This window comes from Biomphalaria glabrata, chromosome 5 (assembly GCF_947242115.1).
Source record: "Biomphalaria glabrata chromosome 5, xgBioGlab47.1, whole genome shotgun sequence".
NCBI classification, from domain to species: Eukaryota; Metazoa; Mollusca; class Gastropoda; family Planorbidae; genus Biomphalaria; species Biomphalaria glabrata.
Genome location: NC_074715.1, coordinates 46227724 through 46804439, shown reverse-complemented (window position 1 = coordinate 46804439; position 576716 = coordinate 46227724). Strand labels below are relative to the sequence as shown.

General features: G+C 36.7%; 15 protein-coding genes and 2 long non-coding RNA genes across 52 annotated transcripts; 8 read left to right on the top strand and 9 right to left on the bottom strand.

The window, feature by feature from the left end:
* Positions 1 to 7362: 7362 nt before the first annotated feature.
* Positions 7363 to 16970, top strand: LOC106080151 (uncharacterized). Its single transcript, XM_013241478.2, has 6 exons — positions 7363 to 7401; positions 10806 to 10864; positions 12334 to 12470; positions 15102 to 15329; positions 16096 to 16191; positions 16812 to 16970. Exons 1-6 carry the CDS (start codon positions 7381 to 7383, stop codon positions 16823 to 16825), a joined length of 555 nt encoding a protein of 184 aa, XP_013096932.2. The 5' UTR covers positions 7363 to 7380; the 3' UTR covers positions 16826 to 16970.
* An 11536-nt stretch (positions 16971 to 28506) lies between these two features.
* Positions 28507 to 40681, bottom strand: LOC106080155 (forkhead box protein D1-like). Its single transcript, XM_013241482.2, has 2 exons — positions 40301 to 40681; positions 28507 to 33624 (listed from the first exon to the last, which is right to left on the bottom strand). Exon 2 carries the CDS (start codon positions 33598 to 33600, stop codon positions 31378 to 31380), a length of 2223 nt encoding a protein of 740 aa, XP_013096936.2. The 5' UTR covers positions 33601 to 33624; positions 40301 to 40681; the 3' UTR covers positions 28507 to 31377.
* A 34573-nt stretch (positions 40682 to 75254) lies between these two features.
* LOC106075001 (uncharacterized) lies at positions 75255 to 80794 on the bottom strand. Of its 2 annotated transcripts, XM_056030238.1 has the most exons (3): positions 80662 to 80794; positions 78698 to 78794; positions 75255 to 75524 (listed from the first exon to the last, which is right to left on the bottom strand). In XM_056030238.1, exons 1-3 carry the CDS (start codon positions 80741 to 80743, stop codon positions 75392 to 75394), a joined length of 312 nt encoding a protein of 103 aa, XP_055886213.1. In that variant the 5' UTR covers positions 80744 to 80794; the 3' UTR covers positions 75255 to 75391. The 2 variants fall into 2 exon arrangements, with proteins under 2 accessions (XP_055886213.1, XP_055886214.1); XM_056030239.1 differs by lacking the exon at positions 78698 to 78794 and having other exon boundaries at positions 80662 to 80788.
* A 13030-nt stretch (positions 80795 to 93824) lies between these two features.
* On the top strand, positions 93825 to 99959 carry LOC129926271 (uncharacterized). 3 transcript variants are annotated; one of them, XM_056029235.1, is made up of 4 exons: positions 93825 to 93973; positions 96753 to 96891; positions 97476 to 97542; positions 98443 to 99959. In XM_056029235.1, exons 1-4 carry the CDS (start codon positions 93946 to 93948, stop codon positions 98539 to 98541), a joined length of 333 nt encoding a protein of 110 aa, XP_055885210.1. In that variant the 5' UTR covers positions 93825 to 93945; the 3' UTR covers positions 98542 to 99959. The 3 variants fall into 3 exon arrangements, 2 of the variants coding, with proteins under 2 accessions (XP_055885210.1, XP_055885209.1); XM_056029234.1 differs by having other exon boundaries at positions 97476 to 97593; XR_008777915.1 differs by lacking the exon at positions 93825 to 93973 and adding an exon at positions 95358 to 95484 and having other exon boundaries at positions 97476 to 97593.
* On the bottom strand, positions 98585 to 112607 carry LOC106068103 (uncharacterized). 2 transcript variants are annotated; one of them, XM_056029232.1, is made up of 5 exons: positions 110873 to 112607; positions 105256 to 105473; positions 104107 to 104361; positions 102245 to 102393; positions 98585 to 101874 (listed from the first exon to the last, which is right to left on the bottom strand). In XM_056029232.1, exons 2-5 carry the CDS (start codon positions 105386 to 105388, stop codon positions 101656 to 101658), a joined length of 756 nt encoding a protein of 251 aa, XP_055885207.1. In that variant the 5' UTR covers positions 105389 to 105473; positions 110873 to 112607; the 3' UTR covers positions 98585 to 101655. The 2 variants fall into 2 exon arrangements, with proteins under 2 accessions (XP_055885207.1, XP_055885208.1); XM_056029233.1 differs by having other exon boundaries at positions 111156 to 112607.
* Positions 112608 to 113238: 631 nt separating this feature from the next.
* Positions 113239 to 152174, bottom strand: LOC106068101 (uncharacterized). 3 transcript variants are annotated; one of them, XM_013227401.2, is made up of 15 exons: positions 151942 to 152174; positions 139028 to 139315; positions 138095 to 138239; positions 136455 to 136696; positions 135630 to 135793; positions 133491 to 133647; positions 132221 to 132324; positions 127766 to 127982; positions 126727 to 126875; positions 125679 to 125835; positions 124538 to 124705; positions 121408 to 121560; positions 119370 to 119445; positions 118607 to 118697; positions 113239 to 117337 (listed from the first exon to the last, which is right to left on the bottom strand). In XM_013227401.2, exons 1-15 carry the CDS (start codon positions 152006 to 152008, stop codon positions 115916 to 115918), a joined length of 3600 nt encoding a protein of 1199 aa, XP_013082855.2. In that variant the 5' UTR covers positions 152009 to 152174; the 3' UTR covers positions 113239 to 115915. The 3 variants fall into 3 exon arrangements, with proteins under 3 accessions (XP_013082855.2, XP_013082854.2, XP_055885205.1); XM_013227400.2 differs by having other exon boundaries at positions 138089 to 138239; positions 151942 to 152173; XM_056029230.1 differs by lacking the exon at positions 151942 to 152174 and adding an exon at positions 139460 to 139573 and having other exon boundaries at positions 138089 to 138239.
* A 12513-nt stretch (positions 152175 to 164687) lies between these two features.
* LOC106068317 (uncharacterized) lies at positions 164688 to 192502 on the bottom strand. Of its 2 annotated transcripts, XM_056030299.1 has the most exons (15): positions 192252 to 192502; positions 189989 to 190285; positions 189145 to 189295; positions 185156 to 185349; positions 183175 to 183350; positions 180872 to 181034; positions 179874 to 179962; positions 178028 to 178244; positions 176277 to 176443; positions 173892 to 174048; positions 172313 to 172474; positions 171353 to 171502; positions 168864 to 168951; positions 166940 to 167015; positions 164688 to 166763 (listed from the first exon to the last, which is right to left on the bottom strand). In XM_056030299.1, exons 1-15 carry the CDS (start codon positions 192337 to 192339, stop codon positions 165813 to 165815), a joined length of 3126 nt encoding a protein of 1041 aa, XP_055886274.1. In that variant the 5' UTR covers positions 192340 to 192502; the 3' UTR covers positions 164688 to 165812. The 2 variants fall into 2 exon arrangements, with proteins under 2 accessions (XP_055886274.1, XP_055886275.1); XM_056030300.1 differs by lacking the exon at positions 166940 to 167015 and having other exon boundaries at positions 166622 to 166763; positions 192252 to 192501.
* A 3275-nt stretch (positions 192503 to 195777) lies between these two features.
* On the top strand, positions 195778 to 204977 carry LOC129926264 (uncharacterized). Of its 4 annotated transcripts, none has more exons than XM_056029111.1 (5): positions 195778 to 196028; positions 196884 to 196975; positions 197973 to 198084; positions 202404 to 202515; positions 203102 to 204977. In XM_056029111.1, exons 2-5 carry the CDS (start codon positions 196930 to 196932, stop codon positions 203222 to 203224), a joined length of 393 nt encoding a protein of 130 aa, XP_055885086.1. In that variant the 5' UTR covers positions 195778 to 196028; positions 196884 to 196929; the 3' UTR covers positions 203225 to 204977. The 4 variants fall into 4 exon arrangements, with proteins under 4 accessions (XP_055885086.1, XP_055885085.1, XP_055885087.1 ...); XM_056029110.1 differs by having other exon boundaries at positions 195779 to 196028; positions 196759 to 196975; XM_056029112.1 differs by having other exon boundaries at positions 195866 to 195884.
* On the bottom strand, positions 204719 to 215694 carry LOC106068316 (uncharacterized). 6 transcript variants are annotated; one of them, XM_056029104.1, is made up of 6 exons: positions 215573 to 215694; positions 214462 to 214708; positions 212685 to 212880; positions 210190 to 210444; positions 207111 to 207259; positions 204719 to 206062 (listed from the first exon to the last, which is right to left on the bottom strand). In XM_056029104.1, the coding sequence occupies exons 3-6, from the start codon at positions 212878 to 212880 to the stop codon at positions 205868 to 205870; spliced, it is 795 nt and encodes a 264-aa protein (XP_055885079.1). In that variant the 5' UTR covers positions 214462 to 214708; positions 215573 to 215694; the 3' UTR covers positions 204719 to 205867. The 6 variants fall into 6 exon arrangements, with proteins under 6 accessions (XP_055885079.1, XP_055885078.1, XP_055885081.1 ...); XM_056029103.1 differs by lacking the exon at positions 215573 to 215694 and adding an exon at positions 214959 to 215200; XM_056029106.1 differs by lacking the exon at positions 214462 to 214708 and having other exon boundaries at positions 215633 to 215689.
* A 5346-nt stretch (positions 215695 to 221040) lies between these two features.
* Positions 221041 to 227947, top strand: LOC106068318 (uncharacterized). Of its 3 annotated transcripts, none has more exons than XM_056029115.1 (5): positions 221041 to 221272; positions 221555 to 221765; positions 222961 to 223123; positions 223293 to 223407; positions 224753 to 227947. In XM_056029115.1, exons 2-5 carry the CDS (start codon positions 221735 to 221737, stop codon positions 224852 to 224854), a joined length of 411 nt encoding a protein of 136 aa, XP_055885090.1. In that variant the 5' UTR covers positions 221041 to 221272; positions 221555 to 221734; the 3' UTR covers positions 224855 to 227947. The 3 variants fall into 3 exon arrangements, with proteins under 3 accessions (XP_055885090.1, XP_055885089.1, XP_055885091.1); XM_056029114.1 differs by having other exon boundaries at positions 221447 to 221765; XM_056029116.1 differs by having other exon boundaries at positions 221054 to 221168.
* On the bottom strand, positions 226668 to 240029 carry LOC106071988 (uncharacterized). 2 transcript variants are annotated; one of them, XM_056029107.1, is made up of 5 exons: positions 239876 to 240029; positions 232591 to 232773; positions 230972 to 231226; positions 230068 to 230216; positions 226668 to 229341 (listed from the first exon to the last, which is right to left on the bottom strand). In XM_056029107.1, the coding sequence occupies exons 2-5, from the start codon at positions 232721 to 232723 to the stop codon at positions 229141 to 229143; spliced, it is 738 nt and encodes a 245-aa protein (XP_055885082.1). In that variant the 5' UTR covers positions 232724 to 232773; positions 239876 to 240029; the 3' UTR covers positions 226668 to 229140. The 2 variants fall into 2 exon arrangements, with proteins under 2 accessions (XP_055885082.1, XP_055885083.1); XM_056029108.1 differs by lacking the exon at positions 239876 to 240029 and having other exon boundaries at positions 230972 to 231245; positions 232591 to 232729.
* Positions 240030 to 241244: 1215 nt separating this feature from the next.
* LOC129926524 (uncharacterized) lies at positions 241245 to 244941 on the top strand. The gene is made up of 3 exons (XR_008778227.1): positions 241245 to 241298; positions 242900 to 243056; positions 243859 to 244941. It is a non-coding gene; the product is annotated as an uncharacterized LOC129926524 (long non-coding RNA).
* Positions 244942 to 246069: 1128 nt separating this feature from the next.
* Positions 246070 to 253463, bottom strand: LOC106077513 (phosphotriesterase-related protein-like). The gene is made up of 8 exons (XM_013238248.2): positions 253106 to 253463; positions 251919 to 252081; positions 251503 to 251575; positions 251163 to 251274; positions 250355 to 250504; positions 250090 to 250254; positions 249392 to 249609; positions 246070 to 248887 (listed from the first exon to the last, which is right to left on the bottom strand). The coding sequence occupies exons 1-8, from the start codon at positions 253134 to 253136 to the stop codon at positions 248750 to 248752; spliced, it is 1050 nt and encodes a 349-aa protein (XP_013093702.2). The 5' UTR covers positions 253137 to 253463; the 3' UTR covers positions 246070 to 248749.
* Positions 253464 to 253797: 334 nt separating this feature from the next.
* Positions 253798 to 271074, top strand: LOC106066633 (PCNA-interacting partner-like). 2 transcript variants are annotated; one of them, XM_056031024.1, is made up of 11 exons: positions 253798 to 253857; positions 255711 to 255889; positions 256253 to 256684; positions 257084 to 257560; positions 257846 to 258010; positions 258330 to 258484; positions 259749 to 259914; positions 260111 to 260280; positions 260761 to 260851; positions 261372 to 261463; positions 261777 to 271074. In XM_056031024.1, the coding sequence occupies exons 2-11, from the start codon at positions 255731 to 255733 to the stop codon at positions 262111 to 262113; spliced, it is 2244 nt and encodes a 747-aa protein (XP_055886999.1). In that variant the 5' UTR covers positions 253798 to 253857; positions 255711 to 255730; the 3' UTR covers positions 262114 to 271074. The 2 variants fall into 2 exon arrangements, with proteins under 2 accessions (XP_055886999.1, XP_055886998.1); XM_056031023.1 differs by lacking the exon at positions 253798 to 253857 and adding an exon at positions 254659 to 254746.
* Positions 271075 to 276040: 4966 nt separating this feature from the next.
* LOC129926407 (GLIPR1-like protein 1) lies at positions 276041 to 290406 on the top strand. Its single transcript, XM_056030104.1, has 6 exons — positions 276041 to 276159; positions 277460 to 277680; positions 279072 to 279314; positions 280577 to 280698; positions 284213 to 284316; positions 290118 to 290406. The coding sequence occupies exons 2-6, from the start codon at positions 277462 to 277464 to the stop codon at positions 290132 to 290134; spliced, it is 705 nt and encodes a 234-aa protein (XP_055886079.1). The 5' UTR covers positions 276041 to 276159; positions 277460 to 277461; the 3' UTR covers positions 290135 to 290406.
* A 1836-nt stretch (positions 290407 to 292242) lies between these two features.
* Positions 292243 to 559802, bottom strand: LOC106068869 (tyrosine-protein phosphatase Lar-like). Of its 17 annotated transcripts, XM_056030085.1 has the most exons (43): positions 559729 to 559802; positions 559369 to 559459; positions 521900 to 522508; positions 493638 to 493690; positions 450792 to 451111; positions 426568 to 426707; positions 411424 to 411492; positions 410581 to 410886; positions 404951 to 404977; positions 399802 to 399978; positions 397309 to 397419; positions 387174 to 387446; positions 368349 to 368663; positions 331550 to 331650; positions 330404 to 330599; positions 328124 to 328183; positions 321641 to 321855; positions 321444 to 321513; positions 319046 to 319351; positions 316340 to 316452; positions 315640 to 315844; positions 314455 to 314649; positions 312621 to 312713; positions 310396 to 310692; positions 308858 to 309145; positions 307129 to 307232; positions 306794 to 307010; positions 306282 to 306454; positions 305926 to 306114; positions 303848 to 304074; positions 302870 to 303021; positions 302036 to 302334; positions 301784 to 301882; positions 301217 to 301336; positions 300752 to 300906; positions 299777 to 300062; positions 299588 to 299681; positions 299130 to 299206; positions 298866 to 299000; positions 298548 to 298673; positions 298224 to 298378; positions 297738 to 297873; positions 292243 to 297622 (listed from the first exon to the last, which is right to left on the bottom strand). In XM_056030085.1, the coding sequence occupies exons 6-43, from the start codon at positions 426647 to 426649 to the stop codon at positions 297554 to 297556; spliced, it is 6312 nt and encodes a 2103-aa protein (XP_055886060.1). In that variant the 5' UTR covers positions 426650 to 426707; positions 450792 to 451111; positions 493638 to 493690; positions 521900 to 522508; positions 559369 to 559459; positions 559729 to 559802; the 3' UTR covers positions 292243 to 297553. The 17 variants fall into 17 exon arrangements, with proteins under 17 accessions (XP_055886060.1, XP_055886069.1, XP_055886066.1 ...); XM_056030094.1 differs by lacking the exon at positions 319046 to 319351 and adding an exon at positions 320227 to 320259 and having other exon boundaries at positions 559369 to 559766; XM_056030091.1 differs by having other exon boundaries at positions 302870 to 302988; positions 559369 to 559766.
* Positions 372573 to 375833, top strand: LOC129926408 (uncharacterized). The gene is made up of 3 exons (XR_008778066.1): positions 372573 to 372680; positions 374861 to 374970; positions 375626 to 375833. It is a non-coding gene; the product is annotated as an uncharacterized LOC129926408 (long non-coding RNA).
* Positions 559803 to 576716: the final 16914 nt, after the last annotated feature.

Sequence of the window (576716 nt, the reverse complement as noted above, 5' to 3'; positions counted from 1 at the left end):
AGTGAGCATCATCATCAAACTCCATTTCAGTGAGGGCTTGAGAGGCTCAAATCCTCTCTTGCAAAAGCCTTGGACAGAAAACCCTGCTGTCTTGCGTAGTGCATAAACGTCGCCATACAGGTCGAGAATTTTTGGTTTCCCAGACCTGTCTAGGCGGAGATCAGCAAGTCTGGGGCAGTCAAACAACAAGTCTGGGGCAGTCGAACAGCAAGTCTGGGGCAGTCAAACAGCAAGTCTGGGGCAGTCAAACAGCAAGTCTGGGGCAGTCAAACAGCAAGTCTGGGGCAGTCAAACAGCAAGTCTGGGGCAGTAGAACAGCAAGTCTTTGGCAGTCAAATAGCAAGTCTGGGGCAGTCAAACAGCAAGTCTGGGGCAGGCGAACAGCAATTCTGGGGCAGTCAAACAGCAAGTCTGGGGCAGTCAAACAGCAAGTCTGGGGCAGTCGAACAGCAAGTCTGGGGCAGTCAAACAGGATATGAGGCACGGTTTCCTCTTCTTCCCCGCAGCGGGGGCGCCGTAATAATCAATCGTGCTCATGTTTTTCATTGTAAGCTAAAAACGTAAAGGACCCCGGGGGCTGAGCGGGACCCTTAGATCACAGGTTTACGTCCACCTAGAAGAAAGGTGATTTATTTTGTTTTTCATTTTAGTTATTGTAAGTATAACTCGTTAACCAACGGATGACGAAACCTCGATTGCGTAATATGTCTTGAGGACAACGTAATTGCCGCCTACTCTAAACACCAGCCCTAATGGCTTCTGTAGATTCATCACTAATAGAGTTCTGGTTCACAAGGCTATAAATGAGTACCTGGACTCGGCGATTGGTCGTCGTGTTGGCTCTTTGTCTCATTTGGCCATTGGTCACTGTGCTTGTTCCTGGTGTCTGTTGACCATTAATCATTGTGTTCGCTCCTAGTCTTGATGGGAATAAGGATAATAAGTTAAAATTAAGTAAATAAAGTATTGGAACTAAAGTGAAAATTCTCCCGATTATTACATTTTATTACATGAAAGCTGACACTGATTTTTTTCTTTTATCGCGCGTAGGATTGGCGTTTTCCGCAATGAATGACACCCACAAATGACAATTTAGTATATTTTTCAGGAGATTTTTATAAGTTTTTAAGGAGATTTTAATAAATTCATGAGATTTCCAGGAATTTTTTGTATATAATTTGCAATATAATGATTACACCTAGAGTTAGCGCGGGGCATATGAAAGCGCTGGGCCCACTGCGACCGCATAGGTTGCAGTGGCCTAAGACCGGCCCTGGGTATATGCATGTATTTGTGTAACATAGTTTATTGTCAACCGTGAGTTCATCCGACAGCGTCATCCGTGCAGCAATTCTTATCTTTGTGCAATGAGCGTCCCCCACCGAGTGACATCCCAGATACCTTTTTAGCGTACCATCTGGCTAAACACTAGCCACTGAATTGATAGGAGAAAAACAAATAGAGCAAGTCTGGGAGGTGGGAAGCTATTGGGGGAGGGGTGGAGTGCGTATTTCACACGACACATGGGAAACACAGAAATCTCACCAAATCAAATTCTGTTTGCGTTTTTCATGTAGTCATTTAGGGAATGTTGACGAACCAAATACGTTCGCGGCTTTCAAGCGATTGTCTCTTGCCGCCCTGTCTTTTAACATCGCATCCCTCCCCCAGAAAAAAATCGTCGCCCCCCCAACCGCCCCCCCCCCCATATCCTCCGTCATCACGACCTCCGCAGCTCCTGTTTGAAGATGGGAGGAGGTGGGGGGGGTAGCTGTGTATTACCAGTTGGCACCCTATTAAAATGTTTTGTTTCTTGGGCGTTGTTCACACGCCGAGAAAGAGGGAAAGGGAAGGGTGCGGATGAAAAATTGGAATGCATATATATATATCTTGTAGGATGAACTACTCATCAATGGATGAGGGAAGAGGAGGGGTGGACGAGATAGAGTCTTTGAACAGGTGTTAAACGGTGGGCTTATTTTCTAAGCTAGGGGCATCAACTCTGACATCAACCGGGTCCACTCATATGTATATGTCCCTACAAGAGGGGTGTGGCTTCGTCTTGTGTGCGTGTTTGTGATGAGTCTTTTTTTTTTTTCCGTGGGAAAAAAATGAGACTTAAATAATGAAATGTATTTACTGACAGGTGAATCTATGACGAAATTAAAATGGCTAACCCTCTTGTACAATCTCACCGGCCTATTTTGTCGAAACGAAAAAAAATCGTACTTCATGACAAACCGGCATAAATTTAAATAAACATTGTCAGGTTTTTTTCACATTTGTGGGAGTTATGAAAATTTACCGAAATTTGTAATGTAAAAAAGATCATGAATGAGGATAATAGTTTCGGATGTGCTATGCTTTTGGTAAAGGATGTTTTCAAACATAGAATTTAAACTAAGTAATTAAAGAAGTAATCTGGAAATAAACTAAAAACCTAAATGTGTTTTTATTTAATAACAAAACAATTTAAAAGTCACAAGTAACGCAACAAGCTGTGAAACAATATTCCAATATGTCTGAAAACTAACTGGAACTCTGTATAAAATTATCTGAATCTCAATCCATTGCTGAACCTTAGAAAAAAAAAGAGGAGGGGTGGGTAGGGCATCCTTTAAATTTGATAGTATTTGCAGTTTGAACTAGTGAACGGAGAGAGGGTGAGAGGTCGAGAGAGAAGCTGAGGGAGCCAGTTGTTGGGATGGGGTGGGGGGTGGGGGTAAAGACGAAAGGAGTCTCAAAACGAACATCCGACTCGACCTGTGCGCTAAGATATTTAGGGCGCAAAAGGATCCATATTCACCACCGTGTCCTGTTTGCTTGTACCCACTCACCCTGGCGGTGCTTCAATAAGAGGTGTTTTGACGGAGTTGTAGCCGTAGGGGCCAAGTGAGGTGTAGCACTGATCATTGGTAGCGACGGTAAGGGTGCGGGGGGTGGGGAGGGGGAGAGATCGGTGTGAAGGGCGGGTGAGGTTGAATGTGCGGTTGTTGTTCGAAATGAAAAGGATGCTAAATAGAAGTCGTTTGGGGGGCAGGGGGTAGGGGCAATATTTACAGTAGCCATTGCGATTGCCCCTACCCTTTCCTTCTATAGTTGAACCTCACTCCTCCAATCCCCCCCCCACCTTCCCCATTTCTCCGCCCCTTCATGTGCGGTAATGCAAATAATGGTTAAAACAATAGTTAAGAAAATATTAATCTTTCAATCGCCCGCACTTCGCCCGCGGCCACAGTTTCTGGACTGCGCGGAACCCTGGCAGTGTACTCACTCGGAAGCCAGAGCCGAGCTCTTTAACACGAGCTGGCAGCACCCACGCAGGCACAAACTTGAACACACACTCAACATTTGTTGCCACAATCAAGCTCAGTGCACGCAGATTCGTTTATTCATAAAAAAAAAACAAAAAAAAAGAAACTAGAACACACTTGCACCATAACATCAGAAACATGTGTAGTTATCGATAATATGGGAATACGTCATTAGCAGACGATTGAGTTTTCCAAACCAATTATTTAACATTCTCTCCCCTGAAAATACAAATTAAAAGGTTTGTAAAAAAAAAAATAAAAAATAAGTGGTTGTCGTCGTTTGTCGTAAACAGAATTGACCACTAGATGTCGTGAGTGTGAAAATAGAAGAACGTTATTGCTATAATAACCAGTTATCGATACATCGATACGATCTATAATAGGTTGTCTGTGTGTGCAAGATGAAAGCCAATTGAAATGTAAAAATAGGAACAAAAACAGTGTTTTAGCCGACGGCTTGGAGTCGATTGTGTATGCTCCAATGTTGGGAAACAAATGTACAAATTGAATACTCCCGATTTCTGTGTTTTGAACTGGGTAACACTGTAGTACTGACTTGACCTTAATGGCAGAGCAAAACATGGCGCCAGAAGCGGGATTTTATAAAAATAGGTTTTCTTATAGATCTTGCGATCTATGGGGCAGATGATTTAAAGCTCTACCGTTTCTTCGGCCGGCGGTTTACAAGAGTGTCATGTGGTTAGCACAACGACTATTAGTTTTTACTTCCCCAACTAATGTCAGGTGCCCATTTAAGTTCTTAAAGTACCCTAAAATCTGATGCTCGAAATACTAGTTTTCCTCTTTTATCTTATAAATTACAGACGTTACTTCAAAAAAAAAAAAAAAAAGAAGATGGTTACCTCCTGCGCGTGTCCCTAAGTCTTGTCATGCTTGTTAATCATTGCCTTAAAATCTGCTAGGTCGTTGACTTTCACTTCAACCCACACACCCACCCACACACACACACACATATATATATATATAGTTAGACACTTAGTATTTTTAGTTTATTAAAGACGCACCATAATTGACGGACTTTGAACGCGACTAGTGACGTTTGAGTTTTGGGTTAGAGGCTACTTAGAGACAGAAAATCAGTTGGTGATAGGATTTCATAAAGGTTGGAAGTAGTTACCGACAGATATGTCGACTGTGGCCTTTTGTTAGATTAAACTTAGTATAAACTGTTTAATGGTGTTTGGATTGATCTCTCCACTTGTTAAAACTAGATGTGTCTCTCTGCTTGTTGGTTAATCGCATTGAAATACACCCGCACAAGAAACCCAGACATCTGCACAGTAATCTGTCGGAATCAGACAGGCATCAATTTACTATAAGACAAATAGCCATAATCACAATATATATATATATATATATATATATATATATATATATATATATATATATATATATATATATATATATATATATATATATATATATATATATATATATATATATATATATATATATATATATATATATTATATATATATATATATTTATTTATTTATATATGTATGTATGTGTACACACTAGTCTTAATTTGCGTATCACTGTCGATATAGCAATGACAGTGTTTTGGAAACAATTAAACGAAATAATAATGCTAAAACAAAGCGAATGCGTGAATAAACATTAAAAAATTGTATGAATGGAGCTATCAAAATAGTTTATCGACCTAAATCCATTTTTTAAAATAAAAACGTAACATTTGCTTGTTGTAGGTCTACACATATTTAGATCTTGAGTCTAGATACTCTTATAAGAGATGTAGACCTACTATTATAAGAGTGAATTCAATGGCTCCAGAAGCTTATTAATTATTGTATGTTTGTATATTTAATATCCCCCATATAGAGCCTCATGTAGCCTGTCCAATAATAGTGTGTTTACATAGCGGTGTGCACGACACATGAATGAGACTATTAAAATGCATGTCAACACGGAAGCTATAGCGAACGAATGCATGAAGAATGCTTAGAAACACACAATTTGAGGGTTAATTTGATTAAAATATGAAATAAATGAACTTTATTTTGTTTGTTAATGTGTTAAAATATAAATTAGATCTTTCCTCTTTAAATTAGATCTAGAATTAGAGTTAGATCTAGACTGGCTAGAGTCTAGACTTAGATGTCGACTTCGATAGATGAATGAGATTATAAAGTACGTCAGGAATTCTAAATTCGCAGATATAAGGAACGAATTTATGTAAAAATGCTTTTAAAAGACAAATTAGAAGCTTAGTTTTATTAAGTAGTGAAATCAATAGACTATGTTTTATAATTTTCATGTGTCAAAGTAAAAAATTATCTGTGCAAAGTGTAGGTCTTAAAATTAGATCTAGATCTAGATCCTTTCCATCTTCTCTCATGTAAACATGGCCTAGATTTATAAGATACTAATACTTTCATAGAGTTGGGCAACTTTTATTTTGAAGGTCTTTAGTTTATTTTAGGGCTACTATACATAAGACACGGTTCAAGTTAGCACCCAAGGAACATTAGTGCAAAGTTTCATCAATATATATATATATATATATATATATATATATATATATATATATATATATATATATATATATATATATATATATATATATATATATATATATATATATATATATATATATATATGAATACATTTTGAAGAGATTTGTTTTAAAATTTTACATAAAAAAAGCAACAAATAAATACCTTTAAAAAGTAAGTTGTGACTATGTGTACCTTTAAAATTGTTCCGAATCTGGGGTCCGGGGTCCTGTGTTCAAATCTCGGTGAAGACTGGGATTTGGAATTTCGGGATTTTGAGGACGCCTCTAATTGCACCCAACTCTAATGTGTACCTGACTTTAGTTTGGGAAAGTAAAGGCGGTTGCCCAATGTTTAGAAAAGAAGCCAACCGTAACCACTCTTATTTTTGTTTTAATGTTTCAAGCGCTCTTCAATGTAGATAAATATAGGCCTATGTATTAATGCCTGTCATGAATAGGCAGATAATGTCTGATGTTTCAGATGATCTGATTACAACAACCTCGTCGTTTGATCTCTCAATGGGAGCATTTCAAAAACAAATGTAGATCTCAATTGTTCAAATGTAATTAAACAGATGCATCCTGGATGTGACGTGTTGTACAAGCGACTAACAACTGATTGGCTTTTTTAGAGAATTATAATAAAAATTTCAGATAATAATGATAGGAATAATAATAATAATAATAATATGGGAACCTAGGCTTGGAGATGGCGTGTTTATGTAAGTTATCTAAAATGACATTATACCCCATTGTTGTACCAACCGAGGGGATAATGACCACTAACCTTACAGAGACCTTGAAAGCCCTTGATATTCCTAGGAAGGATCTCGTTGCCTCAGTGGGCGGTACTGCTGCAGACCTGCCACATCACCAGAAAATTCCTCACTGGATGCTGATAAAGGGTCTACAATAAATTTTGTTTCTCTTTAACGAAACTCGACCCTGGCAGTGCCAGAGAAAGAACATAATAATAATAATAATAATACAGCTACTATACGAATTATATATTATAATAATATAAGACATTAAGATTTCGTCTTAAAAATAGTGATTGTGAATGCTAAAGACCGCTGTAATTATTTCAAGCAAGAAACAAGAGATGGTCAAATCGGATTTTCACCAAGTTTTCGCAATCTGAACCTTGCTGGAAGTCGAACAAACCAGACAGCACAAAATCCCCCCCCCACCCCGAAAAACAAAAGGGGGGGTAGGCCTGCAAAGAAAAGAACAACAAGGTCAACATAAAGCCCCCCCCCCAAAAAAAAAAATTCGAATCAAAAGAAAATTCACCACTCACCCCCCCCCCACACACACACACAGACACGCGCACACACACAGACAGACGGTACCCCAACTAACTTCATTCTACATTTTATGTTTTGTAATGACGTTCATAAAGCTTAGATACCGATAAAGATTATTTTACGATTACAACATTACCCTTAGGGTATCTACTACATGTTCTCTACATATATAGGGAAGTGCAATCTACAGTGGTGACATCTTCAGAGCAGGCAGGTTAGAATGATAGCCCATTTCTTGATGGTAATGTAGTGAGCGCATTAAATCCTTTCGAAGTTACTGATATAGTGTTATAACTTAAAATGTGCTTTTTAGGTAAAGTAAATTATGTAATGAACTGAACTTTAATTAGAACATAATACTTAATTCAACTAGACGCAATAATGTATTTAAATTTAAGTACTATGATGGAATTGAAAAAAAAAAAAAACATAATATAGTCTTGACAGAAATACAACTGAGTCGAACTGTGTCTAAATCTTCTACTGTCGGATAGGAGGAACTATTTAGTATAGATCTATGTCTATGTTTTTTTAAGCGTGTTTGTGTTCATATGTAAAGAACAATGCCTTCTTCTCCATCAGATTTGAGTGTTTGAGTAGAAGTTTTGCTTTGCGACGAAAACAAAGTGGAGTTTTTTTTTGGGCACACAAAAAAAAAATTGTAACTATTCAATGGTATCTCCGACCATAAACATATCCCTACTATTTTTTACGATAACGTGCAAAAGATTTCAAAAGATGTGTGGGGGCTTTTCCTATTTCTTGTCAGAAAGTCTGGCACCGAAACATATCGTTTATATTTATTTGTTTATTCATTTGCCTAATTGTTTAAATAATAATAATAATAAAAATAGTAATAATAATAATAGCTTGTCTTCGAGTTCGAAGATCAGTGAAGAATGCAGTATTTCCAGTGGCTGCGCAGCCCCAACTGTTACCTACATATTTTGCCACACCCAGGACAAGCATAACCATTGTCCGCAGGTGGTCGATTTAGATTTTCTTTTCGTCGTCTGTGTCTGTCCTCGGCAGCGGATTTTCTTTTGGTCTCAAATGTGTATCCCGCGGCCTTTGTGAGTGACCTCCAGCTGTCTCGTTCTGAGGCCGCATGCAACCAGGTGCTTTCTTCTATGTCATCTAAGGCAAGTTGGCGCCTAAGCTGGTCTTTGAAGAGTTTCCGTGGGGCACCTCTGTTACGTCGACCACCTTTAAGCTCACCAAAAAAGACTGCCTTTGGCATACGTTCGTCCCCCATACCGAATACGTGCCCTGCCCAGCGTAACTGTCGGACCATAAGAATTGTTTTAATTTTATATATATATATATATATATATTGTAACGAATCTCACTATCCAGGCTCTCTGCAAACTGTACCACACACCACCAAATTAAAGAACTTGACAACTCAGGGCTCCAAAGTAACGTAACACTTTAATAGTTGAAAAAATCTGAGCCAATACTGTACAATTGGCAGCACGTAACACAGGCAGTACAGATATTTCTCCGTTAACACCGTACCGACGTATCAACTCTTGCACTGGCCTCTCCGTCTCGATTCGGGCTTGCTCTGAGTTCAACAGTTCAGGACTGACTTCACACACTAGGCTCGTTGTGTCGGACTCGATCACTCGATCACAGACCAAGATCAAGACGCCGGTAGTCTTGACTGTACTTGACAGTACTCTCACTGAACCGTCGTAATGCTCCGTACAGAACCGCACCGCTGAACCTCACTGAACTGTAATCAACCGGACTGTATTGAACTGTGTTCTGAACCCCTTTTCTGAACCGTCTTGATTGCGACACCTCCGCTCTTTATATAGGGTCCCTAATGGCCTTCTGGAACCAAATGTGTCACCACCACGTTTATTACAATATATATAGAGAGAGTTCTTTTTTGTAATCAATAGCTTTAGTTTCGTCTTAAGACGGGTAGAATCTGGTATGGTAATCAAGCCAATTCTGGAGCGGATTTTCACCAAGTGTGCATGTATATGCATCTGACTTAGGGCTAGTTGACAGGGCAGCTTTCTTCTTTTTTTCTCTTGACTGATGCAGCTTCCTTTCTTTTGCACTCGGCAAAGTTCGTACCAGCACGTACAGTCTGTCTCCATGCTGTCCGGTCTTGGGCTATCTCCTCCCATATACTTTGGTCGATGCTTGTTGTTCTCATGTCTCACTTACAGACATCTCTGTAGGTTAGTCTTGGGCGGCCCCTAGGTCTGACTTCGTCTGCAAGCTCAGCGTATAGTATGTCTATAGGGATTCTTCCATCTGGCATGCGAGGACATGTCTGGGCCAGCGTAGTCTTCTCTGTGTAAGAAGAGCGCAGATTCTGTGCCAATTGGCCCGTTTCAAAACGTCCTGGCTGGAGACAAGATCCCTCCAGGAGATGCGCATTATGCGTCGCAGGCAGCGTAAGGGGAAACTATTTAATCTGTGTTCTTGATGTTCTTGAAGTTAGTTGCCCAGCTCTCTCTACCGTGTGCTCAGAATGGAGGCATTGTAGACTAGGATTTTGGTTGCCGTTGTCAATTTGGTATACATATATATATGAGTTGTCCTGTCTGGTCGTAAAAATCTTTGTTTAGGGTTTCATATCACAGGGGAGAAACTCCAAGCCCAAGTTCTGTTTTTTGACTTAAGGAACATTTTAACCTTTACCAGTGGAGCGTTAACATTCTCTCTAAAGAAACACCACTCGGATTTATAGGTAGCTAAATACTTTACTTAACTGTATCTACACAAAACATCACATCAACGAAAGTACCATACCGTCCAACAGACTATCTACGATTGAAAAAAACTTTCCTACTCTCTCAATTCTCTATAGACTTCGAATCTGACAATTTCCGCACTCAGTCTCTCAGAGCCCAGTCAACAACTAACATAAAGATCACACATCTCTTCCTGTAGGCCATGATAGAGTAGAGACGAATCGATATAGAAGGCCTCGTCACTGACCTGCAACGTCACAATCTGTGGGCTGTTTAGACCAATAGCTCTTCGCCAGACCTGTGACGTGGCAACGAGCATTTCGTCTAAGGTTCCCACTGGTTTTGACGTTACATGCCAGTGATGAGGTATTCTATACCGATCAGTGCGGTAGAGTGAAACTCTAAAATAAGCCCTACCTTTACAATAATAAACACAGCTTGCAACAATCGACATCAATGTCTGTATAAAAATGAGCCAATTCCTGTCACAAAGAATTAGCTAGGTCAAAATGTAGCAGAAGTATATGGCCTCCTTCAGTCGTGAAGTGACTACGTATCATCTCATGGAAATGAGACGAATGCCTGGGCATTAGCTGTGGTCGGAATGATGTCGCCCACACATCAGTTTCCCATCCAAGCATCAGAACGGCAGTGCCAATCCAGTTTGGGGTCAGCGACTTAGAAGATTCTGCCAGGGCATATAAAATATTTTAATTTTCTTTGAAAAACCACATAGATAATAGATCTTTGGGTACGATTATACAAAAAAACAGTTCGCATATTTACTATTCAAAACAAAAAGATGCAGATTCGTTATGTCAAGTTTGAACAAAACATTGTACAGTCGATGATTATAATGGATTTTCAAAAGCTAGCAAGTCTTTATCTTTAGCACGCACACAATTAAATATTCGTCTTTCTGTTGCAGTGCAGTTTGATAATTTCCATTCTTGTGTCGCTGGGCAATGGACAATACAACTTTCTCGGGTATGTTTAACCAACTAAATAACATCCGCATGTTGTTTTTTTTTTATTTTATTTCAGCCGTCTGTGGCTTTTGATAGTTTTTCTTTAAATCTTATTTGTATGATTGTGGCTTTTTAAAACGTTTACCAGCAGTCTTTCCTGGGAGTCAGCTACTGATGTCTATTCTCCTAATATACTCTCCTCTCTCCTCTCTATTCTCCTCTCCATTCGCCTCTCTATTCTCCTCTCCATTCGCCTCTATATTCTACTCTACAGTCTCCTCTCCATTCGCCTCTCCATTCTCCTCTATATTCTCCTCTCCATTCGCCTCTCTATTCTCCTCTCTATTCTCCTCTCAATTCTCCTCTCTATTCTCCTCTCCATTCGCCTCTATATTCTACTCTACAGTCTCCTCTCCATTCGCCTCTATATTCTCCTCTCTATTCTCCTCTCCATTCGCCTCTCTATTCTCCTCTCCATTCGCCTCTATATTCTACTCTACAGTCTCCTCTCCATTCGCCTCTCCATTCTCCTCTATATTCTCCTCTCCATTCGCCTCTCTATTCTCCTCTCTATTCTCCTCTCCATTCGCCTCTCTATTCTCCTCTCCATTCGCCTCTCTATTCTCCTCTCCATTCGCCTCTCTATTCTCCTCTCCATTCGCCTCTCTATTCTCCTCCCCATTCGCCTCTACATTCTACTCTACAGTCTCCTCTCCATTAGCCTCTATATTCTCCCCTCCATTCGCCTCTCTATTCTCCTCTCCATTCGCCTCTCTATTCTCCTCCCCATTCGCCTCTATATTCTACTCTACAGTCTCCTCTCCATTCGCCTCTATATTCTCCTCTATATTCTACTCTCCATTCTCCTCTCTATTCTCCTCTGTATTCTCCTCTCCATTCGTCTCTATATTCTCCTCTCCATTCGTCTCTATATTCTCCGCTACATTCTCCTCTATATTCTCCTCTATATTCTCCTCTCCATTCTCCTCTCCATTCTCCTCTATATTCTCCTCTTTGCCAGTTAGGTTACTAAAGAAAAACATTGACTTTAGATACGATCAGCCTCCATATCTAAACGGTGTGTCAAGACTTAGCTATCGAAGGATAAACAGTACCTATGTTCTGTGCGGAGGCGCTCTGGATGAGTGGTAAAGCACTTGGCTTCTGAGGGTTCCTTGGTTCGAATCCTGATGAAGACTGGGAATTCTAATTTGGGGATCTTTAGGGCGGTAGGTTGTCGTGCTGGTCACATGACATCCTTGTGTACCGTAGTCCACGGAAACATATGACTTTTACATTATCTGCCCCATATATCGCAAGGTCTGAAAGGGGGACTTTACTTGTTTTACTAAATTTTATTCTATTCTGTGCAATCTGACTTCTAAAAGAACATCAATATTGTCAGTTAAAGCTCTGATCCTTATTAGAGATTTTTTTCTGAAGATAAACTGGACTATGTCAAGGACGCTAAGTGTTGCTTATTCACAGCCAGTATCAGAACTCTCAAAGGAACTCATCTGCAATAAGTACTTGCAATGACCTGCATTGTAGTCCTAACGAGTGCTGTGTGGAGACTCACAGGGCGCCAGTCTGTGTGGCTTTGAAAATGTCTGCTTCAGGACAAGGTAATTGGTGACTAAGTAATGTTTAAATATCAGAATGCTTATTGTAATGAAAAACAAATATATTGCAGGTTAGTGTTCACATAGGATTGATTATCATTGATTATCATTGATATCGTCTTTCTTAATATATATATATTTATATTTATTAATAATATAGAAAACAACATGAGTCCATTTAATTCTAATACCATACGTTGGGTATATTGGTGGTTGTGCTGGTCACTTGACACCTTCGTTAACCGTCAGCCATATAAACATATAAGCTTTATATTATCTGCCCACATTGATACAATTGCATCAAACCTAATGAAGTATGTGTTATCATTATGTTATTAGTATTGCCGCTGTGATGTTTAAAAGATATGGATTTACTGTGAATAGTGCATGCCCTGAACAAGAGTGAAAGATCGTACCTTACAGGCCTGCTAAATGTATCTTTCAGATGATGAGAATTTATCAACTTTCAATTAACTTCTATTAGTGTGTGTGCGCAAAAAAAAAACAACAACAACAAAAAAAACAAAACAAAGCGAGTCTATCTCAAAGTGTGCTAGAGTTTTGATAGTAATAAAAGAGAATAATAATAATGATCTTCATTTTCCGTGAGAAAATAAGTTTTACCATTGTGCATTACACATAACAATACATTAGGACAGCTAACAATGTATAAGAATGCACACAATATAAACTTGTATAGCACAGTTTGTGTTTAACATTACATGTGAAATTTAAATCAGCTACTTGTATTTTATTCAATGATTTAATTGCCAAGGAAACAAAACAGTTTTTGGGACTGTTTACTTTTGTGATCAGTGTCTTGTATCTCCTTTGTGATCAGTGTCTTGTATCTCCTTTGTGATCAGTGTCTTGTATCTCCTTTGTGATCAGTGTCTTGTATCTCCTTTGTGATCAGTGTCTTGTATCTCCTTTGTGATCAGTGTCTTGTATCTCCTTTCTGATCAGTGTCTTGTATCTCCTTTGTGATCAGTGTCTTGTATCTCCTTTGTGATCAGTGTCTTGTATCTCCTTTGTGATCAGTGTCTTGTATCTCCTTTGTGATCAGTGTCTTGTATCTCCTTTGTGATCAGTGTCATGTATCTCCTTTGTGATCAGTGTCTTGTATCTCCTTTGTGATCAGTGTCTTGTATCTCCTTTGTGATCAGTGTCATGTATCTCCTTTGTGATCAGTGTCTTGTATCTCCTTTGTGATCAGTGTCTTGTATCTCCTTTGTGATCAGTGTCTTGTATCTCCTTTGTGATCAGTGTCTTGTATCTCCTTTGTGATCAGTGTCTTGTATCTCCTTTGTGATCAGTGTCTTGTATCTCCTTTGTGATCAGTGTCTTGTATCTCCTTTGTGATCAGTGTCTTGTATCTCCTTTGTGATCAGTGTCTTGTATCTCCTTTGTGATCAGTGTCTTGTATCTCCTTTGTGATCAGTGTCTTGTATCTCCTTTGTGATCAGTGTCTTGTATCTCCTTTGTGATCAGTGTCTTGTATCTCCTTTGTGATCAGTGTCTTGTATCTCCTTTGTGATCAGTGTCTTGTATCTCCTTTGTGATCAGTGTCTTGTATCTCCTTTGTGATCAGTGTCTTGTATCTCCTTTGTGATCAGTGTCTTGTATCTCCTTTGTGATCAGTGTCTTGTATCTCCTTTGTGATCAGTGTCTTGTATCTCCTTTGTGATCAGTGTCTTGTATCTCCTTTGTGATCAGTGTCTTGTATCTCCTTTGTGATCAGTGTCTTGTATCTCCTTTCTGATGCTAAAATGTTCAAATCGTGAATCAGAAGGTGATTTTGTTTTTGTTTGAAGTCGTAAAATCTGCGTGCTGTCAGAAATACTTCCAGTTCTCTATCTCTAATAGGTATGTCATGGATTACACACTACACATAAATGCGCCTACAGTTCTGCCAATCTGAATATGTAAATGAAATTTAGCATTCAGAAGGACCTCAAATTGGTCCCATATTTCTCCGCATCGATTTGTCTTTATTTTTAATGCTACTTTATGTCGCAATTGATATTGTTGATTAATACGGCTTAACATTTTCAGAATTCTATCCAGTTACCGAAATTTCTCAAACTTTGACATAATTTTGCTTCGGTAAAGATTTAACATAATCCGTCTTTACGAAATAAAACATTTTAATTTTCCAAGTTGAAATGATCAAAAGAGTAAACACACATTATTAATATACGATATAACTTAATTTCAATGATAGATTCACTAAGATAGATCTAGCATGACAAATTTGTGATTTCATTGGCAGTCCTATTTGTATCATCTAAAATTAGCTTCTTTTATAGACAAAAAAGAACCAGAACTTCATTTATAACTCCCCGGGCTATATTACTACTTTTGGTACTGTTGTTTCTCGAAATAAAAACACCTTCTGTTGGTTATTTATTAATTAAAAGAACCTTCACCTTGACATTTTTATGACGTGACTCGGTTTTTTATTACTAAAGAATGTAAACTAACAAATATAAAGGGCGATTATTTTGTGTAACTATTTTTGAAAATCTCCAACAATTGACTTTTACATGCCTTCAAAGCTAATAAAACTTTTTTACCAGACTTTTATACTTGTGAGACACTATCTGGGTGAGCAGTGACATATCTCTATTGCAGCATTATGCGCTCGCTTAAAGAAATGCTTCAACAGCGACCATTGTCCGATTTCTGCTCCTTGCTGCTCCCAGGCATTGGAACCCACATTCGCCACAACGTGTCCTGGAGGTAACACCAATGGACCAAGCTACATCTCTAGCAATGGCTACAACAACAAATTGGACAATACCATTGATTCGACACCCTTAAAAGAAGGCTACTGCCGAGCAGCAGCTGATACCAATCAATGTGAGTAAATATTTTTGCTCCTGTACGATTACATGTAAAGCGTGTTGTATATGGAAATTCCACATTGATCATCAGAAGAGAAATTTTCCTTAAAAACTGAATGCTTTCTAAAAAAAAATAAACTTTCCATTACATTTAATATTAACCATGGGCGGACTGGGTGTCCAAATCGGCCCGGACATTTGCATATAATCCAGCCCAAAATTGTATACTTGTCCTCAATATCAAGTTAAATTTTATAATGTATCTGATATTAAGTAATGTAACTGTAACATGCATGTAATGGACTCTATATCTTTAAAAGAAATACATAGTCCATATGTTGCTTTTTAATCTCTAACTTTGAATATCCTAAAAAGATGAAGCCTGCAAGTAGCAATGTCTACGGATGTAGGCTATTACATTATGCCGGATAATGTGTCAAGATTAAATTAGTAATACACTGTATAAGATTTTTTTAAAATGACTTTCAAAGGGTCACGTTTATTAGAGAATGTTATACATTTTTTGAAACAATTTCATACGTGTCACTTAGTCCCTTCCAGCACATTTGGTTACCGGCCCAAAGGACATTTGCCTGAATGCCCATATAGACTACCGCCCCTGATATTAACCTAACATGTAGTTACAAAAAAAAACTAACATCTTGTGAAAAAAAACAACCGACATCTAGTTATACATGAAACAAACATCTACTTAAAAAAATACAACCTAACATCTGGTGAAAAAGAAAGAAACATAATTAACTTTGTATTGTCTTCTCAAGTGTGCTATAGTCCAGTGCATGGGTCTGAGAAGGCAAAATGCCCATGTTCAGCTGATGGCGACTTTTGCAAAATTACTCTGGAGCCTTTTGTAACGGGTAAGTTGAATGATAATTTTAGACTTTACTAGCTAAAATACCCGTCTTGACTGGAGTCAATTCTAAATATATATATATACACATGCATTTAAGAAAATAAGAGAGTATCAAAAATGATCCGATACGTCCTTTTTTTTTCCATTAGAATTTTCTTAATTGTATAACAAACACTCACCCACACACATACACACATCTAGTCGCTATCACAAAGCACACACACTTAGTAAATATTGTAATAAATCTAAGACAAGCATTCACTGATAAGAATAAACAATTACACAAGTTTAAGTGTTAACTAAGCTAATAGTGGACACCATCACACATGACACAGACAACTATCTCTCATGTCTGCCTTCAATGTGCACCATGCATCGGATCTCAAAAGTCTCTTCCTTCTCATTAGAACTCTTTCCAGTGCTAAACAGTGCGATGGTGCGCATCATATATCTCCTCGCTATTATAATCTAATCAATAAATCAATATGGCGTGTTATTGTTGGTTTTTTTTATCAATGGCGAGTTTGTATTACATATTTGAAATATAGGTTTTTATTTTCAACATGTCTATAATAGTTTACTGAGTTGACTGAAATCCATATTGCTTCATCTTTCTGCTTTCAGGGATTTGCATATAAATTCCAGCAAAAAGTGTATCAAGTCAAAATAAAACAAACTGCAATGTGCCTATGATTGATAACGGCAGAGACAGAATTCATCATTTGTTTCAGATATTATATGAAATTTAAAAATTAGAAAAAAAAATTATTTCTTGGGTGATTATGTTTTATATATTTTAACAAGTAATGTCATCATGTCAATAGCTCATAATAACTTCATATCTATGATAATTCACTTTCAACCCCCCCCCCCCCCCCCCCAGCTTTTAAACGCTTGTAAATAAAATAATTTTGAAATAAGGAAAGCGACAACGGAATCAAAAAACAAAAGCATTAAAAGCTTTTTGTATACTTCGATGCATATAGGTCTAATGGTAAAGTTCTGTCTGTCCTGACATTGAATCTATGGGGCTACCACAACCAATCTGTAACACAAGAAACGTTATAATAAAAGAATGTAGAAGACATTCAATTTGACTGTATCCTGGAATACGGGAATACAGTTTTTTCTTTAATCAATAGAGCAAGAGCCATATCAATAGTTTCACAATTAGCATTCTAATAGAAAAATAAAAATAATAAAAAGTCAAAGTGAATAGATTTTGGCCTAAATAGTTAATGAAAAGAAAGATAGAGTTAGATAGTTCTCACCACTTTCCACAACCTCACCTCTCCCCTTGTCTGTTGGACAGTTGGGGCACCATACGTAATCTGTCTGCAGCCTTTCTCCATTCCTTTCGGTCTTTTGTTTTTGAAATAGAATCTCTTTCAATGACGGGTCTGTCCATTCTTTAATGTTGTCTCTCCATCGCTTTCTTTGCCTGCTTCTTCTTTTTACTGGTACAGTTCCCCGAAGGAAGGTCTTTGCAAACCCTGGGGACCTCAGATATGAAGTCGTTTATATTATCAGACAAAAACGTACAGTAATGATGTCGTAAAGGGACAATGTTTGAGAACCCTTGCTTTTGAAGTCATACCGTGTGCACTCTCTTGACTCTGCGCAATCGTCAACTCGGAATGAATTGCCCCTTTCTTTTGTGTGTGTGTGTTGTCTTAAATGTCAATACATTTCTAATAACAACAACAACAGAGAAACAACTTCTATCTGGAAGTGTGATAATCCTAGGATAATCTTCAGACTTCACAGAGGAGCTCCCAGCAACCGATAATCCTAGATAACTGGCTGCAATAAATGGTTCTCGAATTAAACGAATCGGGATCTTCAATGCTAGTTGCTATTGTTCAGTCTCCAGTGTCTCAGTGACCGTGATCCCAAACTTTCATCTATCGAAGTTGTGACCTTCTGTTATTAAAACATAAAACAAAAAAAAACTTTCTCAAAACTTTTCGCATCTTCAAATGAGCAGGAAAACAAGTTTTATTATTTCCTATTCATTCTTCTTTTAATGGTTGGCAACATGTTTAGCTAACAAACAAAAAGAGCGAAGTAAATGTTTCCTTCAAAGACCAAAATAAATATAGACTGGCCGATTAAAGAGTTTTATGAAACGAAAATTTGTGACTTGCAATTTTGTGTACTTTATTATACAGCATTTATGAGCAGTATAAAAGTTAAGTATTCATATCTATTTCAGCCATAACCTATATAAGTATTACATTATTTTCACTAGTGTTTTTACTTTTAAAGCTCTAAAACTGAATATCATGCAATTTTTCATAATTCGGAAATCCGAATACAATAGATATACATGTTTTCAAGTTACATGAAGTTACTTCCTTCGGCCAGTCTATATTTATTTATGTCTATGGTTTCCTTATATGGTTTGGGGAAGCAGTAAATAGCACTAGGTCCCTCCGGGGGGGGGGGGGGCTGACTGCCTAAATTGTGTCTGCTATGGGGGCGATATAAAAGCGATACCTGGATGAAGCTTTTTGATCCAGTTTTATAGCTTTCTAGATGAACTCTCGAACCAAACACTCTGTGACAATATTTCTCGTTGTAACGTTTGGCAAGTGCGGTATTAATTTAACAGAGACTCCATGTGAAGTGCTGCCAACTTAAGCAATCTTGTATTTTTCTTAGATCAAACTTGGACACAAGCGTTACATTTATTTATATGTTTTTTTGGTGTCTAAAATAGCTGTATTTGTCTATGGAATTAAGTTTATTCAAGAACTACATCATTACACAAAGCGAGCACATTGATATGTTCTAACAGGACAAGATTTAGACTTGACGTGGCCAACATAAGGCAATTTATTCCTTTGTTGTTGTTGTTGTTGTTTTTCTATTCGAATATTCGAAGGCTTCCCCCCACCCCCCCAAACAAGTGGGGGACCTAAGCTGTAGCTTATATCGCCTATAGGTAAATCCAGCACATGATGTTTAAACATACAGGGGCGTAGTTAGTCATCATTTGGGGGCCCGGGGGGGGGGCTTGTCCTCTTTAGAGGTCGCTGCATTTTGACATTCGACATTACACATGCGATAATGGCGTAATATTTAATATTTAATGTAAAAAAAGTATTTGAAAACTCATTTGGTGGCCGCCCTCAAGTGGTGGCCCGGGTGGATTTTCAAATTCCCCCCCCCCCTAGTTCAAAATTTCTTTAACCAATCAAAGCATTGTATCTGTGATAAATCAATAGACATTACACACAACAAAAAAATAACCGTAATAAAAATAAATCTTTGCTCACCACTAGATGTCGCTCCGTAGTTAAGTTTTATCCATAAATTGAATGCTTAATGATAATGTCGAATCCTATTTAGTTTTACATTACAAATCAGATTGAAAGATTACCCCTGCAACTTTTTTATTAACAAAGCTACGCCCCTGGCCTCGTGAGCTTGGTTCTTATCTCTTGTCTTGCTTTATGTATCTTTCATTAGACTAACCAGATAGCTATAGTTTTGTCGCCTTATCAATCGATGACCCACCCCGTGGGTACGCCTAAACAAAGTCCGTGATTTATGTTCTGGATTTATGCTGCAATAACAACTGTTAGTTTAGACTTGTTGTACGCTTAGATGGAGTAGAAGAGGTGAGAGAGAGACTGAAAGAAGAGGAAAGAGAGACAGAGAGAGACAGAGAGGGACAATAGACAGAGAGAGAGAGAGACAGAGAGAGACAGAGAGAGACAGAGAGGGACAATAGACAGAGAGAGACAGAGAGAAAGAGAGAGAGACAGAGAGAGAGAGAGACAGAGAGACAGAGAGAGACGAAAGAGATAAATAGAGATTGTGAAGTAGAGAGTGAAGGAGAAATGAGAGAGAAAAGAAAGAAAGGGGATGGAACTAAATGGAGAGAAGGAGAGAGAGAGAGGGAGAGACAAGGAGACATTGGTAGAAGAAGCAAAATAGAGATAGAAAGAACAATATTAAAAAAAAAAACGATTTGTAAGTAAGAGAAAAAAATGAAAAAAAAAAGATATTTATAGATAAGTTCCAAATAGAAAGAAATACACTATTTAAAAAAATAAGGTAAATAAAAAAAAAAAAAAGTTTTTGTCAAGTTCCAATCATAGAAAGAAAAGAACAAGTAAAAATAAAAACAAACAAACAAAAACATATGTAAGGGTGTGTGTGTGTGAGTAGGGGGAGGTAAGAGGGAGCAATCAGAGTAGTCCAAAGAGTTATAAAGGGGAGAGAGACCTCTCGTCATAGAAGGCTTGAATACTGACTGACCTGCAAACCTGTCGTCAGCTCGTCACCGCGTCACAAGTCTGCTCGGCGTGGCAGGTCAGTATTGAGTCTTTCTATGACGATTGGTCTCGTCGAGAGAGTGAACATTTAAGAATAATAATGTTTTTTTTTTTTTTAAATCAAACTATTTGAAAACTGCTACAGAGAAATCATACCTTCTTTAAGACGTCATCCTTGAAAATGTCAGAAATGGCTTTCCACTGTTATTTGTTCAAAACACAATCGATAAACTTCCTAGAGATCTATCTATACATTTCTTCCACAACTATTTTTTTAGATTATTACTTTACTGCTACACATAATGGCATGTCTGTTTTAAATATATTATCTACTAATCACTGGACGTCAACAGGTAGAGAGTTGGTCTGCAAAGATAAGAATAAGATTTATTTATTTTAGTTTACAGCAAATCACAATAACATTCTCGATAATTGTCTGACATTAAAAATATGGCTTTCAATTATTACTTGGTTATTAAAAAACAAAGAATAAACATCCCCCCTGGATTGAAAGTTCCGCCATATTGATCATTCTACTCTCCAAGCTTTAAAACGTTTGAATACAACTCCTCAGCTCCGTTACCTCGTTATGACAACGAGGCATGCTTGAAAGTAGGTCAACTTGCGCGGGTTCCACACCGGATTAATATCTTTGATTTTTCTACATTAGCTTAATGTAAAAAAAAAAAGGTCATTTTGTTTCGCCGATAACACTTAATCATTGAATAGACTCCCAAGCACGCAAATGCAATAAATACTCACCGATGACTATTATTCCACTGCAGTCACCTTACTAAAAGGCCGAACGCGGCAATCCCCGGTACCCACCTTATCAGCTTGAAACGGATTCGACCCTGTTCAAAAAAATACCTGACAACGGACTTAATCTCTGGCTTTTAAGTGGCTCTTCTGGACATTAAGGGTTGAAAGCTGTTACTTTCTGAGGGAGGTCTTATGGAATCAGGGTCTTTGTACTGACTCCTTTATCGGGTCTTAGGGATAAGGTAACTGTATCGAGCTTAGAGGGAGGGTGCTAGGAGGAGAGGGCTGGATTACGAGCACAGGTGGTAGATACTTCATAATTAAGTACGACATCGCTCTTGCTTTTATCTACTTTACTCTAAGCTGTATCTGGCAATATGTCTTCTTTACCCCCTCCCCTTTTCCATACTACTCCTTCTATAGATAGATAGATAGATAGATAGATAGATAGATAGATAGATAGATAGATAGATAGATAGATAGATAGATAGATAGATAGATAGATAGATAGATAGATAGATAGATAAATAGATAGATAGATAGATAGATAGATAGATAGATAGAGAGATAGATAGATAGATAGATAGATAGATAGATAGATAGATAGATAGATAGATAGATAGATAGATAGATAGAGGTGCAGGCCTTCTTTTCATTATTCTACCTTATGTTGGTGAATAATTATTTTGATTGATATAGCAGAATTGGAGATAATCAGTAAATAGTGGTTCTTTCCTATAACCAAGCTTGTTTGTTTTAAAGTATTCTTATTCTTATTGCTGGTTCCTTTTTATTTCCTTGTCGTACTTTTACTATTCTCTCACCAAACTCGCCTGCCATCCCCTTAAAAACAAACCTTCTTGGCCCAGGCACATTTCTAGCTTTGAATTCCAGGACGGCTGTCTCAAATCACGATGACCTCGAATCCGCCTGCTGTTTTCCCCTGCACCACTGCAGGGAGTTTGGGTAAGGACGAAATAATCTTCAGTTCTGAAGGAACTCTGAAACACGCACACATAAAGACGTTTCCTATTTAATATTGCCTAACTCTGCAAGTTCCACGGGTAATTAAGTTCCATTTACTTCTAATGTGAGGTATAGTGCATTCGAACCATCCTTGATTACATGTGTAGAAATTGTTGTCACGTTATTGAAGTTTTCAACAACTTCTCTATGATTGAACCATAACTTCTCTGGGAGATTAAGCCATAACTTCTCTATGATTGAACCATAACTTCTCTGGGAGATTGATCCATAACTTCTCTATGATTGAACTTTATCGTCTCTGAGATTGACTTTTTTTTTTCACAACCTTTCTGATGATTGAAGTTTTCCCTAACCTCTCACTACTCTCAGTGATTGATAAACACGGATTCGCCTATGTATCTCTTACCAGCTACTTTTCAATAACTGTTATCCAACTTCCTTGCAAACCCCCTCCCCCTTACGAGTCATCCCCAGGACGTATCGTTTAGGTTTTTTTTTTATTTACAACGCAGCGTATGAGCCAAACGCCGTGTGACTTATTGCCAAAAGTCACAAAAATGTTGTTTAGATCCCTACCGAGAAGTTGACTTAACAGCAATAACTAAAAGTGGCCTTTTCAACACTACATGGCTACGTTTCACTTTCCCTCCCCTTTCCTCCACGGTCTCCCCCCCCCCTTTAGTCATTTTGTAATAAACGCCCCCCCCCCTCGCTTCAAACCACAAACGCACCTTCATATCGCTTCCTCCACCACCCCGTCCTCACTCCATCTATTGTCTACTCCTAACCCTCAACTTTACATGCCATTTAATTTATCTTCAGAACGCGGGCTTTGAAGCTACACTTGCAGAAGATTATCAGTTCTCCCTGGCATGGGCCCCTCCGCCCCCCGATGTTTGCTTTGCGTGTCTTTGATGCTGCTCGCTGGGTGACTAAAAGGGGGACCTGGCCGCGCAATAAATAAGTCATGATCTTAAGACAAGATTGACTGTCTCCAAGCTCAAAACAATTGCAGTTCTCAAAATTTACGAGCGTACATGGCCGTACTGAGTTATGTGTACATAATCTGGGGATCTTTTTTTTTTTTTTCATATTTTACTTGCAAGACCCGATGTTGATAAACAAGAGAGGACAAAAAAATTAATCTGTTTCCAATGTTCGTAAAACATAAAATGCAATATGAAAGAAGAAAGGATAAGAGGGCGTCCCGTGCTGGTCTGGGATGGGGGGGGGGGAGGGCGTCCCGTGCTGGTCTGGGATGGGAGGGGGGAGGGCGTCTGTCGTGGTGTTAACTACTCGACAAAATTACGATCGACACGAGAGAGAAAGAGTGCAGCTGAACAGGGGTGGCCATTGAGAGGGAAGGACATGCGTTGTGGCAAGGTATATATAGCCTACACTTACGAATCCAGTATGCCCCCCCGCAGATGACACTTTCAATGTAAGGCCGCCTCTGAGAAGTAAATCTCTTCTAGTAGGTATGGACGCAAGCGTTTAAGGACTTGAGTCCTTTTATAAGGTGTAATTTAAGACATACTGTAAGTGTAAACTGATTTACACAAGTAATTTGTCCTCACAGATTTATAAAACAAAAATACAATATATACTGTGGATGACACTTATTGTAGAGTGATATTGGACTGCGAAAGCCTATTATCACTTGAAATAAATATTCAGCGCTCACTGGAGATCTTGCAATATCTATACTCACAGGGAAGCGACGCTAATCAGATTTCTAATTCATTATTCTAGGACGAACACAAGAATTTGTTTTTTTTCCAAATGCTATTGAGTACAGTAGCCAACTTTTTTTTTTAAAGGAAACCTCAGAATTTGCGCTATTCAATTTTAGCTTTATCATTATAGAAACATTCTACTTTTAATTAGGTGTTCAATTTTAGCACACATATCAAGTTGTTTATTGACTTTGATTAGGTGTAATTTAGTTTGAATAAGTACCATCGGTTCCGTGCCATATCATGACAGAACTTCCAAACTTCTTTTTCGATCACACGGGCAAATTAAACCTCTGCATTTCGCTCGTAACTTCTCCAATAGTAGTTCACAGACTCGTGAGTGGACTAGTAAATTCTAGGTCAGGATGTGACGTAACAAGTTGACCTCTGCTTATGTACTGCATTAAGCCGAGTAGTAAGTGACTGATATAGACATTTCTCTTCTCCGTTCATTTGTGTTTCATTCATTACTTATAGTAGTAGATTTAAGTGGATCATTTCCCCTTTTGCTAATGCCATGCTCGATGGCAGTAAGAATATTTTTAAGGAACCTGTATGAAATCGTCTAAGACTTAGGTTGATAGGTCATAAGGGGAAGGAGTTCCAATGTGTCTATGGTCAACTACTTAAAATGGACATGTGTAGCTTGCACAACTTTCAAACGACATTGATTTATCGTACACCTTCAGTATCCATTAAACTCCAGATCTGCACTAAGATTCAAACCTTTGTAACAATAACCATCGCTGGACCACCACGCTTCATGTAATTTAGATAATTAACAAAATTGATAATTATAATTAAATATTGTTTAAACAAAATAGTAAAATAATGTTTAAAATAATATTATTAAATAAAGCTAAAATAATAATGATAATAAATAATCAATCAACAACAGTAACACACCACCAGCACCGACAAATGAATAGTATTTATCTACTTATAGGTACCATATTCCATCTCTTATCAGTCGGCAGACGTGAGCCGATTCTAAAATCTAAACTCACATTCAAAAGAAGCGAATCAAACAACGAAGCACATTTTCTTTCTTTTTAAGTCTTTTCTTCGATACCAAGGAACCTCCCTTACTCTCAGGATGTTACCTCCCCCGAGCCTCATATTTTGTCTGACAAAGAGGACATGATTTTATTGAACAGACTAGCCTCCAACAGATGGAATAAACATCAAGATCATCTTACAATATGAGCACTGGCGAATGGTGGAAGTTGTGGGATTGTTGTTCACTGTCGTAGACTGCTGGCAGACGACCAAACCGCTCTAGGCGTATTATATTTAAACGCGTAAAACTTATACCAGCCTGAATAACTTCTTTGTAAACAAAACTAAACATTTGTTACAATATAGACAAATTTAGCTTGAGATGGAATGAAACAGGAAGGAGGTAAACAAGACACTCAGGATAGAGTGACAAAAAAAAAAGTAAAACCAAAAAATAAAAAGAGTAATAATAGAGTGATAAAAAAAATACAAATAAAAAACAAAATTTAAAGTTTAAAAATTATTTTTTTTTTAAACTTTAGACTGTTTCATAAAATTTAAAAATAACCCTTACGCATTTCGAATTTTATTTTCAGATACCGTAGTTGAGGAGCGACTGCGATTTTGAGCTCATGAATTTTAGGACGCCCTGAGTCCAGCTAACTATAATGGACGCTTGCTATACATGAGGGAAACTAAACTCAGTTGGTCTTTGTGATACATCATCTGCTTCCATCGCAAGGAACCCTTAACCATCTAACCATAAAGAAAAACCAAGATATTGTACAATTACTTTCTTTTAAACTATCTGGATATGTTTTGCGGTCAAGAAGATAATAAGATTTACTATTTCCTAGGGGAGCAGGTCCTTTTTCGATCTCTTTTATTTGAGTTATTCGTCACACTGTTTTATAATTAGGAATTTGTTTTTCGGTGTTCAGTGTTTGTGTGTGTATAAGTGTGCGCGCGTTGACAAACTGTAAATAGTAAAATGAAGCCCAACACATGGGGCCGGCCTTTACAATTCGCGGGGCCCAATTTAATGGATGCTTGCGAGGCCTCCTCTTCTGTATAACAACTATTACTATTAATCAGATCATCATACCAACATTTGTTATACAACATGCTTAGGAAGCAACTCAAACGCAATTAGCGCCAGTAGGTTAATTAAAGTTACGCCAATCGTACGATAGACCTACACTAAATATGTTAACCCTTTAAGTCCTACATCTCTCAAAGCCATTGACAAAAGCCATGAGAGATTGTGATATGGTTAAACTGAGGCCTCTGCTAGGCGCGGATCCCGATTGGAGCAATCAGTCACATCGGTCTAAGGCCGGCCCTGCCAACATTCTAAAACATGTCCATTCATAATGTAGTTCTCAGACGTTTGTGGTCAATATACTGTTTCAGTTTCTAAAAAGAAGTCTCAAGTTTATTGCTGACTTGTTACTAGAATTTAGCACGAGCTGGGACACTCTGTTTATATAGTGCACTTAGCTCAGGTAGTGCACTCAGTTCAGCTAGTGCACTTAATCTAGTTAGTACAAGCAGTTGAAAAAGTGCACTCAGTTAAGTTAGTGCACTAAGTTCAGTTAATGCACTCACTTCAGTTAGTGCACTTAATTCAGTTGGTACAAGCAGTTGAGATTGTGCACTAAGTTCAGTTAATGTACTCACTTCAGTTAATGCACTCACTTCAGTTAGTGCACTCACTTCAGTTAGTGCACTTAATTCAGTTGGTACAAGCAGTTGAGATAGTGCTCTAAGTTCAGTTAATGCACTCACTTCAGTTAATGCACTCGGTTGAGTTAATGCATTCAGATGAGTTAGTGCACTCAATTTAGTTTAGTACTAAATAGTGTACTTAATTAAAATAAGCACAAACTAGAGCACTAAGTTAAATTCAGCATACATTTGTACACCCCGATGAATTTAGCATAAATTTAGGGTTGTCAACTTTATTCATCAGAATTAGCTGAAGTTAGCACAAATTAGGGCACTAGAATGAAGTTAGCACAAATTAGGGCACTAGAATGAAGTTAGCACAAATTAGGGCACTAGAATGAAGTTAGCACAAATTAGGGCACTAGAATGAAGTTAGCACAAATTAGGGCACTAGAATGAAGTTAGCACAAATTAGGGCACTAGAATGAAGTTAGCACAAATTAGGGCACTAGAATGAAGTTAGCACAAATTAGGGCACTAGAATGAAGTTAGCACAAGTTTAGTACTTCTCCAATAAATTCAGCTTGCTAGTGTCATCACACAATTGAATTTCCATTTGAATAGTTATTTAATTTTTTTGAAAACTTGTTTGGTTAAAGCTGGGAACTTATTAGGAAATGTAATTAACACATTTTGTTCCGCCCAAGGTGACGAGAATCCATGCAACGCCTCTGCTTGACCTTAAACAACCTTAACTGTTGTTAAAGGTCATGTGTGTGTGTGGTGGCTGAGCGTAATAGGAGCGTAATGTTTTTTTTTTTTTGTTTTTTTGTTTTTTTGGAATTCGGGATTTTTAAGACATTCATGAGTCCGCATTAAGTGTAATTGTATCAATTAGTTTAGATTAGCCATGTAATTGTATGTATGATTAACCTAGATATAATAAATATGTGCCATTAGAAATATTTTAACAATTTTTATCGTTTAGCTTTCTTAATGCGCTATGATCCTATCACTTCTATGGACCAGTTGGGAAAGGGGGAGGGAAGAAGGGGGTATCTTTGTGAATGTTTACATGATCGTTTTTTCAAATGCATAAAAAATGTTCACTCAGGGCTCAAGAGTCCTCAAGAGGACTGATTCAACTTGTATCATCCATCTGTCAAGTATTATTTCTTTCCCTTGTTCAAGATACCAAATAAATGAATTAAATACCAATAATTAATTAACTATTTGGTTATTTTTTTAAACTGATTTTTGTTTGTCAGCTAAAAGAAATAATTGTACAGAATTTCATATTAATCCCAGATTGTGTGTGGGAGAAATAACGTGTACAAACTTTTGACCAGACAGACAGACAGACAGACAGAGTTGATATAATTAAAAAATAATAAAAGAATAGACGCGGGCCTTATCCAAGTCGAAAAACAGAGAGGCGTGGAAAACGGTCAACAGATCTTGTGTGGTGCCCCAAAGGTCCAATAGACTAAAGGGATAGCTGAGGGTGAAACCTTTCATATATTTGCCACATTATGTATCCATTGGGCATACTTGTAAAGTATTTGGTAAAGATGTCGTGTATTAGGCAACACTCTCATCTTCTTGATAATACTATAGCGTCCTAGGCAACATTGTCTTGCACGAATTCTTGGGATGAAACATTCACATTCAAAGACATTCACATTCAAAAACATTCACATTCAAAAACATTCACATTCAAAAACATTCACATTCAAAAACATTCACATTCAAAAACATTCACATTCAAAAACATTCACATTCAAAAACATTCACATTCAAAAACATTCACATTCACATGTTGCGCCTAATGAAGAACGCAGACATGTACTTCAACAGAAAAACATAAAAAAAAAAAAAAACTTTGATCATTATAAAATATCAATTTATTGCACAGAAAAACAAAATTTGAAGGTCAACTGTCAAACAAATTGAGAAACAAAAACTAATTGTGATAAAATGTTTGTTTTAAAAATGGACATGAATACATTTGACCAAATTTTTTTTTACCCTGTCACGCGATAACAGTGAGTACTCCACAGGTCAGTTCATTGGGGAAAAAAAAACTTCATAAATGAATAAACTAACATTTAATGTATCGTACATGAATACTCATGAACATACATTAAAATATAGGAACATACATGATTCATGAACATACATAAAAATATATGAACATATATGATTTATGAACATAGGCCTACATGAACATAGAATTGTGCAAGTGTGGGACATTTCTACACACAGTGTTTCGGATACTTGCTATGGCTAATACGTTCACTGTACATGTGTAAGACAAATTGATGAATAGAATGACTTTTTGACTAATTGTGGGACCGGTTTCAATCAATACAGCGAGTGCTATACATAAACCTACATACCATTGCAATAAATGTAATTTAAGAAATGATGGGACATGATTATTATTATAATGATTAATATTTGTATTACCTTAATTGGTAAGTATTTTTTTTATGTCTTAATTCTAAAATTATTATAAAAACAAAAAGTACATTCTGCAATGTGTGCTGTGAAGCGAGACATTTATATTTATTTCGATCAATCAAAGTGTTTTATTTTAATTTTTTTAAGAAATTGTTATTTTACTAATTTTTTTAATATTCAAAACATGAAATTTAATTCATTTTTTGTCTCCCCTCTCTCTCCCTGCCCGTCTGCTACTCTTTCTACCCTGAAAATAGAAAGTCACTTAATTATTCATTACTCCGCCACTACACTCGAGCAAGCCAGACATTGTAGCTTTGGTTTATCATGCTACACTTATTGTAGCCACTAGCACTACAACCTCCAAAGTAACGGCGAACTATAGGGATACTCATTTTATTACTAACTTTATTTATAAAAGTCTATCTCGCAATTAAAAATTGAATTGATATCCTAAACAAAGACAAGAAAATTAAAGCTTTGGTGTTTTCCAAAACAAGTTGGCGCATATCAAGTGTGATTATTTAAAGACTCGAGACTTGTCGAAACAATATCAAATACTAAGTAATTGGGTTACCGATTTCCGTAAAGAAGTAAATACTACAATTTAAATATGAAGGAATATTTCAATGTGACTATACAATTACTTCGTCCAATCACACGATAGCTCGACAGAGACAAACATTCCAATGGTTGAGTTTAAAAACTTAGATAAGAAGACACCAGGCACACTGCTTTGTGGCTATATAAACTAAATATCCGACCTTCCTGTGTGTTTTTTTTTTCCGACTTCACTTTAAATAAAGTATTGATGATATTGTAGTGTATTATAGTGAATACGAAAATTAAAAAATGTTAATATGATTAAAAAGAGTTTATTAACAGCTTTCTCTCATTTCTGGAGGTTTTCATTTTTTTTTATATAACAACATACGGCTACTGTGACACTACACTCTAACATTAACACTGGAAAACAAAAGCTTTGTGATTATATTACTGGGAAATTTTTTATAAAATATCTGGGTTTTTTGTTTTTACATATTTTTCTTTTTTTCTAGTAATTAATTTTTATTTATATAAAGACCTGATATACCAAACACATAGAAATATCATTTACAATTTCATCAAACTTTGACTAAAAGTATTCATTTTATCAGACAGTTTCGGTACTAAAAAATATTTACAAAATGGTAACAGCCAAGTTGAGTTTAAAAAAAAAAATGTTCATAGTATTTAAATGCTATTGAACAAGACAAGCATGTAAAAATAAAAAGGTTGTAAAAATCTACTCATGTTTAAATACAAACAGGCCTACTACAAGCAGCATTTCAAATGGTTTGACTATAGATATACAATTTTAAATTTTAAAAATATTTCTTTGGTATTTTAGATTTAAATCTATGCTTCTAATTACATATACATTGGATAATACATTATACACAGTTTTTTTTTTTTTAAATCATTTCATCACATGGCAACATTAGAGGGTCAATTTTAAATTACAATAAAAGCTTCTAAATCATACAAGAATTGGTGTCCTGGCACTCACATCCACACACCCACATCCACACACATCCACACATAAATATTGTTTTGAGATTTACGTTTTTAATTTGTTTTGTTTCATTATGAAGTGATTTTTTGTTTTTAATTCCAGAGATTTAAAATTTCGAAAGTAAAATAGCATTGTAGGACTTAACTAAGCATTTTTTTATATTCAGTATATAGTTCATGTTATAAAGTTATAAACCTCCCAATGTATATTTGATTCACTTGGGGTCATATCAAAATCTCTGGCTAAGAGTTGACTTTTGCCCATGTCTCTTGTAAATTCACTGAACACTAAAGCGAGTCAGAAATGAAAAAGTAATACTCTCACTCAAAGTAAGGTAACGTTTTAGGTTTAATGGGAGAATATATCAGACTCGCAGTCAAACTACGCAATGATATTCAGTATTTTGAAACCAAATATCTATGTCCAGGCAAATTGTCTTTGTATCATGACGATACCACTTCATCGCTACCAGTGTTCTCAATTTCCTTTCGCTATTCATCTTTGTACAGTTTTTGTCACTGGAACTGAGACTTCAGAAACCATTTAGGGCGGAACGTTTTCTTTGTAAGATTTATTATTTAAGTATTTGTCCACGAAAATAATGCCGTACACAGTCTTACATTGACCTTTCTTCTTGAAAAGTTCTGAACGACTGACCTTTTATGACCATTTTTGTGAAGAGTTGACAGATAATATCAGGAATGCACATGATGAAAAATAAAATATAGGAATTTCTAGCGAGGCCACCCAGAAATAGCACACGCTTGCACATATTGTCTATACTTTTCCAGGTCCATTGGGTTTAAATTTGGAAGCGCCCCTGAAAAGGGCGATGCAAAAGCACTTCCTCCTCCGGCCGCTCTGCTAGAGATGTCCCACGCCCCTGACCTCAGAGCCTGAAGAGAGGAGAAGGAGGGAAATGTTGAAGATAAGTTGAGTCCAGCAAGACTCGCCCTGTACGCGGGGAGAAGGGCGGCCGCTGCTGCCGCTGCGGCTGAGGCGGGCGTTGGGGGCATGACCGCTGATGGTGATGATGGTGACGAGGTAGAGATGGACTTAATTTCGGACTTTATGGACACTGGAGAGGAAACGGTGGGGGAAGGGGGAGTCTGGACGCTGGAGGTAGACGTCCCAATGATGTTATCAATGGTAAACCCTTTCTTAGTGGAGGTGGGAGGAGATGACAGGGGCGTCGATGGAAGTTTGGACGCCGATGATGTTGGGGGAGGAGTCGAGGATGTGGGGGATGGTGATGAACTCGGCGATGAAGATGGAATGGACGTTTTGCGGTCACTGGGTTGACCCATGGTGTCGGGAAGCTCAATTTTCTCCAATTGGCGTAATTGGCTGTTGGGATTTCTGGGTATAGAGATAGGACCAAGCGGTGGGAGACTAGGCAATCCAACTGGACCTAATGGAAGATGAAAATGTGGGGCGCCCGGGTGTGGGGAGTGGTGCCCTCTGACACCATATTCACTCTGCATCATTGAAAGCGGATGTGATAAACCTGGTGGTAGGTAAGGGTAGCCGAGGTGGCCGGGACCTCCGTGAAACGGTCCTGGGTGATGTGCATGAGGATTCAGGAACCCGTGATGATGAAAGTATGAATCAGCGGCGGACATAAACGCTGGGTTATGCCCCATCATATCCATGTGCGACGTGCGCTTATATCTTTTCCTTCGCCTCAGAAAACTTCCGTTGTCAAACATGTCCTCGCTGGCGGGGTCAAGTGTCCAGTAGTTGCCTTTTCCAGGATTTCCCGGCTCCCGTGGAATTTTCACAAAGCAGTCATTGAGCGAGAGGTTGTGTCGAATGCTGTTCTGCCAAGCGGGGAATTTTTCTCGGAAATAGGGAAATCTGTTCATAATGAACTCACATATACCGGAAAGTGTGAGTCTTTTTCTGGGAGATTGGAGAATGGACATGGTAATAAGAGCTATGTATGAGTAGGGAGGCTTGACCAGGCTTGACTTTTTCTTCATTGAAGATCCGCTGGAGTTGTCTTCGGAGTTTTTATTGTTCTCACCTTCGTCAGCGCCATAGTCTTTACACGGGGAGGTTTCGTCGTCTAGGTTATCACAAATGTCGTGGTCAATGTCCTCGCTGTTGTACCTGGACATAATATCTCTGTCGTCATCGATGTCGTCGTCGCTGCCCATAGAAGGATGGGGCGAGGAGCGGCGGTTGGAGGTGGGCAGAGGAGAGTCCACCTGAAGTAATTCATCGTCGTCGTCTGCGTGGTGATACTGCTGTTTGCCAGTGTCCTGATGATGTCCACTGGATGACCCGTTCATCTGGTGGTCATCGCGCGGTAAAAAGTGAGAGATCGAATGAGGAATCCTGTCTGACTTTTGCGAAGATGCATCTCTGGGTTGAGTGTCACTCGCGTTTCGACGCTCTTCGTACAACGAGCTTTTGTCGAGTTCATCTCCGGAATCGTTGTTGCAGCTGCTGTCTGTCTGCGACGTCTGCAACGCGTTTGTCGAATGCGGAGATTTAGGACTGCGACTCTCACGTCGTCTAGACTCGTTGAGTAAAGACACGGATTCAAACCGAGCTTGATTCGCCGTCAGCTGTCGAAAATAGTCAGCGTAGCGATCCTGGTGGTAGGTATGCAACGATTTAGCGGCACTGCTTTCATCTCCAGGGTATCTTCTAGTTGCACACGGAAAGATATTGGAGTGCAAGTTTTGAAGTGCCGCCATCTGACTGTAAGCCGCAAAGTGCGAGTCCAGGTTAGCAGTGGCAGTGGAGGATATCGGCGACAAGGAATCGTGAGCGCTGATCGAGGGCGGCCCGAGCTGAGGGTCCGATCCTCCAAGAGGAGACGTCATATGTGAAGAGCCCTTGTTCGACGCCATCATTAGAGGGTACAGGGCTTGGTGATGTAGAGACATGTGTGGTACACCGGGGGCCGAGGGATAAACAAGAGACATGTTCAAGGAGTCATAGCGCATCGCCGGAAGTGTCGTGAGGGTTGTCTGAAATCAGAAAAAAATCATAGATCCAACATTAGCATTTATTACTAGTCAAGTACCAGGAAAAAGAAGAAGAGGCAGACAGAGAAAGCGATGGGAGGACAACACCAAAGAATGGACGGGCCTGCCATCAGAAGAGGTTCTAACTAAGGCGAAAGACAGAGTGGAATGGAGAAAGACGGTCGACAAATCTTGCATGGTGCCCCAACGGTCCAACAGATTAACGGATAGGTAAAGGCAGTGATTTTTTTTTGTGTCGGTACGCACCGGTACGTCGTACCGGCACCTTTTTCAATGTGGGGAAAAAATTATTACTTTTAATGTTTGTTATTAATTTATGAGTAGATAAAAGGCAATCCATCACTGAGTACCGGCAACTAATTTTTTTTAATATACAAAAAAAGCATTGGGTAGAGGTAAAGGTAAATTAGACAAACTAATTCAAAGTAGATGTGGTACAATAGATACTAGCATATAGTTACACATACCCACTTTTGTCATCATGAAAGTTACACATGAGATCTCGAAACGTACAATTTATTTAAAAAAAAAAACATTATGCGTCAAATGCTTTTGGTAGCGTCGTGCTCCAATGAAGACTTATACATCACATGCGAGGCCGCGCAGCTGCTCAGCTTTTCAGACGCTCGTTAGGGAGATGGATAACGCTTTAACAAACCTTCGAAACTTTATTTACTGGGGGGAGTGGTCGTCGAGTCTTCTAAGCGTCTCTATTGTCTCCCTTTCGGATTGTCTGATTCTATCTACTCTTTTGGTCCCGAGATTAATACTCAAAATTCAAAATACTATAAATATATATCATAATAGTAGCAATTTTACACTGTGTTTTGTCTTACTATCGGCAACTATTTCATTTGTATGAGGCAGGGAAAAAAAAAAGTTAATTAGACATTTTCTAATGTTATCATATAGAATTGATATTTCATTATAGGCAAGTAATTTTAAAATTTTTATAAGAAATGCGTTATAAACTATTGTCTATTTTGAAATGTTTTTTTTAAAGACCTAAATTGATTCCTATAAAATGATACTCTCATGAGATGTCTTATATAAAAGTCTATCCATTCAGCGCATGTTGGTTCGACAAATATTCATATATCTGTGCTGGATAATCATCGCAATGTAGCACTAGGGACTTATGACTTCATTTGACATTTTGTTTTTTAAAAAGTTATATTTACATATTCTTTATTTTTAAACGTTACTTGACATTTAAATAAAAAAAAAAATTAAACTTAACTAGTAAAAGACAGAAGACGCAAATGCAATATGTCTTCTCAGAGTGAACAAAGTTTGTTCTAAACTACACACGCACAATTTGTTTTCCAAATTGTTAATGACCCGCCTTTATATCGGGCTATCGGCATGCACATTTTGTTAATGTAATTCTTCATCAAATAAAAATTGGATATAAAATTTTTTTTTTTTTTTGCTTAAAATCAAAACAAAAAAATGTATAAATTTAAATATTATTTTTCAGTTTAAACCCAATCATCTGTAACACGCGAGAAATAATAATAAATTTAAGTCTGTGTCTGTTTTAGTTATAGTGTTAGTTAAGGCAACGAAAGAATCCATACAGAATATAGAATACAGATTTGATAAATCTGTCATTTGAATTAATATATCCATTTTCCATAACCTTAAAAAATAAAACAATATGATCACGTCGCTCAATAAATCTAGGCAAGTTTTTATGCAATTTAAAAATGTCAAATATTTTATATTTAACTTTAAAAACAAAATAGACTTGATCTCCGAGTCCATAAGTCGGCTAACGAGAGTTGAACCCATCAACAATCAGTCCTGCGTAAAAACTAAATAAAGTCCATTGAATTTCATTAAATAAACTGTTAAATAGACTTATCAAAGAATACAGTGACACAGAACGCTCAATATGTACATAATATCTGTTTTGTATTGCTCTTGATATTTGTGAAATCTTCCTCTGTTCTATTATAAAGAAGATAAAACATCCAGTGTTAAAACGTCCAGTGTTAAAACATCCAGTGTTAAAACATCCAGTGTTAAAACGTCCAGTGTTAAAACATCCAGTGTTAAAACGTCCGGTGTTAAAACGTCCAGTGTTAAAACGTCCAGTGTTAAAACGTCCGGTGTTAAAACGTCCGATGTTAAAACGTCACACAAATGTCGATTAGAACAAGCTATTTTTTGTTTCCCTTTGTTTATTATTAAATATTGGATGGGAATACAAAATATTAAACCTCAAAATTATTTGACGACTTAACGGAGCAGTAGATAAAAAGACATTCTTTAAGGTTATCAATATCTTTTTTAGAATCAGGAGACAAGAGAAATAAGAGATAGATAGATAGATAGATAGATAGAGAGAGAGAGAGAGAAAGAAAAAAAAAGAAGGAAGGAAATAAAAAGACAAAGACTGATCTTAAATGCAAACAATTAGAAAAGAAAATCATGTATAAGTTTTTTTAAAAAAGGGTTTATCGCTCCAATGACAATGTGACATCCAAGTTTTATGAGGGGGGGGGGTGGGGGGGAGTTAGCCATTTACCAATATATAATGAGATCATAAATACTGAGAACCGATGTACGTGGGCATAGCGCGTGTTTAGTCAGACATTTATTTCAAAGTATTTACTCCTAAATCCAAAATGTAAGGGAGGGCGTAGTAGGTGAGTGGTAAGCGCTTGGACTCCGTACCGAAGGACCCTGCTCTAATGAGTACCTGACATTAGCCTAGGGGAAAGTAAGGACTTGATCGTTGTGCTGGCCTTATGACGCCCTCGTTAACCGTCGGGCATAGAAACAGATGACCTTACATCCTCTGTCCCCACGGACCGTAAGGTCCGAAAGGGAAACTTTACTTTACCTATAATATTATATCTTAATGAAGGTCCACTTTTAATATTTAATCCAGTAAATTAATGTGAAATACAAAAAGTCAAGCGTGACACTTGGTCAGGAGAAGTACGGAAATAAATTTTAAATTAATATATGTTTAAAATATTCTCATCGTAACATATCCACGTAATGCTGGACAATCATTTATTTTAATTACGAATTTTTTTTTAATACAAATACTTTGTATACTAGCCACACGTGAAATAGGTTTGGAATAAGGAACATTCAAAATATAGACGCTTAAATTTCATGGTATAAACTTAAAAGGTCACTTCCGTTCTATTTAGTAACTGACAACACTTCCAATCATGAGACTTACAATGTTAATTAATTACTAACTAGGCTTATAATCATCGAATTCACAAAAGTCGGTTGCCTTCACATTACACTATTATGATATTGGCTAAGTTTAAATTTAAAGTGAATAGGAAAAGTATTGAAATTGAATGACCCGAATTATATTTTCATTTTATTTACACGTTCATTAGTTTCTTTTGATTAACTGTATACTGGTATAGATTTTAAATCTATAAATAATTCCTGATTTATTTGTAGTTTATAAATCTACTTTTTATCCCTTCATTTTTATTCTTGATCGGGGAGGCAAATTCAAAATTAAATGGCAACTAAAATTGTTAATTGACACCTATGATAGCTGTTAATATTTTTCTATAGATTAAAATGGATCAACCACTTGCAGTCTCTGATACAAGTGTCATACACTCGATAGGTTGAGATTAAAATATACCATCATTGTACATGAAACAAAATATTGTTTTCAAAACAGTTCAATTTTATAATAATCTCAATTCGAACTTTTTTAAATAGCAAAATCTATTCTATGACAAACCATGAGACCTAGCACTGATCTACTTATATCATTTCAAAATAGACTTAATGTGGATTGGCGTGAACATACACTCAGCGTGGATAAGAGTTCTCTAAATAGATAACAAAAAATTGTCTCTACTGTTGTCTGCATAAGGGAGGGCTTTGATAGACCTCCTCCCCTCCCAGACAGACAAACATTCTACAAAGTAACGACATGGAGTCTATGTAAACAATTAGCCAGTACAAATTAGTAGCGATGAGGTAATGGACTAGCTCTTTTAATTATAATAAATGGCTCTAAATCAACACCGATAACAGTAAACTCAGGTGTACCTCAAGGTACAGTCTTGGGTCCACTACTATTTTTAATTTACATAAATGATTTACCAAATTGCATTAGTTCAGGAACAAAAGTCAGATTATTTGCAGACGATTGCATAATATATAGAACAATAAAAACAACACAAGACACAGATATTTTACAAAGAGAATTAGATGAATTACAGAAATGGGAATCAAATTGGAGCATGTCTTTCCACCCAGAAAAATGTCAGTTGTTAAGAGTAACAAAAAAACTAAAACAAATTAATTCCACTTATCTTATTCATGGCAAACCAGTATCACAGACTAAAAACGCAAAATACCTAGGTGTTATAATAAATGAAAAACTATCATGGAATCCACATATTGATGAAACTACAAAAAAATCAAACAAAGCATTAGGATTTATTAAAAGAAATTTCTATAAATCAAATAAGAACATAAAACTAAAATGTTACTTAACCTTGGTTAGGCCAATAATAGAATATGCATCTTCCGTTTGGGACCCCTCAACTCAAGAAAACATTAAGAAACTGGAACAGACACAAAATAGAGCAGTGAGATTCATAACAAACGAATATTCACATTTGACTAGAGTAACACCTTTAGTAAAATCACTAAATTTAGAAAGCCTTCAGGACAGAAGGCTCAAAAGTAAAGTAGCAATCATACATAAAACACTGAACCATAATCTTCAAATACAAAAACAAAATTTAATAAAATACTCTGAAAGACACAAAGATAAAGGCACATTCCTCGTCCCATATGCTAGGACAAATTTGTACAAATACTCCTTCTTCCCTAGTGCTATTAGAGCATGGAATGGGTTGCCTGAGCTAGCCAGGAAAACCAGTGACTTGGCAGAATTTAAGTCATTGGTTAATATGCATGACTAAATGCATGACGCGTAGGACGTAATCATCTTCTTTTTTGAAGTAACGTCTGTATTATATAAGATAAGATCAGAGAGTTTAGTTAGTTATAAGCTAGAAAAAAACTCTTTCAGCCCTACTCAAGAGGCTGGTTGTCAAGTTTGTTTTAATATTCACCTCTATTTTAAAAACTTCACATAAAACTAAGTATTATTAATGCATGTAACATCTTGTCTGTCTGCTATGTAGTTTAGTAAATAAAATAATTTAGTGACTATTATGACCAAGAGACAAGACCCTCGGACGCCGATCCTGGATATTCAATTATGATAGCAGAGTTTAAATTTACATTTAAAATATTCTTAAATATCTTCACCTCGTTAACAACCTACAACAGTCTCTGATATTTAATTCAATAGGGAATTTATTAACTCCATGCGATACTAAAGAAACAACTCATCGTAATCTCTCTTCTTCCGTTACTGAATTTGTAGGTAAAAATGTAAAACTTGTATCTTAATTTGGAATTAAATGGTTGTAAATTACTTTTAATAAATATAAAAAAGCAAATAAAAAAAAAAAAAAAAAAAAAACTAATATAAAATTAAATCGAATCTATAAATAAATAAATATATCTCTAATCAACATTGTTTTTATCAATTAGTGCGTAGTCTAATTAATACTTTAACCTTTATTATTTGTAATTTCAGATCTAGCTCTAGATAGTGGCAATGTCTTCTGAAGAAGAAGAATCATTAATGAACCCATTCTTAACGGCACCACCGATGGGGAAACCAGCGATTGCCAGAATTATGTTTTATGTTGAAAATGTGTGTTCCAAGACAAAAATCTACTCTATGGGCTACGGATGGCTGGCTGGTCGTGTCAAAATGCGCTATAGACTATTAACGATGTTTCTATGTTCGAACTCCAACTGCTGCCGTCCTCCGCCGTCCTGCGGTAAGTTTTGGCTAGAATATAATAATCTTCCGACCTGAAGAGACATTCGAAACATATAATAAAACCTTGTACCGAAATCGTGCACTGCTGTTTTTTTTTTTTTTTTTTTTTTACAAAACATTTTTCCTAAGACGTTTTAAAAGTTAATCCGGTTTATATGGTATGAGAAGTGTGCCATTATTTGTATCGACATGTGTGAGTACTGCTGACCCTCAGGGTCCACCTATGAGTTTGTAGGTAACTCCTTTTATTATTTTACGCAAACATGTTTTTCCTTTTATGATTTTTATATTAAAAAGCAAGTACACTAAATTAATACATACTAATTTGGACATAAATCCAGACCTAAAGTTATTACAATGTAATTAGGCAATCAGTATAATAGTCAAACAAAATAATTTTACCAAATATAAAATCATGATTTTTTAAATTATTTAATAATTTTTAATTTAATTTAATTCATATAATTTTTTTTTCTTTTGCAAAGCAAGACATTTATACACACATTATTCTATTTTATCTTGTAGTGCCACTAGATCAAGTAACGGGTTGCTTGAATCAGTCAGAAAAACCAACGACTTAGGCTAGCTGAGTTTTAAGATGAATTCAACTGCACGACTAGAGTAACGCATGAATACAGGTCGAGTGTAACTATCTTCTCTTTTGAAAGAACATCTGCTGCAATTTATTTTGTTTATAGATAGATACGTAAAAAAGTAATATTATTATATATATTAATAATAGACATGAATCACGTGATAGCCATATTATATACCAAGTACGTTACTTACATTCAATGCTATCTCCGATGATGTCTGGACCAAATTCTGACAGCTGATGAAGTATTCTCTATAAGTCCAAGTTCCAGATCAGTCACTTATTAAGACGAACACTCGGCACAGAATGTCTTTTAATTTCCTAATTATTGAATTCCTAGTCAAAGAAATACACAATTTCAAAATTGTTCTAACATTTAAAATGCTCAAGTCTGAAGCAGGCTTAGTCAAGGCGTACGTCAAAGAACGAGCTTGACGCCGAGAGACTCTCCAAGTCTAGCTGTACACCAGACAGTTCTGCTAAGATGTACAGATCTCAATCTTTGGTAGGTGGCCAGCGTGACCGAGTACCAGCACTGTTAAATTGTTCGTCGGGTCTTACGTATATTAGCCGACAAGTCGAGTCGTGAAAATGGCGTGGAGGGGGGGTTCCATCATTCCAAAACGAAAGGAAAAGGGGGGAACAAGAAGAAAAAAAAAAAGCCTCGCAGAAGTAGAGTTATCCTCCCTGTCAACAAACAATCAAGATTGATACCTCGCGTCTTGTACTTTCTACACGCTACGCAAGAATTTCGCGCCTTAAGCCACGCCCATTCTACCAGCAGACTATCGGCCAAGCTAAACATTGATCCTAATGTTAATTCACTTTTTTTCCCCGTCCACTTTTCGTTTTCTATTTTTCCCTCCACTCTCTCTCTCTCTCTCTCTCTTATTTTTCTTTGCCACTCTCGACTTCGCGTACGCGCTATTCTTCAGTATTGTTTTTTTTTTCCCTACGCTCCGCCCATCTTTCATACAGGTTATTGACGTGTGCCATGTGACAGCAGGCCCTGCCCCCTTTATTACAACAACGTGTTCATCACATCTTTTTGATCCCGCCCACCACGGGATCTGACGAAGAGCGCAAGCAAATCAATCGGGAGCCCGAGGCGAGACAGCTTACTGAGTGACGTTCAATTAGAACATTTTGGAAAGGTGTTGACTTCCCAAGAACATTGGCATAGCTTGAAATTTAAACGAAGTGAAAGGGAAAAAACTCATAAGAGAAAGGATTAAATAATATTTTAATTCTAAATGTTCAAAGAATTTGTCTCCCTTATATGTTACTAAATATATACGTCAACGCTTATTGTGCCATCCTAGACTAGTTCCGGTGTTAATTTATAAAACTAATTAAAAGCAAATAGTATTCATATAAAGAACTCATCAATTGCATTCCTCGTTAATCTTCGGACTCGAAGACAAGCCTTATTATTATTATTATTTGTTTGATGTTGTCAAAACTCATTAAACTAAGACAATATTTGACATCTGGACAAATGGTCTTCTATAACATAAAGTTGCAATTAAGTTGTGAGTAGTTTTAGTTGTTTTCTCCTAGTCCTCAATAGTCTGAGGTTAAAACAAAACCCCCACTAAAAATACAAATGTATATAGAAGCCCTAACGTTGAACTCACAGTGCCTTCAAAGGCGCAGGAGAACGAGGACTTTAATGGTAGAAAGACTGGAAACAAATGAACAAAGACTCTCACATGGTCTGGAACCAGGGGCGTAGCTAGGAATTTTCCATCATTTTGGGGGCTTTACCTCTTTGGGGGCCCCTGCTTTTTGCGTAATGCTTAATGTAAAAAAAAAACACTCCTCTGGGGGGCCCCTTCAAGTAGGGGGCCCGTGGGATTTTTTTATTCTCTCCCTCCTCCCCTCACCCTAGCTACGCCACTGTCTGGAACTAGCCCGCCTTCGTCCGTATGGAATCATTCAAATGAAATATTTAATCTATTTATATGTATACAATCGTACAATAGACTTCGCTTATAAGAACTCATGTAATGTGACATTGGTTTCAGTGAAGTCTTGAACCGACGTTAAAAAAAACAACAAATTCAATTGTATTGATAAGGGGACATTAAAGTCAACGTTCTCTACACCTCCCCCTCCCCCCCCCCCCCCCAAAAAAAAAAAAGCACCGATTGGTAAAACAATTTTCTTGTTTGCCTGTTTCTAGCTTAGTCTTTACCACTGCTGTAGACCAACAGACCAACCAAGCTTCTAAAAATAATCTATATGTACAATCAAAAGATGTATGAGACAAGCCATCCACTTATTACGACTGTGTGTGGCCAACAATATCAAGTTTATACTGAATTCCAGAATGTCCATTTTCACTTTCTTGCGTGTTTTTTTTTTTTAAAGTGATATTCCTTCAGAAATGAAGATTTTGACATCCTAGATCATAAGATATGAAAGGATTCGAACGTGGGACCGTCGTGACGATAGTCCAGAGCGCAAATTTTATGACCAGGCAGACTTGTTTTTTTTTTTGCTCGTGTGATAAAGTTATGTGTAAGTTCAAAGAATATTCTCAAATCCTTTGACATCGGTTAAACTCTTAAACTTAGATACAGCACAGGCCAAGTAAACTAAAAACTAAAGTATCAATAAGAGATCAAAGACTAAATGGCTAAATAACCCTAGGGCTTAATGATCTTCCTTGCTGGAGGGACGTCTGTTATTAATGAGGTAACAAAATAAGGCAATCAGCTGTTAATAATAAGATTTTTTAAAAAATAAGGTAATCAGAAATTCAAATTTAAACGAAAAAAGTTTTTTTTTTTTTTTAGGAATATATGTTAGATCATTCTTTAATATACTTTTGAGTACATTGTGGGCCCTCCATGTTGTTGACAATGACATCCCGGTCAGACTTTCTCTGTCCTCTCCTAGCGAATAACGAAAGTAGTTAAAACCGATAGCAATAAAATCATCACTTGATTGACACCGATAGCAATAAAATCATCACTTGATTGACAATGTACTTGCATACACTTGCTATACATTATTAGTAGACCAGTTTGAGATCCGAGTATCCCAATCCCCCATCTCCCCCCCCCCCCCCCCCCCCCCACTTAGGTTCTCTTGTCGATCGACATCCATCTCTGCGATCAGTGTTCTCGCCTTGATTGCTTTACCACGTGGAAACGCAAATAACGATGACGTCATTCGAGGCGCGGAAGGATCTCGCGAAGAGTGGAAGAGCCTGGCATGTTTCCCGTGCGGCAGTTTTATGACCCCGTGTGAAAAGATCATTATGGCTTGGGACGACTGCAAGGATATGAAGGGAAACAGAAAGGGCGGGGAGGGGCGGGGGAGAGGTTCACTGGCGAAGAGATAGCCTGGCGAAATGAGTCAATAATTATATGGTACATGTCCGATAACAAACTGACCGCCGTGTTTGACCGCTAGGTAACATTATGTCCACCTTACAAACCAGTATGATCGCTAAAAGGGGGGAAAAGTGCGACACTGTAGATCAACACGAACAATCTTCTGGTACTAAATGGCAACAATCACTCATTAAATATCACGACTCCTCGACAATTTAATCCAGGCCAGACATAATCTTGACCGCTGGTCATTTAATCACCCTCTTCTTCCAATATTTACACACCATACGTCGAGTGAATAACCTTGGTTAATGGAAGATCCGTCTTCAGATCAGAAAACGCGTTAGCTACCGCTTTGTTCGAAGCGAGTTCGAGCCTGTCTTGTTTCTCTTTCTGTTTTGTCCACCTCCAGACCTACATTGAAAAGATCCAGGAGAGATTGAGACATAAAATAGCCAGAGGTCAATAACATACAAAGCCGGGTCAATCTGCACGTGTGGTCAGTTCGGTTACTAACTACAACGGTGTTGCGACAAGCGGATCTGTTTTGACGCTCGGGGCGCAAAGAGTGTATTTATAATTGGTCTAGCGCTCTCTTTAAGTTCAGGTTGTCCCCCCCCCCCCTTTCAAAGACAATAACAGACACGCTCCACCGCATTCTCTTCATTTCTTTGTTTTGTTTTGTTGCGGTATGTTTATATTATAAGCATTGGCTCGGTGACACAATAGTCATGCTTGTAACTGTAACACACTATTGACTAGTTGAGTTACTAGAGGAAAGACAACTCTTGTAACATGGTATTTTTCTCTTGTTCACTTTCTTTTAATGGCCGAAAAAAGTAAAAGGGACAATGCGGAGTGTGGGCGGGTGGAACCAACAGTTAGGGAATTTATCGATTTTTTCTTTGGCATACAAAAAATTACCCCCCCCCCCTTTTTTTTTTCCTTTCTGTCTTAATTACTAAAAAATCATTTTTGATTTGGGTTGTCTTTTTTTTTTGAAGATCAGACGTCAACAAGAAAAAAAAATTAAAATACTTGAAAATAAACAAAAAAATAAAGCTTATATTAAATTTTACATGCATTTTTCATTCACACTGTAGTAACTGTTGTAACTGATTTCGGATACAAATTAAGCACGGGTCTATTGAAGTGCTTTAATAAATAGAAGGCATTACCGTTGTTTTAAGTTTTTTTTAGCGGCAACATATTTTTCCACATACTTTGGATTAATACAACTTATAGGACCACATGTGTCAAGTACGATTTCTTTCCCTTGTTCGATACCCCCCAAAAAAATAAATAATTATCATAGTTTATTGGGTTTTTTTTTAATTCTTGTTTTGTCAGGTACAAGAAATAATTGTGACAAATTTCAACTTGATCCGAAATTGCGTGTGGGAGAAATAAAAGGTACAAAAGTTTTACCAGACAGACAGACAGACAGACTGAAAATTGATGAAGCTTTGTAAAACAGAAGACGATCACGTCCGTGTGTTCATCTTGGCGTGCATGTTAATCAGAACTACAACTCTGCTAAGTTATTCATTTTTTCAGGCTGATTCAGGCAACCCGTTACTTAGTTTAATTTCCCTTGAAAAGATGGAGAACGTGTATGTATTTTTTCTAGTTTTTGTATGAACTATATCTTCATCTTTGTATTTGAGTATTTTATTAGTTTTTTTTTAAAGTGATGGTTCAATGGCTTATGTATTATTGTTACTTAGCTCTTGATGTCTCCTGTCCTGAAGAGCTTCTAAGCGTTGTGATATCACTAATAATGTTACTCTAATCAGATGTGAATAGTGATTGATTATAAATATCACGGCTCAGTTGTAAATATAGTTTTCGTAAGTAGTTATTGAAAAAAAAAGTAAAGTTCCCCGTTCAGACCTTGCGATCTATAGGGCAGATGAAGTAAAGTTCATTTGTTTCTGTGGCCCACTGTTAACGAGTGTGTCATGTGGCCAGCACAACGACCAACCACCTTTTCTTTTCCCCTAGTCTTCACCTGGTTTCGAACCCGGGACCCTCGGTCGGGAAGCCAAGCGCGTCGCTGCTCAGCCACCGCGGCTCCAGGCATTATATATATCTAGGTCGTCTGGAAGATGGTGAATGTTGTGCTTCTCGCAACAAGAACGCAAAGACAACCTGAGATCTATTGCCCGCTGCCAACCCACGGCGTCCTTTAGGGGGGGGGGGGTGGGAGTAATAAATCTTTATCTCTGATGGAACGTAAGATGCTAGTAAAACAAATAATTAGCATTTAATTAGTATTTAATTAGTATTTAAGGCCCAGGAAAGCTATTGGAATAGAGAATAATATTTACCAATTTGAAAACTATAGACAGCGTACACTTATTTAACAAATACGTGTTTAAGTTTCAAGTTTTGTTTACTTCTGATCGTCACAAATTTTATAAGAGATTAAAATTAAAATAAATAAAAGCAGGAGAAGGTAAGGCTGTGTGCAGCATTTATCTGGACCCGATACTTATAAAAATACTAATCTAGCGAGATAACTCTAAACGTAAATGGATCTTTTTTTTTTGTATTCTAGTCAATGTTGTCTTCCCTTGTCTGCGGTATAGCCCCAGACATCAAAGGGAGAGTATCGACTGTTCACTTTAAACTTAAGTGTGAAAGAAGGTGGGGCCAGAGACTCGTGTCTTGTTCTTGGAGACGCCGCGCTGTTTCTAAGTTACGTTGCTACTGTTATCCTGTCATTACGCATCATCTGGGGACAATTTCTTTACCCGCGTTTTTTTCCCCTCATCTTCCAAGAGGTTATGAAAATATCGCTGAACAAATTTGAGTCCGCGACAACGCGGACGCTTTTCCAGTCGCCCTACGAAACGCCATACGGTAAACCTTTACAGAGACAATAGCGGGTGCTTGCACACAAAACGAGCACCCTCATTACATTCACAAACATACATTTGTTGTAGAAATGTCCTCACCCTGCCCTCATTATATATGCTAATAGACATAATCGCTATTTTCCTTTTGCATTTTTTGTTCTAGTTTAATCAGATAAATAAGCATCTTACCGCCACTGCCACGTCTCCGCACCCTTTTTTTCTTCTTCTTCTGCTTCTAAACCATCTTAGGATAAATACTGTCTCGCGATTTGCGACCGACGGTTCCTTTGCTGTTTAGATTAGGCCCTGAACAATGTGAAACAAAACAAAAAGTTTCATTTATTAAATCCTGTATGTTAGCACGATTAAGAACAGAAAAGAGAAATTTTGTAAAACAAAAAAATGAAATGATTGATAAAATAAAGCGTTTTGTAAGTAGTGTGGCTAAGTGGAATAAACTGCCTTTCTCCTAACGAAAGACTAAGAATTTAACATTATTAACTCGACCTGTGTTAGCCGAACGTCTTATGACCGTTGTGTGTGTGTGTGTGCTTTATAGGCTTCGGATCCTCCTTCAGAAATGAATAATACTACGTCCTAGCTCAAAGATGACGCATGGATGGCGGCGGGTAGATTTTGAACTCGGGATCTTCGGTCACAATTCGAAGCGCATATCACTCGACCAGGTAGCCTTATCTCAGCTTGGAAACCACCTTACAACTTGCACAATTTTTTCTAACAATTCTCACCACATTTATTGGACCTGAGCACAGCAAGCAAGGTAAAGTGTCACGGAGTTATGCTTCACTATATTATAATCCCTTTAATTTATAATTGGGAGACTACGGCAATGGCAGTAAACAAAAAGCCTTTCTCATCCAGTCCATTTCCTTGTCTTCACGAGTGGCTCAGATATTGGGTCCGGAAGAACTAAATCAGTAAGCTTCGGGCAATAGGGGCTCGTTAGCCATTGCTGGCTACCCATCTAGGAGAAGGAAAACTCTGAATTCAAACTTCTGCTGCCTTGCAGCTATACCCAATCACGGGAAAGGCTTCGGGAGTAAACCCTGAGGGAAAAACAGGAGCCGGCGAGCCTTAGGTAATTTGCAGCACTCAGTGCTACACACTGACAGGGCCTATGACGCCTCTGACCCCAAACTGTATCGACAGTTGCTGTTCCTTGGGATACATCAGCAGCGTGGAGAGGTGGGAACTGATGTGTGGGCGACATCGTTCCAATCATAGTTAATGCCGAGGCATCTATTTCATCATCTATCATCATAGTCGTTTCGCGACTGAAGGAGGCCATATTATAATCTTCCCTTGCACACCGCCATTCAAGTTGGTGCAAAGGCGCTCTAACATGTGCACTGTTAGGAACTAGATTAGAGAGGACTTATGAGAAGCTATGCTAAAGGAAGACCATGTTATTATGTGTTTATGATTCCCTGTAAATAAACACCTGTCCTGTCATTCTTAGATGTATTTTACTATATGTTATTGACACTATGAATAATAATGAGTAATTGTATCAAATAGACCAAATCATGATTTTACCGCTAACGAAGTCCTTGTTGCCTCAAGTTTTGATAATATTATAACTCTGCTCCCGCACCGACACAGATGGTGCGCGCCAGAAAACCGTTCAACACCAGGAATAGACGACATAACGATTCGAGAGGAAGGATTGTTTTAGATCCGGCTGAAGTGATCTGCAGGTTATGGGAGTCGGAGCTGTCTGGGACTAAGAGCAGCCAGTCGTGCTACTGGTGAACTGTATTGATGACCTGGAGCCACACATTGAGGTGTGTCGGTCGACTGTACTAATGTTTAGGTAGAAAAGGACTTGTAGAACTTAAGACTAGATAGCTGAAGTCTATGTCTCGCTCTGTATTTTATAACTGTCAATAAATACATCGTCAATTGTTACCTCCTTTCGTGGAGTGCTTGTCTTAGATTTACTACAATAACGTAAAGCTTAAATTCTTCAGAAAACACACATCTAAATTGGTATTTCTTGAAAGAAATCACAAAACTGCAAATGGTGCAATACAGTTTGAGGACCGTCGATGTTAAGAATTTCTTCAAGGCGTTGAGGTTAAATTCGGTTATAAGTTGTCCATAAGTGTTGACATGTGTGTCAATGTTGGTCTGTGTCTGTATGTGTGTAATCTATCTGTCTCTATGTGTCTCTGTCTAGTTATGTGTGTGTGTCTGCATAATTATGAGCTAGAAAATAGATGTTTCAAAACGAAGAAATAAAATAGATGACGAACATAAAGAGACAGGGGCGTAGCTAGGAATTTTCCACCGTTTTGGGGCCCGGGGGGGGGGGCTTGACTTCTTTGGGGCCCCTGCATTTTGCGTAGTAATTAGTTTTTAATGTAAAAAACACTCATTCAGGTGACCCCATCAAGTGGGGACCCGGGGGGGGGGGGGATTTTGAAATTCTCCTTCTTCTTCCCCGCCCTAGCTACGCCAATGTAAAGAGAAAAGGAGAAAGAGAAGGAAAGGGAGAGAGTAGGAGAAAAAAGAGTGAGAGAGAATGATAGAAACGGAGTAAGAGAGATAGTGAAAAGAAGAGAGAGAGAGAAAGAGAGAGAGAGAGAGAAGTAGAGCAGGTAAAAGTTCTAGAAGACGATGAGGACGGAGGATAGGACAATATTTTTCCAGGGAGGGACCCATTCGTGGCCGTCACTGTGTATCTGGGTGATGAACGCGACAGATCGATGTCCAATGATTAGATCACACGTCCCCGCAGAACAATGGCATCACGTCTGCTTGATCACAATGAGACGCTCGGTTCGGATCTCGTTACGGGGATGAATGTTGGCGCCCACCCAAGCACGCTTACAAACACAGCCACACACACACATGCAAACACACGTACAAAAAAAAAAAAAAGCTAGGACCGCTACATCTCGCTCCAGCTGTTACGGGGACGCCCCTGGATTCATTCCCACGTTTGTCCCTAACACTTATACAAAAGAAGATTTCTATTTTAAAATCAAGGGCCCTTACTCATTCATCCTATTTACTATATTATTTGTTAGCGTTCGTTTATAATAGGAATATAAAAAAAAAGCTAGGGTTCTACCGTTGCTAAATTTTATAAACAGGGGGACAGAGTTCATAATGGGTAAGTTGTTATTTTTTTTAAAAAGCCATCATATCGTCAAAATAGATGTGCATGGATGTGTGTGTGTTTTGTTGGCCCTCCCCGGGGGTGGGGGGTGGGGGCAATGGTTTAGCTATAGCGTCCTAGCGTTTTAGTTGACACGGAAAATTGCAATAATATTTTCGCAATGGTTTGGACAAGGGAGTGCTCCATTTAAATACTCGCGTTTGTTGACACCGCACTACCCGGTGTATTAATCTGGGTGAAGAGGGAGGGGGGGGGAAGGGTCTTGAATAATTATTTGGATAAACTAAACGAAGAGAGATAAAGTGAAGCCCCCCCCCCCCACTCCTCCCCGTGTCTCTCTCTCTCTCGCGATCTCTCATCGTTCGCCCTCGCCCACCAATTCGCGCATAGAGAGGTGTAAACAAATTTTTACATCGCGGAAGAATACATCGGCCTGAAACGATTATGAGGTTCAATGAGAAACTGAAGTTCTGCGATCTTTTTATTGTCCAAACTTTTTTTTTTTTGTTGTAAAGGAAGGGGTGGGAACTCGTTTTTATTATTATTATTACTATTATTATTTGAGTAATGAAAAAGGAGAGATTCTAATTCTTGCATTATATTGCTGACAATACTTTGACAAATAGTGCCAGAGTTTTCATTGATCGTGTTTTGGCTTAGGGTAGGTCACCCTTGACTTTTTTTATTTTTTTGAAAGCCAGGGGAAGCAAGCGTGAAAACGAGTCAAGCTTCCTCTGAAACAAAATATTGTGATACAGACTGTTCAATGACTCTATTTTCCTGTCTCTTGATTCTCGCCTTTGTGCCTCGCGTCTTATATCTTAAATATTACTTTTCATATTTTATTTTGAATGGCGATGGAACATTGCTGAAAGCATATCGTGTTGGCGAAGTGATTTCAATATTTTAATTAATTTTAATATTTTTTTTTTCTGGATATGTATTTTTTTTAAAAAGCTTGTGTCATCTCGCTTTATTTGTCTGGATGAACTCACTTTCACGTTTTTTCTCCGACTTCTAGCTGTCGGATCAAGTTGACAATTATCATAATTATTCATAATTGAAGACAATACATGAAGCAATAAAAAATATTATAATTTATTTAGTTCATGGCAATTAATGTTGTTTTATACCTTAAAATGGAAGATAAACCTTGCACTATTGATAGACATGGCAGTGATTAGCAGTGCTTTTCCTTGTATATATATATATATATTAATTTTGCTTTCCTTCAGAAATGAAAAGTGTTTCATCTTTGCCCAAGACACCTGCTAGACACGTTACTATCTATCTATCTATCTATCTATCTATCTATCTATCTATCTATCTATCTATCTATCTATCTATCTATCTATCTATCTATCTATCTATCTAATCTATCTATCTATCTATCTATCTATCTATCTATCTATCTATCTATCTATCTATCTATCTATCTATCTATCTATCTATCTATCTATCTATCTATCTAATCTATCTATCTATCTATCTATCCATCTATCTATCTATCTATCTATCTATCTATCTATCTATCTATCTATCTATCTATCTATCTATCTATCTATCTATCTATCATGTATGTATGTATGTATGTATGTATGTATGTATGACCCGCACAGAAATCAAATTCGTTTCACCAATCTTGATAAAACTTGTCATAAATGTTACTAGGATCCTGCCGGAGACCGTAGTGTATGTTTAATATCCCTCCCACATCGGGAGACAACCTAAAATTAGACCAAAAAGGATCTAATTGTACTTCTAATAAAGTACTAAACCTAGACAAATCGGGTAAACCCGTTTTCACAATATTTTATATTTGATCTGAATGTGTCGTCAAAACGGGTAAACCCAATTTTGACACTCTTCTTTCATTTTCGTGGCCAAATAAAACATGTGAAGGGAACATTATCTATTTTTAACATTGACCTAAATTCAATTTAGTAGATCAGTAATACACAAACTAAGGCCCAAAGGCCGCGGGTCATATCCCACTAGTCTAAAATATATTGCGTTAGGTCCTTCGATCGTAATGTTATTTATGAGCCATGGGTCATACCTTTCATTAACACCCTTTAAACCGGCTCCGGATCTATCATCTGAGTCTGTAGGTTACATGAGTACGTCTATGGGACTGTATACTAGATCATTCCTCCACTTCAAGTTCGATTCACCATGTACACATGTTCACAAAGTTTCAATGCAAATGTAAAAATAACAAACCAGGTTAAATAAACAGAATTGATCTTCAGCCAGCCAGCTCAATAGGCTTGATCACTGCGTTCTCTCTGAATTACCCCCCCCCCACACACACACACACACTTCATTTTTTTTTTCTGTTCTATTAAAGCTCTTAGCTACCTCGATACGACTGTCTAAAGAAAGAACTAAAGGGAGGTAAAGGGATTTAGGGCAAGGTATATGGCCGGTTTTCATGTGTGTTTTCTCCCTTGAAAAATAAAAAAAAAACTCCTGCGACAAGAAAAAAAGACGAATATAGCCACAGTACTTACTCTGAGAATGGAACTGGATGGGAACGCACCGCGTGACCCCGCACTCGCCGTCGGTGTGAACTAGTGCAGCGCGACACGGGACAGCACGTGTGGTGTGTGACGTAACAGCGTTCACCGCCCCCTCGCGGGTTCTACCAGCTGGCTCAGGGGGATACAACTCTCTATTTCTTTTTTTCGGCCTCTCTCTTCACCTCAAGATGGAGAATAATAGAAGTATTGCTTATCTCAATTTTTAGACTTGTCTTGTGTTCGCTTGCAAGAAATGTTTGAGTGACGTCGTCCAAGAATTAAGAAGAGAGGAAAAAAATAACAACATCGACCAGATTTTTTGTTTGTTTGCATGTTTTTTGTTTTTTTCTTCTGTTGAATGATTTTGATGTACAATACTATAATGTTTGCAAAGAAATGAGCCCTTTTTGAATGCTTATGATCTTAGACCAAACATAACGCATTAAACAGGCAAGATATCTTTCAGTCCAATCCATTTCATTTCATCTTCAGCACACTCTAAAGTTGTGATTTATTTCTGAAGTCTTTAAGTATTTACTCAAAACCAATTTCGTATCTCATTAATTTTTACATTTATATCTGCGGTCTTCAAATTCGTTATTGTCGCTGCATTACCTTCAATTACGTTAGTAATGGTATGTGGCAGTCCGCTAGATTGCCCCTTTCCTAAAGAAAAAAAAAAGATTGTTTTCTTGGGGAGCTCTCATAATCATTACTCATTTTCCAGTCTCCATGTACCCTTGACGTCTGCCAACACAGACTTGGACAAGTCATGCTATCAACAATGTGCGCGTCTCTGCTGACACAATGTCAGGCAACGGTCAGAAAACAGCCCTACATAAGGAAAACTCTATGGAGAGCTGCCTGGTCAAAACAACAACAACAAGAAAACAAAAAATGAACAGTTCATATCATGGGCGTAGCCGGGGGGGGGGGAGGTTGGGGTTAACCCCCCCCCCCGAAATGAAATCCCCCCTCGAGGGGGGGGGGAGACGGACTTAAGTGACTGATTTTTTGCTTTGATTTTCTTTATTTTAGGTAAGTTTTAATACTAAACCATCACTTGCCCCAGCGCAGCCAAAGGGGTTTTGAGTTTAAAACCCCTACCATGGGGTTTTGAGTTTGAAACCCCCTACCACGGGGGAGGGGGGAAGACGGACTTTAGTGACATGTTTTTTTGCTTTGATTTTGTTAATTTTAGGTGAGATTTTAATACAAAACCATCACTTGCCCCAGCACAGCTAAAGGGGTTTTGAGTTTAAAACCACTACCAAGGGGTTTAGAGTTTAAAACCCCTACCAGGGGGTTTTGAGCTTAAAATCCCTACCAGGGGGTTTTGAGTTTGAAACCCCCCCTACCAGGGGTTTTTGCAGTTAAATCCCCCTCTTCTATAAAACAAAACACACAAAAAATGCAAACGATAATCCCCAAATTCCAAGTGCACAGTTAAGGAAGATTTTGATTTTAAAACCCCTCCAAAATTTACGATAGACCCCCTCTTCAATATGGAAAAAAAGCAAATTATGCACTCAAAATGTTATGAGCGTAGCTAAATGGGTTTTGACTCAGTTTTAAGTTTTAACTCCCCTCCAGTGGAGTTTGAAGCTAAAAAATACATCTTCAATAAAAAAAAAAAGCAAATTACACACTCTAAAATCTGAGAGCGTAGCCATATGGGTTTTGAGTTTAACCCCCCCCCCCCCGCCAGCGGGGTTTGAAGTTAAAAAATACATCATCAATGTAAAAAAAAAAGCAAATTAAGTACTCAAAATGCTATGAGCGTTGCCAAAAGGGGTTTTGAGTTCATATCCCCCTTCACAACGGTTTGATGCTAAAAAATACCTCTTCAATATAAAAAAAAAAGCAAATTACGCACTAAAATTATTTGAGCGTAGCCAAGCGAATTGGGGGTTTTGAGTTTAAACTCCTTTCCTCCAGATGGTTTTGAGTTTAAAATCCCCCTACAGAGCGTTTTGAGGTGGAAAACCTCTATCTTCAATATTACTCTAAAGCAAACTACAGTTACCAAATTCTATGATCGTAGCTAAATTTGGGTTTTGAATTTAAAAAACTACAACAAAGTCCTGAGATTTTTAGTTTAAAACCTCTAACAGATGAATTTGACGATAAAAGTTCCATATTCAATATAAAATCTAATGCAAACTACAGTCACCCAATTCCAAGAGCGTATCCCAGAGAGGTTACATTTCTACCAGTTGCGGGGCTCCATTAATAAAGTGCAGTGAATAGTCATCTGCCGAAATTGAAAAACACTAAATGTGGCTCAACAAAGATGGCTAAGACAGATTTTAGGAGTTAGTTATTGAGATCGGGTCTAAATCAGGGAAATCCTATGCCGAACTGAGAGTCGACCCCTTAGTAAAATTGTGACAGAGCGTCGCATGAGGTTTGCGGGACATGTTCTCCGACAAAATAAATTACGCATAATAAGAGTTGCGATGACATCCTAGTACAACTTGGCGCCACACATTCATCGAGGTCCTCGGAGCAGGTGGGAAGAGGCTTCAGAAATTACCAGTGACAGATTTTTGTGGAAACAGCTTGACGGCAAATGCGCCGAACGGCGCGGTAGGTCTTAGTCAGTAAAAATAGCACATACATTTTTGAGATAAGACTTTTTAATAGCAGGAAAATGCACTGTAGATACCTCAGAATATGCATTTTGTTGACATTCTATGCCAGAAATAGTGCTTGGCGGCGGGGCTCCGCCCCGCTCTAGGGTGAGCTCCTAGAGCTCCCCCAGAGCACCTTGCTGGCAATGGAGGGGAGTCAACAATTTTTCCACTAACTCCAGGAAGAACCTATTCTAGGGCACAATAAACGTGTTCCAAAAGAATGAAGAGTCAGAATGTAATAAAGATTATGAATACACACACACATACATATATACAAATATTTTTTTTCGCGAGGGGGGGGGGAAAGAAAAAATCCCCCCCCCCCTACCCCCCCCCCCCCGAAAAAAATCCTGGCTACGCCCATGGTTCATACACACTCATACTCTGGCACTGCCAGCCACTGCCAGGGTCGAGCTTTTCCAACTCTGTTTTTCTTAAATTATGAGATAGTGGTACGGCAATGTCAATAATGATAGCGGCTTTTTCTTTTTTATCACTGAGCAGCAGCAGCAGACTATTATTATTATTATTATATCAATCTTATCATTATTATCATTATTATCATTATCATCATTATTATCATTATCATGACCATTATAATAATTATTATTATTATTATGTTAGAAAAAAACAAGTATTCATTCTCTGGCTATGCCAGGGTCGAGTTTCGTTAAAGGGAAACAAAATTCATCGAAGTCCCTTTATCAGTTTCCACCGAAGAATTTTCTGGTGATACGGCAGGTCTGCAGCAGTACCGCTCTCTGACAGGCAACGAGAATGTTCCTAGGAATGCCAAGGGCCTTAAAGGTATCTGTGAGGTCAGTTGTTATTATTTCCTCGGTTGATATAACAATAGGGTATATTGTTGTTCTACAAAATTTCCATAAACGCTTAATCTCCAAGTCTAGGTTTCCATATTTTCGTTGTTTTTCCAGCTCAGTTTTTCTTAAATTGTGAGATAGTGGTACGGCGATATCAATAATGGTAGCGGCTTTTTCTTTTTTTTATCGATTAGCAGCAAATAATAATAATAATAATAATTATTATTATTATTATTATATCATTATTATCATTATTATATCAGTATTATATCATTATTATTATCATTATTATTATTATTATCATTATTATATCATTATTATCATTATTATATTATTATTATCATTATTATATCATTATTATCATTATTATTATTATTATTATTATAAAAGAGCGAGTATGTTCCTAGGAATGCCAAGGGCCTTGAAGGTATCTGTGAGGTCAGTTGTTATTATTCCCTCGGTTGAAATAACAATAGGGTATATTGCTATTTTGGATAATTTCCATAAACGCTTAATTAATCTCCAAGCCAAGGGCCCATATTTTCTTTGTTTTTCCAGCTCAGTTTTTTTTTAAATTATGAGATAGTGGTACGGCGATGTCAAGAATGGTATTATTATTATTATTATTATTACGAGGGTGCATGTGTTGGCAATGATCTAGAGTCCAATCTAGACGGGTCAAACGGTTTAGTCAAAAAAGTGATACAATAGAAACAGTATTTGCTTTAGTGACAATTGGTTTACAGACAACGGATTCACTGATTCACTAAAGCTTTGTTTACTAAACAATGTGTCCACGACAAATTGTTCACTGACTATCGCTTGACAGGAGGTCGTGACAAGTTGAACTCTGACCTTCTCTTACCTCGTGGGGAAACAAAGATTTAGCTTAAACACGGTACATATAGTGATCGCGTGTGAGTTTGTACGGATATATGCATATATCAACAAAAACGAAATATTCTGAAAAAAAAATTAAATTAAAAAAAAAATGGGGGGGGGGGGGGGCAAATGTCCATCTGGCGAATGGTTCCAGAAAATTATAATACAAAAACATGACTCCAACCATTTTAATGCCGGACACTCGGCTATTCTCACACACGGAGCTCATTCTCTGACATAGTCTTACAGATTCTAGATGAGTGTTTGTAAACCCATGTTCTAGATCCTGTGTGAAGAGAAATGCACTAAGACACAAGAGTCGAAATAGTGTGTGTGTGTGTTTCAAAGAAAAGTGGGAGGGGAATCTACCTAGTTGAACTACTGTATGCTTAAACACTGTGGCCGGGAATTCAAGGGAACTGTGTGCTGATAGGGAACGATCTCCAGCGGACATTTCGCCCAGGTGTGGGGGGGGGGGGGGACGGGAACGCTGTCCGAGACGCGCACATTTCAATAAAAATAACTGTCAATAGATGATGTTTTCAAATGTAAATTTGATTAGCAAGGGATTCTTGAGTGCACGCATTTTAAATTAAGATTTGGAATTAACAATTCAGGTTACAGTGAATAGAAGAAGGTCCGGATGGAGGAATCTACAACGTCTTTATACATTGAAAAGGAAGCAGCGTCATCTTTTTAAAAAAAATCTGTTTATAAAGACCACTGTTTACTTAAGGTCTTAAAAATAGATTCTTTTGAAAAGTTAGTTAAAACATTTTAAAAGTGGGTATATGTTGTCAAACATCTGGGGACGAAAATAGTCTGGGGGTTAAGTATGACGTAGTGATCTTGATGTGTAAGCACTTGGTGACGTAATATAACACGGCAGGGCCGGCCTTGGGTAATGGGAGGCCCTTGGCGAAGTGAATTTGGTGACCCCCAAATGAAATAGAAAAAATACAAAATAATGAGACTATTTAATTAAAACCAAGTGACTCTAAAACAACAACGTTGGGCACAGTTTCGCTATTTCTTGTCTGACAAAATTGCTGTTCGAGCTCCATAGCAATCGGAGGCACTAGGCGGCTGCCTAGTTTGCCTATGCCTTGGGCCGGCCCTGCACACAGCTACTTTATATGCCCTGATAACAAGCGAATATCTTCGTCTTCACCTAAAATAAACAAAATCAAAGCAAAAAATCAGTCACTAAATTCCGATCCCCCCCCCCCCCCCATTGGCTACGCCCATGCACTGTGTATACATGTTTCTCGACGGCTGCCTGGTCGTGTGGTATGCGCTTCTGATTGTTGTCGCGATGCACCCGAGTCGGGGCCCTCCTCGTTACTGCGCCCTTGCCATCCAACAGGAAGTTTGAACAAGGTTGTCATATTCTTCATTCTTAAGAGACACGGCTATGAGAGATTCTGCATATTGTGTGTATGGATGGCTTTGTTGTAAGGATAAAGATAAAACTTATATAAAGTAAATGTGAAAGTAAGAATATGGTTGATGAAATTTAAATAAAAAACTTCAAAGAAAGAATATAATTATGGACCTACCACGTATCTAAGAACTTTCCGCATCTCCTGAATTCTGCGTAGAGCTCGAATTTGTCATCTAGTGACGGGGGATTGGATCTTATATCTCACACTCCGAACTAGAATGAGGGGGAAATACGGGAGAGAGGTTAGAGGAAAGGAAAAAGTGAGTAAGATTTCTCCATCCAACTGACTGCATTTCCACTTAGCATCAACCAAATCCGGAAAACATGTGATAGGGTCACGATAAATATATAAAATCTTTTTTAGCTCCACCCCCCCCCTTTTTTTTTATTCTCTCCCTTTTATCATTCATTTTAAAAATTCATCACCTCTCGCCGTAACGGTAAGAAGGGAGAGAATGAAATAAAAGGGGGGACAATAGAAAGAACGAATAAAAAAAAAAAAAAAAAAAAAAAAAAAAGCACGCGCGGAATGTTTTGTTGGTTTAATTTCAGCAAACTACTTTCAATAATGTTACAGTCGATAGAGGCTTCTTTTTTTTTCATCCGAGTTGTATTTAATAGAGCTCACATTTTTTGTTGTGCACGGCGCGTCCTCGGTTAATCCGTTTAGAAAACAGCCGAAAACAGTTTTTCATCAAATGGTAACTTTATTGGCATTCGAAGACACGCAGCTGTTGCTAGCACCCCGACATCCTCCCACCCCAGACCATTGTCCCCTCCCCCTCAATACATACATGTACAATATGGTGACTGTGGACTGGGCGGGTTAAGAACATGACAATTTCTTTTTGATGGGGGGGGGGGGGAGAGGCAGGGGGTAGATGGAAGTTATTTTCAGCGGGCGGTCTTTAATTCCTTAGATTCAACTAATTAAAACAAATTATTTACCAATTTGACAAAATTGTGTATCCTGTCCATGTTTTTAATCTGACTACTTACGCAAAGCTTGCACTTTTAAGGTATAATTAACAAAAGAATAGAATCACTTGGTGAAGGATTAATTTTGAATCATTCAAATGTAATTAACACACAACAGGGTAATCATTTTACTTCTGTTTCGATTCATTCCACAGTAAAAAAAAAATAATCTTGCATTTAGGGCGAAATGAGGGGAAAAAAAAAGAATTTGCGGTAAATTATTTAGACAAAGGATGAAAAGGAAGCGACAACTGCAGTGCTAGGCTCAACGATCCTCAATTCACAGGATTACAGGGGCGTTCACAGATGGGGCAATGTTGTTGTCATTTATATTTTATGATTTATATATATACGTGCGTGTATTTTATGTTTGTATTTTATGCAGTACATGTTTGTACTTTCGACATTTGTTTTCACGAATAATTTACTTCATAATTTTTTGTGAATAGAGATTTCTGTCCCAGTAAATACATTTTTTTAAAAATAATAATACAAATATTTAATGATCTAGGTCAGGGTCAAAGCTAACTGAAATGTAGAAATTGAATGAATTGAATTGAATGCCAGATTTTGGAAGAGAATGAATTCATTTCTGAATTTCATAAAAGTTGTGGGTATATTGGCTCAGTATTAGAGGTAGTTCCACTGCTAAGGAGTGATTTAATAGCAGTTTATTGAGTTTGGTTCTCAGTCAGGGTGTCAGATGTCACTTGTTAGCATTTGGCAATGGCAACATGAAGGCAAATTGTTTAGAATGACCGTCATCGCCATCCTGGCAGCCATGGCATCCTGTTACAATCAATCAATCAATAATCTATGTATCTATCTGTGTATCTATCTGTGTATCTATCTATCTATCTATCTATCTATCTATCTATCTATCTATCTATCTATCTATCTATCTATCTATCTATCTAAAGGAAATTTACGGAAATGTTTTTTTTCTTGAGGATTTGAATAAGAGACTGACCCTATACAAAACAATTAGATCAATTAGATATTCATTATAAGACATCAGTTAGGCCAGGTTCATATCTAACTTCACATTCACTTTCACCTATCTTTTGGTCAGCTGGACCGCTGGGGCACCACACAAAATCTGCCAACCTTTTTTCTCCATTCTTCTCTGTCATATGTCTTTGAAAGAATTTCATTCTGATGTTTTTTTCTGAAAATATTGAAACCAGCGTTTTTACCTGCCTGGGTGGACCACTTCGGAGGCCGACTTTGAGTTTGTGTTTCCACACAAACTGTCTTTGTAACCTTGTTTTGTCTTAAAAAATCACGACAATCTGGTTGACAATATTAAAAGAAACTTTTTTATCATTCTTCCTATTTTCCTTTTTACCATTTACCTCTTTTTCTAATAATAAATGGCACACCATCTACCAGTTTCTAATTGTTTCAAGCGGCTAAGGCTACAATCAAATACGTCAAATATCTTATAACATATATAGTGCCAATGTATGTAAATCTGTGTTTTTTAAGTAGTTTTAACAAGTGATTCAACCTCTCCTCAGAGTACGCATCGGAACATTTGGTCAGGGATGCTTTAAAGATGTATATTATAATAAGAAACTTAAAAAGATAATAGTAAAATGTCTACTTTCTCAACCCGCCCCCCCCCTCCCCACTCTGATACATTTATCACAAACTCAAGGGCTGAGTTCACGCCAAAAATGGTCATTGAATCAGCCTGGTTCTTAGCAACATTACTTGCGACCTTGTTAAAATTACGGTCGTGTTAGTCACACCACCCATCAGATCAACAGACAGACCCCTACCACAGCAACAGCAGTTCAAATCTCACATATGCATCTCCAAAAAACGCTTACCATCGACTCCCACAACTGTCTCCATCGACTGACGCAGAGTTTTTCCAAACCTTGCGCTCACTGTTTTCTCCAGACCCGCCAACAAATCCCGTTACTTCTGTCCCATAAACACAGTCGTAATGTTTACTGGGGCCCCCCACTTCATCAGGAGAAAGCGAGAGTGGGGCCACTTAATCGGGGAGGACTTGGCGTTGGCCGCTACGGCAGCTGTGCAAACGGCCAAACTTCGTCAGCTCGAAACGTGTGCAAAGATCTTCCATTTAGGATTAATGCTTTAATCTGATTCAATCTTCTGGGAACGTTGTTTTCAAACATCCCAGGCCTGTACAAAACCCGGACTTTCTAATGTAAATAATTGCTAGGTAACAGAATACGTAATACATAGAACATACAGTCCGCAATAATAGCGGACAGCCGTAGGTCTTTTCTGTTCTATTCAAAGTAACCGAAGACTATTTTGAAATCTCATTTAGTGTAAACTTTTTTTCCCGACTTATTGAAAAAAATATCCAAGGCACATATGAAACTAAGTATTTCTCACTTTGTCCAGATGTATGCGGTGATTCATCGACTATCAGACTGGTAATCTTTGAGGTAGAAATTTCAAAGTTATGGCTTAGTCCTTTAGTAAGAAATGCTTAAAAATGGAATGACTGTAAGTCATTTGACTATTGACGGTGGCCAAGAACAACAAAAGATAGTGGAAGACATAAGCTACTAGGTTTTTTAGTGGCCCCCAAAGGAAAATAGCCTCTTTTAGTTTTGGGTGGTCTGTCTGTCCGTCCGTCCGTCCCGTTAAATCTCTTAAACTAGAAAAGATATTGAGAATCCGATTTCATGATATTTTAGATTTTTAGATCTTTCAAAGTTCTAACACAACGGTTAATATTTTTTTTCTGAAAGTTAAAAAAAAAACTTAATTTTTTAAATCAATTATTCAAGCGTTTTTTTTTTTATAATTTTTTTTCACAGCGTTCACTATTAATTTAAAAAAAAAAATACGGGCGATTATTTCGTAGTCGGTCTTTTATGAGAGCTCTCCAGCTGTCCAGTTCCTGGCATACGTTCTTCTCTGTCGTTGGACATATATCCCTTCCCCAAATATATGAGCACATATTTATAAAACATTATCACACAAGGAAATGTAATATGTAATATGTTGACATAGAGAAGTAAAATAGAATTGATTCCCTTTAATACATCTATAAGCACACGCACTAAAGACATACACACACAATCGTAAGCACACATTGTGTATGTGTCACACTTCAGTGGTTTCTTATGTGACGTTGCTAATGAAAACAAACCGCCAGGTACCGATGTTGACGCAAAGACTTGTAAGACTAATCCACTGCCAGGCCTCACTTTTCCGTGACACTTTGGCAGACATAAGAATTAAAAAATACAGAAGACTTTCAGGGTTGAACTTAAATCCTGGACCCACAAGAGTCCGAGAATTGCATAAGAGCAGTGGGGGAAATGGCTGACCAATAACGAAATGGATTGCTTTTTCATTGAACCATGAATTTGTCATTTGTTGGACGCCCCCGAGTCAACACAGATCTCAAGGGTACATGCCATAAGTTGGGGGGAAAGTAAAAGTGGTTGTTTGTCGTGTTGGCTTTCGCTAACGAAGGCCCCAGAAACTGAAGTTTTACAGTATTTATTTATTCAACGATGCCGAAGTGATTTGTTTGAATTCAACTGATCATAGTAAAAACCAAGGAATAAGATCTGAAATCTAAAGACACATTCCAAACCGTGTAGTTAACTATAATTACAGTGGGCTTTAGTTTCTGTAACGACACACATTTAAGACCCCAAAGAAAAGCCCTTATTAAATACAGGCGCAGAAGATAAAAAGAAAACTTAAATAGACCGCCGGCAGACAACGGTTTAGTCTGCACGAGGTGTAGAAATATATGCTGGTCGCAAGTCGCAAGACTCGCAACTGGGTTTGAGTAGTCATGTGAAACAGTTCACTCATCCTTAACCTTCGGGATCGAAGACATTGCCATTATTAATTTCTGTAACATATACAGAAGCTGTTAGCGTATAAAGCAACTGGGTATTAGGGGACACAGTCTATTTACCGATCACATACGGAGAGGCGTATAATTTAAATCAATGCACTGTGCTTATGGTCGTTGTGATGGCCCCATGACAACCTCATTAACCGTGGACCACAGAAACAGAAACCCTTTAGATTAAGTGACATGCAAAGGAAACTCTCTCTGTATATATACATATATATTGTTTAAGAACTTTCTAGGTTATGAATAATATACTGTTTTAAAATGTACATTTTACTTAGATAACAATGGAAATCTTTGCTTTATAAAATTGGACACGTTAAGGATAGAATGTCACACCAATTAATACGTAGTATTACGTAATCTGATTATATTATATAATAAAATTAAAAAGCCTAAAAAACAAAAAAGTTCAACTCTATGTGGCTACCTTATAACCTTCAGAAGCTTCTCCAGAAAAAAAAATAACCGCATCTCTTATGCATTTGTATTTTTTACATTGATTTTAATCTCTTTTAATCATTTAATTATTTAATAAAAAGGTGTTAAAGCAAAATACATAATTTCAGTTAATAGAAATCAATGAGTATGCGTTAAATAAATAGTATTTAATGAGTGTATTTTCATCATTTCATCGCCCACATTTAGGTGACAACTTCAACAAGCCTGTTCACACAAGTTTAACATATTAGATTCTGCCTGTACTATTACACAATGATGAAGGCTTCAAAACTTTTTTTTTACAAAGCTGAGATCAACTCTGTCTGTCTGGTCAAAAGTTTGTACACGTTATTTCTCCCACATCCAATCTCGGATCAATCTGAAATTTTGCACAATTATTTCTTTAGCGTGCCAACGCAAGAATCATTAAACAAAATTAACCAATAATTGTTTGCAGATCGCTTGTTTTTATTTATTTTTTGGCAGACATTTTGTTTTATTTCAAAAAAGAAAACAAAAACTTTTATATGTATGTCAGAGAAAGATGCATGATGGGAAATTAAAAGAGGATCGGCTGGAGGGAATACTTTGTAAAAAAACTAAACTAAACAAATAAGATACTCTGATTTTAATATCGGTGGCGCTACAGCGCATGAAGTGAACGGATCATCTACATTCTTCCATTCATCTCTTTTGAGCTTTTCCTGACCATTCAATGATTAAAAAGTATTTTAAATGGAACCAATGTTTTCTGATCAGAGAGGTCGAATGAATCATACAAGTTTGTAAAAAATATATATATATATATATATATATATATATATATATAAAATGTTCAAAACATTCAGACATAAAATTTGAATTTGTTTGGACTCTCTGACCTATAAAACAAAAATAGGATTTAGCTTTACTATAATTTTGTTACGGCGCTTACAAAAACAACTACAACAAAAAATATTTTTTCCTTGTTTGACTTCATCTGGATTAAATGGAAAAAAAAATCTCTGATTTTCATATTAAAAATTTTATTAGGTTTTCAACTGCGTTTGACGGGTCAAAACTAGTAGTTAAATTATTGACGAAAATCTATTGTGTGCGTACAAACGCCAGAAATCAGAATCAAGCAAAGTCACATTGATCCAGACCTGATTGAATTCAAAGAATGAAACTCTAGATAAAGGCTGTTTTCAACAGTAAGACATTGACCCATACATTGCATTCACATCCTGGTATTGCCATTAGCAAATAAATTATTCTTTCATTATAAATTGGCAAAACGCTGTGTAAAAACCTAAAGAAATATCGACAAGGATTTAACAATAATTGTATTGATTGCTTTTTAGCACGCAAGAAGCTGATCTCAATGCAAGAGCTTGCTAGCGATATATTCCCATAAGTCTTTGTATATCGGTGATCAAATAAGAGAATTCTTTTTGAACATATATAAACAGGGAGATGCTTTTCTTATCTTTCTTCTTAGTTCGCATATTTGTGGACACCTTATTTTATATCTCTTGTAGTGGAGACAAAGTCTTTATGTTGACTCGGGTAAATTTGATAATGAAGTGAAATAAATGCATTGTTTATCAATTAAATATTGAGGCTCGGTGAGCTCACATAGAATGGGTTAGCTCACTGATAATATCTGTCAATAGCAATCGTTACGTTAAATCAACACATGATCGCCCTATTGATTAGTGGCATGCCCTAAGTGCAACAGCCGCTCTGTCACGTGGTTGTAACAAGCCACTAATGTTACATAATTTTTTTCTTAGCAATGTTCTGTTCAACCATACGCAGCAGTACTGTCACGTGATTGTAACAATCCACTGATGTTACATGCTTTTTCTTACCAAAGTTTTGTTCAATCAGTCGCAGTATTATTTACCTTTTTTACCTTTACCTATCCCTTAGTCTGTTGGACCGTTGGGGTATCAAGCAAGACTCGTCGACCGTCTTTCTCCATTCCTCTCTGTCTTTTGCCATGTTTAGAGCCTCTTTCAATGGCAGGCCCGTCCATTATTTCGTGTTGTCCTCCCATCGCATTTCTATCTGCCTTTTCTTCTTTTTCCTGGTACTGCTCCCTGAAGGAAGGTCTTTGCGAGCCCCGAAGATCTTGTAATATGGCAATAGATTTTAAGGTTGTGTTTTTTTTACTATAGTTAGCAGGTCATCATGGGTTCCGATCGCTGCAGTAACCCTGTCTCTAATCTGTTGGCTTGTGTTGCTGTCTTTGAATGTGATACCTAGGATCCTTCTGTAGCATCTCAATTCCATTGCTAGGATCCTCCTCTCTAGCTCTGCAGTCAGTATCCAAGACTCACAAGCATATAACAATGTGGCCATGACCAGGGAGTGCATCAGTCAGATTTTGGTGCCGAGGGCTAAGCGTTTGTCTTTCCGTGATAGCTTTTTAAATGTATTTTATATTTTTTAAAAATTGTACGACATAAATTCGAACTCCAAGGATCAAGCCTCCTTAAGCCAATACACTAACCACTGTGCCAGGGAAGTGTTTATGAAAATAGAAGGTTTCAAAGCTATCTTTTGTTAGTTTCAATCTTGTAAGCAACAAAGTATAATGCAACGTATACGACCACATTAGTCAACTACAATTTCTTTTCCTTGTTTGATTCCAAACAAAGTGATTAATTAGCATTAATTAATTAACTAACTGGCTAATATCTTATAATTTATTCTTGTTTTGTCAGGAACAAGAAATAATTGGGCAAAGTTTGATCTTTTCATCCGAATTTGGGTGTAGGAGAAATATCGTGTTCAAACTTTTTACCCGACAAACAGACTAAGTGAGTTTGTGACCGAAACGCAAAAATTATAATGTTATATTTCTAAAAAAAATCTCGAAAAAAAATTTAGGTTGAATAATTTTACCTTGTTTGAAAGCGCCTCCTCCCCCCCTCCTCCCTCCCAACTAAGTATAAAGTAAAACGAGTCAAACTTTCTTGTCGCTGTATGACAGCATTAAGGAAATAAAAGAATCAAGAGAACATTTGGGAAAAAAAAGGAGGAGGGATAGAGGTGTGTGTGTGTGGGGGGGGTAGTAAAGGTAAGTTGGTGTCAAGCGGTAGCTGCTTCATCGGAGAGGTGCACAATAGGTGATAATAGCCTCCCTTAGAAGTCTCTTCTTCAGGAGCCGGAAAGATAAACATGTTTAAATAAACATCGGACCTCGATGGGAGATCGTCAAACAGGTGGCCCTAGAAGGACAAGTTGAATACGCACACACACATGCACATACACACATGCGCACCGAGGCAGTGATTCTCCTCTTGCTGTTGACATGGGTACATGCAATGACGGTGAAGTTGTACCGTAAGATGCGCCACAATGACGATTTTTTCTCACTGTGGAATAATAGTAGAACCATAGACTTATATATTATATCTAGACTAGAAACCGGAAATAAATTCTTATCCGCGATTGATCAATTCACAGAGCTATACATGTAGAGATTTTTATGTACGTAAACTCTTTTTTTCAGCTCTAAGGGGAGTCGCCCCAATCAATCTTTTGTGTCTTAGAAATGTAATGATCTTTAGTTTTCAAAGTTTACAAATAATGCAAAATCATTTCTCGGATATTCACGCAAATATATGAAACAAAGTCATTTCCTGTTTGTTTCCATTGAAATAATGTTTCAAAATCATACATCGAAATAATTCATGTTCATTTAAATCATCTTATGTACATTTAAATAGATTGATTACCTAGATCTTTCTAGATTATGTATCTAAAAATTGCAAAATAATAATTATGAGACGAGGGTACTTTTAATTTTGATGTTCAATTAATAGATCTAGGTGTAAAAATTAAATTATACGTTACATAGGTTAGGGTTGAAAAAAACAAACAACTTTACTTCTTTTAATTACTTTACAAAACAACGCCTTGATCCAACCTTCTAAAACATTTTCACGACATTTTTTGTAGTGCTAAAAAATCTCCATGTCCAGACTAGAGTAGTCTGTGAGTAGAACATAATACGTTATTATTGTTCTTATAACAGGTTATTGTTCTAACCCTGCTCCGAGGTAGACTCATGGTGCGTACCAGCGCGCTGTTGGACACAAGACAAGCCTAGGGCGGAATGTAGGCATCAGAGAAGAAGACAACGGAGTGCCATCAAACGTCCACATTTGATCAGAAATGGAAAAGTTAAACGGAACAAAATTGGACAGTATTAGGATAGAGCACATAACATGCGCGTTATGAGCCGGAAGCTCTATCAACTAAGCCCTTGAGTCATTCTACAATGTGCGATATTTCAGATTTAAATAAATAATTTCATCTTGTGTCTTTTAAACAACTTCCACTTTTTTTTTTAAATTTATATTCATATAAAAAGGAATTTAATAATGGGAGATGAAATAATAAATAACAATTATTTTAAAAAATCATCATCATAATAATAAAAGATAAATAAATGAGTCACACCATTTGAGCAGGGTTGGCTCGAGGAGATGGCCTGAAAAGGAGGGGGAGGGAAGTGTTCAAAGCTCTCTTCAGCTGAGCATACGTGTAGCACTATACACACAAAAGTTCCATAATCTATCTATCAGTATAGAGTTATCCATTAATGCGATAATCACATGATGTTGTTTTTGGGAATAAATAGATTGGCGTTCAACATCCGACGACATTGACACTAGTCGCAGCATGTACCCTCGTGTTCTGAACACTGCTAGACGATAAGACCTGTCATGGTTTTAATGACCTGGCGGCTACACCTATCTCTATTCAGGGTTGATTGACCTTAAGTCTCCATGGGTGGCCAAATCTGCTGTCCGCTCCAGACCAGGGCACTTATTTAAGCAGTCAAACAATGTATAACTCTCCTGTCAGTTCGACAAATATGTTAGTTATTTATTCTGTTGGCACTGTTATTTTAACAACGGCTTTCTCTATGACAGATTTGCCAAATATGTAGGTCACAGCTGGGTCTCCTTGTCTACGTGAAATACTACACTATTCATTAATCCTCTGACTCGAAGACATTCGCCTTTATTATTATTACTGTTATTTTAAACGCGAACTATTAGTTATTCTAGTGTTTAAAAAAAAGCACAGGTGTCCATTTTATTCCTCTATGCACTATTAAGAACAAAATAACTCCGCTCTCCACGCCCCTGGTTTAATAAAAAACGGCGCCCCTTTTATTTCCTTGATCCCCCAAATATGAAGTACAAACTTTAAGTGAACACAATCAATTTAAAATTGCGAAAACAATTTTTGTTTGCTCCTCACTATCAGTAAAGGTCGCCATATTGTGACCGTTTTTTTTTTTTGTGTGTGTTGCCAACTCGAAACAGTTCAAAAAGTGTTTATGAGAATATCGAAAGACGTTTCTTTCTCTCCTGGCGTGACATCGTTCAAAATGAAACGAAGCTGCATTTGTGTGCGTGTGTGTGTGCGAATGTGTGTGTGTGTGTGTGTGTGTGTGTGTGTAGGCGTAATGGAGGGTTTGTTTGCACGAAGCTATGGGCATTGATGCTGGGGAATCGGGGTGCCCAAGTACAACTCCGGCCACCCTCGTCGCTTTAAACATGTCACTGCACAGATCAAATACAAATTTATAAACAATTGGACAAGTAGGTCTATACCAACGAACATAAAATAATGTAAAAGAAAAATGGGCCGAATTATATTATTTTTTTAAACGCCAATATACATTTAATCCTAAGACAACATATTTTTTTCTTTTTTTTTTAACTGGAAGATCACCAAGGTTTATTATGGTCAAGTAAACTTTGTATAAGTGCTACTATATGTTTCGTATGGTGATCATGAGAACGGTACGTCAATGCGTGTGTGGGTAGGGGTTTACCTATCACACAATCAGTTCCAGGCCGGACAACCCTGCGTGCCTGGAGTTGTCACCCCTGCTCATTCATCTGTGTTGACACGTCACCACCTAGGTTCAATCGGTGCGGGACACGAATAATCCGTTTCTAGCCGCGGTAAGAAAATATTATCTTATGCGACTAGTCAAACAAGGGGTGGGGGGCTCTAACTACTGTTCCCTCTCCCTCTATCGCCCCTCTCTCTCTCTCTCTCGCTCTTAGACCATTCCTTCTGAATCAGCCCTCCCGTGCGATTACAATATTTATTGGCCCTGGGCCAGAGACATTGGAAGCAAGTAGGATTCTGAAATCGATTATGTTTATTACGAATCCAAAAATTTAAAGATTTTTTTCCACGATTCCAGCGTTAGTGTCTAGGGTTCAACTTCATTCTTGCAATGATCATTTTCCAGATTGCCTTTAACGATACCATGAAAACTATTGTGTACTTAATGTAAATTTATAACAACGCATTGACCATGCTGAAATGATGGACGGACACTGCCTAATTAATAAAAAGGTTATATCTCTTATTAAGGTTAATCTCTTATTTTTTTGTTTGATGGAACGTCTGTAATTTATAAGATAAGCATTCACGTATTAATAGACCTGTAATGAAATCAGTTAAAGCCGGTTAAAAAAAAAGCTATTGAGGTTTTTACTTATTATAATGGACGAAGCAAAGATATTCTGCAGCCCTTTTTTTGTTTACAATTTCTGACAGATGCCATTTTGGGGTGTGATTCACCTTTATCTAGACATACAAATTGAACACAAATGAACAGCAGGGACCGAGTTTTTAAATGAGAGAAAGTAGTAAATTTGCTCCCTGGTTCTGCTGTTCATTTCTGTTCAATATGTATGTATCATTCATTTGTTTCAGCACCTAGGTTCACACCTATATTATTCTAGCCAGCTTGTGGCTGCTGATACGTTTACTTAATCACGTAGTATTCCATCGAGATATCATCTCTGAATCGCCTTCCCTCTTGGAACTCAACATGCCAACCAAATCCCAGGGTCCCTGTAGAATCTCTTTATATCAATATTATGTAATCACCAGATCCGCTGAAGAAGGTTGTCACTCCTGCTCCCAACACACCTTTCATTTTAAGGATTTGCCAAGAAGGACTTTTCTCTGTTGAATCCCAACCCCAAAGCCTCAATAACGTAGATCTCACAGCCAGGAGGTAAGCTTCTAGGAGACAGTTTTGTTCTCTATTTTTTTTTGACGTTTTCCCCTCGCTGAGGCAGCAGGACCTGGGATACTCTGGAGCATATAGACTCAGTCCGGCTTTGATTTTATTTGGCGACATTTGCTTCTACACATGTCATCATCATAATAACAAGCAAAATAAAAAAAAAGATTACAAAGAGAGTTTGTGTTATCAAACAAACTCAGAGGCGGCCCCCTTCAAATTCCCCAAGGACGAGAAATATAATTAAGCCTTATTCTTGTTTTGATCGTTTAAAGAAATTAAAAAAAAAATTGGCGTTATTTTTCACATAAAAGCAAACAGTGCAACACGTCTTCTTTGATAAGACTCTTCTAACTCTTCTGGAATAAGTAGAGAAGCGTTAAGTGATCACCTAAGATCAGCATGGAAACCTCCAGATACAGTGTCGGTGGCACCTAGTGTGGTAGCTCAGGGTGTCACCACTCCCCATCAACTTTCTTGATACATGTTCCCATAAACACTATTCTAGTTATTTGTTGTTGCTGAACCAACACAGTGAGCTGATTACCTACTTTTATTGATTTTTACTCAAATGTAAAATCCCAATGTTTATTACATCTATTCAAATGTTAATACAAAATTTTACAATAATATTTAATTCAATATACAAACAGACTTAATATCATATGAACAGGTTTCTTTTGTTATACTTTAAGACAGAAATGATATAACGTTGTGCTGTATCATTTACACTTAAACTACCATCTAGAAGTGTCAAGGCATATTTGGTCATATATCAAGAGATTTTATTATTATCTTTTCCCATACGTCTGCATTTAACCAAGATATAATTTTTCCAACTTGGTTGTCATCCCCAAAATGGTGTTGACTGGTGCGGACCGCACCCCTCACACCTCCTCCCCCTAGTGATGCCACTGCTCCAAGATATATCTCGAGATTTTATTATTATCTTTTTCAATGCGTCTGCTTTAACCAAGATATATTTTTTTCAACTTGGTTGTCTCCATAAAATGGTGTCCACCGGTGTGGACCGCAACCATCGCAATTTTTCCATCTTTGTTGTTACCACCAAAATGGTGTCGACCGGTGCAGACCGCACCCCTCCACCCCACCCCCCAGACTTGATCTAGATAGAACTAGAACTAGAATCTAGAACTAAAATCTAGAACTAGAATTCAGACTAGAGCTAGAATTGGAATCTAGGCTAGAACTAGATTTTTAGACTAGTTCTAGATCTAGTGTAGATCTGGATCAAATCTAGAATCTAGACACATTTATAGATGTAAAGTTTTCTGCACGAAAAAAAAAAGATCCAACGCATATCTTATAATTATGAAGGTAGAGAATTCCTCCCATTATGTCTTAGTTCTGGCCACCTATGTCCTAATCTTAGTTCTGAACAAGCGAAATATAAACAAATCAATCAATTAAAAAAAAAAAAAAAAGCTTATCTAAAAGGTAAAAATTCCGTCCTTAAAACTATATCTACCAATAATGTACAAGCTATTTCCCTTATTCTATATCATATAAAATAATTAATTACCAATAATTATTTGATTAATTGAGTATTTTTGTTTATTGGTCAACCCCCCCCCCCCCCACCCGGGCCCTTAAATCCAGAACTACGGCTCAGATGGCTGCATACTTTTTAGCTCTTGATCTCTGCCATGTTCTCTCTATCTACATGATTCTCTCCCTCCATCTTTCCCTTGAGCTTTCCGTTCTTAGTTGTTTACTCCTTGAGTGAACTCCCTTCGTCACTAACCCTAACAGAAACTATGTTCTGTTACATTACAAATTTGTCCTAAAATATGCAGCAATTAATCTTATCTTATCTTATAGAATACAGACGTTACTTCAAAAATAAAGAAGATGATTACGTCCTACGCGTCATGCATTTAGTCATGCATATTAACCAATAACTTAAATTCTGCAAAGTCACTGGTTTTCCTGGCTAGCTCAGGCAATCCATTCCATACTCTAATAGCACTAGGGAAGAAGGAGTATTTGAACAAATTTGTCCTAGCATATGGGATGAGGAATGTGTTTGGATCAGTCATGCAATTACATTTTTAATAGATCTGTTGTTTTTTTTTACCTATTGTTTTTGTTAGGTGCAATTTTATGCTTTTAGCTTTCTCAATTCGCTATGGTCCTATTACCAGTTGAAAATGGAGGGGGGGATTGAAAAGAAAAAGGGGGGGGGGTATCTTTCGAATGTTACCGTGATCGCTTTTTTAGATACCTAAAAAAGCTACGACTTGAATTTGAACTCACTGCTCAAGCCTCTGCAAGGAGACTCATTTAACTAATGATCATTAAATCTGTCAAGTACAATTTCTTTCACTTGTTCGATACCAAACAAAACAATTAATTACCAAAAGTTAATTTACTAATTTTTTCTTAAATTTGATTCTTGTTTTGTGAGGTACAAGAAATAGATCTGAGGGTGTAAAATTTCAACTTGATCGGATTGGTGTGTGAGATATAGCGTGTACAGACAGACAGACAGAGTGTTATTTATTTCTGGAGAGGTCTGTTCAAAGGGACGTTATCGTTTAATTGTTTAGCGAAAATGTTCTTGTCGACATTTATCTTCCTTGAGCTGTTAGGAGTAGCCTCAGTTGAAATTCAAACAATTGAAGATAACTATTTTTCTAGAAAAAAATTTAATAAAAACCTAAAGAAAAATTAATAATGAAAACAGAAAAGTATCTACTGGATCATTCTGCTTAGAGCTATGGTTGATATAAATATACTTTATAAAATGACGTTAGAGCTTTAGAGTATTTACAAATTATTTTAGAAAAAAATAAATAAAAAGGTTTGCGAAGATTAATGAGGAATTTAGTATTTTCCGAGGATACGCAGCCCCAGCTGTGACCTACATATTCTGCCACATCCAGGTAAGCATAACCATTGTCCAACGGTGGTCGATTATTTATAAAATAACATTAGATAATAGAGTTTGGGTTATGCGAGAGACATTTTTAATTGCTCACTATGTGTAATATTAAGCTAAAATCTAAACGATTCATTTTTAATTTGTGTTAATCAGATTTGTTTTCGTTCCAATGGTTAATAGTTTTATTTCTCAAATATAATCATTTTATAATTTTTACTGCCAACTGCCTATAAGTCATGAAAATCTTGTCCGTTTAATAGATGTGAGCTTCTGTTTTAGGTTTGAATAAGAGAATGAAATTGGCATTGAAGAAACTTTTTTTTGGCCTAGATCTCTACTTCAGTTATCTACTATTTAGAATGGTTTATATCAACTCAATCTGTCTGTTTGGTAAAAGGTTGTACACCCAATCTGAAGTGAGCGAATGCTGGGATTTTGCACAATTATTTCTTTTACCGGACAAAAGAAGAATCAATTTGAAAATGAAACAATTTGTTATTTAACTATAGGTAATGAATTATTTGGTTTGGTATCGAACAAGGGACCGTGGTGGTATATAGGTTGGATGAGTCCAATCATCAACATGCATCAACAGTCTCTTGTGAACAGTGACAGTTTGAGATCCACGTTGTTGAAAGCGAAACTGTTATTTCCAAACTTCTCACGCTAACACATCGAATTTATAATTTGTCTGTTCACCGTTGATAACTCAGCGTTTCTCACATGTCAAGAGTTATGTCCCTCGACTACAATAGGTTTTATCCACTCTTAAATATAACATTACCTTTAAAATCAAAGAGTGTAGTGGTATCCATAGCAACGTGTAAAAACGTGATCAATGACAGTGACCCCCATTTCCTCCTTTCTATTTGGAACAATAAACTGTAAAAGCTAGTGTTGTTGTTTTTTCTTGTTTCACAGACTTTCTCTTGTTGAGAATTAACATTTGAAACTTCTCTTCACTTGATTATTTGTATTTTGATTTTTCTCTTTTGATTATTGTTAGTTTGATTTTTTTCTTCTCTGTTGACTTATAATTAGTTTTTAAAATCTCTTCTCTACTGATTTTCATTAATGGTATCTTCTTCAGGTCTGTGGCCTAGCTAAAAGTTGGGAGGGGGGGGGGGAGCAAGAACTGAACACTCGCAGCCTTTATCACTGGTGCTGGATGGTTCTGAATGTTGCTGGATGGTGCTCAACGGTGCTGGATGGTGCTAGATGGTGTGGGTGTCTTGTGTGAAAAGCTTTTTGCAAACGGTATGAACATATTTTTCTACATGTTAGGGCTAGGGCTACTCCCTGACAAGGCCATCCTTAGGTCATTGGAGGCCCTAGGTGAAGTAAATTTAGTGGCAACAAATGATATGGAAAAATAATAATTAGCATCGAAAGAAATAAAATTACGTAATTTATTTAAAACCTAGCGAGGCTAGTGTGCTCCATCAACAACAGTGGTTACAAGTTTCGCTATTTCCCTGCCCCTGTTAGTCGCCTCTTATTCAAGTTTATTATGAAAAAATTTGGTTCACTGTCTGTCTGTGACAGACACTTGTACACGTAATTTCTCTGACACCCAATCTCGGGTCAAGCTGAAATTTTGCACGATTGTTTTCTTTTTACCTGACAACACAAAAAAATAAAATCGATTAAAAATTTAACCTGTTAGTCAATTAAGTATTGATAATTAATTATTTTGTTTGGTATCGAGGTGGCGGTATTAATCCCTTTATAAAGGTCGCCGCTTGAAAGCAAATTTGAAACAATAAATAGACAAATTTATAATCTTCTATTTTCGTATGCACCTAATCAGCAAAATGTTTAGAATGTCGGCTTGAGACATGAGATCGAATTCAGGTCGTTCCCCCCCCCCCCACACCTTTAAAAAAATGCTATTAAAAACGATTACGGTAAAATTTACCCAGATATCTCCTTCTTCTCCCCCCCTCCCCCCCATTTTCCGAACTAAACCAGATAAGTGATAACACTTTCCACTCTGTTAAAAACATCATCTAAATCGATACTGGCTAAATTGATATGCCAAATCACCATCTACCCCTTAGTCTGTAGGACCGTTGAGGAACAGTCTTTTTCCATTCCGGTCTTTCGGATAGAATCTCTTTCAATGGTAGGACCTTCCTTCCTTTACGTTGTCTTCCCAACGCTCTCTCTCTCTCTCTGTCTACCTCTTCTTCTTTTTGCCTGGTTCTGTTCTCTGAAGGAAGATCTTTGCAAGCCAAATACTTTAGTGTAATACAAGTCTTTTATTGTTACATTTTCACATACGAGATACCATAAAAGACCTTTTTTTTTAAAATATTAAATAAACCTTGGCGATTCAACCAAGCCAATCTAAAATCTGGCCAACGTCCTCATCCATGTTAATCATCTCCATCACTTTCCTCTTCTTCTTCGCATTTGATAACAGGCGCACAACAATCTGGGTAATAGTCTTCATTGTTGTACTCCAGGTGACAATTTCTGTTGCCAATGTTAATTGAAAACAGACCGCAGCTGGGGAAAAAAAGTTGTAATTATGTGTTTGAATCCAAAAGAGAGTTCTAGGGTTTGGCCAATCACACGCATCGTTTGTTGAGAGAAACACCAAGAAAGAAGAAAGATAACTCCAATTAGCTGTCTACCTAACAGTTCTCGATCTTTAAAAAGCTTAAAAGGAAAAATTAGCTCAGATACAATAACAATATCAAAATAGAGGCGTATCTAGGGTGGAAGGGTGAAGGGTAGAAAATTTATCCCTCCCCCAGGGGGACTTCAAATTAGTGTTTTTTTAAAATTAAATATTAAATATTACATAAAATACAGGGGCCCCCAAAGAGGTCAATCCCCCCCGGGCCCCCAAATGATGGAAAATTCCTAGCTACGCCCCTGTAAATATCAGACTCTGCAGCATTGCTTAGGATAAGATGTTTTTTGATGTAGCGACGTTGAACTGTGCCCTTCTTTTGAAATAAATAGTTGTATTTTGAACGAGGCTGTTTTATATTATATTTTCTCACTATGTTCTGGTCTGTTGAATCCTTGCAAGACTATTTTGAAACACGAAAGTATTATTTTTCATTGGCTGAATATTTGCATCACAAGGTCATGGCGGCACGTTAATGACGGATGTTCCATGGCATAGAAGGAGTGGTTGGGAAATTCCAGGCGCGCCGAAAAAGAAAAAAAAATTGGAGATCGTCAAAGTTGGTTTGGGGGACTGAATCGATGGCAGTGGTACTTTACATTTGTATCTCCTGCATCACGAGTGGTAGGTAACTGTTTAAAGGGAGATAATTATACATCAGAAACGCATTTTCGATCAACTTAACCTATTTTGATTCTATAAATGTTGTTCGTATTTGCATCTATATTGTTATTTTTACAGCAGTAACACTGAGGTGGTCAATTGTAGTCAAACTGAATTTCCATTTGATTGGACCAATAAAAATGATCTTATCTTATCTTGGGTAAACACATTGTAGCATTAATCAAGACATCGTGACATTTGACACCCGAATAGAACATGTCAGTCATCATGTTACTGGTAATTGAAAATATCAAGTAGCAAGACTTAATACAACACCAAAGCCTATTTACACATTTTGTAGTTATAAATTGTTGCTTACCAAATCCTCTGATGTAAGTCAAATTCAGACTGCTAATCTTAATTTCAATTTAATACATTGATTTATCTGACAAAATTGAATACTACTTGAAACTCTTTCTTTGTTTAAACGCAATCAGTTTTACCTTACAATTCTTCTATTCAAGTCAGAAATTCATGAGAGGTGAAGGGTCGACGCTGATCTCAAAAACGGCTTTAATGATTTTTACTAGAAATTTAACAGTTGATGTATATCGATGACAAAAGAATTACTAGCTCGGTGGCCACACGGGGAAAACTCTAGTTTGACAGTGATAATTTTTTTTTAAAGTGTAAAAAAAAAAATGTACATTTTAGCTTAAGAGATAGATCCAGATGCATAAGTATCATTGGTTTGGAAAGGATTATATCCCAACATAAAGCTTTATAGGTTCAAAAGTTTAATAAATTAATTTTCAGCACAATGTTTTGCCTCTCGTCTGAAGGCCTATTATCGGAATATAATAAAGTCATTCACCTCTAGGGGGATTGGGAGGGGGGGGGGGGTAGCGGGGTAAAAATAGTTTTTTTTTTTTTTTTAAATTTAGCATACATTAGTTTTTAAGAGACAAACAATTGCTCTATAAGTTGTATATCTTATCTTCTTATCTTATATGATACAGACGTTACTTCAAAAAAGAAGACGACGTAACAGAGGATCCCCACGGAAACGCTATAAAGATCAGCTTAGGCACCAACTTGCCTTAGCTGACATAGAAGAAAGCACCTGGTAGCATACGGTTTCTGAACGAGACAGATGGAGGTCACTCCCAAAGGCCGCTGGAGACACATTTGAGACCAAAAGAAATCTTATTCGACCACCGACGGACAATGGTTATGCTTGTCATTATGTGGCAAAATATGTAGGTCACAGCTGGGGCTGCGTATCCACGGGAAATACCGCATACCTCATTAATCTTCAGACTTGAAGACGGGCCTCATTATTATTATAATATTTGCAGAAACCGTCAATCTTTCTAAAAAAATTACATCCACTTTTACACACACACACACACACAATTCATAAAAACACTTTAAGATATCTGCCTTTCAAAACATAAAACAGCAACTTAAAAAATAAAGAAGGTTAATTTTGTGCTAGTCCTTGTTTTGATAGTCAGTACCTAACAAGGTTACATGGCTGTATTTCCCTAAGAGAAACTTAACACGGTTAATGAGTTTCGTTGAGGACTAGACTAGTCTGAAATTATACGCATGTTGTAATTGTCATTGAAAGAGATTCTCATCTCATCATCATCTCTGCCTGTGGTCCCTTCTGGGGCATAGGCCACCAACCAGCTTCCTCCAGGCATCTCGGTTCTGGGCGAGTCTCTCCATCTACCTGGCAACTGGTTCCAAATCGCGGCGCCATGTGTACCTGGGCCGTCCCCTCTTCCTCTTTCCTTGGGGATTTCAGGTTAGGGCTTGCCTTGAGAGATTCTATCCAAAAAGACAAGAGAGGAATGGAAAAAGACTGTCAACAGATCTTGACTGGTGCCCCGACGGTCCAATAGACTTAGAGAATGTGAATGTACAGCATATAACATACAAGAAACATACAAGAAACATACAAGAAACATACAAGAAACATACAAGACTTGTAGGACAAATGTGAACACAAAAATATGAAGAAAATAAAAACTCGCTGTTAATGATTTTGTGGACATTGATTTTTCCATAAACCAAATTTTCCACTTTTTCAATGCTGCAGGGAAATCCTGTTTTAAAAATAATGTTTTATCTTATGTCTGGCTGAGTGGTAAAGCGCTTGGCTTCCGAACCAAGACGTCTCAGGTTCAACATTCGATAAAGACTGAGGGTTGGAATTTCGTTGACTTTTAGGGCACCCATGAGTCCAATCATGGGTCATGGGGGAAAGTAAAAGCGCTTGGTCATTGTGCTGACCACAGGACACGCTCATTAACAGTCGGTCATAAAATCAAATGACCTTTACATTATCTGCCCTACAGATCGCTAGGTTGCTAGGGCTGAAGGGGATAATGTACTTACTAAACATTATCTCTAATCTTGTCCCAGATCTTACCTAATTCCAACGACCCCTGTCTTAGTGCATCTTTCTTCAGCACATATATCGTCAAGCTGCCAAACGTCACCAACTTCTCGACCTTCCGGACATGGACCTGGTCAGATTCCAATACAAAGACAAAATAAATTTTAGGAAAGTTTAGTTTGTTACGCTGTAAGTTGAAGTCATTGCCAAGTAGAAATTTCATAATGTGAAAATCCATTTGGACCGACATTGAAAGAATATACGTTTAGCCCAAACAAAGACATCCAATGCATGTTCTAATTATAAATGTGTCAAGTACCCTTTTCAGACCTCGCGATGTACAGGGAAAATGATGTTAAAGGTCATCTATATCTATGGCCGACAGGTATTAAGGGTGTCATGTGGCCAACACAACAACCAACCGCCTTTAAATTTCCCCAACTAATGTCAGGAACCCATTAGAGTTTGGTGAACTCTCAAACTTGAAATCCAAGTCTTCACCTAGACTTCAACTCTAGGTCCTTCGGACCGGAAGCCAAGCGCTTTATCATTCAGTCACCAGAACCCATGTCTGTGTAGTGAAGCATTTCATTTTTTAAAAATTCCTCTATTCAGCTTGGCAATTTATTTTTTTTTTTGGTTCAAAAACCATGTAGGCCTTATTCATTTCAGACTTTTAGATATTAATAGACGTTCAGTCACATTTTGCTCACCATCTTCGAAGTCTAGAGCTATAGGCCTATAAGTAGAATTTTATATAATCTGACTCTGGAGTAGATTTACACGCTCGGTTAAGCAGGATTTGTTGTTTTTTTTTGGTGGGAAAGGGTATTGGGGTCGGGGGTAAAAGAACATTCCATTTTTGTTTAAATCTATGATTCATCAGTTATGAAGAGTAATCTATTCGCTATCAGTTTTATAAAGGAGAAACTGCTTGTTTTTTAAAAGTATATATTTTTTATATTTTAATTCTTTGATTCTTTTTTTTTCTGTCCACACTACATCTGTATCAGATCAGGCTTTAGAGTCGGGGAGAGATAAATCTGGGCATGGTTTCAGCGGCCCACCCCCTTCCAACAGTCTGATTGCTTATGTAGTATAAGTAAGGTAAAGTTCCCCATTCAGACCTTGCGATCTATCGGGCAGATGATGTGAAAGTCAACTGTTTCTGTGGCCAACGGCTAACGAGGGGTGTCATGTGGCCAGCACAGCGACCATACTTTTTTACTTTTCCACGACTAATGTCACGTAACCATTAGAGTTAGTTGGACTTAGTTTTCATCAGGATTCGAACCCTGGACCAACGGCTCGAAAGCCAAGCATTTTACAAGGCCGCCGCTGCGCCTCCGTTTATTTTGTACTTTGTACGAAAAAGTCCATCATATAATGATAAAGAAAGGCCTCGCAACAGGTTTTGGTTCTAATCATCAGAATACAAACATCTTTTTTTTTCGCCCAGTTGAATGCAAGAAAAAAATAACAACGTTCATATCATATTTTTTTTTAAAATCTTTTTTAACTCTTTCTCTCCTAACTGAAGATACCAGCGTTGATTCCACCATAATGTGGTAAATAATTACGGAGAGAAAGAGTTAATGCAACTGTAACGCCCAAAACAAGTAAAATACATTTAAAAAAAAAAAGGTTATAATAAGTGTATCAATTAGTTTGGGTCAGTCATGTCATTAAATTTGTAATAAGCCTCGTACGTCAATCTATAAAGGGACTAATTCAGCTTATACCACCACTTCAGTCAAGTATTATTTCTTTCCTTTGTTTGAGATACCAAACAAAGTAATTTATTACCAATAGTTAACGAACTAATTGTTTTTGTTTTTAAATTGATTCTTACATTATCAGGTAAAAGAAATAATCATGCAAAATTTCAGCCTGATCCGAGATTGGGTGTCGGAGAAATAACGTGTACAAACTTTTGACCAGACAGACAGAGTGACTTGATATAAGCTTTGTAAAGATACATCAATATTTGGACTTACCTCTACTTATCCACGTGCCAGTGTAGACAGGGGACAAGAGGCAAGTGAGCAGGAAAACAGTAATCACAGCGAGTCGAGCCATGTTGGAGCTTCAGTCTATCGATGAGCTCCTTCTTGGCGCTATCAGCTCGTGGTAATGTTAGCTTCTCTTATTTAAAGCGCATGTATCTGCCATCTGCTGCCATGGTGACTAGAACACTAAAGCTAAGCAATAAAAAATGTCATTATTGTTCTAATCTCTAGTGACATGACACCCTGCTCATTAACCGTTGGCCAAAGAAACAGATGACCTTAACATCATCTGCCCTATACATCGCAAGGTCAGATATAAAAAATAAGAGAAAAACAAAAATTGGTCTATATAACTATTAAAAATTATAAGAGCAGTGGTTCTCAACCTAAGGGAAACAACAACAACAAGAGGAAACAGTTATTTTGTTGACCCTATTGGTCTGGGGATTTATTGAATTTATACAAGAAATGAAAAAGAGCCTCGACAGCAATATTCTCTCTCTCCCCCCCCCCCCCCCAAGCGAAAAAATTACTTAACGAGGTATGAGATTTCAGGCAACGTATTATATGATCTCTTCGCTTCATAATTGATCAATAAGATTTACTACATTCCAGTATCTGTCATTATCATTGACTAATTTTTTAATAGAATTAAATTAATTATTTTTTAAAATCATCATTCACATAGTCATAGTTGATCGTAATGACAACCTAATTAAACTGCTAACTTGTCCAAAATGATTACAAAGCAAGTATACAAGAATGTCTACATCTCTTCTAGCTAGTAAATCATAATGTCTCTTCAAAATCTTTTTTAAAATTGTTTTCTTATCAGTGCACTCTGGTCGAATCTCTTTTGGGGAAATGTGATTGGTGTGTGGGAGGGAGGGCGTATCTCTGGAAAAGGTTTCTGTTCTGTCGTGTCGCAGGCGCCTCAGTAAATAGAACTCAGCTCGAACTTAAGTCCTCTTGATAGGTATCTTATGCCATTCAGCCACACATCTCAGTTTCCGAATAGTCGATTCATGGTGTTGAATGTGATTTAGGTGTTTCATTTGGATGTAGGCAATACTTAGTCATCTGTTTTCCTGTGGGTTTTTATTTCATTGTATTACCTACCCATTGTTGTGATAATCTTTATTCCCTTATGATTTTTATGCAGACGACATCAGGTGAATGTCACAGCATGTTAGTTACTTTCCCAGTTACTTTCATGCTTTCATGACTTATCGTCTCAGTTTCCTCTTTTTGGTATTTTTCATTACATCTCTGACTATGTCACTCATTCTATGGTCTCCTTCAGTCGCGAACCGACTATGGATCATCTCATGGAAATGAGATGAATGCCTGGGCATTAGCTGTGGTCAGAACGATGTCGCCCACACATCAGTTCTCCCATCTCCACGCAGCTGATGTATCCAAAGGAACGGTAGTGCCGATACAGTTTGGGGTCAGCGGCGACGCAGGTTCTGCCAGAGTGTAGCAGCTCCTGATTTTTCCTCAGGGTTGACTCCCGAAGCCTTTCCCATGATTTGGTAAAGCTGCAAGGCAGCAGAAGTTTGAATTCAGAGTTTTCCTTCTCCTAGGTGGGTAGCCAGCCATGGCTAACGAGCCCCTCCTGCCCAAAGCTTACTGGTTAAGGCGCCAGTAACTCGCCATTGCCCCTTCTCCTGTTAGTGAGAACAGTTCCGCCGAACTCAATATCAGAGCCACACGTGAATGCCAGGAGTTGGACTGGTTGTCAGAGGCTATTAGAGACGCTTGCCAATAGGAAGCATTTTATAGGTATTGGAGTGCTTACATCCATTACCACTTCCGGCAATGACAACCTTGCGGAACCAAGACTCATACATCTCTGATTATGTCACTCATACATCTCTGATTATGTGACTCATACATTTCTAACTATGTCACTCATACATCTCTGATTGTGACTCAATCATCTCTGATTATGTGACTCAAACATATCTGATTATGTCACTCATACATCTCTGACTATGCGACTCATTCATCTTTTATGTGACTCATACATCTCTAATTATGTGACTCATACATGTACTATCGTATGTGACTCCGCCTGCTGTATCTCTTATACTATCTTATGTAACTCTGTCTGCTGATTCTCACTGTATATCAATCACTGAAACATTAGCTGGACAATTCACTGAACTGTACAAAACTGATTGTATAAACTTTATTCTCCATTCAGATATGCTTTACAAAAGTTCGGCAGCTTGCATCACACAGTGTTACACCCTGACAGAGCTTCCGAAGAAGCTGATCCCAAACTGTATTAGCAGCTTGCATCACACAGTGTTACACCCTGTATTAACACTTACCATTCCATTTGAACACTTCAGCTCGATGGAGAGGGGAGAGCTAATGCCGAGGCATTAATTTAATTTCTATCAGATGATCATCTTATATCTATGAGATAATCCGTAGTTGGTTCGTGACTAAATGATACCTTAACTACCTTAACTAATAACTAACAAAAGCTTCTAGAGACCTTTAAATACATCAATAATTTCCTAATATATTCGTAACCTCGTAAGCATAAACAAATACATCAATCTTTGTGTTGATATGTAATGTAATGATGTGTGAGAGTTAATCCCTTTAGCGGATTGGGAAGTGTGTGTTGGTGTTCATTATCTAATATGATTGAATAAAGCGTGTGTGTGTTTTTTAAATCGGCCTTGTCGTATATATAATTGTATTAAAGAGTATATCAACAATTTGTTTATAAAGTGAAATAGTTTAACAAAAAACAGAATTGAAATACTCGTATTCGTAACAAAAAAAAAGTTTAATTTAAGCAATGCACAAGTGTAACTGGTCTTTTGATGTGGTATTAATAGTACACATAGGACTGGTCACCAGAATGTAAAGGATGTGTGTTATCAATGTGTGTTATGTTGAAGAATGCTGGGTTCGTGCGTCCCGGAGTCACACTGAACACGTGACAAACATAAACAGTAGAGATGGACTTGAATCCAACTTTAGCAGACAAAATATAAGGTTTATTCAATAATGCAATATACTGCACTTCTACATGAAGGTATCCAATTTGAAATATAATTACATCCAAATAACGGCAGTATCAATTATACAAGTCCTCTAGAATACTATTTCACTACTAAAATACGTCCGCATCATAGCGGGTTCCAATAAACTTCAATAATATGTTTCCAGCTCTAAGTACAGAAAACAACTACTAAAATATGTGTACTGTCTCTACTGACTTCAATTGACTACTCTCAACTGAACTAAGGTTACTACAGACTAAAAGTCCATTTAAGTCATTTTTACTTCCTCTATCTATCTCAGAGGTTTCACGTGCCTTTTCACTCTCGAGGTGAACATGAAACAGGCAATTTCAGACTGTGACAACAATGCACAATTTGCTAGACCTGTAGATAGGTCAGTTCTTTCTTCAGTTTGGATTCGTCCTATTTGACATCCCCCCTACCTGTTGCAGTGGGTTTACAGTTTACAGCTCACAGCGCTCCCCCAGACCCCCTTGCTGGCAAAGGCGGGGAGTCTACAATTTTTCCACTAACTCCAGGAAGAACCTATTCTAGGGGGCAATTAACGTCTTCCGAAAGAATGAAAGGTCAGAATGTAATAAAGATTAATTAAGTACACACACGCACACACACATATTTTTTTTTTGCTTTTGGGGGGGGGGGGAGGGTTTCTCCCCCGAAATAAATCCTGGCTACGCCCATGCTGTATATTTTATTATAGTTTTCTGCTTAAACATTTTTAAAAATAAAACAAATTAAATATGGTTCAAATATTTTTATTATTATTAAAATTCAAATAAGAAATAATCCGACCTGTTATATCTTGTGAACTTTTCAACTGTTTCTTACTCTCGCGATAAAATACGTAATTGCTCTTTCAGGGGCCATCTTCTGCCAACTACTTTCCTCTATACCAGTTGGAGAGTTCTCAAAGGCTGAAGGTGGGACTGGCCTTAGATAATTGGAGGCCCTAGGCGAACTGAATTTGGTGTCCTGTAATAAAACATTAAAAATAAATAAATAAACAGCGAAAAAATAAAATAACGCAATTTATTTAAAACCTAGTGAATCCAACAAGATCAGTAGGCACAAGATTCGCCATTCATAAAAATAAATTGTTGCAAGTTCTGTACGAGGCCTCGAACAATTTGAGGCCCTAGTCGGCTGCCTAGTTTTGCCTATTCCTAAAGCTGGCCCTGCTCATCAGATTAAGGCTATAACATTCAACGTTCAAAGCTTATAAAAAGAAACCGAAGACAAATGAATTAAATCTATTTATGAATTACAGAACTATCATTCAGATCTAGATATCTATCTAAATCTGGACAAGCTTGTCTTCGAATCCGAAGATTAATGACGAATGCAGTATTTCCCGTGGCTACGCAACCCCAGCTGTGACCCTCTAAATCAGCGGTTCTCAACTTTTTCAGTCCCGGGACCCCTTTTTGCAATAGCCCACTATGCGGCGACCCCTAACCGTAAAATCATCCGTGTTTTACAAATCTTAACAACCGTAATCATAATTTAAATGTATTTTATGAATTGCCAGAGCTGTATATTTAATTACAAAGCACTTTATATTGCTAACGAATAAATGACATTTTATACAACTAGTTTTTATTTAATTTTCAATTGCGTATTCATCATATTGATGTTTTATACTTATGACAGTGGCGTAGCATCCATGGCGCGAAGGGGTTCAATGAACCCGGGCCCACGACCCTTAGGGGCCCAAAGTCTGTGACGTACCAACCACGGCTCAAAGGGATTTATTGCGTCTGGGCCCATGACTCATGACCAGTTGGGGCTCACATAAGCCCTTGAGGATGACACCAAACTGGAATACATAATTGCACTTTCGTAAAGGTGATTAAAAAAATATTACCTTATAAGCATTCCCAAAATATCCTTATCAGGTTTAATGTAATGGGTGGCTAGCCATAATTGTGCGTTGGTGGTGTTAATTGTTGCCAGCTCGCACCATTTTGACAAAGCTTCTATCAACTTCGTCTGTCTGTCTGTCTGTCTGATAGAAAGTCTGTGCACGTTATCTCTCCATAACCCATTCTCGGATCAAGCTGAAATTTTGCAGAATTATTTCTTTTTTTCTGACCACACAAGAATTAATAATAATAATTTAAAAAAAACAACAAATAGTTACTTAACTATTGAGTTAGGTATCTCGAAGGGAAATTTGACCTGATTGACATCCATCCATCCCAGTGGCGCTACAGCCCATGGAGGGCTCTGGCCTGCTTTAGCACATCCTTCCATTCAGATCTCTCCTGGGCCTTTCGTCTCCACGCCCTAACCCCAAGCTGCTTCAGATCTGCTTCCACGTCATCTATCCATCGCATTCGGGGTCTGCCTTTGGGTCGCCTGCCTTTTGGTTTTTGCCTGTATACGATTTTCGCCCCTCTGTTGTCTGACATTCTTTCAAGGTGACCTGCCCAACGTAGTCTGTTCTTTTTTATTTCGTTCACTATTGGTGGGTCTTCATATAATTGATATAACTCATGGTTAGTGCGTGTCCTCCACCCTGTTTCATCCTGTATGGCACCATAGATTTTCCTAAGGATTTTTCTTTCCCAAGTGTTAAGCAAATATGAATACAAAATTTTGACTCAGTTGCAAATTATTCAACTTTCGCAAAGCTCAATCTGTTTCTTTTTTTTTTCTGCATTAAATTAAAAAAAAGAAGAATTTTTAATACAGACGATCTTACAAAGTTGCAATGGATCCTTAGAGATCGCCCAATGGTAATAGGTTGAAACCTGGATCATAGTTCAACATCATATTAATATAAAATTTTCATTTAAAATTGATATGAATATTGAGATATTTGACAGAAAAGCAAAGCTCCACAGATTCAAAACGATATATACCAAACTGCGAGGCCCAGGCTATGATGGTAATTTCAATATGACAGGAAAGTAAAATGGCCCTGAGGCATTGCTTCATCAAAAGCCGCCGACCGAGCACTATGTTTACAATGCTAACTACAACATATACTTGGTCTTAAATAATTCCGTCAGCTGTGTTCAAGAAGTTCCAGATTCTATGACTTTGCATAAAATGTGCATATGTTTTTACTCACAGCATATCAAGATGGGCGCTTCTTGAATCCAATAGAGAGAGCATAGTTTATAGGGCAGTTAAATAATTGTTCCCTACAAGATGGTCATCAAGGAATAATGCTCGAACTGCAATGAGATACAGATATTTTTGATGTACCAAAGTGGATTACACAAACTACTTTCTGTTCCTCAAAGAAAAAAGAAAGCCTGGAAGCTGCAGCACTTAAAGGAAAATTAGAAACTTTTGATACTCTTGTTCTGTACAAAATTTGTGAGCGCAATCATCGTTGTTTAACAAATGTTGCAACGTGAGCATCAAGATCTACGCAAAGCTGTGAATCATCTGGAGAAGATCTAGACTGAAGTAGGCTACAACATTGGAGAAGATCTAGACTGAAGTAAACTACAACATTGGAGAAGATCTAGACTGAAGTAGACTACAACATTGGAGAAGATCTATACTGAAGTAGGCTACAACATTGGAGAAGATCTAGACTGGAGTAGGCTACAACATTGGAGAAGATCTAGACTGAAGTAGGCTATAACATTGGAGAAGATCTAGACTGAAGTAGGCTACAACATTAGAGAAGATCTAGACTGAAATAGGCTACAATATTGGAGAAGATCTAGACTGAAGTAGGCTACAACATTGGAGAAGATCTAGACTGAAGTAGGCTACAACATTGGAGAAGATCTAGACTGAAGTAGGCTACAACATTGGAGAAGATCTAGACTGAAGTAGGCTACAACATTGGAGAAGATCTAGACTGAAGTAGGCTACATGATTTGAGAAGATCTAGACTGAAGTAGGCTACAACATTGGAGAAGATCTAGACTGAAGTAGGCTACAACATTGGAGAAGATCTAGACTGAAGTAGGCTACAAAATTGGAGAAGATCTAGACTGAAGTAGGCTACAACATTGGAGAAGATCTAGACTGAAGTAGGCTACAACATTGGAGAAGATCTAGACTGAAGTAGGCTACAACATTGGAGAAGATCTAGACTGAAGTAGGCTACAATATTGGAGAAGATCTAGACTGAAGTAGGCTACAACATTGGAGAAGATCTAGACTGGAGTAGGCTACAACATTGGAGAAGATCTAGACTGAAGTAGACTACAACATTGGAGAAGATCTAGACTGAAGTAGGCTACAACATTGGAGAAGATCTAGACTGAAGTAGGCTACAACATTGGAGAAGATCTAGACTGAAGTAGGCTACAACATTGGAGAAGATCTAGACTGAAGTAGGCTACAACATTGGAGAAGATCTAGACTGAAGTAGACTACAACATTGGAGAAGATCTAGACTGAAGTAGGCTACAACATTGGAGAAGATCTAGACTGAAGTAGGCTACAACATTGGAGAAGATCTAGACTGAAGTAGGCTACAAAATTGGAGAAGATCTAGACTGAAGTAGGCTACAACATTGGAGAAGATCTAGACTGAAGTAGGCTACAACATTGGAGAAGATCTAAACTGAAGTAGGCTACAACATTGGAGAAGATCTAGACTGAAGTAGGCTACAACATTGGAGAAGATCTAGACTGAAGTAGGCTACAACATTGGAGAAGATCTAAACTGAAGTAGGCTACAACATTGGAGAAGATCTAGACTGAAGTAAGCTACATGATTTGAGAAATGACTTTTGAGAGTGTGAACATGAGGCTGCTTTAGTAGATCTTGGGGTGTTGATCCAGTTTTTTGTTTTACATGAGTGAGGAAAATTAAAATCCAATTTGACTACTGTAAACTTGTGAAGAGAAAATTTAAGATCCAGAGACTACTTTCAAAATCAACGTATTTTATCTAACTATCGATGTCATTGTTTCTCAATTACTTGACAGATTTCACGGGCATATCAAATCGTTCATTAAATTCATTTCATTTTAAGTGCAAACGATGATGCACACATGCGTCTTGTCTCCACTGACACAGATGATATTGCCATAGAATATTATTCAGAGATGCAATCCTTGAAAAGTCTTCTATAAACACATATAAAGTCTCTGTTCAGTACTAGTGTGACAAGAGGGACAATTAGGGTAGGTACTTTTTTTTAAAATAAGAGTTAGTCCCCTTTAGTACTTGATTTATGTCCCTGTTAACTGTTTACAATTGCCCCTCTCTCTTGAGTCCTTGAGCTGACCAGTGTATTTTGAAGTAAGTCTCCATAATGTGTTTAACTAATACTTGTGTTGTTGTGCTCTAACTGTATTACTCAAGAGGAGTGTACCACTGTTATGGGAAGAGTGCTTCGATAATGAGCTAAGTAGACTTTATTTATTTGATATTAATAAGTTGGTTTATGTAAATAGTAAAGTCTCTTATCCTCCCCTATATATTTTTTTTGTAAAAGACATCTTTTGTTTTAATACGAGACTGTAGTCTGTCTCATGGATGACGTCATTTAATTGTCATGACATGTATTATATTATTGTAAACCATCGTTTTGGTTTTGGAGATGAGACACTATTGTGCTTCTGTGTTGCTGGTTCTTTGATTATTTTGAACTGAACCTGTCCTACTATTTTGATTTGTTTCATTATTGCATTTTCTTTTGATAGCCTTTAGTTCCGTTTTTATTTTACATGATCTATTTCTTTTGTTTCTAAATAAACTCTTTGTTGTTTTTTTTTTGTGTTTTTTGTTGCAACTGAAATCTTAGTATTATTACTTATCTGTCTCAATAATGTTGTATATCTAGAGGCTATAGTTAATAGCCTAGAATTCTAGATAATATATTTTGGGACCACAGAGTACCACTAGACTAACTTGCCAGTACAGCAGAGGTCACTGGTCTTATGACCTAATCAAAATACTAGGTCACAACTAGATTTTGTTGTTTTATTTATCATAGACAACTACATTTTATCGTCAAGCTTTCCATTGTCACAGCATGCATGTTGTTTCTGGCTTTGTCACAGATTGTTCAGCTGAGCTGTTATTCTCGAAGTTGCGACTGATCAAAATTGATTGAAGAATTTCTATGACACATAACATGTTGGCTTCACTTTGTGTGTGTGTGTGTGTGTTTGTGTGTGTTTTTTTTTCTCTGAGCAAAAAAAAAAAACAAAACAAAAAAACTGCCGGGTTTTCATTAAGTAAATGTGTATAATAGGAAAAATTGCACATTAAACATTAGTTGGTTCGTTTATAACGCTTCAAGTCGTTTCATTCTGTTCAGAAGTTGAAAAAAAAAATGCAATTTACGACACTGTTGCCCGTTGGAGTCCTAATTGAATAAACTTAATGATATTATTACTTATAAAAAGGAGCAATACTAAATTAGTCTTTTTTGAGGGGGGGGGGGCACCTAGATATTCTTGAACCCGGGCCCCCGGCTACCTTGCTACAACACTGGCCACTGAACACTAGCATCTTTTATTTTTTAAATTACTTCTTGTAATTCTTGTGAAAATTACCAATATTCGTCGATGAATCACACAGTGAGTTCGGATGTTGAAACCAAGAACAATATCCAAGCAGAATCTTTGGGGACACTACAAACATGATTCCAAGAGATGTTGTACTTTTCCACTTTTCCTTTGGCCGATTCGGTGGGGTGAGGGGGGGGGGCGATTGCATGTACTGCCCTCCCCACTCTAGCCCTCTGAGTGCTGGGGGGGGGCGGTCCTATTTTTGTGGAGATTCATAGTTTGTGAACAAAATTAGTTTAATATCTATATAATATAAACTACGTATTGATATGTGACCCATTGTAAATATGTCGTACCACACTCTAATCTCAAATTGTATCATTAGTAGCCTAAATTTAAATGAAAAAGGGTTGTACCAGGTGGGAGGGGCGATACATGCAATCGCATTTCCCCCATCGGACAACTCAATACTTTTTCTTTTTGTATTTTAGTTAAAGAAATTACAAAATTTAAAAAATCTGTCACTAATATGATTTATATATATACTATAAATTAAATTCTTATATCGAGTGGCCCCACCCCTATTCTTTAATGGTAAATGCAATCTTTAGCAGAAATTATTAAAGGAGCGAGGATTAATCATTTTCACTCTACCGCCCTTTCCAGACAAAGTTTATGTAATTTCCCATGAATTTATTTATCATAATTATTTTAAGAAAGACTTTGCATTGGAAAAGTTAGAATTCAAACAATTTTTTTTTTAGTATAAGAGTCATGATTGAGCTGAGTTCTAAACCCAGATAATCTTTTCCTAGTCGCCTTTTCCCAACCTTTTCTCAATCTATTTTTCTAGTTAAATAAATTTGGGACTATAACTCACAATTTATACTTAGGTTTTCTTGAATACTATTTATCAAATAATTTTTTTTTTTCGGCGGCGATCCTTCAAGCAAAAATCTAAATATATGGGGTATCCTATCTTTTCAAGGAACAAATCGGTTTTATTTGCAATGTATTATGGGCCTATAAATTCATATTAGAATATTTTTCAAGTACAAAATTATTCGAAAGGTCCTTTTTTAATAGTATGAATAATGAGCTTTAGGTCAGGAGAATGGGTTTCTGCAGTGAAGAATGCAAGAAAACGCGTTTGGCGTCGGGGCTTTGCCCCGAACTCCATTGATGGATAATGAGCTGTAGATGTCAGGAGAACGCGTTTCTGCAATGAAGAATGCAAGAAAACGCTTTTGGCGTCGGGACTACGCCCCGAACTCCATTGATGAATAATGAACTGTGCTTGTCAGAAGAATGCGTTTTTGCAGTGAAGAATGCAAGAAAACGCTTTTGGCGTCGGGGCTTCGCCCCGAACTCCATTGATGAATAATGAGCTGTAGATGTCAGAAGAATAGGTTTCTGCAGTGAAAAAAGCAAGAAAACGCTTTTGGCGTGGGGGCTTCGCCCCGAACTCCATTGATGAATAATGAGCTTTAGATGTCAGGAGAATACGTTTCTGCAGTGAAAAAAGCAAGAAAACGCTTTTGGCATGGGGGCTTCGCCCCGAACTCCATTGATGAATAATGAACTGTGCTTGTCAGAAGAATGCGTTTTTGCAGTGAAGAATGCAAGAAAACGCTTTTGGCGTCGGGGCTTCGCCCCGAACTCCATTGATGAATAATGAGCTGTAGATGTCAGGAGAATAGGTTTCTGCAGTGAAAAAAGCAAGAAAACGCTTTTGGCGTGGGTGCTTCGCCCCGAACTCCATTGATGAATAATGAGCTTTAGATGTCAGGAGAATACGTTTCTGCAGTGAAAAAAGCAAGAAAACGCAATTGTCGTCGGGGCTTCGCCCCGAACCCCACAAGAGAACCTTATAGCGCTGCCCCAGTTGTTTTGTTTTTCGCCGAAGGTTGAGAAATGCTATACATATATATATATATATATATATATATATATATATATATATATATATATATATATATATATATATATATATATGTGTTTGTGTGTGTGTGTGCGCGTGCGTGCGTGCTGTACGCACGTTTATGCATAGGGTTAGGGTTTACTGGGCGTTAGGGTTAGGGTTTGGAAAAAAATCGCCCCCCCCCCCACACTCCAAAGTTCTGGATCCGCTAGTGAATGGGAGTCGACCCCTTAGTAAGGTTGTGACAGAGCGTCGCATGAGGTTTGCGGGACAAGTTCTCCGACAAAATGAATCACGCATAATAAGAGTTGCGATGACATCCTAGTACAACTTGGCGTCACACTTTCAAGGAGGTCCTCAGAGAAGGTGGAAAGAGGCTTCAGACATTGCAAGATTTTTGTGGAAACAACTTGCCAGCAAATGCGCCGAACGGCGCGGGAGGGTCTAAGTCAGTAAGAATAGCACATTACGTTTTTGAAATAAAACTTTTTAATAGCAAAATAATGCACTGTAGGTACCTCAGAATATGCATTTAGTTGGCTTTAAACACCAGAAATAGTACTTGGCGGCGGGTTCCGCCCCGCGCTGGGGGAGCTCTCAGCGCTCCACCAGACCCCTTGCTGGCAAGGGCGAGGAGTCTACAATTTTTCCACTAACTCCAGGAAGAACCTATTCTAGGGCACAATAAACGTCTTCGAAAAGAATGAAGGGTCAGAATATAATAGAGATTAATTATGTACACACACATACACATATCCATCCATACAAACATATTTTTTTTTCGGGGGGGGGGGCAGAAAAAAATCCCCCCTAACAACCTCCCCTAAAAAAATCCTAGCCACGCCCATGATATATATATGTATGGAGGCGCGGTGGCTGAGCGGTAAAGCGCTTGGCTTCCGAACCGGGGTTCGAATCCTGGTGAAGACTGGTATTTTTAATTTCGGGATCTTCGGGCGCCTCTGAGTCCACCCAGCTCTAATGGGTACCTTGTTGATGTCCAAGAGCTGAGCCGAAGGCTCTTCGAGCTCTAAGTTTGAAAAAAAAAACCTGTTTGGACGCCAAACAGTAAAAAAAAAAAAAACCCTGTGAGAACACAGTTCTGTTTGAGAGAGACCCCCGAGTCAATGCCTATATAAAACATTGCTGTTTCCAATGCCTTTGGCCCCCGACACATGCTTGGCTGCACATGGCCGAAGGCCGAGGGCACCGGGAGCCTCCGCCATTTTCCTTCGTTGTACCAAGCTAACTGTGCGGGACCCGCCATTTATGTAACGGTCCCTTTGAGGAACAGCGCATGGATGTGGTACGTGTTTGTGGGGACTTTTTTACAACCCCGCCCGTACAATGGGTGGACTCTCGTCTACCCGTGGGCATCCCCACGGGAGTCTTGTTTTGCTACTCATTTAGCCTAACCACTTCCTCTATTGGTCGTTTTCACGCGGGCGCCACGATGAGGCAGAGTAGCGTGCCTGCGCTAATGGGTACCTGACATTAGTTAGGGAAAAGTAAAGTCGGTTGGTCGTTGTGCTGGCCACATGACACCCTCGTTAACCGTAGGCCACAGGAACAGATGACCTTTAAATCATCTGCCCTATAGACCACAAGATCTGAAAGGGGAACTTTACTTTACTATATATACTAGATCTACATACAGGTTTTCACGACTTCAATGATATTGATGCAAGTGCAATAAGTGAAACTCTTTCTCTTTTAAGTTTCAAAACTGCTTCTAGACTAGATCTATTGTAAACAACTAATTGACTCTACTCGACACTGTGATCCAATACGAAACAGATCCTAGATCTAGATCTACGCTGCCTAGAATCTAGATCTAGAGTCTAGAGTGTAGCTTAAATTAAAATGTCGGATACTACTGAACCTGTTTATGGTATGACGCTTGCGTACAAATGACCGAAAAAAAAAAATGAGTCCGAATGACAGTCACAGCATTGATTGTAATCTTTTATAATCATAATGTAAACACTACACTGGACTACACAGTCACGTAATTATAATAAATAATAATATATACTACCGTAGTAGGAGTACTGGAGTGGTGTAGAGTAGGTCTACTCTAGATCTAGAGTCTAGAATTGAGATCTAGACTATATCTAGATTAGATCTAAAACTTTAGTAAAACTAAACTTAGGCCTAGATTCTACTATCTGTAAACCCAAAGTATTTTTTGTTACTTTGTTTGTTTTAAAGATCTAGATTTAGAACAAATCTATAGTATAGAATAATAGATCTAGTCTATCTAGAAAATTTTATATAAATATTCACATCATCAAGAAAAAGATCAATCTAGAATAATCTAGGTCTAGATTTGCTAGCTAAACCCTGGTAATGTGGTATGCACTATGCCTTATGGACTAATTGTATGTTCCAGGGTTCAAACCCTGCAGACCATCATCACCTGCAGTCTTTCTGGAGATTTGGGCTAGGATTATATACTTTAGTTATTAATTATCTTCAAATCTAAAGGGACATACTAAACATGTAAACAAACAAATATAATGATCGTGATACTGACAGATCTAGACCACAGCTATTAAATATCTTTCTCTCTTTTTTTTTTAAGAAAGGAATAAACAGACCTTCCTACAGTTACGCTAAATGCGTATTCGTTACGCAAAATCTCCCAAAAATGACCGCCTGTACGCAAATACTAATTTAACCCGTCGCGTTACCCATTTCGTATCCTTTTTTGTTTTTCCTGTCTAGACTAGCTTACAAGCGGTCACGCTAACCCGTCCTGTGGGGGGGGAGGGGGGAAACAGAAAAGGTGGGGTGAACACATTTTGCCCAGATCTATACGTTGATTGGTTCTTAATACATGTCTAGAAATGAAGAACGCGAGAGTGAGGGAGTGGCGGGTTGGTACCGTTCGGTTAGCTGCTACACCAGTGTTTCTCAAACTGGGTGCCGCCGAAGATTTGCAGATGTGCCGCTGGAGTTTCAGAGCGCCATACGTGTAGCGTTACACAGGTCTGCCTACATTTTTATTTTACGTTGCGATGACATCCCCACTTGTAACGACCAGTAATAGTAGCCCGCACTTTCCCCTTTTCTCTGTCCTGCTAAATCGGATCGCTCCATTTTGAAGGAAAGGGGTGTTAGCTATTCAGGTTATAGAATTTCCCAATATACATAAATTACATATCTATCTATATATATTTAATTCTCTTCTTCCCTCAACAGTTTTAAACGAGAAGAAGAAGTAAAGGAAAGATCACTCTCTTATTTCTGCGGATAGTCCACGAGAAAACAAGGGGGGGGGGAGAACACGTAGTCACAAAATAGCAAAGCCGGACCGTTGTTTTAGTTTTTTTTTTTACTGTGCCTGCAGACAAAAAGGTTTGAGAAACACTGTGCTAAACTAACGTGACTTTTTGTTTTGTAAGTTCTTTAGTAGAGATTAAATATTTTGGAGCTTAAAAAAGTCCCTACAAAAAAGAATCCCCGAATACCGTATTCCTTTTGATTCTAGATCTAAATCTAGATTACTTATTATAAAGGAATAGATCTAGAGCCTAGACTACAAGTACAACCCTATACTATAGACTATATTGTAGCCTACTCAATGTACTGTATACGAATATAGATTATAGTATTTACTATATAGAATATATACTATAGATCTAGGCAGTATAGCCTACTGAGACACTGAGAGTATACTGCCTATAGCCTATACAGTAGTACTGTAACTGTATTAGTCTAGCAGCTAGCTAGACGTTACGTTACGATTTTCTACAGTGATCTAGATATTAGATCTAATCTATATAGATAATCTAGATCTAGACCTCCTCCAGTATGACATAGAATCTAGATTCTAGACTCTCGATCAATAACGTCATTAACGTCTAGCTAGATCTAGATTCTTAGAATCAAGGCAGGCCTACGAAAGTTTGGAGTAGGCCTAGATTAGATCTAGATTTAAATCTAGATTAGATCCAGTATAGAGATCTATAGATTCTAAATTTACTAGTGGCAGTTGTGCTACAGATTTGATGGTCTGTACTAATTAAAAAGGATATTGTCTTCTTTAATATATATCTAGTCTAGATCCAGATCTAAATATAAAATTATTTTGCTTTTAAATTATTATTATAAATAATAAATATATATATATATATATATGACAAAGTAGTCGATTGCGCAAGTGTTACACTTTCTGGTGCCAAAATACACATTTTGACCATCACTGTTACACATTTGGACTTTTTAGGTAGGCAGGTCTGAATAAAGATTTTTTAAAAAGTGCAAACAGTAGGCCTAAATACACCTTTATTTTATTATCAAACACAAGTTTGAGATTGGACAGGTTTTATTTTTATTTAAATAGAAAAAAGATTATGTGAGAAAACATCAGTATCCAAGTTAAATAAATTCTCTAGAAATTTCAATAAAAAAAGAATATTTAGATCTAGATCTATATATTTTCAGTATTTGTACATTAAAAAAACATGTTATAAAAATTATTTGATCTTAGTTTCCTGTTGAACAAAAAGAATGTTTCTAAATATTTGAACACAGAATGAACAACTCAGTCACATAATTTCAAGTCTTTATATATAATGATTATAACTTAGTGGTGTAAAAATTGTCTTTACATATTATCAATAACTTTGTCACAAAATGTTCAAGTCTTTTATATATTTTGTTAGCTTTAAGTGAGCCAAAGAACAAAGTGGGATATGTTAAAATCAAAGTGCATTTGAAAGGCTTGGAGGTGTCCTCTATAGAAAATGCCTTATCAAAAGCTAAAGCCAAGAATGCAGATGTAAAGATAACTTTTGGCGACAGGTTTGTTTTGCTTTTCTTTTGAGCTTGCAATGTTAAATGTAAAAAAAAAAAAAAAAAAAAAGATTAGACTTTGTTTAGAGATTTGAAAATTATTTTATTTTTTGACCAAATATCTATAATAGGCTAGTTTTTTTCATGTTTATCTTTTTATTGCTTTTTGAAAATAATTGTAAAACTTCCTGAGATATAATATTCTTAGCAGTACTGATTGTAGAGTTCCATTTAAAGATTATCTTTTTAAAAAGAAGATAAATTATTCCCTACCCCAAAGTCATAGTGTCATACCGCTGCTTAACTCTTCATAAGAAAGTGGCCTTTAAGTTTGTTGTTCTTGCACATTGTAGATGGTAACCTAAATGTTCCCTAAGCATGGGAAAAAATTTTGGATACATAGCTCATTTCGGCCTACAATTACAACTAGGTTAGATTTTTACTATGGTTATTATTATTATTTTTTTTAATTATTATTATAGCTTTTATATAGCGCTACTTTCATGCTTATAGCATGCTCAGAGCGCTTGAAATTACAATTTAAAAGCATTTGAAATACTTTAATCTAAAGTATGTTTTGATTTTTTCCCCAGTAATTTTGATCTCACAGTAAGCCCTCACTTGGAGGATAAGAAGATGAACGGTGCCCACTATTCTTTGGTAATTGAAAAACTTCCTTATGAAATAGACCCAAACAAAAGCCACTTTCAAGTAAGACATGATTAGTTGCAGTTTAACCTCAAAGAATTTTTTTTATTCATTAACGGAATAGTTAGCTAATAGATCCACAACCACTATAATCCACTTTATTTTAAGGTATGAAATACACAATGAAAAATTATATTATTAGATTATGTTTGCATACTCCACTTTATGTATCATATACAATTTTTCAGTAAAAATGAATTTAAAAAAAATGTGTTTACCTAACAATTAAAAAAAAAAGACTCTAAACTTGTAATTATAAAATTATATCATAAGACATTACTAAACAATAAGGTTACAAAGAATATAATAGTCATACATATAGTTATAAGGCAAAATAAAACATCACCTCTAATCAGTTCTATGAAATCACCCTCAGACTTAGAGGGGAGGTAAAAAGCCTTGAGGGGAGGTAAGAAGCATAGAGGATTGGTAAGAAACAGAGGGGAGGTAAGAAGCATAGAGGGTTGGTAAGAATGAGATAACCAAAAGACATTCTCCCTATATATTATGTATTACAGAATAGCCTCACAGGGCTCATATTTGAAGAGAAACTGGTTTGAATGTATATTTTGTGTGCTATCGTTTACATTCTTTGGTCTAATTATGTCATGTTATATATATAACGCACAATTGTAAAACAAATTTTCCCACAGATAATAAAAATTATATAAAGAATATATTACTAGATAGCAAGAGTGGCTGTAAGTTGTTCAAGGATATTAGAGTAATCAACAAATAAGAACAAAAGTTTAGGATGAAAGGTCTCATGGTTTGTGAGTTTGAGAATATGACTATAGAGATGAGACTTTAACAACTGAATTGTATTGAAATATTTTTATGTCTCTCTATTAGGTAAAAAATGACTGGATTCGAGTTTTTCTGAAGAAAAAAGATGTTTCTATATCATGGGAGTATGAAATCAGAACAGGTCAGATAGCCTCGACAGGCTAAAATAAAGTTTCCCTTTCAGACCTATAGAGCAGATGATGTTAAGAAACAGATGACCTCGACAGGCTAGGGGGAAACTAAATATACCAGTGAATCTTTTGATAATGAAAACCAATGTCAGACTGCTTAAATAAACACCTGATAATGGTACCATTTCCGATTTTAGAAATCACTGCACTTTTTCTGTCTATTACTGTAACATTTGAGCATTTAAATAGGCCCAATAGCTCTTTACATTAAATTGCATTGTATATAGGCTATGTGTGTTGCCAACTAAAATTTTTGAAGTTTTACCTCGTCATTTATAGGCCTACTTTAGCATTTTTTTTATATGAGCATCCACAAGTTTTTGAAATAATAAAATTGACTCAAATTTTGACATATTATGATTTTAATCATAGTATTAATACTCTTGTTTATGCCAATCTACACTTTTTAAAAATGTATTAAATTTATTTCACTTCTTGTTTTCACTCACCCATTTGTAGAATGTAATTTTTTCTTTATCCAGCAGAAAATTTATGTAATATTTTTTTTACGTCTATCTAAAATTACTACTTAAAAAAATGTGTGTATATTTTTGCTTTATAGTATAATTGTTTTAGTTTAAAAGCTTGCTTACAAATTGAAATTGTGAATAATAAATTAAAGGATGGCTGCCTGGTTGTTTGCTTAACTATTTTGTAAAATCTTCTACATATTTCAGATGTTCCTTCATAGTTTAGGATAATCTACATCCTAGACCCCACCCCCACCGCCCCTCAAAGGACTACAGGGCAGTGGGCAGGGTATAAACAGGACCATCGAGACAGGCTTGACTGTTTCTCAGTCTCGATGGTCCTGTAGTCCTTGGGGGCTGTGTGTGTTTGGCTAGGATGTAGATTATCCTCAACTATGTAGAAGATTTTACAAAATAGTAAAGCATACTATTAAACATTGTGCGATAAACTAAATGTAGCTGTTGGATATTCACTCCTAGTGCGCCCTGAAAAGTTATCTAACATGGAAGCTATTTTTAAATGAACTCTTCAATATATTTATCAATCTTCATCGTGGGTACCAGTTCAGTCACAGAATCAATTAGTATTTTTACACATATCTTTTTCAAATCTTGAGGTTTCTTTTTGTTGCCATTTCAAATTTGTTTATTTATTCAATTGATATATTTTTTTTTTTTTTTTTTTTTTACATTTGAGTCTGTTGTTCATTTTTTCTTGAAACTATTATTGTATATTTATTTTAAAATTTTATTCTGTGTTTAGTTAAAATAACTTTTTGCATACTTAGTCTAATACATTGCTAGAAAAATGTTCACTATTTTTCTTTATAGTTAGATCTTTAGACAATCGCAATATACCTTAACATTATTTGTCCGGTGGATCTAAGTTTACATAATATAATTATAATATAATTATATTTTATTTAATTTAAAAAAAATATATTTTTACTATTTTGTACTGATATATTTTTTGTACTTCTTATTTCATACAAAGTGTTCAGGCTATTCTAGTCAGCCAGATAATTTGAATTCTATATTTTAAATACATTTTTAACTCGTGTATTTTATAAAAATTAATACAAAAGTATTGATCTTGTGCAATTTATACATCTGTTTATAAATGTCTATTTAAAAATGAAATGCAGGGATATATATTACTTATGTTCAAAAATAAAATTGAATTTTTTCGTATTTAATTTTCTTATATTTAAGCAACAGTGCAAGAATATGTTTTTAATCACTTAATGAGATTGGAGTATTTTGAAACTAATATTTTTTTTTTTAAACTTGTGCTTTGTTATTAATTTTTTTTACATATCTGAAGTTTTTTATTTAAATCTTTTAAATTACATGAAGTTTATAATTTGTTTTTCAAAACAATCTCAGCTATAATTATACTTCAACAGATTTCATTTGATCTGTCACTTAACTTTAACTGTACATTATGGATGCATTTGAAATAGATGAACAACTTCAGAAGTGTTTTCATGAAAAAAATGAACTAAGGATATAACATTATGTCTCAAATTTACAAAGGAAAAACCACTGAACAGTGTTTCTCATTTCCTTTACAATCAAAATCAAATTTAAAATGAAATCAGACAGCAATTATATAAAAAAAAGTTACAATTCAGACATTTACTTATTTACCAAAGCATAGTTAGGTGTCTATGTTCTGTGTTATTAATTGTGTACCACTCAATAAAATTTTGTCTTCAACTCTTTGCTCTCAAGTGATTTTACAATTTATCAGTTTTTATTGCGTCTTGAGAGTTTCAAATAAAATCATGTAAAAAAAAATTTGCACATTGAAACACCAAGAACTTTATCAGCTTGTGAAACTGCATGATACTCATGTGACTTTATGTTGTTTAAAAAAAAAATTATAGAACAATGAAAAGTTCATTAAATATCTTTGCACACTGTTTCTCACATTACAATATTTATTTGGATTTACTCCATTCTATCTTATCTTATCTTATATAATACAGACGTTACTTCAAAAAAGAAGATGATTACGTCCTACGCATCATGCATTTAGTCATGCATATTAACCACTGACTTAAATTCTGCCAAGTCACTGGTTTTCCTGGCTAGCTCAGGCAACCCATTCCATGCTCTAATAGCGCTATTTGATTAGAACATACTGTGTGCTTTGCAGATCAATCTGATTCTATTCAACACAGAGGGCAATCTGAAGAAGGCAATTCTTTATCTGAAATATGTATATATTCAATGAATACTGAAATATCAAATGATACTCTATTTGCTTGGATGTCCTTGTGTGTATCATATGTAAACTGGCATCATGGTCTTATAATACATTTGATTCACCTTTTGCAGTTACTTCTAGTTCCTCCCTCTACACATAAATAAATCCTTCACAGTCGAAGATGAGCCCATTATTTCCAATGAAATATACGATGGCTATATAATTCCATATCACTTTGACAAGATCTGCACATACTGTTAAAGATTTTTAAATATTTCAATACAATATTTTAGATGAAAGACTGTTAGCTTTCTCTATTTATTCACAGTTTCATTTAAAGTATTTACACTTAATATGATCAGTTTCCCAAAGTAGATCAGAGAGAATAGTAGAATCATTCTGGGTTCTATTCTTGTCCACTGTCTCCAGGCTTGACCAGTGGGGTCTCGGTCACTCTAATGAACTGGTCAATGCCGAACCTACACTTGCAGTCACCTTTCACCAGGAAAGTTGGTCTCTTCAGGTCATCTGGAGTGAATCCATGATCCACGAAGATCCTGGAGACATTGCCATATATGGTGGAGATAAAGTCTTGACTCTTCTTGTGCTCATATGTCACCAGCACCTACAAAGGAAATAATCATTTCTTTCAAATCAGGAGAAGTAAAAATCAGGTTACTCTTACAGTAACTACATTTGTCTAATTATTAGAGTTACAACCCTTGACTTCGAGTTGGAAGGTAAAAGAAAATGGATTTTTTTCTGCAAAATAATAAAACAGTCAGATGTCTGCAAAATAGTAAAACAATCTTCCATCTAAAATGTTAAATACAAATATTTAAAAATTTAATTGTGAAATAATAAATACAAGTTCATTATTACCAGAGAATTTCAATAGGATGGCAAGTGAAAATAGAAAGTATAAACTGGTGTAATGACAAAATACAGAACACTACACCTGTTGATGTTGATGCAATCAAAAGATGTAGGCCTACCTTGCCATCAAACGTAGTCAGCATCTCAAACTCTCCGTTCATTTCTCCCTCCTGGATGACCAGCTCTGCTTTGGTCTGGTGACCAGGACTGACTGTGATCTCACTGTCCATTCCCCATAACAGTTCTTGTTCTATAGTTCTGTTCAGACCTGGGGGAGGGGGGGGGAGGTGTTTTTTCTTTACAATCATTGGAAATTATATCTTGTATACTACAAAAGAAGATAATTACGTCTAACGCATTACTTGTGTAAATCTAGTCATGCGTGTTAATCAGTGACTTAAACTCTGCTTTTCCTGGCTGATTCAGGCAACCCATTCCATTCTCTAATGGCATTAGGGAAGAAAGAGTTTGAATTTATTCTAGTGTATGGAATAAGAAATTTGCCCCTATCTTTGTGTCTTTCTGAGTGTTTCATTATTTGTTTTTCTATTTGTAAATTATAGCTTAATGTTTTATGTATTTTAGCTACTTTTATATTTATTCTTCTGTCCTGAAGTGTCTCTAAGTTTAGTGATTCTACTAATGGTGTTATTGTAATCAAATTGGAAGATATCTTTGTTATAAATCTCACGGCTCTATTTTGTATTTGTTCTAGTTTCTTTATGCTTTCCTTAGGCTAGATATTGAATGGAAAAAAAAGGGCGTAAGGTAAAAAAACAAAAATAAATGTTGTCTTCACTGTGTTAGGATGAGACGTCTAAATGTAGGGTTATAAGACGTCTGGCAAATCATGTTCTTTTTTTTAAATCGAACCTCCGTTCAGGACGTGTCTAATAATAAATACACATTTCCTGATTTCACTCCCAGTTATTGCAGTGACATCTTATCCAGTACATGAATGTCCCTTGTTTCTTCTGGTTCAAACAAAGGATCATTCATGAAGCTGAAAGGTGGTCGAGGGTAACAGAGGTGCCCCACGGGAGCGCTTTGGCGGCAACTTGCTTTAACTGACATAGAAGAGAGCACCTGGTTGTATGCGGCTTTAGAACAAGGCAGCTGGAGGTCACCTGCGAAGGTCGCGGGACACACATTTGAGACCAAAAGACAATCCTCTGCCGAGGACAATGGTTATGCGTGCGCTTGATGTGGCAAAATATGTAGGTCATAGCTGGGGCTGTGAGCCACATGAAATACTGCCATCCTCACTAGTCTTCGGACTATATATATATCAATTAAATTTCAATCCCCGAATTTTCCCGGGCATGCTACCCTGCCTCATAGTGGCGCCCGCGTGGAAACGATCGTAAGATGAAACGATTAGGCTAAAGGGTAGCAAAACAAGACTCTCCTAAGGGGTTGCGAGAGCATCCTCATTGCACTGTGCGGAGTTGTAAAAAAGCTCCCACAACCTTGTCACAATCCAGGCGCCGTTCCTCAAGGGGCCGTTACATAATAAATGGCGTGTCCCGCACGGTTAGCCTGGTATAGAAAAGGAAAATGGCGGGGGTCTTAGTGTATGCGGCCTCTTGCCGCAAGTCTGACTCACCCGCCAGACAAAACAGTGTACACTGTTCTCATTCAGGCCGGTGAGAGGGAGCTCTTGTTCACTTTTGCTGGCCTAGAGTTCCAAGAGCCGAAGGCTCAACTCTACCTGACAGTTTCAAGAAGAAGAAGAATCCCCTAATTTTAAAGTTTTTTTTGTTTTTTTTTTGTTTTTTGTAAGGTGTTTCCATCATTTCTGTTTTATGAGCTTGCATGTGTAGTATGAGCTTGTATGTGTAGTATGAGCTTGCATGTGTAGTATGAGCTTGTATGTGAATGGTAACACTAAATGCACTATTACTCTGTATGAACGTTGTCTTTGAATGTAAGGAATAGAATGACGAAATGAATAAAGATTTGATCTGGCATTACTACTTACTTTTTTCTTTGGTTACGTCTGCTTTGAAACCAGCGTTGATGTCGATGATTGGATTCGGTGGCAGGAGGGTCATCTTGAGTTCAGCACCGTAGGTGAAGGTCTTGTGGAAGTAGACCTCGCAGGTGGACCTGGTTCTCCTCTCTGTCTTCAAAGTGTAGGTCTGGGTTATGGGCGTGTCGTTGGAGAAGGTAGTAGAAAAGAGAACATGGGTCACTGGCTTGGAAGGCATGCCTTCGTTTGCATACTTGGTGTCACCTGAAAGAGAGAGATTTTGATTTCTGCATCACACTATCATTACTTGATACTAGGCAATTTTTTGATTTGGACACTTCTTCAGAAATTAAGATTATTATGTCTGTTATGGTGTGTGTGTGTGTGTGTGTATGTTTGTTTCTATGGTGACAGAGAGAAAAAGGTAGCGATTGGTTGATGGCTATGGAATGTGAATGTTGCAAAATAAGCGGCCCTGTCGTCAGCTGTCTTGGGTAGTCCAGACGAGTCTTGGTCTAGAATGGCACAGTGAAAAGACGTTGTTTTTTTTAGTGAGCTAGATTTTATTCCAAATACCATTTTATATTATTATTTAATTCTGCTACATATTTTTCATCTCAAGTTAAAATTGTCTATATTGTAATAAAAGTTATATTAAGTATTATTCACAAGGAAGTTATTCAGGTTATTTTAAGTTTTACAAGTTGAAATATAGGCTAATACGCCTACAACGGTTTTAATGTCTACCAGCAGTTTGGTGCTACAAGTCAACGACCCTTGACAACAATTTCCAAACTAAAAACTCCTGCAAAATCTATAAATTCAGGAAGGCAGGATTTATAGTTATCAAATTTATATTGTCTTTTGGTATTTACATCGTCTGTCGTTCTTCAATGTAGAATTGGCATACAGTCACACCACTAGCTAACAATGAGAACAAGCTGTGTAGGAGCCTTATTTGTAAATATTCATAACTAATGTAATTATACATAAAATGTGTACTGGGTAATTCTATTACTGATTTTATTTCGAACGCACGTGAAGATTTATATGCAAGTAAAAGGCTACTTTAATACCTTACTGCTGGACACTGGACACGTATTTTTCACTAACATTACAGTAAATGTGATGAGAAAATACAAAGTCTTTTGAACTGACCATAACTGATGGTCATTTTGGACCAATCTATTCGTGGGCTAATCAAATCTGCTTCTTTCTTCTGATCTTTTTCTAGAAACTTTTCAGCGTGATCCTTGACCAGCTGCTCCAGGTCGACAGCTTGAAGAGACATGTCCGACTATAGAAGTGCTTCCTTTACTTCTTCAGACCGGAACACGTGGTCGTAGTGTCTTGCCCACAACTTTAGTCTTGATTACCTGTAAGAAAAAAAAAGTGTACACCTCATGTAACTTTTTTAGTTCCACTTGTTATATCTATACACACACACACACAAAGAGTGAAATTGTATCATTTAAATAGCATTGTAGGGGGCGCGGTGGCTGAGCGGTAAAGCGCTTGGCTTCTGAACCGAGGTCCGGTGTTCGAATCCTGGTGAAGACTGGGCTCTTCGGGCGCATCTGAGTCCACCCAGCTCTAATGGGTACCTGGCATTAGCTGGGCACAGGACACCCTTGTTAGCCCTAGGCCACAGAAACAGATGACCTTTATATCATCTGCCTTATAGACCACAAGGTCTGAAAGGGGAACTTTACTTTTTTTTTTTTAAACGACATTGTGTTGTTTCTTAAAGAGAAGAGCGAACAAAGATTTTGAATATAATACGAAGTAACGTTGTGATGATAATAATTAGGTCAGACTAATATATTACGTTCTTTAAACCTTCATTGAGGGCCTCAGAGCAGTGGACATCAGGTGCTAGGTGGGAAGAGGCTTTAAGGAGACAGCTAGCCGCCCAATGCGCAGAACGGCGCGGGAGGATTTAAGTACGTAATTAAGTCTTTTAAACCTTCACTCAGTTTAGAAATGTATCGTGCTTTACATTCTTATCTTATATGATACAGACGTTACTTCAAAAAAGAATATGATTACGTCCAACGCGTCATGCATTATGTCATGCATGTTAACCAATGACTTAAATTCTGCCAAGTCACTGGTTTTCCTGGCTAGCTCAGGCAACCGATTCCATGCTCTAATAGCGCCCCCCCCACAACTTATTTAACATTAAATGATTTGCTCTACAATGTCCACAATCTATTTCTCAGACATTATAAAGAAGGAACATGCATGCGACTTTAATTGGATACTAAAATATTATGTACAGATATAGTAACAGTAGGCATTTGATTTATGGCCATAATGATCAAGTAAAAGATTTTTTTTTCTAAGTTCAAAGGGGAATAGTTGAAGCTACAACACCAGTCGAGTGTCTAAAAACTAAAATGATGCCAGTCTTCAACCAGTTATAAAGTTATTTTTAAGATAAGAACAGCTCGATATATCTCAGAATATTTGTAATAGTCATAATCCAGAGGAACATAAGTACTAGGCTACATTACTTATTGAGTAAGTAAAGTCCCCCTTTCAGACCAGACGAGTGTGTTATGTGGCAAGCACAACGACCGACCGCCTTTACTTTTCCCCAACTAATGTCAGGTGCCCATTAGAACTGGGTGGACTCAGAGGCGCCCTAAAGATCAGGGAAGTAAAAATCTTAGTCTTCACCAGGATTCGAACCCGTGACTCCGGGTTTGGAGGAAAAAGCGCTTTACCACTCAGCCAACGCGCCTACTCAATTATTGAGTACTAGATATAGCAGCAAAACTATTTCAATCGATAACGTGCTATTCGAGTATGGCATGGGTTGCATGAATCAGCCAGGCAAACCAACGACTTGGCAGATTTTAAGTCATTGACTAGATTGACACAGGGACACACGATGGACGTAATCAGATTCTGTTTTGAAGGAACGTCTGTATTTTATAAGATAAGATAATACAACTAAAACAAAGACCATCAAGACAAAGTAGTTAAACAATAGGTTCCGTTTTCACAAACACTAAACAGCAGAGATCATTCGACAGTCAGTCAGTCTGATGAAACTGTAAAACTCCTCTGTCATATTGCTTAACACTGGCACCATTAAAAGGAATATAAGGCCAGAACAATGCTAATACTCTCACACCCACAATCTGATAGGACGACACACACACACTCTATCTTCCCCTGAACACACGGTGCTAAGACAAAAAACAAAACTTTGGACAGGTACAACTCACATTAACTCTTTCTCTCCGTAATTATTTACCACATTCTGATGGAATCAACGTTGGTATCGTCGGTTAGGGGAGAAAGAGTTAAAACTAACAATTCAACACACCGGCTCCTAACAGTCTAAATATATTGCTTTTCATGATGATTGTTATAAGCGAAACTAAACAGTCAATATACTAGTCACTAGCTAGTGACTAAGTGGTAGGTTACATTTTCAAAGATGTCTACAACAAAGGAAACTTTACTGTACTCTCGTGACTGCACGAGACCACAGGTTGCGACGTCACAGGTTTAGGCATTCTGTAACGTTTGGTCTCGGCCTGAATGACAGAAAACTGATACCTGGAAAAGCGTGAACCTATTCACGAGGGATACTTGGTCCAAGGCACCAGAGGGCAACCGTTAAGATTAAGTTACAAGACACGGCTGTTTCAATGCGCCGGACGTTCCTTTTATCGCCCCTTCTCCATATAGTATATTTGTATCCAGTGGCGTAGCATGGGATTTGGGGGTCCGGGGGCTTGGCATATTTAGGGCTCCCCTGCATTTTGACATTCTACATCATGACATGAAATAATGGCGTAATATTTAATGTAAAAAAATAATTTCGAACACTCATGTGGGGGTCCCCTCAAATGGGTGACCGGGGGGGGGGTCAAATTCTCCCCCATCCCCCACCATAGCTACGCTACTGTTTATATCTACATGTAATGTGAAATCTGCCTTGCTCTTCATTTCTATTGCCATTCGGTCAAAACTGTGTATTGTGAAAACACTTAAAGAAGCCTTTTCGTACTGGGCCTGAATTAGAATCTTTCCGTCCAAACAAATTTCTCTCAAAACTTAAAGTTTTATATACATGGAATTAACGAGGGTGTCACCTGGCCAGCACAACGACCAATCGCCATGACCAAAGAACGGTAAGAAATGAGACTGTTAAACAATGTCACAGCAAGTAGACAGACATGTTTTACCGTCGATGGCCTCCCCTTTAACTTCAGTAAGAGAGTGAGCATCGAAGTATACTTAACGGGTAAAATGTGTTCGATATGTCCGTATTTCAGGAAAATCATTTCACTATAATTTTGTTAAAAACATCATAGACGAATTCATACTCACGTCTGCAAGTTACCTTACAATGCCTTTATATTGGATCAATCAGCAGACGGCTAAACATAACTTCCGCCTTCCGTAAACAAATAAGAATAAAGAATTTATTCAGGACTAAAATAGTTGTCTACTAGATCTATGATTTTGTTAAGTGATATTATTCAGTTGTGTCAGATTAGTCCTTATACCTACTTACCTAAAACTGCAGAATTTAGTCAGGTGACCTCTTACTAATGCTCGGGTCGTGGTGGTAGAGCAGCAGAGCGCTTGGCTAGCGAACAGAAGAATCTCGAGATCGAAACTCGGTGAGGTCTGGGATTTTGAATTTTGAGATTTTCAAGGTGACATTGAGTTCACTTGAGACCCATCGTCGTAGTAGACCTGAACACTGACCACAGGTGGCCACGTCACATGTTAGTGTTTAGGCCTACTATGATGATAGGGCTCGGTCCACCCAACTCTATTGGGTATCTGACATTAGTTTGGGAAAGTAAAGGCGGTTGGTCGTTGTGCTGGTCACAAGATACACTCGATAACAGTTGGCCATAAAAACATACAAGGTCTGATATGGGTACTTTACTCTTTTTTTTTATACTTATCACGAATTGGCAAATCAGTTATTAATATAAGCATTAGGATTTTGTAGTCCAAGTGAAAAAAAAAAGTATTAATGTGAAGCTTTTGTGGGTGCTGTGGGGGAGGAGATTCTACCGCATCCCAGATTTTTTAAATCGCTAGAATGCGCAGGCTAAAACTCATTACGGAGTGAATGAAAAGTGGATTTTTTTTTGCCATAAAAGCAAACAAAGGTTTTGAATCAAGTAAAAGATATTTCCTAGACAACTTTTGAACATTGAAAACTAAGAAAATCTAAAGAATTTCTATATGGTGAAATTATTGTATTAATCCACGCCTATACGGGAATACAGAGAAATAAAAAATGGTCAGCTAACTTGACCACTGGTGAGTCACAAGCTTGACTCGGTCAGCCAACTATGTTTGGATTCGGGCTGATAAGATTGAGATGTCCAGTAATCAATATTAGAAATTCAAACCAATGAACACACGATCCACTCGGCCACACAGCAGATGAACAATGCATTGATTTTCATAGCCACTGGCGGCGTTGAAAACAATGCACAATTGCACATAACCTAATTACAGTCTGGTATCCAGAATCGAGAACATTCGTTTGGGATCAGCTGAACTTAGCAGCTCATTTTCTGCATAATACACAAGTCATTTTTTTCCAAGCAGTGAATCTCAATGCATTTTACTATCTGTATTAACTAGAGATATATATTTACAATTGGAGAGATTAATGGTTTTAAGCGTCAAACTTAAAGAAACACCTAGCTGTCTGATGGTATGGTATTCCCTACGGACTGTCGTCAAACTTAAAGAAACACCTAGCTGTCTGATGGTATGGTATTCGCTACGGACTGCCGTCATGATTGTTCCGAGTTCGAATCTTTTCGCTGTCCCCTCTTTGCCATCCGGCCAGAGGTTTTGCCTTGGACGTTATCATCTTCTCTTCATTTCTGAAGTAAATTTGGCAATTTTTGAAACAAAATTCATTATTCTATTCAACACCTTACGCATTCCTTCATTAGGTATGCGCTCTTCCATCAACTGAACCAAAGTTGAATTTGTCTCTTGATATCATACAGCTGATTTTGTTACGTGAACTGTCCCAGCACCTCTAAAAATTGCCGGAAGTCAAGGGACAGATAACAATGATGATAGTAAATTTATTTTCTCCTTTAGAAAAATAGATTGGATCTTTATTTAGCTTTAACGTGATAAAGAGTTTATTAATTTTTGAAGCTGTATGCTGAAAAATATTCCAGAAATATCCAGATCTATTTTGTAATTCTCATTAGACTTTGAGTCGAAGAGATCAAAAATTATGCTAATGTTCATCACAAAATCAAAATGGCTGTCTATCCATTAGTGAGGAGAGCACATAAATGTATTAACAATTCAACAACGAGTAAAATATACCTAAAATTTATATTTTTCAAAAAAAAAAAAAAATAGAAAATATTTTCAGAGAACAAAGCTTTCACGGGCCGCAGTTGTATTTTAATACAGAACTAAGAAACGTTTAGACCACTGCTTACAGTTAAAGAGGTGACGACCGGCATGTTGCTTATCATCAAGTAGCCTCAGAGACAAGGACAACACAAATAAGCCAAGAATCAAAAAACGTAGACAAATGTGTCCAGAATACATCGTGGTATTACGTGGGATCGTCTTCATCTCGAACGGTTGTAGTCTTTAAACAAAAAAAAAGTTTTACCTGAATCACAGAAAAATGAAATAGCCAGCTTTGTTGTGAAAAAATGTTAAGAAACAAAAAATCCAGTGAAAAAAACAACAACAAAAAAACAACAACAAAAAAAACAACATGTAAATAAATGTTGTGACTTACTGATCATAGGAACAAAATCGCCCAAAGTCAAAAATATTCTTATCATATAGTATTTAATCCAGTAGGCCTACTTCTATATTGTAAAATATTACTGTGATATAATTAAGGCTAATATTTACAGCTATTCCTAGACACCATCCACTATAGCTTTGTCCACGAGTATGACTTGTTACTTATACATTGTAGGCTTCTTATTGCGAATCAATTTTTTTTAAATGTTCTTTTTTTTTTAATAAACAGAAAATTTTTGAATTTTTATTATGAACCTATGCGACGAACTGACCGCTGGTCATTTAGCACAGCCAAAAGAAATGAAAGCTCCGGGTACCGTGAACAATCATCGGCTTCGCTACGTCAGTGATGTCCGGTTAAACTTGGACTGGGCCGAGCACCTCCAGAAATCAATACAAAGCCAAACGAGGCTTTCATAACTTGATGCGGCTTTTCTATTCACGTCAATATTTACACCAATAAAGCTCAAGCCATCTTTATTTTTATTTCTCCTCTTTGTTTTTTTCCCATTAATATCTTTGTGTCCTATAGGAATCAAGTTTGTTTGCTCCAAGTCAATGCTCACCCATTGATTACAATATTCAGCAGTGGGAGTTCGATGTGATAAATATTCACATTTGATTAGAGTAAGACTTTTAGTAAAATCATTAAACTTTGAGACACTTCAGGGTAGAAGAATAAAAAATAATGTAGTAATTATAAACAAAACCTAATAGAATACTCAAAAAGACACACACACACACACAAACACAAGAAAAACGTTGAAAATACTTGTTTAAAAAAGACAATGCCTCCTTTATGCAGCTTATTAAGCGATTTTTTTCCTCTTAAAAATTAATAAATCTTAAATTTCAAAACATTTTTTTACCCCGCTCCATCCCCCCTTCCCCCCGAGAAAGAATCATGGTTCTAGGGAAATCGTTAGATCCTCTTTTATAAGCAGCGTAAATTCGACAGACAAACAGCTAAAATGAAAAAGAATCAATTTCCCAATGAAGTGGGGGCGCAACAACATTTGTAAAGCCAGATAAACTTTTATTGACAAACGATTTTAAATATTGTGTACGCCCGTCCGTCTATCTTGTTTAAATCTTTAAAAAATGGAAAAGATCTTTAAATTCCGATTTTAACTTCCGAAAACGAACAGCTTGGTAATTAAAATAAAATAGGCTAGCCGTTTTTGTTTTTTTTTCTAAATAAAAATAACGTCCTTTTAAACTATTAACTTTTAATAGTGTCTGAATTGATCGCGGGCAAAGGCCATTTTGCATATTTTGTAAAAATCCAAATTATCTTCAAACTTTATTGCTTCATGGGCAAGGCCAGACTGTCAGACTGCGAAGGAAAGCGCTCGCAAGGTGGGCAAAGAAAGCGCTTCAGGGACACCCTCAAAGCTTCTCAGAAGGCGTTCAGCATAGACCCAGGCACCTGGGAGACAGAGGCACATGACAGAGCATCATGGCGTCGCGCTGTGAAAACTGGCGCACAGGTTGCTGAGGAAAAATGAACAACGCTGGCAGAAGAAAAACGCCAGAGAAGAAAAGCAAGCTCCAGCTGGAATAACCTGCCCAGTGTGCGGCCGAACATTCCGGGCTCACATAGGTCTCACCAGCCACACGAGGAGGCATAAAACCCCAGTGCAAAGCCCTCAGCCCCCTGGATGACAAAGTGGTCATCATCGAACCACGATGGACGAACTATATATATATATATATATATAAATATATATATATATGTATATATATATATATATATATATATATATATATATACTCGTGCTAAAGTTATGTCTTACGCTAGACCTACTTATCCCTTTAGACGCGTGTGGTACTTTAGCCCTTTAACACTAGGATTGTATTACCTTTTTGTAATAAAGCTCAGCACTTTAAGGGCTAAGTTAAAGTAAGGTCTTGCCATGAGATCTCTTACTTCTGCTCGTGGGTGTTGTGGGTTAGCGGTAAAGCGCTTGGCCTCTAAACCGAGAGTCTAGAGTTCGAATGACGGAGAGGCCTCTTGGATTTTGAATTTGGAGATTTTTAGTGCGCTCTCGAGTCTCCCCAACTCTAATGGGTACCTGAAATTAGATGGGGAAAGTAAAGGCGGTTGGTCTTCGTGTTGGTCACGTGACACCCTCGTTAACCATCGGTCAAAATATTTTGTTTAGACATCACCACCTCCACAAGAATCAGTTATAACAGTTTTCAAGAAGAGCTAAGAAAAAAAAAAGCGCTTTAATGCATTAGTGATAATCAGAAGATAATGTGAAGTATTACTTTTATACATCAATTTAAGAAATATAATATTTAAAGAATACAATTTTTCAACTTTGACAAGATTTTAATAAGATAAGATAATTTTATTGGTCCAAACAGTTTTATTTTTGTACAGAATAACTTGCATGTACCTCCTTAGCTGCTTATAAAAGTGTAGGCTATAATTAATGAACGTAGATATTCTCATTTGATTTGCAAACATAGGTGGCCTGGAAATAATACAAATTTGAAAGCACTTTCTTTGGATAGGAAAAAAAAATTCGGTGCAGCCAGTTAGGACAACAGATAGCTAAACAGATAGCTAAACAATATTGTTTGGGCAACAGATAGCTAAATGAACCAATAGGCCTACTGTTTGGACATAGATAGCTAAACAAACAAATTGTGTTTGGGCAAAAGATAGCTTAAACAAACCAATACTGTTAGGGCAACAGATACCTAAACAAGCCAATAGTGTTTGGGCAACAGATAGCTAAACAAACAAATAATGTTTTGGCAACAGATAGCTGAACAAACCAATAGGCCTACTTACTGTTTTGACAACACATATCTGAGCAAATAAATGTTTGGGCCACTTATAACTCAACAAAAAAATCAACATTAACTATCATGACAGACTATTTCAATATTCATAAAAATTAAAAATATTTTTTTTTATTTCAATGAAAATAAAGATAACATGTTCCTGCACTTCCTTTCAGGTTAAATTTCTTGCACAGAATGGTTCCCTTAATACCTGTCTCTGTATGGAGACATACTACCTCCAAGCAGTTCTTCAGAAAGTTGGGAAACATACATAAATATGTTTATTCCACAAAAAAAGTTGTATTACTTGTAATATAATACTGTTATTATACATTGAGCTGCCATTTTATATTGAGTATTAACAAACAAATACTGTCAACAAAAATGTCACGTTATGTATCACAATACAATTTCTTTCACTCTCTTTGATCCATTGGTATAACATTTTTTTTTAAATCTAGCATTCTCTCCCTTGTCCTTGACACTCTCATTGATAAACTGTTATGCACATTCACATTAAATCATTTATCACTAAGTCTATATTTCATTCATTTTACTTACATGAGGTAGAGTGGCAATCACTGCTAGGCCACTTTTGGCTACCTATCAAAGAGGCTCGAGATTGAATACTTACTCAGATAGAGCTGTATATTCTGAGCCCCTAAAAGCAACATGTAAACTTTCTTCCAGTTACCCCCACCTGGTTTCCTCAACCCCTCTCCCCCCCCCCCCCCCACACACATCCACAAAAGAAAGGGGACCAGTGAGCACTAAGCATGAAAGGCACACTGAATAAAAGCATTATAAAAAGTTTTAGAATATTATTTTCATATAGCAAGAACAAAAAATAGTAGGCATGGTAAATTTGTCACTGGTTAAAGCAACTGAAACAGCAAAAAGACAATGTATAGTTTACTTACACACCATCTAGAATCAGAAATTACAGCAAGGAAAGCAATAGAAAATACATCAAGGGAAGCAACTTTAAAAACAAAAACAGCATCAAGGGAAACAACTTTAAGAAACTGCATCAAGGGAAGCAACTTTAAGACAATGCATTAAAGAGGCAATAGTCTTGTTAATAATGTAAATAAAGTTCCTCTTCAATACATTGTACCCATTTTCAGACCTGATGAACTACAGGGCAGAAAATGTCATCTGTTTCAGTGGTCAACTAGGGTGCCATTGAGCCCATCACCATGATCAACCGTCTTTACTTTTCCCCAACTAATATTAGTAACCCATTAGAGTTAGGTGGACTTAAAACCGCCTTTAAAATTTCAAAATAGAACATCCCATTATTCAATCAGATTTAAAACTGAGACCATCAGTTTCAAAGCAAACTGATTTACCACTTGGCCACCATGCCCCCCTTATTAAATACATAATACTGCTAAATAATCAAAAGCTACATTTCTGTGGCTAAAGATTGACTAGGATTTAATGTAACCAGCACATTGACAAGCAAAGCTTTTTTTTCTTGTATTAGGCTTAGTTTTTCGCTCCTTCAGTCTACATATTCCAATGAAAAAAAACAACTGTTTAGCCACTTTTGCTACCTATCAAAAGGGCTGGAGATTGAAAACTAACTTCAACTGTTATGCCTTCTAATAATAATACTCTATACAACATTTTTTATAAAAGATGAAAAGTGAAAAACTTGGTCCACATTGTCCTGAATAATGGCATACAAAAAACATTTAGATAGCACAACATCAAGCTGCATTAAAAATTGTCCTGTAAGAAATATTTTGTAGCTCTTAAAGTGGCTTGGTACTCAGCAGCTATTCCCCAGATTAAAAACATAAAGTCAGTGCTTTTGAGAATTCAAGCTATTTGAAATTAGATTTGAGTTCCTTATCTGTTGAACCAAACTTGTTAGTTATCCCCACTCTACTTGATTTAATTAAAAAACATTTTGGGACATTTTTAGACACCTTTTAAAATGGCTGCTGGCCATGTGATATGTACTTCAGACTGTCATAACAATGATCCAAGGTTTGAGCCCTGTTCGCTGCCAACCCCAGCCTTGTTGCAGTAGGTTTGGACTAAGTTGTAATAATATTCACTTGTAAAGAAATGTCAGAAACTTACAAAACCTACAAAATGTACAGCTTTTTTTTTCACTTAGTCTAAAGGGCTGTGTTAGCGTACATATAACATACATACAATGTACATATAATGTACTTATTACGTACTTATATAACAGTTGATATTGTTTCTTTGTTTCTCTCTAGACAAATGACATGTTACCATTTTTATCCCAAGTATGTTTCACATAGTTTGATACATTATTGTCTCTCTTGTAAATGTCACAATGATCATTATCTTCCAAGATTTCAGGTTTCATCTGTCTATGCTTTTTGCATTGTGTCATAGTCACAAAGGTAGACTTATTTTGGACTGCGTCAGGGCTAGTGTCACAGATTCGGGCTAGCTGATCACCCATTTGTGTTGTATAATTATTTTCATGAATATTCATTTGTGGTGTGTAATTATCTTCCTGAATATTCATTTGTGGTGTGTAATTATCTTCCTGAATATTCATTTGTGGTGTGTAATTATCTTCTTGAATATTCATTTGTGGTGTGTAATTAACTTCCTCAATATTCATTTCTGGTGTATATTTATCTTCTGGAATATTCATTTGATAATCTTCATGACTGAAGAGGTTCCTGCTACTTCCCTGTTTCTCATAATTTCTTATACAATCTGGATAATCGTTTATAGTATTTTGACTACTATTATCAGCATAATTATCAAAATTGTCATTATCATTATGAAAGCTATTATCTTCTTCATTACAACTATTATCAACATTGTGATCACTTCCTAACCCTACTACTTGGCAGACTTTAGTTCCATCCTCATATACCCTATAAGGTAATTTAGAATCATCTGAACCATTTTGATCATCAACAAGTAGATCTTTGCTGAACTCAAAATTATTTTCTTTCTGCTCATTATTCTTAACATAAACATTAGGGGAAGTAACCCCACAAAATCTTTGATAACACTCGTTATATTTATAATTATCTTGTCCTTTGTCATATTCTTTTATTTCACTGATGACACCAAGTAATTCTGTGTTTGAGTCAAACTTGTCATCCACCTGGTCTTGCTTAGGGCAGTCTGCCATTGTCACATATTCCTCTATTGGACATTTGCAGTTGCCGGTGACAGGTACAGACCTGTGTTTCTCAACATCAGTTTCTAAAAATGTTTTATCATGAGCAATGTCAGTAGATCTAGACAGGGCATTATCCTGAGCAGTGTTGTTAGTACTAGACACACTATCCCTTTTTGGTTTAGAGTCGTCAGGTTTTGGAGTTGGAAAATCAAAACAATTTGATACAATCAAGTCTGGCTTGGTTGGACTGACGGCTATAAAATGTAATTGATATTCATTATTCCAGTCAGTCACTAGTGTAAGGTTAGGATCATCAGAAGTATTAGCAGATGTTGGTTCAACATGACCCATACGTGTGTAGCCTAAAGGGGGCAGTTGGCTTATCTGGAATTCATTAAAAGAACTCTTTGTCTGCTCTGTTTCAGAAGTGATCTGTGGCTGCGATGTAGTGACTTCCTTATGCTCATTGGAAGAGCAGATTGATTCAATTCCAGACTCATCACTATGGTCTTGAGTAGAATCAATCTAAAAAGATAAAAAATAAAAAACAAAAAATAAATAAACATGAATTTTGAAGAAATTTAAAAATTTAGCTACCTCTACATTAAGAGCAAGATGTCAGATAAGATTTATAGTTCTTAAATCTAATATATACAAGTGCAAATCTTAACAAGTTCAGAATTGTGGTGGAGAAAAAAAGCCAACCAAAACTATAGAATTATTGTTTTAATTTCTTTTCCTTAGAGAATGTAATAAACTAATCATTATAGCTAGTAGGCAAATTGAAAAAACTAGACATTTTGATTGAATAATATATAACACTAATTTCATTTTCTACCTACTTTTATTATAACTATATTAAACAATTGATATTTTTTTTTAAAGTTTAAAATAAAATAAAAATGAATAAATTTATATAAAACAACAAGTTACCAAAAAAATTTTTTTTAAAAGACATTCCTCCTTTCTTAAGTTGTTGTTCATTGCATTAGAAAGATTATTTTATTACTTTATTTAATAACTAATGAATGATAGATTTAAACAAAAATGGATTAATCAACTCTGCATATATAAAATTCTAATAATAGGCCAATATAGCTAGACTTAAAAGACGGTGCAGAAAAGTTTCTGAATGTCTATTTATTAAACTATTTAATGAATAAGGCCTTCAAGGGTTAATACCCGCTAACATACATTTGTTCAAGATATATATAGCTCATCCTTAATGGTTCGGTTATAACCACTTTCATCAACTTGGGGACTGTGGAATTAGCACTGCAGTTTTGTGCCTTCTCATGTGGCTGGTGAGGCCTATGTAAGCTCGTAATATGTAGTTTAGTTAAGCTGGGGCTTGGGGCTTGTTTCAGTTGCCTTTATTTTTTTCTCTGGCACTTTTATTCTGCCAGACTGTTCTCTTGAATTCTGCAATTATTTTTTTTTCTGCCAGTTTTCACAGTGTGAAAACATGACTCTGTTCAAGATAAAAATTGTCTAGAACTCAAGCCAAATTTAACTTAATTCTTTGTATTATACTTTGAAAAATTATAACGGTCAAACTAGAGTTTTCCCAGTGTGGCCAATCAGCTTGTATTCTTTTTCCATATACTACATCATCGTTCACATTTCTAATAAAATCCTTAGAGCCACTTTTGATAACTGTGTACACCACCCTTTTATTTTTTGATCAGATGAAGAATTTGGAAGCTAAAAAGATGAATTGTAAATAAAGAAAACAAAATTACATAATATTATTGAGCTTATTTCTATTTTCAATATTTTCTGCTTTTCCCTGACCTTTGTTTGCCTGAAGGAATGACTTGATGTTTTATCTTCTTCAGGCTGTATTTTTATTTTATTAATTTGTCTTCTTGACTTTATGCATGCCCTAGAAAGAAAATTTCATCATTTTCAGCAAAGAGTTAAGATTGAACTACATGAGTGTAAAAAAAAAATAATTAAGGACAAAAATGAAAACAAAACCATAACTTAAAAATAGAAAAACAAAACCAAATAAAATACTCAGAAAGACACAAAAATAGAGGTACATTTCTTATTCCATATGCTAGAACAAACTTGTACAATCAGCCAGGAAAACAAACGACTTAGCAGAGTTTAAGTCATTGATTAATATGCATGACTAGATTGACACATGAAATGCGCAGGACATAATTATCTTCTTTTTTGAAAAAATGTCTGTAATCTATAGGATAATAAGGCTTGTCTTCGAGTCTGAAGATTAATGAGGAATGCAGTATTTCCCCTGGCTGCACAGCCCCAGCTGTGACATACATATTTGGCCACATCCAGGGCCAGCGTAACCATAAAGGATAAGAAAAGGAAAAACACTATCCATGACATTTTATAAAGTCAAATGAATATTCATACAAATTTTGACAAAAATTTTTTTTTTCCAAAATGGTGGACAAACACATATAAGGTCAGTGCTGAATAAAATACACATAAGAAGATTATCATTTATATACGTGCTGCTATTTTAGTTAAATTTAATGCACAATACAAAGTCTTGTAAATAGTCTTTTTAAACAATTTAACTTACCAGCAAAAGTAAACAAATACACCAGAGATGGCAAAGAGTATGACCAGTGGCGAGACTATAGCTGCTATTGTTGTTCCTAGAAAAAAATATTTACAATTTCAAATGCTTGAACCTTAGATATTAGTTTAAAACGTGTAATTCAGTTTTATAAACAAGCCTCTATATTTTATACAGCAAAATATATCAAATCTGTTTTTTTTAAACATGTTCAGGCTCTGTGAGTGCTATAAATTATGTTAATTAAATCTATTGTAATGACTTCCTTGTGAGTGCTATAAGTTATGTGCAGTTAATTAAATCTATTGTAATGACTTCTTGCTTTTCATCTTATCCCTTACTTTTACATTATGCTGTTTTTATACATACAGGTTTCAATATTTTCAGAAAGAATATCATAATGAAATTCTATCAAAGGTAAATGACAGAGAAGAATGGAGAAAGAAGGTTGACAGATCTTGTTTGGTGCCCCAAAGGTCCAGCAGACCAAGGGATAGGTGAAAGTGAATGTGAAGTTAGATATGAACCTGGCCTATCTGATGTCTTATAATGAGTATCTAATTGATTTAATTGTTTTGTAAAGGGTCAATCTCTTATTCAAAGCCTCAAGAAAAAAAACTTTCCATAAAAAAAAAAAATTCCTTTAGTTTTGTGTTCCATGGCATCCTGGATGCTCTGCAGTTCACATGATAATATGAAAAACTACTTATTAATTGTTGTTTTAAATTATGTCCAACTTATTTGCATAGTAAATAGATTTTTTCTCTTTAAAAAAAAGTTAACATTTTTTTTTGTAAATGTAGTATTTAGTATGACAGAACTTACATAACTTAGCAATACAATTTTATAAAAAATCTAAAACCATTTGCCTAAATGTTTTAAATATATGGTTAAATGTTATCTCCTTTAGTAAAAAGTCTCCAGTGTTTGTTACTATTAATACTGAATAGTTGTAAAACTGGTGTATTTTTATAAAAAAACTGCTTGCAAAATTGATTTTAAAAAAATTAGATTTTTCGCTTTCAGAAAAAAAAAAAGTAGCGTTTGCATCAGAACTTTGAATGATCTAAAATATAATGATGTTCGATTTTCATTTTCTCTGCTAGTTTATGAGATCTAAATTGGATGGACGGAGTGCTTTTGAGATCTGTTACCATATCCATTCTTAAAATAGGTGCAATGAATAAATTTGGTTTTATGAAATTGAAAGCTTATTAAATCTAAATATGCTTTTTTTTTTTTTTTTTTTTTTGTAAAAAAGATGACATAACTTGATATTTGAGTACAACTGCCCTAGATGGGTTACCTACAAGTTTGTGTGTTTATTATATTGTGTAAATTTTCTTTATGCAAAAATGTTTCAGATATTATGTGGCTGAATGGACTATCGCTAGGTGTCCTGATGGTCCCGGGTTCATACCCTGCCTTGCAGTCATCCCCATGTTGTCCCGATGAAGGTTCGAGCTATGATGTAGATAATCTTTAACCTCCAAAACATACATATGATAAATCATTAATAATGAAGGAAATAAAAAAAGGAAACATTGAGGTTGCTTAACAGATTTAGTCTATATCCATGAGATTACCACTTAACAGATTTAGTCTATATCCATGAGATTACCACTTAACAGATTTAGTCTATATCCATGAGATTACCACTTAACAGATTTAGTCTATATCCATGAGATTACCACTTAACAGATTTAGTCTATATCCATGAGATTACCACTTAACAGATTTAGTCTATATCCATGAGATTACCACTTAACAGATTTAGTCTATATCCATGAGATTACCACTTAACAGATTTAGTCTATATCCATGAGATTACCACTTAACAGATTTAGTCTATATCCATGAGATTACCACTTAACAGATTTAGTCTATATCCATGAGATTACCACTTAACAGATTTAGTCTATATCCATGAGATTACCACTTAACAGATTTAGTCTATATCCATGAGATTACCACTTAACAGATTTAGTCTATATCCATGAGATTACCACTTAACAGATTTAGTCTATATCCATGAGATTACCACTTAGTCTGTACTTGGTTTTCCCTACTCTAAAATCTGACAATTCTCCAGGAACTGCAAATGGTGATGTTGCCCTGATGGACACATTGTACTCCTTATCATCATCCAGAGATTGGACTGTAAGGTTGTTACTGGAACTAATGACATTATGTTCTGAAACAAAGAGAAGAATATCTAAATTCCAACTTATTAATAAAATAATAATAAAACAATAAATGAGACTTTATATAAGTACTCAGTTATTATCAAGGATTAACTCAAAAGAAGAAGTCTAAAAACAATACTGAAACAATAATTTATTTGCTACTAATTTAAGACAATGCTTAACTCTAGAAGGCCCACTTTCTTATCAATGTCATGCTATAGTAATCATCAAGCAATAGAAAAAAGAATACTTTTAAAAACAAAGGGAAAGAACTGCTATGAACTGCCATTTATCTGAAAATTATGGCGTTTGTCTCCCTTTCTGCCATATAAAACAAAAATAATTAATTAGTACTAAATTGGTTAATTTTGGATTGATTAGTGAATTGATATATATATATATATATAATAAGGCTTGTCTTCGAGTCCAAAGATTAGTGAGCAATGCAGTATTTCCTGTGGCTGTGTAGCCCTAGCTATGACCTACATATTTTGCCACATTCAGGATAAGCATAACCATTGTCCGCAGGTGGTCGATTTAGATTTTCTTTTCGCTGACTTCATTTGTCCTCGGCAGTGAATTTTCTTTTGGTCTCAAATGTGTATCCTGCAGTCTTCGTGAGTTACCTCCAGCTGTCTCGTTCTAAGGCCACATGCAATCAGGTGCTCTCTTCTATGTCAGCTAGGGAAAGTTAATGCCTAAGCTGGTCTTTGAAGCGTTTCCGTGGGGCGCCTATTTTACGTCCACCACCTTTTAGCTCACAAAAAAAAATGCCTTTGGCATACATTTGTCTTCCATACAGGATACGTACCCTGCCCAGCCTAACTGTCGGACCATAAGAAGTCCCTCTATACTGTCCATACCGGCGTTCGCAAGGACATCGCTGTTTGTAGTGCGGTCTTGCCACGGTATGTAAATGATTGGTGAAAGCGCTCAAGAAGTCTTAGTTGTTTTCTGAATAGTGTCCATGTCTCAGAGCCATATAGACATTGATTTGTGTAAGCAGGCAGAGCATTTTGTTCCGCCAGACTCTCGCCTAAAGGCATCCAAAAGCGCTACTGGCCTGGCCTGATGGTTATCAACCTCATTAGAAAGTGAGGCATCATTTGATACTAAACTACCTAGATATGTGAAGTGATCTAGATGCCTTCATGCAATCGCTGTTTCATTTGACTCAGCATTACGCCAAAGAAGATAGCGAGCAGCCCTGCTTCACGCCATTTTCTATTGAGAAGTGATCAGACAGGCCACCATATATATATACATATATGAATTTAGTCCCCTTATTATATATATATATATATTTTCACATCTCTCATTAAGTAGTATTTAATCCCCTTATTTTGAAAACAAACAAAAAAATTAATCACCAACAATTAATTAAATAATTTTCTATTGGGAAGTGATCAGACAGGCCACCATATATATATACATATATGAATTTAGTCCCCTTATTATATATATATATATATATATATTCACATCTCTCATTAAGTAGCATTTAATCCTCTTATTTTGAAAACAAACAAAAAAATTAATCACCAACAATTAATTAAATAATTTTTTAATTTTTTTTTTATTGATTAAAAGAATAACTGTCAAAGTTTTAACTTGATCCAGGAATGGGAAATGGGATAAAAAAATATGTTCAAACTTTTTACCAGACAGACAAACAGAGTGAATTGATATAAACTTTGTAAAAATGGACACTACACTAGTTGTCCGATCAATAGTAAAAAAATGTCATGCTGTGTTGATCAAAAAGATTGTCCAATAACTACAAAATGTATTGTTAAAGGTAATGTACTAAACATGCATCTAATATTATAATGATGATTTGGTTGAATTAAAGAACCTATTTTGAAATAGAGGAGTGATGAAACTTTTAGATTAAAATGGTGTAAAAATAATGTGGGCATTAAACTTTGACTAGCTAGTGATGACCAAACAACAACCCATGGGCCATATCAGGCCCACAAAGTGGTACTATTAATCCATCTATACATCTACCAACAAAAGATATGTTTAAAATTTATATGGCCTCCAGGCAAAAAAAAAGTTTAATATCACTTATCTATGATATTATTTCAGGATATCTAAATCATAACACATACAAATTTAAATTCCTTTTTGACAAACTCCTGACATTGATTTTATTTTCAAAATTAGATAAGAGTATGTATTTATAAAAAAAAAAAAACAGTACATATTGAAATATTAACATGGTAACATCTTTAACATTGGAGACAGAACAACATATCACAAACAAATTTTGATTGAAAATCTCTGTGGCTGCTTTCAAGATAAATAATTTTTTTGGGGGTTGAGATATAAAATATTTTGTTGACATCTCTCTTATTTGATGAAGGAATAAGTAAGGCAAGAAGCTGGCGCCTAAACCAGTAAGCTTCAGGCAGGAGGGGCTTGTTAGCCATGGCTGGCTATCCACTTAGGAGAAGGAACACTCTGAATTCAAACCACTGCTGACTTGCAGGTAAACCCAATCATGGGACAGGCTTCGGGAGTAAACCCTGAGGAAAAATCAGGAGCTGGTGACCCTTAAGAGTTTTCAGCATCAAGTGCTACAACCTGGCAGAGCCTGTGACGCCGCTGATGCCAAACTGTATCAGCACTTGTTGCTCCTTTAAATACATCAGCTGCGTGGAGAGGGGGAACTGATGTGTGGGTGACCTTGTTCTGACCATAGCTAATGTCCAGGCATTCATCTCATTTTCATGAGATGATCCATAATTACTTCACAAATGAAGAAGGCCATATATATTAAATGTAATACAATGACTGACAACTGAAAAAGGTCTTGAATAGTAAACAAACAATTTGATTAAAAAGAATTGTACAATGTTAGCTGAATATTCTGATACCTTTAGATTAAAAAACAAGACCTTAGAGGTATATGCTGCATTTCTTTGTGTGACTTTGCATAATATTTAAACTAAGTCAGAGTTAGGAACTGAAATTTCTTACCTTGACATTGAGTCAGTCGTGTAAAAGTCTTGTCACTACATATATAGATAGTGTAGTTTTCTATCAATGAAAATTTCTCTTTGTTGCAGGGTTCAGGCAACCAAGTAATCTTAAGTGACCCGTAGGCATCTCCTGAGAACACCATGAGACCTTCAGGCTTTCTAGGTACTGAATGATGTCAACAAAAAAATATAAATATGAGAAATGTCAAATAAAGATTTAAAAAAGAATGATGTTTAATGAACATATAAAACAAGAAGGATATCATATGAGAATATAAACATGAAGGATGTCAGATAAAAATGTAACATAAACCACATTAGTTAGTAGTTCACCTTTCAGACCATTTAATCTACAGGGTATATGATGTAAAGGTCATCTGTTTCTGTGGCCCATGGTTAACAAGGGTGTCATGTGGCCAGCACAATGACCAACCGCCTTTACTTTCCCCAACTAATGTCAGGTACCCACCAGAGTTGTGTGGACTCAATGGTGCCCAAAGACCCAGAAAGTAAAAATACCAGTCTTCACCAGGATTCGGACCCAGGACCCCCAGTTCAGAAACCAAACGCTTAACCCCTTAGCCATCGTGCCTCCATAAACCAAATTAGATGAAAATATAAACCTTGTTTTGGCATAAGTATTATCACGTCAAAGAATAGAAAGAAAATATTAGAAAGACTCAAATTGACCAGCAAAATACAGGCATTCTGTCATTTAATTCTGCTATTTACATCCTATATATAGGCCTACTTGTAGAAACTATTTACATTTTAATCATAAATAGAGCCAGTAACATAAAAGAATTTAAAATAGAACAGTTACATTAGCTTTAATAAGTTTTTAATATAGTCTCTGCATACATAACAATAGGTTATATTTCTTCACAAATAATTTTAAATTGTGAATTAATTATGTCTTAATGTAAACCTTTTAGACCTAACAATCTATGACAGAGATGGTGGTGAGTTCATCTGTTTCTATCACCAACATTTAAGTGGGTGTCATCTGCCCTGGCCAGCACAACAGCCAACTGCCTTTACTTCCCCAATGTACGTCAGATACCCATTAGAACCCAATAGTAAAACACAATGAATATTCTAATAGTGCACCAAATAAAATATGAAGAAATGTTATTTACCAGTATTTCTCCTAAATACACATTTGGTAAGACTGATACCCTGTGTTTCACCATTGCCTAGGACCAAGGCATAGCCAAATAAACTGTCATGGTTACTGACATTGTAGATGGTGTAATGTCCAGATTTAGCTTCAGTTGAAAGATTCACATAGCCATTCTGGAGAATAAAAAAAATATTAACCAACAAAGATTATAAAAAAAAAAGAAGGAGTTAACTAAAAAAAGCACATTAAAAGAGTGCCTCGAGTACACCCAGCTCTAATGGGTACCTGACATTCATTGGGGTAAAATAAAAGCAGATGGTCAATGTAATGACAACATGACACCCTCATTAACCGTGGGCCAGAGAAACAGATGACCTATAGACTGCATGGTCTCAAAGAGGAACTTTACTATTTTTTTTAGCTCATCAATATAATTAATAGAAACTGCGAGAATGAAATAATGTCTACTTGTATCCTTTTTTTTTTGAGTAAAATTTCCTCCTGTTCATGCCAGATAGATTTAATGTATTTTGTGTATTTATATATTTTATGTATTTTATATATTTATATATTGTATGTATTTTCTGTATTTATATATTGTATGTATTAATTGCAAGGGAAATACAAAATATTAATGGAGAAAACAATTGTAGGCAATAAAGACAAATTATGTGTAAACACAAATCAAAATTCTGCCAAAGTCAAAAGGCAGTTTCAATATTATCAATACAATAAACACACATTAAGGTAACGCTGCCAGACGAAGTAAAAACAAAGGACCTTTGCGCTTCAATAGAGATCAACATCAGAAAGATAAGTCACCTTTAACCTATTTTGTGTTAATTGTTCGTCTCTTTTGTTTGCTTTGTATCTGATGAAGACTTTGTGGCCCAAACATCCTTGGTCTGGCAGGGTTACCTATATGAATTGTCAGGGGCGTGTATGGAGAGATTGAATATATTGTTTATTTTTGGTAACTTTGGTATGAAAGAGTTATATCCCTTTGTTTATGTCTTCCCAGGGTAGAAATGGGACTAAAATGACAGAGCATTATGTCTACTTACTGAGCAATCAATATCTTTATTTTCTTTGCAAATATAAAAGACTAATGTTGCATTCATTTTAGTAAATGGCTTCCAGATTACATCGAAAGTCTGGAATTCATATTGAGATTGAATCTGTTCAACTTTCACATCCAGGCTATTTGTAAGACCTGGCAAAGAAAAATAAAAAGTAGTTTTAATACAATTATTAATAGACGATAACAAAGCCAAGATAATTATTGTAGCTTCATCAGCATGTGCATAACTATATAGGCCTACACAGAAAACTTAATTAACAGTTGACTATATTGTAATCAGTATGACTAACTGAATGTATGAACTAATGGCCCAAATTGCACAGTCCACAGCAGCCCTTTCAAAACCTAAAATAATATGGAAAGACAAAAGCATAGCCCTCTACACCAAAATCAGACTGATGCGCTCCCTGGTCATGGCCACATTCTTATAAGCTTGTGAGTCTTGGACTCTGATTGCAGAACCAGAGAGGAGGATCCTAGCAATGGAATTGAGATGCTAGAGAAGGATCCTAGGTATCACATTTAAAGACTGCATTACAAACCAAGAGAATAGAGACAGGATTACTGCAGCAATTTAACCCCATGATGACCTGCAAACTATCGTAAAAAAATGCAAGCTAAAAAATCTATGTCATGAAGATATTCCTTCAGGAAACAGTACCAGGAAAAGAAGAAGAGGCAGACAGAGAAAGCGATAGGAAGACAACATAAAAGATGCCATTGAAAGAGGCTCTAACTAAGGCAAAAGACAGAGAGGAATGAAGAAAGACGGTCGACAAATCTTGCATGGTGCCCCAACGGTCCAACAGACTAAGGGATAGGTATAGATAAAGGTAGGTAAAAGTAAGGGCTTTTTTTTTGTGATGGTATGTACCGGTACCTTTTTGAAAAAATTATTACTTTTCTTGTATATTAACATGTATTATTAATTTTTAGTAGTTCAAAGTTAGGCAATCACCTACTGAGTACCAGCACCTATTTTTTACAAAAAGCACTGGTAAAGGTAATGAGTAACCACTTACCATAGTCTTGAGGAGGAATAGAAATCACTGAAGGAACCTGAGCTTTGCCTGTTTTTGTTGATGTGTATATAAATACATCATACTTTTGGTCACAGTCGAGTTCCACTTTGTGAGAATTAGCTTTTTTCAATTCATGACAGGGTATAGTCTCCAGTGATGAATTCACGCAAACTTCATAATGGTCCAGCAAACCTTGCAAGGATTTGGTATCTGGATTCTTTCATGAACAAAGTAAATATAAATTGAACATATTTCATGGTTTCTCTTAAAAAGGTTAACCCAAAAGTTCTAGCCTGTGTCTGATGACTTAAGATATCTCCTTGAGGGTTGGACCTGTTTTAAGTGTACTTCTAAAGAGGTATAACTTTAACAAATGCAACATCTGTAATTATCATCATATTATTTGTACTATTTAAAAATTGTTTAACATAAAAAAACAAACCATGGCATGCACTTTGGACTGTCATCACAATGTTATCAAACTCAAAAACTACTGAATTAGAAAGTACCAATTTTTGATACTAATGTAATGTCAGAAACTTATAAACAATTACAATAAGACTGGAAATCTACAATTTGTACATTTTTAATTTTCACACAATATGTAAAGCTTATTTAATATTTGTACACATTTAACAAAAAAAAAAGAAGAGAAGGTTAGAAAGTTAAGACACAGCATTTTAGATACTTTTTAAGTCATGCAATAAATCAGGTAACAACATATCACCAAATAGGTCTGAAATTGTGTATTAAAATATATGCAGACTATATAAGTTACTGAAGTAACCTTAATTAGATGTAGAATTTTTATGTTTTAATTGAAAAGAAAAATGGAGATTGTGATATATGGTGTCTGAAAAGACTAAATGGCATTCCGAATATACATATACATGCTATATAGACAATGACTCCCTGATCATGTGATATGCGCTCTAGACTATCACCTCGATCATCCCAGATTCAAACACTGCCCCTACGTTCCTGTCTTTCTCCGTCACCCTATGGGAGTTTTGGACTAGGTTGTAATAATCTTCAAATGTACGAAATTTTAAGCAAATTCTAAGCAAGTACAACAAACAAAACAAAACGAATACATTCTATGATTAAAGTTGGCAATAGAATTAAGACTAAAAACATTTGTTTTAGATGTATAAAAGCCAGACAACTCTTTTATAAACGTTTAATGTGATATATCTCAATCTAAAATGTAAACATCTAAATACACAGAATTACATAGTTGTTTAAGATTATAATACAACAAGATTACAAAGAGAGTTTGTGTTACACAAACTCAGAGGCGGCCCCCGTCGAAGTCGGATCCCTGTCGGATCTGCATATTCGCAAATAATATTCAAGAGGTGATTTAATTTTGATGTAAAATGTTTTACACGTTTCGGATGTTAATTCAGAGTTGAAGATAATTACTTCCTAGTCCAAACCTCCCGCAGGTTGACGGGGGAAGGGAGCGGGCAGGGTTTGAACCCTGGGCCATCCATAAATCTGAACGACAGTCCAGCACGCAAACCGCACGACCAGGCAGCCATCCGATGGTCAAAAGTAATAATGTTTCAAAGATTCATTTGCCGTAAATTTAAATTTAATAATAAATAGTAGATTAGTTTTAGTATATTAAAACATTACAATATTGATCAAAACGTTTGGAAATGAAAATCTACACTTTTTTTTACACTTTAAGTTTATAAATTGAAATTCTACATCTTAATCTAGTCTATTTTAGTCTAAACTAGATCTAGAAATTCTAGATCTAGACTCTAAAATAATTTTAATTAGAATATAAATCCAGATCTAGATATACTGTAATAAAAATGTAGATCTAGTTTAAAAAATCTAGATTAGATCTAAATCAAGATATCATTCCTTTTTTAAACGCGAGTCACATAACGAGGCTTAATAAACATTACTATGCCGAGTTCTTTTTTCATTTCGTTTGAAGAATTTATTCCATATAACGTCAGAGGGAAAAAAAAACACTACGTCACACGGCCTAGCTAGACTAAAAATCGCCTTCATCTATAAGAGCCATTTATCGAGTGTTCATAGACTTTGGTGCACCGAGTGCGTTCTTTAAGCATTTCATTTAAAGAATTCATTCCATATGATGTCAAAGGAAAAAAAAAACACTACGTCACACGGCCTAGCTAGAATAAAAATCGCCTTCATCATTACGAGCCTTTTATCGAGTGTTCATAGACATTGGTGCACCGAGTGCGTTCTTTTAGCATTTCATTTAAAGAATTCATTCCATATGACGTCAAAGGAAAAAAAACACTACGTCACAAGGCCTAGCTAGACTAAAAATCACCTTTATCAACACGAGCCATTTCTTGAGTGTTCATAGACATTGGTGCACCGAGTGCGTTCTTTTAGCATTTCATTTAAAGAATTCATTCCATGTGACGTCAAAGGAAAAAAAAACACTACGTCACACGGCTTAGTTAGACTAAAATATGTTTTCATTAATACAAGCAATTTTTTCGAGGGTTAATAGACATTGGTGCACCGAGTGCGTTCTTTTAACATTACATTTAAAGAGTCCATTCATATGACGTCAAAGAAAAAAAATTCCATTACCTCACAATAGGCTAGTACGGGTACCATAAAAAAAAATGTCTTTATTTACACGAGATATTTAACGAGGGTTCATAGACATTGGTGCACTGAGTTCTAATAGATATTATTTAAAAAGGATCAAAGCCACATTGTTTTTGCGTTTTGTCTGTCAGTCGGTCTGTTAGTCATCTTGATATAAAAAAAACAACTAAAAGTTATTAAAAATTGATTAACCTTTATTTTACGTTTCAAAACATCGCAATAATTTTTAGGTATGAACACAATTGAAAAGTTTATATAATAGATTGTTCCGGATGTTTGTATAAATAGTAAAAGAAAAAGAGAATTTCAGATAAATGTAATACCGTTAATTAAATTTTTTGGATGGTCTCGTATAAAAATTAGATGTACTACAGCCACGTGGAGAGATTTTCATACCTTACTTTGGTGTTTGGATTCTGTTTTCCTTAAAAATCGGAACATAATATTAACGATAATTAGATTTTTTAATGTTTTAGGTAGAAAGTTAAATGTACTGTAAGAGAGTAGTGAGTTAAAATATTTTTCATAAAAATCCGTAAAAACATTATTTCGTAAATGAGAAGATTATTTGTTTATTAATTAGAAGAGGGAGTTCAAACAATTATTTGGCGTTAGTAGATTTTTAAATAAATTCGGAAATTTCTGGCGACGATTTGCAAGAAACAAAATCCGGAACATTCTTTATCGATTACAAAACTTCTATGTTATGTTTCAGCAAGAAAATTATATGTCTAAAAAGTAATTTTCAGTAATCAATTCTAGTAAATTACTTTTTTTTAAAAGCCTTATGCAATTTCAAACAATCATTAGGCATAATTCATGTTTTATAAAACAATATCCAGAACATTTTTACAATTAATGAAATATAAGTCAGTATAGAGATTATGATTTAGCATTAATATGCTATTTACATAAAAAACGGAACAACATATTATTGATAATGTGTTTTTGCAACGTTTAAGCATGGAAATTGAATGTAATATAAGTTAGAAGAGCAAACAAACATTTGTTGGCGTTGATTAGTTTTGCACAAAAAAATCCAGAACAATCAATTTTAGATACTTAAAACTATTGAGATGTTATGGGAGGAACATTAAAGGGTAAATCAGATTTTCAATAGCTTTTAGAGTTCTAGTTTTTTAAATCTAATCGTGACGGACAGACCGACCAACAGACAAAACTCACAAAAATAAGCTTCTTTTATTCGGATGGGGGCACTAAACAAAAAATAAATAAAATCTGATTTTTAAAAAAAGTTTAAGGAATTGGTTTAGCACCTGATCATGTTGCGACGTTACGCTACTGCACGAAAATCGCTGCATAAAAAGTCCATTTAAAAAAATGTGCGTGATATTTACATACAAAGTGCATTATTAGCCTTTATAAACAAACAGAAATGTTTTCTTTTAATTTTAGCAGCTAGTTGACCAGAAAAAAACGTCTTTAACTATTATTTGTATTTGTTGTAAACATTTCCTGTACATTTTAAAAATATATTTGACTTAGTGATACTGAAAATACACAAAAATTGTCCATCTTTGTTAGCATATTGTAACATTGCCTCCCTTACATTTACGTAATTGTTTTAGAATTGGTGTATTTTTATGAAAAAATCGCTTGCATAATTAATTTTATAAATTAAACGGTTTGCTTTTAGAAAACCAAAAGTAGCCGTTGCACCTAAACTTTTCAAGCCGGATTTAATGATGAAATAATATTTTTCATATCTCTTCTAGTTTTCGAGATCTGAGTGTGACAGACGGACAGACGGACATTTTGCACAAACCTAATAGCGGTTTTTTCCCCTTACGGGGGCCGCTAAAAATATGACACTAGACTTACCAGCCAGTACAAGGTGACAACACGTTTTCTTCTTTCAGCAGACTGAGTAGAGCATTCTGTGCTATGAAAAGATGAGCTTAGTGTTGGTGGGCCAAACAATGGAGCTAATTGTAAAAAAAAAAGTTATTTGTATAAATATAATTACACAATTATTTACCTTTTTTTGTAGTATTTATATTAATTAATTAAGACACATTTTGTAAAACATGAATTGCTAACTATATAAAGAATCAAATATAAAATTCATCAAAGCACTTTTTTGAGGGAGTTGGGAATGACAGTTTTAATATAAAACGGTAGATGTAGGCCTATACCTATATGTTTTTGCATACCTTCACTTACATCTGTGATGGGCAAACGAAGGCCTTAGCCTGCAGAAAGATTATATCCAGCCCGCCACGTTTTGTAAATAAATTTTTAAAATAATTTCTCTCACTATGTAAAAAAAAATATAAGTTTTTAAAAATCAGCGTAATAACATTTCAAATTTAAATTCGTGTATGATTTACAACCTATTATCTCAATTTGTGTGCATGTTCGTAAAACATTTTAACTCTAAAATCTGAAATGAAAAACATAGAATTACTTCAGAATACCAAGTTTTTAATGATGAGTGGACATGCAGTTTCATAAATTTTAAAGACAAATTACTAAGCCTTATTTTTGATACAATAATGGCCATTTGCATTGTTAATAATATTCCTCATCACTTTACTTCTAAACACAGTAACACTCGTTATGCCTCCACAACTGATGATGAAAGAAAAGATAAAGTAAAGTTGTAAGACAAGAGAAGACCTGCAGCTTCAACTAATTCCAATCTAAAAATCATCCCAAACAATTATTTATTAATATCTAAGATTATTAATAATTATGGGCTTGTCGAAATCTAATTTCCCAAATTTGATGCTCAAAGAATTAGTGCAATGTTTAAGTCTTCATATATTTTTAGACGCTTTTTTCAATAATAAAACTTTTAAAAAGTTGTGTCAGAAATAGATTGAAAAATGAAAATCTTAGTTAGCTCTTCAGAAAACTATGCCCCAATTTAAATTGAATTATAAGGAATAATTATCAAAACAATCACAGCATCATGCATCACATTTGTTTTCTGAAATACATTTCTGTATTATTTTTTTAATAAAAAAATATATATGGGTCACCAATTTTTGGCCCACACCTAAAAAAGTTTGCCCATCACTGACATAGTTCTATAGATAGCAGATTAAAAAAAAAAGATTCTAAGTCTAATGAAAAAAAAATTGCTTACTGTCTTCTTTAGTCTGCATGACCACTTTTGACCAATCACTCCATGGTTGTTTATCTTCTCGTCTAACTTGAACAGAAACTGAGTAATTAGTAAATGGTGAAAGCTTGCATATAAAGACAGGCAGGTTTGATGTTCTGTATTTAGCCTCCAAAGTCATCTGAAGTGAAAAAAACATGGGAGGAGGGGGAGCTATAAGAAAGTCAGAAAAAGAATAATGACATTATATTGAAAATATAATCTACTGCCGAGGACAGATGTAGATGGCAAAAGGAAAATCTAAATCCACCACCATTTGAGAATGGTTATGACTGCGCTGGATGTGGCAAAATATGTAGGTCACAACAGGGAATGCATAGCCACAGGAAATACTGCATACCACATCAGACTCAAGACAAGTCTTATTAAAAAATGCACAGCTGACCAGTTTATCATATGGTGTCATTTACAGCAACCCTAATCTTTAGATCCATATACTGTGTTGTAAGAAGGGTAATATATTATCTTCTGTCACATAAATATTGGATCCATTGTCCTTTATGTCAACAAAATATGAAAAGCCACAATCACTAGTGGGACTGTGATTGTGAATTTTAGGACTTAAAAGGTGCCACTTGAGTTCACACAACTTTAATGGATACCTGACAATAGCTGGGGAAAAGTAATGGAGGATCAGTCATTGTGCTGGCCACATGACACCCTTGTTAACCAAAAATCACAGAAACTGATAACTTTTACATCATCTGCCCTATAGATGCCAAGTTCTGAAAGGGGTACTTTACTTACTTTTACACTGATTATAGTTCAGACTCAAGGCAAAGAGAATGGCAGACACCAAAGAAAAATGACAAGCCAAAAACTCATGCAAATGCGAACAAGGAAGCAATAGGCTAAGCCTATCTGCTCAACCTACCCTCTTAATCTACCCACTAAACATGTTTGTTTGTAAAATGTTTTACATGTTTCGGATGTTCCTTCAGAGTTGAAGATAGTTTACTTCCTAGTCCAAACCTCCCGCAGGACGACGGGGGATGGGAGCGGGCAGGATTCGAACCCTCGACCATCGATAAATCCGAACGACAGTCCAGCGCGCAAACCTCACGACCAGGCAGCCATACCCATGCCCCGAATGTAATTACATTTTCATGACGAAGACTAGATTTCAGAGTCATCTAGAGAGTTCCTGGAAATTAAGATTGAACATAAATAAGAAGCTTATTGAGTTTAATATTAAATACAAGCATTTAGAATTACTTTATATGATCCACTGAAATCTAGGTTTCAATCAGAAAGAATAATAAAAATAAAAAATTAAAGATTAAAATTATGTCTGTAGAATGACATACGTTGCTTGGATGACAAATCCAAGAGAGTGGTAGAACAGTCTGATAAAGAATGAACTGTTTGTTTAGGGCCTTTTGCTTGCGAATCTTGGTTGCTAAATGGAGAACTAGAAAGGAGGATCCAAGCAACAGAAATGAGATGCTACAGAAATATCCTAAATATCATATACAAAGACCACATCACAAATGAAGAGATAACAGACAGTATTAATTCAGCACATGGACTAACTGCTAAGTACTGTCAAAAAATGCAAGCTAAAATTCAATGGCCATATCACAAAGTCATTAGGGCACGCAAAAACCTTCCTTAAGGGATCAGTACCAGCAAAAAAAAAAAGAAGAGGCAGACAGAAAAAGCGATGGAAAGATAAAAATAAAGGAATGGACAGGCCTGTCATTGAGGGTTCTATCAAAGACAGAGATGAATTGAGAAAGACAGTCAACAGATCTTGTGTGCTGCCCCAACGGTCGAACAGGTGAAGGTGAGATGAAAAGATTGTACTTCCAAGCACTCATTGTAGTATAACGACCATAGTGAATGACCATTTCAAGGTAGAATTGAGACCAGAATGCACTAAGCATGTTATAATAATTTGAAGACCAGGGTCCATTGAGAGTGTCATAACACATAGATAAACTGCGTTGAGCAAGGAGACCAGAGGATAATGAGAATCTTGTAGTATCATAAAGTCAGACTGTACAAAAATCAATTATCAATAATGACAATTAATATGTGGAAATAAAATATTTATATTTTTGAATCTCTAAAAAATATATAAAAAAACTAAAGCAAACGTACATTGTTAACACTTTGCCCAACTACTGGAACATAAGTCAACCTATACCCGAACAAAGAGTTGCTTCCCTGGCCACAATTAAGCAAGTATTCAGGATCTTTCCATGTCACACTGACACAGGTGCTGTTAGTGTCCACAAACAGATTGTCAGGAGGTCCAGATTTAGCTGAAAATAGGGCAAGCAACTGTAAGACTATTGAAACTATAAAGTTAAATGAGCTTTTAAAAAATAAGATATCTTATCTTATAAAATACAGACATTACTTCAAAAAAGAAGATGATTATGTCCAACATGTGTTCCTAGGTCAATCTAGTCATGCATGTTAACCAATGAATTAAGTTCTGCCAAGTCATTGGATTTCCTGGCAACCCATTTGATGCTCTAATAACACCAGGGAAGAGCATTTGTACAACTTTGTCCTAGTATATGGAACAAGGAATGTGCCTTTATCTTTTTGTCTATCTGAGTATTTTATTAGATTTTGTTTTCATATTTGAAGGTTTTGGTTCAGTGTTTTATGTTTAATTTCTACTTAACTTTTAAGTCTTCTATCTCTAAAGATAAAGAGTATACAATTATAGGATAAAGATTCTAAAATATAATTAGCATTCTAAAAAATAGATAATGATTATAAATTAAAATTAACATTCTAAAAAATGTAAGACTTTAATTTTCAATACGCTCTATATACACTATATATGTTTTGCTTTAGTTTCCATTTTCGATAAAAGCAATAATCACTGTTTTTCAATTAACATTTATTACTATAGAAATGATGAGAAAAGAGAGAGAGAGATGAGAGATAGAGGCGTAGGCCCAATATTACTTGCGTTGTATATGTAAACTTTAAAATCTGCTGTCGCATTTACATCCAGCCTGTTGGTAATCTCATCACTTAGATTTAGACGTTTCTCCAATTGGCGAAGGTTTGACAGCATCACTGTAATTCTGACATAGACATAGTTTATACTTGCTTCTGAAATCTCATTTCCGAGAATACATGATGCACTTGTGTTACTGCACATTATTATACAGGACTCCAAGGTGGAAGTACTGCACTTCAAATACCTATTTCAATGAAAAAAAAAGACAACATTTATCAGTGAAGTGGACAAAAACAAGCATGATTTTTACAAAGCTTATATCATCTCTTTTGGGATCTTTAGGGTGGCTTTGAGTCCACCCATCGCTAATGGGTAACTGACATTAGTTGGGGAAAAGTAAAGGCGGTTGCTCATTGTGCTGGCCACATGATACTCTTGTTAACTGTAGGACACAGAAACAGATGACCTTCATTTGCCCCATAGATCAAAAGGTCTGAAAGGGTAACTTTAAACTTGAATCAATCAAAAAATTAACCAATTATTTAATTAAATGTTGGAGATTAATTATTTTCAAAGTAAGGAGAATAAATGCTGCTTAATGTGAATGTAAAAAAGGATTTAATCCCCTTATTACATTTTGACATATTTTTTCTTCTAATTCCCATTTTTAGATAAGTTGAAATTTTAAATAATTATTATTAGTCGATGACAATACACAAATAAATCAAAAAAATTAACCAGTTAGTTAATCATTTAGTACTTAACTAATTAATTTGATTTTATACAGCAGAAAGGGAACTAAACACTGTAATTTTAATATAATTGGCAGTAATTAGTGGTTCTTTTCCTTTAAAAGGCTTTGTTTTTTTTAAGTATTCTTTTTCTATTGCTTGTTATGCACTACAAACAGAAACTCACTCTGTTGCTCGTATTTCTTTTGAAATGTACCACAGAGCCAAAAGGGCCTATTATTAAATTAAAAACCATTTTAATTCATCTAGCAAGCCAAGCCACTCAATTTTAATGTTTTCAATTCTGGAACTATATCACTAAACTAGAAGTTTCCATACTCTAGATTTGTACATGGGACTCTCATGGGAGTAGCCAGGATTTTTTTCGGGGGATTGGGGAATTGGGATGGGATTAAAAAAATTTTTTTTTTAAATCTGTAATATCACTTCTTCTTAGTTATTAAGAGACAGGGCCGGCCTTAGGCTGATTTGAACGATTGCTCCTAATTAGGCCACATGCCTGGCAGGGGCCCCACAATGTACATTTAGAAAATCACTATCAGTCATGGCTCTTGTCACAGGCTATTAAAGATGTAGGACTTAGATGGTGAACATATTTAGTGTAGTGTACGATTGTAGTAACTTTAATTAACCGACTGGCATCAATTGTATTTGAATGTTTCCTGTGCATTTTCTATAATAAATGCTGATATAATGATCTAATTAATAGTATAATAGTTGTTATAGTTAAGCTTCCATTAAATTGGGCCCTGAAATTTGTAAGGCCGGCCCCTGTTAACAGAGAAGTATAAAAAGTTATCACCTTTGCAGGACGAATTTTTTTTTTTTTAATTATGTTACATGTTTTTAATGTTTTTAGAAGAAAGTTGGTAGCGTTGACATACTTTGACCTTTTGGCTGATGGATCATAGTGCCATCCCACGTCAACAGCAATTTTAGACTGTCCCCTATAGTTTTGATCTAATGACCAGGTCATATTCACACGGTCCTTGTACAGATAGTATGCAGTAAAATTGGTGACATTTCTGATCGGATCTGTAACAAAAAATATTTGAAAAAAAAAAAGTTTATATTGTAATGTATACATACATCAGTGGCTTTAATGGTTGGCTTTAACTATTGCAGTTATAGCCATATTTTATGATGGGAGTTGATGTTTAGGCCTTTGTGAGTTATTCAATTACTTATTAAAAAAATCAAAGATTTAGTCCAAATAGCTTATAGTTGAAATTATAAGCAAATATCGAGATCAATATATTTTTTTATTGATTCTTATGATGTCAGGTAAAAGAAATAATTGTGCAGAATTTCAGCTTGGTTGTGAAGGAGTAACGTGAACAAAACTTTTTACCAGACAGACAGAGTTGGTATATGCTTTGTAAAAAAAATAAGCAATGTGTTCTGTTGAGTAATCTGAATGTGCGAAGTGTTCGCTAAATAGTACTAAATACTCAGAATGAGCGAAGTGTTCGCTAAATACTCAGAATGAGCGAAGTGTTCGCTAAAAACTCAGAATGAGCGAAGTGTTCGCTAAAAACTCAGAATGAGCGAAGTGTTCGCTAAATACTCAGAATGAGCGAAGTGTTCGCTAAATACTCAGAATGAGCAAAGTGTTCGCTAAATACTCAGAATGAGCGACGTGTTCTGTAATGGGAAAAGTTTGGGAAACACTGTCGTAAGGGATAGATTAGAAAGGACGTTTTTTTTTAAGGTGATGCGGTTCGTGGCTGATGTGTCAGAAATTTATATGGCTCACATGGCATAACTGATCTAAAAAAAAAAAAAAAAGATAAAATGAGTTTACCTCAAGCTGAATTACTTACTTTCAACATAAATCAACATACTTCTCAGCTGTTTATCAACTTTATCGTCAGTGCTTTTCAACAGGCATTCGACTGTTAGTTGTGTAATATAATCTTCTTTAATGGTGACATTCCCCGAGACTGTCATGTTGTTCTTAATATAATGATATTCTTTGGGTATTGGATCATTTTCTTTGCCAGAAACAACGTTGATATATACATCCTCAATGCTGTAGTTTTTATTCAGGACACAGGTGACAGTCAGAGTCTCGCCAACAAACACAAGCACATCTTTAGGAAATATATCAGCTAATGAGGAAGAGAAACAAATCTGGGTGTAGGTTATCATCCTAGTGGTTTTAATGTAACATTCATATTATTTCTGTATGTATTTTTTTAAATATTATTTTGGATACATATAAAAAGCTCTATTTAGAATATAACCAAAAATACTTGTAATAAGAAACGAAAAACGTGAATACAAGATCCACTCCAGAGTTGGGGTAACAATGTACTGCCTTATAGCAGGTCAATATAGAACAGACGACAGACTTGTGAACCAATCCAAGCAATGATACAAGCTTATATATATATTTACTAAGAGAGTGAGAGAGAGAAGAGAGAGATAGAGAAGAGAGAGAGCCTTAGCATATCTATTGCGCGGGGCCCTGGGCGAGCGTCATGTGCGGGCTCTTAGCCGCAAGGGTAGACTATATATACCTTACCACATCACGCTGACGGGATAATCCGTCTCAAACGCTGCAACAATAACAATACAGTATGTCCGCCTCTAAGCTGTGGGACTTTTTTTTTTTTTTTTGTTACAAAAATTAGAACACGACGTAGGTACTGTTGGCTTACTTTTGGCCGCTTAAGTAATTATATACTGTATTCAGTGTACTGTAATTGTTCTCCATCAACAGAAGCAAATACAAAAGGAAAACACTCGCGCACTACTAATGTTATGTCTCCTCTCTTACTCTGAAAATTGAAGCCAATTGGACGTTCTATAAGAAAAAAGTGTGCTATAAGAGCTATAGGCCTAGTGGTCCATACACTTTCGCTGACCCGACTTTTGCGGAAGGGCTATACCACGGGTTTTAAAAACTTAATTTAAAAAAAATACTCCCGCGTTTGTTGTTTAGGCCTAACACAATGACACTGGTTTTCTAACGGCCGCAATATGTCTATGCACAGTAGCCTATTGGGAAAAAAAATTTAATACGTCATCGTCAAACTTTCTGGAAGCTGATTGGCCGAGCTAGCTGTACAAGCACATCAACTGGTTCACTACAGGCTAGGTTACAGTACCAAAAAAGGAATCCTTCTTAAACACCCTCAACCTTTTTTTTTTTCATTGCAGACTAAATTAACAGTAGCCTATATTTAATGTATACGTATCAAGTCTTTTTAGACAATAATGCGATATAACAGTGCTGTATGACACTACGCTGTCTAAGGGGTATCCATAAGGTGCGTTGGTCCAACCACAGATGGTTGCCTGGTCGTGTGGTTCGCGCGCTGGACTGTCGTTTGGATTTATCGATGGTCTCGGGTTCAAACCCTGCCCACTCCCATCCCCCATCGTCCTGTGGGAGGTTTGGACTAGGAAATAAACTATCTTCAACTCTGAAAGAACATCCGAAACAGGTAGGCCTAAAACATTTTACAAAACCTTTTTAAACAAACAGACACAGAAATCTTAAAGCTGTCCAACATGAACAGTATCGATGCGACAGTCAAAAGGTCTCAACTTCGATGGGCGGGGCATGCCAGACAATAGCCTTCTCAAACGACTTCTGTACTGGGAGTTGTGTGCAGGAAAGCGCTTCCAGGGTGGTCAATACAAGCGCTATAAAGACACTCTCAAGAGAATTTTTCATAATGCAAAGAGTAGTTCAAACTTTATCACTACACATTTTCCTAATAAAATCCGATCGGACGTCTATGTTTAGATACGAAACAAACGATTTGGATTGGTTGCTTCCACGTGTTTTTATTGATGCCAAGGTGAACTGTTCAACGATGATAGCCTCTTGAATCGGAAGGTCTCTAGATGTCGTCTTTACCAAAACTGAACGGTATTTTGAAACCAAAAATGTATGTTAAGAACTTAAATGGTAATTGGTATCATAGAGATACTGGGAAATTTCTGAGTAGCAAGTCCTTGTTTATAAGAACTGATTTGGTATTCGAAGTTGGTGGCAATAAAATCTCCGATCGCGGGGCCCCCCACACATGCACGGGGCATGGGGCGGTAGCCCCACTTGCCACCCCCTAAGGCCGCTACAGACAGAGAGGAAAGAGAGAGAAAGAGAGAGAGATAAAGAGAGAAAGAAGAGAGAAATGAAAGCGACTCAAGCGATATAGAATTATAGAAATGTCTTAAACTCCGAATGGTAGAAGTAGAAGAATGACTATTAGTTTACCTCCTGATATTATGATAATAATAAATTATGTTTCCAATCTTAGTAAATCTATATATATATATAATTATCGTCATGGCTCAAGAGTTTGGACAAGAAGAAGGAAAGGAAAGATCACTCTTTTATTTCTGCAAGTCGGACGAACTAGAGTTACCCTACGAAAAAAAAAAAGGGGGGGGGAGGAGAACAAGTAGTAATCACCCGTCACAAAATAGCAGGGCCGGGCTTAACCGTTGTGACCAAGAAGTCATGGAAAGATCACTCTTTTTTTTCTTCTATCTATCTAACTATCTATATATATAACTCTCTACGTCGCCCAACCATGCAGGACAAGACGCACGCACGCAGACTCTCTAACCCTCGATGAAAAAGACATGGAAAGATAACTCTTTCATTTCTGCAATTCGACAGAGAGCATGGCTTGGAAAAAAAAAAGAGAGGGCGGAGAACAAGTAATCTCTGTATATATAATTTTCTACGTCGCCCAACCACCCATAGCATTTGGACAACTGTGTCTTTCAGAAAGTGTTCATCCGTCACAAAAATAGCGGCGTATGCTACGCCACGGGTTGGATCGTATGTTATAAACTAATACTACTATTATTAATAATTTATGAAATAATAATAATAAAAAAAAAAAAGCTTTTTATAAAGCGCTACTTTCATGCTTATAGCAATCTCATTTGTGGACAGTGGGGGGTGGGGGCGGAGGGGCTATGTGGATAAGGTTTATTCATGCTGCCTTCAGGCGCTCAGTAAACACAACTCTGCTTGAGTCGGGTGTCGAACCTCAAGTCCCCTTCATAGGTAGCCAAGACAAGCCAAGTTCAAGCGTATTTAGCCTCTCGACCACGCTTCCCACATAATAAGCCCCATTAGCTCTATGACGTTTCGTTATAAAATTATGTGTGTTTTACAGAACTAATACATGCATTACTTTTCTCAGGCCTACGTGTATGTCGTGCTTATAAGCTATTTAAAGCCAGACTCCTTAGTACAATAGAATGTGCAGGGGCAGCATGGTCGAGTGTCATATTAAGGCCCCTCATATTTGTGTAATGGGCTAATGGTGACCAAAACATCCCCTATCGCGCCCAGGATTCCACAAGACCCCACTGGAGCTTTTTATTTACTTTTTTTTTTGGGGGGTCACACAAAAGTTATCAACATACGATGCACAACAGTCGGGAGAATTTCGACCATGCTAACATTAGAAAGTCGAGAAGGAAACGAATCATGATAGTGAAGATCTTTTCAAAAGCTTCAAAAAGTTTGAAAGTCGATATTGTTGCAAACGCTTCTTGCAAAAACGGTAGGCCTATACGTTTTAAGGGGACCTTGCTAGAAGGGAAAATGCGTTTAAATATTTTAATCTTTCAAATATTGGTAACAACAGTGGCGTAGCTATGGTGGGGGATTGGGGGGAGGGGGAAGGAGAATTTGAAAATCTCCTCCGGCCCCAAATTGAGGAACCACCAAATGAGTGTTCGAAATGATTTATTTACATTAAATATTAAATATTACGCCATTACCTCATGCCATGATGTAGAATGTCAAAATGCAGGGGCCACTAAAGAGGCTAACCCCCCCCCCCCCCCCCGTATCCCCAAATTCCTTACTACGATAATGATAACAATGTCATTTTCACTTAATTTTTATTCTATAAGCGCCGAAATATTCTCTAAAACGGCGGCGCTACAACGAACCCGGCTTCATCTGTGTAGGATTCAAAATCCATTCTCTGCCCTCTGTACACATTAAAATGAATTCTGTGTACAGGTGTAAATTACTTCTGTGTAGACTTCTTTTTTTTTTGTTTAAACCTAAGACAGTCTCGTCTAGTTAGCTTGTGACAGACTGAACACAGAAGTGAAGAGGAGCCTTTTAATCCAAAGGTGGAGGTAATGACAATAGATTTGTTAAAAAGTACAACAGGAAGCAAGCACAAAGTATAGCGTCCCACCCTGCAAAGTCTATAAATATTTACTGCTGTAGTGTCAACAACTGTCTTTTGAAATACATTATCAGTGCTATAGTTATAGCAAACCTTGCTGAATAAGACAGAAAAAATAAAATACAATTCTTGAAGGCCACATATCCTGGTTCTTTTTTAATGCATTTCGCAACTCAAAATTTCTCTGTCGTTTTATTTGTAAATTATTTAGACATGCCATAGGATGTGTGGTGTAGACCTAGACCATCATCATCAAACTCCATTTGGGTGAGGGCTTGAGAGGCTTAAATCCTGTCTTGCAAGAGCCGTGGACAGAAACCCTGCTGTCTTGCGTAGTGCATGAATGTCATAATAGAGGTCGAAAAAAGAATGAAAAAAAAAAAAAAGCACATCCTTTATTTTGTAACCACTAAGCCTAACAAATCTTTATAATCATTTCTTTGACATAAACCAGAAATATAATTGTTTAAAGCAGAGACAAAATAATTGTTTCAATATTTTTCCTACTCTGGATTTGTTTAAAAGCAATACATAATTCTACAGTCGAATCTTGTTAATAGGAGCCACCGTTTAACCAGACCAGCTGCTTATTCGGACTGAATTTTAAAGAAAAGAAACAAATCCTTATAAAGTTAAATCGGTCAATAGGAACAGTCGTTTATTAAGATCATAACGATCGAGTCCCAATGTTATCCTATTAACCGGATCTGACTGTATTTTTGCAATGCATAGCGAAACTAATAAACATGACGTATTTCTTTCTGTTGTCTCCCCAAACGACTGCGACATAAATAAATGATGTAGTTGCCAAATTTGGATTTTAAATCATAAATTTACCTCTTTTTCAACCAATACATTTCTCTGCGCGATCGTAATTCCTTTTCGAGAACAGTCTGAAAGTCTTGAACATCGACTTCCAACAACATTATTTCTGCGATCATTTCCTTTTCGATAAATGGCAAAACGTTTCTCTTATTTTGTTCAGCCACCGCGACTACCCCTATCCTAGTAGGAATCTAAAAAAAAAAAAAAGGTTTTCACTACAATGTCTGAATACACTTTTTTTCATGAGCGTAGCCGGGGAGGGGGGGGGGCTTGGGGTTCTAACCCCCTCCCCCGAAATGAAATTCCCCTCCCCCCTCCCCATGCGGAAGGGGGATCGGAATTTAGTGACTGATTTTTTGCTTTTATTCTGTTTATTTTAGGTGAGATTTTAATACTACACCATCACTTGCCCCAGCGCAGCCAATGGAGTTTTGTGTTCTAAACCCCCCTCCAGCGGGTTTTCAAGTTAAAATGTTAAAAAAAATGCCACTTCAATATAAAAAAAGCAAATTACATACTCAAAAATCTATGAGCGCAGCTAAAGGGGTTTTGAGTTTAAACCCCCTCCCCCTCCAGCAAGGTTTGAAGCTAAACAAATAAAAAGAGCAAATTACACACTCAAAATTTTATGAGTATAGCCAAGCCAATGGGGGTTTTGAGTTTAAACCCCTCTCCTCCCGAGTTGTTTTTTTTAAAGTTTAAAACGTCTCTCGGTGGTTTTGAGTTTAAATACCCCCATACAGAGAGTTTTGAGGTTCAAAACCTCTTTTTTCAATGTTATTCTAAAGCAAACTACAGTCACCAAATTCAATGAAGTTTTGAATTTAAGAAAAAAAAAAACTCCGCAGATTTTTAAGTTTAAAACCCCCCAAAAATTATTCTGGCGATAAAACTTCCCGTTTCGATATAAAATCTAAAGTAAGCTACAGTCATCTAATTCAAAGAGAGTAACCAAGAGAGGTGTCACATTTCTACCAGTGGCAGGGCTCCATTAATAAAGTGCAGTGAATAGTCATCTGTCGAAATTGAAAAAGACTAAATGGGGCTCAACAAAGATGACTAAGACAGATTTTAGGAGTCAGTTATAGAGATCGGGTCTCAATCAAGGAAATCCTATGCCGAACTGGGGGTCGACCCCTTAGTAAGGTTGTGACAGAGCGTCGAATGAGGTTTGCGGGACATGTTCTCCGACAAAATGAATTACGCATAATAAGAGTTGTGATGACATGGAGGCCATTACGAGAAAAGCGCAAACAAGGACATTCTAGTACAACTTGGCGCAACAATTGTATGGAGGTCTTCACCGCAGATAGGAAGAGACTTCAGACATTGCCAGTGACAGATTTTTTTGGAAGCAGATTGCCGCCCAATGCGCCGAACGACGCGGGAGTATCTATAGAATAGCACATAAGGTTTTTGAAATAAAACTTTTTAATAGCAGGATATCTCAGAATGTGCATTTTGTTGGCTTTCAATACCGTAAAAAGTGCTTGGCGGCGGGTCTCCGCCCCGCGCTGGGGAAGCTCACAGCGCTCCCCCAGACCCCCTTCTGGCAATGGCGGGGAGTGTACAATTTTTCCACTAACTCTAGAAAGAACCTATTCTAGGGTAAAATTAACGTCTTCCGAAGAATGAAGGGTCAGAATGTAATAAAGATTAATTATATACATATACACGCACACACACATATTTTTTTGCGGGGGAGGGGGGGGAGAAACAAATTCCCTCCCAAATCCCTCCCCCCCACCCTGAAAAAAATACTGGCTACGCCGATGCTTTTTTTTAAAGTCTAGTTTGTATTCATGCTATATTTAGGGCTGTTCCAGCGTCAAGCTAATCAGAGTGATCAGCTCTTGTAGCACTTAGATTGGTGAGTTCCGGTGTAAAATAGAAATGCAGTTAGAGAGGAGTGACAGAATGAGATATAAACAAATGCAAGAGCAATGCGAGACCTGGTCATCAAAAACAAAAATAAACAAACACAAATACACATCCTGCACTTGGCCTTTCCATTTTTAAATAAACACAAAAAAATATCGTATGTCCCCCAATCCAAATGTTAGTTTATATACTACTGCCGAACTAGTTCTTGATTTAGCCAGCCAGATCGCGAAATGGCCAGGGACGATAGGTCAAAGTCGACAGGACATGGTCATGTGCAGATTGTGTGTGTGTTTTTAAATACCGTTACCTTAAAGATAATTACATAATTTACTAACAAAGCTGTCAACTTACGTTTAGAAATGGACCAATTTCATTTATTACTCCTTATGACATGAACATTTATGACGTGACAATATGAACTATGTATAACAACTTTAATTTTCAAATAGTACAAGTTAACATAATAATATCAGCCTTATTAAAGCATAGATCATCTGTTTATTTGGCCAACGGTTAACGAGCAGGGTGTTATGTGGCCAGCACAACGACCAGCCGCCTTTACTTTTCCCCAACTAAAATCAGGCACCCATTACAGTTGGATGGACTCATGGGCGCCCTAAAAATCCCGGAATTCAAAATCAGCCTTCACCGAGATTCGAACCCAGGACCACAGGTTCGGAAGCCAAGCGCTTAACCACTCAGCCACCGATGATCTTAACATTAAAGCCCTATAGATCTAAAGATCTGAAAGGGGTACTTTACATTTTTTAAATTATTCTTTGAATTAAAGCATGCAGATATACCTACACGAACAACAGTACCCAATAGTATTTTTTGTTTTTGCGCGGCCATTATAAACGTCTGATAACTTTCTTTTTAAAAAAAAAGAAAGATTTTTACTATATAATACATTCTCGCCCCCCCCCCCCCCAAAAAAAAAGTTATAACAAGGTTTTGACTATTACCTGAATCCATATTGCAAACTATAATACATTAGAGTCATACCGAAGACCACGATATTGACATGCCCCCCTCCCCTCTGTTTCCGCATTTTTTTGTTTGCAAGGTGTGCAAATCACACCTGACAACATCCATACGTTTTTCTTAAACTGTTGTTGTTTTTTTTTTTTATATTTAATTATTTGGAGATGTCAATAAAATCTCTCTAGCTCTGCAGGAAGATCCTAGCAATGGAATTGAGATGCTACAGAATGATCCTAGCAATGGAATTGAGATGCTACAGAAAGATCCTAGCAATGGAATTGAGATGCTACAGAAAGATCCTAGCAATGGAATTGAGATGCTACAGAAAGATCCTAGCAATAGAATTGAGATGCTACAGAAAGATCCTAGCAATGGAATTGAGATGCTACAGAAAGATCCTAGCAATGGAATTGAGATGCTACAGAAAGATCCTAGCAATGGAATTGAGATGCTACAGAAAGATCCTAGCAATGGAATTGAGATGCTACAGAAAGATCCTAGCAATGGAATTGAGATGCTACAGAAAGATCCTAGCAATGGAATTGAGATGCTACAGAAAGATCCTAGCAATGGAATTGAGATGCTACAGAAAGATCCTAGCAATGGAATTGAGATGCTACAGAAAGATCCTAGCAATGGAATTGAGATGCTACAGAAAGATCCTAGCAATGGAATTGAGATGCTACAGAAAGATCCTAGCAATGGAATTGAGATGCTACAGAAAGATCCTAGCAATGGAATTGAGCTGCTACAGAAAGATCCTAGCAATGGAATTGAGATGCTACAGAAAGATCCTAGCAATGGAATTGAGATGCTACAGAAAGATCCTAGCAATGGAATTGAGATGCTACAGAAAGATCCTAGCAATGGAATTGAGATGCTACAGAAAGATCCTAGCAATGGAATTGAGATGCTACAGAAAGATCCTAGCAATGGAATTGAGATGCTACAGAAAGATCCTAGCAATGGAATTGAGATGCTACAGAAAGATCCTAGCAATGGAATTGAGATGCTACAGAAAGATCCTAGCAATGGAATTGAGATGCTACAGAAAGATCCTAGCAATGGAATTGAGATGCTACAGAAAGATCCTAGGTTTCACATTCAGAGTCCGCATCACAAAAGAAGAGATTAAGAGACATTCGGTCCTTATATAAAAAAAAGGTTTTCCAGTCTTAAATAAAATAAAGATAAATTTCAGGTTTGACGCCACATCTCCAACGCAGCATATTGAGTAGCAGAGGGCCAAACCTTACATTCCCTTTCCATTTGAAGTCCTGCACATCAACAGAAGATAACATTTATAAATATATACTGATTTCATGTTGAAGAGTTAATGCTTGAGATAACCAAGATAAGCAATTTAAAGGCCTGACCAAGGAAACGTAACTCTGCGTGATTCTCAAGACTCTAGTAACGAGGACTGGTAGCACCAGATCACATTTAATAGCTCCTCTTTCAAAAGTTCACAGTTCATTGTTTTCTTCAGAGTTGTACTTTTTTCTACGAAATGTGGATTTTTTATGCTATTTTATTTTTAAATAAAGAATTTCCGAGTGCTATTAGAACAAGGAGAAGGTCACTTTGGACGATTATACATGTACTTCATGCAATTATTTGTATATTTTGAACTTTAAACTAGTCTACGCTTTTATCATTGTCACTTATATCTTGTAATAAGCATTCTTCTTCTTCTTCTTCTTGAAACTGTCAGGTAGAGTTGAGCCTTCGGCTCTTGGAACTCTAAGCCAGCAAAAGTGAACAAGAGCTCCCTTTCACCAGCCTGAATGAGAACAGTGTACACTGTTCTGTCTGGCGAGGTGTCAGACTCGCGGCCAGAGACCGCGTGCACAGGGACCCCTGCCATTTTCCTTTTCTATACTAGGCTAACCGTGCAGGGCACGCCATTTATGTAACGGCTTGTGACAAGGTTGTGGAAGCTTTTTTACAACTCCGCACAGTGCAATGAGGATGCTCTCGCACCCCTTTAGGCACCCCCAATGGAGTCTTGTTTTGCTACCCTTTAGCCTAATCGTTTCCTCCTACGATCGTTTCCACCCGGGCGCCACTATGAGGCATAGCATGCCCGGGATAATAAGCATGATTTTACTAGAGTGTTTGGTGAAAATTAGTCTGTTGTCTATTATTTTCATTCTCTCTTCAGGATAGAGGGGTTTTAAAATTGCTTGCTCGTTCTCTCAGATTTGGTTAGCACGAAGGCCTTTCCATTTTCTTCTATTGTGTCTTATTAAAGTATAATCTTCTTGTTATTATTGTAAAGGTTAATAAGAGCTGGCCTCAGATGTTTGATATAAGAGGCTTCCGAGTGTTTTTACAATGCATATATTAATTCCCTCGGTCTGTCTGGTAAACATTTTGTACACATTATTTTTCACACACCCATGGTCGGATCAAGTTGAAACTTTGCACAATTATTCATAGGGATAGACAAGGCATGCATTATTAAAAAAAACATTTAGTCAATTAATTACTGGAAATTAATCCTCCAGTCTTTAAAAATATGGCTAATTATGTAGCATTTTGTCCCCTTCGATAATGGAACAGGTTATTTCTCCCACATCCATTCTCGGATCAAGTTGAAACTGTAAACAATTCTTTATTAGATTACGTGGGTCATGTTAAAGTTATTTCTATTTCTGAACTAATGTCATTTATATAATATTAAGGCCTGTCTTCAAGTCCGAAGAATAATGAGCAATGCAGTATAGTCCGTGGCTACGCAGCCCCAGTTGTGACCTACATATTTTGCCACAACTAGCGCAGTCATAACCATTGTCCACGGTGGTGTAATTTATATAAACTACTTAAGAGACCTGCCAAACCAATAAACGTATCTATTCTATTCTTTAAACTTTAAAGTGTACTAAAACATTGAAACTATAAACATGATAATAACAGCAATAGCGATGTCCAGTAATGCCTGGTCTCAGCTACAGACGAACTTCATGACGAAAAGCAAATATCAATACTAATTCTTTTTTTTTTTTTTTTTTTTTTGAAGAGCTCTATCAAAATAGTTACGTTTAGTTTATGAGATGTATTGTGTGTTTATCAACAGGTCAACAAGCTGAGAGCCCTCTAACTGTCAGCACTTCAGAGACTCTTGTTACATTTAAATTAACAGATAAGACAGACATAGTCAGGTAGTCCTAGTCATAGTCGCTGAAGTCGCATGGGCATTTTCAGAAAAGTGTCATGATCAATAGAAAACAAAGTTTGAAAGAGATGTGTAAAAAAGATGAAACGTTTATACCATACAAATTAATATATATTTACAATTGAAGTGTTAACTAATATACTTTTAGAGCTTGTTTATGTTTCAAACATTCAAATAAGGTATTTAAGAACAACTTAATAATAGCGGTATTCGAATATTGCTATAAACCGATATATGTCGATATAGGGTTAGGGTTAGGCACTTAGTATAACGACGCACCATAGTTAACGGACTCTGAACACGACATCTAGTGGCGTCACGGATAGTTGAGGTTTAGCTTGTTTATGTCGGTATTCAGTTGGTGTTAGGTCTTCAAGGTGAGAACATCAAATTAGGAACAGAGGCTCGACTGTAGGTCTTTATGTATTTAACTTCATTCAAGTATCTAACGGCCTGGACTTAAGTCTTTTCAACCTGTTAATGTGTAGATTTTGTTCTGTAGTAGTTTAAACGCATCTAACAAGCCTAAGCTCATGCAAGAAACTCAAACATCTTCTGAGTAATCTGACAGCCATAATACAACTATAAGAACAAGGCCTGTCACAAAAGAGAGAGAGAGAAAGAGAGAGAGAGAAAAAAAGAAAGAGAGAAAGAGAAAGAGAGAAAGAGAGGGAGAAAGAGAGAAAGAGAAAGAAAGAGAGAGAGAAAGAGAGAGAGAAAGAGAAAGAGAGGGAGAAAGAGAAAGAAAGAGAGAGAGAAAGAGAGAAAGAGAAAGAGAGAAAGAGAAAGAGAGAGAGAAAGAGAGAAAGAGAAAGAAAAAGAGAGAAAAAGAGGGAGAGAGAGAAAGTGAGAGAAATAGAGAGAAAGAAAAAGAGGGAGAGAAAAAGAGAGACATAGAGAAATAGAGAGAAAGAGAGAGAGAAAGAGAGTTAGAGGAAGAGAGAGAGAGAAAAAAAGAGAGAGAAAGAAGTGAGAGAGAAAAATAGAGAAAAAGAGAGAGAGGGAGCAAAAGAGAGAAAGTAAGAGAGAGAGAGGAGGAGGGGAGAGTTTTTAGTTTTTTACTTTATTAAGTGCTTAGTAAAATGTACTGTTATAGAGAATAAAATATCATTATATTAAATATATTAAAAATGTTTGTTAAATGATTTAATTCGTTCGTTTCATTTGTGGACATTATGGTCTCTACTACTCTACACTATTTACGTGTATGTGAATCCACAAAGACTTTGTACTCGATGAGCCTTCAAACAAAACTTTTAAGAATTTCAACTAAGCGTGACATATGTATTGGTCACAACAGTGGCATCAGTAGGGGGGGGGTGCGGTCCTCACCGGGTGACACCCTCACTAGTGACGCCACTGACCAGTAATATTCACTTTTTCTCTTACACGTAGACTAAAGATTTGTATTTTATATTAATATGAACATAGATCTAGTTACTGCGTAAGGCCCGGTTATTGAAACTATTGGTGGATAGGATAGGCCTATATGCCCTTTTGAAAAGGGGTAGAGGGCATTATTATAAAATCTTTCGCTGTTATTTCACATTAGATCTAGGGTCTATAATGTGTTTTTTTTTAACGCAAACACAAATAGTCATGCACAAACACACTCACACACTTGAACTTACACACACATACAAACAGTGTTTTTTTTTAATTTTTTTTTTAAAAAGGCACTTACCTTCATAATTTAAGAAAAAACAATCCGCGAACATGAGGAATAAGGCGAACCAGCACAGTATCCACATTGCCCTTGAATTGTAAACATGTAGACTAGCTCATGTTGAAATCTTTGTCAAAACACACGACTCCTGGCTACACTGTGTAGTGCACACTGCAGGTCCTTGAGCGAAGCTAACAAACATTTTAGCTGTGTCTCGACGGCAGACGTAATCTTTTTTTTCCCCACGTTGTACAAGCTAGCGATGTGGACGCACAAGCAGGCGGAACCAGAAAGAAAGGGAGAGAGATAGGTGTGAGTTACCTCAAAACAAACGTCTTTACAAATGATTTTCTACTAATAGCAAAGAAAAAAACAGGCCGATATTTACATACAAGTTTATATTTACATTTAGCCCCCACATTTCCCCGAAATACATAAATAATGAGTTCAGACAAGCTCTATTTTTGTTTGACAATAAGTGTTACAATTATCTAAGGTAGGCTTTAGCTCATTGGAGGTCCTAGGAGAAGTGAATTTGGTAGCCCCAAATGAAACAGAAACATAAATAAATAGACGCCATAAAGTGAAACTAACGCAATTTATTTATAACACAACATAGGGCACAAGTCTGGCTATTTGTTTTCTATCAAAGGCTCTAACTTTAAACTAACTTTAATCCGAATTTTAAAACTTATCTGTACGAACCGAACCGAACGAATAGTCATTTATCGTAACCGAGCTGAATTTTGCAGTATTCTTGTAAAAAAAAACAAAAACAACCTAGTTTTCAGCAAGATGATTGGACGTTTTTTTTTTATTCTTGGAAAATGCTGCAGCTGTCTTGAGCCGTGTCCTGTTCATCTTGTGCGTGCATCTTTCCTGCATCATTTTGGGGTTGTCTAAATGTTTGAAATGTTTACTATTACTGCCGAAATATCTGATAAAACTCAGCTCTTGCTACTTATTCGAGGTACGAAGAGCGATTTTAAAATTACAGAAGTGAGAGCTGCTATGAGGAGCGTGCACAGCACCACTGGTAAAGACCTGTTTATAGAAGTTTCAGACATCATGGAAGATGTTTCTCTTATTTGTTAGAAATTAGTAGGAGTGACTACTGATACCAGAAGTATGGCTGGATGTCATAGCGGACTGGCAGCAAGAGTTATTAGAAAATTGTTTAAGTCAAACGGAACCTCTGCGGCAAGGGGTTGAATCAGAACTATGGGATGATTTGTTTAGCACTGTATATTTAATAGAATTTCAAGTGTTGAATCACTAAACTTCTAAGAATTTTCTGACAGAAATAGAGTCTGAAAATGAAAACGTTTTATTTGACAGTGAAGAGAGCTGGTTAAGCAGAGGAAAGGTTCTAAAACCTTTTTTTTTTTTGTAATATGAGACATGAAACTGAAATGTTATGACTGAAATGGAGCAAGTACCTCAACTACCCTCCCTCCAGGTTGTGGGATTTAACTTTTTAAGTGACATCACATCATAACTAAATAAACTCAACAAGCTTAAAAAAAAAAACAAATTGATTTCGCATGTAAAAGATGGCATAAGAGCACTATAAAAGAAATTCCATCTTGTCATTAGCAGGCGGAGAAGGGTCGAAACTAATGTGGCGTATTTTAGTGCTTCGACATGGTGTCTCATCAATGCAGTGGAATTTTCAGAAGTTGGATTCGGATAAACTTCCTACATCCCATGAATTAATGTAAGTATTATATGCAAGGGTTTCTAATAAAAGTGCTTTATTTTTTATTTAATGTTTTTAGTATTTTTTTCTTTTATTTGGCGCGACACGAGTCTCGGAATTTAAAATGGCTTGCAGGCCAAGTAAGGCTGGTCATTACTGTTTAATCTAATAAATTGAATTGAACATTATTGCACGTAGGCATACCTAGTTTTGCTATTATCTAATTTCATAACATCGAACCGAACCCAAACCCGAACTTTACATCTGACCGAACCGAACAGGACCCGAATTGTACTCGTCCTCGAACCGAACCGAACTTAAATCTAACCGAACCGAACCCGAACTTTAAAAGTTGGGTTTTAATTCCTATCTCTAGTTTGCATAAGCAAACGGCTCTGTTAAACTGTAAGTCAGCCAATAACCCAGCGGATTAAAATGTATTTTCTTGGAGAGTGAGCTGTTTCTTAGAAATGAGTTCCAACGACCGACATGAACTTCTGTGTATTTATAACTATTTGAGTTTGTTCAAAAGTAGCTTATAAATGAATTAAATTGTAGAAATATATGAGAGTGTACTTTGAGCAAATTAAAAAAAAAAACAAGTAAAAGATATTTTTGCGTTTAAATTTAAAAAAAACTTAATACTTTTATTTTCACTTATACAGTAAAGTATTAATGGAGTTATGTGTGGCCATTTTGACAACTATATAACAAAACGTTTATATATATTTTTTTGTGTAAAAAAAAAAAAGAGTCTAATCATATTAGTGTGTTATGCTGTTTTTGGGTTACAGTAAAGCAACGAATCTTAAACTGTAGGTCTAAAGTCCAGTCACAAGGGGGGGGGGGGCGGGGGTGAGCGGCAACGTATTGACAGAAAAAAAACTTCAAGAAGATTTACTTTTCAAAAGTAAAAAATATTTTTATTGTAGTTATAAATCCATAATTGTTAAAAAAAAATGATCTTAAAATAAAAACCAAGTAAAATAAAATTATTTCCAATGTTTTGAAAATTAAAATATTATAATTAAGAATAGTTATTAATCCACGTTAAATATCAACCAAGTAAAATTATTGTCATTGTTTTGAAAATTGCATTGGAATATATATGCTCTCGGCAATATGGACTCACAATTCGCTAACGAGATTCAGCTTTCTTATGTCGAATATTGGTCGAATTTCTTCCGAATGTCGCAACATGGACGACTTTTGCGAGACAAACAAATAATATATTGGCTAGTGCTGCCATCTATATTAGACTTAATTTGACAGTAGTATTGGCCCGCCCCAGCCCCTTTGGCTTACACCTTTCAGAAACGCGCTCTTCTTAATATAAGAATGAAGGCTTTCTAGCGAGACCATTTGTTATGGAAGGCCTCAACACTGATCTACAACGTCACAACCTGAGGGCTGTTTAGACCAATAGCTTGTTGCCACGTCACAGGTATTTACGACGTGGCAACGAGCTATAAGTTAATTCAATTGTTAATAAATATGACCTACATGCGGAACATGAGGGTAACTAGAAATTATTCATCGTTTGGGGGCCCTGGGGGGCTTGACCTCTTTAGGGGCCCCTGCATTTTGCGTAATACCTTATATTTAATGTAAAAAACACTCATTTTCAAATTATCCCCCCTCCTCCCCCCATCCTAGCTACGCCACTGATGCGGAAGTACCTAAAGCGTAGTGTTTTCAAGATGAAGACTGTCTAGTCCTGTAGCCAAATCGTATTAAATTTCTTTTATACTTTACAAAAAAATATAACGGTCAAATTAGAGTTGTTTTTTCAGCGTGGCCAAACAGCTAGTAATTAATTTCAGCCCAGGTTGTGCCGATGAAATTGCAAGCTGAAAAGAGGAATCGTACAAATTATATACATATATATATATATAGGCCTATATGAAACACTAGTTACGAAAACCAAAACGAAAAGTAAAGTTGAACTGACATTTAGTATGTCAATCTGAATTCCAAACATGTTGTAAATGTATTCTGTAAAGAAAGTTTTGTTGTAATTATGTCTTAAAGTTTCTTTTCTTTACAATTCAACCCCTACCTTCGAGAGGAGGGGGGGGGATGAAAATGTTCCTTTTTTTAATTAAATATAAAATTCATTACTTATTAAGAGCAAAGTAATCTCTATAAGTTGTATTATAAGAGACATTGTCTTTTTGAAAAAAAAAAGTATTTTTTCAAATATTTTTCTTGTTTTTATTACATTCTAAGAACTCTCAAGGCTAAAAAGGGAGCAGTGCGAAAGGCAATTTTGTTCGCTAAGGGGGCGGTAAGTAGCAAAAGTATGAGCCGCACTCCTGAGTAAAGAGTGTGGTTAAGTGAAAAAAACTAGAACCTCAAAATCTTCCTGGATCCTGACTAGTTCAAGGAACTGAGAGCTGAGAACAGAAAAGCTGCTATCTGCATGTTGAAAGATAAGAAATAGTACAGTGGATGTTTGGAAATTGTGTCAGAAGAACAGCAAACAGTCTGTAGTGTTTTGTTTTGTCCTGGTTTCAAACTGGTAATTCAATAGTGGAGTAACTGGCAGTACATCACCTGAAGAGAGTGAGTTTCAACAAGGGGAAAGAGAAGGAAGGGGGGACAGCAAGTGATAGAGAGGACAGGGAATAAAGAGAAAGGAGGGTAATAAAGAAAAAGAGATGAAAGGAGAGAGAAAGGAGGGTAATAAAGAGAAAGAGATGAAAGGAGAGAGAAAGGAGGGTAATAAAGAGAAAGAGATGAAAGGAGAGAGAACGGAGGGGAATATAGAGAAAGAGATGAAAGGAGAGAGAAAGGAGGGGAATAAAGAGAAAGAGATGAAAGGAGTGAGAAAGGAGGGGGATAAAGAAAAAGAGATGAAATGAGAGAGAAAGGAGGGGAATAAAGAGAAAGAGATGAAAGGAGAGAGAAAGGAGGGGAATAAAGAAAAAGAGATGAAAGGAGAGAGAACGGAGGGTAATAAAGAGAAAGAGATGAAAGGAGAGAGAAAGGAGGGGAATAAAGAGAAAGAGATGAAAGGAGAGAGAAAGGAGGGGAATAAAGAAAAAGAGATGAAAGGAGAGAGAAAGGAGGGGAATAAAGAGAAAGAGATGAAAGGAGAGAGAAAGGAGGGAATAAAGAGACAAAGTAGTGTAGAGAGAGAGAGACAAAGTAGTGTAGAGAAAGGCACAGAGGCGGTGGTTATAGAGAGATGGATTGAAGTTTAGGAGAAAAGTAATAGAGAAGTTTAGAGAGAGAGGGCGAGTGGAGGGGAAAAAGAGAGGATATGATAGAAAGGGAGGACATGAGAGAAAGAAGTGGAGATAAAGAGCGAGAAATGGAGAGAAAGAGAGAGTTGAGGAGAGAGAGAGCACATGAGAGTAAAAAAAAATGAGTCATAGTTTAACTTACTTTTGTTACGCTCGGAGATCTATACATTGACTCTTTAGTTCTTTTAATGTAACGTTTTCCTGTTTAAAAAAAAAAGAGAGAGTTTAGCTTTTATCGCGTTAAAATATAACAGAAAATAATAAATAGCTCAAAATAAAATTATTAATACGAACTAAGGAGGTAGAAAATAATTTTGGTAGTGAAAGATCAAAAAGTTGGGTGTGAAATTCACTTTAAATCAGACTAAACACGTCCAACGCTTTGATTTTTTTTATCGCCAAATTATTTTCTATCTATTATTTGTTACGTTGCATTATAAGTGCTACTTTGGGCAATGTGTTTTATTTTAATTCGCCTTTTTAGTCTTAAACTTTTACAATCAATTTGACCACTGATGTATATATGGTTAAACTATTGAATAGTATTTTTGTATAATGAAAAATCATTTGTGAAAATGTTAATTAATACTTCTGACCCAAAGATGAAACGTATGTTGTCACACTTAGATCTTACCATTCGCCCAGAATTCACACGGTGACACAGGTATGTATTGGTATTGTTTACATATCAGCCACGACTTATTGCCCCTAAGCCTAGTACATATTCTTTATAACTTCATAAATAAAGATAAAATTAATTAATTACGACTAATTGATTCATTAATCGTTTGACTTTTTTTTTGTATTGTTTCATGTGTTGTCTTTAAGCATTAGCTTGTATGCCAAATTTGATGACAAATGATGAGTAGAAGAGGTCGAGAAACCTGTTTGCAAAATCCAAACATACAAGAAATAAGAAATATCCAAAGCGAGTTAATATTAGCGTTGTGACAAGGACAGCATACACGAATATCTGGACTTACCGTCAAGAAAACAATATGAACTTGTTTTAAATTTTGAAGTAAAACTTGTGAAGATTAATAAATCTTGAATTCGATCATCCAAATATCTCCAGTTTGTAATGTTTTAAAACACTAGTTGCCATACAAGACATCGACAATGACCACAAATTTCAGAGACCAAATACGTAAAAGATTGAAGTCAAAGGAATTCAATACATCTAAATATGCCTGTGTTACTTATAGTTGTATTTAGCGTTGCTCAAAGGGGAAGGTAAGTTTGACTGTTTGTCTGTCTCTGAAAATAAATATCATGAACTAAAATATTGAAAACCTGATTTTGTCCTCGACTGCATTGTACCCAAAAAAAAGCTTAAACGACTATTCATGGTCTATTTTAAGATAAAATATGCTTTCTTTCTTACATTTCACTTATCAGCTGACAAACTCTTCATAGGTTGAACAAAATGTAAAGAATAAAAAAGAAAGAAAGGAAATGAAGTTATAAAATGTACATTTTAAATTGTTAATGTATCATTCTTATATCGAGTTGTATGTTTGTTTTAAATGTTTCCGATGTTCCTTCAGAGTTGAAGATAATCTACTTCCTAGTCCGAACCTCCCGCAGGACGACGAGGGGTGGCAGCGGGCGGGGTATGAAATTAAGAATCGAGAAGATCAAACGTCAGTCTAAGAGTTCAAAGGGTAAACTAATCTGAATAAGTTTTGAACAGGTCTGACAATGTCCTTCTTGCATGTGAGCCACGTTGTTTGTCGGACTCACGCTGACAGCGTATTCAAACAGAGTTAGAAAATGACACGGAGGTAGTAAGACAGAGATAGAGAGTCAGAGTGATAGACTGAGAAGTAGAGACAGAGATGGAAGGAAAGACAGACAAAGGCAGAGAGATAGTGAAGCAGAGAGATTAAGAAATAGAGAGACAAAAGGATATATATAGAGAGACAAAGAGATAGAGGGAAAGACAGAGGGGTAGAGGTGAATACGAAATGAAAGACAGAGAGAAAGGCAGAGAGATATGGAAATAGAGAGACAGAGAGAAACAGAGAGAGAGACGACAGAGAGAGGCAGAGAGATTGTGAGGCAGTGAGAGAGAGAGAGAGAGAGACAGACGTACAGACATAACGACAGACGGACAATTGAAAGAGATGTAAATAGTCAAGTGTAACTATTTTTAATGCAAAACATAAAAGCCAAGACTTGTGATATCGCAGATAATAAAACCGGATCTAAATTAAAGTGCGCAGTGGATTCAAGCAGAAAAACTCACTTAACCCTAGCAGCAGTAGAAGGTCACCTAGATCTAGGTCTCGATCTGTATGAAAAAATGCTTTTCATTCTCTCTCAGCAATGGAGGCAACTCGCTTATTGTTAAGCACAAATGTGTATGTGTGTATTTCTCTCTCTCTCTCTCTCTCTCTCTCTCTATCTATCTATCTATCTATCTATCTATATCATGAGTCTATTTTTACAAAGCTTATATCTACTCATTGTCGGATACAGTTATTGTACACTTTATTTCTCCCACACCGGATCAAGTTGAAATTTTTAATTTAATTAATTAAATTTTTTTTGTACCTATCAAAACATGAATCAATTAAATTATTAAGTATTTTATCGAAAAAGGGAAATCACTTCCGTACACTCGGGAGGTATAGTTTTAAGTGCGGACTTCTTTCCCTTAAATAAGATTTGTTTCAAAAAAGTTTTTTTTTTATTTTGCTTTTTTTTTTTTAACAACGTTTATATCAACTCTTTCCGTCTGTCTGTCACAAATATTATTTTGCGTTATTTGCACCCCTTCCAATCTCGGATCAAGTTAAAACATTGCACCATTATACATTGTCTCTAGTATTGCATAAATGAATTACATGATTAACCAATTAATTAGTAGTAATTAATGAATTTTGTTTGATTGAGAAACTTAAAAGGAAATAATTTTCATTCTGTTTTAGCATATGGCTGTAAATGTGCATTTTTCCCCTTTATACTAGCTTTGTTGTATACAGTCTTCTGGTGTCTGGAGCATGACACGCAGTTGTGCCTTCAGTGTGACATTAATTGTGTCTTCAGCGTGACATTAATTGTCTTTTCAGTGTGACATTAGTTATTTCTTCAGAGTGACAATGATTGTGTCTTCAGTGTGACCTTAATATTATTTTTTTTTTGCAAAACATTCCCCCCATCCCCTTTACGAATGCCACATCCAACAGATATTTTAATTATGTTTACAATTCTATTTACAGAACGCTTACCGCTTTTCTCCATTACTAGTTGATGAAGTGCTCAGGCTTATAACAGACGTTTATCTCAAATCTAGGTGGTCAAGCTGATCTTAGTTTATCGCGAAGATCTTAATAGAAACTGACCTCTTTTCACGTAGTGATAAAGTAAAAAAAATAAAAGTTTTTATATTGACAATATGTCAAGGTCAATTTGTCAAGGTCAATTTGTCCTTGTTTTTACCCCCTTCCCACTTTAAAAAAAAATGCTAAGAAAAAAAAACTTTTTAAAAACACACACACACTGATCAGTTTTACATTTCTACTGGACATTAAGCAAGAAACATACGGTCTTTGACCTTGACTTACTTAAGTATCCCACTTACAACTTCTTAATTTTTCGTTTCTTAACAAAAAAATGTCACTCCCCATTCCTTAGCTCAACCGCGGAAAGGAAAAAAAAGACTGCTGAGACTAAAATGGTGTTCATGATTATCAGATGTCCTATCAAGTCCGGTGACCAAAATGGAAGTCTACAAGGCATGCGTTATGAGTACACTGCTGTATGGCAGTGAATCATGGACCACCTACGCAAAGCAAGAGAGAAAACTGAACTCATTCCATTTGAGATGTCTCCGTAGAATCTTGAATGTCACATGGAAAGAAAAAGTGTGCAATACTGAGATCCTTGCGCGATCAGGTATTCCCAGCATCTTTACAGCCCTCAGACAACGCCGTTTGCGCTGGCTTGGTCATGTTCGCCGGATGGAGGACAAGCGCATCCCGAAAGTCATCCTCTATGGTCAACTCGCGACTGGCACAAGAAAAACTGGTCGCCCCCACCTCCGTTACACAGATGTAATAAAACGTGACCTCAAATCAGTGAACATCAATACTGATAATTGAGAAGACATAGCTCTAGACCACAACAGATGGAGATAGACAATGACCAAGACAGTGAAAGTACATGGGTCTCAGCTCAGGAAGAAAAACGCACAATCCGAAAAATGGCCAGCTCCTCTACCACCGAAGCAAAAGCCACCTTAACCTGCGCTATCTGTGGACGGGAGTGTCTCTCCAAAATAGGGCTCCACAGCCACATGAGGAAGTGTGCTCTGAGATGAACCATAGTCGTTCTACGACTGAAGGAGGCCAATGATGATCAAGTCCGACAATGCTGTTGAACAAGATTGAACTGATACTTTTCAGGCTGCATACCACATCATGAGAACCATTCAGTCCGTTTCAATCCGCAGGATAAAAGGCTTTTATTTATTTTTAACCCATCCCTTATACATTGTCCATACTAGTCGTAACTAATAGTTTTGTCATTTTTTTTTTACTTTTAAGGGAAATAGAACTTCATTTAAAGGATACAATCTTTATTTTTTCTAGTTCTAATTACGAATCATATTTTTATATTGATTTCCGCAAATTTACAAAACTTACAATTTGTTCGATATTAAAAGTATTTATTAACATCTTTTTTTTTTTTTAATATTTGCATAATTTAATTATATAGTAATCTGATCCTCTACCACAAAAGAAATCCTAAATTGTATTTCCTTTGTCAATCTCTGCTGTTAAATAAGGCTATCAAAAGCTGGAAATGTAAAAAAGAATTAAAATACACAATTTCACATCTCCAGAAATGTACATGCTTAATCGTCTACCCCCCCCCCTTTGCCCAAAAATAAAAGAGGTCAAGGCACGAGTATCTTAGATTTTAAGTTTACTGACGTCTGCGTGTTACCATCAGTCACTTTGTAAGGAAAGTAGATCACTGTCTATCAATTTTTTTTTAAATTTTTGCTTGCGTTTAGAAAGAAAAATAAACAAAAGAAAAAAAATAGTACAAAAATCATGAAAGGACAACTTGGATTATCTTTGTCTGTATCTGTATCACTATGATAAGAATACTAGTCTGTGCATTGTGCAAATAGAAATTACGTTAACCTAACATATATATATATATATATGTATACTTGTATATAACAATATATATAACTTAAAATGTGTACATCCGTTATATGGTCTCTGCATGTCGCCCTCTTCTAAAGTTACACTTATGTAGGTCATGACATTAAACTCATCAAGACTGACACAAACAGACGAGGAAAAAGAAAGCGCATAGAGTGTATGCATTAAGATGATAAACACACAAGAAATTGGATAAAGGCTTAAAAGGCTGCAGCTTCATGTGATTACAAATGACCAACCGGTTAATGCTGATTGGTCTTTTTAATCACGTGAGAAGTTGGAGAGTAGTAAAATTATCGCCAAAATAAAAAAAAAAGCTACGGATAAATTATAGGATATACAAACTAAATAGTTTCTTGCCTCTGTGATTCGCACCGACCTTTTGTTCCTCAAAATTGCTGGGAGCAGGACTGGAAAGAAATGTGGACATGAGATAATGGAGTTCTGCTCAAATCTAGAATTTATAAAGAGGCTGTGCTCAAGGCAGACATTGTTACTATGTGTTTATGGTGTCCTCCTGCTGAATAAACATCTGTATATCCTTGAGTTGTCTCCCTTAAGCTATTATAATATTTATTTTTTAAAAAATACGAATAGAATAATTACAAAATAAGAAAGCAATAGTTTTCAGTTTCTTTAATAGAGGCCACCTACGATAGTATCAGGTTCTTTGATAAATACCACTTACAATAACTCTCGAATACAGCCATTTACCATGTAGCATACGTTTTATACATTTACATAATTAATTACTGGTAATTAACTATATTGGTTAAAAGCAACAAGGGTAACTAACACTTAGTATTCAGAGATAATGCTAAATGTGTTGGGTATATTCCCTTTAAATAATTGTTAACGCTATTTCTCCCTCACGCATTCTCCGATCAAGTTTTTACTTTAAACAATTATTTATTGTACCTAACAAAACATGAATCAATAAACAAAAATACCTATTTTGTCAATTAATTATTGGTAATGAATTATTTTGTTTGATATAAGGAAAAATAGCTTGTACATTATTGGTGGATATTGTTTTAAGGGCGGAGTTCTTCCCTTTAAGGTAAGCTTTAGTTGAGGAAAGTAAAGGCGCTTGGTCGATGTGCTGGCCACATGACACCATCGTTAACGGTGGGCCCCAGAAGATGAAACTATAGGTGGCCAGGTCTGAAAATAGATATTTACTTCACTTTCAGTGTACTCTTTGGGAAAATTGAGAAACTGGAAAATAAAAGAAAATCTTTCTTCCATAAGTAAAATGAATTTGCTGAATTTTTCACAGATTCTCAATCAAATGAACAAATTAAATGTTAAGTGACTAGGGAAATACAAGGGAAAAAAATATAAATTTGCTAATGATATTATACGAAGGATTTCCAGCACCAACTTCTATTTATCAACCAGGTAGCTATGGATGACTTCTCGCATTCCTCTAGAATAAATACATTGACTGATGTAAAGGAAGGCTATTTTAGAAACTATGAAATCATTTTTTAAGCCAATTTGCTCCAGTTTTTTTAAAATTCAATTTGCCTTGCACAAAGAATTTTCACAATGTTTTGCATCTTCATACAATTGAAAGCAGGTTTGTTCAATAGTGACACTTAGAGAAAGCTGTGATAGATTAACCTGACTTCACTCTTAAGAATAATTACGTCTAATTTTGAAAACCAAATTATGACTAGCTGATACTGAAACAATTACATCTTCATGCATTAGTTTAATTTTGAATTTCTTTTCAATTAAATACTAAATATATGTATTGATTTAGCTGCAATATTCAATTTAGAAGTGAGTCCTTGTACTTAAGATGCATTTTCTCCAATGAGATTTATATCATGGAAATGGCCTCCAGTGTATGGTGAAGCTAGAAGTAAATCCTTCTAGAGTTTCTAGCATGTTATGTTTTATGAAACTATTAAAGAGGAAAGAGGGGAGAATGGATTGTTGCAGCACTCTTATGGCTATTTGTATTAGTCTATCTAACATTGGGTTAGGCTGAAATAACTCTAAATTGTTGGCTAGCCAACATGTTATAATAATTAATAGAAGGGGAAAGTGTTGTTTACGAGACAGAGTTACTAAGTAAGTGTTGAGTGAAAGGAAGAAAGTTGTGTTTTCTATACCGTTTTGACAATCTTAATTTTCAAAAATTGTTAATTAAATAAAAAACGTATTAAACAAAAAATTGGTTTTTATGACAAATGTTCTATATTGGAAAAGAGAAAATTTATTAAAATAATTACAAAACATACTTATTTTTTCCTTGTAACAATTTTATAATGATAAGTTTAAAAATTATTTTAGATATTTGATAGTATTTAGAATTTTCATTGAAAGAAACGATTTATTTTCAAATAAAATGCAAAACTTTCTTATTAAATGACCTATAGAGTTCTCTATGTCGTTGTACTACGAAAATAAAAAACCGAAAGGTCATTCATTCAAAGGTAGATTACTGTTGGAAAGGGTTTCATTTATTTTTAATTTACATAAGAAATACTAAATTTTGAATTTTAAAGGTCAAATATAGTGTCGGCAATAAAAATACTCTTTCTTTTTAGTAACGATGTATTGAAACATATAAAATGTTAAAAAGTTTATATTTTAAAGCAATATTTGCAAAGAAAAAAGTTCATAAAAAAACTGTAGATTTATTTTTTAAATGAATTTTAATTCTAAGTATGTCTAAATAACTTAAAATATCACTAAGCATGTGTGCTGTGTGGCACTTGTGTAGGGCACTGTCCTTTGAATACAAAGGAACCGAGTTCGATTCTCTGAATCAGGACATCTTTTTTTTTTTTAAACTTTTTTTTTTTACCCTTATTTATAATACATGAATTGCTGTAAACAACGAAACAAAAAAAAATGCAATTGTGACTGTAATATATATGGCATCTATTGTGGGTTCTGTTACGGTTTGAGTAACAAAGTTTCGTCCCTCTTCCCAATTAGTAGCAATCATAAGCAAAATCAAGAGAAATGTCGCTACATTGTTTGACGTCGATCATTTAGTCATTTTATTACCTTTGTACCTTTATGATTTTGACAGTGAGTCATGTGACCGATCCAGCTGAACATTACAGCACTGAGAAGTTCCATCTTGTTTGCTAGCCAGAGTGTTGACTTGTAACAGTACAAGCCTATTTGTTTTCTTTCCCTGATATCTAATAGCAGACTTAGCATTCAATCTCACAGACTTCCATTGGATCCACGGAAATGCAAGAGTCGACCACAAGGTGGACACACTTTACCATCTACATCAAAACAGTTGTTCTTGTCTCTTAGTGAATTGACCACTATATATGTCCCCCCAAGAAAACCTGCGCTCCATGAATTCAACGCCTTTAGTTGTCTATCTAACCGTCTGTCACTTTGTCTGTCTGTCTAAAAAAGTGTGTACACGTTATTTCTTCCAAACGCATTCTCGGATGTCACCTTGTGCAGTGATTCTTTTGTGCTAAGATTTTAGGGCATATTTTTTTAATATACATTTAGATCAATAAACACTTAAATAATTAGTTTACACTTTACACACACGCTGCTAGTAAAGTTCCTCTTTAATTTCAGCGAATATTTGGCAGACGATGTAAAAGTTCATCTGTCCATTCGGAGATATTTCACGAAATTCACAAGTGAAGTGCCCAGAAATAAAATCGATTTGGAGAAAAATGCCCACAGATTTTAACAGATTTGGACACCTTAAAACTTAGGTGTATGCGCATTGGTTGCTATTGTTTGACTCCTAGGTTTAGTACTTTTCTAAGTTAGATTATCGTCCTTTGGAAACAAATGTCTTAGAAGTGTATTTGTAGATTTAGGAAACATAATGAAGTAGTCATTCTTTGTGAGTATGGGAACCTCTTGGGCTGAACACTCACTCAAACTAGACTTTTTATGTTCGGGCGTAAACTGTTGAGACAGGGAGGTCTTATAATCTGGGCTCACTTGTTTATACTCAGATAGTTTCTTCGTGCAGACGTCGCGGACATATTCACTGTTAAGTAGGTCAGAGTGAGCTGCTATAATACTATGTGCATAACTGCTCACACCTCTTAAGTCAGCACGAATAGTCCCTTCAGTAACGTTACCATGGTTATCTGAGGAAGTCAATTCTGATTGGCCCATTTGAGTTACTATAACTCTTGTCTGAGCCAAATTCTCCAAACTATCCAAACGAGCAGTTGTGACGGTATTTCCGTTCACCATTTTGGGCAGATAATCCTTTTTAAAGTCCGAGTTGTGTTCTAAATTCTCATCATTTAAAGATCCGGAGCAATCTTTCTCACAGAGAATGTCAGTCAACATGAACTGAGATGGACCAGGATTATCTTCATTCTTACAGGGACGAATGCTGGCATACGGAATCGTCTCAGGAAAGGAAACCGTATCTTGTATTAAATTTTCAGTAGTTGACTCCCCGGTAATTAGCTCACTGGCGGTTCCCGAAGAAGGGTGAGTCGCTACGCGCACATAATCAAGTGGTGGCGAAAGACGCCTCTGAGAGGCATCAACACTTGATGATTGCCCATGCGCCTCTTCTTTAAGTTGTGTAACTGACAATGATACTTGTGGCCGAGAGGTTAAGGGCAATGAAGGATTACAAATAAATGTCGCCTCTGACATAGTCGGCCATTCGTTTGTATCCATAGTAGGGAAATCAGCGTCTGCGACAATGCCAGACTCATCACTAACCTGATGTGAGAAATTTACCTGCAAGAAATAAAGTATAATTAAATCGATGATACAGTGTCAACGTGTGATTTAATACTTTATTTAATGAACACTAGTTAAATGGTCATTTTCTTACTATTTACTGGTTTTACAAGACCTACGTTAATGATTATAATGTTGACCAAAAAGTTAACTGAGAAAAAAAAAGCTCATACTGTTGCTGTTACTAAGTCTTCATGCTGACGAGCTTTTGTTAATTTAGAAAACTTTCTTTTAGACTTCCGACAATGGCTGAAAGAATCAAAAGATTCTATTTAAGGTTTATTATTATGTTTCTCATACATCAGTATAACAAGTAGCGGTTATGTGGCCAACATATCACACAGAAATGAGTTCAAGGATTGATGAAGACTTTTTAAAAATACATTCTTGAGCTATTGTGCTTCTGATATCTTCTGAAGAGCATCAATGTGCTGGCCACAGAATACCCTTGTCAACCCAATAATAATTATAATTTAATTTATAAAGCGCTGTTAACAAACATAATGTAGACTCAAGGCACCATGAGAACATAATCTAAACACGAGAGTTAAAATCTAACTCTAATCAGACAAACTAATCTTATAAGTTTGCAACTGATAGGTCTTAATGTTCTTCATCAATGTTTGTCTGAACTCGATGGGGTCTATGGTCCAAACCTTTGGTCCATGCACTGAAAAAGCCCGCGAACCGTAACACTTGAGGGAGAAACGTAACATAGCTAGATGCGTTTGATGCTCTCTGAGGGACATGTGCAGTGATCAGTTCACTAACATACACTGGCATTCCTTTGTTGTTGACTGATGACAAAGTGTGGCCACTTGAAAACCTCAAGGGATGGACTAAAAGGTTGGCAAAATTACTTGTGTTATAGTCTACCCTCTGTCGTAGGCGGCACACTCAAGACATAGGTGTGCCGTTGGGAAGAGTGGGAAGCAGACGCTATGAACATCTCCGGCTTCGTTCAGCTTAATGATATGTGCAGGCGAATTCCTAGAACAACGAGTTGGGCTAGACATCAGCTAGGTAATGAAGCATCACTATTACATTTCAGTATACAAATTGTAAAATAAAAACAGATGGCAAGAAAGAACTAGATCTAGGTCTAGAGCTACGGTTTGCCGATGAAAATAACCAGAATGTGTTTAGCAAAAGTAATAAAATGTCCATCTCTTTTTGAAAATGCACGTAAGAACTTTAGAACTTCGATGTCTCAATTAACATAAAGGGACTAAACAAAGAAAGCAATTAGAAAATGTTTGATGATGTGTCTGCCTGAGAGATTGAAGAAGCAAACTTTCAAGGTCAATCCAGTCCAGGTGAAATTCTTAACTTTTACAAGGAAGATCAAAATTTATAGTGCAACAGTTCGTTAATTCCAGAAGGACGTGGACACAGATCCTGCGCTATTAATTGAAAATAAACGCTACAAGTACAATGTACCCTATGATACAAAACTTATTTGGGCTGATGGATAAGGTCAAAATATTTAATCTAAAAGAGGTGGTTGTGACAGACGTAGTTGGACACATTGAAGGCTAATAGACGACAAAATTTTAAATATATTCAGAGACGCAATAGACGTTCACAAGTCCAATAAAACAGAAATAATAGAGATACTTTCAAGTTTCCCTTCACAGAATTGAACAACTGCATCACTACCTGGGAGTTCTAGATCGATCCTTTTTTTCGTTTTTGTGTTGGGCAAAAATGAAAGGCCAAATAAACTTTACCACAAAACTATTTCAGTGCTTGTTTACTTATACCAGAGTTTATCAATCTGAGGTTCCCATACCCTCAAGAATATATCTCTGAAAAGAAATGTGGACAATGATGCACAATGCAAATAAAAAAAGAAAAATAAGCTTTGCACTTGTCTACATATTGACAAAGAAAGACGGCAAACTACGTGTTAGAAAGGAGAACGCCAAACTGGCAAAGAAAAAAAATATGAATCATTAAGACTAAGACTTCTCTTTATTGATCCTTATGAAACGTGTGTGTAATTACAAGGACTCATTTCTCAAATAAAAAACAACAACACTCACATAAATAGGTCTTTATAATTAGATCACTTGGCATTTCAAATTAATTACTTACCAAATTAAGTACAGAACCAAAGCAAGAAGGGCGACAACTAAGGTAATAATAAAACCTGTCGCCAAAACTCCACCAAGGGAAAGTAGTTCTGTAACAAAATGTAAAATACTAATGAATATAAATATATAAATACATACATGTAAAGGTAGATTTTAACTTTAGAAATATTATCCCAACATTATAACGATTTACACCACAAGTGTTTGTTTTATATTATACTAGACATATGTTACCCGCGACCCGCGGGTCTTTATTTGCGCATTACTTTCGATATAGTCACTGAGAGTGTTTTGTAAACAATTAAACGAAATAATAATGTAATAAGTAGGCTAAAGCGAATGTGTCAATGTAAAAATAGCTAATAGGCTTAAATCCATTTTTTTTTTAAATTAAAACATTTGCTTTTGAATAATCTAGTGGATTGGATTTAGATGTATGTTAAACGTAGCTAATGATCCTTTCACGTTATTTCTCTTTCGCTACGAAAATAAAATTAGTTTTGCGAAAATGGTTTACCCAAAGTCGATACATTCTTATCTATTAAAAACGAAAAGAGCGATAGCTTTGTTAAATAAATGGGATTATAAAGTGAACAATTAAACGAAATAATTTTTAGTACGCGAGTCATGAATGAATATAGATCTAGGCCTATCTCAACTCCGCTTCGCAGCTTTCGTAGATGAATGTAGCTTTAGAAAACCAAATTTGAATGTTTATTTGATCAAAATATGAAATGAATGGACTTTAATTAATATGTTTATGTGTTAAAGTATAAGACTATATGTGCGAAGAGAAGTTTTATCATCTTAGTGTTGAATTAGAGTTTTAGATCTAGGGATGGGATTATAAAGTAACAATAAAACGAAATAATTTTTAGTACGCGATTCATGAATGAATATAGATCTAGGCCTTTAACTCGGCTTCGCAGCTTTCGTAAACGAATGTAGCTTTAGAAAACCAAATTTGAATGTTTATTTGATCAAAATATGAAATGAATGGACTTTAATTAATATGTTTAAGTGTTAAAGTATAAGACTATCTGTGCGAAGAGAAGTTTTATCATCTTAGAGTTGAATTAGAGTTTTAGATCTAGGGATGGGATTATAAAGTAAACAATTAAACGAATTAATATTTAGTACGTGATTCATTACGGTAGGCTATTGTCTAATGAAAGAATGTTCGTCAGGAAATCTGTAGTCACAGATATAAGGAACTAATTTATGTAAAAAATGCTTTCGAAACACAAAATCGAAGGTTAATTTTATTATATAATGAAATCAATGAATCTTCTTTTGTCTTTTCATGTGTCAAAGTAAAAAACTATCTTCGCAAAGTGTATTTCTTAAAATTAGATCTAGGTCTAAATCCTTTCTATCTTTTCTCATGTCAACATTGTAGACATGGCCTAGATCCATAAAATACTATAGCTGTAATAGAGTCGGACAACTTTTTTTTTTTTGAGGGTCTTACATTTGTTTTAGGGCTACAATACATTCACTAAGGTCTAAGTTGGTACCCAAGGAACATTCCTGCCTAGTTTTATCAAGATTGGTCAAGCGGTTTTGATGTCTATAAGTAACATACATACATACATACCCCTCACATTCTACTTTATAATATAGAAGATTTATAACATCGAAAAAAACAACAATTGCTCAGCTGCTCATACAAGTGCTTGTTTTCACAAATTCGAATAATATAATTCATATGTTTCATACGTCCGATGAGTGGTCAGATCTGTTATATCACGAACACGGACCCCCGGCATGGCGATGGGAAGAGGGTGGTGGACGGGGTTTGAACTCAGAACCATTCCGAAGCGCATACCACACAACCCAGCAGCCATGAAATATCAAAATAAGGTATCGTGATTCTGAATAATTTATAATTTAAAAGTAAACAATGGATGAATGTCAAATTATTTGTGACTGGAAAGAAGTTATGTTTGTAAGTTTTTCTAATGGATAAAATCAAATCTTGCGGTTCTGTAGAAAACACAGAGAGAGAGAGAGAGAGAGAGTTTAATATTGAGGATATGCAAAAATATAGACCTTAGTCTTATCTTGCCACCATTATTGAAACACAGAGAGTACTTGGTACATTAGAAGTGCAGAGTACTTGGTACATTACAAGCACAGAGTACTTGGTACATTAGAAGTGCAGAGTACTTAGTACATTAGAAGTGCAGAATACTTGTTACATTAGAAGTGCAGAGTACTTGGTACATTAGAAGTGCAGAGTACTTGGTACTTTAGAAGTGCAGAATACTTGTTACATTAGAAGTGCAGAGTACTTGGTACATTAGAAGTGCAGAGTATTTGGTACATTAGAAGTGCAGAGTACTTGGTACATTGGAAGTGCAGAGTACTTGGTACATTAGAAGTGCAGAGTACTTGGTACATTAGAAGTGGAGAGTATTTGGTACATTACAAGTACAGAGAGTACTTGGTACTTTACAAGTGCAGTATTTGATCCTACAGTTATGGTACCTTCTTTTCTTGCTTTTGTTCTTCCTGTGACAAAGTCCGACAACTCTCCCAACTGATGTAATGTAGCTGCTCGTATTGAGACATCAAACTCTTGATCCATGTTCAGCTCTCTCACTGTCATCATCTGGGCAGAACTACTCACATTGTGACCTGGATAGCGGACGGAGATATAGAAAGAATCGACAGAAAAATATTAATGAAACGCTTAATTTACAAATTAGTATTAACGTTTTTATAGTGTCTACTAGAGTAGATCAAAGGGACAACCCTTCACAAACATACAAATTATTAAAATCATAAATTTAATACTAAAGCTAATGCTTACTCTAAAAATTTAAAACCAAATGAAAAACTTAATCCACGACAATAAACTTTGTTTAGCCCATATAACACGCCATGGGATGCAAGGAATGCCAAATACGAAAGTGGCCGCAGTGCCAATCAATTACCTACCATCTGAGTCTCAGAAATGATTTCTCATAGCGTCTACAAAACATTCTTCGTTAAAATAAAAATCGTTCAATGGACGATGCATTAACGTTACAACCCATGACTGATATGGAAGTGTGATTCGCATTTAACAACAATATAGTAGAACTGCATTATTGCTAATTTATAAAAGCTATATTTGAATTATGTATAGAACGTGTATGTAATATTCATGGTAAATATAAAATGTATAAGAAATTTAGATCAACGTAGATTTTATGTTTATTATATCCTATAGTATTGTGTAAGACTTGATATATTTAAAAAAATTGATATTGCTAAGCTGTGAATATTGTGTGGCAGTGAGCCTAATAAAAACAGATTGTAGCATAAGGCAAGGGAGAGAACTCTACAATACCTAAAGCAAAGACATTTTGAATTTTAATCCTATTATCTCCCATTTTATATGATTTGGCCTCATAGCCGTACGCGCAAGATAAAAGCTATTTTAAAAGAAATGTATTAACTAACTTTGACAAGCTTCAAGCTGTCTGTTTCCTGATTCACAAATATAGATAATGTAATAGTCCACAAGAGTATTTCTTGATCCACAAGCTTCACTAAACCATGCTATGTCCAGTGATCCTGCATCAGCTCCGCTGTTCACTGTAGTCTTCTTGGGTGTTCCAGGCTCTGAGATGAAACAACCCACATCAATTTAATCAATCGAAAGAGAGAATTCCATATTTTGTAGATAGATTAACAAGGACTGTATTTTTGATTATATGGACCAAATCACAAAGGAGTAAGTTGTCCAATAAAAAAATCATATGTGATTCATACAATGTGAATAACCAAATTCTTGAAACAGTTATTCTTATAAAATAAAGATACGTACATATAATGTCCATTTTAACACACGTTTATGAAATAACATTTACATTAATATTTAATTATCTCATTTTAGCTATCTTTCAATTCTTTTACCTAATACAGGGCTTATCTCTCCTTAACTTAGTAAATTTTGTTTATGAAAATAAATTAATTAATGACATAAAAGTATTTAATAATAATAATAATAATAATAATAGCTTTTATATAGTGCTACTTTCAAGCTTATAGCATGCTTAGTGCGCTATGGTCCAATCTCATTTGTGGACCAGTGAAAGGGGGATGGGTATCTGGCAGAAGTTCCAGTGTACATGGCCTCTTGACCACGCTTCTCACGCATTTATTTCATACGTGGTTGATTTTTTGTTATTGTTTAATGTGTTCTCATCCAGCATGAGATTGTACGCAAAATTTGAGAACGATTGGATTGATCGAAAAAAGCGATTACAAAAATCTTAAATACCAGAAAGATACAAACATAGAAGAAAGATACAAACATAGAAGAAAGATACAAACATAGAAGAAAGATACAAACATAGAAGAAAGATACAAACATAGAAGAAAGATACAAACATAGAAGAAAGATACAAACATAGAAGAAAGATACAAACATAGAAGAAAGTTACAAACATAGAAGAAAGTTACAAACATAGAAGAAAGATACAAACATAGAAGAAAGATACAAACATAGAAGAAAGATACAAACATACTAGAAAGATACAAACATAGAAGAAAGATACAAACATAGAAGAAAGTTACAAACATAGAAGAAAGATACAAACATAGAAGAAAGTTACAAACATAGAAGAAAGATACAAACATGTGAGAAAGATACAAACATAGAAGAAAGATACAAACTATACCGGAAAGATACAAACTATACCGGAAAGATACAAACATACCAGAATGATACAAACATAGAAGAAAGATACAAACATAGAAGAAAGATACAGAGTGAATTAATATAAACTTTGTAAACAATAATAACGTTATAGTCATAAATCAATTTTCTCAAAAGCTTTTCTCAGTGACAGGTAGGGGTGGGGGGATAATAAAATGATGTCAGGCCCACGAAAGGAATTGGTGCCCCTGTCACTAGAGGAGGTAGACATTGAGGTTGGTGGTTGACCGATCACGTGCTGAGCCCCCAGATGACCAGTAGACGTTTGCAAAGGTAAACGAAAATATTTGATTTGTTATGTACAATTTCAGTACTTACTGGCGTTACGGTTATACACGCACTTTGTCCAGGTTATGCCCTTTGTTTGGCCAGTGTCCAGTTTCACTGCATAGCCGTACAGGTCAACTTTAATATCCAAGCCTTCAAAATACAGGTTTCCCAGTCCTGCGTCAACCTCAGTAGAGCTGTAATCACTCTGGAAACATGGATAATGCACTCTTATGCACTTTTAAAATAAATAAATATTCGTTTTAGTAAAAGTACATACATTGTATTGGCAAGGGAGATTAGCCTTTCCATCTTACAATAACAATGCAAGTGTTTTATGTTTTAACCCACGAATCAAGTGTCCTCCCACTTTCCTACTGGTGCCTAAATATCCGGTTGCCTAAATTTCCGGGTGCCTAAATTTCCGGGTGCCTAAATATCCGGTGCCTAAATATCAGGTGCCTAAATATCAGGTGCCTAAATTTCCTAAATTATTTGCTACTAAGGCCCTTACAAAATACTTTTAAAAAAAAATAAATAATTATTTATTTTTCGGTGCAGATTGCTGGTAAATTGTTTTATATTATAGATAGACAGAAAGACATGCATACAGACAAACAGATACATATAGATAGATAGATAGATAGATAGATAGATAGATAGATAGATAGATAGATAGATAGATAGATAGATAGATAGATAGATAGATAGATAGATAGATAGATAGATAGATAGATAGATAGATAGATAGCAAAGACAGACCGACAAAAATAGACGAATTTCATAACTGCCTTTCAGTGTTGCTGAAATTGTTGTTGTTGTTTTTTTAGAATTAAATGAAAAGATCAAGATCATTGATAGCTTATAAAAATATTCGAATAAAAATTGTCCCTTTGTCCAGTCCCTATGTCTAAAAAAAGAAGGGGGGGGGAGGGGAATGATCACTTGTTAATATGACACGTAGAGAGCAGTCGTCGCAAACAAAAATACGATGTAGGAAGCTGTGAGTGTCTTCATACCTTTCAAGTGGAACATATTTAGTTGGAGCGTTACACTGTTGATCATGCAGGGACTTTTTTTTTTTTTTTTGTGTACTAAGAGTTAAGAGCTTGGTTAATCCACTTCAGAGTTGACATCCTGTTTTAAGTTAGAGTTAATATGTTGTGTGTATGTGTGTGTGATATATGCGTATGTGATTTTGTCTCTGTGTCACACCAAAGGGTAGGGCTCTCATGTGTTTAAAAAAATAAAAAGTAATAATTTGTTCTTACAAATGTAGACACAATATTAATCTAGGTTAAAAATGAAATCTGTAACGGAGTACTTGGGCCACTATCCCACTATGGATTTCCTTGTAAGCCTATCGTGGGGTAAACACCATTACTGCGTCCGCTATCTTTTGTTATACGAGAGAGGTGTATGACTTTATGCCAATACAGAATTAATTATTAACGAATTTCAACACAGCCTTCACCTAACCCCAAGGCTGACGGGCAGCACACAGGATTCGTCAACCGTCCTTCTCCATTACACTCTGTCCTTCGCCCTAGCCAGAACCTCCTTCAGTGGCAGGCCCGTCCATTCTTTTATGTTGTCTTCCCATCACTTTGTCTGTCTGCCTCTTCTTCTTTTCCTGGTACTGTTCCCTGAAAAAAGTTTTTTGCGAGCCCCGAAGACATTGTAATATGGCAATGGAGTTTTAGTTTGCGTGTTTTTACAATAGTTAGCAGGTCATCGCGGGGTCCAATCGCTGTAGTAACCATTGTCTCTAATCTCTTCGTCTGTGAGTGTGTGATGCGGTCTCTAGTATGACCATATTTACTACTACAATATGTACATATACTTCTAGATGTAAGAACTACGTTCTATTTCTAGCCAACCTCCAGTCGCATAAAAATTAAGTTCCCCTTTCAGATCTTGCGATCTATAGGTCAGATGATGTTAAGGTCATCTGTTGCTTTGGACAACGGTTAACGAGCAGGGTGTCATCTGGCCAGCACAACGACCAACCGCCTTTACTTTACCTAGTTAAAGTCAGGTACCCATCACGGTTGGGTGGACTAAGAAACGCCGAGATTCGAACCCAAGTCCCCAGGTTCGGAAGCCAAGCGCTTAGCCACTCAGCCACCTAGTCGTATAAAGGGGATGCATTCAATGGTCATCAATCCAAGGGCGAAGCCCTATCATTGTCTACCTCTTCAAACTACAAGTGCTGTATTTCCGTCATTGCCTCCCTTAACATATCCCCATTGTGTCAGTTTATGTCTCAACCACTTCAGAAACTATTTGAGTTTTCAGAGAGTGAACAGCTAATGGGAGTCTACGTAAACGTTTTTGATTAGCATTAGCTATAGACTTTGTAACTACTGTAAAACCAGATGTTGAATAGAAGAAAAAAAAACACCAGTAGATTATCATCTTTTAACGAATACTTACCGAGCAAGAGAACTCTTCAACACTTTCCTGGCAAATATAAAACACAAGAGTTGCATTCCCCTGGATCACCGGCTTCCATGTTATGGAAAGATTCTTATACAGAGAAGTTGTTGTTGTATCACGAAGATCTTCTATCTTGAAATTCAAGTCATTCAATAACTCCAGCTCTAGAATGTATTCACAATAAACGCTTAATCTTTACAGGTCAATACTGTAAAATGTAATTAGTAAAGTTTTGAAAGAACGATAAGTACAAATGTCACATTGAACGCACATATTCAATGGCTGTAGACTTTGTAACGTTTCAGAGATATACTACCATTTGTAAAACAATAATATTAATACTAACAACATAGTCTAATGCAGTACATACTATGGAAGCAATATTTACATGTAAACAGTTTAAATACTTTAAATTACTGTGAATGCACAAAAGCAAACCCTCCCGAGTTTTACAGCACTAAAAAAGAACTTTTATAATATGTTATTTATTAATCTCTGTTTGCCTAATCGTAACTTCAGTATCTTTATTTTGTATAAAATCTACTAATATTGATACTTTTTCCTTACATCTATTCAAATTACCGTTTCAAATATAAGTTTAATTTAGCATAGTGACTCATAGTGTTCATTTACATATAAATAGAATTTTAAAAAAAAAATATATATCAAACATAAATGCGATTAAAAAAAAAGGGGCTCGTCGAATATTGTCAAAATTTATCAACCCCGAAAATCCCATATATTTTTTTTTTTTTTACAAAATAGAAACATGGCTCTCTCATGAAAAAATCTTTAGAATTTACACCATATATAGCATTTCCAATCATAGGTTGCTACAAGAAACTAACGGATGTCCACTGTAGAAGAGTAATCTGTAAGCACGTCGAGTAAGTATAAGTTATCACGTTCTCAGCCGTTTCATTTCCATCGGACATTCTCAGCTCAAAAGGCAAGACGTTTATCAATGAATTGCGACAATCCATGTGTTATGGAGTGTGTATGTTTCCTAGGTGATGATGAAAAAAGGGAGCATTAATTGTTAGTCTTGAAGAATGATGCAAGATAAGCGGCTATGTCATAAACTATGTTGAGAACAAGAGACGACTTCGGGAGGCCAGCGTGTCAGGACGTGTTTTTGTTGTGAGGTAGATTTGTTTTAATATCAGTTTACTTCATTTTATCTCAACTTGACTTTGTTGATGTTTGTATCTTTTTGGTATGTTTGTATCTTTCTGGTATGTTTGTATTTTTCAACTGTTTGTATGTTTCTGGTAGGTTTGTATCTTTCTACTATGTTTGTATCTTTCTACTATGTTTGTATCTTTCTTCTGTTTGTATCTTTCTACTATGTTTGTATCTTTCTACTATGTTTGTATCTTTCTACTGTTTGTATCTTTCTACTATGTTTGTATCTTTCTTCTGTTTGTATCTTTCTACTATGTTTGTATCTTTCTACTGTTTGTATCTTTCTACTATGTTTGTATCTTTCTACTGTTTGTATCTTTCTACTATGTTTGTATCTTTCTTCTGTTTGTATCTTTCTACTATGTTTGTATCTTTCTACTGTTTGTATCTTTCTACTATGTTTGTATCTTTCTTCTGTTATTTCCAGTTCTATAATTTACAATACAATACGCCTACATTGGTTTACTTGTCTACTAACAGCCTGGTGCTATAAGTCAACGACCGACAACACCAATGCAGTTTAGAGTGCAGACCAAAGTAACAAGTGTACAATTTGAACTTACCACTTGATTTAGGAATGAAGACAACCGATGGCATGAAAGATCTTCCAACCTTTGTGGTTGAGTACACATTGACTTTGTAGTCCTGTTCACAGACCTGTGAGGCAATCCTGATGTAATTGGCCATCTTAGGTAAAACGTACTGGCTATCTGTTACACTTGGGCTAATGTCCACTTCAAAACCCGTTAAAACACCTTGGAGGGTGGTGCTGTGAGGCTTCTGTATTGACATAAGGAAAAATATATTTTATGTTACAAATTATAGAGGTCTCTTCAAAGAAGATAATTACGTCCTATGCAAGTCTATGTGTTAAAATTGTCGTGAATGTTGATTAGAAACTTAAACTATAATAACGTATTGCTTTTTTTTTTCTGGCTGATTCAGGCAACTCATTTTATGCTCAAATGGCACTAGAAAAGAAACAGCACTAGTACGAATGTGTCCCAGCTTATGGATAAGAAATGTGCCTTTATCTTTGTGTCTTTCTGAGTATTTTATTAGGTTGTGTTTTTGTATTTGTAAGTTACAGTTCAGTGTTGTATGTAGCATCGCTACTTTACTTTTTTTTCTGGAAATACTCTACTATTGTATATATAGTAAACAAATGAAAGTTAAGACACTATAGAGCATACTTAGCCATATTTCCACTTGCGAAAAAATATTCCTAGTTAAGTTATGACTAAAAAGTAAACAGTTTTTTATTTTTTAAATTACTATGTTCATTTCAAGGCTCAAATTTCATTCTAAAGCATTTCGGTGACATTTTTTGTTTTATAAGGTAACAATAAAGAAAAGTTTAAAGAACTCGTCTCTCTCTCTCTCCCTCTCTCTCTCTCTCAACTAATCATTTTGCAGCATTGATTGGGGTGCAAGTCTCATCCAGGGGCAGGCTGGATGTCAAAATCGGCCCAGGCATTTCTATACAGAACAGCCCTTAAATTGTATATCATATGATGGGTCTCCAATTATAGGCCTATCTGTTCTCAAAATCATTATGTTATTTTTTTATAATGTATCGATAACTGTATTCACACTCTATATCTTTATAAGAAATATAGGCCTTATGTTGCTTTTTAATCGTTATGTTTGTAGGCCCTAAAAGGATGAAGCCTACTAATAGCACTGTCTACGGATGTAGGCTATTACAGTATTTTTGAAAATGTGTTAGATTAAATTAGTATTACACTGTTGTCTGTAAAAGATGTTTTTTAGCATGACGCTCATATAGCCCCTTATATATGACAATATTATAAAACCTTTAACAATTTAACAACATGTGGCACTCATGAAGCTTTTTAGGCCCATTTGAGTACCGCCCATCGGGAAGTTGCCCAAATGCACATATAGCTACTCCGCCCCTGGTCTCATCAGATGATAAGAATGACTCAGACCGAGACCATTTCTTATAGAAAGCATAAACACTGACCTGCAACGTCACTACCTGTGGGCTTAGAACAAAAGCTCGTTGCCACGTCTCAGGTAGTGACGTTGCAGGTCAGTGTTCAGGCCTTCTATAACCATTGGTCTCGCTCTGACTCAGTGTCACCTGCAGCATTGTGTTTGTGTGTGTGTGACGATACAGCCTATAAGAAAATGGAATCGGAGAAAACCCTCTGCGTCCTCAATACATCAATGTTTCTAACCTTCGAAATTATGAGGAGAAAAAAAAAGTGAAGTGACTAGAAATTAACACAAATACAACAGAAAATAATTTAATTATTGATCTCTTTCGCCCTCCACTCATCCATTATTTTTACTTCGCTGACACGAAATTAAACATATTTCTTTTTTAACAACTTAAGAGTAAGACTAATAACAATAATGATGAACGATAAGTATGACATATACCTTCCAGTAAACATAGACATCTCTAACACCATCAGAACACTCTGTGGTAAAGAATGACGTTTCTGACACGGGAGGCCCCGTTAATGGCCCTGTTTGTAAAACAATAGAGAAAAATGAAAATGTTTTCTTGATACAGGTTTATTATGTAGTATTACGCGCCCTGAGTCCACCCAGCTCTAATGAGTACCTGACATTAGTTGGGGAAAAGTAAAGGCGGTTGGTCGTTGTGCTGGCCACATGACACCCTCGTTGACCGTAGGGGACAGAAACAGATGACCTTTACAGCAACTGCCCTGTAGACCACAAGGTCTGAAAGGGGAACTTTACTACTTTTGTTTTTACTAATACGATTAAAGTGATTCAGAAAGACAAAGCAAAACATATACATATAAGTAATGCCGATAGCGAGAATGGCTATTAAAATCAGGTCATATATAAGATCACTGGGGCTGTAAACCTAGATTGTCGGGTCACTTTTGTTGCGTTAAGTCATGCGTGATCTTAGTCCGTTTAGATACTTTCAAGAAACCGAGTGCCAGAGAATCGTCTCTAGATCTAGTGCTTGCTTGTCATAAGCTGCTAATACTAATACTATTGGATATATATGTGATCAGAGTTAGACTTGGCCGAGGTACGTTATGTCATGTCCTTACACCTGGCAACAGACCGTAGCTGAGTCGATACAGCACTGTCTGCACACTGACATTGCTCTGGTACTGTGCTGCTCAGTTCAAGATTGACCTATATGCAAACTCATCTAAAACTTAGATTGTTGTCTGTTATGGAGTATGTGTGTGTGTGTGTTTGTTTCTATGGTGACGGTGAGAAGAAGTTAACGATTGGTTGGTGGCTGTGCAGTGTGTATGATGCAAGATAAGCGGCATTGTCGTAAGCTGTCTTGGGTAGGCTAGGCAACTCCTAAATGCCAGAGTGAAAAGACGTATTTTTGTGTAGTGAGTTAGATTTTGTTTTTAACAAAAATTGAGACATGCTCTTACTGTCTTCTTCTGTCTGTATGGTCACTGTTGACCAGTCGCTCCAGGGCTGTTTGTTCAATAGTTTCACCTGGACACTGACAGTGTAGTTAGTAAATGGTCTTAAGCTGCACAAAGTGACAGGTAGAGATTTTACACTGTACAAACCACTGGTCACCTGTGATACCTTCAATAGAAAGCAGTCATTTAAATTATATATTTGTATGTATTTTAAATCTACTGTTTAGTATCTAATGTTTATAATTAAAATGAACAGCTACTTAAAATAATGTTTGATCTTCAATGTGATACTAAAAAAAAAAGACTTTTTAAAACAGTTTATATCAACTCTGTCTGTCTGGTAAAAAGTTTGTACACGTTATTTCTCCCACATCCAACTCTGTCTGTCTTGTAAAAAGTCTGTACACGTTATTTCTCCCACATCCAACTCTGTCTGTCTTGTAAAAAGTCTGTACACGTTATTTCTCCCACATCCAACTCTGTCTGTCTTGTAAAAAGTCTGTACACGTTATTTTTCCCACATCCAACTCTGTCTGTCTGGTAAAAAGTTTGTACACGTTATTTCTCCCACATCCAACTCTGTCTGTCTTGTAAAAAGTCTGTACACGTTATTTTTCCCACATCCAACTCTGTCTGTCTGGTAAAAAGTCTGTACACGTTATTTCTCCCACATCCAATTCTGTCTGTCTTGTAAAAAGTCTGTACACGTTATTTCTCCCACATCCAACTCTGTCTGTCTGGTAAAAAGTCTGTACACGTTATTTCTCCCACATCCAACTCTTTCTGTCTGGTAAAAAGTCTGTACACGTTATTTCTCCCACATCCAACTCTGTCTGTCTGGTAAACAGTCTGTACACGTTATTTCTCCCACATCCAATCTCGGACATTATTTCTCCCACATCCAATCTCGGACGTTATTTCTCCCACATCCAATCTCGGACGTTATTTCTCCCACATCCAACCTCGGATGTTATTTCTCCCACATCCAATCTCGGACGTTATTTCTCCCACATCCCACCTCGGACGTTATTTCTCCCACATCCAATCTCGGACGTTATTTCTCCCACATCCAATCTCGGATCAACCTAAACATTTTGCACTATTATTTTTTTTTTGCATGACAATACAAGAATCAATAAAAAAAATAATTAGTTAATTATCAATTTGCTAATTAATTATTTTGTTTCGAATACCGAACAAGGAAAATGATTTGTACTTTATTGAAGAGTGGTATACGTTGAATTAGCCCCCTTTATACTTTGTAGGTCGCTGCTTTAACGTTTAAAGCTAACTATAGATAACTATAAAAAAATTATATTTTCAAAAGCGATTAGCTGGCAGAGTGGTTAGTGTAACGGCTTGAGAAGAATGAGGACAACGTAGCTCTCGAATTTAAAAGGCAATAACCCGGGTATCCCCGTTCTTTCTCCCCCAACCCCTTTCAACCTGGTCTAGACAAGTGATAGCATCATGGTGCATTGAGAAAGTGATAGGATCATAGTGCATTGAGAAAGTGATAGGATCATAGTGCATTGAGAAAGTGATAGGATCATAGTGCATTGAGAAAGTGATAGGATCATAGTGCATTGAGAAAGTGATAGGATCATAGTGCATTGAGAACGTGATAGGATCATAGTGCATTGAGAAAGTGATAGGATCATAGTGCATTGAGAAAGTGATAGGATCATAGTGCATTGAGAAAGTGATAGGATCATAGTGCATTGAGAAAGTGATAGGATCATAGTGCATTGAGAACGTGATAGGATCATAGTGCATTGAGAAAGTGATAGGATCATAGTGCATTGAGAAAGCTAAAAGCATGAAATTGTGTTAAACAAACACAATAGCACAGATTTATTGTTGTTGGCCTAGATCTATTACAAATGTCATTACAAGACAGATCTGAACCATTTGAATCAATTACACTTCCAACTCTAGCCTCTTTGATAGGCAGCCAAGATGTTTTTGGCAACCAGCCACACATCCCACAATTTTTTAGATAATTAAATACTTATTTTTTTTTTAAATAACTGCCAGCTCATTTCTAAATAAATAAATCTAACATACGTCATTGGCTGTCTCGTCATTTGTTATGGGCTAAAGACTGTCGTTCGATGGTCACGCTATACCCCCGCCGCCTAGGGCTACGAGCTAATTATCTTCAAATATGAAGGGACATTCTTAAATGTGTAAACCGAAAAAAAGCAACAAAAAAAAAAAACATTAAGCGTGATATTACTGCCAGCTCTAATTGTTATCTAGCTGCAATCTCTTGCATAGATCATTGCTATCTATATGGGACTTACTGTGATTCGGCTTTCTTCAGACATTTCTGCAAACGTCAGGTTATAGTGGAATAAAGTCTCTTTTCCGTTTCTGCTGGTATCGCTGAAATTCAAATAATCAGGATTCGACCAGAGTACGTTAACACATGTGCCATTTGGACTTATACAAGACAGGTCAACTGGTGTGCTGGACTTGGCTAGGTAATAAAGCAGAAACAGGGCCATCGTTATCAAATAAACAACATTATAATTAAATCTATATATATATATAATAGAGTCCGCCATACTCTGAAGTCTTCCACTGCTTATACAGTTTATTATTGTAGAAATAAATAGGTGAATGACGTTAAGAATGACATCTCAAAACTATTCACACACTTAAGCGCCTAGGACTCTAGGCTCGTGAAAAACCTTTAAGCTATTTCATTTCAAAGAAATGGTTAGTATATAACAATCTTATGAGAAAGGAAAGGAAATTTATTGATATGAAACAGTTTAAAAAATTAATTAATAGCACTGATGAACAAGTAATTTTTGCTGAAATGCCAAATATGTGTGTAGACTAAATATGTCAGACACTTTTTAAAAGTTATAGAAAAAAGGATGTCTAAAAGCAGGCTTGGCGATGGACATCTATTGCAAAAGAGAGCCATGGTAACATATGGACAACACAATCTACTGAAGGATTGTTGTTGTGTTCTTTCATTATTACCAGTTACGGGTTTAAACATTGTTGTTTATTGTAAGTAAACACCCAGACCCAACTGATAATGTTACAAGCCAGTTGTCTATACGGCTGTGTGGCCAAATATATTTAGCACAAGTCGATACGAAAAACTATTGAAAACAGTTCTAAATTTGGTCCGCACTAATTAGAATTCGAGAATAGTACGAACGTCTAGAAAACGTTAACGCAGCAAGAGTTCAGTCTGGATCTATGACACAAAGCTACATTCCCGATAACTAAACTGGTTCTCTCTTTAAAAATAAAATAACATAACAAGCAAAAATATATTTGTACAGCCACGTAGCTCAATAATGTAAGATTTTCCATTTGCTATGTGCGTGATTGTTGACTTGTAATTTTTCTTCTATATAAAGGTCATTAAAAACTTGACCTAACTACAAGAGGCGAGAGTTTCTATGTATAAGAAAATTGACTTGTCATTTTTCTTCTATATAAAGGTCATTACAAACTTGACCTAACTACAAGAGGCCAGAGACAGCAAACAATTTTTTTTTTTTGTGTGTTAAATTTACATTTTGCAGATTTGTCTCTTGCCGTTTTAAAAGCTTTCCGATACCCCACGCTTTAGTCAGATTGTAATTGCTCTTATATGTTATATGTGGTGGGAAGCGTGGTCGAGAGGCCAAGTGCGCTTGAACTTGGCTTGGCTACCTAGAAGGAGGCACGGAAAACCAACTCCAACCAACCCCCCAATGGTCCACAAATGAGATTGGACCAAAAGCGCTCTGAGCATGCTATAAGCATGAAAGTAGCGCTATATAAAAGTTTAATAATAATATGTTTAGTAGTAAATAACACATAACATTTTTAGGATGTAGACTCTTTGGTTAATACTGTTTAGTTATACAAGCAGGGCAATCAAGGAAAACGTCACTGGAGGAGGCATGCCAATAAATTAAAAGTACAAAAAAAAAAAACATTTACTTTATTAAATATTACAGTTATCAGACAAAGCGATTTTTTTTAAATAAATTTTCATTCGGGCAAACATACTTGGAAGCAAGAATGTGATGGACTGAATTGTATTTTTAGGGAGATTCACGATTTCAGTAAAGAAAAGAGCGAAAGCCGGACATTTACCCGATCTTAGGTCTATTCCTGCCAGACGCACACCTCCTCCCCCTCCCCCCATAAAAAAATGTCACATCCTCATTTTACCAGTTGTCTGGTAACCGTAATTGCACAGATCTATTCTCTATGACTGAGTGTGAAAATATTAAGTAAAGTAACAGGCTTTAGAAAATGAAAACTTACTAGCATTGGGAATATAGATAACATGTTCAGATGTAGCGTTCGTATATTCACCCGGCTTGGGTCTCTCAGTGCTTGACTTGGAATAGACAGTGACTCTTACATAGATGAAAGAGAAGGTATACAACCATCGACCTTCACCTTCGGCGATGACGCAATATTCCAGTGAAATCGTAGAGCAATTGAAAGTCCCCTTACTGTAAAGTTTCCAAAAATAAAACATTTTACTAGTATATATGTATATGTGTATATATATATGTGTATATGTATCATGGGCGTAGCCAGGATTTTTTTTCGGGGAGGGTTTTGGGGGGGGGGGGGGAATTCCTTCCCCGACCTCCCCCCCCCCCGCGAAAAAAAATTTATATATATAAATATGTGTGTGTGTGTACATAATTAATCTTTATTACAATCTGACCCTTTCGGAAGACGTTTATTGTTTATTGTAGACTCCCCGCCCTTGCTAGCAAGGGGGTCTGGGGGAGTTTGCAGAGCTCCCCCAGCGCGGGGCGAAGCCCCGCCGCCGAGCACTATTTCTGGTATTGAAAGCCAACAAAATGCATATTCTGAGGTATCTACAGTGCATTATCTTGCTATTAAAAAGTTTTATTTCGAAAACCTAATGTGCTATTCTTACTGACTTAGACCCTCTCGCGCCGTTCGGCGCATTTTCCGGCAAGCTGTTTCCGCAACTCTTATTTTGCGAAATTCATTTTGTCGGAAAACATGTCCCGCAAAACCTCATGCGACGCTCTGTCACAACCTTACTAAGGATTCGACTCCCAGTTCAGCATATGATTTCTTTGATTTAGACCCGATCTCTATGACTGAGTCCTAAAATCTGTCTTAGCCATCTTTGTTGAGACACATTTAATGATTTTCAATTTCGGCAGAAGACTATTCACACTTAATTAATGAAGCCCAAGCCAATGGTAGAAATTTGTAACCTTTCTTGACTACGCTCTTGGAATTACATGCCTGTATTTCGCTTTAGATTTTATATCGAAAAGGAAAGTTTTTTCGTCAAATCATCTGTTGAGGGGTTTTAAACTAAAAAATCTCTGGGTTTTTTTTTTTTGTTTTGTTTTTAATTCAAAACCCCATTTAGCTACGATCATAGAATTTGGTGACTGTAGTTTGCTTTAAAATAATATTGAAGAGAGAGGTTTTCAACTCTAAACGCTCTGTAGGGGAATTTTAAACTCAAAACCATCTGGAGGGGTTTTAAACTTTAAAGAAAAGCCATCTGGAGGAGGGGGATTTAAACTCAAAACCCCTTTGGCTACGCTCATAGATTTTATAGTGTGTAATTTGCTTTTTTTTTATATTGAAGAGGTACTTTTTAGCTTCAAACCTCAACTGGAAGGGGGAGGGGGGTTAAACTCAAAACCCCTTTGGCTACGCTCATAGAATTTTGAGTGTATAATTTGATTTTTTTATATTGAAGATGGGGTTATCGTTAATTTTGGATGGGGTTTTAAAATCAAAATCTTCCTCAACTGTGCTGTTGGAATTTGGGGATTGTTGTTTGCATTTTTTTGTTTTGTTTTATAGAAGAGGGGGATTTAACTGCAAAAACCTCTGGTAGGGGGTTTAAAATTCAAAACCCCCTGTAGGGGTTTTAAACTCAAAGCCCCCTGGTAGAGGGATTTGTATCTCAAAACCCCCCTGATAGGGGGTTTTAAAATCTCAAAACCCCCTGGTAGGGGGATTTAAACTCAAAACCCCCTGGTAGAGGGTTTTTAACTCAAAACTGCCTCGGCTGTGCTGTGGTAAGTAACGATTTAGTATTAAAATCTCACCTAAAATAAACAAATGAAAGCAAAAATCAGTCACTTAATCCCTCCCCCCACCCCTGCGGGGGGGGGGGGGGGATTTCATTTCGGGGGGGGTTTGAACCCCAAGAACCCCCCCCTGGCTACGCCCATGATATGTATGTATGTGTATATATATATATGTGTGTGTGTGTGTGTGTGTGTGTGTGTATGTGTGTATGTGTGTGTGTGTGTGTGTGTGTGAGAGAGAGAGAAAAATGTTGCAGGTGTTATCAGAGTTGGCAGTAATTCAGTCTAAATGGAAGAAAAAGGTACCAGAGGCTTAGAACATTGAGATTGGTAGCCTATATACCAGTGGTCTTCAACCTTTTTTGGCCTATCGCCCCCTTTTCGAATTTTTCTTTCAAAAAATCCGCCAGCACCCCTCCCTCTAAGTAAAGCACTTATAAAGAAGCACGAGAAGGCAAATTTGAACAAAATATAATTTATTTATAAATTCTTATGATGTCAATAACACTTTCCTGCATGGGAGTCGACCGCATGCCAAAGGCGATCTTCTTTGGCGAGTTTAGAGGAGGACGAAGTGACAGAGGTGCTCCCGTAAGCGCTATAAAGATCCACCCAGCCACCATTTTGTCCTTACTGGCATAGAGGAAAGTACCTGGCAGCATTCTCTGACAGCAGATGGCCTCTGAGAGAGACAGTTAAAGAGCTCTCACAAAAGCTGCGGGACAAACATTTGAGACTCATTACTGAAGACAGTTGCAAAAGAGGAAAGAAAACTTAAATAGACCGCCAGCAGACAACGGCTTTGTCTGCACAAAATTCGGGAACATATGCAGGTCGCAACTGTTTTTGCGTAGTTAGTGAAACTATGCACTCAGAGTTAATCTACGAAATCGAAGAAATTGCCATTATTATCATTATACAAAAATTATGTCAAATAATATGCAGTGATTACACACACAAATTAATGTCACTGTCATGACTTTTTTTCAAGTCCTAAGAATAGTCCCCTTTTAAAATATTGAATATTAGAACCTACTGTTTTGAGGTTTAATTGTAAATTTAGTTTATTTTTTAATATAAACATTATAGTTGCTGAATTCACTACAAAATGAAATTAAGCTAATGGGAACCTTGTGCCTCCTGCAGTCTGACAATATTAGAAATTTCAAGCTTTAAATTAATTAAACTACACAAGGAGTAGGTCTCCTCTAGTGGCTACATCCAGTCTATTTCTTTGCTTATTCATTACGTTTGTTACCCAATAAATCTAGGGTTACCATGTATACCAACTAAAACATAATTCCATTTTCGACCACTAATTTGGAATTTTACTGAAACATTTAAATGCAGTCACATCTCTGTTGTGCTTCCAGGGGCGTAGCTAGGAATTTTCCATCATTTGGGGGCCGGGGGGCTTAACCTCTTTGTGGGCCCCTTTATTTTGCGTAATATTTAATTTAATTAATTAAAAAACAATCATTAAGGCCCCTCTCAAGTGGGGGCCCGGGGGTATTTTCAAATTTTCGCCCTTCCTCCCCCACATTAGCTTCGCCTTTTTATGCCCCCTTTATTTAGCGTAATATTTAATTTAATTAATAAAAAAAACAATCATTTAGGCCCCTCTCATGTGGGGGCCCGGGGGAATTTTCAAATTCTCCCCCTTCCTCCCCCACCTTAGCTTCGCCCTTATGTGCAATAGCGCCCCCGTTGAAGACCACTGGTATATACCGATGTGTGGTATCGGTTGGGTTTGTAGCTCCAGACAGCCAAACTATCATCCCTATGGTATCCTTAAGGCATATTGACTGATCTATATTTATATATTGTTTAACAGTAGGAATCACTTAAATCAGTCAACCCTGTGTGCCAACTCTGATGACCTGATAAACTACACTTCGTATAAGTTGTTTTTTTTTTAAAGTATCTTTGTTATGTTATGTTATTCTTGTTTTCCACATTTAATTTAAACAAATCATACAGACGTCAGAGTCACGTGAGCACATGTCCTTAACGAATCTAAAAAAACAGAACTGGCGGGAAAGCCTTTAAAAAAAATCATTGAACAACATGAAAAGTTTAACTTTTTTTTTCTTGCTATTTCATAAATGGAAAGATATTACTTTCATCTGTCCCTTGACTTTCGTCGCAGGAGTGCTGAAACTATTCGCGTAATCAATGCCCTCCCCTTTTCTCAGTCAATTAGCCTACCTGGTTTTATTTCCAAACGATTCAGTGCTCCACCGAACGTCCACTCCTATGTTGTCTAAGCTGTTGTAGACCTGACCAAGTGACCACGTTATATTGACATGACTTTTGTATAAATAGTAGGAAGCCAAATTTGTAATGTTTCGGATAGGACCTGAAAGAAATGTTTTGAATTTCAATTGCAGACTGAAAAACTTAAAGCGTTCTTACAGATCGTGGCCGAGCGATTTGACTTCGAGAAGTTGAAATATATTTAAAAAAGAATGCTATTCTGCTGATCAGTAGGCAAGAAAAGGCTTCAATAACGGACGTCTGACCCTTTTATGTTTTCTCTTTATTTGACTTGCGCTCTTCCCACCATGGGAAAAAAGTGTGTTGTAGACACCAAGATGATGAATTTCTGAGTTTCATAATAATAATAAGGAGGTGCGGTGGCTAAGTAGTAACTCTCATGGCTTTCGAACTGAGGGTTCCAGGTTCGAATCCAGGTGAAGACTGGCATTTTTTACTTCGGGACCTTAATGGCGCCCTGAATCCAACCTGGTCTAATGGGTACCTGACATGAGTTGGGGAGCGTAAACGTGGTTGGTCATAGTACTTGCCACTTGACACCCCTCTTAACCATGGACGACAGAAAAAAATGACATTCACATCATTTGCCCCATAGATCAGACGATCTGAAAGGGGAACTTTACTTTTACTTACTTTATATTATAACAATAATGATAATAATACTAATAACATTTATCTAATGCTGTTAAGGGCGCTATTAGAATGCAGGAAAACGCGTGGCGCTTATATTCAAATCAAAGAGCAATAGACATATTTTAAAAAAAAATGTACTTACGTTCAACATCTATGAAGCCGCTACGCAAAAGGTTGTTTCCTATTTTACACTCCACAGTCGTTCTCTGCTTGAACTCTTCCCTGATCGTGAGATTGATCGACACCGCAAATTGGTTTAGGACGATGTGGTCAGCTTGAGGTACCAGCCATTCAAAGTCGTTTTCGTTGGACACAATTTTGAAGTAGACTTTAGATATGTTGACACGGGAGTTGGTTTTGAGCACGCACGTTAAGGTCAATGATTCCCCAACAAAAACTAGGACATCAATGGGCTTGACTTCGGCTTTGTTATAGAAACCTAAACAATTTTAACAGATCTATAAGTGGATAGGCATACATTAGCATTTATTTAGCTTATATCTGCTCACTCCGTCAGTCTGGTACAAATTTTGTACAAAAAATGTTTGTTTTGTAAATGTTTGTAAAATGTTTTACATGTTTCGGATGTTCCTTCAGAGTTGAAGATAGTTTACTTCCTAGTCCAAACCTCCCGTAGGACGACGGAGGATAGGAGCGGGCAGGGTTTGAACCCGGGACCATCGATAAATCCAAACGACAGTCCAGCGCGCAAACCGCACGACCAGGCAGACGTTGTTTTTTCTGCTTCCCATTCTTGGATCAAGTTGAAAATTGGCATAATTATTCATTATCCCTAATAAATCATGAATCGACCAAAAAGTTAATCAAATAATACATCAATTAATTTTGCCTCATTCAAATAAAGGGAAATAGTACGGATATATACTGAAAATATGCAGCTCTTTCCCTGGCTGTTCTAGAAATAGGTTGACAGACGAACACCTCAGAGCGCTCAAAAGAATAACTTGTTCAAGAAACTTAATTGTAACTAACTATTATTAAAACTCGCAGTGCTATAGGCATACATTGCTTAAGGTCAAGTTTTGATATCACTAGATCTCATACCACTTTTCTGTTGTTGTTTTTTAATGGAAAAAAATATATGAACATTTTTCCTGAAATTTTTAGGCCGCTTCTAAAAAGTTTTTTTTTAAGTTCATGTCATCGACTATAAATAATTATACACAATGTCATTTTTATTCAAGAACGGGAAATGAGAGAAAAACAAAACATGTACAAAACTTAATAGGGGAAAGACATCCAAATATACAGCCGCGTTTCTCCAATTCTATCCCTTTATCGATACCAAACAAAATAAATCATTAACAAGTTAAGTTAAACAAAACTCTTTTTGAGTCCACTCAGCTCGAATTATCATCATCCCTCCTTTGAGTTCCTCATGGAACATAGGGCCTCGACAAAAACACGCCACTCTCCACGGTCTTTTGCTAGTTTTTTTATGGTTTCCCAGCTCTTCCCGGTTTTCTCGGCTTCTTCAAATAAACTGCGTCGCCATGTTCTTTTTGGTATTCCTCTGCGTCTTGTTCCCTGTGGGTTCCTCTCTAAGTACTGCCTAGCTCTGTTGATGGCATCTTTTCTAAGGGTGTGACCAATCCGTCTCCACTTCCTCTCTAAGATCTGCACTTCTATATTTTTCTGTCCACTCATCTCCTACAGTTTGGTGTTTTCTACTTTGTCATACCAGTGTATTTTTATGGCTACCTGAAATTCCATCCATCTATCCCAGAAGCATACAGCCTATGGAGGGCCCTGGCTTGCTTTAGAACATCTCTCCAAGCTGATCTATCCTGGGCTTTACGTCTCCATGCGCGGACTTTCATCAAGCCACCGTACTCGTGGTCTGGTTTTGGGGCACCTGCCTTTTGGTTTTTACCGGTGAACAATCTTTGCTCCTCTGTTCTCTGACATTCGTTGAGAAAAGTAAAGGCGGATGGTCGTTGTGCTGACCACATAACACCCTCGTTAACCCTAAAACAGATAACCTTTACATCATCTGCCCTATATATCGGAAGGGCTGTAAGTTGAACTTTTAAAACCTAGACTTGTAGATATTATCTTGTTCAACATTAAAATAGTTCATAGCTAAAGAACTTAAAGGCCCTTGTTTGAAACACCAAACAAATAACTTATTACCAATAATTAATTAACTAATTAGCTGGTTTTTTTTAAAATCGATTCCTGTGTTGTCAGGTAAAATAAATAAATGTGCAAAATTTCAGATTGATCCGATGTTGGGTGTGGGGGAAATCACGTGTACAAACGATTACACTCTATATAGGCTTTGTGGGTCTTTAAATTTAAAGGCCCCTATAGATCTCACTTTGATTGTTACATTTAGAAGTACATTCTTAACCTTGTTAAAATAAATACTAAAGCTAACTTACCGTTTTTCTTTAATAACGAAGTAGTGTACATTATTTGCAATGTAAAAAGGACAAAGAAAGTCTCTTTAAAAATGATACTGGGTAACATGACTTTGGTAGCCAATAACTCATCCCTTAAGAAATCCACATAATAATCCGTAAATATCGATGCTTAACATTCGGTTTGGAATCTTGATCCATTTACTCCGGTGAATTGTGCACTTACATTATTGTACGGGTGTGGATACACTGACCATTGTTTACGTGTATTGGGTCAAAGCAATGAGGAAGTGTATTATATAATGTAAGTACTATTAGAGTGGTGGGGATTTGGGTGAATCAAACCCTTCCTTTTAGGATATACCGGCCATTGACTTTTCAAGTGTATTATGATGACACACATGTTTGTGTATGTGTGTGTTTGTGTGAGTGTTTTCTTGGTACTTAGTGGTGTAATATTGTTAAAAGTTAGAACATGATAGTCTACCCTGAACAGAAATAATGTATTTCAATAGTCATTTTTATTATGTATGTTGTGTCTTTAATCAGTCAGCATTATGTTGCATTATGTAATTATAATTCCAAGACTTTGGTCCATTATCTAAAATGCCCAAAACCTTACGTTTTGAGAGGAATAAGAGGTGCAAGAGTAGTTGAGTCCGTGGAGCGCAGTGCTCTCTGTGGGACATATGGGACACATGGAGTGATTATTTCACTACGATAGGCATAGGCCTATAAAAACTTTTCATCATTACATATGCCCAGATGACAAAGTGTGGCCACCTGGCACTTATCAGTTCTTGCACTCTCAAGGAACTGAGGGAATATAAACAGTAGAGTGGTAACAGAAATCTACAGCTCTCTGTGCAGCCCTGTTTTGAATTTGCTGTATCCACGACTGCACGGCAAGAGTCTGAATGTCACGGTTTAGTTGTTGACTGTAATTACAATATGGTAGGATCTGGGCCAATCAATGCAGCTGTAAAAATATACCCTTGCAGAGCCAACGTGAGCGTCAAAAGATAGGCCTAAGAGTTGAATCCAAGAAAACTCTGGATGAGATTATGAGCGACTCTGACAGAGGAAACGTGGCAGTTCGTTATGGTGAGTGAATCTGTACGCTCCCTCCAAGTACAAAAAGTAAAGTTCCTCTTTAAGACATTGTGATCTACAGGGCAGATGATGTAATGGACATCTATTTCTGTGGCCCACAGTTAACGATGGTATCATGTGGCCAACACAACGACCAACCGCCTTTACTTTTCCCCAACTAATGTCAGGCACCCATTAGAGTTGGGTGGACTCAGAGGAGTCCAACAATCACGAAATTAAAAAAAAATTCCAGTCTTCACAGGGTCGAACCCGGAACTACCGGTTTGGAAGCCAAGCGTTTTACCACTCAGCCACGGCGACTCCACTTTCGCCATATTTTTCTGAGTGCCAAATTTAATTATTTCCTCAAACTGACTATTTAACTCCGAGTTGTTAAAGTTGTTTAGCTATGAACTATTTTTATTTGTATCAAGATATTATCTACAAGTCTGAGTTAAACAGTTGCCCTTTTCAGACCTTCCGATCTATAGGGCAGATGATCTAAAATTTATCTGTGATGTTGTTTGGTCAGCACAACAACCAACAGCCTTTAATTTTTTTCCGAACTAATGTCAGGTACCCATTAGAGCTTGGTGGACTCAGAAAAGGTTTTATTTAAATTGTCAGGGCCGGCCTTAGGTAGGCTGAAAGGTGGCCATAGGCGAAGTGAATTTGGTGATGCCCTCATTAAATATAAAACCGATGTGAACCGACAATATAAAATTAAAACTGAAAAAAAAAGAAGTACGCAATTTATTAGATTAGACATGTATGATCTAGAGCTAGACTAGTAGACTTAAATCCCAAGACCTTTTCTAGTTTGAGATTTGATCTAAATTTTTTTTCTCTAAATATATATTTTTTTTAGTCCTAGGCGAGGCCTAGTTAGCCTATGTTTTATATCAGCCCTCAACTTGAGGTTTGGATAACGTTTTACCATATTAGAGTTTAAAAAACAAAATCAAATTTTAAATAATGTATCAAGGAGTTAGGGTTATTGTGAGAACAAAAAGTGGGGGATAGAATAACAGTTATGAAAAGATACAATGACAGGATATCAGCAAAACAAAATCTTGACGCGTTTACTTATTTCTAATGTTATATTGTAATTTTCTTCCTTCAATTTTATTTTACCCATATCTTGTTATCTTCTTATCTTATCTTATAAAATAGGCCTACAGACGTTACTTCAAAAAAGAAGATGATTACGACCTACGCGTCATGCTTTTAGTCATGCATATTAACCAATGATTTCAACTCTGCCAAGTCACTGGTTTTCCTGGCTAGCTCAGGCAACCCATTCCATGCTCTAATAGCACTAGGGAAGAAGGAGCGCTTGTACAAATTTGTCCTATCATATGATAAGAGGAATGTGCGTGTAGGCCTATCTTTGTGTCTTTCTGAGTATTTTATTAAATTTTTGTTTTTGTATTTGAAGATTATGGTTCAGTGCCTTATGTCTAATTGCTACTTTACTTTTGAGTCTTCTGTCCTGAAGGCTTTCTAAATTTAGTGGTTTTACTAAAGGAGTTACTCTAGTCAAATGTGAATATTCGTTTGTTATGAATCTCACTACTCTATTTTGTGTCTGTTTCAGTTTCTTAATGTTTTCTTGAGTTGAGGGGTCACAAACAGAGGATACATATTCTATTATTGGCCTAACCAAGGTTAAATAACATTTTAGTTTTATGTTCTTATTTGATTTATAGAAATTTCTTTTAATAACCGCCTACGTCAGTGATCGTCATCATAATCATCTGTCACTTGACTTTTATCGTAGGGGCGCTGTGACACTTCGTGTAACCATAAATCGTTCCTCTTTGTCCGGTAAGCAGCTGTTCTTAGATATCAAGAGAGAGGCAGTTCCCTTCTCTTACGTTGTTCATAGAAAAGATGGCTGGACGTAAAAATAAGAGATACTCGATATCCCAAATGGGGAACACATCAGAAGCAAGGAGGGAAAGCTGAAAACGCCTTTTTGAGCCCAATATTAAAGCAGCCCTACCTCGCATTGGTTCTTGAGAGAGACATTATGTCCGCCATAAATTAGAAGTCACCTTCAAATGTCCCTTAATCTTTTTGACCATTTAGGGCACCACATATGATCCGTTGACCATCTCCCTCTATTCCTCTGTTGTTGTTTTTTCCCAATAGGACAGTCGAAACTCATCATCTATCATTAACAGGCCAGTTCATTCGTTGATGTCTTTTTATCACTTCTTTCCACGGAACTGTTTCCTGCGGGAAGGTTTTTGCGATCCCTGTGGGTCTTGTGATATGGCTGATGTAGCCTACTGTCTTGCGTCTTTTGACAATAAATGATACACATTTTATTATTATTTTTTAAACAAAAATGCGAGGCTTCTTAGAAAAAAAAAAAGAATTAGGAACTAAAATGGGAATTCATTTTTTTCCTCAGCTCTCTTATAGTCCTTAGAGGAAGTTAATTATTGCTTTCTCTCACTCTCTCTTTTTCTCTGGCATTTTTTTGTTGTTGTTGTTTCGCTTTTTTTCACTTTCTAATAATCTCTTTTATTTCCGAAGAGATAAGCTCCAATCAATGTTACATCAATCACTTTGACTTAGCCTTACTTATAATGATAGGCCTACTTACATAGATCTAGACTAGATCTCGAGAGCTGGAAGTCTAGATCTAACCAATCTAGGGCTTTCGGGCCGGCTTATTTAAAATAATAGAATTGATTTGTATGCCTTATTATATTGAAGTTATTGAACTGTTATTGTTATACTCACTGAATATAAAAAATACCAAAATAATATACACAGTATACATATCTAGTATAGATCTAGACTAGAATATAGAGTCTAGTAGCCTCATTAGATTTAGATCTAGAATCTAGATATTATAATAATTTGACTGTCACTAGATCTATATTACTAGATCTAAATTATACTTTGGATGTATACTAAGTTAACTAAGTCTATACTAGATCTAGATCTATATATATAATATTATATACTATAATAAACAGTAACTATAGTATAGTATAGATTCTAGTATGTCTACTCTATCACTCTGTGTGACTATGAGTATGACACTATGAGTATGACTATAGCCGTATGACGCTATGAATATGAACTCTATGAATATCTTATTCACAGTCATAGATGAACTAGATCTAGATCTATATTCATTTTATTCTCTATTCATATTGATTGTCAAATAGAAGTAACAGTCTAAACTAAAGTCTAATGGCGGCTAATGTCTAGATCTAGAGACTAGTAGACTCTAGTAGAGTAGATCTAGTTCTGATCTATAGGCTATAACTATAAGTCATTGGTTAATATGCATGACTAAATGCATGACGCGTAGGACGTAATCATCTTCTTTTTTGAAGTAACGTCTGTATTATATAAGAAGAAGATAAGATAAGAATTTATATGTCTAGAGTTAATCTACATTTTTTTCTATTAGACACGGTCACTTAGAGTAAACTCTTAGTCTTAAACTAAAGTTAAAAGACTAATAACTTATAGAGTCTTTATCCATAAAATATAAGATCATAGCCTTAGCCTATAGAATCTACATCCTATATCTAGATATAAGATTCTAGTCTAATTACTTGTAATAGTAATATTAAGCCTAATGGCTTGTGGCTGTGGAAATGAACCAATTCTTGTACCAATCCACGGTACGTAAGATAGCCTGAAATTGATAATGATAAAAATACAAATAATATTATTTTTTATAAATATAAACTAGATTTCTACATAGATAATAATATCCAGATTTGAGATCTAAAATTACTAAATTCTAAGTTCATAAATTATTATAATGAATATAATGTAATAAATAATTTTATATTTATGTTATATTATTTATAGTAATTTATAACAAGCCTTATTATAATGTAACTAGGGGGTGATAAGGGAAGCTGGACTAATGCCAGATATTGGCCATTCTGATGGGCCTGCCAAAATGAGCAATTTTCAATGTCAAATTAATATTAGTGAACTACTCATGTGAATCTAAAAGTAAAAATGAAACCCTGACCTTGTCAAATCACAATTATCATTTAAACAGTTAAACATGTAAGGAAAAGGTTAAGAAAAAATGAGAGAGAAAGAGTAAAAATTGCTGGAATCCTCTGCCAAAAAATAAAGTAAAATTAATGATTTTCTCACTAGTTTGGCACAAACAATTTAGGAACATTGATGATTATCTTGATAACTTTCACAAAGGAACATTCACAACTCCATTTACTCCTGGAGATCATGCCATGTGAGGCGTTTATTAATTTATTCGAACCCTGCGACCATCAAAACAACACTCGACAGCGCATAACACACGAATAGGTAGCCATCAAGTGTTATTCTTTATCTTTTGACACCCAGCCCACCCCTGTGTGTTACTATGTTTTCTATACAGAAATAATCCAGCTCTATATGAGTATATGATACTAGATTCTAATATAGATCTAGTTCAAGTTCCAGATGTCTAGATCAGAATTTGGATGTAAAAATAAGGGATGCTCTATATCGCAATGCTTTCAGCGTTAGATTGATGCAAATTTCAAAAATATTAAATATAGATAATTAGAGTAACTTTAAATCGTTATTATATTTCTATGAATTATTGATCAGCTACATTAGATAAGATGAAAATTAACTTTAAATTTTTGTTTTCAGCTTTTCATGATGAAGAAACTGATGTTCTTGTCCAAATAGTAATTGAACATTTAAAAAGGAAATCAAAACATGCTGCCAAAAATGCTGATATTAAAGTGGATTACAAGCTTCGGTTAGTTGTCTTGTATTAAAGAATTTGTTTTTTATAACGTTTTATATGTTGTAATAAATTATCATTTTAAGTTATTTCAATATAAACTAATTGTGACTTTGTTTTTATGCTATTACATTTTTACATGCTCAGTATGCAATCTATTTCTATTTTTAACAAAAAAGAATGATTTGACATGAAAGTACTAGATGAAAAGCAAGATTTTGAAATGTCTCTGGAAAGATGGTTGCCTGGTCATGTGATATGAACTTCAGATGTCTGTCCAGATGATCCCAGGTTCAGATTCTATTTGCTTCCATACCTCCTGCCAACCTGCGGGAAGTATGGATTAGGACGTATATTTTCATTTCTGGAAGAGATGTCTGAAACTTATAAAACAAAATACAAAAGCAAGATTTGAATTTTTTTAGCTTATGTAATGTAGGCATAAGATTCAAAGAAGTGTAATAATTAATTGTAGATTATAACTAAATTATAGGTTTAATAGTAAATAATATAAAATTAATAAATGGATATAACTTAACAGAAAATAACTTTTATACATCTATCTATTTAGTTTATAATACTTTTAAAAAAGTTAATTGTTCATCTCTTTCTTTTATGACATTGTATTAAGTATTAGATGCTACGTTTGAGATTGCATAATTACATTTCATTTATAACATATTTTTGTATTATTTGTAAACTTTATTTTCTGACTCTGTAGGTATTCAAAAATTACAAACAAATATACTGTTGTTCACAATAAATTGTTTCAGTGAATTATTTCATGTTATCAAATTTAATGTTTGTAAAACATCAAAGTACTCTTAAACATTTTAATTTTAAATGGTGGCTGAATGGTAAATATAAATATTACATTTGATTCAAATTCTAGTAAGACATAATTAGTATGGACTTCATCAAACTCTTTTAACACTTTGAAAAGTTGTTTTCAGACATTTCTTTAGAAGTGAAGATCCATTGGTCCTTGGCCACAGGCAGGGTTTGAACCATGGACCTTTGAGATTATGATCCTGAACACATAGAACATGACCAGCAAACATTTTAGCAAAGCTGACTATTGTTTTGGCCAAAGTCGAAATTGACACTTGAATGTATTGTTAAGTCTCATACAGAATCTTGCTTTGGTTAATGCCATAATTAAGTAAACAAATATGTTGCATTAAACAATAATTACAATAGGACATTACATATTGGTTATTTGGTTAGAAATAAAAGAAGAAAAATGGCGAGCCAAGATGGCGGATGTTCTAGTACTAGATCTATTCATTATAGCAAAGATCAACTCCTCGGACTTCGTTCAAAGAGGAAGCCTCTTCCACCGTGTTATGCACATATAAATTGTTTCTACCCTTCCTCTATTAGTACAAGGAAAAGAGGGAAAAAAGGAGGACTACGGCAAAGACTGAGAAGAAGAGGGTTTCGCCCACCACTTCCTACGATTATTCTAGCTAACGTCCGCTCAATAAGAAATAAATTGGATGAGATATGTGCCCATGTACGCTACGACCACGTTTTTAGGGAAAGTTGTCTATTGGCTTTTACTGAGACATGGTTAGAGGAGGATGACAACGACAACCTGATTGCTATTGATGGTTTCTCTTGCGTGAGATCTGACAGAACGGCTGAGTCTAAGAAGAAGAAAGGTGGAGGGCTTTGTGTGTACATCAACCTCAAATACTGTACCAACTACACGGTTAAAAAGAGAATGTGCTGTCCGGATCTAGAACTACTGGCGCTTTCATTGAGACCTTTTTATTTGCCACGAGACTTTGGGGTTATTTACATTGTCCTGGTTTATGTTCCGCCTACAGCCAAAACGGAAGTTGCAGCTGCAATAATCGCTGACGTAGTGCATGAGTTTCAGACAAGTTCACCGGACGCACCAGTAGTTATACTGGGTGATTTTAATAAATGCACCTTGAAGGTTGACCTACCCACCTTCTATCAACACATTTCATGTCCGACAAGAGAAAACAGAACTCTGGACTTATGTTATTGTAACATCAAAGGAGCATTCACATCTCGTGAAAAGCCACCACTAGGATCATCGGACCACAAAACAATACAACTGCTGCCTACTTACCGTACAAAACTTAAAGAAGGAAAAATCATTCAAAAAAACGTACAAGAATGGACACAAGACAATATTCTCAAACTACAGGGATGTCTAGACTGCACTGACTGGAATTTGTTCAAAGAGACCACTTCAAATCTGGAAGAATGGGTCGACGCAGTGACAAATTACATCAAATTCTGTGAAAACATGTGTGTCAGTACTAAGAGCATCAAGATATACCCCAACAATAAACCATGGGTCACTGCAAAAATAAAACGGGAAATAATCAAAAAGAAAAGAGCATTTATGAGTGGCGATGGACAGACAAGGAAAATTGCTCAACGAAATCTCAACGTCGTTCTTGAGGAAGGGAGGAGAAACTACCGCACCAAGCTGGAAGACTCAATTAATACAAGTGACATGAGACAGACGTGGGGCATCATGAACAAAATGGCAGGAGCACAAGTCAAATTTAAAAATAATCTTGCTACAAGAGACGAAAAAACATTGGCCAACGAGTTAAATGATTTCTATTGTCGCTTCGACACGAAAGATTTTAATTATCTAAGACTCAAAGCCCTTGAGGATGTCAATGTTAACAACTGCTTAGAATTAGCGATTACTAAAGAGCAAGTTTGTAACATTTTCAAAAACGTCAACCCAATGAAAGCTGGTGGGCCTGATGGAATAAAAGGGCGAATCTTAAAAGAATGTGCTGAACAACTAGCTGAACCTTTCCAAGATATTTTTTCTACTTCATTACTAAACCATGAGATACCACCTGTGTGGAAGTCATCTATAATTGTACCTGTGCCAAAGGTTTCCAAACCGAAGGAAATGAATGACTATAGACCTGTTTCACTTACTTCCATTGTGTCTAAATGTTTAGAAAAATTGGTTAAAATGTTTCTTCTGAATGATCTTTGTAATAAGTTAGACCCTTTACAATTTGCTTACCAAAAGGGTAAAGGTGTAGACGATGCCATCCTAAATATTTTAAACTGTGTCTACAAACATCTGGACTTACCGAACACTTATGTAAGATTGCTCTTTATGGATTTCTCATCAGCTTTTAACACTATACAACTTCATTTACTCATTGAAAAGATGAAAGCGTTGCAGATTAGTCCATACATAATACTATGGGCTAATGAATTTTTGACCCAGAGAGCTCAGAGGGTTAGGGTAAACAATGTTATATCTAATGAACGCATAGTTAACACAGGGGCGCCCCAGGGGGCTGTAACATCGCCATTGTGGTTCATTTTGTACACCAATGATTTTCAATCCGATAGTTATTGTTGCTCCTTCACAAAATTCGCTGATGATGCGGCTCTTCTTGCCCTGCTCTCAGAGAGCTCAGACGTAAATGAGTATTTCAAAGAACTAGAACACATTGAGGAATACTGTAAAGATAATTTTTTATTATTAAATGTAAAAAAAACCAAAGAAATGATAATCGATTTTCGTAGGGACAAGAAGGGAAATGATATTGTATCTGTAGCTGGAGAGACTATTGAAATTGTGCAAACCTTTAAATACCTTGGTACTATCCTAGACAATAAACTAAATTTTACTGCAAATACTGATTATATCAGCAAAAAAGGGCAGCAAAGATTACGACTACTAAGAAAACTGTCCTCGTTTAATGTTAGCGAAAAGGCCTTGGCTATGTTTTATCACGCTCACATCTGCAATATTTTAAGTTTCAATATCACTGCCTGGTATGGCAATCTGAGCATTAAAAATAAAAATAAACTTAATAGAATCCTAAATGCTGCTGGCAAAATCATTGGCAAAAAACAAACCCCATTTGGGCAGTTGTTTGAGACAAACATCTATAAAAAAGCTAACAAGATCCTCAAAATAAAGAATCACCCTTTGTGTCAGGATTTTGTGATTTTACCATCACAAAAGAGATACAAGACACCGATAGCAAAGACAAACAGACACAAACACTCTTTTGTTCCCCTGGCAATCAAATCATTAAATAAGAACAATCTGGTATAAACTTTGTCACATGTAAATTATGAGTCTGCGTCTGGTGTGAATGTACACTTTGGTTTCTTATAGTTATAATGTTTTTTGTTTGGTGTAATGCACAAATTGTAAGACAAATTTCCTTACGGATAATAAAGATTATTATTATTATTATTATTATTATTATATATTGTACAATTTTTAAAAATATCCAAATAGTGAATATTTCAACCCTTTTAAGTATACATTATTTAATATAAATGTTTTTTTTAAACAGAGGGTTCCTGTTGACTGCAGATGTTCAGCTTCCAAACAAACAGATAAAAAAATACAGATTAGCATACACAGAGAAACTACCTGAGATCGACACAGAGAAGTGTTATCATAAGGTATGTTAATGAACACATTGTCATGCAACAAAAGTTAGTGAAATGACTGTGACATAAGTAAACACACGTCATTGACAAGTTAATACTGGTTGAAATGTGGCTAAGTAATTAGAGCTATTGGCTATTAAATTGAGCATGAAATTGTAGAAACCTGAATTTTTACTACTGGTACTGCTCTTGAGACATTGCAGGGTTCGATATTTACTAAATTAATTGGACTAGTTAAGACATTTAGTCATTTTGGTGGCTACATAACACACTGGTTTACATCAGCTCTAAAAACAATTGAGCTTTAATTCCTACTGCGGTGTGGTGGCTTAGTGGTAAAGTGCTTGGCTTCCAAACCGGGGGTCCCAGGTTTGAATCCTGTGAAGACTGGGATTTTTACTTTTGGGATCTGTGGGTGCCTCTAATTCCATCCATCTCTAATAGGTACCTGACATTAGTTGGGTTAAAGGAAAGGTGGTTTGTCGTTGTACTGGCCACATGACACCCTCGTTAACCATAAGCCACAGAAACAAGTGTCCTTTTTTTTTCCTACTGTCTTCCTGCTACATTTAAGAACAATTTTTTTTTCTCTATACAGATCAAAGATGGAGCCATTAAAATGTTTATTAGGAAAAAAGGTCAAGCGGAAGATTGGGACAAATTCATACGAGAAACAAAAGTGAGAGCACTAGCTGACAGTAATGACGAAGGCTCTCATTAAATTATTCCTCGCACTTGACATTCAAGCCACACCCAAAGATAAACCAAATTTCACTAGTTAAAAATTATGATTTTTCTTAAGCATAAACTGCCTATTATGTACATTATAAAATTAAGAGTCTTAAAAATTCATAGAGATGTTATTGAAAAACATAAAAAAGCTATCCCTTTTTCTAAGTTAATTGATACATTTATTTAATTTATTTTACAGAATAATTTGCATAAAACTGAACTACTTTGGACCATGTTGTTATCCACTTTAAGTTTTATTCATACTCTTGAAGCTAGTCATAGAACCAAATATTTATTAGATTTTCATTTTTTAAGATAAATTTGACCTTTGATTTGATTATTTTGTTTTATTTTTGCATATAAATGTAAAAAAAAATACAGCAATAACTGTTCATGAAGTTTTGTCCTTATGCTGCTAAAAAATGCATTTTATAAATTATTGACTTACTACTTCATTACTTTGCTTACACATTTGGCTCTAAACTGAGAAGAAGAAGAAAGGTTCATCGGCATGTGTGTTTGATGTTGGTGTGTACTGTAGAGATTACAGGGCATAGAGTCTAGTTTTAATTTCTTCATCCAAAATGTAAAAAAAAAAATATGGGAACCCCTTTTAGACTCTGCAATCAATGGGTGCAGATAATGTATCTGTGGCCAACTATTAAGGAGGGTGCCATGTGGCCAGCACAACGACCAACCGTCATTACTTCAAGTTGGGTACTTATTATAGAAGTTTAAAATCCCAGACATAATGGAGATTTAAACTTGTACTACTCAGCCTTCACACTCGATCCTATGTGACCATGTTATTAGAATAATAAATTTGGTTTTGTAAAATTTGTTATCTTTATAAAAAATTTTGTATTCTACCATTGTAAAATATGAAAGATATAGACATTTTATAAAAAATTTGGGTTACTAAGTCAGATGAAAGAAATATTTCTTAATGTATCAAAATTTAGTCGCAAACATGAAAATGATTTTTAAATCCTGAAATTAGGTGTTTCTTATTCATAATCAACAATCTTGAAAAGAATTTTTAGAAAATGGATATTTTGATAGTTTAACAATTCTACACTATACAAATTTTTGTTTACTTTATTTTTACATCTTTTAGAATTGGTTGTCTACCTTCTCTTTCCATTCATACATTTTGTTCTATTCATTTGATGGAAAAAAAAATATTTAGAAAATAGTTAGTGTAGTATAATGATTTTCTATTGTTTAATATGATATAAACTATTTTGTTTTTGTTGTTACTAAAAATTCACATTTTTAAATATTTTTTTTTTGTTATTACCAATTCACATTTTTAAATAGTTTTTTTGTTTATAGCTTATCAATCTCAATTTTTTTTATAAATTATGTATAGTATGCCCTTTGATGTTTTCTTTTTGAAATGTGTTCTTTTTACTTTACTTTTCATGTTCACATAAAAAAGTGCTCGAGATAAACAATAGTTGTTCTACAACAAACAAAAATACACGTATTATGTTGAGTTTATTTTTTTAAATTCATAAACAAATTTATGCAATATCTTGCTGGTCATGTTTTGTCAACATGATTGTATGGCTTTGAGTCCTGCCCGACTTTTTGGTAACTTTACAAATTTACATTGTTTTATAATTTTATTTCTTGGTAATTTTATTTTTTTGCTTCACATTTTTATGAACTATTTTAAGAATTTAGTCATTATTTTGAGGCAAGCTTTATCTAATAAAAAAATCTAGAACTTCTAAAAACTTGATATTTTCATGGCTTCTTGTTGATTGCTAAATGCTAAGTAGTTATTTTATTGTATAGAAACATTGGCTATAAATGTTAGAAAAAAAAATGGTTATGTATGCATAAAATCAATCTGATATTTGTAAATATGTGACATTCAAAGGAAACTTGTAAGAACAAAGGTTTTTCCTGTAAATGCTAAGTACATTTACATTTTAGAAATATTTGAAGACATTTGTAATCTAACTCAAGAGCTAATGTTAAGCTCTCATAATGCTAGTTCTACTACTTCTTTCTTTGAAACAAAAAAGGAAGCGATTTTTTTTTTAAAGTTTCATGAAGTCTTCTAGGAGAACCGCTAGACAAATATGGCAGTATCAACAATTGATTTATATATAAATGCATTTTATCCAAAGATAAATGTCTGCTTAAGACAGTGATATGGAAAAAGAAAGATCATTGAAATCACTCTTGAAGTGGCAGACACATCTTCTACTAAACTTGTTTCATTATGCAAGAACAGAAAAAAAATCATACCTTATTACATTCTGCATTGTACTAATTTATGAAATATGATGAAATGAAATACATGTATATACATGTAAGTAAAAGCTGAAAACATCATTATTGATATAATATAATATTTACATAACAGAACTAAAACTGCACATATTTCCAATTTCTCACTTCAAATCCATTTTCTATATAACATAAAGATACAAAACTAAAAAATACACAAACTTATAAATTAACTCCCCCCCACACACATACAGTTTTTTTAATAAAGAAAGCCAATAGGCCTACTTTAGTACAAAAGTCCTGTTTGTTCTCTTTGTAACATCAAACTGCTTCGTAGATCACAGTGTATATAAATATGACCAATGAAATTGGTCAGCAGTCCACTCTTTTAGAGTTTAGTCTCTGTGATTTTGATAAATTGGTTGATACCCATCCTCGACTTGCAGATTCCCTTGACTAGAAACGTTGGCCTTCCCTTATCATCTTTTGAGAACCTTTGATCATCAATTAATAGTGTCTGTATATTCAACAAAACATTGCCAACAAATTCTTTGGTTCTCTTGTTTTTGTAAGTCACTATTACCTGGGGACACATGACAAAATTGTTGCAATGCGATTTTAAGTTTTCTTATGTAGGTGTAGAGTATACCCTTAATTTCAATAAATTTCTCTTTTAACATAAGGCTTATTTTGGTGATACAAATACTAGGTCCATAACAGCATATAAAATAGTTATCACAGTAACTTGGAGGGGGTGAAGTGGTTGACTTGTGAAGCTGGGTTCCTGGATTTGAATCTAGGGATTTTTAGGACACCACTGAGTCAACTATACTCTAAATGGTACCTGCCTTTTGTTGGGTAAAGTAAAGGCAGCATATAAAATAGTTATCACAGTAACTTGGAGGGGGTGAAGTGGTTAACTTGTGAAGCTGGGTTCCTTGATTCGAATCTCGGGATTTTTAAGGCATAGGCACCTGACTTTTGTTGGGTAAAGTAAAGGCAGTTGGTCGTTGTGCTGTCCACATGACACCCTGCTCATTAACTGTTGGCCAAAGAAACATGACCTTAACATCATCTGCCCTATAGATCTCAAGGTCTGAAAGGGGAACTTTAGTTCCGGCTGAGTAAATCCATTATTAATTAGATTTAGGCTTATTATGGTTAAAATGAGAGGTTCACGCATAGTTTCGTTTAAATGAATGCATTCTTTTTTATTTTATAAATTTAAGTCGGTTCCTTCAAAAAAAAAAAAGATAATTATGTCTATGTGTGAGACACAAATCTAAAGTCACATTTCTTATTCCATATGCTAGTACAAATTCGTACAAGTGCTCCTTCTTCCCTAGTGCTGTTATAAAGATTACCTGAATTAGCCAGAGACTTAGCAGAGATTAAGTCACTGATGAACATGCATGGCTAGCTAGACACATGAAATGCGTAGGACGTAACTATCATCTCTTTCGATGTCATGTCTGTAAATTATAAGATAACTGGTGTATGTTAATTTGAGACGTAAACTCTGCTAAGTCATTGGTTCTTCCAGGCTGCTTCAAGAAGACTACATTTCCAATGCGTACATCATACAGAAAGACTTTATCAGATATTTAGATAGCTACATGACAAGAACTTACTGTCCCTTCAAATGTTGTCAACATTTCAAATTCACCATCATAATTGTCTTCATAAATGAGAAGCTCTGCCGTGGTCTGTGTTCCGGAAGGGACAGATATCTCACTATCAACTCCCCAGGTCAATGTTTGCTCAGCCTTGCGGGAGAGACCTACATATTGAAAATAAAGTTCAATCTTCTTTTCAAACTCTAATAATTTCTTATATTTCGACTGTGTAACCAAACAAAAATATTTGCATTAAACTAGAAATAAAAATATTATTTATTCGAGTTAAAATATTACTGATTACTAATTTTCCATTCGCTTTTTAAACTTGTTTTTGAATATTGCGTGTTAATAAACGGTTAGGTCGTTTTGGTCCAATCTCTGGCAATGTGGACCTGTAGGAGGAATGGGTATCCGGGAGAAGGCTACCGTGCTGCAATTAGTCGCTCACCAAAACAGCTCTGCTCGAGGCGGGATTCAAACTCGAGCCCCCTTTAAAAGTAGTCAAGCGGTTCGGCAATCAGCCACTCATTACTTCCAAAGTAAAGAATTTCGAAGAAATACATTCAATGAGATGTTTACTTTCATATTTCTTAGAACATTAAAATCTGGATGGTTCTTTACTTGCCGATAAAACTAATTAAGTAGTAAAAGTTCAAACATGACAGAAGAAAAAATCTACTCAGTTTTAAACTCCTATGTAATAAAAAAAAACACTACCATCTAAGCTATCATCAATAATTACTCAACTAGAAATGCCTTCGTAACTTGTTTTATGTAGATATTTTTTTTACATGGTAAAGCGCTTAGCTTCCAAACCAAAGTGCCGGGCTCAAATCCAGTTGAAGATTGGGATTTTTAATTTCGAGTGCCTCTTGAGTCCACCCAGCTCTAATGGGCACCTGATCTTAGTTGATGAAAAGTAAAGGCGGATGGTCATTGTAATGGCCCCATGACACCTTCGTTAACCATGAGCCATAGAAACAGATGACGTTTACATCTATCTGCCCTATTGACCGCATAGTTTGAAAGCGAAACTAACATATTTTGGAAGTTCTTTCAGATTAAACCGTTCAGTAAACCCAGTCACCCGGGAGTTAAAAGCACACGACAGAGCATCATGGCGTCGCACTGTGAAATCTGGCGCACAAATTGCTGAGGAAAAGAGAACAACGCTGGCAGAAGAAAAGCGCCAGAGAAAAAAAAAAGCAAGGCCAATGACACTAGCTCCATCTGAAATAGCCTGCCCAGCCGAAGATTCCTGGCTCACATAGGTCTCACCAGCCACATGAGGAGGCATAAAACCCCAGTGCAAAGCCCTCAGCCCCCTGGATAACAAAAGTGGTTATCATCGAACCACGATGGACGAACTATAATAGCATCCCAGACTAAAATCTAAATTCTTATTGGTCACCTTTCAAAGTATTTCAAATTAACCAGCAGAATAGAAATTGCAGATCTCTTTGAAAATAACCCCAGCCCCACCCCTCCAAAAAAGTACAGAGAGGATTTTGTGTAAAATATAAAGACTAGATTTAGAAATCGATATTTAGTCTTGTATTTGAAATATTCAACAATGATTTTGACTTTCGACATATTTAGGAAAATATGATTCAATTAAGACAAAGTTCTAACAGTCATTAAATTAGTGGATGGTTGGAAGACTTATCCAGATGCAGTCTTTTATGCATCATGCCACTAGAATATCTGATAAAGCTGGCCTCTCCACCAACCGACAAAACTTTCAACGCTTTCATCCCCTTCCCCCTTGGTGTCGCCCAACGACCCCAGACGTACGATTTAAACTAGTAGACCCTAATGCCACTAAGCTAAGTCGTTCATCTAACGGCCTTCAAATTCTGGCACATTAATGCCTTCAAGCCCAGTACTATTTTTGCATATACTGATGGGTCGGCATTGATGGATTCTGGAAGAACAGGCTATGAAGCCTACAATCGATTTTCTTGGCTCTTACTCAGTAAAAATCTTTGGACCATGTGATAGTGTTTGCAATTTTGATGCGGAGACCATGGCAGTCTGTGAAGCCTTAAAGGTCATTGACTCTCAACTCGGCGAGGGGCATTTGAGGGCAACACAGATTGTTGTGGTCACTGACTCAAAATCTGTTTTACAGGCTTTGCCAAGCCCTGGACCATGCCCCAATATTGACACTTTCATCATGGCCTCACACAACATAAAGCAGCGCTATGGCACCAAGGGCATCAAGTCACATAGGTGTGACTGGCAACACTATTGCAGACTCCTTGGCCCACCAGGGAGGGCAAATTCCACCAACTGAACAAGTTGTAAGTTTTAATCATGCCCTGGCTATAATTAAAAAACTAGAAATGGAAAAATGGTTTGAGTATTGGGACTAGTCCCAAAAAGCCTGTGGAGTCTGGGAGCGCATGAGGCGCCCTGACCGCACTTCACCCTGGTGGAGGCTGTCCAGGCCTGAGTAAGCTATTATAGCACAGTGCAAGCCACTGTCCTGTTGGCTCATATTTCTCACGGCTATGGCCAAATTTCGATTCACGGTGCCCCGCTGCGGAAACCATGCCTCATATTCTGTTTGACTGCAACAGACTTGCTGATCTCCGCCTCGACAGGTCTGGGAAACCAAAAATTCTTGACCTGTATGGTGACGTGTACAGCAGGGTTGATGTCCAGGCCTTTTGCAAGAGAGGATTTAAGCCTCTCAAGACCTCAAATGGAGTTTGATGATGATGATGATGAACAGTCATTAAAAATCAAGGGAAAAAAATACAAACAAAATCACACAATCACTGACATATCTCTCAATTCTGCAAGTTTTATTTCTTTTTTCCTTGTAACAAAATAATTAATTACATCTAATAAATTAACTAATTGGTTATTTTTTTTTATTGATTCGTGTATAATTTTCAAAAATTAATATTTGTCCCAAGTTTCAATTTGATCTGAGAATGGGATTTGGGAGAAATATCGTGTTTAAGATTTGTACCAGACAAACAGACGTAGTGAATTCATACATGATTTGTAAAAAAAAAAACATCTCTTAAAGAAGAAGATATTACTCTTTCAGCAGTCAAGTCAATGTTTACTTATTATTTACCTGTCTGGTTGCTTAACTCAGATTTAAATCCTATGTCCAGGTCAATCGGCTTGATCACAGGTGAGAGGCCTAGCTTGACTTCAGTCCCAAACGTGTAAGTCTTGGTTAAGTTCATCTCGCAGCTGGAGGTGGTGGACCTTTCCGTCTTGAGGTCATATGTCTTCACGGTGGGCGTGTCATTCACGTAGGTCGTGGCAAACAAAAGCCTGGATGTAGGCTTGGGAGGCTCTCCTTGGTTCACATATCTGACGTCACCTGGATGGAATGTTATTATTGTGGCTGTTATATGTTATGACATGATTAGGAATTAGTTATTTGTTTCGGGAATAAGGGGAAAGTTTTACTTAGCGACGATGACGTAAGGTTGGTTAAAAAACAAGAACGCTCTAAGTGACGCTAAAAAGAAGACGCTTCGTGAGAGCAGTAGAATAGATATACGGATTTACGGACATAGCTGACATCGGACGATTCCCTTCTTGATGATTAAATATATTTGTAGAACAACATCAGCGTCGACTACATATTTTGATTGTTTCGGCCTTTCGCCGGTGTTACTGAAGTAGTTTGAGTTCAGTATTACTTCCAGTCAGACGTAGATCTACACTAGTTATATTTCATAGAATTAACACCGAGCGGAAGCCTTAACAATAATATTAAAATACAATAATATAGTCCTTGAGATCAAAGATGAACTCTTTGACTCCGTAATTATTCCTTATGATCCGACGGAGTTAGTCATTTTCTTCATTTATCGTTCTCATCCCTGTTATTATTAAACATCTACTACTTGGTCATCAGAAAATATTTTATTTTGGTATAGAACTGAATGGGAATGCATGCTCTTTTTATATAACACAAATTAATGTTTATAAAAAAAAAATAATGGGGTCAAATTAACGATAATATCGTCAAATAGGAGGGAAAGAGTTAAGGAAAAGTTTGGCAGTTCCCGAAATATAAAGCATTAGTAATTTTTGTTACACTTTTTGCTTGTTTAAGCTATGCGGTTGATGACTATTCTTTACTGTAAAGTAATATATCTGGCTGCCTGGCCGTGAGATATGAGCTCTAAACAATGGATCGGTGGTCCTGCGTTCCAACCCAGCCCGCCTTCATCGTCCGATGTCCTGCAAGAGATTTGGGCTAGGATGTAATTATCTTTAAATGTGAACGAAACAAGTGAAACATTTGACAAACATTACATTCCACATCAGAGGGTAACTGGTCAAGCGAAGACTCTTCTTTCCCGTTGAACAAAATCTTTTTTGGTAATAAAAAAAATATTACATTTAAATTCCTTAAATATTTTTTCAAGTCAAGATTACTAAGCGAGCTTTTCCCTTTGTATCAATGCACTATTTAATGGGGCATAACCCCAAATTTTAAACCAATAACACAACTGTTTCTCTTAGGATGGGGCAATAAACACTTTTGTATTGGGCATTTTCAGGTTACTCTCCAATGTCAAAGACGCTAGATTCAACAAAGACTTAGTATTATCATTAAGTTTTCACTTTTTCAGGAGGAGTAGTTTTTTTTTTCTCAATTTGACTGCTAGTCAAACACAATTTGTAAAATCGATAACATTTAGAAATTCTGGAGGATATAAGACTAAAAAGTAAAGTAGCAATAATACATAACACACTGAACCATAACTTGTAAATATAACGGTACTATGTAATTAAATACTTCGAAATACCCCCCCCCCCCCCAAAAAAAAAAAATCCACTCTCTCTATTAAAAAAAATGCAAAGAACCCTTTTTAGACCTTACGAAATAATAGCAGATGATGAAAATTTTTTCCTTATCTGTGGCCCATGGATTATGGCCAGCATAACAATCAACCACATTTATCTTATCTTATATAATACAGATGTTACTTAAAAAAAGAACATGATTACGTCCTGCGCGTCATGCATATTAACGAATGACCTAAATTCTGCCAAGTCACTGGTTTTCTTGGCTGGCTCAGGCAACCCATTCAATGCTCTAATAGCACTAGGGAAGAAGGAGCATTGGTACAAATTTACTTTTTCAACTACACTTGTAAGGTAGCCTACCCATTAAAGTTGGGTGGACTCAGGGGCGCCTTAAAAATCCCAAAGTTTAAAATACCAAATTTTTACTGGGATTTGAAGCTTGGACATCTCGGTTCGGAAGCCAAGCAACTTACTGCTCAGCATCCACGCCCACTTACCATAGGGCAGCCGGAGAGTCGAATTTTAAGTACACACATGGGCGATCATTCGGTAAGATCGTTTGATTAAAAACAAACATTCCAAAATGATGAAAGTAATTATTATAAGATTTAGATCCGATGTGAATATAAGAAACATATATTTAAGAAAAAAAAAAAACAAGTTTATGTCCTTTTTTTTTCTTTAATTTCTGACAGTCATAAAACTCTCTCAAATTGTCGTACCTTAGTCCACAGAGATCATCTGTGGCGATAGTGGCATCTACTCACAGGATATGACCTAATTTCACTTACTCACCGTAGTTAAATCTGACCTCGTGCCAATGAATAACTGGGTTTTTAAGGTCTGACACTTTCTTGCGCTTGCTGTCCAGCGCCAGGACAGCCTTTTCTTTCACGATCTTTTCCAAGTCTACAAGCTGGAGACCGAGCTTCTCATCCTCTTCCCTGGAGGTCACTGTGGTCCATCCCCGACGTGGCAGGCAGCAAAACATCTGAAAGTTTAATGACCAATCAGAGGCATAGTGAGCAAAACGTGCGCCCGGGGCAAGGTACTTTATTGGCGGCGCCCCCCCCCCCCAATTGACCATGAACATCATATAGAAATATAGGCATGTAAATAAAAAGTACTTAATAATAATATAATACATGAATACATTTTCCATGAATATCATCTAGAAATATAGGCGTGTAAATAAATGTACTTAATAATAATATGATACAAATAGCCTCAGAATTTATTACCTAACTAAAATATCTACAATAATTTTTTGGCGCCTCTCTGCGTGTGGCACCCTACTGATGGTGGCGCCCCATAGGTGCGTACTTCGCCCGATTCCGGCCAAATTTTGATGCCCGTTGCCGACACTGTGGGGAATCAGAAGAGACGGTGGCGCACGTTTTGCAAGAGTGTCCGCAGCTTCACGAGCTGCGGGAAGACGTATCATAGGTTCACTATGTTTGTACGGAAACTATGAGGCACTACGCCAAACAGCAGAGTTCCTTACCAGGGCACTACGGGAGACCTTGTCACCAATTGGAGTTCATCTCAGGTTCCATGGGTAGTTATAACAACGTCCGAAAATTTAAATAAGGGCCATGCACATATTGTATATCCAGACACTTTAAGAATACATTTTCTTCAAGACAGAATGTGTATAAAAATCTTAACATTAGAGGGAATATCTAGAGCAGCGGTTCTCAACCTTTTAAGCTCGGCGACCCCCTTTTTACAATCTCACTCTTCAGCGACCCCCATCCACAAAACAATAGAAGAATAGACAAAAACAATCCATATTTTCGATGGTCTTAGGCGACCCCTGGCAAATTGTCAATGGACCCCTAAGGGGGTCGCGATCCACAGGTTGAGAACCCCTGATCTAGAGTAAAGATTTAAGTTATTAAATAGAATGAACAGTACCAATGAGACTATGAAGGCCTAATGTTATTGTACCGTACAAGCGAAGGGTCTTTCTATGTTAGTTCAATATTTAAAAACATGTTAATACTTCAGTAATCTTTCAAACCAGTTATAGCCATTTTAATCTGTCATAACAAAATTTACATTCTAAATGAAAAGGATGGAATAGAGAATCTTTGCATTAAAACAGTATGGAGGTCCTTGTTTTCTTCAGACATAAAACAAGTTAAAAGTTATTACATAAAGATGTATTTTGCCATAACTAAAAACATATATACACACACAAATACGCATAAAGTGAGTGAGTGAATTTTTTACAGTCTTATGTAGATTTATTTGTAACAAGTTCTTAACTTCCTGAGTCTCTATAGGATCCCCTGTGTTGGTTCCTTCAAGAAAACAATCATTTAACGATGATCACTCTATAAATTACCTACCACTGAAGTTTATTACAAGGAAATTCACCAAGATTAAAACCTTTGGTAAGATTATTTAATTTCGTGTCGCGGGTTGGTCAGAATCAACTATGAAACCAACGACAAAGGAAAAGTTAAAATCCCTCCCAACCATGTATAGATTAAAATCTATATTTGCATAAACATATCTTGTATTTTCAAGTAATCTCTTAGGCTTATTATATGAACAAACAAATTACATTGCATAAACTCAGCGCTGAAAAAATAAAAGACGGTTGACTGCTGGAGTTACTTCGTAGACTGTCGTAGACTTAGGGAAATGCTAAAAGAATTTTAATTATTTTTCTGAGAAATGGTGTGTCCTTGTTATCCTAATCTCACCCTCACATTAACAGATTAGGGGTGGACTTCTTCACACAGAAGTTCAAATGTCAAGATTCATAGATCACTACACAAATTTTCTGCTTCTTTTTCCTGGAAATTTAGCTAAGAAAATATTCTAACTTTAAAATGTTGCATAGAGAACAGAAGACGGAAAAAAAAAATTGCAATATGGCGTCGGGTCGATATTTCGTCGCTTTACTATTATATGCATATTGTATTAGCTATTAGCATTAATAATATGTTATAGTCATTTATTAAATAAAATATTTGATAATTGTAGATTGATAGTTATAGCTTATTTTTTTTTTTTTTTTTTTTTTTCTTATTCTAAATTTTTAAGATTTACACTAACCTGTGAGGTAAACACCATAGATAAGAAGAAACTTTCTTAAAATAACACATTTATAACTTGCGCTATTAAATCTTATACATTTACAAAATTATTTTTTCTTCTTAAACACAATATTTTTTTTTGTATTATATTGTCCACACATTATAATGAAGTATTTCCCAGTCCTCATTTACTGCATTGATAGCTCAATGCTGGGCGCTGTGCTGTGCCACTGTGCGATTTTAGCTGCCGACTGTGTACTCACGTTCACATAATTTATGATAATGAGGTGAATACTTTTTTAAACTATTGTAAATAAAGATAAACAACTTTGACCTTTTCAATTTTAACTTTGACTATCTAGAAAGGCAAAGTTAATGTTGTTATATAAAAGTTGTGAAAGGTCTTTATTTAGTTTTACCTTTAATTCTTTCAGTCTCTGAGTCGTTCTCTTTGTTTTAACTCAGCTGATGAGCTCAGCCATCATGAAAACAAAGAAACACTATCAGAACTCAACAGGGACTGAAAATATATGGCTAGCACACGAAATCTAAATAATGAGGGGGAAATGTCAAATTGTTTCAGAAATTTTTCCGCAAAGACGCTTCACAAGAAAACAACAGTAATTTACTTACCTTGTAAAAGAAATATATTTTTTTGAAAAACAAAACTTATATTAGTGAATAAATACACACATTTTATTTAGAGATCAGCTCACTCCAGAGTGGGCAGACGTTACACGTTCGACAAGCAGGTCGGCAGACTATTGGATCAAAAATGGTGACGTCATTGTGTTATTGGAAAGCTTGTGATAAATAGTTTGAATTAAAAGAAAAACACACGTTTTATGAGCTTAATAAATAAAATAAAAATCATTCTTTAAGGGGCCTATTCAAATTTAAATAATGTAGACCTTTCGACAATTTTTTTTTCTTCTTTAATGTTATCAGATCAAACGATAATTTAATAATGTCCGGATTAAAAAAAAATATATTGACTTAATTGAAGGAAAAAAAAGGACATAAAAAAGTGTTTGAAAAATGGTTTATTCATTAAACTTATTGATATTTAGATGGCAAAAAATATATTATATTAAATAAATTCTTAACACCGATTGGTTGATAAAAAAAATGGCTAATATTTTTTTTATTGCAAAGACATAAAATAGTCTGCTCATTAGTGTTTAGTGTGTGCCAAACATTTATTTCTATTATTTTTTTTTTATTTTATTGTTTTACTTTTAATTTCATAAAAAAAAATTACTTTGCTACCATCTTTATTTATCAATATTAGTAGTATATAGGTCTGTAGTTTTAGCATCAGTGCGGAAAGTATAAAGATTTGAAGGATAGCATAAGGGCATTAGATGTAGGGCATGACATGGCTGCTTCATTCTTTATTTTGACTTTTCTTTTTGATTCAAAAATTTAAATTTGATTAAAGTCTATTTCTACGGAACAATAGTAGACCCCAACGAGATTATCACGGTAATTCCCTCTCATGGCTTTTTCTCACACATGTTGGCCCAATTGTAAATATGAAAATGTGAATACTCATTGTAGTGGAGCACACAAAAACTTAGGTTTATCTTATTGTTTATTTCCGTCATTGTCATCGGGAGGTGGGGTATTTGAGTATTTTGCTTGTTTGGTATAAAAACTAAACCTTAAACGAACTTCTCTAAAGCACAGTTGTTCACTTGAGAAGTTTGTTCAAGTTATATACTCAATATAACTCTCAATGTAACAGTTATTACAATAGTCACAGATGTAACTTGAAATGAGATCTAGATCAAATAGTAATGAAATAAACTAATAGTTAAACTAAATGTAACTCACAACAATATAAAAATATGTCTGTACTCTTTCATGTCTCTAGGTCATCTGCCATTCTTAACAACAGCATTACGACACATCATCTCATATTTCATCATTCTACAGCTCACAGCCACCAACCAATCAGCTAGCTTCTCATTATCGTCACCTAGGAAACACATACACAATTATAACAGGTACCATTTTTCAATAGTATAAAATCAGAATCTTTCCATGTCTTTATTGATTTTAAGAAAGCTTTCGATCGAGTATGGCACGGGGCACTCTGGGCGACAATGGAAAAGTACAACATAAACAAAAACATAACTAAAGTTATCCAGAACCTCTAAAGTATGCCACCAGTGCGGTGTACTTCAACAGTAATATTGGGGACTGGTTCAGAACCCCAGTTGGAGTAAGACAAGGCTGACTACTTTCATCAACTCTTTTCAATATATTCCTTGAAAGGATAATGGAAGATGCTCTCGAGGGCTATGACGGTACTGTAAGTATTGGAGGAAGAAGAATTACTAACTTGCGCTTCGCAGATGACATTGATGGCCTAGAAGAGACAGAAGAAGAAGAACTAGCTGACCTGGTGCTACGCATCGAGAAGACTTCCACAGAATATGGCATGCAAATAAATGCCGAAAGAAATCCAAATTATGACTAATAGCCAACAGGGCTTTAAAAGAGGCATCAGCATTGGAGGTTAGAAGCTGACTAGCGTTAGCAGCTTCAAATACCTCGGAGCTATTGTCTCAGATGAGGGAACGAAACCCGAACTACTGGCCCGAATCGCACAGCCCACAGGGCTTAGCTCTCGGCACCAAAATCAGACTGATGAGGCGCTCCTTGGTCATGACCATATTTTTATATGCTTGCGAGTCTTGGATGCTGACTGCAGAGCTAGAGAGGAGGATCCTAGCAATGGAATTGAGATGCTACAGAAGGATCCTAGGTGTCACATTTAAAGACCGCAACGCAAACCAAGAGGAGACAGTGACCCCATGATGACCTGCTAACTATCGTAAAAAAAACGCAAGCTAAAAATGTATGGCCATATCACATGGTCTTCGGGGCTCGCTAAGACCTTCCTGCAGGGAACAGTACCAGGAAAAAGAAAAAGAGACAGACAGAGAATGCAATGGGAGGGCAACATAAAAGAATGGCATGCCTTTGAATGAGGTTCTAACTAAGGCTAAGGACAGAGAGGAATGGAGAAGGACAGTCGAAGAATCTTGCTTGGTGCCCCAACGGTCTAACAGACTAAGGGATAGGTAAAGGTAAAGGTAAAAAATCAGTCATGTGACTGAGAAACAATGACATTGATGGTTCGATAATATAGGCTGATGTTTAAATGTGTCTGCATTTTGAGTTTTCTACTCACAGTGGTTACTTTAACTTACGTGTCCATCAAAGCGCAGTTTGGCGTTCCGGTATATCCATTACAATGTTTGCCTTAACTTATCTTATCTTATATAATATAACAAAAAATTTTAAGATAGAGCGATAATTACATTTAGCCTATCGTGGAATTACCGTTAGAATAGTGTCTTTCCCTTGAATGGCTGCTTTGTCGACTGGTTTATACCCTGACACAGCACCAATGTTGCAAGTTTTCCAACCGAATCGTAAAAAAAAAAAAAAGATAGGCCTACTAATGACTTAACTTCACCAACAAGCTTGACAAAAATACAGACAACATGAAAGTCTGAGAACAGTGGATGATGCAAACGAGGAGCACATTGAAGAAGTTGACAATTACTGACTGAAAGTAATTCATCGCATAGTGATTGTTAAGTTTTGACTAGGCCTACTTTTCATTTAGTGGTCATTGCAAAGAGTTTAGGCAACACAAGTAACAACGACAATGTCTTAGCAGTACATAAATTCTTAAGAAAACAAAAACACAAGCCCTCGACCCACAGATTCAAAACTGTTGGGCAATGCAATTTTAGTAAAACACCTAATGGAGATCCAATCTGCGCCATTTTTCCTCAGTCATGGTTTACACGTGGAACTATACTCAAAGAAAACTAAAAGTTGATAAAATTAACATTGTTTTCTGAAATTGTTTTGTGAGCTCCGATGAAGCAATACCCAAAAGAGATTGCAATCAGAGAGTAGGTTTTCATATTTGTGAGAACCAGAAGTCTGCAGGATTAGCTGAACAAATACTCTTAAGTAATAAAATATCACCATCTTTCTTAAAATTACTTACGATGCCAAGGCAATGATGGTTTTTCAATATGAGCGGACAGTACAATAGCCTTCTGGTAGTGTTCCAACAAAAGCAGCCCCTTGTGCATTATGTTCACTGTGCTAAACAGTAGGCCTACTTAAACTTGGTCTTAAATGATTCTGTAAGCTGTTCTCGTGAACTTGCATTGAAATGTTTTTAGTACATGTTACGATACACACAAACTACTGGATTTCTTTTTCACACAAAATATTAGTCAATTGGGGGGGGGGGGGGGGGGTAGGGGCCCATCAACATATTCTTGAGCCTGGGCCCACGGTACCTTGCAGCGCCACTGAGTAGGATATCTAATTAACGACATGTCCATTCATGGTTAAGTGCTAGCCTTTTCCTTTACTACTAACCGCTATTTTGCAGGGCCGGCCTTAGGCCACTGCAACCTATGCGACCGTAGTGGGCCCCGCACTTTTATAGGACCCGCTTTAATTTTAGGTGTATACATTATTAAATTAAACCATTTTATAACTTATAACAGATTTCCCGCGGCCTCCTGTTGATTTAACAGGATGTTCTGGAAATCTCCTGAAATTGCAAAATATACGTAAAGGTCCTGGAAATATCCGGAAATATTAAAATCTTTTGAAAACTCATACAAATCTCCTGAAATATATAGACGAAAATTGTCATTTATTTTCCCCTGTTAAATTACTTAAGATAACTCCCTTCGTCCGAGTTGCGAAAATAAAAGAGTGATCTTTCCATTGTGTCCAAAGTCTTGAGCGTGTTCTGTCGCCTCGATAGTTACTACAGAGTAGATTACTCCCCCCTCCCCTTTTTTAACGTAAGGTAGAAATAAAACAAAAAAAGTGATATTGCAACGGTCCTGCCCTGATATTTTGTGACACGTGTTCTCCCCCCCCCCCCCCTTGTTTTCTCGTGGACTATCCGCAGAGTGATCTTTCCTTTACTTCTTGCTACTCGACAAAACTCTTGAGGGAAGAAGAGAATTATATACATAGATATAGGCTACATGTAATTATTACGTTGCCTAGACTAACATTGGCCATTGCCTCTAGTCAAAAACTTACATATCTTGTTTAATTGTCAACTTATAAAATTAATTCATGTTTCTTAACAAGTGAACAAAAGTAATATGACTTGTTATCGAATATCTTATCTTATCTTCTTATCTTATTTAATACAGACGTTACTTCAAAAAAGAAGATGATTACGTCCTACGCGTCATGCCTTCAGTCATGCATATTAACCAATGACTTAAATTCTGCCAAGTCACTGGTTTTCCTGGCTAGCTCAGGCATGAATATGAAATTTAAAAAGTATGCAGTATTTTTCGTGGCTACGCAGCCCCAGCTCAGACCTACACATTTTGCCTCACCCAGCGCAGATACAATCAATTTCCGCTGGTAGTCGATTTAAATTTCCTTTTCGCCCTCTATGTCTATGCAAATTCTGCCATTAGCTTTCCTCTGAGCTATATGGTAGTGTCAATATAAGTTTCGCCTACTAAATTGTTTTGTTTTAGGCTGCATGTTTCGGATATTCCTTAGATTTGAAGAGTATAATTAGGCCTACATCCTAGGCCAAACATCCCACAGTGCGGTGGGGAATTGCGATTGGAGGGCTTGAACCGGGAACACAAAGACGACAGTCCAGAAAACATACCACAAGACCACAAGGAAGATCCAAAGATAGAATCTAGATCTTCTCTCCTTAGGGTCTCAGACTGAAGTCTTGTAATATTTTTCATAGCCTTTAGAAATAATTTAATTTTCCCTACCACAACTTTTTGAAGCAATGTCTGTACTATATAAGATAAGAAGATAAGGGTATCTACAACAACACCTTCAATCCAGTAAAGCCATAGATTAAGCCTATCTTCATTCTTTATATTTCGGTCTTACCGACTAAATCTAGATTTAGGGCTACTATTAGATCGAGCCGCTTGAGTATAATAGGTCTCTCAATACCTAGATTTAGAGATGTAATGATGGATTTAGTCTAGTTCATAGAATTAAAAATAAACTTTTCTCATTTTTAGTTGTATGAATGGGAGACAACTTTGTCAACACTAAGAAGATTTCCGTATTCGATGTGTTTACTTTAGTTTCCTATCGCTATTTTTTTACTCGCGTAGTGTGATGGTTTAATAATTGACATCAAAGCATGATTTATGATATAGATCTAGTTTCTAATGTAGATCTAATACATATTCAAATTGGATTTGAATTTAGACTCATAGATCTAGTTTACCTATAGACCTAGAATCTTGTAGTTACTAGTAGTAAATCATCTACTCAGTAATTAAAAAAATAATTATAATTTTGTTTGAAAATAAGTTTAGTTTAGTAATAGTTAATAATAATAATAGATCTAGTCTAATACTAATACTATAGTCATAGTAATAGTAAATAGATGATCATAATTTCGGACATAATTATCATAATATAAAATAGATTTGTCTATTGATTTAGACTGTCTAGTCAGTGACTCTCTCGAGTAGATCTATAGTCACAATTTCATTGAATTTCAAGAATTTGTGTAACTGTAAAGTCAAAAAGTGTATTGTTACTTTTTTTTAGGCTCATTACACACTGCCACATTAAAATTATAAGTTAAATAAGGTTTCATTTTAAATTAAGTTAACTTATAAAGTTAAAGCTTCTAGATGAGATCAACTACAAATTACTTTTTGAAACAAATAGATCTAGATCTAACTAAGTTAGTAACTTGTATACAATTAATTAAGTAAGGACTATTCTATGGCGGAAGCTATTGAAGAGCCAGGATATTGTAATTCATTTTCTTTTCATATATATAATATAAATTTATTATAATAAATATATATATATATAATTAAATCTAGATCTATACTTTGCATAGTCCATTAGTAATTTATATTAACAATAAACATTTTCCTCTAGAGTCTCAATTATTAAATTTTAGAATTAAAATTGACCCTTGATAAGTTGATGGTCCGACACTTTTTACATACTCATTAATATGATGCTGTGCTGACACTGTGACAATGCATGCTTCAGCTGCCAAAGCATGTTTTGAAATTCAAGTCTCTCATCTTTTTATGTGACTCTTGCTGTGTTAAATGGTGATACGTTTTTAACTCTTTCTCTCCATAATTAATTACCACATTCTGATGGAATCCACGTTTGTATCGTCAGTTAGGAGAGAAAGAGTTGTTAATTGTCTTTTCTGTGATTATTATATATGACAGTTTACCTGCCATATTTGTAGCATTGATTGTAAATTTTTTTTATGCCTTGTATGGTGGTGAGCAAAGTAGCCAAATGTAGCATAAAACATTATATCTTATCTGATCTTATAAAAAACAGACATTACTTACTTCAAAAAAGAAGATGATTATGTCCTGAGCGTGCTCCTAGGTCAATTTAGTCATGCTTGTTAACCAGTGACTTAATTCTGCCAAGTCATTGGTTTTCCTGTCTGGCTCAGGCTACCCATTCTATGCTCAAATCTGACAAAAACCCAGTTATATGACCGTTGAACACTATTGAACCTCGAGTCCCCTTCATAGGTAGCCAAGCCAAGTTCAATCATACTTATCCTCTTGACCAAACTTCCCACTACAGCCCATGGAGGGCCCTGGACTGCTTTAGCACATCTTTCCATTCTAATCTATCCTGGGCTTTAGGTCTTAGCTGTTGGATTTCGCCTAACTAAAATCATATGTTTTAATTTTTTGGATCACTAAATTTTTCATCTATTGTTTATTTTATATCCTTGAAAGTCTAAGTGAATATTTTAATACATCATAAATAAATTTGGGATTCTCTTGTCATATGTGGTTGAATTCTTTGGAAGTACATCTAAATGTTGGTAATCTGACAACCCCTGTTACCTAACCATTGGACACTATCAATAGTCAACCGCATTTCACATATATGTAATAATATTAAATTCGAAATTAATTAACTTTTTTTGCCTCTAATATCTTTTTTTTTTTTTAAAGTTGCTGATGAAACAACCAAGGAAGGATATGTTCGCTTAAAGATCAAAATTAATGGCTTGAAAGTAAAATCAGCTGGCCTCAGTATAACCAACAAGATTAGAGGTATTCACAGTCACCCTGAAGGAAAGAATGCAATTATTGAGAAACCTGAATTTAACAATAGGTATTTTAGTCACATATACATAATTACTGTAATAGTTTCTTTGTGTATTTAGAAGGCCTACCCAAGCTACAAGCGAAACGAAAGTATTCATAGTTATCCTTGTTTCATATTTTTTTAAAATATAATTTCTGCAGTAAAAATAATATATACTATTGATTCTGTTTTCTAGAGGATTTGTTCTACATGTGAAAGGAGGTATAGATACTGAAATGAAAGGAGCACATTATGGTTTGGTGATAAAGCAATTACCCTTTGACATAGAGCCTGCTGATTGTTATTTAAAGGTTGGTGTGATCACATTTACATGAGAATGTTGTACTAATTTTTGTTCTTAATTTTTTTTTATATTTTGTTTCAACAAATTAAGTTTTTGGTTTATAATAATTGTTACGGTCGTAGTGCAGCACTGTGTGAATGACAAATGGTGCGATATTGGGTATTGATTGGAAGGGATGTTAAAAAAGAGGAAGCCAGGAAATGTAGACATGAAGAGAGTTGAAAATATTATGTTTACATAATTTGTAATAATATTAAAGTATTTCTAAATTAGAACCTGAGAGTTTCTGCTTATTTTTAAAGAGTCGTGTCATAACAAGAACCAAGATTTATTAAAATATAAATAATCATGGTCACATGACATATAAAAAATTTGTACTTCATTTTCGACCATCAACTTTAAAAAAACTCAAACAGCTGCCATTAATTAACTATGCTTTATTAAAACAAAAATTATGCATAGCAACTATTCTATGGCATTCTTCAGTCACAAAATGACTATGGATCATCTCAAATAAGATGAATGCCTGGGCATTTACTATAGTTGGAATGATATTGCCCACACATCAGTTACCCACTTTTCATGCAGTTGATCTATCCAGAGGACTGGCCACTATGTATATAGTGGGATGCAGTTATCTTCTTTTTTGAAGTAACGTCTGTATTTCATAAGATACATAAGATAGTTTGGGATCAGCAGATTCTGCCAATACTAGCTAGCATTCATACTGTTTGCTTCACTCTCTTACATCAACACTGCACCATTGAATGAAGGGAACATACATCAAAGTATGTCACTAGAAGGTGAAACTCTTAATCTTACATCATATCTTAGTAATTGACAACACTGCTTGCTATCGAGTAGGGCATAAAATTAAATACAATTAGTTTCCTTGAATGGAAATTACTAAACTCTATACTATGAGTATTGTAGCTTATTAATATTAAAATTATAATATTTAAAAAAGAATAAAGGTAAAAACATCATTGTGCAATAACTATTCATTTGCTAGCTTTTTTAAGATATACTTATTTTGTAATTTAATAGAAAAGGGATTCTTCCTCTGTTAAAGTCTTGGATATTTTGTATAGTGGTCAAAAATATAATAACTTCCCCAATCTGTTAAGGTTGATCATTTTAATTTGCCTGATGATCATGACAGAATTTACAAGAAAATGCCCCCCCCACACACACACACACAAAAAAGGTGACCTCAATACTATTTTTTTTTGCTTTTCTAGGTGTAATTACATAAAAAAAAAACTGATTGGTTATTAAGTCTTACAAATGTATATTTAAATGAAATATCATTTTTAATGGGAAATAAAAGTCTCTTATTTTTCTTTTTACAGGGTGAGGATGGCTGGCTTTTTTTGTTTCTCAAGAAAAAGGAAGTCTATCAATCATGGGAAAAATATATCAGGGATGGCAACTTAGAGACTGCAGTGGATTAGCTGTATAAAAGACAAGTTAATTCACCTTTGTTATTATTTTAACACACATTTTGTCATGTCTGACTTTATTTTGTGACGACTTTGATAGATTTGAAATTGTAGATTTTTCCATTACTGAATTTTTGAATCAACTGAGAATATAATAATAAAAAATATCAGTTTAATTGAGCATTCAAACAATTTGAGGTTTTTAAGAATAGAAAATGATAGGGTTTGTTTTTTTTCATGCAGATTTTTTGTCTAAGTTTAGACCTATAGTCCATATATAAGTTGATATGTTATAATGTTCTTGTTTCTCTAAACAGGCTGTCCATATGTGGACCTATGAATTTATATTTTTAAATGAAATAATTTTTTTGATCATTAAATTGTTAATTTTATACATTTGATATATTTTACAGACAAATGAATTCAAATACACAATATTTATTATTAATATACATTTTTTTTTTATTTGTTAAGTTCTTGTAAAATATGCAGTTACATTTCTTAGTTTCTCTCCTTTTGTGCCAGTTTCATTAAATGTTACTGTAGTGTCTTCCCAGTATTTTAAAGTATTTTTTAAAGAATCAAAAGATGGCAGGTTAGCTTCAGTATTTCAGCATTATTTTGATCAATTTCTAACAGATGAATCATTGTTAAAAATACTTCAAATATTATACAGTTGTAAAGCACATGTATGACGTGATGGTTGGCAGTTTATTGAAATGTTTCAATGTCTCAAATAATCATACAGTAATGATAATTGGATGGGATTTAGGGGGGAAGCTGATGAGGTAAAGCTCATTGGTTTCTATGGTCTACTGTTAATAAGGATGTCATGTGGCCAGCACAATGATCAACTGCCTATATATATCCTCAACGTTAGTCAGGTACCCGCTAGAGTTGGGTTAACTCAGAAGCCACCTGAAAAATCCTGAATAAAATTCTAGTCTTCATTTGGATTCGAAGATAAGACCCTTTGGTTCAAAATGCAGGTGCTTTACCATTTGGCCATCATGCTTATTTTAAAATAGATGAACCTAGTATCTTTTAAAATGATTTAATATTAACCACATGTGATTGAATTTTTTATACTACCCTTTTTGGGGTAGCCCATAGTTCTGGCATGTTAAGAGCAAAAGCTGTAATTGAAATTAATCAGCAACTGCCCTGGAGGTTACAGGATTGTCTATTCTATCAAATCTGTAGGCCCTTAACTGGGGGAATCTAAGAAGGTTGGACCCATTCAACCTTTCGGATTAAACCCAATCACTTTTTAGAATGCTTATATTAACTCACTCTGTCTGGTAAAAAGTTGTTTACCTCTCTGACACCCAATCTGGAATCAAGCTGAAAATGTGCAGTTATTTCTTTTACATGACAGCACAGGAATCAATTAAAGAAATTAACCAATAAGGTAATAAGCTATTGGTAATTGATTAGTTTGGTATTTCGAACAAGGGAATGAAATTATACTTGACTGCAGCAGTGATATAAGCTGAATTGGTACACTTTATAGGTCATCGTCTGAGTCTTGATGAACTCAAACATGAAATAGGACGAGATTCTAAAAACAACAGATAACTATACAATCTTCTATGCTCATGAGAGCTTCACTAGCAGAATGGTTACAATGTCGGCTTGAGGAGGTTTGAACCATGAGTTTAATCACATGACTGATCCAAACTAATTGATAATAATAGAAAAAGAAGGCTTGTCTTCGAGTCCAAAGATTAATATGGAGTGTAGTAGTGCAGTATTTCCTGTAGTTATACAGCCGTAGAAACTAATTGATGCAACTATGCTTAATGTAAGCTTTGTATTTTATAAAAATTATTTTATTTTCTTGTCATATAGATCTAGTTGCCATTATTGTGATCTTCACTGGGTGGATGGTTTTATAGTTTTAGCTTATATATGTTGTCTACATTTATACGTTTTTTCTTTTGTTTTTAATGTTAATGAGATTTTATTGTGATCCTTATATTGGAGTTAGGGAAGTCTTTCTTTTTGTTATTCTTGTATTATCTTTAAAAAAAAATAGTGACTTAACTTTTCTAATTTACTGAGACTTTAAACAATGTGCCATATGTTTATTGAGTAAATTATGCTTTAGAAATTTTATGTTTTTTATATACCTGCGTATATCTGGATGTATTTTTATTACAAAGCTTATAAAAATTTACTCTGTCTGCCTTGTACAAACTTTGTACACATTTCTCTCATTCCCATTCTCAGATCAAGTTGAAACTTTGTACACATTTCTCTCATTCCCATTCTCAGATCAAGTTGAAACTTTGCACAATTATTCATTGTCCCTAGCAACACATCATCCAACAACAAAATGAACCAATTAATTAGTGGTAATTAATTAATTTTTTTTTTCTATAGAAAAGGTGAAATAAATCTTTCAGTATTAAGATATGTGGTTGTAAATGTGCAGTTTTTTTTCTTTTTTAAGCTTTGTTGTTTTTGTTTTTTTGGAGTACTTTTACTTGTTATAGTAATGCAGACATGAAGTTATGAAATTTTGTTTTGTAACTTCTTAACAGTTATATTTTATTTTGGAAAAAATTCCAATTTATTGAAAATATACAAATTCTTACATTCATTTTTTAAAGGGTTTTAATAACAAAAATTTCTTAAGTTTTCATCATTTGATATCTCATGCTTCAAAAAAAATATTTAATTTTGAGACAATGGAGAAGTTTAAATTCATGACTGCTTTAGTGTTGTTTTATATCCATATCATTTTTAGTTGAATGTCCTAGAAAAAAAAACTGTGCAATGTTGCTGATGATTATTAATGATGTCATTCAGATGTCAGATCAATTTCTGCTTTTAATGTTAGATGATATAACAGCAGGTCTATGCAATTGTTTTTTGTTTAGTTTTCTTACTCTCCCGGTAATTAAAAACTAAGTGGCTTTGATTATAAAATGTGATCTCAATTTTCTTGATTGGACCTAAATAATTTCAATTTTATAATTTGTTGTTGTTTTTTTGTTGTTGTTTTTTTTTGCTGATCTTGTTTGTAGACCTGTCTGATAATTTCTTAGATTTTATTTTAAAGATGGTTAAAAAATAAAGATAATTGTTTAGAGAAGTTTTGATAGTGATCTTAAATTCATTTTTTTAGACTGATTATTTCTAAACAATAAGTATATAGTTGACCAAGCCTACATTATTCTGAACCCTTCAGACTACTATTGTTTCATTAATTTATAAAAAAAAGTGGCTAAGTTGGTAAAATTTAATACAATATTTCCACATACTGTCTCTAAAACTTTTATTAAATATATATTTGTTTGTAGCAATGTTGATAGATAAGATTGTCTGACACTTTTGTCAACGATAAAAAGACATTTGAGAAAAGTGTAATTTTAAAAAAATCATCATCTAAATGGCAAGCATGGTCGAGAGGCAAGTGCGCTTGAGCTTGGCTTGTCTTGGCTACCTAGAAGGGGGCTCGAGGTTCGACACCCGAGTTGCGTTTACTGAGCGCCTAAAGCACGGAAAACCAACTCCTAGATACCCCCTCCCCCCCACTGGTCCACAAATGAAATTGGACCACCAAAGCGCTCTGAGCATGCTATAAGCATGAAAGTAGCGCTATATAAAAGCTATAATAATAATAATAATAATGGTTATAAATAATGAAATTTTATTTCTTTAATTTTGTCAAATTTTTTTTTAAAAAAAAGCAAATGCTGTACATTCTTTTACACACTAATAAAATAAAAAATAAATAAATAAATGAGTTCAAATATTTACACCACAGTACAAAATGCTACAATATAGCCTAAATGCTCAGCATTGAACATAAATAGAACAGCGACATAGCCTCAGTAGGTAATGGCTATCATAATTAAAGTTATTGCAAGTACTTATTCTGTTTCACTTGCATAAGACATGACTTAGTGAATAATGCTAATTATATTACTCTATACAGCTGCAGATAGGCAGCAGAAATCTAAAATGAAAGTATGTCTGGCTTAGCTTTCTTCAAAAAAGATTTGTATATTTTGTAGTTAAAACAAATCTCATGATTTTATATTTCTATTAACTTACAATATTAGTGAAACCTTTTTATAGGTTAATTTAAAATTCTAGAAGTTTAGTTTACTTTTCATAACCTATATGATAGCAAGGTTAATATAAATATTAATTTTTTTTTTCAAAATTAAATGCTGAACTAAAAAATAAACTGGTAAACAATTTAGCACACTGCATACATATTTTAAAGACCAGCTGGAATAATTGTATACAAATGTTAATGTCCAATTTGTTCATTCCTAGTACATTCATTGACATAATCGTGTTTCTGTCAAGTTCACGCTCTGCTCAACTCCAAACTTACACTTGCAGACACCTTTCACTAAGAATGTTGGTCTCCCTTCATTGTCCTTGGAGAATCCACTCTTAGGGTTGAAAATACGGGCCACTTTATCCACCACAGTTCCAATGAGTTCTTTGGTTTTCTTGTGTTCATAGGATACTGAAATCTAAGATGAAAAAATGGAACAGTTAAAATTGTGTACTAGTAAAGGATACTATTAAAAGTAGTATTCGTTCCTTTGAATCTAAAAGTCTAAAAAAAAAAAAAAAGTGAAACATCCACTCTTTTCATTGGCCATCATTGATGCAATTTAAGGTAATATTTAATTAATTAGTTCAAGGACACGAGTACAGTCTTACAACTCTTGTACAAAATTCCAACCAGAACTTGAACCTGAAAGCTAATTAGCTAGATTAACATTTTAACGCACATCAAGGAAAGATGTAAGTATGAACAAGGGACTCTAGATATACTCCACCAATATTATGTTTACAAATAACAATATAGGACAAATTATCATACTGCCCATCAAATGTAATATAAGGGAGGTAATCCATGATCTTTTTTTTTACCAATTAGGAGTGAGTTTCAAAATATTATTTTACTTACTCGAATATAATGTGTTGGGAGAGGGTTGAGTTAAAAAAAAATTATTGCAATTGAGAAATTCTAAAGATCACAAGTGAAGTCTGAGTTAGCAAAAAAAAATAAAAAATTAGTAGAAACACTTTTTGTATTTTTTTCCTTAATATACACAGGACTACAAAAATATGTGGAAGACATATGAAACACTCCATGCTAATTATCAATGATGACAATCAGCCTTTTTTTTTTCTCTGATAAAATTAACTAATGGTTTTATGCTTGGAATATATGTCGTTCATTTGTTTACCTTCCCCTCAAATGTCGTAAGGATCTCAAAATCTCCTCTAAAGTCATCCTCTTTAAAAACCAATTCTGCTGTGGTTTGATATCCACTTGGGACAACAATCTCACTGTCCACTCCCCAGGCTAGTTCTTGCTCAGACGTAGAACTGTAACCTGCACGATACATGTGAGAAAAAAAAATTTAGCATCTTAATCATAATTATTAAATGGCACTGTGATAAAATAAAACATACTTCCTATTAATCCAAATTGTTATAATAGGACTTCATCTCAAACTCCACATATAACTAGCTAAGATTCATGATATCATATTATATCTTAGAAAGCTCCAGTTTGTAAAAAAATACACACAAAAAAAGTTACTCTATATTATTAGCAGGGCCAGCCATAGATAATTGGAGGCCCTAGGCGAAGTGAGTTTGTTGGTCCCTAATGAAAAAAATAAAAAATAGCGAAAAACATAAAATTAGCCAACGCAATTTATTAAGAACCTAGTGTCCTCCAACAATAACTTTAGGAACAAGTTTCGCCATTTCTTCTCTTTAAAATATTGTTTAGAGTCTTGTGGAAGGCCTACACCAATCGGAGGCCCTTGGCGGCTGCCTATAGTTTGCCTATTCCTAAGGTCATGCAACCCCCCATGTAATCAGTCTGTTTAATTTACATCTCTTCATATTTCAAATGCTTTATAAACACAAGTTGCAATTTAAGGCCCACATATTTTGTAGAAGCAATAAAAAAAAAAGTGGTTAAATCCCTTCTGGAAGGTTCAAGAAGGTCTGATTCTTGAATATGTTCTTGCAAACACTTTACATTGTTACATTTTTATAAATAAATAATTGTATTTTTATTATTTCAAGCGTAAATGGAACTTATAGTGTGCATCCCAATGGGAAGACAACTCTCACCCTTTTGTTTGCTGATCTCTGACATGAAACCGGCATTTGCCTCTACGATGGGATTTGGGGGCGCCAGCTTCATCTGGATCTGGACTCCGTAGGTATACGACTTGACAAAACTAATCTCACAAGTTGACCTCGTCCTGCGCTCTGTCTTCAGAGTGTACGTCTGTTGATTGGGTGTGTTGTTGGTGAATTTGGCACAGAACAGGACATGCGCAGTAGGCTTTGGAGGAACTTCTGGCAAAGTATACTTGGTCTCACCTGGGACATGAACCAACACCTATGTAAGACATTAGTATGGCAAATAGTTGTAGATTTATTATCAGTAGCAGCGTATGTGTGTGTGTGTGTGTGTGTGTGTGTGTGTGTTTGTACTAAGGTTTTAAATTGTGGGCTACCAAATCAAAACAAAAATTATAATAAGGAAAATGAGAATAGTTCTGCACTGCACTGCCGCCACTGCCATTACTCATGAAATTAAATCATATGCTGCTTGATGCAAGAATTCACTCAGAAATATGCAAACCAGGCTGAATCATGCGTCAAATGAAATCGGTTTTTCAAGAACTCAACAACTATGTTTACTTATGAAAGAGAAGAAGCTTTCAGGACAGGATATCTTATCTCAAAACTTACATTCAGACATTTCTTCAAAAAAAGAAAATAATTACGTCGTACGCGAATCGATGTTGTATTCTAGTCGTGCATGTTAATTAGAGACATAAACTTTAAAAAGTTATTGGTTTTCCTGGCTGATACAGGCAACCCGTTCCACGCTTTAATGGAATTGAGCAAAGAGGAACACTTGTGTGTAATCGCCCTAATATATAAAATCATCTAGAAAAAGAAATTTGCTTTTATCTTTGTGCCTTTCTGAGTATTTCAATTAGTTGTGTATTTGTATCTGTAAGTTATGGTTCAGTGTTTTATGTAGGCCTATCATTGCTACTTTACTTTTTAGTCGTCTGCCTAGGGGTGTTTCTAAGTGATTTCTTTAATGGTGTTACTCTAGTCATTTGTTAAAATCTAATGGTACTATTTGGCATCTATATGTTGTCATGAGCTGAGAGGGTCCTAAACAAAGGACGACTCTTCCAAATTTGGTCTAACCCAGTGTTTCCCAAACTTTTTCCTTAACGGAACACTTTGCACATTTTAAATATTTAGCGGAACACTGATTATTTTTTTAGAGGTGTTAATTCACGTGGTGGACTTTTTTTTATTTTCCTTATGATAATTAAAACAAAAAACGCACAAAGGAACTAATAAGAAACAGTCATCTAAAAAACCCAAACAAACGAGGGAAAATAATCTATTAGTTTGATCTTTTTAAAAAAACTAATTAAAATAAACCCATTAATATGGATGCATTTTTACGATATTAAGGCTTAGATGTTTAATTTTTAAATAAAATGGTTTACTATCAGAAGACGAAAAGCAGAACTTATAATTTTGTTAAGTTCCCCGATGGTATATATACTTTAAGGAATTAAAGAAAAGTAAAGCACAATTCCAAATGCAACAGAAAATCAAATATCTAATTTCTTAATTTGATACTTGTAACAAAAAAAGCACCCCTCCCTTTTATTTTCCATTAAATCACTTCCCATCGTGCACTCAGTTACCATATATCACGTGCATCCGGTCCCAACAGATGATTGGATTGGCTAGGTCTGCATGTTTCTTTTGATCGCTATCCAGAAAGTCTTCTGCGTACTCTTTCACGATCTGCTCAAGGTCAACCAGGTCGATCGGCATTTTTTTTTGTTGGTACTTTTTGTGTGGATTTTTGTTCAAAATATCACAATCTGAAAAAAAAATATTTAAAAAATTTCTACGGAGTTTGCAAAAAAATTAACAATTTAATCAAGTAGCAACATACTCATAAAGAACATGCAGGGCTCACCTTAGGGCTATTAGACCGATTGCCCTAATTTCCTTTAATCCATGATCATATCACTATCTCAGTCATTATTCTTGTCACAGGCTTTTAAAGATGGACTTAAAGGGTTAACATATTTAGTGTATCGTATGATTTAACTTTAATTAACCCATTGACGCCTATGGGCATATTGCGTTTGAGTTGCTTCCTATGCATTGTGTATAATACATGTTGATATAATGATCTAATTAATTTTGATTACAGCAGCATTCTTCAAATTGGTCCTACAATTTGTAAAGCCGGCCCTGAGAACATGTATGAATGGTGCATTCTTATGCCTCTAAAGTTCACCTATGGGACAGATGATGTAAAGGTCATTTGTTTCTGAGGGTGTCATATGGCCAGCACAACGACCAACCGTCTTTACTTTCCCTAACTAATGTCAGGTAACCATTAGAGCTGGGTGGACTCAGAGGCTCCCAAAGATCACAAGTCTTCACCAGGATTCGACCCCGGGACCCCCATTTTGGGAAGCCAAGCCCTTAAAAAAGCTCAAGACCAAGAAACCGATACATATGTTTATTTTATTTTGCATGTTCTAGAAATCTAGATCTTTGTAGTTAATAAATGTTAGTTTATGCCATTTTGTAAACAATGTTCAGAAAATGGTATAAAAACTTTTACAAATTTTACATATTATAAATGAGAATTTAGTTTATAATTCTTAAAAAGTGTATTTTCTTAGTGTTTCACCATTCTTAGAACCAAAAAAATAAGATTTATCCCTCCGCCCCATTTTCCTCTTTTTCTCTCCCGATAGTTTTAGACACTTTATTTTTTTACTGTTCAGTTCCCCATTCAGACATTAAGATCTAGATTTGGGGTGACGATGTAAAGGTCATATATTTCTGTGGCCTACGGTTAACGAGGATGTAATGTGGCCAGCACAACGACCAACCGCCTTTACTTTTCCGTAAACTAATGTCAGGTACCTACTAAGAGCTGGATGAGCTCAGAGGCGTACCAAAGATCCCGAAATTAAAAATCTCTTCAACAGGATTCGAACCCGGTACCCCCGATTCGGAAGCCAAGCGCTTTTACCACTCAGCCACCGTGCTTTAAAAGTATTTATGTATCATCTTGTTTGTTACAAAAGGTAACACTAAGTCTGTTGAATGAAACAAATCCTTACAGATAGCCCGATATGATTTTCGCATCTTACACAAGTTCGATACGATCAGGAAGCAAGCTGACGAGTACAGATCTATCCGCTCTCACGGAATGATTAAATCTACCTGAAATGCTAACGGTTAGTAGATGCCCTTAGGCTGAGTGGCAGCATGGGTTGGAGCCTTACATTTCGTAGCAGGTAAAATAAACAAAGCCTGTGTCCGCTTCAATTTGTTGCAAGTATACGGAGAATGAAACAATGAAGGGCTAGGTGCTTCCTAATGCGTTTGTAAAAGACTAGAGTAACACCTTTAGTAAAATCACTTAATTTAGAAAGCCTTCGGAAGAGAAGACTTAAAAGTAAAGTAACAATTATACATAAAACACTGAACCATAATCTTCAAATACAAAAACAGAATCTTATAAAAATTCTCAGACAAAAAAGATAAAGGCACATTCCTCGTTCCCAAGTGCTATTAGAGCATGGAATAAGTTGCCTGAGCCAGCCAGGAAAACGATTGACTTGTCAGAATTTAAGTCATTGAATAACATGCATGACTAGATGCATGACGCTTAGGACGTAATCTTTTTTGAAGTAACGTCTCTATTTTAATAAGATAAGATCAGAGTGTGTTTTTTGTTTTTTTAATGTTTAGACCTATATGACTAGTGTTGATGGTCTATTTTGTTGATGAGTATATATATGTTAATGGTGCATGCGAGTCCATATGACACAACAACAGAATGAATCAAGAATATACTTAATAACGCAGGCTGGTAACTTCAACAATTTAATAAACAATAAAAAGGGCACAGTCCTCTGTCGTTGCTAGCCTAGCGTCGTCCTCTAAGGCGTCTTGTCCGTTATTCTTCTTGTTCATCATCCTACTCTGTTCTTACTCGTCACATTACTTAGGAAAAACCCGATTCACATCAACTTCTACGCATCTTGTGTCATTACACTAGTCACAGTTGTACACCATTCTGAACTCACTACGCTGCAATCACTATAACGGCAGTCAGTATTTCTTTCCTTTGAGATCAAGATTTCTTTGTGTTCGCCACTGGGTGACGCAGGTTTTGTACGTCATCCGGTGTGTTTTGTGTAATCCAGGAACTTTGTTAGTAAACAGTCGGAACTACTTTCACCCCTAACACATAGCTCCGATTAATAATCATTGCCCTAACGGACAACACCAGAGTTTATTTGACTTGTAGGATCCACAGATAATATGATATAATGTAAAGCCTACACCCACTTTTAATATCAAATAGAAATTACAGTATGTCCTACCTTGTACGACTAATATAAGGAATATTATAATTCAATACTAATAAATTGAAATAACGAATTGACTTCTTCGAAAATCAGTAATCCACTTAAAATATTAGTAATAAATAGACTTTCTCAAAATATAAAAATCAAGACTACCTTCTAATGTCAATATCAGCTTCATCTGAGCTCTAAACTAATGATGTCCCTTCATTTATTTCATTTGAATATAGTTCACAAATGTAAATATTAGGTCCCGAAAATGTATTTTATGATCCCAACATGTCAAGGTTAATAGACTGTAGTTGAACTACTAACTATCAAACAGAATTATATTCGTAAGCTATATCCACAATGTTACATTTAAAAAAAAATAAAAAGGAACAGAATTGTAAAAAGAGGAACAGTTTAGATCAATTTAAATGCTATTGTCCCCTTCAACCTTTCCCAACTATTTTCAAGCCATTTTTTCTTCGCTCTTATCATACAGTTTCTCTAATAAAATTTGAATGTTTACAAAACGTGTAGAGTGAACTGCTCATATCAAGGTCAAGGTTCAGATCGTGTTATTCATATTGGCTAATGTAATGGCTCAAGCTGCTTCGAGTCTGTGTGCACGGGGTGAGCAAACACATTGATGTCCGTGTAATGGTCTATCGATCTGACGAAACACACCCACATTTCACACACAATCACACACACACATACACACACGCGGTCTTGGTCTCATGCTTCAGATACCTTACGGCCACCACAGGTAATCGTCTCTCTTAATGACTGGATGTTGCCCAATGGTTCTCGTGTGTTTATAACCGACATATATATATATATATATATATATATATATATATATATATATATATAGGCCTATAACCCCTTTCAGCCTACTGTATTTATTCAATTCATTGTCACTCTACACATTAGCTTCATTTAAAAGAAGCTTAAACATAATTTGGTTTAAATTGTATTCAGAACAGTGGCGTAGTTAGGGTGGGGGGAGGAAGGTTCGAATTTGAAAATCCCCCCGGGACCCCACTTCAGATGTCCCCCAAATGAGTGTCCGAAATTAGTTTTACATTAAATATTACGCCATTATCTCTTGTCATGATACCGAATGTCGAAATGCAGGAGCCCATACAAAAAACAAGCCTACCGAGACCCCAAATCCCTACCTACGCCACTGATTCGGAATGGTTTCCATGTTACAGCAATATGGTTAACCTGAACACTGGAAGTCCAAGAATTTCAACAGAAATTTGTCACAAAGTTTGAAGGACTGTTGGCCAGCGTTGGCCAGATTTGCAAAGAGAGATTGGAAAGGAGAAAGGGGGGGGGGGCAGGACTAATGCTAAATGTTGACAAAGTAAACAATAAACAAAGACTTTTTTTTCTTTCTTTGTACATTTCTAGCTACATTCAAAAGACTAGTCATTGGCGGTACCAGGCGTTGGGCTCTAGTAAATAAGGACACGGAGCGAAGGTATCGTTTAAGAAGGGAACAAATGCATACTTTTTGTTTCAACAGGAACGAACATTTGTTATGAGAAGCTTTTTCTCTAAAGCGTGTTAAAGAAGGATGCAAGAGGCTGCAGCCCTCCCCCACCGCCCACATCTTTTTTTTTCGCGCCATCTCAAACTGAACCTAAAAACTGTGGCTATGTCAAATAATTTGTTTTTAATCTGCCCCCTCCCCCCTTTCACGAACAAACAGCACACACAAACATTTAGGGGGGTCACCAGCTTGAACCTCGCTTTGCTTTCTTTCTATCACGCAGTCGAGGTTTAGTGCTAGATAAGGGACATGACGAGAAAAAGAGGGAAAAGAGACTGATAACTCTTCTTCGCAGGAGCACAAAATATGTCTCTTTTGTCTGCATACATCATCACATTTGACTATAACGTCACTCGTAAATATTTACCATACTATTTTCTTTTCAGTCTTTCGTCTGATTTAAGCAAATAATTCTCAGATATTTCTTCACAATCTAAAACTGGGATGTTCTAAACAAATCTTAACAAAGTAAAAGTCGTCCCAAGCACCAATGGCATCAGGAAAGAAAGACTTAATAACGTTTTTCCACCTTTAAACATCCTGACTAAATTTAAGATAAACAGCGATTGCTGTGGTAGGACGCCCCTATGTAATGTAATGTTTTCCTTTCAAACCTTGCGATCTATAGGGCAGATGATGTAAAGGTCATCTGTTGCTGTGGCCAACAGTTAACAAGGGTGTCGCGTGGCCAATACAATGAGAAACCGCCTTTACTTTCCTCAGCTAATCTTATCTTATATAATACAGACGTTACTTCAAAAAAAAGAAGATGATTACGTCCTAAGCGTCATGCATTCCGTCGTGCATATTAACAAATGACTTAAACTGCCAAGTCACTGGTTTTCCTGGCTAGCTCAGGCAACCCATTCCATGCTCTAATAACACTAGGGAAGAAGGAGTATTTGTACAAATTTGTCCTAGCATATGGGACGAGGAATGTGCCTTTATCTTCGTGTCTTTCTGAGTATTTAATTAAATTTTGTTTTTGTATTTGAAGATTATGGTTCAGTGTATCATGTATAATTGCTACTTTACTTTTGAGTCTTCTGTCTTAATGTCAGATTCTTCTTCTTCTTCTAGCCAGCTTTATTGCTGCTGAGCTGTGAGCTCTTTTGCAGACTGTGCCAAGGAAAAAAAGTGTGCTGTTTTCTTCAGTTGTTCAGCACTGCCGTACAGGGTGTTGGTTATGTTGGGCTGTAGTGGAAGAAGGGTCTGCCTAAGGTGGATTAGGGAGGGGCATTCAAAGAGGATATGGTTTACGGTTTCAAAGGGGTGGGCGCAATGTCTGCAAAGGGGTAGTTGTGTGGAGTTTATTTTGTTCAGGTGGTAATTTAATAGTGGTGTGTGTCCTATTCTTAGTTGGAAGATTGTAGATTGTTCTTTGCGGGGGAGGAAGTTAATACTGTCCAGTTTGTTAGGGGTAGTCATTTCTCTGTACATGGCTCTGCCTGTGTTTCCTGATGCCCATTGGTTGAGCCACTCCTCTTTGTGATTGTTGACTAACATTGACCTTAGGGTAATGTCAGATACCCATACGAGCTGGGTGGACTCAGAGGCGACCAATGATTCTGAAATTAAAAATCTCAGTCTTCATCAGGATTCGAACACAGGACCCCGGTTCGGAAGCCAAGCGCTTAACCGCTCAGCCACCGCGCCTCTGGGACGCCACTGCTACACATTAATTTCAAGAAAGTTTATTTCTGAATTAGTAAAGAAAGCATAAGCAATCTTTTGAACATTACTTGTTGTCTCTTGAACTAATTCGAACTAACGTTGAGATATCTTAGATATATATTTATTGTAGGCCACTAGGGCCCTATTTCATTGAACTTTTATAAATAGTAGCCCTTATACGTTAACAATATTAAATACAGGGCCATAAGATATCCAAGGCTTCTTTTGAAAAATCCTACTCTAATTTTTGGCCCTATCCTACAGTGTTGACATATAGTTTTCACTTTCTTGGTAGCAATTCTCTAGATTCATTTTTTATGTATTTTTCTTGAAGCAATTGGAGAAGATCGTCTCTCGAGACAACGCCACATAGACGTAATTCTATGTACCTGTGTATATTACAGTTTCAGACCCATTTATTTGAATTACACAAGAAATGATGATGTCATTGAACAGGTGATACGTCATCTTCACTCTTTTAGACTCGTAAGCGTTTCTTGAAGCTATTGTCATCGTTTCATTCACCAGTAATTCAATCCAAACACACGGCATACTATTTTGTACCAATAGTCGTGAGTCATCTGTTGATGGGAAGTTAGGCTTAAGCCTATCGATTCCTGTTTTTTTTTCTCCTGTTAGTACAACCAACAACGCTAGCGCTCCTCTCTCCCCCTCCTCTCTATTTCAGTTTTTTTTTAATCAGTGTAGAAACACTGTTTTGTTGGGGTTTTTTTTTAGTACCAAAGCGAAATATAAAAAAAGGAAGAAAAGTGAAAACATTTTTTTACTGAAAGATACTTCTTAGAATGTATGTTTTTATTTCTCTCTTCGAGTTCTTTAATGTCTATTTCTGTATCTTTAATGAATGTTTATTGTTTTTTTTTTTATATTATTACTAAAATATTGGGGGTTTTCGTTTAGTTGAGGTAAAACAAAAAGTTATAATTAATTATTTAGAGTGCACTTAATTTTATGTCGATAACTATTCTCCCTATTAACCTTGATGCCAGACAAGTACAGACAGTTATGAAATCGCCCGAAAATTCAAAATGGTGGTGATAGATCTCAATTATAAATGCTAAAGACTCATATTAGAATTAGAGCATGTACTAATTTACCAGGAAATCTATGTACTAGTTAACACATTCATCTCTGAGGTACCTTGATTTGTTTTTAGGCGCATAGGAAAATTAAGAATTAAGTTTAGTGACTAGATATCGTAGACTAATTTGTTGTCAATGTACACCTTTGCATATCTACCGCTAACTCAATAATTTTTTTTCCAAATAACTATTTAGCTTTAAAAAAAAAAAATGCAATTTTAAGGTAAATATATTTTGAATAAAACTCTCTACTTACCAACAAAGTTTTGTTATTTTCAATAATAGCTTCCATGTAGATAGGCTCACTATTAAGAAACAAATGTTTTATCACTAGATTAAATCAAACTTGGCTCACGGGGGAAACGGTCTCTACTAGACATGAAGTGCTCCCACTATTGTGAATCCTGGACTTTCATTGGTCCGATGAAGTGACGTCACGCCCATGTTTCATTATCAGAAACGAAACTGTTTTACCGGCGCAGCTGCGACAGTCTGCCTCTCTTATTGGCAAACCGTTTATTAGAGGGCATTTACTTTTTGTATTTGCTTGGTAGAAATCGAAGCAAAAAGTAAACAAAGTCTTTCACAAAGATCAATGAATTAATTGAAGATGCTAGTTTTTAACAAAGTTCATTTAATTTCCTTAGGGTTCCATTATGCCAGCGTGCTTAACTGACGCAATAACAGGTAAAGTCACTAGGTGTATGCATATTTTAAAATAAGAAAAATATATTTTAAAAAGTCCTTTAAAAAAAAAAAACTTATCTAAAAGGAAGAACTCCGCATATACAACTAAATCACTCAAGAATGTAGAAGTTATTTCCTTTTTATATATGAAACAAAATCATTATTTGACTAATTGGTAAATTTTTCCACTTAATCCGAGAATGGGTGTGGTAGATGTAAAGTGTACAATACTTTAAGGGGACAAAACTGACATATTAATCATCCATATATGGGAATACTGAAGGATTAATTTCCCTCGTTGGTATCAAATTAATGGTTGGCCTTCTTCAGTCGTAGAGTGACTATGGTTCATCTCAAACACTTTTTCATGTGGCTGTGGAGCGCTATTTTGTAGAGACATTCCCTCCACAAATAACGCAGATTAAGGTGGCTTTCGCTTTGGAAATTTTTTTGCTTGGTACGCTTTTCTTCCAGAGCTGAGGCCCATGTTTTTTCACTGTCCATAGCTTTCTTGTTCACTGACTCTCTCCATCTAGTGCGGTCTAGGGCTATGTCTTCCCAAAAACCAATATTTAATTTACTAATTGGATCTTTTTTATATTAATTCATGTATTGTCTACGCTAATGAATAATTTAGCAAAGTTTCAACTTGATCGGAGAATGAGTGTGTGTGTGTGGGGGGGGGGGGAATAACGTGTTCAAACTTTTTACCAGACAGAGTGAACTGATATAAGTTTTGTAAAATATATATTTTGTTAAAGAAAAGAAAATCTTCTCTTTGCAAATACATATGTGTCTATTTTGAACCATATAAAGAACATATTTTTTATTAACAGAGAACGAGTGTTGTTTGTTTAATTGCGACACTTTCTACTAAACGGCAAACGTTAAAAAGGTATTTGTCATTACGCAGCTACTTCCAGAGCACCAGCTATCATATCACTTGATGCTGTATGTCAGACTGAGCGCTACTTTAAGTTTATATGGAAGTGGTGAGTGGTATTTTATATCAACAGGAAATACTAAACATTCTGTTCGCGATCAATTAATACAGTATCTGCGTGTATTTCGAATTGTGGTAACAACATGTATTGTTATAATTACTATTAAAAGTGAAATAACGTTCCTTGCGATCTATAGGGAAGATGATATAAAGGTCATCTGTTTCTGTGGCCTACGGTTAACGAGGGTGTCATGTGGCCAGCACAACGACCAACCGTCTTTACTTTTCCCCAACTAATGTTAGGTACCCATTAGAGCTGTGTGGACTATACTACTACTATTCTGACTATTCTCTATATAATAAAGGTTGTCTTCGAGTCCGAAGATTAATGAGGATTGCAGTATCTCATGCGGCTATGCAGCCCCAGCTGCGACCTATTTATTCGACACATAACAATTATCCGCCTGTAGTCGAGGCCATTTGTTATAGAAGGCCTGAACACTAGCCAGCAACGTCACAACCTGTGGTCAGTTTATACCAATAGCTCATTGCCACGTCACAGCTCTGAACAAAAAACATTTTTTATCGTCTCCAAGAGCATAACCCACAACCAGTCACAATTATGCACCTTTGACAAATTTCACTGTGCGGATAAAGTTAGGAGACTGTTTTCCTCCCCAAGCTATGTTTGGTGACCGCTCATCAATCATTATGAATTTTGGCCTCGTTTAACCGTAGGCTTGTAGAATAAACGTAAGCAAGTATTAAGCCCATAACAAAAGGCGCTGAATGGTGGTAGACAAAATATTGTCAGATCAGTTGTAGTTAGGAAGACATCGTAGGTAACTTGCAGTGGTCGCTTACCCATTGATGTAGCATCGACTTTAGAACATAGCTTAATTTCAAGGTTTGGATCGAAGCAGTGGCGGCATCGTTTAACCCCCATTCCCCCCTTTCAAATAATTAATTTTTATCAGCAATGAAAAAGCGAAATTTGTTTCGTCGCTTAAAAGACTTGGAGGTCGCGGTGGCTGAGTGGTGAAGCATTTGGCTTCCCAGGTTCGAATCCTGGTCAAGGCTGGAAATTTTAATTTCGGGATCTTTAGGGCACATATAAGTCCACCCAGTTCTAATGGGTACCTGACAAAAAGAGTTGGGGGAAAGTAAAGCGATCGTTGTGTTTAGTTTTATTACAAACAGAAAGATAAAATGGAGTTTATGTTATTCAAACTCGCAGATTGCCCATGGGGGTCAGTTATACTCACACATCTGCTACACAAAGACTCAGCGGGAATATCGGTTGTAGACACGTGATATTACTGCAGGAGAATTTGAAGTCCACCCTTGAGCAGGATTAGCGGCTAAATTAAAACAGTAGCTACATTTTTTTAAGTTTAAAAAAGAAAAAAAAAAGCTACATTGAAATAGTAGATAATTTGAAGTAGTTAAGTTGATTTGGTAGGTAATTTATTTGTAATATTTAATTAAACTAGCAGTTAAGCTCCTACTGTATTCTAGAAGTTTGTAGACTTTCTATAACACATAGACTTTGTCTCAATTGACATGTCAAATTTACAAACATTATGTAGTTATAACAGTACTTTAATTAATTCCATGTTAACTTGTTATTTCTTCCAAATTCTATCACAGAACCTTCGGAATGGAAATCTCTTTTTCACACTTTTTTTACTCGTAAATACAAATTTGTAAAAATTGACCATTCGCATTGAGCATACTGTGAGAGCAGGATGGGTGTGTTCTGTTGGTTTTTTTTTTTAGATGAGGATGGTAGCAGTCCAACCCCTAGGTAAGCACATCTAAATTGCATGCGTGTTCAAATGCCTCCGGGTAACCGGAAAAGTACTCATTCCGTTCAGACGTAGAAAAGCACATGGCTTTACCGGTGAGATTGATCACAGGCACAGGTGATGTCGTGACGTTTTAAATAGCTCAATCATTACTTGACCAGAGAGTCTCAACCCTTCCGGGAAGGTAGAAATATATATATTTTAAAGAGGGCATGAGTAATACCTGAGTAGGCTCCCTTAATGGTACTGGGACGTGCTGTGTAGGAGAGAGAAATCATAAGCGCCTGTTTCATTGGTCATGGCATAAAGGTGCGAATACAGGGTCGCTGTTACCTATTGTGCGATGTGTGCATTGCACGAAGGAGGCCAAATTTTTTTTTTGGGGGGGGGGGGGGGGGAACCAAAATGTTATCGAAACGTTTACTTTTTTAAAAAAGATTTTGATTTAAAAAATATGACCTTGGCGAATGGTCTCAGTAATAAACTAAAGAATTTTACATTTATCTTAGAATATAACGATGTTTACATTTCCACATTTTCCATTTATTCACCTTTAATCTGATACCAAACATTTAAAGTAGAATTATTGTTACTTAAATAATAAATTTTTGTTTTAGCCATGTTTGGAACTTCTTTTTTCTAAAAAGTAGTTTTTTGGTGTTTTTTTTTTTTTTAAATATACACCGCAGTCAAAGAGCTATGAGTATTAATAAACTTGTGTGTCAACTCTTGTTTTATTTTCTCTAGTTTTGAGTCGATTTACATTTTAAATACGTTTTAAGAATTATTTGTATGTTGCAGATCTGTAGCATGACGCGTGGTGGCGGAGCTAATAAACTTGAGCTCAATATCACCCAACAGAAAATATAGCCTACGTTGTGACAGCTTCATTTGTTGGCTTAAAATGTGACAAACTTTTTAGCGTGCCTTTTATCGACTCATTTTATGTTATCTTATGAAATATTTTCGTTTATGTTCCAATCACTTCAACTTGACTTAATTCAACTGACTGTCCGCAACTGACTGACTTTGACGAATTCTCTTCAACTTTCTAGCTTTCTCTCTCACTATCTCACCAACTCTCTGATCTTCAACTATCGAACAGTTCCATTTGCAAAATAGAAGAAAAAAGAAGAAAAAAAAAAACACCTAAAGATTAAAAAAAAAAAAAGCTTATCTAATGGGAAGAACCAATACATCACTGCCATATATCTCAATACTGATGGTTAAGCTCCCCTTTTCTATATGAAACAAAATTAATAAACTATCACTAATTGATTAACTATTCGTTTTTTGTTTTTTTTTAAATTGTTTCGTGATCCCGTAATGGGAAGTTAGGAAATAAAAAACATTATACAAAATGAAATAAAGAAAATAACTCCACATTTATGGCTACAGCCAAATCAGAACGGCTAAGCTATTTTAATGAAAAAGGATACTGTAGAAAGTACAATAATAAAGAATGTGTTAGAAAATACATAAATTAAATGCACGTTACTAAAAATAACTTTGATAGAAAAACCTTCCAAATAACGTCAACACCTAAATTCTAAAGCTGACACTGGAAATAGTTTAAATAAAATGTTACATAAATCGTATCTTCTGCGCCCACTCGAGTTACAATGCTTGAGTATAGCGCAACCACACATGGGGATTCTTGGGAATAAAAGAATATTTGACACGTCCGGTTTTTATATAAAAACATTGAAATACCAGCATTAGCATGGAAATATTTTTAGTATTTGTAGTGTATTGTTGTTTATTTTCTGCGTGCGTCCAGCGTGTCAGAAGGTCATGTCCAGTGTGTGTGTGATGTCCAGTGTGTGTGTTGATAGTACTTCATCAGTGTTATGCGAGATTTGCTGGTTTCATTCTCTGTTTACTGTAGTCTAATTTTGTCGAATAAAGACATGTTATTGGTATACTAGTATTTGTTGTTTCATTACAGTATTATAGTTAAGTACCTTCATCTTCACCTATCCCTTGGTTTCTTGGATGTTGGGGCACCACACACGATTTCTCGACCGTCGTTCTCAATGGCAGGCCCGTCCATTCTTTTATGTTGTCTTATCTCTTTCTCTGTCTGCCTCTTCTTCCTGGTACTGTACCCTGAAGGAAGGTCTTCCCGGGCATGCTACCCTGCCTCATAGTGGCGCCCGCGAGGAAACGATCGTAAGAGGAAACGATTAGGCTAAAGGGTAGCAAAACAAGACTCCCGTGGGGGTGCGAGAGCATCCTCATTGCACTGTGCGGAGTTGTAAAAAAGTTCCCACAACCTTGTCACAAACTAGGCGCTGTTCCTCAAGGGGCCGTTACATAAATGGCGTGTCCCGCACGGTTAGCCTGGTATAGAAAAGGAAAATGGCGGGGGTCTTAGTGTACGCGGTCTCTTGCCGCGAGTCTGACCCACCCGTCAGACAGAACAGTGTACACTGTTCTCATACAGGCCGGTGAGAGGGAGCTCTTGTTCACTTTTTTGCTGGCCTGGAGTTCCAAGAGCCGAAGGCTCAACACTACCTGACAGTTTCAAGAAGAAGATGGAAGGTCTTTGCAAGCCCTGAGGACCTGAAATAATGGATTCGCATATACCCCTGTAATGCGCTTCTGTGCTGTTTTTATAAACACTACCACAGAATATTGAAAAAACCACAACTCCTCAATTTTCATAACGACTTCATTTTAATAATTTACCGCCAATAAGCGATACTGCTGAACGTAAAAATTAATAAGTGTCAGACGCAAATTATCTGACTTATGTTCCTGAACTAATGCAATTTGGTACTTGTTACAATATGGTGGCTGCTTTGAACTATCATAATAATGGTCCCAAGTTAAGTTCGAACACTGCCTGCTTCCATCCCATGCCATCTTGGAACTTGCAGGAGGTTTAACCTTTGACTTCCTTGGTGATGCAATGTCTGAAACTCTAAAAACAATTGGCTACTAATGTTTCTATAAGTATATATATATATACAAAAAAAGAACACACTATACAAAAAATTATAAAAAAGGTTGTTGGATAATATTGTTTTTATTAACCACTACAATGCATTTCTGGATATCAACAATATTACAGACATAGAAATGTACAGACTGGCCCCCCCCCAAAAAAAAAAAAAGGAATTCACTTATTTTAATAAGCTGTCTCTGTTGAAAGACACTATGGCAGTAAAGGATTCTCTGAACTTTTTCTTCCTTCTAAACAAAACTTAAAACTTGTGGTATTCAGTTCTATGATTCTAAAAACAACACAATTCACATATAGATTTGGTATAATAACAATTTGCAAAAAAAAAAAAAAAAACAAGTGACATATATAAAAATGCTTACAATGACCTGACTATATCAAAGAACAAAGTAAAAAAAATTGCAGGATGACAAAGTATACAATCAGTCTGACTGAATGTATTAATAAAGTAATCACAACCTTTATTTTGTGTCTTCTCTTATTGATTTCTAGAATATTAACAATGAATTGGTGTATATATGCATTCTGGCATGAAAAGAAATCTAAATCAACAAGGTTACAAAGACAGTTTGTGTGGAAACCAGGCAGGTATAAAGGCAGGTTCTTAATATTTTCAGAAAGAACATCAGAATGAAATTCTATCAAAGACAAATGACAGAGAAGAATGGAGAAAGAAGGTTGACAGATCTTGTGTGGTGCCCAAGCGGTCCGGCAGACTAAAGGATAGGTGAAAGTGAATGTGAAGTTAGATGTGAACCTGTCCTAACTAATGTCTTATAATGGATAGCTGATTGATCAAATTGTTTTGTAAAGGGTCAATCTTTTATTCCTCAAGAAAAAGAATTTGGGTAATTCACGCTATAATGTGAAAAACTACTTATTAATTGTTTTAAATTATGTCCAACTTATATGCATACTAAATAGATTTTTTCTCTTTAAAAAATAAGCAAACTTGTCAATACAAATGTAAAAAAAAAAAAATTCTTGACAAAAAATCTAAAACCATTTGCATAAATGTGTTAAAAATATGGTGAATAGTTATCCCCCCTACTAAAGAGCCTCCTGTGTTTGTTACTATTAATAGTGAATAGTTGTAAGAGTGGTGAAAAAAACTGCTTGCATTCCACACAAAAGTAATAGCATCTTTTCCCCTTCAGGGCAGCTAAAAAAGAATTTATGGACATTAGCTCCACCAAACATCTCACATACAACCAGTTCTCTCCCCTGGTTTCTACAAAGTAAAAATTGAAAGAATAACATGCTGTCATAGTGTTCAGTCTAAACTTCTTAAAGCTTGTTGTTGTTTTTTTTTTGTACAGATATTAATTAGAAACATTAATTTAAATAAAAAGAGCTTTTTTAGTTTATAAAATACAAAACCAACAGCCACAGTAGAAAAGAATTATCAAATTGTAAAAGAAATATATAAATATATATATAAAAGCAGGTAATAGGAAAGAAAAAATGAATTATCATAAAATTCAATCTTTAGGAAAGTGTTTCACATTTAATTTATTTGTGATCCTTACAATAAACAAAAAATGTGGACATTAAACTTTAAAAAAAAAAATTTCAATCAGTTATTCCAAAAGTAGATTTTATATGAAGTTAAATAGATTAAAGACTATTAATTAATGAAGAAAAATTGACAATTCAAATGTTGCTTCACTTTTAGTTGCAAATCCATATGCTTAAAGTAAAGTAGCAATTATAAATAAAACACTGAACCATATATAATCTTCAAACACAAAACAAAATCTAATAAAATACTCAGAAAGACAAGATGAAGACACATTCCTCGCTCCATATGCTAGAACAAATTTGTACAAATGCTTCTTCTTTCCTAGCGCTATTAGGACATGGAAGGGATTGCCCGAGGCAGCCAGGAAAACCAATGACTTGGCTGAATTTAAGTCATTGGTTAACATGCATAACTAGATGCATGACGCATATGACGTAACCATTTCTTTTTTGAATTAACGTCTGTATAAGATAAGATAAGATTAAGAAAAGAAAAGATAATGTCACATTAAACTATTATAAACAGACTTCAAGAAATGATAACATACTATTACTGATCTGTCACACACATAAAATAACATCAACATTGGTGATTACATAGCCCTATATTAATTATGTAAAGTTGATGTCAGGGTTGTCTTTTAAGCCTTGGCTTGTTTGCACATTCCTCTGACGTTCTGTATACACATTCATGGCTAATAATGAATAACGGACAAATCATTACATAGAAAACACTGAGCAGACTTTTCACAACATCTTTCACAGGCTACTACATACAATACAGGCTCACATTCCCGTCGCTAGATAAAACAATGAGTCCAAAGACAAACTCCTTGCAACACCACTTTACGAAAACTATGGTAAGAAAACAACTGTGAGATTGTAGTAACGGTTAACGTACTCACCCTAAACAGTGGTGAACTAACAGTACCACAAGAAAGCAAATAAAACAACACATCAGTCATAGTGAGAAAGAGGCTTCTAAACAAAATGCAATAGCCATGAAGGTGTATTCTAAGATTTAGCATGCAAAAAGAATTGGTGCAACAAAATTGTAAGTATGCACCACCGCATTACTACTGCATAAAAAAAATATTTATAATGAAAATGGTAATAATATCATCACCATGAGGATGATTTGATAACATCGTATAACAACCAACAGAACTATTGTAATAACATGAAGTTTATAATGGTGCTGGTCTACTTAAAGAAAGTAAGCCACCTCTGGGGATTGCACTTGATGATTTTATCCACCTGCTGGTGAGAGATGTCTCTTGACAACATCTTTGGTACAATGTTAATAAGTGTATGAGAGAATCCATGACCTCCATATTTCATCTGGCAAAGACAAAAAGATGTTATTTTGGGGGGGACATAAAGGCAGATTTTTAAATATTTCAATTAATTTCATAAAATTTTTTTTACAAAATAAAGAAAAGTACTTCATAAGAAAAGAGCCTATAAACCATTTCAAATCATATCTTTCTTTTTTAAAGTAAACATATATACATATATATAAAAATATGGTTAGATGATTGATATCAAAGGCATCTATACAGCAACAAAAATATAATTACACTCAATCAACATCTATGATTATACAAATTTATATCTAATATTAAACACAATTTACATTTATAATAAAGCTAAATTTATAACGCAACTTGTGAATTTCTAATTTTTCTTTGTTTTAAAAACTATCCCTTAACATTGGATGTATTGCAGTTACCATAAGTTATTTCTAAATTTCTAGAATAGAAAATTGCTAAAATATATAGGTGATTTGCATTTAAGCTTGTTTAATTTAGCAATTACTTTACCTACAAAACAAGTTTCACTTACCAGTCGATGTTTAGTATGAATATCATGACTAATTAATACTTTGTCTTCATAGCCTTCCTGCAAGAGTGATTTAATGAACTGTATTCTCTGGGCATCACTTGGCATGTCAAAGGATTCAGTAAGCTGGTAATGGGAGACCTCGATACCAAACAGATCATACTCCAAATAGGTCCCAAGCTCAGCAAAATCCAAGAGCATGTTTAAATCACTGAAGGTCCCTGAGGAGAAACAAATTACTAAAAGTAAAGTCCAACTTAATTTTTAAAAAATTGCACACATTTAATTTACCTATTTAAACGATCATCGCTACTTAAATCAGTGGTTGTCTTAAAGTCTGGACAGTCTACAACATGTTACCTCATAGTTCAGGGAATATGGCGGGGGAAATCTTGCAGAAAAGTAACTCTCACCATAAGAGAGGTTGGAACAAAACATTTGTATTCAATAATGAGGTAAGAGGGTGGGTGGAATATGTTGTTTTCAAATAATACATTAAAGATGGGAATTTATTTCCCATAATAATATTCCTCCCTAATAAATTGTACATTGGGATATGTTTATAAGACCAATGTATGAAACTGATTTTTTAATAACAACCAGAAAAAAATACAAGATAATAATAAGATTATAATCAGATTACTCAAAAATAAAAATGTAATAACAATAATTTGTTAGCTGAAAATAATTTGAAATCTCACTGTCTAGATGTGACATCACAATATGATCTTTTATACCGCCTGCTTCAAGCAAAATTCTTGTGATTTCACTAGGTGCTTTAGCATTGCGACCTGGATGTATTATTACTGGGCAACCTAATTCCTCCTGAACAAGGGCACCACTCCGAAGAGATCTTTTCTCAAAATCTGAAAAATAATTTTAAAATATATTTGATCAGCGAAAATTGGCATATATTTAAAACTATACAATAAAATTAAAATAAATTATCATTCATTTTATGATCACCTGTCACAGGCCATGATGTCCCTATTTCTCCAATTATTCCTCTTCTGATTCCATCCTGACCTTCTAAAATATCTGATCTCATAATATCAGCCATTTTCTCTTCAGAATAGTTAAGTACACTTTCAGTTTGGGCTGCGTGGATGTAGAAACCTGAAAGATTTTTTGCATGGTTATTATTTTGCACAAAGTAATTGAGTAGTGAAAGAACTTCATATATTTCATCTATTAAAATCCAAATATTTATAACATACTAGCTCAATTATTTTAATTTTGAGTTAATATTTAACAAAAAACATTTTAATTAATAAGTTATAATTTTATTTTATATTTTGCTTGGGGAGTGGTGAGTAAATGGTAAGGCGCTTGGCTTCCAAACCAAGGGGCCTCGAGTTAAAATCTCAATAAAAGTCTGGGATTTTTAACTTAAGAATTTTTAAGATGCCTGTGAGTCAACCCAAATCTATTGGAGTCTTGACATACTTTGGGGAAGTTAAAGCCCATCTGTTTCTATGGCCAGTGTGATAAAAACAGATGGGTTTTACATCATCTGCCCTTTCATATCGCAAGTTATGAAAAGGGTATTAAGAGATTAAAATATTTTTCTTAAATTCTAAACCACTAGTAACTAATTTAATAAGCATTACTATTACTTATAGATAGAGTTTATGGGAGATCTACATCTAGATTCTACACAAAAATTTGAGTCATTCTTTTCAATTATTACAGCCATTTTTTTAGACATCTGTTTTGCCAACATAGTTTCCTATTACACAATGAAGCATTTACTAAATATTTATGTAACACTCGCCTGTTCCACAGATTATGTTTACACCTGTACTTTCAGAGAGGCGTTTTAGATAACCATAATCTGGAGATAATCCACAGACAGTGTTATCCACAACAGTTTGACCTCCATTTTCCTAATTTAGAGAGAAGAAATAGATTTTAAAGAGGTCATTATTAATATTTATGTTGTAGAATTCTTTAATGGTGCATTTTATTTCTAATTAACCAAGTGAATTTTTTCCCCACAAATATAATAAATAAAAAGACATTCTAAAAGTTTTGTAATAAAAGATTTTCACTATATATAAAACTGCTCAGTTAAAAAAATGGTACCAATGATCTTAACAACAAAAGCAACTTACTTTAAAAAATAAAAGCTCATTTTTAATAGCATCAAACTCTCCTTCCATAGTTAAATTAGGTTTGTGAGTGTAGCTAAAGGGAAAAAGAAAATTGACACAACATTAAACTTAAATGTACTTATACTTATAATTTTATATTCATCATTTAATTGTTTTGTGTGTGGAATAACTCATTTACAAAAAATAAAAAGACTAATAGAACCTTATCTTTGATACAGCAGTTCTAACCCTTACCAGTAAGTTTTATAAGATAAGATTATATAATAATAAGTATATTAAACCTAATATTTTATTTTGTTCACTTTATTCTCAACACTTCTTTCAAGTGTGAAAATAGTAAAAGTAAAAAAGTTTTTTGAATATTAATCAATTTAAAGTTCAAAGATCAAAGTATGCATAATAAATTTCTTAATTACGGATTTTGTCTTATCCATCCCAAGTTCTGCATTTCAAATGGAGCATTCTGCATTTGCTCTGACAACTGTCCTCTAGGTGGTGTATAAAACGATGGTATTTGTATATTGAGATGTTCATGGGGTAGCACAACTCCTAAATCCTCTGGCTTTTTTACACCCAAGACTGAAAACCATAATAGAAAACAATCATGTAGTTCAGCAACAAAAAAAATATTTTTTTTTGTAATTTAGAAAATGTATCAAGAAGTTATGTACAAATATATATGGATAAGAATTAGCTAAATTTAGTTAGTCTAAATACATTTTTTACCAGACTATTTGAATTATATGCCATGCTGAGCCAAATTCTCGTGAATGTGTATATCTGCAATGTTTACTGAGTTACAAGACCCTTATTTAAGCCCTTTCACTTTATACCCTGATATTATAATCTCTAGTAGAGATATTACAATTGTTTTCAAAAAAATAGTGTAGTGGTGTGCATTGTAGATTTGAAATTTGAAATAGATTTATATAAATTATATATGTAGGACTTAAGGTTGAAAGAATGTAAATTTTTAATGTGTGCTTGTCCTAACATAGCTAACAATGGACACGATATGTGATGAGATATGAGAATATGTCGGATACATTTAATTATATATGCATCCCATTTCTCATAAAATTATGGATTTTATATAGTGCTACTTTCATGCTTATAGCAATCTCAGTTGACCAGTGGGAGGGAGCGGGTATCTAGGAGAAGGTTTTTCCATGCTGAAGGCGCTCAGCAAACACAACTCTGCCCGGTGTCGAACCCCTTCATAAGTACCCAGCCAAGATAAATTCAAGCGCACTTAGCCTCTCGACCACGCTTCCCACTCTACATAGTATTTAGGCCTATTTAACAAAAACATGTTTCAAGAGAAAGTTTATTATTATTAAAATATGCGACCACAAAGCCGCATTTAATATTTTATTTATTTAAAATTTAAATATACTGTAAGTTGTTACACTGTAACTTAAACGTGTATTGAACTTGTAAGTCTAAAACTATTTCAAAATAGCCTAGGCTATGACTGCAGTCATTGCATAGCCTATAATAATAATTTTAAATAAATATTATAATAATAATAATTATACTACATCTAGGCTATTTTGAAATATGTTTAAAATTTAAAAAAAGAATAGATCTACTCATCTAGCACCTGTTATAACTTTTCCCATTGTTGATGTCATATTGTGATTGAAAGTTCAGCTTGAAGAACCTAGAAATGGTAAATGGATCAAAAATTTTGACTCTAGATAAAGATGCACAAGACTGGGTATACCCAAGACTGCTAGAGCAATTCAGTAACAGGCTTAGAATTAGATTGTTATTATTATTGCTTTAGTGTAGCCTTTGCCCTTTGCGTTCTTGAACTTTGAACTTTTAGACCTAATTTAGAATTAGACTAGCCTATATAGATCTATCTATCCTTTTATTTTATTCAGACTTCCAAATATAGATCTAGATTTTCATTCTAGATCTAATTTAATGTACTAAATCTAGACCTAGATCTTGCGTCTAGAATATCTGGAATATCTTGATCTAGATTTATAAATATACGGGGATGGGAAACGTAAAAATATTAAATACAAGTAGTAGATTATTTCGCATTTAAAATGCTGGACCCTTTTCGCAAAGAAATAATTAATAAGATATTGATCTATCTTGATAAAGTGCTACATCTAAGTAAAATTTACGAACTACCTTGAACAATGTAGAGTAAATATTTTATTATTTTATTTATATACTAAAGATCAAACTTAATTAATCTTTGCGTTAATAATTTTCTATACTGCAGTGTAATTAATTCAGAATTAAAATTGATTGTAATTTATGATATACTTCCGGTTTACAAGATTTAACGTATTCATTAATATCGTAATTCGTAAATCATAGAATCATAGTAAAAGCGTAATAACCTTATAAATGTCTAGGTCTAATTAAAAATTTTAGATTGAAGAAAACGGCAATTTCAAGAATTGTTCTTAACCTGTCCTGTGACGCCATTGGCGTCACTACGACACTGTGACTAGGGTTGGTGTCACCCGGTGATGTTAGCTCAGAGGGTGTCACCCCCTCCCCCCCCCCCTCCCAACAACTGATCAACTTTCTGAGACTTTCTTATCTTATCTTAAATAATACAGACGTTACTTCAAAAAAGAAGATGATTACGTCCTACGCGTCATGCATTTAGTCATGCATATTAACCAATGACTTAAATTCTGCCAAGTCACTGGTTTTCCTGGCTAGCTCAGGCAACCCATTCCATGCTCTAATAGCACTAGGGAAGAAGGAGTATTTGTACAAATTTGTCCTAGCATATGGGACGAGGAATGTGCCTTTATCTTTGTGTCTTTCAGAGTATTTTATTAAATTTTGTTTTTGTATTTGAAGATTATGGTTCAGTGTTTTATGTATGATTGCTACTTTACTTTTGAGCCTTCTGTCCTGAAGGCTTTCTAAATTTAGTGATTTTACTAAAGGTGTTACTCTAGTCAAATGTGAATATTCGTTTGTTATGAATCGCACTGCTCTATTTTGTGTCTGTTCCAGTTTCTTAATGTTTTCTTGAGTTGAGGGGTCCCAAACGGAGGATGCATATTCTATTATTGGCCTAACCAAGGTTAAGTAACATTTTAGTTTTATGTTCTTATTTGATTTATAGAAATTTCTTTTAATAAATCCTAATGCTTTGTTTGATTTTTTGTAGTTTCATCAATATGTGGATTCCAATTTGGGATATCCAAATCATTCCCAATAACTGAATAACTTGAATAAGTAACTTAACTCTATATCTGAGGTCTAGAGTTTGTTCTTTTTAATTGAACCAATACACTATGACTATACAGAGAGCTGATTATCATTATTTACCTATTTTTATTGATTGTTACAACTTACTATACCCCTACTGACCTAGATCTATAATTAATAATATAATATTAATAATCTATATTCTATAATTTATTAATTTATATATATGTGTATGTCAATGTAAAAAATGAGTGTCAATTCTATTCTAGAAGTAGATGATGACAATGATTGAATGATCTAGATGATAGATCTTCTAGTATTATAATTTTTTTTTTTTTTTAAATCACAGACCCATTTGCCATTACTTGTTTATTTAATTATTAGATTTTAGATTCATTAGTTAGTTATATAGTCTTATAGAATATTTTACTCTGCAAGTTCATTAAATTTAGAAACAGACTTAATATTAACATCATCTGAATATATATATATATAATGTTTCTTTTGATTTAGTAGTGTTGATTACTCTAACTCTAGGCTAGACTTAGATCTTATGAAGATCTTCTATTCTATTCTGACTGCTATTACTATGGCTAGAGTCTACGGACATACCTTATAATTATGGATCTATTATATATATAAATATGTTTTTATTTTTTTTACTTTAAAAACTAAATCTAGTAAATTTTTATTTAGTTAGTCTCGATATATAACTAGATGGAGATCTATAGTAATCTAGAATAATCTAGATCTATATTAATTTTTTTTTATTATGCAAGAAATTCAAATATGCTTTAGCTTAAAAAAAAACTATTGACAAATTAGCATATATGTTTCATATTTTGCACATGACTAATTTATGGTAATCCACTAAGCAAGCAATGCTTTTATGAAAAAAAAAGGACTTTTATGTTTTTTTTTTGTTTTTTTTTTCCTGCTTTGTAACTTGCCTATAATAGAATAATGGACAACAACAAATACTTCTATATTTTCTTTGATTATATCATTACTAGGCATAAAGTCTTTGTGTACAATGACCTTGACCCCAGCTGAAGGTTGCTCAACATTACCAACATTGATTGTCAAATTGTGCAGGAAATTTCATGTTTTCCCTAATGAACGAACAACTATTCTCTCACAAGCTGATGATCTCCAAGTCTTACAGTATTGTCTAGCTTTCCACAACCACAAGGTAATTACCCTCCCAGCTTTTTAAAAAAAGACTTTTTTTTTTACGAGTACGTTTATCAGCAATGCTTGAACTTTAACTATATGATGTTGTCTGTTGTTTATTAAATATATATACATACAGTTTTTTTTTTTAAAGGAATAGGTGCCGGTACTCAGTAATGGATTGCTTAACTTTTAACTACTAATAACTTAATAATAAACATTAAAATACAAGAAAAGTAATAATTTTTCCCTTCATTGAAAAAGGTGCTGGTATGCCGTTCCTGTGCGTTCTTGTCACAAAAAAAGCACTGTATATATATATTAAGGATAGACAGAGCTTATTTTTTAGAAGACTCCCCCATTATACTTTGATCTTTTTCAGGTGAGCAATGATTTTATAGCAGACCCTAAAGAGGTGTTAGAGATGTTTGAGAACCTGAGACAATTTAACATCAAGAAAATTGAGCAGGCTATTGAGAAATATAATGTCAGCGCTTTTGGGGAAAACTGTTCTGATTGCTCAGCAGGTAGCATGCTTTCTGGTGCTGATGGTGTGCCTGTCTCTTTGGAGGATTCTACAGTTGGTCCAGATGTCTCTAATGAATTGGAGATGGCTGACAAGAATAGAGAAGCCCACGTCTTTGGCATTTACCAGGAGTACAAGAAAAACAGTAATCACTGGTCAGTTCTTGATGTTTTTTTACACTTTGTTCAAGTAATTACAGACTGTCAGGCTGATCTGCGCCTGGCTTTGAAAACTAATGCAGAAATTGATGATTTAGAGCTGGATGTGACCGAATTTATTTCTGTGCAGGTAAAAATTTTCACTTTTTTTTAATGCAATTATATATCATTAATAATATGTTTTGGTTTTTGTTTAGATTTGTTACCTGTCATTAGGTTTTTGTTGGTTAATAAATGAATACTATACATTTTTTAGTTTTGAATACTGAACATTCAATCAAGTAGAAAGCTTAACATTGGATACAATTTATTTTTATATTTTTTATTCTTTTATATTTTATAAAATACCACAAGTCTGCTTTCTAACAAAACATCACTTAAACAAAAAATATCTGTATTTTTTAAATTTTTAAAATGTTATTTGATCTTAGCATTTTTGCTCTTTTGTTAACTACTTCAATTTTTAGAACATTAACTGTTTGTGGTCAGCACATGAATTCTGTAAATTATTATTTACATTTTCATGCAGGCCAAAATATTGGATGTTTTAAAATCGATGAAAGAACCTGCAAGTCAACCAATGAAAGTTGCTTCTGTTGATGATGCTCTATCCAATGTTCCAAGTACTCTGCCCATTAGTCCTTCCATAATAAAAACACCAAGCAGTCCAAGACAAAGCACATCACCTGTGCCTAATGAAGTACCCAGCACTCCAACCAACACACAAGTTTTAAGACAAAGCACATCACCTGTGCCTAATGAAGTACCCAGCACTCCAACCAACACACAAGTTTTAAGACAAAGCACATCACCTGTGCCTAATGAAGTACCCAGCACTCCAACCAACACACAAGTTTTAAGACAAAGCACATCACCTGTGCCTAATGAAGTACCCAGCACTCCAACCAACACACAAGTTCTATGCTCTCATAGTCAAAGCATTTCACCAGCTAATATACTACCTAGAACTCCATATTCACCATCACAGAGGAAAGAGTTGCAAAAGGTATGCATATTATATACCCTATTAATCATTTTTAACAGCTTCCATGGTACTAGTTAGCACAATGAGAAGTAAGTAACATTTTTCATAATAGAAAAGGATACCTTTGGTTATATTTCTGTCCTTGATATCATGCTTTGCTACAGGTCATAGATAATAGGAAGCATTTTTTAAACTTAGTCCAACCTTTAATATATCAGGCACATATATCATTTTGTCAACGTAATCTTTTAGATGTTATAGGTTTAAATGTCAGCTTCTTGAATAATAGTTTTGTTTCTTCCACAGTTGCTGGTGCAAGACATTTTCAGATCATACTTGCATCTGCTGGTGAACTCGAGAAGTCAATTAGCCTTTGCTCGTGTCTTCAATATTCCTGAGAGAGAGCTGGATCACATGGCCTTCACACATTTAAAGCATGAAGCTTCGAGGTCTGGACTTTCATTGTACCAGGTACATTTTATGGTGTCCATATTTAGGGTGTGCTGCCACACTAATTTTTAGTCATCTAGTATTGTAGTTCTTCTTGTGGAAATAACTTTTAAATAGGCATTACATTTAATTAAATTTTATGTAAAAAAAAAAATACTTTTTTTCTTATTGACATTAATATCACAAAGAAATAAAAATATTTATATTAAATATAAAAATAATTTACCATAAAAAAACTTATTCTGTTGTTTCTTCATTTTGTTGTTCAAACTTATTTTTCTTTTTGCATTGAAATTGTCAATGTCTAAACATTTTAGTATTAATTATTTGTATTGCGCAGACATTGTCTTCGTATATGAGACGTATCCATCTTGGTGGAAGCGGATATGCCCCATCACAGGATAATCCACTGATGCAGTATGTGAAAGGTCTGGGAATGTTGTTAGACTTAACACAGAAACTTCAGACAGTTGTAGAGGAAGAGTTGGACCTCCAGTAAGTAAGAAATTGGCTCAAGATTTTTCCAACCATTTTAAAAAAAAAATTTATCCATGGTTTATCTTGAGCTAAAGTAGTATTCATTGTGATTGCTTTCAAGTTTCATGAGATAGTCTTATACATTTTTCTCTGTCCTGTGTATTGCTTACCAAAAATTTTTTTTCTGAACCGGTTTTATGAAAAAACAAAATTCAATCTCAGGCTACTGTACTTTCAACTATTCAGCTTTCATATTTCTATTTTTCATGGATTTTGCTAATGAAATGTATTTCTCTTTTTTATCTACTTGGAATATAATTTTCTATTTGCCCCTTCAGGAAAAAGCTGATATTGATTTGTGCTGTCTTATCTTATCTTATCTTATATAATACAGACGTTACTTCAAAAAAGAAGATGATTACGTCCTACGTGTCATGCATTTAGTCATGCATATTAACCAATGACTTAAATTCTGCCAAGTCACTGGTTTTCCTGGCTAGCTCAGGCAACCCATTCCATGCTCTAATAGCACTAGGGAAGAAGGAGCATTTGTACAAATTCGTCCTAGCATATGGGACGAGGAATGTGCCTTTATCTTTGTGTCTTTCAGAGTATTTTATTAAATTCTGTTTTTGTATTTGAAGATTATGGTTCAGTGTTTTATGTATAATTGCTACTTTATTTTTGAGTCGTCTGTCCTGAAGGCTTTCTAAATTTAGTGATTTTACTAAAGGTGTTACTCTAGTCAAATGTGAATATTCGTTTGTTATGAATCGCACTGCTCTATTTTGTGTCTGTTCTAGTTTCTTAATGTTTTCTTGAGTTGAGGGGTCCCAAAATTGCTTTTGAAAATTCACTTTCACCATTGTCTGTATCATGCCGTGCTTAAAGGCTCAAAGTACTGGCCATTTTTTATATTCTAATAGCACATTTTTTGTTCGAAAATAATGGAAATGATTTATTTAAATCTGAAAAAGTTTTTACACACACATTAATCATTTTTTAAACAAGAATTTAAATTCTATGGTATAGCTAATTAAAGTGTTCAAAGAAATATTTACATGCTAGTACTGCTGCTTCTTTTGATTTTCTGATTTAACTGTAACTTAATACCTATTATATAGATTCAAGTTAAAACATTTTTTTAAACAGGATTTTCAAAGCCAGTTTGTTTAATTTCTATTGGTTCATTTGAATTTTGTGTGATTTTTGTAATGTAATCATCAGGATTCACCTATGACTTAAAAAACTTTCTTTATTATCCTTTTTTTTTTTCTTAAAGATCTGCTTGTCGACGTATTGTCAATATCATAAAAGTTAACCTTTCTCGCTGCAAAAGTGGAAAATTTCCAAGAACTTTGGTTGATCCAGAAGCTGACATCATCTTAAATAAATTACTAGCAGCCAAACAAGAACTTGAGAAATGTAAGGAAAGCAGTCCAGTGAGAGTATGTATACATGTATTTAACATTTTTAAAAAGTTTATGTAGATACATTTTTTTTCTAGATCTAGGTTTTGGTGTTGTATAACTTTTTTTTTTTTGTAATTTTTGTTTTTATAATTTAATTGCATATATTTTATTTTTAGGCTATTCAACAGTGATGTAATTTTTTTTTACCTTCAACAATTCACTATTAATTTAGCCTATCAATTCTGGTGGCAGTGTTCTGGGCCGGCAGTGTATGCGCGTGATTCAAGCATTTTTGGACCAGTCTGCACTGAGCATCTCTGAACTTGATCACCACTTGATGTCAGACATCCAGATTTCATCCCAGTCACCCACTCGTATTCCCTGTCTGCTTACCCAGTTTAGGTGAGGGTCAGAGAGTTCAGTTTTTGTACACTAGCTGTAATATAAGGGAAATAGTTTATATATACTTGTACTTCATCAATTGTGGTTTATAAGCAGCAATCAGATAATGAACACTATATATTAAGGTGTAGTTTTAAAATCTTGCAATTTGCCTTTGTCATAGGAAATTTGTATATCCAGAGTCTAATGAAGTTTGTGAGAGATTGTAGATCATGGAGCTGTTCATTATTCAGTCTTAATAATACACTTTTATATGATTTCTGTATGTGTTTGTCTCTCGTACAACTTTAAATTATTTATCTTGATCCTATGCTGAGGATTGACAAGTATATATGAATGCCTATTGGCTATTTTTATTCTGACTAGACATGGGCTTAAATAACTAATTCTCAATCTGAATTTTATCTAATCTTACGTTTTGCATTGTTAGTATTCTTTATAATGTTTTTTTTTTTTTTTTTTTTGTGTGTGTTTTTCCAGGTCACCTGCAATTGTTGACTTAGACAGCGACCAGCCTGAGGTTTCTACCAGTAACTTTAAGAGGACTACAAATCTGTGCAAGAAACAGTTTGTAAGTAGTATTGCATCTTTAATTTATTAGTGTTGTTTTATTTCAGGCATTTGCAATGATAGCCACTGATGTGTAGGGTCACCTACCAGTTTATGAAAGTGTTAGTTTGACAGTACAATCGCTATCTCACTTATGCTTTTTAACTTTATGCTAAAGGATCAGGATTATTTTTACTTTGTACACACAATTTAATCCTTGGCCTGTTTCATTAGATACAGAAATATTTTTTTCTACTTAAGATAGTTCTTGTCCCTTATTGGATGTCAGTGAATGGATGTCAGTGAATGACATCCGACTTGTTTCAAACCTCAGGTCATCGATTCCACAATCCAAATAGTGCACATTTTGAGCATCGTTTGTTTTTGGGAGGTTAATGATACACTATTGAAGAATACCAATCAATCTGACTGACAAACTATAATTTACAAACTCACTGAGCCCTTTTTAAAAACAAAGCCAGCTGAAACAATATATTTTTGTACTGTACTATCTAACTTTTAAAATATTTTCTTGCCAATAGGTTTCTTGTGCACTATATTTAGAAACGGATAAAATACCAGATGAGTTGATGATGTCACAGGCCACACTCAGCACCATTGATGTTATTCCGAGGTATGAATTAGAAACCTTTGTTATATCATCATGACCTTATCATATAAGATCATATAAGATTTTATATAATCATTGAAATCCATAAATTCTTAAATGTTTCAAACAAAATGAAAATATTATCTAACAGGAAATATGATTAAATGTGAAAAGTCTTAAAAATAGTTTGTGTAAAAGGTTTGAAATTAGTGTAGTCATTTTTAAATGTAGATACTCTAGACTTAATAATTTAACATTTCATATTTTATCTTTATAAGTTTAATTAAGTTTCTCTAATTTTTTTTTTGCAATTGTTTTTTGTTCTAATGTGTTCCAGTAAAACAATTGTGCAGTCTGGGGAAAAAGGGACGCTGGACAATAAGTCATCTTTCACTCACAATTCTAATTCTTTACCATTGTTGGGCAAAGTTACCAAGCTAAAAGGAAACAAAAGAAGTCACATGGCTGTTGCTGGTCAAGAAAATCTGGTCACAGTTCCTGCCCTTGCAGAGGAAGTCAAATCCAAGCAGCAGAATACAGCTCTAAGCTCACCAAAGTCTTCCAAATCAGGAGCTGCTCAGTTTAAAAAGGGGAATCCTAAAAGCTCTTGTAGGAGGCGGCTAATGCCACAGGTGAAAGGTCAGGCAAAAATTACAGGATTTTTTAGGATGTAAAATAGGGTTACATGTTTATTTTTTTATATATTTTTTTAATGATAAATAGGAAGAACTTTTTGCTTTAATTTGAGTTTGCTAATTATAGAAAGTTATATCAGGATTGTGTAAATTGTAAATGAACATTTTTTGATACGAAAGAGCTATTTTCTTCTTACTGTACCCATGAGGGTATGTGTACCACACTTTTGGAAACACTGCCGCATAAGAATATTCCAATGTTTAATCTAACTATTTATTAAACTCTGCCTTGAAATGTTTGTTTTTGAGTGCACAGAAATAAGAATTTTACTTTGAGAATATTATGTTACTCTTTCACCATGAGACCACATAGCATGGTCGTTTTTTTTTTTCTTTTAGTTTTTTTTTTATATTTACTTTTGTAGAAATTTAAAAGGTTGTGACTATTGAATTGTGTGACATGTAACATATAATAGCAGCACTAGAGTAAATTAGTCTAACTTAGTGATGCTAATATATGATATATATAATAACCAGAATATTTATTTATTTAATATTAATTAATTAATTAATCTTTCGTTGTGGCACATAAGCTTCAGCTTATTATTTAGCTATTTATTGTAAATGAAGTTTGGGTTTTATTTATTCAACTGTATGTGTTTTTTTGTTGTTTTTTTTGTAACCTACTTTTTCAGTCTTGGTAATAGCACCTATAAACTTTGTTTTGTAATATTGACAAGACCTCCAAACTCATGATTGGATACTAGTCTTGTAAATGTTTTATGTATTTTGGGATTGATTAATTTTTTTTTTATTTCATTAACACATTTTATGTAACAAACTCAAAAACAAAGACAAAAACTTAAAAGACAATGCTATGATCTACTTTTAGTCATTGTACATCAGGAAGTCAATATTTTTGTCATAATTTCAATGTATGAAGTGTTTTTTTTTCTCTCCCTTATATTTTGCTCTATTGGGACACTGGTTTGACTAGTGTTGGTCCTGCCCACAGGGCCAGCACTGCTGTCTTCTCCCAGGTATAGGATCAGGACCTTTTACATCATGTGGTCCTCGTATTTGATGTGAATGTAGTGTGGGACCTCTGTCCCTCAACTAATTTTAAGCCATGTGGTCCATTTGTCAGATTTCCTGAGTTTAATGGGAACTTCTGTCTTCCATCGTTCATCAGCGAAGGACTCAAAGATTTTATTATTTTACTTTCAAGGATAGCGGGTACTACCCAATGTAAAGTTATTTTGTTTTTTTCGTTCTCTATCGTGAAGATCTTGACTTTGAGGGTCTCTTGTCCCAAAGGACTTTCCAGTATATGTGTCTCACCCTTGCGCTGGTTGGGACTAGGAACCAAACAAGTGGGCTCTCAAACCTATAAAGAGAACCCACTTCATCCAGATTCAGGTTTAAAATGGTCTTGAGGCTTGCCATTGTGGCTTTGATGGCTCCTTAGCATGCCAATTTAAATAGCAAAGTGACCGAAGGGGGAACCAGGCTACCTTCCAGATCTTTTTCTCGACAGAGAATGTATTTATATATTTATAAAGGAATCCAATGAATTCAAATAGAAGTCAAGGAAATTAAAGAAATAATGGACATTATACTCTTTACCTCCTACACGTTTCACTAGTTAGGTTTGTAATAGACCCACTAAAGACAACTCTAATCGATATTATCACATTTCATTATTAGTTTGACATTCTTATCCTTCACTCCAGCATCCTGTTGTCTATCTGACCCATTTCCACACAGTCCTGACTACACACTTTCTTAGCTGTCCACTCATCCATGTACAATAAAGGTCAACTGGTTTTTCCATACACAGTCACTCAAAACAAGCACACTATCACAAGGTTTGGCTTAATACATTAGATGGAAGCTCTGTGACACCTGCCTGGTAGTAGACCAATTTTTATGGAATTATCTTATTATTTATCATAATAGCCGTCCTAAAAATGGTAGAGCTGTGCTTGTATATCTTAATAAAATGACTAGACTTTGCTAGCAATGGTATCCCACCAATCTTTTGAATAGTAAAGAGGATTACTATTCCAAATCCATACAATCCCTCAATTTTAATTCTGTCTACTATTTTCAGATTAAGTGAAGAATTATTTTTACTTACCCTACCTTATGATTTGCTTTTATTAATTTTAGACCCATTGGTCACAAACTGCTTCTATATTTAGGTTGCCTTGGGTTGTTGTCAAGGGGTTGAATCGCTGGCGAGCAACTCCAAGCCCCAGTTCAGTCTATTTGTGGCATGAATTTGGAACCTCCAACGTATATACATCAGAAGTGATAAAAAGGAAAACAATATTTATATACCTACAGCAATCTGAAATCAAAACACTCCAAGTACTTCACCTCGTTCAAAGTCTGCTACCCAGCTTCAACTCCAACAGCTTTTTTAAGGTTCTAGCTCTCTCTCCAAGCGGGACCATGCGGTATAGAAGACCTCAACACTGACCTGACTTTACAGGTCACAACCTGTGGGCAGTTTAGACCAATAGCTTGTTGCCACATCCACCGTTGTAAGCATTATGCATCTGTATTCGAATCATTTTGTGAGCTAGCTCAATATGGCTTGAGTCTACTTGTATTGGACATTTATTTAAACTGTGACCAACATGTAAATTAAATGTATCTTGATTTTATGCTGAATGGTATAAACCTTTTAAATGTTTCAACTTTCTTGTCTTCTTCTAAAACAAATGTCTTAGATGTTTCACAGTCAATCTATCAAATGAATTTTAAACGCTAATTAGCCATATGTAGTTTCGTTATAGTGCGGTGGTGCGCAGCCATAGACCTACTGCAAGATAGGGTTATAACATTGCTCCTTCCTATGTCTATTCGTCTCAAAATGACTCTGTCCCGCCCTCCTCTTCACAATATTGGTACAACTGATCGACATGTACCATCTTGCATTTAGTTCGAGGGCCCCTCTGGGTACGGTATACTACGTCGTTGATCCGTTTCAAAATCCGATATGGGTCATCCCAATCCTTTTGTAAATTGGCGATCTTACCTTCAATCTCTTTGTTAGTACAGCCAAACGAGATCATGTTCTACAAATCCAGTAGAATTGGCTCTTCTATCATACCTGGTTTTCATGAGGTCACTACTGTCCTTATCCCATTTCTGACACCAGTGTAATGATCAAATGTTGGCAACTCAACGAATACAGGTCTTTATTAACATGACATCACAAACACAGAGCATATAACAGAGTCTTTAGCATAGCTTCTCCATCAGCTCTAGACTTGGGCGAAACTCGTTTGCTTCTTCTCTCTAATGTCAACATAGCTCTCTAGACTGTTCATTTCTTATAAAATAAGATAAGATAACTTTTATTGCTCCAATCATATGGAAATTCGGTTTCATTACAATTGACAACCTCAGCGTAAATACTGTACAGAAACAGTATAGATGAACATACGAACGACATTCACACACGAAAAACACATACACACTCATAACCAGTGCTTTATAAATAGACTTCTATGTACTTCTCGATGACGATAGAATGTTTAATTTTTAATGTTGGTGATCCAGGGTCTATTATTACTGAATGTTATAATTTTCTTCTTTGGTACAATCATGTGTTCACAGACTCGAACTCATCCTCTACGACCTCGTTTGTTTCGCTTTGTCTGTGTGTTGATGGGCTCATGGCGGTTTGTTATGTATCGGCCATTTGTTTCCAAGATGGCGGGTGTGTACATTGATTCATTGATGATCATATTATTTATGCTATCCACCGAAACACTAGTTTTTAACATGCAACTAATAAAATAGTCCATAAAAATAGAAACACGTTTATTCCCTGAAACACAATACACAATATGAAAGGAATAATTTTAAAAAATGCTGATTATGTCGCAATGTAATCAGGTCGCCTGTCTAACAGTGCGCTGGTACGCACCGTATGAGTCCTTGTAGGAGCAGGATTATTACAATATGATAAAATACTGCACTTTTCCTTAATATTCAGATTCTAACAAATGTGGACATCCTGCCATTATGTGCACACTCGATTCTCCTTTATTTTCATAACTATCAAGTGTAAGGATCTGCCTTTCTTAAGTCCTGATAAACTCGTTTTGTATTGCGTCTTCTGTTTCTAGGAAGAGGTTTGCAACTCTTAACAACATCCCTATTAAGTATGCTGCCTCTCAGATCTTTTTCATTGTAACAAAGTTGTTAATTTTTCCTAGCCATACTTTTTTCCCTTGGTAAATGTCATGGGTCATATCATTGAAACCTGTTTAGACATTGGTCTTTTTCAGGTTTAGTAGAAATCATTTAGTATCGTAATTGCCAAGGAGACAAAATCAGTTATAAATAAGTTTCTAGTTCAACTGGAATATAACTGTTACAACACAAGACACTTGTCTCTGAATTATTTAAATTATTTTTTTTAAATTTTCATTGCATACTCTTTCTTCAGCTTTCTCCAATGTATGAATATCTCAGTTATATCAATAAATACAATGTCTTTCCATAATATTTCGACTTCCTCTCTACCATCATGCCACATTCGCACCACGCGCGCACCGACTATATAAATACCTCTATGTAGTTTATTATAATTGTCTTACCTTACGCTAGACTTATCAAGTCTGATAGTTTTAGAGGGATACTAGGGATCAAAAGTCACCTTTACCACCATCTTTACCACCACCTGTTGAAAGGCAGGTTTCGATTACGTTCTTGTGGAGGGACTAGACTTAGGTCTCGTGCTATTACTAGAGACTAGTGTTCTCAATAGGGCAATGAAACTTTCACGGTTTTGGGGGGCTTCACATTTCTTATAAGAATGATTGATGCGCCAACCCGATAGTGTTGAGGAAAGCCTTGTGACTTAGACTGTGGATAAATTCTGTGCACAGCGTCATCGATCTCCACAACTGTGTTCACAGAAATATAAGTTTTTGTTTCTGATGCAAAAACATTTAGACTTGTGTTGATCGTTTCATTATTTGGTGTCCGAATGGCTCTCCGTAAACTAGGATGCGTCCTCTACGTGAAGGTTTCCAATATCCGGGTATATATTCTTGTGCAAAGTTTGAACCAGGCGACTGTCAGATTTAAGGATCTCTGTGCTGCTCCTCTTGCCATGTGATTATTAAGATCCATCGGAGGCAGCGCAACTGGGATACATTTAGTTTTCTCTCTTTTGCTTTTCATAGGTAGTCCATTGTTACGTTCTTTTCTAAGATGAGACTCTTTGAACTAAAACAACAACGTCATCGTTTAGAACTCATTTAATTTCCATGAACACTCGAACACTATTTGGTTTCTATCTCTTCATTTTGGTTCTCCTCTCCTTTCTACAAGCATTCGCACCGTTTCACATTTACACTAACATGCGCACGTAACACCCCCCTTGTTCAACAAGTTCGATGTACATCGAACGTCCAAAATACAAATCACCAAATAAATCCTCAGACTATTCTAATTTTTAAAAGAATTATACATTCTCTCTAACATATAGCACCATAATGTAATACAACACAAAATCATACACTATGCCATGTTATTAACAATACAATTCTAACATTGGATAACATTTATATTCATCAATAGTGACAGTAACCATCACAATAATAACTATTATTATGGACAATTGAAACAACTTCTGTCAACATATATCTATATGTAAACAGTCAATACTCCAAGTCATCGAAATAATTTCACAGTTCTCCTAATCAAATGTACATACAACTAGTCACAAAAACCGATTTACGAAAAAAAAACAATCCTCCGTTGAAAAATCCGCGATCAAAACTAAAGTCTCTTAACACATTTTTCCTTAGTCAAGGTCATTTACGCCCAACAGCATAAACAACAAACACCCTACTTTGCACGTGGAAACAAAAAAAATGGTTAGTCAGGGAGGAACAGGGTTACAACAATGGTATGCCAAATAGACATGTTTCACATTTCATTAACACCATTCACCACAATCCATATCTGCTCACTTAGTATTGTTGTGCACACTTACACTTTGTCATTTCTCTATGGAATATCTATGACACTCAGTGCCAGAATTTTTCTCACAAATGTGAATCCAATAAAATAGTTTTGTTCTTAACAGAATGTAAGTAGTTATTATATACTCTACACTTTCCTATTTCTCTGCTACAACATTTTCTTTCCCTGGTATTGTCCTGACCTCAAATGTATAGTCCATCAGTTGTAATGCCCACCCAGCATTTCTATTGTTACCACATTTATTTAAATTAATGAATGCCAATGGAGCATGATCAGTCCACAATTGAAATTTAGCCCCCATCAGATAAAAACTTAGCTTTGTTATGCACCAAACAATGGCCAGTCCCTCTTTTTCAATAGTTGCATAGTGTTAAGGCCTCCGCGCGGTGTTGATTCTTGGCAATCTGTCTAGTGTAGATCTGACTGGAAGTAACGCTGAACTCAACTACTTCAGTAACACCGGCGAAAGGCCGAAACAATCAAATATGTAGTCGACGCTGATATGTTGTTCTACAAATATGTTTAATACTCAAGAAGGGAATCGTCCGATGTCAATTATGTCGTACTCAAGTCTACTACTCTACAAGAAGCGTCTTCCTTTTAGCGTCACTTAGAGCGTTCTTCTTTTTTAAAGATCTGTCACGTCACTTGTCGCTAATTAAAACTTTCCCCTTATTCCCGAAACAAATAACTAATTCCTAATCATGTCATAACAATAGTTTAACTTCGGTGGACAACCTGTAAAGTTTTAAAGAGGCCATTTCTGTTGACTGGATCGTAGACCTTAGTCCGGTCAACGAAAGCTATGTATAAAGGCATCCTTTGTTCTCTGCACTTTTACTGTAGCTGACGGATGGAGATTAGCATGTCGATTGTGGATCTCCCTGAGTAAAAGCCACACTGGGATTCTGCATTGCCTGTCTAGCCCTAGCATTCTTTTGTTTCCAATATTTAGTACCCACTGAGGGTGGGACATTGCTGTTGCTGGTTCTCGGGCAGATCACTGATTTAACTAAATTATTTTGTGATGCTGGACTTGATAACTCATTTTAGATAACTTACTGAATACAAAACCACAAAAAAATAAATTGCACCAGAGATTGCTTCGAATTAAAACTTAAAGCTAATAAAGAGGGACAGTCCAAATGTTCACATCGCTATAATATCGTAAGTCCAAAATGTTCTCTGGTACTACTCGCAAAGCATTTTGCGTTGGCCTAGCAATGGTCGGAATCGCTATACGCGTTTCCTTTCTTTAATCAAAACTAAAATGGGCTGCTTCATTGCAGGATGTCCCTTCTGCTAATGGTGTCTGGACAGAAGATGTGAAGGATTTTACAAAGCAAACAAAAATAGTGCTTTTCTGATGCATCAGGTGTTCTCAGCTATATCTCAGTTCTATATTTATCATATAGCAAATTTTGAATAAAAATGTGATTTTTTTGTTGACAAAGAAATCTCACTTGAGCTGTATGATATATGGGTCAACATTACAGTATGTCTCTTACAATATTGTATATTATTTTGCATTTTAGTGATTTGCAGAATTTCACGTTTTATCTTAACAATTATTTAGTGCAAAAGACTTAAATATTTGTAGAGTTTTAAGCAAATGTAATGCATTTTTTTAGAATATAATGTAAGATGGTTCTTTTTTTTTTATGGGACCTTCATATATAAACATTTTTTCTAACATAGTATTGTTAAGGCTTCCGCGCGGTGTTGATTCTTGGAAATATATCTAGTGTAGATCTGACTGGAAGTAACGCTGAACTACTTCAGTAACACCGGCGAAAGGCCGAAACAATCAAATATGTAGTCGACGCTGATGTTGTTTTACAAATATATTTAATAATCAAGAAGGGAATCGTCCGATGTCAGCTATGTCCGTAAATCCGTATATCTATTGTACTGCTCTACAAGAAGCGTCTTCTTTTAGCGTCATTTAGATCGTTCTTCTTTTTTATCCAACTTTACGTCATCGTCGCTAAGTAAAACTTTACCCTATTCCCGAAACAAATAACTAATTCCTAATCATGTCATAACAGTATGTAAATGCATTTTCTCCCTGACAATTAAAATTATCATTATGACTGGTATTATGAAATAAAAAGTAAAGAGTTATGTTAAAAAACAATTATTTGGAAGCTCTTAAACATCATTCAATAAATGACATAATATACTGAAGAAATGATTAAAGAGTGCAGTATATTTGACACACAGAATGACCTAAAATCATCTCTAATATTACAAAATAACTTATATTTTTTTTTAAATATAGAACAACGATTTCTAACTGCATTTTAACATTACGTAGCTTTCTTACTACTGGTATTGAAAAGTAATTTAACTATTATTTAATACAATACAACAAACTTGACCACCATTTTATTAACTCACACTCTTTCTCTGTCACTTCCATGCCTTTTGTAAGCAGACATTAACACTATCAACTATTCATAATGCTTTAGCCTCTTTATTGAAGTATTCTCCCATAATGAAGAATAGGGAATTACAAACATTATTTTCTAAGACTCACATAAAACGTCACATAAAAATAATTGTTGTTCTTTGCATCATAAATAGGAGGTGCAGTAGCTGAGTGATAAGCGCTTGGCTTTTGAATCGGGGGTTCTGGCTAGCTCAGGGAACCTATTCCATGCTCTAATAGCACTAGCACTAGGGAAGAATGATCATTTGTATAAATTTGTCCTAGCCATTGGAACGAGGAATGTTCCTTTATCTTTGTGTCTTTCTGAGTACTTTATTAAATGTATATATATGTATGTGCCAAGTACATGTCAATGATAAAGAAGCGTATTATATGTGGTGTATTTTAGGGGTGATATGCTTTAAAACATTTATCATTATTAATACATTTTTGAAATGGTGACAGTCTTAGGTTTTAATTATGTTTTTTTTTTTAAATGCAAGTACATGAACACGTGATTATGTTGTCATAAATAAACTTTGTTTTGCCACTCATTTACTTTTGTGTTATTTCATTCGTGGACATTTGATTTGGACAATTCCTGCACTACGGATCATTTTTTCATTTCTTATTCGTCAATTTTTGAAAAACTTACAAATATTTAAAACTGAGGAGGGGGTGTGGTGGCTGAGTGGTCAATCACTTAGCTTTCTTAAATGAGTGGGTTTGGGTTCGAAGAATGGGATTTTTAGCCTGTCCATCCAGCTCTAATGGATTCCTGACAGTTGGGGAAAAGTAAAGTGCTGGCCACACGACACCCTCGTTAACCTTGGGCCTCAAAAACAGATGGAATTAGATCATCTGCTCATAGCTCGAAATGTCTTAAAGGGAAACTTTACTACATTGAGGACCAATATTCTAAACCAGTGATGCCCAAAATACGGCCCGCGGGCCACACCCGGCCCGCGACGTGGTTCTATCCGGCCCGTTGAAACGTCAGAACAAAGTGTAGAAAATCCCCCCCCCCTCCACCTTTTTTTCCGTAATTAAAAAAAAAAGGTTGAAAAATGCATCTTTACCTACTTTAGGAGCCTCACTATTAACCTTTAACACTTGTGCGTTTCTGAAATGGGACTCGTGAATGTAGAATCTACCAGGAAAAGTGAATGGATCTTTACTGTATTGTGGAACAAAATAATAAGCTTACCATAAACCAACATATTTAATTTGTAAAGCATTATAAAACAAATCTGGCGTCATTCGAATAAAAAGATTGTTGAACTACGTTTAGATATTAGAAAATTAATGTGAATATTTACCAAAAAGAGTCAAGAATATGAGTCGTTGGTCAAGCTAGCTACACTGTCGCTCATGTTTTAGGAGAGAAATGAAGCCGTTTTCTGACGCATGAAAAATAAAAAAAAAGATAATAATTTCCCTTTAATAAATGTAAGGGCTAGATCCACGGGTTTCTAATCAAATAGTTTCAGGTCAATTTCATTTCGTTTTTGTACCTTTCCGTTTATGTGGCCCGCGACACCAGTGTCGGAAATTAAAATGGCCCGCAGGTCGATTTATGTTGGGCATCACTGTTCTAAACGACAGGTAATAGTTGTATTACTTAGAGGGTCAAGGTTACATTACCCACCGTTTGGACATGGACAACTATTTCATTTCGTTTGGTATACGAGAAAGCCTTACACAAATCTAGGTAAAGCTGGCGTTTCGAACATGGTTGATTTTGTGACCAGTGTGTCAGGTATCAATGATACTTTAATTAGTTGTTCACTATACATTATCGTTTCTATACAAATGTTTTAGTGGTGTGGACTGACTTCAGAAGGAGTGGGGAACGTTGGTTGGTTGTCGCAGCAAACCTGCAACGCTCCACAGGGTAACATGACTTTCAAATGTGATTCAACATTTATAGTTATTCCGATATCAGTACGAAAGACTTGTGACTCTGTCTACCACCCTGAGCACGTTCTGTTCTAGACACGTGTTAACTAAAGCCAACCTTACAGTTAACAAATTTAGTTTGAAGCAAGTCAATGGCTTAGGTCGGTGGTTCTCAAACTGTGGTCCGCGGACCTCAGTGGGATCAAAGAAAGAGGAAAATTGTATGCAATTACAATATTTTTGTTAGCTATAAGCCAGTTTATCCGATCGGATAATTTGAATAAGAACCAACTCATCCCTCACTACTGTTTAATATGTCTGTTACGTACTATTCAATGACGACCTAAAGATTTGAAAAAAATTCTTCACTTGGATATTCTTGACTGGGTATTGAACCCTTTAGCGCATAGACAAACTCAGATCCCATTCCTAGATGAATCTATTCAACTACCGGAGCAGCTTATTGAGGTCTCTACTGGTAGAACATAGATTCAGTGACGTCATGAGCCTCAACAAATACAAGAAACGGAATACAAACTTGTGCTCGTGGAGATTTGCGGTTGTTCTTTACAAACATTGAGCCTGATTTCCCAGTCATGACTTTTTAAAAGATTCCTTTTTGAACAAAAGTCATATTTTCTATAAACAATCTTTCACCATTTTTTTTATTTGTAATTTATATACTAAACATTAATGTACCTTTTTTTCACTTAGGGGTCTATTAGCAAGCTTTGACTACATACATTTAAGGGTCCGTGGGTAAAAAAAAAGTTTGAGAACCTCTGGCTTAGGTGTTCTTTCTGCTATTGAGTCACGTCGTCTTTATATTCCTTTCAGTTCAGCAAGTAGTAGAATCTCTCGTCTAGTACTGAAAGTCGACTATAAAGAAATTCGACACTCTTACAGTAGACTATGTCTTTACACATTCAGAGGTAACGAGGGCAGAGGGGGGAGGAGAGGAGGAGTTTCCAGGTGTATTGTTCCAACTTTTTTTGTTGTTTTTGATTGATGGGACACAACCCTAACGATATTGCTTGGACACCATAAACTGGCGAACTCGGTTGTCTCCCGTGGTATCGGAATCGATAAGTAGACCTACAAACTGTCGTGCATCAATTCTGATGAGTTTTTGTAATATAGGTTGTTTTTCAATCTATAGGCATGTTTACGAGCGAAGAACTCAACCTTTCCTTTCATAAACTTTATCTATCTATCTATCTATCTATCTATCTATCTATCTATCTATCTATCTATCTATCTATCTATCTGTCTGTCTGTCTCTCTCTCTCTCTCTCTCTCTTTCTATCTCAAAAGATTCAAACTAACTATATCCCAGATTTACAGTTGTCTTTAACAATGTATGAGATGAAATTGTTTTTGTTTTTTATTTGAGTATTTCCCTGTATTTGTGTTAGTACCAAGACAATTACTATTCTTAGTACCACGTCTTTCATGTATTGTTTTTAAAATGGGATCTTTGTATGAAAAGAAAAACAATAACTCGTTGCAAAATAAATTAAACAAAAAATAACGATTCGATTTCAGAAGCCCAAAGCAGCCGTTGCACTCCAAATTAGCAACCTACAAAACATGTTGAAATCCAACGTTTCAGTAGCTTACCTAAACAATTTAGAAGCAACTTTTCCCTTTTAATGGGTCGAAAAATTTTAAAAGAAAGAAAGGGACATGCTTTGCTATTGCCATTAGAGAATACTTAGTAACATTAGTTATCCAACATAACAGATGGTCAGTATCACTCTGGCTTACTAAAGAGTTAGTTCAGAATTTTATGGTCGTAAAATTTGATGAATGTAGTCTTCTTTTTGCACAGGCCCCCGCCCTTGTAACTGTGTTGTCTGTTTGTCACATTCACGTCTCAAGAACAAAAAGCGCTATCTGAAATCCGATTTCACCAAATACTTTATCTTACTTTGAAAACAGCCAAGCAACTCTTTTGTTCGTCGGATTAATTTTTTGCGACACCGAAAGGGGAAAGACGCTATTAGTTTTGTGTGGAATGTCCTTCCGTCCGTCCCGTTTAGTTATGTAAGATATGTCATATTAACTACTACATTTACACAAAAATTGGTTACTATTTTTTTCAAAGAGAACAAATCTAATAAACATATAGTTTTTCATATTATCGCCTGAATTGTAGAGCGCCACCAGTACTATAAGACACCTAATTAAGGATTTAGATTTATTTTTAGCGGCCCCCGAAAGGGGAAAAGACTCTATTAGTTTTGTTTGGCCTCTCTGTCCATCCGTCCCGTTTAGATCTCGTAAACTAGAAAAGATAGGGAAAATCCGACATCACAATATTTTAGACCATTTAAAGTTCTGATGCAACGGCTACATTTTTCTTTTCTGAAAGCGAAAAATCTAAATCACTTATGCAAGCAGTGTTTTACTAAATATACACCACTTTTACAAATATTCACTATTAATGATAACAAATACTTCAGGATCCTCAACACGAGTGATCCCAATTCACCATATTTTTAACACATTTATGCAAACGGTTGTAGATTTTTTGTCAAAACCAACGACTTAGCAGAGTTTAAGTGAATTATTTACATGCATGGATAAATGTATACGATGGCAAGACTGCACTGCAAAATGACTTTCTGACTATGCAATTAATACGCACAGTTTATATAGTTTCTTAATGAGGAATTTAATAAAAGTAAGACAAAAAATAAAGACGCCATTTCTGGATTGTGTTTACCGCACTATAAATGACGAAATGACTTGTGAATGCCGGTATGAACAGAGGGACTGCTTATAGCTCGACAGCCACGCTGGCAGAGCACATATCTAGTATAGGAGAAAAATGTATGTCAAAGGCAATCCTTTTTTTTTTCGGTTAGCTGAATGGTGGCGCTATAGAATGGCTCCCCAAAAACGATTTAATGATCATTTTACGTACCACAGAATAGAGCACCTGGCAGCAGGCGGCTTCCTAACGAGACAGCTGGAGATTTCTCACAAAGGCCGCGGGATAAACATTTGAGACCAAAAGGAAAAAAAAAATCTATTGCCAAGGTCAGACGTACTCTGCAAAAAGATAACCTGAACTGACCATCGGCAGACAACAGTATGTCTTCGATATGTGGCAAAATATGTAGGTCACAGCTGGGACTGCGTGGCCACATGAACTACTGCTCTTCTCTTTATACAATTTTTTTTTTTTAAATTCCCAATGGAAGCAATGTTAAAAAATTAAAATGAGGGACACCTATTGTTATGTTCTCATGAAAGTGCCCACAGGGGCATTAAGTTAATCTTCGAAACTTTTTTGTAATAAAAAAAATAAATGACAAGTATTGTTTGATACTTTGCACTCCAGTTGTGTATAATGGAGAGAACTGGAGTCTCCTATGTGACACTGAGGATTGTCTGCGTACAAGTCTTTTCAATTTTAGGGAAAATGGACCAACAGTTTATAGTATTACTAGAGTCCAGTTGAACATCTGTTAGCAGACGATATAATAATAGAGCGGTTATTACGTCGCAACATTCCACCATAAACATGTCCACCACCTCATCTTACCCATAGGTCCATCTTTAATGATGAGGAACAAAAGGCGGATGATTGAGTGACAGTAGGCTGATATAAATATTAAACAAGGGACACAAGTATGATAAATATTGGCAGGGGCCACAACTGTTGTGTTTGGAGACCGTGCCAGTCTGCACTTCATCAGTGCCACTAGTAAAACATAGAAACATTAATACAGGTGAGTAAATATTTAAGTGTTTCACCTTTAAAGTTGTGTTGTTAAGCATATTTTTTTTTATTTACAATTTTGTCTTACACATTCTTTTTATTGAATGTAGGCATTCTTTAAACTTATTTTTAAAGTAGCAGAAACACATCATCCATTAACCTAGTGCCGATATAAATAGATACAATCCTACCGCTTCCTGTAATACTGAATACACTGGTTAATCAAATGCCCAGTCCTAGAGTCTGAGAAGATGTTTTTGGGACTGTAGCTTATTCAGGCCTCTCGGTAAAGTATGCATAAACAGCTTTGAGGTAGGCTTACGTGGTGACCGGTCATTTCATCCCCGGTCATTTCATCCCATGGTCACTTCATCTCCCGGTCATTTCATCCCATGGTCACTTCATCTCCCGGTCATTTCATCTCCCGGTCATTTCATCTCCCGGTCATTTCATCCCCGGTCATTTCATCCCCAATTAAATATTTTATATATAAATATGATTATGTAGAATGCTTTTTGACATTTTATGACTTGTTACTAATGCGTTTATAGCGTTTCCTCTTCCACTTTGTTTTCTTAATGAGAAATCTTATATTATATGGTAAATCTGGGTGTGTACTTAGCTATAGCGCTTCTATTGAATGTGGGGGGTTGAAATATCATACTATTATCCGGATCGAAGGCCAAGGTGTGATGCAAGTAGAGGAAATCTTTTGAGAGCTAGAAGTGCGATTACAATAATATAACATCCGTCTCCTATCCCAAACTTACTAAGTCTAAACAGCAAAGACTCTGTAAGAAAATTCTGAAAACAAACTCCGCTGCAAGGGAATAAAAAGCTAAATGGCTTAAGATGAAAATCAAGAAATGATGAGACTGTACTTAAAAGAAGGTGGTCTGGGTCCTATATGTTTTTCTGTATGGATTTGAAGCCTTGAAAGTTACCGCGATTCTTCATAGATGGATCCGAGTCATAGAAATGAAATGTTTATATCCCATTACATTTAACTTTATAAAGTATGCAGGCATCGGTATAATTTTTATATTTCAATCATGAGAAGTTTTAAATTGAAACGTATTTTGTTATGTTCATTTGACTCTATATTGTTTTTGTGTTTTGTTTTTTTGTTTTTGTTGGAGCTTGTTACATTTCAATTAATTCAGTTGGATATGTGGGGGGGGGGCAGCGTTTCTAATTTATTTACTTAGTTTTGTGTGAGATTTACAAACATTTATTCAACACAGTTTTTAAAAAAAAATTCTCAGAAGACGAAATATAAATACAATTCAAAAACATATTTCACTTTACAGAAATGAAGATCATGGTAATGTTGCCTCGCCAGCTACCGGTCACTGTCCTGGTAATGCTGGTTCAAGTCTGGGACAGGTCCTTGGCTCAAAGCTTTGACCCCACCATGCCGACCAATCTTACAGTGGACACAGGAATCAGCGAGGACATCAAAATTCTGTTGCTCCGTCTTCACAACGATTACAGACGAGACGAGAGATTGGCTGGAGACATGAATCGTTTGGTAGGCTCTAGATCTAGGCCATTTTAATAGAACCAATAGTTCATATTTTATTCATGTCTTATATAGTTCAGTGGTGAAATGCTAGATTGCCTTTTCAAAAGTCAAGACATCGACATCTATCGAATCGAGACCAATTGTTATAGAAGGCCTGAACACTGACCTGCAACGTCACAACATGTGGGCAGTTTAGACCAATAGCTCGTTGCCACTTTATAGGTCTGTACGACGTGACAACGAGCAATTGGTCTAAACTGCCCACAGGTTGTGACGTTGCAGGTCAGTGTTGAGGCCTTCTGTAACGAATGGTTATGATTGAATGCACTGGATTTTATTTTTACTTGGGATTGTGGGAATGGATTAAGTTCCCTGATATAAATAGGCCTACCCAAGGAAGGTCAAGGTTGCCCTTTTTTTACTGGCCACACTATTTTTTAAATTGTCCACAGAAACTAAATTATAATTGTCCTAATAGCCAATACCTGCCATCAGTTCTCATGAAAATAAATTATTTCATCAAATCAGAGTCACAAAACAAGTTGCATATATTTATTTAAGCCTAACTGGTAGCCTAGTACTTCATCTAAGAATAATATGAACAACTACCTGTTAAAAACTGTTGAAGACAATTTGGTCATTATAACTCTTGTTTTTTTAAGTCTGTTGCTTCGTCATAGCGCCTACATTATGTGTTCACTTACAGCGCCATATAAATTAACATGCATGACTAGATTGACTTAGGGACACGGGTAGGACGTAATCGTCTTCTTTTTTTAAAGTAACGTCTGTATTTTATAAGATAAGATAATTTTATTGATCCAGTCAAATGGAAATTCAGTTTGACTACAATTGACAACCTCAGCGTTACTACTTTACAAAAACAATATGGATGAAAAATTCGAACAAGACAAGAAATTATGGTTATTATTAGTATATAGACAATTACAGGAACAGACTGTTTTCACAGTGTCGGACTTATAAAATTGGAGGCCTAGGCGAAGTGAATTTTGTGGCCCCAAATGATATAGACAAAAAATAAACAGCGAAAAAATAAAATTACGCAATTGATTGAAAACCTAGTGTACTCCAGCAATAGCACTGGGAGACAAGTTTCGCTGTTTCTTCTCTAAAATAATTTTATTGAGTTCTGTCGAGGCCACACCATTTGGAGGCCCTAGGCGGCTGCCTTGTTTGCCTATGCCTAAGGATACTCAACTACCTTGTCCATCAGATTCCGTTACCTTAATCGTGTTTATAGTGCTGGTGATCTAAAAGTTATAAATGAATGAAGTAAAAGAACAGAGGTAGGCCTACAAAGTTTAGAAAGTTATTTTGCATAAAGTTTAAAAAATATGTCTATATTTGATCTTGTATCTACCTTTTTGTTGTTCAAGGATTGGTCAACGGCGTTGTCACAAGAAGCCGGTCGCTGGGTGAAAGGATGCGACTTCAAGCACCAGAACAATCCCCAGTGGGGAGAGAACCTGTACCGCAGCAACTTCAAGACCACCCCAGAGAGCACTGTGGACAACGCCCTCATTGCCTGGCACCTGGAACAGTACAACATCATGCCCAGTCCGACTGGCTTCATAGATTGTTGTTCTGAGAATAAGACAACCTGCTGTCATTACACACAGGTATGACGTAGACAGAGACACTACACAAACGGTCCAATCACTTTTGTGGGCCAGTGAAGGGAGAGAGGGGTATCTGGTAAAATGTTTCCGTGCTAGTTAAAACCTGCCGCAGGACGACGGGGGATGGCAGCGGTTATGGCATGAATCCAGGAAGTTCGAACGACAGTCAAGCGCGCATATAGCACGACCAGGCAGCCATCCTGCGTCTAATTGATGTGATGTAGGCTAGAAATGGTTGAAATACATCAAGAATTTGTTTTGCTTCCGCTACAATAAAAATCCTTTGTTCCCTTTTTCCCACAATTTCAAACGGAGCTAATGTTTTTGAACTTCTACAGGTAGTCTATAAAACGACTAAAATATATTTTGGGAACTACCAACCATTTGTTGATTATTGAACCTTATTTTTACAAAATAATAATAAATATAATAATAAAATAATAATAATAATAATATGGAAGTTATCTAAAAAAATATATAATAATAATAAGGCTAGTCTTCGAGTCCGAAGATTAGTGAGGAATGCAGTATTTGCCGTGGCTGCGCAGTCCCAGCTGTGACCTACATATTTTGCCACATCCAGGGCAAGCATAACCATTGCCCGCAGGCGGTCGATTTAGAAAAATAAAAATATACCTTGTTGCTATATCAACCGAGTGTACAACTGATTTCGCAGATACCTTTACGGCCCTTAGCATCCAGAGGGCTGCAGACCTTCCATATCACCAGGAAATGGGCAATGATCCCTTTAATGAGCCTCAACCCTGGCACTTCTATAATAAATATAATAATACTATTAGCGTTTAACTTAAGAAAGTGAATACCAACGGATTGATTTTAACGATAGGAGTACTAAACAAACAACGAAGCTCCATTCGCAATAAGAGACTCTGGTGAAGTCTTACCTTTACCTTTACCTATCCCTTAGTCTGTTGGACCGTTGGGGCACCAGGCAAGATTTGTCGACCGTCTTTCTCCATTCCTCCCTTTTTTTTTTTGCCTTGTTCAGAACCTCTCTCAATGGCAGGCCCGTCCATTCTTTAATATTGTCCTCCCATCGCTTTTTCTGTCTGCCTCTTCTCCTTTTCCTGGCACTGTTCCCTGAAGGAAGGTCTTTGCGAGCCCGTAGATCTTGTAATGTGACCAAAGGTTTTAAGTTTTCGTCTTTTTACAATAGTTAGCAGGTCGTCATGGGCTCCGATCGCTACAGTAAAAATGAAATGAGTGATCTTAAATTTTAATTGTCATCTTTGCCTCGTCAGATGGTGTGGGCGTCAACCGAGTTTTTGGGCTGTGCCATCAATGAGTGTGCGCTGCTGAAAGGGGAGACGACCGAGGAAGATTTACCAGACGCCATATTTCTGGCTTGTTATTACTACCCTCCGTAAGTTGTCAACTCACAGACACACACACCCTCACACTTTTACACTTTTCTTCTAAATTATTTACACACTCGCGCTACTGCGCACACACACTTTTACACACACACACACAAACAATTTCACATTTACCACACCCTCACGCTTCCACACAGAGCAATCTACAATCTTCCATCTAAGAACATGACACGTACCTCTGTTAAATTACCATCTCAATAAAATAAATCCCACACAACTCCCCCTTTGTAAAAACTGCGCCCACCCTTATGAAACCGTAAACCATATCCTTTTTGAATGCCCCTTCCTAATCCACCTTAAGCAGACCCCACTACCACTCCAGCCCAACATAACCAACACCCTGTACGGCAGTGCTGAACAACTGAAGAAAACAGCACACTATTTTTCCTTGGCATAGTCTTCAAAAGAGCTGGCTAGAAGAAAAAGAAGAAAGTGTGGCGCCAAGTTGTACTAGGATGTCCCTGTATGCGCTTTCCTCGTAATGGCCTCCATGTCATGGCAACTCTTATTATGTGTAATTCAGTTTGTCGGAAAACATGTCCCGCAGACCTCTTGCGACGCTCTGTCACAACCTTACTAAGGTGTCGACTCCCAGTTCGGCACAAGATTTCCTTGATTGAGAGAAATTGAGACCCGATCTCTATAACTGACTCCTAAAATCCGTCTTTGCCATCTTTGTTGAGCCACATTTAGTTTTTTTTTTTCAATTTCGGCCGATGACTATTCACTGCACTTTATTAATGGAGTCCAGCCACTAGTAGAAATGTGTAACCTCACTTGGCTATGCTCTTGGAACTAGTTGACTGTAGTTTGTTTTAGATTTTAGATCGAAAGGGAAGTTTTATCGTCGAATCGAAATCACTTGGGGGGGGGGGGGGTAAGCTAAAAAATCTGTGGAGTTTTTTTGTTTTTTTAAAATTCAAATCCCCTTAGCTACGCTCATAGAATTTGGTGACAACAGTTTGCTTTAGAATAAAACTGAAGAAGAGAGGTTTTCAACCTCAAAACTCTCTGTATGGGGGTATTTCAACTCAAAACCATCAGGATATATAGTACAGAAGATTCTAGTTTGGTGATAGGCTTATAATTTGTGGGCTAATTATATAAATTACTGCACTGCCTCCAGCCTGCGCAAAGTATTTTTAAAGTGATAATTGGCTCGTGCAGACCAATACCACTCTTTAAACTAAATGCAGTTCACAGTAGCACAGACGTCTGAGACAGCTGCGAACAACAGATAGCCGTAGGTGTAATATCAGAGTTTCCGTCTCCTAGACTGACTGCCAACCAAAGCTATAGAGCCCAGTCTGACCATTGGCCGAATTGCTGATTTAGGTAGATTGCATCGCCCAATTAGAGCCTATTACAGCTAGATCTAGGTCTGTATATCAAGACTTAATGACGGTGCTGAAAATGTTGCTGAATGTCTATTTATGAACTCTTTAATGAAAACACGCCCCAAGAATACCCGCTGACGTATGTGTGTTTAAGATAAAGATTGTATAGACCTCCAGATCGAATTTAATTTGAGAACATTATATTTTATAACGGTCTAACCCAGGGGTGGGCAACCTTTTTCTACCGAGGGCCGCATTAAAAAAATTTGGGGACTGGCGGGCCGCATAATTTATTTTTTTTTTACTCCCAATTTAGGAATTGCAACAACAGTTAGCAATTTCTTGAACTAATTTTACGAATAATTTTTTTTATTTTGTACATTACAACATTTCACCACAATTGTACTTAATGTGAAGCATTTAACTGTTTACATCCGTGCATAATGTTCTGTAACTGTAGAACTAGCTTACTAGTTGTTTAGTTCTTGCGACTGCTGTCAAATTACATTCAGTGAGCATCGATCTGTTCGAACACTTGATAATTTTCAAACAAATTATAGCGTGTTCACATAAGAATTAGGTTCCGAATAATGTGAAAGCTTCGCAACAAAGTTTTCTTAAGTATGGGAATACAGCTTCTGGCACTCATGAAACTTCTGTGGAAGAACTCACTGGAATTTCTCTTTCAGGTCATAATTTGCTGTGAGGTATATCATCATAGAGCTAAATCAGCTTCTGCATTAAATGGTATTGAAAACTAGTTCCAAGTTCTTGACGTCATACAATTTGCTTTCAAATTCCACAATCAAGGAACCCAAATAAGTCTTGTGATTGCATCAATTTCACTAGAAATAATTTCAGCTAAGGAAAATGATAAGACCCGATTTCACTAGCTGCCTCAAGATGTGGAATAACTTTGTTTGAAAAGATTTAAGATGCAGATACATTTCATTTGCAAACAAAACATTGCAATGTCTCCAATGATAAACATGAAGTCTGTCTTCAATTCTTCATTATAAATATTTGTAACAAAGTCACAGTCAATGTCCTTCAATGAACCTAACTATTTCTTCCTTGAGATTCCATATTCTTCTAGGCCAGCGGATACTACTGTGTTACCGAACATCGGAATGTTTTGTTTCCAAATATTCAAGTACTTCTCGGAACTGCCAGTCATGGCCGGCAGATAATTGGAAGCCCTTGGCAAAGTGAATTTGGTGGCCTCAATAAAATATAAAAATGCGACAAAAGTAAAATTATTCAATTTATTAAAAACATATTGTACTTCAACAATAACATTGATGACTAGTTTTGCTATTTCTTCTCTAAATTTATAAGAAGGAAGTCATTGCAAGGCCCTCACCAATTGGTGACCCTAATCAGTTTATCTATGCCTAAGTCTGGCTCTGTGCCAATAATAAGATCATTGAGAAATCAATTCCAACAATATATTTGATATTCAATGCTTTATTTTATTTAAAAAGCCTGTTTTTCTTAGTCAAAGCACGAGCTCCATTTGTTGATACACTTGCCATCTTGTACAAGCCGACCCAACACTTTCAACACAGTTTTTGATAGAATTGAATAAATACTGGCTTGACTGAATGTTTCGAAATATTGCCATTTTAAATAATCTTCGTTTACTTTAAACTTTTTAGAATGACGTTTAAAGACAATGTTTCTTTAGCCTCTTCATGATAAGTGATAAGAATCAAAAGTTTAAATAATTTCTAGATCTATAGATATTTACAATTATTTATTTAAATGTATTTGCATTTTTATATGTGTAATGTGTAGGAACACCTGATTTCTTTAGGCGTCGGCGGGCCGCATAAAACACTTCGGCGGGCCGCATGTGGCCCGCGGGCCGTAATTTGCCCACCCCTGGTCTAACCAGATTTTCCCCTGTGCGGCCAATTAGCTAGTCATTCTTTTCCCAAAGATGCATATAAACTGTCAAATTTCTAGGAAAGTCGTATGAGTCGTTTTCGAGGTTTTGTCCATGAGAATTTGTAAACTGAGAAGAAGAATTGTAAAACACACCCCCACACACCTCCCACACACAATTGAAATGAACGCATTTTATTCGGCAAAAGTATGTTATGTGTTTTGACTTGTGTACCAGATTCTTGAGTAATGAACTCTGAATGATTTCACATTTTAGGGGTAACGTCCTATCGCAGCAACCGTTTCAGCGGACATCTAGTGGTCAGTGCAGCCTGTGCAGTGCGACCAACCCTGACTGCGACAATGGTTTGTGTTACTTTGGTAAGTCAATTAGAGGCTTGTAGATGTCAAAGGGAAATGATAAATGTAAAAGAACTAGAGAATACAAATGTTTTGAGTTTTTTGTTTTCATATGACATATGTCAAGCAATTTAAAGAAAGTTTGAATGAAATAAATGGATAAATTTGAGGAATAAGGTAAAATACCATTAGGTTATGTTTTATGTTGAAAAATTAAAGATTAATTAGGTCTATTCTTATCCACTTCTGTATCCGACCTAATGATCGTTGTAAACTGTTTTGTTTGACATGTTTCGGATGTTCCATCGTAGTCGAAGATAGTTTACTTCTTAGTCCAAACCTCCCGCAGGACGACGTGGGATGGGAGCAGCATGGTTTGAACCCGGGACCATCGATAAGTCCGAACGACAGTCCAGCGCGCAAACCACACGACCAGGCAGCCATCCGATCTAATTATAAACTATTTCTAAGAAGCACATTTTACTGCAAATACTGATTATATCAGCAAAAAAGGGCAGCAAAGATTACGACTACTAAGAAAACTGTCCTCGTTTAATGTTAGCGAAAAGGCCTTGGCTATGTTTTATCACGCTCACATCTGCAATATTTTAAGTTTCAATATCACTGCCTGGTATGGCAATCTGAGCATTAAAAATAAAAATAAACTTAATAGAATCCTAAATGCTGCTGGCAAAATCATTGGCAAAAAACAAACCCAATTTGGGCAGTTGTTTGAGACAAACATCTATAAAAAAGCTAACAAGATCCTCAAAATAAAGAATCACCCTTTGTGTCAGGATTTTGTGATTTTACCATCACAAAAGAGATACACGACACCGATAGCAAAGACAAACAGACACAAACACTCTTTTGTTCCCCTGGCAATCAAATCATTAAATAAGAACAATCTAGTATAAACTTTGTCACATGTAAATTATGAGTGAGTCTGGTGTGAATGTACACTTTGGTTTCTTATAGTTATAATGTTTTTTGTTTGGTGTAATGCACAAATTGTAAGACAAATTTCCTTACGGATAATAAAGATTATTATTATTATTATTGTCGTTTTCCGTACTGAATGACACCCCAAAATGACAATATTTGTCTATATAGGCCTATTTCAGGAGATTTGTATGAATTTTCTAATACTTTCGGGATAGTTCCAGGACTTTTTCATATATTTTGCAATTTCAGGAGATTTCCAGGAGCTCCTGGTAAATTGACAGGAGGCCGCGGGAAATCTTTTATAAGTAATAAAATTATTTATTTAATGATTTATACACCTAGAATTAGTGCGGGTCCTATGAAAGTGTGAAGCCCACTGCGGTAGCATAGTTTGCAGTGACCTTAGGCCGGCACTGCAAAAATAGCGGCGTATGCTGCGCCGCCGGTCGACTAGTGAATATTAAATGGGAGAACGGCCCCTTGAAAAAAGATGAGAAAGAAGCAGCTAATGTTTTCTTTCATCACCATCAAGTGCAATGAACTAGAGACATATCAGTCTGAATATTAGAAAGATATATCTGAGAGATATCAAACAATCAAAACTTATAATATAATTTTTTTAAAAGTAGTTAGTCTCTCTAAGGATCCAAACTCGATCTCTTTATAATTAGCTAATCCAATCTTCAACACTAAACTATTTTTAGTCTGTTTCTTGTTCCAAGGGAAATAAAACAAACAAATTTTAAAGGAATAAAATTTTCGAGTTGTCTACCATTGGTCATGCGCATTACTGCTAAGCAACAGATTATTGTGTACCTGTAAGTTGTTTTATATATGTGTTGTATCTTATCTTATATAGGCTAATACAAACGTTACTTCAAAAAAAGAAGATGATTACGTCCTACGCGTCATGCATTCAGTCATGCATATTAACCAATGACCTAAACTCTGCCAAGTCATTGGTTTTCCTGGCTAGCTCAGCTCATATATGTTAAATCCCTGGAAGATGGAGTATATATCCACAGTAGATCCGATGGAAAGCTATGTAACCTGGCACGCCTTAAAGCTTAAACAAAGAGACGGCGTATCTTGAGTAGGGAACTGCTGTTTACCGATGATGCCGCACTAATATCTCATTCACAAGAAGGACTACAGAGGCTTGTGAATGCACTGGTAGCTGCTTGTCTAGAGTTTAGCCTTACAATAAGCCTCTCCAAAAACCGAAATCCTAGCACAAGATGTCGCAGAAATACCAGTGATACTTATTGGAAATCACACATTTACCGAGGTGCAGGAATTCACATATTTGGGAACAACATTAGCCAGCAACCTAGATTTAGACACTGAGCTGACAAAAAGAATAGGGAAGGCTTCTGGAGCAATGGCAAAACTCTCCAAGCGTGTGTGAAAATACCAAATTGACTATGGCAACAAAGAACCTGCGTTCTGAGCACACTTCTTTATGGCAGTGAGAGCTGGGCTTACATGCGTCAATAGCACAGATTAAATGGCTCCCACTTACGCTGCCTGCGACTCCAATATGCACAGCATCTATGCTCTTCTTCAGCAGAGAAGACTACGCTGGCTCGGTCATGTCACTCGCATGCCAGATGGAAGAATCCCTAAATACATCCTATACGCTGAGCTTGCAGAGAGAGTCAGGCCCAAGGGCCGCCCAAGACTAACCTACAGAGATGTCTGCAAGCGAGACATGAGAGCCATGGGCATCGACCAAAGTATGTGAGAGGAGATAGCCCAAGACTGGACAGTATGAAGACAGACTGTACGCGATGGTACGAACTTCGCCGAGAGAAAGAAACGAAGCTGCGTCCGCTAAGAGAAAGAAATCTGCCCTGTCAGCTAGCCCTAGCACAGATGCATATACAAGCACGAACTGTGGCAAACTCTGCCGCTCCAGAATTGGCTTGATCAGTCACTCCAGATTCTGCCCCATCTCAACCAAAGCCAGTGACTCACCTGGGCGCATCCATTGTCTTCCGAGACAGAAGGAGCCATATATATATATATGTGTGTGTGTGTGTGTTTGTGTATGCATGTATATTTATATATATGTAGGCTATATATGTGTATATATATGTATGTGTGCGTGCGTGTTCTTTCTGTTGCGAAGCGACTTACTGTCATTCTCAAGGCAATGAGATGTGCTTGGAACAATGTCAATGTTCCCCTCCACGTAGCTAATGTGTCCAAAGGAACGGCAAGTGCTGATACAGTTTGATGTCAGCGACGTTGCTGGTTCTGCCAGGGTGAAGCACTGTGTTCTGCCAACAGCCTAAGGATCGTCGACTCCTGAATCCCACTCAGGCTTGACTCCCGAAGCCTTTCTTATATTTGGACATAGCTGCAAGGCAGCAGAGGTTTGAATTCATTACGATAATAGGGCCTATATCCTAATCAAGACCTATCTGATCTATCTATATATATATAAAGTAAGTGGGGAGTAATTTAAGATTTAAAAAGAAGAGCATTAACTCTAACACTGATTGATTGTAAACATAGACAAAAAGGATTAACAGAGCTACTTCCCTTTATTTGACGATCGTATATTTCCTCGCGTTTTAGCTACACTACTACAGGAAGTGTGTTTCTCCATACAATATCCTCTGGAAAACTATTTAATAATGTATCAAGGCTGCGGGCAAAAACCAAGGTTAGGAAGATACTTATCAGGGAACTTCTGTATGCTGATGATGCAGCTAATGTGGCTGATTCTGATTTTCCGCTTAAGTCCCTGGTTGACAAATTATCTGCTGCTTGCCAAAGCAAGACTAAGATGCTAGTTCAGAACACAAATACTGCACCTGAAGTAAACATTAATGGCTAACCACTAGAAATTATTGATCACTTTTGCTATCTTGGCTCCATCATATCCAACAATGCTCTACTGGATAAAGACATTAACAACAGGATAGCTAAAGCAATGGGCACCATTTCACGGTTGCAGAAAAGAATGTGGGACAACATATTGCTGACTAACAATACTAAAGAATTAGTCTACCGGACCTGTGTGTTGAGCACTTCGCTATACGGAAGTGAAACATGGTCAACCTACTCATGGCAGGAAAAAAAGCTGAATGTCTTCCACCTTCGAGGCTGGCTTGGCCACGTTCGTAGAATGCCGGTAAGTCGACTTCCACAAGACATTCTGTATGGCGATCTAATAGAAGGCAGGAGAGCCGCTGGTCGCCCACTTTTACGTTATACGGATGTATGCAAACGCGACATGAAGCTCTTCAAAATCGATACTAGCAGCTTGGAAAAAGTAGCACTGGATAGATCCACATGGAGAAAGAGCATAAAGGAATGGTCTCGGATTGCAGATGCCATACACAACACAAGCAGACAGAAGGGTGAAAATGCAACGGCGCCAGGTGATTACATATGTCCAACCTGCGACCGCAGCTGTGTATCAAGGATTGCCCTCTTTCGTCACACAAGAAGTTGCAAAGGGAAAAGAGCGTCTTTCGAGACGTAAAAAAGATGCCACAGACCACAGGAAGGGTACGTAATGGCCAGGTTACATAGGGTTAAATGTCCAAAAAAAAAGGTTTGAGCTCATATCGGTATAGAGATTTATTGTCCCTGGGTCCACCAAGATCTCAGTGTACTTATCATTACTTAGTGGCGTAAAGAAATCTTGACGTCGACAATCATTGTAAAGAATATAGACAACGAAAGGTCAGCAGTGGTGCCACCAACGTAAAGTGACCAGACGTCTAGACTTAAGGCGTGACAGTCCCGCATAGGAGCGTCTGTCAACCTTTTCATAAAATGTCCTGGCGAAGCAACCTATGTCACGCTTTCATTTTAAAATCTTTCTTAGTCTTTAACCAATAACTTCAAAGTTACGCCTTGTGGTGTTTTCTTCGTGGTTCTAACAGGCCCTCCTTCAGTCGTAGAACGACTTTGGTTCATCTCGTGAAACACCTTTTCATGTGACTGTGGAGCCCTGTTTTGGAGATCCGTAGTGTGATGTCTATTAGTTGTGTGATGTCAATATATATAGTGTAATGTCCATGTGTAGTGTGATGTATATTTGTAGTGTGATGTATATTTGTAGTGTGATGTATATTTGTAGTGTGATGTATATTTGTAGTGTGATGTATATTTGTTGTGTGATGTCAATATGTTGTGTGGCGTCTATTAGTTGTGTGACGTCTATTAGTTGTGTGACGTCTATTAGTTGTGTGACGTCTATTTGTAGTGTGACGTCTATTTGTAGTGTGACGTCTATTAGTTGTGTGACGTCTATTGGTTGTGTGCCGTTTATTAGTTGTGTGACGTCTATTTGTAGTGTGAGGTCGATGTGTAGTGTGGCGTCTATTAGTTGTGTGGCGTCTATTAGTAGTGTGACGTCTATTAGTTGTGTGACGTTTATTAGTTGTGTGACGTCTATTTGTAGTATGAGGTCGATGTGTAGTGTGACGTCTATTAGTTGTGTGTCGTCTATTAGTTGTGTGACGTCTATTTGTAGTATGAGGTCAATGTGTAGTGTGACGTCTATAAGTTGTGTGACGTCAACTTGTTGTGTGAGCATGTCTTATTTGGACTTGAACAAATTTCACTGACATTAATTTCTAACAACGATTGAACTATTTTATTTCTTCCTTCTACCAAATGACAATTTTTTGTTTGCTTGTCAAATAATCACACATAGAGTATCAGAAGGCTTTAAAACTTCTGTGTTTAGTTTTATTCCTTACAAAAATACTAACGAATTTGAACTAATTACCTGCAATATGTTAACCAATTTTTGGGGCATATTTTGATAAAGTTTGCTTATACATTTTATTCAATGAAGTTACATGTTTAAGAAATAAAAGCATAAAATATGTGTTTCTTTTCTTTCCCCTCAGAAACTAGCAGATGCTAAGAATGATGAAACAGAAAAGCTGAACAAATGTCTGGAAATACAAAATGTCTTCAGACCAAGAAGAAGAAAAAAAAGAGTCATAGATCTAGTAAAATGTAAATGAGAAGATTTGTTTACATACTAGCATAAACATAAATTCAACAACTTTCTCTTAACAGCAAGAGCCACACAGAAATATGTTGCTTTGGTTAAAATGTAAGCAATATTAGTATTTTGTTTGAGTGTTTACAACTGGAAGGTATTGTCCAATAAATTTCTTCTTTTTTTTTAAATCCATGTAATATTTCTACAAATCTTATATCAACTCATCTGTCTGTCTTGTAAAAAGTTTGTACTTACAACGACACCCAATCTGGGATCAAAAAGAAATTTTGAAGTTATTTCTTTTACGTGACAGCACAAAAAATCTCAAAAAAGAATATAAAAAATTAACAAATTAGTTAATTAACTATTGGTAAATGATTATTTGTTTGGTATCTCAAACAAGGGAAAGATATTGTACTTGACTGAGGTGGTGGTATAAGCTGAGTTAGTTTTCTCTATAGGTAGCCGCTTTAAAGTAAGTTTGAAACCAAAAATTGTTTTTTTTCATACGCACCTTGTTAGCAGAGTGGTTAGAATGTTGGCTTGAGTCATAAGTTCAACTTCAGGTCGTTCCCCCTTTTTTTTTGTATAAATGCTTTTAAAAAACTATCAAGGTAAAATTCGCCCTGATATCCCTGTCTTTCTTCTCCCCCTAATTTTCCCAACGGGTCCAGATAAATGGTAGGATCATAGCGTATCGAGAAAGCTAAAAGCATAAAATAGAGTAAATTGGTAAAAAATATTTCTAATCACACAGATTTATTGTTGTTGGTCTAGATCTATTACAAAATTAATTACATGACTGATCCGGACTAGTTGATACAACAACACTTCGTATAAGCTTTGTTTTTTTTTTTAAAGTATATTTTATGTTCTTCTTGTTCATAACCGTAGAAAGTAACACTCTTATATGCCTTTAGAAGTTCTTGTTGATTTAAATTATATGTTCTATTTCAACATTTTTTAATCAAGTACAAAATCAACAAAAATAAGTAAACTTCAGTCTACTTTAGGCCTAAAGCCAACCTTTCTTATAGTGTGTACGGTAGCATTGTACAAGAGATTCCACATGTAGGACTAAAGCCATGCAGATTTAGATTTAAATCTGGTGAACACATTAATGTTTTATAATTGAGATAAACTTCAAACTCACAAGCTTTACATTCTGAAGACATAAAATAATTAATACTCTGTTCTGCAAATTGATCAAGAATTCCAAAATTTAAATTCAGTTCCTATATTTGATCTGATATTATTGGACTTAGCAAATTGACATAAGATTACGTATTGGACTCAACACATTTTGTTTTTCTATTTTTCATATGTGTATGGTTCATTTTTAAATACCTTACACATTTTTTCTACTTTGAAATAGTTCTGGTGAATTTCCTTCCCCCAAGGTAGAAGACATCCAAAGATAATGCTACCAATAGTAATGAAGTGTCCCCATTCTGTCATGTTTTGTTTTTAGCAGGCTCAGTGCAATTTGGTTCACATGACTTATGTGGACATTCTTTTGGGAAGGGCATTTTTAAGAGGATACTGTTAAGAGTTTCTCAGAGGTTTCATTGCTGCTTGATAGGCATCCAGGAACAACTCAAAAAAAAAAAAAAGTCATAAATAGGAAATAGCTTTTTTTTTTTTTTACTTTAAATTCATGGCTGGATTTCCAACTCTGCAGGAACATTCAAATGATATTTAGAAAATGAATTCCTTCAGTTGTCTGAATTTTTTTCTACAGAAAGCTTTAAAGATAACGCACTGAAATACTTCAGTAGCATATAATCTTCATGAAGTTAAGTTCATTGTTGTATGTACTTCACATTTTCAAAATGATTGTTAGGGGTTTAGATGTTATGCTATGATCTTCTTCTTAAGGGGAGGTCAGTCAGGGCATAAGAAGCTAGGTCATGACCTAGGAGAAATGTCTATAACTTAAATAGTATTTCACTTTAAAAACAAAAACAACAAAAACTTATATCTGACAACAAACATTGAAATCAGAAAAAGACAAAACAGAAAAATGTCTGTCAAAATGTTTTATTGAGAATAGTCTGTCCACTCTCACTCACATGTTCATTGGGTGAAGAAATTAATGAGAAATTAATTGGTTCAAAACTTTTTGAGCTCATTAATGAAACACTGAACTTGGTCTTTTTTTTTTTTTTGTAATGTTTTTGTTTTTACATACAAAGTTAGTCACTGACTTTTCCAATACTGGCAACATTAATAGGATGACAATGTCAAGAATAATAGTCTCATTAGGCCAAGTCTACCAATCATAAGGATACTGCCATAAGTAAATTAAATAAACCCTAACCCTAAATTAAGAATGTTTAAATAGTATTCAGGATCCAAGAATAAAAAATAAAAATCTTATTTTTTAAAAGTTGTGATTAAATAATTTTTTTATCACTTTTTTTTTATTATAAGTAACGGGTGGAAGATACTAAAGTTCAATGTTTCGTTTACTGATAATTGACAAGTGTATCTTAGTGACTGGCTGTGGACTGGCCTTTAGAGATGTTTCGTACAACACTAGAATACACATAGTTCAAGTTGAACTGTACAGTAATATTTTGTAAGAAGTTAATAAATGAAGATGTCTATAAATAGCTGAGACCACATATATAACGATCGAATGGGGTGATGCATGTCCAGAATAAATATAAGCTGAAAACGCAACAATCGCACATTAGAAATCTCACACCCTTATGGTAGATGTATTTGAAAAAAAAAATGACAACATCCATTTGGTTTCATTTACTTGTGTGTCAGGGTGAACTTTCAAGTTCATATATTTATGTAAAAAAACAAACAAACAATAAACGGATGGCCAGATTTCAAGATCAGCTAAATCATCAACGAACATTACCATAAATGAAGACTAAGGACTGATGGACTATTAGAGTATAGATTACAGTAACTAGTTCAAATTGAAGCCATAAATTTAACAGATACGATGAATTTTATAAAAAAAAATTAAAAACAAAAAGTCACTACAATACATTCTGACTGTGAATGAAAAGTAGAACATTTGTAAAGAATCCACTTGACTCCATACATTTTGATTTATTAACGGAACAATCTTCAACTAATCACAAACTGGCGATAACAAAATTGAACAAAAAACCTGGTCACACCTAAATTTTGTGATGTGATAAATATTAAAATGTTTAAACCAGTTCATCATGAAAAAAATCATTAAATGCTGAATATTCATCACATTCTAGCATTTGAAAAAAAATAAATTTCAAGAAATAAATATTCAGTTGGCTACAACAAGTACTCAACAGTAAGACTGATTTTAGACTCAGGTTTCTGATTCTGAAGTAATAGTCTGATTTTAGACTCTGGTTTCTGATTCTGAAGTAATAGTCTGATTTTAGACTCTGGTTTCTGATTCTGAAGTAATAGTCTAATTTTAGACTCAGGTTTCTGATTCTGAGGTAATAGTCTGATTTAGGTCAAAGATCTTTTCCTAAAAATGTGAGACCACTACAGAAGAAACAGTTTTCAAATGGAGTCCATCAAGAATTTAAACTTTGAATAGAAATAAGCTAAAGTTCATTATCAACTAAAAATTTAATTTGATAGTCACACAATTAGATGACAGGGAAGAGCATATAAACTGTAGAGAGATATAACAATTGAGTTCAATGACCCACAGTCTTAAGCCTATCCCTTAATTTGTGCTACACCTCAACCACAGAAATCTTTAGTTCCAGATGTAAATTTAGGTTCACATTCTATGACGTAGAGTACATTTGTCTTCCCCCCCTCCCTGCTATGCCCAGCTGTACATTAAATACAAAACAATGAATGGGGACCCACAGGCTTGTTGACCCTTAGTTTGGATGTGACCCTTTCCATTAACATAATGAAGTTAATTGATTACATTTTAACTTTAAGAGAAACATAAAAAGCATAAAGGTCAGAGGTTTGTTATTGAATGTACTGGTAAATAATGATAACAACAATAAAGAGTATAATACAAAAAAAAAATCAATATAACAGTTTTCAATTGTTGGAGGGTGAGGGGTGGGGGGGGGGAGATGGCCAAAGAAGATGGTCTTATATACTTGTAAAACCAAATGCATGAGATTTTTATTGACAGCCATATGATACAGACATATTTTAGCACAGAATGAGGGATGGTCTTGGACATAAACAAAAAATGTTTCTGAATATTTTGATTTTCTTAGACGAAATCTACAATAATTATGATATTAAAAAAAAAAAGCTTCTAATGAACAAGAAAGTCACAATAAAACTAGTAGTTTGGTCAATATGACTGAATGCCTAGTACGAAACAACTGACCAGGAAAACTGATACAAATTAAGATTCTCTTTAGTGTAAGATATTGATAACCAATATTGGATATAGCGCTGCAATGTTAACAAAATATCCACACACTGCAACACTCAAAAATCTAAAACTGATGACAATGTCAAGATGAGAAAAGAATACAAAAAAAAAACATGATGAAATTATGGGCATGACTTGACCAGCATATGTTGATCATTCAAAAAAAAAAAAGAAATCAGTACAGAATTCAATGTACAAACTTACAAGACTATTTGTCAAAAAAGATTGCATTGCAATTCTTGGATTAGGTTCTGCATTTGACGGCAAGTTCTGAGACAACAAAGCAACTTCCCTTTGAGTTTCTTTTGCTTTGGCTTACAGGTCAGTGCTCACACAAATTCCGAGACGGAAACATAATACACGTGTGATGTCAGATTGAATAGTACAAATGTAATATGTAAGTATTCATATATATATATATTAGAAATAAATATGTATATATATATATACGGACAGAAACACAGCTCAGAAATGGTGTCATAAGTGGGTAACCTATAACCTTATCACCTTTGACCCAAACAAAGCTGAAGTTGAAACACTGCACCGTAGAAACATTGAATGAAAGTGATTGAACAAAATATTATAATGAAATACTGCTCAACTGAAATAGGAAACTTCAACAAAGGCTTGAATATCTGAACTAAATAATTACTTTTTTAAAATATTGAAGATGGCGACTAATAAATATATGACAAGAATTCAACGACTTGACAACTGCAAGTGTAGACACTGTTAACCCAAACTGATTTACAATATTCAAATAGGATGAACAAATTTGGACAATATGTTCTGCTCTTGTGTTAGTTCACTTTCTAAAAGAGTTTTCCAATTGTGTATGCCTAAATATAAAGACTGATACAATGTATTATTCATACAGTTCAAAACCAAGAAGAGAAACAATAAAATAAAGACTTTGTATTTGTGAGATTAGTTTGTTACATCAGTGTATCCATTGAGGAGAATCATAGACAAAGTGACTCAATTACAAATGAATGAGTGAATGAATGTTTATATCTTTGGGTGAACACTTTCTTGTGTTAACATGTCATAGTAACATTCTGACAGACACACACGTATCAAAACAGAGAGAGATAGTTCAATCTTAAAACAGCCAGTTAGTGCTAAGAACTTTGTTTTGTTTTTTGTATGATGCAACACATTACTAGGCCTTCTCTTGAAAGGTTTTGTAGTTGAGGCAATTTGAAACTACCTGTATAAAATCAATTGTATTTAAGATAATAAGATGGATTTTTCTAAACCACTGATACATCAGCAATAATATTAAATTTGATATAATATATAAACAAAATTTCTTGTATTTATATTTTTGAAGTATTAGTTGCCATTTTTTGGTTTTTAAATTTTGATGTGAACAGATTTTGTTACATTTTGATTTAAATTTTTAAAAAAAGTTGATCTTTAGAAAAAAAAAGATTCAGACATATCTCTCAATATATAAATTCATGCTTATAACAGATGCAAATATCAAGATTAAAATAAACTCAAAATGCAAAACTGACATAAACAAATGTGTTTCTAAATATGAAGATTTCAGAAAACAACAAACTTTTATTTCACAAAACATTGCACTGTGTTGACCCACTCAAGTGGTCATAAAGTGTCTGCAAATGAGACTACTACATCTGCAACTCTGTTGGTGTGTCCAGGGGAGACTATGCAGGACATCATAGAAAGAAATGAAAACACAGAAAATCAAAAGTAAAAATGTACAGGAGAAAACATTCTCAGGAGAGAAATCAAAAAGAGTGGCAACTACAAACCAAGTCTAGCCTTGTACTGTCACACAGTATTCAAGCAAATAGTGTGACGAATAGTTTGTCTCACTACTGCTTGCAGTCAACATCAACTTTTGGTCTATTTCACAACTTATTCTACAAATAGTGAATAGTCCAGCAATTCAATCCCAATTGTCTTATATCCACAACTTGTTTTGCTCTTGGTGTCTAGTTATCCATTGAATCCAGGCATTGGACATATGCTGTAACTCATCCATTATCCAAGATTGATAAAGTGAAGCATACTTTACAAAATATGCATTCCTCCTGTTTAAGGAAACAATAGAGAAAACACTTTGTTGCTTTCTACACTTCTTTCCTAGAGTTGATAGTAATGATAATGAAAACATAAATGTACATCCACTTGAGTTCTGTTGGTCTTAAGGGGTGACACTGCTGATAAAGTAATACTTGGTATATATACCTTTGTATCCCATACTAGTGAATGCACAGACACATTGCAAACAAATGGTCAAAATGAATTCCATTTCCACAATATAGACAACTAAAGAATAAAAGTCATTGAACCAAGATTAAAATCCCTTTTTTTCACTTTTCAAAATATATCCTTTACTAAAACAACTTTTGTGGAATAATTATCCATAAACGTAGAACAAGTTTGTTTTGTATTTCAACAAAGTTGCTTCTAATCACATTGTACAAATGTATAGTAATCTTGTTCTTCATTCATCATTCAATATCCAGCGTGATATAAAAAAATATCCAAATAATGAAATTAATTCCACAGAAACTGTCACGGTGACCTACATCCCATTTGAATAGAAATGTCACAGTGATGCAAGTCACATTAAAAATTTGGAGTGACCTACACATCACATGAGTTGAAACATTGCAGCAAACTATGTCACACATGAATTGAAATGTTCAGAAATATGATGTTGAGCCATTTCCATTTTCTCATAATTCATATATTTTTATACAGTCCATGTATGAGACAAAAAATCAAGAAATACTTTTGATAAGCTGAGGACTTTATAAACTTGATAGTGATGACAAACCAAAAATTGTTGATACAATTAGAATCTGGAGCCAATGTAACACAAAAGTTGTTGATACAATTAGAATCTGGAGCCAATGTAACACAAAATTGTGAATTTTTCCTTCTCTTTTGGTTCCAGGGCTCAAGGATTCTTCATGCAGGTTATGATTTCAGTTGGCATAATGGTCAAAGGAGCCAAGGTACTCCAGGGCTGCCCGATAGCAGAATTGAAACTGATCCTGTATAAATAGAAATTAAATAAATACAAAGTTAGATGAAACTGGTGAAAGAAAATTTAAATGGTAAACAGTTTATTAAAATAGACTAATTAGCTAGTGTCACTAGTTTTCTGACCTCAGTCTGGACCATAGCTGGTCGCTGTGTCCTTAACATCTTGACAGTCTGGAACATGTCCACTACTCCTTCATATCTCATCCTTTCCAGAACAATACTCAAAGTAATGAACACACCAGTACGTCCGACTCCAGCACTGAAAAGAAAAAAATGGTAGAAATTTAATTTTATTTCAATGAAGGATGATATTGAAACAAGGTTAGACCAGCACAATATATCATAGAGACTCTAGAGAAGATGCCTTTTAAATTATTTCCCACTGTTTCAATGTTGGGGTTTAAAGTTCTATTTTCAGTTTCTAAATGAGCCATGAGAATATATACATAGACATCATGCTTCTGTTTTATTAATGACAAGTAATATTCTGTTGTTTTACAGTGTTTAACTGTACAAGTTGACACACTTGTCTATGCTATATAAAAGGTGAAGTATGGACAATTTTAATAGCCTATGGACATTTTTAATAGCCGATGTGCGTAGACTTACCTGCAGTGCACTGAAATAGGACCTTCCTGGCCAAACTGTTCTTTAGTTTTGTGTACCTGGCCAATAAAGTCAATAAACCCTTCGCCAGACTTAGGTACACCTTGTTCAGGCCAGTCAGTAAACTGGAACTGTCGAATCGTCCTGGATTGGCCATCCTACAAGTACAAAGGTACATTATTGAGTTCTAGAAATGGTTTAAAATTTGTTTTCTTTATTAATAAATAGAAATTATAGGAAGAAGAAATAATAAAAAAAAATATTCACACTACATTAGGAAAGAAGCTTTTTTTTTTTTTTAATTCAACGTTTGCAGCACCTACTCACCCTGGCATCTGTGACCTTGAACTCTCTAAGTATGTACTGAGGCATGTTGTACTCTGTCATTGGGTCCACAACAAAGTACTGGTACCTGGCAGATCTCTCACTGGGCCAATACTGATGGCATTTCTCCTAGGAAATTGTATATTAAATAAAAGATTGGCCAAAATATGATTATTAGTTTCAAACATTAATTTTAAAAAATGACAATATGAATCAAATTGTATCAGCTTGTATAATTTGCTTCATTTTAATAGTTTGAGGGGGGGGGGTGGGGGGGATGGGGAGAGAGAAACAAAAAAAAAAAAGGGAGATCATTCTTACTCTTCCCATTTCTCTAAGCTTGGTTAACATGACAATAATAGTAGAGTTATGCTCCCATAGCATCCTCCAGAAGTCTTCTGTTGTTTCAGCCAATGGTCCTTGTGTTGCTATGTAGGCCTTCTTGTAGCGATAACCCTGCAGACGTGGAAAATAATCTTCTTTATTTGTGTCAAACAATCAAACAAAAATTGATACTCAAAAGAATAATTATGCATTCCAACTGAATTAACGCTTATCCAATCAAGTTTGATTGTAGAATCTTACATCAATAAAGCTTGCATTGATATAGTCTGATCCATCGACTCCACGTATGGGCTGCAAACAGACCCGAGTTGTCTCATCTGTGAATAGAATGAAAGAGATGTGTCTTTATTCTAGCAACTCTCTAAGCTATTCAATAAGTTTAGCAAGACGGAGGAAACACACCATCAGAATGCTACAAATGTTTTTAATAAGTTAATATTGAAGAATTGTTTTTGTATTCTTACATATGATATCTGTTTAACAAACAAACAGATGACTGGATTATCTTTTGATTCTATGACTAAAGAATGGTAGATTGCTACAACTGGTTCCACAGTAAACACGTAGAACTAGTCTCTAGTAGCAGGGTTTACATCAACTTATTGATCACATTTTTCATCCCATTGTATTTTCACTTCTTATTCTTTCACTAACTCAACAATTGTTTGACAAAACATAATTCATTAAGCAAAACTTACATGGTAATATATTCACAAGTCTGTTCTTGAATTTGTTCACTGCCAAGTTAGCACTGACAAATCGGTTGGGGCTGGCTTTGACATTGGCCAATCTCTGTAGCACAAACAAAAACATGGATTAGATTAGGATCTAAGAATTGTCAGCTCTTGATATTTCTTGATCTAACAGCACAAGTAGATATAACTGACCTTAAACTCTAGTTCCATTCCAGTGATGGCCTGACCAGGCTCAGGGGCAGTCAACTTCTGTATATGTGCCGCTAGATTTCTAGCGGGGACTTCTGTGTTACCACATTGGACAGCTTCCAGCAGGGCATCATGGATGAAGATGTATTGGTCCTCTGTCTGCACCATGTAGTTGCGCTGGGCCCGTAGACATGTGACATGGCCGTAGATGTCCACAGTCATTTCATGCTTAATCCTTTCCAGCATGGCATCGATTACAATAAAAGCACCAGTTCGCCCAACTCCAGCACTGGATAAACATTGATTGAGGTTCAGAAATTAGCATATAAAATATGTAATACATTTTTACGTTGGGTTACAAATAAAAAAATTAAATTAATTATGAAACTCTAGCTTGAATGTTTATTCTTTTTTTAATGTAGGCTATCTTAACAGTAAAAAAAGTATAGTTCCCCTTTTCAGACCTTATGGTCTGTAGGGCAGATGATGTAAAGGTCATCTGTTTCTGTCGCCTAAGGTTTACAAGGGTGTCATGTGGCAAGGACAGCAACCAACCGCCTTTACTTTTCTCCAACTAGTGTCAGGTACCCATTAGAGCTGGGTGGACTCAGAGGCCCCTCAAGATCCTAAAATAAAAAAAATCCCAGCCTTCACCAGGATTGGAACCCAGGATCACCAGTTAGGAAGCCAAGCACTTTCCTGCTCAGCCACCTTGCCTCCTATCATAACAGTGAGATGTTCTAATTTGATAGTTGATGTGTGATATTAGTATAGTCTCTCAATACAAGAAGAAGACACACAAGTTTGTTATTCTCTCAATATATTTTTCCCCCCTTTAAACTACTTAAGAAATTCTGCCCAATTCGTTCCATGATCATTCAAGTGTGAACAGACAGACATCTGTTCAAGAACTAGAAATTAAAGTTACATTAAATAAAAATTTACAGGAGGGAAATACCATCAAAAGCCTTAAATTACCTGCAGTGAACAATGATTGATCCAGCATCTGGTGGGTTACTGGCCTTTACTCGTCTCATGAACATGAGCAGTGGAGTAGGATGGTCTGGTACACCGTGGTCTGGCCAAGCAGTGAACTGGAACTGTCGAACTTCCCGCTTCTCAGAGATACCATACTGGAGGTTGGAAATAATTTCATAGTTGAACAAAATATATGCCTTAATGTACATTTAGAAGTTTGATGAATTATGTTGATTGAACATTAAAACTAAAAAAATACTTCCACATTTTTTGTTTTCTTAATAGACATCATGAGTAGCCTAGATTTCAAATACTTTTCCTGTTAAAAATGTTAAAGTAAATAAAAAAATAAATATTCCAAATGTAATTCAGATAAAGATTGATGTTTTGATGACAATTAAGATTGCTTGGAGGCATAATTTATTGTATGAAAATAACATATATCAGAAAGTTGGAATGACTCACCCTAGACATGTGGAAAGTTCTAATGGTGTAAGTTGCTAGTTCAGTCACATCCACCAGCTGTATGTGCATCAAGCCATAAGTTTCAGCCCCTCGTGATGGCCAGTACTGATCACATTTGATCTGCTCATTAAAAACATGTAGGTTGATTGGATTAAATGATTTAATTATTAACTACAATAAAACATTGGGTGTAGATTAACTTGAATGATTTAATTATGAACTAAAAAAAATTTTTTTTTTTTTCTTTTATAAAATATGTTGCCTAAAAAATATATATATATTTGTATAATGTATGAAGTTTTAAAATTTTCTCTCATAATGTTCTAGGACTACCCGCTCCAAAGAAAAACAGTTTAAGGCTTATAAATATCTTTTCAGTTTTTTAAAAGTAAAAAGAAATTATTATATTTAATAATTATAATGAAAAATCCATTCAACTGAAATTTATTTTGGTTTTATAAAAATATACAATACTCTAAAAAAAATTTTTTCTTACTAAAATGCTTAGAGCATTACAGTTCTATAAAACAAGTTCTATATCATGTTTTAAAAAATAGATGCATTTACCCTTGAACGTTCTTCAAGTTTAGTCATCATAACAATAGTGGCTGACCGCTGCTCCCAAACCATTCTCCAGAAATCTCCAAAAGTTTCAGGTAATGGACCCTGAAAAACATCCAATACATATAGAACTTAATTTGAACACTTTATTTTGAAACAAAAATCAAACAACAATACAATGTCTTTAATAGGAAAATGTTTAAACATTAGCTTTCTACTTTGTAACAGTTAAACCAAACTTGAATTAGAATTTCATACCTGAGTGGCTATGTACGCGTTCTGCTTCCTGTAGCCATCCATGTAGTTGGCATTAATGTAATCACTACCTGGCACACCTTCCATTGGTTGCAGGATGACCCTGGAGTGATCATAAGCTATGACATTGGCGTAGCGGTTCTTGGGCTTGTTGACCTCTAGGTTGGAGTTGTCCCAAGTAAACTGCTGACCAGGCTCAATGCTCTCATACTCCTGAGAGAACTTAAAGTTGTCACTGGCCTTCAGGTTGTCAATATGCTCTGCAAGTCTCTCAATGGGAATAGGTGGATGACTTATCATAGCTGTATAAATAATAACGTTAAAGGTTTTGAAAGTAAAAAGATTTGCTATTTATATCCAAGCTAATTAATACAAATCTTTTTTTTTATGAGTACAAACTTGCAGATTAAAATGTATCAGTGAATAAGTTGTTAACTTTTTAAAAAGAGAAGTGAATATAGTGAATTTTTTATGGCATGGTGAGCCTGGGAATTCTTTATAAACAGTGAACATTGAGTGCAACAAGAAATAACATAAATGACATCTAATTATAAAATGATCTCATCTCAATATGTCTAATTAGAGTGTCAATGAGGCTATTCTGTTGAGCTGGAAAAATCCATATATTAGAAATTATAGCATTCAAGGACCAACCACAAGGACCAACCACAAGGACCAATACATTTTTAAGAGATTTGCTGATTTCAAGTTGCCAACAAACTGATTCACTGAGTGGATGAAAAGTTTTATTTTATTTTAAGGCATGCATTGTTGCAAAGCTTTTCATTTATATGCATTTATATGGTTGCATTTCTATGATGCAGTGACAGTTCTTACCTGGAGTCTGATAGTGCTGTCTCCTCATTTCCACTGGGTCAATTGAATAAGGCGCTGGCTCGATCATCAGAGCCTTGGCCTCTGGCTCCAGCAGCTCACCTTTGGACTTGCCCTTCTTCCTGGATTCAATAGCGTTATAATTTTGAGAAGGCCTTTCCCCATCAACACAGAGATAAAGCCGTGTCAGTTTAAACTAGATAACTTGCATAGTATACAGGGTTCCCATGTATCCATCAGCTTTTAAGCATATTTTTTCATGAATTATAGTTATATTCTATTAGTAGCTATATTATTTCTTGAAGATCAGGACATTCGAAGGGGCATCTAAATATGTTGACTAACAGTGCTAGTAAAAAAAAAACACTGGACAGATGAGAACCCCAATATAATAAAAAGTGTGAGGATTAAAGGACCTTCTAAACAAAATAAGGTTGAGAATAGCAGGCAACAGTATTTTAGTAAGTTTACATTAGACTTACACTCAGCTATTCAAAATAAATATAAATCTCATTCTATATCTTTACATACTCTGAAGACTAGATTCAAATACTTTTATAATGTAATGCTTTGTTACAAATATTTTAGAATAATTTATTACAGCAGACATTTTCAACAGTCTATGCTGTCAATTTATTATACATTTTTGTCACCATAATCATATATTAACACTTTAAGGCAAACATTAAACTTAAATTTGCAGTAAGTTTTTAAAAATAGTTTTTGAATTGAGTTCAGAGGAAAGTTGTAAGTCTTTTTCTTGATTTGATTTGTGGGAAAACTGGAAACAATGTAGAAGTGTTGTGGAAAACACACAATGCATCATTAGGTGCCACAAAGTATTCCCGCTTCCTGAGAGAAATGACAGCTAATTTACCCTTTGGACTATCCTCTTATAGACACACTGAAAAGTACTTAAAAGTTGAATGAGTTTAAGAGTCAATGTCCTCAGTAGAGCACTACTGTGAGTGACTATCTTACCTCATCAAGAGGAAACAGATGACAGCACAAGCAATGATCACAATCACAGCTCCAGCGCAAGTTGGGGCAACAATGGTCAACAGGGCACTGGCATCAGCATCAAAATCCTTGGGGGTATCATTCTCATAGCTCCTAGGGTTGTCCGGACCTGAATCTGGGTCAGGTTTCGGGTGGGGCTGGTTGGTAAAGACGATCTCAGTGCTGAAGTCACTGGATGTGTACAGGCGCTGATACAAGGAAATGGTAACAAGTCAAAAAAGTTCAATTTAAAAGAAAGCCAAAAAATAAACATTCAGACAATAATTTTAATTCCATCTTAATGGAAACTAATCTTCTGTTCAATAACATGCATAACATACATTATTTATGCATTATTTACATAGCACAGCAGACAACTCTATAGGCTAGTGGTCTTGGATGTTCCTTGTGTCTGGTTCTCACAAAAGCAAAAAAGGATACCCTTACGAATTCTAACATATGCCCAGTGGCGTAGCATCCATGGCGCGAAGGGGTTCAATGAACTCGGGCCCACGACCATTTAAGGGCCCACACCCGATGGTGTATAACAACCATGGGGCGAGGGCCGGATTTACCTCTATGCAACATAAGCTCTAGCTTAGCACCACCAAGAAATACTCAGTAGTTACATAAAATATCTGGACTTATACAGGGCCTAATACCTCAAATAGCCATAGGCCTATTCAACTCTAAATACGGCACTAAATGGCGCGTGGGGGTTTCATTACTACTGGGCCCATGACTAATGACTTATTGGTAATTTTGAACAAAGTTGAAAACAAAACTGTCTTTCACTTGAAATGCAGCCTTTTCGTCTGTTATGTGCACTGGACAGTCATTCAGATGGTATTGATGGTATCGGGTTTATACCCTGAGACAGTATCAGTGCTGCTTGTTTTCCAACCAAATTGTAAAAAAAAAAAAAGAAAAATGATAGGCCTACTAATGACTTCACTTCACTAACAAGATCGCCAAACATACAGACAACATGAAAGACTGAGAACGACAGATGATGTTAACAAGGAGCACATTGAAGAAGTTGAAACAATAACTGGCTGAAAGTAATTAATCGCATAGTGAATGTTAGTTTGGACTTAAGCATGCAACAACCTTTCATTTAGTGGTCATTGCGAGGTTTTCGTTTTAGTGACACAAGTAACAATGACAATTTCTTAGCAGTACATAATTTCTTAAGAAAAAAAAACACAGCCCCTTACCTCGACCCACAGATTCAAAACGAATTATAGACTTAAGCAATTGTAGCATAAATACTAAAGGAGATCCAATTAGTGTCATTTTTCACTATCATGATTGACAGCACTCAAGAAGTATTAAAAGTTTATTGAAATAGCATTATTTTCTGAAATTGTTTTGTGAGCTCCGATGACAAACTTCCCAAAGAAATTACAATTAGATAGTCACTTTTAAATTTTCCTATTTGTGAGAATCAGAAGTCTGCAATAATAAAATATCACCATCTTTATTTACATTACTAAGGATGCCAGGCAATGATGGTAGTCCAATATGAGCAGACATTACAATAGCCTTCAGGTGTTGTTTCAACAAAAGCAGTCACTTGTGCATTATGTTCCCTCTGCTAAACTGTACTTCAACATGGTCTTAAATGATTCTGTCAGCTGTGCTCATGAACTTGCATTGGAATGTCATTTAGTAAATGTACCAATACAGTGGATACATACAAACTACTGTATTTCTTAGTCACACAAAATATTTGTCATTTGGAGGGGGCCCACCAACATATTCTTGAACCCGGGCCCACAGGTACCTTGCTACGCCACTGCATATGCCCTTACGAATTCTGCCATCTATCATATGGATGACATGTCCAAACCAACATAGTCTTCTCCATGACAATTGTGCATGGACACTGTGTATTGGCCAAGTTTAAAACTTCTTGGTTAGAGATCTTTCCCTGAGATGCACAAGAAGCATCATAAACTTTACTAATGGGAATTACTTTGGATCATAATGATCCACATTTCAACAAAGCAACCATTAACACACAATTTTTTATGGGCTATACAAAATTCATGACTTACTGGGTCAACAGAATATGCTCTCAGGAAGACCTTGTACTTTTCATTGGCTTGTAGTATCCTGTTAGAAAATGAACCATACTCCTGACCATTGCCCAGGGTGAATTCAAGGGGCAATGACTGAGATTCAAACCTGGCTGCAATATAGGGACTAGTTGCTGGCAGATCTGGGCTGACCTTATCAGTTGAAATCTGTGGATGACATGACAATTCATTGACTACCAGCTAGGAAAAAAAGACAAGAAACAAAATTATATAAAACTAACCTTTGTTGTTGAGTCAGGTCAATTAGACTGTGTATGTATGGAACCAGGGAGATGTACATTGATAAGACAAACTATTATTACAAATCAACTGACCTCTTCCATGGTATAGTCTGCAGGCTGTTTAGTGCTTCCAGACTTTGAAGGAACAACAATTACTAGATAATGGCTAATTGGTCCGTTTCTTTCTGAAGCTCGATTCAGCATCAAAATCACTTGCATTTGGGACTTGATCTGCTTCACCGCAGGTCGATCAACTCTAGGGGGAGCTTTCAAAAACAAAAAAACAACAAAACTCATTAAAACTATGAACAAAAGAAACAAATTTAATATTTACAAAACCCTTGTAATGGTATTAACAAACACAAAATGTAAACACCAATTTTAATCAGATCATTGCACTTGCATCACTTATTGACTGGCAAGATATTAGCTTTTATGCAATGACTAGCTATCAATATATGTCAACTTAGTCTTAAGTTACTGAACATCTATCAAAATCTCAGTGACCAGTCTAAAGTTGCTGACAAGGTATCAAAATCTCAGTGACCAGTCTAAAGTTGCTGACCATCTATCAAAGTCTAAGTGACCAGTCTAAAATGACTCACCATCTATTAAAGTCTCAGTGACCAGCTGTTGTTGACCTCCTTCTTTGCCATCTCGAAAGATTGCAGAGATATTAAACTCTAGCTTGGTTTTAGGCCTCAGGTTTTGGATGGTGTACGTGGGAGACACAAGAGCAGGAATGGTCACTTCTGTCACATTGTCCACAATATGCTGGATAGAGCCACCCTCCCTGTAGGATTTGATTCCCCTGAACATCAACTGAAACAGAATATGAGAATCAAAATGAAAAATGAGCAGAGGTGGAGGAAATTGAGAAATAAAAAATCATCTTTAGTATTTATTATGTAGGGATAATAATGTACAGAGTGGTTCTCACCTTGTAGTTAGCGACATCATTTAGTTTAGGTTTCTCCCATGACAGCTTGATCAGGTTGGTTAGTCTCTGTGTTACTCTCAACTTCTGAACAGTGTCATCACGAACTAGGTGCAACAAACCAAAAAGTTGTAAGCAAAGAAACATTTGATATTCTGCAACTAAGCTGACCAATGGCTAAATGCATCACTGCAACAAAACTAATAGCTGAATACATCCATTGCATCAGAACTAATTGCTGAATACATCATAGCATCAGAACTAATAGCTGAATACATCATAGCATCAGAACTAATTGCTGAATACATCATAGCATCAGAACTAATTGCTGAATACATCATTGCATCAGAACTAATTTCTGAATACATCATAGCATCAGAACTAATTGCTGAATACATCCATTGCATCAGAACTAATTGCTGAATACATCCATTGCATCAGAACTAATTGCTGAATACATCATTGCATCAGAACTAATAGTTGAATACATCATTGCATCAGAACTAATTGCTGAATACATCATAGCATCAGAACTAATTGCTGAATACATCCATTGCATCAGAACTAATTGCTGAATACATCATAGCATCAGAACTAATTGCTGAATACATCATAGCATCAGAACTAATTGCTGAATACATCATAGCATCAGAACTAATTGCTGAATACATCCATTGCATCAGAACTAATTGCTGAATACATCCATTGCATCAGAACTAATTGCTGAATACATCATTGCATCAGAACTAATAGCTGAATACATCATTGCATCAGAACTAATTGCTGAATACATCATAGCATCAGAACTAATTGCTGAATACATCATTGCATCAGAACTAATTGCTGAATACATCCATTGCATCCGAACTAATTGCTGAATACATCATTGCATCAGAACTAATAGCTGAATACATCATTGCATCAGAACTAATTGCTGAATACATCATAGCATCAGAACTAATAGCTGAATACATCATTGCATCAGAACTAATAGCTGAATACATCCATTGCATCAGAACTAATAGATGACTACATCATTGTAACTGAATGTTTCCTAGTGTAAGTTAAAGTAAACCAATTCTATAGAGATCCATAAGGCATTGCACATCTTAGATCAGTATTTCTCAAACTTTTTTCTTAACGGAACACTTCCCACATTCTGAGAATTTAGTGAACACTTTGCATATTTTTTAGAGAGGTTAATTCAGGTGGTGGCCTAATAGTAGTTCTTGGAACATCTATTCAGACCTAGCGGAACACTAAGGTTACGCGGAACACAATTTGGGAAACACTGCCTTAGATCATAGGTTCTACAAAATCTTTTAATGATCAAATATTTTGAGCAATGCTACTTTTGATAATATTGTTGCAGCAGGAACATGTGAGATGCGCTTCAGACTGTTCTAGCAATACTCCCAGTTTATACCCTGCTCATCATCATCATCTTGTGCACAGAGACTAAGGATGGAACATTAAATTAAAAAAAAAAACCAACTATATGATAACTATCACAGAGAGGGCCATTATGCATGGGCCACCCAACATCCCTTTATCTAAGGCCAAGGAATGCAACCCAGAGAGGAAAGCAGTTAAAACAGTCAAGACGAAACCAAAGCCAGTGACACATCTGGGCACATCCAGTGTCTTCTGAGACAGAAGGAGCCATGTCAAATCTGAAAAAAGGTTTTACATCTCGTATCAAATTAAAGAAAAAATTAATATAGGCGCTTACTTATATCTTTAGCATCTGAGGTGATGAAGTCTGAAATGTTGCCATAGCGACCATCCACAGACTTGGCTTGCATGCGCACAGCATAGACTGTGAAAGGCTGCAGGTTTGTGATTTCTGCTGTTATGTATGGGCCAACTTCCATTTGTTCCCAGCTGTACATCTTTGGGGTGTAGAAAGTTTGGTAGAAAATTTTATAGCCTGAAACTGGGACATCTGGCTCATCCCAAGTCACTTGTAATGAAGTCTCAGAAGTTTTACGAACTTTGATGTTTTTGGGTGCAGGGGGCACTGGAAAAGAAATAATTTTAAATGTGTAAATTTAACTTTTTTTTTTTAAAGGATTAAGGAACAAAGAAGTAGAAGTATAATGAATTTGAGAGTTTAAAAAAAGTTGAGTGGACATATGTTAAGGGTACAGGACATTTTCCAACAGCTGACATTAGGAAAACACACATAAAGCATGTAGGGCCAATGACCATACTGAGATCATCGAGCATGCAATTATTAGCAATAAATTTGGAGATGCTAGCAAGGTGGATAGAGGGTAATGGAGGCCAATATAAGTTTTTTAGACTGTTGTAAAAACAGTGCAATGAAACTATTATTTGACAGGAACATACCAAACAGACATGAAAAGATAAAGTTACGTTGTGGCCAAGAAATCTACGTAGCAGACATAATTTAAGTTCATTTGTTTCTGAAGTGAAAAAGTCAATGAGTTTATAGTGTGGTCATAACAATATCAATAAAAGTAAAGACATAAATATTTCTAGCTAAAACAGTCACTTATTTTGTGTATCAAGAGATGCTGAGGTACTTGGCTAATGAAGTACAAAAATATTTTGTAAAAAAAAATAAGGGAAAATCCTTTTCTTACCACAGTCATTCTTGTTCATTATTACAGTGACATGGTTTGAACAATGATTTACAACTTTCAGATGTTTTTCTGAGTTGAAGAAATCTACTTCCTAGTCCATACCTCCCGCAGGACAATAGGGATGGCAGCAGGAATAATATAAACCCAGGATTACTGAGGCCACCAATCAACAGTCCAACATGCATAATAGGATTTATTACTAATATAATGTTTTGGGGGAAGAATTTTTTGTGTGCTTATATAAAAGAAATGTAATTAATGCTAATGCAGGCAAAGCAATTGCCTTTTAGGGGTCTATTAAAGTTTTCTTTTCATCTTCTGTGCCTGTCTTCAACAAGGGTTTTATTTGGGTCTCAAGAGATGTGGAAAAATATGCAGGTCGCGAATGGTTTTCTATAGTCATGTGAAACACTTCACTCATCCTTTATCTGTGGAATTGCAATTAATTAAAGCTAACTTTGATCTCAAATCTTTTTTTTTTTATGAACATGTTCAAGTTAGAAGTATTTAATTAATTTCTAAAATTGAGTTCCAAGGTTAACAAGGTTTCTTAAGAACTACTATATAAAAATAAAAAGAAAGTAGATCAGGATTCAATACAAAACACATGTACTGTATTACAAATGTGTTACACATACAAAATAACATCTAACATTCTTACTTTTGCCAAAAGTTCTGAAATGCAGTCTGTTGCTCCATGGGCCAGAGCCCTTGCTGGTGTATGCTCTGATTTTAAAGCTGTAGTCTGTGTTCATATCAAGATTGGTTAGATCTTTAAATGTGTCTGATGTAACATTCATGTCCTCTTCAGCGGTGGAGTCAGATAGTTTGTGATATGTGATCTGGTACATGAGTATGTCCCCATTGCGGAAATTCCTGACAGGCAAATCCCAAGTCAAACGCACTGCCGTCTCAGTGAGGCCTGTAGCTGTAAAATTCTGAGGTGGCCCAGTCGGAGCTGAAATAAAATTTTAAGAGACAATTATGAACAGCAAAAAAAATGTGAATGTTTGCTGTACAATCTCTGCTTTTGTGATTTATCAGCAAAAGCAAAAAAGGCAAATCTTTTAATAATAAAAAATTAAGTGGATCTGAGCATTTCAAAGTTATGTGTTTAAGTTGATTATGTAGTGTTTTGATATGGAGTTAAATAGGCTTCAGTGTATACATTTTTTTTTTCAGTAATAGTTAAACAGTTTTTACATAATGTTAAAATATTCTTCGATATGGTGAAAAAATTATTTAAAAATTGTCTTATTTTAAGTAAAGCTGAAATCATTCTATTGTCATGAAGTTTTAATTTTTCCAAGTTTGTTTATACAGAAGTGAGCCGACATTGAAGTTGATTCTGTCAATAGTAAGCCTTTTTGTTTAACCCATTTACATATAATAATACTGTAAATGTATGTAATTAATAATGAATAAACATAAGTAATAGGTTAAATAATATTGCAGTTTGTTTGACAGTGTTTATTTTCCTCAAGTGTTTAAAAATGTGACTTAAGAAAATTTAATGCAGGAGGCGCGGCAGTCGAGCGGTAAAGTGCTTGGCTACCGAACCGGAGTCAGACTCCTGGGATTTTTAATTTTGGGATTTTCTGGCACCTCTGAGTCCACCCAGCTCAAATAGGTACCTGACATTAGTTGGGGAAAAGTAAAGGCAGTTGGTCATTGTGCTTGCCACCCTCGTTAACCATAGGTCACAGATACAGATGACCTTTACATCATCTACCCTATAGACCACAATGTCTGAAAGGGGAACTTTACTTTATTTTTCTAGCTGTGCAAGTCTCAAACTCAAGAAATGAAGTAAAAAGTAAACAAGGTTACAAAGACAGTTTGTGTGGAAACACAAACTCAAAATCGGCCCCTGAAGTGGTCCACCAAGGCAGGTATCAATATTTTCAGAAAGAACATCAGAATTAAATTCTATCAAAGAAAAATAACAGAGAAGAATGGAGAAAGAAGGTTGACAGATCTTGTGTGGTGCCCCAGCAGTCTAGCATACCAAAGGATAGGTGAAAGTGAATGTGAAGTTAAATGTGAACCTTGCCTAACTGATGTCAGATAATAAATATCTGATTGATCTAATTGTTTTGTAAATGGTCAATCTCTTATTCAAATCTAAAAAAAGAAAAAAAATTTCAGTGAAAAAAAATAAATTTCCTTTAGTTAAGTGTTCTTCTGTAGGTAGCTTAGTACTGCAGTTCTCGTGATAATATGAAAACCTACTTATTAATTGTTGTTTTAAATTATGTCCAACTTATATGCATAATAAATAGATTTTTTTCTCTTTAAAAAAAAGTAAACATTATTTTTGGGTAAATGTGGTAGTTAGTAGGACAGAACTTACATAATGTAGCAATACAAATGTAAAAAAAATATTTTTTTAATAAAAAAGTCTAAAACCATTTGCATAAATGTGTAAAAAATATGGTAAATTGTCAGCTCCCCAACTAAAAAGCCTCCTGTGTATGTTACTATTAATAGTGAATTGTTGTAAAAGTGGTGTATTTTTAGGAAAAAAATGCTTGCATAAGTGATTTAAAAAATTAGATGTTTCGCTTTTAGAAAAGAAAAAAGTAGTCATTGCATGGACTAAAATCATATGATGTCAGATTTTCACTATCTTTTCTAGTTTACAAGATCTAAACAGGACGGACGGACGGACAGACATTTCACACAAAACTAATAGCGTCTTTTCCCCTTTCGGGGACCGCTAAAAAACAAACTTTAAGTGGGAGAAAATGTTTTTACCTTGTATTTTAACTCTTTTAGAAATGTGTTTGTGAATCCTACAATCATTGCTAATCAGGAATGCTCACAAAATCCTATACCCTTAAGTCACCCTAGACAAAAAGATCCATGTTGATAGCTTGTTCTTACCTCCATCAGGTGTAACAAGCGTGGCCACTGCTCTTTCCCCATAGTCGACATCATTTCTGGCCGACACTCGGAACTCATACGTTATTCCTTTCACTGTGAACATACACATAATCTATCACAGGATCCCAGACACAACTGTCTACTTAGCACTGCACTAACAGTCTCTGTCTAAGTCACTGGTAGACCTGTAAGCTATTTCTATTTCAAATAGCAGTTTTAAAGTAGGTAAGTCCTACACAGCTGCCAACTTAACTCGAAATTCATTTTTATAAAATGGTAAAAAATATGATTGATGGAGTTATTGTCCTACACTTTAAATCACATCATTGACAAAAGTCGAAGAAATGTTTTCCTATTTGTCTCCTCTCTATAAAATCAGATGCCAACTCCATGACAAAGAAAGTTCTTGCTCCAGAAAGCAATGAGCTTTTGGTCTAGAATGTTACCCAGAAAGTTTTATCTCAAGACAAGGTGCCACAGATTTTGCAGAAGACTTCAGATTCCCGGTAGTCATGACAACAATGTACACACTAAAGCTAACAATTGTGCTGGACTTGGTTTGTGCAATTGGGGAAACAACAAAAAAAAAAGCATGCTGACTGGGCATTCAGAGGAACAAGTGTTGCGCTTGAATGATTTTAAACTAAATATTGCTTCAAACAACATCAGAAGAGACAGAAATTTTTTTTTGTGACACTGAGCAAAATTTTTAAAGTAAACTTAACCATGAGTAAACCTTTGAAATACAACATTCACAAAATTTATTTTCTTAATTTATAGCTAGATTGTACAATTTTCTCAGTTCAAATCTAAAAAGTGGAACTTCACAAAGGTACCTAAGAAATCTCAAACAAGTTAACTGCACAAAGTTTCTAAGATTCAAATGACAGTACGATTAATGTAGACTCCAGGTGCAGAGCAAGACAAGTACAAAAGTGTTTTGGATATGATGAGGTTTAGATGGATGCCTAAATCAAATGTGCCTAAACACATCATCTTATTCCAATAACTCCAACATGTTAAGACCATACTCTTTTCTTATGTTTTAAAATGAAAGCTTGACTTTTACAACAATACAGCATAAAGAAACTCTAACCTAGAGAAAACAACAAAAACAAATCGATGTCTCACAAAACTTTACAACACACAAAATAAAGGAAAGGGCTTTGAGGAAAAAAAAAAAAAAAGCAACTTTATATACATGGAGGCAAAAATGTTTTGATTTTTCTACTTCTTTCTCATCAAGGGGACTAAAATGTTTTGATTGGTCTACATCTTTCTCATCAAGGGAACTAAAATGTTTTGATTGGTCTACTTCTTTCTCATCAAGGGGACTAAAGAGGACCACACTGAACGATGTTCACAAAAAGAGATTCACAAGAAAACTGAACAATCAATGCTGAAGAAAAAATGTTGAAAGAGAAACTTTGGCCTTGTCACAATGCCAGTAGAAATTCTGGTAAGCTATAAACCAAGTGTGAATAATATCTTCATTTCTAGGGGAGTGGGCTAATAGGAAACTAATCTGAATCCAAATAAAGAACAATGTGTGAAGGGAAGACATTTACAAAATTAGAAGCAAAAATTTAGGTCAGTGATTAGAATTAAATATTACAACATTATGAAAATAAATTAAATTTTTTAACTTGACTAGTTTTTTATTTTTTGATAACAACTTTTTAAGCCTTCCATAAATTTTATGTCGTCTCCCCTCCTGTCTTTGTACGTTTAATCAAATCAATAAATTCATACAACGAGACTAAAATCTATGTTTTGGCCCTAAAGACAGTGCTGTCATATCTCAATGTCAACTTGAGGTCGAGGGCGGGCCTACCTAGGGTGTTAGTCATGTAGGAGTAGATGTCGGGGTTAAGGATTATCTCCTCGTAGCGCTCTCCTTGTGGGCCCCAAATTATCTTGTAATTCTTGATGTCGCCATTGGTCTCCTCTGGCCGCTGCCACGTAGCTTTAATACTAGGCGGCTCTTCCTGCACTAGGTCAACATGGAGGTTTCTAGGTTTGGAAGGAACTAGAAAGAAATGCACACATGAGTGGGGTAGAAGACAACTGTTATCAACAAACCTTAACTCTGACCTATATATTTATTTTTAAAAAAAATCTTCATATGTATGCATCCATAAAAAAGGTTGAGAAGAATCAATGTAAAATTTTGACACAACTTTTTTTTGTTTACACAGTGAAATACACACATACACTCATGCATTCACCAAGATATACAAGGTTGAAAGAAAATGATCATTATGAGGATAATTAGAAGAAAAAAAAAAAGGGGAAACAACTGAGAAGTTTCAGAGTTATAGAACATGGTAAAAATGACACTGAATAATCCATATAGTGTGCATGCACAATGCTAAAAAAAAAAAATGAACATACAAACAAAGTAGGGAAGAAATGGAAAACATGACGCACTAAAAACAACTACTATTATAAAGAGAACGAAATATTACATTGATGTTTTCATTAAAGGGAACACCTAAGTAAAGAGGTTAAGGGAAGATAAGTCAAGCTATGTGTCAGTCAAAGACATTGATAGTTATGTTTCCCTTGTCATGCACATGAACTCCCATTGGATCCAAGTGAAAGAAAGAATCATAGGATAGTTAATCTTTGTTTCTAAATGAGTAAGTCAAAAGAAATACTGTGTTAAGGATGCTGTTTTTTTAGACATCACAACAGTTTGGAGCCTGGGTTAGCAATGATTGTAGGAAAGAAAGATGTAAATTATTCATGCTGGTATTCACCTAATTTAGGTTCATAGATTAAAGTTAGTTTTTATTACTTTAAGTTATTATTGATTTTATTAAAAAAAAAAAAAAAAAAAAAAAAAAAAAAATGGAAGAGAAATGTTTGCAAGCTTTGACCAAGTGTTCTGCTTAGTTTTTAGCACATGCTTTTTTGGTTTTGTAGTCTATTAAAGAAACAGGACTTCATGCCTAGCTTCGTTACTATTTTATTTTATTTGCTAAGAGAGTCAAATAGTTTCTAAATGCTCAAGTACCCGCTCCCTTGGTAGTGATGATCCTGGGGTCACTACGGACACCGTCTCCTTTCCTTGTGAAGGCAGACACCTGAACCAGGTACCTTGTCTCTGGCTTGAGACCCGTGATGGGAGCGTACGTTTGCTTCTCAGAGTAAAACTGTTGCCGCTGCTCTCTGGCCCCTGGCACAGGTTCATCGTTACTGTTGATTTCAATATAATGAACCTGTCGACCAAATGTAAAATTTGTTACCATTTCAAAGAAATTCAAAATAAGTCCCAGCCATTTGAAAGTATATTTATAGAGAACAAAATTGGGACAGCTTCACAGAATAAAAAAGTACATGAATAAATATAATTTCCCAAGCCAGAGGGAAGGGGATCTAAAGAACATGTGTTAATAATGATGTCGTGTGTCCACCACAACACCATGTAGTTTGAGGAAAAAATTAGAGTAGTTTGAGGAAAAAATTAGAAAGAAGCTTGGAAGGCATTTCAAAAATGAACATGTATGTTGGTAAGAAAATATAGAAATGTAGTTCATTTCTGTATGCATGTTGAAATAAAAAAAAATTGTGATCATTTGATGTCAAGTGGAAAAACTCCACAAGGTGTTTTACAAATGTTTCTTTAAAAACGTCTTTGAAAAATTGTTTTCAGAATTTATGTGTAAAAAGGGGAAAAATATTCCTGTAGTAAATAAAGAAGTGCAAAAGACTACCTGATAGCCTCTAATTAATCCATTTTGTTCCTTGGCACCAGGTGGATCCCATTCAACCATGATGGAAGTGGAGTTGGCAGCTTCAACTCTGACTTTCTTAGGCTTGCCTGGTACTAATTTAGGTAAATAGAACAGAAGACAAAGATGTCTCAGCACAAATAAATAGAAAGATTTAAAAAATATTTCTAATTAAAGAAAAAAATTATTTATGAAAAAAAAAATGAACAATTGAATGAACTTAATCTAAATTAACAAAATGTTGAAAATGTTTAAATGTGATATCTTTTTATAAAGGGATGAAACTTAAAAATAATTAGAATGAGCTAAAAACAAAAGATCTTTGTTTAAATCCTGATTGTAAAGAAATAAATATGTTAAAATCTTAATAATTTTTAATAATTTACTTATAATTATTAAAAAAAAATAATTTTTCTTAGGTCAGGTCACTATTAGGATTCAGAATGTTAAAAAAAAAGTTAAATGCAAGTAGCAGACACCTACTTCAAGAGAACTGCTGTTCAAATCTGGCAGCAAATGAACCAGAACTTACAGCACAAGGAAAGCACAGGTAATAGCCAGTGAGATTATCAATCATTACAAATGTGCTCCAAGCCACAGACAATATCAAAACAAGCAAAAAAAAAAAAAAAAACATAGAAAAACCAAAACTGAACAAAAAAAGAAAACTGTGTTGTTTTTTTTACTACTGTGCTGGGTGGAAATAAACAACCAACATTTATAACAACTGAAATACAACAAGCATGCCAACAATTTAATTATAAATTCAGAAATCAGAAATAACAGACAGTGTTAAATCTTTATGGCATTAACTGGCAGCCACCAGATGTCTCTGACTTACCAGTGCAAGCACAAAGAGTTAATTCCCCTCTTGTCCAATGATTAATTAAAAAAAAAATTCATTGTAATTTGAAAATGTCTTTATTTCAATTTGCAAAAATGTACAGAATTAAAAAAAAGATGATTCAAATGTAGGATATCTCAATAGAATTGATCTTCGAGGCCAGAAATGAATAAGGGGATAAATGTGAACAAGTGGCTGATATTATGATGTTGACCACACAAGTGAAAGCTTACATTTTGTTTCCAATGTTAAAAATTTTAATGAAAATATGAATACGTGACAAAATAATTTACCGACAGAAATACCCCCCCCCCCCCCAAAAAAAAAAAAAAAAAACATTTAGAGATGATAAGACCAAATGATAAGACAATGAAATGATTGATACTTCCAAAGGAAGTGACATAATCAATCATCATATGACATTGATAAACAATCAAACACTCAATAGAAATGACAGACAACCAACAAACTAAATGACACATGTGACATGTAAAAATAAAATGCTGCAATGGAAATGATTGATTGCGACAATGACACAGAACATGGAACAGAGACTGAATCACAGACAAAAAATGACATGAATGGACACAGATTGGATTTAAAGACTGACACGAATGGACACAGCTTGGATTCAAAGACTGACAATAAAATGCAATTTGGAAATGAACAGAATGCCAAGAAAATGACAAGTGAACTGATCTGATGTTTAATAAGTTTTCAATGATGGAATGGGTGTTTGAACATTCACATAGATAGAATGGACAAATGAATGGTTTCCCAAAAGATGATTTGATTATTTGAATGATAACATCAGAAATAAATGAAACAATATCGTCTTCTTCTAAAACCATGAAAAGTGTACATAACCAAACATCTTTAATTCAAACTATTAAACGAGAAAATGATGGTGTAGAGACAGATATCGAAAGAAAATTCAAAAGGCTTAGAAAAATATTTTTTTTAGGAAATTGAATTTTTAAATATTTCCTTTGTGTCAACAATAAATACCCTATACCCACTGATAATCTGCTTAAAAAATCTACAAAAGTGTTATTATTATCTAGCTGTTAGTTGTTTAATAAATCCATGCCCACACCACAAGACCTTCACAACATCTTCAAGTCAAGGAAACACAAAATCTCAATGCCCAGGCTTCACACATTTCACCAGTACAAGGTATTCTGGGGACAAATGTTTGCTACAGCAGTCATCTATTGGACTTAGCTTTCAACTTTGAGGAATTTATAGGTTTTCTTATTTTCTTTAAAAAAGGATTTCTTGCTACTTTTTAAAAATGTAATCAAAATTTCCATGAACATTTGTACAACTCTTTCCTGCTCAGAAATAAGAAACAACTGATCTCTACAAATTTCTTATTTAAAAAAAAAACAAAGCCAAATAAAAATATATTTAGGATTGAAATTTTATAAGAAAGTCATAAAATTCTTAAAAGGAAAAAAAAAAAGGCCAAGCAAGAAATGGTTCAAGTTATTTTATCAGCTCAAAAAATTGGATTTGAAACAGTAATCCAACCAAGCAATTATACATCACAACTGTAGCCCAAGGTAGAGAGGTATCAATCAATGTCTGAGCAGTTCTCCTACAGGGGCAAAATGGAAGTTTCAAAAGGAACAATCAAGCATACAAGAACATACACAGAATAACAGCAAGCTTGTAAGATCAATGTTCATAGCCATCCGATCAACGAGTCAGCCATCGAGCGATAAAAAATACAAGGAAAAAGGACGAGGACTTGTAGAGTGTTAAAAGTTTGCAAGACTGCATCGGCTCAAATCGAGGGGAAGGGATGTTAGGGGCGGCCTTGATCAAAATAGGCTACCTACCATCCTCATCAGTCTTGACGATGATGGGTGTTGAGCTAGGGCCGTCGCCGACAGCAGTGAAGGCAGAGACCCAAACTTTATAGTCAGTCCAAGTCTTGAGATCCTTCACATTGGCAGACTTCTCGTCCCCGGATACCTGCCTCATAATTGGCTCCCGGTCACTCTTGAGGTTGTTCTCCTGAACAAACACCTTATACCCTAAAATTTTGCCATTTTGTTTATGAGGCTTCGGAGGCATCCATGACACCTGAATCTCCTTTTCGCTGACTGTTTTTCCAGTGACGTTTTCAGGAGGCGCTTCTGGTTCTATAGTGGTGTGCACATAATTAGGAGACACAGATGGGTCAAATAGAACAACAGTTAACAGCAAAAGATAAGAAAACTAAATTAAAAAAAAAAAAAAAAAGTTGATTTTGATAAAATAAAATGTCTAAAACTAAATGAAAGAATATGAAGAGACACAGGTTAGTCAACAAATGTTTGTTAGCTATAAACATCACAAGTACAAATACTGATTCTTGGGACGTATATAAATATGAGATATCCATAAATATGTTGTTAAATAGGATGCGTTTGATGTACTAGCAGCTTTAGGAGGACAAGGATAATTATATAACTTATTTTATTGTACAATACCAGCGACACCATGCGGGTAATGGGAAGTAACCACCATTACGACCACCATGTTGTATTTGTTCTACATTTTGTTCTGGTTTGCACAGTCTTAGATGTTTGACCTGTCTTACTGTTAAATTCACTTTCTTACTGGCTCATCCAGTAAGGCAACCAACACAGAGGTGGATACAGAACGAAGGGGCATGCGACATGGCATAGTCATGTCCTGACATGGACAAAAGCGTTGGGTGCTTGATTTGAAGCATGTTGTCATTTGAATGACATACGAGTTGCAGTTGCAGAAGTAAGAGTTACGTATTAGCGCGCTTGATTATATAGTTGCTTTGATCCCATGCAATAAACAAACAAAGCCATGGACAGGCATTCCGTGCAGCTCAGAAGTGGTGACTTGTCAAAGTTGCGAAAGAAGAAAGGGTGTGTGTGTGTGTGTGTGTGTGTGGAAGACTAGCCAAAAGTCATCGCTGGATATTTGCCATATTATAAAAGTCATGACATTGTTAGAAAAAAATTAAAATGGGAAAGTATTTTAGCAGCTGCAGAATTGCCGAGAACTGCCATGAGTTTAGATCTGTCAGGGACTGTGAATGTTTACCATGAGAAATGGTCATGTGTAAATATATTAATTTGTGTTTGTATTCTTTCTAAGACTAAGACTGCTTTATTGATCATATGGAAATTTGTTGTGATCGCAAGGACTCTTTTCTCATATAAAGACAAGGTTTTAGTTTTAGTTTAACCAAGGAGCTATAGGCAGTACTAATGGAACAATAGAAGTTTTTAACAACAGTGTTCCGTCGCGCATATTTCTATGCGCAACATGCAATGGAAAGAAATAAACTAAGAAGCTAAAGAAGGGGAAACATTTTCAAGATAATTTTAGTAAAGTCATATAGGCCATATAGAGACCAAGTATCGATGCGCAATACTACTGCTAAACAACTAAATGATAAAATTTCGGAAAGGGTTTACGCTACCAGATGATCAAACGCTGACATTTTTTTACAAACATTTAATTAGAAAGAGCTCCTTCTTTCTATATATAATCTATTTCCATTGCATGACGCACTTTTTAAATACTCAAAAAGTGTTGTTCTATTTTTAGTGTTCCAATGTTTAAATAAAAACTTGAATTTAGTGAATTAGTGATGATTGAATACATGAAGGGATTAGAAGATTAGCGTAATTTAGCAATTTTTCTGTATTTATTTTTTAGCTTTTGTGTTTGAATTCGATCACAAGTTATTGATTTATCACTTGAATTTACTGACTACAAAACTACCGAGGTACTAGTGTAAGGTAAAGGGGGGGGGGATGAAAATAAAACAATCTAAGGTATATGTACACAAAACAATACCACATTAATACATGTACAGGTATATAGAGGTTAAAAACAAATTGACGAATTTTAACATTAAATAAAATCGGGACTTTGTTAAGAAAAACATGGTTGTGTACAGGGGGCTTTACACAGCTAACAAGCTCTAACAAGTGTTGTGGTATCACCTAATATTCTTCTTTAAACCGTTGAACAAATATGGGGGGCATTACAGTACTAGAATGTAGGGTGTAAAATAAAAAGGTTTACAGTAAACACAGAAATGAGAGAATGAAATAAAAACAAGGGACACGATGAATGGCAGTGATAGAGTTGGAGGGACACTCTACAGTTTGGGGGTTATTGGTCACATGACAGGAAGTGAGTGAAGTTGACACAACATCGAGCCTTTCGGAACGAGGGCTGAAGACGAGAGGGTATACTCACTGTATGCTGGGGTTTGGACTTGAATGGTGGGCGTTTTGGGGCCTTCACCCTTTGACGACTTGGCGGACACCTTAGGAGATGAAACAATAAGTCGTTAAATAGCTCATTCAAAATGAAAGGAGGGGGTTTAAAGACATTATTTCCGATGATCAAGACTTTGAAGATCACTTCCGACAAAGGGAGGTGACTCTTCTTACCTGAATGTGATAGACGGTGTCTGGGATGAGGTTAGTGATTCTGTAGTTTTGGACTGGGGGGTCGAGCGTCACTCGGGTGGTCTGTCGCGAGTGTGAATCGTTGTAGTAGAGTTCATAGCTCTTGATGAAGTCCGACTCTTGGGGTGAGTCCCAGGAAAGGTCAATGACGGTAGGAGAAATGGCCTTGGCCCTCAAGTTCAATGGCTGATATGGAACTGAAAGAGATAACATGCTTTTTGAAATCAGACTTCTTTGGTGCTTCTGAAGTTACCTAATATGGTGCTTCAAAAGATACCTAAATAGGTGCTTCTGAAGTTACCAAATAAGGTGCTTCTGAAGGCTGAAATTATCTAAAATTCTAATAATTTCTTTCACTTTATGCAAAATGTATCAAAGACACACAAACTTTCGAAAAGCACTCACGCTTAAAATACATCTTTTAGCTACGTACTCTGTACAATAATTACTTTGATTTTATCAATTAACAGTCGTAATCTGTACATAATCTTGGTTTAGTGGCATTAGCATAATTTATTTTAGTCACTCTGTTACTTTTAGGAATATACTATAAGATTTTTGAATAAAATGTAAGAATTCTATAATTGATATTTATGGAAGATATCTAAAATGCAAGAGAAGAGAACATCAGAAATTTCCAGAAAGAAATTCATTCCGTGATTCATCATCTACTCAGGAAAATAACGAAAAGAAAGTATTAGTTGTGGGTTATTTGTGGGTCACTTCTGCAAGATTTTCTAACGCAGAATTTATTTTTTTTTTTAAAGAAATGGGGTAGGGGGCGTTCTTTCCTTTTTTTTTTTATCTCTGTGAAAGAAAGAGAAACATGATAGCATTAAAAGTTAGTCATTCAGCAGAACTCGCCAATGCGCTCAGCGTCCAGAGAAGCGGTTAGTAGAAAGAGAAATGAGGTCACCGCGAGAGACACACACACACACACGCGGCTCCGTGACGTGCACACATAACTCGCAATGCCACGCTGTGGTGCCAAGTGCAAAGGTCAAGCGCATGCCTCTGAAGAACACATGACAGGGAAAGGGTTGCGCTTTTATATTGACTATATGCATATATTATGTGTTGCACGACGGGTGCCAAGGTTGATATATATATATGGCGGTTACAAATATATAAAGAAAGATATATACACTATATGTGTAAATGGTTGAACAGCGCTTGCTTGTTAGCGCCATGCGAGCTCTACAATACAATAGGTATATATATATATAATATATAAATGTACAAGCCGCTGCTTATAAGGCCAGCGCTGAGGAAGGTGAGCGCAAATGATGGCAACACAGCTCACGTACAGATCACAGCGGCTTCCGGTCACGTCTAGTGGTGAGGTTGGCAGTGCACACAGGGTGAATATATAAAGTATATATAGAGAGATGATATAAAGCCGGGTTGCAAATATAACAATAAAGCAGGATTTTAACATAGAAGTTATCCCCCCATTCTGTTATCCATATTCCTAACAAGGTTGCTGTTTTTTTTCTTATCCTAATTTTAAAATTTCCATTACATTGGTTAAGTAAATAATTTCCTTTTTTTTTTATGTTAACTTTTTTATTTTAACTTTTTCAAAAAAAAAAATTAATTAAGAAAAATATATATCTATAGTTAAAAATCATTCAAGTTCAATAACTCTATATACTAGAACTTCAATTTCAAAAATTATACTGACATAAAAAAATATTTACGTAGGTGGCAAACCAAACAAGTTATTAGATACTCTCACACACACACGCGCGCACACACACACACCAAACCAGTTGTTTATTCTATCTAAAATGTTAAATGTTACAATGATGAAGAAATACTGATGATGGTAAATAACTAAAAAATAAAAAAATAAAAAAAATAAAAAATCAAGAAAACAAACAATTTTATATTTTAATAAAACCAAGAAGATAAACGAAACAAAATATGTAGATAAGAGAGTTTAAAAACTTAATCAAGGAAGTGAAACAAATAAAAACTAAAATAAAGTTTACGGAACTAAACAAAATTAGAGGGAAAAAAAACGGAATCGTTATTTTAAACAAAGGGAGAAAGAAACAAAGAAATTAAAAAAAAAAAAAAACATTGGAAAGAAATAGAAAAACAGAAGAGATGGTCACGTGATAAAAAAAAAAGATTAGAAAGAAATAGAAAAACAGAAGAGATGGTCACGTGATTAAAAAAAACAACAACACACAAATAAGAGAGTATAGGATGTCTAGTGAAGGTGTCCCTCACCTGGTAGACCTGAGGTCGTTGTTTAAAGTGATGGCCCGTTGTTGGTTGAGGGTGACAAGGAAATAAACAAAAAACTCGTAAATCAATGAATTAGTTAGCACACACGAACACACATACAGAAACAACACGCATACACACAAAGCTGGTGGCCTTTTAAAAAAAAAAATGGTGTGTTTGTAACAGACAGAAAACACAGCAGCGCGCGCGTAGAAACGTACTGGTCACCACGGCCGGTCCTGTGGTCAGTGGTCACACTATAACCAACGGCGGCGAACGTTTGGCAAATATAAAAACTCTATAACGATATATCGTTTCAAAGAAGTTGATTTAAGTCACAGAAACAAAATCAACTCAAATCAATTTGGGCATTTTTATATCTAAAGGCAAGGGTACGAAAATAATGAAACTGATTAGGTTGCAATGGGTTAAATATATTTACTTCCTAAATCATCTGGGGGTTAATAGAGGACATGAGAGTACACCGAGTTTCAATTCCTATAAAATTATCATAAAAACTATGTGCTGATAGAATGAAAAAATATTGTTTAATTGGATACAAGATGGACAGTGAAGACTCACTGTTGAAATAATGATGTAGTTATAAGATGGACAGTGAAGACTCACTGTTGAAATAATGATGTAGTTCTAAGATGGACAGTGGAGACTCACTGTTGAAATAATGATGTAGTTATAAGATAGACAGTGGAGACTAACTCACAGTTGAAATACTTAGTAATGTAGTTACAAGATGCAAACATTCCATAATTAGCTTTCCAGACATTTAATTTTAACAGCAAGTAGAACATTCAGTTAAAAATATATAATTGAAAGTTCAAAAATTAACTGATAAATAGCTGTAACAACGTCCAGTTGACAGCACATGCAAACTCTAGAAATAAAAAAAAAACTGTCGGAGATGACCTAAAGTGGCATCACAATGAAACGTGTGAAAGTTCGAGTTAGGCAGACAATGTTATCGTAGACATATTTTATTAACTGCTATGCACTATAGTAAGATGAATTTCCTCAAGGATAATAAAGATATATTACTATTATTATGAATAGTACTGAAGAGGTACGAAATATTGATAATTTTGAGTCTTGTTAGCAAATTTAATTTGAATTAATTTTTTTATAGGTCAGTACATACTAAATTATACTTTTATAGGTCAGTACATACTAACAGTCTTTCAACCGGAAATGATATAAACCAGTAAGACCCTTTATTTTTATCATTAAGGTTTAGAATTACGTTATAATTCCTATTATCTTTAGACATGCCTGCTCCAATAGAGCATGTGTAAGCATTGGTCCCAGCAAGGTAAATAAGAGACGAGTGTTTTAATGAATAACTGCAGGGCATGTAGAAGTTGAAAGTTGGCAGCTAACAAAAAATTTCTTTTGATTGGATGAGTATTGAGTGGACCAGCAACTCACAAGGAGGGCGTGGTGATACGTAGATAGAGGATAAGAACTCACAGCAAAACTAGTTAATACAATCAATCCCAGAATCCCCAAATGCTGTACAGCTGCCACATTCGCTGTAAACTAATACGAAACAACCAATTCACTGTCTAAATAATGAGTTAGACTTATAATAACAACTACAATACATTAAGTAAAAATAAATTCATAATTACAAATAAGTTATCAAAAAGACACATTTAGAGTACTTATCGAGTTTGTAACTATATTTCGACACATTTATTTAGAATGTTGAAAAAAAAAAGGTGCAAAGTGTTACTAGTAATTAATTTTATGCATAAAGTTAAGAAATGTAATTTTTAGATATTGAAATACAAAACATTCATCTTAGTGAGAAGAAAATATCTATATAATTATTGCATTTATTTTTAACATAATTTTTTTTTTTAATGTTCCATTTGTTTTTTTTTTCTACTTTGAATTTGACATCAATTCATTCAGCACATAAGATTGATTAGAAATATTGAGAAAAATACAAATGTATTCAAAGTGGGTTATACTAGAACAGGTGCATGTACTTCTGCTGGAGAGAAAACTAGTTCAAATGACAAAGAGAACTGTAGGCTTAAGCGTGACCAGTGGTCAAGTATGCGTGGATGCAGCAGCAGTATTCACAGCAGCGTTTGCAGCGGTGGTCGAACTGCAGGACAACAGCCACACAAAGACCCCAACAACACACACACACGCAGGAAAAAAAAGGTGCAAAGGTGCTGCCACGGACAATAATTAGAAGACGGACAACACTGAACTTAAAGAGTCGTGAGTGGTTCTCAATCTACAGCCAACCCCAACGCAGTTTAGTGTTCTCAATCTACAGCCAACCCCAACGCAGTTTAAGTCAAATTGTACATTTAGATAGATGAATGAAGTAGAATAGTACACTGTAATTTGACGAAATAAAATAATGACTAAACAAAGTTTTTTTACCTACTATACTATGAACATTTCTTTCCCATAAAAAAAAGTGAAACTAAAAAAAAGTCTTTTTAAGTAGACTAAATTTTGAAATGTATTGGTGATTGCAGGAATAGCTCAAAGGTCTGTTATCTGTGAAATCTATATTATACTACAGTGCCAAAAATCTGGTGTAGTTTGAGAACCACTTCATCTGAAACTGTACCGGTACAACACATAAGTTTTGGAAACGGGGCGCCATCTCCAGGTTCTCCCAAGTCCAAAGAGTTGGCCCCCACGTGACGAAACTTGAAGCCACTGGAAGACCACGACAACAACATAGACCACATTAAAACAAGGACCGATTCCTGAGAGTTTAACTCGAACAAGAGCGAGCGAAACAACATTAAGGGGTTTTAAAGAAATGTGCCAGCAGTGACGCCAGACCAGAGGCGGAGAAAGAGGAGAACACTTACACGAAACAATGTTTGAACCAGGGTGTGTGCAAGCATGCAGGCGGCCACGCTTTGGTTAGTAGTGGCGTTCAGGAGCCGTAAAGGGGAGGTGAGGAGCGCTCCGCTAAGCGAGCATGTTTATATATCTTTGCGCAATATGCAGAGCTTTATTTGAGTTGAAAACAAATTGTAAGTTGGCAGCACAATTAAAGTCAGCAATGCAAATTCTTGACGAAAGAAGATGTAGCCAAATTAACCAATCCATGAATTAGTTTAAAATAAGACATTTTAAAAGAATTGTATGTGCTTTATTCACACACCCTCTCACCATATAACATTCAAAGAATTGGTCCAAAATATTTTGCAGGCCTGCTATTGTTAATACAATAGTACACGATGCACAAAAATACTTGATATTAATAAATGAAAGGACTTTTTGTGTTGTTTATTGTTCTAAATAAAAAATATAAATTAAAATTTAAAATTCAAGTGACGTAAGTGTCACGAAAATCACGATAGGACAAATTAAAAAAAAAAAAAAAAAAGGCCACAGGTCAGCACGATTTTAAATAGTCTGTCCAGATACACTAGAAGTTAACTACAAACTCTTCCAATCATCGAGAGAGTTCTGAAACTAAAATGCCACCATTCCTACATCCACAAAATTTATTCGTCTGTGGCTGCAAGGGAAGGAAGGAGAAAGGGCACTTTAACAAATGGGTTTGCACCCAACCAGGTGCCGCCACTATTGTGTCATGTGACTAAGAAAAGTACAATCAAAACACTTTGGTGATAATTAGAAAAAAAGAAATCTAAAAGACTTGGGGGGAAAGTGTTTCTTAAAACAAACAAAAAAAAAAGTTTTATTAACAGCATTTCTACAAGCATGCGGCTTCTACAAAGAGATAATGTACAAAGTTGAGCAGAGACATTTGTTGTTTAATGAAAGTTGTCTACTAAATATATAGAGAAAAGTGTGGTGACACTGCAATAGGAAAAGAAAGTAAATTGTATAAATTGTAGATTAACATAGAACAACTAATACAAAGAATATACCAGTGGTGGAAGAGAAGCAGAGCTGGTGTGTAGCTCCATCGCTCCAGTTGGGAGGAGCATAGAACATTTTTGATCTGGGACAGTTGTTTTTTTTTTTTTTCGTTTTTTTTTTTAAAGTAGTGGAAGATGTTCTTTGGGAAGGTTGTTAGGATCTTTTGATGGAAGGGCAACTTGTAGTGGCAATTAAAGGGGCAAAATAATAGGTGGAGGCGATGAATGGGCAAAGGAATGGGTTGAGGGGGGGTGCATGGTATGAATTGAAAAGGAGCGCGGGAAACTTCTGGAAGGATGACTGGATTGTGGTTGGGGGGGGGGGGGCGCATGGATTTGAACTTACCGTCAAAGATAGGTTGTGGGAATTTGGTAGGCAGAACATGCACATTTCGACCTCTATTTGCTGAAAATGTTAACACATAGATCAAGATGAAATGGATCTTAGTACAGCAGGACGAAACGCAAACATACATGACAACCACAACAACCACAACAACAACAACACACCGTGTATGTCAGTCCATCTTTCGTTACGTCGTCAGAGCAAAACAAAAAAAGATAATACAGCCCTAATGTCCAGCGTCCACTAATGTCCAGTACGTTGGTGGCTCCCTTTTCGGTCACTTGGCAGGCGGTCAGCAGAAGGAAAGAAGTAAGGGAACAAAAAGCTGGGATAGGATCAGACGTGAAGAAAAGTTTGGTTAAGGTCCGATGGTTGGGGCGCCAAAGGTTTAAATTCACAATGCATAGTGGAGTTGACATTTAATGGGGAGAGAAAATAATACGAACACCTGGACACAAAGTGGTTAATGGCGTGAAGGAATGGGGTAAGGTGGAAACATGGATACGCCGATGTTATATAAGGTGAGGGAGGGGTAAAAAGTGTGATTGAAAAAAAAAAAAATTAAAAAAAATGTGAAGCGGCTATATTTTAGATATTGTTTCCAACAAAAACAAAATGGTAAAAGGGGGGGGGGGCAGTGCTATGAAAAGAGCTAGTTACACTTCTATAGAGGTTTGAACTGAAAGAAGGATTATTTGGTTAAATACAAAAACACATACACGTTTTAATTGTTTGAAATCAACATCTTCAAAAGTAACTTTAAAAAAAAACAAAAAACTTTATCTAACAAATTTTAAAAAATTACTTATTCAAATGTTTGCAGTTTTTGAAACGTAAGTCTGTTTTAATAATTACTAGACGTGTGCAAAACAATAAGGTTTTAAAACATCAGAACTCGTAGTTTTCAAACTTGGGAGATCTTTGAATATATGTCAGTGACAGGTGCTCAAGAATAGGGAAACTGGGCTATCCAAATCAGCGTTAACCTACAATGGGAGTTCATTTGCTTGATACTTAGACTTAAAACATTTACAAGCCTAACCGACGCAGACTCAGCTACTGACCATGAAACAGAAGTCTTAACAAACACCTCATTCAAAACATACATGCGACACAAACATTCACAAACAAACGAGCGAGCAAGAGAAATGAAGAAAGAACAACAAAACAAAGTTTACGATTTTTTATATTGTTGTACACCGAATGGGTTATGACGTCATTGAAATGTGGGGAAGACAGTTAGAAAAGTAGGTCATGCCGAGAACTGAGGTCATTTCCTGTCTTGCAACATGTAAAAATTCAAACCAGTACATGAAGAGAAGGAAGAAACTTGCAAGAGAAAGATGCAGTTCAAATATTGAAATGATAATGAGGCATAATGCATCAAAAAGACGGGCAGCATAGGAAGGGGGGGGGCAGCAATGGCATGCACAATCTGTAACCCAGATTAGATACATAAATAAAACCAAGGTAGCAGGTAGTCAATATAGATGACTTGGGAAACAGCATGCAAGTCACACCCAGGCCATGTCCAAAACGAAACAAGAAAAAACACAGAGAATTAAACTAAAACCATAATGCTATGTAACAATGTTCTCTAGAGAAGTAGTGTGTCAAAATCATACAACATTTTTCAGTTATTTGATCTAGTTCTTAGTTTTTAACTAGCAAATTATTAGTGGCTATAAATTAAAAGGAAAATTAAACTATTTTAAGGCTATATATTGAAAAAAAAAATGATTTCATTAAATGAAACGAATGGATGTTTTTAATAAATATCCTATGTCATAAAAACATGATGAATTAAAAAAAAAATCAAAATGATTGTAATAATTACTATGAGCATTAATAATGATGTGCGTTACAGCTACAGCTCGCAGAGAAACATCTAAACAAAACAGCTGCAGCTGGCTTGCGTTTGGGATTTGTTAAATAGCGTTCCCTATCGCTGCAGCAGCCTGCGCATTGAAGGAGTTGGGAAGTGCAAGATTCGCCAGAGACCTTATGTCATAGGATTTTTGAAAATCCTAGATTACTTGCAGTTGTGAATGCCTGGCTACATATCAGCGACTCACTTTTCAGATGCTCAACTGGCATCTCTACATTTTTGTTAATTAATATGGCGATACAAACCCTGGTAGTGGGAGAGTTTATGAGTTAATATGTTAATGAGAATTATTATGAAACTGGTACCAGTAAAAATACGAAATTATTCATTTACATGCCAAGACAAAAGTCAAGATGAACACAATGCCGAACTGGTTGAATGTCATTACTTACCCCCTTCAGCGGTCAGCACCTGGACTGCTCTAGAAAGGGGACCCTGGCCGACGCTGGAGAAGGCCAAGACCGAGATGGCGTACGTCACGTTGGGCTTGAGTTTGGAGATGGTTGCAGAGCGGCCGTTCTTCGTCTCGATATTATCCCAAAAGAAAACGGGGTCCTCGGGTTTCAGCGTGTAAAAGACTTTGTAACCCTGGTGACAGAATGAGGAATTCTTTAAAATTGTTGAAAGTTAGGGATGTACAACAACAGAACGAAAAGTGTGCTCTTAAGTAAAGCGACTTTCAGCTAAGATGCAATGGCAATATAGGTAAAAATCTCCAGCCTGCACAACTATTACCAAGCTTCTATATACCAAGCATGACTACCTCCCCTGCAATTACCAAGCTTATTGAAATATACCAGGCAAGACTAACTCCCCTACAATAGCCAAGCTTTTAGAGATATACAAGCTATTACCACCCTTCCAACAAACTGAATCTCTTGCAATGACCATCCTAACAGCAACTAATTTTTTTGCAATGACCACCCTTCCAACAAACGGAATCTTTTGCAATGACCACCCTTCCAACAAACTGAATGTCTTGCAATGACCACCCTTCCAACAAACGGAATCTTTTGCAATGTCCACCCTTCCAACAAACTGAATCTCTTGCAATGACCATCCTAACAGCAACTAAATTTTTTGCAATGACCACCCTTCCAACAAACGGAATCTTTTGCAATGACCACCCTTCCAACAAACTGAATGTCTTGCAATGACCACCCTTCCAACAAACGGAATCTTTTGCAATGACCACCCTTCCAACAAACTGAATCTCTTGCAATGACCATCCTAACAGCAACTAAACTTTTTGCAATGACCACCCTTCCAACATACGGAATCTCTTGCAATGACCATCCTTCCAACAAACTGAATGTCTTGCAACGACCACCCTTCCAACAAATGGAATCTCTTGCAATGACCACCCTTCCAACAAACTGAATCTCTTGCAATGACCACCCATCCGGTAAACTAATAAGCACATGCCCGGCATGTCAGTCCTTGTCCACCCTACCAAACCTTGTCAAAGCCATAACCACTGCCAGCTAGTTCCAGTCATGCCCATGTGATGGTCAACTTCTCGTCAGAAATCCACTCACCTGAATGACACCATTGGGCGTAGTCGGCTCATCCCACGTGACGCTGACATCGGTAGCAGAAATCGCACGTGCTATGACGTTTTCTGGTGGCGAGCCTGGAGCTGGAAATAGACAAAGAAGGACAAGGAGTTGATAAACGTTTTCATTTAAATAAACATTTTAAGTCTCAACAAACTGAAAACAGTCACCGACTCACTGTGCAAAATTTATAGTGCAGCAATTAACATATATGTTTGATTCGTTTTTTTTAAGCTGCGTTCATGTTTTTAAGTTATTTGTGTGTACATTACTTGTAAAATCGTGAGAAGGCTTATATAGTCTAATATGGATATTAAACACATTAATGGTATGGATGTGTTGGTTTAAAATTATAACAATTATACTAAATATAGAAGTTATTCAGTCATGTGATGACATGTAGAATCTAGACACATAAACAAACAAAGCATGATATGAGCTTCAAAAGAAAACACAAATTGGAACTAAAAATTGTGTTGGCTACAGGAAAAAGTTTGTGGCGAGTGAACGAGGTGGAAGCTTCAATTATAAAAACAAAATCCGGCTTCATTTCTGAGGTTACGTTAAGACAAAACTGTGCTCTATCTTTGAGGTTACGTTAAGACAAAACTGTGCTCTATCTTTGAGGTTACGTTAAGACAAAACTGTGCTCTATCTTTGAGGTTACGTTAAGATAAAACTGTGCTCTATCTTTGAGGTTACGTTAAGACAAAACTGTGCTCTATCTTTGAGGTTACGTTAAGACAAAACTGTGCTCTATCTTTGAGGTTACGTTAAGACAAAACTGTGCTCTATCTTTGAGGTTACGTTAAGACAAAACTGTGCTCTATCTGTGAGCTTATGTACAGACAATATTTGGCCCTCTGAGATTTTGATAGAAAAGATTTCACTCTATGAGCATATGTTAGACACTATTTAGGTCTATCTTTGAGATACTGTAAGACCACGTGTACATGTATATATCATCCAATGCAAAACCAAAAAGCCTAAATCTGTAAAGAGAGAGCCTACATTAAAAACATCCATACTTCACACAGCACACGTGTTACACGAATAAAGCGATTCATACGATATGTGTGCATATACAAAAAAAAGTAATCGAGAAATTGAAAAAAAAAAAAAATTTGGTGCATAAACTCTATACGAAGCCGCTATATAAGATACAGTAGTATCGAATTGCAAGTATCGTTTCAGAATCGCGAGTTCAAGATAAAAATAGATAAGTGCTAAATTGTACTGTCAGTAGTAGGTTGGGAAAAGCAACTTGATGTTTCACGTGCGAGCTCTATACAAGCATGTGCAACAACATTTATTAGAAATGCGATCTGATAAAAGAAATGTTAAAACACAAAATATTGCCAAATATAAACATAAAATCTGGACCCCGGTGTGTGTGTGTTGGAGGGGGTGGGGGAGAGCAGAAAGAAGCGGAGGGCATGTTAGGTGAATGAACGAGAGTTGTCTGAGGCTTTGACATCGTGGGGATCACGCTAAGTGGGGACGGTGAGCACCCTCCTCTGGGAACATGCAACGCCTCGTGAGCAAGCATCTGTTAGAACATGCATACGAGCTCTCGTACTGTAGACACTCTTCGTACAGAGTTTTAGTTTTAATTTCCCAAATTTGTTTTCGACTTATCAGGACAAGAAACATGTAACAGTGCTTTCACCTGTTTAACAAGCTACAAATTTGTTGTTTAAATCCTTATTTAAAAAAAAAAAAAAAAAAAAAAAAAAAAAAAAGGATACTGTCAGAGCTTGAGGCGGGCACGAGTTTTACAATTTAAAAAAAAAAATCTAAAAAAAATAAATAAATAAACAAATATATTGAAAAAGAACAGGGAAAGCGATATATTGCAACAAACCTTTACTATCGTCCCAGTAGTGATAGCCGCCTTTAATGATAAATAGTAATTTAAAAATAAATGTATAGTAAATAAATAGAAACTTATATCATATAATATATAATAAATCATTTTAAAAATCCAAAAGATATTTAGGCGTTTCTTACCATGAAAAATGTTCCAAAAAAAAAAAAAAAGGTTAATGCATAAGTAGATGAGTGCTAACGCGGAGGGCAATACATATCTTCTAAAAACCGGCAAAGAAAAGGAATGAAAATAGATGCCCTTGGGTCACTGGTCCAGAATATAACGGTGCTCCCCCCCCCCCCCCCAAAGTAAAAAAATAATAAATAAAAAATGTAGTCATTCCGTTTGTATCAGTACACTCACAAAAAATGTCCACTAATTGCCCCACATTTTTTGGTAATAGTGTCCTGACTTCAATAACGACTTCTTACAAGCCATGCCACTTACAGCTTGCAAGTCTTTTTAAAAAAGCAAAGAATTTCTATCTTTCAGTGGCTCCTGTAGGCCCCTCTTAGTCATGGGACCGGACAAAAATGCCACCATAGTTGATACGCCACTGAAAAATAGATTATCCTCCCCTTAAAATTAATTAATAAATGAAATAAAAGGGAAACGAAAATGGTTCCTTAAATGACAAGAAATACAAAATAGTAAGACACAGACATATTTGTAAAGACAAAGACATATTTGTAAAGACAAAGACATAATTGTAAAGACAAAGACATAATTGTAAAGACAAAGACATAATTGTAAAGACAAAGACATATTTGTAAAGACAAAGACATAATTGTAAAGACAAAGACATAATTGTAAAGACAAAGACAAATGGTAAAGACAAAGACAAAATGGTAAAGGCAAAGACAAATGGTAAAGACAAAGACAAAATAGTAAAGACAAAGACAAAATAGTAAAGACAAAGACAAAATGGTAAAGACATATAGTAAGACACAGACATATAGTAAGACACAGACAAACAGTAAGACACAGACATATAGTAAGACACAGACATATAGTAAGACACAGACATATAGTAAGACACAGACATATAGTAAGACACAGACAAACAGTAAGACACAGACATATAGTAAGACACATACATATAGTAAGACACAGACAAACAGTAAGAAAAAGACAGATAGTAAGACAAAGACAGATAGTAAGACACAGACATATAGTAAGACACAGACATATAGTAAGACACAGACATATAGTAAGACACAGACATATAGTAAGACACAGACAAACAGTAAGACACAGACATATAGTAAGACACATACATATAGTAAGACACAGACAAACAGTAAGAAAAAGACAGATAGTAAGACAAAGACAGATAGTAAGACAAAGACATATAGTAAGACAAAGACAGATAGTAAGACAAAGACAGATAGTAAGACAAAGACAAACAGTAAGACAAAGACAGTTAGTAAGACAAAGACAGATAGTAAGACAAAGACATATAGTAAGACAAAGACATATAGTAAGACAAAGACAGATAGTAAGACAAAGACAGATAGTAAGACACAGACATATAGTAAGACAAAAAAACTAAAAAAAAGATGAAGACATAATGAACACAAGATTTAATTGATGAAATCGATGCCATCTCTCTGTTCAGGGCAGTAACTATAGTTAAGCCCCCTTACAATCTAACTAAAGAAGGCCCAAGTCGATGCAGAACACACAAAAAAAGGCTATGTTTAGGGGAGTGATTACGGTAGCTCACCCTCTAGGTTCAACGCGTGTTGCATCTTGGTAAGTCATATACTGAGCTAGACTAGCGAAATGTGGCGTCTATCTCAGCCCAGGAGAACAGATGGCCGTCTCGGCAGCGCCGTCGTTAGGAGCAGGGCAAGAATTTAAAATTCGTGAAAATAGAAGGGGGGAGGGGGTGCGGACCACTGACACGAAGAATGTTTCCAGAACTGACGGTGGAAGAAAAATTGTAAATGGCTACTGAATCTTCTACCATCCATCAGTGCCTGGGAGTGGTTCTCAAAATTGTGTCACGTTGGACCTCAACACTTCAGAATGAGCACAAACCGTTAGATTGAACAAATATAAAATTATTAGTATTAAATCTTATTTTCCAAAAAGAGAAGAATGCGCCTGTATACACAATTACTGTAATTGGTTGTATTATTATTATTATACACACATTTTTTTTATTGGTATAGGATCAAATAATATTTGAGAATCTCCGGACTTCATCATCAACTATCAAATTCAAGAAAAAATGTGAGGGGGGGGACGAGGGGTGGAGGACAAATAAATGAGCACAGAATCAAAACAGGACATTGTGAAATAAATTAGAAAAAAAAAAAACAAAAAAAAAACGCGGGAAAAGGGAGAGCATTAGAAACGTGTATATTCAGAATCCAGAATTTAATAATATCGTTTTCACACAGAGACAAAAATAAGTCAAAGTGAATATCATGGTAGAATACTATTTTATTTATAGAAGCAAGAAAAAGGGAGGGAATAAAATCAACATCTTTCACCATTCACTTCCCTTCTTTTGGTTTGCATCTTTATTGTATTTATTATTTATATTATTTATTTAATTTGTAAAAGTAAAAAGCAATAAAGGAGGTAGTGTCCGGTAGGATTTAAGAATTACAATTTGACAAATTTGCAAGGCCTCTTCATTAAAACCAATATGTCCGTTGGCATGGTTTAATTTAAAGAGATGCAATCATACCTCATAGACGAAACTATCGGTAAATGTAGAAGAAGTTGTGTACTGTTGATTTCACAACAGAGACTACATTCGGCCGCCCAAACAAAAAGTTTACTTTAAAGAACGAGGAACAAAATTTAGCACTAATCTGGAATGATGTCATAGAACAATAAAGAAGGATAAAGAAACATGGGTGACCATAGAGAAACATTAGGCCATCGAATTCTCGGCGATTCCGAACTCTAACAGTCAATGTTAATCTGGTACATCAAATGATAATGGGGGATGGGGAATGAACGAAGATCTACCTGGGTAGGGGGGATCTACCTGATCCTTCAAGTCAAACACTGACAAAATATTGTTTCGTTCTATTCTAGGATAAAAGACACAACCATCTTGAGTGAATTGCTGGCCCTTGTTTGTATTCACTGAGGGAAACAAGAAAAAAAAAAGAAAATCTTTTGTGTGTGTGTGGATCAAGCACGTGACACAGTCCCGCCAAAATGGAAGAAGTAGATCTTATCTCCTATTGGTTATCGCTGCAATCGGAACTGTCCAAGAATCTTGGGAAAAAAACAACATTTTTGAGCACGTGAAATCCTGAAGGTTGGCATTGACTAAGAAAACACTTGAAGGCAACGTGAAGCCGCCAAGATAAGTCAGAAATGTTGGATTTAATAGCTCCCCACTAGCACCTGTAAAGCAGAACAAGACGGGGAATAAGAACAACTTTTGGTCAGAGAGTAACAGAACTTTGTACAATGAAAGACTGAATCCTTTTGGTCAGAGAGTAACAGAACTTAGTACAATGAAATCTAGAATCTAGAAGAGGTATAATGTAACAGTTTGTGTAACACCCAAAAGAAACTTTCTGTAACAGTTTGTAAAACATCTAGAAAATCTTTCTTGCAACAGTTTATAAAACTCCTAGAAGAAGTCTCCTATAACAGTTTGTAACTCCAAAAGTTATTTTTTAACCTCATTCATTAAGTGCTGACAAGCTAAAAGATACTGCTTGCGCCAGATACAGAGACAGACAGAGGGACGTGTGTGGTTGGCCATCTGTTTCACCTGACACCTTTCAACTAACGCCTCCTTCGCTTTCACCCAGAAACTGTGCTGCCCTTTCGAGAGGCTATTTACAGGTAGTGACCATCAGAGTCTCTCAACATTCTCTTAAAGGATGTTGATGACCGGGCGATAACTAACGAAAAAAAAATCAGATACAGCTAAAGATAAAAGACTCAACTCTACCTGGATAGAGACAAATTAAAGACGCGTTAGAAGCTTTTTTTTTTTTGTTTGCATTCATTGTATGCTATGGGCGCTGGTGACAGATATTTACTCCAAAACAAGCACGGTGAAGATGATTGACTTTAACCCGAAATATTTAAAATTTCTAAGTACAAATAAAACGATGGCGTAAATGTTATCTTTGAATCGGGAGAAGATTTTAACACCGGAAGATCATTTGAAACTTGATATTAAAGACGAAACACATTATAGGTTTGAAAAGGTTAGGCATCCACACTCTATAAAGAATTTGGTGAGACAGAGACAGAAATAGATACATAAACATAGATATATATTTAGAGAGACTTGTGGTGTGGTGCAAGTGCACAGCATGTTCTGTTTTTCGCTTTATATATGTACTAGCCATATGAGACGAAGAAAGAAAATGGTAGATGCTATTTTGCATAAATTACATTTCCTTACAGTATTTTTTTCTGAAAAGCTTATCTCACCGTGAACAGAGTTGGAGATCTAGTCTAGACTTTACTTTCCGCAGAGCTGCCAACATGTCAAAGCGGACTTCCGTTATTAAGACTGTTGCTGTATTGGTCAGCATTTTAAAACAAGCTTCTCGTGCTCTCTCCAGGCCAGCCACCATTGGAAACATTGAATATAATCAAAGTAATACAACTATCACAAACTAATCATGAGGGACGACTGACGCTAGAAAATTAATTACTCCATTAATTATATGTACTCCTCATTTTGAAAACTACCATCTTCTATTGTAACAGAGCGAGATAACCGTGGGGCCGAGGACAGAGCGAGGCCGCATTTATCTGCGCCTCACCGCTTCACACCCTACTTGACTTCGAGTGCACCCCAAAAGCGGGGCGCACCTGAGTTCACAGTGGAAGAACCATGGAGGCAGATTGATAGGAAAAGGGGCGCCAGTAAAAATAAATAAATAAATAGCTTTTATCCAGCCTTTTTATTTCCAGTCTTAGCGAGTTACTTATCTTATCGAAAACGGCTTTCGTCATGTTTATTGGTGGAGCCATAAAAGTGGAGTCCTCTCCCTTGGACCAAAAGGGAGGGAACCACGGAGCAAGGAATTACGGTCCGAAAATGAGCTTAGATAATACAAAAGTATTTCCTTGAGATGTTCGTTTCAAATGAGAAATGGAACGAAATAAAAAATACTGACAAAAAAGAAACAGGAAGGAAAAAAAAAAAAAGTGGCTTATATTCCAAACGACGTGAGCTAGTTTTTTGTTTCTATTAGTAATGTTATAGACAGGGGAAGGACAATAATAGTTAAATATATAGGCAAATATCAGGAGGATCATGACCAAAATCCGAAAGACCTTATAGCATACACCAAAAAAAAATATTGATGGGTAAAGAAGTCTGCAGGGACATAGCCTAAGCCCGCCATTCTTAAAGAGGAAACGTCTCTGGCGTAAGGACAACAGTTGAATGGCCCAACCCCAACCCACACCAAAGACAGTTATCGTAGGTAGGTTTTAACTTCCATTTACAGTGGTACACAACCCTCTTTAGAACTGGGGGGGGGGGGGGGGCTAGTTACTTTTATGACACATGTATCACGTGTGTACAGGTTTGAGGTACCGCGCCACTGGTCTGATATGACCAGCAGGTCGTGGTTTGGGCAGCACCTTTCTATACAAGTTTCAATTATGAATTGGGGGGAAGGGGGCTTAAAGATCGACCTTTATTCCATTAATAGATCTCTCCAATCCTCCTACAGTGAACACTGTTCCTTGTATAAACACACACACAACAATGTCATTTTAAAAAAAAATTCTTCAAGTCTGTAAATAACAAAAACTAAACATTTATTTTTTTTTTTGGTTTCAAATCCAGCCAGGAAATAAATATTGAACCTGAACTGAAATGATGTGGAAAATGTTTTTGTGCCCTCGCGGAGGGCAAGTGTCTTGTGAGAAATGTAGCTCGTACGTTCCGTCAACAGACGCAAGAGGTGAAACAGTGTGTGTGTGTGGGGGGGGAGATAACCCGAGTGATTTATTGATTTAGTCAGCTGTTTTAAATGTTTGTCGGGTGGTCGACTGTGAATTGATTTTCGCCGAGAGTAAATAAACAAAAGTGACAAAATAAAAAGTTGAAAGAGAGCGAGGAAAGAGAGGGGGGGGGGGTAGAGAGAGTTAGCTGGAGAGAGAGAGAGAGAGAGACGAAAAAATGAGGAATACATTTTGAAAAAATACTAAGAACAGTTATCTTCAAAAGGTGTGATAGTAAAATAGTTTTAAGTGGCTGGCCGTAGTGCTTTGACCAAATGCCCGCAGGGAACTGGGGCTGTTTGTGTCTCTCTGATGGTGATAAAAAGTGAACTGAAAATTGTAGATCCACCTATCAACGATATGGTATACGAGGGTGAGTCGAGGGCATACAATCCAAGCGTTAAAGACCCAAGTCTAAATGTGATTGTTGTTTGCTGCGGAAATATTGTGAAGTTCCCCCCTTCCACATCTTGCGATCTATGTGGCAGATGATGTAAAGATCACCTGTTTCTGTCTGCTTCTTACTGAAGGAAATATTGATTGTGGGATTAAATCCACACTACGTACCTTGCGTAAGCTCTATTTTTTTTTTAAATCTCCCCTTACCTGATATATAAAAAGCTTTTGTTCAAATCTTATTTTCGTTCACGTTTTTTTTTTTAAATGAAACTTAAAACCCGAGATTACGACTTCTGAATGTTTCTTAAAGAAAGGAACATTCAATCAACAATACAGAGATGGAGGGAGAGAGAAAGGCGGGACAGGGCAATAGATAAACCAAGTAAACGAAGAGACGACTTAGGTAAGGAAAAAGTAGACAAAAGTTTTCAACGATATTTTTCTTTTAAAACCAAGAAAACAGAAACTGTAATATAAGTATAAAATAAACAAAACAAAAAAAAACAACAACACACGTTTGGCTAGAACCTAGAAAAACCTAGACTGGGCTCTGCTAGAACAACTCAACGTTGTCTCGACTATAATCTCTAGCCCGCCATCAAACTGTCATAGATAAAGAGGAAACGAACTTTATTCTATTATACGCAATATCTGTTTCATTCTTTGTTTTTTTTTTTCGTTGTTTTTTTTTTGTTTTTTTTTAAGTTGAACGTTAAAATTAATTTTTTTTTTCGTGAGAACGAAATTCTAAATTATCTCCAGGGTTATCGTGACAAAAATGGAAGAGCGAATTATGTTTTTGTGTGTGTATATATTATATATATATAAAATATAACCTGTTGATTATTTCTTTTTTTTTTTTATAAACCTAACCAATTCTGCATATTGCCATAACAACGACACTATTTGAATAAATAATTTTAAAGGGACATCATTCGAGATGAAGAAAGGAACAGACGAGAACAGACGCCAAGAACGACAAGTCTTATTGGATTCTTGAGTTAGTTAAAGCATTGTAATTTAGAGCCTGGATATCGTGGATCTGAACAGTATCTACTGGTATGAAGGGTTAATACTCAAGTTTATTTCCATCTTCACTTATCCCTTAGTCTGTTGGACCACACATGATGCCATTGACCGTTCCTCTTTCTTGAAGTTAACTTTGAGCGTGTAATGAATAAATCTTCCAAACCTTTTTTTATGCCAGTAAAAAAGCATCAAATATCCAAATTATCCGGAATGTTTATTTACCGTTGAAAGACAAAACACATCAACTTTGGGAAACATGTATTATAGATATTGCATACGAAGGATCACGATGGCTTGCCGCCCATAAGAAAATGTTGATGTCTTCTTGTTCTAGGGACTAAATTGTCAAAGATTTGTGAGCCTCATTTCAAATACTTGAGTGCTTCACGTCTGGTATGTGAACACCCAGGTAGACATTTACCTCAGTACCGGACATAAACTATGCAAGACAATAGACACTAAGAATTTCAAAGGGACCATAAGATTACAAATCTGACTTGGATTGAGTCCAGCACGCACGCACGTGTGCCCTCGAATCTAGTCTCGATAAACATGAAGAGTGAAAAAAGTAGACGCAGTCCGAGACTTGACGAGAATAATCTGAAAACAAACTGAATTTTAAGGTTTTTTATTTTTTTATTTCAACTTGAGATTACATCGCCATTTTGTTTTTCGTTTTAAGAAAGATTTTTTTTTTCCCTATGACGCGAAGTCTGGAATTCTTGAGATGAACTTTGCCAGATTTTGGCAGTTATTAATTTTTTTTTCTTTTCCTATATCAATTTGATGAACAGGAAGTTCACAGGGGTTATTAAACTACAAGTGTCACCCTCCCCCCCTCCTTTCCACCTCAACATAACCTTTACATAAAAAAGTAGTTCTAAAATTATAGGCTACACAGTTACTGCTAAATTAAAGACTATCGACCCTCCACCCGCTTTATTTTTTTCTCTACTTGTACAACGGTGGTCAAAAATAAAAAGTATAGAATGTTTTAAACATGTAAGAGGAACATAAAAAAATGAGGGGTGGGGTGGACATTACATTGAAGGATGATTATAAGTGTACAATATAATCATTACAGGTCTAATGATTGTAATGTGTAAACGTTGATATAACTACAATGTTTTGTTAGACAAAAAAAATGGCTGTTAGTTATTGTAACTAGATTGCTATACAACTTTATACCTAGAATAAAAAAAAAAACAAAAAAAAAAACTAATATATATTAAAAAAATGACATAAACAGCTGTCCACAAGACACAAAGACACTGAAAGCCTAATATAAAAAAAAACCGACAGACGCGCAGAGAACCAGAGATATGCATCCATGATCAAAGACAATGGCTGTGTTTTAAAACATGAGTAAAGAAAAGAGATGGAATAGTTTGTTTTAAATTTGGCAACAGCCATGTACACCTTAAGGTTCTTCATCAGAGAATTTCAGCACCAAGGAAAAGATAACTGTTCTCAAGATAAAAAAAGAAAATAGTCAAGTTGAATTGTCGTGTTGTAAGATTTGTCTGCTCCTTAACCAGAGGAGGGGGAAAAAAAAGTGATTTAATGCTTTGTAAAACAAGGAAACGAATAAGTGTGGAGGGAGGGGGGGCATTAAGTTAATGATTACTTCCAATCAACGCGCCGACACTTAACATTTCTTTGACATCCCTTCCCCTGACATTAATCAAACAAAACAAAAAAGTGTAGTCTATGTAAAAAGAAATGTGGCTGATACGGTTAGGCCTAGGCGGGAAAATTGTATGTCGTCCATTTTGTGTGTGTGTGTGTGCGTGTCCATGTACACATCGAATCAATCCCTAAATTGTCTTGATCTATTTCTCTCTGCCCAAACCATCGCACTCGAAATACGTTGATCTAATGATTCCCTCCAACAACCATCGGTCACTAACTCGCCTCTTTCCCATGCACGAGTTATAGAACAGCCGAGCAAGAGAGACCATGGCGGTAAGGGGATGGGGGGGGGGGCGAGACGGTACAAATGACGTAATCCCCACGATGTCGTAATCGTCGGATATTCCCATTTGGGGCACGCGCTCTTTTGTATTTCCTTATTAATGGCCGCACTTTGGGTTGTGCAGAGTAAATTTTTGCCTGGGGAAAACAATAGAGGAATAATGAATGAAATATTGTCAATAACAAAGTGAGTCATAAAAATATAAAAAAAAAATACAGCAAACGAGAAAGTCCTGTCTACATTATTGGGAAGTAATTAGGAAAATGTGAATACCTAATCCATGGATAAAGACTGTACCAAATGGATTTGTGACGTTAGCTGAAGGGCGCCGGCAGCAACTCACGAAGACCCGCCCCTTTACCGTCTTACAGTATTTCGCTAGAATTATTAATACCTTCTGATAGTATTCGTTGTCTGACTTATCCTAAAGGACATGTTTAAAAACACAAATTATTACTTGAGAATGGAAAGGCGTCAGAACGATGTGAGGTTCTCACAGGAGCCCTAAAAGCCTACCCCCTGCACCCTACAGTGTGTGAGCATTCTAGAAAAGTGCTCAAATCTTTCGTGTCTCAAAGGGGCATTTGCACTCCGTGAAAGGCACTTCAACTAATGACTATGTTAGCATTCTCTCCCCTGTTTTTCTCGAGTGTGTGTGAGAGAGAGAATGGACGAGAGGAACGGGGAGAGACAAAAAGAGAGAGAGAGAGAGAGAGAGAGAGAGAAACAGACAGACAGACAGAGAAAGTGAGATAGAACGAGAGTAAAAACTTTGTGCGTGTGAAGTTTTATGAACTGCTCTTCTTTTAAAAAAAAAATCTTAGATTTGAGTATGGTTGACATCCACATGAATGACTCAGCCAGGGAAACATTCTAAAAGACGGAGGACAGACGCGCCACAGACGTACTATCCTTTCTCTCAGACCTACCCATCATACCTCTCCCTATGGCCATCTGGCCCAGCTCTCATCATGGCCGGGTTAACAGGGGTAGACAACCGGGGCCCGCTAATGAAGAGTGCTCCATAACGCCCCCCAAGTCACTCCCTCCTTTGGATCATTAATTTTGGCGGAGAAATAAGAGGGAAAAAAAATGGATACCAAGAATATTGAGACTGGATCTGAGGGCAGATGTACACCTTCTCAACAATAAGTGTATCAGTGTAAACACGTTGAGTGTGTGTGTGTTTCAAATAAATGTACGAAGTTAGTAACCAACGAGACCATTCATAAAATCGGGTGATGATTACTGACAGAGGATTAATGTCTTGGTTGATAATGCTGATTCCTGTCATTAAAAAGATACAGACGGACGTTAATGATGTATGTGAATCATTTAAATTAAATATACGGATAAAATGTCTTTAATTACTACGAGTTCATCTAATTAAACTAATTCCCCTACTGGGAGGGAGAAAGATTTCCGGAAATCAGATTAAAACTGAAGGGGAATTAAAAATTTAAAAATAACTTAGAAAAGAAATGTCTTGATTTTTATCGGTTGTTGTCAGTTCCTCTCCTTCCAAAGACAAGGTATCAGAAGCATTAGCTTACTATACCCCATTCTCGATACAGGATCAGCATTATCAACCTGCTCTCTCGTCGCATCAGCATTATCAACCTGCTCTCTCGTCGCATCAACATTATCAACCTGCTCTCTCGTCGCATCAACATTATCAACAATACGAAATGTATACATGCCTGCCCTTCCCCTGCACGCAGACACATCATTGAACACGATGGAAAGATGCATAGAACAACATCAAGGAGGGAGGGATAGATAGGGAGAGAGAGAGAGACAGAGAGAGGACAAGACGAGGGTTAAAATTTGCGAGTGGCAAAGTGAAAACAAAATCATAAGTTTCATTGTGTTTAGATTGCGAAGAGATACATTAGGTTAGGCCAAGTTTTTAAGCAGCTGTACCAATATGAAAATTAGTTTTTTGTTGTTGTTGTTGTTGCTGTTTGTTTAATGACTTTACCGTCATGATAAGGTTGTACTTCTGACGACCAACGTACCGTAGCTACAGAAATATAAAATGACATCAAATACTGTAGAATAAATAAAACTAGTGAGGTAACCTACACAAGACACATGTCAAGACATGCAAGAACCTAGGCAAGATAACACAAGACCAACGCTTTCAAAAATCAAAGTCAAATCTAAATGAAAACTACATCTTTTTTTTTTTTTTAAATCCCACTGTGTGAAATGCAGACAGCTCGAAATTTTTTTATCCACTGGGCGATAAGGTGAGGCTTGTGAACACACGTGAGCAGCTCAGCCTTTCACATCTACACTGAAGGTAACATCAAATAGAAGAACAGAGCTCAAACCTCCAAGGGGAGAGAACTTACGTCATTTGAAACAAACTCATAATGTACTTACATGAATGACAGAAAAAAACAAACTTGAATTGATAACACGGAGTTATGGTCAGGTAATAGACATTGTCTTTTCCAAGATAATACTTTTGCAAATATAGAAACACACATATATATATAATATTTATTTATTTATATACTTTTTTTAAAAAAAGAAAGCTTATAAAAATATAATTAATTAACTATTTCTTTAATTTTTTAAATTGATTCATGTGTTGTCATTGGCAATGAATAATTGTGCAAAGTTTCAACTTGATCCTCGAATGGGAGGTGGTAGAAATAACGTGTACAAGATTTGTACCAGACGGACAGACAAAGTTATTTTGTTATTAGTTTTGTAAAAAAAAAGCGTATATAAAAATAGTAATAACTTTTGTTCCTGATAACATCGCTATTTATTTGTCCATTTAATATTTTATTATTTCGTACTCGCTTTGATGTTTACAAACGTTCACCGCTCATTCTCTTCATCAAAGAAATCCCACTTCCAAGATAATCGCGAGGGAAAAAAAAAGAAGTACTTTATTGGGACTCTTGTACAAGAGAACGATTTAAGTGCTATACTGTTGAACTCCCAACTGTCATCTTTTTCATAGGGCTTGAAAACTGACTTCGCAGATCCGAATCGAACAGAATGAACCGACCCACAAACTTGCACTGTATTTTATGTATTAAAGGGCTATGTTTAAAATAAGTCTGTTTCTTTTCACTTTAACTTTTAAAAAAAGGAGGGGGAGGGGGGTATGTTTTCCAATATGCTACTGTTACAGTGCCAACATCAAGATAAAGGTTATTCCAGAGTCTCAAGGTGACAATATTATCAATGGACATGTGGCGCGTGCATCAAGTTGATATGCAGTATCAGAAATAATGAAGTCGTCTTGACGGAGAGGTAACACGTGACGTGGTAGGGAAAAGAGAAGGGGGTGGGTGGGCGGGAAGCAGAAGTGTAGATAAAGTTTGAAGCAAGGCAGCTGGGGTAAAGAGCCGTTAAAAATTAAAAAAGGCACACATCTGTGGAAGCAGCAGAAGCGTCTTGAAATACGTAAACTAGTGCTACACGCAGTCAGATCACAGACTCGTTGAGAGCAGGACTAGATTATTAAAAAAGGAGAAAGTTGTGAAAGGTTCAACAAGGGTGCCTCGATTAGTACATACAAAGTTACTTATTTTTAAAAAATCAAGAATGATTCGTTCCAATTGTTTGCATAAATTTAGGTGAATATGATTATGAATTTTTTTTAAAAAAGATGTTTTTACAATTTATTCTTTTTGTGAAAAAATGCGCCACCAAGAGCTTCTTGCAGCAAGACATTGATATTATATCTAGACTTCAGACGCTCAACAATAGCACTCCCGTGAATCTACCAGGTGCAATTTACTCACTTGCAGAGGCCAACATGGAAGAAACAATTGCTTTAACGATCTCCGACAATGGTTCGGGGGGTAATTACTTCCACCTCAGCGCCTCGCACTCCGCCCCTCACAATCACCTGCATTGAACTACCTTCTACTCGACCCCCCCCCCCCACCCTTTTCTTTTTCTTTCCTTTCCCCATCTCAACCTTTCAGACAGGTGTTGCAGGACTCCCCTAACGCGAACCAGGTGTTAAAACAGGTACGGAGCCGACAATAACGCCAGTCTATAATAAACGAATTACGACGCGTTTAAAATTACACCTTATCACCGTCTTGGTTATGTGACAAATTGATGCACACTAACTAGCTTACTTTAAGACCATCATTCTCAGATCAAGATGTGTAATTCATGGCGTTTTTTTTTTTCTTTTAGAACAGCCGAAATTGTTATTGTGTGTTATGTCTGTACTTTACATTATCATTTCAAAAACTAAATTTTTCGCTATTGTAAGGAAAATTTCACCTTAAACTCCATCCTGCTGGATCCTATGTATAATAGCTTATTTCGACTTTTTCACTAACTCCTTTGGGCTTCCACTGGAGCCTAGGGCCGCAACAGTACTGCACGACGGGACTCCGTTCTGGGCTATTCCACTCAGACTGGCCTATGTCCATCCATTATTCCACCCTTTCTTCCTGGTCCTCCATATTTGCTTTGGTCTCCCAACCTTTCACTTGCCATGTGAGTTGGTCTTCTTCTTCATCATCCTCGTTCTTATTTGTATGTTGAAGCGTTCAGATGACAAGACCAATATACGACATAAACTGTGCAGTGGTTTCCAAAATCAGGGAGCTCTCCATATAGTTTCCTTTCTACAGGGGTGTTTTGGTTGGTTTTCTGAAATCCATATTTCCTATGGTCCCCCCGGCTTTTCTCTTTCCACGTAGGTTCGTCTTCTGAAATTGTACCATATTTGTAAATAAACTTTTTGTTATTTATGATGGAACTGCCACTTACCACCTGCAATTCACGATTAGGGTTGTGAATGTTATTAAGATGTGAGTGCGACTTAACCGCAAGGGCCGCCCAAAGCTTTGCATAACACAAACTGTCCTTAGCCATTATTTTAGTCTAAACTATGCAGACAGTTTACGATTCGTCAAGCATGGTGACAGTGACAACTTTAACAAATGTTTATTTAAAAAAAATGAATGGAATTAATTTCCAGAGAAACGTGGTGGTCAAAATGTTCAGATCAGCAGGAAGGATAATGCGACGAGATAGAGTTGAAGAATCATCAAGGTAGTGTCAGGGATCAAATCCTCAAACACCGCCCACCCGATCACCCCAATATAATCAACATGTGGCTAAAACTAAATCGTTTACAAATGACATTTTTGCAGACATTGTGGACGGGTGAATAAAATATCAACGAGTCAAAAGTGATTCTGGTGGAGGTCAGTCAAGGTTGTTTAGCTTAACACTGAAATCCAAAGATCTTTTACCCATGTCATGATCTCGGATCTCCTGACCGAGACTCCCCACACTAGTTCCTGGGTTCATAGCCACTCAAGCATGGTAGGCAGGGACGTAGTTTACGGAAACAGTCGTCCCCATGGAAACAGTGTAAACAGATACACTGATAACTATCTCCTAATTTAAAGAACGTAAATACTAAAAACATTACCTAATTTTTTTTTTTAAAGAAAAGGATTAAAAAATGACGAAAAAAAAAAGGAAATTTGGGAGAGAGGTTATTTACGATTTTTAATCAGAATATATTACCGACATGTGGTTGATCCATTTACATTTCTTTGTTTATTTCTTTACACGAGGCTGATGTCGAGGGTCTGACGCACGAATCATCTGGGTGTACGCAATGTGTCTATCTCGCCCCATGCTGACAAAACAACAACATTCAATTCCTAACGACGCTACCAAAGAGTACAGCAGACGTCCTCAGGGGGGCAGCATGTGCCGCGCTATCTGCAGGATGTGCGCCATTAATACAAACACCAATACAAGATAGATAATATTTATAGACACATGAGTGAAGACATTTTTTTTCCTTCCAAAGCCTCTCTATCAGACAGGTTGTAGATCTATATAGGATTTTATATGTAAGCATGATGATCGAACGTGATTATCCACAACTGGCCAATAAAAATAAATCCGTGTATTTTTCGTATTGTCTGAGATCATGCCAAAGGCTTTTTCGTTGAAATATTCCTAACATGCTAAATTTTATATATAATTCCAAAATTAAAGATAAAAGCTACATGCAATATGTTTTAGTGTTCTTGGTCTACATGGAACCTTTTTGTTACGTGAATAAAGGACAAGACTTCTACGACTTTATTTTGTTTCTTATTAATGTTATTCTTTGTTATGTCTAAATGATATATAGGTCAGTGGTCGAAAACGAAATTCAAAGTATATGAGCTCCAATATACATAGTTAGCTTAATTATATATATATACTCAATTTTCAGCTTCTTCTAAACGACAAAACAATGTCAAGAATAAAACAATGTCTCTGAAAGCCAGCAGATCTTTACAATTGAGATAAACCATAAAGCTGCCTGGTCGTGCGGTTTGCGCGCTGGACTGTCGTTCAGATTTATCGATGGTCCAGGGTTCAAACCCTGCCCGCTCCCATCCCCCGTCGTCCTGCGGGAGGTTTGGACTAGGAAGTAATTATCTTCAACTCTGAAGGAACATCCGAATTATGTAAAACAAAACAGCAAGACATTGCAGAGAACCTTGTCTCATTACTTCTGTCATTGCCAGTGACTACTAGTTTGATAATGACCCCCTCGTCCAATCCTCCTGTACTTGCCTTATCGACCTTAGCTTCACTCGTACGTGGGGCTCTCGTGAACGAGGTGTTCAAGAAACGAATGAAAGGGGGAAACAGAATGAGAAGAATGTAATGGGCTCGACAAGACAAGGATGAGGGGGGAAAAAAACAGTAAAATGATCTCTAATTAGCTAAGCTCGATGAGTTGATGTCAGAGTTTCACTGACAAAGATGTGGTCGACGAGATCTGGTTACCTTGAATCTAAATCGAATCTGATCAGCGTTAATTAGAAAAGTGATCTTTAGCTTGTCTTTAATGTATCAGTGTACCGATTGAACTGTTTAGAAAAGTAAGGTTGTCTAGTTGGTGTCTTCAACACAGCGTCTAAAAAGTGCAGTTGATAAAATTATGCAGACACTTGTAAACTATAAAAGTATGAATACACGAACCATCATTAATACTTTTTTTTAGAACGGAGATGCATAGTATATTATAATCCTACTACTGTATCTGTATCCTGTTTTTGTTTTCTTTTTATAATACCTCCATTCAAGTCGCAAGGATCTCGAAAACGGCTCAAACGATTTTCATAGAAATTTAACAGTTGATGTATATCGCTGAGAAAAGAATTACTATCTACTTGGCCACAGCGGGAAAGCTCTTTAGTTTGACCATTAAATTTTTCAAAGTAAAAATAAATTTAAATTTGGCTAGAGAACTAGTCTAGATATAGATCCAACATCGATTTTTGGAAAGGACTATCGTATTTGGGAATTTCCGAATGTAAGGCACTTAAATTGAAGAGTTTAATAATAAATTTTCAGAAAAATTGTGCACATCGTCTTCTAAGTCTCGATCTAAATGCTTCTAAGTGTAGAAGATCCATATTCTATACATTCGCATAACCAGGATTCTTCCTCGGAAGGAATAGGAGGGGGGGAGCGGGGTGAAAATGTTGCATTGTTTTGTAATGTAATATTCTTCAGTTATTAAAAAAAAAGAAACTCGTTCTATAAGTTGTACGAGGTACATTTTAAAACAAGATTTTATCAATAACCAAACTTCTAGTTCACATGAATGGAAGTGCAAAGTACCAGATCTTAAACGACAGATGAAAATATACAAAACAATAATAAATATTATTATATGAACATGGTTTTAATATTATATGAACATGGTTTGAAAACGAAAAAGATGGAACATGACACTCGAGTGTGTCTACTTTGTCAGTGTTGTCTTATGGTATCAATGTTGACAAACAGATAGGTGTGGTCGGGGGAGCTGCTGCGAGACTTTTGTATATGCCTCCAGGCGACCAGACAAGATAAGGAGATAGTCAACAGGAAGATATAGTCGCTGCAGAATGACCTCGACATGTCCTCGTTCTATGTCCAACACACACGGCTACATCTCACTCGCTCCCGGCGGGTCTCAAGGAGTTAGCGTAGCGTCAAGTGGAATAGCAGCAACGTTAGTTGATTTCTTTGTGTGCACGCGTGTGTGTGCGTGCGTGTAGATGAGGGAATCTCAAACTTTTCACAAACAAAACGATTCTGGCGAGGGCAACGACGAGGAACAGATTGTAAAGCGATGTAATGAACTATATACTCTGAGCAAGCGGTTACTGGCGTCCCTACCACTGCTCTCCTGTAGCGCTTCCATACTTCAATGGAGAAGCCCGTGGGAAAGGAGACCTAAAGAATCCCAGTTATTGGAGTTTTAAAAAAACTTGAATGCACACACGAGGGCGTGTTGTCTTGGCTTCCCTTAGTGTTATATACCATGCATACCATGCATACCATGCATACCATGCATACCATACATACCATACATACCATGCATACCATACATACCATACATACCATGCAAAAACAGATTTCATGTAAGCAATAATGCTAAGAAAACACACACACACAAATATATAAATAAAACAAAAAAAGATGTGTAGAGGGAGGGAGGTCAGTCCACGTTAATTAGTGGCTTATTCATGCAATATTAATCCAATGAACATGGCAGACGTCAACTCCCTGGAGTTGGTTCTATCTAAGCATCGGTGATTAGCGTTGACTTGGATAGAACATTTTCCCGCGCAAACTCCCCCACCCCCCAACTGATTCTTGTTCTTAATTTCACGTCGCTGATTGAAAATCCTCCCAGTTGATTCCTGCGGTTAATGACCGCGGTCAGTCATCATTAACATCAACAGTCTTGTTTGATAGAACTTGAGTCCATCCCACGGCCAGGGAGAAAGAAAACTTGAAAGAGGAGAGATCAGTAGAAAGAAATCTTTTACTTCAAAGGTTCATTCCTCTACAAGTTCTCAGGACACGGTGCTGGCAATGTGGAAAAAAACAAACAAACATTCGCGCAGCACACCCTCACATTTCAGGACATTTCACGACCATTTACTGGAAAATAACTTACACAGAAAATTAGAAAAAAAAAAAAGAAAAAAAAAAAGACAATGCATCAGTATCTCTTTTTCCCGGAATTCTGTGTGTCGGTATTTGGTGGAAAAACGATTTCTCCGGTAGTCTGACTTTGAAAAATTGGTAGAAACAAAAAGATACTAGTCTTTCAACCCGTTCTTTTTACAGTTACATTTCTACATTTCTATGTTTGTAAAAGGTTGCAAGAAACACTAGTCGATATTAAAGTTGATATGGTGCAGATAACACAAAATAAAATAGAAAACAAAAAAAGTGAAAATCAATATTGTATATGAAGTAGTTAACCATTGTATAGTGATAAAACTTGTTAATATAATATTTTTTTTTTAGAGTATTGACTTTCCACAAGACTAAGAAATACATTTATTAACGAAAATATTACACGCATGAATAAACCCACTAGTTGTGTGATAGTTCTGAATGTCTGAGTCCTCCTCCAGGAAAGTTTCACTAACTCGGCCAGACCTACAGATTCCTCGCTCACACAAACACCTATCTTACATAGGTCAGGGTGCCGGCTCCAACAAGGTACATGTCACTCCACATTATGTCAGTCTGAATGGGCAAGATGGCGGCATTGTATCAAGGAAGAGAGGATAAGAGAGTTAACACTTTTGACGTCGAAGCAAGAACGCACACACGCACACATTAGTGTAGAATCACATAACTATCAAAATGATAATACCTTTGAAGGGGATAAAGGGTATTGTCAACCTTTACAATATGTGTAAATCTAAAATGAACAAGCGATAGTCTACTATCATGACTCTGTTGTGATTATCATTCAAAAAACGTGTTTATCATCGTCATTGTGTGTGTGTGTGTGTGTTTAAGAATACCACAAGCAGATGTACAGATTAAATGTTCCAGAGATAGACGGGACAGAAACAATGCAAAATCGGCAACCAATAAAAATGATTCCAGCATTCGTCACTCGCTATCTCACAGACCAATTAGAACTAGTCTTGAACCAGTGTTGTCACGCGACACACATCACATGGGACTAATTGACCTGTACCTGACTTTAATGCCGGCAGACGACAGTGTTTCTTTATCCTTTGTGTCGAGGAGCAAGAACACCGTGTGCTAGAACCGCCAAAAGGTGGCGCTTTTCATCGTTTAGATAATCCTTCTAGAGCCATCTTACTTTTCCCGAGAACTGAGGTTAAGTGGTCAGTCCACTCAGGTGAGGTCAGTCTCCTCTTACTGACACTTCCAGTGAATGCCGAATTGATGGGCAGGGCCGTACTTAGGTAAGTACCTTCTCAGGGCCTTCTGGGCAATGACACCCATCAAGTAGTCCACTTGACAAGAATCACCTGACAGGTAAACTACAAGATTAAAAAAAAAAAGCATTAAGATTACCGACACATTTCCTTTAACTTTCGAGACCTCGAAAAGAATGACCACTAAATGTCATGGGCGAGACTTGGACATTTTACATTTGTTAAAGATATCGTCAGTTGTCCGAAGGTGGAAATAGCAAACATTATATGCTTTGATGAGGGGCTGCATTTTCGAAGACATTGATAGAACAATGTCAAAGTACGGAATTATTTGAGACAGAAGAGAGAATGATGTCAAGGGATGCAACTATCTGAGACAACAGATAAAAAAGAATCTTAAAACGAGCATTGAATATGGTCAAGGTAAACCCGATATCTTATCTTCTTCTTATCTTATCTTATCTTATCTTATCTTATATATTAAAGATGTTACTTCAAAATAGAAGATAATTCTGTCCTACGCATTTCATGTTTCAATCTAGTCATGCATGTTAATCAATGACTTAAACTCTGCTAAGGCGTTGGTTTTCCTGGCTGATTCAGGCAACCCATGCCATTCTCAAATGGCACCAGGGAATAAGGAGCACTTGTACGAGTTTGTTCTAGCGAATGGAATAAGAAATGTGCCTCTATCGTTGATAATATGAAAATGGGCTCGTTTAGCAACATAATACTTGACAAATATTAATTAAAAAAAAACACCACTTTTTAAAGACCACAAAAAGACAAGAAGATTGTTAACAATGATGAAACAATGATGAACTAAGTAAAGGATAATAGATAGAGGTGTCAAAATGTCTTAACTAAGTATCCTCCAGACGAAACAGAGTAATACTGAGATATGTGAGAATATCTGGTGAATTGTTTCAACTGCGGTTCACTTAGCACCACTTGGAAAGACATATTACACCTGGGAGTTGGGTACGTTGAGGGGTAGAAAACAAAATTACGCTAAGTGGCTTTTCAGTTCTAGACAATGTCAATTTTACAAGTGAGACTCTTACTAGGAGGACACGCTCTCGGCCCACAGCTCGGTCTAGTGACGAACAACTGTCTAATTGCACGAGCTATTGCGCTATTGAAACATTGTATATGTCCCACTTCAGAGTTCGATTTCCCATTAGGTTGGCGTCACCCCCACCACCCATCCATCCTCTGTTTACCAAATTAATGTGCCAATAATTTTATCAACTGACACACACACAATAATTGACACATTCTGTCACGCGCTTCAATTTTAGAACAGATATTGCTTATAACTATGTGTTTTCTAATTATATCAAAATGACAGCCAATTGTGTGTGTGTGTGTGTGTGTCTTACTAGCTTCAATCTTACTATGTAGACAGAAGTTCAAAATTCAAGCTATTTTATCTTTGCCTTTTTTTTTTTGCCTTGTTCATTTGTAGCATTACATTAAAATTACAGAAATTAGGAAATATGGGGTAATGGGGTTGAGAGAGAGAGAGAGAGAGAGAAAGAGAGAGAGAGAGGGAGAGAGAGGGAAAGAAAGACAAAGACAGGGAACGAGACATGAAAGCAAGAGATACAGAGGCAGGCATGATGAGAGAGTCAGAGACAAAAGAAAGATAGAGATAGTAGGGGAAATAGTGATATACAGAGAGAGAGAGAGAGAGAGACATAAACAATGTTGGGAGGTTCGCTATCAGTAATCTGTTGGTATTATTATGTTCAAAACCTGAGCTTCTATTCAAGAGTTCATATTGTATCAGAATGAATACACAATGCAAATAAAAGTCTATATCGAAACAGCAGAGATCTGGAAGGACAGGTACAAGTGTTCTAATCACCTACAAGATTAAAACTCTGCCAAGAATTCTACCACAAAACTCATCACAACAGCAGACAAACAAATAAATATTTTCTACAACAAAAACTATAAAAACAAAAAAAAAGTAAAAGAACGACAACCCAAGCAGTTATTTAGACAATAACTCTTGAGACGGATCAGATCTGTACAGGTGCCAAAATGATTTGAACAGTAAAAAAAAAAGTTTTACCTGCAATAACTATACACGAACACACAAGAGCATCCCCCCAAAACACACACACTTTTTTGAGTAAGATTGTGTTACTGAGTCATTTCGTTATAAACAGAATATAGTGTGTGATTGAAAGAACGCATAAATGGATTTGAAAGATGTATGCTTCAAGAGTCCATGAAAGACAATTCTTTTTTTTTTTTTTTTTGGGGGGGGGGGGGAGGGGGGGTTGGTTGGATGGTTACATTAAAATTAGCAAATGTAAATGAAACGAGCAGACGATTGAAAGAAGCGAAACAAACATTGCTCAAAACCATAAAATGCCAACCTCTACGAATTAAATAACGAAAGCGCTCGTACACATAAGCACAAACATACAAAGTATAACATAACGCATACTAATCATCCTGTCATTGTCTTAATTACAGTAATCAATGGCAAGCTAATGCTTTTATCTCCCCAATAACAGGGCAGCTGAGTATGATGTATATTATATCTAGCTGCAAATAATATTAACACATTACAAGCCTGATTCTATCTAATAATATCCATGGCCATATTACAAGGTCTTCGGGGCTCGCAAAGACCTTCCTTCAGGGGACAGTACAAGGAAAAAGAAGAATAGAGAGAAAGCAATTGGAAGACAAAACAAAAGAATGGACGGGCCTGCCATTGAAAAAGGTTCTATCCAAGGCAAAAGACAGAGGAATGGAGAAAGACGGTCGACAAATCTTGCATGGTGCCCCAACGGTCCAACAGACTAAGGGATAGGTGAAGAGGTGACCTAATAATAAATATAATTTAAACGTTAATGAGTTGGCATGACGAATATCTCTTGGGTTTAATTCGTGAGAACACACAAAGAAACGTGAAGATAATCTAATTATGAATACTGCCTTGAAACTGCTCAACAGCATCAGAAGTACAAAGATACAGCAAGATTGTTTTTCGGGAGGAGATTTTGCATAAAACAAAAACATTTGTCTAAAGTATTCACACTGCTATGGATGTGAGATAAATGTAGTTTGTTTTAAAACGAGGTTAATTGAATGGTACAAAACATGGCTGTCAATACCTGGAAGCTTGCGCCTATTTGTCATCTCTATTCTAATTTGTATTAACACGCTCAATGATACGTACAGAGTTTCTGCAGAGACGTCTCGGGTATACCAGAGTAACGCAACACTCGCGGTCGATAATCATTGTTTTGTGAGCTTTGGATCGAGTTTCTAATCTGACGGTGGAGACAAAAGTGTTTTGAAGGCAGTAGAAATATCAATACAAACAAATTTGTTCAACCTTTAAAAGTTTGATATAAACACAGCACATCATTCTTCTTCCATCAAATACCCCCCTCCCCTATTTTCCTCCACTTTTTTTTTCTCTCCTCTTTCCATCTGTGACACAATCTTTTTGGCCATCATTTCGTACTCTTTGTTAGCGGTGTCAAAAGGAAACAACGCCCCCCCCCCCTCTCTCTCCTGTCTCATTCTCTTTTCCGATTCCAGGTTCGTATTGGAGTTACAACAAAAAAAAAAAGGCACGTGTCTTTGATACGCTTGGCACAGCGAGGGTCACGTGGTCTGCCAGGCCTTACGTAAGCCGGCCTGAGCAAGTCTATGATAAAACAAAAAAGGTCTCCATGGCTAAAATCCATCTCAGACAAGGTAAACCAATCGTACAGAGAACACCAATGACTACAGAAGAACTGCAAAGGGAAAAGAAAAGGAGGAGGTGTGTGGGGGGTGTACAGAAAACAAGAGGTCAAAGATAGGAAGAGTAAAGGAATAAGCCACGTGAGATGTTTACACGTGACGTAAAGAGGACCAAGGTGAACGAGGCTGAAGGAGGACGAGGGTTCAAGAGAAATGTGCCCAAAGTCTGAAACTGAAAGGAGAACAAATGTGCTGCCTACAACTTACACACACAAAATAAAGGGGGGGGGAGATCACCAACCTAGATTATATCTTACTCACATCAGATGTGTGTCGAGTGAGTAACAAGGACCAAAGTATTTTCAAGTAATGTTAACCCATGAGACAAGAGGCAGACAACGATGGGAGGAGAACACCGATGGATAGACGGGCCTGGCATCGAAAGAAATTCTATCCAAGGCAAAAGAGAGAGAGGATTGGAGAAAAACGGTCAACTGATCTACTGTGGTGCCCCAAAGGGGATAGGTGAAGGTAAATGTGAACCCATGATTTCTTGGTTACCTAGACAGGCTAAGATTCAGCGATTCTGTTTCAATGGTAACTTAATTAAGAACTGACAATCGTAGAATAAAACGTATTGCCCCAATTAGTACAGGCAGCCAGCCCTCTCCCCACCCCCTCCAAAACACATACTGATATGTCGAAATCTAAACATTGACGAGGCAAAGATAAACAGAACTTTTTTTCAAGATTTTAAAATTATTTTAAGTATAAAATGACAAAACTTCATTGCAACAGTCAGCTGTCACAACGCATTTAAGCCAAAACTGTGAAGAAGTCAATTCAAATGGGATCTCACTTCCCATGACTAAAAAGGGTGATTATTATTAAAAGTGATTATATGGTATTCCGAGCAACACAGCTATGATTTACAATGTCAAAATACGAGACTTCAGTCGAGAGCATCAAACCGCTGAGATGTTACAAGAATGCGTTTACGCAAAAAAATGGCATTCATTACACATTTCGGGCTTAGGGACTATCTAAAAAAAAGTGTGAGTAAAAAGAAATACCGGTTACTTTTTCCAATGAAAATTGGCGCCACATATCAACTTGTCACAGCTGACTTCTACATTTTCCCAGAAAAGGGCATTAACTCCGAAATGCAGCATTTTATCTTAACCTCCGAATAATTCAACGTCGGCCTGCCGGAAGCGACACGAAAATGTAGCCGGAGGAAAAAAAACATTCTGGAGCTACCATTTGACATGACTAACTCAGGATGTTCTAAAGGTCAAACACGGCTTGGTACGGAATCCCGTTTGACAGGTCAATCTCCAAGACAGAAGCCGAAAAATCTTGTCTCGGGTTGTCTATGGCTTCAACATACATCAGCACATGCTTTCTATTTTTGTATGTCTCAAAATAGTTCTCAATTAAAAACGCAAATAAATCAAAATCAAAACACATATACATTCGGAAACACTAAAGCACAATATGAAATAATTACGGTACTACATTAATTTTTAAACGATAAAAACAAGACTATATCTTAAATATTCCTGGTTCATTTGTGACTTCAATAGGGGCGCCTCTGAGTTTGTGTGATAACACAAACTCTCTTTGTAATCTTTAAGTATTTGTGTAGTTACATCAATATCTTATACACACCACAAAGGACAACAAAACAAAGTGTCGAAGACTTCTGGAGGCGCAGTCATCGAAATTGAAGTTCCACAATATGTGCTTCGCGGGAGACAAAAGTTTTGATTTATATTGTAGGGCGGATACTGTGAAATTGGTTGCATTAACATTGTTATACCGAGGACAACAAACAGTGCGTCAAAGACTTCCGAGGTCGCTGTAGTTCTAACGGAATGTCTATAATCTCCACTTCACCGGTTCGGAAGCAAAGACAGTTCGTTGCCTTTTTTTTTTAAAGTTCATGATCATTTACATTGTTTATTGTAATCTACCCGCCGCAGCACATCAATGATAAACTCATCATCACAAACGTAGGGCCATAAGCGAGTAGTCAGAACATGATGTCTTTTTAATGATCATCGCAAGAAACCAGTACCTCAGATTTCTGAACAAAACTGTACATAGTTTATGGTTTATAGTTCTACTTGCAATCATCCAATTACTATCAAAGCCAAAAGGTTTTTTAATATCTACATTGAAAACCATCAACTATGAATAAGGGTCATTGAATAAAAAAATTGCAGGATAATTACGTATTGTCTAGTTAATCTTTGCTTTTGATAAAGTTTTAATATATGTGCATATAACTGTTGAGGGATTCCAATAAAGTTTACAATGCTGGCCCGTAATTACTAGACTGTTAATTTTTAAAATTATTTATTAATTTAAAAAAAAAAAAGGTTGTTTAAAAAAAAGTAGGAGTTGCATATTTAGAGCACGAAAGAAATGGAATTCACAATAGGGGCACTTACCTTTTGGAATCTAAAAGCGATGGACAGACAAATGGTTGAGGGGACAGCACAAAAGCAATGCGGCTTTTTTTTTTCTTACGAGAGCAGCCATAAAAATGATTGAGTTTCTTATACGCTAAAATAATTTGAAGATGAACTTTTAAAAAAAATAATTTTCTAGACATTTTCCAGAGCAGAACAAAATGGTATTCTCGGAAAGATCTGACATATAGAAAAAAATATAAAAAAAAAAAATACATAAAAAAAACAACAACAATTGCTCCATTATGTATTGTACTTGTACTTTGGAAACGTCAGCTCGATGAGCCTACTGTCTAGCCATTACGCCAGAGCAACTTTGTATAATTATCATAGTTTTATTATTTATTGTCACTTTCATTATGTAGACATCGAGAACTAGAACTAGACTGCTGATTTAGAGCTCTTAAGATCTAGATCTAAATCTAGATCAGAAATGTAATTGTAATCTGTATTAAATTTATATAAAAATATAAGCAAAACCTAATCTATCAATAAACTTAAAGCGACTAGAAATCTAATTAACAACTCAGTTATCCGTACACTACGGCTGTCTTCACCATACTCAAAATTCTAGCCAAATTAATATTTTTTTCTTTGAAAAATTATTACGGTCAAACTAGAGTTTTCCCTGAGTGGCCAACGAGCTAGCAATTCTTTTCCGATATACACCAACTGCTAAGTGACTAGGAAAATCGTTAGAACTTTTGAAACGTGCGTCCAGGTTCCACCTTCCACACTCCAGGATGCATGAAGTTCTCATTTGAATAGAGGTGCTGTAAAAACGCCTTTGTAGACTGGAAAACGTTCCATTCAGAATGTAGTCTACATTCATTCTAGGTTTGGAAATCTTACAGCAATCATACAAGGTAAACGTGCAATGACGCATGCATAACCCAGTTTCAAATTTCAAGGACGTGTCAGCGAGACATTTCAACTAAAGGGCAGATGATGGGGTGCAATGCGCAGTTATCTGTTGCTTGAATGACGAAGACTGAACGAGGGACACAAAAGGGGAGTATATAGAAGTGTCTTTCAAGATTTAAGCCAAAAACACAAAACAACTTACTACAAACAAACAAATAAAAAACATGATAGGTGCTTCACTAGACACTACACAACATTTAATTCAACAAGAACCGTGTATCAGTTCCAAAAGTTATCTGTGTCATCAACAAGCTTTACCAGTATCCACACAACTACCAACCGCCTTTACTTCCCCCCAAAAATAACGTCAGGTACCCATTAGAGCTGGTCGGCACAGAGGCGCCCAAAGATCCCAAAATAAAAAAATTCCTGTCTTCACCAGGATTCGAACCAGGAACCACGGTTCAGAAGCCAAGCGCTTTACCGCTCAGCCACCGCGCCTACAGAAGGTCAGCAAGAATTGGCTCCTGCTGTGATGTCAACGAAATTCTGTAAGTCCTACTATCAAATCAGGAGATCAATATAATTTTTGTTTTTTAGAATATTTATCCAAAATAGTGAAGCTCTTCTAGTTGATAACAGTTATACTGTAAGCTGTACGATTTTGTTTCAAAATTTTGTTTTGGCTTCGCAATGTCAACTCTAAAACAGCGGCATCGATACTTTGTGCAGCTTCCGCCATTAGAATGGCTAAAAACTGCTGACCAGTGCTTTTTTTTTTCCAGCGCACGTGACCCAAATGTCACGCATTAGTTCACAATGGAAATTCGCTGGTGTAAAACATCGCAATTTCAAGAGTCAGCAGTTGAACTTCAAAAAGAAACAGGAAGTGGTGATTTGCACTAGCAACTTCACTTAATTGTGTTTCTAGCGACAGTGAATACCCACTGTTCAGTCGAAGTGATTACACTGGAAGTCCATTGATCTCGTGCGGAGGATGAAGAAAAAAAAGGAGGGGTGGGCGAGGCGGTTAGGGTTCTCAATACTTACTGTACCGTTAATGTGATTAAACTTAAATCCTACTGATCACTTACATAAAATACGATACGCTTTCTGTGAGTGAGAAACGAAGTTTCAGAAGAGCTGGTCATCGCCAAGAAATTCAACAAAGACAACTGCAAAGAATGGATATCACTATGGATTGGACTATGGAGCTATTGATTAGGTTAAGGATTTCACGATGGGCAAAAATACAAAATAAGATCGTGGATTCGACCATAAATAAGACGTGGATTCGACAATAAATAAGACGTGGATTCGACCATAAATAAGACTGTGGATGGAAGTAAGAAGGGCAGAATGCGAGAAATTGGCCGATAAGAAAGAAATGTGAATGTAGGATTATAGAAAAGGTTTTGAAATCGAATATGGATTCGACCATGGATAAGATTATGGAATCGAACATGGATACGACTATGGACTGTAGTAAAGACTCGACTTTAGGTGAGACTATGGATGGAAGAGCAAAATGCCTGGGAAAAAAACGGGGGCTATGCGGGAAAAAAAAAGAGGATTACGGTAGAAAGAACAAAGTATTCGCCTTCAACTTTAGTCAATGATTATTAAATCTATTTTTAAATTGCTACGTTATCAGAAAAAATGTTTAATTCAAGAAAATAAAAACAGATTCAAGTATCTTCTATCACGATTCAAGCACAAGTGATACACAATCAGTCTTATTAAGAAGCGTAGAAAGAATTTTTGTTTTCAGCTTTGCATTTCCCACATTGTAAAAAAACAAACCTAATTTTAAAAAAAGCCTCTGGACAACAAATTTTGCGAATTCCCGTCAATCAAAAGTGAAACTAATTAAGCATCATCTGCCCAGTGGCTAAGCTGACCGTCTGAAATTCCAACGCAGCTATTTCGCGGGAGTTGATGAGCTGAGGCGCCTACCTCCACCCTAAACCCCTGGCTGGTGTCACGTGATAAGGTAGAGTAATAAGTACCAGGTGTCGGTGTTGGTTAAGGTTCAGGTTTGAGAAACTCTACGTCATGGCAGAATCAGAACATCAAGAGAAAACCTGACACTCACACACATTAAGGTCACGGCATGGCTTTGGACTGGAATCTTTGAAAGTGAGAAATCACGTGATACAACAGCTGACATGACACGTTCTATAAATAGTCTAAACGTCGTGCTCTAGAAGGGCTTGTCCAAGGAAATCAGATTTGAAACAATCTATGTTCAACGAGAGTAAAACTGTACTTGATTGAATAAAACGGGCGTCGCACGAGGGCATTAATATTGCAGAGTGTAGACTATACAGGTTGGGCCAGTCTAAATATAACACACGACCATGGCCGGTGAGTGGTGCTAAATATTCCAAAACCGATCAATCATTATCAGGCAGACGGGAGATACAAAAAAATAAAAAAATAAAAAAAGGGGGGGGGGGGAGAGATATAACTAATGAGATCTGGCTGGAACCATATCCAAAGGGAACAATTGTTCCCCCGTTTAATGGGTATTTCATTTGTACCTCGGGGCAAACAGGAAGTGACAGGGCCGAAACGACGGTGGCGGCGCTGGAGAAGAAATGAAGAGCTAATACATCCCTGTTTGGGAAGGGGATGGGAAATAAAATATTTCTATGTGTGTGTGTGTGTGTGTATAAGCGAGCAACAGTTCTGAAATGAACATATATTCGTTATCAACTTTAGAATCCTGCAGCGAAATAGAAGGTAAATAGAAAACACTGACTGACTTTTACTTACGATGAAAATATTGAATTAAAACAGGCTAAAATTTAATTTAAAGCACAAGAAATGATGTTTACAAATTCAGACACACACAAAAAATAATATTAACCCTCGCTATAGTTACGTTCGCGTTGATCAATAAATATGGCGACGCACCAAATGTTGACCGCCCTTTACAAATTTTACTACAAATGCCCATTTAAACAATGCTAAAAAGACAAAAACAAAATCTATGATGATGTCCCTTTTGTTTCCTGTTATTTTGTAAAACAGCTTTGCAATTATCACACCGCATGGTGAAAACAAACTCTTTCAAATGTTGGAGGGCTGCTATCGTCAGAAATATTAAGTCATACAGTGCACCAAGCGATGCTAAAGGTACTGGACAATCTTGCCGGATATATGCTTAATAAAAATGACCTGCATCATGACAAGGTCAGGAAAAAGTGCAAAGACATACTACCGCCTGCTCACACTTTGACCTTTCGTCGATCCAGCGCAGAGCTAGACTATCCAAACCAAGAGATTGCTTAACGCCCGAGGAGCCTCCGAGGTCATTATAAATTAAGCCGCGACAGATTTGGTAACTACAAAACTTCACTGCCCCTTACCACGAAAAAGAAATAGATAAAGCCTATATCACACGAAGCGATTTGCCTTATCTTATGGAGTAGAAACTGGGTTTTTTTTTCTTTGAACGCTCCAGCCAATTACCTGACTGTACAAGTGTTCTCAAAGTGTATAAACATCTGAATGGGCAGCTTGGATTGAAGGAGAGAATTTAAAAAAAAAAAAGCACAAACTAAATGGAGAGTTGGCAAGACAATATGGAGGAGCGTCACAAATGTCAACTAAAATACAAGAACGTTAATGAAATTTTTGGGAGGAAATCTGAATTGCCTGTTTGTAAATACAACTGGAAACATGTTTTTTCTTTCCAGTAGTAGTAACTAAGTAACTATGCATATATAAAGGTGGATTGAACTGATTAGATGTTGGCTTCAAATCAACATTAATTCTATTTGAAACTATGTGCTGCGGGTGTGGACGTGGTTTATATAGTTTTAAATCTTAAATAATTAATAATAATAATTGATTTCGATATAGTTTACATGTATGTGCATATTTATTCAAAATAACCCATATCATGCAGTTTCTTTATGAGGACATAATTAGACCCTTTTTTTCTTACTGCCGCCCTCACTCGCCCCTTCCTCTCTCTCCCCCCCCCCCCCAACTTCCCCTCTCCCGCCCCTCATTCTCATCCACATGCAAAACGTTGAGATTACGCCGCGAGGATATTACATGAAACATTTCCATTGCGTCTCTCGGAATCGTTTTTTGGCCCACGCCTTGGAGCTGCAGAAGCCTCGAGAAGAGATTCGTAACAGGCTTGCGCGAGATAAACCACCAGATTCTGAAGGATGGGTTGAGGCCTCAGAGTGGCCGTGCCCTTTTTTATGGACGCATGCTTAAGATACAAGAAATAAAGCGAGGATACTGTAGGCCTACATTTTATATAGCAAAAGGTTAAAAGCAGCACACAGATATGTGTGGGGAGTGGGTGAAGGATGGTGGATGAAGTTGTACATGCTTTAAATGTGATGGGACAGATATGTATACAAGAAGACAGATGGAAACAAAAACAGACAGAGTGATTGTTCTTGAATAATGAAAGGCGGCAGTTTTTGTTTTAAATGGCTGCCAAAGCAGACGACGGCGGTAAAAAACAAAACAAACTTGTTACCAAGCAGATGTGATAAAAAGAAGGTGCTAACGCGGCCTATCACTGGTGTGGGAGTTTCTGGACAACAAGCTTGGTCAGTGAATGGAAAATGTTACAAGCTAGTTTTTAATACAGAAATCTGCAACTGGACAAGACTTTTTGATACTAGTTTGGGAGAATTTTGCATAGGAAATAGGAAATCCATAAGTATATTATTTACGTATTTGACTCGTGAGTTCTAAACTTAAAAAAAAAATATTTGAAAATTTATTCTAATAATTTTAACTGGGGATACGTCGCACACAACAGATTTATATCGTGCAAGAAACATCATCTATCTGAATATAAATGGAAACCCAGATCTAGATCTAGTTGTAACATTTGCACACCAACAAGAGTGACTCCAAGGAGATCTCGGCGGAATGGACACAAACACACACACACGAAAGCAGAGGTCAAGGTCAGTATTTAACATAATTTACTATCTTTATAGGTCGGTGCAAAAATAAACGTCCGGCCTTTTGTTCGGCTGAATCTTTCAGAGCGATTTGTTTCGCGTGGAAGAAGCAGTTTATTTAGAAAGACACAAGGCAATAGTTCATGAAGCGAGCAAGAATGCCATTTGTCATGGCCACGGCACAGCAAGCAAGACGCAACAAGGCGCTTGTGTTTAGCTGGAGACAGTCAATGAACATTCTGTGTTCTCTGGTAACTCGAACGAAAGTGGGAACAAAGTGGAGTAAGATGTTTGAGGACTATGAAAAAAAAGGTGTGTGTGGGGGGGGGGGGGGGACCATATGCACACATTGTAACGACAAATCACTCAGGCGAAAAAAAAAGTTCTAAACTGCAGACGTGTATTAATACAATACATGAAGAAGTTGTCGCCTGCCGCCGCTATTGTAGTCTACACACACACACATTCTCGCCACACACAAGCGTGAGCAGACCTGACAACAAGCCCAACAATCAGTGTGTGACGCGTGATGACGACATGAAAGGCCAGACATACACACACACACACACACATCAGGTTGTTGGGGAGATTTTTTTTTCTTTTTTTTTGTGTTTCAAAACCACCTCGGCTCAACAAAAATCAATGTTTGCTTGTAGACAAAATTACGCCCGTTATGTGTAGTGGGAAAAACAGACTAACGCTCGAGGACCTGGCTTCAGAGAGGCGAAACAGACATCTGTATAGGGTGAAACATAAATAAATTAGATGATGCAAAACATTCCTAAACGAGGCCAATCAGACCAGACGAGGGCAAACCAAATTACGTGGGACAAAACATGCTGCACTAATAGTTTTATTAGTTTTAAACTGGGCAAAGCAGGTTCTAGAGTACTCAAAACCATCTCAAGTGAACAACCTTGAAAAGGGGATGGCTAAACAGAGAAAAAGAAAAGGGGCAGAACATACAAAAGAGAAAAACGCAGTATTGTTACATGTCCACCGCTGAGAAATAATTAAAATTTAAGCCAGAAGTTTCCGCTGTGTATGTTACGGGATAATAAAACCATTGGATACCAGGATGTTAGGACAATGTCCTAAGCACAGACAATTAATATGCATGGAAAGCGACACCTGCCAGTGAAATAATATAGAGAGCTTCTAAGAATGTAGGACTCATTGTGCAGTTTGCGTCGACAATACAGTAATTAAATAGTCGAACTTTCTTCGATGTCTCATTCTGTGGCTTGTACATTCAGTTGGGTTTTTTTTCGATTCCGAAGAAGAAAAAAAAAGAGAATTAATATAATCACAAATCCAATGTTATTTATATTTCACTTAGAAGTTTTTCATGTGCGTCTATCGAGTGTTAAAAACTGGTACATGAAATCTTGGTGTTAAAAAATAAAGTCAAATTTTTACTTCTTGTCCTTGTCTTATATCACCATATAGATCTGACTGTTGTTAATATTCTCAGAAATAATACATTTCACGAGGGACATTACTTCTTCCGGGTCACTTTCCTCCTAGCCACTCGTGTCGGCCTGCCACCTCCAGGGCAATCGCTTAAAACAGAAGCAAAGCCCTCGCGAATGCCTCGTATCAAAGCCCTCGCGAATGCCTCGTATCAAAGCCCCCTCTAAGATCAAAAGAGATGGAAGCTGTGTCTCGGAAACAGGCGAGTTCTCTAGGTGGACGTGACGACGAATTTCCAAAGTGGATAGAAATCTCGATGGAGGATTTTTAGTAAGCGCTGTAAAAAAAATGTGACGTGGCCACATTATAGAGCGTACGGATGAGAAACTAGACACAGGAAGTTTCCAGAATCACAACCAACAAATCAAACGAGAGAGCAACTATCACAAGGCGTGTTCCCGTTGTAAAAATAGACTACGGAAATCCCCAATCTTACAGGCTAACCAGGAAGGCGCAGAACGTCTCTAAAGAACTATTTCTTTGGATACACGAAACGAGGCTTCTTATAAACCAGCTCAGTGGGCTGATGAGAAGCGGCTTTTTCTTCTTCGTCTTTTTCTTTATAGTCTTTTTCTTAAAAATTAAATCGATTTCCCACTATCTTCTCAATATTTAATCTTTTGCTCGGGGGAGACGCCCACTACAATTAGCCCCTCACCACCCCCTAATACTTTCAATTCACACAAACGCCAATGTCAAGAAAAACGTCTTCCTATTGACCCGATCGTTGAGCTTTTTTTTCTTCTTCTCCAGACTCTGCTTAACCGGACACGGTTGACTTCATCTTGTAGGACTTTCTTCAATAATTCATGAGACCATCAGAAGTTTCTATGATTGCCAGGCAATGGTCAGGACAAAGCAGAAGACGATGTTGGTTTCTAATTGCACGGTCCACGACCTTGTGCCGGAACCGGCTTATGATGTCAAACGAAAGGCTCATTATAAAGCGTAAAGAAACAAAAATTTCTTAAAAACCGAACGTAATTAGGAATGAACTATTTAGTTATATAAGAGGCGCGGTGGCTGAGTGGTAAAGCGCTTGGCTTCCGAACCGGAGGTCCAGGGTTGGAATCCTGGTGAAAACTGGGATTTTCCATTTCGGGATCTTTAGGGTGCCACTGAGTCCATTCAGCTCTACTGGGTACCTGACATTAGTTGGGGAAAAGTAAAGGCGGTTATGCTGGCCACACTCAAGTTAACCGTAGGCCACAGAAACAGATGACTTTTACATCATCTGCCCTGTAGACAGCAAGGTCTGAAGGTGAAGCTTTATTATTTAGTCATTTGGCTCCATATGTGGGCCTGCCTATATGTTATAATATATGTGGCTATGAGATACAAGATATGAACAAGGTGATTTTTATGAGACATTCTGACAATGAATAACAACAACACCAAATAACTTTAATAAGGTCGAAAAACAAGCCGAAGTCGATGTACATTCATCTACAATTTTATAAATCCTACTTCAAGAAAAAGACTACAATTACAACTAAATGTAAACCTATATAGGCTTGTGGTAAAAAGCACTGACATATATACATCTGCATTTCGTAACAGTAAAACAAAATTAGAGCTCTGGGGTAAAAGTTTAACAAGTCTTACACAACACATTGGTTTTACTGCTAAGACTAAGTCTCTACTGAGGTGAGCACGCTACAACATTCAACCAAAAGGATCTTACGACCACAACATCCAATGAATGGGGAGATAAACCACGAGGCGGTGTCGACATGTGAAATGGTGCAGAAAAATATGAGTGCAGGTGTCATTATACAATTTAAAAAAAAATGAAAGAATAAAAAAAAGGAACAGTTTTGTTTCCTTTATTTTGAGTGCTAAGTTCTACTGACCTATTTCAGCGGTGGTGGCCTCCTCAGCATTGCTGGGTCGACTCCGGCCAACACTATTCTCAGCAATGACCTTGAATATATAGGTGGTGTACGGCTTGAGGTTGGTCACCTGGTAGAAGGGCCGGGTGCCTCCAGTCTTCAGCTCCATAACGTCAGACCTCTTGTACTCGCCCCCTTTGCCCTTGTTGACGATCTGGTACTCTATGATGTATGACCGGATGGGCTCCACGGAGTTCATGTCACCCTCCCAGCGCAGCATCACCGAGGAAGGCGTCTTCTCGTGGATGGCCAGGCGAGTTGGGGCCTGGGGGAGCACTGACGACAGGGAAGCATCAGGGAGGATGGTGACAAGACAGATGAAAAACAATAAAATTGGTTGGATGCCGGGAAAACACATACACCTCTCTAACGCCCTACTTTGCCTAACTCCTCTTTTCCGGGAGGGCAACGCTGTAGATAACCTGGACATTGGGCTCTGTCTCAAGTCCAACATTTTAGAGGGCCAAACAAATGTAAGAACAAAAATACAAATTAAAACTGTAGACACATAACCCACAAATGTACTTAAGATTCACTTGGCCAGAACAAGATGTCTCGCTGGGTCTCTGGCTTTACTTCAAGATGTTTCAACAAAATCTTCATCTCGAGTTACAGCAGTTCGCGGTTCTCAAACAAAACTTCACGAACATCACAAAGTAAATGGTACACTAGTGTTTGACTGTTTAAGAGTCACCTGCATTTAAACTCACAGTGTGGACATGTATTTTTTTCTAGTACACACGACACTGGATACATAAACTAATCAATGTCGACAATAATTAGGCCATTGTCAATCAAAACAAATACATAAATTGCTGCATCTAACTGCGTTTTTAAGCTACAAACAATGTTTTGTATACAGCTTTCAATTTAGTCCGTAGTTAGGCAATTTACTAAATCAGTTTAATTTTTAAATCGCCGTGTGCTATTTTTAGCATGCGAATGTAAGCAGCTCTATTATCGATTCTAAGAATCGATTTCTTTAAATTTTATTCTCATTGTTCCATTGGAGAAAAGCAACATTGCTACATCTAAACCCATCTAAAACAATTAATAATAAATTACATGCTTGGTTGTTTTGATAATTTAAAATATGAACATTTTTTGTAACTCAATTACTTATGATTATAAAAGTTGGGATTCAGAGGGAGTAACTGTCAAGGGAAAAAAATCGATTACTGAGAGTTAGCCACCCTAGATCACAAAGCTGTGACGACAACACCAAGTGACGTCAAGAATACTGTAAATACTTTGTTTTTCAAACACCGAAAAATAAAAAACGAAAGTAAAAAAAAAATTAATACAAATAATTTTTTAAAAAAAGGATAATAAAAAAAAGGGGTTTGGGAATGTGTTCGTGAAGGAAGTGAATTATTAGTGCACTACTTATCCCTTCACTTCATGTGTACTATCTGCTAGCACTACACGCTATTGACAAGGTGATGGCGCAATTAAAGCAGCGTGTGAGTAGCTTGGAGGCTGAAATGTGACTTTGGTTAAAAGAAACAAAAACACATTGAACAATTTGTGACCAAAAAAATAATTTAAAAAAAAAAAAAGAATAGATATAAATAGATAACTGTAAAGTGCTTCACTGTACAAAAATGGTAACTTGAAGAAAAAAAAACTAAACAGTACCTTTTTTTTTTTTTTTAAATAGGACAACATTTAAGTTTGAAACGTGATTTGAAACAAAGTGACCAATGAATCAAATCAGTAAAGTGAGGAGTTACAATTTTCCAATTCTACGAACTAGCGGAAGTTTTAGACATGTTCATCTATTGCGGGAAAACCTCTAAAAATAATTCGCATTTTTGTACCTCCGGTGAACTGAAGAGAGGAAAGTCTTAATGTTCATTTTGTTCAAAGTTATATCACATTTATTTGTGTTCACTTGTTAGCTCTGCGGGATCAAATTTCTCTAAGCACTTCGTATGTTGTTCAATTTTTGTAAACATTTATTTGACTACATTTAAGTTTATTTTAATGTCCTTGACATTGGTCAGTACATCGTGAAAATGCCTGATTCATAATAAGTATGGACAATTTAATTCTTCATATCAATTACACACTGCTCGCAAGTGTCATTCTTTTCTAATTGCCATAATTCAAATCTTTATTCTTTAATACCGTATGCTTATATCTTTGTGATTGTTTTTAAAACTAGTTTACAGTGGTTATGTTTACGTCCGATAAAAGAAATGTTTTTTTAAAAGTTGTGGGTTGATGGGTTAAAAATACAACACAACATTAAAAGTCTATTTCTACCCCCAAAAAAAATTGTGTTTGATGTCTTTGAATTTTGAAAGCTCCTATCATGAAACAGAGGCCAAAGATTTGATTGTGCATGCCGAGGAGGGTGATGGGAAATGTGGCGGTGGGGGGGGGGGAGCGAGGATATTTCACTACTCTCACATGACGATGTGTGCATGCCCCCCCCCCCCCGCCCCCACCGTACCCTGTTTCCGGTGATTTATCTTTATTTCAATTCTAAGCAATTTTCTCAGACGGGAAATAATTGCAATTTAAACTAGATCTACATCCACCGCTCGTGTAGCATCAGCGTAAAATAATGGAAACCCGCCGAGGCCATTCTCCGAGCGCCGGAAATATTAAACAAGAAAACGAGATTTATAGTTTCGCCGAGATATTAAATACATTTATAACAACTGGAAGTCAAGGCAACGCTTTCACGTTAATAAGGAAACGAAATCGCCGTCTGTTATAAATGGATGACGCTTAACTTGTTTGTTTAATACTAGAAATATTTGTTTTTTTTGTGTCAACATTAGCCAATATTTCAATGAAAAGATCAAGATACAAAAAAAAAAATGTCGGCAATTTAAAAAAAACAGCTAAAACTGCAAGCGATCTAGTGATTCCTGTTTTACTATGAATGAAATGTGAAATGTTAACTTCGACATTTTTCAATGACTTCTATGTGCATAAGAAATGGTCATCTAATTGTCGTGTCCTAATGTACGCTTTTCCCACGTGATATATGACTTCGCGAAGTTAACGTCTTTTAGCAAATAAAAAAAAACTTGTATCAAATATTGTTTCCGTTCAAGTAGGTGCTAGGAAGGATCAAAATCTGATTCACGCGAGAACAAACACAAAATGTAATATGTCGAGAAGAAATGGGTTCGCCTTTAGGATCTGTCAACATAATTAGGAAGGAATATTTCTGGGTCAGTTTATGAGAAAACGCAGTCTACTGCCAAAAAATCGTTTGTATGATAATGTTGCATGTCTATTGGGAGAAATTATTAATTGTAATTCGTTTGATAAAATGGTTTTTTTTATCTGAAATATTGTCCATTGGTGCACCCAGAAAATGTAAATTCGAATACTGTAAAAATTTAAAATTCGCGATGAGCAGTGACTTTTATTTTTTTCAGGACATACTGACATATGTCTACAAGTCATCCGCACTCAGTCCTATATTTACTACTCGTCAGCACTCGGTGTGTATTGGAGAGGAGACAGTTTCGTCAGACAAAATGAATGTCCCACTTAATGTCTACGTGTCGGCACTTGAACCCTGACCTTACTGTTTTATTGTTAAGTAAGTGACAGCTAGACCTAGTCGCTAAATCACTTCAAGTTAGTGGGTTTGTGGGATGCACTGGTGACAAGTGTCTGCGAACAAAAAAAACAACACCGGATCATTTATTATTTACGTTTGAGCTTGGCACTAGAGCTGAGTGTTTTTGTTTTGTTTTATTGTTTAAATCTGGCATACTAGCAACATAACTAACAGATCTACACGATCATTTGTGTCGTCTGACCGCGGTCAATACAGATCCAGATCAGAGCATTTGAATCGTGGATAAAAATTAAATTATACTTTTAATAAGGTAACGCTTACCTAACATAAAACATTTTGAGGACTTAATTACTTTATCATATTGATGCAAAACAATAGCTGGTTTGTAACTAATTTATACTCCACAAAAGAACATATATTAATTCTAATACAAATAATGCACTTATGAAGTAAACTCCTTTATCGGGAATTACCGAATTTCTAAAAACATATTCCAGAAATCAAGCAGCCTCGAATTCAAACACAGTTAAAGCCAAGATTACAGAGTACTATGAAATATGGTTGTTAACACAATGATTAGCCCAATCGTTGTCATAGAATTTTTTTTCCACACGTCAAGTATCCAAAATGAATAGGAAGAAAAAGGCGTCTCTCGACTGGTTCCAGAAGGCAAACAAAACACCAGGCCGAGGCCAGATCGAGTTCTAACTATCTCGTGAAGTCAACGCTACGTAGAGGGAAAGGTAAAATGAAAAAATAAAACTAATAAAAGAAAGAAGTGAAAAAAAACAAAAATCAGTTTTTCAGCTCCAGTAGCGTAGTGCTACGTTGGCGTGCGAGTTTGAGGCTCACCCACACACACACGCACCTACTCACGCACCTCTCTAACTCTATGCTCACTTGCTTCCAGACCCGCGAGAGCATTCTTTTCATAACGGGAGCAATAGCCCGTAAGCCACAAAGTTCGCTTTGAGGGAGGGGGGAGGCTAGTAGGTGTAGGTAGTAGAGAAAGGAGGAGGAGGAGGAGGAGGGGGGCGGAGGTAGGAGAGGGACTTCTGGGGAGGCACGGCAGATAGAGGGAGAAAGAAACAACGCACAGCCTAACCAACATCAAGCGTTTACTCCCATTTTTTTTGTGTGTTAAAGACGGCGTGGTCTGTTTTTGATGGCGATAATAGAAGAGGATAGGGAGGCGAGGTAAGCCAACAGAAGCTGAAAAGAGGTAGGTGGTATATCAGGGGGAGGAGGGGGGGGAGTGTTGTGAAGTGGCTATTTACAATTGTGCAAGGTGAGCGGAGGGTCCTACGGGAGAGATTTAACTTACCAATCACGTCTTGCATTAGATTCACTTCTGTTTCACTCTAGTGCCGATCAATCGATAACGTCTTTTTTTTTTTTTTTTAATGGAATCATTCATGCGTGGTATTTTTTTGGCTAAAATTAATCCAACTCTAATTAATACCATTTGGAAGTGAGTACCGTCGCATTTAGAATAACAGAATGGTTATAACAGGAAGCGAAAGATTCCCGTTCAACACTATTAAGGTTGTTGTTTCACTTTGAAATTCTCATTACGACCAAGTCCAGTGGTACACCAAGGTATCATTTAGGCCGATCGAGCAACACAAGACTACCAAGATCTGAGGTGACAAATGCATCGAGAGCATAGCGAGGGCTTGTGGCAAACAAAACCAAGAGCAGCGAATTTATTACTAGTACTCACTATTTTACTGTCACAAAATTATAACATTCCAAGCCACCTCCACACCTCCCACCATTTCCATTTTAAATAGATCCAATATGTATATATAGGAAGTCGCCATTTATAATAATAATAATAATAATGCCGAAAATGTGGAAATGTGGGTGAGTCTATTGAACACATAATGGAAGGATGCTCAGCCCTATCGGAATCTGCCTACCTAGGTCGCCATAACCAAGTTGCAAAGCTAATACACCAACACTTGGCTTTGACACACTATTTGATCGGTAAGGATACTCCTTATTACAAATACTCACCACAAGAGGTTCTCGAGTCTACTGATCATCTACTGTACTGGGATAGGCCTATTTTGACCGACAAAACGGTAGACTTAAATCGCCCTGATTTGCTGCTCATCGATAAAAAAAAAAAAGAAAAAGCCGCTACCATTATTGACATCGCCCTATCACTATCTCACGATTTAAGAAAAACTGAGCTGGAAAAGCAACGAAAATATGGAAACCTCGGCTTGGAGATTAAGCGTTTTTGAAAATTATCTAGATCAACAATATACCATATTGTTATATCAACCGAGGGGATAATAACAACTGACCTCACAGACACCTTCAAGGCCCTCAACACTCCTAGGAAAATTCTCGTTGCCTGTCAGAGGGCGGTACTGCTGCAGACCTGCCACATCACCAGAAAATTCCTCGGTGGAAACTGATAAAGGGACTACGATGAATTTTGTTTTCCTTTAACGAAACACGACCCTGGCATAGCCAGAGAATGAATACTCGTTCTTTTCTAACAATAATAATAAGTACAGTACTGCTGCAGACCTGCCACAACATCAGAAAATTTCTAAATGCACACTGATAAAGGGACTACAATGATTTTTTTTCCTTTTAACGAAGCTCGACCCTGGCAGTGCCAGAGAATGAAAATTAATTCATTTCTATAATAATGTTGCATTACTATAGTTGTATTTTCTAACACATTGATATTACAAAGTCTGAACCTTTGTAAGTAAGTGTAATTTTTATTATTTAGTCAAAGGTTTATAATCTAGTCTTTCGTTTATAATTTATCAAATGTATATAATTAAGTATATTATTTATAACTGCATCTATCCTTTTTATTTATAATTTAGTATCATTCAGATTGTTGTTTATAATTTTGTTACTTTTGTTCATAATTTAGTCACATTTTTTATAATAGCTTATTACGGGAGAGAACTCGGAAATTGTTCCAACGAGCTGACAAGGTTTCAACTTGGTGTCAGAAGAGAGTAAGCCGGATTTGTTATCAGTCACGAGCATTTTTGAGTGGTAAGAAAGGTTTATATTAAATGCTGTTTATCTCTATATTTCCCAATACATAAATTGGGCAAGGGAGGTAATCCTTTGTGCGACTACCTTCTACGAAAGTGAGCCCTCATTAAATCCATGTCACTGCCAATGTCCTGTGAAGGTGAGTCTTGTGTCTCAGTGCGTGTCAGTGACGTCAAGCATGGCACTCCCGTCGCTGCACACAGCGCTGCCATCACAATGTCTCCCATACCACCTCCCCCCCCACCCAGAGCTGAACGGCCATTAGGTAGATGATTTCACAGCAGATGAATGCACACACACACACACACACACATGCGTTGTGAGCACACCGTGGCTGATCGATACTCATGCACAATCAAACCCAGGTGAAATAGACCGAGGACTGTTTTAATGCTTGGGCGGGAAAGGTACAAACATGACATCATGGACAACCCGCGTCTCTTGAGGAGGAAAAAAAAAACAACACAACACTAAAATCGCTTACAATTATATATTTACATAATTGACTATGTTTAGAATATCTATTGTTGACAGACACTTTTATGAACTATGGTTTTAGGGTTATGGTTTGGTTTGTTTAAGAGTACTAAACACATTCGTTGGAATATGTATTTATGTATTTGTTTTTTTTTTTTGTTGTTTTTTTTTACAGATTTGATATGAAAGGTGAAACACTTTGTGCGATCGCTATCCCAGACGTCAGCACTCTACGGCTCGCGTGCAGAGGTGGTTAGTTCTGCGAATGTCAGTGACATGCAAACAAAAAAAAAGGAAATCTAAATAAATGTCAGTCCGTGTGGGCGGAGACTTCCTGAGACATGTAAAGCATGGGCCTAAGTTACTTGACATCTTTACAGGACTGGCTCATGCATAGTCCCGGGGGGGGGGGGGAGAGGTCTATTAATTAATGTAGATGATCGAAGTAGTTAGTAAAAGGGGCAATTGAGAAAATAGGAGAACAAAAAAAGGGGGGGGGGCGGGACATTTTCAGTTGGGGGAGCCACTATGGCTCTAGCATTAACCCGCGCTTCAACAGAGGGCAAACAGAAAGATACATAACATTTATAGAATCTATAATCAGTGGATCTTGGGATTTTTTTTTCAAAATGCATCTACATTTGTACTCCTTGTGTTTATCAGTACGAGGTGAAGGATAAAGTAGACATCAGAAGGTCGGGGTGGTTTGGGAGGGAGTGGGGGGGGGGAGAGCAACAGAATACCTTGCCCGCCCCAAACCACCAGCTACATAGTAATGTATCAAGATATAGCTCTGCCTGGGCACGTCATTGCAGCTCGGCTCACGGTGAAGTCTAATTTTATCAACTGAGAGAAGAGATAGATTTTCGAAAGGGGGCCGGAATAGGTTTGGGGAGGAAAGAGGTAGAGCGCGATTGATAACATGAGGTGCGGGGAAGGAAGGAGATAAAGGTGATGGAAAACCTGATCTGAAGAGATGGTAGGGGGAAGAGCCGGGGTGGGATTGGGGGGGAGATGCAGAAGTGTGATTGGTAGATCAGACGTTTGGTCTGAGTGGACACTCTTCAGGACTTGATATTTATTAACGCACGACCAATAATGATAAAGGGGAAAAATGAAGAAAGAGAGAGAGAGGAGAGAGAGAGAGAGAGAGGAGAGAGAGAGAGGGGGGGAGAGAGAGAGAGAGAGAGGAAAATAAGAAAGAAAAGTTTCAAAACAAACTCGTTTATAATTTCTGCTCTCGTGTCTTCCTCGGTGAGATCAACTCTAGGAAGACATGTTGAACTCGCATCTCGTATGCAGCCTCTCTGTGTTTAATCAACGTGTCAGAAAGAAGGAAGGCTCGAGATGAGGAGGAGGGGGCGTACGGTGCCATTAAAACATCCGTCCCGCTAGTAGACGAACCCATTTAAATTGTGGTCACGATCATATTATCTATTTTTCCCTCAGCCACCTTTCCAAACCCAAACTTTATTTTCTAAACTCTCACTCCATCCCTCTCTTCCTTTTTCGCTCACTCCATAGTGTCCTCCCATCTCCCTCCTTCGCTCACTCAGTAACGTTCTCTTCCGTTCACCTTCCCTGAAGGGTAAATATATACAATGTTCCGGTAATCATAAATCAGCCATCGGTGACGCGGTCTTCGAAATAGAGAGAAAGAGAGAGAGAGGGGGGGGGGAGTATGGGTAAAAAAAGAGAGTGAAAAAGGGATGGAGGAGAAAGATCCAGTAAAAGCCTGATTTCCTGTTTCACAAAGAACGGCTAACTCTAGCATGAGTTAATATATAGGTCATAAGGTAACCCTATACTCACGAACATACACACACACGCGAACACCTGAATGAGTAGCAGACGATGGATTGATGATTAAAGGTCTAAAGGGGCTGGAAGGGAGAGTTTTTTTTTTTTTTACCGAACCCAGGCCTTGAATATAAAAAAAAAAAGTATAACATCTATACCCAACAGTACAACAATATGGAAAGAATGTAAGAACCTAACAAGCGATATAGCACGCCAGATCTAAATTTTGATTGGTTATAAAAAGGGAGACAAATTAAAAAAAATACACTGAAGTTTAAATGGCTTTATTTTAATATAATGTAAGGAAGGGATTGCCATTATAACTTAAATAATGCGCATAAGGTCTCCGCCTTAATACAAGGTCTGTTTCAGACGAACAATGTGAATACCACATTACAATGACACTTTAAACACGGTGATCATTGATCCTGTCCCCCCCCCCCAAACCCCCCCCCCCCCCCACAAAAAAAAAACCACAAACAAATGACCCTCTCTTCTAAACAAAAAAAAAAGGACACGAGAGCGAAGCAGCAAAGAGTTTCATTAAAGCAAAAAAAACAAAAACAAAAATGTCTACTAAATCAATTTTAATTGACGTTGTCCGCTTAGCTCGTTAAATGACGAGGACAAAGTCGAGTTTCCTACTAGATAGAAGGAGAAAGGGGGAGACAAAAGATGACGAGTTGTAGAACTTGATGAGAGTTGAACATGAGACAGGGAGAAGGAAGAGGTTACTGGACAAGAAGGAGGATGGCTTCATGTGTTAGGTAATAGATGATAGATGACAGTACACATTAATTGCAAGAAGGAGTGGAAAACGATTTCATCCCATCATGGTAGTAATCTAGGATTATCCAATAATCGTAACTATAAGACTCACCGCTATGCTTGCGCCTATTATCAAAGAGCCCTATAAACAATATCTTGTTACATGTCCACGCTTTGTACAAAATTACGATATTTACAAAAGTAATACTTGATTGCAATATGTATATATGTATGTATGTATGTATGTATGTATGTATGTATGCATGTATGTATGTATGTATGTGTGTGTGTGTATGTATGTATGTATGTATGTATGTATCTATGTATGTATGTGTGTGTGTGTTTTATCGCTTCATCAATTACCACGTCTTTTTTGGAACTAAATGACGTCATTTTCGGTTTGTTCACACAAGAAATTCAGGCTAGACACTATTTGTCTCCCTTTGCTCTACTCTCCAGATGTTCATTAGTGCTTCTATCTCGGCCACCAGACAGAAATTGGCTCATAATATCCAATCATTAAATGCCACGGAGTATTGGACGATAGTGGAGAATGTGGGCTTTAAAAATAGGAAGTATCTCCGACCTTATCACAGCCTTCACCTCCCTCCTATAATAAAAAAAATAGTTCCTTGACATAAGTGTTCTGTTATTTGTTCTTGGACCAACAGAAATGTGTTAAGTATCAAATTCAAGCTGGTTCCATGTCAAACTTTCTTTTATTATTATATTAAAGGCGCAGAAAGTTTTTGAAACATCATGGCTGAAAAAAATAAACTCCAAGCGGTCAAGAAATGATGCTTAGGGCTAGACTTACTTAAAATGAGATTACTGTCACTGGACTTCGAAATCTTTTACATTTAATTATAAAATGTTTTGACTCAAGCAAGAATTTGTAATTTAAAGGTCAAGTCTTTTCACCTATTTTCTAACAAACAAGTGATGGCATCCTTACCCTTACATCTAGGTCACTATTATGATGTCCATGTGGATGTAATTGTCTTCATGCTACTTACACAGTACTTTCGGCTTTTCTCTAGTTTTGTTTACTTGAGCGGGTAACTGAGAGAAGGTTTCCGTGCTGCCCTTAGGCGCTGACCAAGTCATCGAGCAGCATATCCTGAATTTAAATACTCCTATCCTCAATCGATATTCGAACTCGAGCTTCCTCGGCCAAGCGACTCATCCCATTTGTATACCATCACGCCATTCAAAGTTATTATTCACTGTTAGTCATTAAATCGTGTGTCATTTCATGCGCCCTTATATTTAGAGTGAATAGAAGCATGGACAACTTCCTGTCCACTTAACTGTAGAGTGAATAGAAGCATGGACAACTTCCTGTCCACTTAACTGTAGAGTGAATAGAAGCATGGACAACTTCCTGTCCACTTAACTGTAGAGTGAATAGAAGCATGGACAACTTCCTGTCCACTTAACTTTAGAGTGAATAGAAGCATGGACAACTTCCTGTCCACTTAACTGTAGAGTGAATAGAAGCATGGACAACTTCCTGTCCACTTAACTGTAGAGTGAATAGAAGCATGGACAACTTCCTGTCCACTAGTTGCAAAGATACTTCCGTTTTCCGTCAAGTAGCGATACCTACCCCCCCCCGGTTGCCGTAGTAGCTACAATAGTTTAGTTTCCTCTAATCCAATAAAGAACATCACAAGTTTACCACCCCCCCCCCCCACTACCATGAAGCTCTCGACAAGAGCCTCGTTGCTACTGAAGCTCATCGTCGAGAATGCCTCCTTGATCTTCTACTTCTATCTTGTGCGCAGATTGAATTCAGTTACGCGAAGGCGTTTCGAGGATCGCTCATGGCACCACATGAAATGTAATTTTGAGACTTTCACTTGGCTTTGTCCCGCTTCTGCAGACGACTGAGTGAAGGCAGACACAAGTGAAGTAGCAGACGACTCCATAGTTTCTTAAAACGTTAAACACTCCAGTTGAGAAGACCTATATAGGTCATTTATTGCTATATCACCCCCCCCCCCCCTTTTCTTTTTTTTTAAACCAAAAAATCATATTTTCTGGCAACCACTAAAAGCAATTTATTTTGACATTTTCAAAAGGTCAAAGTACTAGTTGTACACACGTATTAACAGAAATACAACTTGTTGTTGTTGTTTTTTTGTCTAAGTACTACGCTGAGGGGGTGCTGTGGCTGAGTTGTAAAGCGCTTAGATTCCGAACCGGGAGTCTCGGGTTCGAATCCCGGTGAAGACTGAGATTTTTAATTTCGGGATCTTTAGGCGCCTTCGAGTCCAGCCAGCTCTAATGGGTACCGGACATTAGTTGGGGAAAAGTAAAGGCGTTTGGTCGTTGAGCTGACCTCGTTAACCGTAGGCTACAGAAACAGATGACCTTTACATCATCTGCCCTATGGACCACAAGGTCTGAAAGGGGAACTTATTATAACGCTGAGGTCAGGTAATTTTCAGGCATCTGTATTGCAGTAAGTAAAGATACTTATGTCTTGAATAAGAAAACAGGCAGCTAGGAAGAGAGACATGGATTCAATCGTCGTCCGTACCCCCTTCGCACCCAAATCGGAAGGGTATGCATCAGAAAGGAGGGGAGAGAGGGGTCATGGTGAGTTTGAGTAGAGAGGACAGGCAAGGGTGCTTGGTTATGCATTCCGCCACAAACGTCTGCGCTTGCGAACATGAACAGGAGTATCTGTTAGTGCATGTGAGTACAGGTGTGCATGAACCTGGGCTATTTATAGGTGTCAGGAAAGGTCACGACCTCGGCTGAGATAAGAAATAACAAATATAAACAAAAAATATTTTCTTTGAATTACAAGATGTTCTTAGAGACTCCATGAACGTGATGGGCCTATAAAGTAGCTGCGTGAAATGTCTGCGTTAAAAAAAAAAGGTTTTACAAAAATGTAGTCAGCCTTTTTGTTGACTGTAAGCAGTGTCCGAAAGCGAATAGCTTACCCGAAATAAGCAGACGACATTATCCAATGACCTTGAAAAAAAAAATTTTTGCAAAGACCAATAATGCATCAAAAAAAAAAAAAAAAGTCAACAGTGTTGGTAACATTTTTTTGGTTGAAAAGTTATATAAAAAAAAAAAAAGGTCCCAGCACGTTACTAAGAGTGTGAGTTTTAGAATAGTCCAGAAGAGACGTTTCTTGCATTTAAAAAGCAAAACCAGTAACAAAATCAGCAAAACGTTTAACATAGTCATACTAAGTCACTAAGTCAAGGTTTAACATTGTTATACTAAGTCACTAAGTCAAGGTTTAACATTGTTATACTAAGTCACTAAGTCAACGATACTAAGTCACTGAGTCAACGTTTAACATAGTCATACTAAGTCACTAAGTCAATGTTTAATAGTTATACTAAGTCACTGAGTCAACGTTTAACATTGTTATACTAAGTCAATGAGTCAATGATCTACTTTATATATAAAAAAAAACTTTGCCACTGTTGTCATCGTAAAAGATTTTTTTTTGAAGCAATAACCAGTGTTAAAGTTTACACCCACCCCCCTTTTCAGAGAATGGTGACTCCTTGGGGGGAGAGGGTTAAAAATATTCTACCGTCTCCCCAATAATCTAAGGACCATTCATGCCAGGTTAGACGTAGATGGGTCAAATATTGTTGATTTCTAGAAATAATATAAACTTATGATATGCACCTATAAAACCATTACCAAAACAGCCCTCGCCAATGACTCGCTATTGCCGTCTTGGCGCAGAATGCTGGAGACAAGCGAACGGCTAACAAGTATATATAGTTCTATGTTCTGCGTGACTCACTCGGCAGGGAAGACACCGAGGGGATTTAGACTGCAAAACCATCAAGCCCTTAGAGGGCCCCTAATGTGAATATATGGATCAAAGCAACAGAACAAATCAATGGGGGGGGGGAGGCTTTCACGGGATAGGTTAAGAAGTTAGGGTAGGATAAATTGGACACGAGTCATGATAATCATAGAATTATATATCAAATTTCTATAAAGACTCAAACAATGTCTCTGTAGAAGAAATATTATTATGTTTTTATTCGGTGATTATGTTATAGATAAAAACAATTTTTTAAAATCCTAAAAGTCTAGTAAAATATAGGGATAAAGTGACACACGACTTTCAATTGTTTAATTTTGTATTCTTTTAGAAACTAAACCTTTAAGAAAAAAAAAGTGGGGGCAAGGAAGTGGGGATGAGGGGAGTGATCAACTGTGAGCGGATCGAGCGGGTGTCTGGTAACGATGCATTGATGAAACAGCTTCCACGTCTGCTTGTGGTCAAGGCTCGGAGAAATAAGAGTGTTACGTGACCGTAAAGAGATGGCTGTGCACGGCTGGCCAGTGAGCTGATTGCTGCGCCGAAAGGAGGGAGAGGGAGATGTGCATTACGCACGTGCGGACACAAACGACATTGACCTAATACAATATCGCAGGGCTGGATTCAATCATTTACACGCACACAAGAAATCACAGTATTTTGTAGAATATGGAAAAAGTGACAAATCAGACATTGTATTTAACCACAAAGTTAAGGACATGAATTAGCTGTACACGTTCATGAATACAATTAAAACAATATATTTCGTTGGAATTCCTATTTAGTAAATACAAAACAACAGAATCTGAGTAATAATCGAAACTTAGCCTCGTTTTCAGAACGACATTGATAAGTAAATGAAACATTTTATATCTCCGAATTATATAAACAAATGTCATTTCCAGGCATATAAAAAAAATAAGTTTTAAAAGTAATCTGCTCAATTTATTAAACAATGTAACCATGACGCCAATATGATTTACAATGTTGTAAATGGCAAAGAGAATTTATGATTTACAATGTTGTAAATGGCAAAGAGAATTTCAATCAGATGACATTAGGTGATGTATGATGAAGGGACACAAATATTATAAAATAGAAGGTTCTCATTCTCTCCCACTCTCTCGCTCTATATCTCTCTCGTTTTCTCACTCTCCCCTAATATATTTCGCGTTTAATGAAGTGTGGCGACCAGGCTGAAGGTCTATGTTTTGTCTACGTAACGCGCGCTTCAGTACTCACTTCCGTCTCGTAACAAGGTCATTACCAAGCTCGTTCCCATTCTTTATTACGCCTCGAGTACATTTTTTTTTAAAACTGTTCTCTTTGAGGTCTCGGAAAGGTCAAAGAGTTGTTGTGTTCCGCGTGGACCAGACGCAAGAAAACTCGGTGCCATGGGGGAAAAGGCGAAATGGTAAAACAACATTTGGGGGGTCGGGGGCTATCACGTGAACCAGGTAGCAAGAGCCCTGGTCTCAGATCTCGTGAAATGTGCCACAACAACGAGGAGGGAGCGAGGGCTTTCAACACGTGAATCAACTAGAAACCCTAACCCTGACGATGATCTCACGGCTACTATGTGACCTACATACACATACAAACATACTTTATTTTTATAAAGTGCTTATATGGATGTATATCCACATATATTGGTTTATTCTCCAAAAACTCCCTGTCTAGTTTGAGTTACAGCTTATATATGATCTAGCTTTTTAAAGGGCCTATATTCGATCTCAAGTAAATATTGTACTAGAAAACATCTGTTGTTTTTTTTTCAGAAATATTATCGTAATTGAAAAGGCTAAATTTACAAATATTTTCGATACTTTGTAAAGCCAATGCTGTAATGCGTAGAAAGTATCGAGTAGAAAGTATCCTAGAGTTTGTGGGTATGATAAAAGCCTGTTAGAGAGTATGTTAGAGAGTATGTTAGAGAGTATGTTACAGAGTATGTTACAGAGTAAACGTAGAAAAAGGCGAAAGCGCGTTTAAGACTTTAAAAAAATATGTTTATATTTAAATAAAAATGTTAATTAAAACACAACAGCCATAGGCTATAATTACGGCTTAAGAAATGGCCATAATCACAAATGTTTAGAAAAAGTTGACAACACATACAATTGGCTTGGGAAATGAGCAGGGAACTAAATCTAAAGATATAAACCCAACATTTAACAGAATTCACTTCATTTTTTTGTGTGATCATTTACATTTCATACACATTCATTTTTTTAAATAATTTATTATTTTATTTTATTTATAATTTATTCGCGAAATATAAAAAAATATTTAATGAATTTTTTTTTTCAACAATGATAACTCACATATCGACTATCGGAATAGGGCTGCTTTTGGTCCGCAAACCGCTGTTGTGGAGACATAAGGAAGCGGTGCTGCTGCTGTCTGCGTGTGCTGCTTCAGGGCGTTACAAAACAAAATGCGCCAGCTATAGGAACTAGGTTACGTTACAACATGTTACGATCGCGTAACGACAGCCAATGTTACAGGACGATATCAAAAGACAAAGCGAATGAATAAAATATCAAGTCTATATTGAAAGCTCGTGAAGAGAGATGGGTCAGAGGTCACATTACGATACAGTACCGGATTTCGATCTACTGTTATGAGATTACACTTGCAATTTCCAAGATCATTATCAACTTAAAATTTATGTTCTATAAAAGCTAAGCCTTTCCAAGCCCTTTTTTTTTCACTTAATTTTTAAAATTAAAATTTAATAAATGAATATTTATTATTATTTATTACTTTTTGGTCAAAGCCTACTACACATGGGATGAATATTAAATCCGGCGCTGGGTGTTAGTCACATAGTGCTTCTACGCAAATACATTACACTGTTAAACATAAAAAAAAGATGGATGTCTGTAATCATTTTAATTTCAATTTTGAGTGTGTTTTTTTTTTAATAATTATTTTGTAACTCTGAGGTTAGAAGGGTGATAATGTCAATAAGAGAAAGTGAAGATGAAAAAACAAATAGTGTAACGAGTCTATGACTAAAGGTTTGTGTGACGTGGGGTGTATACAATGGAGGAGAAGGGGAGGTAATCTAATGCATGGATCAAGGGAGGGAAGGGTATACTACTTCTACCAAGTTCAAAAAAAAAAAGGTGGACGAAGTTAATGAAAAAAAAAAAAAAGGATGTGTGGTCAAGCAAAAACATATAATGACCCAGGGTGTACCATCAGGAGACAGGAAATAATGTTTTTTGACACATTAGGTGAGCTGGGTTTAGTTTGTTGTTAAGTTGTATAAGTCGATTGAATCTTAAGACAAAACGTGCGTACGGATCCGTAGGCATATTAACAGAAGAGATGGAATGTTCTAGATCTTGACTTAGCTCGAAAATAAAATGAAAATTTGGAATAACAAGCGAGTCAAAACAACTACATTTATTTAATTCTTTATTGTTACTTACAGGTCAAGAAGACTTACAGTCCAGAGATTTTTTTTTCTTGTTTTCATTAGATATCAGTAAAAAAAAATATCTATATATGTATATATGAATATACAAGTTGAATACTGAGAATTGAGATAACGTTTAATTTGATGCTCGAGATACACACAAGAAATGTCAGGTGACTTTGACACCTGCTGCTATTTCAACATTTCTTTGTTTCATTTCCGGTGCGTGCTAAAAGTTGACGTAACATTTGTTTCTAGTGATGTTTTAGTGATGTTTTAGTGATGTGATGAGTTTTAAAGTACCGACACAAAAATAATAAAGTCCGACCACCGAGCTAAGTAACCACTGGACGTTAATTTACTATCTGAGTGTAACTAAACTGTGACTATGTTCAATGAGACTTTCGGAGTCATGTCATTGCCAAGGTCAAGTCAATGTCACAATACATGACTTGTTTAAATTCTAAGTATGTCTAAAGTCTACTTCGGGATTCTAATAATGAACTTCGGAACCGAGTTATGGAATGCTTACTTATCGAGTGTGGACCATGTGTACCATCTATACATATGATAAATCCTAGTATCGATTGGTTTTCAAAATTCAAATTATAGCTTCTCGAATTTCAGTGATGTTTTTCTAGAAAAGTCTTTAGCCACGAGCATTTCCAAATCGTAGAAAAAAATCGAAAAAGATTCGATCCAATCCATCTTTTTGATATTTACCTTTCATTTCTAAATAGAGCTACATTTGTTTTGTGAAAAACAAACAGATTCCTTGCCCTTTGAGTAATACATTCTTATCTATTTTTATCCGACTGGAAATTCCCGTTACCAAACAAAGAATGATAGGAGGCATTGGTACGATCACACAATGGCTTTGATCTATCTAGGACACATCCATGCACGTGTGTAACTGTGCCAACTCGTGTGATATATGTGAATGTGTGTGTTCGAGTATAAGGTGTGTGTCATAATATACCAACACTTCAAATCCAATCCGTGATTTCTAAACTGTAACACACTGTGTTGCTTTCCTAACAAACAAAAATAAAATAAACAAGACATACACACTATACACACGCGCTAAAGAAGAACTGAAAACTGTAACACACTCGCTAAAACAGAACACTGTTCACTAAGCACACCAACTAAAAATCACGCAACACACGATTGTACTTCTTTGAAACTACGTCAGACAGACATTGCTTTTTTTTAAAGCCACGCTAAGTGTTGCTAAGGCTGCATACTCACTAGACACTGCTTAGAAGGAATAGACGGGTAGGACGCAACAGAAACATGGACATAGAGATATTAAGAAGAAATAAAGTCAAGTGCATTCATTCTGCAAGCGTAGTTAGAGTTTTGTTTTGTTCCTGCTGAATCCTGCACTTAAAATTGACGACATTTATTGTTTGTACTAAGATGACGTCAATGTATTTTGTGTTTAATGTATTCCGTTTGAAAGTTTTACGATTTGAGCTTTCACTTTACAGTGTAGGCTATGATGGACAAGTTTGCGGGGCAAAGTGTTACCAACCACAACTGACCATTCGGTACTTTAAGAAACCGTTGACAGAAGTTCATCCTCTTTTCTTGTTCAAATGAAAAGAGAAGCTTAGGCCTGTCATGGGAATACACTCCAATGAGGCTTATTACCCTCAAGGGCATTTTATTCTTTTAAAAAATCCAAGGTCAGTGATGCCAAGGTTACTCAGCTGTGGGAGATTTAGGTCAGTGTGATGTGTTACTTGTGTCATTTGTTACTATCGTTTTAGTCTGCTGCTATGTAGTCTGCTGCTATGTAGTCTGCTGCTATGTAGTCTGCTGCTATGTAGTCTGTTCATGTTTTTCCTGCAATGCGTTATGTTGTCCCCTGACGCTCACACAAGGATACACACACAAAAAACTACTCACCTTCAACGATGACTTGAGTCATGTGCTCGATGTTGCCGAGGTCCGAAGAAGCCTCGCACGTGTAGTTGGCAGACTCCCTGACGTCCGTCAGGATCAGCACGTTCCTTCCGATGGGGGCTTCGTCTTCCGAAGTCAGATCTTTAGCGCCCTGGCGCCACTTGACATACGGCATCGGGGAGCCGACGGCCACGCAGGTCAGGTTGAGGTCACTGCCAGGCATGATCTTTACATCATTGGGCATTTGCAGATTAAACTTTGGCGCAATACGCCTCACTGTGAATAGATATCAGACTTGATTCAATGTGCGGGTAGAGAAAACAATAACATCAACAACAACAAAACATATAAAACGGCTCTCAAGGTTCTAGATTACGTGGCAGCCAATAACAACGGAAGTAGAACAGTCACATGACCACCCAAGAAAACAACAACTGGTTTCAGCAAAGCGAAATAGCTTAGAGGTGATTGTTTAAACGAAAATTACATTTTATTTCCGTTTCCGGTTTTCTAGATCTCAGCTAGTAAACAAAATTTATAAATGGCGGAGACAAACATGTGTAGGGGTCAGTCAGTTGTATATAGCGCTTTATGTTAATACTTTCACTGTGTCATGTGTGGCTACATGTGTCGTTGGGTTGTAGCTACAGATAGCTAGGCAGACTAAATTGTTATAGTTGTATTAGAAGGGGAAATCGCACAATTACTGCATCGCATCTCCATGCTGCAAGATTTACCTCCCAATTATATAGAAACAATTATTAATTACCACTATTTAATGAACTAATTGGTTAGTTGTTTTTTATTGATGTATGCGTGGTCAACGAAAATGAATAATTACGCAACTTGATCCTATAATAGGAAGTGGGAGAAATAACGTGTTCAAGAGACGGACCAGAGTTGATATAAGATTGTTAATAAGCTCATTGTTTAAATGATCTACACTGCTTTCAATTCCCGTGTAGATATATGTAGAAACACAAGTGAGCTAATACAATCAAGAACAAATGTGTACAAATGCTCCTTCTTCCCTAGTGCTTTTAGGGCATGGAATGGGTTGCCCGAGTCAGCCAGGAAAACCAGTGACTTAGCAGAATTTAAGGCACTGGTTAACATGCATGACTGGATGCATAACGCGTAGGACGTAATCATCTTTTTTGAAGTAACGTCAGTATTTTATAAGATAAGATAACAGTATCAACAAAATACAACCCACTTAAAAACTACAATAAAAACAAGATGCCCTTGTGTCTATCAATCTCTGACTTCAACTGTAACTCTCCCTCTCATCAGCCGTTCATCCCTAATTAAAGCATCAACCCCGAGGTTGGATCAGAATCTATTCAGCCAATACGAACGCGCACACACTTCATAACACTATGGGAATTTCCCTGTGGCACACTGGCGCGATGAAGTCCGTGTGGTGTTTATTGTAGTGTTGTTGTTTTTTTTTTGTCTTTTAATTACTGAATGGAAGATGCAGAAAAACAAATTCTGAGCGAATGGATAAAAAAAAAAAGAGGAAAGATTAAAATGACGGACAATATTTAAAAAATATGAAATTATTTTAGGGACTATCCAATCATCTTCCACCGGGGATACAATAAAAAGATAAAAAAAAAAAAACACAATCTTTTGTAACACGTGTGTCAGCTGAACCCCACGGGACAGCCTCAAGAATTGTCGGAAGGCAAACACTTTTATGGCGGGCCGGAAAGCCACCGGAAGTGGAACTTTTTTTCCTGACGATTAATTTTCTCGACTCAAAAGAAGAAATAAATTCGTCGTGTAACGCGTGGCAGCTGTTTCCTTCTCTCGTTAGATCTCGTCCTACTTCCATTAAATCAGGAGGCTGGGACGAGGGAGCTAATGCTGTGACCAAAGAAATGTACAAACGCTATAGATCTGCCTAGATCTCCAGAACTGCTGGCGACACGACTCGTGGTGGGCTCTGTAAAATTCTACGTTCAGAACGGCTTGAAAAGTATGTCAATTATTACAATGGTAGTTCTATGGCGCATTGCTCCTGAGGAAACAACGCGCGTTTTCTAAGGGAGGTAATCCGAGGCTTTTGAGAAACACAGTCTGAAAACGTAACTTGCAAAGAAATAAAAGATTTTAATGTTATTGTCAAGATAAACTTTGGGCATTTCTACACCACGAGAGATAAAGAGAACATTCTGTTACAGACCCACCACCTGGGGACTGGTACAATGTTCTAACTTGGTGGCTAGTAAATATATATATAGGCAGAGACCAGGTGGGTAATCTCGCTTTCTGACACAGTAATAGCCATTCCAGCTTTTTTGTTTTTTTAAGTTATTCCAGGTTTTTTTTTTTCTTTGGTCACGGTCATTCCAGCTTTTTTTTTCTTTGGACACGGTCATTCCAGCTTGTTCATTTCATAATGTCCATTCAAGTTTGTTTTTTTTAATTTCAAAATGACCTTTTCAACTTTTTGATTTCATAATGGCCATTTCAGCTTTTTGATTTCATAATGACCTTTTCAGCTTTTTGATTTCATAATGGTCTTTTCAGCTTTTTGATTTCATAATGACCTTTTCAGCTTTTTGATTTCATAATGACCTTTTCAGCTTTTTGATTTCATAATGACCTTTCCAGCTTTTTGATTTCATAATGACCTTTTCAGCTTTTTGATTTCATAATGGTCTTTTCAGCTTTTTGATTTCATAATGACCTTTTCAGCTTTTTGATTTCATAATGACCTTTTCAGCTTTTTGATTTCATAATGACCTTTTTCAGCTTTTTGATTTCATAATGGTCTTTTCAACTTTTTGACTTCATAATGACCTTTCCAGCTTTTTTATTTCATAATGACCTTTTCAGCTTTTTGATTTCATAATGGCAATTTCAGCTTTTTGTTTGGAAATGGCTATTCCATCTTTTTAATTTCGTAAGGTCCGAACTATAATCTTCAGCAGCCACTCAATGAACACGAGTCTTCCAATTTCAAATATTGACCACTTTTTGCCCTGGCTGACTGACAAATATTTTAGACCCTTAAAAGGTCCCCTCCCTCTACAGCCAGCAGCACCAAGATCTGACCAAAGACACAAGCTGTAGAAACGAAAAAAGGCACAAAAGTTGTGTCCCGTGAGAACGAGAGTTCTGACAGTGACCGATCAGCAAGTTGAGAAAATAGCCAGTGGCTCCACTTAGTGGTTTCGTTCTCTCTGTGTTTACAAACTTAAAGAGGTCAGGCTCTAGAGGGACTACAGCGGTGTGAGTCGTCAAAAAAAAATTGACCGCAGAAATACTGGCAGGTTACCACAGAAGGAGAAAACAAGCTAACATCAACACTTATGCATAAAGCTCTAGAAAGAATATTTTAAACACGGTGGCCAAGTTACTATATCAACTTACGAACAAAGGGAGTTTAGTTCGAATCGCTGTGAATTTTAGAATGTTTCAACGGATGCGAGAAAAAGTTAAGAAACATTATGGTAGGTCTTTGTGCTGGCAGCTTGATACTCGCGTTTATCATTGATTACAGAAACAGATAAGTTTTTTTCTCATCTGCCTAAGTGACCGCTACAAAAGCATATGTGCTATTAGAAACCCCTTTCAAAGGTCCAGAAAATAAGATTTAATATTGCTGGGGTTTCCATAAGTGAAAAAAAACTAAGGGATATAACTTGTAACAGTTTCAACACGTATAGCACTGTAATGTGCAGCCCCATTGATATATATTTTAAAGATAAATGAGAAATAGCTCACCACCCTTTTTTCGGCAAACCATGATTTTGTCTGAGTTACCTTTGTCAAAAATACTGCACTCTTCTTTAATCTACGGGCTCGAGGACTTTGCCTAATTATGATACATGTGTACACATTCAACAAACGTTTGAACATACGGGCATCTGTAACTATGTGCATTGTGTACATACTAGTATTATGCGACACTGGGTTCATGTATTGACTTGTTTATTGTAAGGAATAGATATGGTAGCAAAGAAATAAAACATCACGAGGGAGGGTGGTTCCATGCCACTTCACAAATGTATAGCCCAAATAGAAGCGTAACTTAAAGATATCAGTCAGTCAGCCTATGCAGAAGGCGCTTATCACAACATACTGGAGGCACAGGGGAAGAAGACTAGGCCTTAAGAAATGTGGGGGATAGCTACGCCTTACGGTCTCACACCTAGCGACAGAACGTCAGCGGTATTGACTTAAAACAAAATTTCCATCTTAAGAAAATTATAAAGGTTTGTTTGTAAATTTGTCCAAAGCAGCCACTTAAATTGTATAATTCGATAAACCAATGTTACATTACAAAATAAAATCGATAATCTTAACTACTGAACACCATATCATTATATCAAATCCAAATTACAGACAACATGGCGATACTATCAGAACTGTGTCACTATGTAACATTTGTTTATAAGTAAAAGATTAATGGATCAACTAGAGGACAACGTTCCCGTTAGATTATAATTCGAAGTTAGTCTGTGTGTGTACGAGTAGTTATAAACAATAACATCTTTTCTTGGTCCTTTAGTTAACATGGCAATCTATGACCTTCATATCAACTGTATAAAGATGTTCTCGGTGGCTTTGAGACACGCAGTCTAAGTATAGATCTCGCTCTGCCTACTCCCTTCCTCCATCGGCCCAGATCTCCAAGTGTGCTGTCGACACCTCTGATAAGATCCGCTGGATTCCCCCCACGAAACTTTTGATAACACGCGCCCTCGTCCCTCCTCAGGTAGAGAGCCTCTTCCCAGCATCCCTGAAGAGATAGGTGCACACAGGAGCTCAAGTTAGACACAAGGGCAAACAAGCTAGCCCTAGGGGTGAATGTGACGGACAATTCTGAGATACAGTCTAGCAAATAAACAGCAGACCAACCCATGTACCCAACCAACCTCTACAAGAATTGCCTTGTGTATTTATTGATCGCTTTGAAACGCCATTGTTAGTATTTATTTACTAAAATTTCTTAGTCCGACTTGGGCGAAGAAATTGCTGTTTGAAATAGTCCGCAAGATAAAATGACGAGGGGAAAAACGAAAAAAAAAAAAAGAAAGAAAGAAATCTCCAACACTTGTATCTGAAAATGTAATCATTTAGGTAAATCGGGGAAATATTGCCTTGGGGTGACTTTCGTGTGTACCTACCTATCATACATTTTTTTTTTCACTTTATGTACCGACACTTAAGCTCACACACACACACACACATTTTAGCCCTCGTTCAGCCTGCTCACTGTCTGACAGAAACATTTCCACGAAGCACCAACCAATTTTCCGAGTTATATAAGCGTGGAAAACGATATCCGGGCGAGTCTCTGACAAGGTTTAGAATAATTCGAAGACCAAAGAAAAACCAAAAAAAAAGTCATCGAGCGACAGACATTGGCTTGTCTTCTTGTTACCCCTTCATCTTCAAGTAGCTGAAGAGGTTCCTCCGGAACGTGCCATCCCGGCAAGCACCGCGTCCTGATTTCAGCCAAGCAAAGAGCATTTATCATATTTTTAAAATGCTTATAATGGATGAAGGTAAGAAAGATCAGTTCTGGTTTGAATATACTCACCAGGGGGGTGTAAGAAGAGGGGGTGTGGGTTTGCAATGTGAGTGTAGGTAAGCTGGTCATGTATAGAGATAAAACGTGACCTAAATATGTGATGTGGAGAAAACACTAATGAGGTCAGTCTTGGTGAAGGCGTCTGCTTTTTGAGAGTATGACTTACAAGCCTAAATCAAAAAGTAACTATAGAGGGAAGTGTAGGTAAAGTAAGCAATCAAGTGGCTAACGGTTTATGACAGTATTATCTATAATGTGTTATTGAGTAGATATTATAGCTGCATATTATTGAGTCGCTTCATACAATTATGAATTCAGTGATATACTGAGACAGTGTCCCGCTGGAAATCGTTAATTGTTTTCAATAATAATAATAATAATAATGACGATAATAATAATATCAGATCACCAGAAAATTCTCAGTGGACACTGTCAAAGAACTACAAAGAATTTTGTTTCTTTCTAACGAAGCTCGACCCTGGCAGTGCCAGAGAATGAATACTAGTCCGTTTTTAACATAATAATAATTATAATAATAATAATCAATAATAATACTCATTATTATCCGCGAGGAAATTAGTCCTACAATTATGCATTACAATCAAAAAATTATATATATTGTATACAAAGAATATATTGTGAACATTAACCATGCGCAGTATCTTTTTTTTTTTGGTTTTACAAAATAAACCACTTGTGTGTTATATGGAGAGCTCCCTGATTTGGAAACCACTGCGCAGTTCCTGCTCAGGCAACCCATTCCATGCTCTAATAGCGCTAGGGATGAAGGAGCATTTGTAAGTGTGTGTTCTAGTGTGTGTCTTTCTGAGTATTTTATTAAATATTGTTTTTGTATTTGAAGATTATGGTTCAGGGTTTTATGAATAATTGCTACTTTAGTTTAAGAAAACGAGAATGATGAATAAGAACTTTTTTTTATGTTTTTTTTTTGTGTTTGAGTGTGTATGTTTGCGTGTGCGCGTGCGTGTGTATGTGCGTCTGCTTTGTTGGTCACGTGATTCGGAAATGTACGCAAAGTTATTTCATTGCTAAGGAAATGATATTTTGTCAGCTTCAGTAGGGTACTTAGACTTGAAAACTTTTTGGCCTCAATGTCAATTATTAGGCGCCTCTCAACCAATACCGGCCGCATTAAAAAGCCGAAAATCTTAGTGATCTAAATCACCGATAAATTTACACAGCATACTGTTCGGTTACGTATTTTTAAGGAAAAAAAACAACATATCATGTCCTTTTAGTGATGGTGTGAAAGCAAGCAACAAAAAATGTGCCACCTAAATTTAGAAACAATAAAAAAATAAAAAAAGAACTTTGAAAAAAAAAATTATTTATCTAAAAAATGGTCGTTCAGATAAGTCGCAATGAGGATAAAATGTTGGGATTCAAAGCGCGTCAGTCGTGAGCCGTTGCCCATTTGTTGCTTACTCACGCGGCACTCACACTGACACTGGCACGTCCGTTTGATCTAACCCTCTTGGAACAACAACCCTCCAATGTTCCCCATTACCACCTGAGAAATCCTATCTCGTCCTCTATCCCCCCTCCCCCCCCCCCCCACCTCTCTCTGTTCTTAACAGCTTTCTTTATTCTGAATGCTGGAGGCTGGCTTGATACTTCAAGTATCCCGAGCAGATCTCAAATTGCATTCTACTAAACATCGATTATTGCCCATCGTCTGTCTGCGGAGGTCCTCCACGAATGTCATACCTTGTGTATCGATTTAGTCAAGATTTCCTTTGGAGCAGCATAGTCCGTTGTCTCACATTATAAAGAAAAAACTTGTTTTCATAATTCCGAAGAGCCTTTAATTACTACATCGCGCTATTTTGTTACATCATCAGGGATTTTCCCGATCAACTAAATGGTGTCAAGGACGCTAAATTGAACTGTAATGTTTTCAAATCGTGCTACAAACCGAAGAGAAATGCTAAAATTTGCTAAAATAAGATAGCTTATTCAAATTTCCTTATTTTCCGCCATATTATGATAATATATATTCGTCTATCATTCCTCTATCATTATATGAATTGCTAGATTTTCAAGAATTTCAACACAGAGGTTGCATGAATAAACCAGATTTAATTTTCCATAAGTAAGCCATTTTAAATGATCAATAACAACCTGGTCTATGGTGTCCCGTCCCTATAACGAAGCTGTACCGATTATGTATATTATAAAGGATGAAGCTGATAGAGGAACTCAAGCAAAGCCTTATAAAGTAAATGCTCTTTAAAATAGCTGGATACATAACACTAGAGTTTAAAAAAAAATAGTTTCTCAGGTCGCTAGTTTATGCTTTGTCTAACAAACAGGAGGATTTCCTTAATGCTGTGGAAACTTAGATGTTTAGGGCAAATCGTGAAAAATGATTATTGGCCAAAGTTATCATTCAAGGCACCGAAAAGGTAGCAACCAGAAAAGGTCAACTGAACAAAAGTTGAACAATGCAAAAGGCCAGTCCGGCTTGTCTACTGACATGACTAGGTCAAATGTATCTGATTGAAATGAGTGGAGAGCCTTGGTTGCCTGAATCGTCAAAGCACCCCTACGATGTATTTCAAGGCAGCTCAAAATAATTTTAATCGAACGTTACAAGTGTAACACCAAGACATTGCCGTGGAGAACCGTTGAATTCAACTTGAATCATAACAATGTATAAAAGCCATTGTAACAAGTCTGTAACTTAAGGGTTCGTTTTTTTTTTTTTTAAGAACCTCTGAACCCCTAGCCCTTACCACCCGAATTTCCAGCCACCATCTTTTGTTTTAAAATTATCTCACGATCTACTCACTTACCTCCCTCCCCCCAAAACTGAGGAGCGGGGGAAAGGGAGACAAACAAAGGAGGTAGCAGGAAAAAGAAATCAGAGAGTCGAGAAGCGGACCTTCTAATCTTTATTTCCCAGCGCCATCTGTTGTGTTCTTGTGATGGGGGTGAGGGGAGATGGGGGTGGTGGTTGGAAATAGGGTGCCAAGGGCTGCCCTCGACCGGCACTTACATACCCACATAAACCTCGCCGAGCTTTTTGAGGAGCGAGGAACGTGGGGGGGGGGGGGGGCGCCCCGTTGTCAACGAATGTTGATGCACAGCTCCTCCGTGTCCGGCTAACAAATTGCACACATAAACACCGGATTGTATCATGGAGTTGTTATAGGCGGCCATTTACATAGCAACGCCGGCGTGTTTAGAGATGCATGCTGGGAGCTACGCTTGATGCGAAGTATTAAGCCAAACAAAGAAATGATGTCTGATGGTGTCATAACGAGCCCGTAGTCGAGGGTTCTTGCTCTCTGGGAATTCTCGAAGTATTAGTTAAATGAAAAAAAAAAAAACACAATATTTGAGGAAACCTGTTTGCAGGAAGTGGGAAATAGACCGCTAGTACTGAGTCTCGTAAGGATGTTTATTTTCCTTTTTTTATTTTAGAGAAGCGAGTGCGACTGGTACAGGACATTGCCACGGGACATAGGAAGTGCATAGGCGTCTCCAACAGGACGTGAGCTAAATATCAAAGTACTCAATTTACTTGACGTTTCATCGTGAGCCATCATGAAAACGCCGCTGATTTTTTGTCGGAAAAATCCTGTGTTCTTACATCCGACAATATTGTCGGTAAGAGCCAGGCAGGTCATTTCTCATGATCAAGTCTTTTTGTTTGTCTTTAAATTAGCTTACACTTTTTTTTAAGGGTGGAAATTTTAAATAAAAATGGAAGTTGGTCGGACCCTAAAGTAAGAAATTTATCATTTATGTTAAGTTAAAATTTCGCACATAGTAGTGTGGCTGAATAGCTCAGCTGATAGGGCGTCGCGCGAACGTCGTTTGTTCGATCCCCATGCTTGCCTTTATTTTCATTTTTTTTTCAATGACAATAAAAATTGAAATGTTTTGTTTACTCTAGTACTTCAAAAAAAATTAAAGAAATTACTTTTTTTAATTGCGTGTACTTGTCTAGGATTATTCTAATAATAATCATCATAAATCAATGAACTCGAGTCCCATATTAAAGACGAGACCAGTATTTAATCTAACCAATGACTCAGGTTCGAACCTTATATATTTTGTCACTGCAAACGCAAACAAATACACAGATATAAGTTTGATATCCTCTGTGCTGCTTTTCAGTGGGTTTTTTTTTTGTTTGTTTTATTTTTATATTTGTGTGTGTGGGGGGGGGGAAGGGGGGGGGGGGTAAATGTCTGTATTTTGCAATACACTTGAATTATCTTATTCCTAAAAGCACGTCATAATGTCCAGCAGGATTTCAAATAGATTGTTTGCCAAACCTAGTTCCAAGGGCGCTAACTACCTTTTACCTTCCCGTCTTTTGTAGTATCCACAGGGTACCAGAGTTACTCTGACCCCCCCCCCCCTTTCCCAGTTGTAGTCCGCAAGGTAGATGCACAGTGCACGTGTACCTCACACACACATGCAGTACAAGCCGAACACAGACAGACAAACACACGGTCCAACACACTCACGCCCAACACACTCACGTGTAAACATGTTTGAGTACAGCAAGACATTGGGGGTGGGGAGGGGGGAGGAGGTAGCTAGGGCACTCACCTCTGATGTAGACCATTGCACGGTAGGAATAGGTAACTCCATGCTCGTTTTCGGCTGCACATTCGTAGGTGCCCTCATCCGACTCTTGGCTGTGCATGATGGTCAGGTAACCTGGAATCAAAGCATAGGTCAGCAAAGGTGTCAATGACTCACATCCAAACAAAACATTGGTCAGCAAAGGTGTCAATGAGGTGTTTGTAAAATGTGGTAATGGTATATTCTGCTGTGCGTTTGTAGAATGTGCCATGGTATAAGCATTCTGTTATATGCATTTAGCATATGCATTTTGTAATGTGTTAGTAGAATGTGCTAATGGTATATCTATTCTGCTATGTGTTTGTAGAATGTGCTAATGGTATATCTATTCTGCTATGTGTTTGTAGAATGTGCTAATGGTATATTTATTCTGCAATGTGTTTGTAGAATGTGCTAATGGTTTATTTATTCTGCAATGTGTTTGTAGAATGTACTAATGGTTTATTTATTCTGCTACGTGTTTGTAGAATGTGCTAATGGTATATTTATTCTGCTACGTGTTTGTAGAATGTGCTAATGGTATATTTATTCTGCTACGTGTTTGTAGAATGTGCTAATGGTATATTTATTCTGCTATGTGTTTGTAGAATGTGCTAATGGTATATTTATTCTGCTACGTGTTTGTAGAATGTGCTAATGGTATATTTATTCTGCTACGTGTTTGTAGAATGTGCTAATGGTATATTTATTCTGCTACGTGTTTGTAGAATGTGCTAATGGTATATTTATTCTGCTACGTGTTTGTAGAATGTGCTAATGGTATATTTATTCTGCTACGTGTTTGTAGAATGTGCTAATGGTATATTTATTCTGCTACGAGTTTGTAGAATGTGCTAATGGTATATTTATTCTGCTACGTGTTTGTAGAATGTGATAATGGTATATTTATTCTGCTACATGTTTGTAGAATGTGCTAATGGTATATTTATTCTGCTACGTGTTTGTAGAATGTGCTAATGGTATATTTATTCTGCTACATGTTTGTAGAATGTGCTAATGGTATATTTATTCTGCTACGTGTTTGTAGAATGTGCTAATGGTATATTTATTCTGCTACGTGTTTGTAGAATGTGCTAATGGTATATTTATTCTGCTACATGTTTGTAGAATGTGCTAATGGTATATTTATTCTGCTACGTGTTTGTAGAATGTGCTAATGGTATATTTATTCTGCTACGTGTTTGTAGAATGTGCTAATGGTATATTTATTCTGCTACGTGTTTGTAGAATGTGCTAATGGTATATTTATTCTGCTACGTGTTTGTAGAATGTGCTAATGGTATATTTATTCTGCTACGTGTTTGTAGAATGTGCTAATGGTATATTTATTCTGCTACGTGTTTGTAGAATGTGCTAATGGTATATTTATTCTGCTACGTGTTTGTAGAATGTGCTAATGGTATATTTATTCTGCTACGTGTTTGTAGAATGTGCTAATGGTATATTTATTCTGCTACGTGTTTGTAGAATGTGCTAATGGTATATTTATTCTGCTACGTGTTTGTAGAATGTGCTAATGGTATATTTATTCTGCTACATGTTTGTAGAATGTGCTAATGGTATATTTATTCTGCTACATGTTTGTAGAATGTGCTAATGGTATATTTATTCTGCTACATGTTTGTAGAATGTGCTAATGGTATCTACATTCTGCTTGATGTGCTTGGGAGCACGTACTCGGAGGTTCACACACTAAAAAGCAATCTAACTTCTTCAACTTAGATCTGGCTATCACAGAACACGAGATAAACACAGACATAAATACATGGAAATATGAAGAGCTCTAAATTACACCTGTAAGATATCAAAAACACCCAGACACTTACCTACACCCCCCTTTCCCCCCGATCTAAAGCTTTTTCTCAGGTAGAAGTAGAGATAAGAAAATATCAAGTCTTTTTTTTTATATAATATACAAATTTGGCTTTTAATTTACAGGCCAACTTAATGAGCAAAAGAATCTTACATTCGTTTCATTGAAATTGTAGATCTAACACTTGGACAAACGATTGAGCCTAAGACTTAAACAGGATGAAATTATTTAAACTGTGTATCCCTGTTGATACGTTCAGACTGTCTTGGACACTTTATTTTAAAATGATTAGCCTCCATCACGTGAGTTCTATTTTTGGAGCCTAACGATGAAGTCCACTGTGTGTGCATGACGAAAAGGAAGTCATACATTTTCCATGTTTAAATGTTGAAGTTATTCAACTTGTACAAACAATCATTTACATATCAGTCATATTTACAGGCTATCAGTCATACACTCAAAAGCAGAAGACAATCCTACACAGATCAACAGAAGTCACTAATACACAGATACGCTTGTTCAACAAAATACAGTCATACACAAATCTTCTAAAGCAGTCATACGCATATCAGAAAACAATTATACACACATCTACAAGAGTAGACAACCGTACAAACATGTAAACAGAATCAGTGAGCATTTACCAGACTCTAGGACCTCTACTCGAGCGTCAGTTGTATCCAACGGCAGGTTATCCTTAAGCCACAGCACTTTTGGCTTGGGGTCACCTTTGACCTCACAGGCGAGCTGGATGGGTCGGTCTTTCTCCACAGATTTGAGCTTAGGGTGCGTCAGTATGGTCGGGTAGCCAGGAGGTGTTTCTGCGGACATTATAGAGTAACAAGATCAAGAGCAATCGCTGGCAAAGTAGTTACTAAGGCATTAGCCTGTGCAGTGTACACAACACAGAGAACTATACCTAGCAACACACACTGGGTGACGTAAGAATGGGTAAACATGATGCATTGGTAGCGAATCTAATACACACACAAACACAAAATCCCAATTGTAGAAAGTTTGTCTCAAATCCAAGCCGGGAGCAAGATCTACTATATCAATATCATTATGACAATTGGGTATTATTTAAGTAATGTGATACATACAAGTCATAATTTGTTTATGCAAGATTTTTGTATCAATCAATGACGTGTAATGTATAAATAGATAATGAGATAAAATAACTTTTGCATTAAAAAATTGATATTCATTGCAATTCAAATTTAAAAAAAAAAAAAAAAAAAAAACTCATTTTGCAATAGTTAGTAAATAAAACTGAACATAATTGAAATGAACTTTAAAAAAAAAAGTAAGATCATGAGTTTAAAACATCTTGGGTTAAAAACACAGACAATGTCAAACAGTTCCCAACACTGTAAGGGTGAGCTTGTTAACGTCTAATAAAAGCAAACAAAATGTGCTCAGGTCATGACTAAATAAATCAAACAGTTTGGTGACTAGATAAACCAACATGAGGACTCAGTAAGAAGATGACCTAATACGAGTCGCTCAGACGTGGTGTCAGATGTGGCTAAACTGAAAAACAAAGGCCGAAATGTTTGATCTTTGCTTAAACAACATCGAATAGCCATAGGGCAGTTGCTAATGTGTGATCCATCTTTATGAAGCGAACATTGACGCGAAATTAAAGACTTTTGTTTCTCCTATTATTAGTTGTTTTTTTTTAATTATTAATAAAGGGCAACAACCATCCATAAGAAAAAGATTTTTTTTTAAATATTATCATTTTAATTAACAGCTGATTGAATTTTTAAATTGTGTAAAAAAAATAATTAAAATCAAGCTAAAAAAATAATGTAAACTGTGCATGTTCACCACAAGAGCATGAAGTCATAGTTTAGAAAGAATGTGGTCTGATAATATCAGGTTGGCAATGCCTTCCATTGACTTTTAAGTAAATAGTACATACAAGTACATCAAACTTGAAAAGACAAGAACATATGAGAATCGAAGACTGCAGAATGATTGCTTCTCACGTATCCTAAATGTCACAAGTCATGCAAGGTCCACTAGTCCTTTCATTCCATCTCCAAGTGACGTCACACTATTTCTGGGTGTTAAGGTCACACCTCATCAGTAACGAAGGAGGGCGGATAGAGATTACTACACAGCAATTTGTCTGATCACGTCATTATATGCTATATTACTAATAGCTGACACTCTACCAGCTTCCACAGGCATTGGATGATAGTGTTGACTAGCTTTCTAGCACTTCAGGAATCCATATATACGAGAATCCAAGTTGATGAATATTTTTCTTTCACGTTGGGGAGGGGAGGGTGAAGAATTTAAGATTTATTTATGTTTATACAAAGTTTACGATCAAAACAACTAGATGTACGATAAAAATTGTCTGTCTTGACTGAGTCTATCAACTTTCTAGTTGAAAACTTAAAAGTACATCTCTTTAAAAAAAAAGTTTCTTAAATTCTTGTCAGAGTAGTTCATTGAACAAAGTGTGTGTGAGGTTCGACCAGAGGTTCTCAAACATTATGTTGTCAGAACTTAGGCGATGGATAAATATATAACACTCGCACTAAACTAAGTTTATAACTTATCCGATCAATAGGCAGACATCCTGAGATTTGTATTCAATAGGATCCTCACTATTGGGCCGTGTAAAAACAAAGAGCTCCAACTCTCACTTGATTTAGAACCTTTGGCGTACACGAATTTTCGTTGCGTTCTGCTCGCTACAATATGAAGATGGAGCAAAGATACGTCTGGCTTCAGGTTACACGACCCCTCTAAAAGAGGAACCGTAGAAGAGAAGGGGGAACCATCTTTAGGAACCATCACCATGGCAATGTCAACAGACGATTTGAATCACCTTCAAGAGAATGCCGGTTTTCAGAATTCCTTTTCAGAAAAATGTATTAGCATTCTGACCTAACGATTCTCAAACTGTGTGATTCAACAAGTATTAAAAAAATATTTTTTTTTAAAGAGGATCAGCTAAGAGACAAATGAAAACAGATTGAGAATGACTTGCATAGTGAAAAGTGTTCTGAATAAGACTTTATAGACTCATGGACAACGAAGAATGTATTGACTTCAATCTCCAATGTTACGTGTTCTCTAAGACCATGCTTGAAAACACCAAAATCATTCAAATGTCCATTCTTGCCCTGGAACTTAGCCAGCAGGAATGGTTGCTTGAATTGTTGGCTCCACAATACCCGAGTCTGAACTAGCCCCTCAATTAGTGAAGCTTATGTCTGAGGTTCTAAATGTACTTCTACAAAATTCTTTAAAAAACAATAATTATAAATTTATATCTGCACGTATTGGTTTTTTAGAAAGGTCATTATATAAGCCGTACCCCAACCCCAACGAAAAAAAAAATATGAAGAGGTGTTTGAGACTGGTTTAGGAAAGAATCCCCTTCCCCCGTTCTTTTCTATTTTGTTTGTGCTCTCTCCCTCCCCTTAAAAAAAAATAAATCTTTACCTGATCAAATGAGTTTCTTTTTCTTTGCAATACAGAAAGAAAAAAATTCTTATGTTAAAGTAATCACAAAAACGCTACAAATCTTTACCTTGGGGTATAAGTTACCAACATAAATATAAACAAATACTTAGGTACGCCTCTGTATTTGTATAGACAGAATGGATTTAGATTAAGGCGGACCCCGGCCTTGTACCTTTCTTTTTCTTACGTGGTGTTATGAAAATTTATTTAGGAAATTTTAAACAATATATATATATAATAAATAAATAAATAAATAAATAAATAAATATATATATATATATATATATATATATATATATATATATATATATATATATATCAATGACGTCTTATACCGATTAATTCAATCTGGACCTTAATAGTATTGAAGCCACATTGATATTAAAAAAGTCAGTTCCTCCACAAAGTCGATATGATGTCTATGCAAACACAAGATATCTAAGAGATGTAATCAAGAGCATGGTGCTCTATGATATAATAAAATCTACCTTGGTTTGAGAGGGCCCGTGTATACCTTCAACATAGTTAATTGTTTTTTTTTACAACATAAATTGCAATTTGTGTTCTAGAGCGGAAGTACAGCGTTGTCAAGGTCAAGCATCAATAAATTATGGACCGCCAACTGACTTCCCTAATTCTTTAAAGATCGGTTCGGATAAACCAATTAGCTTTATATCTGTTTTGTCTAACATCTAAACATTATTAAAGATAAAAGCCAACATTAAGATTGTAAATTTCCAATTGAACGAAAGGTCAAGGCCAGAGAAAAATGTATAATCAAGCAGAGCAAGGAGCACTGGGAGATACAACGTCTGCTCCTGCAAGGGTCAAGTCGAATTCAGCGAGCTTGCTGGCGAGGGCACCAAAATATGTAGACATCTCATATTTCTAGATTTAACATTGTTAATTGTGGTTAGAGTGTCAATCTATGTGAACTTTGCTTTAGAAAAAATATATTTACGCTAGCTAGATGTAACAATAAGAAACAATAACACAGGTTTAAAAAAAAAACAATTAAAAAAACAATATAAAGGGAATGATTGATAATATAAATTAGCCAGATTAATTTTGGCGTTTAAAATCATACCTTTAATAATGAAACGATGACAACAGATTAAAACATATAAAAATTAAAACTAAATAAAAATTAGGATTCTAGGTAAAAAAAAATGTCATATGGGAAATAACTGTGTCATTTGTAACTAAAATTTTCACAGTTGAGTTATGTCCCTTGCATAAAAAAAAATATTTATTTTATTAGCCATTGTTTTTCAAACATTATATATAATTATATATAATTTATGCATGACGTTTTCTTCGTTAAAAAAAACTTTGATAACCATTTTTTTTTTTTGTAAATTAAAAACTAGATAGACGCAGAGCTAAGGACGTCGATCCTGTAGCATAAGACATATATTACCTGACTACAGATATCAATTGTATATGTTATAGCATAATAAAAACAACACCGACAATGTGTCTAGATGTTAGAAAGGGTGATACATATTGACATACAAATAGATGCGGAGTATTATATTTTGCATGTGATATAAGAAATATAGTTTTTTATTAAGCTCGATATAAAGCTGTGTGGAATATCCATAAAAACAATACAAGATTAAAATGACCGTTGAAACATAGTAAGCACAGAACACAACGACCGCCATTATCGTGATTTAAAAACCTGAAAAAAGGGGGTGAAAAAAAACAACCAAACAAACAAAATAATGACTACCACAGATGTCACGACTAGAAATGGCGGAAATGGACACACACACACGAACAAAATTGCAAGGACACTAAATGATGTAGACACCACAAAGTGGATTCTAAAATGTCAACACTAAAGCTGGAAGCTCTCGCTGTAGTCTCATTAGGCTCAAACTTCTAGAAGTTGTAATAAGGAATACAACGAGGGAGGTATGTTGTTTAGATCTAAAGACAATATTTAACTGGTGTCTATGAATTCATTTCTATGCCTACTCGAAAAAGAAATGCTTCTCAACAGTTTGATAATATTTAAAGATAACTGCATATGTCAGTTTTCACATAGACAGTGACGTAATTAGTTTTTATCTATATGCTAACAAAAGAATATTATTAAATGTTATTTTTATGATGTAATTAGCACTTGAGTGTACTGACAAAATCTATATCAAAGAAACTAGGTCAAACATAAACTGGATGTATAAGGTAAGAGGGTTTTATTTTTAAAAATACGACACCGAATAATAGACTAATATAAAAAAAAAAAAGTACACCATCCAAGGTTGTGTGTGTGGGGGGTTGGGGTGGTTGGATTACCTTGTTTGTCAACCCACTGACTGAAACCTGAGAAAAATAAAGAAATGGTTTTAATTCGAGAAGGTTGTAGAGCTATGGGTTGACCAACACTAGTTCCATCGAGACCATTCCTTATTGAAGCCATGAACACTGATCAGCGACCTGTGGTCAGTTTAGACCAATAGCTCGTTGCCACGTCACAGGTCAGTGTTTTGGGCCCTCTATAACGATTGATCTCGGTCGTGGGTTGATAAAGGTCTAAATACACCTGATTTTAACTGCACCACTGCTGTGACAGACCTAAAATTTGATTGGCCTACCTATATTTCAGGGTTGACCAGCGCTGCAATAGTCTTCACATCGTAGGACCAACCTTTCGGTCGTCCAGCTATTATAAGTGTCCTAAACATCACACAAACCAAACAATCTTCGACAGGTGAGTAGAACTGTTTACCTCAACTCTATCCCACACCTTCAACAGGTGAGTAAAAACAGTCTACCTCAACTCTATCCCACACCTTCAACAGGTGAGTAAAAACAGTCTACCTCAACTCTATCCCACAGCTTCAACGGGTGAATAAACCAATAAAAACATAAGTTTAAAAAAAAAAAAACAATCTCCAAAATAAAGACTTTGGACAATAATTGACATCACCATTGTGTCCTTGAAACATACATGGAACTAATATACATGAATAGTAAATAATAAAACAAACACAATTTTATTTATATATGTTTGTGGCTATTCCAATCATGCAGACATGGAACAGCTTTGGGACATTGACTTTAGAAAATTTTGGGGACTGGTGCCGTTGTCATTGATAAGCTTTGTGAGAGTCCATATGTGACATTTAAAAAAAAATCAATTATGAGAATCAATGGTGATCGATACAAACTATATGACATGCATCACTGTCACATCTCTATCAAATAAACTGAAATTGATTTTTTTTTTTTTAAGAAGGGGGCATCACTCAAAAGATTATCAGAGACACAGAGTTATCCTCGTATTTTGTTTCTGATCAATATGAGAAAGGAAGTAACGTCATGCTAAGCTCGGAATAGATTAAAAAAAACTCGAGAACTAAGAATACATAGATGATGCATAAAAAAATACACAGAAAATACTTAAATTTGTATTCATCTGTTTGGTCTGTAGGATATGAATGTCTTTAAGGGGTGGGGGAATCACATCCCCCCCTTTTCCTTTTTAGATATAATAAAAAGTCATTATGGTGCCAATGGGTTAATGTGTCACAGAGTCATAGGTTGTTGTAAATCTACGCTGGATCTTCTTCCGGTCAGTTCAAACAAGCGGTCACTATCTGAGACATCACACGTTTCGAAGATTTAAAAAGAAAAAAAAAAGGCCCATAACATTTCAATATCAGCTACAATTAAAACATGTATAAAAACACACAGAATCAAGAGGGTGGGGGTGCAGTCTTAAACATGTGTTTTTATGCAGTTAGTCTGTCAGTACATTAAGATTTAGTGCCTACATGTTCGTGGCTTTAAAAAAAAAGGAAAAAAAAAAACTGGCAATTTCTATCCAGCAACACACACAAGATGGACAGAATGAGGACGGGGGGGGGGGGGGTCAGAGGGGAGGTAGCGTTCTTTTGGTGAGGTCATGTCGCCCTGGATGCAAATGCGTCACCAGACTTCGGGGGAAAATAACATTTGGCAGTAAGAAGCTCATCTGTATCAGTGTTGTAACCGATTCAGAGATTTCTGTTCAATACGATCGAATCAGCTTCACCGTCGGCCATTTAAAAGTATTGCGACACAAGGTTGGACTCTCGAGTGATTCGACGTTACACTATCATCCTGGCGTACATTCGAAAGATCTAGAGGGGGGGGGGGAAACAAAGTGAAGAAGTCCAATGCCGGACAGAAGGAATGCGGCCACAGAATGGACAAGTGGAAGAAGTCCAATGCCGGACAGAAGGAATGCGGCCACAGAATGGACAAGGGGAAGAAGTCCAATGCCGGACAGAAGGAATGCGGCCACATAATGAAAAGAGGAGATATACATTGACGTTTGAATGTTATCCCAGTTTGCCGGTTCACCTGATCATCCTGATGTCCCAGATCCCCCCCCCACCACCCCCATGACGTTTCCGTCGTTGCCGACATGACACACAAAAAAACAACAACAGAAAATATGAGGACGGGTTGAGGGCTGTCTGGTGACGAAATAACGGGCTTCGAGTGGGAGGGGGAGGGAGAAAAGGAAGTTTGCTGTTAGTCCCACAACTAATGTGGCCCGAGTCTGCATGATGACAAGAGACCAGGATAGACAGAAGAAGCCTGAAAATGAAAGAGTGTATCACAGGGGGGGGGGGGTGATGGAGGCGGCACCCGCCATTTTTTTACTCGTTATTCAGCTGGAAGCAATGTTATCGATCTGTCGCTTCTTGACGCGTTGCTATGACAACAATTCATAGTGACCTCGTTTTCTTTTTTTTTTTCTTCTTTATTCAATGCTTGCTTCTTCCCCTTGTATTCTTATCTTCTCCCTTTTGTTTATTCTCAATCTTGGAAACACACATACACACAAAACTATGCTTTACAGAAACTAACGCCCCCCACACCCCCCACTTTATTTTTATAAAGAAAAAATAAACAACAAAAGCTTCGTATTACAAAATATGCTCAAAATGTCCTCTTGTTAGATAACAGGGGAAGTAAGAAGAACAGTGCAGATCGTGTGATCCCGTGAGACCAACTTTCTGACTGTCTGGTGTGAGCAAACAACAAGATGTTTAGTGCACTCTTTCAGTCTCCCGCTCAGCCCCCCCCCCCCCCCCCCCCCCCGATGGGGTCACACAAGACATGACAGCACATACACTGCAAAGCCCTCTTAACACGGCCCTGGCCAATTTGACGCAGAACACTATTAAGGTTCTATGCTTTTATATGCAATAGTGGTTGAGCTATTAGAATATAACTTCATACTGTTTATTAGGCTATATGTCTGTAACCATGGCTACTTGTCATAAAACCACTCAAAGGTCACCTATTTACCCGCTTGTCTATTGATTAAAAAGATATTCCTATATTGCTACTGTATTTCTAAAATCTCTGAGTTCATGCCATGACACATGTGATCAAGATCTACTTGACCATAAGCCTTTTTAAACTCTTGTCATGATGGCATCAGCCTTGACCAGTACATGTCACATTGCGTTAACAGGATGCCTCAATACGATCTAAAAAAATGGCAAGGCCGAACCACGAAATGTTGCAAACCAGCTATTCTATGTTTGAGCATATCACAAGCCCCTACCCCCCCCCAATCCCACTTACCTCAGTTCATTAACCTATTATCACAATAATGTTTCACCCCCCCCCCCCCTCTTCCAGTCTATTCTATTCTTTTTTTTTTCCCCCGTCATTCCGTGCCAGAATTATTTTTTTCTCCCACTCTCCCATTAAACTGCCCGACTGGTAAATGGGAAACTATTTTTGACGCCTGGCCCTGTACCGCCTTGGAGCAGTTAACCTTTGGAGAGCCTGGACCCGTGACGCCATGTCCAGCACACGCACAAACACACACATATCTATCTGCGCATCAAGCTCCGATCCCATAGAAAGGTTTAGTAATTGATCTGTACTATGAACGAGGACGACGCGAGGGGAAGGGGTGAGAGAAGGTATACTATTTTTATACCAAAGAATTTAGGTCTCTGGAAAATTGTGATGTTTGGTCTCCTAAGAAAGTTGACAAGATGTCGATTCGCTGATGTCTGCACATTCACAGTACTCCACACAAATAACGTTCAGGTATTGAAGGGTGCAGACAGACTCTATGAATGCTGCGTGGCTCTTTCAGCGTTGACTTTTTAATGCAACCTTAAGGCTCAAATCACTTTCAAACACTGGCACGTGTCATTAACCACGTGACATGTAGACAAGAGAAGCAGGTTTCTAATTATAGACTAACAAGCAATGATTGAAAATGAGAAAAAAAAGAAATGGACGAAATGTTTTTTCGCTGTCCATATTATTCAAGCAGACACAAACAGCGAAGCAACAGAAACGGGAATCTGAAATAGAGCCACGAGTAGAAAGAAGAACTAATAGATAAAACAGAGAAAGAGAAAGAAGAGAATATATGAAATAGATTGAGGCACAAGAAGAAAGAGAATGAGCAGTAGAACTTTCATTCTTTAAAGCAAAACAATGCAACACAACTTTGGTTACACGGGAGGAAGAAGAGAAAGAGAGAGAGAGAGAGAGGAGGCGGGGCGGGGCTGGGCAGGGCAGAGAGAGGAGAGTGCCAGACCAGGCCAGCATAGTTCTAATTACGGCCGGAATATGTGCGGACGACAGATCGATAGCGGCCCCGGTAGAATGAGTCATCACACAGCATTCACGTCACACTCTGGACACGAGGAAGTGGGGAGAGGGGCAACGCAGGCCAAAACAACACGCACACACACACACACACATGGTGAATAGATGAACACAGAAGCACGAAAACAAAACTTGGGCCGGGGGGGGGGGGGGGGAAGGATCCTTTCCATTTTTTTTTTCAACCTTCCTGAAAACGTTGTATCTGTGTGTGTGTGTACGTGAGTTATTAAAATAGGGTCACATTTAGTCTGTGCTCACGGAAAAGTCGTTTACATCTTTTGAAAACAGAAAAACAATAATGGATCCCCGTGTTTCCCTAGAAGATACACACACAATAGACAGAGGATACACATAAAGCAGTATTTCAATTTGACACTGCACTTTACAACACATCTATTTGAGTCAATTGAAGGCACCAAATGGTACGATTGATCTATTTCAATCACAAAAGGGCAATGGTTCTAACTCATTTAAAAGCTTCCATTATTCGTGTCTTTAGGTCAGAGCTACTGGATTGTTAGAGGATATATATATTTAATTTTATAGTTCAGTGATCCAAGATAATTTGATGCATGCTTTATTCAAATCTTTAGGTCAGTAATTTTACATAATGCGACAGATTTCCTTTTTTTAGGTCTCTGGTGGTCACGTGTCAAAATTTTGAGAATCACTAGTTATATTATAAAGCGCGAATGGTACGGGCGTGCCAAGCGACCAGTCTGGAAGTCTAGACCCACAATTCCCCAAGTCATTGACTATTTCTAGCTTCATGAGCAAAACACGTCAAAGAATTCGTACCTATGTAGATAAAAGATGTGACCCATGGAACTGTTCCTTAGGATACTCAAAACGACTTATCTATGCCATCCACATCAACTATAAGAAACATCGACTCCTACGTTAATTTTTGTACAAAAAAAAATGTCTCCACTTTTAAAAAAATAAATGTGAATGAATTCCATTCAAATCGGAATCCTTTCCTACAGACCAAACAGTTGTCCTCAATATTAAAGAGAACAAAATCACGAGATTTCGAGACACGGACATGAACAAACGAAAACAGAGTATTATAATTAGGAAAAGAAGGTTTAAAAGTAGTTCCATAACAGTGTTGAGTAGTGGATGCAATGCAAAACTTAAAGGATGCATCTTACTGGAAACACGGTCAAAAAGATTCTCAAATCTTTGCATATCGACATTAGCCAACCCTTGAAAATGGGCACCATTAACTTCAGAATTACTACAAAATATTTTTTTTTTTATGCTGATATTTTTAAAGACTATCTTACCCTCTCCGCTCTCAGACTTCGGGTAAATCTTCAACGTGGCGTCAGCTTTCGCCTCCCCGTGAGGGTTCGACGCCACGCATGTGTAGGTGGCGTTGTCACGCAGGGACAGCTTGGGCTTTATCCTGAGGGAAGAGATGTGCGGCGCCTCGAAGATGTCTAATCGGGGCTTGATCTTGACCACCTTCTTGCCGTCTTTCTCCCAGTGGATGATGGGAGCTGGGTTTCCGGAAGCCTTGCAGAAGAAACTGACGTAATTCTCGTCAATAGTTTTCACGTCTTTGGGTGCCATGGTGATCTTTGGTGGACCTGTCAGGGTAGGAAATTGAAAAAAATGATAAACATTCTTCAAGACATAGATCTACCTGACCTGCTATTGTTGTATAGACAAATGTTTACTTCACTACAGAAATGTACCTGCCCTGCAAAAAATAGTTTTACTCAAAAGACCTGTCAATGTTTAGAATAACCAAATGACAAAAAATATTAAATTGAAAAATATTAACCTTAAAATTAGGACAGGGTAAAATATTTTCTACTTAAATATTTATTAATTATTTTTCTTCATTTTAAATGTTGTGTTTCGTTCCATTTTTTTAAACACAAAATATTTAAAATTAACCCTTGACAACTTTTCAATGCAACTAATAATCCTTTCTTTTTTTTTTTTAAACCAAATTTTAAACTTAAAATATCTCAATAAATACTGCTGTTATGTAGAAGATCAAATACAACAATGAGCGATTTAATGAACAAATATTTGTATTAATTGCTTTCATTTTTGTTTTACATCTGCATGCGGGCCTCGTGTATATCGTTGTGAGGACCGCTGCAGACATTACTTACTCTGCACCACAGGAAACCGGAACTCAAAGGAATCGTTAGTTACTGCGCTGAGGTCCGGGGTTATCGATCCTGAATGGTGAAGATGGCGAGTATGGTTAGTGACCAAAGAGGGGGGACACAACAAAACAGACAAGAACATACTGGCCAGGTTAGCCAGGTAATAGCTTCAGCAAGATAGAGGCTCCCTAGGCTGAACTATTCCCCTGGGAGAATTGTCAATTATTGTATTCAATGGCCAACTATAAATTGTATAAATTGTAAAAAGCTCTAAAAAAATGTGCTAATAAGTTTAAAAAAAAAAAGAGTCACAAGTTCAACATAGAAATTCTCTTTAAAATCAATTTCAACAAGGAGCCAATACAAGTTTTTTTTTAGGAATCTCCCCTACTCTGGGCCAAGCCATGTACCATGGCCAATCTGGTCAGCGAAAAGATGAAAGGAAAATGTCTAAGCTAACAGAAATGACGTCAGAATGACTCAACAATGACACAACGAGTGTAAACAAAGACAAGGCTTTGGGGTTTTTGTTTTTGACAACTGGAAAAGCGTTATTAAAATAATGAAAAAAAAAGGGGGAGGAATTGACGTTTTTATGATGCTTTTGCTGTAGATCTGTGACATGTATTCACTAATTCTTCTTATTTGTTCCTATAGTAAACTGTAGTCGGAAGCATAGTAAATGAACGAACGAAACATTCAGATTCCTAAATACATGTTTGTAGTACGAAAAAAATCATCAAGGCTCCCATTAAGACTTTCATCAAGGCCCCTGTAAAGATTTGATTACTTTTATATCAGAAAATCCGATGCCGAGAAAAACGTAGACGGCGAAAAGAAAATCTAAATCGACCACCGGCGGACAACGGTTACGCCTGCGCTGGATGTGGCAAAATATGTAGGCCGCAGCAGGGGCTGCGTAGCCACGGGAAATATTGCATTCCTCATTAAACTTCGGACTCGAAGACAAACCTTATTATTTTATATCTCAAGATTTTCCAATACGTTTTATGGATTTTGTTCTCAATTATTGATTTCGTTTCGATTTGTAAACACTGAAAAAAAAAAGAATGGGGGCCTGTTTGTTATATCGACAGAGGCGTGAACATTGCGCCATAGAGCTAAGGTGTTTACTTGAGGGATAAAAGGAGGGAGGCTAAGCCAGAAATAAACAAAATCACCACACCGGAGTCGCCCCCTTCCCCAGGGGTTTTACCCCAAAGCACCCACGCTAATCTATTTTGCTTAGTTAATTAAGCCGTGTACCTTTGATAGCGGTGGTCAAGAATACATGTCGAGCTTGATGCGAGGGCAGTGTGATAACAAAAAGGTCGACGATAACGCGCGCGGAGAAATGTTTGATATCGTTGACATACAGTTTTGTTGTTGTTATTGTTGTGGTTAGGGTGGATTGGTTGTTTACGTTAACATTAGGGAGAATTCATTACCACCACTACGGTAAAACAAGTTTGGAGAAGAACATTAGGGAGAATTCATTACCACCACTACGGTAAAACAAGTTTGGAGAAGAACATTAGGGAGAATTCATTACCACCACTACGGTAAAACAAGTTTGGAGAAGAACATTAGGGAGAATTCATTACCACCACTACGGTAAAACAAGTTTGGAGAAGAACATTAGGGAGAATTCATTACCACCACTACGGTAAAACAAGATTGGAGAAGAACATATATTGACAATCACAACATTAACAATACAAATGTCAATAAACAGCAAAGGCATATGCCGGGTAAGTGCATTTCTAATGATTATCGTAGAATGACCAAATGACAGATGAACAGATGCTAAAAGAACATTAATGAGTGACCAATGGTAGTCTTGAGGTGACGGATGGGGGAAGGTATTACTATGACCAAGTCCAAAGAAATAGATTTCATTAATAAGCAGCGCATGAAGAAGAGGTCAATTTGTGAGCCCGGCTCTGTAACGAGGGTATCATGCGGCCCGCACAAAGACCAAACTTTTTTTTTTTAACATTTCAGCTATCAAAGAGCAAAGACATGTATTAACCAGGTTTTAAAATCTTCAAAGGAAAAAGCCTAGCTTCGAAATCCAGCAAAAGAAAGTGACCACTGTTCAAATCCCCCCAAAAAAGTTCAATTTAGAATGAAGGGACATAGGTGACCGTTAACCTTTACTTTAACAATCTTCCGAGAAGGATTATCACATTTATCGATCTGGGTCTAAAAGGCACGCGCTTCTATTTGGTTGCGCCTCCCTCCTCCCTCCCCCCCCCCTCCTTTTTTTTTTATTCCCACCAGGGTCTAGTTTCTAAACTCAAATATTATGACCAATAAATATGTTTTACGTCATCGACTGACTCTCGTCTCTAATCTGACGTCATCAGTGTCGTAATCAACCGAGGTCTGCCACTGTGTGTGTGTGTGTGTGTGTTTGTGTGTGGCAAACACGTTGTCGAAGCGCTTATCAAAAGGTGTCGAACGATTAGGTCGGCCAAGTGACTTCGTCTAAAACGATATCATGACATGGATATATCCAGCTGCGGCCTCAGCAGTAGGAGGTGGCCTTGGGCGCACGTCGTATGCGGGGGCTAATCCTAACTCTAACCTAAAATATCATGCTAAGAGCCTTCATGATAACTGGTATTGATGCCGTGAAGGCTTCAATAATATTGAGTCTTTGTTTAGGGAAAATGTTTTCCGATAATTCCACTACATTGTATTTCATTCTCTAGCGCATTTGTATGGCGCATAATAATAATAATAATAATAATAACCTTTATTATCCGTGAGGAATTTTTCTTGCAATTGTGCATTACACATAACAATACATTATAAGATAGACAGGTCTATCAGTCAAAGAGTATCTATCCAAGGCCACAGAAATGAGAGGAATTGAGAAAGACGATCGACACATCATATGTGTTGCCCCAACGATTCAAGGTGATATATGTAGGATGTGCTGTGGTTACCCAAAAAAAATAAATTATATTATACAATGATTTACTCTATGCAAATATAATTCCTCGCTATGATTCTAAACTAGTGGCTACAATCAATGAAATCTCTGTTTAAGTCAGTTCAGTAGATAAATAATACATTCATAATAAGTTGTAAAAGCAATGTCTATTATCCGTTCCTATTTGTATATAAAATCAAGTTCTTTCAAAACCTTCCTTGACACTGCCTGGGTGTACTGCAATTTGTTTTTAGACCAGAAATCAAAGAAATTCACTCCAATAGTAAAACAAAACATTTAAAGCCTCCAACCTTTGCTATTGTTTTTAAAACCCAACGCCTTTTCTCCCTACAGCCCCCCACCCCCCATAATCCTTCCCACCCTTCCATAATCTTACTCCGTCTATTGATTTTCCCCCTCCCCCCTTTTTTTTTAAATTTTATTCCAAAGTACAAAGTGCGCACCTTTAAACTTTTTTTTTAATTTGATTGTGTAACTCAACATGGGCCAGGAGTTGCTACCTGGATGTATGTTTGTCACGGGTTGATGGATAGGGTAGAAAAAAATGACCAGATGTTTTTTTTTTCTTCGTCAGTGGTCTCTGTGCTCCTATATGGTTGTAAAGGTGGACACTTTGTCCTCCTATATGGTTGTAAAGGTGGACACTGAAGGCCGAGGCTGAACGAAGAATTCGAGCCTTGGAGAGTAAATGCCTAGAGAAACCTGCTGGGTATCCGTCACGAGAAAAAGAAGACAAATGAGTTGGTACTTTTACAAGAACAATCAAGCTGACAAATAAGAACTTCTTCTCAATACGAAAGCTGAGCTGTTTCGATCCTATTGTAAGACATGACTCACTGTCACGAAGAAAAGGTCGTCCAAAGAAAATCTGGATGGACAACACGACAAAATGCACCGGACTCTCGATATCCTGCTAAGAACAGCTGCTGACCGGGAAAATTGGATGGATTTGGTTATGCTGTCACGGCAATCTTACGAAAGTCAAGGGACAGATGAGATGAGTGTGTACAAGTGGACAAGTCTATCATTGAAAGAGTTATCTATCCAAGGCTAGAGACCTAGCAAACAGCCGACTAATATTTATATATGAAAGCTCGGCTCTTTTATGAGAGTAAAATCTTATATGTATAAATGAAGTTAGTGGAAGACTTTCAGATTGATAAACAAATCAGGTAATCGTGAACCATAGAAAGGTTTCCAATTTGATCTTGATTCGGACAAGGAAAACGAGGGGGGGGGGAGAAGGGGGGAGGGAATCTATATTTAAAGATCTAGACCTCTAGAAAATTGTATCTTGGTTTTATTTGTCCATTTAGTTTTATGGCTCCGGCCAGAGATATATGACTAGTACAATGACCAGGTCAGGATTAAAAAAACAACAACAACAAAAAAACGGTGTCAAGACTCGTTAAATCCGATATGTTTGTGAGAGTTCAAACAAAATGTAGTTCTCAGACACGAAGTCAGCACAGAAGATAATCGTTTTCTTCTATCTGCTTCTTGTGATATTTGTTGTTCAAGTCAGAGCAGGATACTCCACATGGCCGTACACAGCTTGCTGCCTTACAAGTGCAGGCCCTAACCAGAGATGATTTATTTTAAACAATATACTGTGAAAAGACGATTTATTCCCACAAAATAAAAGGATTCATCCCTTGAACTTCTGTTCAATCAACCTCCCACCCAACACGCTCCACTATATGTTATTAACGCATTTCTTTCCTAATGCCATTTATATTCTTCTTTTATAGGTACTAATAAACTAACCTAGGTACTAAAATCCTAGTCATAGATAAACTGCTGTATTCGATAAACATTTTTTTTTTACTCCCTCGCTCACAAGCCCAGTACATGAATCATTATGAGTCATGCCAGCTCAACTTGGCACGCGCCATGGAGGCGGAAAGAGATCTAGAAGGGCTAGCTTGGACAGAAGGACACGAAAATAGACAATAACGGTAGCCATTGTGTGTGTGTGAAAGAGAAAAGAGGGGGCGATGGGGGGGGGGAGGGTATGAGGAGGTTGCATGACTTAATTTTAAATTCTATTGACTATTAAGTATGTACGTCAGAGACCAGGACATTACCAAAAAACCGTTCAAAGCCCAGACTGTGGTAGATGCTGGGAGATCTTTGCGTTAAATTGAATCTGAGCAGCGCCAATAGAGAGAGGTGGACACCGGACTTTGACGTTTCCGTGACAGACTGTATAGAGTTGTTTCGTGGTGGTCAAGAGCACGGACTGAAGACATTTGCTTTCGTATGACAGTGTTGTCACATACATCGCGTCAATCAGTGATAGATTGATGGATTAAGAAGAACAAGGTTATCATCACTCAGATTTACTTGTGCATATGTTGGTTATTGGTTTGTCCATCTACGTTTTATGTGTCTATTTTGATAAATTTGTCCATCTCATTCTATTTGTCTATGTCCGTCTAGTTTTTATCAGTCCACCTAGTTTTATATGTCCATTTTTTTTTCCTTTTTATTTCTGGTCTAACCAACTCTGCACAAATGTCTAGCCATTCAGTATGCCCAGATACTTTTAGATTACCACCTATCAGTAGATGTCCAATTACCACATATCAATATATGTCCGATTACCACCTATCAGTAGATGTCCGATTACCACCTATCAGTAGATGTCAGATTACCACCTATCAGTAGATGTCCAATTACCACATATCAATATATGTCCGATTACCACCTATCAGTAGATGTCCGATTACCACCTATCAGTAGATGTCCGATTACCACCTATCAGAATATGTCAGATTACCACATATCCGTATGACATATTACCATCTATAAGTATGTCAGATTACTACCTATCAGTACGTCAGATTATCACCTAACATTATGCAAGATTAACACCTATCAGTATGTGTCAGATTACCACCTTTCAGTATAGGTCAAGGTAATTAACTGCTTGTCCAACTTACTGTGTGCTTGAAGTGAATGGAGCATGCTTTCTTGTTTTAATGACATTTTTAAAGGATCAAACGTTTACATTTACCATTTCAAATAATTTAAATATAATTAGAATACAAATAATGATAACCAATTAAAAAAGTCAATGCAGGAGATGTGGAGATGGTGCTAAGAATGCAATGCAATGTGGAACTAGTTTATCACACTCGAAGACCACGTACAATGAATGGAGATGTGATTGTTGAGAGTCAGTGAAATCAAATTAATTTAGAATCGTCTATTGTTCTCACTAGCTCTTTTAAAAAAAAATAATTGGACATTTACAGTAACAATGAAATAGAAACAACACAATGGGTTTCTCTATGTGTGTGTACCAAATAAAATTCTTAGTTTCAATTCATGTAAAATGATCTTATAGTGCGGTAAACAGGTTTGTGAAATTTGATTAAAATCTTACAAAAGTGAGAGAACTTTTTTTTCTCTTCCTCGAACACAGGAGAACGCAAGGGGAAGTAAACGCGTAAATGCAAAGTTACAGCGCTCCAAAGATTGAATACATATCCCTGGAAAAAAAAGTTCCAATTTTGTGAAGGATTTTGTAGAATAAGACGTGTGGGAAGGGAGACGCTGGAGCAGGTTGACGGGATAATCAAATCCTTGTCTGTCCATTCAGGGAGGTGCCCCACATCCTGGCTCCCCCACCCCCCAAATCAAAAGTAGTACCCCCTAGCTTACTGTCACCAAGCTCTGAGCCAGCTAATATTGATCTACCTCTAGAAGCTCTGAAGAAAAAGACGGCCTGAACTCCGCTATATGTTAGAGAACAAATTCATATATCAAACAAGAGAACACAGAACTATGGCCGAGGGTTTTTGTCTGTTACCATAAATACCATTAGCCCTAGGTCCTAAGTCTCGCTATGACATGGAAAGGTCAAGACGCCCCGTGTTTGTAATTGTATCACTGACCCGTCAATAAAAACAACGATAATGAAAACATTTACTAATAACAGAGTGAGAAAAGAAAGGTCTAATGTCTAGTCATTATAACAACCATTCACAAGATACGCCTAGTGAGGAGAATGATTACGTGTGGTCCAAACATAGGCGGCGCTGTACCCGATTAACGTATAGTCAAATCATAGTGTCAGCAAAGTTTTGACATAGACCCGAGTTATTACTTTACAACACTTTACTCAAGGTTTCATTAAAAAGAAGATTACATTATTCGGTATGAATTTTTTTAAAAAATCCAAATATATATATATATATATATATATATATATATTATTAAAGAAAAAGTACTATAACTTAGTAGCATTTATGTAAAGCTAATATACTTGGAATAGCTATCTCTCTCTCTCTCTCTCTCTCGCAAAATGTCTGTTAATATAAATTAATACTATTCATATCAATGTTAAGTGTGAGAACATAACAAAAAAACCTAGACCTAGGGTTCTATGGCGATAAACGTAGGGAATTAACCCAAAGGCTTGCAAGAATTTCGAGAAATTGTGTTGATTCAAAGCCGCGAAACTAGTTCATACCTTAGCTTCTTTATTTAGGTTGTGTTCAGGTAGGGGAGAGGAAGGAGAAGGCTGGGACGATCCCCCCCCCCCGGCCAAATCCACGACAGTTTCTACGTAATAAAAGATAAGCACATGAACCTATTCAGAAAGACGAAAACTCACCAAGACATGAATGAATTTCATGTAAGTAATTGACAAACCAAAAACTTCATATTTCCTTCTGGTATACTTGTGCAGTATACAAACAGATATACTATTTAAAAAAAAAAAAAGTTCACATGACTAGCGACACTTCAGAATGAAGACACCAATTAGAGTAGGTCAACATTACGTCCCTATCGTAGAACATGTTTCTCTTCGTGAGCCTTCAAGATAATCTGCCAATGTCTAACAAAGCATTCTGATGAGTCATGCAGTAAAGAAATTTTTTTTTTCAAGTGGAAATAATATTATTTCAGAATCAATGGCGATCCAGGAAGACCCAAACGCAGTCTACGTGAAAACGGTCCAAACATCAAAGACGGGGGAAGGAGAGACAGGGAATAGCGGAAAAGGATCGAGAAATCTAATTTTTATTTACTTTTGGCGTGACATGGTTGTGTGTGGTGGAGGGGGGGTTGAGCGAGAGGGTTCAGTCTTTAACAACGGTTGTAAGTTCAGCCTGTAACGATGGTGCTCCCTAATGATGGCAAGCTAAAACTTTCTGAAAAAACAAATTCGGTGGAAGTCTGTCTGAAAGTGACTACGTTGCCGCCCCTTTCATGCAGTCGCTTCGTTGCAATGGGCAGCAAACAGCCCGCCCCTAACGAACAATTCGTCCCAAAGAACAGCCGCCCTTTTCGAGCAGTCAAAGCTTCCGAACATCTGCCCACAATATGAGCAAAAGTCCCTAAAAGCAGTAGCCCACTATTCGAGAATGATAATTCTGGTTAAAAAAAAGATTTCACGCAATACATAAATATATTTAAGACTGGAAGTGTCTGAAGGTATGTCTACATTAGTCCAGTAATTGCTGCGTGTGGCATCGAAAGAGTTAAACTACATCATCCTCGGGGGACCGGCCAGTTCTTATCCGTGACACTTTCACAAAACGTCCAACTCTTACAACCGTATTATGGGCATACGATCAATGACCGATCACGTGGAATACTCCTGGGACATCCAGGATGGAGACGGCAGAAATTTGATATTTAATATTTACAGAAGAATAGATCAAGATTTTCTTCCAGACAAAGTCACATGGGAGTCAGGGGATATAATTAACAACCGAAATTAATGTTGTGATTGAGATTTGAATTTTGAACGAATGTGTTTTTAATTTTAAAAATTCCGACGTTCAATGCACCGAGCGCTTTCAGGTCAAACGTAGATGGTTTCCTTAATGGTACTACAGTGGACACTTGGTTGTGGTACAAAGAAGGATGGACAACAAAACGTGTACTTGGTACTACGCTACGTCAAGTGCATGTACAAGTTTCAATCCGCCATACGCATGTGCGTCCTCCTAGACTACATGATGCTGTAGCTTTCGGAGTTGAACAATCACATGAAAGAGCTGCAGGCTTGGGTGACCTTCCAGTTAACGTAGCAGACAGTACAGAAGGAGCTAACAGTAAACCTTACGTTAACCTCAACTTACCAGTGATTAAGCAAATGGAAAATACAACAGTGAGTTTAAGATTTTGCTTTTATCATTCAGCAGAACAAAGGATTAAACCCCCCGGCCCCCGGTTAATCCAGCTTTTAGTTTTACCTTGGCAAATCCCAATTAAGGTGCTTTTTAGTTTAGAAGCAGACTTGCATTTGTATACAAAGTCTTAATGGATTCAGGTAAACTGCATGTAAAATGCACAGAGGACATCTCTACACCATATTTCATAGAGAACATCTCTATAGCACATACAGATAGGTTATTATAACCCCTCATAGAGTTATGTAGCGATGTCATTGAACACATTTACGATTGTCCAGTAGCAACAATACGACTATTGGGTCAACAGCAGGCATTATTATATTCCTTAAAAAACATTTGAAAAAAAATGTGAATTTAGTGGTCACTTGGTGGTCTACGTAAACGTTTCTCAAACTGTGAGACTCCCCCACCCTTTTCCAAATCATGTCATGGCGGCGCAACGTCCAGACAAGAGGGTGGCGAACCTGGTCAATTTATGAACTGGTCAAATCAACTATTGTATTTTCGATTTACTTACAAATCCATGTTTGTATATTGACCTAGAACTATGACTTCATAGACCGACGTTTCAAAAATTAAAAATATTTTAACTAGAACCTTTCAAAAAATTATGTCATTTTCGAGTCATCAACATTGTCGCTAAAACTTGTTTGAAAAAGACATATGAAAGCGTCTCTGCTAACACGATTCTTCGCGACTTTTTTTTCTTCTGTTAAAAGATTGAAGTCCCCCCCCTCTCGTACATCGTTAAGTTCACAACTTTTGAGAGACTAAAAAAAAAAAAGCGGAAGGACGTTTTGCTGAAGACGAAGATGATCTTAAAGACGATCAATTTAAAATCCTTAAAGGTAATTTGCAGCCATTACACCAAAGTTAGTCGTCAGACTGAATTTCCATTATTTCGAACAAGAGCATTATCTTATCTTATTGTTTTCTTACTTTTGCAATAGTATTACAATAAAGGAATGGGGTGTGAACTCTTTACCACCTTTACCATCCCTTGCAAAGCTCCTCAGCCTCACCGTGGCGCTAGGACGAAAACGGTCGTTAGAGGAGACGATTAGACCAATAGTGAAGCAAAAAAGAACCCCCATTGGGGTGCCTAAGGACCGTCTCCATTGCACTGGCGGGGATGGAAGAAAGCCCCAACAATCATGTCACTATCAACACACCGTTCCTTAAAGGACTGTTTTTATGGCGGACACCTGAACGGCTGATGTAGCACAGGGAAAAAATATCTAGGGAGTTTCCCCGATGTGCTCGACCATTGGACTCGCTTTTAATCCAAGCGCCTTGAGATATGAACCATCGGTAATAGGCAAGTAACAATTTACATCTGCTTGGATCTTTCCCAGAAAGAAGTTTGTTCAGACAGACAGATGAAGGCGAACTTCCATAGGCCTTGAGTTCCAAGAGTCGTAGACTTAACTCTTAGGGCAATTAGAAAGAACATCTTTACCATTCCTAGAACATTTTTACCATTCCTAGAACATCTTTACCATTCCTAGAATATCTTTACCATTCCTAGAATATCTTTACCATTCCTAGAACATTTTTACCATTCCTAGAACATCTTTACCATTCCTAGAATATCTTTACCATTCCTAGAACATCTTTACCATTCCTAGAATATCTTTACCATTCCTAGAACATCTTTACCATTCCTAGAACATCTTTACCATTCCTAGAACATTTTTACCATTCCTAGAACATCTTTACCATTCCTAGAATATCTTTACCATTCCTAGAATATCTTTACCATTCCTAGAACATTTTTACCATTCCTAGAACATCTTTACCATTCCTAGAACATCTTTACCATACCTAGAACATTTTTACCATTCCTAGAACATCTTTACCATTCCTAGAACATCTTTACCATTCCTAGAATATCTTTACCATTCCTAGAACATTTTTATCATTCCTAGAACATCTTTACCATTCCTAGAACATCTTTACCATTCCTAGAACATCTTTACCATTCCTAGAATATCTTTACCATTCCTAGAATATCTTTACCATTCCTAGAACATCTTTACCATTCCTAGAACATCTTTACCATTCCTAGAATATCTTTACCATTCCTAGAATATCTTTACCATTCCTAGAACATCTTTACCATTCCTAGAACATCTTTACCATTCCTAGAACATCTTTACCATTCCTAGAACATCTTTACCATTCCTAGAATATCTTTACCATTCCTAGAATATCTTTACCATTCCTGGAACATCTTTACCATTCCTAGAACATCTTTACCATTCCTAGAACATCTTTACCATTCCTAGAATATCTTTACCATTCCTAGAATATCTTTACCATTCCTAGAACATCTTTACCATTCCTAGAACATCTTTACCATTCCTAGAACATCTTTACCATTCCTAGAACATCTTTACCATTCATAGAACATCTTTACCATTCCTAGAACATCTTTACCATTCCTAGAATATCTTTACCATTCCTAGAATATCTTTACCATTCCTAGAACATCTTTACCATTCCTAGAACATCTTTACCATTCCTAGAACATCTTTACCATTCCTAGAACATCTTTACCATTCCTAGAACATTTTTACCATTCCTAGAACATCTTTACTATTCCTAGAACATCTTTACCATTCCTGAACCCCACACAAGAAGATCGAACAAATCATCAAGTAAATTTTTTTTAACTTCTAATATTTATATAAGGGTAAGAACCGCACAAATTATGTCATACATCAATTCGGCATGATTTATCTCCCTGTTTCTGTGTAGCTAGATCATTAAGAATTACCAATATTTAATGAACAAATTAGTTAATGTTTTGATTGATGAATAATTGACTGTTGAATGAATAATCGTGGCAAAGTTCCTCCAGGAATGGGAAGTGGAAGAAATAACGTGTCCAAGGTTTGAACCAGACACACACAGAACTGATATAAACTGAAGTCAAGTGAATGAAAGACAAATGAAAAACTTGGGCAGCGGCAACAACTTTATTTTCTGTATTATGAGAGCGTTCTCATTCAATTTTGACGGCCAACAATTCAACCAGAACTAGGATGGCCGCCGACATGTGCTCAGCCAATCGCAAAATCTAGAACATTCCCAGAGAGCAATGGCAGGGTGAAATCTAAATTAAAGGCTGAAACATGATCGGGGGGAAATCTAAATGACGTGTGGCCCACAAGTCTACGCGTGAATCAATGCTCGAGCTGTGATTGATAGCAGTGCCACATGGGCCTTCTAGCCGTATGTTCTAGCATTATATACGAACAATTATAATGTCTAAATGTGGTGTGCCTATTACTTTACCAAACATTTAATTAGGAATACTCAAGAAAATGACAGACGAAATCAATGATACATTAGCTCCTAAATGACGCAAAGTGTGTCATGTTATAAAAAGCTCCAATAAAATTCGAATGTCTATGCCCTAACCCACAAAAAAACAGTTGTTGTTTTTTTTCAAATGTGCTATTTTCATTTTAAATATGTTTGCATGGAAATACTAGAAGGATTTATTCCAAACTTGACCATAAATGGGCAGCCTATTTCCAATCTCAGCTTTGCAGCTGATACAGACCTCATTGGAGAAAATCCAACAAGATCTTACATCAAAATTGGATGCTGCCGCTGTAGCAGTTCACATAGAAATCAATGCTAAAAAAAAAGAGCAAAATACTATTTTGTGGTGGGGATAGCACGAGATGTAGCATACAGTTGAATGGCCAAACATTAGAAGAAGTTGACTCATTTAAATACCTAGGGTCAAACATAACAAGAGATGGAGGATCAATACAAAAGATAATTCCGCAGTTTTGTGTCAAACTGTGGAAAATCTGGAAGAGTAAATTGTATTATTCGGTGGTGGCCTCTTTCTCTTATTTTGTTGTGAAAGTTGGACGCTGAAGCTGAGAGAAGAATCCAAGACTTTGAGCTTAAATGCTACAGAAAAATGCAGGGTATCAGATACCAGGAAAAGAAGACAAATGAGTTTGTACTTTAACAAGTCAACACTCTGGCTGGCAAAAAGGAAAAACTCCTGAATACGCTGAAGAGACACAAGTTGAGCTGTTTGGGTCATACTGTAAGACATGACTCACTGTCAAAGGTCTTTCTTCAAGATTCAGTGGAGGAAACACAAATAAAGGGTCGTCCAAAGAAAAGCTGGCTAGACAATATAAAAGAATGGACCGGCCTCTCTCTTGATATCCTACTAAGAACAGCTGCTGACCGGGAAAAGTGGAGGGATTTTGTTACGCGAACTGTCACAGCACCCCTAGAAAATGTCACAGCACCCCTAGAAAATGTCACAGCACCCCAACGAACTGTCACAGCACCCCTACGCACTATCACAGCACCCCTACAAACTGTCACAGCACCCCTACGACAAAAGTCAAGGGACAGACGATCATCATTTTCCTTTCGTAAGGGCCTATATTAATAGGAAGACGACACGATTTTGAATGTAAACTATAAGATCTACACTATGAAATGGGACACTATATAGACTATAGACCAGTGGCCTTCAATCTTTCTGGTCTACTGCTCCATTGTTAATAACAGATTGATAATTTTATAACTATTATACAAACATTATGTCAAATAACTTGCAGAAAGTACACATGAAAATTAATTGCATTGTCATTTTTTTTTCAAATCATTCAAATAGTCCCTTTAAGTTATCAGGTCCTACTATTTTTACGTTTAATTGTAAATTTAGTTTTATTTTTTATATAAATACTATAACCGCTGAATTCGTTAAAAACAAATGGGAACCTTGTGCCTCCTGTAGTCTGACACTATTAGAAATGTAACGCTTTAAATTAGTCAAAGCAAGACGAAGGTCTCCACTATTAGATACATCCAGTCTATTTCTTTGCCTACTTTTTACATCTTTTACGCAATAAATCCAGTTTAGAATTGTTTGTTGAGGGAAAAAACTACAAATAATTCCATTTTCGACCACAGTTTTCAAATGTCACAGGAACATTTAAGTGTAGCCATATCTCTGTTGTGCCTCCTATAGTAACATTCTTTGTACTTAAAGACATAATTTTGTAAATCTATTTTTTTCCTGCAACTCAATTTGAGAATCAGTAACTGTCTAAAACTACTAAATCTAGACCCCCGTAACTGAATTTGTATTTCTCCTAGTCGGCCAGGCGACAGCAACTAGACGGGTCGTCGCTAAATCTGAGTCGCAAAACGTGACAGTGAACGTATTGCATTCGTCTCTGGACATTCTGGTCAGTTGTCCACGTTCTGTGATATTATGTACTTGGGGAGTCGAAAGGTCCATAAAAATACTCCCTTAAAAAATATTCGATACTAATGACATTTACGAGGCAGATGATGTCCCACAGAGCGCAAGGTCTGAAAGGGGAACTTTACTTACTTATGACCTCTTTTTATTTACATTTTTTAATATGTTGACGCTGGAAGGTGGTGGTTCAAACCTTGATACAAATAAGAAGAGAGCTTGATGTCTCCATAATTCCTTTGTTTCTAGAAAGTGCTAATGAGTAGCTCTAGATAGTAGTGCTGGGCACACAACACCCTTGTTTACCTTGGCAGTAGGTTACCAAAAAAACAAAAAGTTAAATTCAAATTTAAAAAGGAAAAAAAAACTGCATTAAGCATAAACAAACACAGCAAGGCTGTATCCTTATCCAGAGTCGCGAATTTTAATATAGGCTACAAGTTTGTAATTATACCTATATCGTTCCAGTTCATCATGCTCCAACATTAAACATGACTTATTGCTATGGCTGCAAATAGTTCCTCACATTAGTTCCCCACCCCTTAATAGTAATACAATCTTTTGTCTAGTTAGAGAGCACCGTGTTTATGTTTATATACCTTCCACTTCGAGGACGTAGCGAGAGTTTGAGGATGAAACGAGACATGATGTCAATAGTATTACCTTCCCACCGTACAACAGATATGAGTGACAGAGACAACAATAACATACAATGAAATGAATCTTATATAAACACTAACATTGTCTAGTGTGAAATAAGAGAAAAAAGATCTACTTACTGGACGCCGTCGTTGATCCAAAGGTGGCTATCAGGGTCGCCACAAAAAGGGCGGCGAGTAGGTTAGTGCACGTGCCCCCCATGGCGGGTAGTTTCAGGGGTGCTGGGGACACTTCAAAAAGAACGTGAGACCTAGCTTACCTGCAGAGAGCATACAAACAAACAACATCGGATTACGATCAGGCTGGACATCTTGGTCAGCGAGTGACCAGCACATAGAAGACTCATGGCAATCACACCAGGGGAAAATAACAGCGTCAACAAATGAATATAACACATAAACAAAATCATGAACAAACAAATAATATAGAATATTCCAAACAGTTCCGGAATGTATATCACAGGTCTTGAAGGAATGATAGAAAAACACTTTCAAAAACAAAGCATCGCGAGTCCTTTGACTTGACAGGAAACAGGAATAAAGCACGAGCCGCCTGACGAGTGTTGAATGTTTGGAAATGTATCCTTTTGAAATTTTAAACTACTGTCGTTTAATATAGGCTTTATGGGTAACGACTATAGCCGAACCATTTCTGCGACTGTATGTCCCACTGATGACATCTCAATTAGAGTGCTACCTGGAGCGGGGCAATCCTACATCCTCCAATGTACGGTACATTGTTCTGAATTGAAAACAATCTAGCATATATGTTTTTTATTGTAGCTTATAATTCTTTGACCTTTAGAACGAAAAAATAACGACGATAAAAGATTTTAAAAGAAAAACTTGACACTGTACAGCTTCCTGTTATTATGTAGTGGCCTTAAAGGCACGAGAAACTAACACTGACCACAGTGTCAGTGTAGGCGGTGTCATGCTGATCCTTGACACGAGTTGTTACCAATTTATTACTTATTATTTTTTGACGTCTCTAACCCTTACGTGGACTGACGGCAGATCAAAATAATATTCATTTATGGAAATGTGTTTAAAGGCTGTAACAAATTACTAAATTAAAAAAAAAAATGAACTAGTTATTTTAAGTTTGTGTATGCTTGTTTTCTAGTTAGCTTTTATTTTTATATTTTTTTATTATTTCTTTTCACTATTATTATTACTAGTTAGTTAGACAATGAATTCTGGCACTGTCAGGATTTAGAGTCGTTTAAGTGAAACAAAATTCATTGTAGACCTCTCTACAGTATCCGCTGAGGAATGTTCTGGTGTGACAGGCCTGCAGCAGTACAAACCTCGGATAGGTAGAAAGAAACTTCTTAGGAATGTTTATCATTATTATTATTATTATTATTATTACGCATTATTATTATTTATACATTAATTCAAACTATTTTTATTATTATTACTCCATTTATTATTTTTATTATTATTATTACATTTATTTTTTTCTGAAGCACTTTAATGTAAAACTTAAGTGTTGCTCCTCTTTTTTACGTATAACTATTATAAATTATGGACAGTGCAGAGACTAACGAATAACATTCTAGATTAATTTAATGAATTAGCCACTTATATATATATATATATATATAATGCAGATGTTTTTTTTTACTACTAAAAATTGTCATTCTATTTATAAGACAGAAAGCTTTAAAAACAAAAAAAAAAGAGAAAAAAAAATATTTATAATTTTATTTTTTTTTAATGTTAGCAAACATCGTTTTCATTTGATAAGAATTTATTCGTAAGGAAACAATATAAGGAACAATTCATTTAAAGTTAGTAACGAAATCCCACAAAGATGAACAAATGAGTACAAGTTTTACGTATGAGCAATACGCGTGCAAAGACTGCTCATCTATGAGTAGAATCCGACATCAGAAATCTGCCCCGCCACAAGATATCCGCTTAGAATTTCACGACAAGAAACACGTGTGTGTTGTAACTTTTTTTAAAAAAAATTTTGTTTGTTTTTGTTTTTCAAACCTAACAAAACAAAAGGCAAAAATGTAGTGGTCAAACAAAATCCGTCCGGGCTGTGTGTCCAGTGCGAAAGAGATCGCGCGATAGGCCACACCAATTCAACGGCGCTGGCAAAAAACAAATAGGGAATTTATGCCCTGAGCCGCGCTTCGCTTTGACGTGGGGAGGGGGGGGGACAGAGGTAGAATTTTTAGGGGGAGGAGGAAGAGAATGAGGATGAAGTCGCATGTCCCTCCACAGAAGTCATTGATCCAAGAGGAGAGGGTGGTGTTAGATAGGAGGGACACTCAGGGGCGGAGAGGAAGGCACGTGTGACACTGGAGTTTCTGAAGGATGATCAAGCCTCCCCTCCCCCAACATCCACACACACAGTCCAGAAATGTGAATATCTTTAAGGAAATTAAGAGCATTAACAAAAGAATATTGACCGCAAGCTGGGGAATTCGTTTATTTTTTTTTTTGTTGAAGTATGGTGTTAAGGTGTTATGTTGAGGAGTGTTGTACATGGGGCATTACTGGTCACTAAGTAGCGCATGGACAGTGCCCCGATGACATCAATAAAACAAACAAAAACACGTTATTATACTTGTACAGTAAGAATACTTATACTGACCAATATCTTCTGGGGTCAAACACAAGACAGTGTAGCTTTGTCGGTCTTCTACGATAATATGGGGAAAGGCTTTGGGTTGATGGAACTACAGGAACATTTGTTTAAAAAAATCAATTCATTGCCTTTTTTTACGAAATGCTCTACTGACATCAATATATACTTTTTTTTTAATAAGACTGGGATTTTTTTCCAATATACAGACTTCTGGGATTAAAATAGATGAAGAAAGCGTATTCAGGAGCGTAGTCTAATGAAACCTGACACCGACTCGAACCTGAAAACGTCAACTAAGAAGGTAAGAGGCTTTAGCTTAACCTCTTGACCAACACGTTTTATTTAGTGGCACGTACTTGCAGCGTGTTGAGTAGAATCAGTGCTAGTAGGGTTTGTTTGTTTGACGCTTCTATCGCACAGATGAAATGAATCACTTTCTAACAACAAAGTCTGTGTGTGGGGGGTGGGGTGGAGGGGGTGTTTTAAGAAGTGCTTGATTGCAATGCACAAGTGCAGGTCTTTGTTATATTAGTAAATAAAACGTCTTGGTAAGGAAAGTTTCTAATAATTTTTATAGTAACTTTTTAGTTATCCTGCAGTATTTAGATCTAGAGCCAAGAGAGGGAAAGAGAAGGAGAGAAAACAAAGAGAGAAAATACAAGAGAATAGAGAATAGAGTGAGGACAGGAAAAGATAAAGAGAGAGAGAGAGAGAGAGAGAGAGAGAGAGAGAAGGGGGGGGAGATAAACAGAGAGAATGAAGATAAAGAGTGGCAGTACAGTATTTATAACAGTCACTCTTTCGCTGGAGCAAAAGCCATCTAATTATCAATAATAACACTAGGTCAGCCTCTAAAGACTCGTCCCACGAGCGAGGTGATGATTGTCAACAAGTTTGCAGTTTGGAGTCCCCCCCAACAATAAACGACGAGGAAAGGTTGAGAGCAAGAATATGAGCAGGGAGGCACGGGGTTGCAACTCTACTACTGTCAAACACAGGCCCCTTACTACTCAGTTACTGGGTTGTCCTGTGGAAATGTCTGTAATAATACATGAAGCGAGCTTAGGGCATTGCATTGGGGGGGGGGGGGAAGAGGGAGTATATTTGGTTGCTCGGGAGAAGATGTCAAGGTCAGCAAAAGATCACCAAGTGATCAGAACAAGTTCAGCTCTCGTTGAGGTCGCTCTACACTTTTCTCTAGGAAGTGTATACAAAGAGAAGAGAGAGAGAGAGAGAGTCAGAGAGAAACAGAGAGACACACATATGCACACAGAGAGACAGTCAGAAAGAAACAGAGAGAAACTTAGAGACAGAGAGTGACAGAGAGAGAGAAAGAGAGACAGACATAGAGACCATACAGACAGACTGACAAACATATGACATGAAACAAACGAAAGTTTTTAATATTTATTTTTTTTTAAAGTCCGTCATTAGGAAAAAAGATTATGGGAAAGAAAGAGAGAAAGAGAGAACGAGAGATATAAAAGAGAATGGGGGTAAGAATTCATAAGAATTCAGAATAATCATTTGCTTGAGACTCCTGTACTGGTCACTTCGAGAATTCCATATAAACTGTAGATTAAACGTTATTTTGCCTCAACCTTTTTTTCTGAAACCTTACAGCCCTTTCCTTTCACATAAGACTTCAGCTAAAACCAAGTAACCAATTCTGAATGAACATAATTACATACCGAGTTGAGAACCACTGTGTGGCTGCTTGAAACGTTATGAGAATCCCTCTGTAGGTAAGTTCCGAAATAAATGGCATTAAACAACAACATGTTTCCCTCTTAATTAAATTCTCTTCTTGTTGACCATTGAATAAACGACAGATCTCTGACCTGTGACCTCACATCGATCCCAACTAGCCACTTCAACTTGACCAGGTAATTAGACGTAGGGGAATATACGAGCAAAGGGAAAATCCGATATGTCAATATTTTTTCTCTCTCTCTCTCTCTCTCTCTCTCTCTGTACTTAGATTGTACCAAGAGAAGAACCTAATGGTCCAAGAACCCAAGAGACTAACAGGCGCCCACCTCTTCATACCGTGGTAACCCAGTCCACTGTGGCAGGTGGTCATTACAGTGACCAAGGAAATAACTGTTCAAGTCACGAGCCCGACCCACCATGGTATTACAAGGTTATTGCATCGTTCGCCTCGTTAAGATGCCAGACTTTGAAGGTGAAATCACTGAAAGTCAAATACAACCACGAGAAAAAAAAGTTTTGTTTAACCGCTTCAACTTCTCGCTATTACAAAGGTATAGGAGCTCAAAACATACTCGCTATACAAAGGTAGAGGAGCTCTAAACATACTCGCTATACATAGGTAGAGCTCTAAACATACTCGCTATACAAAGGTAGAGGAGCTCTAAACAAGCAAAATATCCACAAAAACACTTTTTAAAAAAAATATGTATGAGAAAGAACTGTACCATTTAGAATATATCTCAATATTGCAAGATTTATCTTCCCTTTTCAATGTAAACAAAATTAATTAGTTAGCAATAATTAATTTACCAATTTGTTTTTTTTTTTTGTTTTTTTTTTTGGGGGGGGGGGGACTGATTCATGTGTTGTCATCGACAATGAATAACTGTGTAAACATTCAACTTAATCCGAGAATGGGAACTGAGAGAAATAAGGTGTACAAGATTTGTACCAGACAGACAGAGTAAGTTTTGTATAAGCCTTGTGAAAAAAAACTAACAACTTTTTTAAAAAAAAAAACTTTATGTATCTTGACATCACAGTTTTATTGTTCATTCTTCTTGTGATGCTCGTCGGCAATGGTCTAATGTTCTGTTATTACGTGTCATAAAATCTGAGAAAAGACGTAACCGTTCTTTAACAAAAAAAATCAATGCAAACACGCGCGTGCGCACACAACAAATATTGATTCCCTTTTATTATGATGCGTCTTTAATGGCCAGAGCATTTAAAACTTTACAACGAAAGAAAAAACTGACTTGTAAATGAAATACAGGGAAGTGAAGAAAGAAGAGTTTGGTAATGTATTCGTATCTGATAGCATAAGCATTGACATTCGTAGTGGTAAGATAAATAGCTATAATGAACTAATGTGCTGTATTAGTCGGAGAGCATTACAAAAATAATAATGAACAAATGGAATGTACAGGCTCTTCGTGGTCGAAAATTAGCACAATGTTTCATTTCCGACAAACTCGAAGCTGGCTGTGAAGTCCGATTAAGTTTTTTCACTGAGATTTCTTCACCCTCTTGCAATGCATTCGTAAGAGGACTAAAATGACTTAATGACTTGACCCAATGCATTGGCAGGATAGCATATTGATGAAGATCTAATGCTATATATGGATGATAACATTTAGATGCTGACCAATGGCAATTGCATTCGTAGGCTAGTATAACTATAATCTAATCCAACTTATTCATGATATTACATCTATCTATCTACATCTATTACATCTACACCTCATGCAATTTATTCGTAGGATAGTAAGACTATAAGGACCTCATGCAATTTATTCGTAGGATACTAAGACAATAAGGACCTCATGCAATGTATTCGTAGGATACTAAGACTATAAGCACTCAATTCAGTGTTTTCGAAGGACAGTATAAGACCTAGTGCGTCGAAATTGATAGTAAAACATTTAAAAATCGACAATACTTGATCTGAACGAAGCACATGAATAGCGGGATGTTTAAAGAAAGTTAAAGAAAGATAAAACATATATTACATTTATATCGATACCGAACATTTTCACTGGAGAGTCGAATATGACAGACCACGTAATCGAATTTGTGCGGGGAAATATTTGTCATGAAAATTATCGGCCAAGAAGTTCATTAGCTTTGGAATCATTTTTTTTATCTTCGAACTTTTGTATTTCGTGAATGGCTGACAGAAGTGATTAAAGATACACACACTTGTACAACGTTACGACAATTACAGAAGGAGAGAGAGAGAGAGAGAGACAAAAAAGGCGTTGATGTTATGGAGGAGTTTAGAGATGCCTTAGAAAGTTGATGTAAGAATAACAATAAAAAAAAAGTTAGCTAAATAAGAGGAGACAGGAGAAGAAAGACACAAAGACACTGATTGGAGGAGAAAGAAATAAGAGACATGTGAGAGAGAGAGGGAAAATTCGATTCTGGAACCGATTTTTTTTTTTTTTTTTTTTGATTTTGGAAAAAAAATAATGTTGCACAAGTTTTTAACAGGGAAATAAATAGCGCTAAGCTATAAATAGACATACTGATTTATAACAAAAACGTTACAATGGTTTTCTTGTTAAAATATATTTCTTCTTGAATTCTGAAATACTTCGATCCAACTTTAACTAAACGCACTAAGTATATATATATATATATATATATATATATATATAAAGGAAGAACTCCACACTACTAGTGTGAAGAAACGAGCTGGTTTGGTCATACTGTAAGACATATTCACTGTCATTCTTCCAGGTACAAGGGAGGAAGCAGGAAGAAAGCTGGCTGGACATCGTAAAAGAATGGACCGCTCTATTCTCTCTTGATATCCTGCTAAGAACAGCTGCTGACCGTGGGAAGTGGAGGGATTCGGTTACGCGAACTGTCACAGCACCCCTAAGACGATAGTCAAGGGATATATATCTCTTAGTGTTACAGCATTGCTGCAGACTATCACACATACAAATCTACCTAAAAGTTAGAAATCGACACATGCAACTTAAAATAATAAAGATATTCACAAAAGTTCTCGTCTTACAAATTTTCAAAATATTTTCCTAAAAAAAAAAAAAAATCTCGTCAAACGGGTGGTAATTACATGCAGGAACTGTTGTTTTTTTTTTTTGTTGTTGTTTTTTTGAAGGGGTGGGGTCTTCTCATTAAAAAAAAATACTGCCTGGATTCTCTTTAGAGCCTCGATCACATCCAGTGTCCGGAAGTACATGTAAAAATCTTTGAACAGGAATGATAATAAAAAAAAAGCTAATTTGAGGCACATTGTTGCTAGATCGATGTTTAACCAATTAACCGTTATGACAATGATAGATTAATTAACTTCTATAGCTCTCCTCTCTGTAAAAAAAAAATTGACCCATGGCTTCTAAAGATGTCCAATTTTACAATATGGCTTCATTCACTAACACATAAGTATCCATACGTATAGTGTATGAATATCGTGAGCACTCCATTGAGATGTAATTAAAACATTTTTCTTGTTTTTTTTTAAGCTTACTAAAAAGAGAACCGAAGTAAGAACTGAATTTCTATCAAGGAAGTCGATGAGTTTTTAAGACTTAGCGTTGGCGATCCCTTAACAACTTTTAAGCTTCGGGGCTCTTTCGATATTTTCTTGTTGTTCAGACTAAAATATTTTATAACTTTCAAACGTCGCTATAAAGTACAGACCACATTTCATAAACTGATCAGGCATCTAGATAAACAAGCAACAGTATAAATGAAGCAGAACAATCAAATGCAACTTGTGGGTGTAATTTCGTAGGCAAGATAGATTTAAAGGAACGTACTTATCGTATTCTCTCTTTTTTGAGTAACCGGCACTCGTCGTTTCCTCGTGCAAGATAATTTATAGCGTTGACCCGGGCATGAGGTAATTTTCTACCAATTCTTTTCCTGTCTCTTAAACCACGCACACAAATAGCGTGCATACACCCAGACACACGTACGCAAATTACAGAGCCATACATATGATACATATTCAGCCCAGCTGGAAAACTACTACTGACTACAGTACCGTCCTCTTCCGGTCAGGCTCACGTGATCAATACAGCTTCCGGTCTGATAGATAGAGCTAGGAGTGAGCACATAAAACGTGTTTAATGTTCAAACTCCAATCTGTGCGAGAAGGGGGCAATGCGGCCATGTCCACTCGGAGTCCATCCTCTTCAAATTATTTATCTCCAGAAGTCAAGCGGTTATAATAAATACCACTTACACTTCACTGGCCCAGGTTTGATCGGTACTGGCCACCATTTTAGATATTACTTTTGAAGAAACCCTACACCGATGTCATCAAAACTAGAAAATATTGTAACAATACATAACTTCGTATAGACGAATCTAAAATTTTTAGCGTTTTCCGAATTTTTAGCGTTTTCCGAATTTTTAGCGTTTTCCGAATTTCAGCGTTTTCCGGTAAGAGAAAGGGTAACAGTGTAAGAATCATGACATTGTACTGTTATTATGTAACTGTCATTATAATAATAATATAATGTACATAGCGATGTCAACGTTGACACACATAATGTAGGTTCAATGAACTATGAGAAAGTAAAAGGCATGAACTGTAAGAGTGAAAATGACAGAAAGTTAAAAAGATTAACTAATCTAATTAATTTTTGAACATGTATGTCTTTGATGAACTAATCTAATTAATTTTTGAACATGTATGTCTTTGATGAACTAATCTGATTAATTTTTGAACGTATGTCTTTGATGAAGTAATCTGATTAAGTTTTGAACAGGTATGTCTTTGATGAAGTAATCTGATTAAGTTTTGAACAGGTATGTCTTTGATGAACTAATCTGATTAAGTTTTGCACAGGTAGGTCTTAATGTTCTTCTTGAATGTGGTGAAGGATGTTGCTTATCTGAAACTAACGGGGAGCGAGTTCCAAACCTTTAGATCAAGCGTATATACATTTACAACCCGCATCTATTTTACGTTTTGGATGATCCGAATTTTGTTTCCTATCGTTAAAGAGCTATCATTATTATGATATTTTAAAGTGAAGTCGGTGGGTATGTTGTTAGTCAAACTTTTAGCTTTTAAATGTACATAACTATGTGTAAGTTATAACTTTTACTTTTGACTAATACACAATTTTTGCGATATTTGATGATCCTACTAGAAAAGAACTCTTCAATTGCAATTTTGTAATCTCTGGAAACTTGAAACCAGAATGAAACTAAACACACAATCAATAGAAACCAAAACAAATTCGTTGATGTTATTAAGTTCCCGGAAGTCTAGATGTACACAGACACAGCTGACTTGAAAATAAAAACGCAACACAAAATTCTCCGAAAGTGACACTGAATTAAAGAAAAATATATACGTCGTAAAATTTTAAATTTCTCGACCTGTCTTGACGAGTCCTTTAGTTCACACCCATATGGAGGGATTTAGGACGGTCACGAAGAATGGGCTACTGTAGTGGAGGGGGGGGGGGGTTTCGGTCATTCTTATCGCTGACAGATGGCTGTGCATGCGTGTGGCTTCTATGTGTGCGTGAGTGTTAGCGCTAGTGGTCAGGTGTTTACGCCTGTGACCACAGTGTGAGCGAGTTTGGCTCCAAAATCAATGTGGCCACTTGATAAATTGATTGCTCATTTGTCCCGGCAGGTGGCTACGCACACAAAAACGAACATTAACACACACACACACACACACACACACACACACAGTAAATTGGTCATAAAGTAAGCGAGCCCCCCCCCCCAACCCCAACTTCAGAAAAGTATGCCTGGGAGGGAGGGGGGAAAATTATGGTGCGTGTTTTATGGGTGACTTCACAACTTTGAGACATTTGCCGTGACTGTTATTACCGGTCAGATGGTGATTACAAGGACACGAAGAGCAACGCAAGACTGTACGACATGGGAGTCCATATAGCGGCCCGCGGGCAGAATCAGGCCCGCAAAGACTATTTTGCTGATACTACAAATGATAGCATTTACTTAAATAAAAAAAAGTATTTTTTATATTTTTTTTCGCCATATTTTTATCAATGAAATGATGATAATAATTAGAAACAAGCATGCCATACCTGGTATTTAAAATATAAAAGAATATAGGAGTTTGGGGGTATTTTCACCCTAACAGTTAATCACAGTGTAATTGTTAAGATTCAGATCGCATTCTCTAAGCATTACAATACAGTAAGAGAGAGAGAGAGAAAAATAAGACAAATGCATATGGAGCAATGTCGTGTCGATACGAAAAACGTAAAGAAAAATGAAAAAAAGAGGAAGAATGGAAGAGATTGAGTATACAATGTCAAGGACGACGTCATATTGAAAGATCATTGATGCCAACTAAAAAAATAATAAGCTTGGAAATTAATTTATAGACGGCTGAACAGTGGACAGAAATGGGCCATTAAAATACTTCGATTATCAACGCTTCCGTATTTGGCCTTGCAACGGATACACCAAAAAGATTGCTATTTATAGATTTGCCTCCATGTATGAAACTATCTATTTAGAAGTAAAAAGGTTTTGTTTTTTTTTCTTGTTTGTTTTTCTTGTCTGATCTCAAAGTCACATAGACATAGACACATACTCTCGCAGACTCACACAGTCATCACGTGTTTTCTCACGCACCCTCACACACACACACATCACACAAATTGACCCATTTTCCTGTATTGGAAAACGCTGGAAAAAAAAAAGTGTATCCTGGGTAAGGTTCAATTACTTTTGGAAGGCTATTGTACGGGGTTAGGCAACTCGATAGTCTGATCGATACTCGCAAATCGGCAGTAATTACGTTTAGGCCAGGACCCGAAGTTTGTAGTGCCTGGGAAAGTGTGACTTGATCCGTGGCTCACTTCAAGAAAAGTCGACATGTCGTTAAAAGATTTAACGTCTACTTTTTTTTTCTTTCACATCGTTTATTTTTTTTTTAGTTGTTTTTTTTTTAAATGTAAGATAGAGACAATATTCATTTAGACTAGAACCACATTTTTTACATGCTGACTTCTTGGTAAAATTTGAACTTTTCAATAAAGACCGCACCAGTGATATCCAGTTGGCTATCGTTTAGTTCCTGTAGGTCACGTGTTTTGGCTTTTTATCTGGTGGTATATTGGTCCCCTGTTTATGTGGTCAATGAGAGTATCATGTGACCAGCACTACGGCCAAACGTGTTCATATTGCGACAACGGATATATTTGTGCAGCAATGTTGATAGTTTGGTAACAAGGGACTTTGTAACAAGTCTATTGGTTTTAAAATTTGAGAGCCACGGTTCAGCAACATGGTTGATGGATGTCTGCCTGGTCGTGCATTTCGCGCGCAGGACTTATCGATGGTTCAAAACCCTGCTCGCTCCCAACAACCGTCGTCCTGCGGGAGGTTTGGACTAGGAAGTAAATTTGTTTCAACTCTGAAGGAAAATCCGAGACATGTAAAACAAACAAACAACATGGCACTTCATCAGCCATCTTCAGCTTTGGTTCTCACATTTGTAGTTTCTTTATCAGATCATCAAAAATTTCGTTGCATATCAGGTAACAGCATTCACATCAAGAGATGATCGCTACACTTGGCGAAAAGACTCGCTCGTGCTGGCTTCCGGCTTCATTTGAGGCCCTCGCTTAAGGCAGAACACAAAGTGTAGCTCTCTGGGGTCTGAAAGCGATATCCGCCAAGAAGCTTCACAAGAGCCCAAATAACTGCAGGAAAAAAAAATTGGCCGCTCTGTGTAACAATGAACGACCGAAACATAAAACATGGGCGTAGCTATGTTCCTTACCATGCACAGCTTTTAACGTTGTTGTTTTTTTGTTGTTTTTTTTGTAATAGCCCAAGTCGAGGCAGGAAATAAATGATTCTACTGACTGTCAATACACACGAGATGTGAGAAATTAATGAAATTCTCATTTTAACACATCAGGTGACAGGCTTTCACGCGAGCGCCCCCGTGCCACCCGTCACGTGTCAAACTTTACACCCAGAAGTGCACGTTGACATAGCTTTACTAATCCTTTTCGTCGCTAGATCTCTTTTTCTTTTTTTTTATTAGCCTTAAGAAAAGTAAATCTATTGAAGTGGTCGGCGTTGTTGGAGGTTTATATTGCGTCGCTGAGGAGACGCGGTCTGACATACACCAGGAACACAGGTATATTAAATCTTTCAAAGCCCAGTTCTCCTTGTCCTACATCCTAATTTTTTTTTTTTTTTAAACTTTTCGTTACAAGCGTTCATGTCAACTTGGCCAGCAAGAGATCCTCCAAGTGTGACGTCAGCAAAAGACATCCCAAAAACTCCACATCGACAAAAGGTTGAAGTATGAACCAGTCAAAATAATCTCATATACATATATAAGGCAACAATAATTATATTATAAATTCAATGTTATTATTCTAGTGAATTTTCTATGCCGCTTGAACCAAGGATGCGTCGTGGCTAGCTAGAGACGACAGCTTGTGGCTCGGTGTGAGACATTCCTGAAGAGCGATTTTTCTGATCGCTTTGATAATATAACAAAACATCTCAACCATGTAATTGCAATGAATCCCCTCTGCGGGCTATTTTCATCCCCCCCCCCTTTTTTTTTTGCTTTATTCCTAATTCAAATTCAAAATAATTTAAAATCATAGAGAAAAACCTGTGGACGTGTTAGGTACAAGAATTACGATTTAGAATTGAAAGATTTACATAATTAACATATTTATATGTATTTCGTTAGTAAAACAGACATTCCAATATTTAGTTTGATACATTTGATTGCTTCGAAATACGGGAGAAATTACAGTCAAGATACAGAAATAGCCAATGAAACATAGACAAGCTTCGAGAAATAGTTATATATAGATATACATTTTTATCATCGATCTATTAAAACGAATGCAGTGATTAAAGTTAATACATATTACATTACACGTGTAATCGCCCCCCACTGTCTATAATACATTACATCGAAAGGTTGCATACACTTTTAAATGACAAAAGAGATTAAAGTGTGTAATTAATTGAAACTGAATAATTTGTTTGATGTTACGGAAAATATGTGCGTGTGTGTGTGGGTGTGTTTTGTTGATTGAAGGGTGAGGGCGATGGGGGGGGGGGGGCAGGCGTGAGTGCAGATAAACAGTACGCCAAACAAATGTGGCGCTTGAGTTTAAGAATAACTTTGACCACAAGACAAACTACTGACATGGTGAGTACACTAAGACACGCGCATGAGCTCACGGCTGTATCAAACACACTTTCATCTTTTGAAATGCTGACAAACCACGAGAGCGATATCAAAGATTTGGGAGATTATCACGATAACTTAATGTCAAGGACACTAAAATGAACTTCAACATTGCCAACTTTTTTTTAAAAAAGTTACATATAAAAGAGCTTTAAAAAGTTGATTCTGCAGTGCTAAAAAATGTAAAAATAGAATAATCACGTGACATAAAACAACGTATCAACACTTCTTTTCTTCTGTACACCGGATACGCCAAACATCTTGCTATTTATAGGTTTTTCCGCCACGTATGAAATCACCAATAGTGCACAAAAAGTGTTTCTCAGACAGTGTAAAATAAAAATAAAAAGTTGAGGTGTTCATAGGTGCGATTAAAAGTTGAGATCGGAACCCAAGATGTCTTGTTAATCTTATTTCAATTTACCAGTGAAACGTGCCTAGATCTATTTGTGAGATAAAAAACTTTTTCAGCTACAACTAGAATCTTTTTTAAAACGATCACGAACAAATTCTGAAACACATCAAGCTAGTGTGTCTCTCGTCTCGTAGTGTGTGTCTCGTCTCGTAGTGTGTGTCTCGTCTCGTAGTGTATCTCGTCTCGTAGTGTATCTCGTCTCGTAGTTTCTTTACATCAAGCTAGTGTGTATCTCGTCTCGTAGTTTCTTTACATCAAGCTAGTGTGTATCTCGTCTCGTAGTTTCTTTACATCAAGCTAGTGTGTCTCTCGTCTCGTAGTTTCTTTACATCAAGCTAGTGTGTCTCTCGTCTCGTAGTGTATCTCGTCTCGTAGTTTCTTTACATCAAGCTAGTGTGTCTCTCGTCTCGTAGTGTATCTCGTCTCGTAGTTTCTTTACATCAAGCTAGTGTGTCTCTCGTCTCGTAGTTTCTGTCATAATAAAATTTTGTGTTAAGCTTGTAAGGTTGTTGTTGTTTTTTTTTATTAAATATTTGCTTTAAAGTGTGGTTGGGCAATCATTATAAAAATGTGGTTGGGCAATCATTATCAATATTGAACGCAAGAGTACATAAAACTCACAATGTACACAAATATCGTACGCAAAATAAAACGCCAAATCTATTATTAGATCTAGAACTAGACATGCCCTGAATCACAGTACCAAAAAAAAAAAAAGCAAAAAAAAAAAAAAAATTTAACTTTTTTTCTTCACAACAGCCAAATCTTAACGGTAGACTACAAACTTCTGGAATGTTCAAGTTTCGCTCTGATTACTTCTCAAAACCCGAAGACAACTTCGTCACGGTACGAGCTTCAACAAATAAAGAAATCTTTGTCGGAAAAAAAAAAAGCAATCTTTTTTTTATGTTTGTGCCATATCTAAATATTTCAGCAGTATTGAAATCAACAAATAAATACTGATAGCTATTCGTAACTTCAATAGCATAACGCTAATAATTTGTTTCCTCGGGAAAAGAACCCTGTGTTTAAAAGTTCAACTAATTGACATTAGTGACACCAAACACAATGAAGATATAAGGCACACTTGATTAGCAATATGAAGAATATCCAATTGTAGAAACATTCAAAGTGAAGAGTGAAGAGACTAGCCACGAGTTAAAAGTGATATATCACAATAGTGAGTGTGAGACGACAAGGAGCTGATGCCCCCCCCCCCCCAAATGTGAACGTCTGGATGAGTAATAAGTTAGTGTCTCACCAAAAGCGAGATGAGTAGCTCACAAAATCTGGCCCAGTGGAGCGGTCAAACTGCCCAGTGATGACCAACACTGAACTGTTGTTCGTACTTTAACATTCTTACTCATTTAACATATTGTTTTTAAAAAAAGAATATGATGACCATCTGACCATCTGATATACTTCTCGATACAAATTAACATTAACGTCAACTTTCGAGCTGTTAAAGTACTTTGAAAGAGATGATGTCATTAAAGTGTGAAGTGTATTGAAAAACGTATTCATTATGTCAACCAAAGCTGATTAGAAAAACAAAGCTAGCAATTGATATCAATTTGACATTTACTTACTGGACTACAAATCTAGAATTAATTCCGTATTTAAAAAAAAAAAAAAACAAGGTTACAAAGCAAGAAGTTTGTGTGGAAACACAAACTCAAAATCAGTCCCCGAAGTGGTCCACCCAGGCAGGTAAAAAGGCAGGTTTCAATATTTTCAGAAAGAACATCAGAATGAAATTCTATCAACGACAAATAACAGAGAAGAATAAACTGTAAAGCCATAAAGGTAACACTACGAAAGAACACGTAAAGACGTCCTTGAGAGGCTCAAGCCCAAATTTGGATGTAGGCAACAATCACAAGTAAGGAGATGCACTTGGACTTTTTGTCGACTAGATCTAACTAAGTCAACAACATGCTAAGACTATACAAAGCACTGCTAACACAAACAACTCAAGGGTCCAGACCCGAACGATCTCACCAGTATACACAAAAAGAAACACGCTGGGCGCAGTAAACGTCAAAATCATGCGAGGATGCAAACCCACGACATTCGATTTTAGAATGCTGCATCCCAGGTGGAGCCAAACCTCGGTTTACGATTGCATTTCTTGCGTGGTTGATAGCATTGCCAGTATACCGAAGCAAAACACTACATACGAAATGAACTATAAAAACCTACAGCCTCGCAGTAAAACAAGTTTGACACAGCTACTCACTGAAAATAAATGACGCAATAAATCGACACAATTTTTATTTCGCATATCGAAATTTTTGCGCGTAGACAAAATTACTCGTCAAGCAGTATATATATGCCACTACAATCGTTATCCTCAACGAGAGAAGCGGAGGGTTTGTGTTTTTTTACCTCAACAGATACATACCTCTAGGTGAGTAATTAAAAGAATAGAACCCCTTCTTCCCTCTTCTATAAAAAAACAAACAAGAACACTCAAGCCAACAGACTGACAAACATACACAAGCACACACAATATCCAACATTAAAACATCATGTACTGGAACTGTTATCTCTGCAATATTTGATTTATCCCCCAGCCAGCATGCTACTCCATAAAAAAACGCTCCCCCCCCCCCCGGGCTCATTCTCCCGTATTATCAATGCCGAGCTGAATGCCATTGATTGTGAGGGAACCGGGGCACTGCCATCTCACCTGGCCAGAGCACAGTGACCTCTGTCAGTCCTATGACGTCAACCATGAAAATCATAGTAAATAAATTGAACGCATGGAGTTTTTGTTGTAGTTGTTGTTGTTGTTGTTTTGGAATTTAATAAAGAACCGATAAATTCAACTCATTAACTTTATACTTAACGAATACTACTCATAGTAGAAAAAAGAAGATCATCATCTACAATGATTCTCAAACTACAGCCCACGGTTCATATCCGGCCCGTGAAACAGTGCTATCCGCCCCCTCGAAACTTAACAGTGCATAATAAATTTGCAGTCTCATTTCCATGGAGATCCCCCTTTTCATATGATGTAGTCATCAGCACACGTAATGAAACTGTCTAAGACCCAAAGGTTGGGTATCAGCCATGTGCCAGTTTTTGATCAATGAACGATACACAGTTTCAACTGTGATCCAAGCTGAAATAATGTTAAATCAATAACAAGCAAATACGGAACTGCTATAGAGATACTTTTGGTAAAATGTTTTCAAGATGCCAGGAAACGATGAAGTTCTCTAACAGGAGAAATGACACTATCGAGGGCATATATTAGGTCGAGGGCACATATTTCGTGTCATTCCTAGCAAATATTTACATTTGCGGAATAAACATTTATTACAAAATAAAAAGATTGTTTTAGAGCATGTATGCTAAGACAAGATAAAGCATTTCACTCAACTAAGCAGACCCAACTGTGACCAGCTGGTTTTATCTTATCTTATTAAGATAAGACAAGAAACGATTTACTGACCTAACTTTACAGTCTTTGGTTACAGCTGGTCTATAAATTGTCTGCTGTTACAGCTGGTCTATAAATCGTTTCCTGTTACAGCTGGTTTATAGTATAAATCGTTACAGCTGGTCTATAAATCGTTTGCGGATAAAGCTGGTCTACAAATCTTTTCGGTTTAAACTGGTCTATTTATCGTTTCCCTCGACATCGCCGTCTTCTTCATAGCTTCCAAAAATGTAGCCTTTTGTAAGAGGTCATCCACCACACGGTATAGGCGAGGCACCACCTGCAGCAACCTAACAAAATAAGATGTGTACCATCCACAGCAGCATTCATGCGTCTATCATTGCGTGTCAAGTAGTATTGTCATTGTATACTCATTTTGAAGAACAGGCACATTTGGTGAATTCCTTCTAGATCAAGCAGCTTAAAATATTTCCCATGTAGAACGGGGGATCTCAAAGCAATAGAAAAAGGGGATGAAATGCCTAGAATTTTAATCGGATATCGAAGAAAGTTGCTCCTAAAAATTGTCGGTTACGATGGCTGGCAAAAAGCTTGATCAATGAAAATTGATGGCTTATGGAAATCTAAATTTTATATTAGATTTTGGGAGAACGCATCTTTAAAATAGCAATGGAATACTGAGATATAATGGGATAGCAGAAAAAAAACAGAAAGGGATACTTGGATTTCTATAATAAACTATTATTACTTATTCAATGGGATACTAGTATTCATACACCAGAGTAATATGCTTTGTACATTGGGATACCAATATTTATACAATGGGATATTATGACTTAGATATCGGTAGTCATGAAACAGGCGGTCCGACACTTTAAAATGGACGTGATGCCACAGTGACTGACCACCAATCTCAGATTGATGGACGCTCTGGGGGAAGGGTGAGAGCTTGAGGGGAGGGGGGAGGTCCGTATTTCCCAACGCCAAGAACCCAGGGCCCTGAAAATAAATGTATTTTCATTCCCTCGTGCCCATTTGCATTGACAATAAGCCTGGCGGTAACTCTATAGAGAGGAGGAGGGAGGAAGAGGCAAAGAGAGGTCACTCTGATTGGCTTCAGTCTGGAAATGGAAAAAGTTGCAAGAGCAAGGAGATTAAGGAAGGGGAGAGCAGCTATTTCCAAATAGTAAGCCGGACTGTTACTTGCTGTCTTGGCCTGACCTACACGTAGTGCATGCTATCACGTTGCCCAACTTGTTACTTTATGCCTATCAGATAACGCAAACGATTAAACATTGACTGAATTTATTTTTTTTATTATGAAAGCGGAGGAAAGGTCTCTGAGCCTGTCCCCCTTCCTCCCAACCTAAAGCTACCAGATCTAGAAGGAGTACGTCCAATGTGTCTGTTCGTTATGAGCATACAATGGCACTACTACAAAACAAGTGATAACATACTGGTGAATGTTGCTGTGGACAATATATATATATACTGCAGGATGGCTGCCTGGTCGTGCGGTTTGCACGTTGGACTGTCGTTCAGATTTATCGATGGTCCAGGGCTCAAACCCTGCCCGCTCCCATCCCCCGTCGTCCTGCTGGAGGTTTGGACTAGGAAGTAATTGTCGTAAAACATTTTAAACATTGAAAACATATGACACAAAATGTAAGAACCTGTCTCTTGCTTTTCATAATAATGTTTTACAAAGAAATAAGTAACAGCGGCCTCTAGCGAACATCTATTGAAATTACAAACTTGTACACATGCGCGTGTTTGTGACAACAAAACTAGATCAGCGTTGAAGAGACCGCTATCAGACTTGGCTGAACAAGCGATCTTCTGGTAGATCAAATAATGCTCCTTCCTCCCAAGTGCCATTAAACTGATTAAAGGATGGAATGGGTTGCCTGAATCAGCCAGGAAAACCAACGACTTGGCAGGGTTTAAGTCATTGATTAACATGAGTGACAAGATGGACACGTGAAATCCGTAGGACGTAATTATCTTCTTTTTTTTTTTTTGGGAATTAACGTATCTAATAGCTAAGATAAGATAAAAGATATAAGATATAAGATAAGATATAAGATAAGATATAAGATATAAGATAAGATATAAGATATAAGATAAGAGAATGCTTAGAACTGGGGAATGAGAGAGGTTGAAGCAGTCTATATTTAAGTAAGACAATTTCATACCACAATTTTTTGACCAATTTTTTGTTTTATTCTTGACTCAATCCAGCTCCACCTCCCTCCATTTGTTTTTTCATTTACCCCATATCGCACAAAACCACACACGTTCAACTCTTTTTCTGCCAATCTATTATTTCCAGCATTAGGCCTAATGCCCTGCCACGACACAAGAGGCTGACATAATACACTTCCGAGGTTCTAGCCTCGTCCCTCGCCATCAGCCTCGTCTATTGACCGCTCATTGATCCAGCTTGGCTGCTTTGCAAGCTACTCGCCCTCCCTCTCTTTCTGCTCAACACATAATTTAAAAAGGAAAAAAAAAAGGAGGGGGGGGGGGGGTGTTTCTCAACCACGAACACATACACTCAAAGACACGCACACACTTTCTGCTGACACACCACCGAGCGGCCAAAAGCTAGCTAGGCACCATTAGAGTTGTCTCCCCCTCTCGTGTTTCAGCACACATCTCCTGACACGCGCTTTTTTTTTTTTTTAGATCACACGTGACAACAAAGCGACTCCTGCATCTGCAAGTCAGGCACAGGCACACTTCAAGCCAGCCATGCACCCTGCTATAACAAGATATTAGGTCAGTTAGGTCCTCTCACTGCATTCACGATGACCTACGCGTTGACTTAGTATTTTTTTTTCCTCTCCATTCCATACCGTGTGTCCATTTTGAATTAATCAGCACATTCAGTGTGTCCAGAAACATGTCCCCCAGCCACTGCACACCTCCCCCCTTCCCCTCATTCTCTGTCCTCCCACACCACTGCAGAAGTATGACTCATCCCGGCTGACCTTTAAGGTCGATTGTCTCCAGCGGACTGCGGTTTATTTAACTGACCAAACGAGAACTCTGAAATATTGTGTTGTTTTTTTTTGTCTTCTTCGATAAATTTCTCTTCAAAATGGCATGTCTCTGTTTTCTCCATCGATCAGGCTTTTTTTTTCTTCATCTTTAGACTCCCCACCCCCACCCCCTTTTTCCGAACAAACTACGTCATCCCCCTTTCCGCCCTCGTCACCCATTCTCCATCTGTACGCTCCTCAACAGAGTTGGACGTCGAGCCCCCCCAGAACTGACAGTTTATGGAAATAGTAGACAAAACTGTTTGGGAAATTTGAAAAATCATTTATACAGAGAGGAAATGGAAGTATGCGTGTGTGTGGTTGTGTATTTATATTAACTCCTCCGAGAGAAAGAGAGGGAGAGAGAGAGAGACAAATGGTGTCATCAACAAGCTTGTCAAGTATTCTACTGTTCAAACAAGTACACGTACACATTTCACATACATGTATTGGCATAAGCGAGATCACGCAATAGTGCAACAATAGAGCTAGGAGAGTAAATATATATATATCATGTAACTGTCAGGTTTACAGTGAAAATTGCAGTCAATTTGACTGGGCTAACGTAGAGGTAATAGCTAAAGTAGAGGTAAGAGCTAACGTAGAGGTAACAGCTAACGTAGAGGTAACAGCTAACGTAGAGGTCACAGCTAACGTAGAGGTAACAGCTAACGTAGAGGTCATAGCTAACGTAGAGGTAACAGCTAACGTAGAGGTAACAGCTAACGTAGAGGTAACAGCTATCGCCAATCATCAAGTATAAAACAAGCGTAGGCCAACACTAAATGACTTGATCAACACTGTATCCAATTCAACGATGAAATTCAGCAATAAAAGGGAACACGCCCACTATCTTCGCTGTTACTTACAAAAATAAATAAGTCTACAAATTGCTTCAGGCTAGAACTGAACTGTCATCAACCGAGAGGCCTGAGCACTGACTTGCAACGTCACAACATTTGGGCAGTTATGACCAATATCTCCTTGCCACGTCACATGTTTGTACGACGTGGCAACGAGCTATTGGTCTAAACTGCCCACAGGTTGTGACGTTACAGGTCAGTGTTGAGGCTTTCTACAACAAATAGCCTCGCATGAACAAACTTTTTTTTTTCATATGTATTCCTTGTTTATATATTTATATGTATGTCACAGTCACTAAGACATAACAAATGAACAAGACTAAACAAACCCCAAAATTTACGACAGAAATCTAAACATATTTCTCACAGTTGCACGAGTAGTTGAGTAAAATAAATGAATATATTTATTATTGTATATTGTCAGAGACAAATAATCTAATTAACCAAGTGATGTGACATAGACATAATGAATCCATTCATAAAATATTTTTGATGTGTGTTTTGTGTCTAGGTCAGGGATGTGGACATTTATTTTAAAACGTAAACAAAGAATGGAGATGAACATGTAATTCTACTGGGCAAGGCAATGGCCTGCCTCGTTCTCATTAGCCAGCCTCGTTCTCATAACGAGGCACACATATTGAAAAAAAAAAAAAAAGGGGGAAAATAAATGAGGCGACAGAAAACAGAGACAGACGAACAGACGGAGAAAAGGGGAGAGAATACCGCGACTGGGGTGAAACGTGTTTAATAAATGTCCAGAAACAAAGATTCTTATGTATTTAAAGAGACGTCATGTTACAACCTTTTTTGTTTTATTATAATTATTATACGAAAAATAATGTTAAGGAAACAATAGACAAGATAATTAAGATTTATTTAAACTCTAGAAAACGTTTGTCGAGAATTTTAAATAGTGAAATGAAAAAAATAAATAAATAAACAGCAAAGGGAGACTGATTGTTAGCAGTGATCGATACGAAGTAAGGCTTTATAGAGGAAAACGATAATATTTAAAAATTAAAGTTCCGTTTTTTGTTTTTTATGTAAACATCAAAGTACGAATCGCACGTAAATAATAGATTTATGTTTTAAAATATATGCAATTATTTTTTTTCTACATAGAAAAACTTTTTCCATAGCCAAGAGGCAAGAAGGGAAAGTGAATCCCCCCCCCCCCATCAGAAAACACAGGTGTGTTATCGGCTGTCGTTGTCGCACCTGACGAATCATTTGGCGGCGGTGGAGATGAAGTGCACTCCGTAAGATGGCCGGGGAGGCCATAATGGTCATTCGGACATCTCGAGGGCATGGACTAGCCAGCCTTAAAGAGGGTTGTATTAGAACGTGAGAGTGAAAGAGAGAAATAGATGAGAAGGAGTGAAGGACAATAAGTGTCGGACACACAGTGGACAATAGAATGACCACATCGTTTACAGAAAAAAGTTTGGAAATTATTTATTATTTTAAATGAGAATCTAATTATTTTTTTTATTACAGCGAAATGGGGTGCGGAAAAGGTTGACTACTGGAAGCCTATCCAGGAAATAAAAATGTCAAGTATTGAATAGACTGTTATAACAAATGACTTCTGGGTTTAAATTGTCAGCTGAGTAGTTTTTTTTTATAGTATTAGAGTCACATTGACAAAGTTAAAGTGTTGACCTAATATTTATTATGAAGAAAACACTATATTTATAAACTTGTTTAAAGAAAAATCTAAGAGTTACATTGACAAAGTTAAAGTGTTAAAGTATTTATTAGGAAGGAAACACTATATTTATAAACTTGTTTAAAGAATAATCTACAATTCAATGAAAATGACAATTAAAATTAAGTATCACCCAATTTTCCTGTTTGAATCCTGATTATTACGGAGGCATGTATGTCTCAGTTTATGTAGGCATACGGAATAGTGTTCAAGGTAGTATATATTGTTTTACAATAGAACGGAGAATTTTTTTGTTCACGTTACAGCAGCGTAAATAAAAAGAGTAATGTCGAGATGAATCTAAATTATAGTGAGCATGTTACTATATTTTCTGATTGTGAGAACCACTTTTTTTTAGCTGTGAGATGGGAGGGAGGGAGGGGGGGATAAAGAGATCGTGTGATATTGCAACACATCATGCTGCTGTGCGCTGTTGTGTTTTTGTTCCCACAACATGTAAAATGTCAGCAAATTACGAGGTACTATTGGAGTGACTCTGTTTACACTTTCCGTCTGTAACCGAGCACTAGTACGAGTGTCGAAAATCATTACCGTACATTTTAGTCTGACATTTCGCTGCATTCTGTCCCCTCCACTTCGCCTAGCCTAGGCTAGGAAAAATAAAATGCTTGACCTAGGGGAGAGAACAATGTCAACAATACTATCCGGCTTTACGCTTGATCAGTTCCCTTTGTTTTGTTTCTGAAACTCGGGCTGGCATTTTCTGGCGATAATGTGCTTTAGTAATAATACATTTAATCGGTTAATAACGCTTACATGCCTCAATAGAAAATATTGATTTTATTTTTGAGATAGATTCTCATCAAGTGCTCAGTTTAAACTAGTGTTGTGAAATATTGATCACGCAACGAAATGCTTAATTATTCAATTAAATTCATTGGAGCAAAAATGAAATATGTTTTTATGACTTTTTTTTTTCATTACTCCCTAAAAATCTAGCATTTCTAAAGAAAATGTGCTGTTCAGTGTATTTTTTTAATTTATTATTTTTATTATTTTATTTTTTTTTTTGTAAAATTCTAGCAGTTAATTTTTTTTAATTTTAAATAATTTAAATTAGAAAAATATCTTTTGTATTTCTAACAACAAACACAGTCATAGACAAACAAAAATATCAATAACAATAACAAAAATACAAAATAAGTGATGGGATTGGGTCATTCATTCTCAAACGGATACAATTAAAACCACTAGATAATATAATTGTAAAACTATACATATTTGTAAATAAGTTAACTATAAAATGTAATTTTAAATTTATAAATATTTCAGAGAAGTGTTCTTTTAGCAATGTAATTTTTACTTATTTAAAAATCTTACTGAATTGAAATTAAATGTATACTTACACAATGTCCATTAAATGATCTTTGCATCCATGCATCCAGCTTAACAGCTATTTATATCCACAGAATATATTGGACGTCTACACAGATGACAATGGATAACAAAATAGATCCTGGCAAGCGTATCAAAGAAATATCCGCTATATTGATCCCAGAATGTTAAATTTTAAATTTAGAGATATGAAAACATTCACTGATCCAGAAGAGCGATTCCAAGGATAGCCTGAGGTCTTATGAGTGGAATGGTCAAGTAAATCTGATTCAGGAATGAAGTTGAAAACTGGAATGGTTCAAGTGTAATCCAAATGTTATACAAGCTTCACCTGTCAGAAGAGTAAGACAAAAAACGGATAAGTCTATATTGTTTTGGTCTATGGTTTCTTATTGTTTGAAATATTTGCTAAATATCTGGTCTATTAGATGCTTATAAGGTTTGCTACATTTGCATTATTTCTGTGAGAAACTGGTTTAAAAATGGATTTCTGCTTTTAGGTATACATTTCTTTTGTATATTAACTTGGAATAATAATGTTAGTTCCAAAAAAAAAATAGTACAATTCACTTGTGTTTTGTAAATCAGTAAAAACAGCAATTAAGATGCTCCATAACAACTTATTTAATGCATGATTAAGGACTGAAGAGGACAATTACCTCATCAACTATTTTACTAGTAAACTGCTATAATGTTGAGCATTTTGGGAGATGTTCTTTTGCTATTACCAAAGAAATGAACAAATGAACAGACACATTATTCTATAATTAGCTAAAAAAGATGACAAGACAAGATACAAAACTGTTCACATGAGAATGAAATATTCTGTTCATACCAAGGCCTCATTTTATCAAAACTTTATTGTGGGTGTTTTGAACGTAATTTGAACTTTTGTTATTTAATTATGCGAGTAGGAACTGTAAAACTACAGGCATACGTCCATAAACAGTCAGACCAACACACAATAAACTGGCACGCTTAAAGCCTGGTGATAATGAACTTGGCTGAAGTCATTGAATAAAGATAAACGTTGGTCTCCGAAACGGCGATAGTACACATTGCATCACCGTGTAAGGTCACCAAAGCGATTGGGTTACGTGACTTGGGTCAAATCTACTAAGCCCGTCCTCCCCCCCCCCCACACCTCTTTCTTTTTCTCTTACTCACTGTCCATAAGCTCATTATTCACATTATTTTATGTCGAGTGCATTGCGTGGGCGTTATTACATAATTTATAAGTGAGTAAAACCACTTTTTTTTTAGATATAATAATACATAGGTAATTTTATGGTGTTTAAATAAATATATATTAATAGAATACTTTGACCTAGTGACCCCATTCACTACGACTCTCTTTATAGGCCAGTGAGACAGTCAACAACCGCGAAAATTGCAGGAAGCCTACGGAAATGAGGTTAATAAGGAGGTGAAACAGGTATAAATATAGCTCTAAACATTTAGGTAGGGCGATGCTTTTATCAGTACTTAAGCCTGGGGACGTTTTAGATATCTACTACATTTGGTCCGGCACCGTGTTTCACTAGAAAGTGTCCAAGAAGTCAGAATTGAGCTAATCAATGTCACACTAATGTTACCAAGCGGCCTTAATGGTATGGAGCTTGAAAGAAAATCTCTTGAGGTGACCTTCACATTCATCAGACTGTTTCTGATGTGGACCTGTTTCGTACAGGAGCTATTCCTCTCTTATTGTTAAGTAAGGTATAAAGCTGTGATGCTTTAACTACGGCCCGCAGGCTATCCAGCCCTTCGATACCTCTGCTCATAGTGCATAAAGAAGCCAGTGAATCAGTGCCTTTGGACTTAAAGCAACCCTTGACACGTGTATTGAGGATGTATTTGGTCATCATGCCGACAAATGTTGAGGACCCCTGGTACATAGAGACGAAGTAAGCATTTTCTTGGGTCACAGCTGGTGTGATATTTGCATTTAATTTTGGGTATTTAGACGGAGGGGGGGGGGCAGCACAAAGCTTTGGCTATCAGCTAAATCCCTAAGTATGTCAGCACCTTAAAGGATTAAATGGTCAAGACCCTAAATATTCGAAAACAAACTTTTTAGTTTGTACACATTTATTTCGAGCATTTAAAAATAGGAACGCTGGTTTTATCTAAATGTGAAATGTCAAAATTATAGGAAAATGATAAATTATATTATTTATTTGACTTACTAAACGGGAACTGAAGAGCATTCTTTTTTTTTTTAATAATGAACATATTATTATTATTTTTGTAAGCTATAAGGAGCATTAAACACAGTGTACAAAATTAGTTCTGGTTATCTGCATAAAAAGAAAACAGCTATGTTTTAAAAAGCACAACTCGAATGTATTTTAAAACAAAAAGATCTGGTAACGAAATAAACGTAGTTCTATGGGAATAGTTTTGTATATTTTGTTTAAAACGATGAAAACAACCACAGACAACAAAAAAAAAAACACATTATCTTTCAACATAACAAAGAAACAGTTTACAAAGAACTTTTACAAAGAAGATTCAAGTCGGATGTAACCGAAATAAATTAAGCCTAGCGATGGGATTGATCTTAACATAGGAATACAACAAACAAAGTATGCACACTAAAGTAATAGTAATACTTTTGTTTATTATGTTTTTTGTAGTATATTACCGTATTTTAGCGCTATGGAAAAGTGGGTAAACAAAACTTTAAAAAAAAAAAAGGGCGGGTCCTCACGATGGGGTAGGGAAGGGTTTCAGCAAATGTTCTGATATTTTTCTCATAATCTCACATATATGTCGACAGTACAAGGGGTCGGCCTGGGTAAAAATAGTTTCGAGAATCTTTTTTAAGTTTAATTGTTAACATTAATACGCTAAGCAAAGAAGCGGCTAAGTGGCAAAAAACAACACGCTACCTCTCCAGAGGGCTCGAGTTCGAACATCACGGAAATCTCGCAGACCAACTCACTAGTCAACATGTTGACGAAAAAGCTAAGACCATGTCACATTGCAAAAAGGAAAGAAGGAAAACAAGCAATAGAGGAAAAGAATACTTTAAAAAACCAAAGCTTATCTAAGGGGAGATAACCGCTATTTACTACCACTTATCTGAAAATTACTGGGTTTAGCTCATATATATATATATATATATATATATATATATATATATATATATATATATATATATATATATATATATATATATATATATATATATATAACACAATTAATTAATTAGTACTAAATGATTAATCAATTCTTTAATTTTTGAATTGATTTGTGTATTGTTATCGACTTTGAATAATTATGCGAAATTTCAGTTTGATCCGAAAATGGGATGTGGGAGAGGAAACATGTTTAAACGTAATACAGGGACTAAATCCATACATATATCCACATCTCTCATTAAGTAGCATTTATTACCCTTATTTCGAAATCAAACAAAATAATTAATCACCAACAACCAATTAACTAATTGTTCTTTTTTTTTTAAGATTCATGTGTTGTCAGGTTCAATTAATTAATTGTGCAAAATTTTAACTTGATCCGAGGATGGGAAATGGGAGAAAAAATATTTTCATACTTTTTACCAGACAGAGTAAGTATATATAAGATTGGTAAAAAATATACTTTGTAATGCGCGGCCTAAGTTAAAAACATCTCAGACAACTGACCGTCTGGCAGAAAAATAATACACGTTATAACATTTGAAATGTTTGCCTTTACTTTCTAGTAAAATTTTAATCAATAAAATGTTGCGCTAAAAAAATATATTCACCGTAACACCGTGGAATTCTAAGATACAAAATCGATAATTGGATGTTTACTTTACATAACATTCTAAAAATAGAACGTATTCTCTCGTGGCGTCAAGGCGGGGTAACTCTAGATATGCCAAGTATGTCATTTTATAATACTGATGCACATAAATATAGACTGGGCTAGATAAAAGTTTTGCCGCGAAACAAAGCCGCCGCCATCTAGTCTCCGTTTATATGCAATCACATGGTAGTGTCGTTTCCAAAAACAAAAGGAAGGGGGGTGCGGGCCGGGTTATCATTTTGAAAGAATAATTGATAATTTAATAGCAAAGTTGGAGTGGAGAGTTGTATAATAATATTAGCGTGATCAGAAAGTGCTCACGCCAAAACAGCAATTACTTTAAAAACAAAAGTTCGAAGGTCAAGGTTTAAGACTTTTTACAAACAGAACCAACAAATAACAGCGTCTGCTAAACACACACACACAGACACAAAAAGCTGCCTAACCGCAAAATGTACCCAGTGAAATAGCGCGTGCTTAGTATGTATTGTCAGACATCAGCGCGAAGGTTCGAATTTAAATTTTTTGAATTTTTTTTCAGCATGAATTTGGCGCTTTAAAAATAAAAATAAAAAAGTAGTCCATGTACAAGTCGAGAAGATGGAAGGAGTAAATTCTGAAATGTAAAACTCTGTCGCCATTTTATTATTACTTCAACATTTTTTATACATTTTCTAAAAATAGTTCTAATTAATATCGATTTATAGCCTACATGTGTGCGTGGAGGTCAGAGGTCGACGTCTTTAGATTTCTTTGGTTCCTGCTGCTTACGTAAATAAACATTCTCGACTGGGGCACTTTTTTTTTTCTACCCAGAGCTTCTCAGCTCTCAAAGACTGCTCCGCGGAAGTCTAATTAAGGGACACTTGGAGTACAGGCGACATGCCACTGATAGTGACTCATGCCTGATATGCCTTAACGTCAACGCCTGTAATGTCAGCCCCTTTCTGCCTGGCCTGAATAACGTACTTGCCTTGTGTCACATAGACCACGATAGCACAGATTTTAAACAGGTCATGGAAGGCAGCAAAAAAATGGCTTCTAAAAATCTCGTAATCATTTTTTTTTAAGTCTTACATTAAATGATTACAGTGTTATTGTTTTTTATTGACTAATGTAGAGGTACTATGACCATTAAGTAGAGAAACCAAAAGGCCAAGTGGCTTTGATCGCACTAGTTTACTATAGACAGTTTAAATGCAAAGAGAAATGTAGATGTATATAGAAGTAGTAATGTGTAGTCTATTTTATCTGAGGAAGATCTGTGTTTTATCTAGATTTGTTGTAAGTCCTAATTCAAAGATTGAAAGTCTTTCAAAAACAGTGTAAGCAGATATAGATTCATAGCCTTTGATTTCCATGTTTCGATTGTTCCCTACAGATATGATGATATTACATCCTAATCAGAACCTCCGGCGTGACGGAGGAGGGGGGGTGGAGGGCAGAGGGCAGGCTTCGAACCCGGGACCATTAATTGACAGTCCGGGCCGCATACCTAACGACCAGGCAGCTATTGGTCACTCACACTGGTCACTTGCTGGCCAAATGTCTATAGAGACTAGAGAGATTAGAGAGATTAGAAAGACTAGAGAGACTAGAGAGATTAGAGAGATTAGAGAGACTAGAGAGATGCAATGATACACTTACCAAACGCCAGCAATTTAAAATGAAGAATTAATCTGTATTCGGACAATTAGACAATTAATGACAACTAATTAAAGTGCCATTCTAAAAGCGACAAGCATTTTGGTTCACTGTGCGACTCACACTGGTCACTTGCTGGCCAAATGTCTCAATAAGCGACAAGCATTTTGGTTCACTGTGCGACATAGGCATCTAAGGCACATTGATCAACCAGTGCACCCCAGGTCAGCGTCAGTGGCCTTTGAAGTTACGTGCAAGAGAGCATGCGCTCACAGTTCCAAACTCCTTTTTATCGGGTTGGTAGATTTAAAGATATTCAGCTACCTCATTGCCTTCATCTTGTTTGAGAATAAATAGAATACAAATGCAATACTCTTATAATATTTGATTCAACAAGTCACTATTATTCAATGTAATAACTGAATAGAAGAAAACACAACACAAGGAGAGCATAGTTAGAGAGACTAGAGAGACTAGAGAGATTAGAGAGACTAGAGAGATGCAATGATACACTTACCAAAAGCCAGCAATTTAAAATGAAGAATTAATCTGTATTCGGACAATTAGACAATTAATGACAACTAATTAAAGTGCCATTCTAAAAGTACAACGAAAACAAGCAATGGGAAGTGGATATCTTGCACTCCTAAATTAAAAGAGGTCAATACACTTGACCAGTTACGCTGGCCTTTATTTATAAGTGAACATAACACTCATAAAATGTCAACGAGTCATTAGTTATTGGTGGCTTTTTTTTTATGAGAACTTAAAACAACCTTGAACTCATCTGTATGTTAGAGTTTCCATTCGTGACTTGAGTAAACAAAAAAAAAATACTGACACCCAGCGTATACTGAGCTGGACATCGAGGGGGAAAATAATGATAGTAGAGAAACTTCTAAAACCGGAACATCGTCAACTTGAGTCATTAGCCGTTGGGTTTTTGTTAGTTTTTTTTTTTGAGCTCATCTGTATGTTAGAGTTTCCATTCGTGACTTGAGTAAACAAACAAACAAACTTATTCTGACACCCAGAGAAACGTCTAAAACAGGGACATCATCCTGATTCACTCACATCTACACTCAAACTCCAGCATGCAGCATAACGGATGTGACGTATATTTATCCTCAAAACGGAGAATTCTTTGACACTCTATCCTTGCAGACTCTTCCACCGCAAGCTACACAGATCTCACAAGGGGAAACTCACATCGAGAGCTGTCACTAAAGAGAAGAACATGGTTATTCCTCACATATTTAGCCCAGAGGGACGAATGTCTCCAGTTGATGCTCTAGAAAGATACTCAGCGGGCTATTGTATCGGCAAAAGACAGACATATTTATTGTTCTTCTTCCGACTTATCTGCGAGAGAGAGAGAGAGAGAGAAGAGAGAGAGAAGAGAGAGAGATGCTGAAACTCACCATGATCTCCCCCAGCCAGTATCTCTTACAGTGAGGCAAATAGTTTCTAAACATGTTGGGGAGGGGACACAACCCAAAATGCGTGATAACAATAATATTGATAAGAATAATTACCCGGTTGTTTTAACAAGATGTAAAAGTGCTTCACTGTACCAATACGATGTTCAATGGTCTGATTGCATCTACAAGATGTAAAAGTGCTTCAATGTACCAATACGATGTTCAATGGTCTGATTGCATCTACAAGATGTAAAAGTGCTTCAATGTACCAATACGATGTTCAATAGTCTAACTGCACCGACAAGAAGTAAAAGGGCTTCACTGTACCAACACGATCTAAAAAGTGCCTGACAGCACCAGCAAAATGTAAAAGTGCCTGATTACACCTACACGATGCAGCAGAACTGGATTGCACAAAGTCACACTTCAGACATTTTCTATTCAACTGGACTCAAAACTGCTTGACAAAGCTTGCAAACAAATGCCTCTTTACAAGGAATCTTATCACAGAATCTGGTCACAACATCGTCTTGGAAAGAAGCTGTGGAACAGGCAGTGCACAAAACAAACACCTTCATACCAGCTGATATATATATATATATATATATATATATATATATATATATATATATATATATATATATATATATATATATATATATATATATAACTTAATAGCTAGCTTAAGTGTATAATTCTTGAAAGATTGCTCAGATCACATGGTATTTGCCAAAAAAGAAATTGCTATTTTTCTGCAAGAAAGTGCAAAACGCTTACGTAAGCTGAGTCTGAAATAAAAATCTAGAGGACACGCACACAGAGACATTGGCAAATCACCTACCTTCACTAGAAGACATAAAAATAAAACATTCAAATCTACAGAAAACATTTTCATGAGGTTTTTTTTTAGGAATTAGACACAGAACATTAGCCAGAAGTAAAGCTTGACCAACTTCGTAGACGTTTTTTTTTACAAGGATGTTGTGTGGCAAGCACAATGACTAGCCCATCATATACACACACATACTTAAATATGGGTGACAAATTAGGTCGAATTGGGTAATATATACACACATACGTAAATATGGGTGACAAATTAGGTCGAATAGGGTAATATATACACACATACTTAAATATGGGTGACAAATTAGGTCGAATTGGGTAATATATACACACATACTTAAATATGGGTGACAAATTAGGTCGAATTTGGTGACTAAATAACTAAAGGCTTCTAAACGTTTAAACGTTCGCAAACACAGCTGACACACTTGATTACTGGTAAAGTACATAGCCTACTATAGATTTAAAGTCAGGACCTCAACACAATGTCCATTCTGAAACTAAAAATCTTAAAGGTTTAAAGTTCGAATCTAAGGCAACAGATTGAGCTAGACTCTAGATGTATGTAGACTTGCCTGTTCAAATTTTAAATGGACCTGCTATTCTAAATTCTTCATGACGATTTGGGGACTTTAACTTAGATCTAAATTATAATATCTACAATCTATCGATCATGTATAGACTCTAAGTCTAGATCTATCTACATGGGCTGAAACACTATCAAGATATAACATAACATAGCAAAATTAAGACTGTTTACTATTCTTTTCTAGATTATGTTTAAATATTAAGTGCAGCAATAAGTGCATATATAGACTCGATTCTAGACATGATCTGACATAGCCTACATAATTTACAGATTTGCATGATAGGCATATAGATCTAGAACTAGGTGTATTAGTTTTCTGGATCAAATCTAGATCTTTTTTAATCTATAGGCCAATAAGTTGTTTAATATAGACTAAGTCCAATGTATAGATCTAGATCCATATATATGATATAACATCTGGATTTATTTTAATGTAGAATCTACGTTATTATCTAGATCTTGAATGTAAAATAGAGGTATATTATCTAGAACTAGATCTAGATCTACTAGCTTGTCAAACTTGACTCTAAATCGTAACTACTAGAATGATTGGAGACTACAGATATAGCCTAATGATATCTTACTACAGACGTCTTATTTTATGCACATTATAATATTGCGGGTACTTATTAGAGAAACTATATAACATTATTAAAACATTCTAATGTATTATCTAGAAATAGATTTAATTAATTTAATCTACATATAGTTTATATAGTCATTGACCCCTTAGATATATATATATATATATTATATCTATAATCTAGATCTACATAACAATAATTAATATAGTATACTAAATCTAGATTCTAGATATGTAATATTATATAGATCTAGTATAGACGTATAAGTATAGATCTAGATTATTCAACTATAAATTCTAGATCTAATACTAAGGTTTAATGCCATGATTATTTAGAGCTAGATTCAAGATATATAGATCTAGTTCTAGAACAGAATAAATAAGGTTAGGGGTGGGGGGGGGGAGCTAGACTCTTGATCTAGTAAATCTAGATCAAGATTCATGTCACGTCTGCTACACACTTGACACAGCTGGCAGACGACACAAAATCTAGGACATACCCAAGTAGTGTTGTGTTAATAAGTCCGTAGATTTCGAAAAAAAACTTTGTTAAGTTCAAACACACTTTTTAAAGTCTCCGAAATGTAGATGTTTATATATGTAGAATATGACTACACACTCGGGGCATGTTTACATAGGTCACTTGACAGTAACGGTCACACAGTCCAATGAAAGCGGTGTGTTCACGTTTGAAAACAAGAATGGTGGTAACGTTGGACCATGGGACGACACATCGCAGCACGACACACTAACAAGGGCAAGTAACTCTCAACCCCCTCTTTCTAGCTTGGTCCCTTCCCACCTTGTCTAGTCGGTGACGTTTGGCTTAGAGTTACCTGCCCGTGGAGGCCTGAGGGCGATGAGAAGGACGACAGGGTTGCAAGGAGGAAGGGGGGAGGCAGGGCCGTTAACGGTCGCAGGGAGAACCAGCGCCTTGCAAACAAACGCTCACGTTTTCTTTTTTTTTTTTTTCTGTTTTTGTTTTTTTAGAAATATCTTGTCCACACACCTGTGACCGTCCGTTTTCTTTGTTTTAGACCTGACACTACGTCATAGAGATCATAGACAAATCTGCCCTGACCCCTGACCCCATACATCAAGGTGAAAGCATTTCCGCTAGACAACATAATGTTTTCCTTTTTTAGTCAAAGGTTGGTTGTTATGGATAAATGAATACTACTAGAGAGTAGGGGGCGGGGTGCAGGCCAGTTAAAAATAAATGTGCATTACATGTTAATGGTCTGTTTGAATTTTGGTGCGGAACAACTTTATTTGTTATTGTTTTTCTTTAAAGATAATTTGGGACTGGGATGGGGGGGGGGGGGAGTGGAACTGTTGTTAAGTGCATGCTGATTGCTGGATTGCTGTCTGGCCTCGTAGTATGCGCTTCGGACAGCACGATGGTCGCCAGTTTAAATCCCGCCTATTTCGCTCTTCTGCTGTTCTTCGAGAGGTTTGGCTGTTTATTTCTGTTGGGTTAGAACTTCAAATTCTTATTTCTAAAAGCGTCTGAAACCTTCTTGTCTATTGCTAAAAGAACTTTGGATGTAGATCTAGATTTGTGACACTAAACTTTCTTGTCCATTGCTAAATGAACTTTGAATGAATATTTATTCTAGATCAGTGACACCAAACTGCCAGTTGTAGTGAAATTTACTGTCGTCTGAAACGCAACAGTTATTCCAGCCTATGTCGTCTGCTACTGGAAACACGTGTATGAATATCCAATCATCGGACGTTCTCTTGTTACGTTTAAGAAACGTTGTCGATGGCGTCGGTTTAAAGTAAAAAGTAAAGTTCCCCTTTCAGACCTTGTGATCTATGGGGCAGATGATGTCAAGCAAAACTGTTTATATGGCTCACGGTTAACGAGGGTGTAATGTGGCCAGCACAAAGACCAACCGCCTTTACTTTTCACCGACCAATGTCAGGAGAGAGCTGGGAGACTCAGAGGCGCCTAAAAGATCCCAAAGTAAAAATCCGTCTACACAAGGATTCCAACCCGTAGTTTAGTCACATAATCAGTGTTTTTTTTTGTTTTTTTTTTATTAAAAAAAAAAAAAAACAGATGTCGGCCTAACGTTTAACTACGAAGAAATAAATAATAAACTTTAAAGTGCAAGAAAAGTCATAATGTTTCCCCACATTGACAAAGGTACCGGTACGCGGTAACAGTGCGTACCGTCACCAAAACAAACCCTGCATATAATGTAATGTCAACGGAAGTAACCATTGAACTAAACATCAGTTTGTTTATTGCGTTTGGTTGGAACCTTTTATCCCCTTCTAAGCACGTGACTCGCGGAACCAGTAAACCATTTTTTTCCTTAATGTTCGGACTAAAATTACAGAGACATTGTTAATTACTCTTATTTGTTAATCTGCGGCAGTTTGTACGCCTTCTTTCATTCTTTTTAAATAGCTTCTATATCTGTTTTCCCAGCCCCATCCCCATGACAGAACATGTAACTGAGCATGTTAAAGTCAAGCGTTCTAAAATATTATACATAAATGTGGTGGCCATGTTGTATGGAGTTCGGGATTATTAATTTATTTTGTTTGGCCGGATGTAGCAATAACTCTTTGTTTTCATTCCTTTTCAAACACTTGCTGCTCTCCCCTTTTATTTCTTATATCATTTTTCTGACGACACACATTTTCAAACAGAAAAGGCGCGATTTTGTTTTAAAGAAAGGTCTTCAATCATATGCTCAGGCCACGTGATGGTCCCTATGGTTGCCCCTCTCCATTTTATAACTTGATTTAATAGTTTTTTTTTCTTTGTTTTTTTTTTTATCCAGCCCACGCGTTCATTTTATTCTTAGATTAAAAAAAAAAAAAAAACTCTCTGCATGTTTAACGCAATTAAGAGTCCGTGATGAAATTCCTTGCAAGTGATCGATACTAGAACTTCCTACGTTCATTTTGGAAAAAATCAAGAGGAATGGGGAGGAAGGGGGGGGGGCTGGCGGAAATATATATATATATATATATAAAAGTTACGGTTTGTTGACTGTGTTCTATTTTTAGCGATGAGTCACGCAAGACACCTACCGTAGATCTGGAGATAAACTCCGCGGAATGTGACACTCAACTTGCGATCTTCCGACGAAATCTTCAGAAACCTCGTTCGTTTCTTTAGCAAGGTCACGGCCAGAGAAAATGGCTGCGTAATTCGCGCGACGCTCCTTCTGATCATTACCTCAAAAGTGGCTCTAAAAAAAATGTCAGGTATGATAGTCCTGTCAGCCATTCAGATGACTAAGGACGTGGGTCTGTCACTTGGTCAAGTCAGGCGTGAAAAGTAGGTAGATCTTGGGCAAGAGTAGACCCATTATCTATAACTATGCAGTGGATTTCAATTCATCCTTTTTTTTTCACACTGTTTGACTATTCCTAACGCACACTTTTCTTCATAACTTCAGTTTGTTCTTAAAACAAAACAAAATTCTTATGTTTCTCTGTTTTCTTTCGTACATAGAAAGTAATTCTTACTTTTGATGCTTCGACTGCAGAGCTCATACAAGACATTGCTTTGGGAGTTAAAAAATGCACTTCAGGTATGTTAGGAGGTGAGGTCGAGGGTTGGAATCTTCTTTTTATTTATCCTTCATATTGATCTCTCGCTCTTCGTTGCTTTAGGGTATTTCATAGTGTTGTATAATTAACCTAGTGAAAAAATAGTAACTTAAATATCTTTTTAAATTAAAAAAAATGGTTAAAACAAATCAAAATGTTAAACAGGTATCGATTACATTCAAACATCTTTAGGCACATTTATTACAAACCAAAATATATAAATTATATAAAATCAATTTTAAAATATGTACCATGGGAACCGTTCAACCAAAACTATTTTATGACTACTAATAATTAACCGTGTTTTGGGTGTTAAAAACATTCTAAAACTACTTTAAATTGGCAGCAACACGGAGAATTATTTTGGGAATTTATGTGACATAAGAAACAATAAGATTTCTTTTTAGCTACACAAATTGATCGGAGATCCTGCTTGGAATTGTGGGTACGCTCCTCGGGGACAAGACTGTGGCCAGGAAGATAAGCGAGTCATAGAAGAAAGCCCCGAGGGAGGCCCCCCCCCCCAAATGTGGTCATTTCTCATTCATCCCACGTGACTGAGGGATAAATCCTTGATTCCTTGGGATAGAAGGGCAAGATGATTACATCCACTATAAAGCGTGGTCAAGCTTCTTTAATATCAGGGACCAGGCTTTAACGACTTTCTGAATTCTTCAAAGGGCATTCATGATCAGCTGACCATGACACTACTACGAACCACGGAATATAATTTATTTTACTTATCTTATCTTATCTACTTTGGTCAACTCGTGTATAGAAGAATAAATGATAAAAAAGGAGAAGCATAAAATAGTGTCAGTCAAAGAACAAGTCACTGGAGTTATAATTAGGACTTAACAATAAACTGACCCACACTCTTAATATGCCCTTTGTTTTATGCCCTCTGTGTTATGCCCTTTGTTGTATGTCTCTCTCGTTACAATACAATTTTTTTGGTAAGCTCTTCACTTGCTGTCCCTGTGATTGGACAAAATGTAACGAAACAGCAGACGATCTTGTACACGTCTCATTTCGTTATCTGTCATAAACACCAAACATCTATCACAAGTTCGGACACACGTGCTCCCCCCCAAAAAAAAAAACAAAAAACTTACAATTACTTCAACGCCCCCCCCCCCCTCTTTTGTTTGTACCCCTCATTACGCTCTTCTTCAGTCTTACAACTTTTACGCATGTCAGATTGCATGCTCGTTAATCTTCTTAGGGAGCATCCATGTATAACGTCTTCGGAGGGTCGGACTTAAAATGAGCCATGGCTCTGTACAGAGACAGGGGAACGGCAGCATGCGGTACCTTGTCCGTGTTGCTAGAGAATATACTTTTCAATACGGCGCCTCTGAGCAACGAGACGTACACGGCTTTGCAGGAATGGACGACAGCAGGGGATTGTCATCTAATAATCATTGTATTTGACATTAATTATTTTTCAAACTCTGACAGAATTGTTCATTTGTTACTTCAATAACATTTTCATTTGTAGTCAGTTAGAAAACGTTAATTTTGGTATAGAATTATACAAGTTTATAAAACCAAAAATTAATTTAATTTAATGGGGTCAAATCAACGATAGTAACGTTCATTAAGAGAGAGTGAAACTATTATAATAGTATACTGGATGTTTTCCAGAACAAGATTATGATAGTTAGATGACGATGAGCCGATGTGTAAATTTAGGTTTTCTTAAATTGTGTTGGCTTCGAGGAGGTCATTAATGGATGATCCTTTAATCTTTGACTTACTTATGACTAGCGGAACAAGAAAGGAGAAATTTGAGGAGAGTTCTGTGTTTCCAGAGCAAATCAAATCAATACGAGTGTGCTATGTGGTACCGAGATAGTCACTAGACCTTTTACACTAGAAAAGTTTGCTTCATTAGTGGCTCCCCAGACGAGCCGCTCGCCGACTCTCAAGAAGGGGGGAACAAGCGTGAACTTAGCGAGCAAATAACCGAGGGCCGGAAATGTCTGAGCGATGACACAAAGGAAGGAGGGCTACACTTAATGGGATTAAATATTTAAACAACCGTGTGGTGTTTTTTTTTTTTATAGAAAGAACAAAAAGGTCGCAGTGAATTCTCAGTCGTTCTTGAGGGTCCGAATTTCATTGCAAGCTTCTTTAAGATAATAACAGACTCCGTCAGCACTAACACCGTATTATATATATTTGTGTGTGTGTATATATATAATACTATTTTTAAATTGGTAGAAAGTAACAAATTTTAGAGTCATTTTGGGTCCAAACATTTTATCTAATCTTTTCTTTTATCTCTTATTTACACGCTTTCAGTCATTCATTAAAAAAAAACAACTAAATTAACATCCTTCATTTCTTAGATGACGGTGTCCTGGTATATCAGATATCGCCAGCACTGGGCAGTGTGACAGATGGATTACACAAATACAACAATCAGAATGAGACATTCAGCCCTTAACCTTGTGTTGTTACTATGTCACTCGAATGTTTGGTTTGGTGGAATGCTCAAATTTTTAGAGAGATTAATTCACGTGGTGGCCTACTAGTTAATTATTCCAGTAGTTCGCGGAACACCTATTCAGGCCTCGCGGAACACTAGGGTACCGACGAACACAGTTTGGGAAACACTGCTCTATAACTAAATAATATATCAACAGCAACGGCATTGTGTTCATATTGGCTAGATTAAAAGGGTCACATCACTGCAACGGATGAAAATGTAGATGTGTATTTACAAAATGTAAAAATTTAAAAACTTAAATTTCGTAAAGTAACTTCTTTTAAAATATCATCTTTTAAGAGATATATAAAACAATAACATACACCATTACAATTCCTCACGCTTTGTTTAGCGGGGAAATAGATCAAAGGGGAGTTATAAATAGAAACACAGACGAGTGAGGTGCTGAGTAATTCAAAGTTGCTTCCCTTCAATCTATTTGCGTGGCTCGTTTTTCTTCACTTAACCAGCTTACTGGAAACACAAATACGACTAAATCACTTCTAATTAGCTTCTCTATACCACTCTAGTAGATTGTATATAAAGAACTTCCTATACGTTGATGTACCAGATAAAACGAAACCAAAATACAAATCAATAAATAAATATAAGAAGAAGCGGGATAACAGGGAGGGATGAACGAAACTGGTCCTTGAATGAAATGCGGTGCCCTAAAGAGAGGTAATGGACAGAGGAATGTGAAAATGTAATAAATCTGGGTGAATAAAGGACTAATGTGTAGCAGAAATTAGTTTGAGAGATACAATATCAGACTAACATTATACGTGAACAAATGTACTGATGTTTGTTTTATAGATACATTTTTAAAAAACACATGTAAAGACATAGTACAAGTGTGTAGATTGATATTTAAAGAAAAAAGTTGTAAAAATAGAACCCAACGATCTACTCAAGTACCAAAGATTACAAATAAATAAAGCATCAAATTATTAATTAAGAAAAAAAAACATAACCTAATAATTTAAGAAGAAAGATAAAAACCTATTTCTTATCCATATGCCAGGACAAATTCACACAAGAATGTTTTCTTTATAAAAAAACAAAACAAAGACCAATAGAAGCTTGGAATACGTTCTAGAAGGCTGAAATTAAATATCTTCATGTGACGCTAGACAATTCTAAAACAAAGGGAACATTTGTAATATAAGTTCAGACCATCGGATCTAAAGGGCAGATAATGTAAAGATCATCTGTTTCTGTGGTCGTATGGCCAGCACAACGACCAACCGCCTTTTTCCCAACTAATGTCAGGTACCCAACAGAGCTGGGTGGACTCAGAGGCGCCCAAAGATCTTGAAATAAAAATTCTTCACCAGGATTCGAACCAGGGACCCCCGGTTTGGAAGCCGAGCGCTTTACCGCTCAGCCACTGCGCCTCGTATTTGTAATTTACAAGATAAAAAAAAAATACTATTTATATAAACACTTTATTGTTCGATATTACATTTATAAAAACACAAATCAATCAATCAATCAATTAATAGGCGTGTACAAATCTCTGCATTTGACTAAAAGACGGAACAGTTGAACGAATTGTCACTTTCAGTAAGAGACTCTCTCACAGTTTCGACTGGTTATCAAAATCTTTATTTGGCTTTCTAGATCCCAGGGATGGTAACTGAAGTGATGGCTCTGATTCAAAGGCGTAGCTTCACGTAAAACTAGGCGAGACACGAGAGATAAGGATGTTTGTATGTTTGGATGTTTGAATTTTTCGGACGTACCCTCAGATTTGAAGATGGTTACATCCTAGCCCAAAAAATCCAGAAGGACTGCCGGGGGGGGATAGTAGCGATCAGGGTTCAAACCCGAGACAATCAAGATGACAGTCCAGAGCTCATACTTAAGACCAGGCAGCCTCCAGAACGCCTACCTCAGTATTGTAATGTAATGTAATGGTAATCATCCCATTATTAATTGAGGATAGGTAAAGAAAATAATTAGATTAATTGATCCGTAGAACAACGTTTCAGCATTGATCCCTGTTTAATTCTTGTTTTTATTTCACTCTATATAGAACCTTTAATTTCTAGCCTGTTCATATTTTTTAATAATTTTATTCCAGAAGCACATTTCTTAATGCACTTTGTCAGAAGACATTTTAATAAATACATTTTTATTTTAGTTTTTTTTTTTTTTTGAAAGAAACAGATGAATTGAAAATACGCACGCAACGTCTAGCTAATGGCATTGTCATCTGTTCCCTGTATTAACCAAAATAATCTCAATAATATTTTTGTCTAGTGACAGCACGCCATACTGGATCTCTGACAACACCCACGCAAGGCCTCGTAATGGCTCATGCTTTACTTTATAGCCACATCAAGTACACCATGAAGGTCTAGGGTTTAAGTCGGCCACATATTACGTCTTGGGTGACTTTAAGTATTAGTTGACAATGCAACGCATTACTGTAAACAGCGCCTTCTCTGTGTGTCTAAGTTTATCATCACAATAGAGATATGAAAGTCTCCATAATAATGTAGGAGTGAAGAAAATATTTTACAGTGATCTGTGTGTTACTACAACAAAGTAGCATCATTATGCGCATCCTGTTTGTATATTCATTGTCACGTGCTTCATTCATAAGCTAGTAATCGTCTGCTGTCTTTTTATTCACCGTACTGATATTAGCATAAGCAAAGTTGTGCACGTGACTGAGGTTTTTTTTTAAAAAAAGGTATTCCTATGTTCTGATGAAGTTGTCACACTTTACAATAACAGTTTCACTACGTCAAGAGAAGAAACTTACTGTAAGTCCAATAAAAAGTCGCCAAAAATGATTCCAAAATATTTATCCAAAGCACTTCAGAAAGAGAAAAGTTCGGAGCGCTGCTAGTCCAAGGGAGGCAATTAACATCTCAATATCCACTTCTGTTCCATGATTACAATCGCCGAGAGACAAAGAAACTGAGTGCCAGGCTCCTAGCCTATGACTAATACTCCGCCCTAGGCCGCATTGTTCTTTGCCTTGTCTCTTAGGGTGTTTTTTTTTCTCCTCAAGCGCTGCGTGTCACGTGGGGTCAACCAGTCTGTCCATCCCTTTCACGACTTCACTCTGCCACCCCGTGCCCATCTCTTGTGAGCCCCCCCCACCACCACCACCACCCAAATTTCCTCCCACAAGCTAGCAGCTATGTGCCTGCGCTGCCAATCTCAACGTCAAGTAAATTTCTGTGACTCCCCCCCCCCATCCAACACACCAGCACGCTGCCCCTCCCCCCCTCTTTTTTTTTATAGTTCTAATAATGTTTATTATGCGTGTCATTCTCACAGCTGTAATCTGGTCCTGGGAGAAGTGCTCACGTTATACTGTCCTATCGGGAAGTGCACTCGCCAACGGACTGACAGATCTCTGTGGATACGAACTACTCACTGAAGAAGTATCACTCATCACTCAACTAGCAGAGTGGCATATCTGGATCATACTACTCACCTACACTGTAATCTGGACTAACAGTGACATAGAAACAAAACAAAAAATACACTACTAGCTAGATATTACAAGTCAGCTACTGAGTAGTGTGATGAACCCACCATCAACTGTTTTCTTTTGGTTTACTCAAGCTCAAAACGGCCTTGTAGCGTCATAAGTGCGTAAATATCAAACAAATTAAATAACACAATTTTTAATTTGTTATGTATTTTAAAGCTTGTCAATGTAGCTATTGGAGTTTTATTGTTAATTTTTACATTTTAAATTCCTTCATGGCATGTCATTAATGAGTTTTTTTTCCAAGATTTTAATCTAGAATTTTTTAAATTACATTTTAAAAGAAAAAAAATATCATCGATTCTTTCTTCTGTTTTCTTTTACTTCGTTCCTTTCATTTTTTTCTTTCATTTTTATCTGTATCTCTTTTCTACATTTCTCTTTTCTCTATTCTTTATTTGTTTAATCATCATCATTATTATTATTATTATTATTGATTAATTCATTGCAGATATCACTGATGAAGGGAGAAAAATAAAGAGAGAATGAAACAGAAAGAGAGAGAGAGAGAGAAAGGAAGAGAGAGAGAAAGGAAGAGGGAGAGAGAAAGAGAGAGAGAGAGAGAGAGAAAGACAGAGAAAGAGAGAGAAAGAGAGAGCGAGGAAAAAAAAAGAGAAATAGAAGGAAACAGAGAGAGAGACACAGAAACAAAAAGAGAGAGATGGGACAGAGAAAAAGAGAGTCTGTAAAGAGGATGAGAGGAAAAAAGAGAGACCTAAATAAAAAAGAGGAACGGGTTAAATTAGTGATGCAAAGGGAGTAATAAACAGAAAACACCAAAAGACAGATTCTAAAAGCGACGGGGTCAAGTCTCAAGGGGGAACGCATGAGATCAATAGAGAGCCCATATCCCAGCTGGAGACTCGATGGCTAGCTGCTGAACCTGGTAGCTACGTCCGAGTGTCTGACGCCTGGTTCCCGGCCAGTCAAAAAAATCTAAACTAATAAATATTTGATTGCAGGAAGACACTAGCCGTGATTGTCGAGGCGGTGCCGAGGTCCAGATTGATGAGTAGGGATTAGTGGACGCTAAACTTGGATTAGTGCAGACATATTTTAGTAGGCCTACTTTAGGTATATGATCCTGGATTAGTATAGAACTATTTTAGTAGGCCTACTTTATGTACGGTATTGGATGTGAAGACAGAGATGAAAGGTAAGACAAAGCAATAGAGTTCTCAGTCATGTATTGATTGCGGTTTAAAAAAAAAAACGCATTTATTTCATTGACTTTTTTCGAAGACAGAAGGCGGTTGAGTTGTTGAAACAATGACTTTTTAACTGGTGATTCGGTCAGGGGCGTAGCTAGAGTTTGTGGGGCGGAGGGGGGGGGGAGAATGTCCAAATTTGAAAAATCCCCACAGGCCCCCAATTGAGGGGGGCCCCCAAATGAGTGTCCGAAATTCGTTTTTACCTTAAATATTACGCCATTATCTCATGTCATGATGTCCAATGGCAAAATGCAGGGGCCCCTAAAAAGGTTAAGCCGCCTGGCCCACATATCCCTATCTACGCCACTGAATTCAGTGTTTGAATCATTTTGGAAATTAAGCTAGCTACTCGTCACTGAAGACTAATTCCATTTCTGCTTCTGCAAAGTAAAGGGCCGAACATAAAAGAGTAATTGCAAAGGGCCGAACATAAAAGAGTAATTGTGAGATTTCAGAAGTTGACACTTTGGTAAGGAAGAAAAGAATATTAAGAAAATTAAAACATTTATTGAGAATGTGATTATAGGCGAAAAATGAGCTCATTGTTGCCAACCTACGTTTTGTAAGTGTATTAATTTCTAACCGTGTCTGAAGTGGTAAATAAAACTAAAGCAGAAATAGATTATGGCCGCTTGAATATGATGTTAGAAAATTGTGTGCCAATGACGGCTAGGTAAACGTAACCTTCTCGACTTCCTCCTGGACATTGATTTGCTCACATAGCTAGGAAAAGTGACCCCCTAAACGTCCTTGACCACCATGCCACAAACATTTAATTGTCCTCATTTTTATGAAACTCATTTGTCCACCTTACCCCCCCCCCCCCCCCAAAAAAAAAACAAAAAACAACAACAACAACAACGTGTAAACCAAAAGTAAAAAAATAAAAAAGCTCTTCATTTGACGTGAAGCTCTCTCTAAAGAGAACCGGAAGCTACATTCCAAGTCGTCTGCGCTCCAATAAGACACGCGCAATCTCGAGCCTCCTGCAGCTCCGTGTTCTTCTAGTGGTGACACTACTTCCGGTCTGACGTATTGAACATCACAGGCTGAGAGCTTTCTTAGCGGGGCCGTTGACAAGAAGATCTATAGATATTGAAGTAATCCCCGTTCAAACAATTTAACTTCTGATTTTAATGAACTTTATAAGGCTGCACGAGTATCTGTGAGATTTGTAACAGTCACGGCCTCGTGTTCACCTCGTTGTGAGATTTAGAGTGATAGCAGCCATTCAAGTTTAGTGACAGGAAGTGAAAGGTAATGCAGTCAGTCGAGGCCAATCGTTCTAGAAGGCCTCAAAACCAGCCTGCTACGTCGCATCCTATGGGCGGTGGAGACTAATAGAGCTATTGGTCTAAACTGGCCACATATAGCGATGTTGCAGGTCAGTGTTCAGGCCTCTTATATGACGACTGGCCTCGACTTACTTTTGGAGTGTGTGAAGACAGAGTAGACGTTGCTCCAGAGAGTATTTGTTTATTAACTTAGTTATGTTGGTAGTCGTCACCTAGTCCCGACAGAGGGCAGACGTATCTGAGATATAGTATTCACTTAGGGATTTAACCTATTTTGGTAACTGTTTTCAAAATTGGATAATATTTAATAGCAACCATTTGTATAGCCTGCGGTAGATGGCTGTATCTTCATATGCTTTATGCTGTTTATATTTATAATGTGTTTGATTAAATTTCTTGTCTGCTGCATAAAGTCTTGCTCGGTGCATTCAGATTGTCATTGTACTGTACTATCCTGTATACATCTAAGCCCACTCAAAACAAAAAAAAGAGGCGTAGCCCACCACCCCCACCTTCCACCCCCCCCCCAAAAAAAAAAAAGAAGCATAAGCCTAAAAAGACAAAATAACTACTTTTACCCACGGCGTCCTCCAAAAAATGTCAAGGACATAACCTTGAAGCTGACTTGTCTCATGACCTTGAAATTCACATTTGACACCATGAAACTTTCTCCAGAACTCACGCCTACATCCGCACAAGCTCACGCACACACTTGCATGCACTCACTGGCGCTTGTTTTCATGCTTCATTTTAACCGGAACCCAGATAGAACCCCTCCCCCCCCCCCCCCCCCCACAGCCCTTCCCTGCCTTCCAGGACTGCTTCCAGTATCGACCAGTCCGCTCTTCTTTTCTTGTTCGCTTGATTTCCTATCTCTCTCGGTGACCTTGAAGGCCCATTAGCAAAAAACAAACAAGGGAGAGAACCATTGAAGAAATCAATTAGCGATAATTAATAGCATAATGAAAGTTTCATCATACAAACATGACGCAGTCATGGATTGTTCAAAAAACCAATAATTGCCTCGACACGAGTAAGATGCAGTCGTTAATCGTTGAGGGTGTTGCCGTGTTGGCGTGACCGAGTTTCGACAATTGGTCATTTAACCCCAAAGACGTCCTGCAAAAAGAAAAGAAGAACTCTCGACCTGCAATGTGTTTCGAGTGTACATCAGACACTTAGATATACTTTTACTTTTCGTTTATGTTATTATCAGATAAAGGAAAGGTCTTCGATTCCGAATATTAAAGATGATCTCACATGGCTACACTAATAATGACAAACTATAAGTCTTTTTTTTTCATGATGTTATTTCAATGATGTTATTTCTTGATGTTATTGCAATGATTTTATTTCAATGATGTTATTTCAATGATGTTATTTCATGATGTTATTTCATGATGTTATTTCAATGTTATTTCAATGATGTTATTTCAATAATGTTATTTCATGATGTTATCCTTGCAAAGAGAGGGCGGGGGGGCAGGTCGGAAGAAAAAAAAAGATGTCTGAAAACGAAAATATTTTGTAAGATCGCCTCTACAAATGTACTTCATAGGAAGCGACCTTGAACCCTTTGTATTTGTCCACTTTCTCCGCCTCTGTCTTGAAAAGCTTCCCGGACGACCTATTAGTTAATGGAGGACCGGGAGGAAGCCGATAATTCTATTTGGGCTAGACTCGTTAATCCTCGGGATGATCAAGTCTTATCTAACACGAGTCAATGTTCCAGCAGCCGCAGCACGGACATGGAGATTAAAGGATCTGGGTTGAGGACGCAAGGGGCCAGCTGGGACAGATGTCTTACCAGACTATGTGTCCAATGTGTTAAAGATGTCTTTGAAGACTATGTGTCCAATGTGTTAAAGATGTCTTAGGAGACTATGTGTCCAATGTGTTAAAGATGTCTTTGAAGACTATGTGTCCTCAGCGTCCAATGTGTTAAAGATGTCTTAGGAGACTATGTGTCCTCAGCGTCCAATGTGTTAAAGATGTCTTAGGAGACTATGTGTCCTCAGCGTCCAATGTGTTAAAGATGTCTTAGGAGACTATGTGTCCAATGTGTTAAAGATGTCTTAGGAGACTATGTGTCCAATGTGTTAAAGATGTCTTTGAGGACTATGTGTCCAATGTGTTAAAGATGTCTTACGAGACTATGTGTCCAATGTGTTAAAGATGTCTTTGAAGACTATGTGTCCAATGTGTTAAAGATGTCTTACGAGACTATGTGTCCAATGTGTTAAAAATGTCTTACGAGACTATGTGTCCAATGTGTTAAAGATGTTTTTGAAGACTATGTGTCTAATGTGTTAAAGATGTCTTACGAGACTATGTGTCCAATGTGTTAAAGATGTCTTTGAAGACTATGTGACCAATGAGTTAAAGATGTCTTAGGAGACTATGTGTCCAATGTGTTAAAGATGTCTTTGAGGACTATGTGTCCAATGTGTTAAAGATGTCTTACGAGACTATGTGTCCAATGTGTTAAAGATGTCTTTGAAGACTATGTGTCCAATGTGTTAAAGATGTCTTACGAGACTATGTGTCCAATGTGTTAAAGATGTCTTACGAGACTATGTGTCCAATGTGTTAAAGATGTCTTACGAGACTATGTGTCTAATGTGTTAAAGATGTCTTTGAAGACTATGTGTCCAATGTGTTAAAGATGTCTTTGAAGACTATGTGTCAAATGTGTTAAAGATGTCTTACGAGACTATGTGTCCAATGTGTTAAAGATGTCTTACGAGACTATGTGTCCAATGTGTTAAAGATGTCTTTGAAGACTATGTGTCTAATGTGTTAAAGATGTCTTACGAGACTATGTGTCCAATGTGTTAAAGATGTCTTAGGAGACTATGTGTCCAATGTGTTAAAGATGTCTTTGAAGACTATGTGTCCAATGTGTTGAAGATGTCTTTGAGGACTATGTGTCCAATGTGTTAAAGATGTCTTTGAAGACTATGTGTCCTCAGCGTCCAATGTGTTAAAGATGTCTTAGGAGACTATGTGTCCTCAGCGTCCAATGTGTTAAAGATGTCTTAGGAGACTATGTGTCCTCAGCGTCCAATGTGTTAAAGATGTCTTAGGAGACTATGTGTCCAATGTGTTAAAGATGTCTTAGGAGACTATGTGTCCAATGTGTTAAAGATGTCTTTGAGGACTATGTGTCCAATGTGTTAAAGATGTCTTACGAGACTATGTGTCCAATGTGTTAAAGATGTCTTTGAAGACTATGTGTCCAATGTGTTAAAGATGTCTTTCGAGACTATGTGTCCAATGTGTTAAAGATGTCTTACGAGACTATGTGTCCAATGTGTTAAAGATGTCTTTGAAGACTATGTGTCCAATGTGTTAAAGATGTCTTACGAGACTATGTGTCCAATGTGTTAAAGATGTCTTACGAGACTATGTGTCCAATGTGTTAAAGATGTCTTTGAAGACTATGTGTCTAATGTGTTAAAGATGTCTTACGAGACTATGTGTCCAATGTGTTAAAGATGTCTTTGAAGACTATGTGTCCAATGTGTTAAAGATGTCTTAGGAGACTATGTGTCTAATGTGTTAAAGATGTCTTTGAGGACTATGTGTCCAATGTGTTAAAGATGTCTTACGAGACTATATGTCCAATGTGTTAAAGATGTCTTTGAAGACTATGTGTCCAATGTGTTAAAGATGTCTTACGAGACTATGTGTCCAATGTGTTAAAGATGTCTTACGAGACTATGTGTCCAATGTGTTAAAGATGTCTTTGAAGACTATGTGTCTAATGTGTTAAAGATGTCTTACGAGACTATGTGTCCAATGTGTTAAAGATGTCTTTGAAGACTATGTGTCCAATGTGTTAAAGATGTCTTAGGAGACTATGTGTCCAATGTGTTAAAGATGTCTTTGAGGACTATGTGTCCAATGTGTTAAAGATGTCTTACGAGACCATGTGTCCAATGTGTTAAAGATGTCTTTGAAGACTATGTGTCCAATGTGTTAAAGATGTCTTACGAGACTATGTGTCCAATGTGTTAAAGATGTCTTACGAGACTATGTGTCCAATGTGTTAAAGATGTCTTTGAAGACTATGTGTCCAATGTGTTAAAGATGTCTTAGGAGACTATGTGTCTAATGTGTTAAAGATGTCTTAGGTGAATATATGTGTCCAAAGTGTTAAAGATGTCTTAGGTGAATATATGTGTCCAAAGTGTTAAAGATGTCTTAGGTGAATATATGTGTCCAAAGTGTTAAAGATGTCTTCGGTGAATATATGTGTCCAAAGTGTTAAAGATGTCTTAGGTGAATATATGTGTCCAATGTGTTGAAGATGTCCGCTGTTTTGTAAGCTACATTTTTATAAAAAAAAAGGTAAAGTTACCCCCTTTCAGACCTTGCGATCTATGGGGGGCAGACGATGTCAAGGCCACCTATTTCTTTGGCCAAATGTTAACGAGCTGGGAGCCGTGTGGCCAGCACAACGACCAACCAACTTTACTTTCCCAAACTAAAGTTAGTTACCCATTAGAGTTGGGTGGACTCAGGGGCGCCCTTAAAAATCCCGAAATTCACAATTCCAAGTCTTCACCGAGATTCCAAGCAAAGGTTTCACTTTTACTTTGCTGAAACTCGTTTCCCCTGCACAATATCCTCTCTTTCCTATAAACTATCAACGACAATGAGGGTAAAGGTGAGTCTTAAACCGTGGACCCTCACTCTCGGCCATGCAAACGAATAGAGACTGTATTGAGTGTCATTATACCTACAGACAACGCATAATAATATCGATTTAATATATCAATATAATATGGATAGCTATGATATTCTCAACATCACATACACATCATAATTTAACTAGTACCGGTGGAGTTTATAAAACGCCCACAGTTTATTTTAGTGCTGGCCCTGCGTACTACGTGTGGCCGACGGTTTAGCGTTCCGGCAGGGGGCCCAATTAATTCCTCGTTGCGATTCTCATTAAACTGTTGCCGCCATCTGCTAGGCCGGGGAAATAAAAAGTTGTTCTCACAGCTTGCCAGAGGATGAAGCAGGCGAGTGAGATTAGCAGGTGAGCAAACTGACGTCACACTTGAACTGTTTCAGTTTTTTTTTTCATTCACACACAGACACACACACATACAGACATATACACACATATACACACACACTTCCACATACGCAAAGACGCTCTTAAGAAGTCTACAGATGTCTAAGTTGGATTATAAAAGTAATGTCCACATTGATTCGTTTTAAAAAAAATACTTTTTTGAAAAATTAGTTCGACCTTGGATGTGAAAATTACAACTATTAACCTTGACCTTCACTTTGCGCTTGTTGTTGAAAAGGTTGATTTAGCTTGTAGGTTATAAAGTTGACACCTAATACTAATATTAACCGTGAATAATAATAATTATAGCTTTTTATATAGCGCTACTTTCATGCTTATGGCATGCTCAGAGCGCTTTGGTCCAATCTCATTTGTGGACCAATGGGGGAGGGGGGGAGGAGGTTTCTGGGAGAAGGTTTTCTGTGCTGCCTTTTGGCGCTCAGTCAACACAACTCTGCTCGAGTCGGGTGTCGAACCTCGAGCCCCCTTCATAGGTAGCCAAGCCAAGCGAATTTGAAGCGTACTTAGCCTCTTGACCACGCTTTCTAAGGCAAGGTAGTTTTAGTAGCATAAACAGAAGGACATTTCATTACGGAGCAGTAGATTTCCTATAGAACTTAAAAAAGCAAATGGAGTTCAAAATAAGCAAGGATCATTCCAATAGAAAATTCGATTTCTTTTCTATACAATAGAGAAGCTAATAATAAGTTTCAAGCTTCATGTTCAATACTTTTGTGAGTTTAGTATTGAAACAATTAAAAACAATTATTTCCAGCAATGCAGCAGACTTAGAGTTATTTGATTTACATTATGTTCTCAGGATACCAAGACATACTAACCACCCGACTCCATCGTTATCAAAGTATATCTGTATGTAAGTTATAAACGACAGTGAGATTTATAACAAACGAATATTCAAATTTGATTAGAGTAACACCACTAATAAAATCACTAAAATTAGAGACGCTTCAGGACAAAGGAATTAAAAGGAAAGTAAAATACTGAAACATAATTTACAAATAGAAAGACGAAATGTTATAAAATACTCAGAAAGACACAAAGATAGAGGCACATTTCTTATTCCATACGCTAGAACAAATTCGTACAAGTGCTCTTTCTTCCCTAGTGTTATTATAGAATGGAATGGGTTGCCTGAATCAATAAGATAACAAACGACTTAGAAGAGCTAAAGTCACTGATTAGCATGCATGACTAGATTGACACATGAAGTACGTAGGAGGTAATATGAAGTAACCTCTGTAAAGTATAAGATAAGATATTTACGTAATATGAAGTAACCTCTGTAATCTATAAGATAAGATATTTACGTAATATGAAGTAACCTCTGTAACCTATAAGATAAGATATTTACGTAATATGAAGTAACCTCTGTAATCTATAAGATAAGATATTTACGTAATGTGAAGTAACTTCTGTAATCTATAGGATAAGATATTTACGGTAACAAGGGCGTATCCTTATAATAAGGCTTTACACAGTCTACATCTCGGCTCCTTGACAAGCTGCTGGACAATGTATCTAACTCTGTATCGTAAATTGTCTTGAGTAATTTACCTAATTATGTCTGGCCAAAGGACCTATAACGTTCCCTGGGACTCGATTCTGCGGTGCGAGCACTCTACGATATTCCCTGGTTCTGTCCCACGTGCCCGTCATTACTGAAGGTCGGACTAATGTTGCATAATAGGAAATATGTCTATACGCATGCGCCAATGTATCGGCTCGTTATCTTAACAAAAGTTCCTCCCACCAACAGTGAGTCCTTCATTGAGTTTTAATTAGTTCTGAGTGAGTAGAAGGCCATTAGTTGTAATTTCCACACGAAACCTCAAGGGAAAAGATAAAGCGAAGGGAAATAATCGAGAAAAAAAAAACAACAACAAAAGAAGAAAAGAAATAGGGGCCTACAAATAAAAAAAAATATATATTGAAAAATAAAAAAAAGGTATCTTCCATGTAAAAGAGTTTGATGAAGGAATCGGCCATCGCTAGAAAACTGTATTATTGATTGAATTTGATGATTTAAAAAAAACAAAAACAAAAACAAAAAAAAAACAACTCGTCATTACGAGGCACAAAGAGTGAGCAGAAAGTGAGGAGAGACGAAGAAGAGGCGAGTGAGCCTAGTCCCGGAGTAAGGCGGAGGAGCAAGGGGAGGAAACTACGAAGGCCGCGCTAATGAAAAATTCATTGATCGCAAGTGTAAATAAAGTTATCTCATCTTGCCTCCACCGTGAACTTAGGCTGAAATAAATGTCTTGCTATTATTTTAACAATAAACAAGAATCCTGGGATATTTCTGTCAAGGTGGACATATGCCCAACAAAGGTAAAAAAAAAAAAGAGCATTGTCATAAACTATGGACTGTCATTGAGAATATAATCAAAAATTGACTTTTATACCAAGTATGAAAATTAAATCAAACATTTTATAAAAGGAAGCCGGGACGATATAAACCGTTAAACACATTGAACATTGATTAACAAGTTTAATATTAAACTTTACATAAGAGGAAGAACTCCGGACTTGCAACTGTATCTTTAAAAATGTACAAGTTATTTCCCTTATTTGATATCAGACAAAATAATTAATTACCAACTAGTCGACCGGCGGCGAAGCATACGCCGCTATTTTGCAGGGCCGGTCTTAGGCCACTGCAACCTTTGCGACCGCAGTGGGCCCCGCACTTTCATAGGACCGCGCTAATTCTAGGTGTATAAATTGTTAAATTAAACTGTATGACTTCGCTACACGAAAGGCTTGTAAAGTAATTCTGTACGTAGTAAAGAAGGAATAAAACGCAAAGTCGAATTTATTTTCTAATACAAACTCTTAATTTTCACTTATAATCCGTATCCCTACCCAAACTGGGCCCAGCGAATTCCGTTTTGCAGAGTGCCCCAAATGGTTAAGTCACCCCACCCCCCTTCTTTTTTTTTTCACCGCTATAACTACTTGAGGTAGAAATAAAAAAAAAGAGTGATCTTTCCATGACTTCTTGGTCACAACGGTTAAGTCCGGCCCTGCTTTTTAGTGACGGGTGAATACTACTTGTTCTCCCCCCCCCCCACACACTCTTTTTTTTAGGGTAACTCTAGTCCGACTTGCAGAAATAAAATAGTGATGTTTACTTCTTGTCCAAACTCTTGGGCCATGAAGAGAATTATATGTATAGATAATTAATTGACTGATTGACTGACAACCACGACATTTACACCATTAATGATCGAGTGGCACTTTCATAATAATGTACATTACAATGTTATTTTGTTTTTATATGTATACTGCGCCACTTCAGGTGAGTGAAGAGGGCGAAGCCGCTGGATGGGCGACATCGCCTCGACCCCCACCCCCCTCAAAATACCCAGGCATTTTTCTCTCCCTTCTACGAGATGCAATAGTTCCACTACAGAAGGAGGCCAGTAACAGCCACGTTTATAAAACACATATCGTCCAGGTTGTGTGGAATATACCCACAATAATGGCTTTTATTTTTCTTTAATGGGTTATAGTGTTACATGGTAAATTGGTTATATTGTAATGGCGTTGTTTGTTATAGATAATATTGCCATTGCATTGACATTGCTTACATTGTTTTCTTATGTAATAATAATAATAATAATAAAAATAATAATATCAACCGAGGGGATAATAACAACTGACCTCACAGACACCTTCAAGGCTCTTAACATTCCTAGGAACATCTTCGTTGCCTGTCAGAGGGCGGTACTGCTGCAGACCTGCCACATCACCAGAAAATTCCTCAGCGGAAACTGTTAAAGGGACGACGATGAATTTTGTTTCTCTTTAGCGAAACTCGACCCTGGCTTCGCCAGAGAATGACTACTCGTTCATTTCTAACATAATAATAATCTTTATTGTCCATATGGAAATTTGTCTTACACTCTGTGCATTGCACCAAACAAAAAACATTATAACTATAAGAAACCAAAGTGTACATTCACACCAGACTCACTCATAATTTACATGTGACAAAGTTTATATCAGATTGTTCTTATTTAATGATTTGATTGCCAGGGGAACAAAAGAGTGTTATAGCTTATAGTTGAATAGGTTATATAAAACAGACATCAAATACAGAGATCAACATTTTAAAAAATCCTCTGAAAAATTCGTTGGTTTACATATATCTCTTAGTGCCCCCCCCCCCCATGTATAACATTACATGGGAGCGGGGAGAGCACAGCCCCCTCCTAATTTATCCGCCCTCCCTCCACCTTTTAATTGTGTGTGTGTGTGTGCTGATTTTCATCTACTGCTTGTATTAAGCAAACGACTAGCGTTCACGTCTGTCTTACATAACTAGCCTCGTTCTGAGTGTTGGTGGTGGAGGCAGAAATAGATAAATCAATTCGTAAAAAAAAAATTGTGTATTGATATTTTTAAAATGTGACGGGAGATATAAAAAAAGATTATGTCATAAAAAAACAAAAGACTCAATATTTGCGAATGAGATGGCAACAGCGGGCGATCGTTTGTTTTGGACCTCCTCACCACATCGGGCTCTTGTAGAACTCCCTTCCGATTTGGCGCCACGGCTCGTCTTGGCCACTCAGAAAGTGAGTGATTCTGGTATCGGCTTGTGTATGACTCACCAAGATGACAGCATGTACAGACTGAAGGAAGAGGGGGGATGGAGGTTGCAGAAGTGTGTGTGTGTGGGGGGGGGGGAGTCGGTAGAGAATGTGGGACAGAGTGAGGGTGGATGCGGTTAAGTGTTGGAAAGAGGGGGGAGGGAGTGAGCAGACGAGACGCTGGCAATGAACAGAATCTTTAGAGCTTGATTAGCTCATACAGGCAAGCCGAGGAGTATCCATTGAATCCAGTGGAACTGTGGAACTGGTGCTGTATTTAAGTCGTGCTTTTCTTAATCGTGTCTCAGTGGCTGGGAGTAACGCTCTTAACGAACAATGAATAGTCAGAATGGCACTAAGGGCGTAAAATTTGTCAATTGGCGCCCCATCCGCATTCCGCTCTTACTCTCTCATCTTGCATAGATTTACAATTTGGAGCAGGACTGAGCAGCAGATGATACAAAAAAAAATTAGGTCATTGGGTGAGTGACAACAGCACGCCATGTACTTCGACTAATGAGTTGTTGTTTTAATCTCTTCGTATCACCAGAGCCAAGAGACTACATTCAGTGTAGTCTCTTTGTGACAGCCACTTAAACATTTTTATCTAGGGCAGTGATGGCGAACCTTTTTTGGCCTAGAGGCGGTTATACACTTCCGACACTCGTGTGCATCGTCATTGCAAAAGTACATCGATGGAACTGACCATCTGAGGCTTCAGTATGCACTGTGGGCTAAACATTCGAAGGACCGGATAGTAATGCGCTACGGGCTGATGTGGCCCGCAGATCGTAGATTGGGCTTCCCTGATCTAGAGATGGAACAGAAATCTCCTAGACTAGCAGAAGTAAAGTTGATACAATCTGGTTCAAAACAAATTTGAAAGGAAGGCGACGGGAAAGAGGTTAAAGGTTAGGGCGACCGTTAGGGCATGCCGTTTTTGTAGAGACTTCATAATCAGTTCGATTAACTAATACGTTGTCATGGTTATTAGGTCATAGACAACTTAAAAATCAGTTTTTTTTTACGTTTCACATACTGTGAATGTAATAGGTACTTCCGACGCATTCTCCACTGTGACGGCATCTTGAGTCATAGTTCGGACGGAATCAGGAACAATACGCTCCATAAGGACACCGTTCCGTCCAGCACTGCACCGGATTTTCTTTGTAACATTAAGTTAACAAGACCATTAAAACGGAAGTTCGCTGGGTTCATTCTTTTTTTTATGAATTAGAAAAGAAAGAATTGTAAAAACATAGCACTAAGTGGATGAGGGACAAAGCCGCTTGGCTACCTTTAAAGGGACTTCGAGTTTAAAACCCGACTCGAGCTGAGCTGTTTTTGCTAAGCAACTAAAGACAGCATGGAAACCTACTCGAGCTGAGCTGTTTTTGCTAAGCAACTAAAGACAGCATGGAAACCTTACTCGAGCTGAGCTGTTTTTGCTAAGCAACTAAAGACATCATGGAAACCTTACTCGAGCTGAGCTGTTTTTGCTAAGCAACTAAAGTCATCATGGAAACCTTACTCGAGCTGAGTTGTTTTTGCTAAGCAACTAAAGACATCATGGAAACCTTACTCGAGCTGAGCTGTTTTTGCTAAGCAACTAAAGACATCATGGGAACCTTACTCGAGCTGAGCTGTTTTTGCTAAGCAACTAAAGACATCATGGAAACCTACTCGAGCTGAGCTGTTTTTGCTAAGCAACTAAAGACATCATGGAAACCTTACTCGAGCTGAGTTGTTTTTGCTAAGCAACTAAAGACATCATGGAAACCTTACTCGAGCTGAGCTGTTTTTGCTAAGCAACTAAAGACATCATGGAAACCTTACTCGAGCTGAGCTGTTTTTGCCAAACAACTAAAGACATCATGGAAACCTACTCGAGCTGAGCTGTTTTTGCTAAGCAACTAAAGACATCATGGAAACCTTACTCGAGCTGAGCTGTTTTTGCCAAACAACTAAAGACATCATGGAAACCTACTCGAGCTGAGCTGTTTTTGCTAAGCAACTAAAGACATCATGGAAACCTTACTCGAGCTGAGCTGTTTTTGCCAAACAACTAAAGACAGCGTGGAATCCTTACTCGAGCTGAGCTGTTTTTGCCAAACAACTAAAGACAGCGTGGAATCCTTCTCCCAGATTCCTCAGCTATTAACAAAGTCCACAAAAGAGATATCGGCCATAATGCCCTCAGCCAGCTATAAGCATCAACAAAATGCGATATACAAAAGCAATTTATTGTTGTATCTAATGCGGATTAAATGGTTAGTGTAAGGATGACTAGTGACTGTCTTCCTGTATGTAAAGCTTATATGTCCCATTTTGATTAAATTCATTTATTACAGTTTTAAAACAAGGCAATGTTAACTCTGGATTATCATATAGTAAAGTTACCCTTTTAGACCTTGTGGTCTATAGGGCAGATGAAGTAACGGTCATCTGTTTCAGTGGCCTACGGTTAACTAAAGTTAGTACCCATTAGAGCTGGGTGAACTCAGAGGGCGCCCGAGGATCCCGAAATTAAAAATCCCAGTCTTCACCAGGTTTCGAACCCCAGACCCCGCTCCAGAAGCAAAACACTTTACGTCCGCGCCTCCAAAGATTATCATATCATTTACCATAAAAGTTATCACATCTGGAATTGTACCTCTTCAAATCGCCCCAACAGCTCGAGAATCAATGGAAACCTAGGCCCCAGTATCAACAGTTAATACCTTTTATCTGCCCTCCTAAAGCCTGTTTACCCATAAACAATTCATTTTCCCCCCTCGCCGCTGCCCCTTCACTTGCTGACAGTCTCACAACGAGCTGCTCGTCTTGGGGAGTTTCTTCCGCAAGAGTGAGCTTCTCCTTGCTGACGCAGTTATCTGCCCCTTTTGTCTACACGACTTCACAATCTAATAACGAACCAAGTGGAAATTTTTTTTTTTTTACAAGTCCTAAGAAGGCGTCTGCGATTCCAACATCCAATAAAAATAATTAAAAGAAAACACAACATCGATTGCTACAAGTGAAATTACTTAAAAAATAAATTATTTTTTATTGTCAAAAATTATTGAATTATAAATTTATGGTAAAAAAAAATTGCATTTTATTGGTAAATATGTTAACTTGTAACACTTGTTTTGTACACAATAACTTTACTTGATTAAAAACTCAAATCAATCGGGAAAAAAAAAAAAAAAAAAAAAAAAAAAAAAAAAAAAAAATAGGTAGTATGTCTTTGCTATTAAGTAATACTTCTATTACAAATAAAACATTTATAGGTTAATCACTTTTCAATTGTTTATGATTTAATACCTGTGAATTATGAAAACTTACAAATAAAAACATAAAAAAAAAAAAGCCCACAAAAGAGGCAAGATGGCCCATAAAAGAGGCACATAAAGCCCAAAAAAAGAGGCAAAAAAGGAGGCCTATGGCTCAAGGATTCCTATGACGATAAAGCTAAAACTGAATAGCGCAAATTCTGAGGTTTCCTTTGAAAAAAAAAAAAAAAAAGGGAAAAAAATATACTTAATACGGTGAGTATATAGAATCACTTGGAATTAACATATAGGAAGATTATTGATTTTAGGGGTGAGAATTATCTAGGTTGATTTTCATATGCTTGTACAATACTCAGGCAGTATTCCAGAAATGGGGTGTTGGGGGTCATGGATATTTGATATTGTGTTGATTGTTCTGGGGTAGAGGATCCTTGTATCATTTTTCTGTCTCTGGTGGTTTCAATGGTTAGGTAGTATGTCTTTGATATTAAATAATACTTCTGTTACTATTATTATATTTTTAGGTTAATCACTTTTCAATAGTTTATGATTTAATACATGTGAATTATGAGAACTTACAAATAAATTTAAAAAAAAAAAGCCCACAAAAGAGGCAAGAGACATATAAAGCCAAAAAAGGAGGCAAAGAAAAGAGGCCTAAGGCCCAAGGATTCATATGATGATAAAGCTAAAATTAAATCGCGCAAATTGTGAGGTTTCCTATTTAAAACAAGAGTAATAATAATTAATCTTTACGTACATTTACGATATATTTACTTTATAAGTGTTACTAAACTCTAGGAAATTTTCGATGAAAGTATGAGCTAATACCACAATAATGTTACATGTTTGAAACTGGATGCCCTGTGCTTCAAGAGAACCACTGGATTTGTAAAGCTGCTACTTTTCACTGAATTCGTGACAGTGTAATTTGAAATTATTACTAAATACAGTTTATAACAAAAATGATAATCTCCCGGACTCCTCAGCAAATTGAAATTTCGTTAAAATTCTATAGCAAAGCTACAGCCGTTGGCATTTGTAATATGATTATGTTGTCGCATTTGTAGCCGATATATGATTTATGTATAGGCCTACTCATTTAGGGAAAGAAAAGATTTCCCCTTTCAGGCCTTGCAATCTATGGGGCAGATGATGTTAAGACCATCAGTTTCTTCGGCCGACGGTTTATGAGCAGTGTGTCATGTGGCCAGCACAACAACAAACTGCCTTTACCATCCACAATTAAAGTCAGGTACCCATTAGACTAAGGGCGCCCAAAAAATCCCGAAATTCAAAATCCCAGTCTTCACCAAGAATCGAACCCAGGACTCCAGGTTCAGAAGCCTGAATAAAATCGTTACAAATAGAGACACTCCAAGCGTGCTCTTAGAGTCTTAGAGCTAGTCAATGACAGCAGTGACTCTTCCATGACCCTTAACCTCTGCACAAGACAAAACAATAAACATGTGTATATGTTACTCTGCCGTAAAACAAAGGACGTTTGGGTCACAAGGCCTTCATCAGCTACAACCCAAACCAAAAAAAAAAAGACAAACAATTAACACAAAATAGGCTGCACTAGTATCAGGATTATGTTGATTCTTGTCCATCATCACCATCTGTCCCTTGACTTTCGTCGTAGGAGTGATTTGATAGTTGGTGTAAACAAATCCTTCCACTTTTTCCTAGTCCTTAGTAGGATATCAAGAGAGAGGTCTGCCCATTCTCTTAGGTTGCAGTGGCCTAAGACCGGCCCTGCTCGAGCTGATCAACACACCCAAACCCAAATAGTAAGTTCCCAAATTTGTATGTAGCAGTAGCCAAATATTCTGAATAGAAAAAAAAAGTATAGTTCCCCTGTCAGACCCTGCCATCTATAGGATAGATGATGTTAAGATCAGCTGTTTCTTTGGCCAACGGTTAAAGAGCACCACGACCAGCCACCTTACACTTCCCCCCCACCCCCCACCTAAAGTCAGTACCCATTAGAGTTGGATGGACTAGGAGCGCCATAAAAATGTCAAAATTAAAAACCCCAGTCTTCATCATCATTCGAACCTAGAACCCCAGGTTCGGAAACCAAGCGCTTAACCACTCAGCCACCGCGCCCCTTATATTCTGAATAGCTAAAATAAACTCCAATCTTTTGGTCAACAGATAGAAGGTCCCCAAATGTCCCACATATTATGTATTAAAACCTTGCAAGAAATGGACACAGGGTGACATCTGCCACCGTCCTTAAGAGAGAAGTTGACCAAGAAGAAATACTGTGGTCACTTGAGCACGAAAAAATGGCTGGACGTGGACCGCTTTCACTTGATAGACTATCGACCGAAAGTACTTTGGTGATGTGAAGCCTTAATCCTGTTAAGTATCGCATGTCAAGCGATAGGAGTGACTCAGTAGTAGTGGGCTAATGAAAGGTGATAAGATATTATGATAATGATATGTATGATTGAAATGACGTCATAGACAAAGTTTTATGCCCAGAGTGCGGCCGAACATACCGGGCTTGCAAAGGTCTCACCAGCCACACGAGGAGGCACTAAACCCCAGTGCAAGGCCCTCAGCCCCCTGGATGACAAAAGTGGTCATCATCGGACCACGATGGACGCACTCCCACAGCCAATCTTGGATCAAGTTGTAACTTTACAGTATTATTTCTTGTACCTAACAACAGATGAATCAATCAAACAAATAACCAATTATTCAAAGTATTATTGGTTATCAGTTATTTTGTTTTGATATCGAAAAAGGAGAAGCTAATTCTACAATATTGAGAGATATGTTTTGTTTTTTTTAAGAGCATTTTTTTTATTTTGCTTGTTTTAGTTTTTGGATTTCTAACTACGTTGTGGAGAAGCGTTATGCTTGTAGCGACTTAAAAAAAAGTTACAGATAATAACACGTGACCTCGCTCTTTAATACACACACTCGTAAATATTTTGTTTACAGAAACACATTGAGATTAAAACGGTCTCATTTCAAGAAGGTATAAGCAGAGTGCTTAAAAAAATATTAAGTGAAGACTTTATGGGTAAATGTGAAACAAGTTATCAGCTATTCAGCCTTATGGTCTATAAACCTGAAGGGGGAATAAAAGATGCACCCGATTGCGAAAATTGGCCATCGTTGGTATTCCACTCCAAGTTCTTGTCTTCGGTTTGTTGCAATGTCGTGCGTGCAAGGTCGACCTATCATTGTTTCCTGCAGTGTCCTGGGAAACTGAAGACTGTTGACAGAGAAAATAGACCGTTAAGTGGTCTTTGAGTTGCGCTCCTTAACGCCAAACATCTACACAAATAATGACTGTGTTCTTTTTGGTAGACACTGTTTCTTCCCGTCTTCCTCACAGCTCTGTTTCATCCTGTTTCTATCCCATCTCTCTCTCTCTCTCTCCGTCTCTCTCTCTAACTCTCACTCTGGTATATTGCTCTAGCTTGAAAACATCTTTGTATTCCCTAACGTAAGGGTTAATAAATACGTATATGTCTCTATTTAATTTGGTGGGGGATCGTGGGGGTTGTGGGGGTTTTGTTGTTGTTTTTTTTTTCTTGCGTTCCCGAAACTCCCGGAAAATCTCCACCCTCTTTACCTCAACCCCCCCCCTTCCCCAGGATATCTCATACCACATTACTCTCGGGGAAATATTAAAAAATCTCCAGGTGAGAAGGTGAGTTTATCACATTTACCTGCCCCCCCTCCCCGGGCGAACGAAGAGTCGGCGAACGAGGCAGCCGAGGGAGTGACGAGGGAGGATTGTTATTTGGGAAGGGGGGGGGACGAAGGGATACGAGAATAAACCTGTTACGTTTGTACTTGATTGTATGAAAAGTTTGCCGAAACATTGTCTGATACCATCACTCCATGTTAATTCATCACAGCAGGTGTTACGCAGTTTAGCGTTAGCATCACGCTAGGAAGTAGTTTGCATGCGCACACATTCATTAGAGAATTCTCTGGTGCTGAGTTGGAGTTAGCACAAGATCGAGTCATTGTATAACTTCGATTATTAATCGAAGGATAAATAACTCTTAAGAAACAGTCTTTTCACGCTATGGACATTTCAAACGAAATAAATTCGTAGAATTTGAACATACCTGTTTTTCTTATTTAGTGAAAATAACTTTAAATAATTAACAATATTCTTTTCACCCCTAAATAGTTACTTTATTTTACGTGATGGCGGTGATGTCAATTAATAAATCTACATAAAAAAAACCCACAACAACTCATCAGCATGAAGCTTGTTGATGGAAGAAAGAAGGGTAACAACAAAAAAACATGAAAAAAACTTAAGAACATATTTTTGTTTTACTCTGGTTAATGTTTACTGCTTATTCGGTTTCATTGTTTGATATTATATTGTATGGGAAATCAATTTATCAATCCGGATTTGGTTATAATAAGGAAATTATCCAAGCGGGTGTGTAGAATGTCGCATTATCGATAGTGTAGAGTAACAGAGTGATAGGGGTATACCAAGTTGGCGTCGAACCATTTAATTAGCTATAGCTGTTCTCAAAATATCAACAAAAGGTAATCAACTCTTTAGGAAAGGACGGAACTTCAGTACCTTGCCTGGTAGCTGGAACTTGAGGGCGAGCTAGAAAGTACATAAACAATAACTGGGGCTCTTCTCAACTTAAGCAAATCGCAATCGCTGCTTATAACTATTTGTTTGAGAGAGAGAGAGAGAGAGAGAGAGTGTTAGAAGGGTTGAAGGGATCTATGAGGAGTGAAGAAAGGCATCATGGGGATATAGAGAGATTGAATAATGTGGAATGAGAGAAGCGCAGAGAGTGAGAGAGAGAGAGAAAGAGAGAGAGAGAAATCCATTTTCATGCCAGCGTGCATTGTTTGGTTCCAATCCGGAACTCACAATCAATATTGGCCCAATCTTTGTTCGGTCACATTCAGCAAGCATTGGCGAATAGGACCTGGCCATCTCTTCAGACTGCTCTCTATCCCCTCCCCTCTTCTCCTCAGACCAGCTTGCCAGGATGGTCTTTTTTTCCCCTTCTTGATTTCGTTGATAGTTTCGACCATGGCAAAGTGAAAAAAGACAAATGGCCGCTGTTTAGCCTCGTTTCCAACATGGCAGCAGACTTGTGGAAAGAGATGGCTAAGATATACGGAATCATTACATTTAAAATATATTTTTGTCCTAGTAGAAAAAAGTTTAAAGTGTTTTGATATTTGCTTGATTTTGGTATGTTTGTGTGTGCTTAATTCTATAGTAACGGAAAGTTTTATTTTGTTCGACATGGCTGGAGAACACTGGTACCTGGCCCATGGCGGAAAACTCGCAGAGACGTCTAGAAATAACTACCATCTTGGTTTTTAGCTCTAAACATATTGTGCAATGAAACCGTGGAATTTTTTTTTCTTATTATACTACAATTGAATAAAACTTGAATAAGCTTAGGGGAAACAAATAAACATATAATTTTCATTGATAATATACACAGATTTCAACTCCCATTTAGATGTGTGCAGAAACTGAGATATAGTGATAGCACGATAAATTGACATAAAATGCAACTCATTTAAAAACTATACGGCTTTCTGGTTGCGATGTCCACAGATTAAATTTTTACTCCCAAATTTATAACCTCAACTGCAACTGACTTACTCAAGGTTACATCAGAATTCAGAACTTATTTGGCCTATCGTAACACACACACACTAACATTACAGACCATAACAATAACACGATTCTTTTGTGGTGTCTAATTAGCCGCAGCTTTCATATGTTACTGACCTCTCAAAAGAATCGTGCTGAACTGGACCAGTTAGCCTTTAAAAAGAAGTTTAGAAACAGACTCACTGATTTTCAAGGATCATAAAATTACGAGGTTGTTTTTTTTTTTTTTTTGTTTGTTTTTTTGGGTGATGTGCATATCAAGTAGACCGAACCGCTTCAAGTCGTAATATCGTTTGGTGGGCAAGAACAGATAACTGCTGATTTATGCTGAGATAAAATGATCGCCAGACCTTTTAGACTTGGCCACAATCATTATTATAAAACCGTTTTTTTTTCTTTCAATAGCTTCAAATTCATTGATGTAAGATTTAAAAAAACAAGAAAAAGAAACTCTTTTATTACCGGAAGTTCTGGCTTTAATGACAATTTTTTTTTCAGTGTTGGATTTTTTTTTTAAATTCGGTAAATTGGTTTGCTTTTTTTTTTTTTACTAAACCACAAACTAAAGTCTCAGCCTAACACAATGTAGCCACGTATTGTTGACAATAACAACACCACTCTATAACACACATGAGTACAACTACTCCAATAGTTTGATTGGCTCATTGCTAAGAGCTGGTCTGTATAGAACAAAGGTAATGCATTAGGGTTAAGAGGTTTGTTGGTTTGGGTTTTGGCTTGGAGATAGTGACTTTTTTTTTTTCATACCTCGATATGATTTATTTTTTTGGAGAAACTGTTTTGAACAAATATTTTATAAGAGGTAAAAATACATTTCAACGTAGAGAAAATGTTCCCATTTCATATCTTGCGATATATAGGGCAGGGTGTCATGTGGCCAACACAACGACCAACCACCTTAACTTTCACCAACTAAAGCCAGTTACCCATTTGAGATGGCTGGACTCCAGGGCTTCCTAAAACTCGCGAAATTCAAAATCCCTGTCTTCACCGAGATTTGAATCCAGGAACTCAGGTTCGATAGCCAAGCGCCTAACCGCTAGCCACCGCGGCCCCATTAGTATATATATTTCTCACGTTGGCTCTCACTTTCTCTGTCTCTCTCTCTCTCTCTTTTTGCCACTTGGTGTGTTTTCTCTTTGTTTACCTTGTCATTGTTTTTCTCTGTCTGTCTTTCTGTCTGTCTGTCTCTCTGTCATTTGCTCCATATGCCAATGTATGTCTGTCTTTCTTGCTCTTTTCTCTTTCTCTACTTCCGTTCTCTCTGCGTCTCTTATTTCTGTCTCTCTTCATCCTTCTCTCTCTCTCTCTCTGTTAATTCAGTATAGATTAGGCAACTTCGTAGAGCCTTTGATCCTTTCTTGTCCGCGGGAAGTCATTTGAACTCACTGGGGTGAAGGAGAGGAACACTTGCCGGACGCAACAGGACATTGTCCAATGGGGAGGGGGGGTTGGCCAAGCAGCGGGGTATCAGGCTGGGAGACTTTGGGAAGAGAAAATTGTCCGTCTCTTTCAACCCTCAAGTGATATGGAAAGGGTGTGAGAAGGAGAGGGAGTCCGGACCGGACGCATGGCCTTACAATTAGATTAAAGATAATGGAGGTTTGTTTCCACTCTGTCCGCTCTGTGTCCCCTTGATACAGGCGACAGGCTTAGGGTCAATAGAGTATATCGTCTAGTTATAACGTGAGATAGAGAGACAGAAAGAGAGAGAAAGAGAGAGAAAGAAAGAGAGATAGATAGAAAGAGAGAGTGAAAAGGAGAAAGGGAGAGAAATAGAGAGAGATAGGGAGAGAGAGAAATAGAGAGAGAATGGGAGAGGGGAAGAGAGAGGGAGGGAGAGAAAGAAAGCGATAAATGGGAATCAAGGAGAGAAAAAGAGTGAGCAAATAAAAGAGAGAGTGAGAGAACCACGAGAGACAGAGAGAAAGACAGTGAAAGAGAGACAAAGAGAGACAAACAGAGAGACAGAAAGGGACCGAGAGAGATAGAAGCAGAGAGAGAGAGAGAGAGAGAAAGAGAGAGACAGAGAGACAGAGAGAGACATAGAGGGGTAGAGAGAGACAGAGAGAAAGACAAAGAGAGACAGACAAAGAGAGACAGAGAGAGAGAGACAAAGAGAGAGAGAGAGACAAAGAGAGAGACAGACAGGCAGAGAGAGATGGGGGATAGAGAGAAATTGTGTTAATTGATTGATAGAAAAATTGATTTTAAAAAAAAAGAAGAAGAAAAGTTATTTTAGTACGTGTGACTACAAGAAAATGAGAGAGAGAGAGAGAAGAATAGAAGAGAGAGAGAGAGAGACTGTGAGAGGGTAAAGAGAAGAGAGAGAGAGAGACAGTGAGAGGATAAAGAGAAGAGAGAGAGAGAGAGACAGTGAGAGGGTAAAGAGAAGAAGTGTAAGTTTTGAGCGTTTCTTTAAAAGAACGAATGAAAAAAAAATACATTCTATCTAGACAAAATTCTGTCCACCATTCTGTCTGCGTGTCTGTCACGCTAATCTGGCGTGGCCTAGACAACTAACCCAAAGCTTTTAATGTCACAGATTTCTCAATACACTTTTAAAGTGATTACGGAATAGCGATGCCAATGTCCTGGCCAATGACATGTTGTCAGCGAGACTTGGGATGGAAGCAATGACAACTGACTATTTCAAACCAAACATTCGTAAACTTGAAATGTATTTAAACTTCACTTCAAAATACAATAAACTACAATGGAGTCATAATGTATACAATTAGAATTGATTATAAGAAGTAGGTTTAAAATCATTTGCTCCCTACTGGGGATTTTCATAAGTAAGTTAATCACAGTAATCTGTTGTACATTCTTAAAGGTAATAAAACACAGTCAGAGAGAGAGAGAGAGAGACAGACAGACAGAAGCAAAACGCAAAATGGAGAATGTTGGAGAGATATAATGGAACATAAAGACAATAAGTACGAAAACAAAAAGATTGGGAGAGATTTTGAAAAAAATGGAGAAATTAAACAATGTCAAGGACACTTCATCGGAAGGTCATTGCTGCCAACTAAATAATGTCATTACTTTTATCTACAAGAGATTGATCTCTCCGGTTCTAAGAAGTGCAAAGAAATTATTATATACCTTTTAAAAGACATAGCTTAACACTACTTCCTTATTCTGTACAGCGGATACACCAAAGACTCCATTAAGGAAATCCCTTAATAGAATATTTTATTTCAACTAAAAAAAACAATGATTTACTTACATCTGTTCAGCAAGGGGCGGGTGACTCTCGTAGTATGAGGTTGATCATTTTACCTACAGAAAAGACAATTTTAAATTAATTATAAGCACTCACTTAATGAGATAATAAGTATTAATGTGTGAAATTAGTTTTTGTTCAAAGTTCACTATTTTAGCGTTTCAGTAAAACAAAATACTAAATAAAAACAAAATGTGTTTAAAGGGTTGGTTGACGTATCACGTGACGTTTTTGGCGTACTAAGCCGATCCGCCATCTTGTTAGTATGTTTACATAAGTAACCTAAAGCTAATATACTAACTAACCTGTACATCTAGATCTAATACATTCTGGTTTTAAGTTTCCAAAACATAATCTCTTTTATTCATATATTAAAAACATTCAAAATGGCTATATCTTATCGTATCTTATATAATACAAACGTTACTTCAAAAAAGATGATTACGTCCTACGCGTCATGCATTCAGTCATGCATTTTAATCCATGACTTAAATTCTGCCAAGTCACTGGTTTTCCTGGCTAGCTCAGGCAACTCATTCCATGCTCTAATAGCACTAGGGAAGAAGGAGCATTTGTACAAATTTGTCCTAGCATATGGAACGAGGAATGTGCCTTTATCTTTGTGTCTTTCTGAGCTTCTACTACATATTAAGGTGTTCTAATACTTAAATGAACAATAAAGGAATGTAATTTTTCGCATTCCTAACCTAGTTTAATAACAAGTAGTCTCTAGTTATTATGAAATATCTTGGCAAAAAGCAATTAATTGTATTTTGGATTGCTGTATTTTTGTTGATGAGAAAATTTTGCTTAAACTTTTAAGGAAATCATTTTAAAAAAAGGTAGGTATATTTCTAAGTTATTCCGATCTAATCTTGAGTTCTAGAGTCTTTATGGAGTATTACCCTCAATGGAAACAGTATTGCCTAATGTGCCATTTGGTTTAAGTTACTTGCCCGTAGTAGCCTTCAATGTTGTTCCCTTTGTAAACTTAGGTTTCTAGCTTTTTGTTTGACCTTATTAACTTTGTGGGTCACCGCTTTGTTTGGACGCTACTTAGATACAAATGAGTTCGGATAGAGAGACAGACGACCTAGCACGGAGTTATCGTTTTGAAATAATTATCTTCTTTGCTATGAATTAGTGGCAGCTTTAGCGATTATGTTCTTTTCATAGACATACATAAATATAGACTGGAAAAAGGAAATAACTTCATGTAACTTGAAAACATGTAAATCTATTGTTGTCGGATTTCCGAATTCTGAAAACTTGCATGATCTTCAGTCTTAGAGATTAAACAAAACTATACTGCTCATAAATGCTGTTTAATAAAGTACAAAAAAATTGCAAGTCACAAATGTTCGTTTCATAAAACTCTTTTATCGGCCATTTATGTCTATGATCCCTTTGCCATTCTTGAAGTACCAATGGATTATATTTTCCTTTGGGCAGACGTCTGAGAATTGTAATGTTTATACCAAGTATCATCTGCGTTGATTGAATCAAATAGTAGGTCCAAACTGTACCCTGGGAAGATAGGCTTATATGGAACAGCGCAAAGAATAAACAACGAACTAAAATCCAAATAAAAAAAAAACAATTTCTGAATATGCATATATATGAATATAAGGGAAAAACGATTGAAATTACAAGCAATCTATTTCTTTCTTAATCAATAGGACATTTTAGATTTAGTAATATTATTAAGTGGATTGGCATTGAAGCTTAAGAAGGGTGGAAGCCCCTACAAAATCCTGCCCAGGGCCCCCAGCAAAAAAAAATGCTCAGGGCCTCCACTTACAAACGTCCGGCACTTGTCCCAACCATAACTCTCTATCACCATCTGTAAGCTCCACCCCTGGAGTTGCGGTGTACACTTTCCTCCCCTCTTTTTACTTATCCCCAACCAGCGACTACGCCGATGAAGCAATAAATACTTGGCCCGCAGCAAATCTGGTCTCGTTTGTCATTATCAAAGGAAAGGTCAAAGGTCGAAGCTTGTCGTGACCTTTTGGTGGGAGTTCCCGCTGGAAACCGGAAACAACATACCTACTATGGGTATGTTACAGCATGGGGTCATTTTTTTTTTCAGGTCAAAGATAATTACACCACACCAATTTAATTTATATAGCACTGTTAACAACATAATGCTGTCAAGGCGCTAAGATAATATAATAGACTTAAACATAAGAGAGAAAATATCAAAACAATCTCAACATTTTTGAACAGATAGGTCTGAATGTTTTTCTTGAATGTTGTGAAGCATGTTGTGTCTGAGATCAATAGGGAGTGACTTACAAACCATTTGTCCAAGCACTGAAAAAAGCCCGCAAACAGTGACTTTTGATGGAGAAACGTGGCACCACTAGAAACGTGTATCGCAGGGCTCTCTGTGGGACATATGAACATTTTGAAGTGATCTGTTCACTTAGGTACAAGGGCATTTATTTTAGAATTTAGACGCACTGAAGACAAATTGTTGCCACCCTGTAGTCGATTCTTGCCTTTCCCAGGAAGACAATGAAGTGTACGCAAGAGAGCAGCAGCAGAATCGCGTCTTGTTTTGAACTCGCTCCAGCTTAGCGATTTTGTCATCGGGTTTACCCGCGAGAGCAGCATTGTAGTAGTCAAGGCAGGAGAGGTAGAATGCCACTTATAGTTTTTTGGTTGAATGAGCACAGAGACAGTCATTAATGGTCAAACCACACAGCCAGAGAACGTGAGCGATACAAATGTGCAACAGGAACAGACTAACACTACCAATCCGACGCCAGTAATAACTCAATATGGTAGGCAAGTTCGGCCACCAGTACGTTACCCTGACGCAGATAATTAGATACATGTATATCTTTTCATTATTATGCAATTTCGATTTAATTAATGTCTATTTGTAAACCAATTCTCTTGGTTTTTTACTACACATTTTATAATTTATATTGTTACTATTGATAATATTATCGGTATGTTATCCCATTTGGTGTTTTTACCCAGTAGGAGCTTGACCACTGCTGGTTCCCATAAATCGCCAGGCTTCTTTTGCATTCACACTTTGCTCCCAGGCTGAATGTGTGGTCGCTCGGTGCGTCTCGCTGTTTTGTATCCAGTCCACTTGCTATCGAATATATCTGAAAGGATTGTTTGAACCTTTTCCAATTTTCTGCTACTTTGCCATTTAATTCCAGCGGTTGTGGCGGGTGGAGTCGGTCCATCTGACACCATGTAATAGACTAAAACAACATGAGCTTCAATAAACACAATGATTTTATTAGTCTCTATTTATGTTCTTTACTCCAGCCACTTGTTCTCTAAACTGACTTCCTTTTACACACAGTCCTGACACACTGCTGTTCACTCAACCATGTACACTCAAGGTCCACTGGTCATTTCATACACAGGCACACACTCACTGCACTACCAGCCACACAAAACACATACACTTACTATCACACCTACCATTCGTCAACGGCTCTGGATCGGACACAGATCTCTCATGGCGATCCTCTTTTGGCGAGCTTAATGGAGGACGGCGCAAAAGACGGAAAGTAGCTGACAGCAGAATGCTCCTGCAAGAGACAGTTGGAGAGCCTCTCGCGAAGGCACACATTTGAGGCCCGAAGAAAAGTCCTTGTAGAAGACAGGCACAGTAGAGGTAAAGAAAACTTTATTACCCCCCCACACACACACACACACACACAGGCTCACATTTGGACAACGGTTTTGTCTGTATCAGATATGGAAAAATATGCAAGTCGAAGCTGGTTTTGCTTAATCATATGCAACACTACACTCATCCGTAATAAGATAAGATACGATAAGATAATTTTATTGGTCTGAACAAATAGAAATCGGAATCGAAGACATTGCCTTTGTAATTATTATTATTATTATTTATTTTATTATTATTAATGCTAATAGATGAGTAATACTTTGAACATTAGAATACAAATGACTAAAACGTCAGGTTCTGTGGGCTCTGTTTAGGTATAAACTATAATCCAATGTTTAGGAACACGGATTGAATTGAAGAACTTTCAAGCGATCTAGATGTACGCCCCAACTACACTCACAAAAGACATCACTCTATAGGTCAGTGTTTTCTAGGTCAACTATTTATATCATCAAATGATAAAAGCAGCTGCTGGAGGAACTAGACGTGAGAAAATAATACAGAAATCTGCCAGCGACATGTGTGGTTTGCACATGCGCACTAGAGCTAAAAGCACTGCTTCCGTTCACACATATATACAAGTGTACGTTACTATTTTGTTCTAGATTTATTTGTCCTTGAGGGAGGGAGGGGGAATTAAGGGACAGAACGGGAGATATGGGAGTATAAGATGCTTCAGTAAATACATGAACTGTTGAGTACTTCCCTTTCAGACCTTGCGATCTATAAGGCAGATGGTGTAAAGTTCATCTGTTTCTGTGGCCCACGTTTAACGAGGGTGTGATGTTGCCAGCACAACGACCAACCACCTTTACTTTTCCCCGACTAATGTCAGGTACTTAGAGGCGACCAAAGATTCCGAAAATAAACATGCCAGTCTTCCTCCAGCTAGCTATTTTTGTTTGTTTTCCATGTTCTGATTCGAGATTTAGAACATAAAAAACAAACAAACAAACAAAAAGATTTGAAAACACAATGTTTTTGTTTGTTTAATAAATCCTTTTTCATAAAATTTTATACTTTGTACTTTAATTCCTCATAATGATAATGTCTCTGTTACTAGTCGTGGTGTGGAGGGGCGAGGACTAAGTCTTTACAAAGTCAGAACAGAGTCGTCGATAAGTTCTAAATAGATCAGGTAGTTGTTGTTGTCGATGTTGACATTTGGTGTCACAAGCTTCGAGGACATCCGGGCAATTCATCGACCCAGAGAGCACTTGCTGCCGCCGTCACCTGCAAGAAGATCGATACAGGACTTATAGATCCTGCACTACAGTTAGGGTGTGAGTGGGCGCCTCGCGGGTATTAACTTTGTACAACAGGGCGGACGAATCACAAACAATATCTGTGGTGTCAGCATTAGTTGTTATTGTAATGTTTCAAGAATAGATAGATAGATAGATAGATAGATAGATAGATAGATAGATAGATAGATAGATAGGTCATTTTCATAAGTAAAGGTTATTTTCAGACAGATAGACAGATAGACAGACAGACCGATATATATATATATATATATATATATAGATAGATAGATAGATAGATAGATAGATAGATAGATAGATTGATTGATTGATTGATTAATTGATTGTACTGTGAGCTGCCAGTGATAATTTCAAGTGATTTGATTTTCTTCAAATTTGAAGATTATTTTATCCTTGCCCAAACCTCCGTACGAAGGCAGAGGATGAGGGCGGCCAGGGTTTGAACCCAAGATCGTCGGAACCGAGTCCGGGGCGCATACCACACGACCAGGTAGACATGTGGCAAAATATGTAGGTCACAACAGGGGCTGCGTATCCATGGGAAATACTGCATTCCTCATAATTCTTCGGACTCGAAGTCAAGCCTTATTATTACTATTATTATTAGCATTGATTTCCATATAATCATATAAATGAGATCGGCCACCACGACGAAACTACCTGCCATTAAAACAAGCAAAATGAAGGCCAAGAAAAGTTGGACATGTCCATTAAGCATTTTTTATCAGGCCTCACATCTTACTACCAACCGTCTGCTAGACCACTCCGCGACATCTTTATATTAGCATCAGAATAACTAATATGAATTTAAAACAAGCAGTGACAATAAATGACACTGGCATATACAAATTAAAAAACAGCAACTCCTCTCCCGAAGACACGACATCCCTCAGACATTTCACTGTTGTGACCATAGAAACTCCCAAAGAGCAGGGGTTTGACCCTAGGACGCGTGGAGACATCAAGGGCGGGGAGGATGTCAGCGAAGATTGATGCCCCAAGTTCTCTGTGAATTTAATCAATTTTTATTAAGCCACTGAAACGATTCACTGTGGTAATGACAGGAGAAGGCAACTCATAGATCTATTGGCACTAGAGGATAATCATTTAGTCCGCTGTCACGTAAAATGGCGATTTTAAAAATATGTCACCAAGAACAGACAACTCGATAGTAAATGTATACTGGGAGACAACTCATGTATCAAGAAATGCTAATTTAAACTGATATATGAGAAAAAAAAATCAAAATTGATAGTTTAATAAGAGTAAATATTGTTTTTTAATAATATAATATAATATAATAATGAAAAAAATTAACTTAAATAAAATAATATAATATAATTTAATATAAAATATAATATAAAATAAAATATAAAATATAAAATATATAATATAATATAATATAATATAATATAATATAATATAATATAATATAATATAATATAATATAATATAATATAATATAATATAATATAATATAATATAATATAATATAATATAATATAATATAATATAATATAATATAATATAATATAATAAACGGTGGCTATGATTTTCATGTAGATGTTTCGATATTTCGAAAACAAAAATAGATCACAATTGAGAAGGCCAGTTAGGTTGAATAGAATAGGCTGTTATGGCCAATGAAAGTTATTAAATCATAATGCAATAGACCTGTGACCTTTGCTGTCTGCTACCAAAGACGCCAAAAATAGTCTGATAATTGGTGGAGCTGTATTACGAAAATTTAGATTAAGTACTCCAACCTCGTGGCGTCATTAACCAGAATGGGTGAAGAGAGCTTAAAAGACAATGGTACAGGAGGCTTAGCTGGCGAGGCTAGGCCGAGAGTTCGATCCTTGAAATGTAGGTCACGTCCGGAAGTCTTGAAATCAATGCAAGACGTTTCCAGAGCTCTACCAGGAAGCGTAACAAGGCTGCCGCTTATAGGCTGGTAGTTGGGGAGTTCCTACTTATACTCACTCGCACACACATTCACGCACGCATGTGCACACACCTGTGCATTAGTCATGTGCTCCTGGTTATTGGAAGAGGACAGGCAGGGGCGTTTATTTGAAGAGAAGATGTCATCATAGAGAGGTACATCAAATGTTTAATTAAACAGAGAAACAAATGTAGTAAGAATACAAACCAAGAGTGGAATACAGTATAGGAGATTGCCATACATTTAGAGGCAGATCCATAAAATAGCAAGCTTCTTGATGTTTCAGGTGCACAGAATACGCAAGTCTTTATTAATGAATAATAAACAATAAAATACAAATTCTGAAAAAAAAAAAGCTTGTATTTAGTGTACTTTTGCATAAATTAGTTTGGAATCAGCCATGTAATTAAATTTGGAATAGATCTTGACTAACAATAAAAAAAAGCACTTATAAAAATATTTTAAAAAAAAGGGAAACGACCTGCAATTCGAACTCAAGACTCAAGACTTTTCAGGCTTCTCAAGCCAAGACATGGAGGATTGCATAGTGAACTATTATTTCTATAGTCTGAGCCTATGGTTCAGGTTTATGTGCACTAAGACAGCTTCTACCACATTTCAGTCAAGTACAACTTCTTTTCCTTGTTCGAGAGGCCAAACAAAATAATTCATTACCCTACCCTGTTGCCACGTCACAGGTCTGTACGACGTGGCAACGAGCGATTGGTCAACACTGCCCACAGGCTGTGACGTCGCAAGTCAGTGTTGAGGCCTTTTATAAGGAGTGGTCTTGACGAACGCCGCAAAGGAATGTTCTTATTGCTTTACAAAATGTAATCGGTTCTTCTTTGCAGGATACGCCGCTGACAGAACAGAACACAATATTTTGGAGATATTTTAAGGGCAAGTGGGCTTACGCAAGAAAGATTAAAACTTGTACAGTTGCAGTGTCGTGTCTTCTTGACCTTCTGAGAGTGAGCCGATGTTCCATCAGTCGTCTCATAATTTAGTCAAAACTTTGGATTTTGAGCTCGGTCTTAAAGACGCGAGTCTATATTTACTGAAATGTCTTCTGGTGTTACTGGAGAGAGAGAGAGAGAGAGAGAGAGAGAGAGAGAGAGAAAGAGAGAGAGAGATACAGAATGATTGAAAAAATATATTTCGCCTACAATTTATCATATTTTGATATTTTTATAATTAATATTTTGTACTTTTAAAGCCAACTCTAACCCACTAGCAGAGGGGAGCTGGTGTGGGGCTGGTTGTTATAGTTAGAAATGCTATAACACTTAACCTTTTTTTAACAGAATTAAAAAAATATATGGAAGAAATAGTATCTCTCTTTTTTTCACTTTCATCCTCTCTCTCTCTCTCTCTCTCTCTCTCTCTCTCTCTCTCTCTCTCTCTCTCTCTCTCTCTCTCTCTCTCCCTCTCTCCTATCCTTTCAATTTCTTGTTTTTTTCTCTTTCTTTCTCATACTTTCTCTTTTTCATTCTAATCTTTTTCTCTCTTTGTCTCTCTCTTTGTATTTTATTTTGTATTTCTCTCTTTCGTGCCCATGTTCTCTTAATTTCTCTTTCATCCTCTCTCTGTCTCTCTCTCTGTCTCTGTTTGTCTGTCTCTCTCTCTCTCAGTCTCTGTCTCTCTCTGTGTCTATGTCTCTCTCTCAGTCTCTCTCTCTCTATCTTTGTCTCTCTGTCTTTCTGCCTCTGTCTCTCTCGCTGTCTCTCTTTTCTGTCACTGTCTCTCTCTCTCTGTCGCTCTCTCTCTCTCTGATCCTCACTCTCCTGTGCAAAGTAGACACAAATAAAATGCACCACAAAGTGAATGTCTAATTTAAGATGAAAACTAGCAAGAACTTTTAAGCGATAAAGTGCGAAACCGAATTTCCATTACAACTTATTTTTTTTGTGTTTGAACCAAATTATCTTCCCATTACTAGTACACGCAACGGAATGGCAATCATTTCAAAGTTTTTAAAGTTAAAACCCCAGTACTCTCCCTTGCTCTCTGGATTTCGCACTCACCTGTCCACTGACGCCAAGATCCTTCCCAGAGACGTTTTATAACTTCTTACAAGCACTGAGTGTATATGTACTGGATATGGGGGTGGGGGGGGGGCTTTACAAGTCGCGTGAGTTGGGGCCTGGGGTGAGCACTGACCTCACACGCAATACAAAAAGCACCTCGACGCGATCTCCCTAACCCCATTGACCCCCCCCCCAACCCTGATCTATTTGCCCCCCCCCTTCCCTCCCTCCTCAAAAGAAAGCAGTTCGTTTATTACGGGCCAAACATCGTTTTTTTTTCTCTGCCTGTTTTTCATCTTAAGATGAGATTGAGACTAGCCACGTATGAGGCCAGAGAGAAGAATGACCCTCGTTCAAGTGGAGGGAACATAGAGTGGTGGGGAGGGGGGGAGTAGGGGGTGAAGGTGCTGAAGAAAGAGAACACCTTTGTCCCTCACAATGAATTCGTTTCTCCCCAATACCAGAGCAGCGCCCAGTGTAAACAGTGCGTGCCAGATAAATAGATCTAGTTTGTATACTTCGGCTTAAGGGCCTTGAGCCTTTTGTGAGAACTGCAGAAACAGAGTTAAAAAAAAAAGTAATCTTACAGGGGCGTTTCTTTGAAACTCTCATCTTTGAAAAGTAATGGGGGGCTTCACGAAATGAACTCATGAGTTTAAACAAGAGCAGGTATTTTCTCTTCGTCAGATATTTCACACATATTTAGTTCTTCTATTCTGTATGACATTTAAAACTCACAAGAAAAACATTAAAAATACTTTAAAAAAAAAAAAAAAAAAAAAAAAAAAAAAAAAAAAAGACAATACCTCCTTTATACAGCTTATAGGGCGATCGATTGTTGTATTTTTTTTCCCTTAATAAATAATGAATGTTAGATTTTTAAAAAAAAATCCTTTTTTACCCAGCCCCCATTTCCCTCCTCCCTTCATTCCGAGAAAGAATCCAGGTTAAGCGAATGTATAGATCTAGTACACTTTCTACTATGACAATGATTTAGATTTAGACATAGAAGAAGATGCGCATCATTTTCATGAACATTTAATTTTTTTTAACTCTTGAATCCATAAAGCCTTACAATCGTAAATTCCCCAACGCGACAGTCCTTTCGAGAACGTGATAGTCCGATGTTGGATCTCGATCTAGACCTAGTTCTCTAGCCAAATTTTAAATGTATTTCTTTTTTTACTTGAAAAAAAAATGATAACGGTCAAGCTAGAGTTGTTCCCCGTGTGTCCAACGAGCTGGTCATTCTTTTCTCAGCGATATACATCCAGGGCTACATTTCTAGGAAAATCGTTTGAGCCGTTTTTGAGATTCGAGTCCAGGTTGCATGATTTGAATAGAGGTATTGTAAAAACAAATACTTAAAAATTGAAGCATCTGATATTAACTGAAAGCCGATGTTATCCTATAAGATGATTGATTTACTGGTCGAGTAATATACTTTTCGGACTGTCAGCGCGATGGCCCTTAGTTTGAGACTTACCCACTGCCATCCCCCCCCCAATCCTGCAGGAGGTCTGGTCAAGCTAGAACGCAATTATTTACATTTCTAAAGTCAAAAACGTATTTAAAAAAATTCAGAAAAAACTCTTAGAAAGATCGCAATAATTCTTTGAGCGATTTAAGGACAATTTGGACGAGACATTTTATTAAACAGAGGCTTAGATTGCTTTTTATGGAGATAAAAAAAAAAAGAAAGTAGTGGCAGTCCAATATTAATGACGAAATTAGTACAGCTATTGTACAACACTACTTTTAATTAACATTTGTAAAATTGTAGACTTAGCCTCATTGTACATTGGTCACAAAAAATATCAGCTTTTTAAAAATCAGACTATAAGGAGAAGTGCCTGATCTGGACAACACTGAGCAGTTCATTTCAGCTATACTTGTCTTAACCATCTAACATAAAAATGAGAAAGAATAAGATGAACCTGATAGACGGTTATTCCAAAAGTACCTTTTTTTTAAATTGTATTTTAATAATTTTCGGGGCTACAGTTCTGTTTTTATACTTGCATAACAAAAAAGAAAATCAAGACTAGTTCAGACTGTAAGATACATAGAGAGAAAAAAAAAACAAGAACTATTGATCATGAAATTCCCCAGAAAACCACAACGTTACTCAATGTGTTCTCTAGCCAAATGTAATCCCTACTTAAAGCCTCGCTATAATATACAATCTAAGGGTTTAACCCTATCCCAGCCACCGAGCCGCGGTGTTGCATCCGCCGCTATCGTGATCCCAACCCTAGTGTCATTTATCTGGGTTAATGCATTTGGCTTGTGCCATGAGATAATAGGTCCGACCTCTTAAGGTCAGGTCCTAAACGCCCACAGGTCCTGCTCACACACTCCACTCATGTTTCTGCCTAAGCGTTTTTCTTCTCCACCTCCCCTTCCCCTTCTTTTCAGTTTAGTATTCCGTATTCCGGCCGGTTCAGGCTTACAAGGGTTAGCTTTTGTTTTTAAAACGGTTTATTCCTCATGACCTGCCTCGTTTTGAATGTCAGAAAAGTGAGAGAGAGAGAGAGTAAGAGAGAGTAAGAGAGAGAGTGTGGCCTGATGGGGTATTATTATATAAACAAAGGTAAACCTAGATTTAAAAAAAACAACGGTTGTTTTAAGACACGTTAATTGGCGAAAGAAAAAGAACGTATCTCTCCCAAAAATAATATCTAAATAAACAGATGGAGTGTCTTAGTGAATGGGGGGGGGGGACAGAAGGAAAGAGAAATTTTGAATTTAAATAAATATTTACAACAGGAGTTAGAGCAATGAGTTAGGGCAAGGAGTACTATTTCCCTAAAATGAATTTTCCGGAGATCGGGTAATGTATTATAAGTTTCCGGTAGTTTTATAGATGATCAGGATCTTAATTCTTGCAGTTCTTCAATGCTATTGGTTTCCTTGAAATGTTAAAACCCTCTCTCTTTTTGCCTGCATATAACCAAGTAATGCAGCCCAAAATGAAGTACTACAATACAGATCCAATTTGCACATTCATAACATTATTATACACTCCACTGTCATGTATTATAACCCACATTCATGTATTACAGTGATAGCTGATAACTGAACAGATCTTGAGAGTTCTAGAGCTTATAACTGAACAGATCTTGAGAGTTCTAGAGCTTATAACTGAACAGATCTTGAGAGCTCTAGAGCTTATAACTGAACATATCTTGAGAGTTCTAGAGCTTATAACTGAACAGATCTTGAGAGTTCAAGAGCTTATAACTGAACAGATCTTGAGAGTTCTAGAGCTTATAACTGAACAGATCTTGAGAGCCCTAGAGCTTATAACTGAACAGATCTTGAGAGTTCTAGAGCTTATAACTGAACAGATCTTGAGAGTTCAAGAGCTTATAACTGAACAGATCTTGAGAGTTCTAGAGCTTATAACTGAACAGATCTTGAGAGCTCTAGAGCTTATAACTGAACAGATCTTGAGAGCTCTAGAGCTTATAACTGAACAGATCTTGAGAGTTCAAGAGCTTATAACTGAACAGATCTTGAGAGTTCAAGAGCTTATAACTGAACAGATCTTGAGAGCTCTAGAGCTTATAACTGAACAGATCTTGAGAGTTCTAGTGCTTATAACTGAACAGATCTTGAGAGCTCTAGAGCTTATAACTGAACAGATCTTGAGAGTTCAAGAGCTTATAACTGAACAGATCTTGAGAGTTCAAGAGCTTATAACTGAACAGATCTTGAGAGCTCTAGAGCTTATAACTGAACAGATCTTGAGAATTCTAGAGCTTATAACTGAACTGATCTTGAGAATTCTAGAGCTTATAACTGAACTGATCTTGAGAATTCTAGAGCTTATAACTGAACTGATCTTGAGAATTCTAGAGCTTATAACTTAACAGATCTTGAGAGTTCAAGAGCTTATAACTGAACAGATCTTGAGAGTTTCTAGAGCTCATAACTGAACAGATCTTGAGAGTTTCTAGAGCTCATAACTGAACAGATCTTGAGAGTTTCTAGAGCTCATAACTGAACAGATCTTGAGAGTTCTATAGCTTATAACTGAACAGATCTTGAGAGTTTCTAGAGCTTATAACTGAACAGATCTTGAGAGTTTCTAGAGCTTATAACTGAACAGATCTTGAGAGTTTCTAGAGCTCATAACTGAACAGATCTTGAGAGTTCTAGAGCTTATAACTGAACAGATCTTGAGAGTTTCTAGAGCTTATAACTGAACAGATCTTGAGAGTTTCTAGAGCTCATAACTGAACAGATCTTGAGAGTTTCTAGAGCTCATAACTGAACAGATCTTGAGAGTTCTAGAGCTTATAACTGAACAGATCTTGAGAGTTTCTAGAGCTTATAACTGAACAGATCTTGAGTGTTTCTAGAGCTCATAACTGAACAGATCTTGAGAGTTTCTAGAGCTCATAACTGAACAGATCTTGAGAGTTTCTAGAGCTTATAACTGAACAGATCTTGAGAGTTTCTAGAACAATCACAAGGTTTTGGATCGTTTCGTTCAAGTCCTGAAAATATTTTCGTTTTTTTTTCTTATTTCAGAAAATAACAAACTTTTAGTATGAAATCATCTAGAACAGTGTTTCCCAAACTGTGTTCCGCGGAACCCTAGTGTTCCGCGAGGCCTGAATAGGTGTTCTACGAACTGCTGGAATAATTAACTAGTAGGCCATCACGTGAATTAACCTCTCTAAAAATATAAGCAAAGTGTTGCCTTCTCAAAATGTGTCAAGTGTTCCGATTAGAAAAAAGTTTTGGGAAACACTGATCACTGGAATATGTTATGTAAAATACGGGAACAAAAAAGTGTATGAAAAATGATACACATTTTTTTAAGAGTTTGTTGCTGAGAAAAGTCTTTGGATAATATTTCCATTAAGAAGCGCCTCGACTTACACCTGTCCATCTGCCTCCACGCTATAAACTTACACCCCCGTTCATTAGCTTCAAACCTGATATCTTCATTTATACGCCCACCTCCGTTATATACCTACCACCCCGCTTACGCCGTTAACTAATACCCTTACGTAAGGCTCTTGACGCTTTTCTTAATTAACAATGGCCAAGCGGAAAATTTTTTTTTTTGTAAAATGCAATGGCGTAAATTATGACTCTGGTATGCGCTGTGGAAAGTCGTCAGAATGGTAACTAGTTAAACCCTACCAATCTCCGCCCTCTGAACCCTACTGTGTTTGGCAAGGGAGGAAATCATTTTCATTTCTGAAGGAACCAAAAAAAGTTACCTCACCATGGGCAATTAATGAAAGTATTTCTGAATTTTTTCGTTAAGAGTTCTTTTTTTTTTCTTTGTAAAGAGAATAAGAAGTAGGCTTATTGTAAAGTGCTTGTGAATAATAAAATAATATCAGCCGAAGGGGTGTTGACAACTGATCTCGCGGACGTCTGAAAGGCCCTCAACTTTTCGATAAAGAACCTTGCTGTCAGAGGGCGATTTTACTGCAGACCTGCCATATCATCTGGAAATTCCTCTTTAAGATCATTTTTGATTACATCCATATAGCTGGTAAATTATGATACCATGGCGCCATTTTAACGAAAGTGCCTACGCCTGGTTGTAAACACAATGGGCTCTTAATGCGCATGCGCTACTCTGCTATTCTATGTCGGTCTGCCAACTTTCATTTTCTTTTAAATTTATATATTTATTTCACAAACTGCGACTATTTCAAATAGCTTCCCAGTGGGTAGATCTAGATCTAGTTCAAATATAGCGGGAACGAGACTAGGTCTAAACAATGTCTATTTATAGTTCACGAAAAAAAAAACAACCCACAACAACCCTTAATGTAAAAATAAATAAATTAGCTCCCTTGGTTCTAAAAGAGTTACGTTTTCTTTTTTTTTCCCCGGCTCAATTAGTATCAAATAGCACTTCCAGTCGAGGTAACAAGGGTAGTTGCGCGGTTGTCTACCTTGTAGGTAGGCGTGTATATCATTGGTGGTATCGAGTAGTCTCCCGTCACTTTCCCCGCTGAGTTATCTGCCCCTGCTGGTGATAGTTTCAACCGGGACCATAACCCCAACGTCTATTTCGCTAAAGACATCTTTGATGGCAGGAATAAATCACTTTGGATGTCAAATAAATCCATGGCACATACGTTGTTAATAAATACCTTCACTTCTGCCGCACTTACTTCCGCTATAAATGTTATCATTTTGGCGGAAATCGAAAAAGCTGTATCTCAATGAAACAATTTTTTTTTACAATATTCACAATTCTTGTTTGCTAGTTTTAGTTCTATAATGGACCTCATTCGCCAATCGTAAACAAACAACATTTAGCCACGTGATAATATTGATAAAACAACGGGAAAAAAAACGTATCACGTGACAGCCTTAGTGTATTACGTAATTTGTATAGAAGAGATAGAGAATCACGTGATTTATCCTCATCATTACATCACCATCACCCATCAAATGCTATGTGAGTGAGGGCTTGAGATGATGGTACTCAGCAAATTGTATATTACTAGCATACGACGTGAATATACTAGTTAACTACATCAATTTTTTAAAATATTATTCTCGCTTATATTGAGTGACATTACATTTAATTATTTTAAAATCAGTCTCCAGGGAGAGGGGTTCCGTTCTGCACTTTCAAAATGCAATTCAAAAAAAAAAAAAAAAAAGTCGGGATTCGGACATGAGCCTCCACGATAGGAGGCCGATGTGTTATGACACAGAGCTATTCTCTCATCTCATCTGTCCCTTGACCTAGTGGTAGAGGTGCTGTGACATCTCACGTAACCAAATCCTTCCACCTTTCCCAGTCAGCAATCGTTCGTAGCAGTAAAGATAAAGTAAGAAGCCGGTCCATTTTCTTAATGTTATCCAGCCAGCTTTTCTTTGGACGATCCTTTTCTCATGCTCCCTTCACTGTACCTTGAAGAGAAGAATGACTTTTGACAGTGAGTCATGTCTTACAATATGACCCAAACCAGCTCAGCTTTTGTCTCTTCACGGTATTGAGATGTTCTTCCCTTTTGCCAACCAGAGTGCTGACTTGTAAAAGTACAAAGCCATTTGTCTTCTTTTCCTAGTATCTGATACCCAACATTTTTCTGTAGCTTTTACTCTCAAAGTCTTGGATTCTTCTTTTAGCCTCAGAGTTCAGAGTTCGACTTTCAAGGGTTTATAAAAACAGAGATAGAAGGTTTTATTTTTTATTAGTCTTTTGTTAGTTTCAAATTTTTAACGAACGACACACATTATTGGGAGGGGGGGGGGGGCGAGGTGGCTAAGTGTTTAAGCGCTTGGCTTCCGAATTTGAGGTCCTGGGCTCGAATCTCAGTGAAGACTGGGATTTTGAATTTCAGGATTATTAGGGCGCTCCAAACAACTCTAATGGGTACCTAACTTAGGCTGGGAAAAGTAAAGACGGTTGGTCGTTGTGCTGGCTACATGACACCCTGCTCTTTAAGCGTTGGGCAAAGAAAGAGATAACCTTAACATCATCTGCCCCATAGATTGCAAGGTCTGACAGGGGAAACTTGAACTTTACTACTTACATTGATTGAGATTATTGTCACGGGTCACCGATTTAGTACATTTAAAACAAAATGATCTAATTACGAATGAGTGATTTAACGTATTGTTAATTTTTTTTTCGATTAATGTGTCGTCACCGACAATGAATGATTGATCAACTTAATTAGAGAATGTGGAAGTGAGAGAAATTACATGTACAAGACAGACTTGATATAAGCTCATTTACATGTACAAGACTGACTTGATATAAGCTCATTTACATGTACAAGACTGACTTGATATAAGCTCATTTACATGTACAAGACTGACTTGATATAAGCTCATTTACATGTACAAGACTGACTTGATATAAGCTCATTTACATGTACAAGACTGACTTGATATAAGCTCATTTACATGTACAAGACTGACTTGATATAAGCTCATTTACATGTACAAGACTGACTTGATATAAGCTCATTTACATGTACAAGACTGACTTGATATAAGCTCATTTACATGTACAAGACTGACTTGATATAAGCTCATTTACATGTACAAGACTGACTTGATATAAGCTCATTTACATGTACAAGACTGACTTGATATAAGCTCGTGAAAAAAAGGTTTAGTATGTGTGCACTTTTTGGGCATAAAAAATGGAGCAGAAAATTGAAATAATTCTAACACTTTATTGTTTTTTATAAAGCTGAATATCGTAAGCAAAAAAAACAACAACACCAAACAAACAAACAACAATTTCACAACATTATGGTATTTTTGTAAACGTGTAGAAAAAAAAAAGGGGTGTGTACGGTACCTCTGTTACAACTTCTCTGATCTCCAGAGATTAATTATTAGGTTACCATCAGGAGGCACCTCGACTTTTAGTGGAGCGCTCAGGTACAGAGGAGCAAAAGGAAGCGAAGCGGAGGTGACTGGAGTAGGGGGGCATGCGTGACGTAGAGGCAAGGAGTCCACAGCATGGAGGGAACTATAAAAACTATGACTCGAGGAGGAGAAATACAAAGGAACAAAACAAAATAGGAGAAAGGAATCGAGACGAAGTGAAAGAGAAATGAGCTAGGCCTACGAGTGTTTCTCTTCCAAAGATACTTATGAAAATGTCAGAATCGATGCTTTCTTTGATGTATTTCTGTTGTTATTCCTATTCTCGAGAAATTTATTGGAAACCCGATAATCTCGTGATTTCTCGTGATGCAATTATATGATGAATAGTCAACTGCTGCTTCCGTCTTGACATAGTGTACTGTAAACATGAGCATATTAAATGAAAATAAAAAGTTTTCAAAACATTTGACTGTTTAGTCCCATATGAAGCATTCAAAGTGTAACTGCACAAGCAATGTAGATCAATACATTTGTAAAACGATCTAGGTCTAGAGCTCTGTAGGATTTCTCTTGAGCAAATCTTTACTAGACTGTAGCGTGTTTCAAAAACATGTTCTAGTCCAACGTCATATACATTATACAATGGATTAATCATCCCCATTCTACACTTTTGTTTACTCAATCATAGATTAATCATCCATATTCTACACTTTTGTTTACTCAATCATAGATTAATCATCCATATTCTAGGCTTTTATCTAAATATAACGCAGTGACAAAGCTAAGAACTCCCAATCTAGCTCGCTATGTAACATAAAGGTGGTCATGTCCATTTTATCGTGCCACTCAGTAGCAGCAAAGTGATGCAAATACATATGTATCTAATTGCAACTATATTTGTACAGAAGACGGAAAAAAAAACTTACATAGGCCGCCAGCGGACAACGGCTTTGTCTGCACGATTTGCGGGAAAATATGCAGGTCGCAACTGGGTTTGCGTAGTCATGTGAAACACTGCACTCATCCTTAATCTTCGCAATCGAAGACATTGTCATTATTATTAATACAGATAAAAAAAAATAATAATAAAATAAATGATTAAAAATCGTGCTGATGACCAGTACAAATATGTATATGATCAATTCTTCAATTCTCATTCTTTAATGTTTTCCATTCAAAATATTTCCTCTGAAAATGCTGCTCTCAACAGATCTAATCGACGATTCCAAAGTGCATTAGCTACAAATCCCGTAAAAAAAAAAAAGGCGCCGAAAAGACAAAAGCTGTTGCAGACGGCTCAAATTCCGATTGCCCGTTTAGGAAACAAGTCTGTGGAATTTTTGTCTGGTCCAGAAGTTCTCTCAACGCCCTGAGGGTCAATCTCGAGTTGTGGACCTGACAGTAGCTCATTTTGTAGCGATTCCCTTTATCAGAGAGTTTCTAGCTTTTTGTCTGATACCCCGAGGGAACATAAGGAACATAGTCCACAGGTCGAAGAGACTGTGCCTGGAAATATTCGAAAAAAATCCAGAAACAATGTTTTTTTTTTTTTTGTTTTTTTTTACAGAAGAGCATCTAAAAGTTAACAATTTTGTTAATCATACTTTTTTTTTCTTTAACAGATTTCATTTTGCTTGTGTGCAGTATTGAAGTATATAAAGTCTGAAGGACTAGTTCAGGAGTAGAAGTTTAAAAAACAACATTTATTTTAGACAATGTAAGTGGTCACTTTCGACACCAATTTTAAGAGATTGAATAAAACTAAAATGTCACACCTTGAGAAGCAAGCCAAACTCTTGACTTAATTGATATCAAACTTAACTATTCACATTTATAAAGACTGCTGCTACTATACCAGGTTCTACAGTAACTCAAAACAAAAAGTTACGGTGCCCATGACAAAAATATATATAAATCGATATTTTACATTAAATAAAAAATCAAACAATAATTGATTTTTTAACTAGAGTTTCTATTTCAACCCTGGTTGTGGAATTTTTTTTTAGTGTAATATGAAGTCCAGGGAGATAATCTCTAGATACATCTGGATTCGATCCAATAACAATTAAGATAATAGTGTGAACTGAGTGTCAAGGTGACCCTGACTTAAAGAGCAGTACATGTTGGTCAGTTAAGTGTTATATATATATACAGAGAGAGAGAGAGAGAGAGAGAGAAAGACAGAGAGACTGAGAAAAAGAGAGAGAGAGAGAGAAAGAGAGAGACAGAGAGAGGATTAAGGTCGCAGAGAATTTTTAACATTTAAAGATATTCGTCAATTACCGTCGTTCACCCACCATTCATTTGTTTTTCGTCCAGATTCGCCTCGTGTTGTAAAGCCTCTAGGGTTGGCACGTCTACGTGGTTGCCATGACGCAACCCAACAGTCCACAGAATCACGTGGCGCTCTGGATGTACAATAATAAACTGGCCTGGATCACGTTTGTTGTTGCTACTCACGTGAACACGTGAGACTGCTGTGAATGTGAGTACACCGGGATGTAGGTGCGGACAGGAACCACTCACCTGAGTCGAACGAGCACTTAGATACAAATAAATGGAGGTGCTCTATTCAAAGCCCAAGGGCGAGGTGGTCGAAAAATAATCTTTCAGATTTGGAGCCGAAAGTCTTGAGTTCCCTCTCAGTAAACGACGAGATTTCGAACTATTAATTTTAAGATTTCCTTGAAATCTTGTCCTAACCAGCTGAATGGTTCAATTTCACATCTTCAACATAAAATATAATGATCTCAAGGGGAAAATAAACATTTTATAATTTCAGTACATGTTTCGTTATTAACCATTTTTGGTCAAGAATTTAATATCCTCACTGGAATATTGTGGATAAACAGAGATTTTATAAATTTGAGAGATATAAATAAAAATCAAGTATATTATATGGTGTCTGGTTTACGGAATAAGGACGTATCGTTAAAGTATACATTGTGTAAGCCATATAATAGTTTCTGTGCACCGTAAGTCAAATGCAAACAAAAGACTAAAAAATATATTGTAGACAGATCCAAATTATTAAAAACAGACTTGACTTCAAAACAGTAGATGAACAAAGTATCTCTACATAAGTCAGAACATCACGGAGTGGAATCTCACAGGACATGGATATCAAAAACGGTTCTAAGGATTTCCTATAAATTTTATAGTTAATGTACATTGTTGGGGGAAAAAAAACTCGTTCGTTGGCCATAATCGGAAAGCTCCATCTTCACTCTAAGAATTGTTCAAATTATACAAATAAATACATTTCACTTTGTTTTTTTTTTTGTTGTTTTTTTTAAATCTAACATTGGTTTCGAAAGGACCATCACGTTCTTCAAAGGACTATCGAATTCGGGAATTTCGGAATTGAAGACATTATTGATTCAAGGCGTTAATACATTAAAGAATAATTGTACTCATCGTCTGCTAATGAACATCAAGTTCTGATGACGCAATAAGCCTCTTTTCCAATGTTATCTAAATTTAAATAATCGCTCTAGAAGAATCAAATTCCACATATTTAATCTGTATGGACGTTGCGCTCTATATGCGGCACTATTCCTCAATCTTCGGACTTAAGGGCAACACTTATTGTAGGTTGTATAAAAGAGTGTTTTTTTTTTTAATTATTTTTAATGCTTTTTTTGTGTGTGTTTTTGTATAAGAATCAAGTACTGTAAAAGTAAAAGCTTATAAGCCATATATCTTTTATAAATAGGCCAGCTAGTACAGCTCTAGGGAGAGGGGAAACTTAAGTTATTTACTCTTAATCTAATGATTAGTCTCCCCTGTCCGTCTTACCAGCTGTTCCTTTTGTCTCCCTTTCCTAACACGGGAGTATTGATGTGGAACAGACGGGAAAAAAAAAAGACAATGAATGTTAATTCAAGCTGTCAGGAGAGCAAGCGAATCCTGACAGTGACAATTAGATCTAGATGTTGTCTATGGCAGTCTTGAATTGCTGTTGTTATAGAAGAAAACGTACCCAAAGAGAAAGTTGTTCTGTTGACACAAAATCTAGAATCATACACATCTAATGAAATAAATGTAAGAGTGTTGTTTTATCTGCTTTACTAAAAATGTCAAATGACTTAACTCTTTCTCTCCGTAATTATTTACCACATTCTGGTGGAATCAACGTCAGTTAGGAGAGAAGGAGTTAATTTCAAACGAAGTCTTGTGGATTTATTCACTTTTTTAAATCTTAGAACTTCACTTTACGGACGCTCAATACAATCCCCTATGCCAGTGTAGATATGCCACCCGCCCATATTTATCTGTGTCTTCAATCTTTTTTTCTTACTAACATTATACTCTGCTTTCACGGAGAGATGTCGCGGAGAGCTAAAGAAGACGATTTGTAGCGAAGTGTGTGGCCGAGACATAAGACATTCTTCTTGCACTATTTCACATTAGTGTCATCAATTAATCTTTTCTTTATGTGTTTTTGTATCTGATGGTGTATGCCACCGGGTTGGGGGCTTGGGGGGGGGTGAGGCTCGTTGGCGCTTTCAAATCCGTTTGTTCCGGGGGTGGACAAAACAAGCGTTCACTGGGAGAGTGTCAGTCTGACGTCATAGTGTTTTACGTCATCTCGTGGTCCTCTTCTCAACATTTCATTTCTGCCGATCTCTTTTGTGGACCAGTGGGGGGAGGGGGCATCTTGGAAAAAGTTTCCTTGATGCATTTAGGTGCTCAGCTCAGCTCAGCTCGAGTCGGCTTCGAGCTCTATCCCTCTTGTTAGGTAACCACATTATTACACAAATAGTACACATTGCTTTATAGTTGTTGTTTTTTTTCTCTATAAAACAGAAGCGTTCAAGGTGTTTAGATTGTAATCAAATTTTAAACCCCCACTAACAGAGTCAGTAAGTTTAGCTTCAAAAGATTGTTTGATGAGCTCAAAAGCTCACAATAGCTTCCTGTGCCAAAGACGTGACCCCGACAAAGGAGGCAGGAACCCGGCTGTAGAACCGTTGGGTTACTTCTCCTTCGTGTTCTGCAGTGCAACATTGGCCATGAAGCAGAACCTGGCATCTATTTAATTAGGTTTAAACTTCTGTAACCTTCCTTGCTCGCACGCAAAAAAATTGCCGGGGATGTAGTTGGCCAGGGAGTCGGGAGGAGGAGGAAGGAGGTGACTTTAAATTTTATGGTTCAGGTGTAAAGTGTTTGACTTAAACGTCATAATGTTCTCCTTGAATATGATCTCTCGACCCTCACGTGCTTAGAACGTCTTTATTCTAAGACCATAAAAATATTTTTTTTTTAAAACGAATGCTGTGAAATAGGTTAAGGTTAGGGTTAGTAACATTTTCGAAAGAGTTTAAACTTAACAGTCTTAGTTATTCAAGAACTCGGACGTATGTTACGTAATCAGACGCGTTACTAATAGCAACGGAAGTTGCCCTGATGATTGTTTTGTGGTTCACTTCAATACTGCCACTCTTCAGATTTATTTCAATTCTTTTATACTATGTGGTTATATCCGAATTATTCTGTGCACATGCTAGTCCTACAAGTCCAATGTTGTACAATATTCTATACTGGATTTGTGTTTAGTGAAACCTATAAAACCGAATCGTTGTAGTAGGCCTCAACGCTGACCTGCAACGTCACATCCTGTGGGCAGTGGAGACCAATAGCGTGTTGCCACGTCGTACTGACACATGAAGAGCTATTGGTCTTCGCTGCCCACAGGTTGTGACGTTGCAGGTCATTGTTCAGGCCTTTCTATAACGAGTGGTGTCGATAAAACAGGTCTCCGGCACTACGATTATTTTCAGCTACAAGTACAATCTAAGTGGGAGGCGCGGTGGCTGAGCGATAAGGCGCCTGACTTACGAACCGGGGTACCGGGTTCCAATCCTGGTGAATACTGAGATTTTTTATTTTGGCATCTTTGGGCGCCTCTAAGTCCAACCAGCTCTAATTGTTTGGTGAAAGTAAAGTAAACACCCTCGTTAACCGTGGGCCACAGAAACAGATGACCTTTCAATCCTCTGCCCAGTACATTGAAAGGGGAAAAAAAAAAGGGGGGGGGCATACAGGTCTCTAGTCCGGTAGTCCGGTAATCCGGTGCCCCAAACAGAAAAAAGGTGGGAGGGGGCGTGGGGGGGATTTAACCCTTTTTTAAAAAATATATAAACGTATTTTAAGGTCTTTGGTATTTGGGAGGGGCCCACTCGTACCTTTTTGTCTGGAGGTTCAAATATTTTTGGCGGCGGGCCCGATTACTACATACAATGATAGATGTTTTCATTTACTGGAAAGGGTTTTTTCGTTGTGGCAATATTATATCTATTTAACAATCTTACAGGCCAGAAGAATGAAATGAAATAGGCAAGAGTTGCGTCCCCCTATTCTTGAGGCAACGTCTTGCGCGTCGCTACGGGTAGCTCTCTACTAGGACAACGTCTGCTGCGCATCTCTTTTACTTCCGGGTAAACTCGAATTAAAAGTTGCCAGTTGCTAGATATGTGCATAGATTGCCCTAGATCCATCGAATCGACTCCTCGGTCTATTCATTGTGTAGCTCAGGCGTATCTCAGGTATCATATTGTCCAGCTCGCCAGTTGTCTTGGCGGCTCGTAACGGGGTCACGGAGGTCAGCTTGTAGTGCCTGTAACGTACCTCAGAGATCTTTGTCTACAAAAAACATACCCCCCCCCCTGTACCATAGTTTATTACATCCCCATCTTTAGCGTCATTCTCCCCCCCCCCCCACCCCCACCCCTCTCTTTCTGTCCCAAACAGCTGTGGCAGCACTGACACTTATTTGAACGACCAGTTGGAACCGTTCAACAAAGTAATTTAGCTCCAGTCAAAGGGACATAATTCAGACTGGTAGCACCCGGAAGAGTTGAGACAAGAGAGTGCAGGGGGAAATTACTCAGGTAACAGCAGTGTAATTACAAGTAATGAACTGGAGAGTTAAAACCATTCCCAAAGCTCCTCCGTCTTGCCATCCCTCCCGTCCATCAACAAGTAACCCAAGTTTTAAACTTTCTGAGATGAACTGGAAAATATTTCTGTCCAGTAAGTTATTTATTTTCAAGCATTCGATATGAGCCGGAAACAGTTTCCGACTTGTATTCAAAGTACATCTGTTCTTTCACATCAAAAGGTATGGAAACTTTTATTCTACTAATGTTCTTCAACAGTTGCCTACTTTTTATTTATTTAGTTGCTTTTTTGTTGTTGTTTTTTTTTGTTTTTTTTTTCATCAGCTACCATAAAAACATCAAAAAATGCTACTATAATTAATAACATCATATAGGTCTCTTCATTCTATGAAGTGAGGAGTTCTCATTTTCAACAAGTTTAATGTAGTAATAGTGTAGGCCTATATCTTTCGTATTTGTTTAACTCTATATGACCGTATTTGATTTGTCTCGCTTGCTAATGCGTATGTACCGTACTAGTCTATTCTATTGTATTAAAAAAATTACATAGATATCTATATATATATTTACACATATTAGTTTTCTTTTATATATGATATGAACGAAAGGTTGATGCAATCAGTTTCTTAGCAATAATAAACTAAGACTAAGACTAAGACTGCTTATTGATCCTTATGGAAATTTGTCATATAAAGACAACACAACAGAAACATACACATAAATAGAACAGACACAACATAAAAAAATAATATTAATTTTCTTGTATTTTAACGTGTATTATTAATTTTTAGTAGGTAAAGTTAGGCAATCAACTACTGAGTACCGGCACCTATTTTTTTTTACAAAGCACTGTATATATATTCTTATAATCGAAATTCAATGTTTCTTAAACTAATCTTATAAAGTACGCTGCCTACTCCCCTTCCTAACCCCCCCTCCCTCCATGGAAAGGGAAGTGGCTGTTGTGAGGGCCAGACAAACAGAGTCTTATGGACACAAGCCTTCGCAATCACAATAACTCTGTTTTTCAGAAAGATGCCCCGCCGGAACTAATTGAACTAATATTTCCTAAACTGCGATCCATGATTTGAAACATGACCTATTTATGACCTGATCATGACCTATCCATGAACTGTCCATGACCTGTCGTGACCTACACACGGCATATCTATGAACTGCCCTTGAGCTCTCCATAAACTGCTCATGGTCTGCCCATGACCTGCCGTGACCTGTCCTTGATCTTTTTATGAAAAGTCCTTGATCTGCTTATGACCTATCTTAGCCTATGCATGATCTATCCATGACCTGCCCATTTTCTGTTAACCAAAATTCTTTTTTTTTATTTCAATGAAACGAACTTTTTATATTTAATTCTATCCATGAAATCAAACTTCATTAACATTCGCTGGAACTCTCAATACATACCATTTTATCTCTATTCTTAAACATCTTTTAAACAAGAATAACACGTCTCAGTTAGACTTTGATTTCCTCCTTGTTCCAAAAAACCTAAAAAGGTTGCCATCTTAAGAAACGATGCCTAACATGAAACAAAAACAACTTCCTAAGAAGAGAGAAAAATAACACGTACCATGTCAATGTAATGTTTTTGTAACTCCATATACCTGTATAGTATATATAGTGAGTCCAGGTTCATTATATCGTTTCGGAATAATATATTAAGAATCTTATATTCTTATCTTATCTTATATAATACAGACGTTACTTCAAAAAAGAAGATGATTTCGTCATGCATTCAGTCATGAATATTAACCAATGACTTAAATTCTGCCAAGTCACTGGTTTTCCTGGCTAGCTCAGGCAATCCATTCCATGCTCTAATAGCACTAGGGAAGAAGGAGATTTAGTACAAATTTGTCCTAGCATATGGGATGAGGAATGTGCCTTTATCTTTGTGTCTTTCTGTCAAAATCACTTCTATTTGAGAAAGGCTTTATGAGTCGTAGCATACTTATTTAAACAGATCTGTTTTCTTTTTAGTTAGTTTTGTGGTCGAATTAGTATTTGTATAATGTAATAGTTCAGCAGTAAATGAAATATTTACTTTGAAAACTCCGAGGCTAGTTTTGTGCCAATGGGTTAATGGTTTCGGAACTTACAATCATATAAATACAATTTAAAAACAAATTTGAATTAGTGCTGTGTCAGACTCTCAAAATTGACATTGAATTGAATGAAACACAATGGCTTAGGCAATAAGATATGGTAATACAGGACATGCTAAGGTAAGGTCAAAAGACTTGCAAAACTAAGGTCAACAGGACATGCTAAGGTAAGGTCAACAGGAGACGATTAGGCAAAGTCCACTAAGCTTGTTATGCCAAGGTCAACAAGAGCTGCTATGCTAAGATAAGGTCAACAGGACACGATTAGGCAAGGTTTACTAAGCTTGTTATGCTAAGGTCAACAAGACCTGCTATGCTAAGGTAAGGTCAACAGGACACGATTAGGCAAAGTCCACTAAGCTTGTTATACTAAGGTCAACAAGACCTGCTATGCTAAGGTAAGGTCAACAGGTCCGATGGTTTAGCCTATTTCGCAATGTGTCTTTATTGGGTCGATATACACTCCAAAAGTTACAGAACATTGGCGAAGCTGCTCTAAAATTAAACATTTATATATATTTAATAATGCCGTTGGCGTGTTGAGCTATCTAGAGCATTCCTATGGTTAAAACACATTGAGATGTAAGCTATAGTAAAATGGTTCAGATTAACCCTTTAGCCACCACAAACCGCTTCTAAAAGTGTAGACGTTTCTATCATTCAAAGGCTTCACTCACCGGTCCAACTTTCACCTGGCGTGAAATTAAAGTACCCCGCCCCTCCCTAATTTTCTTTATTGTGTATGTGTTTTTTTTCTTAGGTTCTTTTCTATTTTATAAAAAAAAAAGAGCAGGGTTTACATTTTGTGATTGCTAGCTCGTGACAGCCGTTTGGTAGCTCGCCAACATGGGTAATGTCCCCCTGCATGCTGCGTCAACTCCATTACAATTCCAGGGGACTTAATCTACCAGGTTGGCTTCATCCACTCTCTCCGGTCTTCCAAATGGTCGAGGGGAACAAAAAAAATGAGGAAGTAAATGAAAGAGGACCACAGACAACGATAATGTAAGATATCATTCTCTTGCTAAGAAATTCACCCTTGAAAAAAAAAAAAAAACAACTTTTGTTTGGGCAGTGCGCAGCTGAGTTTTTTAATGTCTTCAAGATGCTAGCTAGCCAAAGGAGGAAAGGGGGGGGGGGCAAGGAGTAGTTCAGCCGAGCGATGAAAGACCAACGCTAACATTTGTGAAAGATCGAAATAGCCGTGGTGTTCTCACCGTTGCCTTATAGAAGTAAGTCTGAATTACACGAAAGTGCAGGAAGACTTTATAAAGTCCTAAAAATATATCGGGAAATCCCATTACGTTGCATTTTCTGGTGCGCTTTATATTGTGTATGATTAAGGTAAGAAAAAAGTAGTTTAGTGAGCAAGGTCAGGTAAGCAATAGGTGATTATGACCTATTTGTCCTTTGCAACCCAGGAAAGCTAAAAAAAAAAATTCGTTTATGCTGAAAGCGACTCAACATCTACTCTTCATCTTGTATCCAATTCCCATTGAAATATAAAGCCTGTAACAAGCATTTGGAACGTAAAGGACGCGGGAACAGTTTGGAAAAAGAATATCTGTATTTTAATGACTGTGCTACTTATAAAGAAAAAAAGTAATTTTTTAAATGAAAAGAAATAAGTAAGTTTCATACTATGTAGAAATGTTATCAGTGTATCTCAATGTTCCCCAAACTGTGTTTCTCGGAACCCGATTGTTCCGAGAGGGCTTAATGGAATTGAACTACTGGAATAATTAACCAGTATGTCACAACGTGAATTAATCTCTCTTTTTAAAAAAATGTGCAAAGTGTTCCGCTAAATACTCAAAATGTGCGAAGTGTTCCGCTAAATACTCAAAATGTGCGAAGTGTTCCGTTAAGGAAAAGGTTTAAGAAACACTGGTGTATCTGAATAGAGCGAGTACTTTTAACCAACAGCTCATAGTAAAGTAACAAACAAGGCAGCCGACCACTGGCTAAGTAAAGTAATGGGTATACTTACTTGCTGGACTAAAGAACTGGCTAGTTGGATCTTGGATTTAAAGACACAGCGTATTCCTATTGAGTAAACCACACAAACACAGAGTGAAGTCCCTTTTGTTTCTTTCTCTCTACTCTAAATAGTCCAACTGTCTTTTTGTTTCTTTACTGGTCTCTCTCTCTCAAACAAACAAAATCCCCCCGTAGTGTCTCCGCTCCAGGCAATGACAAACGATATACTTGCGTTGCTGACTACGATAATACGTATCGCCTTACCACCAAACTCTCAGACCTGAGCCACCACACACACGAAACGGAGGGGGTCGGGCTCAGATCCCTCCCACTTTTTTCTTCTTCTCCTCTTTTCTGAACCGCACATGAAGGAGAAGCGACGCACGTAAACGCACTCCGAGATTCCCGAGAACAAATGGTGAGTGCCGGAGATAAGTGAATCGCTTGTGACGTTTCTACGGTCGTTCTATGGACGTTCCTTGTTGCTGGCTCAGATCCGGTCTGCAAGTTAGGAAGGACTTGATGGAAAGGGACACAACTATCTCAGCGAAGCAATACTTCAATATTTCACTTCAGAGTGCCTTCCCTTGATATTTTATTCTTGTACTTGAAAAAGGATCTGTAAAACAGACGAGAGAAAAAAACAACGTATTAGGGGTTGTTAAAAGTAAACGCATTAATTTGTTTATGAGCTAAGGGCAGCTAAACTATAGAACAAACGGAGATTACAGTTGAAACTAAAGAGTTTGACGTGTTGAAAAGGTGCCACGGACTGTTATGACATGATTAGGAATTAGTTATTTGTTTCGGGAATAAGGGGAAAGTTTTAATTAGCGACAAGTGACGTGACAGATCTTTAAAAAATAAGAACGTTCTAAGCGACGTTAAAAGGAAGACGCTTCTTGTAGAGCAGTAGACTTGAGTACAATAGAATAGATACGGATTTACGGACATAGCTGACATCGGACGATTCCCTTCTTGATTATTAAATATCTTTATAGAACAACATCAGCGTCGACTGCATATTTGATTGTTTCGGCCTTTCGCCGGTGTTACTGAAGTAGTTGAGTTCAGCGTTACTTCCAGTCAGATCTACACTAGACATATTGTCAAGAATCAACACCGCGCGGAAGCCTTAACAGGACTTGGTCACCAGGAGTAACATTTGTAAACTTACTGCAATTACTTTGAAACTAAGCCACACTTCTTAGAGGCTGTAAAGTAAAGGTAACCCTTTCACACCATGGGCCAAATGTTGCAAAGCTCATCTGCTCTATTGACTGACGTTAACGAGGGTGTTATGTGGCCAGCACAACGTCCAACTGCATTTATATTTCTACCAAGCCCATCATATCCAGTACATATGTCATAATGAAAATATTGATGCCAAACACTTGGGCAAAGAATAACAACACACACACACTCAACAAAGGCATACCACATAATAACCATAAATACAAAAACAAAATGTCAGTTTCTCTGTTAACAAATGTGTACCTAGTGCCTACAGTTTGGACTGTGTTGGATGTGTCAAGATATGCAGATCACAGCTAGGACTGTTAGCCACGCGAAATACTGCACAAGCTTTATATTAGTATTATTATTTAGATATTATTTTTTTTTATTTCCATTTCTGACCTTGCGATTCATGGGGCAGTGATGCAGAGGTCATCTGTTTGTTTCTGACATGTGTGTCAGCAGAATGACCAATAACACTCAGAGGCGCCCCCAAAAAAAAATCGTGAAGTAAGAATACATGTCTTCATCAGAATTCGAAACCGGCAACCCGGCACCCCAGTTCGGAAACCAAGCTCTTTAGCACTCAGTCGCCGTTAATCATTATTATAATTGTACTAAAAAGAAACATTTCTAAAACACATACAATGAGTGGACAAAGTGAAATTGTTGGGTTGATTCTTTTAACGCTTCTGTGTTCATTTAATGTTGTTTATAATAAACTAGCAGTCTCGTACTGGTTCACTTCAGCTGGGCTCTCTCAGAGCTCATCTCTTCGTTGTTTCTCTTATCTCACTCTTGTGTATGTTTCTGTGTTTATGTGCGTGTGTGAGTGTGTGTGTGTGCTTATGTGTGTGTGAGTGTGTGTGTGTGTGTGTGCATGTGTGAGTGTTCCTACTCTTCAAATATTTGCAATAATTTCCAATGGGTTTTAAATCCAATAAGATCCCAGGTCCACTCGAGTACATCCCCCCCCGGTGTCACGTTTGATTAGGAAAAGTTCAAAACCCCCTAGACAATACATTGTTCATCTCTCACATAAACTGAAAAGCGATAACTGTTGTATGTTTATGTGAAAACGGTTATAAACGCAGGCCTTCAAAACAACAAACAAAAAAAGATATCAAACAATGCTACTGATAAACATGCGAGTTTTTATCTGCAGAAAATAACAGGGTTTCTAAAACTGTTGCCCTTAAGTGCCCAAGGGGCAAAAACGTAATTTATTGTTGTATTTTAGGTATAATTTAAGTCCCGGTATTTGTCAATTTTCTTTTGGATTTTGAGTGGGAGGTTTTCTAGCCCTCCCACTCCCAATGCAGTGTTGATAAGGTCATTAGGTCACGACCTACATTCAAGAACAAGAAGCGAATACGCAACATGTCTAGGCTATACACAATCTTATCTTCCACAAGTTTCATGCCCTAAGCAAAAGATATAATCGTACTAAACAAACATTTTGAGACTCCCTGATGACATCGCAAGCTCACTTCGAGCTTAACCGAGCCATTGGCGTGAGTGGGGAACCAAAGTGGTGTGAACTTCATGCAACTTGTGTGATCTCGTCAGACAGTTGAGTCAACATCTCAACAAAGTTGTAAACTCACCCTGCATTTACGATGAGCTATTTCTCCCCCTCCGCTCCGTATCTGTTCCCTCCATTGCTTCTCCCTCCCCCCTCCCATCTATCCCATAATTTTTACCCTTTCATCCATGTCAACCTTTCTTACCAAATGATGTTCCACCACGGTGCACTATCTCTGCTCAGATTGTTTATGAAAGTACTTGGTCCCGCCCCGCCCACCCCTGCACTCGAAGCGAGATTCCCCTCGATGCCGTCTCGTGCTTTACTCCCAGACTCGATTTCACTTTCTCCCCCCCCCCCCCCCTCCCTGTTTTTGTTTTCTTTCTTTTATCTTTGTATTGTATAAGACACTACAAAGTCAGGGCGGAGTGACGCCCGGCTACGCCCTACCCCACTTGGAGACAAGAATGTTTCGATGTTGTTGAAGGTGTGTGTCTGCTGTGGCTGAGATGTCACAGGTTGCTGCTGAATATATTGAGTCGCGAGTTCCAAATATTCTATATAGTAATTAATAGACGATACACCAGAAACATTGCATCAGTGGATTAAATATTTTCTGATAGGGAGAGAACAAATGGTAATAATAAATGGCTCTAAATCAACATCAATAACAGTAAACTCAGGTGTACCTCAAGGAACAGTCCTAGGTACACTACTATTTTTAATTTACATAAATGATTTACCAAATTGCATTAGTTCAGGAACAAAAGTAAGATTATTTGCAATCCAATAAAATACTCAAAGACACAAAGATAATGGCACATTCCTCGTTCCATATGCTAGGACAAATTTGTACAAATGCCGCTTTTTCCTTAGTGCTATTAGAGCATGGAATGGGTTGCCTGAGCTAGCCAGGAAAACCAGTGACTTGGCAGAATTTAGGTCATTGGTTAATATGCATGCCTAAATGCATGACGTGTAGGACTAATCATCCTCTTTTTTGAAGTAACGTCTGTATTATATAAGTCTCAACAGAGGAAATATAACTCTTTATTACACAAGAAGGGCACAGTCCACGTCGCTAGATCTAGACACCATGACTTATCCTAGGCATTACCGAAGTGGGTCTCTTGTCCGTTTATCTTTCTCTAAACTATTTTCGTTCTAAGTTTTTCATGTATCGCCGCATTCCACCTGAATATAATCAATCGTTGTTTTTTTCTTCACCAACAAACCGTATTCACTTACAGTCACGACAGATCACGACAGGAAAGTTCATGAGGTCATTTCAGACTTGGTCATTGCAGACATGGTCAGTTACCTAAGACGTAGCAATCAGATCTACTTGTATACGATCTTTGCAGACATGGACGTCAGATATAGAATTGGTCATTGCATGAACAGAATAACAATGTCGAAGTTGGTCTTTCTTACCAGAGCCGGCTTTAGCAGTGTGCGGGGCCCTGATCGCATGTCATATCAGAGCCACGAATATTTATTTATACAATGGATGACGTTGACAAAATGTTCTCTTTATCGATGCCCCCCCTCCTTAAACAACGGTCCCCATTGGGGGGGGGGTCTTTCAACTGAAAGAGGCGTACGAAGCGCGTATGTTTTCAAGTAACACTTTGCAAGCAACAATGCGAGTACAAGTTCCCACTGTCTAGGACTAAGGATTTTTGTACTCGTATTAGTAGGCCTACACGTTTCAGCGAAGAGTTCAAGAAACCGTCCTTACAATATAAAGCAGAACAATGAAGCGAGTTTCTTTTATTCTTTGAATATGTCTGCCATCTTACAAGCTAGGAAACAAAAAGCCTAACCGGAATCTAAGAGACCGTGTGGCGTGCTTTTGACACTTGGTCCAAAATGCATTAGCTGGGAACATTCCTCCCCATCACATCTTGTTACAGGGGCACGCAACCACGGGTTTTTTTTGGGACATCAAGGGAACATAACTCTGGAGTGAGCGTTTCCAGATTTGTTTGTGCGCTCGTGTGCTTGTGCCATTTAAACACGTAGGACTAGCGTTGTCATTGCTAGAGGTTCTGTTCCTGTATTGCTAGATGTAATGTTACTGTATTGCTAGATGTAATGTTACTGTATTGCTAGATGTTCTGTTGCTATATTGCTAGATGTGCTGTTGCTATATTGCTAGATGTTCTGTTGCTATATTGCTAGATGTAATGTTACTGTATTGCTAGATGTAATGTTACTGTATTGCTAGATGTTCTGTTGCTATATTGCTAGATGTGCTGTTGCTATATTGCTAGATGTTCTGTTGCTGTATTGCTACATGTTCTGTTGCTGTATTGCTAGATGTAATGTTACTGTATTGCTAGATGTAATGTTACTGTATTGCTAGATGTAATGTTACTGTATTGCTAGATGTAATGTTGCTACATTGCTAGATGTTCTGTTGCTGTATTGCTAGATATTCTGTTGCTGTATTGCTACATGTTCTGTTGCTGTATTGCTAGATGTAATGTTACTGTATTGCTAGATGTAATGTTACTGTATTGCTAGATGTAATGTTACTGTATTGCTAGATGTTCTGTTGCTGTATTGCTAGATGTTCTGTTGCTGTATGGCTAGATTTTATGTTACTGTATTGCTAGATGTTATGTTGCTAGAGTCAAATTTTGAAATAGAATTTTGATTATTTTTTCTGCCCTATAAATCAAAATGATTAAAACGTTCCTAGTACAATAATTGAAATAAATGACTATAAAACAGAAATACTTCTAAATGACTATAAAACAGAAATACTTCTAAATGACTATAAAACAGAAATACTTCTAAATGACTATAAAACAGAAATACTTCTAAATGACTATAAAACAGAATTACTTCTAAATGACTATAAAACAGAAATACTTCTAAATGACTATAAAACAGAAATACTTCTAAATGACTATAAAACAGAAATACTTCTTGTCCTACAGTTTCTTATGTCAAGTTGTTGGATAAAAGTATAAAAAAAAAATTAGATGTACCTTAAAAAATCATTATTAATTTTAGTAATGAATGAAGAACAGGCTTCTAAAAAATTCGATATGAGCTTTTTACAAAAGCTGTTTTCGTATTTTGTATATTCGCAGTAAAATTAGTGTTTTCTGTTAACACAACTGCCCACGAGTTTGGGCACTTACACGAACACTGTAACAATTGTAGAATCTAATGTCTCGGTTATTGGTTTTCCTTTGATTCTATTTATTTACTGACTGATCCCCCATAGTCCTACACATTTCACGTTGATATTCTATTTAATGTGCCCGCCATCTTGACCTACTTAAGTTTACTTCCGGTATAAGCTTCCCAAAAGGCCCGACGCGAAGATCTGGTCTGGTCCATAAAATCCTCTTGGATTTTTTTGACGTCATTAAGCCGGCGTCTTGAGACAGGATAAGAAAGAGTGTCGAAGACAGATATGTACAAGACACAAAGAGAGAGAGAGAAAGAGAGAGAAGTGGGGGGGGGGACGAAAAAGAGAGAAAAGAAAAGTAAAAATGGAGCAATCAAAGCGTTCTGTCAAAAAGAAAAAGCAACATAAAATTACTTAGACACACTGACTAACTTACGTACATGTACATTACATACAACGTACATTAGATTCCGGTTAGGCTTTTTGTTTCCTAGCTTGTAAGATGGCAGACATATTCAAAGAATAAAAGAAACTCGCTTCATTGTTCTGCTTTATATTGTAAGGACGGTTTCTTGAACTCTTCGCTGAAACGTGTAGGCCTACTAATACGAGTACAAAAATCCTTAGTCCTAGACAGTGGGAACTTGTACTCGCATTGTTGCTTGCAAAGTGTTACTTGAAAACATACGCGCTTCGTACGCCTCTTTCAGTTGAAAGACCCCCCCCCCCAATGGGGACCGTTGTTTAAGGAGGGGGGGCATCGATAAAGAGAAGACATGTGCATAGTCGCAGACGAATCGAAAGCTTTGAGGGGTGAACGTTAGCCCTTACCTCCCCTCTTTCTATTTTTGGGTTTACAGGCGGGTGTATTTCAAGCATATCAGTAACAAAATTTAACAAAATTTAAACACAAATTGATGAACAAAAAAAGCTTTACAATGTTGCTCAAGAACATCCTAACACGTCATAACCACATCATCATTGAATTATTTATCTACGCTTTACATTTTTTAAAAATATATATTCTACTTCCCGTCTGCTTAGGAACCTTAGATTGTCGTCCTTGGCACTACCATTAACAAAAGAAAAACACTTATTTCAATGCTTAGCAAGGGCAGTAATTGTAACCTCAATATAAAGACTTTTATTTTTAAACCTTGAACAATGGAAACAACTGAAATAAAAGACAGAATAAGAACGCAAGGGTTAACAAAATAAAAAACAAACAACTAAACCAACACAACTGACCGAGGTCCCCACGGAGCTACCCTGAGTGCCAGACTGGACAACGGAGGAAATTGGTTGTCTTCTGCTGACTACCGCCCCACATTCACAATGAAATCACGTGCTCTAGAGATAAGGACCATGGTCTGGCCATGGTCTGGCCAGAGTTAGAATCCAGTAAGAAAAAAAAAATCCTCATTTTAAGAAGAAAGGTCGAAACCGTTGGTTAGTTAGGTTTGGACATTGGCAAAAACTTTTTTTTTTTAATTTGACATTTATCCTTTTCTTTTTAATTAAACATTGTAATACAATTTTTTTAAAATCAATTCAATACACTTCTTTTGAAATACAAAGCACTAACATTTAAATGAATCAAGGCCAAACAAGTATATATCTAAAGCAGAGAAAACAGACTCAAAGTCCAAAACCAGACCGAGAAAAAAATCTGGCAGAAATGTCTGCCATCTTCAGTGACATTTTGACTTGTTGACATTCTCGTGTGACTTGTTCACTGTAACTATAATCTGGGATGATTTAGCCACTACACTTTAGTCTTCAATGTCCCATCGCAATTGTTTTTCCCGCTCTTTTTGTTGTCTGATGAAAGGTCAACTCACAAGGTGATGTCAAAAGGTCAGGGAGCTCTGCGCGTGCGAGTGCGCATTCGTGTATGTGTACACTACATGTATGAGTGTGTGTTCGTTATGTTCTATTCTCTTGTCTTATCTTCTGGAATCAATCTCTTGTCTTATCTTCTGGAATCAAATGAATGGAGTCAAGTCACGTTCTGCATCAAGTAATATTACGGAGCGGTAAGAAAAAAAAAGCGAAGCGAAAGCTGTCATTAAATTATCGGAAATGTGAACTAGATTTTAGTGTTGGTTGTCATGGAAACGTAAGATGGAGGACGAAGAGAGATAACCGTGTCATTACAAGCATGAGATAGTTATTATTTGTAAACTCTTGCTTTTTTTGTGTGTTGTGTGTGTGCGTGCGTGTTGGCTCGTGTTGTATAGGATATGAAATTGAAGTCAAAGAAAGTTGAAGTTAATATGCGAACAATGCTTTGTTTGTTGATGATCTCCACGAATTACAATTATTATGCTTATTTATGTTTTTTTCAGAATCGAAGACTTTTACAGTCTAGATCAAACCTCCTGAAGGACGGCGGGGGAATGCGGCGGGCAGACTTCAAACCTGGGTCATCCAGACGACAGTCCAGAGCGCATACCACACGACCTTCATTTTTCTATTAGGAAGTTGATGTTATACGATGTCTAAATTAGTCACCTGTCCATGTGCAACTGACATTGTTTGATGTCAACGTCTCGACACAGAATCAAGTCTTAAGTGTTTTGTTTTTCATTGCAATAAGCATCCTGTTGCTATTTTGTTTATTACTGTTAAGGATAGTTTAGATTGTTTTCTTCTAGATTAACACTAAAGTTTACTAACTTTTAAAACTTTAAAACATATCACATTAAGAAGACATGCATATCGCTATTACACATACATATAATACTTCTAGCTCCATCTAATACCATAGATGTTCTGTTCTGTACACTAGCAGCTAATACCACGCATATATACTTCTAACACCATCAAATACCACGGATATTATACACTTCCATCACTAGCTAATACTACAGTTATATAATTCTAATTCCAACTAAAACCACAGATATATACTAGCACCAGCTAATACCACGCATATATACTTCTAGCACCATCTAATACCACAGATATATACTTCCAAAACCAGCTAATGCCACGGATATATACTTCTGGCATTAGTCAACAGCATACAGATATTTCCTCGCATCAGCATCATTTAGTATTATTGAACCAGTTTTGTAACTAGAAACTTCCCCTAACATCCTGGCAACGTTGACCTGAGTTAGTTGTCAAAGCATTGCTCTCTGGAGGATTCTCTTTTAGCAGAGTTTCAGATCTGTGCCACATCCGTCTTGAGAATCTCGTTGGAAGCTTCAGTTATGATTAGTAGGTCAGGTATAGGTTTACCTTTGGCTCATCAAGTGGGCGAACAAACGACTTGCTATGTTACCTGACACAGTCTGACATGACCTGACAAGTCGCAACAGAGTACGCTCGAAGAAGCAAACAACTACTAAAAGACTGACACACACAGAAACAACAACACACACACACACACACACAGAAACAACACAACTAAAACGTAAATTGAGATGCAACCAAAACACACACACACGCACACACATAAACACAAAATGGAACAAAACAATCAACAAAAAGTTAGAATAAACCCCCTTGTGTTTTTAAGTGTAAAGTTCCCCTGTGAGACCTTGCATTCTATAGGGCAGATGATGTTAAGGTCAGCTGTTTCTGTGGCCTACGGTGAACGAGGGTGTCAAGTGGCCAGCAAAACGATCAACCGCCTTTACTTTTCCACAACTAATGTCAGGTACCCGTTAGAGCTGGGTGGACTCAGAGGCGCTAAAAAATTCCGAAATGAAAAATCCCAGACTTCACCAGGATTGGAACCCGGGACCCCCGGCTTGGAAACCAAGCGTTTTACCACTCAGCCACCCCGCTTCCTGTTTTCATATGAGCTGCAGTAATAAGACATTGTTTTTATTTTTTATGTGTGCCTCTAGCAAGGGTATTTGTTAATTCTAAATCTGCCTCAGCTTCTACCCAAGCCTCTACCTCCCCAGGATTAAATCATTTGAAGGATATCAATTTTTTTTTTTTTTTTTTTTTTTAATAGAAATTTTGTTACAATTCTTTGACAGTTTTTGTTCAATCGACTCACGTCTGACTATATCGTCTGCTCACTTCCTCATCTCCCCGCCTGCCAGTGTCTCCATCACGATACGCATCTTAATTAGCTCCTGGAAAGATTTCATTCTAAGACTTCGTTGAGCTCCATTGAAGATGAAGACATAAGTCTATCTAGATGTCGGCCGGAGAAGTCGGCCTGAGAATTCAAGACTATGTTGGGTTTTTTTTTCAAACCTTAGGTTTTTTTTTATAATTATTTTTTTTAAGCTTTCGTTTTTTTTTTGCTACCTAGATCTATGTTCCTCACGCTCATTGACTTTTTATGTCTTTAAGCTTTTTTTTTTAAAGTTTTTTTTTTATATTTCTCCCGGAATAGACAGGTATTTGTTTTTATCTACACTGAACTGTCAGACTCCGGGGATGTCTCCTGAAATGATAGCCTTACAGTTTGGAACTTTCTAACAATAGAGATTTGAATAAAGGGGAAACAAAAATCATTTAGTGATCCACGAGATAACAAGAAAACGGAAAATAACATTTCTGGTGTGAAAATGTGAAGACAGAGTTCGAGTTCTACTGACAGGGAGATTTAAGATTAGAATAGAAGCTTAACATCAGAGAGAATAACAAGTTTAGTAGATGAAGAAATTACAAAGAAATGTTTTTTAAAACGACTTGAATCTGTCTATCAATCTATCTATAAGTCTATGTAAGTTCCGCTTTAAGGCCTTCTGGGCAGATGATGTAAAGGTCATATGTTTCTGTGGCCTACGGTAAACGAGGGTGTCATGTGGCCAGCACAACGACCTACCGCCTTTACTTTTTCCCAACTAATGTCAGGTTCCCAATAGAGCTAGGTGAACTCATAGGCGCTCAAAAGATCCCGAAATTAAAAATCCCAGTCTTCACCAGGATTCGAACCCGGTTCGGAAACCAAGCGCATTACCGCTCGGCCGCAGCGCCTCCTATCAGTCTATGTATCTTCTTTTTATTCTCTCTCTCTTTCTCTCTCTTACTCTCTCTCTCTCTCTCTCACACACAAACACACCCTCTCTTAATAAAAATGTTTAATACTCCAAATTAAACAATAAACCAGCAAACATAAAAGCGGGATTTTGCCCCGTCTCAAGACATAACTACAGCCAGTGATTCACATGGGCGCATCCATTGTCTTACGAGACAGAAGGAGCCATATATAATACATTAATACATTATAACAAATATCCGATTCAAGATAGAATAGTAAACCATTATTGATTGGCATGATCACATAGCGGTCACGTTACTGGTCAGTGGGATGTCCTTTGAACTTTAAATTTGTTTCTTTTTTGGGGGAAGGTAGATACTGGGGCACTGGCGGATCCAGGGGGGGGCGGTAGGGGCGATTGCCCCCCCCCCACTCGGCCGACCCCCCCCTAAGGGGGGGACGGACGAATTTTAGTATAGAAGTCACACAATTTGTATACGAATTTATTACTTATGTTAATAATATATACTAATTATTTATATTTCAAACTATTTTTAGATTATTTCGCCCCCCCCTCTAGTATGTTGGCCTATTTGGTGGGGTCGGGAGGGGGCGATAGCATCAATCCGCCCCCCCCAACCATAAACTTTTGAGTGGGGGGGGGACGGTCCAATTTATTTGTAGAAATCACAGCTTGCTAAAAGAATCAGTTAAATATCTATATGATTAAAACTTGTTATTGATATTTTAACCGATCTTTATATTATGTCGTTCCCCTGTTGTGCGATTGGTGGTGGGGGGGGGGTGAAACCTCTACTGCCCTTCCCACCTAAACCCTTTGAGTGGGGGGGGGGGTATCGGTCCTACTTTTATGGAGAAATCATAGTTTGTGAACAAGATTAGTTGAATTGATATATAAATTTGATATTATGTCGCTCCCCTTCTGGTATCTTGGCCGAATCGGTGGGGTAAGGGGGGGGGCGATTGCATGTACTGCCCTCCCCGCTCTAGCCCTCTGAGTGGGGAGTGGTCCTATTTGTATGTAGGACTCATAGTTTGTGAACAAAAATAGTTGAATATCTATATAATTGATATGTGAAACCATTTGTATATTATGTCGCACCACACTCTAATCTCAAATTTTATGATTAGTAAACATAAAATGAAAAAAGAAAAAGGTGGGAGGTGCGATACATGCCATCACCTTTCCCCCATCGGACAAAGCAATAATTTTTCTTTTTGTATTATAGTTAAGAAATTACAAAATGTAAAAAAAATCAGCCACTAATATAATTTATATATGCTATAAATTAAATTCTTATATCGAGTCGCCCCACCCTTATTCTTTAATGCCAAATGCAATCATTAGCAGAAATTATAAAAAGGAGCGAGGATGAATCGTTTTCATTCTACCGCCCCTCCCATTTCCAGACAGAGTTTATGTAATTTCACATGAATTTATCATAATTATTTTAAGAAAGACTTTGCTTTGGAAAAGTTAGAATTCAAACAACAATTTTCAGTATGAGTCACGATTGAGATGAGTACCCTTTTTTTCAACCTTTACTCAATCTAATATTTTTTTTAGTTAAATTTGGGACTATAACTCACAATTTATGCTTGAATTTTATTGAATATTATTTATCGAATTTTTTTTTTCTGAGGCGATCCTCAAAGCCTTAAGCTAAATATGTGGGGTATCTGATCTTTTCAAGGAACAAATCGGTTTTATTTGCAATGTATATTAAGGGCGTATAAATTCAAATTAGAATATTTTTCAAGTACAACATTATTCAAAAGTCCTTTTTTAATAGGATGAATAATGAGTTTTAGGTAAGGAGAATGCGTTTCTTCAGTGAAGAATGCAAGAAAACGCTTTTAGCGTCGGGTTTCGCCCCGAAACTCTCTGATGAATAGTGAGATGTAATTGTCGGGAGCAGGCGTTTCTGCAGTGAAAAATGCAAGGAAACGCTTTTGGCGTAGGGGCTTCGCCCCTAACTCCACTGATGGATGAAGAGCTGTAGATGTCAGGAGAATGCGTTTCTGCAGTGAAGAATGCAAGAAAACGCTTTTAGCGTAAGGGCTTCGACCCGAATCTCACTGATGAATAGTGAGCTGTAGATGTCAGGAGAAGGCGTTTCTGCAGTGAAGAATGCAAGAAAACGCTTTTGGCGTTGGGGCTACGCCCAGAACTCCACTGATGGATAAAGAGCTGTAGATGTCAGGAGAATGCGTTTCTGCAGTGAAGAATGCATGAAAACGCTTTTAGCGTCGGGGCTTCGCCCCGAATCTCACTGATGAATAGTGAGCTGTAGATGTCAGAAGCAGGCGTTTCTGCAGTGAAAAATGCAAGTAAACGCTTTTTGGCGCCGGGGCTTCGCCCAGAACTCCACTGATGGATAAAGAGCTGTAGATGTCAGGAAAATGCGTTTCTGCAGTGAAGAATGCAAGAAAATACTGAGAAATACTGCTTATTTATTCTTATATATGCTTTACGCACGTTTATGCTTAGGGTTAGGGTTTACTGGGCGTTAGGGTTAGGGTTTGAAAAAAATCGCCCCCCCCCCCATTCCAAAGTTCTGGATCCGCTAGTGTACTGGGGAGATTTCCAGGAGCACCTGGAAAATCAGGAAGTCGCGAAAAACCTGCTATTATATATAACCTTGCTAACCATCTGTCACAACTGCTTATCTCCGGATCCGAAACAAATATCCTTCAATGGAATTTTTTATTGGTCGAGTTATTGTCGGAGCCTTGAAGACATCGGAGTAGATCAAATCCCAGTCAGAACAAATTACAAGAAGCAACTCGAGGAACGCAACGGGAGTCCTTCATATTATTATGTTCCCATTCTTGAGTGCTCTCCCCTTGACGCCTGCTCATTAATTAAACGCGGGATGTTCAAGTCGCCTTCACCTATATATCACGGGCCATAACTCTGCTGTAATTACGTGCCTGGAGATAATGAGCAGACGAGATAGAAATACAAAGCAGCAATAAAGTAACCAACATAAGAACTGAAGTCATGGAGGAGCAAGTCTGACATGCTCACGGAAAACATCCTTCCTGGAAACATCCTTCCTGGAAACATCCTTCCTGGAAACATCCTTCCTGGAAACATCCTTCCTCAAGCATCCTTTGTGCATACAATTTATTGATCAATTAAAAATATACATCTTGTTGTTTTTTTTAACCTGAAGAATTTATTTATGGAAAATCTGGAAGAGTAACATCAGCTTTCAAGTAAAATTAGAACTGTATTCTTTGTTAGAATGGGATTCTACTGCTCATGGTTGTGAAATTTGGACCCTGAACGTTGAGGCTGGAGAGAGGGATTTAAGCATTTGAGATCAAATGCCATGGAAAACTGAAGGGTATCATCAGGGATAGAAGACTATTGATTCTGTACTGTTACAAGTCAACACTCTGGCTGCCAAAAATGAGGAACTCCTCAATACTGTGTAGAGACGAAAGCTGAGCTGGTTTGGTCAAAGTGTAAGACAGGACTCACTGTCAAAAGTTATTCTTCAAGGTACAGTGAATGGCCGAGCAAGGAGAAAGGGTCGCCCAAAGAAAAGCTGGCTAGATAACGTGAAAGAACGGACCGCCCCCCCCCTTTCTTAAAATTCTGCCATCTGCAGACAGGAAACAGTGGAGATATCTCTTACGCGAACCATCCCAGCACCCCTACAGCAGAAGTCATGGGGACAGTCGGAGCAAAAAAATAAGGTCAGAAACCATCTAGTGATGAGAAGGAAGGATTAATGAAGGATTAAAGAGGGATTAATGAAGGATTCATCTCGAAAATTGTATCACCATGATGTTTAATTTGGTTTCAGAGCAGCGGGTCATCTTAGATGTCATTAAGTCAAATTCTAAAAAAAATAAATAATAGAAAATCTTGAAAATTCATCTAACATAATGTAGTAACTCCAGTGGTGGACTGAAAGGGTTAATGTGTGTGCGGCCTACTGATACACACGACTCAGGCCAATCACACAGGTCAACAGGTCAACGGCTGTCGATAGACAAGGGACAGTACTGCTAGTTCACGCAAATATGACCCATGTGTGGTCATGTGATCGAGAGCCTTCATTGACTAGCGACAATGTGTAACAATAGATAGTTGAGTCCAGGACAGCAAGGCAGTAAGGTCTTGTGGTACCTTTGAGTCCTCGAAAATGTAGCTGTACGAGCTAGAGAGCCTAGTAATGTTTAGTTAGGCAGTTCTGTTAAGCATATGAATTTGATGTAGCCAATTGTGTTGAATTGGCTGTCGATGTATATGTAATTAAACCGCCACTTTGTTACTTGAAGCTCTTGTTGTCAAGTTCTTGTATTAGATGTGCTGTTGTGTTGTGAAGTAGTGTTTGCAGAAGGCCTGATTGAGAAGACCGTAACAATAATATTTGTATTAAGTTATATTTGTATACATTGCTTTTTCGTTCATATTAAATACTACAATAACAACAAAATGCGCTATCTGTCTGGCCATAGAATTTCTTCATGCATGGCTAGATTGACACATGAAATGCGTAGGACGTAATCATCTTCTTTTTTGAAGTAAAATGTTTGTTGCAAAATGTTAGTTGTAAAATGTTTGTTGTAAAATGTTTGTTGTAAAATATTTTACATGCTTCCGATGTTCCTTCAGAGTTGAAGATAATTACTTCCTAGTCCAAACCTCCCGCAGGACGACGGGGGATGGGAGCGGGCAGGGTTTGAACCCGGGACCATCGATAAATCTGAACGACAGTCCAGCGTGCAAACCGCACGACCAGGCAGCCAGTAACGTCTGTACCCTATAAGATAAGATGCATGTATACAATTAAGATGCCATCGTGGCTACACGTAATATTGATTCGCACTCAGTACAAACTTTGTTATAATAATTACATGAAAACATTTTTTTTTTATTCTGCTTGCCTATGGACGCATTTCTCTATTCAAGTTTTTTGGGGGTCAAAACTTACTTAAAAAAATAATAATAAATGCCCCCTGAAAGTCATTTGGAAGGGAGATTGTTTTGTAAACTTCTGGGAAGATGTTAGAAGCTATGACAAAGAGAAGTAACTCTTTAAAAAAACATTTTACACAATAAAGCGCCATGGCATCCATGATGAAGAGATACAGAGACGATAGCCAGCAGACGTCTTCGTTTAAACAGCCTTGAAATAACGCAGGTGGAGCTGTCTTGGTGATAACTCTTTCAGTATGTCTGGAGAACAAGTAAAAACCAAAAACATTGCGTCATTCTTTTTTATTTTTCTGTTTAGCCTCCTGATACTAAAGCCTCCTGGTACCGAAGCCTCCTGGTACTGAAGCCTCCTGGTACCGAAGCCTCCTGGTGCTGAAGCCTCCTGGTACTGCAGCCTCCTGGTACCGAAGCCTCCTGGTACTGAAGCCTCCTGGTACTGAAGCCTCCTGATACTTAGACCTTACATAACAGTTGGTTGAGGGAAGAAATGAGGAGGGACCTGACCCCCTCGAGGGATACATCCTAATGGTTACATCTGTTGAACCTTTTACCGGTAATCCAAAGGGACTTTGACGTTCATAGAATGTGGCACCAGGGTATCATTTTGGAAATCTCCCCCTTTCTAGCTCCCTGCACCCAGAGTTATCCTAGCTTTCTCCTTTGCATCACCTCCATCTATATCAAACGTCTCGTTGCTCAGTGTTCGACGTTTCCCTGACCCCTCCCACCTCTCCAAATCAGTCTACCAAATCAGTCATCTCAGTCAAGAATGCACAGATCTGTGCACCAGTGGGCCAAGTTACCGGCTCACACGATAATTGTAAATGTAACGGCCCAGGTGTATTGTTCACTTTTTTTTTTTCTCTCCACCAAATCCGTCACCTCGGCATAGGTGTAGATTTACCTGTAATTCGAATAGGTGCGTGGTGGGAACACATCTTTGAAATAGAAACGTAGCCAAGCCTGTAACGAGTGAAGGTCCAGTTTTGTAATGTAACAGTAGATATTGAACTCCTCGTGGTCAGGGCCCCAGATATAGATATTGTACATTGGGAAAGTAAAATAAAGTGAGGAACTATTAGTAATGATATTAAAACATAAGGACACACTTATTTTGTCTTTTTGGGCTACGAAAAAAAAGGAATAATGCAGAATAAGTCATATCGATGTGACAAAGTGTGTGGCACGGGTGAAATCGGGACTCTATGAGTAGAATATAAAATTGAAAGAAAATATAAAGATTAGAAAAAGAAGAGTTCAATTTCCAAAAGAAGAGTGAATGGGGTAGTGTGTTTATTTGAGTTTAAACTTCATTTCCCCCCCCTCCCTCCCAAAAAAAAAAAAAAAAAAAAAAACCGCGGTGGAGTCTTGACGGACAAAAAAAAAATTAAATAAAAAAATTAGAGGCTGAAAATCTCAAACTTTGACAGGTGACAAATCGGAACAAAAAATGGACCTCATTCACCTCAACGAACGGTCACGTGATGTCCATGGATAAAACACCCCAAAAAAATACGGTATCCATGTTTGATTTGAATTACGTCGTAAGTTGCATATAGAAGATGTGGAAGTACTTGATTTAAGAGAGGTTTGTTTACGATTGGTCAATGAGGTCCATTACGTTTAAGAACAAAGAGAGGAGGAGCTAAAAGGGGGGGATGGACAAAAGTGCTTTCATTAGAGAGCTGCTTCTCTCTGTCACCAAGAATCTCTTGACATCCTTTTCTGCTGTGGCTGTACTGTGGCATTGATGAGCGCGATGATAATAGCACGGCTGTAGTGCCGCCCCTGCACAAGTCATTAGGAAGCAAGGGAAACAACTGAAAGACAAGACATGCCAGAAGAAAATTTATGACCTCAGTTTTTGTTTGTTTCGTTTTAATTTCGCTTAAGGTTTTTTTATTACGCTTTGCGCGCTATTATTGGAAAAGGAAAAAAACAAAAACAACAAGCTCTAGACCGCTAATTGTTTATTTCACTTCTGTAGTGCTTTCATATATTTGTAGAAGTACAATTATCTTTCTTAGTTTTACATAACACTTATCTTATCTTCTCTTCTCATCATATCTTATCTTATAAATCACATACGTTACCTCAAAAAAAGAAGATAATTATGTCCTAAGCGTTTCATGTAACGATATATTCAAACATGTTAATTAGAATTAAACTCGTCCAAGTCGTTGGCTTTCTTGGCTGATTCAGGCAACCCATTCCATTCTTTAATGGCAGTAGGAAAAAAATGTTACTTAGGGTAATTTATCCTAACATATGGATCATGGGCGTAGCCAGGATTTTTTTTCGGGGGGGGGGGGGGGGTTTGGGGGGGTGAATTTTTTTCTCCCCTCCGATCCCCCCCCCCCCCCGGGAAAAAAAATTATATGTATTTATGTGTGTGTGTGTACATAATCTTTATTACATTCTGACCCTTCATTCTTTCGGAAGACGTTTATTGTGCCCTAGAATAGGTTCTTCCAAGAGTTAGTGAAAAAATTGTAGATTCCCCGATATTACTAGCAAAGGGGTCTGGGGGAGCGCTAGGAGCTCCACCAGAGCGGGGCGAAGCCCCGCCGCCAAGCACTATTTCTGATATTGAAAACCAACAAAATGCATATTCTGAGGTGCATTTTCCTGCTATTAAAATGTTCTATTTCAAAAACCTAATGTGCTATTCTTACTGACTTAGACCCTCCCTCGTCGTTCGGCGCATTTGCCATCAAGCTGTTTCCATAAAATTGTGGACTCCCCGCCATTACTAGCAAGGGGGTCTGGGGGAGCACCAAGAGCTCCCCAGCGCGGGGCGAAGCCCCGCCGCCAAGCACTATTCTGGTATTGAAAGCCAACAAAATGCATATTCTGAGGTATCTACAGTCCATTTTAATGCTATTAAAAAGTTTTATTTCAAAAACCTAATGTGCTATTCTTACTGACTTAGACCCTCCCACGCCTTTCGGAGCATTTGACGTCATGCAGTTTCCATAAAAATCTGTCACTGGTAATGTCTGAAGCCTCTTCCCACCTACTATGAGGGCCTCCATGAATGAGTGGCGTCAAGTTGTACTAGGATATCATTGCAACTCTTCTTATGCGTAATTCAATTTTGTCGGAGAACATGTCCCGTAAACCTCATGCGTCGTTCTCTCACAATCTTACTAAGGGGTCGACTCCCAGTTAGGCATAGGATTTCCTTGATTTAGATCCGATCTCTATAACTGACTCCTGAAATCTGTCTTAGCCATCTTTGTTGAGCTATATTTAGTGTTTTTCGATTTCGGTAGATGACTATTCACTGCAGTTTATTAACGGAGCCCTGCCACTGGTAACAATGTGTAACCTCTCTTGAATACGCTCTTGGAATTAAGTGACTGTAGTTTGCTTTAGATTTTATATCGAAAAAGAGAAGTTTTATCGACAAAATCTTCTGTTGGGGGTTTTCCACCTCAAAATGCTCTGTAGGGAAATCTTAGACTCAAAACCATCTGGAGGGGTTTTAAACTTTTAAAAAAAAGCCATCTGAAGAAGAAACCCAAAACCCCCGATTGGCTTGGCTACGCTCAAATAATTTTAGTGTGTAATTTGCTTTTTTTTTTATATTGAAGATGTATTTTTAGCACCAAACCCCTCTGAATGGGGGTTTAAACTCAAAACCCCTTTCGGCAACGCTCATAGCGTTTTGAGTGCGTAATTTGCTTTTTTTCTTACACTGAAGATGGCGGGGGGTTTAAACTCAAAACCCCTTTGACTACGCTCATATATTTTAGAGTGAGTAATTTTCTTTTATTTATATTGAAGAGGTACTTTTTAGCTTCAAACTCCATTGGAGGGGAGTTTAAACTCAAAACCCCATAGACTACACTCATAACATTTTTAGTGTATAATTTTCTTTTTTTTTATTATTAAAAAGAGGTATTTTTTACCTTCAAACCTTCAGTTTAAACTCAAAACTGAGTCAAACCCCATTTAGCTACGCTCATAACATTTTGAGTTTGTAATTAGCTTTTTTTATATTAAAGAGGGGGTTTATCGTAAATTTTAGACGGGGTTTTAAAATCAAAATCTTCCTTAACTGTGCTCTTGGAATTAGGGGATTTTCGTTTGCATTTTTTTTGTGTTTTGTTTTATAGAAGAGGGGGATTTAACTGCAAAAACCCCAGGTAGGGGGTTTAAAACTCAAAACCCCTGGTAGGGGGTTTTAAACTCAAAACCCCTAGTAGGGGTTTTTAAACTCGAACCGCTCTGGTAGGCGTTTTAAACTCGAACCCCCCTGGTGGGGTTTTAAAACTCGAACCCCCCTGGTAGGGGTTTTTAAACTCGAACCCCCCTGGTAGGGGGTTTTAAACTCAAAACCCCTTTGGTTGTACTAGGGCAAGTGATGGTTTAGTATTAAAATCTCACCTAAAATAAACAAAATCAAAGTAAAAAATCAGTCACTAAATTCCGACTCCCCCCCCCCCCCCAAGGGGGGGATTTCATTTCGGGGGGGGGTTTGAACCCCAAGAACCCCCCCTGGCTACGCCCATGATATGGATCATGAAATGTGCCTGAAATGCACTAGGGAAAAATGGTTACTTGTAAGAATTTGTCCTAGCGTATGAAATATGAAATGTGCCTTTGAAATTATTTTTAAAAATAATACAGTAACATTGGTAAAGGTATTTTTAATTTCAAGAAAAAGTTTTCAAAAGTTAGATAGTTTGAAGACGACATATTTGTTTAGCGTACAGGTTGCTAAGAAGATTGAACTTCGAATCGACCAGTGGACATTTAGTTTTAACAGGAAAGTGGACCACTAGGGTTGGGAAAAGAAAGACAAAAAAAAAAAATAGAGCGGGAAAGGTCAATGTGTTCCAGATCCTGATTGTTTCTGTAGACGTGGACCTACGTCTGCTGCCTTTAGGGGGAACTCTTTAAATGGGAGTTGGCAATGGAGGGGAGGGGGGAGACTGACGCGTGCTTGCGCGTGCTTATGTTGATCCTTTGTTCATTGCGGGATCGGTAGCCACGTCAGGTAAAAGTTAGATGTAGTGTTAGGTGTGAGTGAGTGAGTGAGTGAGTGAGAGAGAGAGAGAGAGAGAGAGAGTTGGGAAGCCGATTGTTTTATTTCGCTGTACGCTCTCTACTCAGGAGAAGAACAGTTTACGCATGTCAAGGTCATGTGTGCAATTGTACTCACACGTCGCACACATACAGAGGAGATAGAGCCGAGGTAGAGAGCTCACGCGTTCACTTCCAGCACGAAACAATAACAATATCAAGAAATATTAAGACCTGATTTATTCTGTTTGTTAGTTAGGTCGTAGTAGTTACTTTAGTAGTTACTTAAGAGTAGTTACTTTAGTAGTTACTTTAGTAGTTACTTTAGTAGTGTTACTTTAGAAGTTACTTTAGTAGTTACTTTAGTAGTTACTTTAGTAGTTACTTTAGTAGTGTTACTTTAGAAGTTACTTTAGTAGTTACTTTAGTAGTTACTTTAGAGTAGTTACTTTAGTAGTTACTTTAGTAGTTACTTTAGTAGTTAAATTAGTAGTTAATTTAATAGTTACTTTGGTATTTACTTTAGTAGTTACTTTAGTAGCTACGTTTGGTAGTTCCTTTGGTAGTTACTTTGGTAGTTTCTTTGGTAGTTACTTTGGTAGTTACTTTGGTAGCTACTTTGCCCTGGTCAAACCTGGAGACTTATTTTCATTCCTAAGCAGAAGTGACGTGCAACGCAGTGAGACGTGTCCTTATAATTGTAGACATCCTCGACATGTCTATAGTATTCTATTTACGTAGCTTTCTGAATATCCACAAACAGGATAAAATAGACAAGCATTACATTCGGCAGCAGGAGACATCACCACCACCATCATCATCATTATCATAGTCATCATCAAAATCTATTTCAGCGTGAAATATTTAAAACCCTTTTTTAAAAATCACTGGATATAAATAAAAGGGCAAAATAAACGCAAGACCATTCAGTTGTGCGTAATACAAGCAAGCATCAACATGGAACAATAGCGAGGAGCTTTATCGAAATGTCCAAGAAAAAGTTAGTACGTTTGCTAAAGGCATAAAAACATCGGGCACTATTTCTCTTCATCAATTAGGCGAGGACATCCTGAGTCAAAGTTTAGCCCGCACCCTGAGTCAAAGTTTGACCCTCACCCTGAATCAAAATTTGGCCAGCACCCTGAGTCAAAGTTTGGCAATATCGTTGGTATTATTTGTTCATCTATATAGCTCCTCCTTCGTGATCGAAGATAAGCACATTTCTCATACCCTATGGACTAGAAGATGATTGTAAAGTCCAATCCTCGTTTTAAAAAGCCAGCCGTATGCGAGGCATGGGTAGTTTGGTCAGTTGTAGATAGGCCTTCTTCTTCTCTCAGCTTTTTGTTGGTTCGGAGCTCTTTCGCCCTGGCCACTCTTCTTGCTTCAAATCTCGAGACCACGAGACTCACAGCTTCACGCCATGAGGAGCGATCGAGAGCTCGTGCTTCCCAGCGCTTCTCTGCACAAAGCTACACGCACAGAAGTCGTTTGGGAAGGCGTTTGTCTGACATGCGGACTCCAGTTGGGACCTGTCGCATTTTTTGATACTGTTCATGTTAGACAGCTTCAAGATGTCTGTGTCTGGCATGTGGTCGGACCAACACACCTTATGGATACTCCTTAGACAGTGCAGGTGGAAGGAGTTTAACTTTTTGATGTGGCGGGAAACGGGAATATAGGGTCCAGGACTCTAATGCATTTAAGAGTAACGGGAGAACTACAGCACTGTAGACTTTCAGTTTTGTGGATATGCTGAGTCCTCTCCGTTGCCACACTTGTCCTTGAAGTCTGCCAGTTTACATTGGGGATCTCTTAAATAACAATTCAATGGCTCATTCAAACTTTAAGCATGTTCGTCGTAGGCTTGGTTTCTCTCGAGCATCTGCAACTTGTGTGACAGCCTCAAGTAGTAATTGTTCAGTGTATTAAAGAATCCCTTTTCTTTTAATTGGGCAATAAATTTCAATGGGGAGCATGCACATGCTTATTAAAGGGATGTAACTAGTGGAATATATATACATTACACATTTTATAAATCATTTTAAATATAGATTTAGTAAGAATTTTACAAACGTTTTACCTATTTTTAAACCATTATAAAATGCATATTAAATCTTTAGACGAAACTTTTATTATTTGTTGCACTCTTAAACCTTAATAAGAAAAATATTTTTTCACTGATAACAATTAACATTATACCTTGTACGAAAGAAAGAAATTGTAAAAATACTATTTAAATGTAAATATAAATCAGTCGGTTAATTAAACTTGTAATAGATCTAGACTAACAATAAAAAGCATTTATAAAAGAAAAGGCGCGAGGAGGGGGGAGTGTGGGAGAAATAACGTGTACAAACCTTTTACCTGGCAGACAGACAAATAGAGTTGATATAAGCTGTAATTGAATAACTTAGGGTTATGATCAACAATTGCAATTCAAAAGCTTATATCTCAGGTGGAGTAGGTATCTCTTCTAGAACTGCACCCTCAAGATTCATAGCCTCTAAGTCTTATGGATAACAATATTAATATAATAGCTATTACTTACTTACTTAGACTTAGGTCCTCCCGCGCCGTTCGGCGCATTGGGAGGCAGGCTGTCTCCACAATTATCTGCCACTGGCAATGTCTGAAGCCTCCTCCCACCTGGTGTCCACTGTTTTGAGGTCATCCATGAAGGCGTGGCGCCAAGTTATACGAGGACGTCCCTGTTTGCGCTTTCCTCGTATTGGCCTCCATGTCATCGCAACTCTTGGTATGCGTAGTGCATTTTGTCGGAGAACATGTCCCGCAAACCTCATGCGACACACTGTCAAAACCTCACTAAGTGTTCGACCCCCAGTTCGGCATATGATTGCCTTGTTTGAAACCCGTTAAAGATAAGATTGGATAATATAAGATTGTAAACAACAGTACTAAGAACGAATCAGAAAGCCTTAACACGGTTTATGTAAAAAAAAAAAATTTGGTTCTTGTATTAGATTTTACTAGAAAAAAAAAGTCTGCGTAGCAAGTCTGGACACAGATTTCCATGTCTTAACGTAACAGTAGGACTAAGTTTAACCAAAGTTATCTTATTACTACAAATGGTTTAACTTTACATCCGCACACCTTTCCACGTCAGCCTCTCTTTCATCTTCACCCTGTGTACGTTTCTCGATTGAAACAAGATGGCGAACCACTCGGCGCTCTAACTGCATTTGAAAAATGTAATTGGTCTGAGTGATTGTGTGTGTTTGTGTTTAGCAGTTTTTGAAAGCTTAAAAGTGTTTTCCCTGGCAGTACAATCACAAGATACAATCACAAGTTATGTTTCATGTTGAACAAAGTTCTCCTATAGGGTATTTTTCATAATTAAGTTAATCGCAGTAATCTACTCTTTGTTCAAATTTCTGATGTTTAAATCCGGTTTCTATTCAATTGTCATAGTGATAACACACAATAAAGGGGAAAAAGAAGAGAAAGTGATACTGGAAAATGTGGGGGTGATGTAATGGGAACTTAAGAAAAAACATAAGAAAATAAAAAGAAGAAGAGTAGAGGGAAATAACTTGACAAAAACAAAAAACAAAACAAAACAATAAAAAAATATACCATTTTAAAAGATCAGTTTCCAACTATAAAATGAGAGCTATATTGTAACTATAATAAATGTGAGTCTGTAGAGAGCAGTGTTCCCCAAACTGTGTTCCACGGAAACCCAGTATTCCGCGAGGCCTGACCCACGGACTACTGAAACAATTATCTAGCAGGCCACCAAGTGAATTAACCTCTCTAAAAAAAATTGGCAAATGAGACTAAATGCTCACAATGTGCGAAAGGTTCCGTTAAAAAAAATATTTTGGGAACCACTGCTGTAGTGTAAAGAAGTGACACAAATATTATATGCTTTGCAATATTTATATCTAGTTTAACACTTCTTTTGTAGTCTGAGCAACGGATACATAAAAAAGTAACTTTAAAAAAAATAGATTTGACTCCATTTATAAAAGTCATCCTTCGATTTTTATTTAAAGTATCGCTTACTCAATTTTCTCGGATAGATATGAATCTACGAGACATGCAAACATTTCATTATAAATGTTGAACGTTTGAAAGGAAGAGGCCATAAAGTTTCTTGAGACATCTGACATTGTTAAAGCACATGATTGTCATAGTTATGACTTTCATTTATCTCAGAGTGACTAAAACAAAAAAATGACCAAGCGAAAATTCCGGTGTGTGCTGTCTTCAATTCTGAAGCTCGGGTAAATTTAAAAAAAAAGGTCAGAGAGTCGTCTAAGTGTCTCATTACGTAGCAGTACTCAGAAGAACGGTGTCAAAGTTCTGCTTACTGAGAAATTAGAACCATGTTCGATGCATGTTCCTTTCATAACTACGCTGGGTGAATGACCATGTACTGTCCGAATGAATATTACGCACCATTAAAAATGACCGCATCAAGCTTTAACTGAGTTGTTACAAATCTGTGAAGCCGGTGCATTCTAAAAGGGCTTTTATTTCTACACTCCTGAATAGGACGTCTATTGATACATTCTAAATAAGACGTCTATTGATACATTCTAAATAGGACGCCTATTGATACATTCTGAACAATTCGTCTATTGATAAGTTCTGAATAAGACGTTTAGTTATAAGCTCTCAATAAGAAATCGATGGATACATTCTGAATAAGGCGTCAACTGATACGTTCCAAAGAAGACGACTATAATGCGTCCCATAATAAGACGTTTGTAATGCACTAATAACCAAAAAAGACCGTATTAAAAATTACGCGCCTGAAAAGACGTATGTAACAAGCTTCTGAAAAAGACGTCTGTTTCTGAATAAGACGTCCGTATATGCCCCTGAATAAGACGTCTACGCGCCTTGTGTACTGCACGGAACACTTTGGCTTTGCTTACACAATTATTAACTTCTGGCTCCTGTACGTCTGTGGCTCATTCCATCCACAGGCTCCGCTAAATTATATCATTACTTTACAGACGTGAGTACCCCAGTCAACGGGGACCTGGTTCTTAATAGGGATCTGCACGTGCATGGTCTCTTGTGACTCTTTTCCATTTCCTTCCCTTTCTCTCTCCTACCTCCCAGCATCGCCATCCTCGGCGACCTTTCACCCCAATTCATTCTTCTCTTGTCTCAGCTGATAGCTTGCACGTTAGCGAACGAGAGAAGGAAAGAGAAGGAAATAAGAAAAGAAAAAAGGAGAGAGAGCGAGAGAAAGACAGAGAGACAGAGAGAGTGACACACACACACACACAGAGAAGTTGTTAGTTTTAGAAGATGAAATAGCTTTTAAGAGTTTTACACTGTCTCTTACAGCGCTTACAAATTTTTAATATCTTCCCATGTAATATTTCTCTTACATTGTTGATAATCTTTCTTTCACAGAACATCTTCGCTTATAATCTTTCTTTCACAGAACATCTTTGCTTATAATCTTTCTTTCACAGAACATCTTTGCTTATAATCTTTCTTTCACAGAGCATCTTTGCTTATAATCTTTCTTTCACAGCGCATACAGATTTTTGACATCTTTGATTATAATCCTTCTCTTAAAGCTATTACCGATTTCTGACATTTTTAGCTTAAGATCCTTCTATTGTTTTATGTATGCCTATGTGTATGTCTCCTTGAGTCGCTTCAAGCGCGTGTGTGTGTAAATCACCTAGAATAGGTACTCGACGTTTCACGCACGTGCACACAAACTATACTCGTATTCCCCTCCCCCCTTACCGGGGTCTTACAATAACGTAACGAAGTAAAGGCCAAGATTTATTTCCTACTCACACAAGCATGCACACACTCACACACAGGTGGGCGGCAGACCTACTAGACAAAGACCAAACATTTCCAGAGCAACACTGCTCATTGATCAAATAATAATCTTGGACACCATCGGTCCTCGATAAGACCACATTCACCACATTCACCACATTCACCACATTGGGTTCAAAGTATCTGAGCATCTGACCACGCACGCGCTTTACTTCTGAATGAATGAAATACTTTGAATACAATTATTGAATTGCTTTGTTTGACATGTTTCACGCGTTCCTCCTGAATTTATTAGTTTATTAACTCCTAGCTCGAGCCTCCCGCAGGGCAGCGAGAGATGGCGATGGGTAGGGTTTGAACCCGGTACCATCAAGACGACAGTCCAGAGCGCATTACATACAACCAAACTGAAATATAAAGGAAAAACAGTTTCCTTAAGACATACCTATAGTTCCATCAAGTATATTCTTGATTGGTTTACACGTGATTGCAATGCTGAGGGTTTTAGGCGCCCCTATTGGCTCCCCCCCCCTAACCATTTAATAGTATACGTAATCCATATTAGCTAAAGAAGTCAGCAATACAAAACTTATATATCTGTAGAAATCTGTGTAATGGTTTGTCTGACTATTCATGTTCGTTTCTTGGACTTAGTGATATATATATATATATATTTATATATATATACTATGAAGTGTTTTATATACATTTTTGGCGCATCCTAGGCTTGGGCACCCGGGGAGGCTGCCCCCTTTCAGTACTCCACTTGTATAATTGTATGGTAATTTTACGTTTTACTCATGTCAGCCTAACCCATCACAAGCTCATGATCTTAACACACCATCACCTGGTAACTTTCATTCATGATCAGTTTGTTTAGCTTGTCTAGCTTTCGTGATAAGCTCTTTAATTAGTTTGCGTTGTTTTTACAGGACACGAGTCCTTAGACATTCAACTCTTAAGCCTGTCAAATACATGCTCACGATATGGTGAAGCTTGTTTATATCCGAATCTTCATGCCACCTGCACGCTGACCTGGTCATCCTTTATCTCTCCAACGGTTTCCTCCAGGCCTCAGGGCTATTCTTACCCTCACCCTTTTTTTTTTCCTTGAGTGCGCCTTTCCAAAATAGCCACTGGCTAATTGGATGACCCCCCATCTCAACTCCTCCGTCCTTCCAGAGTGAGATGGGCAATGTGTGGGAGAAATAACTCTTCCAAAGTGTGAAAGTATCGCTCAATCTTAAAAACAAACATCCACCGCTGGTCGTATAAACAGTCCCCGTGGCTAGTTATTGTACTGCAATACGTGCATCGTAATGGTCGCTGTACATAGAACCTTTAAAAAACGTGTGTAACATGGTATTCATTAGAACAGCGACACAACAGACGTCATAGAACACACGTGTGCCATAGATTATCAGACTTCTAATACAATTATTAAGCTTTATTATCCCTAACGAAATTGAGTTCTAAATTTAACATCGGGTTTTCCCAGACTCCTGTAATATACCACATTGAGAATATACATTGCTTGGATGTTCTGCCTTCTAAAAGGGACTAAAGTCTTCGCATTGCTCAATTGCTGTACTTTGTAATGTAGGCCTATTTGAAATAATTCTGTTGAACGTATAGAGCAGCGGTTCTCAACCTTTTAAGCTCGGCGACCCCTTTTTTGCAATCCCCCACTCTGCAGCGACCCCCTCCACACACAATAGAAGAATAGAGAAGAACAATCCATATTTTCGATGGTCTTAGGCGACCCCTGACAAATCGTCATTCGACCCCCAATGGGATCGCGATCTACAGGTTGAGAACCCCTGGTATAGAGTAATAGCTACAGAATGTCATCAGTAGTCAGGACTAACAGTGCAAATATTGAACACTTGAAACAAGCTTGTTATTGCATAGTAATAGCAACCATGTCTGCACGTGTTTCGTTGTTATGAAGTTTTTTTTATTAGGTTGACTACCTCGAAAACAGGTTTGTCTAAATATAAACAGACACATGAAGGCAACACATTCTATATGTTAGAATCTTCGGATTGGGTACATACTTCTTCATTATATTCCCACATGGACCGATGTTGAATAATTAATGTCACTATAATTTTATGTCAGTCTGCAAGCAAACTTTTAATAAGTTTTATAAATATGTTTATTTATTGTTTTCTCTTTAGTTTCTCTCAGCTTTGCCTCTTTTCTCATTCTCTGAATACTCATGACCCAACACTGCCATAGACAATTTGTCCCCTAAACTAAATCAAGTTAGACTTAATGAAAAGTCCTCAACATTCTCAGATGTTACCCTCAAACAAATAGGGTTGAGAACTAGGCTCTTCTCTCTTAGAATCACTCTGGCTCCTGCAAAGTTCTACTAGCACATTCCCCAGCTGTACAGAGAGTGCATTCTCCAACACGAGTGTCGGATGCACGATTTGCATCGGTCAAGCGTTCCCGCATGTTATCTTCATGGCTAAGATAAGCAGATGAAATGTTGGCGTCTTGAGGGGAGAGGGGGGAGGCATTTCCTGGTCAGTAGAAACAGGGTCTTCCTTTCATAGTTGTTATTGTAAGATCTGGAAGAGGGTTGAAGAAAACAGAAACATTTCTTTCCCCTGAATGACTAGAACCAGAGTTTGGAATAGAAGAATTCTATTAATAATAACATTTTTTTTCCGATGGTTGAAACTATGAGTGTTAATAAAGCATGACCTAATTTTTACCTTATTTTTATAAAGCACATCTTTGTAACTATTATAACTGTAAGAATTTGATTTTAGTGACTGCCCCCAAGGGTACGCGTGTCTGACGAAGAGGTCTCTCGGTTGGCTCTGGGTGTTTGGGGGATTCGGTTGTCCAAACTTCACGTTTACACTTTCCTTGTTACCATTTCCCTTGACTTCCGGGATGGGGAGAAGTGCTATAAATAAATAATCTTGTGTTGGTGGAGGACATGAGCGGAAAAGAAGAGCTCTAGTCAGGGGCAGATAATACCCGATGGTAACATCAGCAGGTAACAAGGATCAAGAGTTATGTCCCGTCACTGAAAGAGGATAAAAGAATTAAACAACAAACACGTGCGTCAAAGGGTTCAGAAAGAAAGGGAGGGTGGGTGGAGGATTTATAACGCCGATTCTTAGTACACCACATCATGCTCCATGTCCCTAGTTTGTGCAGGGCCGGATTTAGACTTGACAGTGCCCTAAGCTATTTGAGATATGGGGCCCCCTTATAATCACCACAGGAGGTGCGGTGGCTGCGAGGTAAGGCGCTTGGCTTCCGAACCGAAGGTCCCGGGTTCGAATCCTGGTGAAGACTGGGATTTGTAATTTCAGGATCTTTGGGCGCCTCAGAATACACCCAGCTTTAATGGGTACGTGACGTTACGTGGGGAAAAGTAAAGGCGGTTGGTCGTTGTACTGGCCACCCTGTCGACACCCTTGTGTCCCAGAAACAGACCACAGAAACAGATTCTCTTTACATCATCAGCCCTATAGACCACAAAGGGAAAGGAGAACCTATTCCTTTGCCTTTTCTTCAAAACAATATTTGGGGCCTTAAGCTCTAGAGTATGATGCCTAAAGGCAAATCGAGCACTATATGTGTGTTTCAATTGTTTATTGCTCAACAGCTTTATTGTCAAGTTGGGGGAGGGTTAGGGTGCAATGACTTTCGTGACTAACCCAAACGAATCCCACTGTCCATTTTTTTTCAATGAAAAACGTTTCCTTAAAGTATCGGTACCCCACATTTTTCGGCCTTGGGCCAAAAACATTTCTGACTAGGGGATGGCCGCCGGCAGGGTGTGAACCCGGAACTATCGAAACGACCAAGTTACAGTCCAGCGCGTATCTCGCTAGACCATGCAGCCAGTTAGTGTGTTTATCTGTAACTAAAAGATTATTGAATATTAACGTCGAGATAGCTTAAATAATATTCAGAACTTCCCAGAATGTCCTAGATTTAGTCACCGTAGTAAAAACTGAAAATATTTGTTCTTTCATTGTGACGACATTTAGCAAGATGGAACTTATACCTTCTGGTGCTTTATCTTGAGAACCAGCTGATTACAGAAATTGCGCGTCCTACGCCAAAACTTTTTGGTCAATAACTCAGCCCACACCTTGGATGTCACTGAAAGAAATCTCTAGAGACACCAATCATCTGCCCTGAATCCTTCAACTTACTCGAGACCATCTAAAATGATCGTCTGCGAAACAAAAAAAAAAAGAAAAATAGCCCCCCATCTTTCAGTTTAAATCCAAAGTGATTTTCACCACAGCCCTTTTAAATCCCAGCAGAACTGAGCTTGTCAATGCCATTCAAGGTCATTCATTTGAAGGTCGCCGGAAGCTAGAGTCGAGAAAGCTGGTCACAAATTGGCGATTTGAGTAAAAATGAAGGGAGAGGGGGGGATTGGGGAAAAGCAGTAGGGTACACAGCAGTAGGGTACACAGCAGTAGGGTAGACAGTAAAATGGGTTGATATTTCCTAAGGGTAAATCAAGCAGGTTAACAGGTGTAGTTGTGGTGTTAGTCTAGATCTTGACTTTAGGGCTCTAGTCTTTCATTTGGATAGTCAATTTAACATAAATTAGCATTTTGGAACAAGTTCAATAAACCAATTTTGTTTTCATTCGGTTTTAATTGCTTTAATTGTCCCCTTTTATCTCTTTATTAAAAACAAAATATCATGCATCTTGACCATCACCTTTCCTTTAGTCTGTTAAAACTTTGGGGGGTAACGCAAAGTGGCGTGCAACTCTGGCGCGAAGGGATTCGATGCGCCCGCGACCGATACGGAGCCAAACAGGCTCTTGTAAAGTCTTGTAAGAGAAACCAAGTGTGTTGGCTGTAAGAATTGAAATGTTTCACAATCTGTCATTATTCCACTAAACCATTTTATATTTATTGTTCTGGTAGGATCTCTCGGATATATTTATCAAAAGAGCAAAATATCAAAAATATGGCTATAACAAAGGAGGGCTCTAAATTTAGAAAACTGAATGGAATAGTTGAAAGTGATGTTGAAACTTTATACTCTATTCTATGAAATCTGTTTATATCTAGTGTTAATATAATTTAAAACCTTAGAAAAGTAAAAAAAGCTAGAAAATCTAGTTTAAAGAGAGAGAGAGAGAGAAAGAGATAGGGAGAGAGAGAGAGAGAGAGAAACAAGAATTAAATATTATAGGCTTTGCAACATATATAGGTCACCATTTTGACCGTATTTCGAGAACCGGATATACCAAAAAGCTATTTATAAAGTCATCCTTAGAAGTTTTACACAGTATTATTTACTGAGAGAGAGAGAGAGTAAGCGAGAAAAAGAGAAAGATGCAAGCAGGCATATATATATATATATATATATATATATATATATATATATATATATAGAGAGAGAGAGAGAGAGAGAGAGAGAATGAGACAGAAACAGACACTGAAACAGATGAATGAAAGACAGACGAGACAGACTGACGGAGAGTTACAGAGAAAGACAAAGAGTAAAAACCCCTTTGGACAAAAGAAAGATATAAAAGCGAAACAAAAGTACTTCATAAAAAGAAATGATAATCACTTATCACATGCCTTCAATTTGTTCTTATCACTTTCGGATAAGCCTGTCATTAGCTAAACAAAAAACGAGAAAAAAAAAACCGATTTGCAGGCGAGGATTTGAGTTACAAGATATCATATCACTAATAGGCTAATAGAGCAGCTGCTGCTCCGGCCTTGAACCCTCTTTCCTAAACTAATCCACTTCGATAACCCATTCATTCCACTGCAGAATCTCTTTGTCTAATTGTTTCGTTGCTCGTATCACAGATCTATTGTTCCTCATTTTTAATGTTCCACAGTTGTTGGGTGGTTTATTGTTTTGATACTGTTCTCTCTAAGGTACACTGAACTTTTCTCTTTTTTTCTTTCTTTCTCTCGCTCTGTTTCTCTTTCTCTCCTTTTCGAGCGTTCTCAATCTCTTCTCTCTCGTCTTTAGTATATTTTTATCTATCTTCCTGTCTATCTATCTATTCATAACGTCGGTCATTGTCTGTCCGTCTGTCTGCATAGTTCTCTATCCATCAAACCAGCGCCCATTTAAAAGTCATACTCAACAACCATCAAAGAAAACTCTCTGGCTTGCCCCTTACATCCCCCCGCCCTCCACACCAGGTCCCCTTTCTCACTCAGCCATCTTTGCCAGGGATAATTTAATAAAACTATTGCGCCGAATAGGGGGGAGAGGAGAGGCGGGGAACTGGGGAGGGGGAGCGAGAATTGTACAGAATGGTATAGTGAGTTATCGTTCCTATCCTAATGTTTTATAGCCAGCTAATAAGATCCCCTCCATCACTCCCCCCCCCCCAGGTCTACGAAACACATGTTTTTACTTGGGATTTGAGACAAGCAGGGCCGCTGGTAAAACAATGGCTCACTGACCCAGATATATATCGCAGGTATATTCAACACAATCTTCAGGAGCGTAGTTACAATTGTTTTTTTGTATAGAGGTGGATGGGCGAATGAGGGAGAAGCATATTTAAGGAATAAAAATATATTCTGACTTATCTACTCATCTATTGGTTCATGTTTCCAAGGGCTCTCCTCCCGTCCTCTTTGATAAGTTTTGTGAAACGTAGAGAATGGTGCATACAAAATATTATTTTCACACTTATTGTGTCCGTATTGGTTTCTTCCGGTGTTAGTAACTGTTCTAAAACAGATAAAGATAGTTCAAATAGAGACGTGACTGTCTTGAAGTGTGTGTATCATTGAACTCACATGCACCTGCATTGGCTTATAATATCAAGTTTAGTTTCCCACGACAATAAGAACTAGGACCTAACTATGACCTAACCATGACCTAACCATGACCTAAAACGAAAAAGAAAAACATGTAGTCATTTGTTGAAAGCTCGTTTTTTTTATAGTGTCGTCAGTAGCAAAGAGAGAGAGAGAGAGAAGAAGAAGAAGAAGAGGAAGAAGAAGAAGAGGAAGAAGAAGAAGAAGAAGAGGAGGAAGAAGAGGAAGAAGCCAGTCCGTACAGTACATTAAAACAAGAGCCAAAAAGAAAAAAAACAACTTGTTTCAGGCCAACATAAAGCTAAATAAATCCAAGACTCTGTTTTCCCAAGACATTATCGAGAGAGCCATCTACTGCTAGTGTCAGATTCTTTTTCCGCCCCGCCAGACAGAGCAATCTCGCTCGTATTTTGTCCTATTGTTTGGTGCTTAATTCAGACTTGCAGTACCTCTGAGATCTAGCAGATATTCTCCTCCCGGACTTACTTTTTAGAGTAAGACAACTTTTGAAATTATGAAAAAAAGTTTTTCAGTTGAATTCCACTGCAGCCTGATGTTTAGCATAACAGCGTAAGACTACAATAACAGCAAAAGTCTATTGAGGCAGCAAACCTAGTCAAGAATTCCCGTTCGTATTTCTCAACAAGTGTTTGAGAAGCTGAATCACTGACCATCATACACGCACGTGTTTAGAGAGTTCAATCACTGACCATCATAGAAGTCGCTGGAGATAGGCAGTAACTTTTTTTCTTGATAATTATTGAAAACTTTGATGGCAGAATTAAACAAGAAATAGACGTCTGATAAGATAAGATAAGAGATAAGATAAGAGATAAGTTACATTTTATTGATCCAATCAAAATGGAAATTCAGTTTGACTACAATTGACAACCTCAGCGTAACTTCTGTAACAATAACATTATAGATGCAAATACGAACAACATACACACACGAAACACATACACACTCATAACCAGCGCTTTATGAATTAGGCAAATTAAACAAATTAAACACGCTACGAAAATATATAATATTAACAATATGTTACTATCCAGTGAACCATTTGTCGGTGAACAATTTGTCGGTGAACAAATTGTCGGTGAACGAACTGTCAGTGAGCGATTTGTCGTGTAAACGATTTGTCGTGAACCAACTGTCGGTGAACAAGTTGTCGGTGAACAAGTTGTCTGTGAGCAAGTTGTCGGTGAGCGATATGTCGGATGAACGAATAGTCGCGTGAACGAATTGTCGGGTGAACGAAATGTCTGGTGAACGAATTGTCGCGTAAACAAAAAAAATAAAGTCGTGAACGATTTGTCGGTGAACGAAATGTCTGAAATGTCCCCGCAGGAGGCTTAGACCACCAACAACTCTAAGAAAAGAATTCTCTGCCGACATCCTACAGAAAAGGCGCGACATTTGAATTAGCCAGCAGACAGGCTTTGGAATCGCAAATTAGAATCGAGAGTAATTTTTGTTGTATTGCTTATCCCACTATGCTTCGTATCCATACGCCCTACATGCACACGTTTACAAGAAACGCATTATCTGTGTGCTGACACGACTGGAACTTTCCGCTTGGAAAATAGTTCCCAGATGTGACCTCGTCCGTAAATGTCATGTCAGCTGACACGATGTCACACATCATTGGATTTTTTTCCATTTTTTTTTTTCATGACACTAGTGGCACACCAGTAACACGTGATTTTATGAAACAAATCACGCGACGCATGCCAGATTACTATCAGGAAAAGAAAAAACTAGGTCAATGGCGGGAAGCAGGAATATGACGTAGAAACGATTAGCGGACATGTAATAAATCTGCATAAATATAACCAACAAAAACCAATGTATATTTTTGTCATCAATATCTTTTTGAACCAATCAAATGCTGAAGAGCCAAGTTGTTATAAGCTGAACCTTAACGTCGTTTTGGCAAATTTTGTAGTCCCATTCATATCTTGTAAGTCTTTGACTCCCAGCACCAAAAGTCTTCTCATTCAAAAGTTTTGACAATAGATAAATTGTGGGCCACAAAATCGCTATAAAAGACTCGACTACCACAGCATTTGTTACGACTAAGGCAACAAATGTCTCGACTAGGGCCACAACTGTCTGGACTAGGGCCACAACTGTCTGAATTAGGGCCACAACTGTCTGGACTAGGGCCAATAACTTTTTGAAGTCCTCCTCGTTTAAAAAATCGAATCAATTCATCTAAACCCAATCGGTGAGTTATAATTGAACAGCAGACGATTGAATTGGAATTTATTAACGACTAACTGCAGTTGAAAAAAAAAATTAAAAAAAAAAAACCAACTAAAAAAACCCCTACATATTTCCTGAGTGATTGTCAAGATAAACAAATTAATTTTTAATTAGCCTCGTTGTGAGGATATGCGCGTGTGTGTGAAAGTCTGTGCGTTTTGTGGGTGGAGCGTGTCGGTGTCAGCTGGTGGTTGTATGTGTCTGTATGTGTGAATGTCTGCTGGTCATTTAGTAGCGGTGTTGGGTTTGGTTGTAGAACTGTCTGTCCGCGCGTCTGTCTTCCGATCTATCCGTCCTTCTTTTAGCCAATGTGTGAGTCTAGATTTATACGCTTGTTCATCGGTATTTTTTTGTAAGCCTGTCATGTCTGTCAGACAGACTTTTGTCTGTTCTGTTGTGTGTATGTAAGTATGTTTGCAAGTAAGGGTGTATGTATATTTTAATGTATGTTTATATGCATGTACACACGTGAGTTAATTAAGTACATAAAACATACTAATATGTTTGCAAGTATTTTTATGGTGCCTGAACTCTATACATAAGTTTGTGTGTATCTATGAAAGTGTGTATGTATGCTTGAGCGTATGTGCTCATATATGTTTAAGCATCTGTGTATATGTTTGTATATGTGTATTTCTGTTTGTGTCTATGATTGTATATATGTTTGGGTGTAGATGTCTATATGTACGTTTGTGTGTATGTGTGTAAATATATTTGTGTGTACTTTTTTTAAAAACTTTCTCACGTAAACAGTTATATTTAAATTCCACAAACTAATTATATATTTATGACGACATAATCGATACCGCCGGCTCCCCATTGAATACCAGTGACTCGGAATGCAGTGCATTAACTTAATGAAGTCGGTATCGATATTCCATTTATACTCGGCAACTTGTAGTCACAAAAACGTTTCTTCCACAGCAGCATCGCATGAGCGCATTCTAGAAATCAAAAAATGGGTGAGCACGTCGGCTATAGGTGTGTGTGTGTGTGTGTATTTGTGTGCGTGTTTTATCAATTAACTGCTGTTGTTCACTTAAAATGCCTGGAATTGGAATAGAGACTGAGTTAAGCTGATAATGTGTGTTACGTATTTATATAGGCTTGCGTACGAGAAGGACTAGTGTTGTTTTTTCGTCACGTGTAAGGCTGATATGTTTAATGAGATAGGTTTGTGTGTGTGTGTGTACATAAACACATTACATTGTAATAATGTGATTGGCCAGGTTATCTATCTATCTATCTATCTATCTATCTATCTATCTATCTATCTATCTATCTATCTATCTATCTATCCATCCATCCATCCATCCATCCATCCATCCATCCATCCATCCATCCATCCATCCATCCATCCATCCATCCATCTATCTATCTATCTATCTATCTATCTATCTATCTATCTATCTATCTATCTATCTATCTATCTATCTATCTAACTTATCTTTCTATCTGTATGAAAACTAACAAATACAGAATATATATCTAAGAACATTAAGATACATTTTTTTTAAATTCTTTCATGCAAGGAAAATGTCGTTTTGACCATTAGCTCGTAAAAGTATTCTCTTAGTAAGATTTTTTTTTTACTTAACTTATGGAAAGATGAATTTGTGTTTACCTTAACAGCATATGGTCTTTACAAACAATTGCTGTTTCTATGGCAACCAAAAGCATTTATTATCAGACTTTCCTTTGAGTATTTCCATTGTGTATTTAAGTACATACTAACAAAAAAAAACAACTTACCTTGCCATAAGCAGGTGGAAGAATCCTTATAAACAAAGTCTACTCTATAAAGTAATGTTTAGTCCAGGGATCACATGTTTATTCAAACACCCTATACACCAAAAAAACAGATTTACAATATTATATTTCAACTAAAATTTCTAGGAAAGGGAAAAAAAATCCAATCACCACCTACAAAACATTTGAACTGATGATTTTTTTTTTCAAGTATCCAAAGAATTTTCATGTATCCAAAGAAACTAATATATCCTTTAACATCCCACGTGTGTATTCAGAAATCACTCAAAACAATAAAGGATAAAAAAAAAAGTTTGATAAAGATTTTTAAAAGAAAAAAATTTAAATAAAAACTACACAAACATGAAGTCTGAAGTTTTCCTGTGAAGTCTGGGACGGTGAGAGCGCGCCTCCCAGTCGGTAGTGGAAGTTCTTCCTTTCCTTCAAGCGGGACGCTAGTCGGACCTCTTTTCTGGCGCGCACGAAGCTCGCGTAGCGCGCGTGCCGCCCGGCGGTGTGAGAAAAGAAGGTTTTATTGCTGGATGGAAAATTGTGGTCTGGACTCAATCAATCGACGCCTCCGTAGACCGGGCGCCGCCAGGACAGGGCATTGTTTCCATCGAGTCCGGGGGGTCATCAATAATCTACTACTACCACCAACCGTGGTACTGCAGCTGTGTAACATTACGGTTCTCAGTCATTGACACTATTGTATCGATACCCCGAAGAGTTAACTCTTTCAGCCGTGGAGATGTTTTAAATAACAGTAACCACACTTATAATCGTAGATTTTAGGAAATGTAATTTGGACACTTAAACAAAAAATAAACTTTGATTCAAAGTCATTTCCCTAAAAGTTTTATTTCGAAATGCAGTCAATAAAAATATGATTTTTTTTTTGTTTCAGCTGTACGAATGTTGTATTTTTTATTTTAAAACATAGCAAACATTTTCGTAAACAAATAGTATTTAAGGTAGCATTATAGACCATTTACAAGTAGTTCTTAGACCCAGATTTACATCTAGATCTATCCGAGAAGCCGATAGATTATTCAATTACTGATAACTGCCTGGTCGTGCGGTATGCGCGCTGGACTGTCGTTCGGTCGTCTCGATGGTCTCGGGTTCACACCCTGCCCGCTGCCATCCCCCGTCGTCCTGCGGGAGGTTTGGCCTGGGCAGTAGAAATGTTCAACTCTGAAGGAACATTCGAAACATGTCAAACATTTTACCAACAATCCTGAGAGGAGCAGAGCAAAAAGTATTTGGTTTCTTTGAGTCACGGACCAACGAATAAGGAGTGAGCGTTATTCCATTCTAGTACAAAATACAAACAAACAAACAATAAATATCAAACTTTCCATTGATTCAAGCCTGACGTATCTGATACAATGGGACCAAAACATATGCCTATATAAGAGTTAAGAGCTTAATTGTGGAAAGGGTCGTCCCCTTCGGACTGTTCTTTAGCAGAAATAAAGCAAAGATAGTTCTTCCTAAAGGATTACTATAATTCATGGGAATAGCTCGCTTAAGAGTATAGGATTTTGCAATTTTTGATATATAATCTAGAAAGATCTAGGTAATCAATCTATTTAAATGTACATAAGATGATTAAGATCAACAGACATGAATCATTTCGATCTAAGACTTTTGAAACATTATATCTCAATGGAAACTGACAGTATTTTAGTGTATCCCCATAAGACAATCAGTTAAGTACAATTTTTGAAGATTAGTTTTTAAATTTCCTATTTTAAATTGCCTACAAACTTCTCCTTTTCAGATATTTTATCTCCCTTCATTTCATTGTTCTAGTTTCATCCTGTTTTGTTTCACTTTCGTCCCACCTTCACCTATCCCTTAGTTTTTTTTAACCGTTGGGGCACCACACAAGATCTGTTGATCGGCTTTCTCCATTCCTCGCTGTCTTTTGCCTTGGAAACAATTTTTTTTATTGATAGGACCGTCCATTCCTTTATTTTATTCCCATCGCTTTCTCTGTCTGCTCTTCTTCTTCTTCCTGGTACTGTTCCTTGAAGGAATTTTTTTTTTTTGCAAAGCGCTAAGGACCTTGTGATATGGCCATAGAGTTTAAGCTTGCGTTTGTCAACAGTAGCTAGCTTTCTCGGTGTCCATAGCTTTCTTGGTCACCGTCTCTCTCCAACTAGTGCGGTCTAAGGCTATGTCTTCCCAATGGTCAGTATCGATGTGCACTGATTTTTATCACATCAACGTAAGAGGTGGGGGCGACCAGTTTTTCTTGAGCCAGACGCAAGTTGCCCGGGCCCGTACAGAATGATTTTCGAAATGCGATTGTCCTCCTACCGGCGAACATGTCCCAGCCAGCGCAGGCGGCGTTGCCTGAGAACTGTAAAGAAGCCTATTAACTGTAAGATTTTAAAGAGGCCTTCTCTGCTGGCTAGATCAAAGACCTTTGTCAGGTCAATGAATGCGATGTACAAAGGCATCCTTTGCTCTCTGCACTTTTCCTGAAGTTGACGGATGGAGAAAATCATGTTAATTGTGGATATCCCTGAGCGAAAGCCGCATTGTCATTCCGGATAGATCCGATCAGCAAGTTTTTGTAGCCTTGGAAGTATCACTCGAGCAAAGACTTTGCCTACAATGCCCTAGGAGAGAAATTCCCCAGTTGTTGTTGCAGTCGCTTCTATCACCTTTGTTCTTGTACAGGGTGATGATTTTTGCATCCCGCAGATCCTTTGGCACAGTACCAACATTTGCAGAGCAGTTCATGTAGAGGTTGGCTTAGTGTAGGTTTGCATTGCTTCAGAAGATCTGGTGGGATACCATCACATCCAGAGGCTGTAATTAATGTTGAACAAATTATTGTTAAAGCCAAGAAGTTCTTTACACCTTCACTTTTCCCTTAGTAACTTAGTCCGTTAAACTCTTGGGGGACCATACGTGATCTGTCGACCATCTTTTTACATTCCTCTCAGTCTTTTGCCTTCTACATAATCTCTTGTGAATCTTTTCAAAAAGTGTACGTAAGTATTGTATCTAGTGTAGATTACCTCTTTAAAAAATAGTTAATTCACAAACTGCTTAGATTACGTCATGCTATGAGGAAAAAAAAGGGGGTGGGGGAATCTTGTACTGTTCTACTTTTAACAGTTCTCTGTATTTGCTTTCTGGCGGGTTGTATTATCTGTCACATTGACAGTGACACCACATATTGGTAGTGAGAAGAATGTGGGCAATTGGTCAGTAGTCTAGACCAAGCTTAAGGTCAGAGATCAATCAATGCGGGGGGGGGGGGGAGTTGGGGTTATTATTGCGCTGCCCCCAAAACAGAAGCATTAAAAGATGCCCATGTATTATATATTTAGTATAGTAAGACATAATTTCGCATGTCACATATTATTCATAGTATAATTTGTTTATCGAGACACAAATAATGTTATCAACATTTTTTTTATTAATTAGGCCTACTCTTGTATAACGCATCATTCATGCTATAAGCTTGCTCAGTGCGATCTAGTCAAATCTCATTTGTAAACATGTTTGGGGGGGGGGGCTTGTGGTATCTAGGCGTTCATCAAAGACCACTTAGCATGAGTCGGGATTCAAACTTGAGCCTTCCTGCTAGGTAGCCGAGTGGTCTTTGTCACATGTCGCATTGTCAGTTGATCAGTTCCCCTGAATGACAAAAGAAAGTGGTCATCATCGAACCACGATGGACGAACTAGATATATATATATGTTCAGTTTAAACCGCAGTTGGAATCACTAAGACTAAGACTGCTTTATTGATCCTTATGGAACTTTGTTGTGATTACAAGGACTATTTTCTGATATAAAAATAACACAACTAATCGCATTGTTTCGATATAATTTCTTCAAGCGAGCGACTCCTTACTGAGAGCAGTTCGTCCCTTTGAGTTCAACTAGAAGGTTCGGGAAGACCGCACTGACTGTGCTGGTACTATAGCAAGATGATAAAAAAAAGAAGAGAAAATCAAGCTACTTAAGATCGATATTTACCAACCTGCCCGCCCTCCTCCCTAAAGAGCTCCTCAAACCTACTTTCTGGGGAACTCCTATCCCACCCCCGTCAACTTTACCCCAGCGTTCTCCCTAAGGAGAGATGTCGGCACCTAGCGTCCACAGTCTCCTCGTTCTTCTTCCTCTCCGTGAATTCGCCCCCGGATCGATGGATACGTTGTGCCCCCTGTCTTAAGACTCCCCCCCCCAACCCACATCTATTTTTTTTTATTTATCAATGCTTTGGGTTCCAGTGAGGAGGGAGGGAATGGGTTTGGGAGGGAAGCAGGGAGGATAAGAAAAAAAAAAGAGTGCGAGAAGGGAGGGGTAGGGTAGGGAACAACACAAACAAACAAGGTTTTATTTTTTTTATTTTATTCTATCATACGCAACAACTTGACAGGAAAAAAAATGTATGGCGATGATTGTGATGTGTGTGTGTGTGGGGGGGGCATTAATATTTGTTCTGGGAGCTGATGCTTGACACAGACTTCAAGGGAAGATTCTGGGAAGAGGGGGGTGAGAGTATAGAGGACGGGGAATAAAGGGGGGGGGGAGGAAACAGATGATACGAAGAATGATGTATGAGGGTGTATAAATGACCAAAACAAGAAAACGTAATCCTGGCTGAGACAATATCACACACGAGTGGAAACATTGTTTCAGGTTTTTTTTCCCCTTTCAGTAATAAGATCTAAACATTGACAGAAATGTTTCCTAATATACATCTGATAATGTAAATCTACTGTAAAATCTTTACATTTCACTCGTTTGAGTTCACATTTCTATTAAAAATCTAACATCAGAAGTCCTTAATCGTAGTAATACAAATGGTGTCAGAAGTAGGACATCAACATTCTTTTCAGAAGTCCCTTCCTTGTTGTTTCTTTTCAGTCCTGGGGTACGCTGCACATCCCTGGCGTCCTTGTGTCAGTCACTTAAAGACACAAGTAAAACATAAACAAGTATCATTTTCTAAAAAAATATTTTTTTTCTTAACTCTTTCTCTCGTAATTATTTTTCCATGTTTTGAAGGAATTCTTCATATTGCTCATTACTATTTCACATCCCTGTTATGATTAATCTTCAATAGCTTTGTTGTTTGTTATCAGAAACTGTTTTATTTGGTATAGAATTAAAGGGGAATGCATGCTCTTTTTATAAAACACAAAGTCAAGTTTAAAAAATGAAACATTAATTTAATTTAATGAGGTCAAATCAACGATGGTATCGTCGATTAGGAGAGAAAAAAACAACAATTCCTTCTTTGTGAAGCTAATAACTGTTTCTAAGAGCGAATAGCTTACTCTTAATAACTAATGAATGATAGATTGAAAAAAACAACAATGGAACATTTTCTACCCCACCCCCAATATCCCCTCTTCACGATAAAAACAACAACAGGTTAAGTGTATGTATAAATCTACTCCGAGTCTGAGTATATAAAATTCTAATTATTGGACCTTTGATCTAGACTTAGAGGACAGTGCGCTAAATATTCCTGAGCGTCTATCAATTAATTAAACTCTTTAATGACCATGGCATAAATGCAGAAGTACCCAAAGACGTTGTCTGTTGAAGATAAAGTTTTTGATTTCTCTAGCCAAATATTAATTCATTTTTTATACCTTGTAAAAACGTATCACGATCAAACTAAAGTTTCCCATTATGTCCAATTAGCTAGTAATTCTTTTCCCAAAGATATAAGTCAACTGTTAACTTTATAGGAAAATCGTTGGAGCCGATTTCGAGAACTATATCCGCCCACCCTTGAATGTGCAAACTGAATATAGTAACTGTAAAAAGTGATAAACCGGTAAAAATGCTATTGAACAGCCTTAACTTTCTCTCTCCTAATTAACGAAACCATCGTTGATTTGACCCCCATTACATTAAATTAATTTTTGGTTTTATTAACGTGCATTTGTATTACATAAAAAGAGCATGCATCCTCTTATAACTCTATACCAAAAGTAACATTTTCTGATTACAAACAAAAATGTTATTGAAGTATGATCATAACAGGGTAGAATGTACAAATGTGAAAAATGAACGATACTGTCAGAACATGGAAAATAATCACGGGGATAAAGAGTTAAGTTATTGTGGACCAAACAGGATAGTAACAAAATGCAACGGTCTGTCTCTGAGTCTGTATCAAACCTCAGAGTTAGAATGGATAGAGGCTTTATCATTAGTATTCTAGTGTGTGACGGCATCTCCACTAATTGGCTTGGTCTTTGGCTAGTATTGAGGTCAAGAACCTTGCCCAAACCGCTCTGTTAAACCCTCGGAGGGTATGGCCTAAGACATCTTCACTTTTATTATTCCCCCTTCCTTTTTTTAATGCTTCATTCTTTTTTTTTTCCTTTGCTGTTCCCTAATCGCGTAGAGACTCTCTCATCCAAACTCGGTCTTAGCCGCAGGGACAATTAGAATTAATATCAAACTATATTTAGCAACAGAAGTCTTAAAAATCGATTTTGTTTTTGGTAGATTAAAGAAATGGGTTGCCATCTTTTTGGTTAAAGTTTAAATATGTGTATATTGACTGAGGAGGGGGGCGGGAGGCGCCTTGGAACTGAAATGCCCAATGTCAAAGACAGTTCTTTTAGGATACCTAAGCTTTTTTAGCTTTTGGCTTCACTTGTCGAGCTATTTACATCCTAGGAATCCTTTGGCTTTTGCCTCTTTTCTTTGCCTCTTTTTTGGGTATTTCATTCACCTCTTTTCTGGGCTTTAGCCTCTTTTTTGGGCTTCCTTTTTTTTTTTTTTTTTAAATACAATTTTACTCAAAAGAAAAGACATAATATATTATTTTATATCAATAATAATACAAGAATATTTAATAAAAAACAAAATTTTGTGAAGGAATAGTTTCAAAAGCACAATTCATGATTTTCATCATGGATATCGAGTAGACTTTTTTTAAAGACAGTTCTAAACTTTTGCAGTTATGGATAGATTGAGAGGAATGGTGGAAACCAGTCGACAGATCATGTGTAATGCCCCAACAGGATTGGTGAAGGTGATGGTGAATATTAATTCCCTTTCTCGTCATAATTTACAAACAAATCTGAATTCTTGTATTTTGATACATTTTCATTATCCTATGGAGCTGAAATTTTGCAAGTAAACTTTTAAAAACTTTTTAAAAATTACGTCATCAATTATTAAATAGAAATAAATTATTTGGTAATAAAATGTAAAAATATCAGGGGAATTTACTAGCGTATAGTTTTATTTTTCTGATTATCAGTTAATCCCTTTTGTATGTGCTGAAGAAGACTTTCTACGTGAGCACGTCTTTTCTCATTTTGTATGGACGGAAACAGGATTGTGGTTGTTGATAGTTTGTAGTTGTAGTTCACTGCTTTTGATATTCTTGCTGAGTTCGTGTTTCCACACACATAGCTGTTTTAAAGTAAAATCGATACAAGAAAATTGTCCGCACTTAAGATGATCTCCTGTTAGTCTTCTATAGGCCTACGTGAACATAAAATTATTGATGATATGTTTTTGATATATTAAAATGAGGTGGGTCTAAAGGCAATTATTAAAGTGAAAACTTTGCCGGTGCACTGACAAACACCACTGTATACTTCACTTATACATGAAGATACCATGTTGATGTCAAAATCTTGTATCGTTCTAGATTTAAACAAACATGGAATATTTTTTGTGCCGTTCTAAACATGTCAATATTCTTACGCCGTTCCTTTAAGGGTCCGACACCTGCACGTATGATGTGGTACAGAGAAAGACTTTATGTGATTTGGTCTTGCTTCTAATCCGAGCATCCTAGGGTACAGTAAAAGTAAAGTCCCCCTTTCAGACCTTGTGATCTATAGGGCAGATGATGTAAAAGTCCTCTATTTCTGTATCCCACGGTTAACTACGGGTGTCATGGGTTAAATGTGATGCAATAATTTACATCTTCTTGGATCTTTCCCAGACAGAAGTTTGTTCAGACAGGCAGATGGAGACAAGCTTCCATAGAGCTAGAGGTCCAGGAGACACAAATCTTGGGACAATTACGAAAGGAAAAGACAAAAATATTAAAAGATGTTTAAGTTATCGCTCTTTTACATTCACTATGCCCCATTGCCTAAGCTTATATTGTGAGTCATTGATCTGTTTAAAAGGATAAATATTTATAGACTGGATAGATTTGTATGTATTATAAAGGCTTGAAAAACACACATAACTTTTCATGTTTATAACTATTTATGATCTCCACACATCTATAGCCGTAGTGAACTGATCACTCTACACAACTATGACTTTAGTGAACTGATCACTCCACACAACTATAACCTTAGTGAACTTATCACTCCACAGATGTCCTTCAAAGAGCACTGCACTTTTTTCAAGTTGTTCTTCATTTCCCCATCAAAACTAATCGTTTGCAGGTCTGATCAGTTCAAGGACCAAATACAAATCAGCAGCTAATTTCTTTCATTAAATCTTTAGGTCACAAATTGCTGGGGCGCAATGTGTTTTTCACAGGACGAGAATAGCTTGGCGCCGGTCCTTCTCATCTATAAAGTCACAAAATAAAATGATTTTTTTGGAAATAGACACTTGTAAGAGCTAGATAAGCCTAAACCTCAATCCTACAAGAAAAATCATAAAACCCAATAATATTCACATAAACGCACCGAAGGAAGCCGATGCAATATTATTGTATTAATTTATCATTCTTCTCCATCGGTTTAGGATGGAAAGTAGATTCAGATTGGAAAAAGGGGGGTGGGGTGGAATTCAAATCAGACGACAAGCTAAAGAATCATGAAATCGTAGCAGACGACAGGCGGACACTCGTGAAATTGTTCCCCGTTTATTTGATTCCGTGACGCATGACCAGCCCCTGAAAATTTCTCACACCGTCCTGAATAGTAAATGATTGGGTGACCAAGAGCAGACTATCCCGATCTCCCTAATGTACCTCCATAATTTTTCTATAGCCTTCTAGCAGAGTTCTGTCCTCCTTATCCTCTCCGCCATCTTCCCGCCCAGCAGCAACCAAAACATTTTATCTGTTCATCGCCCTCTCTCTCTCTCTCTCTCTCTTTCCTCTCCTCTCCTCCAGCCATTTCTCTGAATCTGAATTCCTCCCCAAAGCATCTCCCCACCTTCTACTAGTGCACCACCCACTCTCCGCCCTTGTTTCAAACCCCCTAATTTTTTCTTATTCACTAGCCCATTTTATTCAAAAATCCTTGATCTCTATTCATATGCTGTCATAGACCTGGGGGAAAAGCCTCAAATTCAGTATTAACACCGCGTATTAAATGGCTGGACGAACGCCCTCTAATCAATGGTTGCCAGACGAGTTTTTCAAATGCATCTTATTTCATTGCCCAATTTTTATTTCTAGTTTTACACCTTTTTTTTCATAATGTACATTATTCTTTTTAAAGAAACTATAGAATTCGTTTTCTCTCAATCTCTGAAGACAAATTGGTGTCCATCTTGTTGCATAAAAAAGTTATATAAATGATTATCTGGAGTCTAATTGAGATGTTTTTAACTTAATTGTGCAAGAAAAAAATATATTGGGAAGAAAAGCTCATTAAAAGAATTTCTGCTATTTCTTTGTCGGTCTTTCATTCTGTTCCGCACAAACTAATTGGGTTTGCGTTATAGAGTGTGCGCGTATTTCTGATGTAACCATGTGTAGAATTATGGAAGATAATGTGTTTGTATAGGCTGGATCTGATGTAACCACGAGTAAGTTCATAGCAGTTGAAATTATAAATAGAGGAATGAAAGTTGAAGTGACAGAACAGGAGACAAGTGACAGAACAGGAGACGAGTGACAGAACAAGAGACAAGTGACAGAACAGGAGACAAGTGACAAAGACGAGTGACAGAACAGGAGACAAATGACAGAACAGGAGACAAATGACAGAACAGGAGACAAGTGGCAGAACAGGAGACAAATGACAGAACAGGAGACAAGTGGCAGAACAGGAGACACATGACAGAACAGGAGACAAGTGGCAGAACAGGAGACAAATGACAGAACAGGAGACAAGTGGCAGAACAGGAGACAAATGACAGAACAGGAGACAAGTGGCAGAACAGGAGACACATGACAGAACAGGAGACAAGTGGCAGAACAGGAGACAAGTGACAGAACAGGAGACAAGTGACAGAACAGGAGACAAGTGACAGAACAGGAGACAAATGACAGAACAGGAGACAAGTGGCAGAACAGGAGACAAATGACAGAACAGGAGACAAGTGGCAGAACAGGAGACACATGGCAGAACAGGAGACAAGTGACAGAACAGGAGACGAGTGACAGAACAGGAGACAAGTGGCAGAACAGGAGACGAGTGACAGAACAGGAGACAAGTGACAGAACAGGAGACAAATGACAGAACAGGAGACAAGTGACAGAACAGGAGACAAGTGACAGAACAGGAGACAAGTGACAGAACAGGAGACTAGTGAAAGAATGAAATGTAGTTTTTAGAATCATTTTTTTTTAACTTGTTCAATGTATGATTGGTTCACTTGTGTTTCTACAGACATCTACATTGAAGTTGAACTCTGTATAGAACTGTCCATAAAAACTAGATCTTTTTTGTTTAAAAAGAAATCTGTTCAGGTTTTAATCACGTTAAACATTGAATGGCCATGCCTTCGATTTCGAGTGCAGTGTTTCACATGACTACGTAAACCCAGCTGCGACCTGCATATTTTTCCGCATCTCGTGCAGACAAAGCCGTCGTCTACCGGCGCTCTAAGTTCTCTTTCCGTCTAAGGCCTAATAAAAAGATGAGAATTACATCATTCAACTTGTGGATCTAACTTCAATCTAAGGCCAAATAAAGAGATGAGAATTTACATCTAAGCAGGGACGGCTTTGGATAATTGGCGGCCCTAGGCGAAGTGAATTTGGTGGCCCAAAAATGAAATACAGAATTAAAAAGAAACAAAGAAAAAATAAAATTACACAATATATTTAAAAACCTGGCTAGGTTTATATTTAAATAGACAACCAACTCAAATTAATGCATTGCAATTTTTTGTAGTGGAAACTAGTTAGACTAGTAAGCATAGAGTAATAGTGCTCTATTAATATTATGTTTAAGATTTAGTTAGACTAGTAAGCATAGAGTAATAGTGCTCTATTAATATTATGTTTAAGATTTAGTTAGACTAGTAAGCATAGAGTAATAGTGCTCTATTAATATTATGTTTAAGATTTAGTTAGACTAGTAAGCTTCTTATCTTATCTTATATAATACAGACGTTACTTCAAAAAAGAAGATGATTACGTCCTACGCGTCATGCATTTAGTCATGCATATTAACCAATGACTTAAATTCTGCCAAGTCACTGGTTTTCCTGGCTAGCTCAGGCAACCCATTCCATGCTCTAATAGCACTAGGGAAGAAGGAGTATTTGTACAAATTTGTCCTAGCATATGGGACGAGGAATGTGCCTTTATCTTTGTGTCTTTCAGAGTATTTTATTAAATTTTGTTTTTGTATTTGAAGATTATGGTTCAGTGTTTTATGTATGATTGCTACTTTACTTTTGAGCCTTCTGTCCTGAAGGCTTTCTAAATTTAGTGATTTTACTAAAGGTGTTACTCTAGTCAAATGTGAATATTCGTTTGTTATGAATCTCACTGCTCTATTTTGTGTCTGTTCCAGTTTCTTAATGTTTTCTTGAGTTGAGGGGTCCCAAACGGAGGATGCATATTCTATTATTGGCCTAACCAAGGTTAAGTAACATTTTAGTTTTATGTTCTTATTTGATTTATAGAAATTTCTTTTAATAAATCCTAATGCTTTGTTTGATTTTTTTGTAGTTTCATCAATATGTGGATTCCATGATAGTTTTTCATTTATTATAACACCTAGGTATTTTGCGTTTTTAGTCTGTGATACTGGTTTGCCATGAATAAGATAAGTGGAATTAATTTGTTTTAGTTTTTTTGTTACTCTTAACAACTGACATTTTTCTGGGTGGAAAGACATGCTCCAATTTGATTCCCATTTCTGTAATTCATCTAATTCTCTTTGTAAAATATCTGTGTCTTGTGTTGTTTTTATTGTTCTATATATTATGCAATCGTCTGCAAATAATCTGACTTTTGTTCCTGAACTAATGCAATTTGGTAAATCATTTATGTAAATTAAAAATAGTAGTGGACCCAAGACTGTACCTTGAGGTACACCTGAGTTTACTGTTATCGGTGTTGATTTAGAGCCATTTATTATTACAGTTTGTTCTCTCCCTATCAGAAAGTCTTTAATCCACTGATGCAGTGGACCATTAATGCCGAAATATTTTAATTTTTTAAGCAAACTATGGTGGTGAACTTTGTCAAAAGCCTTAGAAAAATCTAGTAAGATAGCATCTATTTGTTCACTATTATCTAAACCTTTTGAAAAATCATCAATTAGTCCTATTAGTTGTGTTTCACATGATCTATATTTCCTAAAGCCATGTTGGTATGGTGTGAGGACATTATGTTTGTCTAAGTGGTTTATGATGTTGCTACATATTATGTGTTCTAGGATTTTACATGTGATGCTGGTAAGTGATACTGGTCTGTAGTTCCCTGGGTCAGATTTTTCTCCTTTTTTAAATAGGGGGGTGACATTAGCTTCTTTCCAGTCCTTTGGTACTCTGCCCTGGTTAAGTGAAGCCTGAAAGAGTATTTTGAACACTGGGGCTAGCTCATTACTTAGTTCTTTGAGTAATCTAGCTGGAATACCATCAGGTCCAGAAGCTTTATTTGGTTTGGTGTTGGCTAATAGTTTTTGAATTCCATTTTCTTGTACTACTATATCTTCTATGTTGTCTACTTGGTTCAAATTCAGTAATATGTCTTTGTCTCCTGGGGCTGAGAATGCTGATGCAAAGTATTTGTTTAGAATGTTTGCTTTAGTTTCATTATCATTATGTATTATGTTATGTTCATCTTTTAATGGCGCTACGCCTGTTGTTTCCATTTTCTTAGACTTAATGTATGACCATAGGTTTTTGTTGTTATCTCTAGATATTACATTGTTTATGTATTCACTCTGCAGCTGTCTGCTTACTTTTTGGGTTAAGTGTTTAATTTTTATATACTTTTTGTAAACTCTTTCTGCATTAGTTTCTTTAAATTTTCTATAGAGGTTTTCCTTCTGTTTACAAAGCTTCTTTAGTCTATTATTAAACCAGCATTTATTTATTTTGTTTGATGTGTATTTAGTTGGTATATGATTTTCTATTATGCTTTCAAGATGGTTTTTAATGAAATTCCAGAGGTCATCGACTGGTTGGTTAATGTCTTTTTCTAATAAGAATGTTTGTTGAAAGTTTAGTGCAGCTTGGTGTAGTTGTGTTAGGTTACATTTATTCCAGAGTAAGATTTTTCTTACTCTAAGCATAGAGTAATAGTGCTCTATTAATATTATGTTTAAGATTTAGTTAGACTAGTAAGCATAGAGTAATAGTGCTCTATTAATATTATGTTTAAGATTTAGTTAGACTAGTAAGCATAGAGTAATAGTGCTCTATTAATATTATGTTTAAGATTTAGTTAGACTAGTAAGCATAGAGTAATAGTGCTCTATTAATATTATGTTTAAGATTTAGTTAGACTAGTAAGCATAGAGTAATAGTGCTCTATTAATATTATGTTTAAGATTTAGTTAGACTAGTAAGCATAGAGTAATAGTGCTCTACTATGCTTGAGATTTGATCCAAGTTTCGCAATTGTTTTTCTGTAAACGTTTCTCTAGTCTTGTGCGAAGCCCGCACTAATTGGAGGCCCTATGAAAACAATGACAACAAACAACATACAACTAAATCTGAATCAGATGAAATGTCTACTGAAAATCTTCTCTTGATCAGAAGAAAGTGTGAACACAAAAACACAAAGTCCTTGGGGCAATCAGGGATCAAATTGTTTGGATTTTGTTTTTTCAGATCGTCGCAAACGCAAATAGAATCTTAGACAGCTCTCATAAGTCACCAACTCAAGAACAACTACAGTGCCCTCCCCCCCCCTACTGGTAACGTTCTTTATGGTGATGTAGTCGTACCTCCCCCCCCCCCAATTCTACCTCCTCCGCCCTTACACAATGTAATGGACACTAACTTTTTGCCGTGAAAGTCAAATCCATCACTAACTTGTCTCTGTGCGTAATGAGTCCAGTTATGGAGTTAGTCTGCTTCTGCGGAAGGAGTCAGTTGGGGCGGGAAACTCGCGCACGAGAAGTATGGCCGTTGGGGAATTGCCGATGACGGAACGTCAAGGGAGATAGCGAGACATCATGGAAAGGACATATGTGCATTAATTAGGTCTGGAGACAGTGGCTGGGGTAGCAGCTGTTTCAATGCTAGACACAAATACAAGAGTAAGATGAGGAGTACATTAACAGGAAATGACGTAGCGACTATGGCTCGAACGGGCTCATTGTGACATGGATCATGATCATTAGAGACCTACAATCAACCTTTTAGGTACGGGGGGGGGGGGGGTTGGCATCATCATATTTTTTTTTTACACAGGTCTAGAGGCACCTCTCTACCCCACTGTTAGCATGATCATATTCTTAAACACGAACCTAACCTCTCTACTCCACTATTAGCAGTCCCTACCTTAAACATGATTCTGCTGCCGCTGGTTTCTGCAATAAAAAGACAGTTGCAATAGATGAAATGACAAAAGAGGTTACACTTCTTTAAGCGGTAATCTGGGTCAAAACATAATATTGTAAACATATTGTTTATATGTTTGTGTTTGGTTGTACAGAAAATTCTGATTTAATGTTTGATCACTTCCCAAAACGTTCCAAAAACGATTCCTTAATCATCCCTAAGTATGACACTGAATTGGTACTAGTTTAAACAAACACACAAACAAGCCAACAAAAAAACAAAACAAGCGGCTTGTTCTAAATGTAATCATTAGCTAGACTTGTCTTTGTCAGGGAGTTTTCGTTCTTTTTTGTTTTTAAATTGTGGGGGCCCTATTTGAAGGTTTTAGATTTTTGGCATCAATCTTTTTTTTTTTTAGAAAATGAAAGTTCGATTAAAGTAAATATAAAGAATGTATGTCAAGAAAAAAAAGCAAAAAAAAAAAAAAAACAAACAAATCATGGTTCACTTGCTAAAATTAATTACATGCTTTAGATATGCCCATTGTGCCCACGGAGTGAAAGATAACATGGATTATATATCTGAGCATTTATCAATTGTTTTAAATCTGGTTTAATACTTTGTAGTATGGCTTTATGATAAAACATGATTCGATGCAATTTTAGAAGTTTCACATTGGAGCGCAGAATTACAAAATATCAGGTAACTATGGAAACAAATTGAATAAAAGCAATTTTTTATTTTACGTTTAATTGAACTGTGAAATCTCCATTAGCTGAACATCAAATAAACTATATGAAAAATAGTCGAGTTGTTTCCCTTTGTTTGTTTATTACGGGTCATGCCAACTATTATACTATTTTTGTTTTATTTTTCTATTTATATATGGGCGTTTCAGTATTAATGACTAGATACTTAAGCGATTTAAATGGCATAAAAACGCACCGATGTTTCAAATAGAACGTAACATAACCTAACATGAACTTATATTCTCTTTATTTATTTCTTGATAGGATTTTCAACTCACCATTTCTAAAACGATTTTGTTTTTGTAGTGATACAGATGTATTGATTAACTCTGGCAACCAGTACGGATGCGCTGATCAACTCTGGCAACTAAAACGAATGTATTGATTAACTCTGGCAACGGATACAGATGTATTGATTAACTCTGGCAACGGATACAAATGTATTGATTAACTCTGGCAACGGATATAAATGTACTGATCAACTCTGGCAACTGATACTGTGGTATTGATCAACTCTGGCAACTAATACAAATGTATTGATTAACTCTGGCAACCAGTACGGATGCACTGATCAACTCTGGCAACTAAAACGAATGTATTGATTAACTCTGGCAACGGATACAGATGTATTGATTAACTCTGGCAACGGATACAAATGTATTGATTAACTCTGGCAACGGATATAAATGTACTGATCAACTCTGGCAACTGATACTGTGGTATTGATCAACTCTGGCAACTAATACAAATGTATTGATTAACTCTGGCAACGGATACAGATGTATTGATTAACTCTGGCAACGGATACAAATGTATTGATTAACTCTGGCAACGGATATAAATGTACTGATCAACTCTGGCAACTGATACTGTTGTATTGATCAACTCTGGCAACTAATACAGATGTATTGATTAACTCTGGCAACGGATACAGATGTATTGATTAACTCTGGCAACTAATACAGATGTATTGATCAACTCTGGCAACTAATACAAATGTATTGATTAACTCTGGCAACGGATACAGATGTATTGATTAACTCTGGCAATGGATACAAATGTATTGATTAACTCTGGCAACGGATACAAATGTATTGATTAACTCTGGCAACGGATACAAATGTATTGATTAACTCTGGCAACGGATACAATTGTATTGATTAACTCTGGCAACGGATACAGATGTATTGATTAACTCTGGCAACGGATACAAATGTATTGATTAATTCTGGCAACTGATCATGTACAACTTCAATAATCTTCACTGCTGAGCAAACCTTGAAAACATATTAAACAAACAAAGAAACAAGAGACTAACACAGAAACGGGACAACTTTGGTGCTAGAGCACGCCATTGTTGTCTGTAATCTAATTGTAATCAAAGGGATTAGGACACTCCAAAGCTTCTATCACTCGACCTTAAAGCCACGGTGGCTCCGAGAATATCACATTACCCTGTTGTGAGAATGAAGAAAGCAATGTTCTGAGCCATGAAGTAACCCTACCTGCTGGCGTTACAATTTCATTTTCTTGTAAAAGCAGCAGTATTAAGCATGTAAATAAACATCTCATAGGGTGTTGATTAGAGAAGACCATCTCTAAATACGTGTAGAGTCTCTGTTGGGAAGTGTGATATTGCTCCACTACTAGATGTCAAAATGTTCCTGTCGTCAAAAGTCTGAACTAGGGCTTGGAGTTGCTCGCCAGTGATCCAACCCCCTAGACAACGATCTTTACAACCACCCAGGGCAAACCCTATCTCTAGGCATATAATATTTGGGTATATATGTTATATGATATTTTGATGATCTTATGGTGTCTGGTACTTCGTCTTACGAATGTTTATTTCATTCTAAGAGTATGCACATGACGAATCTGATGAGATGACATTCCCTGCTGTTGTAGCAACATGGCCTCTAAAGTACCCTTCAAACACCTTGCGATCTATGGGGCAGCTGTTGTAGAGGTCATCTAT

Bases quoted from the DNA above. Each gene is read 5' to 3' on its own strand.
- LOC106080151 (XM_013241478.2), top strand. From the start codon at position 7,381: ATGATAGCCCATTTCTTGATG. The intron at 12,471-15,101 runs GTAATTGGTGAC...TCTCTATTGCAG, and splicing joins AATGTCTGCTTCAGGACAAG to CATTATGCGCTCGCTTAAAG. The intron at 15,330-16,095 runs GTGAGTAAATAT...TGTCTTCTCAAG, and splicing joins AGCAGCTGATACCAATCAAT to TGTGCTATAGTCCAGTGCAT.
- LOC106080155 (XM_013241482.2), bottom strand. From the start codon at position 33,600: ATGCGCTATGACTCCTTGAACATGTCTCTTGTTTATCCCTCGGCCCCC.
- LOC106075001 (XM_056030238.1), bottom strand. From the start codon at position 80,743: ATGGCTCGACTCGCTGTGATTACTGTTTTCCTGCTCACTTGCCTCTTG. The intron at 78,795-80,661 runs GTAAGTCCAAAT...GAATCTGACCAG, and splicing joins TGGCACGTGGATAAGTAGAG to GTCCATGTCCGGAAGGTCGA. The intron at 75,525-78,697 runs GTAAGATCTGGG...TTTTTTCCCCAG, and splicing joins ACAGGGGTCGTTGGAATTAG to CTGCGGTCTGTTTTCAATTA.
- LOC129926271 (XM_056029234.1), top strand. From the start codon at position 93,946: ATGTCGGATACTACTGAACCTGTTTATG. The intron at 93,974-96,752 runs GTATGACGCTTG...ATATTTTGTTAG, and splicing joins TACTACTGAACCTGTTTATG to CTTTAAGTGAGCCAAAGAAC. The intron at 97,594-98,442 runs GTAAGACATGAT...TCTCTCTATTAG, and splicing joins CAAACAAAAGCCACTTTCAA to GTAAAAAATGACTGGATTCG.
- LOC106068103 (XM_056029232.1), bottom strand. From the start codon at position 105,388: ATGTCTCTTCAAGCTGTCGACCTGGAGCAGCTGGTCAAGGATCACGCT. The intron at 104,362-105,255 runs GTCAGTTCAAAA...TCTCTCTTTCAG, and splicing joins CAAAATGACCATCAGTTATG to GTGACACCAAGTATGCAAAC. The intron at 102,394-104,106 runs GTAAGTAGTAAT...CCCCTCCCCCAG, and splicing joins AGACGTAACCAAAGAAAAAA to GTCTGAACAGAACTATAGAA.
- LOC106068101 (XM_013227400.2), bottom strand. From the start codon at position 152,008: ATGTGGATACTGTGCTGGTTCGCCTTATTCCTCATGTTCGCGGATTGT. The intron at 124,706-125,678 runs GTAAATAACATT...GACATCATTCAG, and splicing joins TGTATTTAGGAGAAATACTG to TACCTAGAAAGCCTGAAGGT. The intron at 118,698-119,369 runs GTAAGTTAAATT...TTTTCTTTCTAG, and splicing joins GTATTTGTTTACTTTTGCTG to GGCATGCATAAAGTCAAGAA.
- LOC106068317 (XM_056030299.1), bottom strand. From the start codon at position 192,339: ATGTTACCCAGTATCATTTTTAAAGAGACTTTCTTTGTCCTTTTTACA. The intron at 178,245-179,873 runs GTATATGTCATA...ATGTCAATACAG, and splicing joins ATGTCTATGTTTACTGGAAG to AAGCCTCACAGCACCACCCT. The intron at 174,049-176,276 runs GTAAGTATTCGT...CCATGTTTCCAG, and splicing joins TTGAAGAGTTCTCTTGCTCG to AGTGATTACAGCTCTACTGA.
- LOC129926264 (XM_056029109.1), top strand. From the start codon at position 197,499: ATGATTATCTTGATAACTTTCACAAAGGAACATTCACAACTCCATTTA. The intron at 198,085-202,403 runs GTTAGTTGTCTT...TTTTTTAAACAG, and splicing joins AAAGTGGATTACAAGCTTCG to AGGGTTCCTGTTGACTGCAG. The intron at 202,516-203,101 runs GTATGTTAATGA...TTCTCTATACAG, and splicing joins CAGAGAAGTGTTATCATAAG to ATCAAAGATGGAGCCATTAA.
- LOC106068316 (XM_056029101.1), bottom strand. The intron at 207,260-210,189 runs GTAAATAATAAG...TTCAATATGTAG, and splicing joins TGAGTTAAGCAACCAGACAG to GTCTCTCCCGCAAGGCTGAG. The intron at 206,063-207,110 runs GTAAGTTCTTGT...ATGTGTCCCCAG, and splicing joins TGACAACATTTGAAGGGACA to GTAATAGTGACTTACAAAAA.
- LOC106068318 (XM_056029115.1), top strand. From the start codon at position 221,735: ATGGCGGAAGCTATTGAAGAGCCAGGATATT. The intron at 221,766-222,960 runs GTAATTCATTTT...TTTTTTTTAAAG, and splicing joins TATTGAAGAGCCAGGATATT to TTGCTGATGAAACAACCAAG. The intron at 223,124-223,292 runs GTATTTTAGTCA...TCTGTTTTCTAG, and splicing joins AAACCTGAATTTAACAATAG to AGGATTTGTTCTACATGTGA.
- LOC106071988 (XM_056029107.1), bottom strand. From the start codon at position 232,723: ATGCCGATCGACCTGGTTGACCTTGAGCAGATCGTGAAAGAGTACGCA. The intron at 230,217-230,971 runs GTGAGAGTTGTC...TGTATCGTGCAG, and splicing joins AGAGATCAGCAAACAAAAGG to GTTACAGTTCTACGTCTGAG. The intron at 229,342-230,067 runs GTAAACAAATGA...TTTTCATCTTAG, and splicing joins TTACGACATTTGAGGGGAAG to ATTTCAGTATCCTATGAACA.
- LOC106077513 (XM_013238248.2), bottom strand. From the start codon at position 253,136: ATGACATCAACAATGGGAAAAGTTATAACAG. The intron at 251,576-251,918 runs GTAATTAAGAAA...TTTTCCCTTTAG, and splicing joins GGATGGATAAGACAAAATCC to CTACACTCACAAACCTAATT. The intron at 250,505-251,162 runs GCGAGTGTTACA...AAAATCTTTCAG, and splicing joins AAACATAATCTGTGGAACAG to GTTTCTACATCCACGCAGCC.
- LOC106066633 (XM_056031024.1), top strand. From the start codon at position 255,731: ATGACCTTGACCCCAGCTGAAGGTTGCTCAACATTACCAACATTGATT. The intron at 258,011-258,329 runs GTACATTTTATG...TGTATTGCGCAG, and splicing joins CTGGACTTTCATTGTACCAG to ACATTGTCTTCGTATATGAG. The intron at 260,281-260,760 runs GTGAGGGTCAGA...GTGTTTTTCCAG, and splicing joins TGTCTGCTTACCCAGTTTAG to GTCACCTGCAATTGTTGACT.
- LOC129926407 (XM_056030104.1), top strand. From the start codon at position 277,462: ATGAAGATCATGGTAATGTTGCCTCGCCAGCTACCGGTCACTGTCCTG. The intron at 277,681-279,071 runs GTAGGCTCTAGA...TTGTTGTTCAAG, and splicing joins CTGGAGACATGAATCGTTTG to GATTGGTCAACGGCGTTGTC. The intron at 280,699-284,212 runs GTAAGTTGTCAA...TTCACATTTTAG, and splicing joins GCTTGTTATTACTACCCTCC to GGGTAACGTCCTATCGCAGC.
- LOC106068869 (XM_056030085.1), bottom strand. From the start codon at position 426,649: ATGGGGGGCACGTGCACTAACCTACTCGCCGCCCTTTTTGTGGCGACC. The intron at 310,693-312,620 runs GTAAGAACAAGC...ATTTTATTTCAG, and splicing joins GCTTGTTACACCTGATGGAG to CTCCGACTGGGCCACCTCAG. The intron at 299,001-299,129 runs GTAAGATTCTAC...CCACGTCTGCAG, and splicing joins TCAATGCAAGCTTTATTGAT to GGTTATCGCTACAAGAAGGC.